Consider the following 459449-nt stretch of genomic DNA (forward strand, 5'->3'; position numbering starts at 1 on the left):
GAAGTAAGCAAGAGAATAAATAACCTCCTCAGCCTGTCTTAATATAGAACAACAGAATATCAATTCTTTTATTATTTTTTTACAAATCATCTTTTTAACAACAGCTATCTTTCCCAGTGCTGCTTGCATCTCAATCATAGATAATGTTCAGCACTGCATCATGTTAAATGCCACATTCTATATCAAAACACTTGAATATAATGCACCATAAAGAGCATCAGCATGCACTTTACTGTGGCTTTCCAAAAAGTAACCTATCGCAATACAGGTAACTAACCAGTTACTTTCTGTGCCCACTAGATAGGTAGCTGCTGCTTAAAGCATCTGAAGCAGAAAAAAGACAGGAATAACAAAAACTGGTTTTCAGTATCAGTAGCTTTTAGTGACAACTATCCAGAGTTCATTCAGGTACATTAATTAAAAAAACTTAGCAAGCCTATAAAAAAGATTTTATGGCACTGCTGGAAATAATAAACCAGTGTCAGACCTAAAAACCCCTGACTTTCAACTCCAAATACCACAGCTGCTTCTAGTCTTTTGTCCCCTCTCATTCCTGCATTCGGAAATGTCCCAGCCTGGCAGCACTCCTTGTTTGTTTAGAGAAGTCCCTTCACACAGCCTCTCCCTGTACTACATCCTTGACAGGTGCAGCATTATTTGTCTCTCTGATATCTCAAGTAATTTTTTATTTTTTTTTAAAGAGGCCATGTATTTTCATGGCATAATGAGATGAGGTTGGAGTAGTCAAAAGGTTGTGGAATTGACTCCAACACTGAAGTGTGCCTGTCCCTGTGAGGCTGGAGACTTTAAGACGTTTGCAGGCAGGGTCCCAGCTTGCTTCTGCAGAAGCCAAAGGGGTAGCACGTTCATGCCACAGCAAGCCCATTCCTCTGAGATTCAATGGTTTTTCACATCACTTGTCCACCACAAAGATCTTCCAAGTGTCCTCACCTCAATGAAGCCCAATCTTTCCCAGCACCTGGGAATGCACCGCAGCAATGGTGTAACACTGACATCCAGTGGATGAAAAAATGCAATTTCACCAGCCAACTTGGTCCCATTTTTCGGACAGAAGTGGCAATGGGGGAGGTATGAAAAAGTAGGAAGAACGATTTTGCACGTGTTTGGACTTTATGAGAGCCAGAAACTATCGTGGGAGCTGCGATCCCCCCAAAACCACAGATGAACCCGGGTGGGAACTTTTGAGTCATCTGTTATCATTTCAAACCAACAAAATCTGATTGCTTTCTACAGTTCAAATTTGTTTTATAGCGTGAAACTACAGGGACAATGGAGTGTGGTATCTTTGGCTCCTCTGAAATGAAAATTTCTGGTTTTCTAGGCTTATGCAAAATAAATCATATTGCTTCACCTTGCTTTCCATGTCCCACTACAAGTGTGCCAAAACCCTGAGCAAAACATATCAAGGAAAACCTGCAAAACAACACCAGTAAGGGGAAAGGAAATGTGAACAGGGAATTACTCTTTTTTTTTTTTTTTTTTTTTATTTATGGCAAAAACAACCAGCATCTTGGACATACCCTTCTCTCCCAGTGCGTGCAACCTGTACTCTTATTATACAAGTGATTTCTGCTTACACCAAGAAAAATACATGTGGCCATAGACAGCTCCTACCCAGTGAATAAACCATGAGGAACAGAGGTGAGATGCATCTCCAATTTGTACTACTGTTTAGTATTGATTTATACAGTGCCTTTTGCATTCCTTAAAACACTACAGTTACAAGTCTGTATATACCCAGTATAAAGTCTTATTTGTATTATGGGGCTCTTTCCTCCACCAATCAATGTAAAAATCAATTACCATTACTGAATGGGGAAGCCATCAAAAGATTCACCGCTGTTTACTGACTTGTGCAGCCCGAGTTCACATGGATCTTGTCTACTGTCATTGCCAGCAGCACATTTTTTGCTGTGCTGGCAGCTGTCCCTCCTGGTGATGACTAACCTATGAAGGGCTCTATGGCTCTTCCAAGACAGACTGTGTTTTCACTGAACACCCATAGACCTGTTCACTAATGAGACAGGCACATCACATCTCTATAGTTCTCTCTTCACCAAAACAGTATTTTCAACAGCCCCACATTCTGTTGATCAGGCTGTAATAGGATTCTCTGGAGAAGATCAAATTAAAACATTGTACACTGGCATGCAGCCCTGGGTGAGATCAGGAAGTGACGGCCATTAAGGTAACAGCAGCCTTCAAAAATACTGGAGAATAAGGAAGAGAATGAGCATAGAAATTTGATAAAAGCAAGGATACCCTCTCACTCCTCCTAGTTTATCCTCCACATGCTTCTTGTTATTCCTTGTATACCCTCAGTGTTTTCTCTCCCCGTCAGTTTCAGTGACTTCCATGCTCCTCTGGCCATGCTCTTCTGCTCTGCTAATGCTAAACCCACCTTTGTCCCACGTGGGTCCTGCTTATTCATCTCACATTTTCTTCCTTCCCTGCCTGAAATCGAGCAGCGCTGCCCCGTGCCTGCTCTCCAGACCCTTCCAGCCCCAGGGCCAGCAGTGCCTCCCCTCACCCCTGGCTCACTGTTGCCACCCAGGAAAGTGTCCCCAGGCCAGCTCCTGCCTCAGTGTCCACCTGCCCAGCCCCACAGCCCTGCTTCTGGATCAGCCCACTCCATAGATACGGAAGATCAGCGTTTATTTTTAACAATTACATTGACAAATTATATTGTAGTCACTGCAAAAGCAATTTTCACAGGTTTTCCGATTGCTATTCACAGCTTCCATCTGAAAATTGTAAGTCATATTCAGCGCAGAGAAGTCTGCAAAGTGAAAGGACTGTAGGTATTTCAGACCGAGCCGCCTGGAGCGCCGCAGCCTGCAAAGCCTCAGGCCCTGTTCCAAAGGAACGCGCAGCCAGCCCACAAAAACATGAAGGGAACAATGCCGCTTCATGAAAGCCGACAGCCAAGCTCCTCTCAGCCCCTAATGAACCCCAGATTCCACCCATAAAACACGCGTGGGCTGAGTAGTGAGGGGAGCGCAGGGACCACTGGCCACCCCCGGGTTGCCCTGATGCCACCAGGGACCAGCCTCCGCAGCTGAGGGCAAGGCCTGATGAAACATGGAGGCTGGCAGGAGAGAAATGGGCCACAAATCCCCCTCCTCACAGCCCACTGCGCTGCGCTCCCGCCCGTGTGCGGAGAGAGACGGGGGCACAGTCGGCGGGGCGCAGGGGCCAGCCGTGCTGCCGCCATGGGCCACCTTGACCGCACCGTCCCCCCTTTCCCTTCACGGCCTCGCCCGGCCCCGTCACGCGCGCAACTGCGCGGGCCACGTGGGGCCCGGCAGAGCACGCACATCGCCCCGCCCCGCCCACCCGCTCGCCCCGCCCATCACCTCCCTTCCCGCCCCACCTCCGCTCTCCAGAAAGACAGACAGTGAAATCAACCAATCAAAGGCACCTCGTTCCCCTCCCCTCCCCCACGCGGCCACCCCAATGCCTACGGTTGCTGTGTCATCCGGCGGCTGACATCGGGGGCGGCTGCCAGTTGGCTGCGGAGGCGCCGGCGTCCCGCCAATGGCCTAGTGAGCAGCACGACCGACATCTTCCCTGCCCAATAGTTGCTTCAGGGCGGGCATGCCCGTGAAGGGAGGGGCGGGGCAAGTGGTAAATGTCGTTGGGGTCGGTAGGGAGTGTGGCGTTGTTGCCGTCCCGCGGCGGGGGCGCTTGGTGCCGCAGAGCGGCGACAACCGCGGCCGGATTCGGTATCACGTGTGCCCGTCACAGTGCCCCGCCCTTGGGGTCGGCAAGTGAAGTAGGCACCCTGACGTAGCCTCCCCTCCCGCTTCGGCTGAGAAGGGCCCCAACGTCGCCGCGAAGAGGCCGCCAAGGAGAGCAGCTCGGTGGGCGGATCTTCGCACCGCTACGGTGTAACGGGCACATCCCTTTTCCAATGGTGTCCGAGGGTGCGACCCTCAACCCAATCCGTACGGGGCAAGTAGGGGCGGGCGAGCTGGTGCCCCATTTAAGGCGCAAATCTCGCAGCCAACTGGCAGAAAGGAAGAAGGGGTGGGAGCTAGTGAGGGTTGCTAAGGGGGCAATTTTAACTGATGACAGTCAGCCAGTGCAGCGAATCAGTGAAGCTGTAGTGACTCGACAGCCCAATTAGACGCGTTGAGAGGCGGGTGTTCTGCTGTGATTGACGTGAGCCGTGGCTAATGGGCGGAGAGATCTCCGAGGCTCTTCCCAATAGGCAGCGTGTAGGGGCGGAAAGGTGAGCGGAGGGAGAAGACGAGCAAGAGGGGTGGCCAATCAGCATAGGGGTCGGCGGGGCGCCGTCCAATGGGCGGCGCGAGGGGCGGTGCGGGGGCGTGTCTCGGTGTGTTTGGGTTCGTGCTCCTCGGGGGAGGGAGACGGCGGCGAGGAAAGTTTTTTTTTTTTTTTTTTTTTTTTTTTCGGTGGGGTTTTTTGGTAGCGGGGGGGGCGTTTTTCGCAGCTTCTTCGCGTTTGTTTCCTGGCTTCGTGTTTCGCGGACGGGTGGAGCCGCCCCCGGCACTGAGAAGAAGGGGGCTCAGCGCACCGCGGCGGCGCCTCAGCGGTGAGTGCAGGACAGGCCCCCCCATCACCCCCCCTTCCCCAGGCGGAGGGCGGGCGGGCGGGCCGCGGGCCTCCCTCAGGGCCCTTCCCGCCTTCAGGACCCTCGCGTCGCCAGTGAGGGGGCCTTTGGCGCCGGCCGCGCTCGCCCCCTCCCCCGTCCCCCAGCTGCGGTGCCTTGGGGGGGGGGAGGGGAGGGGGGGGGGGCCGGGCCGGCGGGAGGGGCCCCGAGCGGCGGCTCAAGGGCGCTGCCCCAACGGCGCCGGGGCTGCCTGCTGCTCCCCCCTCCTCCACCCCGGCAGCGCCTGTCCCGGGGCAGAGTCGGGCTTGCGCCGCCCCCTCCCCACCGCCCGCCTCACGTGCGACCGTCGCGCGCCGCGGCTGCGCCCCGCCGCCCCCGAGGGTCCCCCCGCCGCCCCCTCCGGTTTTCCCGACAGGGCCCCGGCGGGACGCGCGGGCCGCCCTGAGGCCGCTCCGCTGCCCGGCGCCGTGGCGCGCAGCGCCGTGCGCTCGGCTGGCTGCCGAGCCCGGGGAAGAGCCGCCGGCTCGCCCAGGCCGGGCAAAATGTGCAACGGCGGAAAGACCCAGAGGAGCCTTTTTGTGGCTGGGGGGAAGAGTGCTTTTGTGTGGTGTGGGGACAGTCCTGTGGTTACGTTGATACCACTACAAACCGCACTGGATGTGTTGAACATGATGCTAGTTGAAATGTGTGTATGTGGGTGGGAGGGAGTGACCGTGCTCAGAGGTGTGTCCCAGGCGGAAAAAAAAAGTTTCCCCAGCTGTTGTAGCAAAATGAGCGAATGTTTGTTTCTGGAGACACTTCACTGGCTGTGGATAACGCTGCTTGTAGCATGGTATCTTGCAAGCTCAAATCTGCTTCGTGCACGTAGGAGTGTCTGCTACAGGATACAGCAGAGGCTTGTTGAATAAAACTAGGTTTCAGCAAAGTCTTTTCCTAGCTAGACATGCTTACTATTGCAAGCGATATGTCATTTTTCCGTGTTTAACATTTTACTAACCTGAAGAATATCTGTTAAGATACCTCTCAACAAAGTTAACCAGTTTCTTTTTCTGTTCACAATCCATAATTATTTTTTTGTAATCATTATTTGTTAGGTTTCAGTGTCACATTTTCATCCTCTAAACCTAGTAAATTTTCCTGACAAATAGCAAGTAGATCTTTGGGGGTTGTGTAGCTCTGTATTTGAAAGGTCTGTTCTACTTGACAGTATTACTGGGAAATGCCATCCAGATGATCTGGGGTTTAGTTTCTGCTACAAATGCTGTGGAGGTAATACCTTAGATTCGCAGGGTTGTTAACTATGTGCACAAATACAAACAGCTTTGTAGTTAGTTTGGCTAAGCTGAAGTGGCTCAACGATTCCCTCCTCTCCTGTGGTGACTCTGTAATGGTACAAATTCCTTGGAATATGTGTGCTGTTGAGAAGCTTGCTGTCATCGGCTGTGTTACCTGAGGTCCTGAATTTAAAGATAAAGTCAAGTTTTCCTACATGATCCACGGTTAGTGTAGGGACAGCCATGTAGATGTACCTCAGGGAGTGGTTTGTCAGGGTGACTCTTCTACCTGTGTTTAACTAAGCAGGAGGTAAAAGTATTCTTTTAATGCTTTTAATAATTCTTCTAATAAGAAAAATCTGCAGCAAAGAAGTCACCCTTCAAAAAGTTGAGGCTGGGGAAGGGGGAATAGAGCCCAGAGTGGTAGTAAAACACAAAAAAATGTCTGTTAGCTTTTCTGCTGTGAAGTTCTGGGGGCACAAGGTGCAGGCACTTTTTTTTTTTTTTCATAGAAACTAGATGATGTTATCATTACACCTTTTGCTTTCATCTTGGTTAGCTATATTGCATGTAAATGTTTTATGAATATACGATTTTATGTAAAACTACATATGTAGAGCATTAGCTCAGAAGTTTCAGCACAATTGCTAGAATTCAAATGGTTGTACTACTCTTGTGAACTTGGTTTCTGTTTTCTTATAATGTTCTTATCGGGATACTTAGTAAAAGGAATCACTGCAATCCTGTAGCGTGGAAGTACTGGGGGAAAAAATATTTAATGTAATGATAAACCAGTCAGTGTCTCTTGATTATGAATTAGTGTGTTACTGCAATTTCTGTATAGCTGCAAATTTAGCTGGAAATCTGAGCTTTCCTTTAAATAATAAGCTCAAATGTTGGGAAATAAAAATCTTGAAACTGAATAAAAGAAAAACCAACCCAAACAAACTTCATCTACCAGAGATTGTGTGACTGAGTAGTCCAGTGAAACATTTGGGTAGAATGTATGTCATGCCTCTGTTTGGTGGTGAGTGTTTGATCATTAAAATATGATGTTTGAGGATGACTTGAGGAGGAGAGAACTTCAGGAGAGAGTTTTGCATACTTCTGAGGTAGTGTATTTTACCTTAGATCTGTCTCCTGTTGTAGGAAGTAGGAAATTAGAAATAAGTTAGTTTTGCGGAACTAATGTATAATATACATCACATATAGAGATAGCTGCATCTGTAACAGTGGCATGAATAGCTGCGTCCAGAATGGTGGAAAGAATTGGAGGACTGCTATAGAATAAGATATTTGAAAATATGTTCGAATGGGGTTTGTTCTCTTTGAATTCTTGAGTGAGGTTTTTTGTTGGGGTATTTCCTCCAGTAAAGCTGGTGTCTTTCTGCTTGCAGAAGAGACTGGATTTACAATTAAGCAGTAGGAACTGGAGATCATAGAATAAATCTGAGGAGCTTAGTTATTGACTTGAATGAGTTTATTAATAGTTTGCTTAATGGTTCGGTTACTTTATTCTCCATTTTCTGCAGAATGGCTGGATGCAGTCTCTTGTTCGTGTCATTTATTGCCATTATCGTGTTTATTTTCTCAGAATGTCTTTTTATACGTAGATAGTGTTTGGTTTGTGCAATAATAGTAATAGCGATTAACAGTTATTTTCCAGCTTCTTTGTGATGGCTTTCCTCAGTAATTGCTCTGTAGTGCTGCTATTAGATTCACAGGTTCTGTCTATACTGAATATTTACAAATTCTGTGATACTTCTACTTACAGTGTACCTTACAGCTTATAGCTATTCAACTTTTTATTATTCCATTTTATTTTTCGCTCAGCCAGTTTTTCTGTGTATAGTTTCTGGATTAGTAAATGCATCATTATGAAGAACTGGCATTGTTTGTTTTTAAGTTAAGTTTTCTGTCACCTCAGTGCTTATAAAATGTGTTTGCCTGATTTATCTCTGGAATTGCTTTTAAAGATCTATTTGTTGCAATTTCAGAAATTTTACTGGTGGAACATTATATTAGCTTGGGGAGACAATAGCAAGATGTCAGTTTTCAGTTCTAATAGTAAGAATTTAGCACAGAGATTTTGAGCAAACACTTAGTTTGCTCAAATTGTTTGACCAGATGTGGTAGAATAAGACATGGATCCTTGCTGATAGTCTTCCTTAGCTTAACATTTACTGTCTTTCTCCCTTTTCAGATATATTATATATGTGAAGTTTACTTGTTCTTTCAGCAAACAGTGTGTGGAATAGGGACTGAAGAAATTTGTTTTGATTTCCTGTGAATCTAAACTAAACTTTCTGCTACTGTCTGCTAATAAAAATAGGGGCACTTTTTAGTAGTTGGTCCAGCTGTCACTGTCAGACAACTAGTTGCCTGTTGGTATTTCTGCTTGTGAGGTGACTAGGGTAATAGTAATCGAGATAATTCTGATTGCTGTTCCCTGTAACTTTCAGTGGATAGTAAAACTCTTATGCTTCCTTACATTTCTCTGCTTTACTGTTCATACCCTCTTTGTGTTGCACTTTTTTTTTTTCCTTTCTAGAGAAGTAAGCATGCTTTGCTGCAAAGATGTGGTGGTTTTATTTTTTCTCCTTTAGAGCAATAGGCAGTGAGTACATTAAGTAATTTTTCCCTTTGCCTTATAGCAGTAAGATGGAGAGGTTGGTTTTGCACTTATGGTTTGCATCATGTTGTAGGGGAATGTTCTGAGGTTTTTAAGTTCTCATCAGTGTAAGGGTTGTGGTTGGAGTTTGGATGTTCTCCGTGTTTACCATGTAGTGAGCTATGGAGATGACCTTTTCCAGTTTCAGCTAGTCAGTACGGATTGCATTTCTGGGCCTTGCCAGCTTTAGTAGTTCTGAAATCGGATATCTTGCATGTATTTCCTGATTTAATGTCTGTGGATTAGAAAAAACACAATAGTTTCTCTGTGAAAAAATCTGGGAAGAAAACTGATGTTCTGAGACTTCCACTGTTTAAAAACTTTATCTATTTAAAAGGGTAAAATGATCTGAAAGTAGCTCTTACCCAGTTTAGCTTTTAGGCCTGTGGAGAAATGGCAGGTACTATAAGGCAGCAGTCACACTGCATGCTATATAGGACAGCGGTCAGAGTAAGTGTGTAAAGTATAAACTGGTAGTCAATATAGTTTGACCCCGTTGGGCAGAAGATTGAAGGCTGAAAAGCTAATTAGCGGATAAAAGGATAAGAAACAAAGTTGCAAAACAAATAGTTGATAATTTTAGATAGCTTGACAGAAGGTTAGGCAAAAGGTGATATGCTAATACTGTATAAATGAGCAGTGAAGTAGAAGTCATTAATGTTTTTACATGAACTTAATTTTTATGATTTCCTCATAGCTCTTGACAGCATTAAAAAAATACTATAGTGAACAACAGCCTGACAAAGGGTTTTTTAGTAGTGTATTCATTTTTTTCAGTAGTGAAGTTTGTTCTGCATTAGCAGAATTTTATTTGATGCTATTTGATTTGCTAGTGGTCTACAAAGAACATAGTTTTTATAAATACTGTTAACTTTATTTTCAGTTTAGAGACTTTTAGATTCTGGCCTCTATTTTGCTAGTTGAAAATGCTTCTTCCTGTTCCTCTGATCATCCTGTATCCTAGGGTTGCAGGGTTTTTTTCCACTTGAGTCTTTTTTTTTTTTTTTTTTTTTTCTTACAGCAAACATTGGTCATGCCTTGCAGTTCTCCACTGTTTTGTGTGGCAGAAGTAGACTTTTGAGAAAGTTTCACAAGTTAAATTGAAAGTATGATTTTTAAATCAAGAAACTAAATGTTTGAAATGCTGTATGCCGGCATTCTTGTTTTAAGACTGGTCTATTAAGTCTGCACATGATCAGAGTTGAGAAACATCTGGGCTGCTCTAAGGCAGTCATTACTGGCTTTCCTGGCCCTGTGAGCTCTGCAAAAATCTCATGGCTCTCACACACATGGTAGGAATGGGGTTCACCTCTAGGAGATAAAGTAACTCTCCAGGGCCTTGTCAGTCTACTAAACATGCTTTGGCCCTAAGGTGATCCACCAATGTTAACGGGAGTAGGCCCTCTTGTCTTACTGCTTCTTGCAGCCAAGAGATATAAATTACCCAGGTACCTTGTGTCAGCACAGTCTAGTTATAAACTTGGATGTCTTAGGAGCTGTGTGTGGCTGAAGACACACAGGTTGTCCAGCTCTTAGCTTGTATGTATGAAGACCTTTTACTTCTCTCCTGGGATCTATGTTGGATCTTTAGAAAAAGTCTGGTAAGTCTTTCTGGAGACATTTGAAATGCCATGGAGTGCGCTTTATTTTCTCATTACAGCTGACAGTAGAATCTGCTTTTTATACAGCAGTACCATAACTTTGTGATTTAAAAGTTTTTCCAGAAGTTAGATTTTTGTAGAAGGTTTAATTGCCTATACGTACTTTCTTTACTAATACAGTGCAGTGCTACTTCAAATGTCTGAGGATTCTGTTGCTTGCACACTGTGACTTAAGAAACCAAAAATTAATATTAGTGGATGCAACTAGTTTGAGGAGCAATGTCTTTAATATAAAACCTAGAGAAAGTATTAATATGAGGTTTTGACGAAAAAAAATTTGCCCCCATGATAGAGGAAGAGAATGTGTCCCCTTACCCCAGCTTCCTATAGATTCAGAAATATTCTTCACTGCAAAATGGATTATGATCCATCCTTGACTTGAAGTGGCTGAAAATAACTCTCAGAAGGCCATAATACATGTTGCATGAAATAGTTGCTTTACAACATTGTCAGCTACTTTTGTGGGTTTTAATATTCTTCTTTGTGACCCCCTCTAGAATTCTTACATGTTGAGATTTTTCCCAGATGTGATTGTGTGATTATAATGATATTCTTATATTGCTGTAAACATAGCAATTTAACTCTGTGCTGGGCACATGCTTTTTCTGAAATTCTTGTTTAGTTTTTTTTGTTTTATTTAAGTTCAGCTTAAACTGCTTCTAAGTAAGAAGCTAAAAAAAGAGCACTTTGGCACAAATGGGTGTCCACACAGGAAGTTTTACTATTACAGCCATTGTAATTTAAATTCATATCCTTCCGTATTAAATTGGGTTCTGAGAAGAATTTGTTTCAAATTAGCTTTCTAACTTGCTCTGTTTGTCAAACAGCTAAGCTTCTGCCTTGTCAGATTTTATTTGCATTATACCGATTGTCTATTTTTGCAATTGGAGATGCAGATGAGTCTTTATTTGAGAACAGGAATGAAAAAATACTGAGCCACAGTACTTGTATGGAACTGTTCATCAAAATACAGACCAATTTTCATTGGCATTGAAAAAAACAAGTCAATATTTCATATTTTTGAAAACTTTCTCACATTGGGAGTTTTTAAAGATGGATACTGTCTTAATACTAAATTCCTCTAACCCTTACATTGTCTTTTTTTGTGGTGATTTTATACAGGCACAGCTCATGTATTTCCTATTGCCCTTCAAAACAAAGTGAGATATTAAAGCTTAAATAAAGGTGGGGGTTTTTTTATATAACTGTGCTTTTTGCTTGGATAAATGTTCGTGTGCTTCAGGATCTGCTCATTCACTTTCAGTGGCTGGTGTGGTGACAGCATGAAGAGCGTGCACATTTCAGTTGTTTTTCAGTGTTTCTATTCTATTTAATAAAAGGTTAGGAGAACATTACCTGTGTTTCTGATGGCTCTGACTTTGCTGAATGATACTTGAAAGGGGGAAAAACGTGGGATTTTTACTGCACAGATAGGTGTTTTCACTCACTTTTAAAACTATGTAGTTACAGTAAGTTGGTTGTCAATAACTTCCTTTGCTTGGCCTTTTTAATTGTTTGAGTGCACTGAGAAGCAACCAAAACTGGCCGATAATCTTCTCTTTTGTTGGAAGTTAACTCCTCTGGTTCTTCCATATTCAAAAACCATCTTTCTTTTCCCTGTCCTTGGCAATTCATTTATTGCAGAAAATAGATTCAAGTTGAGAAAGGCTTCCTGTTGGTTGGAAAGTAAATTAGTTTGTGGAGAAGTGTCTCAGGGTGTTACAAAAATCGTAACCAGGAAAACTCTCCAAACCAAATGATAGTTTAGAAACCCGACATTGATTTATTGCAGTGCTGGGTGCATGGGGGATCTTTCCTGCTAACATGCACACCAAGTTACTCGAGGGTAAACATTATGTACGGTAGAGTACTTGCATATGCGTAGCACATTACATATTTATTTTCATTTATGCACAGGATTGGTTAGATGTTTCTCGCTTCTAATGCAAATTAGCGCACATCCTCAGACAGCACTGCTGAAGTTTTTTACCCACTATGAGTGCTCCCGAAGCAAGGGTTTGCCCTCTTTTGGGGGGAGGGGGGCGCTATTTGAGTTGCAGATCGTGATCTCCCACTACCACAATTACCTTTGTCATACTTCCAACTAATTTTCTGAGTATTGCAGCACCTTATCAGCTTACCTTCTCTCTTTCTGTATAATTAGTGGTGTTCTTATTGTTATCTGTTCTTTGTTTCCAATGATTTGCTCCCTTGATTAGAAGTCCTTTCATTCATGAGTTTTGAGAATTTGGTATGGTGGGTACTTGAGAGGGTGAGTCATTTAACTTGAGAGGTTGGGTCAGCTTGACCTAAAGTTGTGCGTGTTCCTGTTTTAACTAAATCAGAGTTTGGTAATTCTGAAATTTAGGAAATGTTCACCCTTTGGGACTTGTATATATTCATATATCACATAAGTCTTGCGCTCTCCGAACTACTCTTTAATTGCAGCAATACAGCACTTCACGATACAGTATAATATAACATGGAAGCATACAAATATAGCAATCATGAGTACAATAATTACAATTAACTTTTTAATCCATAGGTGTAAGTCAGGTAACTGGGATGTTAGTCAGTCCAAACTTCCTGAAATCCAAAAGAGGTACCATCTTTCTGGATCTCATGCAACATTTTTGTATGTTTCCAAATCTGTTTTATGTCGGTAGAAATTCTCCGACTTCCGTCCACATACTCACAACAACTAGTATTAACAATAGTGCAAACTCTGCCCTGGGATGCCAACATCGTATCTAATGCCATTCTATTTTGCATAGCTATATGAGCTATTTCTGAAATTTCTTCCTGCAAAGCCTTTGTGACGTTTGTAGTGTCGTTGGCTATCCTCTCATTGCTTTTTCCAATTCAGCAACCCCCAAACAAGGAATAATGCACCTAGCAAAAGTGTGAAATCCAATGGGTTTTCCTATAAGGGGGGGGGAGGTTGACTTGCCTATAGTTCCACAGGTAAGTTATTAACAACAGATTATTATCCAGTTTCTCAGCTGTAGTTATATTGGGGAAAAATCTCTCCCAATGTACAAATGCCTGACCGTCTTGGTCATAAAGCTTTTTGTGCTACACTGCCATATATCCAATACCACCCAGTCCCCAACAGAACGTTCCAGTACTTAGTCATAGTTAATTCTGACGGATTTGTCAGCTGCGTTGACCAATCACAATGTGGGTAGTGCCCCACAAATAACCTGAGCTCTATTTGTGTGTCTTGGTTTTATTTATACACCTTATGTCAGACAGGTGTGGATTCAGTATTTGTCCAAGTTTGGAGGTCAGTCTTGTTCCAGTTAGTGTATTTTTGGTCTTACCTGCAAGCTATTCCAATTAGTCCTGAATGGAATAGCAATACTAACTAGAGGAATTCCTTTATGAGTGTTTTCAGGGAAATGGGTACATACCCAATACTGTGTCTTATTAATAACCTTCATTGATCTTTCCACAATTTTCAAATAAGTATGCTGTGTCCATGAGTTCTCCTATACCACATAACAGGCAAAATTCTATACATTGGTAAAACATGTTTAAACAAGTATCTACAAAGAATTAGTGTTAACAAACTCAGATCTCCCTGTATACAATCCAAATTTATATAGTGTCTTATTTTAGTTAACTTTCATGCTGCCTGGCAGTATTGCAAGAGACCCAACCTAGAACTTCATTACTCTCAAGTTAGTTTCAAGTGTTAAGGTCCTTCTTGCTTGACAGTCCACTCTGGCAAAGTAGATGGCTTAAACCTGCTGTGATGAATCCCTCCATGGATACCTTCAAGCCTGACAGCAGTGTAGGTAATAAGTAATATCTGGAACGGTCCTTTCTACTTCTCTTTCAATGATTCATGTAACCACGTTCTCAGATACACTTATCTCTGAGTCAGGAAGGATGCACCAGCATGTCCAATGGTACAGGTGTATAGGTATATTCAACAGAGAACAATGAGGAAAGAGTCTTCCCCAAAGACAGTATATTCAGTTAGCTGCCAATCACCAGAAGTATTAGTTTGGTCTTCCTTTCCTGTTCAATGTACAGCATACAGTCTTCCATAGAATACTTCAGATGGGCTCACCTTTTCCTAACTTCTGGGGTGATTCTGATTCTCATTAAAGCAATAGGTGAAACATCTATCCATTTTAAATTAGTTTCTTGACATAATTTAGCCAATTCTTTCTTTAAAGACCTATTAATCCTATTTACTTTCCCACTAGACTGGGGTCTCCAAGGTGTATGTAAATCCTATGTTATTCCTGAAAGGGCAGAAACTGTCTATTACTTCTGCTATAAATGTGAGTCTCTGTTTGATGAACTTCCACTTGGAACTTCAAATCTTGGTATAATCTCATTTAATAGTTTGTTACCTAGAGCTTTGTTGGTTTGGCATGAAAAGCTTCAGGCCATCATGAAAAGCTATTTACCAATACCAAAAGATATTTATAATTACTGCATTTTGGTAATTCAGAAAAATCCATCTGCCAGTATTACCCCAGAATATTCCCTTTTCTTTACCTTTCCAGGTGGAGGTCTTAATTCCACTTCAGGATTATTTTACAACATGTTAAATGTTGGTTTACTATTTCATCAGCATAGCTTTGCATGTTTGGACCTATTGCATACCTTGTAACACTTGCAATTATAACATCTGCTTCCATATGAGTTTCTTTATGTGTCTGCTGTAGCAATTTCCACATTATGGAAGCTGTTACAAAACACTGTCCAGTAGATGCTACCCACCACCCATCTGAAGTCCTTATGTGTTTTAGCATCTTAGCTAATTCATTCTCCTTTTCATTGTATTTGGGCGGTTCAGTTCTCACTAGGTTTTGAGGAATCGAGGTTCTCATTATTGTTTTGTTGGCTGCCCTCTTTGCTATTTCATCCACCTTACAATCAGTTCCCTTGTATGACCTCAGTATGTCCAGGTTGGTGAGCCTTAAAATGAATTACAGCCAACTCCTTAGGTTTTTGAACAGCTTCTAGTAATTTCAGTGTTTCTGATCCATGCTTAATAGGTGACCTTTGTCGGGTTAAAAGTTCTTTCTTTTCATACTGCCCCATGTGCATGTATCACTCTGAAGGCATATTTAGAAAGTATATGTATATTTGCTTATTTATCCTGTGACAATGTCAAAGCTCTAGTCAAGGCAGTTAACTCAGCTTTTTATGCTGAAGTATTTGATGACAAGGGTTATGATTCAGTCATACCCTCAAAAGTTACCACTGCATATCCAGATGGTCATTCTCCCTTCAGCATAAAGAGTCCACTCCAGATTTTCCAGTCAAACATCCTTCAAATCTGGCCCACTGGAAAAGACTTGTTCAGTAGTTAATATACAGTTATGCTGTAGGTTTGTATCATCAGGTACCAGCAACAAAGTACCAGGATTCGAAGAGGTTGTTACCTTTAAACTTACATCGTCCAGTTCCAATAATATTGCTTGATGTTGGATCATTCTACTCTGCAATAATGGTGGTGTCCTTGTTGCAGCACTGAGGTCACAGTATGTGGTACAAGTCGAAGTCTCTAATCCAGTTTTTTCTTCCATTTTCATAGGATATTGTTCCGGTCATCCCCCCCACCCCTTGTTTTTCTTATGGGTTTGGAGTTCTGTTTTAATTCTGCCTTTATTGGTGTGGTGTTAGCTTTCCCTGGTACTTCAGTAGCCTATATCAACAGAAATACAGCATCCAGGATTTTTTAGAAGATTTCTGGTTCACTTCATTGTTCCCTTTGCTGTAGATACATTTGCACCTTCCAGATGTTTTTCCCGTGGGATATACAACTGAATGGAAATCTCAAAAAAAAAAATGTTATTTGAGCCTGTAGTTTACTAAGTAAATCTGGACCTAAGAGAGGTGTAGGGTATTGAAGCATATACAAGGACTGATGTATTAAAGATTTACCTTCAATTTGATATACCATTGGTTTCAAAAATTTTTTATTCTTTAATTCTCTCTTTTCAGTAACCCCAACAACTGGTGTATTAAATTTACTGAGAAGCCCCTACAACTAGTTACTATGGAATAAGTTGCTCCTATATCTATTCAAGAAATCTACGGTTTCATTTCCCAGCTTCATTGGCAGCAGGGGATCCTGCTAGGGATGCCTCTAAATTCACCCCCAGTCTCTGTCAGTTGGAATCTTCGTACCAATCGTAAGCAGGTCTGTCTCTGGAAGAGATGCAGACAGGGTATCCAGTTAGCTGATTGTTTCTTTGGACATTCATTTTTCCAGTGTCCTTTTTCTTTGCACTGATCTTTCCTCAAAGGATTTCTATTCCTTGTATTTCCTCCATTCTTTGCCCTCTTCCATGCCCTCATCCTTTCAGGAAACCTCTTCTCCATCTCAGGATGGAGCTGGGGTAAATATGGTTGCTGAAATTTGTTTCTTTCTTGTTTACTTTCTTTTTCATTTTTTGCCCTCTTTCCAATTCCTTTCTGTTGTTATAAATCTTACAAGTAATTTCTGTCAACTGAGATTGACATTCCAGACATACCACCTACTTTTTGCAACTTTCTTATATCTGCAGCACAAACAAAGTAGTAAAAGTAATTGATTCTGTAATTCTCTTCCCTAGCTTTTTCCAACACCGTTCTTTTTCCTTAGGCAAAAATCTCTCCCTATTACAAACAACACTATCCTGAAACCATCAATTGCACATCCCCTTCTTCATTCTTCATTTTCAAACACCTTTTCCCAATACTGCAAGCAGAACAACACAGAGGCAATTTCTTTTTATCCTCCATCATCATTGACTCATTAGAATAAAATATAATAAATTTATATTTCTTGTTTCATGATAACTTCTCAAGGCAAAAAAATAAAATCGACAAATGGGACTTCTTTTTCCTTTGCATCTACAAAACAATATTAATTTCAATACTGTATTATAATTTATACTTCTGTTCTTATGCCATTTATCCTGCTCATCAAAGGTATACAAGGGCCACCAGTGATTATGCTATTCTACTAATTTTTTTCTGAGGGAGGGGGTCACCCCCAAACTTGCTCCAGTATCTTAATACACAGCCCGATGGAGAACTCTTAAGAACGTGGCCCCCCCCCAGTAGAATGTCCAGTTCCCATGTTACAAAGTTTTCAATATCACAAATACCCAATACTTAAACAAAATCTGACAGAAAAATCTGGCAAACAATGTCCAACAAAGTTTCAGATTACTGATACACAAGATGGCAAACAATATCCCATCCAGATTTCAAATTACTAGTACCCAAAATCCAGCAGATAGTGTCCAACAAAGGTGCAAATTACCGATACCCAAAATTTGGACTCCAGGCATCCCTGTAATAGAGTAAAGATTTACACAGTTGTGCATTACATATATCTTGGTGGAACTCTAAGCCACCATACCAATACTTGACAATGTGTATAATAATTTGCATATTCCTGTGGGACTCTAACCCACTCTCCAATATGACTTACCTGTAAGCAACCTGAGTATTTATGACTAATGTTTATTTCCCAGAGAGCTGTTGTGGAAACTCACCTGACCAGGGAATCAGAGAGCCTTCCTGGTAATTCTGAAGTTTAGGCAACAAGGGGAAAAATGGTAGAAGTCCCATTGTATCAAATGTTTTTAGTATTGGCCAGTAAGAAATGGAAAACACTTCTGACAGCATAAGGTGCTGGTGGCCTCAGGGCAATAATACACTGACATAATTGGTCTGTTCTGTCTCCAGCTCTAACCCTGTGCTTACCCAATGCTGGATAATGTTACTTTCACCAGTTCAGGTAACTAGATAAACTGGTACTGCTTTATGTATGAAAACTGTATATTAGCTTAAATTGCCCCCACTTCAGCTGGGTATGTAAACAGACTAAAAGTAACTTTAATTTTACAGAGTTTTAACTCAAAAAAACTCCCTAATAATTTTTATTACTACGGTTTCAGGTTGAATAAAGGATGAACAAAACCTAACATACAAAGGTGAAAAACTTTCAAACCTAGGAGCAAATGTAAAAAGTTAGGTTTTTAGATATGGTGGTTGACTATGAAAATCAGTTGTTATGTATTGCAAGTAGGTAGCCTGAATGTAGGCTTGTATATTTTTGGTGGAAATAGTAAAGATTAGTTACCTATCTTTTAAATGACACTTTTAGACAAAATTGGATTTGAATGTTGAAGAACTGTTTTGTGCCAAACCAAAAGACTGAAAATTTGGGGTTCTGGCCTCACATACACTTACTTTAGCAGGTCCAAAATTCTTCTTGCAAGTGGTTCCACGTTCAGTAGTTCGTACTGAACGTGTTTATCAGAGATTGCAGTGTTGAAGACTAGGATTGTATCGCTAATAACTTTAATTTTGTTTTTAAATTCTTAAAAATAACGATAAAAATGAGCGTATTGTCTCATTTCTTTGAAGAATGTTAAGAAAAACATTGTTGAATATAGAGCAGCTGTTGAGAATTAGCTTCCTATTCCTTTCTTAGGTGCCTAAATAGCTGAAAAGTAAAACTCAGATGGATGTCATGCTATAAATATTGATGAAGCTGAACTTGGCAGCTGGTTATGTTGAAAGTTGGTGTCTGCAATTATAGTTTAGAATTATTTGCTTAACAACTCAGTATTTGTGTTCTTTGACAATAATAGTGTTAAGGTCTTGGACTTTCTGCATATATAATCATGTTAGTAGGAAGTCAGAATGTCTTTGTATAGAACAAAACCTCGGTTATTAATGATTAGAAATGGGATAAATACGGAACATTCATTTGGAAAATTCTGGGGTGTAAACTAGCAGGGTGAAGTAAAAAATAAAAGCAAATTGTAGTTTAAGCATCATTCTCCCATCATCCCGGTCCCCCTCCTGGCTCTGTCTTGGCTCAGCCTAGCTGTAAACATCTCCCCAAAGCAGGGTTACAGATTGTCGTGCTGTGGTCTAGAGCTGCTCTATGTACAGCATTGTGTGTGCATCTGCATGTCAGACCTGCAGTTGGAGTTAGCACCAATACAGCCACAGCCTCGCTGGTGTGTATTTCCTAACAACGTAGCTCTTACTGTAAACGGTAATGAAACAGAAGGATAGTTTAACAGCGGAAACTTTGGTACTCTCCTACAGGAAGTTAATAAGAACTAAAGAGTTTGAAAGGTGCAGTATCTTCCACTCCTGTGTTGCATTTGAACGATTTTTAGTAGTGCTGCCTTTAAATCTTGTAACTGCTGAAGCTGCCATTTAAATGTGTCAGTGGATGTCACCCCTCCCCCTTCTCTGTGCACATGCCTACTTACTATCTTACCAGTTTTAATTTAATTACTACTGCTGGTTTTGATAAACGTGCTGTTACATAGGACTTGGTGACTGTTACTTGTGGCTCAAAAGGAAACCTTCAATCCTGAGTTGTCTTTCGCGGTATGAACAATTGCATGGGATGTTTCTGTTGGTATTATCAGCACTAAAGAAGTTATTTATAGCATTCAGGTTTAAAGTTGAGCTGTTGGGAGTTAGGCTTCTTTCTCATCGTAACATTTTGGTTAAGATGGAGAAAGACACTTAAAGTCCCTGGTCCGGTATAACATCCCCTCTCCCGTTCACCTTTCTTCCAGGAAACTCAGGTCCTCTGTATTCTGAAGACTTTCTGTCATTTTGCAAATGTCCTGAAATAAGGCTTGAAAGCATTGTGCTGATTTTGTTTCTGCAGTGCTGAACTGCTGGGAATGCTAGTATACATCCATGGATTGCTGGCACTTTTGAGTGTGTTGACTGCATCCCCACTTTTGCCACCAGGGCATCATTAAATTGCATGATAGTTATAATACTTATGGTAATGACTGCTTGTTATTAGGATTCCGAGTATTGCTTCCGTTATTATGTTGAAGCTTTATTAACTGTGTGAAGTAGTTCTTTTTTGTGACTGAAAAGCATTAGTTTGCAAGACTTAAGAGAACAGAAGATGAAGAGTTGAAAATAATGAGGGTTTTTTGTAGTGATAGTTTCTTTCCGATTTTGCTAAACAATTTCTTTCATTGTGTTGGCTGGATAAAACTCTGATATAGAGTGGAAAAAATAGCCAGTATTCTCAACTCACCGTTACTTATTCCCAGATGCTCCAGTCTTCACCAAAACTCTTGCTATGCATGCTGTCAAGGTGACATTGTTGGTCAGTTAAGAAAAAGAGTTTTCCCAACAACCTCAGTTTTGATAGTTTCCATAAACACTGTGGTAGAGTGTTGAAGGAGAAAAAGTAGAAATAGTTTTGAGGACATTCATTACATACATATATGTGTATATGCATATAAATGTGTGTATATGTACATGCTTCAGGCACCCTGAAAAGATAATGGGACAAAGCTCAACAGACTTTGGAAAACTTAATCAGTTGGCAGCCTTGGGCTGATTATAGTTGGGATGGAACCTTGATTACAGTTGAGAAGTAATGTGTATTGTATGATAGGCTGCTGAGGGGAAGTAGGGAGAAACACCTCTTATGTTCACTGTAACCTTTAACAGATTCTTATGCAAAATCAGCATGAGCAGGAAACAAGTGCATTTTTATGCTGCTTTGTGCAGTAAAAAGTGGCAACAGGTTGTAAGCAAATCATTTTTAAAAATACACTTTTCAAATTTTTTTTCCTTTAGTGGGAGGAGAATCATTTAGCACTTTGAGTGTTGTTTATGTAGATGTTTTGGAACATCGGGAAGGTGGCAATGTGATGTTCTGTCTTCAGCTCATGTTTCAAGGCTGTCTTCAGATTGAAGAGCTAGAAACAGGTTCTTCTAAATAGAAAGTCTGACTTGGGACCAGTTTTGTGCAGTCCAGGGCTGCCTTTCCTTAGTCAGCTTTTGAAAGTGATGATCTGGTAGCCAGTTGATCAAGAATATTTTTTTTTGCTTTTCAAAAGATTATATAGACACAAGTTAAGAAATATTACTCATTTGCTCAGGAAAAGTCCCATAGATGTTATTTGAGAAGTATCCTTCTGCACTTGTTTCTCATGTCCTCCTTAACATTGAATGAAAAGCGAAGACGTTCTTTAACAAAAAAACCCCCAAACAACAAACTCACTGATGATTGAGTTTTCTTGAGCAGATCATGTTGTGTAATTGTCCATTTAGCAATAACACCCCCCCATCTTTGTGAGTGTTCTGATTTATGAAAGTGATTTACTAATTTATATTTGGGCTGTTGATGTGAAAGGATTTAAGTGCTGTGAATTGGAGCTTGTGTTCTGTACACAGAGGTTAATGACATAACTTCTGTATAGTCCTTCTATTCTAATGTTCCCATGGAAGAGGAGAGCAGACTAGTGTGTGTGGTATCTGTTCCAAGTTACAGTTATTTATCATGTTGTTGAAGGTGGCTGTGTCATATCTACATTAACAGCTGAACCATTTTCCATATAGTAAAAAAACCATCAGCCCCGAGAAGTTAATATTGAGCAGAATGTGATGTTATTCAGCCAACACTGAATTAAACATCATGGACATTTTATTCCGTGTTGTGTTTTGCTGTAGTATACCGTGGTGACTATGTGAAATACTCAGCTGCCATTACTCAGTGCTGCTCTCGAGGCTTTCCACCTTTTCCCCATTCCTCCCAGCTGCTTTCTTTAGAGTCATATTTTTAGTTCATTTTTCCTTGAAGTGCTAATCCTTCCTGGATTTCCTTCCACCTCACTAATGCAAAGAGGTGGTTGTAAACAATGTGAAAGAAAGAGGTCATAAATCCTCTCTTAACTACCAGTAGTGTGTCTCCTTCTACTGAATTGTTTCTAATTGATTACACGTTGCATTTCCCTCTTCAGTCTTGAAAAGTGAAATGGGGAAGGACTACCACAGTGACACCTGGATTGTCCTGGATAATTTTTATAGTAAATCATTACTGTTACGGTGCCAGTGTGCTGTAGATGAAAAAAACTTCAAATATTTCTGTATTGTTTTGAAGTTGTGAATGACTTTAAGCCAGCTTCCCAATATCCTAATTAGGTATGCAGTGGTTTTGTGTAGTTATGTCAGCAGCTAGTTTTTGTGAGGTGATGTTTTTTAGACAGCTTGAGGTCCTTTGAACAGAGTGTGTTCTTGGTTGCTTTATCAGAATCATTCCACAACATAAGTCAGAACTAAATTTAAAATTAAAATTTGCTGCTGTCAAACATTTACTCACTTAGCAAAGGGACAGTTAAACCACAGTGGCAGCAAAGACCCCCTTTTGTCTCCAAATGCACTGTTTCTAGTCAGGAATCATTTGAATGGAAATCATGCTAGAAAGATCTTCGTTAATGCTAGAAGCTCAGTAAAAAAAAAAAGACAGTTTATGGTAGCTAGTTCAACGACAGTAACAGTTTGTGACTAGATAATGCTGTACATTAAGCATGAGCAGTAGTCAACAAGATGATGCAGTAAACTTAGAAATGTCACTTGATGGTTACCTTCACAACAAACCTTTCTTTTATTGTGCTTGAATAATTGTAACTGGAATAGTTTAGATTTTTGTGATACTAATTTGGACATATAGTGGTAAACCAATAGATCTGGACTTCTCTTCATTCCTGGCAGTTGGTTATGTTTTGCAAAACCAAAATTGAAGTATTTAATTCTAGCTGTGGTTAAGCAGGGTGGTGGATTCTGAATGACTTGAAATGGGCTTGAGTGTTAGCCAGTTCAGTGCTGCTGACAAGTTATGCTTTCAAAATAGGGTTAAATACCTGACAGTTGGTAGGTAATGGGATTCATTTTTACGCATTATATTTAATATTCAGGAGTTATTGTAGGATTATCTAATCATTTTCCTTAAACATGCTTGTCTGTGTTATCTTAGTTCTAACACAAGAAACTAGTTTCACCACATGTTTTCTCCTAGTTATGAATAGAGACTGCATTTTTAGAGCTTCCTACTGTTCTGTTGTATCTCATAGTAGGAAATTCTGTGCTACCTGTGTTTACTGTTTCTCCAGATTTGGGTGGGAGGTTGAGGGGGAGAATTTGAGGAAAACATTTTCATGATGGCAGCCCGTTCCTTTCAGTTCTGGGCACCTGGAATATTTTAGTGCTCTTACAGAGGCAGTTTATGTGAGGTGACCAGAAAGGAGGTATTTGCTGTAAGTAAAGAACTTGGTGTGCAAATGTGGGAAGATGTGCAGTACTCTAAAAAGTACTTGAGGAAAAAAGCTAGTCTAGGAGTCCTGGACAGGATTTTGTGCTGCTTCATAGATCCCCTAACCCAGCTAAGCAGATTGCTGCACTTCACTATATTGGTACTAGAAATATATACAGAATATTTTAGGGGTTACACTGTACATGCATACAGTTCTGGTCTGTCAGGGTAGGACTTAATAAATGTAAGCCAGGAGTATGTAGGTATAATGAATTGTTTCTGTTATTGCAAGATAATAGAGACTGAGTCTGATCTTTCAGTGTGCCTGGGTGCCTGAACTAATAAGTAAGTGTTGTAATTAGCTGATTAATACTTGTTAAGGAACTATCATGGTTCTTGGAGGGAAGGGAGAGGTCTCCCCATTTGTTCTGTCAGAAGAATGGTGCATAAATTGTGGGTGGGTTGTTTGTTTTTCCTTTTCCTTCCCCTCTGGCTACCTAATCAAACTGTGTCTGCTTTCCTGGCTAAAATTTTTCCAATGCAGTCCAGGCAAGTGGATTGATGCATCCTAAAGTCCTAGCTGCTTGCAGAAGTAGATACATTGAGGATTTAACTTGGGAGGACTGTATGCATGATGTTTATATTCTGTTCTGACCTTGGTAGATGCTGAGATTCTCCTTGCTGTAACATCTTTGCAGTCCTACTCAGCTACAGGTCAAGTTGTATCTTTAACCCAAACTGTTTTCACTGGATTCTACTCATGCCATTTTGACTTTGCTCATTAAATTGCTTTAGAAACATAGGTCTAAATTTGTCAGAGTAATAGGAGGAGGATGATCAGTCTTTGCTTGTCTTGTATCTAGTCAGATACATACTGATGAGAGGCTTTTTTCAATTAGGGATTGGAATTCATACTCCATGAATAAGATTCTGTGATGAGATAAGACAGATTATTGGCATAATTAGTAGCAGTTCTCTCTTTTCCCGTGGAGATATTAGTGGTCCATAAGCATGTGGTGGTTTGGCTGGAACTTCGGATGCTTTTGCTGGATGCTAATGCTAGGGTATTTCAGTATCCAGCCTGCAACAGCCCCTTTCTAGGAAAAGCTGGTTTTTGGCCAGCTTGTGCAATATTTACAATTCTCCAACTTCAGATCCTATGCTTTGAAAAACTGCAGAGACACTTGATTAGTCTTGCTTTTTTGGCTGATACACTTATTGGATGGAAGTACAAGTCAGAAAAGCATGATAAAATGCGAAGTCAACAGCAGCCTTTGATTCCACCTATAAAGTACTGTGTACTTGACTGCATAGATTAATAATAGTGTATTAAATGGCATGGCTGGATATTTCTAAGATGTTTTAGAGAGGTGGATGATAATTTAACATTTATTTGAGGAATCAATTTTTCTTTTTTTTTCTATTCTTTCAGAAATTAATAGGGAATATTGAAAGCTTAAAGACAACTGAATGGGTTACTCTTAGCTCCGCATATAATTTTCAATAGATTTCAATAGTAGAAGTATTTCCTTAATCTCCTGTTTAATGAAGCTAGGTAAATGCAGCTTGCTTTACTTAGTTTGCTAAGATGAAAGCAGTGTTTATTTTTTTCAGGGGAGGAAGTATTATGAAGTGGTAGATGTTACAGCCTCTTACTCATTTCAGAGTGTGCATCCACTTATTGTAGTAAATAATCAAGAGTTTGAGTTTTATCAGACTTCTGTCTCCAGTGCCTTAGTTTCTAACAATGATTTAGAATGCCTTACCTGGTAATATCATTCTCAATTTAGGTATGAACTCTAAGGTTGCTAATACTTTTAGGACAATATCACAATATTAAGGTGATGATGTACTTAGTATAGATTTTTCACTTGGAAAACTACTTCACAGTGATTGACTGAGCATGTTGCACGTTTGCTTTGACAGTGCTTTGGCTGTATGTACATTTCTGGATGAAAAACAAGCATTTCAGTTTTGTACCTATACATAGTAATTAAACAGCTAAAAACTGTTGTAAAAAGGATAATATGATGGTGCATAGGGAGAAAATTGCAACTTACTCCCAAACAAACAGCATTTTCAGCACGTATAAAATTTGCAACGCCTAGTTTAAATGGTGACATTCATTTTAGGAGGTATTGCTGTTATACCTTTGAGGAAATGTTAGCTGGTTTTTTTTTCCAAGTGGTTCCAGTGGCAAAGTTTACAGAAACTCTAATAGTGCCTAGTAAATCCCTGGGAGGGGAATTTCCTGTTCAGTAGCAGTTTGAGGTTTCTGTTGTGCAGCACTATGCAAGGTACATTCTTAGACTTCAGTGTCAGGCCTGTGTCTATAGTATTTAGTGAGGATTCAGAACAAGCTTGTAAGCCAGCAGACTGAATACGACAGATTACAGGTATAAGATACCTCTTAAATGTTTTGGTGGGTCACAGTATAAGGATTCTTTTTTTTTTTTTTTTCCTTCCTCAAAACTGATTGTTGGTCTAAGTTATGTGGTGGTGGGTGAGTAAGAAGTATGCATAAGTGATAAAGAATATTGTTTTTAAAATTTTCTCTGAGGTAAAGACGCATTTCCTGCAGTGGTGCAAATTCATTCTGTAAAAACCTAAATTTCTAAAACTTGAGCCTAAGGCTCAGCAAATAAATGCTTTTTGCAATATGTAAATTTCTTGCCTTCGAAGAACAAATTTCTAGACTGGGGTGGCCGTTTAAGTGGGAAAACAGTGAGGAGAAAGGTACTTCTTTCCTTAGCTCTAACCCGAACTGTAGCTCTTTTCCTTCATCTCCCCAATACTGCATAAGTTATGGGGAAGGAGGAGGGAGAAGGAGAGGGGGCTGTATTGCTGCTTTTGCAATTACAATCTTTTGTTTACCCTATGTGATTTTATTAAAATGAATATGGCTTTTTCTAAATGTTTTGGGAGTAAGGGTTGCTGAGCTTTGGATACAATTGACTTTTGTCTTTATATGTTTTTTATCTACTAATGCCCTCAGTTGCCTGACCTTTACATTTTTTTAAATTTATTTTTATTTTTTTTTACTCCTTTTAGGGTTTCGTTTTTGCACTGAATGTAGCCAGGACGGATCCTTGTGGGCTTTGGCAGCCCTTGGAAACTGTCAAAGGTAAGAATCAACCAAAGTTCAATATTGTGTTCTTGAAAGTTGGAGGTGAGAAGAACCCTACCCTGTACGAGTCCTTAACCATCTATAGGATATGTTGCTGTTTTCATATACTTTCTAGTGTGCTATTTCCTGTGGGTTTGGGTGTAAAGTTTTTTCTGTAACTGCCTTATGCAATTTGTTTTTGTCAGCTAAACTTTATGTGTATGTTAGTTTCCTTTGAAAATTAAATAATTGATGGTGAGATTTTGAAGTCATTGAAATAGGTAAGTGATTAGTTCCTGCAAGCAATGAAGTTGCATTCAAATTTTGTTTACCTTCTGGATGCTTTTGCTTTCATCTCAGTACCTCTCAACTCACATTTAAAGTGACAAAAAATATTCTGTTCTTTTTCTGCATATTAAATATTGCGTTGGTTTTGTACATTCGTAACAAACTCAATGTAATGTAAAGCTGTAGTAATTATATATAATATGGCTAGACCATCTTCTAAAAATTAACACTTTTTTGTCTATGTACTTAGATAAGGACTAATGACTGCAGTCATGTATCAATACAATTGTGTCAAATAAGCAGTCTCATTTAAGGCATAGTTCAGTAGAGTATTGCCTTGTTCTGACTGCTTTGTTTTGAGTATGCCGTGTATACAAGATCACAATCTTTGCAGAACGCTCATGTGCCTGTTCGGCTTTGTTCATTTGTGAGAGAGCTTGGGACCTACCTTCACTTCTGCTTACTGTCTGTAATGGTGACAGTTCAGACAGCCTTACTGTCCTTCAGGGGTTTTCCAGTGGGCCATATCCAATTTAGAATTTGGAATTCACAGGAACCACAATTGGTTTTACATTAATAAGTGCTTATCTTGCAGCTGCACTGTTCAGAAACTTGAAATATTTTTTTCTTCTATATTAAATGAAGAACGGTTTTCCTCTTTAGTCCATATTTGATTGCTGCTGGCAATTTGAAAAAAGACCCAAAGTATTGCTGTATGAAAGGCTCTTGTGTTAGATAAGGTGTTTAGTTGTAGTGGTGCCTGTTTGAACAGCAAATTTGAAGACATTTGGCTTCCTGCTTTCCCTTGCTAATGAGGACTGTGTGTTCCTGAATGGTGCACCTTTCTACCTCGAGGAAAATGAGGCCTGGAGGAAGTACCTTTTCCACTGGTATTGATTTTTCAGGCATTTTATGTATGGAAATTTGGCTGAGGTTTTATTTGTCAGAGTGTGCTAGAGTGCAGAAGTGAAGAGATAGTATCCATAAGGTCCTCTGCACTGTTCTGCTTACACTGAATTTATGACTGGTAGCTGCATCCATCATCCTGATATCACTGAATGAAATGTGTACATCTTCTCTGCAGAAAGAGACGGAACATAGGATTAAACATCAGACTGGATTGTCCCAAAGCTGTATCGTTTTATGATAGGACAGTATTGTAGTAGGCATAAGAACTGCAGCCAGTTCATATTAGCAAGTGTTTTTACCTTTGAGAATAGATTCTCATCACTGCATGATAAAGAATTAAATAAAAATTGTTCATAACTTTAGACATGCCATATCATATGTGGACATAGCTGTGCATTGCTATTTGTCAGACCTTCCTTGGAGTCCTCACTTGAGCCAAAGTTGATTAATTTTTCTACAAAATACCAGATGAATGAAAAGATTGGGGCATTTCAGCCCCATCTGAAGTAGTTCTGGTGGGTATATGCAAGAACAGAAGAAGATTGTCTTTTGACCTTTTCCAAGAGTGATTTAGTTGATAGATGTTGGATGTGGATGTCTGTAAACTTAATGTATTTTTATCCCTTGAGAACCTGGCATATCACATAAATATTGGAAATAAGTATATTTTGGCATTTGGCCTTTTTCCAGTCCTGTAGGATGCTAGTACAAATTCTGATTGTCCACCCTCTGTGTACAAAATTAATTACCCTGTGTGTGACCTTCAGCCCTCTGCTTTAGAAGCTAGCGAGTTGAAGAGGCGGTGACAACAACGTGGAATAATTACATTATTTCTTCACATACTGGCACTTCGTTGGCTGAGAAGTCACCCTCAGTTGTAAATGACTGCTAAAAAAACTCTGTCACAAAGGTAGTTTCCCATGGATTTGGGGAATCCCCAAATGCCTGCTTTTGGCAATAAATAAACTTGAAACGCAGCACACTTGTGCCAGTAGCCATGGGAATGAAGGATTCTCATAAGCAAGAGGAACATAAAAATGATAGTATTGAATTAGGCTCATAGTTTGTTGCCTGATGTTTTGTCTCCTGAAAGAAGCCAGAAGCAAATGCAGTGGGGAAAAAAATACAATAGAAGGGTAGTGCTTAGCGAAACTTCCTCTTGCAACACGTCTTGCAGTCTGTGGTTTAGGGTCTTCCTACACCATCTGCAAGATTTTTTGGTGGATTTTATTTTCACCTTGTGACTTTTTTCCATTATATTACAGGGCCTTTTAAAATTTTCACCTTCTTGCTGTCCCATGTGAGTTCACTCTGAGCATTGTATGAAATAGATGATACTTGTTTTGAACAGTAAAGCTGATAAAACATGAATTACGGGACAAATGAAGAGCGAATAAACTCTTTTCCTTCTCCATGACATTTGCTTTTTTTAGAGATTTCTCTCTGTTTTTCCTACTCTGATCTGTGAGCTATCGATAGTTCCAGCATATTTAGTCTGTCTTCTGTGGGAGGTTGCTTATCTTTGTTCTTACAGCCTTTCTATTTATTTATTTTCTAGTTCTGCTGACTTTTTTCTTTGAGATGCACTGGTTGATAGTTTTTTGTCTTCTCCCAAGAGTAATATATAAAAATTGGTGTCCAATATTGCCACTTTCCATTCCTCTGGTAGAGAGTGATATCTGAGAAGATAAACATGGCAGTTTTTCAGAGGTTCATATTTTAGTTTTTTCAGCACCCTGAATGAACAGCGGCCTGTCCTTGCAGTGGTCTTGGCCTGATCTGACTGGTCTTGGTTTATTTTATAAGCTTTTATAATGGTTCTGTAGCTCAAGTTCATTCTTGCTTGTTTCTCTGGTTTGAAACCAGTTTGGTGCCACAGCAATCCTTCTGGCCAAAGCTGTTTTAGCCATTAGACATCAGACTGTCTGTCTAACAATATGTGGAGCTTCTCAATTACTTGAATCTGATACTGCAGAATCATGCTGAGAAACTCCCAACTCAGCAGCTCTGGAGTGGGTCTCAGAAACTCAGTGTGGTGAAAGTACCATGGACAGGGACGGCTCCGCCTGTCCTCTCCTCTGCTGCAGAATAGAAGACTGCCTGGCAGGGAGAAATACTTGTTATATGTAGGAGCATCTTGGCATAGATGCATGATACAAATCATCCTTAGCATTTGATACCTACAATTTTTAATTATATGCTGCAGCCAGAATATTTGGTGATGGTTTGGGTGAGAGTTCTGCTTTATTCTCACTCCCTGTTCTACAGATAAGGAAATCACTATGCTGTAAGTCTTCACAGCTCTTATACTTTGCATGAGAATATATGATGCTACTGAACATGACTGCTTGGGGGTTATAAGATTTAATCAATTGTATGTTACGGTTTGTAGCTTCAGGCTCTTTTATGTTTGTAGAACATATTCTTCATTCCTTGTGTCAGCTTTAATAGCCATGAAAGATGTTGTCTACCTATGTACGATATACAGAAGACATTGACAGTGCAGGCAGCCTTGCATTATGAACAGGCTTTAACCTTGAAATTGAGGAGGTGCGTCTAGATGAACAAATTCTGAGCTTTCGCTTTTTGGCCTCATTACTATTTGCACTCCCAAAGTTGTCAGTTTCCATGCTTGGAATTGCTGCTGTGAAGATGACAGTAGAGTTATCAGGTCTGTAGCTGAGGTGCAAAAATTAAATGGAGAGACTTTAAATGGATTTTAAATGCTGGTACAGCTGAAGAGTTACAGCATCTTGAGAGGGACAGCTGTTAAAGGCCAATGGCTCTTGGCTTTAAGTTCTTAACTCAGTGTGAGCCCTTTCTTTCTACATACCTGGAATGTTATAGATCTGCTGAGAGCTTGCATCTTTCATTTTCAGAGTGACAGATTCCTGCTGAATTTATGCTGGTGTGTTTGATCTCCTAAATTGATTAATTTGATCAATTACCTCTGAAAGATGGCTTATCCTCTGGAGTGGAAGACATTCTAATCTTTGTAAACAAAGTCTCCTTAACTCTATTGCACTCTTCCATAAGTTACTTCACAATTCTAAGAATGGAGTTTGGGGTGTAGATTTTGTTCAGTTGGAACTTTACTGACACAGTCAAACAAATTAAAAATTATATTACCAAGCAGTGTTCAATACTGGAAACAATGGGAGCTTTTGACCTAGGTTAGATTAGAAATGTTAACCTAAAGATGGATGACTTCACAGCCTAGACTCTATTTATTTCTAGACTGAAGTCAAGCAACAAATTTTTACAGCAAGAAATCTGTGGGATTATTGGAAGTCTAATAATTTTTCAAACTAATAAGCTTTATATTGTAAGCTGAATCTGTGAAGCTTATATTTGCACAAAAGCTATTTCCTAGTAATTAAGAATTGCTCAGCACTGGTCCTGGTGATTATTCCTTACTGACTGTAGCTTTAATGAGTAAACACAATGAATACATTAAGTACTCTGCAATGACATATTTTAAAATTAAAAAGAAAGTGTATTCCTGGTAGTTGATTTTTTTTCTCTTGAGTAGAGTTATGTCTTATCCTGAATAACAGTTGTCTGTCTTGTTTGTGTAAAAAATATAAATTCAGAGAATATGTGCAGAATGGGAACACTAAAGGTCATAGCCTAGAATTGTTATTTATGTGCACTACAATCTTACATAACACTGTTAAAGGCAGAAAAATAACTTTTTAATATATATATATGTATCTTTTTTATCTTTTAGGCAGTATTTTGCATTTCTGCAGAGCTTTGCACAGATCCTGTTCCCATGCAAACTGATGAGGGAGAAATACTGGAGGAAGGCAGTCCCAAGGTCAGTGAGGTAAATGCCACTGTGTTTTTGAGGAACAAGAGTTTGTTTGTTTGAAATGGGGGATACATGGAGTGAACGTTGCTGCTGGTATGCAGCATGCAAGTAAATAGTATTTAATACCCTGAAGATATTTAAAAAGTAAAGTGTTTAAAAGCCTTTAGAAAGACAGGCTTTTTTGCTGTCTACTAAGGATTGGAACATGGGTCTTTGGGCACTCTCAGGAAGGAAAGAGGAAGTTCTTGTAAAGAAATACTAACCTTGATTGTATTCCATCTGTTAGAACTGGAAGGGCCTATCAAGCTTTCTGTCCTACCCACCCACCCTCTCACCTGCCCTAAAGAATTAGGCATATGGGCCTTTAGGTGCATGTGTCAGTGTGTGGGGGTTACTGACTAATCTATGTTCAAGGTGTTCTGCTTCTTGTTTCCTTATACTTGCCACTATGTGCTTTGTTGTGAGACTGGGTAGTATGTTGCTTTGAAAGGTACCTCTGATTTTCAGCATACCTTGTTGGGACAAGAGGCTATAAAGTGTGCTGTTGAATATAATGTTGGTTGTGTCCTGCTTTTTGCTTACTTCCTGAAGATGCAGATATTGAGTCAGTAATTTGGTTTGCATAATGACATAGTGATTATCATATTCTTCAATAGGTTTATAAATTTATTATATAGTCCTGACTATCTCAATGAGTTAGTGGTAGTTTTGCAGCTCATCTGTTTAAAATATGGTTCCTAAATTTCATGAAAATATGAATCATTGTTAGCTTGCTTGTAGTTTTGTGCAAGAGGCTGGCTGAAAAAGTGAAAAAAGAAAAAAAAAAAAGAGGACTAAAACTAAAATTTGTTGTTTCTTAGCTGGAGCTTTTTTGAGAGATGTTCTAATAGAACAAAACATTTTGTAAGCTGTAGGCATCAAGTTATGAGATGATTAATTATTAGAGAAAGGATTTGGCAATTGTCCGGCATGTACTTTAGGAATTGTGTTAATTTTAAATAGCTTTGAAGGAAGGCTCACTAGATTAGGAGCTGACAAATGAAAACGCGTCAGTGGATGTACCTGCAGCCATCCAGTGTATTGAATGCATCTCTTGACAAGAATGTAGTTACAAGGTTCAGTGGGGGATAGAAGTGTGCATACAAATCATCATGGTACAATTAATTACTGATTTTATTAGCATGGTTACTGGTGCTTAGTTTTCATCAAACAGAGGGAATATGTGTGTGTGTGCATATTTGTGTATATATATGGATATAGAGCTTTCATGTTTTGTCTGTGTGGCAGGAAGTAGATTAAATTAACTGTCCTGTGAAACTTACTGTTTTCCTCCAATGAAAAGTATGCTTTTCTTTGGTATTCTTAATTCTGGGTGTAGTGGCAAAGATTGTATCTCTGTTCCAGGATGAGATGTTCAAAAAACTTAGTGTTTAAATTTCAAAACAAATCTTTTAGACTTCGAGTACCTCAGTGTGTGTGCAGTCTTGTTTTGCAAGAATTGTCATTTAGGACATGTGGGAGATTTGGAATCGTGCATTTGGTTTCAGTGTTACTAATTGAGAGCTATATAGGATCATACTAAGCAAAAAAGATTTATGACTACATTTAGTCCTTCTCTCCATCCTGTGGTGTACAGGACTACTCACAGAAGTGTATTTTTCAGTGTTTCTTCAGTCTGTAAATGATTATCTTCTCTTTCCTGGTCTCAGGAGAGTTTTATAGCTATAACAGTGGAAGGATTTGTCCTCTAAAAAAATTGAGTGAAGTATATTCCACTGTATTGTATATCATTAAATTGTGTCCTTAATTTACAAATGTTTGCATGCTCTAATGAGCCATTTTCATAAAGGTACATTTTTCTAAGAAATATTTTTAAGGCTTCAGTAATATAGTTCATTTTTTTTCCTTTTGTCAGGACTTTTTTTTCTTATCCTCCACCCCTGCCAATTCCTCCAGGCAGATGACATGAGTTTTCTGGAAGAAGTTAGTTTTGTGCTTCAAAGACACTAATATAACTAACCATTCATTCAATATTTTATTTGAATCCTTCATTTCTCCCCTTTTACTCATTCGAAAACACTAATCTGTAAAGAAAAGCTAAATATAATATAATTATTTTTATGCTTATTGTTCAGATCGTTGGATCTTTTCTTCTGTGTTTTTCTAGTTTGTTTCTATTTTAATACCCATATTAAGTACCAGCAATCCTTTTGGACCTCACTCAGTTTACACTGTGTTCTTAAAAGGCCTATAATTTACCTGTTCTTTTGCTTTTACTAGAAATTATTTTTTGAGCCTGCAAATGATATCTAAACAAGCTGTCATCTTCCAGTGTTTTATTTCCTATGAATGTTTAGGAAGGACTTTGAACACTTTTTATGTTAGCATCTCCTTTGAAGCTCTTATCAAACATTGTAAGTTGAGTCTGCAGCTCATTGGTCTTATGAGATTAGTAATGCTGATTAATGCCAGCAACTTCAGTGACAATAAGTTTAATGATATCATATATGAGGTTAAGATTAAGGCCCCATTTGTAGAGTTTGTTCTGAGTAATTCATTTCTAGCCAAAAAGAGATTTTGACATATGATACAAAGAATGAAATTACTGTTTATGGTGATTCGTAGCATCTTTTATTGGCTGCCTCAGAATAATTATGAAATAGAAGTGGGCAAGAATTCTGTCTTGAAGTCCTACAAGACTGAAGAGATAATTTCAACAGCAGTATTAAAGCTATCGTTGCAAAAGGAGGAAAAGATTGTAGAATTAATTTTTATACTTTTTCTATTTGTATCTTAAGATACATAAAATAACATAAAATGTAAGATAAAAACCTCTTTATGTTCAAAAGACAAAGGCCCAGGCCTACACGCTTGAATGCCTTGTTATCAGCTGCACTAGAAGCATTTCTGTCGAGGGGTAAATGGCCTTACTGTGATTATGCTTGGTACTTTTTCAGAATGCAAGATCCTCAGGGCTCTGGTAGGTGCTTCCCCAAAGTTCAGAAGTTCTCTCTTGTTGAGGCCAGAAAAGGGGATACCTACTTTTGGGCCTCTTGCAGAATGTTCCTGTGATCACTTCACCTGAATTTAAATTGAAAAGCACTTGAGCAAGCAGACGTGGAAAATTGTCTTTAGACTGTAGCCGATTCCCTTTTATGCTGTATTAGATTTTGCCAAGAAGGGTCTTTGCCAAAATGTCACCTAACAGTCACTTCTGACACTGTCTTAAGCTGATTTCAGGCTGAAAATTGATCTGTCTTATTTTCTGTAAGTATGCATTGAACTTGAGGGAAAGAATGTAAATACATTAATGTCTAGAGATATCTTTGTTATATTGATATCAAAGTGTTCTGTCTTCATCACCATGAAAAGATATGCCCATAATTTATCTTCGTAAAAAGTAAGGCTTACCACATGAAGTTCTGTATCTCAGAGTGTTAATGACCTCACTCCAGAAAAACAAGAAAGCCAGAGGGGTCCCTGTTGATACATATTGCAGGAAAAGCAGTGGTTAGAATAGTAGCCTCAGTTACCTGAGACTGCAGATCCCATGACCAGTTATCAATATTTGTTTCCAGAGTCTTCCCTTAAAAGAAAGTTTAATTGATAGAAAAGATGTCACTCTGCTTTTTACGTTCTTGCCCAGTAGCATGGGAAGAGGCAGGTTGTTAATGCTGTCAGCCGTCCTAACCCCTAAGAAGCCTTGCTGCTTCTCTTCCGGAATTACAAGAGTATAACCTGAGAAACCAAATTTATTGTAGATAGAGGTATATCTGAATGAAGTATTCTGGAGTGTCAGGGATGGCAACAGAATCATCTTTCATGGAGACACCATGAACGTCGGGATATAAAGATCTGGGTACTGCAAGAATGGATTTTCTTATGGTGCCAGTCTGAAAATCACCTTAAAAGTTATACATGAAGACTCCGTCACACAGTGGAAAAAAAAAGATATATCAGGCCTTATTCCTTGTAAACTGGTTTTGTTCTGTAACTGTTTCAGATTTTCTTGCATCCTAGACTGTATAGTATTCTAAGATACCAAGCCTTGAAGAAAAAAGGAGATTTCTTTCTGTTTTTCAAAAAGAAAAAAAATTGTGCCTCATGTGGAGCTGAGCAGGTCACTTTTAAGACTAAATATTTATGTGCTTTGAGCTACTGAACATTACATGAGGTATTATTAAAAAATTTTTTAAAAGGATTAATAAAAAAATCCCTGCAGTCAGGCATCATGAAGAGTGATAGTCTTGGTTGAGTCCCCTCAACCTGGTGGCACTGATACAAAAGCTGGCCTTCATGCTTGCCTCTGCCACTCTTGAAAGGAATGACAGAAATCCAGTAGCAATTTCTTGGTAATTAAACGCAAGCGAAGTTACTGATGGACTCAGTCCTCACTTTAATTTAGTTTATTTCTCCCACTGTTATTAATACATACCTTTTTACTTAATTTTGTAATTTTAAGGGTTTTTTTAATATTGTGGTAGTTGAGTTGTGCTCTTGTTCTTCTTAATTTTGTGTATTTGGGACGTTTCTACAGTTCTTTCATTTAGTTTTTTGGCAGCATATCCTTTTGTTACTCATTGGATTGCTTTTCAGCAAAGTCTGGGTTTTGCACACGCTCTTTCCCCTTTCTACATCCCTGCTCCTTAGGCTGCTTTCGGAGAAACTTACTGTCTGGTAGTTTTGTTGCCAGGTTCATCTTAATGGGTTCCATTGTTTGATCTTGCAGTTTCTTCCTTGCTGTCAGACTGTCAGAAAATACTCTTTCTGTTAAAATGGCATCAACATGGTAAAGACAGCTGGCACCTGTCAATGGTATGCTTTTGATTCCAATAATTATCTAATATTAGTGCCACAAAGAGGGAAAACAACCTGTACAGAAGTAAGCTTTTTCAAATAAGCATAGAGTTTTAAAAAACATAGTTATTTTTGGCAGATGTAGAAGTCTTATTTGACAGGAATATTGGGTCTATTTATCCATACAATCTGTTGGTGAATATCATATAATGAAGTATCCTGTCGCTTAATAAAATAGTTGGGGGACAGGGTGTCTGGTTTCTGGCTTTCCAGGGTCTACCTTTTTCTTCCCTTCATAAAAAAAAAAAAAAAAAGAAATCTACTTGGAACCCCACATCTTCTACTGTTCTTTGGTTTATGATTTTATTTTTTAATTATATTTTGTGGTAGTTAATTTCCCACTAATGATTATTAGTTTTTTTCCACTAACAGCCTTGGTACTCTGAAAATACCAACAAGGACTGAGCTTCTTGTTTGTGGCTGGTTTCTTTTCAGCTGTTTTTATCCATCTGTTAAGGATTACTGCACAGACAACACTTTATTTCTCAGTTGTTCCTTTGCTGTAAAATACTGCAGGAGGAAGCTAAAATTTTATGCCTGATTTGAAGTATTTTTAGATTTCTTTCAATATTGGCAGGACTTTTGAGCTTACGTTGCAAACTTCTTTCTCAAAATAAATCCAATTAAAATTTTTCATGTCAAATGTAAAATTTCCCCTTCCCCTCCTTGTTCCTTCATATTTCAAAGTAAAAACCTATGAATTTGCAGGGAGGGAGGGGCTTTGACCTAAGTAATTTATAGAGGGGTATTTATGAATCATGGTTTTGATTCAGTGTTGTAGAAGGGAATGAAAGAAAGATAGCTAGTTCTGCTCTTTTAATGCTTTGTATGATAAAAAAATCTAGGTACACGCAATTTTGATGAAAAGTGTGGCTGCGCAGGATTTTTAATAATGCTCAACTCCTAACAAGTTCAGGAAAAGGGAAGAGATTCTGTACTATATGGTGTTAGATAAATGCATTTTTATTCAACTTTTTTGTTAGTGTTTATAGAAGTAATTTTTGAACTGAATAGGTAGTCAAGAAATTAGGCTACTTTCCCATACTCTGGTGGCTTTTTCAAAACCACTGACACAAACACTGAGGCTTGTCATGTTGTTCAGTCCCATTGTCCAGTGCCATTTACTAAGCTGTCTTGAGGTTACCTGTTAATCCTTGTTTTATTTCCTTGCAAGTTGCTGCTCTGTTCTTATTTGTCAATATGAATCTCTCCCTTACCTTATTACCTGCCTGTTCTCATCCTGGTTAATTTCCCGCGCCGCCCCTCCTCTGTGTCTAATTGCGAATTAGTATTTGCCTTCTGTTTAAATCACTCTTCAGAACTCTCTTGGCACTGGCTATGATTTTTTTGTGGTGTTTTTTTTGGGTTTTTTGTTATCCTGAAGCATTCACACAGATGTGATGAAAAGGTTAAAAAGTATATCACACTTGAATGTCTAAGCTCTTGCTTTTGTTTCATATATGTTGAGAATAAAGAAACGTAAGCCTGCCTGAGTAGTGTTTAATCTGTGAAGTTACATGCTCTTATATTTATAAATAGAAGCTTAAAATTCAGAAGGAAGGTGTGAGGAGGGAGTGTTGCCAGTCAGGAGGTATCGTTCCTAAAATCACAAGTGTTCCTCTAACTGTGTTTATGGGTAAGTTATGCTCAGTTTTTGATAGTGAATGTTGCTTGATCCTGACAATAATGCAGAAGTTTGGCTGGTGCTTTCATTGTGTGTGATTTAGAATTAATACAGTAAAAAAAAAAAATCTTAGTTGGGTAGTTAAACTTAACACAGCATCCAAAAGCTTGACGCCTGTATCTCTGGGACTTATAATACTACTTAGGAATACAGAATGAGGTTTCTATTCAGACGGTACTAAATAATTTAAAACATTCAGGCTGAAGGCCTATACAGTAACAAAATGAAAAAAATGCCTTGTCACTGTAATTACAAAAAGCTGTTTTCCAGTCTAGTACTGGCCTGGTATGTGGTGCTTTCAGACGTGATGGTTTCTCTACAGTATGAGTCCCTGCTACTCGTGAAGATTTTGGCTTGTTAGGAAGAGGTGATCTTTCAACCTCGATGTACTTTCCTGTGAATATCTGACAAGTCAGAGTAGGTTTCAGGTTACTCATGTGGCTGTTGCCTCTCCATTGGGTCCAGGAATGGGGGGAGCGGATGTGTGTGTGTGTGTTTTTGGTTTGTTTTTTATTTGTTGGTGTGTGTTGGTTTGTTTTTTTTTTTTTTTATAACATGCCATGTTTTTGGAATGTATTAGTTTATTTGGTTTTGGTGTCTTCTGATGGGTTTCCAACACTTCTCTTCCCTGATATACAGGGTATGTTTCCATCATTTTTCTGGAACATGAGTTGTAGGAGCAGCTAGTTTTTCTAATGCTGACATACAGCTGTAAGTTCCTAGAGTCTTTGTATACACTATTTTGTAAACTCTCTTAGAAATAGAGATGTATTTTGCCTAACAAGACAACTTAAGATTCTCCTGGAAGGTAACAGCTTAAGAACTGGTCTGAGCACAAACACAATTTTTCACAGCAGAAACTGCTGTAATCTTTATTGTGCTCTGCTAGCTTCATTATTCTGGCCTGAAAAATGTTACAACTCCTTAGGAGAGTAATTTCAAAACCAAAATCTTTGCATGTCATGTATTACTTAAAAAAAAAAAAAAAAAAGGAAAATCCATTAACCTCTCAGTAAAGAATGAAATTACTTTAAATATTAAGTTAAAAGAAGTCCTCCCCTTTAATGACATGTTATTAAGGCTTGTAAAAATGTTATGGCATACTCCTCTTGTTTTAAATATAAATTAACATAGTTGGGGAGCAGAAATTTTGGGTTAGGTTTTCTCTTTATCACTGTGGCCAGCAAAAGAACCTCATAACACTTTCCTACAAAACGCTACACAGTTAGACCTTTCATTGGTGAGGAGGGGGGAGGGAATCTGCTTGTGATTTTATAACTTTGAATTTCAGAATTTGAAGGCATTGTAGTAAGGAGCTATAATTACAGTATGTGGTATAACCCCAGCTGGCAACTAAGCACCACACAGCTCACTTCCCCCCCACACCCCTGCAGTGAAATGAGGGGGCAAACTGGAAGGGTAAAAGTGAGAAAATGTGTGGATTGAGATAAAGAGAATGTTTTAATAATCTAAAAGTTAAATTTAATATTAAAAAAAAAAAAAAAAAACAGAAAACAAAAAACCAAACAAAACCAACTGAGAGGAAAATAAAACCTAAGAAAAAAACAAGCCATGTAAAACCAAAACAGTTGCTTACCACCAACCAAGCAATGCCCAGCCAGTCCCAGTGCACTGGCAGCTTCCCACCCCCCCCCTCAGTTTTGTTCCTAAGCATGATGTCATGTGGTATGGAATATCCCTTTGGTCAGTTGGGGTCAGCTGTCCTGGCTGTGACCCCTCCCAGCTTGTTGTCCACCCACAGCCTACTTGCTGGTGGGGCAGTCTGAGGAGCAGAAGAGGCCTTGACACTGTGTGAGCACTGCTCAGCTGTAACTAAAACATCAACGTGTTATCAACATTATTTTCAGCACAGATCCAAGACATAGCCCCATACTAGCTACTGTGTAGAAATTAAGCTCTATTCCAGCTAAAACCAGTACAGTATGTTATCAAGGTCTACTGGCTTTATAAAACAGTAGTTATAGACAAGATAAAATTGTTGAGGACTTTGCAAAAAAGAACATGGAATTAGACAGTGCTACTTAAATTATTGTAAAGAAATGCTGTTGATATCTTAGCAGCTTGGCAATTTTAAAAGAAATTCAGCATCAAGCACAAGATTTTGCTAGTTGGGTGTACTGTTTTCTACAGAGGCAAAATGGACTACTCACCTGAAACCTGCTTAACCATAGTGAAGACTGCTAAAATAAAGATACCAACCTGAAAGATGACTCTCTTGTTTTCTAATCTCAAAACACCCCGAAGTGCTTTTGAAGCACAAAAGAGAAAGTTAATACAATGTTGTGTTTTCTTTCCCTTGGAAAATACTATCATCTGCCAAATTGACTTTGAGATCTCTAAGAGCTGTCATCATACAGTCCTTTGATCCAACCTTTTTATATGTACAGTTCATGTGAAGGAAATGTAATGACATGGAATGTCATTGCAGGGAACAGGTATGTATCTGATTTCTAAAGGAAAAAATGCTTGAGTCTTAAATAAAATTCAGTTTAAACTCACCTTTTCCATTCTTTTAAAGATTCTTTCTTTTTCATGAATGTTTTCTTGTTAGTTTTTTTCTCTCAACCAATAGCATCTCTTCGTCAGTTGATTACAACAGTTTATAATACTTCGCAAAACAGACAAAAAAGCAAATAGCATTTGTTGAAAAAAGTAAAAACAGCAGTTCTGCATTTGAGAGCTGGTATAGTATAGTCCCACTATGATTTTGGAGACAGAGCGAGCCAGGGACACACTGCTTTGTGGCTTTGCTTACACAGTATCTCTTTTCATGCAGGTGTACTATTGGCACACAATTTGAGGGGTTTCTACCTTTTCAGAATATTGCCTTTTGATCTCTTATTCAGTATTGGCTTTACAAAGTTGTTGGAAGTGGTTGTGGTCCACGTCAATGTGGCAGAGTTCTATATAATCAGCCACTTTAAACAAAATCCTGTAGATGTGAAAGTATTGATAAATGTTTTCAATCTTGCTGTCTTCTGGCAGACTGAGGGGATAGGTATTCGAGGAGAAATTTGAGCCATGGACAGTAAAAGCTTACTTTATTCTTCCAAATTGTTTGCAGTTTGATTAGTTTGAGGGAGTCATTGAAAGGTGTAAAACTCATTGGTCTTGCTGACTTCATGCATTTGCATGACCCTACAAGGATAGCTGTTTTCAGTTTATGAACTAGATGGGTGTGAATTTGTTTCAGTTCCTCCAAAGTTTTTCTTCTTTCATTGGATGTGGAAGAAGTGGATATGAGGTTTGTAGAAAAGATCTTTTTTTTTAATTATAATTTATTCTTGACACTAAAAATGGTAGTGATGGTCTTCATCATTACAATAGGTAAGAGAGTGTGTGGACAACTAAGGACACTTGAACCCTGCAAAAAGGTATTGTGCAGTATCAGTTCCCCTGAGGGTAAAAGCAACACTAAAAGCATGTCAACATTTCCTGTCCCTTGTTTAAAGTTTGTTCACTGAGGCATTTGGGTAGTAGACAAGACAATGTATTATAAGAAGGGAGAATGTAATAGTTGTCTACAGATCAAGTAAGCTTTTGTGGATTTAGGTTGCTAAGAAATGTTATAGAAGTACTCTGAAATCATATTGGCGGGTTTCAACAGATACAGGGTTGCCATGTGTGATTCCTAGAGAAATAACTTACTCCTGTGGCGATTTAAGTTTTTTTGGTTTAGGACAAGTTGTAATAATATATGCAAGCAAGAAAAGCCCAGGTTCTGCCCCAGAGATGAGTGGGTGTTTTAATAGTTTGCTGGTCAGTCATATATCTAAACAATTTTAATAAACTTGAGATGTTTGGGAAAATTACACAAGCAAGCAGCACTGTCAGCGGCTCCCTTATGACTAAAATGAGTTTGAATTTACATTCTGATAACTGGAGAAACTGGAAAGTAGCTGTACAGTGTGTGTGTGAATAGCCTGTATTCCTTCTGCTGTTTTTTGATAGTGGTGAGAAGTGGATGCCTAAGACAGGCTTAATGGAGGATTAATATATACACTTACAACAGAATTGTTCTCAGCCTCCAGCTGTTTGTTGCTCAGGATCTTGCTGGGCCACTGGTAGTTTCTATGTGTTTAGAAGCCACACAATGTATTTCTGTGAACACAGAAAAGAAAGTTCTTTTTCTTCCTGTCTGGTCAGATCTCTTGAGGCATAATAATTTCAGAACCTCTTTGTGTGTGCCTTGTTTGTGACACTTTTCAGTCATTCCTAACGAACAGGAGAAAACAGTATTTGTGTCAGTGCAGGTGATTGACTGTATAGTGCAAAAGTGTGGGTTTTAGTAATTCTGATTATCATCTGCTTTCTTGAGCCATTAAAAGTTGTTTTCGCTGTTTGTGTCTGCTATCGTGTTTTGGCAATGCATCATCTAGCTTTCCAAATCTAAGTGGCAGAGCACAGTTAAGATGTTTTTTGTCTTCTCTGTCAGGGTGGTTATCAATGTGTATATCAAAATACCAGCCACTTACAGATGTCAGTTTAAACTGCTGTAACTTGTTCATGTGTGTCTGCACCATAAATAGTAAATTAACTGTAAAATGAGTTAGCTAAATAGAGTCATTGGGCTGCTTACAAGTGGCTGTTCAACATAGTGGAGGGGGGTGAGGGGGGTGAACGGTTAAAAGTACTTTCGGGTCAGATTTTTCCCCTAAATGGAAAGTGTAAAAGATTTCTTATGGAAGTGTGAAAGGTTTTTTCAGAGTTGCAGAAGTCAGCAACAATTCATAGCTTGTGAAATACTAATGATCTTTAGCTGAAGAATAATACAGAAAGATGGTAATTACTCGTGTCTTACTGAATTCAGATTTTTATGGGATCTATACTATGTATGTACAGAACACAGAAATGGATGTAGTGCGTAATCAATTGTGGTGCAGGAAAAGGAGAGCACTTTTGTTTACATTCAGAATGCTTTATGCGGTTTTGTGTCTGAGATGACTATTATTTAAAACTGCCTTGGCAGCTTCAGAGTTGAAGCTTTTAAATGTCATTTCTAGATATCCTGTCATACCATAACTTGACTGACTTAAACATCTTTGGTGGTCGAAGGTATTACTGGCAAAACAGTATCTTGCTGCAAACAGCTAAGTAGTTCAAGTAGCCTTCAGAGCAAGATTCAGATGGATTATTTTTTGTGTATACATATATATATCTACAAGCTTATATGAAGTAGTTTGCAGCTAAGTAATGCATTTTAAAATAACTTCTTAATTAAGTAAACTTTCCTATCTATACAGTATGAAATGTGGCTGGGGTTCTGGCCTTTTTAGCATTTCCAAATTGTGACTGTTGTTTTCATTATATTTGTAAAAATATTTGTTTTAAGCTTAGCAGGGAATTAATCTTAAGCTGCTGAGTATTTCACAGAATATTAGATAACATAAACATTTTTAAAATTACATTGAAAATGGGCCATAGGTTGTTTCTGCAAGTGCAGGTGATTAATTAGTGACAGTTGGAGACAGAAACAAAACTTCTAGTCTTTTAACCACTGCTGCAGGTTTGATGCTTATTTAGGTGAAACATAATTTACCTATTCAGTTACATAACTTCTCTATTCTTAATGATTAATTGAGCTGCCACTGATAATCTGTCCTATTGTTCTCTAAGGATGATGCACGTTTTTTATGATGGTGTATGCTAACATGTTGGCAGTTACAGTTAATGTAACATTTCATTGAGTCAGGAATTAAAGTACCATTTGGCAGCATATAACAAACATGGGTATTAGATTAGAGATTTTAAAAAGTAATTATACATGGTTTAAGTGTGTTAGTATTCAAAATGATTAGCAGGGAGTACTGAATGTGATATGTGACTCAGCACTAGAATTACATTAGTAAATTTTCACTTCTCTTTTTACTAACAGGAAAACCAGTTAGGACTGCATGATGATACTAACATTGAAATGCTCAATCTAGATGCTGATGAGAAACTTCAAGAAAATAGTGAGTCGGGTAGGAGATGGTTCACATCTTGTGCTGATATTTTTTGTACACCAGGGCTCTGCTTTGTCAAAGTTGAGTTGGGGGGGTGGGGGAAAGTAGAAATAGGTTCAAATGAAAATTTAGTAACATCAGTGCTGTACAATTACAACAAAATCCTGAAAGAGACCAAAAATTCAGGTAACTTTTCATGCATATCTTGGTTCTGAGACTTTCCTCTATGTGGTTCAGAAAAAGACTTTGGGCTTTCTCATTTTAGGAGTTGTTTTTTCTATTATTTTCTTTCTTTTAAGTTTAAATCACTGTTTCTAAGGTGGGGTTTTTTATGCTTTCATTTGTGTAGTGAAACTAAGTTTTAATCTAAAAAGTATAGTTTGGTACTAATTTTGCTAACCAATTTATGCTATTCGGTGTATTTTGAGATGCTAGCTTAACACGAATTTACCTAAAGAAAATTATTAAAGTATTTGCAGCTAAATTGCATTCAATTTTATCAAAAGAAGTTAAATTAAAAATTTAATTAATCTGTTGCTAATGAGTAAAATTTTCCCCAATGCAGTTTGTCCAAAGTGCTCATAATAAAGCCCAGCAGAGAAGTGATTCAGCTTTCCTTGCATTTGTGGTAATTACTACATTTCTGTTAGACCTCAAATTGCTTCTGAGATTTTTGCTTCTGAGATTTCTGACAAGTTCTTCTAACTGCTTGGCATTTATAGGGCTTCTGCCACTGTTAGCAGTAGTGACTACTGACTAATTGCTTGGATTTTAAGGATTAGATTGTGCAATTCTACTTAAAGCAAATATTAGTGAGACAAAAGAAATGCCAACAGCCTAGCATTGTTGCTGATGGTGATTGGGAAGGTGCGCTGGTGTTAAAGCAGTAATTGTGACAAACCACCAAATTTATCAGTCTTAAGCTGATAGGTTGTATTAAATTTAGCAGGTAACATAAAGCACTGGAAGTAAATTGCCACAACCTGCAGAAAGCAGCTTTTGACCTTGGTGGGTCCTCACCAGAGTCTGCCTGATAGTTTTCAGTTCATGTGTGCTTGAGATGCTCGTGAATGAAAAAAATCTTACAAGAGTCTTTATCTCCTGTTCACTCAGGTGGCTGGTTGCAGCCTTTTTTTATAAAACAGAAAAGAAAAAAATAAAAATCACAGCTATGAAAAGGAGCTATGGAATGAGTGGGAAAAGGTAATGATAGTCCCTCTCCGATGAAGCTGCATTAGTATGTTTCTGTAACTGGTGAAGACAAAAAGACAAAATATGGTTGTTTAAAATTAATACTTTTCATAGTAAGTTTTCTTACAGGCATCTAACTTTTTTCCTGAGAAAATTATTTGGTTTCTCATATGCTTAGTTCAGTTTTGATGGGCTAGGCTATCTAATGAAGGTGTTGAATCTTGTTGGGAAAATGTGCTTTCTGGCATCAGCATCCAGGAAAGATGAGGCGTTTGCCCTTGAAACTTTCTGACACTTCAAAGTGTGGCTGACTTTATCTAGGAACTCCACATTAGGTTTACTCATTAATCAAATCCATTAGGGTCTTACTGTATATATTTTTAGAAAGAGGGGTATAAAACTGTAGTAACAGTTGTTGCACTTCTGGAAAAAGAAATAGTTTATTATGTCTAGGTTCCTTCTGGTATATTTTGTTTTCTGAAAATTAAGTATTGAGTGTCTAATTGTGAATAGCTTTTTAACTTTAAAACAATTTGTCTTTTACTTTTTAGAACATTCAATGTATAAACTTTTGTCAAAATTTGGGTATTCACAAGTGCCTAGATTTTTAAGGAAAAAAAGCTGTGAAATAATAAAATACAGAGTTCAACAACTTGCGGTTCCTTTTTTTTTTTTTTTTGAAAAAAAGCAAGTTTTCTATTGACTTTCCCCCTGCTGTTTAAGGGTCTATTTCTGGTTCCTGCTTCCAGCTGCCAGAATCTTGAAGCTTTCTCAGTCGTTTGCCAGGAGAAACAGGTGTGGAGTGTGATTCCTTTGATTCCTGCTCTTGGAATCAATGGCTCCCTCTGCAGTCCTTTTAAGAGAAGCAAAAGTGTCTCAGATCCTCTGCCATTCCACCTTTCCTTCTTTCCTTGGAAGGAATACACTAGGTGCAAGAGTTTTGTCTTACCTCCATCTTCCACTCTTTCTACATATTCATGACAGCTGCATTTTCTACAGGTGTAGGGCAAGAGAGGCTAAAGATTTAGAATACGCCTGTTCAGAACACTTGCAGTTAACCAGATCTGCTGTGGTTGCTGTATGCTGTGTATGGCTGAAACTGAGTGAGCACTCTGGGCTCCAGCTTCCTTAAAAATAAGACTAAATGAGTGCCCAACATGATAACAGTGATGACAGAGTGAAGAGACACAGAGACTCTTGTGGGGAAGAAACGTGCATAAGAATTCTGTAAGAACCGTGGGTGAAGGAGCAAAGAAGAATTTTTTTCAGCTAACTGTGGCTTTTATGTGCTGCTCCTCTCCAGTTCATCCTCAGGTAGCCATTTAATCAAAAACTTTAACATGTTCTCGTCTTTCTGCAGTGGGATGTTACTATTGTCATTAGGAAAATAAGACCTAAATATTTTAATTTTTAAGTACTTTTTTGGCTCTCAAAAATAGATAGCTGGGCCTAAGAACTAGTTTTAGGAAAATGTAAACAATGTCCATGGAATTGTACTGGGGCAGTTTGCTCATTAATTAGTTTTATAACAAATCATGTTTGTCAGATATATCTCCTTGAATTAAGATGAACTGCCCAGTAAAGTGACTTTTAAATGTCAGGGAAAACTGGAAATGAATATTACTTTGTAACCTTTTTCTAGAATTTCTAGAACAGTAAATACACTGTGTGGTATTTTCTCACAAAAATTTTAAACCCTGCAAATTTCACAGTGAAAAATACAGATTACTAGTCATGAAATTGTTTAACATATGCAGGTGAGCAAAAGAAAATTAGAGGCAAGGTTCTGCAAAGAGGAATGCAAAAATTGCTGATCTGGATCAGGCCTGTGGAATGATCTTATGTATATAACTTTTCCCCTTTCACTTCGTAAAAACTATCTCATTGCCAGAAATGGAAAAGCTTCTGTTGCTGTTATTTTGTAATCCTCTAATACACAAAAAAAATCTTCATACATGTAGATACATAAAACATAAAATCCACAAGGACTTGTGAAATGTGGTGTTGCAACTGTCGGTTGTATAACAACTAATTTTTTGCATGACAGATAGTATATTTTCCAAATAATTGTATATCCTCTTTTTTTTTTTTTTGTGAGTGGGTTCAATTTTATTTATATTGTGGTAGCAAAGGGGTGATACTTGTTACAACGCTGTGAAACTGTGCTTTTTTTGTGTATGCCTCAGTCGTGTTGTCTTGCATTGAGGGAGATCTGCAGCCCAAATGTTGGATTTTATTCATGTAAAATCTTCCCTCAGCTTCAGACCTTTCTTTATTCTGAGCTTTCACATTTTAAGAGTGTTGTGGAGGGGTTTTGAGCCTTCGCTGCCTGTACTTGTAGACAGTATTCTAAAAGAAGACATACTATATTTCTGCTATAGTAGTTTCAGTATTTCTTCCTGTATTACTGTTTGGCATAGTTTAGCTTTTTCTTGGGGGTTGTTTTTATTTTTGTTTTTTTGATGTAACTTTCTAAGATATTTTTCTTCGACCTTTCCACACTGAAATGCAGATTTTTGCTGGGTTGAGAATTTGGTAGGGTTTTTTTCTCCTACTGAATCTATGTGTTCATGGGAAATTCAGGTTGGAAGGGACCTCATGAGGTCTCTAGTCTGGCTTCCTGCTGAAAGCAGAATCAGCTATGAGGTCAGATGAGGTTATGAGGTATTTTTGTCCAGTCTGGCCTTGAAAACATTGAAGTGTGGACACTACAAAATTTCTCCGAGCTATCTTTTTAAGTGTTTGACTGTCCTCATGGTGAAGACGAGTCATCTCCAGTCTGGACTTCCCTTGTTTCAACAGTATGCTCGTTGCGTCTTGTCCTGTCACAGTGCCCCAAATGAGGTGTGTTAGACCATATCTGGAATAATAAGCAGTAAGTAGATGTGGTAATTGGTTCCCTTGTCTGGAAAGGCTCTTATTAGTAAAGCCTGGGATGCTGTTGACTTTTCCTACCAGGGCAGGCTGGCTTATGATCAGCTTGCTATCTGCCAAGATCTTTTCCATGGAACTGCTCCCCAGTCAGTCTGCAGCCTGTATCATTGCCAGGGGCCTCCCGGGTGCAGGGCTTTGTGTTTGTCCTGTCTGAATTCATACAGTTCCTGTAGGGTCCATTCCTCCAGCCTGTCTAGGTCCATCTGAATGGCAGCCCCACCCTTGAACATGTTGCCTGAACCTTTTCACCCCAGTTAGGTATTATCTTAAAATTCTGACCAGAGTACACCTTACCAGTCTTTCAAGTTATTGGTAAAGTTGTTTAATGGACTTGTCCTAGGGTAGACCCCTGCAGCACCCGACTTGATATCAGCCTCCAGGCAGCATAAAACACAGTAACTGTTATCCTCTGAGCCTGACCAGCAAACTGTTTTCTAACAGTCTAGTTGTTCATCCATTCTAAAAATATTTTTTTTTCTAGTTCACTAATACTCAATTTCTTGGAGTGCTCATGTCCTCTTTTAGTGTCTTGATGCATTTTATTATTAGCTTTTTTATCAGTGAAAATGTACAGTTTCCATGTTCATGAGTACTTTCTCACTCCGTGACTAACTTTTAGTGAACTCGAGAAACTTTGTCATTGCCTTTCTGTAATTTACACAAAGCCCAGCTCTTTTTTTCAGTGCTGACATAATCATACCATATACTCTTCAGTTTTTACAACATATTTTAGTCATTTTAGATACTTCTGCCTACTGTCCGAGTAGAGCAAGTGACTAACCTTTCTTAAAGTAGATGGGGTTTTCTAGTTGCTTTAAAAGAGTTTGTGCCTGGACCTACAATCTTCTTGTTTACAGCTCAGGGGATTTGTTGTTCTTAATTATTTGCCCACTTCTCTTTGAAATGGTAATTTTGCTAGATACGCATGCTAGATGATAATGTGTCTGGAACAGCTATGTCGTATTCTTCATATAAAATTCATATTAAAGCAACAGTTCTATTGGCAGTATTTCAGTGTTTGCCTTGTCCTGGTGGTGGTCTACTAGATATTCCGTTCTCATTCAACTTTCTTGTTTATGATCTAATAAAATAATTTCCCATTCCTTTCTAAGATTCTGTTGCTTTTGAAATCATTGCCATTTTATACTTCAGTTTTTATGATCTCTTCTTTTCTACAGCTTCATTAAATTGATTTTCTATTTTATACGAGAATCTTGTTAGTTTAGCACTATATATGCTATATATAGTGCTTCTTTACTCCCAAAGGCTGTATTTCATCTTTCTTCCCAGTACTGGCCACAAACTGTTTCCTTGCTCACCCAACATATGAATTGTGCTTGTCTCATACCAGCAACAGGCTAAAATGCCTCCTGATTTCAGGTTGTGTAAGAATAACTCTTAAACACTTAACCTCCCTCATGAACCTTGCTGTTTTGCGATACAGCCACAATCTCTGGCTATTTTACCGGTTATCACACTTGTGTTTTAAAATCCTCACAAATTGGTGGACTGAATACCTCTCTCTTCAGCTAGACAGTTTTGAGTCCAGATGCTTAGAGTTTTTGAGATTCAGGTATGGACTGAGGTACAAATAGGTTTCAGTGTGTCTGATATGGTGGGAATACATGGATAAAGGTCTGCGTTATTTACAAAACTAATGCAAAATGTTCTTGCTTTCAAACATTGCTTTTAAATCAAAATGCTGTTTTGACTGTGGGTTGCATGGGTACATGTTTACAAATGTGAAATAAGATGTATTTGATTGATTATCTGTCTTGTAGAGGTTATTACCACCTTATAGTTCATCAGTTGCTTGGTTCATGTGTGGTTTTGCTTAGGGCTGTGTCTTTGCAGGCAAATAACATCGTTTCTGTTATCCTTGTTAGATGTCAGTATGCAGATAATGGGTTTTGTTGGTATTTCTGACCTGTCAACAGGATCAAGGTACAAATGAGTAAACTTGACTCTTTCAGGGGGAGGGTAGGGGCACAAGGGAAAGTGGCTGCTGGATTTTGGTTTGTTTTGGTTTGGGGTTTTTTCACTCCTTCAAAGACTGACTAAACCATGTTATCTTTACTGACTGGATAGTGCTGCTTTCCTCTTTACAGTTTAATGTAGTGGATCATGGATTTATGTGTGATTATGATTAAGTTGCTCTGTTGTATGACTTATTGAGTATTGCAGTGTGGCCTGTTTGCTGGCTTCACATGAAGTAGAGCATTGCTATAGCTGGATGTTTATATAAAATACAAAGTGCATGTGTTGAATTTTTGTATAAAGAGAAGAATATTTTGCTACCTGTGCAAGAAATTCTGGCCGAATTAAGTAATTAAATGAAGAGTGCATAATTAATTAATGATCAAGTATAACGTAATTCTTCTTTCTGGCCAAAGAAATTACTGAAAATGTATGCTAAAACTGTATTTTAAAAGCAAACAATTAAACAGAAAACTTCCTTAGTGCCCTTGGAATCTGTTAACATGTGAGCCAAAGGAAATGCCTACCTTATGTTGTCATTGGAACAGCATCCATTTGAGGTTCCCTTAGGCCTCTTTTTTTACCCCGCTAAGCTATGTGTGTGCAGTGAAAGTGTCTTTTTCATATAAAAGTTACTTTTCACAAAGTACTGTGCTTTCACAGCAGTTTCTGTCTGTGGTTGATAAGTTTCTTTGAAAATTCTGATTTTTTTTCTCCAGAGATGTTGATAGATTGAACTTTTTTGAATTCCTGCTTTATATGTAAGAAGTGGTAGAAGCCATACTTACTCAGAATGACAAGGGAAGTCCGTAACAGAGCAAAACTTAGAATCTAGATACCCTCACTGATAGTCTTCTGCTATAGCCATTAAATAATTCTTTTTTCCCTTGTAAGATTTTCTGAAAAATGTGCTGTAAAATGATACCATAGCAATGGGGCTGGAGATGTACATATGTTGCTAAGAAACTACATGATCTGTTCTGGACCAGCCACTGTGTCTTCAGTTTGTGCATATACAAAAGGGCCACTTTAGGTGATGTGCGTTTTGCTCCACCGATTTCTGACCTGCAATGCTTGCCTTTGCAGATGGAACATGAGGATTTTGTAATGGAGGGGCATGGCAAGACTCCACCTCCTGGTGAAGAAAACAAACAGTGAGTCACGCATTTATTTAAAAAGGGCCTTACCGTAGTAAATGGTGTGAAGCACTCTTGTTTAAATGTGCTGGGAACATTGGTTGTTCATTTGGTGCTCACCCTTTTGGTTCCTTAAATATCCATATATAATAGTGGATAGTGGCTGGGAAGAAAAAAAGGCAGGATGTTGATTTGCCTTAAATTTAAAAGCATACCAAAAATGCATTGCAATTTCAGAAGGTAAATCAGAAGTTGTTGTAAAAGATATAATCATTCTGGAAGCTTGGCACTCAGGTAGTGTGTTTGTACATGAAGTTTTTATACAGCTTTTCACTGAAATAATGTGAAATATCATAGAACCATGGCCTTCCTTTTGGTGTGCGTATGGTAGATTGGTCCTCTTTGAAATGTGATCCTTACTTCTTTGGAGCGCATTTTAATAAAGGAACAGAAATTATAAACAAAATGCTCTTTCAAGGATGAACAATTTAAGATGCTGGTACACAGTGCTTTAGGGAAAGAAGCTTGATCAAAGAAGCAAATGACCAATTTCCATTAGCAAAAGGCTTTTTCATATGATTTCAAACTGAAATCCAGTAATGGTTGGGTTTTTTCCCTGGGTTTTTGTTCATATGGGAAGAACAGAGCCTTGTCCTAGAAGTATTGCAGGTTGTCTTCCATGTTCTTTTCTTAGTTACTGCAATGGTAATTCAATTTTGATATCATAATAAAGTGGGGGGGGGTTCCTGACCTGCCTTTTGGAGCAAGCAAGAAGATGGTCTTTGGGAAATCCACAGCACAGAACTTTCATGTTTTGGGGTGTTTGTTGAGGTGTTGTCCCTGTCCCCCCCTGCCCCTGTCTAATTGGATGTCTCCTGATGAGAAGGAGGAAGTTCTCATTGATCAGCAGTACACTTTTAGCAGAAGGGCTGGAGTTTGACTTGGGGTGAAAGTCTTCCTTGCCATCTAGATAAGGTAGCAACTCTAAGTCTACTGCCTCTGCAACAATGAGAAAATGTTTCTGAGGCAGCCAGGATGAGTTCAGGGAAGTTCTAGTGCTGAACATGCACATTCTTTCCATCATGGAAGTAAGCCAAACTTCTAAGTAATTGCTGCTATTTCTTTCTATTCAGACTGCCCAACTTACTGTGGTACCAAGATACAAAGCTTGTTGAAGTAGAAAATTTCAGAAAATTCCAGAAGAAAAATCAGTGCAGAAATAAAAAGTAGGAGTTAGGTTTCTGCTCCTCTGAATTGTTTTTAGATACCTAGTACTTTAACAAAATACGTTATTGTAGTGAATAATACGAGGGATGTTGTATGGGATTTATCATAGCCTTGTGTTTGCTGTCTTATTTTAGGTGCAAGTGGAAACTAGAGTTGCTTTACAGTTGACCTGATTTCTAATTAGAGCTTTTCAAGTGCTTTACAACATCATCTCTTTCTTCTCCAGAACTGTCATTATTAGAAAGAGAATATGAGGTCAGTGATAGGCAGGATTTTTGTTTTTTTTTAATGAAGAAATTTGAATTCAGGTGACAGCTGGGATTTTGTCATACATGTCCTTCCCTAAGGAGTATCACTCCTAATAATGTTGTTAGTATTTTGATAAAAGTCTAAAGGTGCAATTTTAGTAGTGCAACTGAGAGATGAAGGTACTTGTTTTGTACAACTGTGGCATAATGCCAACAAAATTCTATTGTGGGTGTTGCTCTTAAATGTAAATCAGTCACTTGAATCCTTTTCTACCCACAATCTCAAATTTTCATCTGCCTAACAAAATTGTCTGTTACCTCTTGCTGTAAGTGACGTTGATCTGGCATCTGAGATAAACAAATGATAATCACAAAAAGGATCAGTAATTTGTGTTCTTAAGAGACTTCAAAAAGCTGCTTTGATTTCAGATCTTTTGCTTTAGATTTCAAAAGAAAAGAAAAAAATCTGAAATTGCCCCTTTGTATTATTACTTACTGGCATTAGAGATTAGTTGGGCATCCTGGAGTGGGTCTAGTGAAGGGCCATAGAGAGGGACTGGAGCATCTGACATAGGAGGAGAAGCTGAGAGAGCTGGGACTGTTTGGCCTTGACATGAGCAGACTTGGGGGGAGGATCTTATCCATATGTATAGATACCTGATGAGGGGACTAAGGAAGACTGAGCCAAACTCTTCACAGTGGTGTCTGGTGAAGAAGCAAGAGGCAATGGACATACACTGCAAAACGGGGAACTCCACTCAAATATAAGGAAAAAAATATTTTGGTTTTTTTTGAACTGCGAAATGTGGTCAGACCTCTGGAACAGGTTGCCCAGAAAGGGAACCTTCATCCTTTAAGATACTCAAACCCCAGATGGACCCAACTCGGAGCAGCCTGCTGTAGTTAACCATACTTTGAGCAAAGGGAGGTGGGATTGATGATCTTGGAGATCCCTTCCATCTGCAGTGATTCTGCGTACCTGTGTTTACTGTTGTCCTCCTAGGTGGTTTGAAATAAAATTGGAGCTTGTTAGTGAAAACTAGATCATAAGTTTAACCGTAGAGACAGACATTCACCACAGAAATAGCTGCACTAGCTGAAGATGCTTCCTTCCCTTTCCAGCTGTTACCACATTTCCTAGTTTACTGCCTCTACAGCTGTGCAGATGGGGTTTGTTTTGGTTTTTTTATTGGGAGGTGGCATGGTGCTGCTGCCATTGGCTTTTGTTGTTGTTGTGTGCTTCTGATTTGCTTTCCTGAAAAGTTTGCCATGATAATCTAATTGCCTTTCATAGGCAGCCTGATCTGGGTAACTCTGTACTGAGATTCTTGAGGAAATAAGTATTCAGAAGATACAGTTTCAGCAGCTGACCTGCAAGAAAGCTAACTTGCCCCAGAGTGCTGGAGCAGTCTGCAAGTGTTAACCTCCTAGACAAACCAAGAAATTTCTTAATATTTAACTGCAACCCAAGAGACTCACAGTTTGAGTGGGCAATGAAAGAACAGAAATAAAAAGTTACTTTTGAGAGATTTTCAATGGAAGCAGTAGTTCTTGCCTAGCTCCAGTTTCATGTGAAATTTCCTTTGCCGAAGTACAGCTTCATAATGGATTACAAGGAGCCAGCATCCATGGATGACTTCTGGCACTTTATTTCTGAAATGCAACGGAGTATTTCAACTCAGTTTGACTCCAGGATAAAAACTTGGCATTGCAGTAATACCTTCTAGTATTAAAAACACACACCCACACCCCCAAAAAAAACCAACCACAAAACAAAAAAACAAACCAAAACCAAAACCCTGCTTCAGTCTCGCAAAGCTTTCTTCTGTACTGAACAGTTCTTTTGGGCAGACTTACTGTACTAAAGTTGCAGTATTTTAAAATCCTTTGATTGAACTGTAGAATGATACCTGAGAACTGCTGTCTGCTGGTATCTGTCAGCTTTGTGGGGAGGAGTTCTCCTGTTAGACTGTATACGTGTCTCTAGAAATCTTCAACTGATCATTTACAACATGAATATAAGTGATTTCGATTGAAGCTAAGTATGAAGACAAGTTACCTATTCAAAATCCTTAGTATGAGTAAAATATGGAATGGGTATAATCATCTCAAGTCCTGCAAAAGATGTGCAGTTTATGCAAACTGTCATGGTTGTATAGCAGTGAGGGCTGCCACTTACTCTAAAACCTACACTTCAAAATAAATGAGTCTGCCTGGACTATTGCAGCTGTCTTGGAGCTTGCAGATAGTTGCAGCTCGCAGCTCCTATATTGGCCGTCTTGGACCATGCTTCTTACTCCAGCAGAGGACTAATGGACTCCTTGAGAAATTGTTACTTCCCAGTTTTTAAGTACTCTGACTAGTATGTTTGGTAGGGAATCCCTTTCTCTTCCTCCCAAAGGAAAAGTTTGGAGAAAGGTCAATGTAATTATGTTTAACAAAATGTCCATCTGCAATTAAAGGCATTCTCTCATATTTTCATCTGTTATGAAGGAGTTGACCTGAATTGCCATACTTAAGGAGTAAATATTATTTCCCCCCAGAATATTTAAATTTTTTTATGGCAGTAGCTTCTTGTTGCTTTACCAGTTGTAACAGGTCTTTGACTTTTTCACTGCTAGAGCAAAGATTAACAGGCAACTTTGATCGAGAAACATCTTTCTGAAACAGATTTCTGTTGATGAGCAGAGAGCAGCTTCTCTTATGTGCTACCCCAAAAAAGGTAGAAAAATTCTACTCAAGTCCTTAAATTGAGGTTGTGCTCCTAGTTCTAGCAGTATTAATTAGCAACTCTGCCTGTGCTAATAAATTATTCCCTGCTGTCACCACCAGAAACTTAGGCACCTTGATCTATTAGTGAAAGCAATTGTGTAATGAAAAACTGCTCCTTTTAATAAGAAAAATGTATATGTTTTGCTATTGCTGACTGACACGTGGATAAGTCTGTTTGACAGTGACTATTCAGACAAAAAGTGAGCCAAGTTCATACTCATGTTTACTAGCAAGGTAAGCCAAGCTATTACTGCTCTCTGAAGTAACTCAGCTGGCTATTCCCCACCTGCTGTTTTGTAATGACGGGAGAGAAGAGCCTTCAACTGTCTTGGCAATTTATACATCTGGAAGTGATTCATGTTGTAAGAAAGATGGCAAAGCAAGATCATTTACATAATTTACAAAGTGTCATTGGGTAGACCTACTAAATAGCCTTTTCCCTGGCTTGATAGTTTAATGTGTAGATTCTGAGGCAAGAGTTTTTAACGAGACCCTCCAAAATTGCAGTAACACCAGGAAGAGATTGCAACTAGTGAGGATCACAAAGTTGTTTTAAATTTGATAATGTTCTCTTACATTATTTTTTGACATTTCAGCAGGAATATTCAATGTCTTCCTGGATTTATGTAACACTACAATTAAACGGGTAGCTAAAATGGTCTAAGCTGGAAACAGGAATGATAGACTAATATAATTTAAGCTGGGAAGAACCTCTGGAAGTCATCTCATCCAATCACATGCTCAAAGGAGGGCCAGATTTGAAGGTTAGATCTAATTTGTAAATTGCATCAGGCTTCTCCAGATTGTTCTAGAGGCTTTCTGGGCAATCTGTTGCTGGGTTGATCGCCCTCATGGTGAAGAAAATTTCTTAATATTTAGTAACAATTTCCTTTTCAGTTTATGTCCATTGCCTTTCACCTTCCAGCATGCGTGTCTGAAAGTCTAGTTCAGTCTTCATTAAAACTTCTATGTTTGCTTACACAGCAGAATTATTCTTCCCCCCAATTTAGTTTTTGTCACTTTAAAACTAATCAAAACAAGCTCTATCAGGCTTTCCTTGTACTTCAAAATAAGGAGCAAATTAATAGGCCAGTCTTCCTTTGTTTTCAGCAGTCTGCCAGATTGGGTCCACATGTAAATAGCACTGCCACAGTGGCATAAAACAACCTATCTTACTCTTTCATAGTGTTGCTGAGAACTATAAAAAAAGCTGCAGGTATATCCTGAGGATATCTGCTTTTTTTTTGGTGGAAAATGTCAGATACTGTTATTCTTTTGAAGGGTTTCTTTAACATTAAAAATCCCTTGAAGGACCCTAGCCATAGCTTTTGTCCCTGTAGGATAAAACACGTCTTACCAAATTGAAAGTAAACAGTTAGCTAAATGCAACAGTGGTTTTGTTTGATGTTTTGAGGGCATTCCATATTACAGAAGGTATCAAGATTTGTCTTGAGTATCATTGCACTCTTTTAATTTACTGACAGTACCAACCTAAGCAGAAGCTTTTTTGGGTTTTTTTTGAGAAGATTGATGCTGGGATTTTCAAAGTAGCCTCCAAATCCTAGTTCAGATTATCAACCCAGCTTTGGGGTACCTAAATTTGGGTATTGCCCCAGATTCTGTTGAAATTCATAGCAAGTTATGTCTTTCCTTGAAAACATCAATTATGTTCGGAAGTAAAGGCATAGCTGATTCTTTTCATTGCTGATTGTTCTACATGTGTGTGTAGAATAATTAGCTCATTAGAGGAATGTCCCCAAACAAGTTCTGTCCCACATCCTAACAAGCCACCACAGAGACACATGCTATGTCTGTAGTGGCCATACCAGCCACTTTTATCACAGGGTATTGCAGTTCTGCTAGCATGTCAGAATATGCTTCAGTCTCAGTGATAATTCAGGCTAGCTCCGGTATTGGCATTTGAATAGGAGAGTTCTAACTTTGAATTTTTTTTTTACTTTTATGGTCTTGGAGATTTAAAAGGCTATTTGAGGGCAGGAGACCATTAAACTAAAACTTAAAAAGAAAACTGGTACAACTAAGATTTAAGGAATATTTTCATTACCTTCATGTTGTAGAAGTCTTTTTACTTTCTGCAGTGTGGAGTGTGTGGCAGGACAAGTTTGCATTTGAAGACAACCCTACCTGTGTATATATAAGGGGACCCTGAGGCATAGCAAAAAGAATTGCCCTTTGTTGTGCAATTGAGTGGGTAGAAATGGATGAGACAGCAGTGAATTCTTTATCAGTAGAGGTAACTGTGTTTTAGCTGTAAGACTGTAAGTCAATAATGTTGGACAAGCTGGCTTGCATTCTTTACTGTACAGTACTTCTGAACAGTGTAACAAAAACACGCAGAATTTATATTTAAGCACTTTAAAATGCCATAAGTTACATCAATTGTCTTCCGTATTTTACCAGTTTAAAGTTATACTTAAATATTTTGAATTTTTTTTAACTTAAAGTAGAGGTATTACCCACAGGAGAACTCTAAGCAGAGTATTCTAAGCAAAAAGTAATTTTCAAATTGGGTATTCACTTCTGCAAGATAGTGTTGAAAATATTTTCAATTGTAACTTTATGGGTTTTGAGATTTCCCATGTTACCTCCTCAGTGTTTTGTTGTTTTTTTCCCCCCTTTCAAACCATAAATTAGGAGATAGCAAAGCATGTAGCACTGTATGAGTTATTTTGTCATGAACAGATACAGGCTTTCTGTGTACCTCAGTTAACCTACACCATTAAGTGTACTGTTATTTTGTAAGGATTTTCTCAATATGTGGAAAAACAGAGGCCAAGTGACTGAGAGGCGCTGGGGGAGAAGCTATGGGAGATCACAGAAAAAGTCAATTTTGAAAGTTAAGTTCCCACTATCCTAATGTGTTTAACCTACACTGCTGCTGAGTATTGAGAGAGGAAAAGACTTGTGGACAGTGTGCATTCTAGTAGTTTGGTGCTGCTTTTCCCTAGGATTTTATAATGCTTTCTTCTAGATACCTTGTGGTAATAACAAGCTAGGTTATTTGGGTGTCATGCCCCACCCCCCTCTTCTTCCCCCAAGATCTGTATTTGTCCTGAGTAGGAAGTACACAAAGCCAGCTTCTGAATTTGTAGTCTCATCTGATCAGGAGACTTCTTTATATTTGTTGTCTTTTCAAAATGAGAGAAAAGTATATTTTCCATTCCAGCTTGCTTGATTTATAAATATGATATTGCAAAATACTCAGACTAGATAGTGTCACATACAGTCCTTGATACCATTGGTTTCTCTAATTATTACTGTTAGTAGTAATTCTTACTGCTCATGAAAAGAAGGGGATTCTGATTTACTGCTGTCTTAAAGAACTTACTGTACTTTGAAGGGGAAAGCACTTGCATACTGATCAAATTCCTAAAATCCTAGAGCCCCTTTATTTCAGACACCACCACCTCCTCCACCCCCATCCTCTAGACCCTTTCCAGGAAGCAAACTATCTACCGGACACAATTGACGTGTCAAGTTCATTATCCAAGAAGTCTTTTTTTTAGGTCTGGTTGATTAGTGGCTGTTCCCTCTCCCAAGCTGCCATTTCATCAGGAGCTGCCTTGAGGTAACTGCCTTCTGATGTATCACTTACATAGAAGGCTGGACATGGCTTTCCTTTCAGCATTTTATTGCTATTTAGATGGCAACCATTGGATGATATCTTACATGGGAGAGAGATAACAGACTTAAAGAACAGCAGGCAAGATCATTTAAGGGCTGTTAGTAATTTTGAGCCCTGTCTAAATGAGTGTTTTGTCTATATTCTTAATGTAAAAATACATTTTAATCTAGAGGGATTTCTGTGGTGTCTACGCCAAGTTAGTGCCACACATTTTGATTTGCTAAGGATTCACTTACTGGATTGTTAGCGCAAGTCAGTGGGATCATAAATGTTATGAAGCACAGTCCTAAAACCTTTTTTTTTCTTTTTGCATCCAATTTAGGTTACTTAGTGCTTTTTTCCCTCTGCTTCATTCTCTCCAAAGAATAAATGCATTCTTCAAGTCTTTGGTATTTTTTGTGTATACACCCAGATGAATGGTTGAATCTTCCTTTCAAGGAGGTAAAGAGGGGAAGGGAAAAAATGTCTAATGGATGTATACTATATTAGAGTTTGTGCTCTCTTGTTGTTTCCGGTGTCCAGAAAGTAGAAATGTTGGTGGCTATCCACTGTGGCTTGGAGATATCAGAGGTTAAAGGATAAAAAAGGTAAATGGTCTTAAAAGTCCAAGAACTTGGGTTCTAAGTTGCAGATCCCATCTTAGACCCTTCAGAGAGCGACCATTATTGGTTCAAGAAGGGGAGAGAAGAAAAAAAGCAAGTTCTTCATTCCATGTTGAAGATATAACTTACTTTGTATGGCTAAAAATACTGTGCTCTGTGGTCAGCATGGTACGAATTAAAAACTTGTTTACAGAGATATTTTGGAGTTTTTAAATGGCATTGCCTCTCTGACATGCTGTGATCTGGAGAGCTGGTATGATTTCTTTTACTGCTACCTAGATAGATGAAATTTGCTGGACTCTTTGTTCTTCGTCAAAGCTGATCGTATTTGGGGTTCATACTGGTTTTAGGTTATTGTATGTATTTGAGTACTTGTGACAGTTACAGCTTGTAGAATTTTCTGCACAGATAGCTAGCTGTTCTTTTCCTGACATTTCAAACTGAAGGGCTGTACATGAAGAAGGCAAATTACTTAGGGAAGATGTTCAAGTCACTTGGAAAGATCAGTTTACAGATTTTTGCAGCAATAAATAGTGCTTTTATTAGAAAAATGAGTCGAATTAGGGAAATCTTCTTTTACAGTAATCCACTGAATATGCATTCCTTTTGTATTCTGCTTTTACTTTGGGGTGTGGTTTTGGTTTTGTTTTTTATTTATTTATTTAACTTAGCATATTATCGTTCCTTTAATGAGAACAAAGGAAAATGGGTTGGTGCCAGTTCCAACCAAGATGCCAGAAATTCCTTTGCTCAGAGGTTTCCGGGCTTGTGATTGAACTCCCCAAACTAAAACTAAAGGCAAGTCAGAACAATTTGTAGAGAGGTCTATCTCTCCATGAAGGAATAAGAATTAAAAAATAAAATCTTAAGTGCAGTATAGCTTCCTTTTAGGTGAAAAAAAAAAAAAGGGGGAGGGGGAAATGGACTAGAATAAGACAACTCTTTCAGTTCAAAAATCTTCCTTGTCTTTTTTTTTGTGAGATCTCCCATAATGCTTTGCATGAGCAGACTAAACCTGAGTGAGTATACTGAATTTCAGCAGAAGCATGTCTCAAGGCTCCATATAATAAGAGGTCCCACTGTGGTAAAGTGTTTATAGATATGAAAGGTAAGTTTTTAATTAAATATTATAACATTGGCAGATGAAGATGCTTGCTGCTATTTTTTTAAAATGTTTACAGCTTCAAGGCTTAAACAGAGGGAAAGAAGGATTTAACCAATGAGGTTATTACTCTTTTGAAATGCATAGTAACATCTATTGTTGATAGAACGTCGGTTAATCATCTAACTGGTATAGTAATTCACATGCTGTAAACAATGAGAAAGCAGCCACTTGCTGTATATATAGGTGGAGTGATATCCTATACCATTTCCCTGAACTTCTCTTAATTTGAAAGAAGTATTATCTTTTCACTGGCATAGATAGAATTGCATAAAATGGATAAACTTCTTTTATTTCACTGATATTTTGGCAGTTTATAGATTATAGAAACGGGAGAGGAAGACCTGTTAGGGTAGGATTATAGTCTCCAAAGTCAAGAAGCTTTTGAGATGATAGTAAGGAGTGGGTTAACCAACATCTAGGAATAGTAGTTTAATTCCAAGGATATGGGTGTAAAAACTCATTCAGCATTTAAAGGGGGACTTGATCAAATGGGTTAAGATATTTGGGGTCAGTTCATTTCAATTCCTAGAGTAGTTAAGTCTCGTGCAATTACTTTCCATGTCTGTATCTTTCCAAGGTAAGTTTCAGAGTCTCTTGACCAGTTTTGGTCGAGTAAGGTAGAAGGGTAAGAAATTACAGTGTAGTTGTAATTACCAATATGTTAAACTTTAGTAAAGGCCTGGAGGAGAGACCAAAATTAATTTCATAGAATCATTTAGGTTGGAAGAAACCTTTGAGATCATCACGTCCAACTGTTAACCCAGGACTATCAAGTCCATCACTAAACCATGTCCGTAAGCACCATATCCTCACTAAAAGAAGGGCTTAGGACAAAGCAAAAGATTATCTGTTCTGGTTATGTCTGTTAATAGCTAATAATCATGTGTGTTTTGGGATTAGCTGCAGCATATACTGTTTTTTGCCCAGATACTGAAAGAGGTAAAAAGAAGTTATGGTAAGAGATGTACATAGAGCTCAATATACTGGTAGAGCCTTGGTGTCAAAGGAGACTGGCTGTGCAGGAAGCTGGGTTTAGTGTGGTAGTTTGGTGTTGTGTGATGGAGATTCACAGGAAATGATTTTTCAGTTCCATTGTTCACGGAACAACTTTGTTACAAGGCAGCTAGAAAGCTTCATCTTTATCCAGGTTGGAAAGGGCACTTGAGATTGAAGTGAAGGCATAGTGGTGGTTTATTTATAGGTTGAACAGCTACGGAAAGTATTGTGGCAGACTGAAGAAAAAATAGGTGGAAAAGTGGGTGTTCCCAAAGTTTGATGAATGAAGTTTTCCTTCTGACTCATCGTCTTTCTGTGAGCTCTTCATTAATGTATATGGTCAGAATTCTGGCTTGGCCTTGAAGTCATGTATAGTTCTTAAATTTCATACACTATGAAGTTTGCATGCCTTGTATTCTTTATTTTGTCCCTGGCAAGATATGAATGAGATCTGAGCTTTCATGTGGCTCCAAAGCACTGTTGCCATGTAAGTTTTGAATAATAATGGTAGTATGCTCATTCCTAAAATGTGTTGGTAGGTGTCTTTGTGTAAGGGATGCAAAAGCTATTGTAACCTTTTCAGAAGTAGAGCGAGCTTTTCCTTTGTAAGATGCTTTTCATAATGGTATTTTTGTCTGAAGAGTTTAAATTATACTTTTGGTTACTGTAGTTAAAAACCCCTGTCAGTGCTGTTCTCACAATTCTGCACCATAAATTGTTTCACTACTCACTAAATGTGAAGGGGGGGGAGTCCTTAGGAATCAGTATTTTGTCATTGAAGAATGCTTAAACATTTTAAAGTTTTGCACTCCTGCAGAAGGAGAGGTCATATCTCTTGCACAATGGCTTATGTGCAATTGCTGTGAAGACTTTAAAGAAAATAATATATTGATACAGCCGGACTGAGCTATCATCTTCATGTTTCAGAAGCATTGGTCATTCAGCATCTCTGTTCAGAGAAAATAAAGAAGTGATCTGAACTATTGTTATCCAGGTCTGAGATGCCTGTGTCAAGTTCCTAGTTGTTACCAAGTGTGGGAAGCAAGATGCTTTGAACTCCTGGTGCTAACCTTAATGTTTTTAATTGTTCTCTTGAAATAAATCATATGGCAGTTGGTAGAGCACACAAGGAATAGTTAAGTGTCTTAATACTGTTCCTTAATTTAAGGGTTTCTGTGCTTGTTTTTTATTATTAGAAATTATGCAGCTCTGTAACCTAGCCATCACATATATGTCCCTGTTACACCTTCAACTTCATCTCAGGAAAGAAAAAGGGACCTTTCTGATCCCTGTTAACTTGAAGAGGTGTGCTGGCTAGGATTGTAATTGAGGTCAGTTGGTCCACTGGTTGGGGAGCTGGGGAAGAATCAGTGTCCAATTATCTATCTTGTATCTGTTGATGCATGCCCCTTCTGGGGTTGGGGGGTGTGGGAGATCTAGGGAAATCAAACTGACGAGCTGCAGTGGGATAAGAGGGCATGTAGGCTTCAGTTCACTTTAGCAAAAAAAAAAAAAAAAAATCTGCCTTTTTGCCTCTTAGACTTCAGGAAGCAAATTCTTCACCAGCAGGAGCAAGAACAGTTGGTGAGAAGGCATTCATGCTATGAGAAACTTGTTAATGTTTGAGGTTTCTGCTGAGGAATTGTCAGGAGGAGCTGAACTGGCTTTTTTGCTTTCACAGTATCAGCAATTAAGAACTTTATAAGGGAATAAAATGTCTTAAATGTATTGCCACATATGTATGGGCAATGTAGAAAGCCCAGTGGGTGGAGTCCAGTGTTGTAGGATGGTGAGGGCACGGCCTTCAAAATAAGTAAGATATGGCATCAAACTGTAGGACTTAAAGCCCAAACAAAATACTAGCTCATGAGACAGGGAGTTTTGCAGGACTGGATGAACTCAAATCCTTTTAAAGCTGAGTAAAGATCTACAGATCAGACAGACCAGGTCTCCTTTCCGAGATGAGAACTGGAGGGTAGAGTTGATACCTATGCTTGTCTAGTGGACACTGGAGCATGCCTGTCTACATAATGTTGAAGACTAATTTATGGATTTTTATCAAAAGGTTATCAGAAAAGATGAGCTGTTACAACCACAGTGCAGCTTAATGTGAATTAAAAAACCCACTCCTCTCCTGTCTGAATAGAGATATGAGCACTGAGAATCCGTGATTGTAAGCATCTCTCTTAATGTGCGTGTGTGTGTGTATTTGTCTGCTCATACTGGATACTGTCCTCATAGGAGCACTGTGAAGCTTCATTAAAGTTTTTAAAGTGCTTTATGATCCTCAGATGGAAGGTGCTTAGAAATGAAGTGTTTGTAATCAGATAAGTTAGTAGCTCATAACAAGGATATAACCTATTAACACTAGCTCTTAACAGCACTGTTAGTATCAGAAAGCTTAATGGTTAGGTTTTAAAGTGCAATTGCCCTCTGAAAAGGCATGTGCAGTTTTTGTGTGTGCTGTGTATTTTTTATGCTACATTGTTTTCTGAACTACTGTGCCCGTGCTTCCACAATTCTGGTTGGGGAAATGCTACATTTTAAAAACAAAACAACAAAAAAACCCCACCCTCCCCCAGGGAAGAACAACAATAAACAAACAAAAGCACAAATAAACCCCAAACTAAAACAAAAATGCCTAATGTTTTGTGAGCCATCTTAACCAACAGGCTAATGGGAATTGATAAATAACGAGGTATGTTTCCGTTGTTAGCTTAGTTGAAAAAATTCAATTAAAGCATTTATTTAATTTGTTTTATGTTAAAATTAAGATTTTGGAGTTGCTTTGAAATACAATTTTATAGGAGGCAAAATGGATAGTTTTCATCTTGTCAACTGGAGACCATGATTTTTTATGGAAGACAAACTAGTCAAGGTAAAAGTTAGGCCCATAGTCCATCATTTTTAACAGAACTAAATAACCCAAAACATTTTATCCATGCTACAGTTGTTTAAGAATTGCCCATACCGGTCTCCTTAAATGTTTTTGGTTCACTGGTTATTTGCTTGTCCCCAAAAAAGTTTTCTGATTAAAAAAAGCTTTATCAATAGAACACTTGACAAGGTGAAATTTTAGAGCAGTGATCTGCACTTGATACACAGCAACTCAAGTGCATGCTGGTTGCTTAAAGTCATCACAGTATTATCAACTCCTTGAGGTATTATCAACTCCTTGAGGTAAAAACTTCCAGGACTTCAGAATGGAGGGCTGGCAAGCCCTACTGAAATTAAGAGGATTTATAAGTCTGAATAAAACAATTTGGCTTTTGAGGAAGTAAAATTATCTGTATCTTAGTACATACTGTCATAATCAGTGTGAACATGTATAGAACATGCAGCTGCAATACTTGATGTAATTTTTAGAAGGGGAATAGCTTTTTCATATGTATATATTCGCTTTTATGGAACTTTGTGTAAATCAGATCCCTAGCAGTCGTTTGGATTTTGTGTTAGATATTCAGAGCAATTGTGGTGTTCTTTTTGGGTCTTGCCACAAATAAGAACATATTCCCTGAGATTTCACCACATTTCCTAAATTGCCATGTTTGGATTAGCCCTGCCACGAAGCAGTGCAAGCTGTTAATTCCAGCAGGCCGATTCTCTGCTCTGGTTTAGACAGAGCAACCTGAATAGCTAGCATCTAACTGCTTTTATTTCATCAAGTAACTGTAAATGCAGTATGCATTAGCTATTTCCAGAGTTTCATGAGCCTGCAGAGATAGATGTAGGGGTGGTTACAGGGCAGTTCTGTTGAAGAAATCAACAGTGGGGGGAATCCCTGTCTGAGAGTTTCTGTACCTTACCACAAAGGTAGTAGGAACAAACAATGTCAAAACCTGAGCCATATTAGCAATTCATAGCCTCCTGATGATGTTTAGCCAATGACTTATGTAGTATTATTTAATATACACTAATGATTTTTATTCTCACTCCTAAGATGTGCAGCTTCTGACCCACCCAAATTCATTCCTACGGAGTGCCCTCCCGTGACTTTTCAAGTTAGTTTCATTCTTCAGTGTTTTTTGACTGCCAGTATAGTCTTTTTTACTTTCTACATAGTTGTAGTGCAAAACTGCACAGAGTTTAAAATCTGTGTGTGTAAGGGTTTGATCCTGAGGGTGTTCCGCTGAGCCTCCCAGGCCGCTGTCAGTTGTCTCAGCGAGCACGGTTCCATTCACGGTCAGTTCAGGCGATTGTGACCTGTGTTGGTCTGGCTCAGGAGCAGCTGTCCTCCCAGCAGAATCATACGTGCCTTACCATATCCTGTTTCTGAACTTTATTCTTTACTGTTTCTGCACATTCGAGGTGATGTCTGGAAACATCCTGCAGGGTTATTTTTTTTTTTTATGTTGCAAGATGCTGGGACTCTGTCTTTCAACCGTCTGACCATTTATCTGTGGAAATGGTGGGGAGAGACTATCAGATGTGTGCCTGATGATTGAGTTGCAGCCCGAGACTGAACACAGTCAAGGAGAGACAGAGTTTGCTCTGCTGTCCTGCAGGCAGGTGTTCGTGCATCTGAACCTGGACCTCAGGTTCATGTGTGCATGTCGTGTAGACAGTCTGGTTACAGCCTGGATTAATTGTGGACTGAAGATGAACTTCTTGTCCTTGAATCAGGACGGAGTGCTTCTTAAAATGTGGTTTCCCCTCGAGGGAAGTGCTGGGGTCATCAGTCTCCCGGTGCACCACAGAAGAGTGTGTGTGGCTAGTGGGACTTACACATTTCATCATTCACCGTTTATCAGTTCTGCAACCTTAATGTGGAATTAGCATAATTGGCTACTTTTTTTTAATCTAATTTTAAAGAGAGAAGCTCCAGCAGAGTTTCTCATGTACTCGCGGCTCACCAGTTTCACCCTTTCTTGTATGGCCTTGGCATGGTGAACGGAGAAGAATCAAACGGGTGGAGTGCGCGTCAGGACGGCGCTGCTTGCGGGGAGAAGTTGTCCCCCGGTGCCGGCAGGGTGCTGTCCCTTTAAGGCAGGAAGTAGGCCGGCCCCGTCTCGTGATTGACAGCCTGCCTGGAGTCACATGACCTGCCTCTATTTGAAGGTCACAAAAAGCTTCTTCCTTTAGAGAGAGCAAGAGGGAGAGAGAGGGAGGGAGGGAGAGAGAGAGTGAGGGAGTTCAAGCCAAAATGGCCGACAGAGTCTCTGCTGGTTTCTGAACATTTGAAATAAGAATAATAATAATAAAAAAACCAAACAAAAACAAAACAAACACAAAATCATTTTTGGATCTTTTTTCATTTCCATTTCTACCTTGTATGCCTCAACTCGCTGGATTTAAGCACTGCTGCACTTTATGAGGTTAGTGGTACATTTATATTTTTTTATTATTGTTTTTACCTATCAGTAAATTTTAAGAGCCTGAGCTGACGGTTTTCATCCGTGGTTTTGCAGAGGCGTTTTCTCTAGCACAAATACTTGCTTCAGATGTTGTCTGGTTTTACGTGTAAAGCACTTTTAGTGGATTTTTAGGGCTTTTTAGAAGGGAGGGCTCCGTAGAAGTGTATGTGGATTTTGAAGAGATATGTAATTTAAAACACTTAGGCAAATTGCAGAAGATCGTTTATGTTTTCCAAGCTGCTGAAGTACAAGATAGTACTGAAATTCTTGTTTTATTTAAATAGAGGCTTAAACAGTGATTTCTGCCCCACAGCATCCGAAGGTCTTAAATCTGCTGCAAAAATTTGCATATATAAAAATGGGTTTGCATTCTTTCTGCTGCTGGGTCCGACGAGGGACGGATGGGGAAGTGTTCTCACCGAGCCATCCTTCCTGGGGAGAAAGGAAAAATCCCTAAAACCGCCACCCAAACGTACGGCGCCCGGTGCGGGTCGGGGCTGGGAGGGCTCCCGCGCTGCCGGAGCGCTGCCGAGCGGAGCGCGCGCCGCCGCCGCCGGGCTCCTGCGCGGGCTCGGGCTGCCGCTCCCCTCCCCCTCCCCGTAGCGGGCAGACCCGCCGTTTCGGCCGGCGTTGGGACCTAATGCTCCTGCCCCAGAAACATGGCATCGGGAGCTAACGCCAGCTAGGCGTGCGAGGTGGTGCCGGCTTGAAAATTGGACCTACCGTGTCCAGTGGTCTCGAAGCGAGGCGACCCTTCTTTGCTTAGCGGGTCTAGCGGGTGATGATATGCGGGGCAGATATTTAGGAATGCACGCTTGCAAGCTTGCAAACGTAAGGTGCTGGGTACTGCAGATGTTCTCTACACCTTTGCTGTGCATTCTTTAGAAAACAAGTGTTGATCTGCACGCTAGTAAATGTAGGTAAAAAGCTGTGTTTTCTCGCTTTTTTTCCAGTCTTCTATGTTACTAAAAAATTAAATTCAAGTTATTTTTGCATCTCCCTCCAGAACCAAGCAGAAAATTAAAGGGGAATAGCTGAAGCTTGCTTTCTGAGAACAGGCCCCTCCTCCTGCATTGTAAGAGTGTGATGTAATGCGCCTTTCAGTGAGGTTAAGTGAAGAAAATTCTCCATGGTGGTATACATTATTCTTCACCCCTTTCTGATAGGCCTTGTACTACGATATTTTTCTTTTTGTAGCTGGGTATTTAAGCAGCAGATTATTATGTGAATAATCATGTGAATGTACTTTCCCATTGCAATGTATGTGTGCATTGGTTATGGTTAGCAGGTCAACTTTGTAAACCGACAGGATGGGTTATATTTTATATTTCTTTGTGGCTTTACAGCTATACAGTTAAACACAAATGGAGGAGACAGATTTGGATACCTTTACTGAAAATACATCTGACTGTCCTCATGATAATCTTGTAGTAGTATATATCAGGGCTTTTCCCAACTCCCTCACTGGCTTCCTGCTCCACTGGCTCGCAAATATTTGAAGTAATTCTGCAGTATATTGTTTCTCGTGGAAATTAAAGGTGTGATTTTTATTTTAAGTTAGAGCAAGCTAGTAAAAACTCCACACAAATTTGATACAGTGTATCATGCTGATAATTTTGGTCTTAAAAAGTTTAATAGTAATGTATAACCCAGGTCATACATGAAATAGTATGTTCTCCCTGTTTAGGGTTAATGACCTTACCAGATTCCATCCTGGTGTTATTGGCATGTATATGTGTGAGAAATACTGTAAAAATGTTCTGTGTCTTTGACCTGATGCAGCCTGATGGCTTTTTGATACTCAAAACCTTCTTGGGCTTAGTGGAGATTCTGATGTAGCCAGAATATGTTCAATATACCTGTTGATTGACAATCTTAATTAGACATTAGAACTGTTTTCAAATGTAATATGAAGTAGTAGTTTTCTCAGATTTGGCATTTACTGGACCTAAACCTCAATTTGTAGTTTACATGGTAATTGCTGTACCATAGGGTTGTTGAACTGAGGAAGTAATGAAAACCTAAATTTTGTTAGAGTTGGCATTATTGCAGGTTGTACCCTTCCCAGAATCTGCACTTGAGAAAAATAGTCACCTTTCCTGTGTATTTTTTGCCTTCATGCATTACAGTCGCTTACTTCCAAATGATGTAAATGTTAGTATAGCTTGATTGTTGGGAAGATTGAATACAGGATATTTTATAATAACTGCAACTGCTCATAGCTGTAGAAGCTGTTCTGGACAGACAAAAAGCAGCTGTTGAGCAGAATAGAAATTATTCCAGTATGGAGTCTGTCAAAGATTTAAGTAGTTTTGTGAGACACTACACTGTGGATAGGAAGGACCAATTATCAAATCTGGTGTGTTGAGGACTCTGCAGCTTGTGAAATCGTAGGATTTTAGAAGTGCGGGTCTGGGCAGTTGTCAGTGCTGTTTGCATTCAGTATGTTCCTGCAGTATGAAGGGAACAAAATACTTCAGAATGTTTTGAGACCTGACTAGAGCTGCAGTTCCTATCTGAAGCTTGCAGAAGTGTTAGGGCGGTGGAGCCTTTTTTGCTTCATTCAGTTTAGAGTGATGACACTGGGTTCGGAAGCTTTATTTGATTTTTCTGTTTGCATTTGTATGTCGATTGTTATTGGTATCTACAGGAATCGGTCTCTTTCCAAAGCAGACTGTTTTAGTAAGTTGAAAACTACAGTGAAGTCTGTAGTCAGCAGAGCCCCTGGAGTTTTTTGCACTACATCTAAGAGATTCTTGAGAAATAATTGACAAGAAAAGCCTTATTACTATTGAGCTTTGATATACAGGAGTCTGTAGTTTTAATGGGAGAAAAATTCAGGGAAAACAAGTGTCTGAAAAATCAGTATGCTTACTTTCAATGGCTTTTTATAAGCCTCTTTCTCTCCTGCTGGGGAGGGAAAAAAAAAAAAAGAAACTTCATAAGATCATGCAGTCTTTGCTGGCTGGATGCAGCTAAACCTAACCTTTTGAAACTGTTGTCCCTTACTTAGTAGTAGATGGCTGAGTAGAGGAGAAAGCATCCAAATCTATAAATGAAAAAAGATCTATAGAATTTGTGTATTAATGGAAGGGAATTTTTATCTGTACATTTCCTAGTAACCCTGCAAAAAATTGTGGCTTGCACCTCGAAGCAGAATTCTGTAATTCTGGTCATTATGGATCTAATTTCCTTTTGGTGATCAGGATGGAAGGTGAAAAGCTTAGTTTACAGTTTATTTTGAACAATATTTGTTGGAATCTGCACATTTTATAATCTTTTCAGCTGGCAGTTTTATAACTGAAAAGTTTGAGGGTTTTTTTGCTTTAATTCATTAAGAAGAAACCTACCTCCTTTCTAAAAGCTGTTTCAGCTTGTTAAGTATAGGTTTGCTATTTAAACAGCTCAAAACTTGAGGAAGGAAAATAAGATATGTACAATGGTTAGCTCTAAAAAGCTATACTTTGTGCCCTGTCAAGAGGATCAGGTGTGGGTATCTGGGTTTTAGTTTTGTGACCTTCCTGAAAGTCTTGTAAGGGGTGGTATGTAGTGTCAGGGCAAAAACAGAGATGTTTTTACTCAGAAGAATCCTGCAGAGGAAGGTGTTTAGATTTTAAGTGGCTAAACTTAAAAATATTTAGCTATAATTATTACTGCAGAATTAATTCAATAAACAGATATAAAACTCTGTTTAGGTGAATGCAAAGATTTACTGCTTCTCAAAGCATGACAAGTTCAGTATTTATTTCAAGAAACAGCAGTTTTAGTTTTTAATGTAACACTGGTATTTAGTCGGTGTGATTATATATGCCAGTTTCAAGTATTGGTGAAACAAGTTATCTAAAGCTGGGTGTCAAGATAATACTTTCTGGCCATTTCATTGTTGAGGGCAAATGTTGACGCATCATAGAGATGAAAAATACATGTACTGAAAATACTTCTGTTTTGTTGTAGTGATGGTACCATGATTGTTGGAAGAGGTTACAAGAGAAACGGTGCCTTTCTGTATTTCTGGTGAATTCCAGCTCCAGACCTGAACATTTAGCACTTTTCACTGCTTAAATAATTTTTCTCCTTTGTACATAGGCTTCCAACCAAAGAAGACAACAAGGGGTTTTTTTTCTTTTTTGTAGATACAGAGCGTATATTTTTGGGAGCAGCATGAATGTATGCTGGTATTTTTTATACATATTGCTATAACACAGTTTTGAAAGGAGCTTTTAAGCCTTTTTATGGATGTTGTAATTTTAAAGGTTATTTTCCTGTCATATACAGTATGCTGGCATTATAGTTTAGGGCTGAAATGCTCTTGTGCTACTAGAATTACACATTTATAATAATTTTTGTAAAGTCTTAACTTAGAACTGGTTGATGTGATATTTGGGTATTATACTATGGGCAAATTGAAAGACAAACCTTGATCCTCTTCCAAAATACTGTAGTTCCAGGACTAATTTTTGTTAGCTTTTTTTAGTCATGTGGAAAACATAAGGTACAAACCCTGGAGTTTTTTCAGGTACCTAAGAGAAGATATATTAATAAAACAGGAGATTATCTTAAAAGGCAGAACAAATCAAACCAAGGGTTAAACAGCATGAAAAAATACATGCTGATACACCTGGAGAGAAACTACTGAGGGGAGTCTTGTTAAAAACCACAGGCAGTAAGCATAAGAGCTGAGTACTATTCCTCTCAGTACCACAATTTGTGTCTGAAGTTAAAGGGATGCTTGTGTATGTTAGGAAGGGAAAATTATCTACAAGTACTATGATACTGGTAGTTGGAAAAATTTATGTTGAATTTGGACTTTCAGAAGTGAAATGTAGCCTTGGAATTTATTACAATAAAACCAAAACAAAGCTTAAAGATACAGCTGTGTTTCATTTCATGCCAGCAGGGGAGTGCTGCTCTTTTTAGGATGGTACTTGTGAGGCCTTGACTCAGAGTATTTTGAACAGTAGGGAAGGACAACAAATGTTGAGGTAGTTCAAATAAGAGCAGCAAAATATAATAGAGGGAGGTGATCTGGCAAAGAAAAAACACTTCAGCTTTTTTGTATTCAAAATATTTCAATTTTGTATTCAATAGTATTTCAGCTATTTTGTAGATACATACGTTCTCTGCAAATGAATAAGCATTGTTTGATTTGTGTCAGAAGAGCATTATTTTGATACTGAGCTCCATTGTAGCTGAGTGTGCTTTGAACAGGATGGTTACTTCAGCAACTAAAAAGCAAAAAGGCATGAGTATTTTTCAATGAGGGTGGCCATTCTCTTTAATTCCTTAAGAATATACCAAACCCCACCATGCATGCTTAAATTATGAAATAAGGTGAGGGTGCTCATCTTTCCCAGTGTTTTCAGTAGATGCAGAGTTTGGGCTTCCTGAAGTACAGATCTGGGTCTAACAGCTGAACCCAAGAACTGATTTGAACTTGAAGAGAATGTCTTAATTTCTGAATCAAGAGAACGAGTATTTTTTAGAAAAATGAAACAGTGGAACAATTACTCCTAATATTCTCAGCTTTTGGTTTGTTGCGGTTTTTTTCTGCTTCCTTAAGCATGGCATTTGTTAAACAGCACAATCATAAGCTGTCCATCTAATTTCATAGTGGCTCTTGAGTACAGCCTGTGTGCACATGAAAAACTTCAGCTGCAGTGAGACTGCAGGAATTTATTTTTTTAAGCATGTACGCACCATAGCTGTTGTAGATTTTGAGCTTTTGGGGCTAGTTGACCTATATCAAAACAGGAAAGGTTACATACATATTCTGTAAATGCCACTTAACCATTAATTAGAGTTGAGCTCAATTGTCCCGTTTTACATGTGCTCTGTGGCAAATATACACAAATGTGTTGTCATCATGGTTCGGTCTTCATTTGTGAACTTGGTTATGCCTGAACCATTCAGTTCTCCAGGACACCATGTTCTTGTTATTTAAACCTTCCTTAAAATAAGTGCTCCACGTTTCTTCCACTTTTTTTCCCTGGTTTAAATTTTACTGCGTGTAGTAGAAGACATTGCAACTTTAATATTAGAGTCCTAATGTAGCAGCATGCATGTTTTTGTTGCAGGTTCTGTATTAGCATTTATATTTTTAATTGTATATAATTTCAGTTGAGCAATCATGCTAGATTCAGGGTCTGATTTAAAACACATGGTTTTAATTCAGTGTTGATATTCTAGACTTGTCTGCAAAACAGCTTTCTTTGGCAAGAGCATGACTACTACTGAGAACTTCATCAACTGAAGTGAGACTGATACACTCTGATACGTCACTTTGCCAGCTAAATATACAGCATGTCTATGCTCGGCCTTTTCTGAACAATTTATAGGGAGGATAATTCTTTCACAACATACAAGTGGATTTTGGTATTTCAATGCTTGGAAATTCTAATCTGGCAATACTTGCTGAATTTTTTCCAGGCTATTTTGCCTCTTACTGGAGAGAGTTTGAAGGCAATAAAAATGAAAATGGATGTCTTCTGTATGCAGGGCAGGAGAGGGTGGAAGGAACTGAAACTTAGCTAACATCCTTTCCTATTTTATTCATTTGTGCATCAAAAACTGGTGGTCCTGCAAAACAGAAAACAGCAATTAGATCGTGATCTCCATGTAAATTTTTCAAAATGTATTCTTCTATAGTCTAGTTAAGACTATATAAATAAATCTATTATATTCTGTTAGGCTTTACTTGGGTACTGTTAGTGTTATTACCCCACTATTTTATTCAAGGGAGCTTCTATGTTAAATACTAAAAAATAAATAAAAATAATTATTTAAAACTGATTTTAAATGTAGTACATGGAAATAGAGGATATCCTGTTTAGGTTTTACGTTTGTCATTCTGTACCTGGCTCTGTTTTTCTTTGTGGGTGTCATTACAAGTTCACGTGCACTGGTTGGAATCTAAATGTTGGCTAGGTTCAAATTGCCTGTAAAAAAATCTTGGTTAAACTGAAGTAAAACCCCAAAAGCTTTTTTTTTAACCTAGTGTAAAAGAAGGCTCCAGCTGATGCTACAGAAGTCAGTTATAGCAATGTTAATGGGAATTTTAAATTAAATAGTTTTGCATTAGTCAAATAAATTTTCTGTTCCTTTGCAGGTAATGTTCAGGTTATCTGTTTGACACATCTCAACCAGACCAAACAATGCTGAGAGAGAAAGTGGACAAGGCATTAGGGTTATTTTTGTTTTATTTTGTCTTTACCTGTGTCCTGTAATTCAATTCCGAGCAGATCTAGATTACCCGGGTAGGAATGCTTGCTAACCAATATGATGGCCTTGCTGTAGTATTCACAACTGCTTCGTCTGACAGAAACATGCTGATGGTAGTGTGATGTAGGAAACTAGAAACGTAATCTCATCTGGGTAAAGATGTAATCTTCCTAATAAGTTGTTTAGATGTACTACTTCATGATGGTATTTCTCTAGCTTTCTAGGGTTTAATCAGCAAATAGATTTTGAAAAACGCTGAATTACAGTGGAAAGTTTTAGTAAATTACTTGGGATGGGAGAAAATCTTAAGTCTTGCATGCAGGCAGTTTTTCAGTATGTTGAACCAGTTTAGTCGTCCTTGTGGAAAAGCTATCTGAATTTGCATTTAACCACTTCACCTTTGCATGGTAGCTATTCTGGAATGCCTGTTGCAGATTAAGTCCCTGAGTGATTTGCTTTTATCACAAAATAACACATTATTCTGAATTAATTTACTCTGCTGTATAGTTAATTGGGAGAGACGGTTTTGCTTTGTTTACTACTTTCTACAAATAATTCCTATGTCCTGCTACAGAAGAACTGTTGGAAGTGTGTTCTTAGCAGATTTTAGGTGAAACAAGATGAAAAAGGCAGAAGGTGGAGGCTAAACTTTGAGAATTTAGGATTTATTACACTGACAGCTCAATGTACCATAAAGCTATGGTTAGGCCAAGAATAACTAAACAGGTTGATTTTTGGAAAGTGGGCCTGTCTTGATAAAGTTTTGGGGACGGGTTTTCTTCCCTGGGTTGATTTAAAGGCAGCATATACTGTTGTAAAGGTGAACTGTATTTGCATGATTGGATCACTGGAGTTCAGGAAAAGTTGAGGTTAGCTAGTGTCAGCCTCCATTACATCCTTCTTCAGTCTAGATATTGTGAAGTGAAACTCTTCTACAATAGACTTGGAAGTATATGGTCAGCTTACGTTAACACAACTTCCCTTGATCTTTTTCTGAAGAAAATTTAAATGAGGTTTCAGTTAGTGTTAGGTAACTTGGTTAAGCTTAAGTCCTCTTTCCCCTTCACATTTCTAGGCCATTTTTATATTGTTAAAAGTAATATTCTAAAATATTAGTTGTAATGTTGTAGCTTGAGCATTGGATGCCCTGTGCATTTAATGTTAAGCTGTTAAAAACTTAATTGCTGGCTCAGTGGGGTAACAAAACCAAGGTTGTAGGTTTTTCTGCCTTGTAAGTTTAATTATAGCAGATAACTTGATGATTTCACTTTTTCATCCTGTTTTTTAACAAACTTTGAAATAATTATCTATTCCAACTTAACTGCATCTTTTGATCTTTGTGTATCATATATATATGCATGTATGTAGTATGCGCATGTTGGCAGTTAATGCAGTTAAAAATCATCATGTATCAGCTGACGTGGAGACTTCTTAGCGCGCCTTAAGCATTACAGCAGTAGTAAAAATTGCTCTCAAAGTCAGTTCAAGTTTTTTATTTGGGAAGAGCCTGCACAAAGAAAGCAAGTGTAAGGTAAGTGTACAGATTGAAGAGGAGCCACAGAGAAATTCAGAGGCTCTCTGAAGGCCACACAGAAAGTAAATGGCAGAGCCAGACTTGAACTCAGAAGTTCCTGGCTTCTGGCCTGGGGCTGAAGCCAGTCATAGACAGCTGTATTGAATTTACAGCTGTATTGAATTGTGAACAAAATGATGCTTTTCTTTTTCCTTTATGGCTTTACGGGAACAAAGCCGATTTAACTAAAATTATAATGTGGGTAAAAAGATGGAATTGAGTATTTCACCTTTCTCAGTTTCAAATGCTGAAAGTTCTCTTCTGTGTTAAAACTTCCATTCAGCAGTTGTGGATTTCCACTTACCAAGGAGTATGGTTAATGTAGCTGGGTCATAAATTCTAGCCAATTCTAGTGCAGTCAGAGTCTTGAGGTCAGACTGAGGGCTTTTGTTGAGGGTAGAGGAATTTGGGGCTTAAGAACTGCTCTGCCTACTACCTGAAGAAAGTGATATTATTTAAAAAAAAAAAATCCCTGAAAAGTACATAATTTTCTTTGATGTTTTAAAATAAAGTGAAAGCCTAGTTCAGAGGCAATCTTCCTGAAGTAACCGTTCATTAAACAGAAATTCACTTTTTATGTTTAACACTTGTCAAGTTTTTTATGAGGCTTTAAACATTGTTATCCTTCAGTGCAGTATGAAAGAAGAGAGGGAACCTGCTGTAGGTTTGCTGACTGGTACTTTCTTCCTGAAGTAAAAACTTAACTTTGAGTAGCTTTTGTTGAGTGTGTGGACAATTTTGGTTATTTGAGGAATTCCATTTGGGAAGAGGTTTTGATCTAAAATATTGTCATAGAGTGAGCATCACCATTATGAGTTAATTTTCTGTATTGTCAAAAATCTGGCAGGGATTAATAAATCCATTTTCACAGTAAAAGGGACTTCCTTTACCAGGGAAAATGTCATTAGTTCCAAGCTGTAGCAGCAAAGAAGAGTTTGGGTTTTTTTCCACAGGTACATTTGCTTTATCTGTGTACCATTTCTTGCTAACTGAGGCCCTATGCAAGTGTGTAGTAAGGTTATTTTCCTAAATTACTAACATGGAATGTAGCTAGAGAAAACAAACTAAAAACCCAAAACAAATAAACAAAAAACACCTCAGTGTTTTGCCAGGGAGTAATTTTCATTTTGTCTGTTAAAAAAAGTTAAATAGCTCCAAAAAGAAATACCGGTATTGAAAACTTAACAATAAAATTTTTCACCTCAGAGGGGTTGAAGCACTTAAGCCCTCCTTTCTCTTTTCTCCCTGACTCTGCAACAGTGCCCCAGTGTCTCCTGGTGTGTGCAGTGTGACTGTATTTCACTATTTGGAACAAATCATTACTGAGTGGTGTGCACTTTGAGGCTGCATCTAAAAATTTCATTGGTAGTTAACAAAAATCAGAATAATTAATTTGAGCATTACAGTGATCTACTTTTATATTTGCTCTTATTTTTTTATGCACCCTGCTGACTGAGACAGATGAAAAATGCTTTCTGACTTTCCATTTCAGTTTCAGCTGTTTGAGTGTTTACAAGTCCCTATTCCCTTTGGTTGTGGCTTCAGAAGAGACTTAAACTGGATGTTTGTCAACTTTGTTGCACAGGCCTGGACCTCTTTATAGAGATTGACATTGTTGTGGCAGTTCTTGCTTTATTCACCTATTACAGCTGGTAATATGTTGTAATTAAATTGCGAAGAACTAATTGTATAGTTCTTAGCAGCAGGTCTTCCAGAAATACTGTAACCATATAGTGATGAGTGGCTGAGTTCAGAGTTGCTACCCAGTCACCACCCGAAACAGCACTATGGACTAGATTCTTGTGACAACGAGTGGGAGACAGGCTGAACTTGTTTAATTCTGAGCTGTGTTGCCCCTGATTTAAGTTGGTAGAGGCAGCTGCAGTGGCAGAATAAAGTTCATCTTTCCTCTCTTTAAAACAACATGTTAGTTAAGAGCAAGCTTATCAAAGGCCAGTTTACCTAAGGATTTGTTTCCAGTAGTGTCCAATGTATTTGTTTTTTTTCCCCCGATACTCTTTGTAACGTGCATAATGAAAGAGTTGGTGACTCTTAGTACGCTTTCCCATTTAAGTCAGCCACATGTAAATTGCACTTACTACCATAAGTCCAGCTGGCACTTCCAGCATAGCAGATGATTTTGATTAAAGCTGAAGGTCTGGTCCTTCACCTGAAATTTGGAATTTTAAATGCTTATGTGAGTGATTGAATTCTGCATCATTTTTACTATAAGGTCATGCTAATCTTTTTGCTAGGTAGCATTGATCATTTTTTCAATGCATTGGCTTCATAGTAAAATAGATACTTTGCGCTGACGGTATGCATGGAAGCATCAATAAGCTGACAAATTAGATTTGAGGTTGTAGTGTTTAAAGGGCTTTTCTTTCAGCAGGAAATAGTCTCCCACATCAGCTTACACATTTTAACCTTCAACTTTATATAGCAGCAAAGAGTTGACCTGTCTTTATGCAGAGCTACCTTTCTTAAAGAGGATAGAGGAAGAGGTTTAACTGAATAGATCACAAATGCCGATATTTGTGGAACAGTGAATATGTCACATTCTTGTCATGTATTATACACTGGTTTTGCATAGTGTCTAAAAAAATGAAACTGCTATGTTCCACACATTTACAAAATTGATCTGTGGTAGATAAGAAGAGGTAGCTGTTAATTAAAGGCAGGAGGATCTGTTTTCAGATCTACTGTCAGCAGAGGTAAAAATTATTTTTTGTCACTGGAAATGGGAAGAACTTATGTGACTCTATATGCTGCATGCTTTAAATTGTTTTGATGTAGCTATTCCTCTGTTAGGACTGAAGTTGAAAAAAAGTACATGTTGTTAGCTACCCAGAAGTAAAAAAGTCTGTTTCTCATTGAAATTTACAATCTCTGTAAGTTTTCTGCATTTCTTTGTGTCTTATGACATCATTGTTGAACAGGAGAAGTAAATGGTTTTCATTAAAAATAAGCTGTTACTCTTCCATAATGCAGGAAGGCAAAAATTTCCTAAAAGCAGCAAACATTATTTGGGTTGAGAATTTAACAAGACAAACTAACTTAATCTTGGAACTGTAGAAATGTGTTAAATGGTAAATTTCAGTTATATCACAATGATTTCCACCTCAGTTTTTCCCTTGCCACTTAAATTTTTTATTCTCTGTTTACCATTGTGGTGGTGCTTTTTGTAACCTCTTAGGTGGCAGTGCAGCAGTTTCGCTATTTTGGTTTCTTCTCTGGATTACCTAGTTTTATTTATTTGTTTTACTCTTCCATAGCAGAAAAAAAAGTGGTGCATGTCTGGAAGATTAACCGTAGCCATTTTATATGTGGTTTGCAACTTCCTGTCATCTTAGAATTTTTGTATGTTGAAGCAACTTTCTGATGTGAATTTACATGTGAAAGAATGAAAGCTTTTTGGAATAAAGATATCATAGAGCTGACTTAGTTTATGAGAGAAATTTTTGCTTTGATAGTAATGTATATTAATTTAAAAATATATCCTTATTGCTTCTTGGGTATGAGTGGACACTAGATTTTTCAAGTGAAACATATATCCAGTCCTCAGATTGATTATTTACTACTTTAAAAAAACTCTATGTTATCTTAAGCTACCGTATTAAAAAGCAAGAGATACTTAAATGGGATTGGAGTTAGAAATTGATCTGGTGCTGTATTTGTGAATGACATAAGCAGCAAGTGAAATTAATCACTTAATCTGTAAACTGTCATTCCTGGAAAGAGACAAGGAATGATAACCCTCAATCAGGATTTCAAAACTCTTGTCTTCTTCACTCAGTACAAATAGAAAAATTTCTCAGATGAGTGGCTGCCGAGATTGGGCAGACAAAATTCCACAAAAGTACCAGCATAGTTAAAAGAAATTCTTTCCCTGGTGGGAGACTATCCTTAGTTTAGACAAATGCCTGAGGATAGAGTGAACACTTTTCACATAAACTTTCTAATGTCTTTGTTTAAGAAATAAGGAAATGATTGTTTACTTAGCAATTAGTAAGAGTTTCATGTCTAGACTAGGTGGTTTAATCTATGCTTTATTTCCAGAAGGCATGAAATAAAGTTAACTTTTTAAAAATGCAGCTAGGGAATGGTGCACAGCATCAGGACTGTAAAAATGGATGAATCAAAAATAGCTTATCAGATTATTGAATGTGAGAGGTGGCAGTCGTCTCTGTGTATTAATGGACAGTTTCTTAGAGCTTCTTTTGTTTTCTGCCTCATAACTACTGTGGCTAGTTAATTTTAAATAGATTGTTAAACAGGTATGATTGTATGGCCTGCAGTATGCTGTTTTCCATGCTTTTCCATTCCTTCTGGAATGAAGAAGAGAGATTTTTACTTTTTTTTTTTAAGTTACTGCTATATGGGTGTCTCAGGTCACCTGCACAGATTACAGGTAAGATTCACTACTGTGTTTAGCAAAGGCTTATGTTTTCCCACTTAAATGAGGAAGACATGCAATTTAGGGTGACAGTACTGTATTGTAACACAGTGGCTGCTACTTGTGATGGTTTTGTTCCATGGTTCTAGTAAATTCCTGCTTAAGTTCTTACTGTATCTCTAGTGTTAACCGTGGTGTTAACCTGATTATACCCAGAGTGGTCTCTCTTTAAAAATGTGCTTATCATTTGGCAGTTGCAGTTTTCTGTGACCCTACAAAGCTCTTGACTGAACTTCTAATATCCTTCCTGATAATGCTTCCTATGGAGAACTGACAGCTGTCTCTTTTATCTTTCCAAGCATAGCTTGCCAAAACCAAAGTTAAAAATATTAAAAACTCGACAGCACCACCACCACTACCCCCAATAAAAACCCCAACAAAATCCCCACCCCACAAACAAAAAGAAGTAATAAGATGTTTACTTAGAAATTCTGGGGTTTCTCCATCATTCCAGTTAATGGAAGCAAGTAATTAAAAACATGAGGAGAAATGATGCAGCAGACTTTCAAATAGTGAGGCACATTTACACTTTTGTACAAACATTACGTGCCAATTCATTGTGCTTGGAGACATTAATAAAAGGGCAAAGTTTTTTCTTTGCTATATGTGGAAACTAATTTTTACTAGCTTTCTGAAGTACATTGTACATGTTTTCCTAGGAGATTCCTAAAACGGAAGGAATTTTCCTTGACACGTATGCAGTCATACCATAAATCATAGACCTGTGATATAATGTACTTAAAAATTTAATGCTGGCCTTTGGAATTTTTAAGAATTTGCCCTTCAGAAAGAAAGAAGGGTGCACAGCTAATATCAAATCAAGCGTTCTGCAAGTAATTGTTCCTCAAAAACACAGCAGCAGTTTCAAGTCTTTGAAACTTAGGAAAGTATATAGCAATGCAACTTCTACTCACTATTATGTCTTGGTTGTTCGTGTTCCCCCCACTGTTTTTGACAGTATCTTGGGCAAATAGAAAACCACTGGATTCCAGAGAATGTTGGTATGGTACTGTTAATTCAGGACAGTGATCATCATCCTGTATGAATGAAGGATTCACAGTTGCAGACAGGAAAAAAATAATGTTGTAGGTAATTAAGAGTGCAAGTGGTGTTTATAGACACTGCATGCCTCAATGAGGGTATTTGGCCATTTTGAGGCCTTTGTCATTCCAAGAAAACTATTACCTGATCAAAATTATATCCTCAAAACTGAATTGACTGTATGAGGAGACAAGTTTGGAGAGGCTTTGAATTTTTTGGCTGCTTAAGTAGCTGCATGAGGAAGGATTATTAGTTTCTTGTAGTTCAAAACAAGTCACGTCTTGCTCTTGTATTATGTTGTTGTTTTCGTTTTTCCTGTTTCCTACACGCAGTTTCTTTAAAATTCTCTGGTTTTCATTCTATGTGCCAATGAATAATTTCAGCTTACATCTTAATTAGTCACAAGTTGTGACATGGAATATTGAGTTGAGATGTTTTGAATAATAATTCATTGATCTCACTTTTGAATGAAATATGACTAATGAAAAGGATGGAGAGCTGGCTGCAGTAAGAAGGGTGAGAAGCATGCATCTGGCAAACACGCACCTCTGTACCAGGCTCTGCAAAGGCTCAGTGTGTTCAACAGATTTGAAGGTTCCCTAAGAGTCAAACGCAGTTGTTTTTCAGTGCCCCTGAGGTCTTCCTGTTTTAAAATTAGATACCTAGCCTAGCATATCTCTCTCCTGTGAGCAAACTGCACTAGGATAGAGTTCAGTTTCTTTATTGATTGAGAGCACATCAAATTCCATAGTAAAACCCACACCTTTCTTTTATTCACTTATATTTTATGCCTGTGAGTCTCATGTTTCGGCCTTCAGAATGTAACGAAGCAGCAAGGAGAGGACTTAATGCACTTCTGATTTACTTATTTCTTAAGCAAGGTCTGCAGGCTGTCATCATCGTTGAAGCCTGGATGAGACCTGATTCCTGCCAGTCTGCCTTAACAGCAGGTGCAAGGCACAGAGCAGTAGGGCATGGTCTGTTAATAAAATCAGTCACTTGTAATGCCATGTATACATCTTACAAATACCACTCCCTCACATGAATGGTGGTGTGCATCTGATTCTAAAAGCTGTTTTAAGGAGACAGCTTATCTAATTTATCAAGATAATTTTTATCAACATTTAAATCTTCACACAGAAGTAGGTAGGGAGGAGGTTTATGTTAGTTTATATATTGTAAAGAGTATGTCTTAAAATGCATGCCAAAGTTGATGTGTGACAGGACAGTCTGTTTTATACCCTTAAAGTGATAAATGTATTGAGGCTTTTTTGTTCTGAAACACCTGGCTTAAAATTTTGCATTGCTGTTCCACTGGATTTTAGGTTATCATCATCATCATGTAATTACCCTGTAAGCAACACCTATTGAATAGTAGCCTTATAAAATAGGGTGGTTTAGTGATACAGTATTTGCTGTATCTCTGTATTACTGGTATGGCAGGTCCTAACTTCACTGTTGTCTGCAGTGGAATTTTGATGACCTTCAGTACAACCATGATCTGTAACAGTATAGTTCTGGTTCCTTTCTTAGGATACATATGGTCCTCAGTGGCTCACAGAGTGTCTCTTAAAAATGTGAGAATACGCTGCAACACAATTACACATTTTGCATGGGATATCCATGTCTACATAATACTAGATAAAAGCTAGGAATGAGCAGCTTTGTGTATATAGTAAAACTCTATTGAGAACTAAGTGCACTGAAAAATGTTTTTGACTTATCATTAGAACCAAAGCATGAACTTGGAAATACTGTGGTGTAGCAGAAGGATCACGTATCTGTGCTTTTCTAGTTTTGGAGAGTTACTTGCCTGATGGTTGTGTCTGTATTAGATCAGTTTGTCTGGAGACCATACACTACTGCTGCTGTTGATGTAAAGGTTCTATGGCTGCAGACTTAACAGGTTGCTCCCTCTTTGGTTCCAAGTACGTTTGGAAACATCTCGGCACTATTTGATCTTGAACTTGGTCTTACTTCTAAGTGGCAATGAATTGATTAGGATCTTCAAGATCATTGTGTTGAAGGCTGGGTGACTAGTTAACCCAGAACTCAGCAACTTTGGGGCTGTTGATTTCCAAAGAATTAACTGGGAGTGGGGGGTGGAACACCATTTATTGAAGCCTACCTGTTAAATCTCATCTGTCCTCTGTTGAAGACGTAATGCTTGAATGATAACATAAACTATGTTAACTAGCTGTTGTCCCATGTAAGAGGGAAGAACAATTGCTTCATGTGATGAAAGCTGTGTATCAGATACTGAATTGTGCTCTGGTTTTGTGCTGTAAGAAAACCTGAGATAAAATTATAATAGCGATACATACCTTCATCACCCAGAGTAAGTTGCTACAGCCAGATTATGACCTTTGAAAGGGTAAAACAAACACAAAAAACCTGATTAGATCCAGGCCTTCATTCCATAGAAGAAAAACATACAATGTAATTTTTAAAAAAATAAAAAAACACCAAAAAAACCCACAAAACAAAAACCTGTTTTTTATTTGGTGAACTCTTTGTCAGCCTTCACTGAATCTGTTATTTTGGTGGGAAATAAAACTTGTGCTTGAGCTGGTTAAAAAAAAAAAAACTAACAAAACCCCCAAAAAGCTGCTAGGCTTGAAATATGAATTACACAATTTTTCATTTAATTTCTTTATCAACATTGTAACAACAATGTCCTCTTTTCTAACACAGGGTTCACTGTAAAGTGAATCTGTAAATGTTTTTAGTGCAACTTGATTTTGTCTTATGTAGAAAACAGTAGTCTTTCTCCAAAGCAAAAGTAATTTTTGCTGTTGTATTAACGTCAGATTCTCAAACTGAACTTAAAAGGGAAATTTTGCAGGAGTTCAGTGCTTGTCACCTTTGGGGTCTTTTTGTTAGGTTAACAGGCATTAATTTAAAAAAAAATATATATTTGAACTTCTGTCATTAAAGTCTGCAAATATGGCAGCACATAGAAGCAAATCAACTTTGGTATGTTTTAGCATGGTTGGCTTTCACACTAGAACTGAGTGTTACAGTGTCTTATAGTTGTGGTCATTGGAAAGAGTAAATAACTGTAAAGGAGTAATGTTTGTAGCAGTCAAGTGTGAACATGTTATATTAAGTTGTAAAATCACTGAAGTTGATGACTACAGTAGAGTTTGCTGAAAACAATCATTTTGGACTCACAAAGGTTACTTTTTTGAGAATGGATATTGAATTCTTCAAAGAAATTGGTATTTTGATTCCTTAATTACTGGAGTACGTGACTGTTAACAAGCAACTTGCTTTCATTTGTGGGATCTGAATTCGTATTTGAATTGTGTCCCAGCTTGATATTACTTGTTAATTTTGTAAAAGTACCAAAGAATATCACACTCATATCTGTCTTCTCTGAAGAAAGTTACTAGACGACAAAACCAGAATTTTAATAAAAATCTCATGAGAACTGTTTTCTGTCTTTGGAGGAAGCCAAACTTAATGTCTTCATGAAAATGCTGCCTGAAATTTAGTGCAATCTTTGCAGGACTGAGCGTGACCTAAACTTTATATTAATGTATTAGCGATCAAGGGCTGTTCACATCACATTTGGAGTATTAATTCTGTCCTTGTTTCTAATGGAGTGCTCCTTAATGGCAAGAGCCATTTATTCTCCATACTGCTGACTTGTCCTATGACTGAACATAGGTTATTTATTGCATGGGTTTACTCATGTGCAGAATTAAGTTGTACATACTTCTTAGTGTTGTTGCAATGCTTAATTAATATTTATAAAGGCCTTTGACATGCTGTGATGAAAGGAGCTGTGCAAATGTTCAGTACTGGTATTATTTTATTAGTGAAAATACAGGAGGAGTCAGAAGGATACCACTTTTTAATTCAGAGTGAGCAATGGAGTCATTCTGTAACCTTCTGTAACCTTGAGCAGGTCATGTAGTCTCTTGTTTTGTAACATACCCTGGGAAAGCTCTGTGTTGCTCAGCATGTGTTATTAAATGTTATGCTGCCCTCCCCCAAGACAATTCTAAGGAGGAGGGGCTGGGGGGAAGGGAGAAAAGGAAAAAAAAGTATACAACCCTACTGAGCTGCTAAACATGCTAAATACATGCTGGTATTTCTTAAGGAAATACTATCATTAGAAGTAGGGGAGGGTGAGAAGGTAATGGATGTAACAGTTGCATTTTAGAGTCAGCATGAGAACTTGAACATGTGTTATCTAGACACAGACCAGAACAAATTTTGCCTGTTGCAGATCTCTTTCTCGTTCAAATTCAGTATATACTGTGCTTAACTGCAACTTCACTGTGAAGTGAGTCTGTGTAATCTTTATTGCATTCTAAGAACTCAATCACTAATCCATGGTATTTAGCTGGTATACAAGTCTTACTTAGACTGAGTACTATCTGTATTTGAGCTTTGTGATTGCCAAGATTGATAATCAGCTCTTAGAGCATCTAGTATTTGGCTATTGCATAACAATATCTATATCAATCTCTTGTGTGGTTTTTCCCTCATCTGACAGAGGAAGGTTATGATTATATACTGTCATTAAAATTACAAGATACTGATGAACTTTTGAAAAGTATGTATCTTAAGACTTAGTATGTATATAAGACTTAGCCAGCTAACCATCTGTCTAATTACATAAGGTGCAATAGCGTTTAATGAAGGCAACTTGCCATGCTTCATGCATGCAAATACAGGGTTTCAGTTTTTTGTTTCATACAAGATGCTACATCTGCATTTTACCCATTGCGCAAAATGCATAAATATGGTTTAAAACAAGGGGCTTCAAAACTTACTTAAAGTACTTTAGGAAGGAACCAACTTGCCCAGTGAAGTGTGAGGTGTAGCTGAATTGCAAGTGCTGGTTTGTGCATGTGTGTTACGGTGAATTCAAACTGAAAGCACCTGGGGTTTTGTCCTGCTTTATTACAGTCTTGTTGTGTAGCTTGTTCCTGGGGGCTTTTTATTTGCTGTTAGTCCTGCTTCAGCTCTCAGCTCAGCTGGCATAAGGATGAAGAGGCATAGTATTTGTCTCTGCCGAGGATAAACAATGGTTTGTACTCTTCAAGAACAGCAACTGGTGGTGGTGGTGCAGGATTCTTCATATAATCCTACTTATAAGCCTTAATTTATGGAGCATGTTTAGTTAAATGGAATATCAAGAATTTACTGCCCAACTCCAGCTGAGTATGCTGAACAGTACACAGATAGGTTTTTTTGAAGAGACAGTAATTTGGCAAGATTTATAAAGCATTTCACAGACCTTGCTAAATATGTTAGTTACTTCTGCCTATTAGACTTCCTGATGTGGATCGTGACAGTCCTGAAACTTTGTAGCTGCTTATTTGCAGGAAGGAGCTGAATGAATTTTCTTACCTGTTGAAAATAAATATTGCCTCAGGCAATAACTGGATTAGAAAATGCAAACCTTAAATACCTTTGCCAAAAAAATGTGAGCAAGCTGTAAGAGTGGGTTTTTTTAAAATGCATTAGAAGTTCAAGAAACCTTAATTTACTGGTTCTTCCAGCTTGGCCTACAACAGATGAATAATAACTTTGTGTGGAAAACAGTGTTCTTAACTTCCCACTGATAAAATTAAATACATTCTTGCTTTAGTATTTTGATTTAGTGTAATTAAAATAATGACTTGCAGTTTGATAAATGTTATTTTCATTACTACAGTGCCCTGAAGCACTGTATATGGAAAATTTTACAGTATTATACAGATCTGGAGGTATGTAATGTGCTTGTCAGGCTATTAATTAACTTGTATAAAGTGTTTTGGGATTTACAGCAAGTGAATTTAGAGTGTTTCTTTGGAAATGGAATAAAAGTAAACATCAGATCACTTAGAAAATGAAGTATATATTTTGATGCTGTGAGGGTATCCTTACAATATCCCTAGGCAGATAGAATTCCAAGCACCTCATCATTCAGTAGAAACTGCTTAAAAGAAGCTTCTTTCTGTCTGGGTTTGGTTTGTTGTTTTGTTTTTTGGTAATTTAACTGTCACTAGATAGAAACTGCTTCACTTAAATATATATTTCAGGTTTTTTCTTGATCCCTCCTGAAGTGCCACACCATGACAGTTGAGAAAACCCCCAGTATTTTAAAGTGTGTTCAACTACAGCAATAACACTGTAGTGTGATGTTACCTAATGTTTTCGTTATTTCCACCTTTCCCTAAAATTCTGTCCTGTATGTCCAGATAGTTTGGATCTTTTACGAGGCTGGCTTTTAGGTCTCATTTTTTAATGAATGAGAAAAAATGTCAATTATAATCCAAGAAATATTGAAACGTATTTTAAATGTAACTACAAAGGTTCTGTATGAACCAGTTTCTTACTGTCTATGTGGCCTGTGCTGGTGCCACAGATGTTCTAGGAAATGTTCTAGGAGAATGTTTCATTTAATTTAACTAAAAGTATATTATACTTTTTCAGTAATCTTTCTGAAATGTCACATTCTGACATTAAAACAAATGTCGTAATTGTTGTATGTACTGTGGCACAGTTACCATAGCAAATAGATTAGTTTCTTGGGACTTTTTTTAGTATTTAAAAAAAAAAAAAATATCTATTCTTGGCATTTAAGAGAGAAGCTTGTAATCTAGTAAGGTACAGAGCCGCTTTTGTTAAAATTAGGTTTACACCATAGTCAGGAGTTAACATTTGCTTTTTAACTGCAGTCAGAAGATTAACAGTAAACAGGTGTTTTTTCTAGCGCTTTTCATACATACCTGCAAGAATGCATTACTAAGGTGGCACCAATGCTCAGCAGCTTCACTTGTGTCACAATTTGTATACCAGTTCAAAGCCCCGGTGCAGCATTGGTAAAGCTGCCGGTAGAGCTTTGAGGTTGACTTGCGGAGTCAATATGGGCTGCAAAATGCCATGCTGTACCGATACAGACACCTGAAGAGGAGGGTAGCTCATTTAGGGATTTCTGCTGCAGTTCTTCTGCAGAAGACATATCTGTAATTAGTTCCCTGCTCACTGAACCACTAAGCACAGAAATGCTTATTCATTCTGCTCTTAAGGTAACACATTTTTTTTAAAAAAGGATTCCAGAGCTGGATTGCCAGAGTCACTGATACAGAGCTGGGTATGGTCAGCGATGCACAGTCCCTGGCAGCTGGACAGTATGGTGCCCCGTGGGAGTCAACGATGGGGCTGATAATGTTTGACATCTGTATTAATGACCTGGTTAATGGATGGAATGTACCATCAGCACATTTGCAGGTGATCCTAAACTGAGCTCAGTGGTTGATACCTCTGGATGGTAAGACTGCCGTTCAGGAACCACTCAGTAGGCTGGAGAAAATGATCTGACAGAAACCTCTTTAAAGTCAACAAAGGTAAATGGAAAATACTACACCTAGGGCAAAATAACCCAGTGCTATAGCATAGGTCAGGCATTCTCTGGCTAGAAAGTAGCTCTGCAGAGAAAACACCTGAAGGTCCTAACAAAGAAAAAGTCGAATGTGAGTCAGCAGTGTGTCCTTGATGGTAAGAAACCAACTGTGTGCTGGGTCGTATTAGCAAGGCTATAGCCAGTGGGTCAAGAGAAGTGATTCTTTTCTATTCAACACTTAGAAGCGCACCTTTGACATACTGTGTCCAGTTTTGGCTTTCATACAGGAAGGACACTGGCATACTAAATGGTCACTAAGACGATTAGTGTTCTGGAGCACATCTTGCACAAGGAGAGGCTTAGAGAACTGGATTTGTTCAGCCTTAGAGATAGAAGGCTAAGGGGGAAATAGTACTGCTGTCTTCAGCGGCCTATGAGAGGGTATAGAGAGCCAGACTTTTCCTGGAGGTGGTGCACAGTGATAAAATAAGAGACAGTGAACACAAGTTGCAGAAAAGAAATTCTAATTAGGTACCGGGGGAGGTAAATGTAATGGATATAGTAAAAATAAAAAGAGGTGGAGGGGGCGGGTAAGCATTTAAGCTCTCCACAGTGGTGGTAGTGTCCCTGTCTCCCTATCCTTGGAGATACAACCTTCTTGGTGATGGTTCTGCTTTGACTGTGAGGTTAGACCAAACTACAGGTGACTTCCAGAGGTCCCTTCAATCAGAATTATTTGTGAATTGGATGGTGAGACCAGCAAGGGTATCATGTATCTAGCACAGAAAGCATCACTTAGTTCCAAAAGATGAATTGGTTTAAAAAGTAATTTTAAAAAGACAAACTAGAAAGGACTGTTTAGGGGAAAATGTTCTGTGTAACTTTTCTTCTGTTAGTTTTCAAATGACAGATTTTTTTTCACCTGACATGCAAACCATTTGAGATTATAAAACCAGTAGAGTTTACATCTTTTAATCCTTTACTACAAAGCAAGACTGGCAAATACTTCTGTATTCTGCACTTGCAGACTAATAAGCAATCCCTTATCCGACACCTGGCATTTTTCTCAGGCAGCCTGCATTCATTTCAGATCCTTGTTGTATGGCGAAGTAGGACTTGCAAGTATTTCTGTATGCACACTGAAGCAGGTGAAGTGTTCTTACTCGGTGGTGAAAAGAAGTCTCACATGCAAAGGAGAATTTAGCAGTAGCTCTCTCAGAGCGATCACCTGTCCAAGGCTTTGATATTCCCCCGCCCACACACCCATAGTTACAGAAATGAAAGGACTTCGCTTAATGGAAGATACAGAGAAATGTTTTTACAGGTAGTCTGTCCTCTTACCTGCTGAAATTTCGGCTTTAGCAACAATTAGGTTTGAAAGAGCACAGATTACCCGGGTAGATAATTTGTAGTGGAATAGAGATCTCAACTGTACATCTTGAGGATTACCAGCTCTTCCCTTGACAAAAAAAATTACTTGTTTCTCTCTAACCCTGCAGCAGAGACAGATTTTAATTTTTTTTTGAGATTTTATTATGGTAGCCGTTATCCATTTACTGATGAATATTGTTTGTTACTTGTTCATTTCTGTGTATTTTCTGTGGCTTGCAGAACCACGAAGGTATTTTTCTTGGCAAGCAGTTGCAGATAATGGAGCTTTCCAGATGTGTGAATAGGTTATTTAGAGGAAAATAAGATGACTTGGTAGTCACATAAAACCTTGAAGTCCTGAGTAGAACTGTGTCTTGCTGAATGAATGTTCTGATATGATAAATTACTTATTTATTATATTAATTACAGGCAGATTTCTAACTTAGTGTTTTGCCATTCTTGGCCTGGTTTTGCTGCATTTCACAATTGTCCAAACACACTTTATCTCTGTCTTTGATATGCATCAGTGCACATGCTATGAATTAAGAATTACTGATCTGAGCTCTGAAGCATTTGAAGACTGAAGTAGGGGAGAAGGCTTGCTCAGTTCTAGAACTTTGGCTATAGCTACCCATTTCCTTAAAGTTTTTCCTTTTCATTAGCTGTGGCTTACATTTGGAAACTTCAGATTGTACCTGGAAGTAATTCTTTCAATGTAGACAAGTGATACAGCTGTAAAGAGTAATTATAGTATGGAATACTAAATTTGAGTTCTGTTTTTAGACTATCCATGTTTTTTTTTACTAACAGGAAACTCATAAAACTGAAATTGATTCCCTGCCCCCAAACCATTTGCTGAAGTGTTGAGAACAAACCTCCTTATGTATATTAGTTGTATGGTAGGTCTTACACTGCCCAGTTCTTTGAAGTAAACAGCCCTTCATGGTCAGAGTTGTTTTCTTTCTGTTACGTAAATCATTGTGTATGTGCGTTTATATATGTACACAGTCCAAAAAGAATTAATCTTGTTCTATTAGCAAGTCTAAAAGCAGTCTCTAAAGAGTCTTTCTTTAGAAAAGTGTACTTTTAGCGAACTCAGTATGCCAGTGTTTTAAAGTTGGTTATTTTCTGCAGCAGCTTCAAATTACTGATGTTTTGCTGTGATAAAGCATATCAGTTGTTGCAGATACGCTATTTAAAGTAAGCAAACTTCTTGCTGTGACGCTGTTTTGGTTTTCAGCCAAAGAGAAGAAAACAGCTTACTCCAACTCCTTGATAAGCAATAATCTTTTGCATTTTGAAAACACTACAGAGCATTTCTAAAAACATACTTTATAAAGTAGTCTTATTTAATACAGGTAAAATGTATATTTTATGTATAAAATCCATAGCTTGCTAGGGATGGTGATGGTGATACACTTATTGTCTGTCTTGTGTTATACTATGTACTTGTGTTACAAATATCAAAGTTTTCATACTCTATTGAAAGGCTGAGTTCTGATACCTTGATTTCACTTGAATTCAAAAACTGTGGGACAATCATACTTTTACGAACTGGTTGATTTTAAACTGTAGTTTATTCCCTTGGATGTTGCAGTAGTTCAGTGATGCTGTAAACTTAAGTCTTATTTCATGCAAACAAGTAACTTTTCTTCTTGAAATCTTTATACTTTGAATCTTCAAGAGTGCTACTCTGAAGGATCGGGTTTTTTCCTTATAAGCATCAGAATTCATTTGGCCTACAATAACATCATCATCCATTTTTGTCAGTTCAACCTAAAGACCAACTTTCTAAAGGCTATCTCCTATCTAACCAGCTTTTGTATGGTTTATGTCTATCTAGTTTATGCATGCAAGCATTGCTTAACAAGAAAGGTTGTTTTGTTGTGCATCTTCACATGTTTAAATAAAATTAATTAATCCCCTTTTGAATCTTTCGATCAGCAAGATCATAACTCTTTATGTGACTTAGTCTAGTGGAAGTAATTTTACCTTCAGGAATTTAGGGTCTGTCAACCCCTGGGATTTATCCCATGCTGCGTTACATCTTGCTTCTGTTTTGATGTTCTGTTTGAATATGCTGAAGCACACTTTTGGGTTTGGACATGCCACACTCATGCTGTTGAAACAATGGAGCATGTCTGTTAAGTGAGATACATTGAATGAAAGTAGAAGTAAAACTAAGTATTTCTGCACTCCAGTAACAGTGCATTTAATTTTGGTTCATTTTTAGTCTCTGACATCCAGCTTCCTGATAAGATTTAAAAGCTTTCATCCACCTTGATCATTTGAAGCAGTCGGCTGCCAGTGTTAGCTGTAGCAAGAAAGGCTTATAGCTCAAGGTGCAAGAACTCATTTGGGAGCTTGTAGTATGCTTTTTCTTCATTGCTCATGACCCTTAGTTCTAATCAGCTTGTGATTTTTAATGTTTTTTTAATATAAATACTCTAATGCTAGAGGATTGTACCAATAAAGCCCCTTTAGGAGAATTGTCACAGAGCAGAGTATAGGGTAAAGGACTAAATACAGTTCAGAGGAAACAGTCTCCTTAATATATTAGAACAATGTAGGAGTCTGTTTCAAAAGGAAATACACTGACTTTTACTCGTAGATCTTCCTGTAATACAATTTAGAGAATTTTAACTGGGTGCTCTGTGGAGAGGTGTTGTGATACAGTAAGGTGCAGTTTCATTCAGTTGCAACCAATTTTAACATGCTCCTTTGAAAGAAGATTCCTTGCTGCTTATGTGTGCTACTTCTGGTGTTCATCTGGTAATACTCTAAGCTAATTCCATTTACAAAATAGGGGGAATTATCTAGATGAGTTTGAGAATTGAATTTGGATGCTATACAGTCAGCTGAGTTCCAGAGAAGACTCAAGAAAGGGAAGGTCAGAGACAGAGCTTGATAAAGAAAAATAAAGTGGAAGAAAATGAAATCTACTTCTCCAGTGGCAGCAGCAAGCTGTTTGTGAAATAGCACTGTTGAAGATGGCTTATTTTTGTCTTAAAAGATTTTTGTCCCTGTATAGATTGAGAGGAGCTTTTGCCTTGCAAGTGTACTTGGCCTTTAGCTTGTTATAAAGGTGTTTTGCAACACATCTGAGATACCAGTGTGCAATGCCAAATTCTGCTGGTATCCAGGCTGTGTAATTTATCAAAAATACTGAGGAAACTTAAAGAAATGCTGAGAAGCTAGATATTTGTAGCTAAGAGTTCACTGGAAATTACTTTTGCTCCAAATCTTGACCAAAGTTCAATACCTTACTGTAGATTATATTTCTGGTTTCATCCCTCAAGTTTTTGAGTCTTTTCATCTATTTCTAAACTATTAGAAATATATTTGTGGTCAGATATTTTGGATCACTAGAGGCCTGTCTGTAAGAAAGAGTTAGTAGCTCAAGTGTTGTCTCTTAAGTGAGAGACTGGTCTATGGATTCAAATCATTATTTCGCATAGCCTTTAGGGAAAACGTAAAGGTTGTTAATGTGACTGTGTAGCTATATAGCTAAAAGCTTGTTCTGTTAAAGTGCTGCTGATACTACAAGTGTAATTTCAGAATCCCTCATTCTGGAAGAATATACAGAAGTTGGCTCACAATTTGGAAGCAGATTTGTAAATCATCCTGTGTTCATTACAGTGCAGAGAACAGGATGCCCTTACAGAAGTTTACTGCTGTTCCTGCGTGGTGTTACAGTGTAGCTAGACCAAGCTAATTGTACTGAAAGAAAGTAAAACATGGGGTCAAGAGGAGGGAAGGTGACTGACAGTACTGGTATCTAACCTGCATCTTTACTATAAGGAACTTCCAGATGCGGTTGCATTATTGTCCTGTAGCCCTGTGGAAGGAGCTGGGAGTTTGTAGGAATTTTCATTTCTTACATTTTACTTTTTTAATTTTAGTTTGAGTGTGACTTCATAGGGTTGTGGGGTTTTTTGTGTAGACTAATAAACATTGTGTGGTGCTTTATCTCTGCCTATCAAAGTGTGTCGCCAGAAGATAGCATGCATTGTATAGTATGTCATCTTGTCTCACAGTTCAGTTTGATAGCAATAACTTTGAAGACAATTCCTGTCCTCTACCTGTGCCTCAAGCGCATACATTGCAAGGAAAAGTCTTCTTAAAAAAGTGTTCTGGAAAAATTAATATTATATTAGAATTTTTCAGGAAACTAACATTTTCCAAAACTGGTAAATTGTTTTGGGGGAGGGCACAACACTTCTTGAATAACTTCCCCCCACCCCTGGAAAAGGCTATCTGTTTTAATAACATAGGCTTCACAAGTATTTTATGTTACTTTTCTAGTTAACTAGCTGAAGAACCTTCTTTTTCTCTGAAATCATTGCTTTTGTCTTAGCCAGAAGAGGTTTTTATAAAAACTTAGATAAGGTATTGAGTGCACTGCATCATAGCTACTGCGTTTGTTTGGGTTTGGTTTTTTATAAGTAATGCACAACCTATAACTTACCTTAATTTGTAAGCTGTTAATGTGCCTTACTTTAAATACTTGGAATTAAAGTCTGTAATACACTTTTTAAATACTTTCCAATAATCTTGATTCTAAGATTTTGTGGGAAATAAAGTGCAATTAGGTCGTATTTTTAAAATCAATACATGGTTTCTTGAAGCAACCTAGAGTAAAAAGCTGGCTGCTGATGGGTGTTTAGCAAACTTCCTCTTCAGGGTTGTGGTGTGTCTGTGTTCCCATTACTGCGTACCGGTAACAAAAACCGGAACCACACCCCATTGTATTACTCTAAATTCACTCGTTTGGAGTTGATGGATTTTTCTCCCCATGTTGAACTTGTCAGTATAAGGAGCTGGTTGCTGAATGTACATGATGGACCCCCCAGTTTTCTTGACCAGGCCAGGAAGGATTATCTTTTAGCTAGCGAGAGAAGGTTAATAAGCGGCACTGTCTTCTGAATGAGTTGAGATATTTAAAAGCTTTGTTTATGTTAAATTTATCAGAACACTTAACACACAAGTTAAGTGTGTGTTCAGCTAGCTTCTTACATAGAACTGAAAAAGAGAAACCATTGATGATAAAACTTCAAATATTAGTGAAATGCATCAAAGAGTGGAAGTGGGAAGATGGCAGCTGTGATATCCACAAGGGCAATAAGCTGTTTCTACTCCTTACTCAGTGAACTTTCAACACAGTGGTACTATGTTAGCATGTCTATAGCATCAATTCTTGCTCTGTCACTTGAAGAGTGTTAACTTCATACTTCCTACATGTTTGTGAGGTTTCAGTTGCACTTTGTCACAGACTTTGTGGTCTTGTGCATGTGGTGCAGCCCAAGTGTTCAGATAGATGCCTTCCACCTCAGTAAAACTTAGGTGTGTACTTCCATGAATTGAAGCCTAAATTACTAAGTATTGATTATTGCTATAGTGCAGTTGTTGATGTGCCCAGTAGAATATTAAATGCACATCTCTACTAAAAGACCAGAAGGAGGGGAGGTAGTCATCTAAAACAAAGGGCTTCTCAGCAGCCTTAGTACCACAGATTTGCCCGTATATGTCTGAAAACAAGGCAGCAGCGGTAGCAATCTCCCTGCCCTGAACTTACCACAAAGACAGATGGCCACAGCTAGGTGTCTTACAAGCTATGGATCTTCTATCCTTGGCTGCTTTTATTATTAGTGCTACATGTCATCGTAAGACTTCAGCTTTGTGAATATGACCTTTCTCTCATGTTTTTTCCATTCCCTGCTCCTACTGCTCACAAAACTAAGGAAGGTGCTTTTAAGAAGGCTGCCTGTGTGCCAGGCAGTTACTGGAAGTCATTTTTGTATTTTGATCCTACCCTTTTTCAGCAACTCTTTTAAGATGGCGCTTAAACTTTGCTGCAATAAAGTTTTTTTGAAAATAGTATACTTGTAACTGGTATTACAGCCCAAAAAGCACACATAGTTTGACAGTAGCAAAAGTAGTAAGCCTAATTTGAGGTTATAGTAACTTCGAAAGATGAGGGTGTCACTGGAGAGGTTTTTCATATTGCCTACAATCTGTGGCTTAAAGGAAATGGAAAATTTTGTCTCAGTGCCATGACAGTCAGTGCAAAGTATACTAACCTCCCCAGTGCTTCACATCTTGTACTGTCAGCAAAACTGAAAAACCTGCAGGGCTTTTTCGTGACAGAGTTTAGGGTTGGGAAGTGTGCTTTGACGTTTTGTAGAGAACAGAAGAGAACAAGAACTGACCTGGCTTTAAGCAATACCAGACAGAGTGCATAAAACACTGTTCCATATCATGTGGAATGCTTGCCTTAAACTTTCTTAAATGCAGACTGAATTTGCTGTTACGTATGAATTGTATTTGGTAATAACCTCAGGATGTTGTTACTAAGGACTCATCTTGCCTTTATCCATTTTCTCTGTCCATGAAGGAGAGCCTAACTTTAGGAAACCAGGAAGACATTTAATTACTGTCCATAGAACATTTTCTCCTTAGAGTTCTTTGAAGTCCTCAATCAGGAAGCTATTAACCCATAACATCTCAAAATATTTTTGTAGGAATTGATTAGTTAATGTAAGTGTCTTTGTACGCTGGCTCAGCAGTATCTAGAGAAAATGCAAACAAAAGTGTTACCTATACTATATAAATGCAATGGAAGGGAAGGTCTGAGAGATAAAACAGCAAAGCCAACTCAACTCTGAGCTTTTTAAACAGTGGTCAAGAAAGAACTTTGGCTTGTGCATAAATACAATAAATAGTTTGGTACTATTATAAACTCCAGTTTTGTTTATAAAACTACTCTGATTTTTATAAAATCTTGTTCTGAAAGATCACAGGTTATACTTGCTAGTTGTTTGCACTTCTAAAGTACACATATATTTGGTCTCTGATCCTGCCCCTCATATGTCAGGTCATCTTTTTACGTTAGTTGTCTTTGTCTTAACCTTGCCCTATAAAAATAAATTATTCCAAGTGAGCTGAAAACTTGGTCTTAAATTTACTTTTAAGGAGGTGGAGAGAACTGGTTAACAAAAATGTGATTCACCATAGAAACAGCTCAGCCAATAGCATATATGCAGTAGATTAACCATTCTCTGGTACTTTCATATTTGATATGAAACATAGCAACAAGATGATAGCTTGACAACAATAGCAGCTGCACATATCTTTCTTCCTTTTTTGAAAGAATTTTCTTGTGGAAAAAATAGATTCCCTGGAAAGTAATTTATATTACAAGTTTCATCACAAAAATTCTGTGGGTGGGTACAATAGGCTAGAAATTAAATCCGTGATTTGTATAATAAATGATGGTTTTGATTTGATATGACACTTCTAGTCTCTTACAAGTGACATAGCTACAGGCAATAGAATAATCTCTTTCCCTTGTGAAGACAAATGTTGTATCAGACCAAACCATCTTATATTAAATTACAACTTCCCGTTTTTTTACCATATGAAAGATTCATGAGACTGTTCATTAAGTAATAGCACAACCCAATTAAAAGGGTACTTCAGCCAAAATGTCTTGAAGATTTATTTTCTAATATCGGGGATGTAGTTAATTTATATAGGGTACTGCCATAAGAGGCCTCATCGGAATAAAGGACTTTTCCTTATACAGCAAGTGACGTGATTGTGGGCACACTGATTATCTCAGTTACACTGAAACCCTCAAAAGCAAATGAAATATGGTGATAAGAATCTGGTATCTTGACTTCATTTCTTGGTGGGAAGAGTGATACAGTACATGTGGCTGTTCTTACACAGCTATGTTCTCATACTGTTGTTTTCATGTTTTGGCAGAGAGAAGGAGCAAGAAAGGGAAGAACAGTTAATGGAAGACAAGAAAAGGAAGAAAGAGGATAAGAAAAAGAAGGAATCTGCTCAGAAGGTAGGTTTTGATACCTGAATTCTTTGTCCAGCTGGAGCATAAATAGTATTGGGGGTGGCAAGATGCTAAATTGTTTGTATTTTAGCTTAAAAACGCTATTGTTTAGTGATGCTTCATTAAAGACTATTTTTTGCATAATTCTCCTGGAACTTAAGCGTTTAACTTGGACATTTTTTCTGCTTGGTGTGTCACGTGAACTAAAATAATTTTTTTGATAGAAAGAATTAAACTTAAGTTACTGAATATGAGCTCTCTTGATCTGTGAAACTCTTGCTGTTTTGAGGTGTTTGAAGACAGAAATGCTGCCAGGCTTTTTCAGTTCTTGCAGGAAAATTGATTAAATATATTTTAAAATAAGAAGATACTTGTTTGGGGGTTTTTGGTAAGTTCTTAAGGAAGTTTATGTGAGATATTTACTGCTGAGGGTTCCTTTTATTTTTTTGTTAAGTAACACTTAGGTTTTGCATTTTCTGTAGCTAATAGCACTTTTGTTGAAGTGTATCAGTTTGAGTTTGAGCCATGGAGACTTGATAAGTCACTGAAAATAGTTTTTGCTCAGAAAATGGGTTTGAACACTTGGTGTATTGAAGCTCTCTGTTTTGCTGAAAATCTATTAGATATTCTAGGAGTTAACTTGACATATGAACTTGAGTCTCTTGCAGCGTTATCTATATTTTTTAGTGGTAAAATTCTTTCTGTCTAGTTCTGGGCTTGCCAGTACAAGACAGATGTAACCATCCTGGATTGGGTCCAACAAAAGGTCCCTATAGATGATTAAGAGACTGGAGCATCTGACAAATGAGGAGAGGCAGAGAAAGCTAGGACTCTTCAGTCTGGAGAAGAGAAGGCTTGGGGGATCTTATCAATCTATGTGTATAAATACTTCGTGGGAGGGGGGTCAAGAATATGGAGGCAGGCTCTTCTCAGTGGCACCCAGTGACAAGGCACAAGGTATTGTGTATGAATTGAAATACAGGAAATTCCAGTTAATCATAAAAAGACTTTTTTAATGCATGTGTGTGACTGGGAAGCAACCACTGGAACAGGTGTCCTTGAGGGATCGTGGTGCCTTCATCTTTGGAGATGCTGAAAAACTAATTGGATGTGGCCCTGTGCAATCTGTTTGTGATGACTTTGCTTTGAGCTGGGGAGACTCCTGGGGGTGGGTGGGGAGCAGGGTTGGGAACTGTGGACTAGATTTCCAGAGGCTGTCTCTTCCAACCTCACTGATTATGTGAAATTGAGAGCAAAGGCGGTAATTCCTTTCAGTAGTCTCTGTTTTTCAGTTGCTTCAATACAACAGATACTATGAAAGATCAGATGTTACTCTGTAAGTTTCTGCTGAGAACAGCCAGCACTGATTTCAGTTAAATTTTGGCTTATCCATGGTCTTTTTAAATCTTGCTTTTTCACCAATTTGAGTCTTAACAGTTTAATTGAGGAGCAGATAAACCAGTGTTATTTCTGTTGTCTTTATCCAGACATTTGGCTCATACATTCCCAATAATACCGTAACACTCAGTAGCTACAGAATAAGGTTTCTTCAGTGTCTTTTTCCCTCAGTATTGCTGTTGTTTAATGTTGGAGTATATGGAGGAACCAGGAGGAGCAGACCCTGGTAAATAAGGCTAGTGGCTTGAGAATTATATGCTGATATTCAATGATACAAGAGAAACTTGAGAAGGTTGTACCGATTGTCTTGATAACAGTGTTTACTGAGGAATTGGTACTTTGAATACAAAGGACATTTGCCAGCTTTCCTGTGTGGTCCCTCACCTACTAAGTTATTCAGTATGATGGAATGGTATGATATTTTGCCAAAATCTTGGGAAGGGTAAACACTAAATAAGTTAATCTAGAGACCAAACTTAACAGTAATACTTTGTGATACCTATGAATAGCAAAGTAGGCAACCGAATGGGCAGAACATGAGAGAGAGAGAGAGAGAGAGAGAATGAGTTGGGGGTGTGTGTGTGTTTTCTTGGTGACTGTGGTGGTGTTCACCAAATAAGCAGTAATGATTTGGGGTTACCTTTCTCAAATAGTGTTTATATAGCATGAAACAATTGTTTCTGTCTGGATCTTCTGGAACTTAAAAAATAAATTTAAAAACATCACTTCAACAGAGGTTATGCAAGCAAATTCACAGACTAAATTCCTGTGGCTGGTGTCCCAGGGACTGTCTGGTAGCTTGTCAGAAGGCTCAGTTTGATTGCACCTCACCATTCATTATAGCTCCTCCTGCCCTGCTGATGCTTATAGGTTGTCCACAGAGAGATGACAGCTGTAGATCAGAGACACTGTCACATTTTCTCAGCTTTTGTATTCTAGATGACAAAAATCAGAAAAACAAATAATGAGTATTTCTCCCCACCTCTTCCTTTTCCTTTAGTACTGGAGCATGAGAGTCACTCAAGTGCTTAACAGAATTCACTGTGTTAAGGAAGATGTATTTTTCTTAAGTGAAGTGAAAATTCATGTCTTGGTACAGATGCAGTTTTGGTTCAGGTGCATTTTTATTGTCTTGGAGACTTTTTAGTATGTAATTCTGTGAGGTTATGATGCTTTAGGATTTGTATTATAGTTAATGTTCTGCTTTGCATATTGCAGTGTTTATCTTTGCAAAGTAAATGATGCCATAGCAATTCAGTGCAGTTTGTCTTTTTGTTCTTTACCATACAAAGGAGTTCTGGCTTGGTTTAAACAATAAACTGCTTTTTACTTGTGCTTCCATTATTGTACACTGCCACAGTGTGCTTTCCAGAATTATGGACTAGTTCAGCAATTTCTTTAAAGAATAGGTGTCATAGACCCTGACACATGATGATCTTTAGGGTTTTTCCATTATTGTGTAGTGAAACTCATGATCGACAGGTTCAAAACATACTACAATACACATGATTCCAGAGAGTATACCAGTGGTATGTTTTTCTCTACGGTAGCTTGAAATCTACTGTGCAGAAAGAATGTAGAAGTACAGCAAAGCCACATATGGAGTATGCTGGCCAGCACAATGGCTCACTTCAGTAATCAACTTCTTATTGCATTCAAGAGATTCTGAAATCTGGTGCTTTATAGGTATTGCTGGTACTTTTTGTAATTGTGGCAATGAATCCAGTAAGGTTTAGAATTTCTTCTCCTGGAAGAGATGTCATAGGACAGGTGAAATGGGAAGATGGCAGAGAGACCGCTGTTCTCACCTCTGGTTACTGCTGTGGGAATTCCATTGATAGCCCCAACAGTATGTGCTAAGGATACTCTCACAAAATGAAGTTTTTGTTATACTTTAACTGTAAACTTCACCTCCAAAATCTGAAAGAACTGTAGTGCTATCGCATATGTTCATTTGTGCTTTGGAAGTCCGTGTTTCAAATGAGGATGGGGTGAATACTCAAAATCATGAGTGAAATAACTACTGCTTCTGCCAAGAAACCTTGCATCAGGCAGAGGTATTAGAGGAGCTGTAGTATTTTTGAAAACATCATATATATGACTAGGAATACTGTTTAGACTTGTAGTTCATCAGCTGATTATTTTCATGCAATGACAAATACTGTTCTTGTGCTAGTAAATTAAGGTTATGATTTAGCTCGGCCTGTTCAGTGTGTGTTTTGAGGTTCTTAAAACTTTATTTACATTCTTGCTCTTAATTTGCAGGTCACAGATCAAAAAACCAAAGGTAAGAATCTTTCATCCTAGAGGGTATTTTTCGTTGACTTCAGCCAAGACTTGGAGCATGATCAGAACTGTTGGAAAAGGAAGGGGAATTATGAGTCAAAATGAAATACTTGAAGATGTGTATTCAGAAGAAATAAAAGTTGAGGTGGTTAAAATGGAGAACCTAAAAACTACCCATGTTGTCAACATCAAAATACTTGAACAGGGAATGAGGATTGTGGCTAAAATAGGTTAGCTGAAATAATTTTGGTTTTGAGTTTTGCAGAGGTTTTAAACAAGTAACCAAAAGCTGAAACCGCCTATATAAACAAAATGGAAGACGGGGGAAAGTACTGCTTTTGGTGAGGTACCAAAATGAGTAAAAATTACTTGTTTTCAGAAACTTAGAGAAGTTCAGGCATGTGAAAGTCCAACAGATAAGGCAGTACTGATGAGCCAGCATTTTGAAAGTTAAGCTTATTTAGCTGATCTAAAAATATACTTAATCTTGATTTGTGCACCAGTTTTCTAAAAACTGTGCGGGGAAATTGCCATTATTGACAAAAGAGAACTAAGAGTAACTTGATTTTACAGCTAACGATACCTTCTTTTTTTTGGGTTTTGGGCAATGAAGCCTATATAAGGAAATCAGAAAACCCTTACCAAAATAAAATGTGGTACCATTGTCTCACCAAAGAGAGACTCGCTTCTTTTATCTCCCATTTGTAAGGGGAAAAGTTTTACTGGTTCTGCTCACTTTGCTGGGGAGGGATTTATGGACATTCCTTTCTTATATCAATCTTCAACAAACGCTGGAGTAGATGTATTAAATTCTCCTTGCCTTTGAAGTTTGATGTCGTAGCAATTACGCCTTCTAGGTGCCTGGCTAGGAATTTCTTTTGCTTTGTTTTAAAAAAAAGTACAGGGAGAGTGTGAGTAAGGGGTCACAAGTCTAGAGTCTCTTAAGCAAATTCTGCGATGGTGTTAGTTCTTCAAGCATATTTTTGTGGTTTTCCTTTTTTTCAATGTATAATACCCCTCAGAAGCAGCTTGTCCTTGCTTGTAGGGGCACCTACAACAATGAACTACCTTGGTGGTGACCAGCTGGGAAACTTAAGGCAGGCCCAATACAAACGTTGTATGTAGGACTGCCTTCTGGGTGAGAGTCAACTAGTACTGCCCTATTTCAGAGCAATACAGAAAGCTCAGATCTGTTAACTCTGAGTCCAGGTGAATGTGGTGTTTTCCCCTGGTTTTGTTTGTTTTGGCAGTAGCCATGTAGCCTAGTAAACAGATGAAAACGTGGGGTCTGATTTCAGATCTCCCATAAGGATGATGCATAACAATCCAAAAAACACTTGGAAGACCAGGGAACAAGAGTTGCATGAAAACCAGTTATATTTGACTGCTCTTACTTTGAAACGACTCATTGCCTGGGGTGGTATACTTTGCCAACTTTAAATTTGCAAGAAATTTGGGGCTTAGAGCAAAATACTTGCTGAGGGTAGAATTTCATCCTGGTGTACGGAGTTGCACACAGAAGCGAGAGGTTTGCCGCTACTGCTTATTCCTGCTTCTTTATTTCAATTGTTCTTCGATAAGGTTGAAGTTGCACAGTATCACAGAGAATGAAATTATGAAAGGAAAGAGTCACAGTAAGTTGTTAACCTAGTTAACACAGGTTTAAGTGGAAGAATTTCTGATTTTCATTCTACCTGTTTTTCAGTGCCCGAAGTGACGAAACCAAGTTTAAGCCAACCAGTGGCTGCCAGCCCAATTGGCAACTCTCTGTCGCCACCAGTCAATGGTGGCAACAATGCCAAAAGGGTGGCAGTGCCGAACGGACAACCGCCAAGCGCCGCCCGCTACATGCCTCGGGAGGTGCCGCCGCGATTCCGTTGCCAGCAGGACCACAAAGTGTTACTGAAACGTGGGCAGCCTCCTCCGCCATCCTGTATGCTCCTTGGGGGTGGAGCAGGGCCTCCTACCCCAACAGCACCAGGAGCAAACCCAAACAACGCACAACCAGTGACAGGAGCACTGCTGCAGAGCGACAGTGGGACTGCAACAGGCAAGTAGTAATAGTAATAATAATAATAAATAAATGTGTGTGTGCATGGCAGAAGAGGGATCGCTAGAATTGTGCATAAGCGTATCATAACAAAACTCTTCAGATTGCTTTTTGAGAGCTTACTTAAACTATTTTAGCATATAGACTTTTCTTTTGCTGTTAGCAGTGGGTGCAATTTTTACTGCTAGATGGAACAAGAAAGAGGGTTAATTTTTTTAAAAAATATGTTTTGGGTGGTTTGAATCAGATTCTGTAATGCTTTTTAGTCTGCAACAAGGTGAACAGAGTGCATGGATAAACAGCATTTTATGATTGTCATTGAGTAGTTCTTAATAGCTTTTTAGGTTTCTTGGATTATGTGAATTCCTATCCTGTCATTTTTTGTGTAATCTGGTAAAACAGACATGTAGGTATCAGGTCTGCAAATGGCAGGTGTTGGTCACTTCTCATCTGGATGAAATAGATGGTCCTTTTGCTCCTGACTTTTTTTAGTAGTAATCTTGTTTTTCTCCTTAGATAAGAGTTTTTATAAAAAATGGAGGCTGTCCTGTTTTTAATTTTCTGGAAGATAATTTGATTTTTAAGATTAACTGTTCTATGAGCATGGGGAAATTATTACTGCTCCTGAATTGTTTAGACCCTTGAGGAATTGAAGTAACTGTAATATTTCCTTGTTAAGTTACAATAGTAGACCAAACAAAATTCCACTCAAGACACCTGCCTTTTAAAGAAAAACTTAGGTGATCTGAGAAGTCAAGGGCAACTTCAGTTCTAGTAATAAGGGTGTTTCAAGCATTTATTACTTCTTCTTTAAAGTCAAAAGAAGAAAATAAGGATACCATTATGTCTGAGTTTGCCTTTGAAAACCATGCCCAATTAATGGATGAGGTTTTTTTACCACAGTCTCGGAAAGCATAAACTTTTTAGGATTCTCTGTGGTTCAGAAAAGAAACCAGAGGTGACTTGGAACTCGAGAAGCAAGTAAGCAAGATGGGATGGCTGTCTTTTAATAAAGAGGATTCTAGGAAAACGGACAATTCCATTTGTTTTCTGGTTTCAGTACTTGATTTCCTTTGTAGCAAATCCCAGTTCGACAGATTATTTATCTTGTTGTCTTTGATGTTCCCAATTTAATAAGGAGGGGGGTGAATTTCAAACTACAGTAGCAAAGTTCTAGCTAATCAGTTTAAAAATGGATCTCTTGGAGAAGGCTGATTTTAATAAAACACCCGAAAGATGGGGGGGGTGGGGAAATCCACCCCAAAGTCTTGCGGCTACATACAAAATCCTAGTATTATGTCAACATTGGTATGCCTTCATTGTGATTGTAGTAGACTGGCAGAGGAACCTTCAGGGTAGTGAAGCGTTCTAAAAGTTTTCAAATTTTCTCATTAATAGCACTTTTTTTTTCTCTTGGATGTGTACTATATGAGGACTACTTTGAAGTACTTTAAAGGCTTTTAAGTTCCGTGTAATTAATTTGACACCCAGCATTTGTTTTTCTGGGACTGAAATTCTATGAATTCTCATTTTCGCATTTAGTTTGATGGTGCATCGACAACTAAGATGTTTTATGGTTGTATTTTATTGATAGTGGCAACTTTTTGTGCTAATGGTTAGTTGCTTTATCTTGATGTGAGTCAGAAGTGTTGCCAAGAAAGATATGGGTCCTTCAAATCTCTCTCACCCCATCCAAATTTCTGCACCATGACACAGTTAATGGGGCTGGGGAGCTGACTTGGATTAAAATTAACCCAGGTGGTTTTTTAAAGATAATTTCAGTCTGGTGATTTACCAGCTCAGCTCAGTGAATATCGGTGGGAACATATGTGCTGGCAAGTGAGAGTAGATGTGCCAGAGGAGTGGGAATGAGCAGGTAGACAAAACAAAGGCCAGGGCTGTTGCTTAGGGTGCTTCGTCAAAGTGCTTATGGAAGTAGGGTGTTGCTATCTGTCTTGCACATCATTAATCCCATCTGAGATCCTGGCTGTTGACAAATTGAATTTCAGATTGGGCCCAATGCTGTCAGGCACTTACACACTGATACTGTGATTAATTCGTCACGCATGAAAACAAAAGCAGGTTCCCAGAGGGGAAAATAATGCAGCTTATCTACTACCTTGGATCGTTAGATTTGCCAGATAGCTGTAGGTGATGTTGCTGAGGCCTTAATACAAAAAGCCATTACATAATCCTTCTTTTTCTACCAGAATTTAAATGTTTCTGTAAGACGGCAACACTACTTCTCTGGAAGATGACACCAAATTTCACTATTTTCTTGTGATAGTCCAGGGGGCCGGGGTGGAGGGTGTTGTATATAATTCTTCCAATACCAATGATATTCAGGATGTGTGACACCAATTTTGGAAAGCAAAGCTTAAATTCTATTGGTGAAAGTCTTTCAAGTTATATATAATACCTTCTCACCGGCTCTCACAGCAAAACTGCATCTTCATTTCAGGGCTCCATTTTCAATACTTCCATCCTTAAAAGTAGTCATTTGCTAATAACTTTTTATCATTTTAGTCAGATGAGAAACTTGTTTATTGTCAATGTGTTTGTTATTAAGGAAGAGTCTGTTAAAGAATCAAGAGCCCTTACCCATTATCTTGAAACCGTAAATTGTGAAAATTTTGTTGCCACTGTCAAATATAGCAAGAGGAGGCTGGTTTGGCAAAACAGCCCATCAATTTGTGCCCTACTACGTTATGTTAGCAGGTGTCCTAGTCGTAGTACTTTTAAAATGTCTTCACAGAAATGAAATGTGAAATGCTCTTTTAAAATCACCTGTGTGAAGATCTTGCTAGGTGCATAGCTGCCTATGCACCGTTCATTTGCTGAATTACTGCTCAGTTCAAAAGACAGCAACCCTGCAATCTTTCGAACTTGTCTTTGACTGTCCTCCTTAAGCTATTCCTGTGATCAGTCTAATCAGAAAGTTTTTAAACTGGGGAGAAAAAAAAGGGTTACTTGGTATACTGAAAAGATAGCCAGATACAAGTATCAGTGGAGAGTCACACTTCCTTGCTGTTGTTACGTTTGTACTTGAGGTTGAGGCAACAGAAGGAACAGAATATGCATGAGAACTGCCTGGTCTTCTGGATCTTGGTGGCTAGGGGTTAATGGATGGAGACAAACCTTTGTTCATCAGTATTCAAAGCTTACAAGAGCATTCTAACCTTGCTGTGAAGTCTTGATCTTTAGTGGTGGCCCTCAGTGAAGTGGGATTCAGTGGGATGGTTAATCTAATTAACTAAAAGCCTGAGACTGGAACTGAAAGCTGATCTGTTCATCTTCTATTAAAAGTATTAGCAGCCAGAAACTCTGGTCATAATTTTTGAATTTATAATTTAGGAGGGGAAAAAAGTACCCATGCTTTTTAGGGTCATTCTGCCTTATTTTTGTGGAAGCTGTCATATGAGCCACATTGGCAGTAACAATATATAGTCAGGTATGAATACTGGTGCAAATGTTACTATGATCTTTATGTTCTGCAAAATAAGTTAAACTGGTTGGGTGAGGTAATTCAATAAGATTAGTATATTAGGGTTCAGTACATGGTTTTATAGAAGGGAACTTGCATGTTCCTACATAGAAATGGTAATTTGTGCAGCTTTGGACTCTTTCAATGTACAGTAACTTAGGGAAATAACTTTGTTCATCACTGGGAACTTGTGATGAGGGCTATTTAGGGTCCCTTTGGTATTAAAAATATGTAGAAAAGTGAGTGGAACCCTATACAGAGAACAACACTGAAGTACTACTGGAAGATGTAGAGGATCGGAGTGATTAAGTGAATTGCAAGGGAATCTTGGGTGATGTTTTAAACTAATGATGATAACATGCCTGCATATATGCAGACATGATGCTGCCAGCACTGGCTGACATAGGCTTCATCCAATGTGGCACTGTGTAAATTTGTTTGCTTTAAAACTATAGACAGATACCATGTCCATGTGAAGTCATACTCCATGGGACATAATAATAGTTCACCACAGATGGAAGAAAGGGGCCCCATCCGTTGTCATTCATGCTGTTCATTTCCTTGTAGTGATTCCAAAGCTCATTGAACTTGCAGGCTACCCTGTACAATGTGCTAAGCCAGCAAAAAACTAACCCACCAAAAAGTAGGCAGTTTTGTGTTGAGTCAGTGAAAACAGTTGACTTAAAGGGCTTAACTGCAATCAGAACTGTCACAAATGAGAGGTGAAACTTTGGGAACTTGAAGTAGGTAGAGCTGGTAAGAGAAAGAAGGAGAAGAGAGGTTGCTTACTAACCTTCATTCAGTAACAGAGATCAGCTTAGCTATGTGGAAACCACAGTGTGTGGTTTTGTAGGGTAAAATGGCAGTGACACAAATGTGGGGTAATAACATAATGAGTGCAGCTTGCATGTTACTGCCTAGAAATGGTAATCTGTGTAGCTTTGGTGGACTCTTTCGATGTACAGTAACTTACAGAAATAACTTTGTTTCGCGAAGGGTTGAAAGAAATTACTAGTAGCAGAATCAACTTGAAAAACACATTTAAAGCTGAAGAATCAACTCTTCAGCTTTATATATTTGTCAGATGCTTTTTGTCTTCCATCTTTTTATCTTTTGATCTGTAATAAATTGTAGTTGCTTTGAGTCGGTTGAGTAGCAGACCAGCAGCTGACTGTGTACACACACGCTTATGAATGTGTGCACATACACGTTCTTGTTCTATATATAGTATGATTTTAAATGTATATTTGAAAAATCTACAACCAGTATCAGTAATATTCATTAACTGGGTTGTAATTACTGTGTTGAACTTACAGCTGGGTTGTTAGCAGAACTAGTAAATCAACAGTGAATTCAGATGCCCACAAAATGCTTGGGGGGAGTTTGTTGAAAGAAATTTTTTATCTGTATTTTCAGTGGTGTTTTCCAGCCTGATGTTCTTCGAAAGCAGCTTTGTTATACATTTGAGGGAAGGGTTCTTATTAATGGAAACAGTATCAGTGGTGTCAAAAATGTGATGTTCAGTGCTTGTAAATAATATTGCTTATTAATGGTCTTTTTGGGTGTGGGTGTTTGGTTTTGTTTTTGTTTTTTTGTTTTGTTTTTGTTTTCTTAGATTCAGCAATTGGAGGTGCTGCTGCTTCAAATTATGCAAATTCCACTTGGGGTCCTGGAGCCTCCTCCAACAGCGGCACCAACGCCAACCCAACTCACATCTGGGACAAGGTGATTGTAGACGGGTCTGACATGGAAGAGTGGCCTTGTATTGCCAGCAAAGATGCTGAGTCTTCTTCCGAAAACACCACCGATAACAACAGTGCCTCGAATCCTGGCTTGGAGAAGAATGCTCTGCCAGGAAGCACCACTAGTAACAAAGGAAAAGGAAGCCAGTGCCAGTCTGGAAGCGCTGGAAACGAATGTAATCTTGGGGCCTGGAAATCTGATCCCAAGGCTAAATCTGTTCAATCTTCCAACCCTGCTGCCGAGAGTAACAATGGACTAGGTAATTGGAGGAACTTGAGTGGACAAGATAGAATTGGTCCCGGTTCTGGCTTCAGCAACTTTAACCCAAATAGCAACCCATCTGCTTGGCCAGCACTGGTTCAAGAGGGCAATTCTAGGAAAGGGACTTTGGAATCTGATAGTGGTAGCTCCAATGCACAGATTAGCACAGTAGGTCAGACCTCTAGGGAACAGCAGTCAAAGATGGAAAATGCGGGTGTTAACTTTGTCTCTGGCAGAGAACAGGCTCAAATTCATAACACTGATGGACCAAAAAATGGAAACACTAACTCCTTGAACTTAAGTTCACCAAACCCTATGGAGAATAAGGGAATGCCCTTTGAAATGGGCTTGGGGAACCCTTCCAGGAGCACTGACACCCCTTCACAAAGCACTGGAGAAAGAAAGACTGGGAGTGTTGGATCTTGGGGTACAGCTAGGGGGTCTTCTGGAACTGACACAGTCTCCGGACAGAGCAATTCTGGAAACCATGGGAACAATGGAAAAGATAGAGAGGACTCCTGGAAAGGAGCTTCTGTTCAGAAACCTAATGGGTCAAGAAGTGATTCTTGGGATAACAATAACCGGTCTACGGGTGGTGGGTCTTGGAACTTTGGCCCTCAGCATGCAAATGAAAGCAAATGGGGTGAAGGGAACAAATTAACATCTGGGGTCTCTCAGGGAGAATGGAAACAGCTGTCTGGGACTGATGAACTGAAGATTGGAGAATGGAGTGGTCCAAACCAACCAAATTCTAGCACTGGAGCATGGGACAATCAAAAAGGCCACCCTCTTCCTGAAAACCAAGGCAATTCCCAGGCTCCCTGTTGGGGAAGATCTTCCAGCTCTGCGGGAAGTGAGGTTGGAGGTCAAAGCACTGGAAGCAACCACAAAGCAGGAAGTAGTGACAGTCACAATTCTGGACGCCGATCATACAGGCCTACGCATCCTGACTGTCAGGCAGTCTTGCAGACTTTGCTAAGCAGGACTGATTTGGACCCCCGAGTGCTTTCAAACACTGGCTGGGGCCAAACTCAAATCAAGCAAGATACCGTGTGGGATATTGAAGAGATGCCACGGCCCGAGGGGAAGTCTGATAAAGGAACTGAGGGGTGGGAGAGCTCTGCCACACAGACAAAGAACTCAGGGGGCTGGGGCGATGTACCCAGCCAAAGCAATCAAATCAAGTCTGGATGGGGTGAGCTCTCAACCCCAACAGAGTGGAAGGATCCCAAAAATACTGGAGGATGGAATGACTATAAGAATCCTAATTCTTCTAACTGGGGAGGAGGAAGACCAGAGGAAAAATCATCATCATCTTGGAATGATAACTCTAGTAAGGATCAGGGGTGGGGTGGACGGCAGCCTAATCAAGGATGGTCTTCTGGAAAAAACGGTTGGGGAGAGGAAGCTGACCAAACAAAAAACAACAACTGGGAAAGTGCAGGAAACAAGCCAGTGTCTGGTTGGGGTGAAGGTGGGCAAAATGAGATTGGAACTTGGGGTAATGGTGCAAATACAAGCGCTGCTTCAAAGGGAGGATGGGATGATTGTAAAAGAACTTCAACATGGAATGAGACGGGTCGACAGCCCAACTCCTGGAACAAGCAGCAGCAGCAGCAGCACCAACAGCAACAGCAGGAGACTTCTGGTTCCTGGGTTCCCCCACCCCAAACTCCAAGTAATGGGCGACCTCCAAACCCAAACTGGAACAGTGGACCACAGCCAGCTGCCCCCAAAGAGGAGGAGCCTAGTGGCTGGGAAGAACCTTCTCCACAGTCAATCAGTCGAAAAATGGATATTGATGATGGCACTTCAGCGTGGGGAGATCCTAGCAGTTATAACTACAAGAATGTGAACCTGTGGGACAAGAACTCACAAGGAGGACAGGCCCCACGGGAGCAGAGCCTGCCTACTCCAATGACTAGCAAATCACAAGCATCAGGTAGTAGTCTTGTTCCTTTCTTTAGCAAGCTCCTCTACATGAATGTAACCTTAACGCATGAAAGAGGCTTGTGTAGCCTCCAATTCCTAATAGTTTTATTCCATAAAGAAAACAAATTTCTTATTTGAATACTTGGTTCTGTATTTAAAGTGTTTATAAAATTTGAATCAGTCAGTCCTCTGCTTGTTGTGCCTCAGTAACGTGTCATCTGAATACTGGCAAGCCAGTAAAAGAAAATGTTTGTTGGTTGACAAATCTGCATATTCAATCTAAGCTCTGAAGAACAGTTTGAATTACTGAATCATAGAAAGATTTAGGTTGGAAAAAACCCTTTAAGATTATAGAGTCCAACCTAGCACTGCCAAGTCCACCACTAAACCACATCCCGAAGCACCACATCTACACATGTTTTAAATACCTCCAGGGATGGTGACTCAAGTACTTCCCTGGGCAGCCTGTTCCAATTCTTGAAAACCATTTTGGTGAAGAAATTTTTCCTAATACCCAGTCTAACCCCCACCCTGGCACTAGCACAGTTTGAGACTGTTTCCTCTTGTCCTGTCGCTTTTTACTTGGGAGAAGACTGACACCCACCTCACTACAACCTCTTCGAGTAGCTGTAGAGAGCAATAAGGTCTCTCCTGAGCCTCGTTTTCTCCAGGCTAAATCTTAATATTTAATTATTAGAGAAACTGAGAGAAATTCGTACAAAAACTTTTTGCTCTGAAACACTCGGTTAACACTTGAAATGGAGCGAATCTGTGATTTAGGTTTTTAGCTCAGTTTGGCTCTACTGTATTGTAAAGAATACTTAGCAAAATATTTTTTTTATTTGAAATAAGGACAAGAAAAAGTTCCATTGCCTGAATATATATTAAGACACCATCTTTAAGTAGTCTCTTCTGTGACTCAAACATGCTTTAAAGAATACTGTTTTGTTTTAATATGTACTTAAATATGTCCTTATTCTTCCGTATATGAAAAACGTGAGTTAATCTTGTGCTTTTAGTCACAAAAGTTTACCAGGCAGGAGGACAGCATTAGATGTGGGGTTTAACCTGGGAGAAGAATATTACTCATCATAGCATTCTCTTCCTTTTCATCCCTGGAGATCAGTGCCCAATCTAAGTTTGATGTGAACAGTTGTGAATTCTGTTGTACCCATGCGACTGAGAATCTAAAGTCCACAACAGAAAGAAAGAAGCAGTAGATTAATGATGTGGTGCTGCACTGCAGTAAATAGTTCATTATCTAAATGGTCTGTAACGAAAACTCTTTCTCTTTTGTGCAGTCTGGAGCAAAAGCACTCCACCTGCTCCAGATAATGGTACGTCCGCCTGGGGTGAGCCAAATGAAACCAGTCCCGGGTGGGGTGAAGTAGATGATACGGGAGCATCGACAACAGGCTGGGGGAATGCACCTTCCAACGCCCCGAATGCCATGAAATCCAGTGAGTATAGGCCAGATACAGTTTCTTTGCAATGGCCCTGGAGATTTGTAGCATTTTGCCTTTCGATATAGGTCACCTGTGGAGGAATTGTTGTCTGAGGCCTAGAAGCAATGTTGAATATCATTTAAGATTTTGATGGCTGACGGATTAAGTGCTTAAAAATTACTGGACCTTTGTCTTTTGAGGTAATCAAAAATTTCTTAGGTAAGCAATTCAATGGGCAGCTCTGATTTGTGGAAGTGTTGAAACATTAGAGTATCTGAGTGAGGAAGTGTCTCTTCCTCAAAATCTCTTCTCTGGCTGCCCACTTGTTACTTAGCATATGAATTTGTTACACGATAAATGAGTTTTCCTGATCATATCAGAAAAAGGAATGCACAGTACAGACAGATTTCACTGTGGAGGCCATCACTTGGTAATCTATGGTTTGGTAACGCTACTTGCCTTTGAATGGATTATTTTTTATTTATTTTTATTATTTTTTTTTATTTATTGTATGAGTGTAGAAAATAGTAACTCTTAAGAAATTCATTTGTGATTGAACCTGAACAGGTGGCTATGTTCTGGATGTTACCTGCCTACAGATGAGTTCTTTGTGAAGGAGATGTTGAAATCTTTTAAAAATTTACTTTGAAGTTAAAGTTTTGCTGTATTAGTAGTTTTATTTTGTTGGAAGTTATTCCTGCAGATGTAAGGAAAATATAACAAACAAAAGCAATCACCTGCTGTTACAACATAGCAATGTTACAGCCAAAGCCAATAATGTTTGGATATGGAGTTTGCAGTGGAAATTAGGGATAATATGTGACTATTACTGAACTTGACTGATGATGCCCACTGTAAAACTGTTTCCAGTTACAAGTTGCTTTTGCAACATGTAGTGGTTCAGAGTGAAATGTTCTGTACAGATTGGATGCTGTTGGGTCATTATCCCTTCCTCTCACCCCAATTAAATAGTTCTGCCATTTATGAAATAAAACTTGGAAAAAAGCATTGCTTCCTTAGTGTTAATATTATAGCACCCTTTCAGGGATGGCTATAGTGTTTTCTGCGCGTGCCACACAAAGTTGGCACTCTTCTTTCCTCTGTAAAAAAGCCACCTTGATATATGACCAATATAAGAGCCTCTGTAATGCCAGTGATCCATTGCAAATTCTATGGATTTGTTAATAGTTAAGATAGTCTTTAAAGACTCTGCGTGGTCACCTGCTTCTCCTAACTGGTTTGCATGTGTGATGTAACCAAAGAGCTGCAGCATATGTGTACTCCTTTGTATGCAAGCCATCCCCAGCTCAATAGGAGCAAAATATAGGGGAGTTTCTCCATGACAACTGTTGCCGTTCGGGGTGTAGTAGGTCACCGGTGTTAAGAGCTGAGATCTTAATTTGCCAGTGTTCTGTGACTGCTCTCAACTCCTTTCTGATTGGCACCCAGAAGGAATGAAGAGGAAAGCTACGTTATACAGTGGAGTAAGGGGAGATATTTAATGTCTTGGATAAATTGAAAGAATAAAAAGCCTGCAAAGGCATAATTTATGGTTGAAGGTAAGGACAGGAAGCAGACTAGCAAAGGAAAGTTGCAAAAGAAAATAAATTTAGAGTCAAAGGAGGGAAGCATAGATCATTACCCACCTATCTAAAAAAAAATATATATGGACTTACATAGTTTTACTCTCTGGCAGAAGTAGGAATAAATTCAGTTTTCTGTAACATCATTTTGTTTTTATCCTGAAAGTTTCCTTTGCTTATTATAGCTGCCTGTGCTTCCTCACACAACAAATGCAGAAAATGAAGCAGGAATCCTACAGACACGTAATCGTGTAATCTTTACACCACTGTCTAGGTTCAAGTTCAGGAATCTCAGACCTGAGAGCTGTCAATGCAGAAAAATAATCTATGGTCATGTAGTTAAAAACAACAGGATCATAGTACTATATTTAAACACCATGTACGGAAATAAATTAAAGCTGCAGGGACTACCCCATATATGACATTTCCAGATTAAGTTCTTGACTCTGCAGTTGTCATCTGTAAACGTAGCCTTTTTCTGTGTAAGTAGCATTATTAAAGGGTCAAGAAGTAGATTTTTACGCTTGGACCAGTATGTTTCCTCAGCAGCCCTCAATTTTGGTATGTGAATATACTTGAAAGTCATGTTCCTGTGAAGTATCTGAGTTGTTATTTACGATGGATTTTCAGGTAGCTCTTAAACTGCTATGAAATGCTGCTGTGCTTATTTTTGGCAGGATCAAGGTAGAGTTCCCCTTGATGGACTAATTACAGTTCCTGACTTCTATATTCAGATTTTCTGCTATGTGTGTTAATATCCTTATCCCTGATTTCCACAGTCAAACCCCAGACAACTGAAGAATTGGTTACAAAAAAGTTGATGATGAAAAATTTTTAAAAGGAGATAAATGCTCAGGGAATAAGTATGCAGAATGGAGAGTTGCAGCAGGAAGGAGAACAGTTGGACAGTGGACAGGATGAGGATTTGGGCTCTTGGCTTGTCAGTAGAGGTTAGGAATTCTATGTGGCCTGAGAGTGCTAGAGAGTATCAGCAAGGAAAGAAGCCAAGAGGGAAAAATCCTTAGCCTGAACTGATATGATGAAATAGTTGCAGTCTGTACTTAAATAGCACTGCTAATAAGTTTTTTTTTAGTTAAGAACAGAGATTGAAGTAGAGGGTTGTGGTTTTTTCACATTAAACTACTTCTGGCGTTACATGTACCAGAGCACAACATCAGGTCCTGTCCTTCAGATTCTACTTCATTGTTGTTCCTTAAAGATTTGTTTCTGTAAATTTGTGAAAGTTTAGTGCAAGGGAAGTGTTAAGGTTTTGAAGGAAGAGAGGAAATAACCGATAAGCCACCTGAACCAGCGTCTTCAGCAGACTTGGTTTTAAATGCCTTTGAAGTCTTCCATTTATGCTAGAAGATAATGGGTTGGCTTTTAAAGAAATCCAAATGCAGCTGTATTTGTGTAACAGAAAAGGTCCCTATGGTTATTAGATCTTTTAAGGATTTGACATTGCTTTAAAATAGTTGCGACACATGACATGCTAACATGGCACCGAATCTCTTGGGCTTTGGAATTGCACCAGCTGCCATGGTATTGTAGACTGCTTTTGAGCTTTTTTTTCCACACCCCCCCAAAGGTTCTAAATCTATGCAAGATGGCTGGGGAGAGAGTGATGGGCCAGTGACAGGAACGCGTCATTCCAGCTGGGAAGAGGAGGAGGAGGGAGGAGTCTGGAACACAGCAGGCTCTCAGGGAAGCAGTTCCTCCCACAACTCAACAAGCTGGGGGCAAGGAGGAAAGAAAACACAAATGAAGGTAAAAATGCTTGAATTATTCACAGTTACTGTGTTGTCTGAAAGCGGTGTGACTGATACATTAGAGCATTATAATAATTCTTCTTCTGAAAAGGTATTACAGAATTCAGCTAGAAAGGTGCCTGTTACAACACTGTAAAAAATGTGAGGTTTCTGAATTTGTTTTAATGTATTATACTTGTTGTGACTAATAAATCTGCCAGTAAGTGTCAAATTCTTTTGGTATGTAAGCTGCAGAGCCATTACTAAATGAAACTGAGCAGTAAGTATCCCAAGGCTACTAGTGCTCTTGTTGACACATCTTTCTGTGTTAAGCTGCTGTTGTTCTTCCGTAGCCTGCTGAAGTTTGGATTCCACAGTCCCTTTGGCACATGCACTTTTTATTTCTACTGACTGTTGGATTGAGGTCTGACTCAGTGTTTGTTGTTATTGACCTTCGGCCTCAAACAGGAGCAGGAGTTAAATTGCTTTCTCAGGCTTGTTTGAGTTAAAGATCTCTAGTACAGTAACACTTGGTACTGTACTAATATTAGAAGGACTATGTTTTGTCTACTTTTAATCCAGTAAGTAGGGCAAACACAAAAGACGAGTGGCAGCTTCCTAGGATGTGGAAATACTGTTGTGATACGGTTTTGCAAGGAATAACTTTCTTCTTACTTAAAGCTCGTTTTATTTTAACCATCAAAGCAGCTGTCAAGAAAACTTCCCTTTCTGTTGAACTGTGTTCAGTTTTGGTTTTGGTCCCCTGTAAATTACAGTAAGGCCAAATGGAGAGCCAGGTCAGCACAGTGCCCATGTAAGGGAAACCATACTAAAGGGAGACAAGGAAGAAATCTACCTCTGTATTTGGTGAATTAAGGAATGTATTAAACTGTAACAGAGGGGGAAAAAACCAAATAACATTCACAAAGCTTTCCAGATGCCAAAAAGAAGCTGAAGCTGTGATAAACAGCAAGTGTCCATCCAGTTTGGCATACCTAATAATGAACAGTTTTATGAGAGAGAATATTTGGTAAATGCTTTCAACCACGCAAAACCTTAATTTGTTCAGAAGATTAATCTATCTGATATCCAGGACTTTCATTTGACACTGGTGCATCTCAAGGATAAAACAGAAGTTAAGAGGTCACTTAAAAATATTCTTGTCTTTTTTTTCCCCTTCAGTGCGCATTAAAAGGAGGAAATAGTGATTCGTGGATGAACCCTTTATCCAAACAGTTTTCAAATATGGGCTTGCTAGTAAGTAATTTCTTTAAAAAATATAAAATCTAACTTTGTAAGAAAGCAGTAAGCTTTAAATAAGTCAAAAGATCAGCTGTTTCACAATGTATAACTAATCACCTGCATTTACTATGCTGGCATATTGGTAACAATACCTTTAATAGCTGGGTATTTAGCACTTTCTTGCTCGTTAGACTGGCCTCTCCAGAAAAAAACCAGAATCTACATTGACTTTATGACAGTTATTGTTCTGAGATTGCAATTTCCTTTCAGGTAATAGGTTTTGGGGGTTTTGTTGGTTTTTTTCCTGATTTTTATAATGTGCTGTTTAGAGCACTCAAGGTAGAGGCCTCAGCCCCTGGCTGTAGTGTCAGACACCCATGATTAGTCCAAGGCTATTAATTCTGAATCTCAGCTGCCTATCAGAAAAGGAGATTTACAGTCCTGTGTCTGTCTTGGCTATTTATATTTTTAATACTGTGCAGCAGGGTTTTTTTAGAACAAAAAGAACTCACTATTAATTGGTACTTAAAGATTGATTGGTAAAATGAATATATAAATGGCACATCCTGGAGAGAAAAGACAGATCTGCAGGTAAGTACCTTAAAAATAGTTACATATAAAATTTTTTTAAGAACTGACAACCTCATTTGTACAATATTTTGCTGAATATTGTGCCAACTGTCACCCTGTGAAGCAGCAATAGTATGTAATGCAGGCTAGTGAAAGATAATAATGCAGAGATTCTCTGAGGCTGCACAGTCACTGACATGACTAGGGTTAGTTTGTAATGTCTGTTGGCTCTCAAGCTCGGATTCAGTCTTCTAGTCCATAGGTGCTTCTGAAAGCTATGGGAACACCCCGTCCCAGACTGCCAACTAAAGAATAACTTGGCAGCATGTTTTGAGATTTGATGACTTAACAGGTCATGAGGATGAGCTATCATTTTGGCCTCTATTTTCAGTGTTTCATCTCTTGACCACTGGAACATGAGGACAGAGGTTTATTTCACAGAGCAGCTGTCTATCCATCTCTGTCTGTCACATCTTCATGTGTCTGGTTTCATAGGGGTAAACGCCACACACAGCATTAGGGGGTCAAGGTGAGGTGTATCTAGGGTGAGATCTGGAATCCTTTTGTTTTTATTTTAGTTGAAAATAAAACTTCCATTGGCACAAGCCTGTCTGTCCTTCATTCCACCTTTAGCCATCAAGGACTGCTTTCAGAAATATTCCTTAGCATTTCATGTAAGTCAGAACTGAATTATTTATTATTTTTTTTCCAGAGTCAAACTGAGGACATTCCGGGCAGTAAGATGGACTTGTCTGTAGGTGCGTATAATTTAAACACATTTGAAATAGAAGATCATGTGTAGTATTTTTATGTGGATGACATGCTGTGCTTTGGAAAGGTTTGATCCTTACTTTGAGCATTCCTCATAACAGAAGGATAGGGTTATAGCATCAGATACCTGAACTGTAGGCTTTGAATAGTTATGCAACTGATGCTGGTATGCAAGATTGGGAAGTATGCTTGTACAGAAGGGTGATAACACTTGGCGAAGGAACATCCTATAAGACTGTCTTGATCCATGTAGTTTGCCTTCATTGCTACTGTTTCAAGAAAATGAAGGTACCTTTTTCATTTGGTGGAAGAGGACTGTTTTAGCTCTTGGCAGTAGGACATCCCAATTACCACAGCTCCCTGGAGGTGATGTGAGGGAAAAGAATTATCTTCTATCGTTTATTTTTTCAGTTGCTTACCTCAGGCTATTACAAGTTACTGCTCAGTAGAACTAGATTTTTCACTCTTGATAGCCTCACCACAAATAGTACACAGCTTAAGTGGGATGGGTTATGTGGAAAACACTGTCCTAAATAAGAGTTGGAATTGACCACTTGGATTAAGCTCATTTAATCACTTTTGAATTTGTCATTACTTTCTTCTTTGGGAAACTAAGTAGGTGAACTCTTACAGAAATTCTGTTTGATCTTGAAATCAAATGTAGTTTTGCATTCTGTTACTCTCCAAATTGTCTCTGAATATTCACTATCATGGTACTGCAATATAAATACCACTGGTTTCTGAAATCTTCTGCATTTGAGATGGTTTCCCTACAAGATTCCTAAGGTAGATATTAAAAAAGGGTTGATCCAAATCTGCAGTTCAGACTGTTTACTTTATTTGTTATCAAACCTTTGAAGGCTTAGTAAGGCTAAAAACTTGTACGGGATAGTCTTTGTTACTTACAAAGGGGAAGACGGTTTTGTTCCTATTCTAGGGGGATGACTTCTTTTCAGTTTTTGATTCTTCAAAATCTACAGAAGCCGTAAGGTCATCTCATATCCCAAGCTACGAAGACAGATCTTCTTGTCCACTTAAAGGACATTGCTGCTGTACCCAACAATAATTTTGGAGAGAGGTGTTCATCCTGTTTCTGTAACTGTCAGGAATGTCACAGGGGCCTCAGATTCCTCCCAGTTACAATGTCAAAAAACAGAGGTCTGTAATTTTTTACTCCAAAGGATGATATGTCATTGTAGTAGTAGTAGTCTCAGCTCTCATCTAGAAAAGAGAATTTCCTGTGTAGATGAGGTATGGTGTTTGGGCTCCAGAGAAGTGTCTATGTAGTGGCTCTCTGAAAGGGGTGCCTGTGTCACTGCAAATTAAGTTTGTTATGAAGGTGTGGACACCACTGATTCTGAATCTCATCCACAGTATGACTGTTGTGCAGTAACTGCTTTACCTTTTTCATGTTTAAAAGCATTCTGGTACCAAGCTGCTTATTTTCAGCTACTTCTGCATAATAGCAAAAGTTTCTGCCTCAGCTGAGATGGATGCACACAGACACAAAACGCTGTGCTGAAAGGACAGAAAGGACTTGGTAAGAAGGGTTGCTGGAGGAATTGATTATTATTCTGGTGGTCCTAAACTTCCTGTGGGAGGCTGTCAGTTGGGTTAATTATTCATGATCTGTGGTGGTGTCTCTGAAGAACCACCTGCCAGAGTAGTTCTGTGTTGGGTCTATGACTGACTGTGTGCCAAGCATTAAGTAATCTTATTTTCCAGCATTATGTATAACTACAGTTTGGTACATTGGATCCTGTTGTGGCAACTTTTGGTTTGTTTCATTGTCTGATTTTTATTTATTCATCAAAACATCAAATACTGACAGTAAGGAAGGACATAGTAGCAGGAGCTGTTTGTTCAGCTCGGATAAATACCATCTTCAGTTTTTACAAATGTCAGCAGAGTCTGATGTGCTCCCCCAGCCCCAGAAAGCAATCAAGTAGTAGATAGCTGCTTTCTTCTGTCTGCTGTCCTAGTGATACAATAGCCATATGATTGAAACTGAACCTATACGTGGGAGCTTCTGGTAGCAGTGGAAAACTAGATAGCACAAGTTCAAATGCTGCAAATGCAAGCAGTGTAAATATTCATTATCGATTTGAATAATAGATTTTAGGGACTACAGGAGGCTGTTCTTGTGAAACTGGCCATTGTGATATATGCAGTTTCTGTGCCACTCAGATTCTGCCATACCTTTTCTGTGCCTTTCGAGTGTTGTCCATCAAATTATTCTAGTATTATGCCTTGCAAGAAGTTTACTTTGATGTTGACCCTTTTTGCACCAGAGCTGACACCAGCTTTAGTACCTCATCTGCCACTGTTTTAGCATCGTGTGATGCTGTAGTCGGGATTTTCCCAACCAAAAAGCTGCTTTTATTTGGAATATCCATTCATCTTTGTTGGCACCAAAGGCAGAGTGATAGTCAAGACTTACTTGCATCTAATAGCGACTCGAGTTTTGGTAGCCCAATGCAATATGAATAGCTGCAGTGTGTCTCAGCTTAGAATCCATTGCATTCTTAAAATGTGTATCATACTTCATACAGGATTAAGTATTTAATTTTTCCCAAAATTGCTTTCTTCCTCTGAATAGTTAAGGGTCCCAATAAGAGATGTTAAAATGTGCATTTATATAGTATAACACAGTTTTGGGGAAGGTAACAGCATTGTTGTATCTCTCCACTTTGGTATAGAATTCAGACTGATTGTATCAGGGTTCTCTAAAGATCTTCTAGATGGAGATAAGTTGTCTTCTTGGATGTTCAGTTCTCATCTGCCTTCAGATGCTGCTGTTAAAAAAGAACAGATCGAAGTATACACAAAGAGGATGGCAGCCTGGATTATGCTGATTATAGCACTCTTAATTATCTTCAAATTAAGCTTTAGGATCCTTTAGAACTTTGTGTTGTCAAGGACCTTAAAGCCATCAGACCTGAGGAAAGATGGCTGACACCCAGAATATCTGGTGAAATGGTGCAGAAAGGTTGCATATGTAGTCTTGATGGGTTGCACTTAAGTTTAGCATGCGCATTAATTGTGGCATCCTTGATCCTAGATCGAGGCATTCGTTAGAGTTTGTGTTCCATTTCAAAGACTAAGAACGTAACAGAGCTTCCTGAGGTTTTTCTGTTAGTTCTCTGCTTAGCAGCTTTGCTCTTGTTGCTTACGGCAGTTGCTTGTGGAAATTTGTAAGCTGTCTTGCTCAACCTGTATCTACTGCTAAATTTCCAAAGTTGGACTTAGTTATGTGATAGGCTTGTTCTTCAACTGGTTTTCAGTCAAGGTAACAACATACCAGGTTTTCCTAATTAGATAACTACCAGAATGGTATTTTCCCAGTTCGTGGATAAACGTGCATTGATCTCAGAGTTAAGTCTATGATTGGAGACCACACATATCAAAGAAAAGTTTGGCTTTGGTATGCACAGAGCACCTCGGCTCTGATTGTCATGCACTGTAAAATAGGTCCAGTTGTCAGTAAGTAATTCTTACAATGTTGATGTCAATCTCCTTGTTTGAAAAATGTGTTACTTTTGTTGCAAGGTGCTGACCAAGACAGAAAAGAGATGGATCAATAGCATGCCTGAGGCAGATTTACTTCCTCTTTTTTTTTTTTTTCTATCAAATACTTTCGGTAGGTGGCTTGTTTTACTTTGAAAACAGGATACAACTTTGTTTTCCATTGCAGTCTCTCCTAAAATATAAGTCCCGAGGCATGAAGTTTGCTACAGTAAGTAGGTTGTCAGACTTAATATTGTCTTTTTCTTCCATTTGACCACCACCTTTGTTGTCTTTTTTTAATGTATTAGTTGCATTCTCAAATAACCTGTAAAGGCTGGGAAATTAATTTCCAATTTCTATTGATTCAAGTGCAATTCATGCTGCTGTCTTGTAAATATGTTACAAAGCCACAACCTGGTTGAGCATTCAGGTGGAACACCTCACTATCTAAGCGCATGTCGTTGCTCAGTAGGCTTGGATGATGTAAATTTATGGTAAAGGTGTAAAACCAGTATCTTTAAATGTTTTTGGTTTCGTGGTCAAGCAGAAAACATGTTGCAAAAGGATTTTTTTCCCCGTTTGGGTTACCCCACTGGATGTATGTATTTTCACCACGTTGAGTCTCCTGTTTGCAAATGTTTAAGGTAACTTTGCTCAACAGCAGTTTCTGTCTCCTCTCTCCCAGTACAGGATCACATTATACAAAATTTTGTATGAAATTCAGGGTTTTTTTCTTTTAAGCTGCATGGTGGTGGAGATCTACTTAATAGAGGGTTTTACCTCACTAGGGTGTGTGTATGTCATCTTCCAAGCTCTTACTTCATTTTGCATTTTTCATGGTGTTTCTCACAGCTGTTAATAGTGGGAAAAATCCATGGACTGATTGGGGTGTCTTCTTTCATGAAGATGGTTGGACTTTTAACCTGATCTGCATTTCTGCATGTAGAGGATGTGGGGCTTTCTATTTATTCATGCACAAGTTGTTCTGGCCTACTGCAGAGGGTAAAATTCGAAGTTTTCAGATTTTAATAGTTGTCTTTGTTACTATGTGAGGTAAAGCTAGTAGTCTTCAGCCACCTGTATTAGGTATAGCTTTTGTTGTCAAGTGCAAAAGACACTCACTTGACAGGTTTCAAGATTGCATTAGAATTTATTTATCCCATTCATAGAAAATTCTATCATCTGTCTTAGCAAGGCCTTGTTTATATTGAAATTAAAGCAGCTGCCTCAGCACTAAGTGGCATGCATATCTATGCTTGAAGCCTTTAAAGGTGCTATTTAATGCTGTACATGTTATTTAACAGGCTGTTTTACAAGGCATCATTCAGTAATGTTTGAGGAGTTGATTGGTCCGTCAGGATAACTGAAGAGACAAAAGGGTGTTTCTTCAGCTTAGTCATCTAATGTTGGCATTGACCCAATTTCATTTCAGATATGATGCAACTCTGTCTTGCTTTCAGTTTCTTTTCAAGCAGCTAACGGACAGGGCTTCCTGTCTGGAATTGAAGCCTTTTGGTAGAGTGTATTGCTGGCATTGTGTGTAGTGGTTAGATGTAGGTATTGACAGGATTGAGATGTACGTGACGTTTTATGTGACTGCTTTTGCAGAGCCAGTTCTAGCTTTTTAGGATATGTTAGAAAGGGATGAGCTCATTCAGGTCAGTGTGACTGCAGTTACAAGCCAAGATATGTATGTTATTTGTCAAGTGTTTTTGTGATAAACAATGTTGAAGGCAACTGAGAAGTTGAAGCTGGATCAACTTCGAAAGCTGTGCCAGCAAGAAAAACCCATGTAATTAGTGGTTGATTTCATAAGTTCTTGGCAATAACATACCTTTGAATATTAATAGTTTGTGATTGGACATTAAGAAGCAATGCTGGCTTTGAGAATCTTTTTTGAGGAACAGATAAGTATTTTTAAGGTATCTGGGTGATTAGCTGTGCCCCATTTGCTAAAGACGTAAGTGTTTTGTCAGTGGTAGGTTAGGATATCTATCACCAACTTCCTTTGGAAGAGTCATAGATTTTAACTGTGGTGACAGGTTTTTTAAACTGTTCTTGGAAAGGCTCTCTGTGTTACTAAACAAAATTACTTAAAACTAAAAATACTAGTAGAGCTCATTTCTATCACATTGTCCATGTTTTAAAATGATGATGTTTTCCAAGTGCTTCAACATAACAACATGTATCTGATAATTTACAGGTGCCAAATATGACCAAAAAAATTGTTCTTTGGCAGCAGTTCATTGTGTAAGGTAGAAAACTTCTTCAGTCAGCACTTGGCTGATGATAAGCTTGTAGAGAAAGATGATGTCTTGTTCACGGTGTATGCTACATTTTGATCTTCTGTTATTAACGTATCTTCCTCGCATTCCACCAGATTACTCACTAAACAAAGGTAGGAGACTGTAGGGGATGTTGGAAAAGCATCTCTGTTACTGGTTGTATAATCATTGCATACAGGCTGAGGGGGAGATTGGTTGCCTGTCTGGAAGTTGGGCTGTACCACGTGGTCTGTGGTGGTGAAAAATTCACGTGGCTGTAGGAGACTTGTGATCAAATCGTGTGTGTGGTTTTGCAGTTTGAGAATTCTTTTGTCAATGCCAGACCTGGTGAAGGCTAAGCAGAATATATGGAGACCTGAAATAGTGGTGTCTATATAGATACTGAATACCAGTAAGTAACAGTATGAGTTTTGGAAGACATTGGGCATTTTGTACGAATGAATATCAGTAGTTGAACAGCGCTGCTGCAGAAGTGCATATGTTTATATCTGTACATAAATTCTGAGAAATCTTTCACATTAAACTCTCTAAACGAAATTGGCTTTCCCAGTCTTCAAAATGAACCTGCCTACTTTCATTTTTCGGCACTTCTAATAGCAAATGTAGCTATGCTATATTAGAAGACAGATCTAATTTAAACCCTTATCTTAAAGATACTTTCTTTGGCTGTAAACCTGCTGTCAGGAAACATGGTAGAGATTATTTGCACTAATGTAGTCATCTTTCCTCTATTTTACAGGTGGTCTCCCAGATAAGAAGTTTGATGTAGATAAACGAGCCATGAATCTCGGGGATTTTAATGACATGATGAGAAAGGATCGGTCTGGGTTCCGTCCACCTAATTCCAAAGACATGGGAACCACAGATAGTGGGCCTTATTTTGAGAAGGTGAGAGAAATATCCTTAGATAAATTAATATCAACCTCTATGTTCGAGGTCCCAGTTTTTACCCTACTCCTTTGGAAGTACTAAAAATTTGGTAACCTTGGACAAACTCAATAATAAAAGGTGTGTGGGAGTAGAATGAATGTGTATAAAAAAAGAGGTGGCAGATGCACATAGACAAACTAAATTACCTGGGGAGAATGAGGCTTTTGGTTTTAGAGCAGACTGCTTTTAATATGGACAGTAAGAAATTCTTTTGTTTTTCTTGGAAGAGTAAACTACTGGTAACAATTAAATTCATTATAGGTTTCATCACAGTGATTCTTTTGGCTACTGACTACAATCATCTACTGTTTAAAAAAAAATTGGTTTAGTTTTAAGTAAACATAAGTAATCACAGTCTTCCAAATTTTTTCTGCTTTTACGTCTGTTGTTTATTGGAAACACCCTTTCTAAATTCTTCAACCCCTTATGCTGTATGTCCATGTGCTGTAAGCTTCTGTATGACATCTGTTCTCTGTGACATCTGTTGTATGTTATGGTAGTGTTTCTTTCATATTCTTGCCTATTTTAAGTAGAAGTTTTCACTGTCACTATCAATCATTAATCACTTCACATTATGAATTGGAGAGTGTCCAATAGGTTCAGAATGCTTTAAGGTTTTTATTTTTAATACAGTTTAAGTTTATCACATGTAAAATGAAAAAGAAACTTGTTTTTCAAATTCTGAAGGTGTGTTACTGTCAAATAATTATTTCTAACTTCTCCATTTTGGTATAACAGGCCAAAACCCAGTTTTGTTAACTCCCTCTGGTGGCGTAATTAATCATTACCACTAGCAGAGCTAATGCATTCCTAACAAATTATGTTCATAGGTTTGTGCTAACATTAGGAATTCATTCAAGATTTGTTTGTTTCTGTAGTTTGGTAATGGCCACTGTCACAAACAAATCTCACGAGAGTTCAAAATGTATTTTTAAAAAGAAACCTTTAGGAATTGATTGATTTATCTCCTCGGACCAAAATCTTTAATTGTCAAGTGATCATTTGAGTCAGAAATTTTGTCCTTGTAATTGCTATTACAAATTAACTTTGCTTCTTCCTAGTCACTCACCGTCCCTCTTTCTCTCCTCTTACGTTCTGTTGCTTCACTAACCAACTCCTGCTGTTGGCTAACTGCTGCTTCAGCTGACTTTGCCTTTCTCCAATCAAGATGGGTGCCTTGGGGATGAGGCTCCCTGCTCTCCCTTCTCCCCTTCTCCCAGCTACAAGCTGTCTCCCTCTGGTTCCACACTATCCAACGTCGGCCTTGGGGCAATCGGCTCAGGGCTCAGTCCCCAAAACTTCGCTGCTAGACAAGTAAGCAGGCCACCTTATAAGATGCATTGTTATAAAGCTGCAACCTGGGCTTAATCCTGGTTAGTTGGTTGCTTGCATTTGTTTTTCTACTAAATAAATTAATATTGTTAATGGAAATTTCAGCTATTATCAGGCCACTGAGAATCAATCCACTTTGGCTTCTAAGATCAAAATGTATTCTGTCTGGTTTTCTTGGCCTCTTCCTTCCTGAATCACAGTGCAGCAGCAGACAGATGTGCTTTTCAGAAGTCATGAAATTAGTGGCAGCCTTTATATTGTAATCGGTGTTTTAAAACTCAGAGGCTGCTGATTTGCCCCACCACCCGTCAACAGTGAATTTTTCCAGACTCCACCTGATGACCTTCTATGTAGAAATGTGCCTTTAAAAAATTGCAATCGTTTTGCATTGTGCTTGTTCCCTTCTCCCTTCCCCACAGCTCAAAGAAAGGAGCTTCAGAAGCTCTTGAAGGAGCAGTATTTTTGTTCTGTATATGGGGGAATAGTGGGGAAGAAATGAAGTGGTTAACTGCAGTTTGGAAGAATTTCTGACCCCATTAGGTTTTGTGTTAATGCTTGATGAAAATGTTGCAGGAATACTAGGAAACAAAAGACCAGATCCTAAGTATTGCAGCTGGACTGGCTGATGTAGTCACATGCAGTGTTTCTTTGTGTTGTCTTTCTGTTTATATGTGGCACAACTGGTGTTGAACATCAGATTAAGTCCAAAATTTGAAGGCATGTTCTTGGGTTTGGTGTGCAGAACTCTGTTCAGCTTTAGGGAGGGTTGAAAGCGTAGGTGCAGCTTCAAGCCTGTCACATTTTAATGTGTAGTTGACCCCAGACAGTTCTTTACAGAATATATACTCTTGTCTTTGGGGGTTTTTGTTTATCCTCCTACATGCTTAGTATGATACCTTGAGTTGCTTCTGAAAGAGAAGATACATGAAGGAAGTAAAATGTGATGCAGGTGGATTAGGCAATCCATAATGCTGCCAGTATAGCAGAAGGATGAGAGACTTCTGATTCAGCAAAAGGGTAGTGGAAGATGCACGCTTATGGTGGAAGCGAGGCGAAGTTTATGAAATCCTAGTATATAAGAGAAGGGAAGGTTTTTGAGAAGGCCTGCACAATCTCAGTTTGGAAGAATCATGAATTTATGTTGGGTACAGCAGTGCTGGCATGGAGAGGAATAACAGAGAATGATGGCTGAGGGATGGAAAATGTATTGATTTAGAACCCCAGGTATCTGAGGATCATAAACATCCTGATACACAGCAGGAGGTGGGAAGTTCTAAGGGTCTTGAAAAGGAAAGGACAGAAGCATGGCACATAAGGACCTTCTAAGAGTACAAGCTTCAGCTTTTAGAAGAAACAGCATGCAAATGTTAGTGTAGGTCACTGTCCACAACATTTCCTGTGGCTTTTCTTGAAAGATTTTACAAATAAAGACAGTCTGCTCAGAGACTGTAATAGTGAAACAAATCACAAATTTTCTTTGGTCTTTTTCATGCAGTAGGGTTTATTACAGAATTTGCTTATAAAACAGTAAATACTTCTCATTAAAAAAACCTCAAACAGCAAGTATTCTTGTGTTAGAAAATAAATAACTGGGAGGAAAAAAAACCCAAAACCTTTTTTCTCACTTGAAAGTTTTCTTCCTCTTCAGTTTAGTTAAAAAGGGAAAAGAAACACAACCCAATCCAGAATGCTTACGTTTTCATATCAGAAGGAAATTTTTAAATAAAATTTTAGAATTCTAACTTCAGTTAGTGAAAGGCCTGCAGAGGAAGTAATAGGCTTATGAGTGATATCTCAACAACCTACTCAGAAAAAGTACCTGACTTAGCTAAAATGATGACCCAAAACTCTTGATACAGTCTTGCCATACTTCTAAGCCAGTAGAATGTTTTTTTTGAGTGTGGTGTTTGTACTCCCGAGTTTCCATTTCCCAACACATAAAGAGCAAAATATAAAACATCAGCTTTGTCATGTACTTTGAAATGTGGGTAAACATGACTCTTCAATGTAGAGGAGAAAGAGCCTGCGTCTTGAAAATGTAGTACGGCAGTTTTAACCCAGGTAGAATACTACTGATATAGGGCAAATATTTTAGTAATTCTAAGGGTACTCTGTTTAAGTCAGCACTTGCCTCATTGTTATTGATATGCAGTTAATAGCATAGAAATCCATTATCCTGAAAGATTCATCTTCTCACTACTGCTTTAATTTTATAGGGTGGCAATCATGGTTTGTTTGGAAACAGCACAGCACAATCGAGGGGCATGCACACACCAGTGCAGCCACTAAATCCTTCCCCCAATATCCGGGCGCAAGTGCCTCCCCAATTTCTTTCTCCCCAGGTAAGGAATTTATAGTAACTGGTTACTTGTAAAAGCAGAGCTACAGCCTTCAGAGCACGTTGTTGAGGCTACTTATACATCTATCTTAGTCTGGAATTGATGTTAAGAAATTGAAAACTTAGATAAGGTAAATTATAATTTGCAGTTGAAAGTGCTTAAAGCTCAGTACAGAAGGATTAGCCTTCTTTCTTATTCCAAGACAGCTGATGGTAAATGTTCACTATCAGTATTTTTAAACCTAAAAGTGGATTCAGGAATCCTGTGTCTTACATAGGCGTGTGCAAAGTATTCTGAAAACAATAGAAAAAAATGAAATCTGGAAGTTTTTCTGAAGTATGGCAGGTTGCTTCATGTTTTTTCAAGTGGTCTAGTCCTGTACTTCTTGGCCCCCTGAAAGAGAGGATGAAGGGCTACACGTTGCATTTACATTGCAGAGCTCTTAAGACCTCAGGGTCTCCAAATGCACAAGTTTACATTTCGCTTTGGACTTGGTGAAGACTTGTGGAGATTCTCTTGAATTCTACAAGTAGTACTTGTGCACTACTCTCAAGTAATGCAGGGAGAAATGGGAGGATTCTTCTCCACCTACTCCTGTCTTTTACTGTAGCTTATTCAGCATACAAAGAGATTAACTCTTTCTGTGAAGTACTGTTTCTTTGCTCCAGTGACTGCCTGAATGCCTTTCTTTTCCTTTGTCAAGCAGTACATTTTTGTAGCGTGATAGTGCAGTACTGTGATTACTGGTTAGCTGCATATATATCAGCATTTTAATTTAGTGCCATCTCTAGCAACCAGTTGGTTGGGGGAGGAACCTTTGTGTGTGTGTGTCTGCATCTGCACATGTAATACTGTATACTGTCAATCAAATGAGGTATTCACTCTGCTTAAGTCATAGATTGTGCATGTTTAAATGTGATGTGTTAATAAATCTGTAATGTCTTTCCCACAACACCATTAAAAATTGGTGTCATACCTATTCTTTTATAGAAACACTACTACTTCATCATCTTTTCTCATAGCAGTGCATTTCTTGAGGATATGTAACTGGTTTCCATGCAGGTTTCGGCCTCCATGCTCAAACAGTTTCCCAACAGTGGTTTGAATCCTGGTCTTTTCAATATGGGTCCCCAGCTTTCTCCACAACAGATTGCCATGCTGAGCCAGCTTCCACAGATTCCCCAGTTTCAATTAGTAAGTAGCTAGTAATCTTGTGGGGTAGGCTGTTTACAAATCGTCTGCTGAAAGAGTTTTCTTTTGATGCTTGTTCTAATTCTGTTCTGTTCTACTGATCCTGTATTATTTTTGTCTAAATATTCCCTGTTTGTTATACAGGAAAATACAGCCCTGTTAGAGGGCAGCAGTTAAACTAAGCAGGACTTTGTAATTATTGTGAATGTTGCAGTGGTTTAGTAATGATTCTAAGCAATGTCTTTGTGCAGAAGCAGTTGTTTGTTGATTTTTAATGACGTTTTCTTTAGATGTTAGTCATAGTGACAGTAATAAAGCGGGTACTAATAACAGTGTTGCATGATGTTACATTAGAAACAAATGAAGGTTATGGTATTCTTCTGATGTTTTCATTGTCACATTTTATTTTAAGTGTGTGGAATGAGAAACAGTTTACCTAAGTTCTGAGCAAGTATTTGTTAGTGAGTAGCTCTTGGCAATTCTGTTTTACTTGAGGAGCTCTGTATTTTCACTTTTCCCACCCCCACTTATTTTGTAGGCATGTCAGCTCCTCCTCCAGCAGCAGCAGCAGCAGCAGCTGTTACAGAGCCAGAGGAAGTTATCTCAAGCTGTGCGACAGCAGCAGGAGCAACAGGTGTGGCACTGTTTCTGTCAGTCATATAAAGTATAAAGTGTGCTGGGAAAATGCAACCTGCAGCGAAAATGGTGCTGGTTTTAATAATGTCATCTGCCCTCTTCAGATTGCACTTTTCAGAGAGCAAGGACCTTTGGTCCTCTTTCAAGTCCACTGTTCGTTCATGTTTACTGGAATTCTGTATTACAGTATAGGATATGTAATCCCAGTTTTTTTCTTGCAGATTGCTCGTATGGTGAGTGCCCTTCAGCAGCAGCAGCAGCAGAGGCAGCCTGGCATGAAGCATTCACCATCCCACCCTGTTGGGCCTAAGCCACATTTAGACAGCATGGTACCCAATCCTTTGAATGTGGGTCTCTCAGATTTACAGACCAAAGGGCAAATACCTGGATACGGTTCAGGTAAGTGCTTTGTGGAAAGAAGTTTGGTGCATTGTCTGTAGTTACATATTAATATGGTAATTACATTTACCATATTAGCCAGTTACGTCTGGGTCCAGAAATGAGTAATTTATTTATAAGCATTAGAGCAAAGGTTAGGACAAGTGTCAACTCTTGATCAATTATTTTTCATTAACATGGGAAGAAGAGAAACCTAATAGCAAAGTGTATCTTGGTGGCACACTGACCTAGCAAGCTTATCTGGAAGTTGCTTCTTGAACATGTAATTTGCTTCTGTTGATATTTTTTCTTTTGTCTTTTTTTTTTTTTTTTTTTTACCTTTCTTACGAACACACTGACTCACTGTTCAAAGATACTTAAACCAAAAAGCGCAAATGACAGTGTAGATTTGTTTGTTTGTTTCACAGGCTTTGGCTCAGGTGGCATGGATTATGGCATGGTGGGAGGGAAAGAGGCTGGAACAGAATCCCGCTTTAAGCAGTGGACTATGATGGAAGGGCTGCCCTCTGTGGCTTCACAAGATGCCAATATGCACAAAAATGGTGAGAAGGGGACTGGCTATTTCGGGAATGCCCTTGCAGTATCATCTTGCCAGAAGTGAAATAGCTCAGATAAAACTATGCTTGAACTTAGTGAATGTCTAACCTCACCAGTATGCATCTTAAATATTTTTTGTTTTGGTATACCATACTCATAAAGATCCCAACCTTTCCTGGGTGTAAATGTATGTTTTTAATGCTTCAGGTGCAATAGTGCCCCCTGGAAAGGCTCGCGGAGGATCGCCCTACAACCAGTTTGACATAATTCAGGGCGACCCACTAGGTGGCCATGCCGGCCCTGCTGGTGATAGTTGGTTACCTGCCAAATCTCCACCAACGAACAAGATTGGAAGCAAATCCAGCAACGCCAGCTGGCCTCCAGGTATTACATAAGGGTAGGGGTTAGTCCTAGCTTTAGATTAGATATGCTGGGACCTTTCCTCATCATACTACTTAAATAACCGCTCTAAGGAAAATATTTGCTTGACCTCTCTCAGTTTTTAAATTTCTTCCACATTAAATCAGAACATAAGTGTTGAATTTCCAGTAACAAAATTGCTGGGCAAAGTATGAACTGACTGCTGAATTTCCTGAATGGAATTTGGTTTTTCTTAGATGAATTCTTAGGTTCTGTAGTTTGGTGACTTTACACTCAGAAATTTTCATGAGAACACTTGTTCACAGAGTACACAATACCAGCTTCCTCCTCTTGTATTGATTACTTATTTGAGTTTGTGTTAGGCTGACACAGTGTATAAATTCTGATTGATAGTGTAGAATCAGAAAGCAGCTGATGTGAAAGCTTGTTTTTTGTGATGGTAGGAACAGGATTTTGTTATGTTTTATATTTTATGTAGCATGAACTTTTCTCCTGGCAGTTGTTCACAAATACGAGGATCCATTGTGTACCACAAGGTTTCTTTTGCCAGCAGTATTGGTGCATTATGTATACGATGTGTCTGCTATGCTATTGTGGCTCACCTTTGCTCATGTCATGTAAAGGATAGAAGAGTGTTGCCATGTTTCAGTACTGCTCAGCAATCTTGTAGCTTGATTAGAAGTCTCTTGCTTTTTGGATTATGGGCAGTAGCACATCCTTTAAGTCTTCTAGATTGTTCACTGGCAGAATTTTATCTTTTCTCTAGAAAACTCAAGTATCTAGGAAACGCACATAATTTTCTGTATAAACTGTTCATTAAACAGTGGTGTCCTTGAAGTTGCATGGATTAATCACCAGTGCTGTTCAGCAAATAGCGGATGCTGTGATATTTCACACACACACACATATACCCTGCTTGGAAGACTCCCACATTCCAGGAAAACATTACTACTGCAAATCCTCTGCTGTGTATCCCCTCAAGCACATAAAAGTAAAGGTGCAGGTACATCTCTTGGGTAAACAAGTAGCACAAACCTTGCATCAGAAAGTCTAGGAATCTCGGTGACAGGTACAACTTCAAAAACCTTTTCAGAAACCTACAAAAAGTAAAGTTTTTTATGTGGGAACCCCTCAATGTCTTAACTCCGGCAAGAAGATATTTTCTGATGAGCTAAGAGAGTTAAAGAATTAGTTATCTCAAGAACATCTGCACACTGACAACATTTCACACCACTGACTGCTCTCTGTAGAGGTGTATTTGTCTGGTTGTTAATTACTGAGCTTCTTGGGTTGGAGTTACGTTCATAATGCCAGAACCCCCAAAATGTAATTTTTTTTCTCAGGACCTCTCATAGACTCATTGTTGCTGAACTTGTTTCTTTAGTCACCATTCCCATGTATAATACTGAGAAGCACAGTGCTGCTTGGAATGTTAGGAGAGAGATGTGAGTATCTGCTCTGGCGTGTTTCTGGGTTTTGCAGCCCACCACTGGCTCTGGCAAGATTCTTGTTACCAGAAGGCTGTTAAAAAGTGAGAAGCTGAACAGCTTACTCTTTGCACCTCGTTGATACCTTAGAACTTCCTTAGTGATACCTGCAGTCCCACTGTCAGTGATAAGTAAGATTTTGGTTGTTGCTGACTGCCTCACCACCGTGAGAGGATAACTGGAGTTCACAAATCCTGAACATAATCTCTCTACTGAGATCATCAGTACCCTCCATGATTTCTTGTGTAAATGAGTAGCCCATGACTCTGACTACAGATGTCATGTAACAGTTGATGGGTTTTAACATGTGGCTTTTATGCAACTGTTGCTGTATTGCTAGCCTTCTCTTAGGAGGCTAAGAGACATATACTGGGACAAGTATTCCTGTCCCATAACCATCAGCCACTTAAGCTGTTTCATAACCTCTCTAACTTAGTGGCTTCCTTAAGAAGGAAATCTTGGCTGAAATCATGATCCACCTTATCAACATCCCTGATGAAGAATAAAGACCCGAAATTATTTTACACCGTATTCTTTTTTCTCTGCAAGCTTGTAGATGTGACTACCACTGTCAATTCCTGGCATGGAGATACAATTTTTCTTCCTAGTATTGCACAATAAGCTGTTAAATGAAAATGAGTTTACAAGAGAAAGCCTCTTGAAATAGGTGCATTTTTCCTTTGAATGAATACAGTGGTCACTCAGCATTCGCCCTGACTACACCTTTCACATTTTCCTCCTAAATGCCATCTGCTGCAGAAATTCTGCCGTTCAAGAGAGCAGTATTGTTCAGCACAAAGATAAATGAAGTGGTGCCCAATCAAACTGATATCACAACTGGAGGCGAGAGCAAGTTTTGCTGCATTGGTGAGAACTATCTCTTTTGGTTATGTCACACAGACTTGTGTACCTAGGTAATACTAGACTGTAATTTTCTTGTTCAGGAGCAGTTCAGTCACACACTCCAGGCAAACTGACCAGGATGTGTCAGGGTTTTCCTAAAAATCCTATGTTTTGAACTTTTTGGGAGGACCTTTCAAATATCAATGGAGAAATGCACTTCATGTTTTCTTTACTGTTTAGAAATAAAGTGCATGCCTGTAGGGAGAGTTGGAGATTGTGCATGAGAATAACTGTCAGTACCAAAGGATAGTTTGGGAATTTGTCAGTATGCTGAAGTTCAAGAAAATTCTTCTCCAGGCCAGGACTGTATTGATGAGTGAGTATGTTTATATACAGTACGCCTAATCTTTGGAGCATTGTTTAAATAATGCTGGACTTTTTTTGATGAGCGCTTACTGTGCACTTAATTTTGAGTCTTACCAATTCACAGAAATCTTTACAAAGGCAAGACTTGTACTTGACTTTTTTTTTTTTTTTTTTTTTGGCAAACAAGTTTTAATTTCGAGTTCCAAACCTGTGTTCATGGATTCTTCATCTCAGAACGGAGAAGATCTTTTGACTAGACCCAAGAACTGCATTGCTTGTTCTTTAAGCGTAAGATGGTCCTGTTTGTCAGAGGATTGCAGTAGTTTGGCAGTAGCTGAGCAGATTCCATCCTTGACACAATGCTGGTTGCTCGTACTTTAGAAATACTGATACCTAGTATCCTAGATTATTTTATTGAGTTACTAAAGATTGGGAGATGTGACTGAGGCTTACAAAAATCACAAAGGCGGTGGACAAGATAAGCACAGAATTGTAATTCTATGAATCCTGTAGCACAGGAACGATAGTGCAAATGCTGGCCTTAAGAGGATATAAACTTCAAATAGGTGAGAGTTTGTTTATTTTCCATCAGGATTGGTGAACTGGAATGTTGTTGCTTTTAGAGCTTCTGGAGACAGATGGTATTAGCCATTTGAAACAGTGATTGGATAAACTGATGGAAAAACAGTTTCACAAACAGGTGCTAGCAGATAGGGGGCATTTCTGACATCCTAGATAGAAAGAACATGGATGCTGGGAGAGTATGAGGGCAGTAGCTACAGATAGTGGCCAGGTTTGTGTTTTGTCCCAAAATGGTGTAATGAGGGCTAGATGAACACAGTTCTGACCCACTGGGGCATTCTTAGGTCTTGTTTGAGATTCTCCTGCCAGTGCGTTATTACAAACTAATACTGCCCTTGCTGTGCCAGTTGTTTGAACCAGCAGTATCATATTTTCTTCTGTACTTGTCTGTGAAAGTCATACTCTTGGCTATGCATCTTCATTGTAAGTGACTGAAATGAGCACTTACATGCCAGATTCATCCTGCATGGTTTCATTCCAGAGAGCGTATCCTGGATCTTACTTTTAATCGTGCCTTTTTAATTACATTCAAATATTCTGTCATTACTTATTTCAGAACTTCAGGTTGGGAAAAAAGTATCACTCCATATCCTCAACTTGTATCTGCAAGGGATGAGTCTGCCACCTCGGCATTCTTTTCTCCTTTACGCAAACTGTCACATAGTATCTGAAGCTTCTTTATTTGTTTTTGTGTTTGGCAGTTTTGCTTTCTCATCACTGCTTCCAAAATTGTGACTGTAGTGTTTTATTCATTGAACATCTGCTCAGAGAAGGAGCCAAGTTACTGATCTTTCTTACAGTAACTGGAGTTTTTGTATGTTCATACTTTCTATAACTCATCCTCTTGTCTTAAAAACCTGGCATGCCTGGAGCTGTAGTTGAATGGAAGCTGAAGCATGATAAGTGTATTCTGTTTCGTTGTGAAGCATGAAGAATGTCAATAAATATATATATATATTGCTTTTACTACTAGATATCTCACCTTAGAATTACCTCAGTATTGTAAGTGTGTGTGTACCTACAGTGTAAAGTGTCAGATGTTGTGTTTACAAACTCTTAAGGTAGGTAGCCTTTCCTTGAGAAAGGCTTCTGCACACACACAGTATGTGTGCAGGGTCTAATCTTATAATATACAATCTTACAGATCTTTAAAAATATATATTATATTAAGGAATGGTAAAACTATTGAGTGTCAGCTGAATGTAGTAAGGCAGGAACAGTCAAAGGAATACCCTATGCACTTGTGCTTTTTTGGGATGTAGATTTGTATTAAGGTGCTAGAGCTAGTGTCATGGGAGGAAATGTGAAGTAATTTTAATTTTAAAAGTTTATATTCCCCCCCCAAGCCCTGGGGAACAGCGTAGAAGACAGTTATTTACCCTCCTAAAATATCTTCCAACGATTCCTTCAGTAATTGGCATTTCCCTGTTTGCATCTAATGCTTTCTTCCCTCCTGTCCCAGAGTTCCAACCAGGAGTGCCATGGAAAGGTATACAAAACATTGACCCTGAATCTGACCCCTATGTGACCCCTGGAAGTGTGCTGGGGGGGACAGCCACATCTCCCATTGTAGATACTGACCACCAACTTCTGCGGGACAACACCACAGGTAAAACAGTAAACAAAACGGGTATGTGTTTATTTAAGTAGTTCTGTTATTTGAGAATATTCTGATGTTCCTGTTGTATCAGGGTAACAGTCTATTGCATTTGACTAAGAAGGAACCTGTGTGCCTTTGCACCGTGGCTGTGTATCACGTGGAAGTTTGGCATGGGTGTATGATCATGGCTCTCTCTTGAGGTTTAACAGTGTTACAGAAATGCTGTGAAATCGGCCTGCTCTTTCTCTCTCCTTGTCTGTTTGATAGGGTCTAATTCTTCCCTCAACACCTCGCTGCCTTCACCTGGTGCCTGGCCCTACAGTGCCTCTGACAATTCCTTCACCAACGTTCATAGCACTTCAGGTACGCGGCTCCAAAACAAAATTTTAACTGGGAAAAACATTTTGACTTCCTCAGAAATTACTGGAAGACTAAATATTAAAAGTAGAGTAAGAGTGAGGAACTAGGGACTCAGTGGAAAATGCAAGTGGCTGATCAGATAGTTTTCCTCCTGGTGATAGAACACACTTTAGAACTAGAGTAAGATGCTCTGCCCTTCCTTCCACCCCGGTACAGAATTCTGTTACCTGTTGCAGTTTAACCCCAGGTGGTAACTTGGCACCACGCAGCCGCTCACTGCTTCCCCCTGGTGGAATGTGGTGGGATGGGCGGGAGACTCGGAAGAATAAAAGCGAGAAAACTCGTGGGTTGAGATAAAAGTCAATTTAATAAGCAAAAGCTGCACATGCAAGCAAGGCAAAACAAGGAATTAATTCACTACTTCCCGTCGGCAGGCGGGAAAGCAGGGCTCCATCAGGTGTAACAGTTCCTTGAGAAGACAAACAGGGTTACTCCCAACATCCACCCACCACCTCCTTCCCCCAGCTTTATAGGAGTATGACATCATATGGTATGGAATATCCCTTTGGTCAGCTGGGGTCAGCTGTCTCAGCTGTGTCCTCTCCCAGCTTTTTGTGCATGCCCCTCCTACTTGTTTGCAGAATGGTGTGAGAAGCAGAAAAGGCTGTGATGCTGTGTAAGCACTGCTCAGCAATAACAAAAACATCCATGTATTACCAGCACTGTTTTCAGTGCAAATCCAAAACATAGCCTCATAGTAGCTGCTGTGAAGAAAATTAACTCTATCCCAGCCAAAACCAGTACGTTATGTAAGCTAAAGGGTAGCAGTGAGCAGCAGATTCAAAAGGGGGAAAAAAAAAAAACAAACCACACATCCACAAAGGTGTTGGGGAACCATAATTTTTTTAAACATGCCTGCTTTTGTATGTCTGAGTTAAGGTGAGTGGGTTTATTCATTTTAACTTTAGAAATTGGAGTGCTGTGAAGGGAACATTTTTGCCTCACCTTTTATAGCACTCAGTTCCCTGAAACCTGGAGAGAGAGAGGGCTTAAGTCCTCTGGCCTTTAATGGTTGGCCTGTAAATAGTAAATTAGATATCTGCCTCAGATCCTTGGTAAGTAGTTCTTCAAAGTTTTCTTGTGAAAAATGGTTTCTGCACACACTTCTGAGTAGGGTTCTGGAAATACTTGCTCCAGACAAACCATTTGGATTTTGAACTTCTTACAAGTGCCAGAGTTTTCTCTCGGAGACATCATTGTCTTGACAACTACTTAAAACTGAAGAATTGTGTGTAAATAGCAGAAGTGGTGAATATAGCTGAGAACTACATCTGGTCCAAACTGGGGTTTGCATTTTAGTAAATAAAAGCTGTGTTTATATGTTATCTCAACATCTTAACAAAATGTGTTGAAAATCCTATTTAGTCCTCAAGAAGAACTTGAAGCAGTGTTACTGCTGCCAGTTTGTGCGGTGACTTAGGTTCGAAGCAGTACGTGTGTATGCATCATTCCAGTGACGTAAGATTTCTCTTTCATAGCCTGGGGAAGGGGGTGGCATATATCAGCTTTTTACCTTTGCTAAATTTTTGTCTAGCACATAAAAAGACCCAAGAGATTTAAAAATAATGGAAGTCATTGTTGAATTACGGAAACTATACCACTGCCTGGCACACATACCATCTTCTGATCATGCTGTTAAACAGTGTTTTACAGCCAGAAAGTAGGTCACCTGAATGAGGGATTTAAAATTCACACATCTGTAAAACAGGCTACTCAGGTTTTTAAGTACTTTCATATACTTTCATAGGTTAGTTTTGAAACCTACTTGCTGTTGAGACTTACTCTCATGGAAATACAGTGATCCGACTGTAAAATGAAGCATGCTTTCACTTTATGGTCTTGATTCCCAAATGTATTGTTTTGTGACCCCCTGGCATGTTGTAAACCTGAAGTTTTACCCTTTGTTTCAAGTAAGTAATTTACTACCTTTTGTTAGTGAATAGAGCTTAATACATAAATTTGCACACACGCATACGTGTTCTGATTAAGATAATTCATGACACAAGTGCCTTTTCCCCCAGATTACCCTGTCTATGTTTGCTAGTTCTCATTACAGAACAAGAAGACAGAAATTACTTGAGCAGTTTTGACATTTGGTTTGGGTTTTGGCTGGGTGATAAATGTCCCTTGGTGTCAGAAGGTGTAGGAGAATTTGAGGTCTGCCTTCTTAGGGAAAACTGGTTTAGGAAAAGCCCCCAGGTATTCGTGACCATGGTGATGTTTTTGGGAGTGTGTTCGTTTTTCTCGTTTATTGTGCTTATTTAATAAAGGGTTCTTGAAAAGTGTTAGAGATAGCCGCTGTTGGCTTTCTCCTAATAGGCGTTTGGTAATGCTTTCTAGTAAAAAAATGAATATGCGTTATCAAAACCATTTAAAAGTACAGCTGTTGTGCAGCTAAATGGCTTTCTTTATGTCTTACTGTTGGATCAACTCTGTATGAAATTTGTGATTCATGAGAAAGCTTTGAGTCTTATAGGGGGACATCTTTAGGAGGTAGCATGAGCTTGGTAGACCAAGAGTGTTAAACACTAATTTCAGTTCTCTGCAAGTTTTTGTCCTGAAAAAGGTTCAGTTTCATTAAAGGTCGGTAGTGCCCAAATTTGTAAGACATTCTCAGGTTCTCAAATTAAATGTATTAACGAATGAACATACTGTGACCAGTTATTATCATAAGTGATGTAGAGAGATTTTTTTTTTTGTCAGCATATATAAAATAAGCAAAGATTGACTTAAGTGAGTATGGCTTTTTGTTGGTATGGTAAATTAACTGTTGTATGGTTCCTTGCTTTGTGCTTGTCTCGGATGTAAGTGCAGTCAAAGGGTTTACAGTGATAGTACAGTTAAAGGTTACTCGAATCTCACAAGTTTCTCTAATATGTACAATTTATTTATTCTTCTAGCAAAATTCAGTGATTACAAATCAACATGGTCCCCAGATCCCATAGGACACAATCCCACTCATCTCTCCAACAAGATGTGGAAAAACCATATTTCCTCAAGGAACACTACAGGGCTGCCCCGCCCGCCTCCTGGCCTGACCAACCCCAAACCATCATCTCCATGGAACAGCGCAGCACCCCGATCGGTCAGGGGCTGGGGGGCACAGGACTCAAGGCTTGCCTCTGGTGAGAAGAATCAACTGATAGCACCATTGATCAGACCTGAGGAGTGTGCATTTTACAGCACTAATGGTTTGGAGGAAAGAAAGTTGCAGTTGTCTGGTAAAAGGAAAAAAAAAAAAGTTCCTTCTTGAAATGGAAGTTTGCTGTCGGTCATTGAGGTGGGGGTGGGGGGTGGAATCTCAGGTCCTGCTGCAGGGAATGAGTGAAGGGGGCTGAGAGCTGCCGAGGGAATACCTGCCGGGGGCCTTTCAAAGCTAGATGCTTTCTGTGGGTGGGAAGCTCCTTGAAGATAAACTGTTGTAAAAAGTGAATCTTGAAGTGAAATGTGAGGAAAGATGTGGTTTTGTTTTCAGGACTGAAGATTAGGTTTTCCTGTGTTAGCAGGGCTGTTAATGCTGAATTTGTCTGAATTGAAAGACCTGACTGTAACAAAAAATGGTTTTCTTCATATCAAATCTGTATTGATTGCTCTGTCTTACAATTTGCAGCATCTACTTGGAGCGATGGTGGCTCAGTTCGTCCTAGCTACTGGTTGGTTCTTCACAATCTCACTCCACAGGTATTTTCTGTTGTTTCTGGGAACTTGTTTGCTTTACCAAGATACAGATATGTGGATCCTTCAGTTGTTTCTCTTTGTGTAAAATCTAACAAAATCAGATTTGTCAGCATATGTAAGATGTCTTTCTACTAAATTGGGCTGCAGTCTGGTTTCTCTATTGTAATCTCTTCAGATAACTTCAAGATGTTCAGTTTTTGCTACATGACCATCATAACCTTTCATTAACTACAGTTTCAAAAAAAATTACTGGAGCAGGAAGATTTTTCTTAAAGTGACGATAAGTTGCATGACCATAATGTGGAATGGTTTATAGCTGTTGAAAAGACTGTTCTTTCGGATATTGTCAATAAGAAAGCTGGTGTAACTGCCAGTTTTCACTTTGGTGTTTCCATAGTGAAACCACAGAATGTTTCCAGCACTCCTGCCAAAACCAGTCTAGCTAGGTTGTTTCTGCAAGTATTCTCAAGAGCTTGCTTCCATTCAAAATGAATTCTGTGGACATCCTGGTTTCAGCAATCCCAGTTAGTCTGTATTCAGGGTTTAGGAGAAGCCTATATGACTATCAGCAGCATCCTGAGGTCTAGACAGAATCCTGTTCAGCAGGATAATTTATCATGCTTCTACTACAATCTGGGAAAATATCAGTGTCAGAGGAAAAACTTAGGTCTCCTTCAGATCGCCTAAATTGGCAAACTATGCTCTTTTCATAGAAAAGACTGTTTTCCTTGATGTGAAGGAAACAGGAGTGGTATGATGAGGAGGCACAGTTCTAAGTCTCCCTCATGCAAGGTAGTTTAGTACTGCTTTAGGAATCATTTAATGGAAGAAGAATATATTTTGGAGGGATTAAGTTAATAGAAAAGAGAAAGAAGCAGATTATAGTTGTCTCTTCCATAACAAATATGCTATTCATTGTGGTTTAGTACACTAGAGAAAAGGAAGCGTAAAGGTTAAGGTGCATTCAGGGACACTATTTTCATTTCAGGCTTCTCTATTTTAACTTCAACCATATTTGTACACACATGCAACTTCCCTTTCCCTCATTTGAGGTCGTATTATATAATGGAGGAGGGGAAGGGAGAAGGAAGACAGTAGCACTTCCTTAAGTATCTGCACATATGGATCCCATTCATGTGTGCATGTTCCCGTGGCATACTGGGAACAGAATCTGTCTGTACAGAACACCTTGGAGAACAGCGGTTACTGGAGGTAAGTAATAAGCTGTTACTGCTGCAGAAGGAATGTAGGCAACAACTGCTGTGAAAACATTGTTCAGGAGGAATGAATGCTGCTGAGTTTGGCAGAAAGATCACTGACTATTTCTGTGACTTACTGTTTCATAAACCACAAAGACAACAAAGCACCAAAACAAATTTTTTTAAAACCCTCATTGTAGAGGTGATATTTCCAGTTTTGCTAAGAACTTCTAAATACTGGTTGGTCTGAATTCTACCGATATCAAAGTGCTGGAGACTTAAGACATTCTGGTTCCTTTGGTATGAATCCTGATGGCTAAAGACGTTGAGAACTGCGAGTTCCATGTAATTACTGGAAAACCTGCCAACATAAGGATGGGTACCATGTAAGAAACTCAAGAAGATGCGGAAAACTGAACTCGAGCTACATGTGAGCGGGAAAGATAAGTTAGATTTGATAAAGCAAAGTCATTGTAGTTGTGAGAAGTCAAGGGATACGAATTCTGTTTGAAAATTAAATTCTGTCACTTTTGCTTACTTCCTACTGCTTTCACCTGTTTTCCTGTCTGAGAGCAGATTATCTTTTAATTACCGAGTCAAAGTTAGGATTGGAGTACATTTGGATAAATAGTTACAAACACCTGTTTCATCCTGGCTGTTCTTCCTCAGATTGATGGGTCAACCTTGAGGACGATCTGCATGCAGCATGGCCCACTGCTGACATTCCATCTGAACCTGACCCAGGGCACCGCCCTTATCCGATATAACACCAAACAGGAGGCGGCCAAGGCCCAGACTGCACTGCACATGTAAGCAGTCCCTGCATCCGTTCTTTATTACTGCTTTAGTCATGAACACAAAACGTCTGTCCCGTGCTATGCTTTGGAAGCTCGTTTCAGGTGTCGTGGTTAGAATTCAATCTTCCGTTCGTCAGCAGAGGAAGGAAAGAAACAAAGATGCCTTCTGTTTGTGTTACTTTTAATTGCTGGCACAAACTGCCACATACAGAACAAAAAAGGTGCAAATGGGATGGAATCGTGGCCGGTATGCACCCTACTGTAAAATATTGGGTATTTTTTAAAAGCTTGTAAATTGTTACAGGTGAAAATTGTTCTTATGTGTGTAACACAGATGGGTGGACATTTGCTCTAGTTTTAAGATGCACCTGAAATAGCTTGCTTGAAAATCTGCAGATCTTGTGTTTCCTTTCCTTAAGCTTTTTTGAACTGACTGTGGCTGTGGTGTATTTTGAAACTGTGAGAGGTTTTGAGACAAAAATCTTGGGGGGAGAGATGTAAGCCCTTAAACTGAATGAAAACTTTTGAACTATGCTAATCGTATCCAGAATATCACAGGCTTTTAACCTGTTCTTCCTCTGTTTTGTTTGAAAGGTGGCATATGTGCATTTACCATTTAGCTACATGTTACTTCTCTTTTTACTGCTCTTGATGTTAATGTTCAGGACCTTAGTTTAAATTTATAAGGTTTTGTTGCAGACATAACAACTGAATGTTGGGGAGAGAGGGTTGGTTAGTTTGGGGTGGGGGTCCTCCCCTTATAAAATGGAAGTTTTTGTGCTTTTGAGTTTCACTGTTCAGAACAGCTGAAGTTTTCTGTGCTCCTTCCATTGCACAAGCTACTGCTTACTTTGGTTTGGGCAACTAATAGTGTTTTTCCATGCCTTCTGAATCCTTTGCCCTTACTTTCTGGATGTAATGATTGTTGTTTTTTTTCTTCCATGTGTCTCATCTTCTAGGTGTGTGTTGGGAAACACTACCATCCTGGCTGAGTTTGCTACAGATGAAGAGGTTAGTCGCTTTCTGGCACAAGCCCAGCCGCCTACACCTGCAGCAACTCCAAGTGCACCCACAGCAGGCTGGCAATCCCTGGAGACAGGACAGAACCAGACAGATCCAGTTGGACCTGCTTTGAATCTCTTTGGTGGGTCAACAGGGCTTGGGCAGTGGAGCAGTGGTGGCGGCAGCAGCAGCAGTGGGGGTGATCTCACTGGCGCTTCGTTGTGGGGGCCCCCAAACTATTCTTCAAGCTTGTGGGGGGTCCCAAGTGTAGAGGATCCACACAGAATGGGCAGCCCTGCTCCCTTACTACCTGGAGACCTTCTGGGAGGAGGGTCGGATTCAATCTGAACTTAAAACTTTCAACTCTGACCTCGTGACCTTTTTTGGAACAGCAGCAGCACTAACTTGACCTTTTCGTTTTTTTCAACTTGCAATAAATACATTTATAAAAGGAAAAAAGAAAACGGAGAGAGAAAAAAAGGTGGGTCATTGATAGACTGTCTGAGCACATAGTTGCCTCCCTTATATAACTTCAGTTTTTTTGTTTGGAATATGAATCCAAAAAGAGAACATATCACTCTTGAAATACTTGAATCATGAACGCCAACTTAGAAAGACAATGTGAAGCAAGTACACATACCATTTAAATTTAAACACAAAAAATTAAAAAAATTAGTTTCTAGTTTTTCACTTTTTCATGTTATACGGAAGTTGTTGCTAAGAAACATATATACTGAAAAAATAGCTTTTTAACTTTGTTTGCACTGGGTGTGTTTCCGTCCTTAGGTCTACCATGTTGGGTTGGGGTAGGGGAGGGGTTCAAAAGAAAAAGGGGGGGTGGGGGGGGAAGACTTGACGGAGCCTCACTTTAAAAACGAAAAAAAAAAAAAAAAATCAAAAAATTAAAAAACCCACAAAAAAAAAACAAAACTGAAAAAAACAAAAACAAAACAAAACAAAAAAACCAACACTTTGTGATTGGCTGGTTGATAAGTACCAGTGTGTTCTGGCACATGTAACTGCCCACGTGTGCTTGTTTCTGTGTGAGTGCGTGTGCACATGTTCGTGTGTGTGCATTTTTTTCTCTATATATATAATCTTGAAACGCTGCATTGCTGATGGTCTACGGGCTGGCTGGCCATCTGCATGTCTTGATTCTGGAAACAAGACAGGCATGGTGGAGTCCCTGTGGCTGAAGCAGAATCCAGTTGGGCTGGATTAAAATTTGTCAGTAGGTTTTTTTAAAATTGATTTTAGCAGGGTGCTATCTCAAGTCTGCAGATCATATTGACTGGGGTAGTCGCTTCCTAGCCCTTGTTCTAACGTTGTGGTAGAGCAGAACACTGCCATATCCAAAGGATTTGGTGAGAGGGGAGCCAGTGTTGTCTTTTGAGTAGCAGTGTATTTATTTGTCTGCATGTGGGGGTTTTGTACTGAGTGAACCCTAGAATGTTTGTTATATAATGCAAGCCATTTTTTTTTTTTCTTCCAATGAGGGGAAAAGAGGAGAAAAGAAGACATTGCCATTTTTTGTGCAGCTAATACAAATGTTCTTATTCAGTCTTTCGCAGGCCTCAGTACCTTTAAAAAAGAGTGGTTCTTTTCTCCCCCAAACCTAATTAGGCACCCGTGCTCATTCTTGAAGAATCCATCAAAAGCTTGAAAGTCCAGCCCAACTAAATTAGCCTTTTAACTGATTTACTGCTTGTATTAAAACTGACAAAAACTAAATCATGTCAGCAAATAGCTGGCCGGCCTGCCTCATCTCCTGAAAGCACATGCAGCTAACTCCTTTCTGCGTCCTTCATGGTGAGCGTTACCTGTGCCAGGCCTTGGTGTATTACAGCGCCAGACCATCACTGACAGAAACGTTTACTTACGAATGTTCTTAAACCAGTGTGTACTTCAAACGTTTCCTTTTGTTTCTCTGTGTTGTGTTTTTTCCTGTGTACGTGATTTTGCTTAGGGAGGTATATTAACTAGCAAATACTTTTTTTTTTTTTTTTTTAAAGTATTGCACCTTTTTGGGTTTTGTTTTTACTTTTTCTGTACTGTTGCTTTTTAATTTCTGTATTTAAGGAAAGGTTTGGGGTTTTTTTAGCATCAGTGTAGTAGTACTCTGGGCAGGATAGGGGTGACCTATAATCCACAGTGATAGCCAGTGTATGCGTGCATGTGTGCGCTGGGAACAAAACTTTCAAGACCTGTTGTTGTGAAAAGAGTTGTAGCAGACTTGAAGGAACATCCCTTGACACAAAGCGGGAAGTCTTTCAGCGAGGTGGGGCCGGGAGAAGAGGGAAGAGAGATGCCGGTACTTTTTCCATAAGTGCTAGGACTTCCATGTGGCATTGTCTAGCTGTTACACTGTCTAACAAAGTGCCGACATTCTGTACCAGCACGTACCTGTCCATTCCAGCCCTCAGTGGTAGTAGTGCTCGGGCTTTATTACCGGGGAGGGGGGTGGGGGGGGATAGGGGAGCCTCTTCAGCATTTTCATTGAAGGATACAACAATGTCTAATACATTAAATTCTGTAAGCATGGGTTGGGTGGGGAGAAGCAAAAGCAGATTCAAGTAAGGGGGTGTGGGGGGGGTGGTGCCTGTTGGGGGGTGTGTGTGTGTGTATGCCTGTGTGCTGGGGGTGGGAGGGAACGGCTGGGGACTTAGGTGGCTTTTTTACTTCGCCCTTTCTATGTAAACCCAATGTCACAAGGAAGACTGAGGGAAATGCTGCATATACACATGCCTGTAGATTTGTATGCAAAGTGTTACATGACGAAAAGTATGAGTAGGTTTGTATTTGTTCAGTAAATTGGAGTGTGCAGCATACTCTGGCCCCTTCTGAATATACTTTTCTATCATGTCTCCTCCTTCATCCATCCCACCATGCACAAAGAAACAAAGTGCTCTCTTCCAGCTCCTGCCAGCTAGTGCCCCTCATGTGCACACATCCGTAAAGCTTTGTTTCTGCTAGTCTCTGCTCAAAGACCAGCTGCACTCAGACACGCAGAGCAGGTTCTTAAGTCCTGTGCCAGCAGTACTTCCTAGTTGAAGCAACTTTGGCCTGGAGTAAGCCAGAATCCATTCTGTCACATGATTTGCTATACATGCTGGTTCATTGCTGTGTTCCACCCTCACTTCTCTCTCCCAACCTGCCCTAAGGTCCCTTTTCCTGCACTTTGGGCTAGTTGAGTTCATTGCGATACTACGGTGAAAGCCGGGTGCTAGAGCCCCTCTTGTTTACAAGACATAATGAGGGATTTGAAATATTTAAAAAGAAAAGCTAATTTGTTCTTCCATTGTAAGCTTAAAGGGAAAAAAATTAAAACATACAAAAAAAGACCAAAAAGTGCATATATATATTTTAGATGAAGACTAACTCTGGGAGCATTTAACAGTGTTTTTGTTTTTATTTTAACATTTTATTTTCCTGCTTTAAATTTGCAAGCATTCTCAGGAATTCTAGGGTAGGAAGCCAGTTTTTTGAAGATGGTTTATTTAACCTTATCTTATCCTAGATAGATGGCTGTTTCTTGTTGATAAACTTTTACAAGTTCCTGAATCTTCAAAATGTTTGAAAGTTTTTACTTTAAAATAAAAATGCTTAAAAAAAAAAAAAAAAAAAAAGAAAAAGACAAAAAGAAAAAATCTCCAAATGTTACTGTCAAGCAGGGGATCAAGAATTTTAAAGACTGTATAAATTAAAATACATTCAAAAACTTCTCAATATCAGCAACAGAAATTCATTGTAATCTTAAACAAGTTGTGGGAGAAGAAGGATTATCATTTATAGTGCTTTCTTTCTCATGCAGACGTGTGCAGTTGCATGGAGAAGAGAAGTGTGTGAATTGTGAATGGAAATATCACTTTGTTCCCTCTTGATTGAAACTAAATGAAAATATTCTTCCAAGCACCTTTTTAAAAGCAAAGTGAAACTATATACCTAATTAAAATGCAATATAGTTTAACTGAAAGAGTTCTCAGTTAGGAGGACTAGCAGGAAATACATGATGGTGCTGCTTTAAACCACTTCAGTAGTGCTAAAGAAAACCAGTGCTGACAGAATACCCAGTAATGAAGTAGTCTTACTATCCTGCCTTTTTTAGTACAGAAGAAAGAGAGAATATGGAAAAACTCCAGTAAAACATATATTAGAAATCAACTTCCCTGTTTTCAGCTATTTGGTCAGTTTTATTCCTCACTTGGAGATTTGCTGCTTGCTTTTCTTCACCCACCCCACCTCCCAGTCTTTCTGTTTTGTTTTGTATGAGGAAAATAACCTGTTAAACTCTTCTGTTCACCCTGTTGCTGCTGCTGGCTGTCAAGGCTTACAGTCTTGAACTTCAGAGTTCGGTGGGATGGCCAACTTCTGTCTCCCAGCTGTAAAGGGTCAGGGGCTTGCTCCGCCTGAAATGGCTAGGCTCAAACCACAAAAACCACGCTAGTGCCTTTTCACATGTACCCACATGCCCTACAGCAGGGGGAGGGAGGGAAGACATGGCAAAGTGAGGCAGTATAGCCACTTCGTTGAAATAGATGTACCCGTTCCTAAGGAAAAAGCGTGCTGCGTAAGCATGTCGTGCAAAGAGTTACATAACAGTAGTTGAGAACTTTTTTATTTATTTAAAAAACAGTAAATCAGATGCCAAGTTCTGTCGTTTTCATATCAGTTGCCCAATGTTTTCATGTTGCACTGCATGTACATCTTGAGTGTATACGTGTGTGGTGTTGAAAATAATGCATCAGTAATAATGCGCTTTAAAAAAAAATAATAAATCCTGTCATGGGCCAGTAGGAGGATTTATTTAGGGACTTAAGGATTTTTTTATTTTATGGAGAGAATTTCTGGGTGCTTTCCCAGAGGCTGTGTTTTATCAAATCAGTAATATCCCAAAAGAGAGGAAACTGTAGGATTTCGTCAAAAAGAACCCAGAAACTTGACAGTCACTTGGAAGTGGGTTGTGACTGACTGCTGAAGGGTTGGCAGTCTGGAGCTTTGTTGGTCTGCTGGGACCAAACCTATTGTACAGCAGTGTGTTCCTCCTTCCTCCAAGTGTGCAGGCCTGCAAATGTTAGTAACTGTCTCCTTGGTGATAGTTTTCCTAAATAGTTAAAGCTAAATTGATCTTACTATTTTCCGACTACAGTTGGCAGTTCTGTTCCTCTCCAGATTATATGTAGCTAACCATGATGTTGCTAGTATGACTTAGTCATGGCACTGCTAACCATTGTTAAGTGATTTCTGAGCTTTGTGCCAACCAGAGTCAGCTTCCAGGGACAACCATCACTTAATGTTGTAAATATTCTGCTACCATTTGAGCTCTTAACAGTGATAAGTCAGCAGGAGTTGATGTTAGGGTGCTTCCAGGCTTTTTTATAAAACTGTTCCAGGGAGGGAACCGGTGGCAGTATCTTGTTTAAACATATCAACAGAGAAGGTAAGGAAAAGAGACTAGGAGAGGCACAGCTTGGAATAGACTATGGGCATCTGTTTCCAGATAAAAGTCAAATATAACATCTTTCACTGGAAAACACTTTTTAATTTCTCAATTGATAAACAGAACTCAATTAATTTTGTTCTTGGTTTGGGTTCTCCAGGTTATACAGTTTAAGCATAGACATACTTTACAGGTGGATTCAGCATTCCTGTTTTTTTCCAGGTTTTGAATCTTTCAGTGCTTAACTAGTAAAAAACCAAAATGAAACATTTCTAAGGAAATACCCATTTGTTACCAGCCACTTTGCTTACACTGCCCTGCAATGTGTATCAAGCTGAGAGTTTTTAATGGGTTTGACAATTCTTTGCCTCATTTGAGTATTTTATTTTAGCAGGGACAACAAAGACAAAAAAGTCTAGCGAGCAAAAGAAAAAAAGGTGGGGTACAGCTCAGAAATCTCTGTTGAGACCTTCGAAATTTACTTTGGAAAGCATTAGTGCCATGTACTTTGGAAGACTTGCCATCTTTTACCAGTGTTTTTATGCTTTCACCTGGACGCTTGCCCAGCAGTCTTGAGAGTGAGCGTTTTGTTGGTTTGGGGTTTTTCCCGATCAGAGGGTGTCAGGTTTTTCTTGCAAGTTCTTTATTTTGCCTCATGTTAAGTGGCTTGGGTAATGAGCAAGAATATTAAGCCAAGTGTGGTTTTCTTCAGCAATGTAAGCAGGATGTTTTCAACAAACTAGCTGGGGTGCCCACCTCAAAGATTAAATAAACAGTTGAACCTTTATATTAAGTTCCCCCCACCCCAATTTCTAAACATTTATTCCTGAAAACTTTATTCTTTTTTTTAAAAATGCTGCCACATCTTCCACAATGTCTCTTAGTAGTGCGTCCAAACAGGACTGGACTGACTGTAGGGGGTTGGTTGGTTGGTTGTTTTGCTTCATTCTTTATTATGCTTGCCTCTTAGGCTTCTGATTTCGTTTGTGTATATTGTTTCCCTGTTGACTTCAAGAGGAGTACTGTTTGTATATCTGAGATACCCAAATTTGGCCGAGTCTGGTCAGGATCTGGAGTGATCCTCATGTGAATTAGTCCCGCTGACCTTAAATGAGTGCGTACTGGTTGGGTAAGGGCTCTTTGTGTCAGTAAACCTTAGCTGGATCAGGGCCAATGTGGCACATGAGGACCTGTTGTATTTCCAGTGCAGCAAACATATGTGTTGCATATGTCATATTCACTGTAAATCATGTGACCTTACTATCCAGGTTTCTCAAGTGGATTGAAATGCTGGTTTTGTGGTGGATGGTTAGCATCTCAGGGTATGAGTTCTCATTGAGTAAAAAGTAGGGGGTTTTCTCTCTAAAGAGGTAAGGTTCCTCTAGCAGAAGCAGCTTTATTAACTGTAAATATGCATGCATGTAGTTGTGGACAGGAAAGTAATACCAATAAAACTAATCTGAAATGAAATGTAAAAACAAACAAAATCCTCACAAACAAAAAACCAAACCCAACCCCCCACACACACACACAAATGCTGTTAAGTGCAACTTGGGTCCTGAATCTGAAACAGTATACGCAGAATCTGTTGGTTTGTCTAAATTGATTTTGCACAAAATATCATTTCAGTTCTTATTTGTTACTATTTTGTAATATTAGGAAATTATACTGTAAGATCATATCAGCCATGCCTGCTGTGATCAAAATACAGGTTTCTAAAACCCAAACTCTCTTTCTTTTCCTCCACATCCAGTACTAGGCTTCCACCTGTGGCAGAAGGATGTTAACAGTAATGGGGAGAAATATGTACAATTTCCCAGTGTAGACAGAGCAGGTTTTCCCTGTTGACCTGAATTTACATCCAAACCTATAACACAAAGCAAAAATTACACTGTAGCAGAGTCGTTAGTTGTGCTAAATGACAGGAGATTTAACTGGACATTTTTAGCATCCTTACTAGTTCGTGTTGCTCAGAATGTTTTGCGTAAGTGTCCCATCACTGTAAATACAAGTGTTGCTGAATTGTACCAAAGTTCCCCTGCATTAGATAATAGGAAGCAGGTCCATTTTGTAGTGACTCGCCAAGCAGAACTTTGCCTACAATAGAATTTAAGGGTCTGTCTACATTGCTGTTAAAACTGAGTCAGGGTCCTGTTTAAAATACAGCTTTCTATTTTGTGGTGTTATGTGAGACTTTAAACTTTGTGATGTAGTAACTATAGCTTCTAATCCTTACATGAAAAGTGATTTAAGATTTCATCTGCGCTACAAAAAGCGCCACAGCTCCTGATGGTTTGGAGCCTATTTTTAAAACTATTGTCAGGCCAAGATGCAGCTTCATCTGTGGCACGCAGCAGACGACATCTGTTTGCATACACAGTTTGCATGCGTGTTGCTTTTCATTGAGCTATGCAGGAAAGTTTTTTTCTCTGAAAGTCTCCCAGACTCCTATGCTATACAAGCAAGCTTCTAGCAAATGAAGTGCCCTCTGCAAAGAGCCATTTTTGCCCTGTATGTGTGACAGCTGGGACTGGTGACATTCAGCAGTGTTAGGGTTCCTGTTAACTTTGTAGTGAGAAAGGGAGTTTTTTGACTTGACTCTGACAGCCTTTCTGTAAATGAACACAGAGCACTCCAGGGGAAAAGGAAAAAAAAAAAAAAAGAATGCATTGCGCTAGCCAGCATTAAGTATTTTTGCAGCAAACATTCTTGACTGTGGTGGGCAGAGGGGAAGAGAAGAAACTGGAGAAGTTTGCATGGATGCGCAATACAAGGAGGCAGTGCTTAGCAAGAAATGTTTCCTTCAGCACTAAATGCCTCCTCTTGGGTATTAGTGTGTGTTGTTGCATTCACAGAACTAACTTCCTCATTTATTTTTTTTTTTTACCTGTTTGGGTTTTTTTAAATTAAGACAAAGTAGAAGCTTCTCCTGTTTCAGACGAAACACAACCATAAGCGAATATTTTGTTCATCGTTTACTGTTGAGCAGTAAGAGCAGGTTGCACAGCTTGTTAGAATAGCTATTTTAGTGACATGGTTATGATATTATGTGCTTTCTTTCCCCTCCCTCTCCCTGCCAGATATGGCTTACCCTTTCTATATAAGGCGCTGTGTGGGTTTTTTTGTTTTGTTTTGGGAATGTGTGGAAAAGAAGCAAAATGAAGTGAAAATGCAAGCCAAGGTAGAACAGCCTTACTTTAGGGGGTAGCCTTACAACAGAGCTTTATAGTGAGTGTGCTGTATTCCAAAACATGTAAGCCAAAAACAAAAAAGCATTCATTTATGCAAAAAAAATTTTAAAAGAGGTGTTGGAAGACTTCTTTAATATGTACCTTCTAAAGGTAGAGTAAGGTCTCACCAAGTGATAGGTTATTGTGATACTTCTTGCTGGGTCAGTAGGGATGGGTTGGGGTATAAGCGCTTAACATTTTTCTCGGATGTTTTTACAAGCAGTAAGTTAAATGTGGTATTTATGAATGTGCCTTTGTGAGTACAGTGACTGTCTAATTGAGGAGACCACTTGGGCTGGAGGGGAGACAATGGTCAATTCATTCTTTCAAGAGGTCAGACATGGAGATTGCAGCCCACTGGTCCCTTTTGACAAGCAGCATCTTTGGGCTGGTCTCTACACTGCACAATACGTATTCATATGTGGTAGAGATCGGGGAAGGGGGGGTGGGGGGGGCGAAGGGACGTCATGTGATGCACAGAAGCTGTTGATAGTTTTAGGCTAGTCTGCTGTTGCAGGTTGAGTTTGTATACGTATTATGTGGCTTCTCTTTATGTTTTTGTGCATGAGTGTGAGTGTGTGTGGCTTTATTTTTTGTAAGCACTGGAGAATTGAAACACAGTGATGTTTGAGACAAATTTATACATGTAGAGAAGATGACGTTTTGTAGCTTCTGTTAAATAGTGGGTGCAGGCACACTTTTACCCTCTCTGTCCGTGTCCCAATAAGAGAAACAGGAAAATTTATTTTTTTTCAACCCTTCAACTTCCAGCACACTTAACGTTGCCATTTAAATGAACAGGGTATTACACAAGAAGAAAAAAAGTTTTTGAAATGGTGAGGTAGAAGTGTTTAAAAGGAAAAAAATCTGAAGTAATTTTTTGTTTCTTCAAAGCTGTTTGTAGCTAAACATGGGAATCTGCAGTGTCTCCTTCCATTTGTTTTTTTTTTTCTAATAATTCACCTCTTCGTCCCACCCAAAACATGAGGTGTACAAGATCAAGAGCTGTCACTGTAGCCCTTCAAATTCCCACCCTGAAAAGAAACTCCAGTGGGATCCCTCAGCTCTATTCAGGAAGACAAAGAGAGGAGAGACTCTGCAGTTTTCTTTGCTTCGCTCTCATTCCTCTCTAATGGCCTTGAAATGTATTATTATGCAAATGTGAATTTTGATACTGAACTTAAGAAGAGGTTGTTTGTTCTTTTTTCAAAAAAAAAAAAGGTCCCATATGTGGTCAGCATTGCTTCTTTATTTTGTAAGTGAATTGTAAACTATGCATTCTGCAACGGGGGTGTAGGGGACAAAGATAGCTTTGCTAAACTGTTGAGGAGTTTCTGTGTCCATGGTATATCCATTATAGTTTGGTGAAGTGAGGAGGTGATGACTTTGAAATAAAAAGGAGTTGATAAGAACCGCTCTTTTTCAGAAGTTGGCCAATAAGTAACTGGGCAGAGATTTAGAAAACTAATGTTGACTGCAAAACAAAAGCTGTTCTAAACCTTGTGCAGGATTGTGAATTCTATCTGTGCAGTGTTAACCCAGGGCCAATAGGGTGAATGGGACACCAGCTCTACCTGGAAAACTATCTACCACCTCCTGTGTTCTGGCCCTTGTCAAGCTCAGGAAACGCAGTGCTGTAGGCACTGTCGTCTTTGAATTTACTACTCGTTTTCCATTATAACAGTCCTTGCGCTCTTCCAAGAGAATTGGAACACAGCTGGTCCTTGATGTCTACACTTTCTTCTCCCTAAAAATTTCTTTGTTGCTGTTTCTGGCACAGCTCATGCAGTGACAGCACAGCTGGGGGCAAGATGGTGGAGGTGGTACCTAGTGCTGATCAAAGCATGACAAGAGGACTGCTTTTTTTCAATGTCAGCAGCTACCAGCGCTTAGTTGTCTGGTATTACTGCCCATGACTTAGCATTAATGTTGGCTGTGCGTGAAATGTTAGGGAATGTAGACAAGGCCCTCTATTTAAAAGAAATAATCTTTTTTTACTATGAGGTGGTATCGTAGTAGTCATAAAGAAGGTTTCACTTCCTTACATCTCCAAAATGCAGTCATTGTGAATACCGTGTGTTCCTTGAAGCTTGCTGAGCTTCCAGCAGCAGTCTCCTCAGCAAAATGTAGATCTCGCTGCTCTGTCATGTTAATAGGGACCCTTTGACTTGACTTTTTCCTTTGTCCATGGTGTACCATGGTACCTGCATTATCCTTGGCATTATCTTAAATGTACTATCATAAACTGAGAGATTATCCTGCCTGTATTCAGTGTTTTCACGCAGCAGTTTTGTTTTTGTTGACATTCACAGTACTGTAATAAGTAATAGACTTGATGATCACTCTCGCATCTGTGCCTGCCTTGCAGATGTGATCTTATCAGGGTTCCACTCTGTCAGATTGCCTTTAAAAAAAAGAAAAAAAAAATATCTGAAGTTTAAACTCCTCACAAAAATACCTCGAGGTACATTTTCCCCTTCTGATGTAACCTTTTAAATCTTAACTTTTTTTCTAAACTTAATGGGCTTTTTATTTCCATCTGTTAATCTCCTTTTTAGAAAAGATGTTTGAACTAGTGGTTTTGAGCACAGGACCAGAAAGAAGTCAGGAACTCCTGAATTTTAACATTGGCCCTTACTCTTCCCTTGCCTTGGGCAAGTCATGTAACTTTTTTGCCTTTGTTTTTTCATCTGTAAAGCAGGGGTGATAATACCTACCTCACAGGGGTTCTGTGAGGATCATCTAGTAAATATTTGTAAAGTGCTTTAAAGATGCATGATAGAAGTACTAGGAGGTTTTTACAGCAAAATCTTACAGCAAGATAGCTCATTATTTTTACATTGTTTTTTTGTGTGCAAGCAACTTTTTGTTTTTTAATGATTAAAGCCATCAGACACTCAGATCCTAAGTAACAGAAGTTGATGGAGTTTCAGTTACTCATCCTCCTCTTCTGTCTTTATGCCAGTTTCCCTTTGCTCTTCCTTATACAGTTATGCCAGTGTTGCTACAGGTCAAGTCTCTTAATTGTACTCGTAGATAAGCTTCAGACTTGATTTAAGTACTTTGAGCTTGCTGCTTCTTTCACCAGGTCACCAAACAGGAATCAGCTTGTATATTTTTCCCTGCCCTCTAATAGCGTTTTTGGTAATGTCATCATTCAAGTGGACACATCTTTTCCTGCCATCAGAAAGGGGAGGTGGTGTGTAGTTCCAGAGAGGGGACTGTAATATGAAGAACCTTGCCACTTAATGCTGCTGCTCCAGGGATGAAGGGCAGAGTAGCTTTCTGTTTCCTTCCCTGATTTAACTTCAGTGTGTTACCAGTGACACTTTAAATGCAGTGTTTCTTCTTGTCCACAATATACAGAAGCCATTACCTGCCAATAAAACGTAGGAACAGAGGGAATGATAGTAATGCTGCTTGCGTATATGCCTTACAGCTCTCCCAGAATGTCTCTGGGAGGGTGGTGAGGGATGAGGTCTTCATTGGGTAAATCCCACAGCTGTCAGGGAACCTCTGCTACTTTCTCCCCTCTCCAATCACATGGTCGCTGTTTCTTCTTTCTTGGATGTGCGTCTCAGGGATGTGCATACGATCCCATGCCTTTTGGAATTTGGCCTTTGAAATATCAAGAATATGGCTTCTATACCTGGAACCTTCCTATCTGACACTCCCTGGTCCTCTCTGTCCTACGTTGCTCCCCATGGCCTTAAGAACATCTGTCCACTGCTGCCATATGCCACCCTCTCCATCTTTGCCAGTACTCAAGGTGAAGCACATATAGCGATTCTGCAGAGAAAGAAGGTGAAACGATGCATGTGCACCTGTGGGATTTACACACATATTATCTTGGATTTCTGCCACATCCTGGCTAAAGCATGCAGAATATCTGATGCACAATGCTTTTTCTTTCTCATCTAGAAAGCAGAACAAACAGCAGTGTGACTGCTGATGGTAACTCTGTAATGTTTACTTTGAATTAAATGCTAAGTATTTTCCCTAAAGAACCAAAAACCCCACATTCTAACAGAAGTAACCAAATGTAATCTTTTGGAGGGCGAGGGGAAGGGAGGGGAGGAGAAAAAGCAGTGGCGGGGAGCATTCTGATCTATTTTAATCTCCACCGCTTGGATGGAGATACGAAATGCTGCTTTGAGTTCCACAAACATAAGGGATTATGTTTACAAAGGTAAATGCCTTCTACTTGTTCAGGAAACTGGCTAATGGTGGGCATCAGATGTTTGACAAGTTTCTCTTCATTGCAGACAAGTAATGGGAGAAGGGCGTGCCTGGAAGAGGAATGGAGAAATAGATTAATTTCATCTAATCGTCTTGGTAAAATAATGCCACCACCTTCTCTCCTCACAAAGTGGAGGGAGGAGGTTGCAGAACAGAAAATCAGCGATGTCCAAAATGGCTGGATTAGAAAAGGCAGCTTTTCTACTTTGCACATAAATAGGTAACAGGAAGGTACAGGTAAAGTCCTCTTGCCTGAAACACTGTCCCCCAGAAGCAGACATTGTAATAATAAAAATAGTGGCTATGTGTATATTGATGCTATTTGCAAGTTACCTATAAGTGTTCGTTTTTTCTTATACTTGAAATGGCTTCCTTTACTAAACTCTCACCGTAGCTGGGGTTTCTCCCCTCATTCTCTCGTGTGCAGTAAAGAAAATGATAGGACAAATGGGGAGAACGTAGAGGAGACGACACAATGTCTTGCATATCCAGGTTTCATCTTAATTTCTATCCCACATGCTTGCAGAGGTTTGAACTTCCGAAGGGTTTTCCATGGACACAGAAACTCGGCACTTTAGAAGGTGCTCTTGCATGGCTGGCTGCCCCCCTTCTCCTCCTTTTCTATATTTTTATTTTACTTTTAGTATAGTGGTACTTAAAATCACTGGTTCACTTAAAGAAAAAACCAACAATAAAATGTTTAAACTCTACTAATGTACAAATAAGCTGAAATGTTGCATTTTATGTGTATTTTTGCCATAGCAGGTACTGTATTTCTCATGCTGGATTTAGAAGAAAAAAAAAAGGAAAAAAAAAAGAAAAAAAAAGAAAAACAAACAAACAAAAGGGTGATGTTTTATTGGAGTGTGACAAGTTAAGAGTAATAAGGAATTAAGTCGTCGTCATTTCATTGAAACAGAGATGGTGTAATACTTATATAAGTTTTCTGAAGGTTTTTTTGGGCTTTTAAACAGCTTTTTTGTTTTTATTTTATTTTTATTTTTTGAAAGATATGATTGTATTATGTGCAACTCAGTTGCTTACATTATAACTACAAAATATTTTTGGGTTCCTGGAAAAAAAAAAAAGAAAAAGACTAATAAATGTGTTTGGCTGCTAAGCATTTAACACTCGTCGTTTCTGCCCGTTCATTGAGCCGCGCGCGTGCGCCGCCGCCATCTTCGTGCCTGTCACCCGGCGCGCGGCCTCCTCCCGCCAGGGGGCGCCGTATTCCGCGCCAGGGGGCGGGGCGTCGCACACCCTTATAGCGCGCTGCCGGCGGGCGGCTCGCGCCGGGCGGCCCCGATCGCTCCGTCGCCTTTCGCCGCCGCTGCCATGGCGACCCCCGGCGCTGAGGAGGACGCGATGGCGCGCTACCGCTCTCCGCTGGTGTCGCGATACGCCAGCGCCGAGATGGGCTTCAACTTCAGCGAGAGGAAGAAGTTCGGCACCTGGCGCCGCCTCTGGCTCTACCTCGCCCAGGCTGAGAAGGTAACGGCGGACGGGGCCGCTGAGGGGGGAGGCCGCCTCCGAGCGCTGGGGTTGTCCCGGTCCCCCTGGCGGCTGCCGCCCCTGGGCTCGTTTGGGTGCGCGGCGCAGGGACCAGTGGGGGTGCCCGCCGGCGCTGCTCCGGGGAGACAGGGCCGGGGCTGCCCGGGTGGGGGGAGGGAACGGGCCGGAACAACCCCCGGGTGCCCCGGCGCGTGCTGCGGGGAGAGGGGGGGCGAGGGGGGGCGGTGTGTGCAGGCGCGGCTGTACGCACCCGTCTGCGGACCTGCAGGCCCCCCGCAAATGACCTCCTCCGGTCTCACACCCGCCCCTTGCACTTTTGCCTTGTTTGTGAAGTTTTGTAAAAGCTTCGCTGAGCGGTTCCGGGGGGGCGCGGGGCTGTGCTGCTGTGAGCAAACGCTAGTGCCCTGCGCAGGGGGCGTGACCGAGGGGCTGTGCGCTCTGGTTCAATCCCATCGCTGCCAGCCGCTGCCAGCAGGACCACCCCGTACTTCTGCAGCCAGCTGGGTTTAGACAGCCCTTATTTCTGAGATAAGTTTGCTAAAGCCGGCAGAAGAGTTACCCAAAAAATGTTCATGAGGTTTCTAACAGGCCAAGTGCCAAGGGAAAAAAACCTTGGTAACGTAAGAGGTTGGTATCGATTCAGCTATTAGGAAGCAGCAACTGAGAGTATGCCCGTATAATTGCAAACTGTTGCATCAAGTAGAATCTATGGAGTTAATATTTTGAAAGTGTAGTTTAAGCTAAACCTTCTTACTTTGACTTTGGTCCCATTTAGGAGTATGCACACAGACCATTACTTCTTAGCTGAGACGCAGCCAGTTTTTAAGATGCACTAACTTGATTCCTCGTGACTGAGAGGACAATTCTCATCAGGTTTTTGACAGCAAAAAGCCCTGTAATATGTTCCTGGAAAACAAAGAAAAAAACCACACAAAACCTCTCTGTCTTCTGACAGGATATCTTTAGCTTTCAGACTCAGCAGTTGCCATTTGTTTTGTGCAGAGTCCTTCCATTTCCATTTTTGATGTGCTGGGGTTGTTAGGAAGTGATCCGAGCACTAGGTCTGGCTGTTGCTGTTAGCATAAGGGTAGAGAAGCACCATGCTGGAGAATGAACGAGCAGTGCACGGCGTCATTAACGTGTTCCTTCTCCGTTCAAGGATTATACCACTGCAGCGGCCTCATCTATAGTATGCTGCACCAAGTGTGATGTTTTAGAAGCTGAAGATGTAATTACAGTGCTGTGTTATATAGGAACCACCTTCTGAAATACAACATGCTAGGTGTTGTCACAGTTTGAGATGCTGGACTGAGCAGACTGCAAATCTCATCTAGTATAGGAAGTGTCAATACCACAAATGCATGTTTAAGGAGCATTGCATGTTCAAAGCATAATTTCAACACTTGACATATCAATTCCAGCAGATAATGACTCTTTCTTCTGTTCAAGATACTTTACATGACTTGCCCCATAGGAGAGAGCAAGCTGCTGAAAGAACCAGCCTGAGACTTCGAGGTTTCCGCTCCCAAGCCCTGAACTTGGGGTTCCCCTGTTTCTTGACTCTTGCTTTCCCTCTCATTGCCACTGTAGAGTTTTGTTCTCAGAAAGCAGAGAGAAATCTTACAATTTCTTGAGCACCCTTTTCATAGTGGAAAGGGGGAGACTACTATTTTTATCTGTCTCCTAATTCCAGAAGAGTTTGTCTTCTGATGTCAGCTCTGGACTGAAAGCGTCAGCTACTTTAGCACCTGTTAGCTCTGTCAGTGACCTGTTAGTTATATTAGCAGTTTCCTTAGGTTCCTTATAGAAGATACATAGTATTTCTTTTTGGGTACATTTCAGAAAGTAGTAAATGAACCATGGACAATATTTATTCCAGTATTTATCCTCACTTTCAAGACACTTGTATGTTGCTTCTCTGTCCTTATTGAAGATGCATAATATTTCTGTTTGGATACATGGAAAAAAAAAAGTAATGAATAAACTGTAGGCAATACCTTCTCTTGTTCTGTAGTAAATCAGTATATTAAGAAGCAGGGAAGTAGTAAAAGAGGGGACGTGCATTTTAGTGATAAAGCTTCAGGTAAAGTACAGAGCCAGGCAAACGGTTTGAATATTCAACCTACTTATAGTATAAATTTTCAAGTAGGCCACTTGGAATATGTCAAATAAGAACTGGAAAATTATTTCACTGGAAACTGGATTGTGCAGAAAATCTTTACAGTTAGTGTTTTGTTCCTTACAGCAAGCAATACCAGGAGGTTGAAAGAGGAGCCTCAGCAAAGTGTGTGATTACTGGAAGAGCTCCTTAAACTAATCTTTTCCCAACTGACAGCAGTTAGTTTGGGTTAGGAGCTTAAGCATGTGAGTTTATGCCCATTCCAAAACTCTACTTGTTTTGTTTGGGTTTTTTTTGCATAAATTCATTTCTATTGTGGTATTTCTATTGAAACCTCATTCTTTTTTTATTAAATCTTGAGCTCTTGACCTGAACAATATGTTATTTTAAAGTCAATTACAAATTTCATGGAGCTCTTCCTTCTAGAAGTAGCTTTGACGTCCTGCAGCATCATACTGACATGTTTTGCACATGTGAAATCTGCATGTTTGCTATTTTATAAGAGCCTATAGTAGCCATTGATCTTTTCCCCCTCCTCCAATTTCAGTTTTGTTATTTTTCTGTCATATGTTCTTTATTAGATGAGCAGGCCAGTGTTCTCATTCTGTTTGCAGTGGATCTTTCATGTCATCTGCCTGCTCTGCTCTGCCCTTTAGGAATAGGGAGGAACAGTCATAGTTGTTATAGTGGTGTGTCAAACTATTGGAACAGCCTCAGAGCACAATCCAGACAGCACATGGCTGACCTGTGGTGTTTTGGAGAAAACCCAGTGTTCTCCCTCAGGTAGTTTTCCTACTTAGTTTTCTTATGTAGACAGGTTTGAAGGACATTCGATTGCTTTGCTCCTGAGGTACTGTCAATATCAGCAAAAACTCACAGGGAAGAGGCATCATGTGATGTTTGTGGATCATGAGAAACAATATTTGTCTTGGCACTACTCTACCTTGCATGTATTCCTATGACAAGTCATCCCTTTTCCTGGGATTATTTCTTTCCTCTTTGTATGGCTGTCAATGACCGCATACTGGGGTCAGCTTTTCTCAGCAGATCATGGATGTATGAACAAGGCAAGAGGTTTTTAATCTTGGTGCAAGAGTGTATTGCCTGCTTGCGTTGCTTGTGTGCTTTCAGGTAGTTACAATCTGCATCAGTACACCACAAAGACAGCAGTCTGGGGCCAGGTGTTTCTCTTCATTTATCTGGACACTCACGGTTGTATATACACTTGCAGAATCATATTTTAAGTTGTGTGGGTGCTAATTATCTGATGAGGACCTTGAAGACACATCTGCTGCATTTGCTGTCTTCTCTAGTTCCAGATTCCCCATCTGTAAAACTTATTTTCATTCAGGTTGATTATGAATAGAACCAGCTTTTGAAATAATTTGTATCCTTGGAGCTTCCTGACTGGTGACTTCTAATGGGGAAGGCAGTAATGGCTGGAAAAAGTAATAATGCCAAGTTCATTGTGAGACTTTTAAACTCTCAGTATCAGGAAAATACATTTTTCTCAGCTTAGTTAGCTTGCCAGTATAGAGCTGTGCAAGAGTTATACTAGTGTATAATTCTGCAGTTTGGTATCTTATTCTGTTTTTAAGCCAGCTTGCTGAAAAGGTTTAGCAAATGTTTTCAGATGTGAACAAGGAGCATTTATCTCCTGCTTCCAGATCAAGTACCTGATTTCCCAAGCTTCCAGATTTAGGCTGCGATGAAGTACTTTCAGAAAGGTACAAATGCATTTACCTCTCCATATGTTCTAAGTCTGCTTTTACAGTTGTGTAGGTCTAGTTGTGGTCCAAACAGCTCTTCCTGACACAAGCTCTCTGGTCACATGATAGCTGGATTGTTCTTTACCCTAAGAGTGTATTTCATTAAAAGAAATTAAAACTATACTATTTTTGTATCACTTTTCCCTACATGTCTGATTTTTGTAAGTTTGTAGTTGGCACAGGGATCTTGCATGATTGAGGAGCGTATGAAGCCCAAGAGGAACATCTAAGCATGAATGCTGTCCTATCCTATTGGAAAAGACTGGAGAACCCTAGAATGAAAGCATTTGCTGTTACAGCTCTTGATTATGCGAAATGGCCATGTTTCTATGAAGTGTCATATGGGAGTACATTATCTAACCAGTTTTTGTCTCAGTTTGGCTTGTCTCTTAAAGACAAAAAGGAACAAGAAAGTTCTTCTCCCCTTGCAGTCACTTGGGCTTCCTATCACAGATGAGCAGATACAGGAGATGGAAGCAAATCTGGACAACATTGACTTCAAGATGGCAGCAGAGGAAGAGAAGAAGCTGCGTCACGACGTGATGGCCCATGTTCACACCTTTGCCCACTGCTGTCCAAAAGCTGCAGCCATCATTCACCTTGGAGCAACTTCCTGTTACGTAGGGGATAATACGGTAGTATAATATTTTCAGTTTCCTGCCTGCAGAGCTGACCGAAACAAAGCTACAGTTGCTTACTTCATAGATGTTTATAAACTTTTCTTTATAAAATAATATTAAGTAGATTTTTCAGGCATCTTTGTTAGTTTTACTGTTGAAGTTAATTTCCCCTTTATCGTAGCTACCTTAGGAAGGCAAGTTCCTCTTGCCTTCTTTCTTTTGATATGAAGCACAATCTGTCTGGAAACTAACTGTTCCCAAAGTTCTGCTTGCATGTTAAATATTCAAGGAGATAAGAGACTGTGTGTTGCAAATGCATGCAGAAATACGTGGACTGTCAGTTATGCCAATGGGAGAAGAGTTCATTGACTTAGAAAACAAGGCCACCTTTGATATACGCAGCCCACGAGCTTTCAGCTGCTGCTTGGAACCCCTGTATCAGTTCAGGGTAAACAAAGCTTTTCATTGATCAAATGAATCGATAAGTGTGTTAAGTGAAAAAGGAAGTACCACCGTTCTACAGAACTGTAAAATGTTTGTGAAAAGCTGTCTAAAACCGAGTGCAAACTGAAGCCTGATTTCTCAGTATATATTGCTGTTGCCCTGTGTCCAAATCACTGCAACTTCACAACTGCTTTTGTTGTATGAGAAGCATCTGTGTGATTATTTTTTACCCTACTCCTTTGCAAGCCTGTTTGGCTTTTAGGTAATACCACCCTCCTTGTGACACTTGCACCTCGCTGTACCTCAGTCTCAAAAGAAGGAGTAAAGGCGACTGCTGCCAGTCCACTTCCTTTCCTGCTGTCTTTAGTCTATAGTCTTTAGCCTGCATTTTTCACTTGGGATGAATAATTTAGTCTGTCATTCCATGGGTGTGCTAAGTATCCCAAAATAATCATTCATACCCAGTCAGTGGAAATGGGTTTTCTACTGCCCAGTATGACTTTCTGTGGATAGTATAGAAGGAACAATGATGGGTCCAGCATTTTCATTATAAGCAAGTTCACTGCATGTGCTGGTACAAGAAGGAAAGCAGAGCTTTCATTTTAAGAAGAGACTTTTGAGCGGACAAAGCACATTTTAGTTATCTGTGTCCTCTGAGAGAAGCCATTATGTCTGGTCCTAAAAATGAAGCTCAAACTTCCTTTCTTTTTCTTTGCTTCTTTCAGGATCTGATTGTCCTCCGTGATGGGTTTAACTTGTTGCTACCCAAGGTGAGAAGGTGGTGGTGCACAGTGTCTCAGAAGTGGGCAGCACTGATGTCCTGTGAAGAACCCATGTTTAACTTGGATTTTCCTAAGCCTTGCTGGGAAGCTAGGAAGGAGCTGTGTCTGTTTGGGTTATTCTCAAGAAAGCAGTTATCTTCCTTTCCTTTCTCCAGTCTTTCCCCAAAGCTTCTATGCTCACCATGGGAATTAATAAGCAACTTGTTGTTTTTCTGCACCACAGGTACTAGTTTCAGAAAACAACTGTATTGCTTTCAGGATCAGCTTAGGCATCCCCTTAACTATATTATTAAGAGTGTGTCAGTATTCAAGAAACTACATAATACAATTTTCCAAGGTCAAATATAGTGAGACTGTAGTGCAGTTTTGTCTATCTGGCCTGAATGTCTTGGCACCCAGTTTGCCCTGGAATGTGCATGTGTCAGTTATACCCAAAGCAGCTTTATCTCTGACCAGTTCTGGGAATAAAGAAAATATCCATGGATAAACCAGCTGCAGGATTGGGGCGGGCATGAAGACTAAACTAGTCTGAGCTGAAGTCCAACCACTTGTATCATCTCTTGCTTGAGTTCGTAGCAAGAAGAGATGATGTGCATGCCCTGAAAAAATGAAATGCGCCATATTCTACAACTAAAGGAGGGTATTCAAGGACTGCACAGTTGTTTCACTCCCCTTTTTCTCACCATGTTGTGCTTAAGCATGCTGACTTCTGCTGTGAGGTTTTTTTTCTCTCATTCCACACCTTTTCTATCCTTCCTGCACCCACCAGCTCGCAAGGGTGATCAGCCGGCTGGCCGACTTTGCTGAGAAGTATGCTGACCTGCCTACTTTGGGCTTCACTCACTACCAGTAAGTAGCCATCAGCCTTTGCTTTCGTTTTGTCAACTGTGCTTTGGTTAAATTGACCTGCTACTGCTTTCTTTCATCCTTTTTCCCATCTCAGACCAGTGGCAGCTGGTGCTGCTGAACGTCATTAAGATATTGTTGGTGGTTCAAAAAAGGAGTATGTGCCTAACTCCAGGCTTGTCTCAGGAAATTGAACTGTTGCTTTGACTAGCTGTCAGCAGTTGTTTTGACACAGCTTCATAAAGAATGACTTCCTGGCGAACATACATGTGTGTATTCTGGGCTGTTTCAGAAAGCATGACTGGGAATTGCAGTAAGCCTATCTTCCTGTCACATTTTCTTTTTTTGTTTTTCTGTCACTTAAGTTAGTTTCAGCTGCAGCTTAGAAAGGTTTGTTACTGGCTACTTGCTACTACAGCTACTCTGTCACTGTAGCTGCAGCTTTCTTCTAAAGTTATGGTTCAAGATCCATCTGCTTTCATACATCCCTTTGTGGGTCCCTGGGAAGAACCAGGAGGATGGCACTTTAAAATTTCTCCCAAAGGAGAGTGAGAGCACATCAGGTCAGGTCTCTTGATTAATTGTCTTGCTGTATATGCTGTGTCAGTTCAATCAGCTGTAGTCCTAGGTACCTCTTCATCTACAGCTTTTTGGAGGAGGATTCTCTGAGCTCAGTTTTATCTTGGCTTTTGGAAAGAGTACAAAGGAGTATTCAAGAGGGGTATGTAAGGCAGAATTGTAAAAGCTAAGGTGAAGAAGGCATCGAAACCTTGGCCTCTTCTGCATCCTTTGTCAGCAGGGCCTCTGCCCCATGGATGAACAGGCCGGTGTTTCCCTAGCCTTCCCTCTTCCTGCTTACATACTGGCAGAGGTCTGTCTTGTTGCCTTTCACATCCCAAACCCCATTCATCCAGATGGGCTTTGGCAGCCTAGCCCCATCCCTGCAGTGCCGGACAGCTTCTTTGTATTCCTCCTGGATCGCCTGTTCCTGCTTCCACATCTTCTATACTTCCTTTCCATGTCTGAGCTTAATCAGGAGCACCTTGTTCATGTGCATGTGCTTTTTTGAAATAGTATAGAGGTTCAGGGGGGTAATTTGGAATATTTCAACTTCTATGTTCTGCATAATACCCCCATTTTCTTCTCAAAGCCTTTTCAGGGAGACAGTGTGATTGAAGCTTGCAAATACTTATTTCAAGGTGGAGGTCTTATAAAAAATGTTGGCTAACAGTACCGTTAATTATTGCACATTTGCCCAGAGGCTGATGAATGTGTTTTTATAAAGGAACAGTCCCTCAGGAGGAATCATTTAAAATCTCAACGTGTACACGGATGTTTGTGCACTGACGAGTTCACACGAGTGCTGTAGGTTAGCTAGGATGCCCCCTGTGCCCTGGGTGAGCAGAACTGGGGTGAAGGACAGGTGCGCCCCCGTTGCTGGCCAGCCCCCGGCTTCTCGCCCCTGCGGGCGCGGTGTGGGGCGCGGGTCGGCAGGGGGCGCCCTCCGCCGGCGCGGGCGGGGCGCTGCGGCTGCGGTACGGCGCTGGCCGGGGCTTTGCTGCTCGCAGAGTTCTGGGAAAACACCCTGAAACTCCCTTTAGATGCTCTGCCTAGTGGGCCTCCGGTCGCTTTTCTTTAAGAAACTCTCAAAAGCTGTGTAGGGAAACACCTTCAGATACCCATTGTCACTTATTTCTTAATCTCCTATCACACAGAGAAACTACAATTACTGCTTTCTCTTGATGTCATTACACCTAATTCCTGAAAAGAACTATCGTATCTTCAGTACCGTTTGCTGGTGATATATGTGCGCTGTCACATCTTACTGTGTAAGCCAGATCTTTTTAATTTCTGCTCAGAGGAGACAGAGAGACCAGCCTGCAAGGAGGTCTTAACACCAGACTCGGCAGCAGAGTGTGGTCCTTGTGGAGTTACTGTGCAAACTGTCAGTGAGTCACATTCTGTTCTTGGTTGTTTTCAGACCAGCACAGCTCACCACTGTGGGGAAACGCTGCTGCTTGTGGATTCAGGACTTGTGCATGGACCTGCAGAACCTGGAGCGGGCTCGGGATGACCTGCGCTTTCGGGGTGTAAAAGGCACCACTGGCACTCAAGCCAGCTTCTTGCAGCTTTTTGAGGGAGACCATAGTAAAGTAAGTCGGACAGCCCAGGGCATAGTCTTGGCAATTCTCCCCTCTGGAATGCTTTTCCCTTTGGGGGAGCGTGGAGATTCTGGCATCAAATTTACAAGAGCACTGGGATCCCTCTGGGATCCACTGACAAGACTTTGTGTGAAAGTGAGCAGAATCTAGGAAGACAGTGCTTCCCAGCAAGCAGAACATTTGTTGATAGTAAACTGAGAAAAGCAAAGGATCCCTGTTGCTGTTGCTGACCTTTCCGAGTTGTTGCATTCTGAGCTTTGTTTGTTTTGGGTTTTTCTTCACCCTGAGGTTGAAGAGCTGGACAGATTGGTGACTGCAAAGGCAGGATTTAAGCGGTATGTAACAAGTACACTTAGTCCCCTATATTTGGTGTTAGCAAAATGTGACTCCTGCTGTGCATGTTGGCCCAGATTACCCTAGCTGCCAAACTGACATCTGTGCTGCTGTTGACTTATCTTCCATTCCCATCTTCCATTCCCAGTTGCAACTTCCAGGAAACTTCACCTCCTAAACAGGCCACTTCTACTTGTCTCCCTACCAAAGCACAGCTTCCCATTTTTCCTCTGTTTTTCTCTCCCATCTCCATGCCGCCCCAAGAAGTTGACAGTCTGAATCCAAAGTAGTTCTCACCCGGGCAGAATGACAGCTCTCCACTTCAAGAGCCATGTCACCCCTTGCTCAAAGTCTTGTAGTACTGTTGTATCTGTTGGCAGCGCTCAACTTCTGTGCTTATTTGTAGGGCTTATATGGTCACAGGGCAGACCTATAGTCGCAAGGTGGATATTGAAGTCCTGTCTGTGCTGGCCAGTCTGGGGGCATCTATACACAAGGTGAGCACCCTATTTGTGTACATCAGGAAGAGGGAGAAATGTTTTAGATCTTGAAGAGAAGGTGCCCCTGGTGCAGAATGCTGTTCTCAAGAAATACTGATTGGTGTTCCTTGTTTAGCTGTACTCTTTGTGATCATGTAAATTCACTGCTGAGTACAGGCCTAGTAATCAGACCTCAAAGATCTTAAGACCAGTGGCAAGTAAAGCAAGTTTACTGGGCAGATTCTAAGATGGGTTAACAAATCCCGCACCAGATATTAGTCTAATCTATGCTAAATTGATCCAATTAAAGTAAATGTCTCTCCTGTGGTGTATGAATTTTTAAATTTCACCATTTGCTCCTAGTTAATTGCTTCTCTGATAACGGTGTTATTCTCTCTGTCCTTGTGGATTCTTTTCATTGATTTATCTCTGTTCCCTCCCTCTACTTTCTCTTGCACTGAAGTGATCTGTGGTATTTTCTTCTGTTTTAGTTTTTTAGGCTGGCTGGTTCAGTGAGCACACATTATCTGTGTTTGCAAATCACTGTGTAATTTTGCTTTGCATTTTCAGTGTTCCCTCCTGGTCTGTCTTTCTTTCCCTGCAAACATTTGCCCTTCTTGGAGTCCTGTTCTGTTCTAATACAGTGGACATGGCTTTTTTCCTTATGTTTTCTTGATTTGGAGTTTTAGGCCAGGAAGTATAATTGCAGCGTCAATTTTTTTGTCAAGTTTTTCACTGTCCCCCCAGTTTACTTCTTGGACACAGATGCAAACACTTCTCCAGGAACACTAACAGGACTATATATTGGTGTGTGTTAGTTTGGTTCTGTTTGTTAATTTCTTGGGCTTTTTTCTAGATCTGTACTGACATTCGTCTTCTGGCCAACCTGAAGGAGATAGAGGAGCCTTTTGAGAAGGACCAGATTGGTAAGGGATGGGAGATGTTTCTTGGACCAGTGTATGAATCTTTTCATTTATGTTGGTACAGCCTTTTAAGCAAACTTGGAAATGTCACTGACAGAAGTTGCTTGAAATTAACTGGGGCTTCACATTGTTTGTATTTTGGGTCCTTTTCAAAGAAAAAGAAGTGGAAAAAAAAAAAGAAAGGAAAGAAGAAAAGCACTTTACCTAAGGGTTTCTAGATGTTAAGTAATTTGAAACAGATTTGTATTCATGCACTTCCTGGGTTTGAGGGTAGAGCAGAAGCAGTCCTGTATGACCCATTCCCCACAGAGGAAGACTTGAGTCTGAGGAGTATTTAGGGTTTTCCATTACTCATGAAGCTGACTGGAGCTGTAGGTTTTCAGCTTGACAGGATTTTAGTCTTTATAAACAGATAAATTTGGAACAATGAAACTAGGCTGGACCCTTGCCAGAAGAACACCAAGGATGTGATTCTGACATTGGTAGAAGAGAAGAAGGAAACATAGAGTTTTGGCTCTTGACTGGAAGAAAGTTTAGGCCTTCTGTATAGTTGCATATGATTTTGGCAAATTAAGCCTTAGTCATATCTGTTACTTGAACAGTTCTGCATTCTGTGGTTGGTTTCGATATCCATTCAGCAGAGCAACAGGCAGCAGTATAAATATCGGACTTTGAGGGAAGTGTTATTGACCAGATGGGGTCTTGAATGCTGTTAAAGTTGCCATGGGTAGCCTAGAAAGATGGTGCTAAATACTGCATTAAAAATGAAGTCCATTTGTTCTTTTGATGTGGTAGTACTTCTGTTTTGCAGAATCGCAAAATGTCTTCTCACGTTTTTTCTCCCCACATTTGGATGTTTCTAATCTGAAGGCGAAATGTGGTGGTGTCATTCTTTTTGTCCTTAGAAAATCATTGTGGTTTTGAGGCTTTACTCAAAAACATGATTCCTGACAAGTTTTTCTTATCTGGGGAGGACCTTCATCTCTTCTTCCTGAATGCACTGCTTCTGTTGCCCTGTTTCCATCACTCTTTCTCTGTGGCAATGTATTTGGAAGAAAAGGGACATGTGGACTATCAAAAGTCGCTCTTGCTTTAGCAGCTTGATAAAAGCTTTATCTGCTCAGCAAGGCTGCATGGTTGTGTGAGAAACACACCTGGAATGAGGAAAACAGGATCTCTGGCAGTTAAGCAGGGAGAAAAACAGGAGCTGAGCTGGGAACTGATGACCGAAAGAATGTCAACATTTTTAACTGCTTGTAATGCTTTTAACCAATTAGTGTCTGTATAGCAGCGTGTGAACAGTGTATGTAACCAATAGAATTAAGGTGTGATGTGTGTATGAATATTAATATTGTATATAAGTTTGCAGAAACTTAAGTGGCTTCAACTAGGATCGTATTGATATGTTGTTGAGTCTGTGATTTTGCTCCTGCATTTCTCCTTTCACAGGTTCAAGTGCTATGCCTTACAAGAGGAATCCAATGCGTTCAGAACGCTGCTGCAGCCTGGCTCGACACCTGATGACTCTGGTGCTGGATCCCCTTCAAACAGCCTCTGTGCAGTGGTTTGAGCGAACGTTGGATGACAGTGCCAACAGGTTTGTTTAGATCGTGCAATGCAGCAATTTCAGAAGGTCTTGTGCCAGAAGGTCCTTTGATGTATTCAGAAAATACTATTTTTAAACTAAAACCACAAGTTACCACCTTGATGAAAAGCAGTTGCAATAGAATCTAGAGACTACAGACTGGTTTCCTCTATAAGGTCAGATGAAAACTGTTAGGGTTTCTTAGTGTCAAGATGTTCTGCAAAGGAAACCAGCAGAGAGGGAGGGATGCAGAAGCCATGGTAATAAATTGCTCTCATAGTCTTCCTGTTTCAACAGCATAGCATAACATTACTCACATTTCTCAAATTTTCCTCCCTGTCTGTTTTGAATGTGGGTTTTGACCCTGCTCTTCTTCACTCAAAGAATAATTTAACATTTTATCTGTAACCCCTTAACTCTCCAAATAATCTAAGGAAACTTATTTTCATCTCTTTGTAAAGTGTTGTTCTTTACAAGCAGTTCAGATCCTAAAGAGTACAAACATTATTTTTTTAAGTAATATTTCATGAAAACCTGTGCAGGTCTTTCAGATACTGGTCAGCAAACATTGCTTTTTCTGTTTCTTCAGTACGACTATTTTGAGATGAGCAAAATTTATTAATTATTATTATTAAATAAATTACAGCAAGTAAATTCAATGCTTCCATCTTCCAATTAGTACTAAATTGGCATAAAGCTCATATTTACCTTTGAAATGTTTTAGTTTCAAAGTAGTCTTCTGTTGCAGAATTTGATCTCCTAGAATCTTAGAAATCTTTAGATTTCTAAGGTATGGGGGCTTATGGAACAATGAACAGCAGCAGTTTTGGCTATAGACTAGTGTTAAGATTGTTGATGAGAATGTTACCTCATGTCTCCAGAAACATAATGTCTGCATAAAATTTCATGAAAGCGTAGAATATCTTTTCCGAAAAGGATTTTACTCCACAGCTGCTAGTCTTAAGAAAAGAGCTGCATAGGCAGCAGGAAACAATGTAAATTTTAAGAAATTGGATACAAGTTGACGTGGTACATTTATTTCCCAATAGCTACCAAGTGCTGAGAGATACACTGGAATGTTTCAAATTTTGTTTTCATCTCATCTAATAGAAAGGATCACTTGTTGACTTCATAATCCAGTTAAAAAATTCTGTGCCTTGGGTTTTTCTTGTTAAAGCTAGTGTTTTGAACGGAGAGCAAGCCAGAGAGAATGCAATCAACCTACAAAGCAGCAAAGTCCTTTTGAAGACAGTATGATAGAATTGCGGGCCTTAAATGTAGCATGCTTCAAGTACTAGCATATTTTAAAAGATCACAGTTTAGCCTGGGCCAGGCATTGCTGTCACAGATGAATGATGCTGTAACTGCTGCACTGTGATGCAGAGTCTTTTGCCTGATAGAGGTCAGTCCCTGCTGCTCCTCTCCTTTCCCTCCTTTCTGTTTGTCATTTCTTTTTGTCAGGAGCCTACTTAGTGACCAGGAGCTGGTTTCTTGGAGGAAGCCCCCACCAAATGGGTGGATAACTTTGGAAGTTCCCTGCTGGGCACAGCCAGGCACAGCACGAGTGTGTAGCATGTCTTACAGCTGAAGGGTCAGATCAGCAGACAGGGCAACACAGAACACACAGGCCAAGATACTCGTGTGTTCGCTAGTTCTGTAAATCACTGCCTTCTTTCCTAGCTGTGTAATCATTGCATTATCTTGGAGCTTTCTGTGTATGCCTTCACCCTTTCTCTTCCTCTCTCCACTGGCAAAAAACACCCAAAAACCCAACCAAAACCAAGAAACCTTCCCTTGTCCCCAGCTTGAGAGCTACTGCTATAAGATCTTCTTTAGCTTTTCTGATTGTGATGTTTGAACAATAAGGAGAACAGTTCCAGCTTTAGGGCCACAGTAATGCTATTTACAGAATTGTTTACAGAAGCTAATGAGCTGGACCTAACATAGACTGGAACACGGCCTTTATTGCTAACTGGGCCCTGGGTATGTTTGTTTCACAGGCGCGTGTGTCTGGCTGAGGCTTTCCTCACAGCTGACATCATTCTGAGTACACTGCAGAATATCTCCGAGGGACTTGTGGTATATCCAAAGGTAAAGCAGGAGATAATGTATGCAGTGCTGCATCCTTGATAATGCTGCAATTATGCCAAAGTATATAAAAATCTTCCCACTCAAAATATTACATTTTTATCTGTTCAAATGGTTTCTGAATTTTGTTCTCTATTCTTGCTACATTCTCACTGTTTGCAGGACAGACGTGAAAGGGTACTTGTTGAAGCCAAAAGATAGTAAACTCAAACCTTCTCACAAAGGATATTTTTCCCTGAATTACAAAATGGATCTGTAGCATCAAAAGATACTGTCAAGACAGATCTCATACAGTCCTGTAACTTACTATAGGTTTAAAAAAATAAATTAATTATACATCTTTTCCACCGTAACGTCCCTTACAAAGATGTAGCTTCTATGTATTATTGGCTTCCATACCTGGATTTTCAGAGCTAAGTTCAAAAAGAGAGATTATCTTTGCATCATTGTCCAGTCCTGGAGATTCAAAGAGAGAGGAAAACCTCACTGGGAATCCCAGTTGTCTACAGAATTTCTATAATGCTGTTTCTTTTTTCAGTTTGTTTGTTTTGTTTTGTTTAAGGTGATTGAGAGGAGGATCCGGCAGGAGCTGCCATTCATGGCCACAGAGAATATAATCATGGCAATGGTGAAAGCAGGGGGCAATCGTCAGGTACAAATGCAGTCCAAAATACCTTTGTTCACTGCCTGGTATTTGACTCCTGAGAAACAAAAGTATCTGGGCTCTTGTCCCGACTATCTCACCTTTCTTTGTTCTCCACCTGCTCCCACAGAGTTATTAATATTACACTGATGCTGCAAAGCCAGACTCTGCTCTCTGAGGAGACAGCAGTTGTGGGGATCTGTATTTCCTGTTAGGAACACTGCGTTTGAGCTAATCTGGCTGGCTGTGCTGGAGAAGAGGGAGACCTATTTTTATATTAGATACTAGTAGGCGTTTTCCTTTTGTAAATGTTTGAAGAAACTTGGAACACAGGCCAGGCTTCTTGAAATGGAACACGTTGGCAGTTGGCTACCTTATAAATTAAAAGAATGAATCAGTGCTGTTAAGGAAAAAGCAAGCAAGACCATTCTGAACCATTCATTCAAGTGTCACTCTTCCCTGATTCGGTATAGTGCTTTTTATTATTAACTTTGTTCATGTCCTTCGTTCAGTTTTCTGTGTTCAAGCAAATTGAAATTAAATGTTTTCCTTACTATATAAATCCAGATACAATTAGCTTATATTTCCTTATTGTTTAGTTTCACAATTCAGTTAAAAACTGATAATCAAATTTACATCTTAATAAGTAGCTTACTTTCACTTACCTTTAGACAGTAATTTTTCCTTCTATGATTATTGCCACATCAGGGACAAAAGTTAAACTGGCAAGATAGTAATAGCAGAAGGGTTTGCTAGAAACTTTGAGTAGGATATGTGGTTCTAGCTCTCTGAACACTTGTGGCAACTGACCCGTGATATTAGTCAGGAAACATCCTTCCCACCCACCCCCTGCTGTGTCTCCGATGTTTGTCACTGGGTCAGTCAGTAAGATTCCTAACTAAACTTATTAAGGGGCACATCATATGAATAAGTGTCGTTATCTTTTCAGCTGATTCTCTTTCTAAAGTATCCTGTACTTAAAGTCCTCTCTGTTTTGATGAAATTGAAGAGTGAATGTCACTTGTGTTTGTGATTAGCCTGCCTTCCTTCTGGTGCTGTTTCGTTACGAATCTATAGCATTTAGTACATTTATAAAAGCTGTTCATATTTACATTCATGTGTTCTGTTTTCATGTGCTGAGATCTGTGGAACACTACATTTTCTGTGCTTTCCCATCTCACAGCACAGAAGCTCACTTCCTTTCGCTACTACTAAACAGCTCCCTCCCCTAAACGTCCAGAAGACAGGTCTGTTCACCTGATGCAGGTGTGCTGGACAAGATGGTATTTGGATGGAGGAAACAGGAGATCATTTTCCTCCTAACTGAAGATAGACCAAGGATAATACGTTTGATGAGAAGATTCTCAGGTGGCTCTAAATGCAACCACATGACTGTTTTAGGGCCAGCATGGCAGCATCTGATTTTGCAGGTGGTCCCCGACTACAGTTGGGTTCCCTTGTTTTTACAGATTTACAGGTTCCACAGGAAGTCAAGGCATTAGGAAGTCTTTCAGAAAAATTGTTGTAAGGGTTTTGCTAGTCTTAGTGCCATGTGAAGGTTCTTTGGGAGAGAATGTCTAATGGCCCTCGGGTTTATGAGGTAATTATTTTCCTTCAATCTGTCCTTATGTAAGCCATAGTTTACATAGTCTCAGTGCTTGTTAAGTTGGTCAGGTTCTTTTCCCCTTTCCAAATCTGTAGACGTTTTACATTGTTTTACAACTGGAAAAAAATCCTATAGTGACTCCTAAGAGTATTTGGGAAATTTGAATTAGTGTAAAGGATTCCAGTGTTGTAAGTTAGTGGTATAAGGGAACAGAGAACATACGTGACATTCAGACTGTTTTCGTCTCAAAGGGCAGCTGTGGAAGGATGAAGAAAATCTTGTTTTAATATAGTGGTATATGAGACACTGCAGTCCAAGCTGTGTCTCATTTGCATGCTGTCCAGTGCAGTACACTTCGATGTTTCTCCCTCCCGCACAAGTTAGTGGGATGAACATGTGCTGTCAGTAGCAATGGGATGACTTTTTTCCTTTCCTCTTCCCCCTGCTCCTACAGGATTGCCACGAGAAGATTCGTGTTCTCTCGCAGCAAGCAGCTGCCGTTGTGAAACAGGAAGGAGGTGATAACGACTTCATCACCCGTGTCCGTGCTGATCCTTACTTCAGCCCTATCCATAAACAACTTGAAAGCCTGTTGGATCCCTCCTCCTTCACTGGACGTGCTCCTCAACAGGTAAAGTAATGGAAAGAGGCTACAGGTGCTGTGAGTTGTAATGCAACGTGTTGTATTATCATGCGTCCGTTTGTGTGCCAGAGAATGTACATATTATGTACACATTTCTCTTTCATTTTACTTGGCTTTCTTGTCTTTTTTTCCTGTTGGCTTCACACTTTTGACTCTGGATGTATCAGGCTGTTAGGTGTCTCTGGGAAACAAGAGACCCTAGTGAGACAAGCAGATCGGAATGGGGAGAAGGCAAGCCCTTTCTTTTGCGAATTTTCTCTTTCTTTTTAACAGGTGGCAAAGTTCCTGAAGGAGGAGGTTCGACCAGCGCTGATTCCGTACCAGGGCAAGATGGGTGGGAAGATTGAGCTGGCACTTTAGGTATATTGTGAAAAGGTGTGTGGGTACAGAAAGATAATAAAAGCCTTATTGAACTAGGTCTGTTTACTATGTCATGTTATTTTGGTACATTTGGTACATTTAACCCCCAGCCCTTACAGCCACTTCGATTCCAGATGGGCTTTTTCTTCTTTGCCTGCTATTTAATCGAGCCTCCATCTATTGTGTGCTGAGTTACTGAGAAACACGTGATTGTGACAAGGTAACTTTATCACAGTACCTTTCATTGGCCCCCCCATATAGAGCACTGCCAGCTACTGCCCAACATTGATGTATGACTTGAAGAGCAGGAATAAGAGGAACTGAGCCTACTGCCATTTTCATCTTAATCGTCTGCTCTTAAACTTTCTCAACAAGTGTCTCAAAAAACCATAAAAGGTTGTCCTGGCTTTCAGAGTATTGTGATTTGGGGAGCAAACGGGCCAAAAATTTAGGAATAAGCAAAGGGAAAAGCCATGGAACTTCTTGGCCTATCAAACTGGTGGTCCTTCAGGACTCCCTTCCTGGCTTAATACTGTACCTGCAGCTCTATAGCTTCTGAAAGTCGTATTTACAGGTGTGGGTTAGGAACCAGCCACTGAGAGTTACTTTTCCAGGTCCTTGGTTGTAGGTGCTTGATACTGAATGGCAGGTGGACTCTGGCATGCGAAAGTCATTCTCTACTGCAAGTAAGTTTTCTCTGATAAGGAAAGAGAAAAGAGGTTGTAATTCACTGGATGCCAGAGAAAATAAAGAACATTGGTCTTATTTCTGACCCTGAATGTCTTGTTTTATAATGCCTGTGCTTTACTGGACATTCAGTACTGGACCAAACTTTTTGCCCTTTGACCTGAACTGGAATGATTCCATTACCTCTTCTTCCAGTGCTGTTACATCATAGCCCATTTCTTTTGCTTCAGTACAATATAAAGCTCCCTCTTTACCTGTTGTTATTTATTCAGACTCTCAGAAATTACAAAATGAGAATTATTTGACTCTTTTCGAAGTGTGATTGCTGGAGAGAATTAAGAAAAGCAGAACTAATTGAAAGAAGCTACCTGCTGTCCTTGAGGCCATCATTGCTTAAAGAGGGTTTCAAAATATAGTATGTTTTAATGAGGCTTGTCTATTAAGTATATAATTATAAGTGGGAAGCTTCAGGCCATGATGTCCCCTCATCTAGATTGCTCTGGCTGTACCTTGCCTCTAGACTATGGCATTCAAAATGTCTCGAACATTTGGGAGTCTTAGCAGTGCTTAAAACGTTTATTTTTTGCCTGCTTGTGCTATTAATGTTTAATCAGCCATCTGTTTAAAAAGGATAATTCAAATTGAACACTGGTAATTTTCAAACTATTCTCAAATGGACAACCAAGAAAGAAAACATGCGAAAGTCCTCTTTCCTCCTCCTTTGCGGGATTAAAAACCACCAACAGACCCTGTGCAGAGAAGAGCAGCGAATGTACCTTTTGTCATCTGGAAATAGATCTTTGTGCTGGGCAGAGGCTGCCAGCTGGAAGGCACCGGGCTTGTTTTCCTGCAACATTTAAGAAGAGTAACAGTGACACAGGGAAAAACGTCACCCTCCCAGCGAACTGCGGCACGGTGCAAAAATCCTGCCGGAGACCCGCACGCCCCCTCGAAAGCGCTCGGTTCCGGACCTGGCTTCGTTTTTTTCAGCAGAGCTGGCAACGGGTGGGCGGAGGTGCCGCCGGGCCGCCAGGGGGCGCTGCGGGGGCGGCTGCGGGCGGACGGGCCAGCGTGCCCGGCCAGCGGCTGTCCCGGGTGTCGCGGTGCGTGTCCCCGCGGCAGCGGGGCTGTGCCCTGCCTCGGGGGAGATTCGTCTCGGCCTGAACGCCAGGAAAGCACCGAGCGGCTCCGAGGAGCGGGCCGGTGCCCGGCGCTGACCGTGGCAGACGGGCCGCGGCCGCCCCCTCCGAGGCCGGTGCAGAGGCTGCCCCCGCGGCACCCGGCCCTGCCCCGCGCACCTGGGCTGCGTTCGGGAGCCCCACGCGTGCCACCGCGGCCGAGAGCCCCGCTCCCGCGGGCGGCCCCCCGCTGGGCACCGGCCGGCCTACGGCCCCCACAGCGCCCCGCGCCGCCGCCCGGATGCCGCGCATGCGCGCCGCGCGCACTCGGGAGCTGCGCGTGGGGCCGCCGGGTCGGGGTCGGGCGCGCGCCCTGCGGGGACAGCGCGGCCAGCGGGTGAGTGAGGGAGCGCGCGCCGGCGGGGGAGGGGGGGAGCGCCGGCGGGGCGGCCGCGGCCCGGGCGAGGGGTCCTGCCGGCGGGAGGGGGTCCTGCCGGCGGGAGGGAGTCCTGCCGGCGGGAGGGAGTGCTCGCTGGGCCGCCCCCCGCCCCGCTCCGCCCCCCGCGCCGGCCGGGGCCCCCAGCGACGGCCGCGGCCCTGTGAGGCGCCCCCGGCGCTGCCCCTCGGGTGGGGGGCGCTGAAGGCGCGGGGGGCGGCCCCGCCGCCGGGGCTGTGTGTGGGGCGGGGGGTGCGCGGCCGCGGCTCCGCTCCCCGGCCCCCTCCCGGGCAGGGCGGGCCCCCGGCCCCGGGGCAGGCTTCGGGCTCCGGCGGGTGACTCACGGCGGGCGCCGCCGCTTGGCCGGGCTCGGCCTGCCCCCGCGGCCCCGGGCTTCGCTCGCTGTCCCCGCCGCCCCTGCCCCCGCTGACCTGCCCCCTCCTCGCCGGGGCCGGGGCCGTCGGGTGGGCTTGTCCGCCCAGCTCTGCCATCCCCGCCTGCCCTCCCGCCGGCGGCTGCTCGGAGGTGCCCCAGGAGGGGGACGGTCTGTGTTCTGGGGTACGGGAACGGTCGCGACAGGCGGATGGAAACATGGCAGCGTCCCCTCGGTAGCGGGCATAGACAGGCACGTTGCAGGCCCTGCGGCTGTCAGCTGCAGCAAGGAAGCCAGAAGACAAATGTACCTGGTGATGTAAATTCGAGGGGGTGAAGAAGCGCCGTGACACGGATTTAATCCCTGTGCAGGCGGTGGCTGCGGCTCCGGGACAGCGGGCGGCTCTTCACAGCGCTGCTGAGGGCAGGTCAGGGAAGATTTCTCTGTGTCCGTTTTGCTTCCTTCCTAATTTTTTGAGGGATGTATGAATTCAGTCAGGTACTTTCCTTCTAAGCAAATAGATTTCAGTGTTGGTGTGCGGGTTTTTTATGTGATGTCAGAGCTTCCTACTTCATGATGTCTCAGCCTTACTCTGCATGACTGGCTGTGGTATTTGGTGGGGGGGACAGGGGGGGATAAAGTGGTGAAAGTGTCTTGAGGAAATGGAGGATCCTTTATTGGGGCCTTTAGACAGAGAAGCAGTGTCGCCGGAGTTAAGAACAGTAGTGAGAGGCTGGATCTTAAAACCACTCGAGAAGGAACTACCAGCCTAGCAGGAGTGGGGCACTGCTGTGCTTCTGCCAAGATGTTGATCAGAGTACAGTCGCTTGCTGGATAACCTGAATTCTAGAGTAGTTTTTCAGTTGCTGCAGAGGCTGGAGTGGTGTCCTGGAAAGAAACAGTCACTGGAACAAAGATCTGTTTCATTATGTATTTCTGGATCCCCGCGAGGGGTGTGTGGCTTTCCCTTTGCAGAAACAAAGGTTGGATTTCTACCCTGGAGAAATCACAAAATAAAAGGAAAGGAAGGGCGTGGGAAGAGGCATGACCTGTAATTAAAGAGATCAGGGTGAGGACTGGTTGTGTCATGTTAATGTAAGGTTATGTTAATTCTGTATTTAACAGATTAAAATGACACATTCCACCTAATGTGTTTTGGTAATCTCAGGGAGATGTCATTCATGCTAAGGGTATCCATGAGGGGCAGCAGATTTCTGGAGAAAGTACGCTGGTCAGGGGATGATAGAATTAACATCAGCTAATGAGGTGAGGGAGGTGCTGCACACCTGCTCAGGACTGAAATGATTCTCCAGTTTTGGGGCCTCTGCTAATGTCATTGAGGTTTTTCTTCTTTGCTGTGCTTTTAACCTGTTGCTTGCTTTCTTGCAGGAGGGTATCTTTTGCAAATATCAGTGTTCTAAAGGACCTTGACAATCTTAAAAGATAGGCAATAATCAAAATATTTAGCTTTTAAAAGTCAAGGTCTCTTACCTGAGTTGGCATGGTAACAAGTAGAGATTATTGATGAAGGCATCTGTATGAAATGAGCTGCCGGTCTCAATCTCATTCTTAGTGAATTGGTCTCTGTGCTGCAAAATTGTTTACTGTGTTTTGTATTTGGAGTGCTTTAAGAAAGGAATCGGGTGAGTTTGCTTCTCCCAAATGATACTGTATTTGAGGTTGTAACTGGTTTGCAAATGATTGGAATGATGTCTGTTTTCATGGCTGTTAATTGCAAACTTCCCACCAAAGCACGAGAAGGAAAGAAAACTTTAAAAAAATAAGCCCTAAGGAATATTACAACTATCTTCATTGATGAAGGTAAGGCACCTTCTGTCTTGGTGTATATGGTTCTATAGCTCTTCTAGCTAAATCCTGATCGGTGATCTGTATCACACTGGTTATCCTAGACCCTGTCCCAGCTCAGACGGATAGGATATAGGGATTTTGCAATTGTCAAGTGGGATGAGGTAGACAAATAGCTTCATTCTGTGTCATGAGTGCAGTGTTCCACATGTCCATCAGGAGATGGAGAGGTGTTGACATTTCACAAAGACTTGTTTAAACTTCTTTCTATGCCACCTCTCATCACACAGTCATGATTTTAGATACATAAAATTTACACAGGGTAAATGTCTGGGAGCACTGGAGAAGGTCTCACTTGTCAGCTGTGTTACTGTTGACACCAGGCAGGGAAGAGGAGGACGTTGTCCTGTCACATTTGTTTTGTCTCTGAGGAAGTTTCAGCCTTTTTTAAACTGGAGTGCAACAAGTTATAGTGGTAAAAGAACAATTCTGTTTCTGGCTTAAGAAAAAAATAAAGCTATGAGAAATGAAAACACAGTTGTTTTATGAGATCGGAGAAGATAGCATGTTGGTATTAATATGGCTACGTGACCTGTTGTCACTGCCCATTCAGTACATAATTTTTGGCTGGAAAGTACTGATGATTCAGAGGTGAGAGAATATGTCCATAACCCAACAGGCCTTTTGTTCTGGCGGCAAAAATCTTCCTGAGCCCCAGAAACAGGAAATGTTGGTGGGAGGTTGTCTTGTTTTGTTATAGATGTACGCTTTGCTTTTTTTCTCAGAGTTATCTGTGCCTGTAAATTTTTGCAGGAGCAAAATCAAGTAGTCTTAATACGACATGCTAGAAAAGAGCTTTGCAAACAGTCCTGAGTGGTGATCTGGGTGTTACTAGCCTCTTCAGATAATTGAGTTCTGGGAAGACAGAGCCCTGAAGGGAAAAAAAAAAAATCTTGAGTGCTGTGATACATCCTTTCCTTAAAAAGCTGTTTTCTGGAGCCAAGTGAAATGAGGAGACCTGCTTAGAGTCCTGATAGGTGAATCTGACCTTTTTTTTTTTTTTTTTAAACTAATACTAGAGCAAATAGTAATACAGCAGAGCTACAGGAGTGACCTGAATCTAGCCTTTCTTGTGCCTCACCAAGAGAATAGCAAACCCTGACAGCTAAACCTCTGCAAATCCGTCAGAGGCAGTATCAAGAATCTTCAGGCAGTTGTTTCTTTGTCACTGGGAACGGCAGGATGAGACCAACTTTTACCTGGGGTTGAGCCTACAGGACTGGCTCTGGAGGTGATGAAGAGAGCTTTGGACGTTACTGCTTGTCACTACTTGGGGTGGGAGTGTCATATAAAAGACTTTGTAATATCTGTCTTGAAATAACTGTCAATGTCTTTCAGCCTTTCTTTGATTCGTGTAACCGTGCATCTCTAACAGAATTATTTTCTTTCAAACTTCTGCATAGCAAATTAAACTGGACAGTTGCCATTACCTTCCACAGACATCTTATAAATAGTTTGCAGACTTGCAGAAGTTCACAGAACAGAAGGTAAAAACCACTTCTGGACAGTTTGGGGGAAAATGAGGTTCTGCAGAGTTCTGCAGAAGTGCCCTGGTGCTTATTTGGGTGTAAGTGCCCATTTATTGTGCAGAAATTGACTCTCGTGGAAGAGATTTTTGAGGCCCTCTTAGGTGCTAATAAGAAATCTTTGAATTATATTTGTGTGGCAGTGTTTAATGTGGAATCACCTTTACCCTAAGCCTTGAAGACTAGGGCGACTGCAGATCTGCCTTTTGGCACTCATGCATTTTCTTCCCTCTGTGTTGGAAGCAAGGAGAATTCTGCTGTGCCGTGAGAGTGGACGCCTGGCTAGTTTGTATCCTGGCCTTTTTTCCCAACCTTATTCAATGCAGATAAAACAAACAACTGTTGTTCCAGTGCTCGGTCTATTGTAATGTTCCTGTGTGAGATGGGAGGAGCACACTATATTTCCATTGCATATCCTCTCACCACTCAAATAATGGGAGCACCGGGAAAGGGAGAATTCCTCCTCTGACCCCAAGGGTCTTCGCAAACAAAAGGTTCTCCCCAGCAATGCAGTTCATGCTTAGCGGGCACCAGGTGTCTGCTGTGTAGGGATAGGCACCCTCTGCTTTCCAGGGCTAAAAGGTGTAGTGGTTTATGTTAGCAGCACAGCAGAGCCATAAGTAAGTTTGGTTCTGGTTTGTTGTGTTTTTTGGTTTGTTTTTTTTTTTTTCATGAGCCATATGGGAGAAGCCTTTTTTATCTCTGGATTTTAGAAGAGCTTCAGCCTTTTCAAACTGTGCCCTGCATAAAGGATCAGCACTCCAGCACTCTGCTTTGGAGCCAGATAAATAAAAGACAGTTTTGCTCCGAAAAGAAAATATATGTTAGTATGTAGGATATCTGCATTTTGTATCAGCAGGTGTTGTGTAGATGGTTGTGGGGTTTTTTTAAGGGTAAGCTTGACACGTTGAACTACAATCAGGAAGTCCATCTGTGGTCTGTCTGTCCAATGCGTAAGCAGTGGGAAGCAGGATTCTGCTTTTTCACATCCTTATTTTCAAAATGGAGATGAAATGGCTACAAACGTGCAAGTTGCTTGTTGCATTCCTTTTGTATAAACCGAAAAATGGTTCAGCGCCTTCAGCTCCAGTAGGGCGCTCTCTGTCAGTACACCAGGCAGACTTGCTGGACACTGATCAGTGCAGAGAGCAGGTCTGTTGCATAAAAGTACCTTTTAGTTACATTTCTGCACGGAATTACATTTCCAGCGTGACCAGGAGTCTACAAGGTGCTTTATGGCAGGAAGCACAGAGTTCCAGTTTAGTTTTTGTTGTCTCTGTTAGGTGTCCCTCTAACAGTGCCCCGAGGCAGTTGGGAGGAGGCGCTCTGCCCCACCACACTCGTGCAGTCAGTATGTGATCCCAGTCGGTGACTGGACAGCGCTGGAGTCCTGAGCGATGCCTCTGCGGTGATGTAACACTGTCAGCAGCTTGCTGTCCTTCCTGCCTGCCCACCCGGCTCTGCAAGGCTGTTGCAACCTTCACTTTTGCTGCTTTCCAGGTCTCGTGTCCCCCTTTCTAGGCCTGCCATACACTTTATTTCATCTCTGATTGACTTTATCTGCTATGAGAAAGTGGGCTGAGGGCAGTTAAAGTCACCCAACTTTTCATTCCAAGCCCTGCAGTAGAAATCAAGCATGGAGGCTAGCTCAGTACCTCCCTCCTGCATCTGTAGTGTGTGGCTCGACACCCGAGGCGGTGTGAGGCTGGCTGTGGTTTGTAAGCCTTAAGCAGATGGTTCCTGGAATGACCCAGATTCACCAGCACCATATCGACTCCTTAATCAGAAGTTTGTGTGTGTCGGTGTCTGTGCAGGATTCTGCATCACTTTAAAAGCCAGGGTGTGAGGGGCAGAAATTACCTGCATCTTGTCTGCCCCTTGGTCAGGTGTGTGGCTGTGCTTTTTTCACTTACCACTTGTTTGTGAAGCTGGAGTTTTCTTCTGACTGTATATGTGCAAAGCAAATATTGACTTGTGGGACTAATGGCATTTGCAGCACCAGGATATGCCTTTGCCTGACCTGAGGGAGAAACTCGCAGTGTGGGGAGAGTGGAAGGGAAAGGGAGGGCTTCCTTGTGAGCTGAGAGCTCCCCTTGTGCATTTCATTGAGCAAGTCTGGATTTTAATTAGGGAAACAAGCTTTCCAGGTGTGAGAGGACAGAAATCAACTGCCTGATGCAGCACAGGGTCTTCTTTTTGTCTGATTTCTGAGAGAGGGAGAAGATCTACATGGGATTTTAAAAGCTGAGCTGGAAGAGCCTTCTAGAACTACACCTAAGCGTGTGGCCTCCTGACGGGTACTGTGGCTTTGCAATTGCTTTTCTCTCTTCCAAAACATTTTTAAAAATAAATAAATAAAGGAAGAGAGTAGAGAGCAGTGGAAACTAGCTGACAGTCCAGAGGAGGCAGTGGGGTTTACTGCCTGCAGTGTTGCTTCGTGTTCAAATTAAGCTTAATGGAAAGCAGAGTCTTTCCCTATGTTGGCTTACTGTCAGAGGAAGCTTTGTATATGCTGTTCATATGACAGTGGATGAAAATAGAAAGAATTGTTCTGTTTGTTCTGGTCCTTCTGACAATGTTTGGTGATGGCTGCTGCACAGTTACTAGTTGCAATATTTTCAGCATACAAAAACATTGCTTTGTAAAAATGTTCGTCTTCTGCACAGTCTGTCTGATAGAGGTACGTTGCTTTTTGACAGCTTTTTGGTGGACACTTTTTGTTGTTGCTAAAACCTGGGAAGGAGTTTCTGTCCCAAAAATAAAAGATCCTGCTGAAAGGCTTCCGATAGCATCATTTCATGCCTGGCACATCCAGGCAGTACCACAGCAGGCTTAAGTGGAGATCACGTGGCAAAAGAGGCCAAGCAAGTAAAACATAGGCAGCAGGAGATTGTTATCTGGTGTTTGCAAGAAGCCAGGTAATTGAAACCTCTCATCACAGCTGTGTGGAAGAGCAGTATGTCCAGAGGAGGCTTGACAGTGCCAAGTGGAAGTAAATTTGCAGGTCTCCTTTGCAAACGTCGATTTAAAAAAGACACCTACACTGGGAAAGAAATCAATTTGACATAATCCTGCACAGTGTGTATTTACTACTCCAACAAAGGTGTTGCAGCTGGAGCGCTTCAGATAGCTGTACCTGATGCTGACTGCATTCTTCCCTTGCAGCCTTCTTTTTCAGGCACACCCCTGTCATTGTAGCCGTCTTCTAGCAGGCTGGAATCAATGGTGGTGTGATTTGTTTTAGCCTGAACTCAAAAAGTAAAGCTGTAAATAACAGGTACCAGTTACATTTTAACAAAAACCGTTTCCAAAGTGTGAATACTACCTTGCTGTGTGACCAAAATTGCTTGATGCCTATAGGAAACTTAAATTGCCTTTAAACATAGAAGATGCTTCTTAATGGATGGATGAAAGCTGGTTTTTAGAAGTCTGAGAGTTTGGGAATTGCCATTAATACCTGTTGGATCTAATGTGATTTTTCCTTTGTATCCCTTACTGTTGCTGGTTTTCAGAAGTGTATACTGGGTAAATAACACAGCTAAGTCCGCAGCAGCCATTTCATGCATGCGATTTCATAGGCTTCATGGGAGCCCCTTTCGTTACTTGCTGTCTCCTGGCTAGGAGAGTCTGAGAGTTGCTTTAGGTTTATATCCCTGAGTCAAAGGAGAGGACTTACTATATCAATCCCATATGCCAGATATCCTCCTCCTGGTTTGCTCTGGGTGGTGCCTGGCTGTGTCGGAGAACCTTCCTCCAAGTTCCTGTGATGCTTTACTGGAGGCAGAGTAGGAGGGGACAGAAAGCAGGATGACGAAGACCTACATGGCTGGTGCAGCAGCCTCAGCACCTTCTGGTGGAGCACCTGGCTCTGTGGGCAGTCCCCAGCGCTCCACCTCCTTGTGCTGCAGCTGGAGCCTTCTTGTGGTGTGGTTCACTCCCCACCCTGCCCTTCCGCGCACCGTGTGCCCGCAGCAAGGTGAGCCTCTTTGGGCCCATCCTAGATGAGTGCTTGCAGGAACGTTTCTATAGGAACCAGGGGCAGGAAAAACCTGCCCACCAAGTTCAGTGCTCATTAGTCTGGGACATGAGGGCAGGCTGCAGGCAGGGAAGTGATCTCCAGCAAGGCGGAGGCCAGCATGTGATGATGTGGACAAGGAAAGGTGTTCCCCTCTACTACACCTGTTCTAGGAGGTGGAAGGACTTGTAGCCTCGGCACTCTCCTGCCCTGCTGCCTGAGCACCGTGGTTAATTCCCATCTTGCGTCTTACGGGGTGTTTTCTCACCTACGTGCCCAACGCTGGCCTGGCTCCTCCATAGCAGGTTGGTTCAGTAGTGATTGTGCATGCGGTGACGGTTAATAATGACTGAGGGCGATCCCTACTTGCAAGCTTGTGGTACTGAGGATGGATTCAGAGCAGAGGCAACGAGAAGAAGCATGGCAGACATACCACATGGCTGAAACAGTGATTGCATTCCTAATAAAAGTCGTTGGAAATGGGGTTAACTGGGCTGGGAGAAGGCGGGGGAGGAGGAGCTATTGCAGGCTCAGGAACAGAGCAGCTGTGGTTGCGGGGCAGTGATAAGCCTGGGGAAAAAAAGCATCAAAATGCATTCAGTGATGTAGAAAGGGGAATAAGTATTGTCAGGAGATTTACCTGCTTGGTGTGCGTGCTGTGTGCATTCCCATGTAAAGTGAGTGTGCAGGTGCTCATTTTGTAATTCTTGTTACATCTTCAGTTACTAAGGGAAGAGTTGGTATTCAGAGAACAAGTGCGCCTAGTGATGGGAAGAGTAGAAAACATTTACAGAACTCGTGGGTAAGCAGCTGGCCATTTTGTGGAGAACTTTACTTCTGAGAAACAAAAGCTGGACATTTGTTTTTCTTTTTGCCCTGAGAGTTGGTGTCAGAATATCAGAGTGCCTGTTCATCCATGCCAGCCTTTTACTTGCAGAGAACCCATAAAGCCTATGAAATCGCATGCATGAAATGGCTACAGCAGACTTAAAACTTCTGGAAACAAGCAACTGTAAGGGATAAAATCTGGGAGGAAGAAGCCTTATCATTTGTGTTCTCAGACACAGATGCTTTTTATGCTTTTGCAGTGTTTTACAGCTGCTTATCTTGGAGTGCTGTAGCAAGCCACTGCCAGGCTCCGAGTGCTCACTGGAAAGCTCACTGAAATGCAAAGGCAATGTAACCTTGTACTCCTGAGCACTACAAACAGCTTGGACAGGGCCTGCTGGGTGAATCCTGGGGTTCCTCCTTTTAGTGCTGTGCAGTCATAAGTAGCTGTACTGGAAAGGGGAAGCTGGAAAACCCATCCCAGACATGCAAATGTTAGTTTCTCCCAGGTTCTTTCCCAAGTGCGAGTGACTGATATATCCCAGCACTGGCTTTGTCTGCGTGGTGGAGGTGGCTCTTGATGTCTCCCACATATGGAGTTGTAAGGTTGATCTTAAAGTTCAAAAATCTCTCCCTGTGATTACCGAACTATTCCATTGTTGTCCTGGAAAACCCCTATAAAAATCTGCTGTGAACTGGTATCAGGAAAGTAAGGAGGGGAGCTATGTGGGCTGTTCCATCATCTGAGCTTGATCGCCTGGTTTAGTTTAGAGGAGCCTGGCTCATTGCAGAGGTACTCGATAGCGTGTTGTCCGCATCCTAGCACAATTCATTACAGAAAATCCTTGTCAGAAGCTTTCCCAGCTCCTTTCAGGGAGCTGTATTCCACAGCCTAATACGCTTTACTCCTATGGTTTGTGATGCTACTTCTAAAATCTATTTCAGGCTTTCTGCATCTGATGATACCCCCATTAAACTCTTTTTACTGTGCCAGTCCCTTCTCCATGGGCAGTGTATTCAGAGAATGATGATGTATGTTGTGGGGGTTTTTAGTATTCATGATTAAATACAGGTCTTACAATATATGATGGAAAAGGTGATGAAAGTTGACTTGGTTTTTGACATCCTTTCAATCAGCACTGCAGTTAATGTCAGTAGGAATTTGGTAAATGACAGTGTGCTTTTTCTAGCTGATGGGTAGGTATGAAACCATCAGGAAATTCCAGTCTCTGGAATTTAATTTTCCTGTGGGGGAACGTAAATACTAAGGGATTTAATTTTCCTCTGGCAAACTTGAGGGGTCTGTCTGTCCCCCACCATGTTCTTAGATAGTAATTGAGTTCTCTCATCACATTTTTTTTTTTTTTCATTTATGACAGGATAGTGACCTCACACCTCTGAGAACAGCGTTTCTGGACCTGCTGACAGCCTCTGCTACTTGCCCTTCTTTAGCACAATGTCAGGTGAGCAGACAAAAATGGACACAGTATTTTCTGGTTTTGGTTGCTTTTTCTTTGTTCAGCTGCAAGTTAGTAAAAGAAAGTTACTGGTTCCAAGAGCTATTCTTTATGTTAACATAGGGTCTGTTCAAACTGAGGTAAAGAAAATCTCCCTGCTCTTTGTGATCCAGCTTCCTTTTCACTGAGGGTGAGCTCAGTTCCTTTTTTTACCTTGTGCTGAAGCCTGAAGAAGCTGCTTCAGCCATTGAACTCAGAGGAAGAAGGAGGCTGAAATGTAGTCTTCCGTCCCAGTTTTTTGTAAAATTTGCTTGGTTCTGTTCTCCCAAGATTTGCTCAAAAGTAATTGGCTTACTTTATGATCATGAGAGATTTTTGCTAGAAAATGGTAGCTCTAGGACAGGCAGGATCCTGAAGAATTACTGGAGTTCAGCTGTGGACCACTGAGATAAAAACTTTACTAAAACTAGGTCTCCTCCTTCTTTCAGTGCCCAACTCTCCCACTCCCTATTTCTCTCTAAACATTCCATCCTGGCCTGGCTGGTTATTTCAGGGCATATAACCCTGAGGGAGACTATATGTCAAAGCCAAATAAGCCTTTCTCTTGGTGATGTGCACAGTGGAAGACCTGGGGCATGCTTACCTGCTGAAATTGCAAAACTTGATGTCTGCTTTTATTCTAAGGGAAGCTGTTCAGTGGGACACTGCCTGAAACTGGAAAGGCTCTTATCCTGAACACAAAAGACAAAGATGATAGGCATAGTTTCTTTGCTGCAGCTCTCTATACATGGCTTGGCAATATCCCAGCCCTTCTGGAGCACAGGGAGCAGTTGAGCATCTTGCTGAGGGCTCTGATTTCCCATTTTAGTACCTGGTTGACTAAGGTTCAAGGAACTCTGGAGTGCTTCTGGTGCTGGGGTCGGTGCCTCTGTAAGAGGCATTTATTCCTCCATAATATTTTTTTTTTTCGCCGGTAATGATTCCTCTGGCTTGGCACTGATTGCACAGCTTTTCCAAGCAGAAGAAAGAGCATACGATGCCACGGACCTATTCTCTTCCCTAAAAAGTCCCTTTCTTAGAACTCCGTTTGGCCTTTTTGCTGCTTTTGTAAGGGACAAAACCATCTGAAATTGCTTGCTTGGTGAAGTGGGAGCTCTCTCAATATCTACAGTAGCAGTAGTGACAAACTTCTAGGTTAGTCCTTCCCTTGCTGGAACAGTCTGTATTGAGTGTGTGTCTTCCAAGGGAGTCTTTCCATGTTTTCACTGCTATATGTTGATCTCTTTCTGTTTAGGCCATCACACTCCCTCTGCTGGGGGTCCCTTCTCAGCACTCACTCCCAGTATTTGGCCTCAGGAGATCCTGGCAAAATACACACAGGTACAGTGTCGGGCAGGGAGGGGGTGTTCCCTTTCCTTCTGTGCAGAGCCAGAGACCCTGGTGATTTCTGGTGGTCTCTGAAAGCCACAGGGAAAAGGAGGGAGAAGGTGCACTTGCCCTCCCGTGTTTGGTTATGAATGCTTGTTTGCTACTTCAACTTCGTGTGTTTTGCGGCTGCATCCTGGGTCTTGCAAGAGGATCTTGCAGAGCACAAAGAAACTTGTGTGAATTATTGCCCTGTTGTTTTGCAAGTATTGCTGCACTGTAAAAATGTTGACATCCTTGGGGAGTCTCTGTCATCATCAGGCTACTGTGGATGGCTTGTGCATGGCAGGAAATGCTAGCCTCAAGACTTGTCACCAGGTGGGCAGAGCAGGAAGGAAGGAAGCAGCCATGGAATTTCATAATTTACCCACAGTGTTTGCTGAAGGTAGTTAAGCCCAGTGAAGCAGATAAAGTTTATTGTGGAGCTATGGTAGAAGCACGCTTCTTGGGTGCTGCCTGGGTGCAATGCTTGTGAGAGACCCCCACAGGAGAGACAGGTGGGCTTGCAGGACAGGGGAGGTAGCTGTAGGTTTTCACTCCTTAAAAAGCCCGTTGTAACCTCCAGTGTGTACCCTGCAACCACAAGCATAGATGAGGAAAGTTGAGGTTTGGGTCATGGACCTTAATTTCCTTTCGCCTGTAATTTGGGCTTGCTTCACAGGTGAAAATCCCAGTTTTGTCTGCTTCTTTCAGAGAAAATCTGAAAGCAACAGACAGGAGATGGAGCAATGCAGGGAGCTGAATTTGCAGTGTGTGTGCAGAGGTAACAGAAGACTGCTGTGTATCAGAGATGCGGACAGTAGAGACCACTTTAGCTGGTGTGTGGGCCAGTTCTTCAGTCCATGAGGAGGGCTGTGTGTCCCTCCAGGTGGGAAATTCTGTCTTGGTATGATGTTGTGCTCAAGCCCTGCTGGAAAAAGGATGTGAAGGCAGAGTTTCACAACTCCCATGAAATCAAAACGGGAATGGCATGCAACACCTCAGCTGGGAATTGTGGTGGGAGTCATTGAAAGCAAAAGGGCAAGGAGTCTAGTTGTGTAGAAGGCACAGTGTGGATAGAGGTGGCATGGGGCAATATCCACATCTCTGTTCATTTTTTAGTGCTAAATTGGTGAAAGTGTGTGTTTTCCTTCCTCACATCTCCCAGAAAGAAGATTGCATCGAGCAGCCAGAGTTCCACTATGATGAATTTGGTTTCCGAGTTGATAAGGAAGGTAAAGCCAGACCTGTCCTTCCCCCTTCCATTTTGTCCTGTGCCCAGCCCTTCCAATGCTTTCGAGTACAGCAGGTGATTTTTGCAATCATTCTGTGCTAGATCTCATCTACCCACCTGTTGTCATCTTTCTGTATCCTACCATTGTAATCCAGTGTATTAGACGTGCTGGCCTTATGGGAGTCTGGAGCATAGATTAGTAGCAGGGTCATTTCCATCCCCTTATGCTTGTGCCATGGGTAAGAGAGAAAAGTTAAGAGCAAGTTATTATTTCCCTTAGCAGCTGTATGCTGGGGAAGGGCAACCTTCCCAGTTCGCAGCGGGGTCTGTTGTGTTCAGTAAGCACTGATAGCTGGCACAGTGACATGTGCTGTCTGTTGAAAAAGTCACGGCCGAGGTGAGCGGCAGCAGTATGTGTTCTACCCATCCCTGCAGCTTGGCAAAGCGTAGGATGAACTGAAGGGGCAGAGCCCCTATCCTAGTTTTTCTGCAAGATACAGAGGCAGGCGACCAAACAGAAGGAGATGTGGAGAGCTATTGCAGCTGGGCATTGAACTACAACTGTCTGCCTTTGCAAAGAGGAAGAGAAAGGCGTGCAGGATGTAGGTATTGCTTTATGAGAGGATGTTTCCAGGGCTCAGGCCATACAGTGCAAGGGCAGAAGTTGTTTGCGTGTGTACCCTGAGGCACCTTGAGTCATAGAGGATCCTTTTTGAAGCAATTACCCGGAGATGAGAACAGGACACAGCAATTTTCTTAAGCCAGAACATTTGATAGACTTGTGCATTATAAAATCAGCAGAAAGATTTAGACTGCATTGTTGGGATGTGTTACGTGATGAAGGACAGAGTGCCTTACGTCAAACCTGTACTTGTGCTAAAGCGTCTGTTTTAGAAGCCAGCCTCAGGATAAGATGCTCTCTCATTGAGAATTTGGAAGTGTCCTTTTTAAAGCTTTTTTGGTGGTGAAATATCCCCAAAGTTAACATTTCGCACCTCATTACTTGCATGAGAATATAGCTTCTGCTTGCCACCTCGGAAGCTCACTATGCTTTTGTCAGCCTGATTTACAGATCCTTACAAAACCCAGCAGGATGACTGCTGCCAGGGTCTTGTTTAATTCCAGCCACACTCTGCTCTAAATCCTGAGTAGGTAGAGACTAGAAGCCTGCTGACAGCTTCTTAGTTCTCAAGGCTCCAGTGCCTTTTGCTTACGACCATAAAATTTGGTGCATGGAGAAGACAATTAGAAACCAAGCTTTGCTTTTCCGTGCTCTGGCTGGAGGATGTGAATGTTCTTAATGTGCTTTCTTCAGATGGCCATCTTACTCCGCACCCTGCCCTATGTTCGTTCCCTCTCATTTGTCTCCATTTCTTTCCCTTCCCTTTGCTGAGGCAGACAGTGCTGAGCCAAACTCCAGCAGACATCGTCCTCCACTGACAGAGGAGCCACAGCAGAGGCTCAAGTGGCAGGCTCATCTGGAATTCACCCACAACCATGACGTGGGTGACCTCACCTGGGACAAAATTGAGGTCACCCTACCACATTCAGACAAGCTGCGCTCCCTGGTGCTAGCCGGCATCCCACATAGCATGAGGCCACAGGTGAGAGTGTTGCCTGTTCTGGGCAGGCTCACCTGCCTGGAGTAAGAGACAGTGGAGCAAAACTGCTTGCTCTTGGTTGAGAGCGTGTCAGATTATGGCTTTCTGTGTCTGTCTTAGTGACTCTTCCTGTCTCTGTTCACCCTGTTCCCCCAGCTGTGGATGCGCCTGTCAGGAGCCTTGCAGAAGAAGAGGAATTCAGAGATGTCATATCGGGATATTGTGAAAAACAGCTCTAACGATGAAACTATTGCAGCCAAACAGGTAGGAGATACTGCCTGGTGCTGACTGGGCACAAAGGAGTGCGGAGAAGGGCAAGATTTTCTGTGTGAGAAGGAAAGAGTGTCTGGTTGAGAGGACATATGTGGTTAAATCCTGCTGAAGCTTAAGCCTGTCGGGCATATTTCTCTTTTGTTTGGTTGGAATAGCAGCTGTGTGCCTCCCCTCCTTCTTAGAACAGCATGAAGGGGGTCTGGGCCATGCTACCTGCAGGCTAGAAAACAGTGCTGCAGTTGCATTTCAGCAAACATCCTGATAGTCACTGAGAGAAGTGAAGGGTGAAAGGCTGACAGGTGCACCTCTGTTGAGGTAGTGGCAGCTGCTTCCAGGGACTGTCTTTGTGCCCCCAAGCACAAAGTCTCTGAACACCAAGAAGACTGTTAGAGAGTGTTTGCCCTCTTCCTTTGACCTCTCATTTTGTGGGAGGAGGCAAAGGCAAAAGAAACTGAGCTCTGCACGTGCACACCTCTCACCAAGAAGCTAGGTACAAAAGGGTTGGAAGGAGGAACAACACTGCCCGAGGGAGATCTGTGGGCTGTTCACCTCCAAGTCCCCTGTCACAGATGTGGCCAGGTTGTTGGTTTCTCTCTGGAATAGGTTTGTTGGGAAGCCTTGCTCAAAATCCAAGCAGATGAAATTCCCAACTAGTATGCTTACTATTCTCAGCAGTGAAACTAGTGACTGAGTTTAGACAAGTATTTCTTGGGAGTCATCAATTCACTGTCTGCACGGGCATTTTCCCACATCAGTGAAAGCTGTTAAGCTGATCCCAGGTATCTGGACAGGGCCGCCTTCCTTGGTGCTTAAGGACTTACGGATGGATGTGGGAAAGCAGAGTTCTCTGAAGCAAGGGGCCATGGGGAAGTGCAGACAGCAGAAGGCCGTTGTTCAGATGCTGCAAGCTGACTCTGTCCTTGTTTATGGCTGTCTGGCAGATTGAAAAGGACTTGCTACGCACAATGCCCAGCAATGCCTGCTTCTCCAACGTGAACAGTATCGGGGTGCCACGGCTACGGAGGATACTACGGGGACTTGCCTGGCTCTACCCAGAGATTGGATATTGCCAGGGCACTGGCATGGTAACCTTCTTTCAGAGTGTCTTTGTGGTAGGGATCATTTTTTCTGGGGTCGCTGCTGGGGCAAATGATTTGAGACAGTGCTGCCAGATGTTATGGGTTCCAGATGAGCTGAAGGGAAATCCCTTCCATGTAGAATATCTTTCCTAGGGAAGGGAGAGCAGGATAGTACCATGCCTCCAAAGATTTGGAAGAATTCAGTCTGTCTGTTGGGGAGGGGCAGGCATTACACTGCGGAGAAATCCCTTCAGTGAAGCTGCAGGAGAACTGCTGCAGAGGCAGGAAGATGTTGGTCACCTAGATATTGGTCCATATGTCCACAAGAAGAAGTGGGGCGAGAGTTCTGGTCCTTTCAGGACTTGCAGTTCTTCTTTCTTAAAAATCCTAGGTGGCTGCCTCTCTGCTGCTCTTCTTAGAGGAGGAAGATGCCTTCTGGATGATGTGCGCTATCATCGAGGAACTGGTTCCTGCCTCCTACTTCAGCACCACTCTGATGGGTGTGCAGACAGACCAGCGTGTCCTGCGACAGCTTATTGTGCAGTACTTGCCTCGCCTGGACAAGCTGCTGCAGGAGCATGACATTGGTAAAAAATGTGTCCTAGAAACCATAACTTTTCTTGCCAGGGTGACGTGCAGACAAATTATTGTTCTTGTTTCATAAAGGGAGAGCAGCAGGGCCCTAGAGGCAATGCATGGTCATCTTTAAGCTGGGAGGACAGCACTTAGGAGTCCAACTTCACTGGCTGGCTAACTTCTGTTGTGTTTCTTTTCCATGTCTTTATTCACAGAGCTCTCCTTGATCACTTTGCACTGGTTCCTCACCTCTTTTGCTAGTGTTGTCCACATCAAGCTGCTGCTGCGTATTTGGGACCTTTTCTTCTACCAGGGCTCTCTGGTACTGTTCCAGCTCACTTTGGGCATGCTCAGCATGAAGGTAGTTCCCACCTCCTCTTCTTCCTTTGTAGTACTTTGGTGTTCACTTCTGAATTTTAGGGACAAGAAGGTTTTGTATCCACTTTCTGTATGTGGTTTGGGAGTGTGTTAGGGAAGACAGCTTCCTGCTGCCTTCAGAACTGGAGGCTGTGAAAAACTTCCAAGGCACTTCACAGAAATCGGGGAATGCTATTGCTTTTTCCCCTGTGTACCTCATTTGTTCCCTCATAGTTAAACTCTTTAATTAAATCAGCTGCCCCCCTCTGCTCAGTCTAGATCCCAAATTGAGGTGTCCGTCTTACCTAAACCAAGATGCCTCTTGGTTTTGCAGAGTCTGAGCAGAGATATAAAGCCAATGTCTGTGATCATCTAGGAAGCTTTTGATGGCACTGTTGAACACTCAGAGATTTGCGTTGTCCTGACTACATTTGATTTGGATGGCTTATATTTAACCGTTTGATCTTTCCCTTTTTATGTGAAAAATAATTTTGTGCTTCAGCTTACTGCATGAAGGGCAAGGGTGAGCCTGCTGGGAGTAACAGGAAGGTAGAGCACAGTCTGACGTGGCTGGCACTCTATAGCGTGTGAGACTGAGCAGCTTCCATTCTTTTATCCCCAGCAAGATTCCTGCTGTGCCAGTTCTAGTGGTGGGTGCAGAATAGCTTTGGTTTTGTCTTTCCTTGGTGATTTGATTTCATTTCAACAATGAATGCTGTAATTCAAAAGTACTCCAGCGAGAATTCTGGGGGGCGGTCTCAGTGCGGCAGAGCAGTAAAAGATGCTGTTCCCCACCCAAAGTTAGCTTGGACTTTTTCTGCCGAAGTTTTTTATGGAATTGTGTAGTTGTGCCTGCCCAGGCTGTACACTGAATGTAAAATTGCATCTAGCAGCCCCCAAAGCATAGCTGTCATGCTCACTGTTCTGTGTGGCAAAATGACTGTTGTTGCAGGAGGATGAGCTAATCCAGTCTGAGAACTCTGCCTCAATCTTCAACACGCTTTCAGACATCCCAAGTCAGATTGAAGATGCAGATGTGTTGCTGCGGGAGGCCATGCGTGTGGCTGGCTCGCTGACAGATGTGGCGGTGGAGACCCAGCGTCGCAAACACTTGGCCTACCTCATTGCTGACCAAGGGCAGCTGCTCAACTCCAGCACCACTGTCAACAATTTATCCAAAGTGAGTGCACAGGGTTCCATTCGCCTCTGCTGCTCCATTGTTACCGTTCCCTTATGTATCCCCTCCCAGCTGCTGTTTGTGAGGAGGAGACCTTCCTCCCTGGGAGGATTTTGGCTCCATGATAACTGTCGTCCAGTGGAGAAAAAGTATTGGGAAGTTGGAGGAAGGTCTGTACAAATGAAATGCTGCCAGATCTGTCCTGGCTGATAAATGCCCAGGTGAAAGGGATGTTGACATTGATTGTAATTACCATTAATGAGAGTTATGATGAAATCTGATGCATTTCATTAAGGAAACTAAAAGAAACAACATATGTTTTTGGCAGAATTAGGTTGGAGCACACAGCAGAATAGGAACTGGGCTTAATCCATTACTAAGAAACTGGTACACTAAAATACTCTGGAAGGTAAAGTCAGAAAACAGCAGCAGCCTTTGAGAAGCTGAATAAAAAATGCACCTTTGTTAGATCTTGGAGTGCAGTCTGCTGTTGCAGCTGTAGTAGCTCCTGTTTGCCAGGCCTGTGTGGAAGATGTATTCTTGATGCTCGTCTGTGTGCTAATCACAAGACACTCCTGCTATTCTAAAATGTTAATAGGCATCCACTTAGAAATTTATATATAATTGCATGTGGAACTGCTTTTGGCAACAAGCAGAATTAGAACTAAAATTATTCACTCGAATCATGCTTGAGTCTTGAATTTCAATTATGCTTTCGTAATAACTGAGCTATAAATAACCTGTTGCACATGGAGCAGATCAAGCAGTAGAGCTGATTCATTGCGTTAGAACTAGTACAGCCCCTGTCTAAAACTGACAGTTCACTCGCCCCTTCCAGTGGTAGCTGTCAGGATCCCTTGCCCAGAGTTGACCAGTGTGGAGGGTTGCTTTATTTCATTTCTGAAATCTGTCCTAATGTGTGCACTTCATTCCCTCTCTTTCCTCTCCCTCAGATTGTGCGACGCAGGACTCAGCGCAGGAAATCTGGCATCACCTCTCTGCTTTTCGGTAAGGACAATCCTGTGCCTTTCAGGTGGTGGTGATGGATATAGCAGCCTAGGAAGGAGGGAAGTGAGCAAAGCAGGGAAGCACTGCGACAGAGGAAGAAGGGAGAACAGAGCCAGAACTGAAGGATGGCAGGGGAAAAGTGCAGTTTTCTTCTTGCTTGCTGGAGTAGTCTGAGCTCAGAAAGTAAATTTAGGTTAGGCGGCTAGTCCCTGAATGGTGACCAACGGTGAGCTGCAGCTCAGCCCAGCTGTAATGTCCTTCTTGCACTGAATGACAGGTCAAATGCATTTTCTGGCAGACTGTCTGCAGTCCACAGGCTGGATGTTGTACTCTCCTGATCTTACTCTGCTCAGTTCAGGAGCATCTCTGATGATCTGAAACAGGGCAGGATGATCCAGGTGTCACCCATGAAAATTTATAAATGCAAACATCACTGATGTTCCCTTTACTTACTCTGAGTTCAATGCTGTGAACACTTTTGAGCCTTAATTTTCCTCACTTACAAGCTAACCCAGAGTATGTTCGGAAAGCACACGGCCAGAATAAGCTTTGCGTGGGTTTAACAGTAACTTGCTACTTTGACTCCATGATAGCCCTTTCTGTTGTAAGCCTCACTGTCATCACCTTCCTTGCAACTGGTTAGCTTTCTTGAAGTTGCCACATCTCACCACAGAAATTGTTTTTCCGGAGGAAGACAACATACTGAATTTACAGGGTTCAAATAGTGTTTCTGTTGTGGTTGAAGCGGCCTGAATAAATCTAAAGCGGGGTTTTACTGGTCTTTTCAGAGGAGAGCTTTCCTGATGTTCACCTGGAAGCTGATACGTTCACAGGCTTGCTACAAGCACATATAGCATTACCTATAAAAGTTATGGTAGAAGATCAGTGAAACTGTAAAGTCAAGCATGCAGAAGCGAAGAAGTGGCAGGAAGGTTACTTGTGCATTCTAGACTCAGACCTCATGTATGTAATACTACCATAAAATCAATACAGACTGGACCAGCAGGGAACTTAGCTGCAAAATGCATCTTTCTTGTGTCTCAAATAGTCTCTTTGGCCAAGTTGATTAGTTTTACGAAGGTGTATAGTGAGTTATGCTCACACAAAATGATAAATTTTAAGTTCAAGCTTCAGAATGTATTAATAAGTAGAACTGAGATGACTGATAGTGTTTTCTCATTTTAGTGAGTGTACAGTGACTGTCATGTTTTTTACCTAATATTTTTCTTAGTATTTAAAATGTTGATTAAAATAGAGAAGTTGTCATCTTGCAGCAGATGACCAGAATGGAAAACTTCAGCCCAAGTGAGGGGAAGGAAAGCTTGGATATGATAAATCCATGTTAAACTGGGAACTGTCAATCGACCTCATGTGTGAAGTCTGTTGCCTGTAGTAGTTGCTGAGTACAGCTGGTACATAGCCCTCATCTGGGTGGGAATAAGAATTTACCCAGAACTTAATTCTTCCTTAGAGTGAGTGCAGATTTAGTGGTGGCTTGGACAGGAGTCATAGAATTGCAAGGGCACTGTTTGGAAGAGACCTCTAGATGTCTGTAGCCCAGCCTCTCCTGCTCAAAGGCAGACTCTTGCTCGTGCTAGATCAGGTCAGCCAGGGCTGCTTCTAGCTGAAATTCAAGGAGTTGGACCAGATTTCTAATGAAGAAATTGAAAGAAGAAACAGTGAAAGACAGTTTGGCAGAGAACAAGATGTGCATGTTGCCCTTTTCCAGCTGGCTGGGCATTGCAACAAGGAAGTGCAGGAGAGCTAGTTCTCCTCTGCATAGCTGCGCAGCTAGTCGGTCTTTGCAGGCTCAGAACAGAGCCTCCTCACCTGTGGTCGATCCTGCACTGGTTTCCTGTTTTGGAAGCTTACGTGCAGGTGTGTTGGGTGCAGCGAGGTGAATCTGGTGGAAACCCCAGTTACTTGCCTCTGTATGGTTGTATTCTAAGGTAGGAGGGTGTGGAACTTACTTCCCGTATCTCCTGCTTGTGTTTTGGTGGGACTGATCTGAGTACAGATGGAGGAGCACAGTATTCTGTCCAGAAGGGACTGAATGGTGACAGAAAAGAGTCAGTGATCTATGTAAATGAGGGCAGCCCACTGAGCGTGGCTGTGGTTGAGTAGTTTGTTCTTCAGTCACATTCTGTTTTAGCAACATGAATTTTCTGGGAATCCCCACCATCTGCGTGATCACCGATCTACTTACAATCTTTGTATCTCTGAATCTGTAGTGAGACCCCTTATATGCTCTGTTTCCTACCTCTGGCCACTGAGGAGGAGGTTTTGTTAATTTTCATTGCTTGGACTGGGAGTAAGTATGCCCTTCAATTTTTCTAGTCCAGAAGCAAAGTTCAGTTTTCTCTTAAGCTCCCTGTGCCTAATTGTCTAATAATTTAATTTAGCAAATAGAAAACAACTCTAAAAATAATTTAAAATCGAATTTTGTGCTTCTATTTATGTTCTTAAGGTTTTGGTCTTTTTAATTAGGATCACTTATGATTAAAATATATTGTTAATCACTTTTCAGTAAGCAGAAGTTTCATGTGTACCTGGCTGTTGCAGCAGCTGTATAGCTCAGGCCATGCTTTATTCATACTGGTTTCTGTAATGCTGTTAGAAGATAAGCGAAGTACTAGTGTGCTAGCCAGTGGTTTATTTGGGTCTTGTATAAAAGCTGTGTTTGTATAAAAATTGGAGTTCAGTGACAAATACATTGTTTTTAATGTTGATTTTGTTAATCGAGCTACCATTACAGAGAGAGCAAAAACAGATGTATGAAAGTATACTTTGAATTTAAAACAAACTGAATTTTTTTAGAAAAAGAACCAAATGGTTCAATGTTCTCTAACATCATGTACCCAATTTTTAAGGGATTCAAATACATTTAACTGTCTAAAGAATCTATCCCGTTAGGTATCTCTCTGCATAAGTTAATAGAGACAGGCTGTCAGAACTTCTGTGGAATTAGTGACAGTTGAAAGATGCTTTGCTAACTTTTACTTTGTATCTATGACCATTCCTATACACCCAAAACCTTTGAAATCTGGCTCTTAGGGAGGTCGAGGTCTTGCCTAGGTGATGGCTTTTCTCTTGTGGCTGTGACTTCTAGACTGACAGAGGAAGGTAGGCTGTCTTGGTTTTTCAGATCTTTTTCAAGACTCGATATAGAATACACTCAGCCTGTGAGCTATGCAAAAATCAGAAGTAGTTCAACCAAAAAACTGTTTCAGTTTCAAGAGAATTTCAATTAAAGAGAATTTTTGAAAGTTCCCTGGTTGCGTGTCCTACCATTCAGCTGACTATATACTGATAGACACTTCTCTAAAGTAGTACACGGCACCTTGGTATACTGAGTTGCCCAGACATAGCAAAGATGACAACTTCCAGTTTCATATGTGGTTCGAAACTGCCCTTAAAATATGAGGCAGTCAAATTGGTATTAGCTACTTATATTATTGAATAGATCGGCAGTAAGTACTTGCCATAGTGTGGGCACTTCTAATGCCAGGCTTTTTTATTCCTGCAGAATCAATGATTTCTAATGTTAACAAAAAATAAATACCTTATACTTGTTTTCCTTCTCTTGCCTTCCCTCTGGCTGTGTGTGCTCCCCAGGGGATGACGATCTGGAGGCACTGAAAGCCAAGAACATCAAGCAGACAGAGCTGGTGGCTGACCTGCGTGAGGCCATTCTCCAGGTGGCACGACACTTCCAGTGTGTGGATCCCAAGAACTGCAGCATTGTGAGTGGGAACAGCTGGATCTGCGCTGCTGTGTGCTCCAGGCATGAGGGCTGAGTATCTACCACAGGACAGGGCTGTTCAAATGCTCCTGGAATGTGGGCTTAAAGAACATGCGAGGTGTAACAACTGGAGGGTTGCTCGACCCATCCCTGGTGGAGGAGGGCTGTGCTGGGAGGTTGTCTGCAGGCTAGGAGCAGGAAAAGGTTTGGGAGCAAGGGCATGCAAGATTTGTCTGATCAGCTTGGAGTCATCTATTGCTTTTCATTCCTCTTTGCTCTTCATCCACATGCATGCTAGGATCTGACTCCAGACTACAGCATGGAGAGCCACCAGCGAGACCATGAGAACTATGTGGCCTGTTCCCGTAACCGACGACGGCGAGCCAAGGCACTACTGGACTTTGAGCGCCATGATGATGATGAGCTGGGCTTCCGCAAGAATGACATCATTACGGTGCGTCAGGCTGTGAGACAGGGACCAGGGCAAGACCATGCAGACCCAACTTGTATGGGATGCTGCACTGCCTCTTCTGCGGGGAAAGAAGGAAGGAGATAAGCTCAGAGCCCAGTTAGGAGTCCAAGGGAAGCAGCTGGTGTTTCCGGGCACTACCTGGGGGTGAGGCAGTGTGTTCCTGTGAGTGTTGTCTTGTGGGTCATTCTCAATGCAGCTACAGAGTCCCTTTCCTGGTTGCCATACAGCCGAGCAAAAGATTGATTTGGTCCAGCCTTGGTCCTGTTTTAACACCAAGCTGTGATAAGACTGTAAAAGCATCCATTTGCGTTTGAGCTGTGGGTGTCCCATCGGAAATTGAGGAGAACGGGTAGTACAGTGTTTGCAGTAGCCTTTTTCCCTTGGAGGCTCTGGGCCATGTGAGAAAGAGAACATTGGAAAAATGGCAAAAAAAAATTGGTTGAGAAGAAAGCAGCTCCTCGTTGTGCCCACATAGCTGCGCAGCTGTAGCCCTCCTGCCACTGCATTCTCTTCAACCAGTGTTTTCCACTCCCTGTTTTTCAGATCATTTCCCAGAAGGACGAGCACTGTTGGGTGGGAGAGCTGAATGGACTGAGAGGTGAGAGCGGGATGGGTTGCACTGGGGAGAGTGGGGCCAGATGCAGAGCATCCGTTCATCCACAGTGGCTGCTTTGGCACATTTGCAGCAAAGGCTCTGCTGGTTACTCAGAGCATCTGCCAAGAACAATGGAAATGTTAAAGCAGGGTATGAGAGCAATCATGCAGCTATCTGGTTACTTCTTGCAAACAGCAAGTTTAGGCTCCATCCTCCTGGCACAGGGTGGTTGGGTGCATGTCATCTCTGCTGCTTGTGGGCAGTGTCCTGTAATTGGCTTCCTCTTGCAGTTGCCTTAATTCTTGTGATTTTGAGGCTGCTTGCTTCCTCCGTTGGGGTTGGACCCTATGAACTCTGATCTATTCTCGGCTTCCACTGGGCTCTGGTCTTGTCTGTGTAGGGGCTTCTCAGTGTCTATATCAGGCTCACCTCCTTGTCCACTCTTTGTAGGTTGGTTTCCTGCAAAATTTGTGGAGATCTTGGATGAGCGGAGTAAGGAGGTAATAAGAGAAACCAAACCACCACACACCACCACCACCACAACAACAAAGAGTTATGTCATAGCTGAAAAAACTTATTTGAAGAGAGCCATATATTTCCCTCCTTTGGTCTGTTTGCTGTCTCTGGCTGTGGAGTGCTTAGTGATTGATCGGGCAGCTTATCTTCCTAAGTGTGTTTGCTCAACTTCCTCACGCTGGCCAAGTGGAGAAGAGGGCCCGGAGGGCTGCAGGGGGTAGGCTGGGTGTGATACCTGGGCTTGCAAGGACCCTAAAGATGGACTTCAGGAAAGCTGAGAAAGCAGCAGGCAGGTATGCAGGAGGATCCTGTGGGCAGTGTTCCTGCCGGCTCCCCGTTGCCTGTACTTTCTTCCTCCTTTGAGGCTGTGCCTGTGGATCCTGCTCATGCTTTGCCACAGTGGAATTCTCCCCATACAGCTGTGCCCAAGGGGGCATTCTGTCTCAGTTCCTTTTGCAACTGTCCCTGGTGAGATGCCACCTATATAGAGAAGATACCTCAATATGGCCCCAAGGCTGGGGCAGCAGGAGGCAGACATCATTAGCTGTTGGCCTAGTCAATTTGCAGGGGACATGGAGAAGATTCTGTTCCCTCTCTCCTCCTCGGCATTTGGAGAGTGAAGAAGGACTCAAAGGCTGACCTGAGACCCCCAGGGGAAGCCCCTAGAGAGATGTCACTATTGAGATCTCACTTGCTTCCTCACCCCCTTCTTGGGGCTGGTTCCTTAGATGCAGATCACCTCTCTGTGTACAAACGCTACAAACACATCCTGTACTGCTGAGCAGTTCTCCTCCCAGCTGTGGAATTAGAGAGGATCCCACTTATCCTAATTTTGGAATATACTTCATGCTAACAGCATGTCAGGGTGATACCTTGAAGTGGTGTACCCCCGACCTGGGAATTCCTCTCTATATCCATTTGTCTTGACTTTTAGCAGCTTACAGAGCCTCAGAGACCCTGCAAGTGCAAGTCCCTCTCCTTACATTAGCTCAGTCAGCTTCACACCAAACCACAAACAACAGTTCCTGCATGCTGAACGCTGCTAGGATGGTGCGGGGGTCACCTGTGTGGTCTCCTGGGCACCACCTAGGCCCAAAGGTCCTGGTGTCCCACCAAATTCCCGGGGAGTAACACAGAACGTGGTGCCTTATGCATGAGCTAGCAAGAGCGTAAGGCGTTAAGGGAAGGGGAGCTGGTGGGCACCTGGGAGTGGAACAGGTCTGTGCAGAGAAGCTCTAGGGGGTTGGACTGCCTCCATGCTCTCCCCCCTCACCAGTATGCTGAGAGCTGGCTCTTCATGTTCCTCAGTACTCCATCGCTGGAGATGACTCAGTCACAGAAGGGGTGACAGACCTGGTACGAGGGACGCTCTGTCCAGCCTTGAAGTCCATATTTGAACATGGATTGAAGAAGCCATCTCTGCTGGGGGGGCCCTGCCATCCCTGGCTGTTCATTGAAGAGGTGAGGTGTCTCCGTTCCTGTTGTGGAGCTGTGTTGCTGGGGTGAGGGGGCTGTGGGGCGGAGCGTACTGACTGTCCACCTGCTCGCCTAGGCTGCAAGCCGGGAGGTGGAACGGGACTTCGACTCTGTGTATTCTCGCCTTGTGCTCTGCAAGACCTACAGGTAAGGCCACATTAGTCACACCAGGCAGCTGGGTCTGTGCCCTGTTCCTGTGTGCTCGTCAAACTGCTGCTGCTCTCCACCTTGGGAAGGGTCGTGGTCTGCCCCATCCTCTTGTGCGTGTGGTGGCAGCCGGCCGCTGTGCCTGTGTTGACTCGGGGCTGGCAGTGGAGCCACTTTGTCACTTGGAGCGCAGTACACTTGTCCCCTTCCCTGGGCTCCCGTGCTTTGCTTCTGAGTCTGTATCTTGCTCTCTCGTGGCTGCAGGATCACCTGTGGGCTCAGCAGTAGCCAGAGGGCTGGTGGGGTATGGAGAGGGAAAGGTCTACATGTGCCCAGGGTGGCTGCGGAGCTAGCTGGGTCTCTGCTGTCATCTCTGCAGGCTTGATGAAGATGGCAAAGTTCTCACTCCAGAGGAGCTGCTTTACCGGGTGAGTGCTGTCCCCAGCCCCGCCAGAGTCCAGCCCCTAATGTGGGGAAGTTTCCCACGGGGGCTGCTGGAGGGTGGTGCCCATCTCTCTAGGGAGATGCTAGGGAGTCTCCCAGACCTTCCCTGATGGGAGGGAGCAGAGGCAGCAGATGCCTGGGGAAAGGCAGAAAGTGAAGCCATCAGGAAGCCTCAGCCCCTCTGATGCTGGCAGGTGGTGCTGTGTTGCTGAAAAGGCTGCCCTGCCCAGCCCGAGGCTGAGCTGAGAAGGCAGTAACCACATCTTCCATCCCTGCAGGCGGTTCAGGGTGTGAACATGACACACGATGCTGCCCATGCACAGATGGATGTGAAGCTTCGTTCCCTCATCTGTGTTGGACTCAAGTGAGTCATCCAGTCCTGATACCCTTGACATCGTGGGTGCAAGCAGCTTGGGAGGGGGGAGAGCGGCCTCGCGGGCAGCAGTTGTTTCAATCTACCTTAGTCCACAGGGTCTGTTTTCTTCTCTCACTGCAGCCACTGAGTGGGACTTGCTGCTTTGTAGTTCACTGTGCTGGCCTGGCTCCTGGCTAGAAGAAGTAGCAAGTGTACTGGGTTATTCTGTTCCCACTGGGGACAGGACTGAGGGCTGGGGTCAAGGCTTGGGCTGAAAATAGACTGTCCCAAAGGAATGGGGCTTCTTTCCTTGGCTTCAGCTGCTTAACGTGGCTCTACCCTATTGCTGCAGCGAGCAGGTGCTGCATTTGTGGCTGGAGGTGCTGTGCTCAAGCCTGCAGACCGTGGAGAAGTGGTTCCATCCTTGGTCATTCCTGCGCAGTCCTGGCTGGGTGCAGATCAAATGTGAGCTGAGGTAAGTGTCCCCATGGGCTTCGCTAGGGTCTGGACTGGATTTCCTCCTCCTCTGCAGGAGGTGGCCCTCGCTATGGCTGGCTTTGGGCCCTCTCCAGCGAGTAGCAGTGTGGGCTGTCCAGACATCCCCGCTGCAGAGATTTCCTTCTGTGTGCTGAGGCAGCAGTGACTGTCTAGACAGTTTAATGCGATGCACTGTGCCTGCCTGATCCGAGAGCAGAGCTTGACTCCTGGGGAGCTGTCATGACAAGGAGGCAGCCTCAGCCCGCCAGCAACCTCTTGCTGAGCCCTGCACCTACTGTGATGCAGAGACTGCCTTTTCCACCCCCTGCTCTCCAGGTCCTCTGCCAGCTACTACAAGTTGAAGCAGAGAACAGGGAATGTGCTAGGGAGACAGTCTGACTGTCACAGGCCAGGAAGGAATTGGTCACTGGCTGACTCCTGGTGAAGTGAGGGAGCGATGTCAGGGGCTTTGGTACCTGAGCTCACACACAGCACATCCACACTTGAATTCTCCTGGCCCTCCTGCGCTCTGCAAAGCCACGTCCAGTCCCAGGGAGCCGCAGAGCAAGCCCCACCACTCCAGCCCTGCTGCTGCTGCCACCGTCTTGCAGGATCTGGCTTTTGTCCGCACACCCGTTTGCCTTTGGCTGCAGAGAGAGCATCTGCAGCCAGGAGCAGGGCTGTGTATGCACACCTCGAGGTGTCCTGTTCTGCTGCTGCTGAATGGGAGGGAGTCCCCTCCACCTCTGCTGTGGTGTCCCACGGCTGCTTTCTTGCAGCATGAGGGCACTGGTAGTTCAGCGGAGCTGAAGGACCACGTGGGACTGGTTCATGGCCGGGCCCAAGTCTGGAGCACAAGCAGAGGCTTATGCCGTATTTCTCCCAGCCAGCTTCCTGTGGGGGGCAACAGCTCCCTCGCTGCGGCAGGACTTGGAGGACGCCGCATGCAGGACCTTGCCCTGGGCCTGAAGGACTGATGAATTTCTTGCCAGGAAGTCTGAGCTCTGCATCCCTGTCCTAGGGACAGGGTTGAGGCTGTGCCTGCAGCCCCTGCTTGGAGCTGGGTCCAGCAAGGGAGCCCCACGTGCCTTCCCCATGGGGCACTTGTGCGTGGGGGTCAGGACACTTCTCTCGCTCCAGGGAGGGAGGGGAGGTGCAGAAACTCCGAGGTGCTACTGGCAGGGATCTGCTTTCTAGAGAGGAACCTGCGATTCCCCATGGTCAGCTGCGTGCAGTCCTCTCGCTCCAGGGAGAGAGAGAGGGGAGGTGCAGAAACTCCGAGGTGCTACTGGCAGGGATCTGCTTTCTAGAGAGGAACCTGCAATTCCCCGTGGTCAGCTGCGTGCAGTCCTCAGCCTCGTGTGTCCTGGGTCTAGCAGAGCCTGGGGATGCCCGTGCCTCCCTGTGCTGCTGACCAGGCTCCGTAGGGGTTGCACTGGAGTTCTGTCTTCAAGCATCTCTTTCCAGCCTGGGCCTGGCAGGATGTGAAGCCCAAAGGGGAGAGGGAAACAGGATAAATGGCTGGTGCTGCCCTTTTCACACCATTAAACAAGGAATTTCATCCTTGTAAGCTTCGTGGCATGCCAGGGCAAGCCGAGGCTGAGGAGCCAGTGCAATCGTGTGCCTGGGGGCAGCAGCTGTGGGCACAGGCTGTGAGTGGGATCTGGGTGTGTGGGGGGTGTGTGTAAGTTACCGTCACTCTCTTCTGTTGCAGAGTCCTCTGCAAATTTGCTTTCAGCCTCTCTCAGGACTGGGAGCTGCCAATAAAAAGGGAGGTGAGTTGGTGGCATCTCTCATTCTCTCCCTCAGGCAGGGGCTTTGCTTACCACCTCCCTCGCCCGGCTTTATGCTCCAGCCCATCCTCTGCCTCCTCTTGAGCCAGCACCAGAGGCTGGGGCTGCTTTCCCAGCCAGGGCAGGGTGCACAGGAGCTGTGTGGCCCTGCTGACAGAGGGTGCTGCCAGCCTCGGCCCCTCACTTCCCTGGTGCTCTCCAAACCGCAGGGCCTCCCCCTGTGTCAGCTGCGCGGAGGTGGGAAGCGCAGAGGCTGCTCTGTCTGGGTGCTGGAGACCTCGGTGCGCTGGGGCTCTGTGCACAGACACGGCCTCCCCTTTCCTGGGTGCGGTGCACTGACCCGGGCCCCTGTGTTGTCCTGCAGGAGAAAGAGAAGAAGCCACTGAAGGAAGGTGTGCAGGACATGCTCGTGAAGCACCATCTCTTCAGCTGGGACATAGATGGGTGACCCCCACCCCACCCCATCCTGGGGAACCTTCTCAATGGCGCACACTCCTCACCCCTGCCCCCATCATGTCTCACCTCCTGCCTTCCCCCACCCCACCCACTTGTATCTGTGACAAAATCCCCCTTGGGGGACTTCCAGGCCACCTGGGACAGATGGCAGCAGCGCCGAGAGGCGGAGCTGCAGACCGGAGGGAAGTGATGGTCAAGGGTGATGCTGCAAAGGGACAAGTGTGTTCTGGCCACAAAAAACAAGTGCCCCCTCCCAGCCTTCCCCATCTCTGTCACTACCATCTTCTGCTTGCCTCAGCCCTGCCTCCCCCGCGGTGCCTGGGGGAGCAGCCTGGCCCAGAGCCCCTCGTGTGCAGCCCCATGGGCCAGCAGCTGCATGGCTGTGTGAGCGTGTCTGCTGCTGTAGCTGTGGGGAAGAGACGGCCCTTGTGGGGTGGCTTTGACTCGTGAGAGGTGGTGCTGGTGGCCGGTGGCACTGCGGTTGCACGTGGAATTGGGCTGGTGAGAGACTCGTGGCTGTACAGGAGCAGGAGTAGCACATGCCCCTGTGCCAGCCAAGGGCTCGCCTCTGCAGGGAGGGGGATGGCAAATCCTGAAGCACTTGGATAAGTGTGTCAGAGCTGGAACCAAGGCTGAGAAGGGGGAAACCGGCATCAGCCTTATCCCGCCTCCCTGTCACTGTGTGTGGGGTTTTGACTGCACCGGCCTGTTCCTGCTGTAACAGCCTTGGGGGATGGGCCTTGTCTCCTCTGGGAGCAGACAAAAACCACCTGTCCCCAAAACAAGAGTGTTTCATGCTGTCATTTTAGTCTCTAGATGATTTCTACTGTTAACCAAAAAGCTGTAAATTAACTCCAGGAATGTGTATATTTTGGCACCGTTGTAGCTCAGGATGAGGTTCAGGTTGGAGCTGGCTCAGGGAGACAAACTCGTCCTCCTCGCCCTGCGGTGGCAGCGGGGACGCAGGTCGGGAGTGAATTGCTGCTTTGTGGTGGTGGCTCTGGATATGGAGTCTGTGACTTTCTACTGAAAGCACTTGTCTGTGAGCACAATACTCATGGAATGACACTAGATTCTTACTTTCCTTTATTTGGTGGGTTTGTAAATAAACTGCATCTTGAGAGAGTGCTGGGCTTTGGCTGTTTTTTGACAGGACCAGGACTAGATTTAATTCCTCATTTCTGCTAGAATCTAGCAGAATCTAGCATAGAATCACAGAATAGTTTGGCTTGAAGGGACCTTAAAGATCAGCTGTAGTCCAGCCGCCCTGCGGTGGGCTTACACGAGCCCAGGTTGCTCAGAGCCCCACCGCGCCTGGCCTTGAGCACTGCCAGGGACGGGCCCGTCGCAGCTTCTCTGGCCCAAGTGTGTCTGCAGTGGCTGCTGCCAGCGTCGGGCCGAGGTCTCCGCTCACCCTGTGCTGGCATGGCCACTTGTGTCGCTCCAGGCCACGAGGCCAGGCAGCGGCCAGGGCAGCAGCAGTTGTCCACCAGTGGTGGCAGCCACCAGTCCTGCCCGGAGTGCAGCCACGGCAGAGCCCCGGAAAGGGAGGGAATACACAAAACTGGGGGGTGAAGTGACGCTGCAGGAGGAGGACCCTTAGGAAAGGGAGAGGGGCTGGCAGAGCGGGCTGGGTGGTGGTGGACAGCAGTGTTGTCTCTACAACAAGAAGCTTCTCCAGAAAAAGCAGGTAGAGTCTCATCTGTCAAGTGGGACTGTAACTGAACACTGGCCTCAGAACTGTGTTCAGAAGCCCAAGCTCATGGGAGGGTGAAAGTTGCAGCGTATTTACTGATGTGGGAGCGTTTCTTCCTCAAAGTAATTCCAGTTTGGCATTGGGCTAAGGAAGGCTGCAGGGCCGCTGAGGCCCAGACCAGCTACTGGGCTGGGGGAGGCTGGAGAAGCTGCCCATGCTTCTCCTACTGTAAGACCGACTTCTCTTTGCAGAGTAGGTAATTTCCACACATGGACGGAATCTCCTTGCAGATAAGAAGGGATAAGGCACCACCACTCAAGCTTCTTTTTTTTTCAGGTTTGAGAAAAACCCAGAGGGATCACAACCCCTCCCACCAGCATAGCAGAGAAGGTTTTGAACACGCGACTGTTTGGAATTTTTTTAATAAAATGGATTTTTTTTTCAAATATTTGTAACTGAAAAAATAATTCAATTTAAAGATCCATTCTCTCCCCTGTTAACTTGTCACTTTTATCCTTTTCCAGTTGAAAACTCACTCTGGATCTGATGCCCCAACACCATCCATCTCTGATGGTGCTGATCACCCCTCGCCGTTTGCTGCATAGTGGAAGGGAGAGTGCGTGCTAGTCAAATACACATTACAAACAAGTAGTGGTTACAGCAGAAAGATTCAGGATTACATTCAAGGTAGAGGCAGAACATCAGACTTTGTTTTTCCCAATGGGTGCAAAAATGTATGTCCAGGGGAATACCTCTTCTGACAAAGAACTATTGAACTATTATTCAAACAAATAATAGCAAGAAAGCAGAGAACTGGGCTAGCCTGCTCCGGACACTGCTTGGGGAAAAGACTTTCTACTGTTTCCTGGGATGAGGCACCGTCTTCCCCTCTGCCCTTGGGCACAGGGTTGTCACTCGCTTTCCTGGCAGGAGCCCCTTGTGCAGAGGGGCTCTGGCAGGTTAGCTGGGTTCCTCAGGAGGTGAGGCTTGGGGGTTTGTGTCATCTGGGCTCTTTGAGGGCTCTGAAGCTCATCGGCCAATTTCAAGCATGTTGGGCAAAGTTAGGCTAATTAAATTCCTACAGCGTTTCACAGATGGTGGATGGGTAAAGGTGAAAGGGAGCAGCTGTGAGCTCAGCATTTCACCAGCAACCCCATGGAAGGGCTAAATCAGTAACTGCTGTTGGCATCTCTCTGACAACAAAGTTTGGGGTGCCTGGACCAGCATGAGGAACCACAGCTGGGTCAGGCCAAGACTGCAGGTGAGGCGCTCTTGCCTTCCCTTAGGAGCTCACTGCACTTTGGTAATTTCATTCTTTATTTACTGGTTGCAGCTTTGTAATTACTTGTACAAAAGAAATCACACAGCTGGTTTTTGTGGGGGCCTACTGCTCATTGTGGGCTCAACGAAGCTGATTTTGCTTGAATTTGACAAACAGGCAGCCTCACTTTTTTCCCCTTAGCATCTGAAAGATCCTCCCACCCGCCACACCATTTCCTCCAAAGAAACCACCTGCCTCCTGTGCCCACCTGGTCCCACGGCTGGGCAGCTGCCCTGGGAGAGCCGGTGTGAGCAGTGTAAGGAGGCCGCTAATGCACTCGCTGCTCCCAGCATCAGGGCTGCACCAGGAGAGAAGTAAGGGAGGGCGAAGGGGGTGCCCACCAGTCCCAGTTACCCTTATTTTTAGGACATGACAGTGTAGCTTGGGTGACAGAAAGCAGGCAGGGGTGGGGGGGAAGGGGGGGTAGCCTTTCCGACACGGAGGGAGGCAGATAAAAGGCTCTGACTTGCTTACAAGTGGGGTGGGGGAAGAGAGGAGAGAAGGGAGGAGAAAGGAAGGAAGCTGCCAGCAGGCTCCCCTGCAAATGATTAAGGAACTTGCTTCCCATGCAGTTAACAAGCAAATAGGGCTCAGGAAAGCAGAAGTTTTTCCCAGCTGCAAAACAGGCACGACCCCACCTGGCTGCCAGTTCAGTGGCTGACACCACATCGTGCGGGTCTGGCATTCACCTGCCCGGCCACGGAGCAGAGGTACCGGCGCCCACGCGGCAAGGCCTCCTGAGAAGAGAGCCAGGTACCAAAGGGGCAGGGGAGCAGCATGTGCCTGCCCACACCTACCCCTCCCCAGCGGGCAGCACTGCAGAGGAAAGTGGGAACAGCATCCTCAAGGAGGTATTAAAAAGGATGGCAGTTTATCCTTCCACTGCCTGAGCAGGGACAGCACCTTAGTCTGTAAGATTTCACAAGCCACTGCCTCCAGCCCTGCCCCTGCGAGCTGCCTCCCCCACCTCCCCCTGCCCCAGCAGCCTGGACCCAGCTGCGGGCCAAAGCAGGGACAGCCGTGGGGCACGGCTGCCGTGTGGGGCACGGCCGGGCTGTCTCTCGCCTGGTAGATGGTGGCAAGTTACTACTAACAAACACGGGGATTTCGAGGTGACAGGAGTAACAGCACAGCAGAGCCACAGGCCTGGGTTTCCGATGCAAAACCCTGCCCCAGGAATAGCACCGCCGTGGCTCTGGGGCCTTGGGGTACTTGCCCGCCCCCCCCCCCCCGGCCAGCAGCCACCCCCAGGTGCCAGCCCGGGGCCCCGCGTGGCAGCAGCCGGCTGGATGCGGGGTGGCAGCTCACAGGAGGCCGCCCTTCCCTTTTAGCCCGTGGGCCTGGAGGGAAGGACGAGCAGAGGTCAGCTGCCCATTACCTGCTTTTAGGCTCCCGCTTGTCCCCAGAAAGGGGCCCTCGCAGTCACACTACTGACCAGGGCCTGTGCTGCGCCACACAACGCCCCTTCTGCGGTGCCACATCCCCTGCCCTGCCTCCGGGCTCTGACATCCCCCAGCTGCTTCTTTCCACTGGGGCACCTGCTGCAGGGAGGCAACGGCACAGCTGAAGGCAGGAGACAGATTGCACATGGCCCCTAATGATATGTTGCTCAACGCTAGCCGTGCCCCGCAGCTCCCCAGGACACAGGGGTGCTTTCTTGTCCCCAACCCCCCCCCCCCCAGGCTGACTGCCCTGCTCACCCGGGGACCCAGGTGTGCCTGAAGGCTGGCCTCCAGGCACAGCCACAGGTCTGGGGCAGCGAAGGACAGACTTGACAAGTAAGGACCTGGATTTTAGCACCTTAAAAATCTGTTTTGCAGCCCAAAGCAAGTGAAGCAAGCAGGCAGGCCTCTGCAAGCTCGGCAATATTTGGGAAACCAGCTCAGTCATTACCAGGTTGGTGGGAAACCCTGGTTCCCTTTGGCTACATTTGGAAAAGGTGCCTGTTCTGCCCAGCTCCTCGCAGCCCTGCGGCAGACCAGACCCTCCCCGACAGACGGCAGGTGGTGCAGCGGGCAGCCCTTCCAGCTCCCAGCCAGCACTCCTGCCTTCGTGTCCTGCTCCAGAGGTAGAATCCCCTTCTGCAACCATCAAACTGACCGTGCTGCGCAGCACAACCCCCTTTTCTTGCCACTCCAAGCAAGGTGTGGGGCACTGCTGCTGGAAGCAGCCCCGGCCCAGTCACGCTGTGTCCCGCTGCAAGGCACGAGGGAACTCAGGCCCAGCAGCACCGTGCCCCATGCGCTGCCATCACCGCTCCTGCCCGCAGGAAGAGGGGCTGCCGGTCCCGTTCTCACCCGAGCAGGGTTAGGCTGCACTGAGGGGGCCAGAGGCCACCAGCCCCACAGCTCCTACAGCCTCTTCTTCCCCCCAGCAGCTGCTCTCCCTGCCCTGCCCTGGCCCGCTGCCCAGGCAGCAGTGACTCAGGCAGTGGGTCTGCCTTCGCCACCACTGCTGGCTTCGTGCAGGAAGGACAGTTGGGGGAGGAGTACAAATACTAGGAGCTCATTTCTTTTCTTTTCTTTTTTTTTTTTTTTTTTTTTTTTTTTGGTTGACTGGCCTCTTCCCCCTGCATGCCTGCGCCCTCCCGCTCCCATTCCCTTCAGTCTCTGCTCACAGAGTTACAAGCAAGAATCCCAGTGCAGCTGCAGATCGTGTCCATCAAGGAAGTCTGTGGAAAAGAGGCTGGGAGCCGCAGTGCTAAGGGGAGCCAGGCTCATGACGGGCCCCCCGGGCAGCTCCAGCCAGTCCATGCTGTCCAAGTTAGCCTCAGCCAGATCCAGGGCTATCCCCCCGGATGGCTCGTGAGCAAAGTGCAATTCCGAGGTGTCCATAGGTGAAGGCGGGTGGTCCAGGATGGCCGAGCTGCTCAGCATCTCACTGTGGAGGTCATCAATCAGGGACAGGGGCTCTGGCCCATCGTGGCCTGCCGTCAGCAGCGGGAGGCCAGTGCTGCTCTCCAGGAAGTCCTCCAGCCGTCCCACAGGCACCGGCTGCCCCAAGGACACTGGCACCGCCAGCTCTGAGGAATGGTGGCTGCTGGGCGGTGGGGAGCAGGCTGGGGCCACGGGTGGTTCTTTTCCAGCTGGGGATGACTGATCCTTGAAGTCAGCAGAAATCTCTGTACAGGGAACAAATAGCCAGGTCAGGGTGAGGAAAAGTTTGGTGAAACACCAAAGGATTCCTGCCACCCGCTAGGGCAACAGGGACCTCCCAGACTGAGCCACCACTGACCACCACCTGGGAGAAGGAAACTCATCCTGTACCCACGCTTGGCTTGCTACGGGGAGTTTTCAGCCCACCTCGGGGAATCCAAGCTCCGTGCAGTATCGCAGAAGAAATGTGCCCAGATCTGATGCAGCAGGACCACCACACTAATGCCTGACTGACAACTCCCTCAGTGCCTTGACGAGTACTGCCAGTGCTCGAGGCACTGACAGGGACACAGATCAAAGACCTGGGCCACGCCAGACTCTCTCCCCCCAGTGCTTTATGAGCCCCAGGCTCAAACCCAAAGACTGGGAAATGCGGGGTTTGACTCCTTACCTCCACTTTCGATGAGAATGTCGAACAGGTCATCCATCTGCTGGCTGGAACAGCCGTTCTCCTGGGGAAAGCAAGCGCAGGATTAGCTTCCTATTTACCAGGGAAGCTTCCACCCGCAGCAACACCCTTGGCTGCTGGCTCTCCTCCGTCATCCCAGGGATGGGGCTGTTATCTAGTAAGGACGAGCACACAGAGGCACGGCACCAGAATCCTCCATAACCCCAGGCTGTTACTGGGTGGGAAGGTACGGTGAGCGACCGCTGTACTAACACTCAGCCGGCAGCAAGTGACTTGGGATCTCTACCTGTGATTTAGGGTCTGCCCCAAACCCTCCAGAAGGAATTCAGTTAGGAAGGTGCAGTTGTGGCTCCATTCTCTATTACTGGCCCAGATCAGGAATTTAAGCAGATTTACAATGGCAACTTTTTGCCTGCTCTCCAAGGAAATCAGGGAGACCTGCTCTCACCTGGGCCTTTGGCTGTTGCTTCACGGCCTCTTCATAGCCTGGTGGCTCTTTCATTGGGGCTGAGGGAACAGGAAGAGGAGGTGGAGGAGTTCCAAAAAGCGATGTGTGCTGTTGCTGCTCCAGGTCCATCTGAGATGGGGAAGGGGCAGCAGGAGAGCCGGGCTGTGATGAGGGCTGTTTAGAATGAAAGCAGAAGGGGTGATCAGGGGGAAGTCACATCAGCTCCTGTCTCACAGCTGCTCTGAGAGACCATCACCGCCCTTTCATGGCGAGTGCTGCACAGAGGTCTCCACTGCTCTGCTCCCAGCAGCCTGGCCTCTTCCGTGTACTCTGTGCACTATGCCCTGACTGCAAGAGGGGAAAACAGATCTCCCCTCTAACTCACAGAAGGAAATCTGCTGATTTTTCTAACGCTAAAACCATGCCACAAACCACCACCTGGCTGCTCCTGGATGGGGAGAGCCTCATATGTCCCAGTGGAGGATTCCTCCAGCACTTCCGAGAGGGCACTTTCCTTGTTATGTTCAGCCTACTGCAGTATATGCAGAATGTATCTTTTACCCACCTCCTTCTGCAGTACCTGTCCTGGGGACATAATCAAGCTTCACTAGCAGCAAGTTTTGCAGCCTGATGGTGGGCAGAGAGCACCAGAGCTCTCAGCAGCACCAGGGATCTCCAAAGGAAACCCCAAGTGCTGCAGGAAGTGGTGCTCATGACTCAGCTTTACCAGATGAGTCAGCACACAACTGCCCATAAGAAAATTAAAACATGGATCAGGTCTTTGCCTCTACAGCAGTTACACATGATCCACACTGAATCTTGCTCCCCTGGACACTGATCCCTGGGCAGTAACTGAATGCCAGTTTCAACGTTTGTACATGTTGATGCTCTAACCCATCATGTTTTCCCTAGAAAGCTGTTCATCTGTTCTGTGACCTGCAGGTCACACTGAGCAACCACAAGCCCTGGCCAGCAAAACTGCTCTGGGGTCTACTCTCTTCCTGAGAGGGACTGGAAACTGGTGCTGTGGCACACGCCACTGGGATGGGCGGGGGGGTACCTTTTCTGACACACTGGGTGAGCTGGCTTTGCCAGAAGCACCAATTTTCAGGGACCACTTGTGGAAACCATTGGGGAAGAAGGGCTGCAGGTTTGAAGGTGCTGAGAAAGATAATATGGTGGGGGGCAACTGCCCCATGACCACCTGCAGACCTGGCTTCTGACCCTACAAGGAGGCAAAAGGATTAGGAAAGTCACTACAGATGCCTCCACAGCACACGAGCTAAGGGAGTCAGAGGGAGAAGGTGCCTTCATTTACCTTCTGCATTTCCTCAAAGGTCTCAAGGCAAACCAAGGCACTGACCCTTTTCGCAAAGTGGATATCCCACTCTGACTACACTAGAAGTTACTCCTATCTACACGTCCTTTCCAGGATCTGACTCAGAATTGACCCTCCAAGCTCTAAAACCACTTCATAATCTTTTTGTATCTTACCTTAATGTTATCTACATGTTATCTAATCCACGTGTCAGTAAGCTAACTGGGCTAGAAAGGGAGGAGATGCACAGCAGAGCCTCTTTACAGCCATCACCCGGAGAAGGGGTAAAGCCAGAGGTGCTCTCTTTCCTGAATGAGCACTGCACCTCACAAAGAGATGATTCACAGGTATGCTCAAGGCACGGGAATGGAAATCACAGCATGTTCATCAGCACCAGAGAGCAGAAGGTCACACCCTTTTGCCCCTCTCAGAGGTCCTACGCCACCTTTGTAGCAGACATAGTGCCCACATCACTCCCTCTCCATGCAGTAGCCACCTTTCCAGTTCAGCAGCGCTCCTCCAAGAATCAGGGGCACCACTGTAAACCAAGGCTGTCCACTCTGACCTCTCATCATTTTTAATTGATGGACAATGCTTGTTTAAAACACCAGCTGGTATTGTGCCCAGATGTGGAACCAAAGGGCGGAAGGCTACTAAACTGTCAGGGTTTAGCCCAGAACTCTTTGCTGTAAAACCTAAACGTCACTTCCAAGCACGTCCAGGGGGCAAGATCTTATGGAAACTTAGTGCTCCTGAAACCTCATGTCCGATGGGCTCTCCATTGCAGCTAGTTCAGCAGGAGGCAGGAGAATGGAGAGGCACCCCTTCTGCTGCCACAGTCAAGCTGAAAACGAAACACTCCACGCAGCTGCAAGCTCTGGTAGAAGCTGCTGAGATCTCACTTGCTGTGATGATGGTCTCTGGCCAGTGTGTGTCCCCTTCCCACTGCTGCTACAAACCCCAGCAGCAGGCAAAAGAAAGACAAGGAATAAAAGCGAATAGACAGTGAGCTACCTTTCTGACAGATTGGTTTAGTCCTCTGGGCTGCTGCACGGGCTGCTTCTGCTGCTGTGTGGGCTGCTGCTTCTGCTGCTGCGTGGGCTGCTGAGGGGTGCTTGCAGGTAGCTGACACGGTGGTTGGCTGGAAGTTTTAGTGGGTGATGATTGTACTCTCTGGAAAGTAAAGAGTATCCGTGATAAGTTATTCCCCAGACACAACATGGAGCAAGGCTTGTATTTCTTAAAGGTTTTATAAAGTTTGTTTTCCCCCACTCTTTAGGAAATTCAGTCGATTGCTCTGTTTCTCTAAGCAGAGAAATCAGATTGGGGTGGGATCCAGAGTCCTAAAAGAGGAGGCAGTAACAGTCTAAATCCCTGGGCTATCCATGACACCCCTTGAGAGCTGGCAGACCTGACACAGGACCTGTGCCTTTCTGGAGCAGCGGCTGGAGTTCAGGTGAGACACATACCCTGGGCTATCAAGGGTGACACTGGTTGCTGATATTTAGACAACTGCCTAGCATCTCACTTGCTACACAGCAAATGCAGTCTGCTCAGTGCCTGTGTCTAATGGTACACACCGCCACTTGCTCTGCAGGACGTGCAAGAAATGCAGCAGCAGAGAATGAAAATCTTCCTTGACGCCATGGAAGATGCTGGGGTTTGACTTATGCCATAAAACCTGGGCATATTTATCCCTTCCTGGAAGAAACACTCAGAACACTTCTGTTAAGTGCTGAGCTCATGCCAACAGGGGAATAGTAGATCATCTCTGACGAAAGGCTCCATTCCATTAACGCTAAAATACTGACATGCATTAAAACAAAGAGCAGCCAAAAATCAAACTGTCTGCTCCCAGGGTCTGATTTCAGCTCTCGGTAGATAAGGTGACCTATCCACCACTCTGACTATGATCTCTCCAGTAAAGGACAAGAGGTGAAAAACAAGTCTGCTTTTTTCACTACCACAGGTATAGTCATTCTTTCAAAAATTAGTGAAATGTGGCAGCAAACCCTTGTCCTCCAAGCCTGAGATCCTGCCTGACAAAAGGCAGAACCATGTGTTTGGAAGAACGCTGAACAGCTTGTGATGCACACAGTCAGTCGTGCATTGCTGTACACAGTCCATCATTTTCAAATTCCGGTCTTTTTGCTGAAGATCTGCTTACACTGCTCTGTTTTACAAAGCCATGATCCACCAGCCACCACAGCAAGCAACTCAGCCGTTTTAGCATTTACTGCATTGAATTTCCACTGCATTAAGCCTTTCTGTGGTAACCTGAGCCATGGGAGCAGGAAGAGGGAGAGAGGAACCCAAGTGCCTACAGCAGGAACGTGCTCTAACCCTTGCCTACCTGCAAGGCTGGGCAGCTACTCCCGGCCTTCCCATGGGGCGAGAGGCCCTGCCTCTCAGCGCTCTGCTTGGTCACAGTGAGGACGATGTGGGTCCCTGTGGAGTCAGTGATGAGGGTGGGGGGAGGGGTGCCCTTGATGAGGTCGTTCAGGGCTCTCCCTTGCTGGCCAAGGAAAAGCCGCGGGCTGTGGGACCGGCACGGCAGCTCTGCTTCCCCGGCTGGCGCCTCCTGCTTCACCATCACAGCTTTCTTTGGCACTGGGCTTGGATTCGAAGTGTCCATTTGGCTAGCGGTTGGTGCAGGGCTGAATTGGTCTGTTTGGCCACTGGATTGCTTTGCAGATTGGCAACTCAGGAAACTGTTTTCACTCTTGACCTGGGTGCCAAATGCTACCGGGTTGGAGGCAAGGGCTGTTCCTTCTCCCGCAGCCGCTGGGGCCGGTAGTGACTGCTGAGAGCGCTTCTCCTGCTCTAGCTGTAGTCTAAGCATCTCAACCAGCTGCTGCTTCTGCTTCAGCATGCGGGTGAGTTCCTCGATCTGCTTGTCCTTTTCCTGCAGCATCTGGTCTTTGTCCCTAACTTCTGCATCTCTGCTGTTACCAGTGCTACACCGCTCTGACCTGGGTGCTGCATTTACACTGCAGGAAGCAGACTTGGAACTTTCTTCCTTCACCAGGAACTGCACTGGAGATGCCTGCAAGGTGAGCTGGGTTAGGGGTGAAGTCACCATCTCTCCAAAGGTGTCTCCGGTGGCTGAGTTCTCATCTCCTGTGCTCATTTGTGAGCGCTCAGAAGGAGTTGGAGAAACAGGAGGAGTCGAGCCTGTGCTGCCAAACTTCATCACACCGCCACTGGTGACTGCGGCCACAACTACCTCTGCTGGTGCAATGCCGGTGGTGACCAGGGCTGGCCCTGTGCTCAGCCTGGCAGCTGGGAAGGCCACCACCACTTCGGCAGCTTTTGGGAGGATGGCTGCTGTGCTGGGCTTGGGAGTGGGGGTTGTTTGGCCAGCTGTACCGTTCTGCTCTTGGTAAGCTCTGAGACGCTCGATTAGGTCTGTCTTTGTGCCTGAGACAGGCAAGGCCCTCAACTTCAGCTCTTGCTTCAGCTCTGCTACCTGATATGGGGAGGGGGGAAAAGAGGGTAACATTAAGAGAACATACACTCTAAGCAGAACAACTATTAACAGCTACCAGAGCCATGGGGCAAAGGACTAAACTGATTCTCCTCCAGGCCAACAAACCGACACCTCAGGTACAGACTGCAGGGCAGTACTACCAGCTGCTATCACTAACTTCTGTTGGTCTGCCTTAGTCCTGCTCTGGGACAGCAACGTTGTTGAGTACTGCCCTCTGACAATGGCAACAAAGGAGCTGTGCATCTTCACAGGACATTTACCTTCATCTCATCTAGGTTGGCAGGGAGAGAGCCAGGCTTGCCCACCGCAGCATTGCTGTTTTGTCGCATCAGCCCACTGGAACCAGAGGATACTGAAGATGCGCTGCTGACTGTGGCGGAGAGATTGCGTACAGCAGGGGCACTGGCACCACTCTGCTGCTCTCCTGGAGGCCTGCAGGGAAAATAAAAAACACAGGCATCAAAACCAAGGCAGAAAGGTACTGGTGGCCCTCAGTGCCAACAATACTTTCAGAAACATCTGGGTCACTAGTGTCACCCTAGACATCGACACACACCAGTGCCTTTGACTATACCCATGCCCCTTACTCTGCCAGCCTATTTTGTCTGATTCATCTGACACCAGCCCTTTTTGAGGCTCACTGTAACCTAACAAGATTGAGCGTGTTACACCCAATCGCCACACCTCACACAGAGAACACACTGTCTCCGATAACAGTACTGGGAAAGCAAGGGCTTCCTAAGAGGGAGTCGCCATTTAGGACCCATACTTTGGTGGGGCTGGCAGGATGGTCTGATAGTTGTAGTGCTGCTGCTGCTGGTTGAGGATCTGAAGCTGGAGAAAGAGCTGCTGCTGCTGCAGTATTTTGGCATAGGATGAATCCATGGGAGGAGCTCCCTTGTCCTGTTTTTGGTCCGGGGGAATATACTGATGATACTTAAGCTTCTTGACTTTCGGCTTCGACTCCTTGGCTTTTTTACTGCGCTGGGACTTCTCACTAGCAGACTTGGGCTGGCTTTGCTATTTAGAAGAAAAGGAGGAAGCAAATAAGAATGGGAACACTGAAATAACATAACACCCCATGTAAACCAGAACACACACTGGGATCTTCATTTCAAAATTCTCCAGACTTGCTGTCAGGGTCTTTCCATGCTTCTCTAACTCAGGCAACAGTATCGTCACAGCACCTGCAGCAGCTTACACTGCACCATAATGCAGGTCACCTTTCCCAGCACACCAGATCACTTGCTCATCCAGTGCAGACTGACTGACTCTTAATTATGGATAATGCTGATTGTTTCAAAACATTTTGCATTCAGGACCCGTTTTACAGAAGGTGACTACGTCATGGGACAGAACACGTATTAAATATGTTACAGCTAGTGTCAGAGGAAAACACTAGTGAGAAGCTTTCCTTCCTTTGCATTTGTTAACACAACACTTCCAACTCCAAACCTTCAGAATAACCATCTTATCTTCTTGCAGACTACAACAATGAAGAAATCAGCCAACATAGTACCTTAATGAGTGTTGGTGGGGGCTTGGCAGCAGTAAGAGCTACTCCATTGGTAAGACTAGGGGGCAGAAGAGGTGGAGGTGGCAGAGGCGGGGGTGGCTGTTCAGGTAGGAAAAGTGTTTCACTGGAGTCTGCACTAATCTGCAATTGGGATGTACCCTGCAGAGACAGAAAAAGGCATAATGAATACACACATTCAAGAAAGAAAACAGTTTAAGAGAATCCTGGAAGTGTCCACTTACAGGAAAGCAGCACAGGTTACAAGTCATTAATCGGATTCCTTTAACCCACTACTTCAGTCGTCCCTGAGAAGCAGCACAACTTCTTAGGACAGAAAAGGAATCAGTATTCCACACCTGTATCTCCCAGCTTTGCCTGCCAGAATCAGTCACACAAGGACTGTATCACCAAGTAATGATCACCCCCCTTCCCCGCAGGGCACCACCACAGGGGCTTCTGAATAACCACCGGACTTCACCAAATACCACACAAAGCCAGGACCTCTTGTGAAATCTCACAGACTACACCTTTTAAAGATCCCTTGGTCTCATTTTTTAGGATCCTCTGCCACAAATCAGCAGTAGCTGTGAAGCTCCAGGGCACTGCAGGAGGCCACCGCGTTCTCACCTGAGCTAGTGATGTGCCAGTGGTGCTAGGGAGAGGATCACAAATCCGGGAGTCCATCGGCGATGGGACAGACCCCTGGGACTCATGGCTGGCTGGCTGTTCTGGGGAGAGGGCGTCACTGCTGTCCTCATCAAAGGAGGAATTGTCTGCAACCTTTGGGTAGTTCACCTGTCCAACTAAAAACACAAACATCAACTGCAGTCTTTAACACAGAATAAGAAATTATTTCACTTGACACTAAATGTTTCACAAAGATAATGAAGGCACGGAGAGAGTCGTGTTTGAGTTGTGCTTAAAGCACCAACTGAAAACGAGAGAACAGAGCCTATATCAATCAGTTTTAAGTGTTTACATAAGTCTGTGCTGTCAGTAGAATAAAATGATGCAGACTGGAGTGAACCATTTTCCTTGCTTCTTAGGCAGACAAGATCAGGAACTGTTAGAAAAGCTACTTAACTCTGCCCAAACCCAGCTCTGCGGCATGACTTATTTGATTATCTGGCACCAAAGAAGAAGGAGGTTAGACAGTGTAAGGTTGAGCTATGGTTTCTTTGGTGTCCATCCTTTGTGGTGGAAGGTAGAATCCTTCTTCAGGATAAGAATCCCAAACTGTTCTCCAGTCCCACAAGCAACAAGGGCTATGGATTAAGAGGCAGCCCTGACTGCTATTAGCATTGCTGTCTATCTACATGTCCAGTAGATAAATTCACGTAAGCGTGCATTTGTAATGTACTAATTTTTTTAGATTACATTATCTCAAATTAATCCTGGTAGGCAGGAAAACACTATCATTCGCACCTAACATAAAAGCAACAGAAATCCAGAGATGTACTTGGCTCAGTCAGAAGGAAGTCACATCTCTAACACTCCAGTTCACAAGTTTACTCTTTCTCTTCCTCAACCAATTATTGGGAAATCATGAAGCCAGGCTCTCCCAGAACACCGTCCTTTTCCTTTTTCATGAGAAGTATTCTGTCTCGCTCACAGTTGTGTCCCATTTGTCTTTAAAGTAGCTGTGCATGTTTGAGGGGATGAATAACCACAGACAGACACAGACTGCTCAGTCTGGGGGGACAGGGAAACAGTACTGCTGAGGCAGTGGGAAGGCTATTCCTCAGCATTCCTTTCAGCCCTTGGAATGGCACTGGCATGATTTACATCTGTTCTGGTTTATTTTTAAAGGGGCTGAATCCTCTGAAGGATTCAGGGATCCTTAAGTTCACAGACAGTTTTTGTTTCATCACACCTGTTTATATTCTGTCTCTCTACCCTGCTCTGAGTAAGACAGTGGGTTCTCCCTGACCAAGGTTGCTGACATGTTACACTGAGAGAGGGATTTTCAAGGAGAGAATCTAGGGAATGCAATCTTCCACATTCTTTCAATCTTTAGGGTATGCAATTGCTTTCACGTTACTCTGGAATGGCCGTGCTCCCTACAATTTTATGTCTCTGTAGCATTATCTGTGCCAGAGGGAGTTCTACTTCTCAGAATCCTTGGGGCTGAAAGCCTGTGATTCTGAGAGAGGAAAACAAGATCCACCATGGGATTGCACACACAGGCAGGTGAATTGATAGGAAATCACAGCCACCTGTGGGAAATGCCCCCAGCACAGATCCTCCTCTGGCCTTACCGATAATGGCTTCCTTCAGGCTCGATTCCACAGGCAAGATGTTCTTCTCCACCAGCTCCATGGGACCTGGCCTCTGCGCTATCTTCTCATTGAGGTCATCTGCCAGTCTGGCTCTCTTTAGCTTCAGCTGCTTAGCCTGCAAGGAGGGTTCAGCTGAGGTCTCTGTTTGGGGGAAAGTAAATAAAATGGCATCAATCCAGCAATGGTCAACCTATGAACTTCAGTATTATTTTACTTTTATTCAGAAAGGTAAATGTAGATAACAGTAGATAACTGTACAGAAAAATACTTGCAGATAACAGTAAATATGCACTATAAAGATATTATAGATATTATGTATATTTAAGTTATAAAGATAATTACAGTAGCCCTTGTGACTCTAGAATAAGGCAAATTCACTATTCTCAAACTGATGTCACCCAATTCTTGTTCCATCTTTTCCCTTTCAATTGTGCCCAGAGATGTGGTGCTCAGTGGCAGCACAGTAATCCCTCTCTGAAACTGAGGTGCTTACTATCTAGATCAAATCTGTCTCACTCCCTCTTGGATATTTTTCAGTGTCTTCCCTTACTAGAAGGGCAATCCACATCCATTCTATTTCACTGTTGCTCAGCTACACAAAACTGCACAATTTGAGTTCACATCACAGATTTTTCTGAGAATCTCCACGCAAGCAGAGTTGAACGCCTCCCATGAAATCATGCAACAGGCGTGATCTTCTGCCCACTCCCAACTGAAAGAAAGACTTGGGAGCCAGAGGCAAAACAGAAAGCTGTTAAATAAGTAATCATGATAACATTTATTGTTGACCTCTTCCTGTATACCATTTGCCGTACCTTCCAGAATGTGCATTCTAACCAGCTCTGATCTCTCTGGCCGGGACCGGATTTTCCGTTTCAGATAGTCCTCTGTCTACAGCAAAAATAGACAAGCAAGAATCAATTTCAGTTGGTCAGACACAGAAGTGAGGTAATTTTGGGCAGCACAAACAAGAGAAACAACCATCTTTAGCTGTCACTGAGACCTAAATAAACACAGAACAGAGAAGGGGCGTATCTCCCGCCCCAGAGAATGAGCTTATTCTAAAAATGACCTCCTACTGTAATCACCTCAGCCTAACTGTGCACTGCTGCCCCACAGAACAGAAACTGGAAAGGACTTCCTCAAGAGCCGAAGCCCTCTTTTCTCCTTTTCTGCAACAGCACTAACTTGTGTCAGGGTGAAATTCAAGACATTTCTTTTCACATTGAAGATAAATGCACTGGTTCCACTGGTCACAGCAAACACTTTGATATAATGCTGGCATTCAGGACTGACTTGTGGTTTGGGCATACTCTTTTATTTGTTGAAAGATAAACTATTTGTTAAGCTAATGACCCCATGCAGTCCCCTTGGCAGACAGAATCTAAATGCTGTGACAAGACTCATTTCATTTCCAGAGCTTCTTTTAGCTCTATCTTTGAAGAATGCACTATAGAGCAATGTACAGAGATGACCCTGCCTGGGCTGAGCATGTTACCCTTTACACAGCCCAGGAATGTGAATCTGGGAGCAGTGGGTAATGCCCTGGTAAGGACTGGCCATCAGGATGGGCCTTCAGAGAAGACAAACATTAAAGTCAACCAGAAAACTGCAGCATACTTAGTTGCCCACACCAAAATATTAACTTAATAAGAACGTTTCAGGAAAACAGAGGAGGAAGAAGCAAAAGCCTTTGGGACACTGGTCTTAATGCAAAGTCCCCTGTTCCAATCCTTCTACAGTTTAAAGTGCTAACACTCCCTAACAGGTTTTAATCACAGCTGTTATTTTTCTACTTATGTTGCTTTCACTTTTAAAACAAAACTTAGCCCAACAGTCATAACAGGGTTTATTCCCCTGTAGGCTAATCAGAAAAAGAAACTATCCCCAGAGGCCTTTTAAGGAACAGAAATCATCAAGAAACCCCCTATTAGCAAAGGTGCTGCATGAAGTGCGATGCCTGGCTTCCTCTTTCTATAGAGCCAGAAGTCTGTGTGATTGATTTCAGTCTTACAAGATTTTGGGGGGGGATCCTCTCTATTAAATTTTCAGTTTCTAATGTCCTAGATGAGCAAGTACATGTGCAGGTAACAGAGAAACCATATGCTTTTCTCAAAGGCAGAACACAGTAACAGCAATTAAGGGCAAAACAGGCACCATAAAAATAAAAACATGAAGTATATAGACAGTGGGGAAGAAAAATATCAATGACTTCCAGAAAGAAGACACCAGGGGAAATTCAGGCACCATATTCAATGTTTTTTAGGCACAACTAATTAATGGAGGGTTAACCACCACCACGTACAAGCTAGAGAACACCCCATCCAATACATCTCTGACTACATAGCACTGCATTACATCCAGAATATGAATGATTCCCTTCTGCGTCTCATTAACAGCTACAGTATGTCCAAAACATAAGATACTACTCCTGACTTCCCCAAAACATTAAAGACAATATTGCATCTTACCCTGGCCCGCTCCAAACTCCTTCTTTGTTCATGAAATGCAGCTGGACTTTTCAGAGCTGTTGAGAGGAACACATTTAGAGAATGAATTAGAATGATGGAAGTTCTCTCACCGCATATCCGTTCAGGCCCAGGCCAACTAAGTTCACAAATACACCGCAGCAAAAACTGTCTCCTGCTTCTTTCAACACACTGGACCATATCTCCAGCTGGTATAAAGCAATGTGAATTGACATACTCCATTTGACAGCACAGGAGCTACAGGAACTGACCTGATTTTTTGTGGGCTGCTGAAGACCCTAATACAGGTACAATTCTAGTTGAACTAGCCACTGTTCACACAGTTGGTTCCAAGAACATGAGTAAAAAAAGCCCCCAACAAATGCCTTTTACAAGCTTCAACGTAAGGTAAGATCCAGGACCCTTAAGTGAAGGAATGGCACTGAAAATATGGAGAGACATGAAATGACTGGGAGGATGAGGGACACTCCTAATGAACTGTAAATCCTCTTTACTACCTTTTAATGTCAAAGGAAGCTGCAAGTTCTTCCCTTAAGCTGCACCTGTGTTTTGTGTACATGCAAGGGCTGAGTGCAAATTCTGCAGGGCCACAGGACATACATATTGCTCCACATAAGAGAAACTATCATGAGAACAGAAACACTTGGACAGGAAAGTACGTCTGTCTGTTGACAGAAAACCAAGACTTGAGGAATTAACAGCAGCTCTCCATGTAACAGACCTCCTCGCCCCCTCAGGCCCAGTATAAAACCAGAGCCAAAATGGATCATGTTCTAAGAAACTGATCCTCTGCTGTCCAGGACCCTACTAACCCTGGAGGAATCTCTCACTCTGCCTGGCTCCTCTAGAGCACACAAAGCTCACATCTCTCAGTAAAACTGGAGAAAGAGGGTGACAACGGTAAGTGTCACTAGCTCCTCACGGTTTTCCTGAATCAACAAATAGCTTGTTTTGTAAAACAATCATATTGTGGCTTGTTTTCAGACCTAGGTGAAGGGAACATAATTTCTTTCATATTTCTGCAACACTTATATTTAAAATTGCCTGGTGAAATGTCTAAATTGCCATCAAGCTAAACAGCAAAGTTTTAATTTCAGTTTAAAAAATAAGTTGCAAGTCTTTTGAAGACAGAAATCTAAACTTGTACCATTAGTAATTCCAATGTATTACCTCTAGGTCTACTCATATTATTTTTCACTTAAAACCAACGATTAACTATTTCTCAAATGTAACTTCATAATGAAATCTCAAAAGACAATTAAAAGTCCTTGCGTAAATGCAAATTGGTAAGAAACTACTTCTAATGCATGTGTAGACTTATAAACTCTTTCCTACAGAATAAAATGGAGTAGCCAAAGTTTTAAGATAGACACACGTTCTGTGAAATACAGAGTCCCTTTAGGTTCACATCAGTGGGGTAAAAAGTAGAGTTTAGTCCATATGCCAGGATTTCCGAACACACCAGGACATCACAGATGGGATTCAGACTACAGAAGTGAATGAAGAATAATGTGAGGAATAAATTAACAATAATTCAAAACTAACCTTAGCAAGTGAGTATACAAATCCCCACAATGATGGGACAAACAGTTCCTGTTCAGGTTAAAGATATTTTTTACAATCTGGTTATGGAGAGAAACCACCAGAGAAAGTTATGCAAGCTGTGAAATGGGAGTGCATTGATTGCACTTTGGGATAAACCAAAGTAAGGGCAGAAATACACTATTGCAATAACTGCAAAAATAATACAAAAAGCTTCACTGGCTAGCTGAGACATCACCTCCTGGGCAGCCTGACCATCACATTTCAATGAAGAGCAAGCAATACAAAACAAAGACTCTTTTCAGGCACATGAACTGCTTGTGAGTATGCACGTATTTGAACTTAAACACACATTTCTTTCACTGTATGCATATCACAGAAAAATGAAATAAAAGTTCAGGTACACTTGGGCAAAGATACCATGCAATAAAAATTGGTAAAAAAATCTACCCTGGAAACAAGCAAAGCAGGCCTCATCTTGAGTCTTCAAAGGCTCTCTACCACCAGAATGTGCAGGCACGGCAGTAATTCTTTACTCTCCCCTTCCTGCCTACCTCTGCAGTCAGTCAGAGGCAGTACATGAACTTTAAGTGACATTTCCCTGACCATAGCAAATGGTCAGGAAAGTCAACTGCAGTTCAGCTGATGTCACAGGCAGTCCAGGAAAATCCTTGCATACAGAAGAACAAAGCAAGAAGAAAAGAATCCCCCAGGAAAAAAAAAAAAAAAAAAAAACAGAAAAAAAAATAAAGAAAAAAGAAAAACCCTCCCCCAAAACACATACACATGAAATAGTAAGGAATGCAAAACTGCTACAGGAAGAATCTTGTAAAGAACAATTTCAGTCTCTCATGAATAGTCCTCTGGAAACAAACACTGGGTTGTAGCTCTTTGGGCTGGCAACATGACAGAGGACTTCAAATTCGACCTCTGAAAATGTCAAGAGGGCACAAATCCTTCACTGCTTCCCTCAGCAATCTAGGATGGGGCTGACATGTCAGAAGAGGGTATCTATTGTAAAATCATACTCCATCTGAAGTTAACTAAGCCTTGCACAATTTTTTGGCTTTGAAATGGCTACACAGCCCAGGGCTGTGGAGCAACTCTGTTAACTTTACTATAGCAAACGAGGGGAAAAAAAAATTCCTACAAGGAACTCTGAAGCAGAAAAGCTCTGGGTAAGCTCACAATGCAGATATGCCCCTTTTCCAGCTTCTACCACTGCGCACTGATCCCTGCAAAACTATTCCTGCCCACATAACCTTCTGGCTTGCTCACCTGACTGTTGCTTTATCCATTCCACTCACAATTACCCATATTGACAAAGCTCTACTGTTCTCAGCCATATCAGCTATTCTGGCTCATCCTAATGCTGTACACAAATGAGCTACAGCTTAGCTGGTGGAGCAGAAGCAGTGGTAACCAGGTAGGCATGGGACAGCACTTTGACACAGGATTCATGTCCACACGTACATTATGCAGCAGATACAACCACAGAAAATCGGGATGAAGAAACTGCAATCACCTAACGCCTTCTGACTGCTCAGGCTGGATAAAATACACTAAACCATTCCTTACAGTAATTTGTCTAACCTGTTCTGGAAGAACTCTCATAAAAAAACCCGCAATATTATTGCAGAGAAATTATCCAGTGCATAGAGGCCCTTTAGTATTTAAACACCTTTCTGAACAGCTAACTTGCATTTCCCTTCCTACAATTTATACTCATGATTCCCTGCCTTACCTGCGATCATTAAAAAGAACAATTTATTCTATTCCTCTTTGCATTTGAAAACTTTGGTTTTCCTACAGTCTTCTGTTATATAAAATGACCAAAGTTAGTCATTTCAGCCTTCCCTTATAGATAACATTTTCCAGACCTTTGCTTGTTTACTCTCTTTTGGACTCCTTCCATTTGATCTGCATTTTCTTGAAGTATAGTGTGCAAAACTGGGTCCATATTACAGCCTAGGCTTTATCAGCTTTTACGCAGCTAAATGATTTTTAAATAACACTTTTCAGTTGTATGTCCCAGCCCGTTTGCTTTTTTTGTGTACAGAAAATAAATAACATGTTCACTTGTGCTTGGCTCACAAACCATGAAAGGTCGTCAATCCTCTTCTACAGAGCTGCTATCTAGGCAAGCATTCTCCATCCTCAATTCTTGCCACTGACTAGACATACCAAGATACAGAAACTCTGCATTTTCATTTGGTTTTGTCCCGTACTTCTCAGTTTCCCCAAATACTGAATCCCAATCCTGTCTTCCTCCTAGTCTAACCCGCAAGCTTAATAAAAATGCACGCTGTTCCCCTGCTTACATCGAATTGCTGAATACTGAATAGTACCACAGACACTGACCCTCCCCTGCTCCACCTCATCCAAAAGCCCTGCTCAACATATACTCCCAGTCTGACATCAAGGCTTTATTCCAATCCTGTTCTCTCACCAGCTGCATACGCAGCTTCAAGTTGTCCCAGCTGGCTTACAAAAACATCAGGTGAACCTGTGTCAAGCACCTTACTAAACCCAAGTGCAAAAAGGCATTTAAGACCCTGACTTCCTGGGGAGGCAGTTCAACGAGTATTTAGTCTGGTGGTCGGTGCAGCTGAAGTAATGACATGTTCTTCCCCCTCCTCCATGTCTCACATTTCTGCCTTGCCATTGATGCTCCAGTTGCGCTGGTACTGCACAGGGAGCTGTACTAAGGAACTGTCATGATAAGTAACTCCAGCACTTCCCCATGGCACTTGCCTTTCCCCAAAACCAGGTACTAGGTAACTCGGTGCGAATCCTTGATTTAGCTAACTGCATGGCCAGCTTCACTAGCTTTGCTAGCAAAACTTTAGGCGAGTCCCTGATGAGAACAGAGCACTGCCAGAGAAAAAACAAACAAACAAACAAAAAAACCAAACCCAAACCCCAAAAAACTTGTCAAACTGCAACAGTAATATTAGCCATTGAGAATTTTTGTTTCCCACTGTATGCAGAAAAAAAGTCCTTTGTATTTATCTTTTACTGAAATATTTGAGAACGCAGAAGTACTGCAATGCCCACTTTTAGCTAGGTATACCTTTTGCCCACCTTTCTGATTTTGTTTCTGTGTGATATATGTGGGTATTTTTGTCAATGAACTGCAGTTACACTTTCTACCCTTGTTCCTGTACCTAGGCCTGGGACAAAGCATGTTAGCCCTCACTTACGCTGACAAAACTGTTTGTGGACACAGATCACAGTTGTTTTGAAAGAGTTATTTTAACCTGGATTGGTATGCTGGTTTACAGCATGGCTCCACAAATAATAGTATCAGCAAAACTGAGCACAAACTGCCCTGCCAGACAAAGTCGGAAACAAGAGGCTGGGTTCAAGGCCAGCGCTGCAGCAGGAGCCCCCACGCTGCAGAACCATGGCCCCTGTGTCCTCAGACTGCCCCATCCACCTTAGAAAAAAAAGCCTGATGTTACAAATGGCCCAAGAACTACTAAATGGCTTCACTAACAGGGTTTGGGACTGCACAGCCCGGCAGATGCCCTTCACTGAGGTGTACATACTTCTGTTCCACTTGAACTACCATCTGACAATTTGCAACATCCACTGTCAGCAGGATGAGCTTTACCCTTCACCTTTAGATGACTGAGAGCAGGACATGATTCTTCTACCACAGATGGGCTGGCTAGAAGGATCTCATGAAATTTCTACCACATACATCCTAGTTTTTTAGTCTCTGCAACTTGTGGAGTATTTTGATGCTTCATCACCAGAATTCCTCAAGCATTAGTATCTTTGTGGTCACACCTTTAGCTACCATGAGAAATCTCCCTGGAGATCAATAATGCAAATGTTTAGTGCCCCTACCCTGCTTCCAAAATGTTTGCAGGTATACATTGCAACTACTGTCCTTCCATCTGATCGCCCAAAACTAAGCAGCAGCACACAGGACCATCTACAATGATGCACACCTTTCCATACAAAGCACAGAGATGGAAGTTGCTAATCTTTGCTTCAAAGCAATGTATTAATTCCTATGAAACAGAGTCCAAAACCACAATGCATGAGTTCAGTGCTCCCTCAGTCCAAGCCACATTTTGAAGATGGCAATGCGTGAATGATAGCAGATATTGTTGCAAAGCATCAAACTGGTGCTGCTATAAACAGACTGGAATCACATGCAAAACTCCAATGTAACAGCAGAAACAAAAAGCTAGGCAAAATGGTTCAAACATTTACCCTGCAGTGCACAAAAGCAAATTTTTGCATTACAAAGCTTTCAAACATATCCTATATGGAGATCTTCAAGTTCCTGTTATCTACTATGAGAAGTAAGTGGAATCAGAACCAAATTCAGTCACTTTAAGAACGAAACATTGCTGGGGAAGGGGACTGACCCAAGTGCTGAGAAAAAGAGGTCAAAATACCTGTACACCCTGTATTTGCTTATGCAGCTGACAGAAGACACTAAGGTTTGCAAGAAACAAAGCAAAGGGAAGAAAGGCAGGGAAAAGGGTCTTCACAGGTCCCCATAGCTCGTGTCTAGGGGGAAGGAGAGGGTGCAAAACCTTCTGCAGTTGGTGAGATCACTATTGGAGACTAACAGACATAGAGGCTGACATAGCAGCAATGGCACATAAGCTTTTCTTAGCCAGAATATCTAGCTCATCACAGACAATAAGGTGATATTAGAACTGCAAATCAGTTGGTTGCACAACATGCAATGTTTGTAGAAAGGCTACAGCTAAATTCAAAATACTGAGTCAAGTATTCTACTCTTCAGTTAGATCCGTTCCTGAGGGAAAGGTAGAATCTTCCTTTGCTATGACAGAGAAGATCGTGTCATGTCCAAACCCAGCCTCTGACCTGCTGACTGAATTCAGAACAGCATGCGGCTTTCTGCTGCAGCTATTCATGTTTGCTTTCAACTAAATTCTAGTTTCTCTCTCCTGTTTACTATGCTTTCGTCAAAAGATGAGATAAAGTGCTGTAAATAGGCTCGATGACTTCCTCTGTCAGTTCAGGGTGGGGCTCTCACCCCACAGCATTTTGTGTGCAGCATTTGGTAAGAGACTCAAAACTTGAATCACAGAGCAAGGCAGCTGGCACTTTCTTCCTCCCTTCATCACCACCCCACTTCCAAGAAGCATTTCTCATGGCATGGAAGACAAAAAGTGTTTAAAAACTGGGCAACACGCACAGAAGCAGCTGTCATCTTGCTAGTGGGCCAGTGCCAAAGAGCAGTATGCTGTAGAAATATGAAAAGAGGACGGGGAATACACAGGTGAGAGAAAAGAAATCTCCATAAGCACCCTTTTCTCCTTAAGCAGCTTCTGGGAGTTTCACAGCTGATACGCAGATCTGACCATACTTGAGAATTGTTGCTGATTCCGTACTCCTGGCATTGGTAATAGCCCTTGAACTAAGGCTAAGATCTGAGTATCAAGTTAAGGATAAGAAAAGAAGCCACAACTGGTAAACTGTGATTCTTCAAACCCCAAAATATATAAACTCAGAAAATTCAGAATTATGATTGACATAAAAAAAACCAATCCAAATATTTTTATGAAGGTGAGAAATACATCTCTGGCACCCAAAAAAATGGAGCTTTGCCCTTCAGCGACACCCTTCAATAACAATGTCATTGTGATTAAACAATTATGAGTGTTTCCAGTCTCAAACAGGAGACAGGCTGGAGAAAGTTCCCCATGTTACTGTCGCCAGCACTGCCAAAGCACGGCATTACAGTTACAGTGCTACAGCTTTACCAAAACTTCCCTTTTACCAAGCTATTCCAATCAGTAGAGATACGGCACAGAAGATGGCAGATGAAAACATGCCATGTTGGCTAGATTGTTTGGTGAGGCTCAGGCTGTTGTGGAAGCCAGAGCTGAAGAAGCCCTGCCTCCCTGACACCCTGCCTCATAAAGCCACCCTTTCTCCTGCATCAACACTCAAGAGCCTGCACAGTGTACTGGCTCACAGAGCTGCTGTTCCTCCAAAAAGCCACTTTCCAGCGCCCTGAACTGGGCTTGCCCTCGTTGCATGAGCATCTGTACAGGTGGGACTGTGGTACCCTGCCTCAGCACAGCCCAGCTCACCAGGGAGCCACGCACCAGCTGAGCTGCTTCCAACACCTGAACCAAGCACCTCTCCAGAGCCCACAGCCATACATCAGCAAAACTGTCCGTAATTTTATTATAGTGGTATCTCCCTTAGGATGCAGCTGAAGTTTAAGATTTTCGTTAAGTTTTAACTCTGTGAAAGCCTGAAGTGTAGGTTTGTCATAGCAAACATGCAAAATTATTGACAGAAAGGCCTAAGGTTTTTTTCAAGGCTCAACCTCTAAATGTGTTAATTTCTCAGAAAGTTCATCCTCTTCAGCATGGAAATTGTCACCCATGGTAACAGTTATCAGATCTATGGGTAACTATGACTACAGCTTTGTGTCAAAGAATATTTACAGCAAATACAGATAAAGTATAACTCACTCCATCATCACCATTAACTCTTGGCATTCAAAAGACATTACCTAAATCCTGAGATGAAAAATAAAAAAGATAAATCTTCACTACAGTTAGGATTATATCACCTCCAAACTGAAGAGGAAAAGGGAGACAAGGGACTTCTACCAGGAACGCTTTGGTCCATGCATTCCTAGACCAGACTTCATCCCTGCTTCTTGAATGTATAATTGCCTTTTACAAACTCTTCTGACAACTTGACGAAGTGCCCAGGCTGGGACAGGTGTGGGGCCACGAGAAGAAAAAGGACAGACCATTCCCAGCCAACAAGTAAGAATGAACCCAAAACAGCTGTAGGAACATAAAGGGAAAAAAGCTGCATACCAGATTTTACTTCCCTGAATTACTGTTTCTCTTGCAACTGACAGAGTTAAATCTTTTATCATCGCAGGGATCAAGGACTAAACACAGCCTATCAAAGTCTTTTCTTTCTACGAATTCAGAAAGGGCAAACAACACGTTTTTATTACTAGCACAATGAACTTCCCAACTCCAACCATGTCTCATTAATCACAGATGATATAAACACAGGGAAAACAACCACAGACAGCCATCTGAAAATATAAACAAACCAGGTGCAGTTATTGGGCCCCTGACAATGAAACTCTCAGTTTAAATGTATGGACTACTTCTTCACACAAAGCCTCAAGGCTTTGAAACTGTGCTTTAAGAAAAGAGATCAAAGTCAAAGAACCAGCAAATAATTTGTGGGAGGTAAGTTACAGGTAGAGGATCAAATTAAAATAAAACAAAACCAGTTACAGATTTCTGTGCTACATGCCACACAGAAATACAGCTGCAAGTGTCCTCTACAGCTTTTGTTTGTTTTACAGTATCTGCTTAGTGTTGCAGCCTTACTCTCAGAGCATGACATTTAAGTATATCAAAAGTCTCGCTGCAGCCTCTGTATTTGAGGTCCCATTCTGGACACAATGAGCCAGGAAATAGCAACATTTCAGAGATTTAATGAAGTACTAAAAAAAAGTTATTATTTTTACCTCTAAAAGACTTTACAGATTTGGACATTTTATTAAACAAGTCTGGGAATAACAATTTTTACAGTACATATGTTTGCTTTTAACTCCTTATCCTAAATGAAAGAACAGTTTCAGCTTGTTTTGTGGAAAAAAAGTTATGAAAGTGAAGCAGCCAGCAACGGGAAGAATAGTAGACACTAGATGGCAGGGAAGTAAAAATCTGTATTTTTGTTTCGTTACTATAAATATATTCCAAAAACTACAGGGAATGTCACTACAAAGACCTGGCATGTAAAGCAGCGAGAGAATGACGGGGAACACATTATGCAACAGATGGATAAAGCAGGAAGACCTCTTTCAGGGTGTTAAAGTAATCAGTTTACCTGCAGTTCAAATATAACACACAGTGCTCTTGAAACATCAACTGTCCAACACTTCTGAATCGGCAAAATTCCACATAGGCATAGCAGTTTATTTTCTATCCTAGCCTTTACACAGAAGATAAAATATTGTTGAGACATTCAGAATTGCACCTGAAGTCATCAGCATGACTGCAAAACAGTTCCTGCCATGAAAAATAGGCACATGTAGATAACTGTGTATGTTCCAACAGCCTACTGCCTCCCCTTCCTTTGACATACATGAAAAGATGTTCCTATTTAACAATTAACAGATAAACAATTTATAAAGCTAGGTTTTTTGTTTTCTTTTCTTTATGACAACATTTAATATGTTCTGCTATAGCTACTGTTTGTAATAGGAACCAGGAGTTGATATATCCTCAAAGGACAGGTCTCCTTCAACTACTGCCCCATATACTATATTGACAGGTTTCAGGTTTAAAACTGGCAGCTTAGTGAGAAAATATGAACATGAATAAAATATTAAATATAGAGCTATGCAATACAGTTGGAAATGCATAATTTTCATCAACCAAATTACTTTTTTAAAATTCAGAAGTGGTTAGACTATCAAATAAAGGCTAAAGCAGCAATATAATTTTTAACTACCCCACAACACACACAAGTGTGGAATGTGTGGCCAGATTTTGGGGCCAAGATGTTTAAAGTCTAGAGACAAGGTTTAACTTTAGAAACTCACAGGTGGCAAGTATTTCACTTCCTGAAATCAATACATCAAAGATCCTTGTTTTCTTGTGATGGTAGCTGTGCTGGATGCAGAAGACCAGTTACAAGCTTTGCCTAGATGATGATCAACATTGATATGCCAAAGCAAGACCTGTGTTCTGTATCCTTAAATCACTAAGTGTCCCCAGTAAATGGCAATTCCTTTAGAATTAGTTCTAAGCAATGTCTCACAGCCCCCAAAAAAGCAAATACTGTATTTTTGTTATATAACAAATATATTAAATTTTCTCTGTTAACCTTATGGCAAAAAAAAAAATATGCAGCTAGTGATATGAGAGGCCTAATGAGATTATAATCATTAGACTGCCTGCTGTATTACAATCAAACCTAATTGTGTAACATGTTGCAATGGAACTATAGCATGCTCCCCTCACGTAGTCCAGAGATAAAATACACTCTCCTCAGGAAAGACAGAAACCCAGCAGCACAAGATTCACAAATTTTGTATTCCAAAATATGCTCAAGCAACTAACATGCTGCATGTCTAAGCAGAAACTGCATCAGTTGTTAGTAATGCAGACCTACAGCATGGAAACACCCCAGCACCTGTAAAAAGTCACATTAGAAAAACACCACAAACTCCATCCTTTTTGGATTCTATATACATTCATGTGTTCTGCATATACTGCACCCTGGAATGCAAATATATCATCTGAGTAGTTGGATGTGGGCACAAAACCTGGCAAACATCAGATACACTGGAGTGAAAAAGAAGCTCCTAGAAATTCTCTGCCTGTATGGCAGCCACCTTCCTTCTAGCCTTCAGTCCAGATGATGCCCTTTTCAAAGGCTGCCTGAGTCATCTTTCAGATATTCACAAAGCAATTCTACACAGCAACACAAGGCACATTCCCAGAAATTATGATCTACTTCTGTTTCACCTGCTTAGGTGGATCTAATGGTCACAACAGCTTCCCTGCAGGACTGTGCCATGTGACAACCTTGCATGCTTGCCTGTATTTTTTGTTTGCAGCAAAAAGCCGAAGATCACAATCCTGATGGATAAAATAGGCATGCGAAGCTTTAAACCTTGCAAAAGACAAAAAGCACAACATACTTTGCAAAGCAGAGTATTGTCACATTTGCCAAATGTCTTTCCCCTACAAATTTTTGCTGTTTTAGTTGGAAGATACTTTCCACACGTCTTTCTACTTTTTCTACCCTGATGTACATTAGCTACTGTTTTAAACATTCTTTTCAAGGGTAGAAAACTGGGTGTTCAATACTCTCCCCCAAAACCTTAGAAGAGCTGCAACCTTTAAATACGACACTGTAAAAACTGACAACATCTGACTGTTTTACAGCACAAAAGAGTTCAAAGAGTTGAGCTCAGACAGCAGATTTTGTTTAGTTTGTGTTTTATGAGGATGGGAAGATGAAAATCACCTCTGCATAGGTAAAAAAAAAATGCAAATAGCAAAAAAGCTTGTCTATTTGCACCATCAGAAAATAGGCTGAAACCTGAATGAATATGAAAACTCATCTCTCCTTGTTGCTAGATACAGTCCTTCTAGTTCAAATCACCGGTATGTCAGAGGCAGATAAAGATGTGCTTCCCACCTCTTTTGTATGGGCAATTGAGAATTTTAATCTTCAACTAACGAATCCTGCTACTAGTAAAAGGTTACACAAAGTAATAACAAAAAAGCAAGAAGAATTAATGAACCATAAACCCCAATTATTCTGAATCCTCTGTCACTGCTTATAAATGCTTTATTTCTTACTACACTAATCTTTTGGTGAAGCATAGCCCTACTCTAGGCGGCTGGTGAGTTGGAAAGGTTATTCGAGCGAGATAAAGTGTACATGGTAACAAAATGTTGAAACATTTGCCTTTCCTCTCTAACATATAAACAAAATTCCACATGGGAACAAAGCAAGCAGTTACCAGCTCTGTTCTGAACAAGCAAAGCAGGAATGGTGTGACTCTCACTCTCACATTAATGTGACACAAAGGCAACTTCTCCCACTCCTCAGGTTTACAGCGTCCAAAAATCTTGTGTTGGTGGAAGCCTGAAATAAAATGTCTTTTAGGGCACCAAGATGAATCTAACCACCACCAAGACTTACATTGCAGTCAGGAGATCCAAAGGTACCAAAGTGAGTTTACACACTAGATAGCTTTTAATGTAAATCAGCAACTTTTACTTCTTGCACGCCTGGTTCATGGATTTTTGCATGTCTGTTTGGCCACAAGATCCAGGACCTGATCTGTATTAAAGGCTAATCTAAATGAACATGCAGGATAGCACAGTAACACCAAATGTGCACAGAATAACAGTCGATGCTGAGGAACCGACATCCGCACTCCATACGTGAAGGTGAAATGGGAGGTGTGGTGCCAGACCAAGTTGTAGTCTGGCCCCACAGACTGAATGCAAATTAGGTGTATGCAGAATACTTTCCAGTTTACTTTCAACCCAGTTTAATCCAACTCTCAAACTTGATTTCATGGTGCAAAGTGAAGTACAGAAGGCTGGTGCCATCAGGAGCTTCACTTCAAAAGCACCTTCCTGGCACAAGCTCTAATGTTAATGTAGATACGCTGCGACTACCACAATTCTTTCGACAGTGTTTAGGCTGTCCACATGGAAAATAAAGGCTAGAAAGCCAACCAGCATTTCACAAGGAAAGAGCACTCTAGCTCATTTAATTCAACACCAAACCATCCCCTGGATTCCCACTTTCTATTTTTGTTAAATCATGATAAAGGGCTGTGTGGGGCCTTGTTCCTGACTAATGAACTCAAGAGGGAGACATGGGGCCCAGTATAGCCACGTTTAGTAGCAGATGACAGCGAAACAAGATTAAGTACCTAAATGTTTTCACAGACAGGGGGTACAGGGCAGAGAGATGAAAGAATACAGGATACTTGCATGTTCCCAGTAGTAAGAAAAAAATGTCTAGTCTGAAATGCTGAAAGTAAAAGCGAAGCTGTCACGGCTCTGAGACACCTTCAGGAGCAACATGGCCCCTCGTCATCCTCTGTACTTCTCAGGTTAGAAATGGGACATTTCCTTTGAGTATCATAATTTATCTCACATCTGATCTTCTCATTAAAAACAGCCCAGGCAAATAATGTTTTAAACATTTCCCTGTGTGTGGTTATTTCCAGTTGGCAGGTATGGGTAAATGATACCATGACTTGGAGTGAACTAATTTCAAATCATGTTTAGAATAGATTTATTAAAGTGGGTTTTCTTCACTGCAGAAAGAACCTTTCCATGTGTCACCAGTATTTTCACAATGATATTTCACCGAGTGTTCTTCTTTGGTCCGTCATAAAACTCACATGTAGGAGACATAAATGAAGCGATGAAGGGCACGAGTCTGCAAAGACTAGTTATTTAGGCTGTATTTTAAGCAAATTTGAGACTGACTAATTACTCTGGGTGCCTTACTTGAATTACTTGCAAGGGCCTAATTTTCAAAAGGCTCATAAAACAGACCCCTCTCAGGAATCACAAGTTTGGCCAGCCACAATTTGAAGAAAGCCAGTACTGAACGTAAGTTAATACAGTATTTGCATACATATCCACCTAAAGCAGGAGACCACAAAGAAGTCAGGAACATTTTCTTCTGGGAAGCATTATTAAAAGGGCACAGTCACTGGGACACTAGTCTTTCATTCAAAAGAAACTAAGTGTGTTCTGTAGAAGCACGTATACGAGTTCCCCAGGTAAAAATAACACAGGCATGATGTACTATATGCAGATAGGACGATCTTTCCTTTTTGATTTGGTAATAGAATTTTAAGTAGGGGTCCCAAAAACATCTTGAGCATGTCACTGCCTTCTAGCGAGCCACTTCAGCTGACAGGTTCTCTTAATTGAGAGAGCTGATAGCCTAACCTTATGCCTTTAGCAAAGTCTAAGTCAAATCACTGTGTCATACTACAGTGTGCACCCCAGAAATAGGAGGAATGAGAAACTCCTCATTACTAAACTGTCTTGAAGTAAGGCTTGTGAAATGGAGGAAGGGGAAAGTTTTTTAAAGAAGAAAACATACCTGGCCCATTGCCTTTTACTAAAGCTGTTAAGTGAAACTGAGAGGACCTCAGAACTAAAACATTTTCTCTTTGGTCTTGCTTCCAGTTGTTACCTATAAGTCATCTAGTTTGGAGGCACCAAAGCATGACAAAGCTATTTGTCAGATATCTTCTTGCATGTTGGGGGGAAGGAGGGGAACAAAGCAAAAAACCACCTTCTTAAACACTAACCTGACAGTGAATTTATTAAAGCTTGGCATTAGGGTATATCCTATGTGTCTACCCAGAAAAGTAAAAGTTCTCTGGCTCTGAAAATTTTGCCTTCCCCTGCAGGAAGCGGGGGGAATACCCCTTCTTGGTTAACATCTTGTATGCAACTGCCTGTTTTCAGTTGATTTAAGGAATATATATATACAAAGTTCCAACTGCCTCAGAGGTCTGGGGAGCAGACAAACAAGAACAGAAACTGCAGAGGCAGGAAGCCTGTTAGAAGAGAGATTACCAGCATGCATCAAGTATATAATGCACTTCTAACATAGTATGTTCTCCAGAAGACTCTTGTGCACTGTGATCAAATCCAAAAATTATTTTGGAGTACCGTTATGCTTGAAGCCATTACTCTCTTCCATAATATCAGAGGTGGCCCTGTACCTAGCGTACCAACCCTTTAAAAGGACCAAGCTGGGTGGGGCTCTAAGATACGATGTTTTTCATGCAGAAACGGAGAATCTGATCTTTCAAATCGTATGTGAAACCATTCTCTACTGAAAAACATGCAGAAAAACATCAAGACAAAGAGTTTAAGCAATACTTACGCGGCATGATCCCTTGGCTCACCAGCTCCTCCCGTGTGCGTCGCTGCTGGAGCTTCAACTGCAGCACTGCACGACAGCAGAGAGAGGGAACAGAAGGAAACCCATCAGCACAAGGAACAACTGAAGAGACATTTTCAAATGCATCCCGTTTTCTTCTTCAGACGCCAAACCACTAGCAAGCAGCAGAACGAAAAGACCCCCTTCCCACACCACTCCCCTGCCCCACTGCAATTGCAGAAGTGGCCTTCAGCAGTCAGGTTTCCGTATTCTGCTGCGGGCAACAGGGAGAGGAAGTTGCACAGGGTCTTGGCAGGGTGATAAAAATCCGCAAAGGCAGGCCTGTTTCTCAATTCTTTCTAGAGCACCAACTTCTTTCCAAACCATTAATATTAAAAAACAAACAAAGAGAAACACCGGCTGACAGTCCTCCAATAAACACAGAGTGACACCCCAGCTGCTAATGATGCCTGAAAACTCTAATTACCATGTGCAGATTAAATTGATATGACAAAATTATTGGTCATTACTCTAAATTACAAGGCTGATTTCCTTCCTCAACTTAGAAATTCACCTTCAGAAACATCTCACAGAAGTGAAGTATCATGGATATATCTAGAAGTGTCCTTGTTCCACAGCAAAAGGAATCCTTTATCACTAGATTTTTTCCTATTTATTTTAGCATAACAGAACATATGCATCTCCTGTGTGAAATGCAATTATCTGGGTTTTTTCCTAACGTAAATCTCTGAAATAGTCATAATTTCAACAATTAGATTATAACAGCAGTTTCCCTTTAAACGGTACAATCAAAGCAACATTCTAGGGATTGTTCTTACAATCAAAGACAGTTTCCATAGGAAAGGGACCTTTCAAAATGGAAGAAAAAAATCACACGCATGTGTGCACACACACATATATCAATTTAGGACAAACTCAGTGAGCATCAATAGATACTGAATCCCATGTGCAATCAAACCCAAGCTCCTAAATACACTCAACATAAAATATTATAAAATGAATGGCATGGCATCTTCCCTGTTTTCATGCCAATTTCTTCTGTCAAGCTTATGTCTCTTGTGTAGTCCACATAAGAGAACTCCACACAAATGTAGTGGAACCACCAGAGAGCAAAACTGCTCTACAGACTAACTAGTGCAGTCCCATTACAACCCTTATGCTTCCTTTCTCAAGTACTTTGTTTGTTCAATGAATTAATTTCATATGTTACATCCAAATTTATACTGTATACTCCTTAAAGTAGGGATAAACAAATTTAAGAAGATGCCGCTTCATCTACTTAGACACATCATCACGTTTTACCTGTTTCTTTCAACCTCCTATTTGCAGTTTGCATTTGACTAAGATACAACTTCCAGTAAGGGTTCTGCTCTTCATAAGAAGTTAACAAGAGATCTATCTTTTCCTTGGTTCGTTGCACAGCGGCTGATCACCCTCACTTAAATGCACGCTTAAATTTTTGCTTGGATTTGTCTAGCTTCCACTTCCATTGGCTCTTGATGTACCTTTCTTTGAAAGGCTTATGACAGTGAGAATATATTTCCTACCTGTGGAGGTGCTTCTGTGTGCCCAGTGTGCAACTAAGTTACCTCTCTTCTGTTTCTTAAGCCAAACTAGGATTCCTCAATATATGCAACCTGGGCAGGAAAGTACTGCTAGTACGCGGAAGGGAGAGAGAGAGAGGGAGGGTGTACAGAGCACCATACTAATTCTGTGTGGGATCAGCCAAGAGCCAGAGCAAGGAGGAGGGAACACAGAGGGCAAGGAAGGCCCTTTGTCTGGCCATCGAACTGCAGACAGAAGTGGCAGTCCCAGACTCTTCCTCCCACCCAGCATGCGTCTGCGCTCCTACTTTTGTGCTAGTGTGAGGGCTAATACAGTGTCATGGCTGGCCTGTTCACAGAGCTCCTCACTTGCTGTATTTGTTTTGAGGTCATCAAAACCACATCTACATGAGCACTTGATCTAACAGCTTGCTGCAACAGAGTCAAATCTCTCACTCCCAGCATCATCTTTCATGTTCCCCTTACTGGTGGCTGGACTCACTGACACGAGAAAGACCACTGCCCCATCAAAACAGGGAATTGTTTTCTGTCTCATTAGTGAGCTGAAGAGGACGACTGTATAGCCAGGTATTTGCTAACACTAATGTAAGGTGGGAGTGAGACTTCATCCTTCCAGCAGCAGTATGCCACTAAGTGATTTCAGCTCTTTTAGGTAACGGCACATTAAATCTCTCACTGCATGGCATTATTTCCACTAGTGAGCCATTTCAGGGACTGATTTCCATACCCTAAATTAGCCCATCTCCCCAGCTTTAAGTGCAGATAATCTCATTATTACTCATGTCTTCCCATTTACACATCTAGCAATGCATGTTAGCCCTTTTTGCCACTTGGCTCCTTATTTGCTAGGACCATCTAGTTGCCCTCCCATTTATCTTTTACCTCCCAGAGTCAGGGATTTTCAGTGAAAAACTCCCACCCACAAGCGTGGCTGGCATTTTTTGCTCCTTGGGGCATAACTCTGCCCCCACCTGTATTTATACATATTTTGCCCAACTGTCTCAGTTTGCCTAAATGATAATGATCTAAACCTTTTTTTTTTCATGTCATTATTTATGCCTCCACTAATCCTTGCTCCATCCACCTTGTTACCATCTTGCATTTGTCTCCACACCACACTGGGCTGATCGCAACTAGAAACGCTTTTCTGCTTTCTTTGATTGCAGTCGGTTCTTAATCTACTTAAGCAATACTTCATTAAATTCAAAGATACTTTTAAAGCCAAAATATACCAGACTACTAAGTTAAAGACATTAAAAAAGTCTATCACACCCAGACAAAACACCTAGAAACCAAATTTCACATATCTAAACAACAAAATCACATTTGAGCAGACCTGTTTTCACAAATTGAAAAGCTAAGTAGTGTGACTATATTGCTATTCCTATACCATCTAAAGTCTTTATCAATTTTTCCATAGATTTTTTTCCTGGAACTGATACCAGATTAGCCACTCTTTACTCACTCACCCTTTTTCAGTAGTGATGAGAAATGCTACTGGTCTTTCGCTCTTCTGAAGTCTCCCCGCTCTTCACAGATTTATTAGAAATCAGTCTCACCCAGTTACAGACTTCATCAAATGACTTAGAATTCCCTTCCTGACTTCAGCTTCCCTTATGAATTTTCTAAATATATCTTATTTCTATATCAGCTACCATCTACTACCCTTTTTCTCTACCCATTATACGCACCTTTTATTTTTAAACACTATGTCCCTTCACAGGAAGAAACTAGCAACTGTCAAGAGGACTAAACTGGAGAATAAGGAAAAGGTCATTTTCAGCATACTTTTAATAAGCACTAAATTATTTATGTACACTTATGTATGTATATGTATATACATACATATTAAGCACAAGTTATAATCAGCACATGATGCACTTTTCTCCCAGTATAGCTTATTTTTGTGGCAGAGTGGAGGGCAAAAAGGATTACTTCAGTTCACTCCTTGAATTCATTTTGGCTTAAACAAGTACTCGGAGTTCCCAATGCCATTTCATATATTTAGGAGATCACCTGTTTACGTGTGCAAGTGTGTGAATCCTATATATAGATTAACAGATGTCCCAAGTGCCAAACCATGGCTGCTGTACGTGGAGCTCAGCCAAAGGTCTAGAATGACCAGAGAAATTCAAAGTTACTTAAAGACAGCCTGGAGTGTAAGTCTTTCAATCATAAACCAACAATCTTCTGTTTCCTTTATCCCTGTACTTAATTTTTAGATTAATTTTCAAATTAAGAATAAATCAGGTCACATAAAGGACAGTATACATCTGATGGATGGAAAATAAGTTCCATACTGGTACCCTTCTACTCACCACTTTCATTCAACTCGTGACATGATCTATGCAACATTTTGTCTGATTTTCCCACTCGAATTTGGGCATTATTTATTTATTTCACAAGTATGAAAAATTTTGAGATAAAGTTTGAACGAGGTTTTTATATCTCTAATGAATTTTTCCAAGAATTAGTAAAACACTCCAGAGAAATCTGGAGCTGTTAAAGACAACTGCTGCCTGCAGTTTTAAAAGGAGGGGTGGAGAAGGATTGATGGGGGCGCGTGTACTAAGAAACAAGTAACATCCTGACACAGCTACTACCAACAGTTACACTGTTAGTGAAATACAGTAAGTCGTGACTTTTTTTTTGTTCATCTTACCATAAAACTGCCTTAATAGGGAACCCACAGGCATACTCTTAAGACTAGAGCTTATATCTGCCTACTCATTGCTGGTAGCAGCTCAGAGCAGTATATGCTTAATATACACAGGCTGCACCCATATGGACACTTTCAGCGTACTCACAACTCTAGTCGTAGTACAGGAGTGCATTAGTAGTAAGCAGTAGCAAGAATACATACTTACGATGAGCTAAGTTGGATTTTGCAGCTCATCATCTAAATCTGCAACGACATGCCTGCCCTTACACAAACATATCTGAAAACCCTTCTATTTCTAAACCACACTTTGCGTTTAATAGTGTGACTAGAACTACTACAGAAACTAGACTGCAGCCTCTGCATCTCAAAAGAAAAAAAATAAATCTCATCTTAGAGACTATGTCACGTATCAGGACAGGTTTATGACAAATTAAAAAAATATTCTGCATTTCCTGTTTTTTGAAAACTAGCGAAGGGAAGCACACAGCTCTGAACTGCCGCTTGTGGTGAGGCCCTGTGCCTGTTACATTGAATACAGACTTACTGCCAAAGGCAGTGTTTGCATTTCCAGAAAATCTTTTCTTCTAAGCCATCCCAAGTGATACTCAAGGTCACCCAACCAAGGTAATGATTAAGCACAGACATACGGTGGATTACAACAGAGACAGCACAAGCCGTGGTGCAGAACAGGAAGGGAAGAAGGCTGCTAAAGCCAAACTATACCCTATCAAGGAGCTGAGGGAGTCAGAACTCCCTGCTATTCAGGCCGAGATACCCATGCAAAAAGGGAGAGTGCAAGACATAAACTGCATATTAGCTAAGACAGGCTATATGTTTACAGATGTGATTTATCAATTTTGTGAATTCAGTGAAAGCAGTCTGCCTCATAGAAAAATTCATCCTTGCAAGCCAATCAATAACCCCTGTGATTAGAAAGAGCAACTACCGAAGAACAAGTGAAATTAGCCTAATTTTATTATCTAAGCTGAGGAAAGTGCTTAAGTGCTTACTTTTACTTAGCGTAAGTAAAAGCACTGAAAAGCAAACTGCACTTTCATGCTTATAAGGGTTCACAGTCATTTATTTGTATGCTGGTCAGCACCTCTGCACACCCCATTTGAAAGCCCTGTGCTACAGCACCCACTTAACTTACAAGAAAGCATTAATACAGCACGAGCTGGGATGGAAACCTGGCAGTCAGCTCATCAATGCCTCCACCTTTCAGTACCAATGAAGATTTTTTTAGGAGAATTTTCACTGGCCTAGCACCGAGTAGGGCTGACTGGGTTTACTTTGTAAGGGTCTGAGACCACAGCCTAAAGAAATTACACTATGCCACCATTTGCAGCTCACACGTATTTTTCAAATTTTCGGTGCAATGCGGAGAACACTGTTAGATTAAACCAAAAGCCTATATGCAACCAACTTAATTATAATACGCAACCATAAAAGATTACTTTGAAAAAATGGGCTGTTTGCTGAACAAAATCACCACAGCTGTTTGCGCAGAACTGGGGCCTCTAACTTGGAATATCACAGCCATGTAACTGCTGCTTTGAAGGGTGAAGCCATCTTTCCACTTGGTGAAGCCACCTTTCCACTCACCATTTGGCCAACAGCAGCCCTTCTAATTACACAGAGATATTTTTTTTCCTAGTTTCTGATTAAATAGTCACATGTGACCAGTAGCCAATGCCAAATTCAGCTTTGGAATATGCGGTACATCAGCCGTTTTCAGTGGAGGTTATAGCCGACATTTATCTGAATTCACTCCATCGGAGGTGGGGTGAGAAAACATTTCCTTCACACTGAAAATGGTCTCTGAGCATTTCTCAGCTCTGCCTACTTACAAAACAAATGCTGACTCACATTAACCCCTTCATGCTTCAATGGGAAACCAGATTAGATTATGGTTCACACACCAGCAAGAGCAGCATCTGCCAAGCTCCAGTTGCAACACCTTTCTGTACAGAAGCAGCAAAGGGCAGTTAATATTACCAAATTTTTTTGTAATGTCCACAAGAAGCCCTAAGAAAAATTAAGCTATGATAGCTTGTGATCAATAAAGTGAGTATGCAATGGTCAAATTAATTCTGAAAATAACTCAAGTTGCTGAGGTGGAAAACTTTTTTTTTTTCCCCCAGAGCTGCATTTTTCTGGCACTGTTGACAACACCCCCCACATCACACAGAATGTGCTGGAATGGGGGTTACCAACAAAGAAAAGCCAACTTTTCGGGCCTTTTTTAAAGGCAATTTTCTGAGCCTAACAGCATTTTAATCCACTAACTGCTGATGGGAAATACATGCTGGCTTTGCATTTAAGCAGACTGTGCAGTTAACAGAGAAGCATTTAAGTGAAGCAGACTGTAAATGACACTCAAACTGCAGGGATTATATGACAGTTTGCTACCCTGGGAAGGGGATGCCAAAAATTCATATCCCTCTGCAGGGTGAAGGAGAAGCAGCAAACAACACCATTGATCCTCACAATTTGGAAGCATCCACTGTTGCTGGGAACAACAGCCATAAGGTTCTATTCATCTCAATGCTTGTCAAAGAATAGCTTGGAGCAAGCCTGGGCAAAGGCACAGTTAAGCAGAAGTTTATTTCTTTACTATTTGAGACTATCTCACATTCCACTACCTCTTTTCTCTACTGCAGCAACAATGGCTGCTATTAAAATGCAGGCAGTTTCCTCAGCTCCTCCTTAGCAACCATACTAGTGAGAAAATGGAGTTTGGGAGGGTAAAGAATAGAAAGAAAATTCATTCTGGTCTCAAACTGTTACAAGAACCTTTCACACTAGAGGCAAAAGCTATTTATTTATATTCATGATGTGGTCTTCTCTTTGTGAGAAGTAGGATTGGGATCACTCTCCCTACACCCAAAGAGGAGGTCTGCGAACCAGACCCTGCACAGGAAACAAAACCAGGATCAGGAGTGGTTCCCTATTGCAGGTCACATTAATGATGAAAGCGGACTTCTTAGTATCGCTACAGATATCAGCATGTTCTGCCAGAATACACTTAGATGGACAGATGTCTCGTATCAGTTTGGAGAACACAGATTAACTCCTTACCCAACAGCGTTTGTCCAACAGAGACGATTGTAGGCACAAAGCCAAACAGGAGGTTTAACCAAGAAAGCCATGCAGCTGCATCAAAGGCAGATCTAGTATAGAGGGATCTGAAACTTTTTTTACGACCACCTTTTTTTTCTTATCCTCTTGATAAGCTTTTGGGAGCATTAAAAATTTGTACAGGTGAGAACAGGAGCACAATTCTGCCTGATGTAGACTTAAGACCACGGTCAAAAGATTCTTAAAAAGCAGAAGAGATCCTTCGCATCCAAAGCAACAACTTTCAAAATATTTTGCAGTAGATGTGCTAGTAATAACCCGAGGACGTAACATGAGTGTGACATAACACTAGGTGTCGGGTTTTTTCCCGTCGGGCACTTCAAAAAGCCTTCAGGCTCTCAAATGCCCACAAACTTTTAAAAGCAGCTGAAAAGCACAGAAAAAGGAGCAACTGGTCATTTAAGAACACAGAAGAGAAGGAAGAGAGACAATTAACTGACTCTCACCCTCAGGACTAGAAGGGCTTGCTTCTTGATAAAATCAAACTCTTCAAAGCTTCTACAGCTCAAAATGTTCTTGGGTCACACAAAATCACTGACAGGACATGCAGCTTACACATGCCTGCTGATACATTAGATGCATTGTCTATATGACCATGTTCCAGAAGAATAGAAACAAAAAAATACAGGCACAGGGCAATAGTCACTTTTTGCTGCAAGGATGCTGTTAGAAGAGAAATATGAAATAGGAATAATTTAAAAAAATGTTTTCAAAGGATGATGAAATACTTGCATGTATTATCTTTTAATGAGTCAGTGTTACGAGACATTAAATAGCTGCCTTAGTGGAGACAAACAAATACGGATTCTTTGATATAGTTAATTTAGCAGAATCAAAGATTCAAACCTACAGAAGAAACTAGTCCCCAAAGAATATGAAATCAGAAGCAAATACACAATGAAAAGCAAAAGAATCTATTTCCATCCCCACATTGCACCACAAGATAGCTGGCTCACACTGTGAGCACAGAACAACAAGCTACCTCAGCAGGTCATTTTTGAGGCTTCATAGCAAATTTGATACAATGTGGAAATCAAAGTAATGTTAATTTAAAACTGCATTTAGAAGATATAGCCACTGTTTACAGCAATTTTAATTTTGTTAGGACAGCATTACAAGACAAACAAAAGCAGTAGCATGGTCCAAGTATCATAACATAATGTGATCTAACCTCCACACAGGACAGAATAGTTACTGCCGTCAGTGGTTCCCAAAGGCGCAGTCAGCGTTGGTGTTCTGGGGTGGTAAAATTGCAGATACGAAAGGAAGAACCAGTTCATAGCCTTAGAAGTTTACAATCTCAGTTCTCAATATTGCACACAATTGAACATGTTTATTTCATGGGTGCTACATGACTAAATATATGCAAACTTGATTATTACTACAAAAGTTATGCTGAATTTTGCAGGGTTCTTTTAGCGTTTATTTAAAACAAAGACTAGCAGTTGGCATGCATTTTACAGCATTTGCCTTTACATTCTTCCTTCATGATTGAACTCCTGCCATTTTCATTAAACATGTAAAATTTAGGGGGGTTTAATGATATTTTAATCATTGTTACTTTCTAATGCAATGCCAGCTTTGACTTCTTTAATACTAACATTTTAAAATCAGATAAATGTATTACCATCAGTACATAAGTCTTTCTATTGAACACATAGAAGCTCACTCTTACCATAAAATCTTGGTACACCTAATAGTCCATTTCAGCACTTGGTGAAACTGTTAAAATAGGACTTTAAGAAATCAACCTGAAACATATGCAACTGATACATTTAGTAAGATATGCAACATGTAAAAATGTACAACAAGCTTATCAAGAAAAGCTTTCTTTTTCTTTGCTTTCTGTGCAGGGTAATGATTCTTATATAATCATTTTATCCCAGTAATACTGGTTAGGTGAAAACTAAGCATGTGAATAACTAGGCACATATCTGTATGTATGGAATCTGGCTACCATGCATGATTCAACAAGATGACCTGTAACAAAATACCTAGGTGAAAAGGTCTACCTGAAATTGAGACACCAGTATCATAAGACAGTAAATATCTGTAATCGGTGCTTGTTGATGCCATCTATATATCCATTGTTTCTATTTATAGCTGGAAGAGAAACCTTAAGGGGGGGGAAATCAGAGAGAATTTCCCAGTGCTCCGTCTAAACCTGAGTCACAGTCTACAGTGATTTTTGTTTCCATGAAACAATGAACAAGGAGGAACTAACACTGCCCTTAACCACCTTGCAAAGAAAAGAAGGCCCTAGAAAGAAATTCTCCCAGATAATTTAATGTGATGTGGCAGATGGGGACAAATGAAGGAAATAGAAGGAATGGGTAGATAGATCCTGACAATCAGATCTACAGCAGTCTACTAATGTTACAGTACAAAAGGAAAAAAAGTTTGAACCCTTTTCTTTTTTTTTTTTTTCTTGTAAAGATAGAGGCATCTCTGCCTACAAGAAGAAATTGCTCCAACCTTTTTGTTTCCCTTACAGATGAGACATGAGAGTTGTTTATATTTTTTCAGAAAAATTCTAGAAGAAAAAACATGTTTGAAGATATATCAGAATCTGAACAATTCTTCCCTTTATTTAAAAGTCTGGGTTCAAGGGATAATGCATTTTTGTGTGTTTTGAAGAAGAAGAAAATCCAGTCTTGAGACAGCGACAAGACACATCCATAAACCATGATGGATTAGACAAGTTTATAATACTAAAATTGATTAAGAAATCCTTTCATGCCTCTTTCAGCAATAACAGACATGGTCCAATACTTTCCTTCACTGCTCACCTCCCACTGTGCAATTTCTGCTACAGCATAGCTCTCCAGTGAACTATCAGCCTCTCAGATCAAGACCAAAAACTTTCTCAAACATTTCTACCAAGACTGTGATGCTGGCCCAATGATTCAACCTTCCTTCTGCCACAGGGCACCCTCTACAGATAGGAGTTACAAGCTCCCTTCGCAGAAATCATCTAATGCTCAAGACACCACAGAAGTTCTGTGGCAACAGCTGGGACGCTTTGACATATGAGCTGTGGTTTTGGGTTTTCTACTTAAACGTGGAATAATTCTGTATTTTCAAGACCATTTCAGACTCTCAATCACCTAAAAATGTTTGATTTACTGAAACAAAATGCAAATGAAAGCAAATGTGTTTTTCCACAAGCGATAGAAAAAAGGACTTAGAATTATGCAAATTTAAATACAAATCCAGCAGTTCTTTAGAAAAAGTAATTAACCAATATAGGAAACTCTGAAAGCTAGCCCTTACAATTTTAAATTAGCTAGCTTGAGCATCTCCCAGCTTCAATTGGTTGATTATGATGACAGTTACTTCACGGACATGGAACGAAAGTGGTTTTGCCCAACAAGCATATTACATGCAAAATAAAGAGTCAGAGCATTCCCTATCTGAGTAGCTTGCCTGTCACCAGCTTTTGTCCAAGCCCCAGCATCTTCTCTTAGCAGGAATTTCAGGTGGATGCTACAAGGAATTATCGTATTTCTTTAATTCATGGTAGTGAGAAACATCTTTGCTGATTTCTCAAAGACTGCAAAGAACACGTGTCATGATCATGGTTCACATACAGATTCTGGCCTTTGTACTGCAACAGTCTGACACCTTCTTTAATTCTGTTTCTACCTGTAAAACAGTTACAAGATTCAGCTATGGCCATCATATCCTTCTACATTAGAAAACAGTTCCTTCACAGCAGCCCAGTATAGAAGCTGATCCCCAGGTTTTGCAGTACACATAAAAAGTACATCGAATTCCCTAAAACTCTTTAAACTGTAATCATACAACATCTATCTACTACTTTTTACTTCCTTTCTCTTTGGATATTTACTTTCTTTTAAAAGTCTGGACTACAGATCTCCGGGACTGACTTTCTTGTTTTTTTCCACAAGGGAAGCATTGAAAACAAATCTGGCTATGAGGCTTAATGTGGTTCTTAAGTGCTATCATAGCTATAAATATCTAAATAATATAATTCTGTGTAACAGGTCATTCAGCAAACTAAAAAAACCCAGCAGATCAGAATGGCCTGCATGACCACTGACTTCAAACTGGTGGACAAATTCTGCAGATGTTTAAACCGTTACTGCTGGCTCAGTCCTCTACTGAAGGGCACAGAGGAGATGGCCGGCAGCAATAGGTACTCCCATACGCGTTACACGCAGCGGAAGATTCTCCCCGGCTGCTAAAAGAGGTGGGCTTTCACTAATATACTGAACAAAAGCAAGTGAAGGGCAGACACATTTCCTTTCTGTTGCTCCCTCCAGCAAAGGGGCAGGGGAGATAGCTACGTGGTGACAGTGTTTGCAGCCACTGTAGTTAGATTTATGGTCACATGTCAGTCCCGAAGATACAATCCTCCTTCTAAACTGCCTGCAGTCAATGTGACAGCTATTATTAGCAGCAGTAAAACAGCCTCTCAGTGAGGTACAAAGGTACTACTAGTTTAGCATCTACTACATTCACTTCTGAGAAGGGAGAATTTGACATCAGAGCATGGAAAAGGTGTGAGCTGCAAGCAGGCTTAGAAGGACTTTCACATATAATACAGAAAGAGGCATGAAAGCTTAGGAAAGTGAAAGTGAAGAAAAAGAGCATGAAAAGAGCATCAGAAAGAGCATTCACTAAAACAAGAAAGAAAATCCACAACTGTTTGCAGGGACAGGTTACATGCTGCCCGTAATACTGACCAAATTACACAAAGGGAGCTTATACATCCTGGCTTCCAGCACTGCTGCGTTGCAGAGACAAGTACCCGCAGAACATAGCTACTGCCACATTCAGTTCCTACAAAACCCACAGCTACAGCCTCCATGCATTTAATACTACAGAAACGTAGAAACATGAAGCTGGGGAAACTTCACACAGAGAAAGTCGAAAGTGGATATCTTTCTTCTGTCATCCAGAGCATCGCTCAGATCTGCCCCCAACAATCCAGCTGAGCAGCAAAATGTCCATGCCCTGACAAGTGTTTCAGTGAGGATGGTTACCAAAAAGATGTTAAATGTGTCAGCTCGTAGGGTGCAGCAGAGATATCACAGGAAATACCCTCAGAATGATGACAGGCCCATGAGCTGCCTTTGGGGATGGAGACCACAGAACAAGGTTTTCATAAACATGACTGCAACAGATGATCCCTGTCACTATCATGGAGGAAAATGCATTATGGGCACTTCTGTTGAAAACTTTCAAATACCTATTTTTTTACCAAAATATTTTCTTTATAAGACTATTAAAATGAGATTCTTCAGCAAGCCTGGATTTCACCAATTTCTATTGACAGTAACATTTTCACTGTCAATTTTGGAAGGAATCCATGTCCCAAAGCAATATATCCTCTTCCTTATTATTGACCTTTCACATTTCTTAGATTCATCAGGCTAAGGCTAACTTTAGATGGCAGAACTGCAGAATGGAAAGTTCAAATCTTTGTTTTCTTGGAAGAAGGCTAACTATATTATATGCACAATAAACTTTGACAGTAGGTCACCTGCACAGTTCTTCTACCCATCTCACTCAACACCAGGGAAAAGCCTGAATACACTGATGAGCAAAAAACCATTTTGTAGTTCTTATTAATAATCACCATATTGCCATATACTTCAGCTACTGCACGTCTGCTCTTAGTTTGGAAGGATATCAGGTTAGTGAATTTTGCATACGGGCAGGGAAAAACATTGTATCTACTTCCACTAGCCCAAGTAAAAGAAAAAGAACCACTAGTTCTGCTCCGTGTTAAAGCCGTTCAAGCAGATCATGCGTCAAGTTAGAGGCCTCCTGTAAGAAAATGGAACACAATTTGCCCCATAGGCACACTGCATGTTTTCATTTGATAAACTTAAGCTATGTCAGGAGCCATATCCCATTTTCTACCATCGGCTGCAGAGGTTCTTGCCAAGAAATGTGCTGCTTTAACATTTTGGATCAAAATTTATTGATGCAGCAGGTGACACGATCAGTAATTCAATGCTGAGAAAAGACTGAATAGATGTGAGTGGGGGCACGAAAGGAAAGATCTAAGCAGGCACTTATTTTTGGTATAGATATTCATTAAGTAGTTGATCAATGACTTGCAGGTGTGACAGAATGCTGAAAAATCTGAGGTGACTAGTGACAGGTCTTATAGATGATAAAAGTACCGAGATAAGATTTACTCAGGCAGCCTGATGTGGATCCAAAACCACAAGCAGAAACAGCAACTGTCACTGACCCTTATCTTCTTTGGGCAGGAAAGTCACAGTGACATCTGTCTGGCAAGGACTGTGAACAAGCATGTTAACTGCAGAAGTTGTTTCTGGATGCAAAACAGGCAATCTGGGCTTAAGTATCATAGTTCTATTTTCAAAAAAGCATCTGCTTTGCAACAGCTCCTAGGAGCATCAGTCAGTTGCTGTTTACAAGTATAAATACAGATATTTTCTTAAAAAAATAAACAACAGATAATTGTCAAATAACAATTCCAAAGCCACACAAGTTTTTTCAAGCTTTATTAACATGCTTCCCAGTTGCTGGGATTATCGAAACCCCAGCATCACTGCCATTGAACACGAAGCTCAGTTCAACTGTGAAGAAAATTCAGTTGACAGGGCAGGAAAGTACTTACTGCAAATTTTACTTGGTATCATTACTAGTTCAAAGCATTTTCTGCATAAATGCTACTGACAGCTGTACTCATCGCACCACACCCAGTTTCTATTCTTTTTGTTTTCTGCATGTGTTGAGTCCTTCTGTCTCCTTGCTCTTACAGGTCCAAATCTACAACTCTTCCCTTTTAATATTACTTTGTGCTAAAGCAAGTATTATAGTAGCCGTTTTCTGACAAATGAAGTAGATCGCAGTGTGGTAAACAAGCTAGCCTCTGTCCCTTTCCTCCTCCTCCTCCTCCTCCCCTTCCCAGCATGAAAATAGCTAAGGCTAAAGCAACAGCTGGGGATCATTACACTGACAGGAATAGTTCAGTAAACTCCAAGAGGGGAGAACATGTCATATCCAAAAAAGCAAAAACACATTAGGGCAGCAAGACTGAAAAAATATGTGAATTCAACTCCAGGGATAATGCTACAACTCTCCTTCCACTGGTAAGGTCTCACATAAAAACCCTGGTCATTCAGTGTTAACCCCTTCCCTAAGCTTCCCATGCGTGTCATAGAGTTAACAAATACCCTGAAACACCTTTAGTCTTCAGAGTGACATAACCACAGAATGCTCAGGGTTAGAAGGGACCTCTGGAGATTGTATCTCCAGATGTCCAGCCCCCCTGCTAAAGCAAATTCTCCTACAGCAGGTTGCACAGAATCATGCCCAGGCAGGTTTTGTGTATCTCCAGAGAAGGAGACTTCACAACCCCTCTGGGCTGCCTGTTCCAGTGCTCTGTCACCCTCAAAATAAAGACGTTTTCTTCATATTCAGATGGAACTTTCTGTGTTTCAGTTTGTGCCCAATGCCCCTTCTCCTGTCACTGGACACTACTGAAAAGAACCTGGTCCCATCCTCTTGACACTCACCCTTAAGGTATTTGGAGACATTTGTAAGATCCCCTCTCAGTCTTCTCCAGGCTAAGCAGGCCCAGCTCTCCCAGCCTGTCCTCATCAGGGAGATGCTGCAGTCCCCTCATCATCTTTGTCGCCCTCCACTGGACCCCCTCCAGTAGTTCCCCGTCTCTCTTGAACTGGGGAGCCCGGAGCTGGACACGGCACTCCAGATGCGGCCTCACCAGGGCAGAGCAGAGGGGGAAGATCACCTCCCTCGACCTGCTGGCCACACTCCTCATGCACCCCGGGATCCCACTGGTCTTCTTGGCCACACGGGCACACTGCTGGCTCATGGGCAACTTGCTGTCCACCAAGACTCCCAGGTCTTTCTCCATGGAGCTGCCTTCCAGCAGGTCAACCCCCAGCCTGTGCTGGTGCGTGGGGTTATTCCTCTCAAGGTGCAGGACCTTACAGTTGCCTTTGTTGAACTTCATGAGGTTTCTCTCCACTCAACTCTCCAGCCTGTCCATGTCTCGCTGCAAGGTAGTGCAGCCTTCTGGTGTATTGACCAGTTCTCCCAGTTTTGTATCATTGGCAAATTTGCTAAGAGTACACTATGTCCCTTCACCGAGGTCATTGATTTGTAAGTTGAACAAGACTGGACCCAGTACTGACCCCTGGCAGCCAAATGAGGCATGCTGGGAATTAAGCAAAAATAACTTTGAATTGCTATCTTACTGCCAACTTTGAGCCACCTCACATTAATATATCATTATCTTACCTTCACTGCACCGCCTACCTTTTAAGCATAGTCACAGCCGCTGTGCCAACATTTGCAAAGGCTGGTTGCAGCACAAGGTTACAGGGAGTCTAACTGCATACATCTGGTGTGCCTCTGGATTTGCCACAAGAAATGCCAGCAGATTAGCTCCTCATAGGTTCAACATATCTTCTATGTTTTTCTGTGTCAGAGCACTATTTGCCTAAATAATTCTGAATTGTGGGATGTATCTGGCCATAATTCAGAGAAGCGCCTGTTATACTTTATGACTGGTTTCTGATGTTCCTTACCCAGGCATTTGCATGAGGCATTGCTTTGACATCTCCTCAGCATCTTCAGGTCCACTCTGAACTAGGAAGACACAAGATCAACCTTTACAGAAAAAAGTCACCCTGCATTCCTGTGAGCTGCCTCAGATGCAGGGGCTGCCCTCTCACTGGGGACCTCCTCGGTATGGAGAGCTTCCAAGCCCACAAGTGCAGGTTCTCCTGCCCTCTGCCAGCTGAGGCACAGCCACCCGCCAGCTTTGCCTTCAGGTGCCCAGAGGTGTTATATGACAATAAGGTCTACATTACTCATGAAGAAAGCCATATGTTAACAAGCATTTGCACGACTCCTGATCTCTTCAAAGTACTGAACAGATATTAATAGTTTAATCAAAGGCTAAGCTAACTCAAATTACCTCACATTTGCTGCAGACCAAGTATGTGCACACAGTTACCGCAGATCAGATGGCATGCAGAAACTTGTTCATGTGTCTGGGCCCTGAGACACAAATCTTGGAAAAAGACAGGTGAGTTTCACTGTCAGCCCCCAAGTCACATTGAACATTTTTGAAGGGAGGACTTGCCAAAAAAAGTTTTAGTTTAAGAGCAATGAATGAAAGACATTGCACAGAGGTGGAAAAGTTGGAATTTACTTTTGGAAGTGCTTAATTCTAAGCTAGACTCACATGAAAGTTAACTGGGTTTTGAGTAGCTTTCTGCCATTCCCTCTTCATATCTTGCATGAGGGGCTACCATACTGTTGTGTTAACTGGTCTAGGAACTGCAAACTGGGCTCTGGTATTTGAAAACTAAATCATTCCAAGGCATTCTTGAACAGAAAACATGTTTATGGATTCCTGAATTCTAGGAATTTTACACATAACAGCCCCAACACATACTTTGAAAAATATACAAGCATATATTGACTCCCTCATGTCAAATCCATTTCTGTGTGGAAAGGACCGCCAGTTCCCAAACTTCAATGTTAAGTCCCAATTCAAAAAAATAAATAAATCAAATCTAGGAGACCATCTGTTTTCCAGAGACAAGGAAAGAAGATTAAGTCTATTCCAGACAGCTGGTTCTCATGAGATTCATTAAAAGCACAGGTATGAGTATTGTCAGCATAACGCAGACATGCCTGGCTTTATTGAAAAGAGAAAGCAGAGTGGCACCCATCCACTGGTGTGTGGTAAAGAACGAGAAATGTATGAATTTTCTGTCCTAGGCAATAACAAAATTAAACTGTCCCATTTTTGGAGGGACCAAAACTAAGGTGCAATAGTTGTTACAGTTTCAGCTCAGTGCTAATTCTGGACTTCCAAAGCTTCCATAATGGTTTACATGTGAGTGCATCTGCTTCTTCCCTGCCTGTAAGATTTGGCTCTGCAAATTACAGTACATGCTACAGCATAAATACAACAGGCATCCCAAGACCGCAAGAGACTTGAATGGAGCAGCAGCAAAGCTAAAAGGTTATTCTTTTCTCTTCTGATATGAAAGAAGCTGGCAGCATCTATTTCTCTTCCTTACCCTGCGTTTGGCAGCTGGTAGAAAGCAGCTTTCCTCATCACATATGATATTAGAGTATCATGAATTAGACACGGGGTAGGCTGATGATACTGCTAGACTTTGCAGAGTCAACAGCTTTTTCAATAATCAGAATTATACAAGAATTCAATTACCTTACTTCTTCTTCTACCTGAGACAGCAACAAACATTTTTATATTGATTAAATTGCATTTCCCTCATTCTACATGTTACCCACTGTACAGCTTGTGATACTTAGTGAGTGGATGGAAGATGTACCCTAGCACATCCAAATGCAGACTGCTCACCTTCTGTGAATATCAGTGCTTTGCAAATACAAGACAGCTGCCAGTTCTACCTTTTTTGATTTTGGGTTGTCTTTTCCCTCTAAAGACTGACATGGTGTAGTTCTTTGCCTCCAGAGCAGACAAAGTAATCTGGGAATGCTGCCTATACTAACGGATTTATTACTCCCACACTTGAATTTGAGGACTGTGACTTCAGTTTTCTTTTCCTTTTCCCTATTTGTTCGACATAGAGTATCCCAATAAAAACAAGCAACAAAAATAGTAGTATTTTAAAAATCTAACAAAAAGCTAATTCTTGATATATGTTAAGGAGTCTTGGTAGGGAGAATGACAATAGGGTGCAGAAACTTCGCAGGTTTTTTGGCAGCCTAGAGCTGCACGAGAGAAAAATCCTCTATTTGCAAAAACTAAAATCATCTTCCACACATTGGCTTTCTATTGTATCTGGCTTTTTATCCTCAGCTCCTACCACCCTTTACTTTTCTGTCCAAAATGTCACTGAAAATCATTTTCCACTCCTCTCAGATCACGTTACTCACTCCTGAAATCAGTCATCACCTTATTTCTGAGGCCACTGTGCTCAAGAACTTTGTTCACTCCTGCAAGTTCCTATTAAAATTTCACCTGTAGCTAGACAAATCCAGTATTTCTGATAAAAAGTAAAGCTTGTTATGTTTGCCATTGGCATTTTATATTCTGCCATTCTTCCCTGCAATCTTTTCCCAGTTCCTGTTTGTTGCTATTTATTATGCTGCACACTATGAATGGATCACTATCTTTTTTCATCTTCTCAATCTTTTTCAATCCCTCCAGATCTTCTTTCCTCATAGATATCACTCCATGAAATCTGACCTCTACCTATCTACATAATCTTTCAGAATTGTCAAACCCCTACCTATTAAGAAAAAAAAAATATCACATATACTAGCAGGAGAATACCTGCAAATCATGTGAATTATCTAAAACAGAACCACATTTAGATACACACACCTCTCTCCTTTCACAACTCTCCAAACAACATACTGAAGCTTAAAACATGATACTATCTGCTTCAAGGCAGAGTTGCCACTCCAGAACAAGCCTTTACACTTTTAATAAAACAACCTTAAAACATTGCTCACAAGAGCCCTATAGATACAGAGGAGAGCAAGAAATTTAAACTCTGAAATTAAAACTTCCAAATGCAAGTAAAATTGTCCCATGGTCCACGCACTGCAAGTTACTACACAGTGAGCTCCAGCCCTGTTCTGTGAAATGCTTATGAGCGCCCTCAGGGACAACAGGTCACAGGAGTCAGTGGGAAACCCAAAATCTGGACTACTGCCCAGAAAAGAAAAAGCAGGCAGATTCAATATGCAAGGGGGGAAAAAAAAAAAAAAAAAAGAAAAAACAAGAAAAAACAGAAAAGCCAACCCACAAACCAATTATACAGTGCCTACAACAAAGAAAGCAGAGCCTGCTAACCTTCTCGTAAGCTGTGATATGAATCCTGATACGTGCTTGAACAGCTCTTCCCTTGCTTTGACACAGTCTCTGCAAGCGGCACAATCCCAACATACGCAGGCTGGAGTGTCTTGGCTTTATCCAACATATTAGAGGAAATCCCTGGACCTGAAGGCCGATTCTATAACACAGGAGGCGTCCCAGGCTGGTGGAAAGGGTGCTTAATCCTCACGAGAGACCCAGACGCAATCCCTTGCTACCAGGTTTCGGTCACTGCACCAAGCAGTAGAATGGAAAAAAAATAAATTAGTTTACTGCTAGATTCCAAGGCTGTGCTTGCATAGGAACAGAGAGCTACTCGAGGCACAGACAAATCCTGACAGCCAACATCTAAAGACTAGAATCAGCAAGGCTTTTGGCAAAAACTTTTCTTCCTACAATCTCAAAGCTCAGACAGAAGCTTCTCTGTTTCAGCAAGTAGCTATAAGCATTCGGGATCCCAGCGTGGCAGAGTGGCACTTATCAACAGATGCGTGGACTTCTTCGTGGGGCCACTTGCAGTAACAGCCAACCTCATTCACCCAAAATAGTGAACAGTTGGTTTCTCTACTCACAGTACGGACACCTGCCAGACAGGCAATATCATGTGATTGAGCACTGCCCTCTCCCACTGCACCTCCTGACTGTAAGCATTCCACACGCACAGCTAGGAAAGCACCACCACTCCGGCTGCAGAAGCCACGCTGTCTCTTCGCACTTCCTGTTTAAACTATTAAATATATAATTTTAGTTGCAGAGAAAGCTAAACTGATGATCTGGGAAACAGTGTTCTTATATGCATTTGCTCTGAGAACACGTACAGGTGACAGAAGGCTACTTTGTACAAGCACGCATTCTCACCTCTTCTTCCCTTAAATCTTTCTCCCAACCCAGGAGAGACACCTACCTGAAAATAATCAGCAGCCCACAAACAATAACCCTCTACTGCAAGCACTAAAACTTCAGAATCTCTGCTTGTATGGAGGTACTCACCTCATTTGGAGCTTATTTAATGTGCATCATGAACAGATGCCATGTGGTTGGCAAACTTTGGTTATACATACTGCCTAGCGTGGTACTGAATTGGAAGTGGCCAGGGAAAAGCACACTCCATCCGAGCGACAGCCAGGAGGTACTCTCACCAATACAGCTGGTGGCTATGTTGATTTTTAATCTCCCTAAGCGTGCATCGTAAAAGGTGCAATGAAGTCTGAGGGGGAAAAAAGACAACAAAAAAAGAAGAGTTGTCCAATGAATATGTATACCTAAAAAATGTATTCTAGTATCTTTCCAGGAAAAAAAATAATAAAGATGGACAGTAATCTATGTCATCCTACAAGTCTGAAGAACAGAGATTACAAAAATAAAAAGGTGAATACTCTAAACACTATGGGAACAGTCTCCATTTCATATTCTGCCCCCTGCATCCTGTCCCCAGTCAAGACAACTTCTCATCTCCAAATAGTTTGAGAGGCATCCAAGCCATTTTATAAAGCAAGGCCAGAATAACAACCACAAGTGAAAAAAGTCTCTAATAATGAAGCTAATATCTAAGAAAATTGGTGTTCAACCAAATTTAAAAAGCATGACTAACTCTACCATAAGCTGCAAAACTAACATATTTTTAAGTTACAAACTAAAAACTAATACACAGATTTTTACATTTTTACTAAATAATGATGCTAGGTGGCATCACTGACATTTCTGAGTACCTTCAACAGTACTCTTCTTACTTTGAAATATTTAACCTTCACTCAGGAAAGAATCCAAACTCACGTTCCTGTGGGTAACAAAATATCTTTGGTGATATTATAAAGCTCCATAATTGCATTAATCCTAAATTACTACTGTATACTCAATACAAACTCCCATCTTAAATTTAGGATTTGTAAAAGTCAGGTACAGGTTCAGTTTCATAATGAACTTTGGCCAATAAGGTCAAATTACTGCATAAATAGATGAGCCTGCTTTTGCAGCCATAACGCTGCAAAGAGCTGCCTCGGGAAGCTGACCTGGCAGACCACAAGAGTGCTAAAGCCAGATTGACGGAGAAGAGAAAGAAACACCCTGTTCAGATCTCCCCTTTCCGCTGCAACACAGAACTGCCTATTGAATCAGGCCTGATACTCTGTGCAGATAGGTCCCGTAATTACTGTAATAACAAAAGAACAACCATCCTGTGCCAGACTGACTCCTACTTTTTTCTGGCAAGTAATACACCATTTGGATGGTGGAGATGACAAGATTCAGCTACAGAGGTCAAAGACTGCTGTTACTTTGTCAGCCAGGGTCTGAGCTAGCAGCTCACCACAGTGCATGAAGCCTGGGAAGTGTGAGCCAGTTGCCTTATCCAGCTGACTCACCAACACCCAGGTATTGCCAAAACAGTCCTAAGACGTTGCCCGAGTTCTGATGAAGAAAACTTTAAGAACTGGAAGGCCAGAGGCATCAAGTAGCTCATAATACACGAAATATATTGCTAGTATTGGCAATCTGATGATATAACCAATCCTCTGCTGTTTTAATTGACAACTCCAACTTGATGAAGACTTGATCCTCTCAATGTATTATTACAGAGGTGCAGATATGTATGCAGACATACCTTCCTTTCTTTCTTCCTGTGTAGAAAACAGCTTGGAAAGAAAAACACCTGATTGGCTCAAGGGTACGTAGATAAATCTTTTCTTTGCTGAGCAGGATAGTCTAAAATTTTGTCCTACAGGTTATGTAGCGTTCTGAAAGAAGGATCAATTAACCAAAACAGAATAAGATGGGACAGAACACTCCAAGAAGGACTTGAGTAGTGTCCTCCATGCTGTAAGAAGACAAACTCTGAGGGGTCCAAGTTGGACAATATCTTCAACGCAAGAGCAAGCGCTTGTGGGGTACCTCCTTGCAAAACACAGACTCTGATAGATGAGCAAAGACCAAGAGCAACCTGTCTTGTATGAAATACTGACACTACTGCCAGATTTTGATGAGCATCAAAAACTTAAATAAAAGTTGAATTTGTTTCATTGTATCCTGATGTACTGATAAGAGATCTGAAAGTCTGATCAACGCTCACATGGACAGAAATATCAATGCACTGTAAGTACAAGTAAGGCCTGATGAGTAACTTTGACAGTTTCTTTGGAAATCAGTAGGACAGATGAGAAGATCTGTTTCACGGCAGAGGTAGGATTTTCAACAACAGTTTCAGTTGCTTAACCACTCCAGAAAAGTAGGATCAACCCACACCAATGCATGTCCAGCATTCAGTGTCCTGCACAACTTTTACCCTGGAACTGGCAGCAGTGCTGCTGGTAGCACTAAGATCACCCTTACCAACAGGACCTAAGTATTTGCCACAGATTTGTGGTTTGGAAAACATCAGGCCAATTTTTGATAATCCGTCTATGAGGCATCTATTGAGCCTTACATGATTTGACTTTCAAGTGTGAAATGAGATACAGACTGTGGGGAATGTATTCTTCCTCAAGATGCTGCATTATAATTTACACCCTCATACAAAAATAAAAAGAATCATCAGGCGCGCATATGGCTTGCACAGATACTGCTGCTAGTTCTAAGGCCTGGTGGGCACAGAATGCACTACTTGTATTTAAATGTCAGTTATCATTACTTACTATTTTGAATTAATTTGAATGAATTCATTAACTTTCTCTTCTTTTATTTTTCTATCCTCAAAAGTCAAGACAGAACATAAGCAGTAACTTTTTCAAATTCCCGTTCTGTGCTAGAAGAGAAATGTGGAAAAGTGAACCACCTCCAGGTTAAGTTCTAACCCTGCTGTAGATATTTGACCTTTAAATTCCAGGAGCACACAAAAATTTGCCTGTGCAAGGTTAGCATCAGAACTGCAAGGTGCTATAGCTTAAAGCTTACTACCACCAGAAAGATCACTCCCGGTTCACCATCTCCTGCCCTTCCCTTAGCCATGCACTGTCTTAGCTTCCTTAATACCAGTTCTAACAATCTATCTGGTATCTTAACGAGCCAATTCAACCTACTAAACACCACCACCAACAGGTGGGATGAGCATCACAGCTGATGGCTGGTGAACACAACTGGGAAGGGAGAGAGGGGCTACACCAGTCCTGACATAGGCTTGACCTAGGATCAGCTCAGCTGTAAGACAAAACTGCATCATTAGTTTTATCCCCCAAAATTAATGTATTCTTTAAATTCAAATTAATAAGAAGATGGAAAATGGGCTTACAACCCCCTCATACCAACTTAAAATGTGCATTCTTTTCCTCCTTTCATCTCCAGTCCTCCCTGCAGCTCAGTGCAGGTTCTCTGTCTTCCCTCCCCCAGTAGTAATGTTCTCAGACAACACCATGCCTGCAAGGATCTGCATGCACAGAATTTAGCAATGAAATAGAAACAACGTACTGCTAAAAACTGGAAACACCTGCAATATGTGCTCATTCAGGCAACATGAGAAAGATCTCAGTCAAGGTCTAAGCCAGCTGAACCCTCAGGAAGAAGTATGAGCCCACTAGATTTAAAGATCTGTCTCTGATATTTCTAGCAAGCAAACAAATGCTGGAAAAATGAGAGAATGCTGCACCTACAGCACTGTAAAGCTTTGATGTCTTATGACTCTATTTATTTTATACTTCAAAACAAATACAGACTTCATACTGATGCTTGTGTCACTTTTCTTCTCAGCTAAGGATCACATTTATGTAATCTGAGTTTGCTTTGGATATTCCCAGGATCCTGCCTCCCACCAACAGTGACCTTCAGGAAGAGGTAGAAACACCAAGCTGGGAGCACTGCACGTTCTTGCTTCTCCAGTTCTCAGGAAGAGCCTGAAGTTTACATACTCATCTTTTCAACTAGCTGGTGACAGAAAACTCCTAGACATGACAGGTAGCCAAAGGTAAGCCACCATGCAGATGTGAAAAATGGCAACAGCAGCAGGCATGCCTGGGAACCTGGACCTTTCTGTAGCTTTTGAACAGCTCTTCAGTCCCTCAACCCACTCTGGGATATACCACCACCCCCACTTTTGGCAAGTTGGCTGTCATTGAGCTGTAAATACTGTGAGTTGAAAGCGTAAAAATAGCTGCAGCACAGGCTGGAAAACCTATCAGATGATGTCAAGGCGTGTTTTGAGCCCTCCCCTCCCCCCCCCCCCCCCACTTCCTTTCCTATGTCACTTTCTCATTACCTCACTGTCTCTAATTCTGAAAGTGCTTCTCTCTGCATCTTTCAGCTGCCAAAGTGAACTTCACACAGCAGCTACAGCCAAATCAACCCCCAGCACCTATATAAACTCTGCCACCCACCCCATTCCTTGGGATTCAGCCAAGATGTCGGTTTGTCTTTCCCTTAAAACACACATATGAAATCCACAATCCCTATCTGTAAACCACAGGATGGAGAAGAATCGGTCCAGCCCAAGGAGTGCAATGCTGATCTCCATTTGATTAACTCGATAGGTAAGCAGTTTCCAACCATCAAGTCAACATTGTAAGTGAGCTGTGGAGAGAGCAGCAGCGATGCTCCATCCCACTCCCCCTAACACCCAGTTACTCAGCCCTGCCTCTCTCCCAGGCTCTGTACACCTCAGGAGGAAGGAGAGGCAGGAGGAGGAAGCTGAAACCTTTGCTCTTCCCACCTCCCCCCTCCCCAAACCAAGAACTCACTTGGTCAATAGTGCTAACCAAAGGTCATCTGCAAAGAGACTATGGCAGTATTGCTACAAGGGCAGAAAAGAGGGGAAGGAGAGAGAGGGGAAGGGAAACAGAGATGTTGGTTCCCCTATGGTCCATGCCTCTCCTCCTCCCTCCCTCCAGGATCTGTTGTACTGAGGAATCTGGGGGTGATAAAGAGAAGGAAATGGTCCAGAACTCTATCCTACTCTAGATCATACCAAACCAAAAGCATTATGCAGCACATGCTCCTAATATTACTCCATAGGAGTGTTACACCCGCTCAGAACTTGTCATCTACACAGCCAAAGAAAACAGTGCCATTTTTAAAGACAAGTTGGTTACATTCACTTTTGGTTTTTTTTTGTTGTTGTTGTTTTGTTTGGGGGTGGGGGTGTTGAGCTGGATTTTCTTTTGAAAACCACTGGCAACAGTTTTGTCAATGCTGCCCTCTAGAAAGCTGCACATACATTCTTTGACTGCAAAATTGTGTTACCTACATAGAGATTCCTATCCAAGAGAAGAAATGCAACTACCAGGTACATTTCTCTGGCTAATGTAGCGGAAGGACTCTGTCCACAAAAGAAAACTTGACAGTAGAGGGCAGGAGGAAAGCAGAGAGATGAAGAGAAGGACATTTTATGGCTAGTTCCCAAACAACCGCAGTCCACTGTGCATATGAGACCAACAAAAACAAGCAAGTAAATTAAAAACACATACCCAAACACATTTTCTTTGTTATTTTTACCATTTTGGTTGATGAATTCTGGTTAGATGCAAACACTGCCACATACCTCTTTATAATTCAAAGTACCATCCCCTGCTGAGCCCCCAGAACTGGTTGGATGAATGCTCTCACTCTGAGTGCAAAGTTAGAAAGATTAGCTCAAATTACCTTTGCTAAGCCAAAGAGCTTCACAGCGAGAGCTCACACATCAAGTGCAGCATCTCAAATGTGGGGTGGGTACCTCCAGTGGAGGGACTTAACTGAGAGTTGCTCCAGCTGGAATTGCAACAGAATTCCCATATATTCCTTTAGTTCAACTATTACCCATCTTGATCTAAAATAATCACTTAAGACCGAAAGAAGTAAGAGTAACAGTTCCCTGCTCTTACCTAAGAGCAATAGTTTACCCATTAAAAGAGTCAAAGCTTCAAGGCAGACACAGTCACACAAGATTCAACAAAGTTAAAATTGTTCCTGTCTGCCTTCCCACCTACAGTTAGGTCTGCTAATTCATCCACATGCATCCCAAATAACTTTAACCCCTCCAGGGGTAAGCAGATGTGCTCACACACATGCAGATGTATATTTCCCCACTACCAACACTGGACACAGGCAGGAACATCCAGAGATCGCAGGAAGACTGACATGTAAGTATATATTGTGCCCAGTGAAGAACACTGAGCACAAGAGACCTGACTTTTTCAAAACATTTCCTCTTGCAGATATTCCAGACTTTAATTTAAACCACTATGAACAGGTGAAAACAGCAAAATCCAAAACATTTGGTTTTGCTCTTGAAAGCAGGAAAAAAGAGGAAGTTCTGGCTGTCAGGCCAAAGGGAGTAAGCAGGACAGAGCAGAAAAGGAGGCAATTTGTTTTAAAACAGCAATTTTGTTCTAGGAAGAAATAAGTAGGAAAGGACAGGAGAAAGATACCCTTCCTCTCATGTTAAGGCATGTGTAAGAGTTTGAGAAGTTATGTCACTAATTCCTGTGTGATTGTTGAGCAGATGATATCCTGCCCTTCTCCCTCCCACATCCTTTTGGCTTCTGGCAATAAAAGGTTTCTTCTCTATTAAACCCTCTTGCTGCACAAAGTGTCTGCCTGCAAACACTTGGAAAGCACAGTCTATTTTTAAACTACCTAAGCAAGAGAGGGAACAGCCAGGCTGCACTCGATGTTCATGCACTGCTTGTGAAAGGATTAGCAAACCTTTATTTTATTCTCAGTTTATACTAGTGGCCACTAGGTAAACCCTCACTACAGAATTGTGACTTCTGCCCAGAAAGCTAGCACTCTTTCTCCAAACTCATCAGTTACATAGGCAATAACAACACTGTCAAGGCTTAATATGACAATTAACCTGATACAGAACTGCCATCCCAAAATCTAGATTTTTATTAAAATGTCTATTTACCCTTTACGGTTGCAGATGACTGCTTCCCAACTTGAAACAACTATGCACTAATGGAGGTATAATTCTAAAAAGACCATGCCATTCATTTAATACGTTAGTAGTCAATGTTAATCATTTTAGATGTGGGGTTTTTTTGACTACTAACTTTTTTTCTGAAAATGGTTCAAGTGCTTTGTCACAGCCAAGTACTAGTGGAGGTTTGTATGAGATAAAGTAGGAGATGAAGTTTTGTGATACTTCTAAGCCAGTTCTGTTGTTAGCTGCCACTGAAAGTGGTGGTCTCCTTTTCCATTGCCATGGATGCTCATCTCATGGTAGAAAACAGCTATTGTCAGGATTATTTGAGACAGGAAATAATTTTGCCCTTAGAACATAAAATTAACTTCTTGCATTCCCAAAGAACAATAAATCACTTCCAATGTCAAATGTTCAAACTCCTCCTTTAGTGCCAAGACTCAGCTATTCCCTGGATAGATGCCAATCCCAAGCTTTCATGGCGGCTTCAACAACTGAATTTATGTTTCCAATACAAAAATGTACAGCACATTCAAGTTTTAATCTTTAGTTACAACATAAAATAAGCCTGAGATAACGTCAAGGCACGCAAACCATTTAATCTCATGGAATGGATGGCACTGATCCTGGAAAGGGCCACCAGGGTCTAATACGGACGCATCCCCCCTCCACACGTGCAAATACTCCAGACCTTAGGTGCAACATAAAGCATGATTCTCAAGAGGGAGACAGTGCGAGACTGGATTTGGGATAGTTTTCACCTGCGTGACACCAAATTATTCAGCTTTTGATTAGCAGGAAAAATATCCTTGCTATGCTGTGGAAGGAGTCCTTTAATGCCTTCATACAATTCACTTGCCTCATGGGATTCACTTGCCTATCACTTCAAGAAGATGCAGTTTTGACAGTACTACCATTCCCTCTCCATAGACTATATTTTTAAGTAAATCATATTCTGCATTGACCAAAGCAAAGGTTTGTTTACCCTTGAAGTTGTTCAAGGCTATAACAGAAGACAGACTCTTGGATGAAACATACGACTTCTCCCAGTTCATACATCATTTGTACCTCTCCCCAATGATTTCGTCATAATAGTCACAGGTACCAGACCAAAACATAGTACTTTCTCCAAACAATGTGAATTGCCCTAAAATATTCATGCAGTTCATGATAAATCCCATTTTCCAAGTATTTGAAAAGAACCATGTCTGAATGGGAAAAAAAACTCACAAAAACCCCATGAGGCTCAAGCAAGAAGCAGTAATTTTGCACAGACAGAGCCATAAAGACAAGAGCTCCCTTCAGTGAAAACCAGAGTGAGCTACCTTGCTTTTACCACTTGCTACCTCAGTGTAAGTTCACCTGTCCAGGGAACTGCCCCAGAATGTAACATGGGAGATCCTAAACTTAGCCTGCACATACCCATGTTCCAAACCTCTGCTCCAAAGACCTTTCCACATATGTGAAACTGCAATTTTTTAAGCACCCATGACACTACCATCACTGGCAAAAGTTAAAGGCAGAAAAGATTTTACAAAGATAGGGAAAGCACAATAAAATACTGCACATCATTTAATCTGACCTATGTGGTTACTCAAAAGAAGGGCAGTGGCGGAGGGGGCTGAGCAGGAAGTAAAGACACAGGCCTCCTTTGCAAGGTGCATAATTACTTTTAAAACAGATTTTATCTCAGATCCAAGAGGTCTGGAAATTTTAGCCATGAAAGCAGAGAAAAGGCAAGTACCTGGGAGGGTGTGTCCTCTTCAGCTGCCCCAGCAAAACCTGCCAAATCTTAGGAGTTCCAATCCCCAGCTAGCATAAATGCATTGAAAGGCATGTAGTCTAAGTGCCTATAACTGTAAGAATAACTGTGCTTAGAACATTACATTCTGATTCAGGCCTCAGCTTTCTGTTCTGCTGCCCTTCTCCTAAATCTGTGAGCTCACCTGAAGCAATATGCAGAGAAGTCTCTTCGGTCACTATCTTTCACCAGCTGCCTGGCACCCATTTAAGATGATGTTCTGTCACTTTGGTATGAGTTACCAGAAGTCATCAGTCAGAACCTCACATTTATGGATTCTAAAAAATTCAATTCTATTAAAAACCCTTTGGTTTGACAAACTGGGTTAAAACAAGTAGACAGTTTTACATGCAACACAGTCTGTGTCTCAGAACTGGAATTAGAAATTCTAGCATCCTTCTTTAGCTACCGAATCTATTTTACAAATCCAGATACAAGTGAGGGACCATTAAAGTGGGACTGCATAAAAGCAAACAGGTTGATAATCTAATTGAATATGCAACTGAAAAAGATACGGGTTTTATATGCTTGCCAGTTCTTATGAACTGACAGGACTTGGACTTGGCTGCTTGCTCCCACTACATCTAACAGCTGGCTTAACAGAAGTCACATACAAATGCTTCAGAACAAAAACAATTTTAACAGTATAGACACTGCCATATACTTACTTTTGGCAACTATACTATAGTAAGTCCAGAATTCACTATACACTCACAATTCTCTCCTATCAGAAAATATTTTTTCCTGAGCAAGACAGCTATTGGGCAAAACTGTCCTTAAGTCTGAGCTACAATGTAGAGAGACAGATGTGGTCGAAGAGAGGAGAGCAATGGATACTGTCTGCCCTGACTTAACGAGGCTTTTGACACTGTCACCTGTAAGGTCCTCATAGAGAAGTTGACTGCAGTATGAGGAGACAGTGAGGCAGGCTGAAAGCTGGCTGAATGGCCGGGCCCAAAGGGCGCAGCAGAACATACTGGGCACCAAGTTGAACATGAGCCAGCAATATGCCCTTGGGACAAGGAAGGCTAAGGAAGGCATCCTCAGCTGCATTAGGAGGAATGATCCCAACAAATCAAGGGAGGTGATCCTTCCCCTCTACTCAGCACTGGTGAGGCCATACCAGGAGTGCTCTGTCAATTTCCAGGCTCCCCAGTACAAGAGACTTACAGACATACTAGAGAGAGTCCAGCAAAGGGACTGCATGCAGGACGAAGAGGGGACTGGAGCATCTCTCCTGTGAGGAAAGGCTGAAAGAGCTGGAACTGTTCAGCTTGGAGAAAAGGTGGCTCAGGGGGATCTTATCAATGTATATAAATACCTGAAGGGAGGGTACAAAGAAGACAGAGCCAGGCCCTCCTCAGTGCTGCCCAGGGACAGGACCAGAGGCAGTGGGCACAAACTGAAACACAGGAGGTCTCCCCTGAACATCAGGAACCACTTGGTTTTTACTATGAGGGTAACTGAGCACCAACACAGGTTGCCCAGGAAGGTTGTAGAGTCTCTGTCCTTGGAGATATTCAAAAGTCATCTGGACACAGTCCTAGGCAACTGGCTCTAGGTGGTCCTGATTGAGCAGGGGGGTTGGAGAAGATGACTTCCAGAGATCCATTCCAACGTCAACCATTCTGTGATATATGCGCAACCACCCTTTTTCCAGCAGCTTGCTTGTCTGCTGAGACACATAGCAACCTCAGAGTAAAAACAAACAAAAAAATTCTAACATGACAAACCTCATACTGGGAAAATGCACATATTTTTAATATTCTCAAAAAAAAAATCATCCACTTCTAATTTCATACATTTCTTAATTATCTGAGTCTACCACATGCTATATATTCTTCCTTGCTGCCTATCTTTTTTCTCTCCTAGACTTACTGCCCAGCTACTGCCATGGTTTACTGGTTCCATGATCCAGTGTTCAGCAGTTTTCTCATCCTACTGATGACTTCAGAGTTGAAATTGTCTCTCTTGTACCTTATTTAGTTTCACTATTCAGTACAGACCGTTTGAGTGATGCTACCCAAGCCAGCTGAAATAATCTAGCACCTTGCTCTCACCATTCCTTCTTTTTGATGGCTGTAGGTTTCATAAGAAAGTTCAGTAGTCAATTCAGCTCACTGCTCTAGCAGAAAAACTTTGTTTTCAAAAGTGAACGAGACTGCTCACAACAAAGTCCAATCATCCATTTTATATCTAAGTTAGTTGGGGCTACGCAGCAGGTGCACTGAGCTGCTAATGATGAAAAAACAGAGTGAAGAAAAGTACAGCCTCTTCCCCTGCCTTCCACTGGCCACGACAAATCACTGGGTCAGTTCAGACTGTTTCCTGTTATTTCACCCTTGAGTCAAGCTTCTTCATTTTAGTTTCAATTTCTTTCCCATAAAGAGATTGAACCCTGAGAGAGAGAGCTGCCACATTTCTGTTCAGAATATCCTGAAGATAAGCACACAAGCATGTGCTATGCAGATTGCCAGAGCACATACAATAAATCCAACACTCTGTGGGCATGTCAGGATTGCTCTTTGTACTACAGGCACACCATACACTGAAATTGCAAAAGCACAATGTCAGATTTATTATGATAATGCTGAAGAAATGTCTAGGACTTCTGAATGTCTTCTGCCCTCTCAGTTAATGGAGGGTTGTTCCAGCAAGGCAGCCAGACATCTGGAAGTTCTGCACGAGTCTTAGAAGAACCCACATGGCCCAGATGGGGGGCGGGGGATGGAGTGGACAGTCTGGGAACATCAGATATTTAGTAGTCATACCAAAGTTTACAGGGAGAGGCTATATCTGTTATTAGATCAAACCCCAGGAAATAAGAGCTCCCACCACAATTTAGGACCCTGCTCTCCACGACCAACTCATGCTTCAAGGTAAAGTCTGAAAATTCCTGTCCCACAATGCTTTTTCAGGACGTGCTTCTGCTATCAGCATCTTGAAACCATCACTTTATATGAATAAAATTACACACAGCCAGCCTCCTTACACAAATTAGAGAGAACTACTTAAGCATTTGACAATGCCAGAATTACGATCTTAGGACAGCCTTTCCCCACACAGTCCTCCCACAATTTTCCATCTTCTGCCCCCAACTCTTCTCCCCTAAACCAGTTACTCGCTATTTTTCACTAAACTAATTTTTCCTACTGCTCACTCTCCAAATTATTAGCTACTCAAAACTCTAAATCAAGCTCTGCAATCTCGTGTCCCAATTAAATCAAAGGAAAGAGTAGCTCGCATAAATAACATTTTCAAGATCCAGTTTTAGCTTCTAGGTTTTGCAGCAAAGTTTCCAGTCCCGCTTCAGGGCCAGAAGGTTAAACATTTCTCAATGACGCAGGCTCCTTTAGTGAGAGAGTGATGAGGAAGCAGTCCAAAAAACCTCATTCTTCCCAGACACTAAATCAACAACCACAGCAAACAGTGAGTGCCCCTCTCCAAGGAAAACTGGGAGGAGTGGAGCAGCCTCTTAGTGTAAGCACTCACTTAGTCTGCTACCATAATGAAAAAGCCCAGTACAAGGAGGAGAAAACAAAGCAAAACAAAGCATAACAAAAGAAGAAAGAAAAAAAAGAAGGAAAAAAACCCCAAAAAGACCAACCAAACCAGAAATGAGATTGTGTAGTACATTTAGTTAAATGGAAATCCAAATAATAATAATAATAATAAAATAAAAAACAAACAAACAAACTTACTTCTGTAGAATACTGCATTTCTGTTTAAAATTGCTGTTCTTTTCTGGTCCATTTAGGTTGCTGGTTACTTTCTAGCTTAAACAAAAGATGCTGTGATCTTTAAACAGGCTGAAAATTTCCTGCCTGAGACACCGCTTTTCACACACTACATGTTCTAGACACTTACATGTTAGTCTCTGGATTTTCAAGATAAGATAGCAATAGAGGTTTCTCCACAAGAAGCCTACTAATCTAAACCTTGTTCTTGCTTAGTTTGAGGTAACATGGGGTCAACAGGGGCATACTGCAAAGTGTTTTCTGTTTATTTCAGCTTTTAGTGAAAGAATGTTGAAGGCTCTAAGCTTGGGAGTGTTTTGCAATAAGTCAAGCTCAAGGCACTTTCTTAAGAGCTTAACTAAAACTTTTGGGAGTTGTAATTTTTCACTGGTAGTACCTGAGTGTCAAATAGTAACTTTAATAAATCAAAACTACTCAGTTTTTAAAAGACGTATATTTAATTGAGTTGACATCAGTGAACACAAAATCCAGATCTCAAATATTGAAAGACATAGACAAGGAAAACCAGCTTCAAGCAGAGTATCTCCAACGGGGGGGGGGGGTGGGGTGGGTGGGAAAGGAAAGATATCAAGGTCACTCATCATTACAGGCCGATCAAGCCAGCTTGTGCTTCACTGGAAGCTGCAACATCTTTACCTGGGATACACGCATTTCTGAGAAAAAACGATCAGGGCAAAGAAAATGGAAAAGACTACAAAGAACCATAAATACATTTCTCAACCTATTTCACACATTGGGTAATTAAATAGGTTCCTAACCTGTTGAGATTACAGTGCTGTGCATAATGCTAGAAAGTACCATTAATGTTACTTCAAGGATCTGATTTAAAATAAGCATCACAATAGAAAGATACAAAAAAGTATTCAGCAAGTCATATTAGCAGACATTACTTCAGCACTTGCCTACTTAAGAATACTGAAAGTGGATGCAGCTTCTTCTGGCGAAAATATTGCACCTACATTAAGGTTTGCGTCAGTTTAACTATCAAATGTATCTAGACTAACTGACACACATGCTCATTTAATACTGAAAACTATAAGATTTTTAACCAGAGAGAGAAATTCTAGGACAGTTTTCCAGTGAGTTGCTTGGTGAGTGAGAAATCTAACACTTTAAAATGGTACTTGATAAAACTATGAAGGGGATTATATGACCTAATTACTTGCAACAGCAGGGGAGTGTGTTTTGTGACCCTGAAGGGTAATTCCAGTTCTGTTTATGACTCCATACCTACTTAAAGTACTGCCAAGATACAAGACATCCTTAAACCACACTAAGGTTCATCACTAAAGGGAGCTCTGCCAATGTAATTAAACTACTCTCCTATATTGATTCTATTAGTAAAATTATCTTGACAAAGAAATTGAGGGGAGAAGGGGACAATATTTCTTCCATTAAGATAAAAGATTCTAGTTTCACCTCCATAAAGCAGGGCTCATGTTTCCTGAGTCAAAAATGAAAAAAAAAAAAAAAAAAGTTCAGGTCACCTCAAGATAACCAGCTGAGGTTTCTCCATTTAGAAAGACAATTGGAAACAGGTGTCAGTCTCTTCTTGGAAGAAGCCGAGGTCAGAACAGTAGAGGGTGCTGTACGTCTGAACTGAGGTGCACCAGCTCAGCAACAAGGAGCATCCAGACACTACACGAAGCTGTAGGTTACCTCAGGTTTTGGGGTTTGGGTTTTCTTGTGGCTAATTTGTTTGGGGTTGGGCTGGGTTGTTTTGGGTTCTTTTGTGCTGCAGGAGTCATTGGAGACTGATAAAAGCAGATGACAAGCACTTAAATATTAAAATGTATCTATGTCATTTTCCATAGCATCAAACAACATCAGAGACATTCCCAAAACCTCAACAGTTACCCTAACCCCCACCACTGATTTATACAGCTCCGGGCATAAATTAGGGACTGATTCATATTGAAGGTTAAATATATATTTTTAAAAATCATATTTTAATGCCTATAATCAAAATATAGACTGGAAATTAATCCCATTACTACAAAAAACATAATCCTGAATCTAAACCCTAATGTAAATTTCTGCTATCGCACAGGAAGGGAAACTTGAGCACTTTGTTAAACATTAGTCACCTCTTAAATCTGGGAAACACGGGATAGCAAGGAGTAACCAGGTAACTGGAAGACAGAACGGATGTGTGTCTGCACTGTGTCCCTCAAGGCAAAGCATGTGTGGTGTAATCATCATACCAGTTTAGAGAGACTCTGAATACCAACGTTCAGATATTAATCCAGAACCTAAATTGGTGGCAGGCCACAGAAGTGCCAATGATCAGTCTGAGCTTATTTAAATAATCATTAATTTTTATACAATCTTGCCTAAAGACTCCAAAATAAAAAGATGATGTAAATAATTCTTTTTTACTTCATTTTGCTCATGCATTTGAACTGTGTTCCTAAAGAAAGGTTGATTCATATTCATCATGTAAATGAGCAGGTAACTTACAGTTTATGATGACAGCAATTAAATAGGGCCCATTATACATAATGCATTAATTTCACAGCAAGGAAGACTGCTTTGATTAAAGTTACAGCATCTAAAACTCTAAGAAGAGTTCACATGCATTTTAAATTTTCATTTAGTTTTTAGTGGCAATTGGTGAATGATACAAAAAAATTGCAATACGATGATGACAATCTTTGTATGTGGACTGGAAACTGGTTAAAATGCATACACATGCCCCCCTCCCTTAAAGTTATTTCTCAATAGTTACATTTTAAAATAAAATGGAGCCATAAGAAAGGTTAGGCAACAAAGCAGTTGGTGAATAATTGTTTTATGTCTACCGTATCTTTGCTGTTATAGAACAAATGCTGTGTGTGTGTGCCCTTGAAAGTTCATCTTAGTTCACTGAATGGATAAGACAAAAAGCTGCCTGGGTGAGTTTTTTTCTGCTCCCTGTTTCTCGACCTGTAGTGTAACACTCACTGCCATAAAATGAACGAACAGAGTATTTTCAAAGCAGACAGAAAAAAAATATCTATTTTTAAAAGGTAACTTAACACTTCAACAAATGCTTACTTCAGATTTTAATACATTTCCAGCAGTTCTTTTAAATGTAAAGTTCTCAGCAGAAATGAGTACTGCTCAGCTAAATAATTCCAATGAGTGGTTCTTATTGTAGGCTGTCCTTCTTGACAGAAAAGAAAGAAAAAAAATGAAAAGCATCCTTTTGTTTCAGTATAATCCTTTAACTCTACTTTGGTTAACACAACACCACAATGATTTCATTACTCAATAGTTAATCACAGGGATAAAAGGCAGCAAAAGGTTATGTTCAAATCTGTCATGAATGGAATAACTCAGTAATGTGCAGTTTACAGCGGTTCACTCCTCACTCCATGTCTTATAACAGCCAACTCAGAACTTCACAGTTAGTAGCTCTGGCATAAAAATTTCCATATTTAAAGCTGACTTCAGGAACATCCCATTTGCTGCTTCGGAAAGAATTCCCACTGCATGATGACGATGAAGCTCACATAACTTTGTTCACTCTTTGAATCACATGCAGGATTCTGGTTAAACGCCAGTGAAAAGTCATTTTACCACTACCCAGAATATACACATCTTGGGGAACTGTACCAGCAACCAGGGAACTCTTTACACTCCCCAGGAACTTGCTACCTACATGCAAAAGGTTACATTTCCAAATACCACAGATTGCAAACTGAAATCAAAATTTCTATTTTTAAAGTGGTGATGATGCAAGCTATAAAGCTTAGGAATGTTTTGCCCTCACTTCCACCCTCCATCCAAAATGAAAATCCTGACTGCGTTGATTCAAGAACTCACTGCAATCTCAAAATTCCAAGGGGGTTGGGGTAGGAAAAGGAAGAACAACAAAAAATATCAGTATTTTTACTTCTACTATTCAAACGAAATGCTGAAAATCAGAGAAAAAACCCTCACTACTAGAAAAACCTCTTACTAGGAAATAAAAGCAAAAGTAAGGGAAAAAAAAAACCTTACTAACAGGTGCTTGAAAGACATGATGAAGTTAGAAGGCATTTTAGTACGTGAATGAGAGGTTATTCTTATGACCACCAAAAGCCAGAGCTGAATTTAAATTTTATTTAAAACAGGAAAAAGAAAACTAACAAGAACAACTAACAAAAAAATGCAACTCTGACATTTGCCACTCCTGAAAGAGCTGAAGAGGGGGACACCTCCCTTCTACCAATACACAGACATGCTGTCCCCTTTCTTCCTTTTAGAAGTAGTTTAGCAGCTGACATCCCCAAAGCACTTCAACTTAAATCCTTTAAAGAGGGAAGAGAAAGAGCCTGGGAGCTGTGTTTTGAAAGAAAGAATGAATGGGATCAGCATCCGTTTGTCCTAAATGGAGTTTAATACATCCCTAATCTGCTAAAGTAGCTCAAAAAATGCAACTTTTCCCCTGCAAATGAGTGAAGTTTTACATTTGAGTAAAGATTACACTAATTTTCAGCTGAAACAATTGTTCCCTTTTCAGAACCAGCTGGATACAAAGCAAATTAGACCACAGAAGTTTTATCCACTACAGAGAACTGAATTATTTCTATTCTCATTTACAGTGTTGACTTCAAAGCAACACTTCTGTTCTCCAAATATGCATGGAAAAAACTCTCCTGTTCATCTAAACTGCACTTCTAATAGTTTAGAACAACCTGCTTTTGGTTTGCATACCTGGCTTGGTCACTAATAGATTTTAAGATACTTTTTTTTTTTCAGCAGGCCAATGGGATGACATATCAAAACCCAAAGATGCTATGCAATAGATTACTCTGTGCTGAACAGATCTTATTTTTTTCAGTATACTCACAGAAACAAATTAAGATTACACAGAGACAATTATTAACATGCAACATATACCAATGCAGTGCAAACCACAGTGTAGTGCACAGAAACAAAGCAACACTACCAAGAACAGTAAACGAAGCAGGTTTTAAGAAGAGCAAAATTTAGGGGAAATAGAATTCATTAACAGAAGTGGCCAACTGGCCAAGTGCTAACAGCCATTAATTGTGCCAATGCACTCAAAGCAACCTTAAGTGGCCATAACTCTCCATCCATGCAAAACATCTGCAAAAAATCATCTGAAATTTAGGGTTTATCTACCTGGCTGATTGCACCTCTGTATGTGTAATACACACACGTTGCTGCCCAGCCACCTGCTAGAAGTCATAAAATGAAACTGATGAACAATAACAAATAAAAAAGTGAAATTATCTTTGAAAGTTTGCATTTGCCATTTCTGCAAATTTTGTGCTTATAGAGGCCAGCAGCACACCAAGACTTCTGAGATTTCCTTAAGTTGCGCGAGTCCCTCATATAGCTGTTCAAAAACAATTTTAAGTGTTACTAGATTGTAGATTGTGTCAAAAAAAGTATTCTTCCAGCACTCTTCCCTCTTCATTAAAAAAAAATAATATTCATGACTCATTCTTTCAGTGGACCAAACAGCCTGTTACAGAACAAAGCCAGGTCGTATCAACAAACTATTCACTCCATATCTTGACTGACTAGTGACCAACAGCAAAAGAATTTGAAAGATCTCCATATGGGATAATTAGGTAATGACATGAATAATAACACAATGGCTTCAGGGGAACAAAAAAAGGGTCTACATAGGGAGATTAGGTTTAAGTAGATAATGAGAAGGAAACAGCAAGCTTTCAGATTCAGTAAATAAATATAAAGAAAACATGAGTCAGATGCAGAGATAGACAAGGCAGCAAAAAGGACCAATCGTCTTTGAAAAAAAACACTGATAAGGGAGCTCCCACTGCTAGGAGCTTGGTATAGACCTGCACATCAGCTTCATTTTCAACAGAGTGAAAACATGCAAACTGGCACAGGTCTGTTTGCAAAACTGTATTCTTGAAAACGAATGTAGAATTTTGCCTCCCTGTGTATGGCCACTTTTTGAATGACTGGGTCAGTAATACTACAGTTCTTCAAACAAATTCAGTAGTCCAATGAGATATCAAATACAGCAGTTAAGCTTCTGCTCTTATTTTCAGTTTTTTCTGAGACTATTGTCTTTTTGGAATGTCTTTTCAGCCCGATTTTCACTTTCAGTTTTTCTCCCTCAGCTGTCATCACTTGTATTACTTTTTACTCTTCCTTTTTTTGGTTTGACAGGTGTGTTTTATTTTTTCTGGTTAATAACAATGTGCGCCTCACTAATCATATTGTTCCTGCTTCACTTATGTTTTGTTCTGAAGAAATAGTCCCTCCCTGCTTAAGTTGTTCTGCTCCCAGAAGAGTAAAGTAGTATTCTCCCCCTCAGTTTTCCCTAAAATATCAAGAATGTTTTCTCATCTTTAGTCTCAAAGGTGTTGCTTTTGATGTGCCCCCTAACAAGGAATACAAACATTATTTCCTAAGTGAACTATGGCTTCAGATACACTTACTCCTTGAGTGGACTCCCATTAATACCCCAGCATTAAATAAGCACAACATTTAGGAACATTTGGTCTATGGAGTGCAAGCTGTGTACAGTCTATCAGCATAATTTATTTAGCCAGCTTAGGCCACGGTTCTCCTACTTCTCTTCACTGGCTGTTCAAAAACTTGATGAGTTGACTGGGACGACTGTTTCCAACTTCCGTCTTTCCAGTAGGGATTCTGGAGATGAAATCAGGGCCAAGAAGCTTTGATAAGTTAAGTCTTTCCTCATTAGATGATTCTAGCTTCCAACAGAAAGGAGATTCAATTTCAGTTTCTGAAAAGTCTCAAGTAGTTTGCCCAACATACATTCAGGCAATTAATTACCTCACTAAGCCAAACAACAGTAGCAACTAACAGCAGCTGAAATCACTAAATTTTTTTACATATATATTATTTTTTTTTTTAGAAAAAAATTAACAATTTGGTCTCAGCATCAAGTAGCCATTTTCCTTACCTAGGAGCCTCTAATACACTTCCGTTATTCAAGACTAATCTTTAAAACTTACTATGCACATGGTTCCATCCTGCTGTCATACTTAATTTCCCCACCAATCTTGTGAATCCATTTACATAAACATTTGCCTGATTCTTGCTTAATATTTTTCCATCAGTGGTCGATCCAGGAGAAAAGAGAGCTGCCACTGATGGAAGACATGCAATAAATCTGTATCCCTCATTAGTTAAACTAAGCTTGCCAGGAAATTGCCTCAACATTGCAGAACGCCACTACATAATCTAGGACTAGAGTTAGCTGACTTAAGCAAAAGCTACATACAAGTACTCTTTGGTGGGATAAACTCTCACCCTAACAATTAAATGCAAGCCTTAGGAGTTTTCATAATTTGGAAGAAGTGAGAAACACAGCCACAAACAAAGTTTTGAAAAAAAGTAATACTAATTATGAAGGCTGTTTCCCTGACTTTAACAAGTCTTACTTTTATGTGAGTTTCCCCAGAATATCACACACAAATTCAGTTACAAGAACCCTGAAATATAAATTCCATGGCTCATCCTTGCCTGCAAGGAAGAAAAACCTATTTTTTTAATAGAAAACCTATTAGAAACAAAGCACACCGAGGTAAAACATCTTTTTCAGGCTTTTATGTAATAACTATTATACCAAGAAAAAAAAAATTCTTTACAATAAAAACAGATTACATACTGTCTTGCCATACACATCCTGTTCAATACCAAACACCTTGCTAATGTTTAAATCCTACCTCCGAAATTCACCGGCTACCAGAGTATAACTAGAGGAATGGTTTACTGTGTCCAAACACCCTTCTGAACTGAGTCAAAACCTATGTATTCCACGTAAGAAGTAGCCCTGCCATAACACTTCTCCTGCCTTTCCTATCTACAACAGGAGATGGAAAAAACCATACTTACTTTGGTTCTCTAAACAACGAAGAATACAACCATATGTCAGAACAATAAAATAAGGTCATACAGGATCTTTATAGATATAAAGAATCTTCACTGATATTTTACAAGACATAAGACTCTATGTTAGGGAAATCAATGCCGCAAATTCAGGAAAAACACAGCAATTTCTGAAAGAAAAAAACCCAAACCTATATTAAACTATATTGTTTTACTTGTCTCTTTCTAAATCACTACTTACGGAAAATAAAAAGCATTTAACTTTCAGAAACAAGTCTGTCTTGACACTTTTGGCATTATATATGTGCTTCTTTTCAGGCAATGCTGTATAAGAGATTAAGAGCACACAAATTAAAACCCAGACTCCTAGGCTACTACTGTTTTGCAACCACATCTTACCAAGATTACAGTCAGTCTCTGTTCCCATCCATACAACAGAGGACATTCATATCTATACATATTTAAGTTTCATGACCACAGAAGCCTCAGATAAAAATGCCCTACAAAGTACACCATACTGCCATTAACAGATAATTCTCACTCTAGCACATCTAATGTGTCAGAAATGCAACTCTGTGCATATCTAACAGGTAAACACAGTATCACAAAAAGACTATAGTATTTAGGAGAACATCACATAAACACAGTACCACTTCCATTCTCAAGGAAACAGTCTTTCAAGATATAAAACAAGCATTGGGAAGTTTCAAAGCATAAGTGTTTTTCCCAAAATATACAATTTAAATCTCTCCAAAGCAGCAAGAATATGTTTCATCAAAAAATAATTAACAGTAAACCCACATAAATTAGCCAAGAGTTCTAAAGACATTTCTTCTGTTTCGCAAGTCCTAGATTTGACTGGGATTTTCTTTATGTGGCACTTAAATTTAACACTGGGGAGCAAACCAACAAATGAAGACCAGAAAGGTAATTTTATCTCTGATGAAGCTCTAAAGTGATCAGTATTTAACATCCAAAAAAGCATCCATCTGCAACCTGCACATGAAGTTACCACAGGTCTCTAATTTGTCTTTACTCAAAGTCACATAGCCTTCTAGCACTCCCTATACAGTTCAACAACCATGATTCACTAGCAAAATTCACCCATGGGATACGTTTGGGGTAATACCTGATTGGAGTGTTGTCATCTGCGTTCCTGGTTCCAGCAGTGTCATGTTGATCCTTTTCTCACAGTTACAATCCCTTAAAGACCTCTCTTTTACATACAATTTAAAAAAAAAAACCAAAAAAAAAAACCCCAAAAAAACCCCACAAATAAAAAACACAACCTCCAGGAGGACCTCTCAACTTCAATTTCATTCAAAACTTACAAGAAATTCTCATCCTTATATGATGAAAAGGGTGCCTACCGAGAAAACTCAGTCCTTCAACATGCAGTTCTCTGCTTATTCACTACAGGCAAGTTGGAACAGCCCAGAATCAAATTACTGCTAGGAGAAAAATGAATACTCAAAGAGTAACGCAAGATGTGTAGTTTGCAGAAGTAAGGTACGCCCCTTGATGCTCTGTAAGTAAAAGGGAGGGGGTAGGAAGGGGTCAGAGACACTAGAACTGGCACGTTTTCCCCCTTCTAAAAGAGAAGAATGACATCTTGGGTAGACTTTCAATCCCCTAAGGGGCTCTGCTGATTAGGCAATTTCATTCCAAGGACAAGAAGACCCAGTGTTAACAAACATGCAGATATTCTCAGCTTTGAAACAACACGGCCAAAAACATATACAGCCTGCTGGCAGGTCTGTCACTTTTCTTCAGTCTTCACCAGTTCTTTTTCTAGTAATTGCATTACTCCCCCATTCCTATCAACTTCCCTTGCAGACCATTAAACCTGAGCTACTGGAACTTCTTCCAAATAATGGTAGCATCTGTTTCTTAAAAACAAACAAAATGCCTTTTCTCCTTCAAAGTTTTCCTATGGTGTATCACACCCTGCATCCAACCTGTCTAGAGGTTAAAAAAAAAAAAATTAAGCTGTTTCCCACATCCAGGTGATTAGCTTCAACTTATTTGGGATAGTGGGCAAAATCTAGAGTCAAATATTTCTTGAGTCAAAGGTAAAAATAGAATTAAGTCTTTCCTCACTAGATGATTCTAGCTCCCAGCAGAAAGGAAATTCAATTTTAGTCTCTAAAGAGTCTCAAGTAATTTGCCCAACAGATAATTTAATTATCTTAACAAACTAATTCCAACACTTCTGTCCCTAGAGCAGCCTTCCCTTATTCCACATCTTTCCCCAAGGCTCATCGTCATTTCTCATTAGGTCATCTAAATAAGTAACTGCGTATGTTTGCACCAAGCCCAAAAATACACTGAGCTCTGCAACAAAGATACAGACCAATTTTTTAGATTTAAAATCCCTTCGTAGCAAGTCAGAATCCCTCTCCTGCCACAACAGTATTCATGAAGATGAGTTATTGGCTGTGCAAAACTGCTTTAGCGCTGTTTTCTGACCCCTCCAATCTCAAATAACCTCAGGGCTTCTCTGGCACTCAGATGCAAGAACTCCCCAACAGCTGCTCGACAGCTGAGAGAAAAGCATGGCAGGTTTTAGCAACATATCTTCCCTCCCCCAGACAAACACATCTGGGGCTTCAAAGGAGACAGCAAAACATCATTTGGCAGCTTTAAACAATACAGGAAAATCCCTTACAGTGATGATACTGTAGTATTTATCTGATTTCCATACTCCTTACATCATAGTGTGTTGTAAAAGGGCGAGAAGCAGCTCATTTGGGCTTCTCTCATACTCAGACACTACTTAGGCAGCCCTAGATTTGCAGCCAGACTAGGCAAAAGCTGCAGGCCCAAATGGTCACTCTTGCTGTGCAATCCTTTTGGAAAGAAACTGCAGCGGTGTACTGTATCCCAAGAATTTAGAGACAGTAGTGACAGAAATAAGTCCCTTTAACACGTACCCTGAATATCCATATTCATCGTAAATAAAGGGAAAACAACAATTTTCAGCAGGAAGTATGCTTATTTTTGTGTTGATACTTGGAAATAAGGGGAAGCAGTATGAGCGAAGTGGAAAGGAAATCTTTCCTACAGTGTCCAGGAACATCACTTAACTCCCTGAAGCATGTACACACACGCTGCCAGGGACCATGAACAGACAGATGAAACTGAAAGCATTAACCAGGATGCTGCTTATTTGGCCAGCAAGGAAGACGAAGATTGCACTACTGAATGTCTTCAGATAGAGATTCCTTCATTATACTTTATGGTAATGCATTGATTGTGGCAGAGGGAGAGTTACAGACTGCAGAAGTGGCTGACAGTATCCCAATATAAATGAATTACAGAAAACTTCTAATTTTGTTGATGAAAGCCACGCATTGCAGAAGGCGGCTATCACCAAAAGCTAGGATTCAGTTTGCTAAGTACTAGCAGCAATTGACTATTGTGAAACGGTGCAATCTTTCTGCATTAAGCAGCCACGAACTGTTTAAGTAGACCACTTGAGAATCCTGCTGAATGGCATTCTCCCTTTAAAGAGCCAGACTTCCTTTCCCCATTACTACCCTCAATACTTAACACCAAAACCAGCAACTGAAGTCCTTACACAGATAGAACAGCTGCCCAGATCCGAGCCTGATTTGTTTAGCAAGCAGATTAAATTCACAAAAAAAGAACAGTTTTTAAATAGCAATCAAATTTTGTGTCTAATGTTCATCCATCAGCCTCGAACCTTGAAACCTCAAAGGCAAACTGAAATAAGAGAGAAACTGGAGAGGAAAAACAGAAGGGAGAGAAATATTACAAACCAGTGAGTGGAAAAGGGCATTAACCTTGTTAACATGATCAGGAACAAACAAGAACTGTGCTGAGAGTTGACTTGTTAAAGCTACTACATTAAAGCTGCCTTTGGCATTACTCCTTGCAGCTCAACCACTCCTCCATCACTATTTAAAAGTTTATTTTAAGAATTTCAAAAGATTACCACTTCTCAGCTGTTTAGCAGCTCCCATCAGTAACAGGCCAGTCATTTCTATCATGCCCTGAATCTCATAGCTCTATCACAAACTTTCAGACAGCATGCTAAATTTATAGTCTCCCGGGACATGAAGTCTCTTAACACAAATCTATCCAAGATAGACTGGTTGTTGTTATTCTGACAGCCATTGCCCTTACTCACACACAAGAGAAAACAGCAAGTCTCATTGGAATGTCTGTGAGGGACAAATCAGAGAAAGCTTCGTATTTCCTGTCTTGGTCCTTTTGTTACAATACAGACTTAATCTTCACATGTAAATTCTGGATGAGGCAGTAACCACCACTTGGTAATTAAATGTAACTGAGTCAACACTATTCCAGAACTCTGACATACACTAGAACAAAAAAGAAACCCCAAAAACTGAGCAAATAATTCCAGAATAATCCTCTCTCTTTAAAACTCTTTCTCAGAAATAAAATACCATCCTTGTTGATAAGCAATCACACTGAACTTCCTACATGAGTTCACAAGTCACAATATTCACTTTTTAAAAGGACACTTTATGACACAATTTTAAGAAAACATTATCAGTGTTTTTAAAGTCACAGTAGCAAGACAACAGCTATAAAATCTGCAAAGCCACCATAATAAGTTATATTTGAAATAAATCCTGAATCTGACTGCTTTCAATGTAATGACAATCCAGGATGGAAAAGGCAAAGAAGGGGAGGGAGACAGTATCATATATCCTAATAAAAGAATGATAGGAAAGATCACCTACACAATTCTTTAAAATAAAACAAGGTGTCCTAATAAACATTTAAAATATTACTCTTGTCTTTTAACAACAAATGGTCCTAGGCACATAGGCACTAACTAAATTAGCTCCTTAGAACCATTAAAAAAGTTCAGCTCTGCAATTTGTGAGTATAATCACCAACAGCTTATGTGGCAACAATTAATCCCATGCTTTGTACAGCATTCAGTCTTTACAGTAACAGGAGTATCTTCTGATATCTAAGGCACATGCCTGTTATATGACTTAAAGTCATACTGAAATTCCACACATTCCAGCTAGTCTCTTTCCCCCCAACACATATGGTACTTTGTAGAAGGCAAGAATCCCAGATTAAGGAAGCCCCAAAAATTAACAAACTAGTACAAGTTTTGTCCAAAGGTGTAAATATGCATAAAATAAACAAAAAAATTATTTTGAAAGAATGTTACCTCATCTTAAATAAGCCTACAGTGAGAAGAAACCAGGACTGTCCTGGGCTTCTGACACAATGTTTTTCATGACCACTAGACAAAGGTAACTATGAATTCATCTGGCAAAAGGGGATCAAGAGAGAGGGTCCATAAGCTGGTGGAGCTTATTATGATAATTTCAAATTAAAATTAAATATGAAGACAATTTTGATCAGAAATGATCAAACTGTATAAAATTCACATATTCATCACCTGTTTTTTCTCTTTTTTTGTAACCACATTCATCAGGGATTTGCTCTAACCCTGCCCTAAGGGTTGGGAAAAGTTATCTTGGCATCTTGGTACAGTTGACTAAGGAAAATCAAGATACACTTAAGAGCTTCAGATGACTCTACAATGACTTTTTTTTGGCTTGTGTGGCAATGAGTCAGTCACAGGTAGTATCTCATAGTTAAAGTTGAGGCCTTGATGAACATGGGTAAAAAAGGAGAAGGAATGTGAATTTTGGGTAGAAAATTAACTGTGAAGAAAAAAGACAAATAACTACATCTTAAATGTTCCATTAGGCTTGATTTCTGAATAGAACCTAATAATTGTGTCAAAATATTTTACTAACACCTTGCCACATAAGGCTTCCTGCCACCGAAGAAATTGTTTCCTATCTGTTATGTTCCAATATTTCACAAATATCCTTAATAGCTTTTATTGCATTTTAATTTAGTGTAACTTCACTATTCAATCAAGATGTTTAAGGTCTTTACACCCATCTATCTGGGTGTACACACACCTTCAAGGATAACATACAGCTGTGATCGGGAGAAGAATATGAAGAGGAGTCTGGGTCTGAAACAAAACAAAACCAACAGGAAAACCCCCAGAGACTCTCTCTTGCTGCTCGTCAGTTCTCTAACAGCAGAAAGAAAAATAAATAAATAAATAAAAGGAACCCACTGTCCTAGGACATATGGCAGCATGTGCATAAGGACTGCACTCCCAGTTCTCCCACGGGATACATAATTCCATGATGCTTCACATGCCAAAGAAATTTCTATTTTAACTCAGCTAGGAGTTCATGTTCCAAAACCACAGCCTGGAGTAACAAATTCAGTACAAATCCGTTTAATGTTTTTCTACAGACATCTAAAGACAAAACAGTCTTCTGTAAGAAAAAGTTACATAAAGTGTTAACCTGTGAGAAGTGCTCAGCATAAGTAGTTCAGCTGTGAGTCAGCAATGCCTGTCTAGAACTGCAAACAGGAGACCCTTTGACACAGATAGGCAGCTTCCAGCAAGTCTCTTATTTACCATCTCCTCCCCTCCCACTGCCACTCAGCTTGAATCTTCCTCATACCTTGAATTTGGCAAGTTGTCACAGAAACAGTTTCACTGCACAAGATGTGATTCTACAACCACTTTGGATTGCTCAAACGTTTAAACAGATTGCCAACCCGACTGACAGATCACCTCTAAAGGGTTTTTAACGTGTTTGAAGCCAAAAGGCACAACAAATAAAGATACATTATTTTAAAAAGGAACTTTAACAAGCTCAACAGCTTTCAGCCACTGTGCAACCTCTACTCCAAGATAACTGCAAAGCTCCCATTTGAGGGAACAAAATTATTAATTCAAAATGCATCAGCTATGTTTCTCAAGAGCTCACTAAGCCAAGTCTCCTTTTATGCTGTGATAGTTTGCAGATAACCATATTTAAACAACACTCTTCAGACCCACAATACTTTAAGGAATGTACACACAAACAACACACAACAACATACTGCAGCCTAGGAGAAAAGAGCATTGTATACCTCTGAAGATAAGGAATATTCAGGTAGTCTAGATCAGGGACTTTGGACTTTATGCCTTGTTTGAAAAGCTGCACCTCCAGCAGTAGAATTCCCACTATTGTGCTGAGCCCTGATAAAGAATCAGTTCTGAAGAGACCCACCTAATGAGTCACTTCCAGGAATATCCTAATTTTCTTTGGCAAAAGGTATGGGCAGAGGTGTTCCTTTTCAAATGCTTTTTAAACCCAACTCTATTTCACCTGTTTAAACAGAACAATCAAACAGATTTGCAGCCCACAATGATACAGCTTCAAAGTTCTGTCCATAAAAATAACATTATTCTGACAGAGGAAAACTATTTCTGTAAAATATTCCCAATACATCAATTTTTAAACCTATCCAAACAACTGGATGGTATAAGGACTCCTTCATTTCCGTAACAAAATATCCTTTCCTCTGACCATAACAATGCTGTTATGTCCTGCTTGTATCCATTCAAAGTGCTGATACAAGTTTCATTTTCCTAAAAATGTACTCTTACCTGTTCTCGACACTAGTATCTCTTTCCCAAGAATAAACTTGGGCTTCTTCCCAATTCAGGACCCTTACTCACTTCTTACTCACTAAGAGAAGAATCCTGCCTCCAGTAAATTCAGTGTCACCTTCAGGTGGCCAGCTGTCACGTTTTGGAAACAAAGTCTCATGCTTTTCCCATGCTGCCTTCAAGCTCTCTACTATTTTCAAAACTGCTTCAGTTAATTTGTTGTTCAGTTGAAATCTCTCCTTGCCTTCATAACTATAAAATGTCCAAGTCTACCACTACTGCAGAGACGTTGAGAACACAGCCTACCATGATGACTAATATTCCAATTTCTTCCCTTTTACTTACCACCACCATCTTTATCTCCACCTGTTGCCCTTTATCTTATACTTAAAGGACTACAAACATTAAGGATTAGGAGCTTGTTGTTCTGTTTTCACAGCTTCTAGCTTCTTCACTTTTAAGGCCTGTAAACATGACTGTAATCACATAATGATGGTATGATGTATACGAATGAGGAAACTCTTTTTATCCTCTTAAAAAAACTCAATATTTAGGTTTGAAGTTAACCAATTCTTCAAACTAGCAAAACACTGATACACTGTTCAGAGAAGGGCATGCCCAGTTTCTAGAAGTAAAGAACCAGTCATGTCAAGTGAGGTAATCCTCCAATCCAAATTACTGTCCTACAGTTCACATATTCTAAATCACTTTACCATAAGGACTACATTCTGACTACAAAGCCACCCAAAGCTCCCCAGAATTTCCAATATGCTGTGCCACACAACTCTATGTAATGCACATAATGCAACGTACAATGCCCCAACACTCTAAGGCACCCAGGACTCAACCATGCTCATATCCATAGTACCTTGCAGGTAAAGCTGACAGCAAGCATTCAGACTCTAGCAAGACCTTCGTGTTGCCAAAAGCCACCAACATATACCCCAGAAGGTGGAGTGAAGGGAGATCACCCAGAGGAATTCACAAATAGAAGCCACCAGTTATCAAATTATTTCAGCTGTCTGTCACGCGATGGGGCTGAACATGTAAAGGCTTGTATGGCAGCCTGGTGGTCTGGAGCTTCAGACAGTTCACAGTCTTCCAACATCAAAAATTCTGATCACCATGTGACCCTGTATTTTGCCACTCCACTGACACCCACCAAACGATTAGAGGGATTCATACCATAGTTGTCCATAACCTACTCAAAACTTGAGAAACACAGGCAGGTCATTCTCAATCTAGAATTAGAATGCCTACTGGGATATTTCATTTTTAACTCGAGGTCTTGTTCCTCCTTTAACAGGTCTGACAGAACCTTTCAGACATTTGCAGTGAAAAGGTTACTCACTCTTGGTAAGTGCAGACCAAGGTGGCAAAGAAAACTCTACAGATGGCTATAGTCTGAAGATGAGCTAACTCTTTCTTTGACTGACTGTCTCAACTTTGCACAACTTTTAGACGCCACAAAGCACATGGAAGCCGTTTCTGGTATTCACCTAAAACAATAATCAAGTGTTTATCACTGGAGCTCTCTGGAACTTCCACAGCCAGTAACATCAATCCTTCCCATTGAACAATGTAAGTCGTTTTTGTCAACTCTAGATTATTAGTTCTTCATACAAATAAAACATTGTAAGGCGCAATAAGAAGCAGCCCTGTCATCAGAACATGTACCACGACAACACCACAGTACAGCCTTGGTGAGGACATACTACACGAGCCATGCGTGCACTGTACCACTTACCATTTTTCCTTTCACTGAGCGGAGGAAGGTTGGGGTTTCGGCCATGATGGACGTTGAGGGTCAGCTCGGGCTGCAGGGAGAGCTCCTGCAGCTCATTGGCAACAGCTTCGCTCTGAGGGCTGGGGGCCGCCGAAAGTGACACCAGCACCGGCTCATCATCATTTTCGCCAGCCCCTCCTCCGTCCAGCCCATTTCCAGCAATGACGGAAGGGGGCAGGCACACCACACCGGAGAAATCCACTTTGGCTTTCGTGATGGCAACCTGCAAGACAAATCAGAAAAAAAAGTTTCCATAAATCTCACATGAGAGTCTTAACCCGTATGTCCAGTTCATCACGGCATCTCCGTATTCTAGAGGAATGTGGTCTTTAGCACAGCGCTTCTGTTATCGCCATTTCAAATCCAACCCAGTAGTGAAACTTGCTAAACTCAGCAGTTTATAAACTTGCATAAACCTCCAACAGCATCACCACAGAAACTACTGATGGAACTACAGATTATTATAATTTTCTTTAGAAGTGTGAGAAAAATTCTCAGCTTTTGGCACTTCAGAAACCCAGCCTTGAGAAGACACAGACTGAGTTATTCCAGTGAAAGCCAGCCTATCTAGAACCTTGCTGAACTCTTGATTACTATCTTTTCATACCAACAATACTGTGTTTTAACACCAAAACTGTCAATTTGAAATCTAGTCAGGTAAAGTAATACTTCATAATAAGCCTGGAAGGACAGCTGAGTACAACAAATGAGAATTTTCAAATAAAATCAATTGCATTTAAAAAAAATAATTATCTTGCTCCATTCTCTCTTCCCTATTCACTATCGGTGAAAATGAATGCAAGAAAAATATTCCACATAAAGTAAACAAAAAAGCTTTCCTGTCTAAAACCTCAGCTAAAGCAACCAAAATATGCAATATATAAATGGCTTTAATGAAATAAGCTATTTTAAAATGTTTCATGGTATTTCCATAACTCTGTAAACAAGTATTTAAAAGTCACCACTATGTTAAAATTAAAATTATTTTACGTTCAGTAATTTAAATAGAAAAAAGCCAGCTGGAAGTCTCCAGTGAAATGGTTACTGTGTCAACATTTAAACAATAACTAACATTATACAAGGGCAATCATGTTTGGTTTTGATTAATGAAGATGGAAGTCTTTTGCTTCTTAGCATGCTTCTGTTTCAACCAAACTAAACTGTGAACACCACTACACAACTCTGCTGCACTGTAGCAATTTATCAAGCAAAAACTTATTTCTAGAGTCTAACTTTCAGCTTCAAAAAGATGCAGGTAAAGCAAGCTGCAAAGCAGCAAAGTAAAAAACATCAGGATAATCCTTCAGAAATCAATCAGAAGGCATAAATTTGGAGCAATGTTTTTAACAATGTAGGTATTTTATTAAGTATTCCCCACTTAACACTCATAATTAACCTGGATGAGTGTGACAACATGAACATATTAATAGTGATAAAGTATCTCAAACAGTCATTTTCCCCACTTCCATTTCAGTTTCGTACTTCAGTTGATTAGTAAGGTTTTCTCTGTAGTACCCAGAACTAACTTATAAGTGGTAGCATATTTGTTCCGTGTACATTCAAGGCAACAGTAAGAATTTACTGGTAATGAATACACACTATTCCATCCACAATTTCAGACATTAATTCCCAGGACCCTATGTCATGATCTGAAGAGAAGCAAGGAAAAGAAGGGTGGAGGAAAAAAAAAGAAAAAACCAAAAACCAGCAACTGAAGCTGATGCTTGTTACAACAAAACAAATGAGACTGAACCAAACCTTCCTGGCATATGAAGTACTTGCTTTTACCTCGGTTAGAATTTGGCTAGAAAGTGCCTACCCCCTCACTGATATATTTCCTGTCCAAAGCAAACATCGCTCAGATCCATTTGAAAGCAAATTGTAATGGTAATCTGCAAAAAGAAAAAACTGGGATTGTGGCCGCCTTCTCTTTACAATGGATACAGAAAGTCTGGAAACGCACACCCTTGAACCATAGACTTAGAGTAACTTAAGAGTTTGGTAAACTCTAACAATCCTTGCAAAGACTGGAAAGAGTTAAACCACGGCCTCAGGCTCTGTCCCTGTGGGATAGAAGACCTGTGGAAAGAGGCTAAAAGGAAGGGTAACTGCTCAGTTAGGAGGCTGGCTGCTAAGGACTGTTGTCACCATCTCAGAGGAGCCAAAGCCAAATCGCTTCATTGAAACATAGGTACTGGAGACATTACACTTTGCCTAGTTACCACAGGTGAGGTCAGATCAGGCAGGAGGAGGAGCACAGTCAGGCCTGAATCCACAAACAGGTGACAAATATCTGACACCCATCCCACAAAGATTTGGAATGGCAGGAGACTCAACCTTCCCTCCTCAGTCTACCCTAGAAAAGAAGAAGAGTTCTTTCCTCTTCCCAAAAGGATTGGGGTGTGGGGGGAGCTTGACATGTCTTAAATATGGAAGATCTGCTTCAACTAGGTAAACAGTTCTTTTAAACAGGAATTTGTAACCTGCATAAACTAGGAAAATCACATTTCAAACACCGTTTTAACAACTGTCGTAAAACAAAATCTATTTCCCTAATCTAGGTACATTCACATTAACCAGTCCACTGAAACTACATCCTTTCATGTAAAAGCACAGTACCAAGCCACAGTAAAAGCAGTCTAGCCTAGCCAGCCTCAGCACCGAGCAGGGCAAGAGATCCGTGCTCACACCACGGTTTGCCATGTAACCCTGAGCAACACCATACCAAGTGGTGTTAATTGGTACCGGGATTATAAACCAGTTTCTCCAGTAAATTGTCCGATGGAACTTCAACAACATGTCTGGATTATCTAGAGTTGTACCTGGACCTGCAGGTTTCCTAACCCATGCAGAAGACGACACAGATGGAAGATATCTTCATCTTAATCCTAGCTGGCATGTCATTCAACGTTTGTCCCACATCAAAGGTAACACAGCTTAAGTAAATCTTGCCTTGACATTCATTCTTGCCCTGCCACTACGTCCTGCATTGTGCCAGAAGTGCTGCTTGTAGAGCCATGCTGCAAACTGTATATCAGAAAGCTGATTCAGCTGAAATGCAATTTTTCCCAGGTTATTTTTCAGCTGGATTGATTCCTCCACACAAGCCACAGTTGAACCAGCATAGTACAGACTAACACTGCCACAAAATGCAGTCTGATTCTGTGCATCCCAAACAGCCTGGACAACAATTCTATTGACTTCAAGCGGGGTTGCAGCTCAAATGAAACTAAACTGGGATGAACCGTTAAATGCATTAGGAAATGCTGCCATCTTCTTCCATATCCCCTCCAATTTCAGGCCCACACAAGCATCTGCAGTGACACATGATAAACCAATGAAAAAACTGACCCAGGTGTAAAAGCTAGTCTGTTGGTTCACACACTGACTAAATCAGGACCCTGGTGCAGTTTGCTATGCAGCCACACCAAAGTTTGTGCCAGCACAGCACAGGGAAGAGAGCCTGCTTACTCTTAGTAATGCACTAGTAGTACATCCAAACATCCAGCCTCTACCTAAGGGAAGGAGAACTTTTTTCAGAGCAATGCCAAATCTTAGTATGCAACTTATCTCCACTTCAAAATTAAACTCATCCAAATTGTCACTTTTATTGTAGTCTTGTGGATAGATGCTTTTTTTTTTTTTTAACATTTTCAATTAAAAGTCTGATGAGGGCATAGAGGGATTTGGAAGACGCCTTGGGGATTTATAATCATCCCTGCTGCATTATTTGCAAGTCCCATGAAAGGCATGGAAACCTTTTCTGAAATCAACAGTAAGGCTGGTTTTAGACTTCCCAGACAGTTATACCACTCTACAACTGTAATTGTAGAATGATCAATCAGTTAGTTACGCACATTAATATTTAGAACCCAATTAAAAATTTAAAATGTTTGTTTTCCTGTCATTTCTGAACTGACTAGAAACTTTCCCACAAAGAAATGTGCCATACCATAGTCTTTAAGTGAGTCATCCAGAAGCTGATGGACAGCATTAAGAGCAAGTATTTCTTATCCTCAATAATGGTTTCAGGGCGAGTGCCCTCAAGGATTTGTATCTATTACTTAACCAGACAAAAGCTTTCTATTACGATGTTTTACTAGTTTTGGGTCAGCTGCTTCCAGGACAAGAGCGGCTGTGATCCCACAGGTGTTTTACAGCAGCAACACCAGCTTAAGCAAACCTCAGGTCCTCCACTGTCCAGCTGCTCATTTCTGTCCCTACACTGCCCCTTCTTCAACTAGGGTATCAATTTAGCTGAAAAGCAGACATTTTACCTGCATATTCAGTAAAATCAGTTCCCCAATCTAGTCCACTGCCAACTACACACAAAACTGTGTCACCATAACGCAGGGGCAACAGTGAGCTCTCAGGAGCCAGCAGTGCTCAAATTATATTGCTGTAAAGCACAAAACTACTGCCACAGCAATCAAAGCACAGACAACACCAGGGAGAAGATGGAGCTGCTCAAAAGAAATATTAGACACTACTCAAATAATTTTTACCCCTTTCTGTCTTCTGGAGGCATCTAAGAGACTCCAATTTCAGACAGACAAACAAGCAGAGTCAACTTTGCACAAGATATAAGATTAAGAACCATAGCCAATAAGAAGTTTTGGGAAAATACATCTGTATCAAACCTGCAAACCACAAAGACAAAATTGCTCTGCTGCTTCTACATGTACCTTTTTAGGGGCACCCTCCTGCCATCCTAACGCCGTATCACAGTAAACACGCAATAAACCAAATTAGCTTACTCCTTGGTGAAAAAAGTATTCTACTTTGCATCTACCATATGACAAAATTATTTATAGCAACTTCTCATAAAGCTGCTCATTCAGAATCACTGAAGGATATAGCTCAAAGCCTGAGAGGTGAAAGAGAAAAAAAAAAAAAAAAATCAATACACGCAGTACTGAAACCTGTCTGACCCACAGTAAACCAGTTCACAGAGCTAAGTGAAAAGAAAACTGGGAGGGCGAGAAGGGATTAGGATTGGTTTCCTGCCATTTTAGCTCCATTAATCACCCCATGGTAAGGCCAGACAAGCACCAGTGCTGGCATAAGGAAGCAACAAAGGCATGCACCCAATACTGCCCCTTTGGCAAGAGCTAGCTCAGATCAACTTAGCTGCATCACAAGACCACATCCTCCCATTAAGACACCAAACTGGCATTACCAACAAAAGGAACAGCCCAGCCTGGTCATTCCTTCCTTCCTGCGGGCCAGCAGACGCTGAACCAGATCAAGAAACTGATCTGTGTTAAATTTGACCTGGCCACACACACACACACAAACTACTAGTTTAATCTGCATCAATTCCTGATCTGGCTTGCCACCCAGCCACACAAAAACTTGGGCTAGTATGAGGGAGAATGAGGCACAAGGAAATAAAAAAAAAGACATCAATATGGGTACTTTTGGTAGCAGTGTCACCTTAAGGTGTTATTATGCAGTTTAATCTACCTAACATTCATGTTGGACATGGACACATACACCAGGTCTTCATGCATTTAGACTTCTCTTGACTTTGGTAATATTCACATACTCATGGCATAATCAAGATCTTGGTGAGTATTTAAATGAACCAAAGAACAGTACCACCTTCCCTAACATGGAATTTGATGTGAAAATCCTAAAAAACCTGAGTTTAAAAGTAAAGAATTTAAAAATCAGAGAGGCACAGGGAAAGAAAAAAAAAAAAAAACAACAGAACACAGTTCCCAAATCAAGGAAAGACACCTCTGTAAACAGCTTTCTCTTGTTTGCATTTTGGGTCTGAGTCGCCAGGGTAATAGTAATTTCCTACCAATTTAAGAATTGCTAAGCAACCTCCAGCACCTAACAGCAACAGCATGTGTGTGCAGCCAGGCTATTTTGAGAAGACAGGGTTTTTTTATTTTAAACTTAAGAGCAGTCTTCTGTTAAATGATTATGCCAGCTGAATCATCTAGCCAAGAGAAGAGGCAATCTTGGGGCAAAGTGGCTTTAAGTGGATGAATCTTTGAAATAAGTGAGAAGAGAGGAAGAGAATGCCATGGCATGCCCAAAGGCAACTATACCCCAGGTCATCACAAATCCAAAGAATAACCCAGAAGAAGTGAAGTTTGAAGCAGATGGAAGCCAAAGCATCACGTTAGCTTGAGAAGCTATAACAAGCAGAGAGATATTCGAAGAAAAGTCACCAACAGGAAGACTTCCAAGGTTGTGTTAAAAAAAATACATTATTTAGTTTTCTGTCAGTCAGCTTAACACAGGCACGCAACTGTTGCCAGAATTACTTCTCCAGTTAATTGAGAGTTAAACTGATAACACTGTCCATAAAGTATACACAATACAGTAAGCAACAAGGCAAGCATCACAAAGATTGTACCCTGACAATGTAATAACTTGTTCTTGAGAAACCACCCTAAGTTAGGAAACCAAACTATGCAGACCACTACAAGGAGACCTTCTTAGATTATGGAATTTTGTTTTAAAACACATATTCCACATGCGTTTGTCTTCTGCAAAATAGCCAGTTATCAACATCCTTCACTTTCACAGTAATTGGGAGGGGAAAAAAAAAAAAAAGACAAAAGCAGTCAAAAAGTAACCAAATTCATTCTGGATTAGAACCAGTGATTTGAAGGTGTAAACTGTCCATCTCACCTCGATTACAAGCCACTACCCTATAAAGCCCCTATTAAAAATGTAAAGATTGCAAGACATGTGAACAAGGATGTTGGTAAAACATGGATAAGCACAACTTTCTATCTGAGCTAAAGAATCTGAATGTATACTGTGCCAGTAGCATTACAGTAAGAGAGGACATCTTTGAACCATCACCAGAAGCCTCTCCACTACCACCTCCAGCAAATCTATCACTAAAGAGTCAAAAAACATGCCCAGACCAGCAAGAAAATGGCAAGAAATGTTATCAGACATAAGGCATGAACAGCTTTTATAGAGATGTTAGGACATGAGTGGGAAAAAAATGCGAAGGACACATCTAGTGCAAAGCAATCAACTGGATTAATTTCTGCTGTAGACAAACACAGTCTCACCCATGATTTTACAACCACTCATCAAGAACCGCATTTCTCAAGCCCTAAGTATTTCCTTCATAAGACAACACTAGCATTTGTTTCACTCAGTCCGGCAGTGATAGAAAGTCTTTAAGAGGTCTTGAAAAATCATCATCAAACATCCATTTCTTAAAACCACAAATACCACGCTAAGCAATGTAGTCTGGCATTCCAGATGTTTTTTAAGACATACTTTTCATGATTCAATATGTATTTGGAGGATCTTTGTGGCTTTCAAGCTCACAGAACTCTGGGTATACAGAAGAACTTATAACACCAAAGCTAATTTGGGGAATCACAATGATATTTATAATAAACAATCCTTGCTCAAAAAGGATGAGCTCCCTACCAATTTCTGAAGTTCTTATTTAAGCTGAAAGCATGAATGAGGAAGACAACCTTCTAATTTCAGAGGACATTGAGCCTTAAACTGATGAAGCAGTTAATAGACACTGAAGTTCAAAGTACAAAAAAGAGCAAAAAAGATGCAATGTTCACGTCTCGTGTCAATGGGTACCTTGTATATTTTTGGCCCTGTTCATGATATAGCCCAACATCATAATTAAAAGAGGAATGGGATCCAGCCTTCTGCTACTGAGCTGTTGGTTCCTGCTGCTTCCCTTTTGTCTGATCTAATGACTGTGCACCCATGGGGTGACTCAGGTTAGATGAACCAGCAGAGGATTAACTCTGCAAAAGATTAGAAACCATTTTCTACAGGATCAGTCAGCTAGCTGGACATGCCCTCTGGCTGCACAATCACTAGCTCTGATGCAAAGGAAGGAGCAGGCATACACAGCTGTGGAGAGGCCTGACTAGCCTTTGCAAGAACAGCTCACTGAAAGATCAACTTAACTGTAATATCAAAGTGCACACTTAAACATCTAGCAGTGGTGCCAACTTAAGCAGTCTGCTACACATTCCCACTCTCATACCTTCCTCACCATGAAACTTGCATAAATCTCAGAGACAACATGTACAGAACCAGATGAAAAAAATCTAGAAGAAAACCACGTCTTTCCAGGAGGATCTGTTCCTCAGAGTGGCTCACCGTGGCCACAAAAACAGCTATACCAGCAAAACAGAGGGAGCTGTGAAAGGGAGCAAGCTGTTTAAGTCTGCACTGGTGCCAAAGAAATGCATTATGAACTACAGTGTGTTTAGCACAGGACTGCCTGTTTTCCACCACCTTCTGACTGACTTCCTTGCAATTGCTGTCTGATGCATTTTTTAAAATATGCTTCATGTCAGAGGCAAAGCATTCCTCCCCACCCCATAGGGGCAAGCAGATGAAGCAATTGATTCAGCCAGCAGCAAAGGCATGTGGCAACAGATGCCAACAACCAATGGAAGCAGGGAGGCTGCAGCAAACTAGAAAAGGGAATGCTGACAATCTGCAGCCAGATGTGAGCTATGACTTGGAAATTCATGGCAGGAAAACTGAGGGGTTGAGAAAGCATGAAGGAACTAATGTTGAATGTAGATTCAGGGTAGATTGGGGCAAGAAAGTCACTGGACAAGAGGAGAGTGTAAATAAGACCTCTCAAGAAAATACACTTTCAAACACAGAAGATTTGAACTCTGGCACAAGAACCGGATAACCTAGGGCATAACAAAGTCATGACTTGGCCAAGAAAGGAAAGAGCTCAGGGATCCAATCTAGACTGAAATAAAAGAAAATAAATTTTAAAAATGAAAAAAAGGAACTAAACCAAAACTGTAGTTAGATTTCAGTCAGTTCAGTTCCCAGCACAAGCATCCATGTCAGCACAAAGCAACAGGCAAAAGTGCAGAACTTAAGAATCTTAAGGAGTTTATGGCAAGGTTTTTCAGCAACTTACTTTTGTAAGTCTGTAGTTTTACATTCTATCTAATTCAGTCTGATTGTGGGCTGTGACTGAAAGTATAGGTCCATACCGTATTGCCTCACCTTAGTTTGAAATTCTCACCTTCTCTCCTTCAAGTCTAGTGTCTCTGCAGCCACAGAGCAAGTTAATTCAGTTGCTGTTCTGATGGAAAGCCGCACCTTGAAACATGCTTGTTTTCCCATTGTACTAGCAACCTGAACCCTGCATTAGAAGTCATCCAAAAAAACCCCAAACCCAAAAAACAGAGGGGCAGCACCCACTGAAAAGTGACAGCTTTCAGTCACCTCTAGGTACAGTGTGAAACTAAAGCCTGAAACAGAGTCTTGCAGTAAGTTTTCTGACCCCAGCTACATTCTTTAGTCATGACAGTATGAAACTGTCTACAGAAATTAAACCAATCTGAATTGACTCTTCCCCATCAACGGCACTGGGTGTGGAATCTGAATTTCTTTGAATTTATTGGCATCTCCTAATGCAACTACCCAGCATGACATTTATTTAAGTGGAAAGTCCAGCAATTGAGACTAAGTTACCAGATCTTCTGGTCCCTTTTTCCCCTACAAGAGCTCACCTTCCACCCTTGGATTTCCCCACTACTGAAAAACAGATGAGAGTTTTCTTTACTGACTCACAGAGAAGCATATATCAATATTAATGTCTCATCTAAGCTAATCAGTTTATTGAAAAGAAGTAGTAAGTACTCAAGAAGTGCTCCCTAACTTGTAAATCTAATGAACGTAGGTAAAGAACATGGTGGAAAGGTGGGGGAATCAGTACTGCTGCTGTACTTTGCCAATTCAGAGGATACCAAACTCGGCCTTCACTGCTTCTTTGAAACAACCATACCAAGAGCCAGCACATGAAGGATACCTAAACCAAGGCTTTCGTACTGGTGCTAGAAGAGATTAAAACATTTCCTGTTCTTTACTACCAGATTCAGCCTGGGACCACAGATAACGTCTGAATGTATCATCCTCTCTTCTGAGTGCTACTGTATCATGGAAAACCCAGTTAGTTTTGCAGTTTTACCGTGTAGATACAATTGTCTGCCTTTATATACTTGAATAAATCAGTCTAGCAAGCCAAGTATCAGTAACACTGAAAAAAGTTTGCAACACAGTACCAGCTAACTTGTGACAAGTCTGACTAATTGCTAGGCAGCAGTGAGAAGGGGACAAGTGTGCCGTTTATACCCTTACACTCTGAAGTCCTTGCTGGACAGCTGTCACAACTGATACTAGTATAAATTTAAAATCTTCCATCTCTAACACACTACTATCCCTCATGCTTAGTGACCACCAGGAATTTTAGTTCAGCATATAAGAACAAAAGGTGCAAACTAAAGGCAGCAAGATCTCAATACATACCTTACTCACAGTTCCCACGGACAAACCCAGCTCATTTCCATGCCAGCAGCTCTCTCCTCAGTCACTGAAAGGGAAAATAGGACAAATACTTAGAGATCTTAAACAAAAAACCAAACCAAACAAAAACCATCACAGCCCATTTTCTCCTTTAAGGGTAAGGAGCTCCTTTATCTAGGATTCTTTTTTTCATATGATCTTTAATTCATTCGGCATACACAGCAGAAGCTGGACTGAAATAACAAAGACTGCCATACTTGTATACGCATACCCATGCTACTTGCAGAGCAGAACTTTTATTTCAGGACTACTAGTTTGTCAGTTCTGAAGAATGTATTGCTTGAGATTTACTAAGCCAGAACATCCACCAAGTGATACACTCAAGCTTCCTGACCTTGTACTGATATCATTCTTAAACATTGGAGAGCAAAAGTTGGAGACTGTTATGACTAGTTTATTACACCATGTCATCTATCCAAACAAAACCAGGGAAAAGTTAAAAAAGTACATTTCAGAGATTTGTCAAAACTGCAGTAGGAATCCCATTTTGGAGGCTGGGAAGAAGGAACCATCCTGTGCACCTTAAAAACTCATAAACGTACTGAAGTAACACCACTTTTCTCTGGCAATACAGTTTTAACAGGCGTGCACAGCAGTACTTGACTAAAAAATAATTACTTCAGAGACTCTGGAATACTATTGTCTCAAACGGCAATAAAAAGGGCTCAAAAGGTGATTTGTAGTTGCCATACTTTTGCTACTTCCTTAGCCGCCTTTAAAAAAAAAAATACAAATCATCATATGAAGGCTTTAACACAGAGTTTCCATTCTGTTTCCTCCGAGCTTTTCAGAATTTAGGGCTTCCTAGATACCAGAAGCACAGAACCACAGTTGAGATGCCATGATATTCTGTCAATAAAAGAACATTAAAAAAACAAGGCACCTCCCCAAATACAAACTTCAGATCAGATGGACTTAGGACACAAGCATTAACATAGCAGGATTAAAAAAAAAAAAAAAAAAAAAAAAAAAAAAAGGAAAAGCTAGAATGAGTTGCCTACTACTTTAACATCAGAAGGAATAAGACCAACTAGACTGATTAGTCACTTCTTCAGAAAGAATGACCGTAGCTAGACACTTGGATAACCAGCATATTGCAAAATTTGAGAGTCCCCTGATCCCCAACAAGTAAAAGGAAATCTACTTAGTCAACTCTCCTCCAATTAAAAATTTGCAGGAGAAGAGATTTACAGTACTGATACAAATTAAAAAAAAAAAAAGTAAGGACACTACAACTTTAAAAACTTCCTTTACTATCCCTTTCAGAGAATGTTTCATTTTTTCTTTGAATAAAATGTGTCAGCACACATTAATCATGGCTCTACCACAGAATCAAGAAGTTGTTCTGCCACCTCTTACAGTATTTGTCATCAAGTCAGTATTTAGAATTACTTACAACCATTTAAACAATTAATGTGAGAACCCATAACAAGTAATTATTTTTTCTTCAATAAAGCAACCAAACTGATACAACTGTAATTAAAATATGATAACGATGCAAGGCCACAAAACCAAGTATATACTTACAATGTACTTGCCACAAAATTGCAGATCCTAGATTTCCTAAAAGGCAAGGCAAAAAGGCCTCAAGAGGTCAAGGAAAGTCTTCCACAAAGATAGTAAACAATTAACCACTATTAAGAGTTTGATATTTCAATCTGATTAATGAAGTCCCTAACCTGATAAAATAATTTTCTGGGGCATTCTTCTGACAGCATCAAGCATACAACATCAAAATTTAGGTATGGAATGTTTGCCTGTGATGGTGGTGTTTTTGTAAACCATAAATTATAAGTAAGTGATATTTATCCATATATTAAATTTTTACTCCTGTGCAAGTTTTTGGCATTGTTTGGTTTTGAGTGGGATTTTTTTTATTTCAGTGTTTGTTGGGTTTATTGTTTCTTTGTGACACAGGCACCCCTGAAACCACTTTTCACACATGAAAGTGTGGAGATGTTAAGAAATGCATTTCATTTGAAGATTTCTGCTGGCCAGTCCCTAATTTCCAGAATCTTGCTTTGCTAGATATTCTCTTCCAATTTCAGATTGCAACAGCATGGATAAAGTTAGACAGTCACCATATTGCTGCACTTAATTTCCAGCACTTAAGATCCATGTTCTCCTGAATCTCATTTGAGTCAAGACAGATCCAACACTGAGCCTTTGCTTGGTATGCCTGTCCTACCACCTGGTACAGGGCATCTGCTAATCTTTTACAGAAGTGGGACCCCATAACCAGTCAAAAAAAATTTTGTATCTTCTTCAGCATGTTTTTCTCTGGAAAACATCAAAATGCTGAATATTCTAGGTCTGAAGAATATACCAGGCTATCCCTAACCAGCTGGCAGGGTGAGGCAGAAGAGGGAAGAACCACTCTGTACACCCTATTCTACAACCCTTCCAAGGCACTCATTACCAGCAACTGGCCAACACAAGACTGGATAGACATCTCACTTGGCACAAGATAGAACTTGAAGTCTTACCTCTCAAGGTATGGATGAAGATTAAAAATAAGTATATAAACACACACATACACTCAGTGATCTCTGGCATCTTTGCAAAAACTTAGCACTATCTTTCAGAAAAGAACATGCATGTGTGTGTATGATACATGCAAACACACACTCGGAAAACAGGACAAATTATTTCAATAGCTTCCTTGCCTTGGTTTGTTTACCTCTTCTGAGTTTCTTCCATTAGCTTTCTCAGATGTCCAGAGATCCTTGTTCTCCGATATATAACTCATCCTCCAGGACAGCATATATTTATCTTTCTTTCTCTACTAAGAACTAAAGTTTTATTCCAGATACTCTGGCCAATAAAAGGCCAACTTTAAAACTCTCAGTGCTATTTGTCAAGGAAGTTCCTGTTCAATCTTACATGGTTAAAGTATCACATCCTGCGATTTACTGCTTAGTCATCTGAATCCCAAACAGGAGATAAACTGACCTGCAATGGGCATGGGCTTTTTTTCTAATATGTGTGCCATTAAGCCAAGAGACACTGAAGGTATAATATTCCTATCATTAGCCTTATTCAGTCACTCCATGGAATTTCAATTCAGCTTGAAGATGGAACAACAGAAAACGCAGACACACCCAGCCTTCAAAATAACAAGTCAGACTTCACAAAAATTTAGCAGAACAGCCTTACAACTGTAATGAAAGACAAGCTCTTTACCGCTCCTTCTATATTGCAGCAAGTGAGCAAAGATTAATCTGATAACTGAAACATTTTCTGGCAAAATTCCACAGTTAAGCTGCTTTTGTTGTTCTTTGCTTATAGCACAATCAAAACATTTCTCCAGCACTCCTTTCTCCTCTCAGTCAGTGCAGGCAAAACTCTACTGTCCTAGATTTTCTGAAGAAAAAATAGTGTCATCTCTAAGAAATGCAGAAGTCTCATCTTGCTGATAAACTCCTCCATCCAATGGAAATGTTTATATGTCAGTGTTTACATGTTCAAGCCAAATGGCTGCTATTCCAGTGATTACAATGGCTTATTGCCTTCACTGGTAACTTGGAGTTTGAGCACGTCTGAACAACGTACAATCTCAATGACATGACTTGCTAGTCTGGTCTGAATGTGGCAATGCAGAATTCACATCCCACCTTTCTAGCAGCCACACTACCTCTCAGATGGAGGCTTTGAAAAGATTCATATTCCAAGTGATCTGTTCCTGTAAAGCATGCTTGACAGAGTGTACAAGAGCAAATTTAGAGACACAGTTATATTAGGCCTAACATTACCTTGGCCCTACCAATCACTCAGAGAAACCTCTCACCCAGATTTGGGTCCATCCCACACAATGGAATAAAAATTAAATTACAATGCAGACTGTAATCACATTCTGTTGGGAAACTTCTTATATTGCTATAAAAATCAGAAGAGAGGGCAAAACCAGCAATGATTAATTTTTTAAAAAAATCATTCAGGTAGTCTTTCAATGCTTTTCAGAAAGTTACCTTCTGAAGGAGCAAAAGTTTCCCTGTAATTGACAGAAAGTGAATCCTTTCTTACCTTTGCTCAGAGCTGTACCTTTACACATAACACGTACAAACAGTTGCAGAAAGAACCAGCTCATCATAGCACGGCATAGCTATGTGTAAAGGATGATGTCATTTGAGTAAGCCTAAATAGGGTGTTGACCGTATGGATCAATCATGCAGTGAAGACATATCTGCAGCGTCTCTACTAAACCACAGAAAGGACAGAACTCGAGGAACCACAGTATATATACACCTCCTCCCTAGTGTTGCTAGAACTAATTGTAACTGTCATATATTACAGGAATCAGTAATTTTAGTCTGAAACAATCTGTAATGTAGGTTCCTGTCCCAAAACAAAATAATTTCACACAACTAGATGCATCACTTCAGTCTCCTGTTCCCCTAACATGAAGATACTCTGAAGATGATGTGTAGTCAGCACATTCATTTGCCTCAAAATAGAGAATTTTCTGCATTGCTTTATGCCAGAGGCTCCTGCATTGTTCTACATACATTGCTTTACATACACACTTCAACATGCACCCACAGCAAACAGAGATGAGAGCAGCAGCAAGGAAAAATTTTTATTGCAGTGCTACAGAGGCAGCCCCCAATGATCAGCTGTTAACAAATAACATGCTGGCGCATGCAACAGCAGCTACCACGCTTCTTCTGCTGTTCTCCACAAAAACCCTGCTTTTCTGGATCAACAGGGCCAAAACAAGTTGAGATAGGGAGCACAAGTTAATTAAGAAGGATAAGTAGAAGTAGTTGACATGCTGGTTTGTGGTAGGAGAGCAAAAGCAGATGGATGGCATGAGGTTAAGGTGCAAAAGAAAATCCCCAATTAAAAGCTAAGCCTTTAGCTTTCAAGATTTAAAAAGACTTGTGACTGTGTGTTAAATTTCACCTTCTTACAGAGATGTTAATATGGCTGTGTGCCTACATCCAAAATATTTCTTCACACAAGAATAACGATGTTGCACGCACACAAGAAAATGGGGGAGGGAAGGGGAGAGGAATGCTGCACAAACTAAATTCATTACTTCAACTTCTCAAATATAAGCCAATCTGATTTAAACAATGACAGTACCTTACTCGGTGACAAATTCTAAAATTTTTCTGCCTGAAAAATAAGTGTCTCATATCAGAAACAGAAAAGGATCAAAGAAAGCGAGGTACTGTTACTGGCATTGTTTCTTAACGTCTGAACACATAGTATCAGACTGATGGCAGATTCCTGTACAAGCTGCATGCACCATTTGCCCTCCACAAGGACAACCTGCATTTAAAAATCTCAAGGCATTGACTGACCATTATGGCATACCTAACCATGGTAATGTAAACTGCCCTCACCCCAACGCCATTCATTTCCCTTGAAGAAGCCACTTAACAGTGTTTGCGCTCCATAAAGTATTCAAAGGAGGGAAGGTAAAATATACACATTAACCACACACATTATTTCCCTGAAGGACTAAACAGAGTATTTGACAAAGGAATGACTTTCTGAATTCACACAAACTCATCCATTTCATCTATTTGACACACACACATAAAAGAAGAACCACAGGAACAGTTTTAAACTACGGCTCCAAAACCGTTCCCTTTAGCTGTAGCCCTTACTAATCCACTTCTGTGCTCCTTCCCCTCCACTATACATTCCTTTCACCTTCCTCCCTCTTTTATTTTGGGAGCAGAGGAGGAGAGGAACAGAATATGCACAGATTAAAAATCAGGTCTCTAACCTGGCTCAGCATGGAGCCACACAGACATACCATCACTACTGAGGTGACAGCACACAGGGGGCCGGGGGTGGGGGAGGCAGATGGGAATAGGAGCCCCACCACTACAAGAAACGTCTGTGTAACCACATCCTCTGTTTTCAGTCTCAGTTCAGCAATGTGTCCAGCAGGAAATAATTAGAATTGGCTTTCCCAGAGTAGGTGTTTGATGGTTTCAGACCGCTGAACAGTTGCTTTTTCTACTTCCTCTTCAATAGTTTCTCAGGAAAAGACATTGACCCTCAGGACACAGTTGATAATAAAATAATAAAAATCTTTAAAGGAAGAGTATTGTGTAACTATAATAAGATTCAGTAATTGTTACCTCTTTTACACAGAGGAAGTCAACTGTACTCTTCAAAAGGGATATTAATCATAATACTGAGTTATCAGTAAGTAAACAGACATTGAGACAGTCCAATCCAAAATAATCTGTAACACAGGAAGGACAGCCGAGTATAGAGAATAAAGACAGAAGACTCTTAGAATTGCTATAAATTATTCTTTTGAGGTAAAAATCATATATGGAGACATCTCACATGTTCCAAGTGAGTGTAACAATCCTGTGATAATGTTTTGACACATCCTAAGAATTTATCTGCTTTGTGCTCTAACATCCAAACCCAAACCCTTTTTGCTCTGATCCTTCTCTATATCTAATACAGCTGCCCCCTCCCCCCACCAAGTATCACACAGTAATCTAATCATGGCTCAACAGTGAAGGAAATCCAGTAGGGCTTTTTATTATTATTATTATTAAATAAGGGGTATTTTCATTGCCTGAACGTACATTTCATCTGGAGGTCCAAGGATGAAAGGGTCTGAGAAAAATATTGCTGCTTTACCATGCCAACAGAAGCCAGAGTTATAAAAAACAGACACAAGCAACCACTCCTCCCCAAACCCAAAAGCTTCCTATTATTTCATATTCAAGGGGAGGAAAACTGAAAGACTGCTTTTGGAAAACCCACATACTGTCTTAGCCCTGACAAAATGTCTTCTGTATTCCCTCTTTTCGCATTTTATTTTGCAATCTGCTTGTTGTCTGAAGATTTGGGGGTCTTCTCCCATATGACGCTACGAATGGATGGCCTTAATGAAATAGAAATTAAAGCTGCTTCCACAACTGTTGGAACGAGCATACACAGCACAGCACTACTTACATTTTGTACAGAACAATACAATAGGAAGCTGTAACTAGCAATATTTCACTCTCTTCCCAAAATCAAATTTGGTATCTGAACTGTAAGTGAAGACAGGCTGAAAGTGGCTCAGTAAGTTAATATCTGGTAATTAAAGAAGGGAAAATTTGCCTACTTGTCATAAGTTTATGGCATTTGCTTTCAGCCCTGAGTCTCTTTCTCCTTTCAGCAGACAGCATGAATCTAAAGAACAGAAAAGGAGTTCACAGTCAGCTTCAAATCACACACTTATTTTAAAATCTATTATTAGATTCTATTTAATCACAACTATTAGATCACTCATTTGATCACTGCAGCAAATGGGAACAAATGGGTGTCCCTCTTATTTCATATTCAGAAATGATTGAAGTATTTTTGGAAATACTTATGAAGATCTAAAAGCATTACACTTTAGCAGTTCTACAGTACAGATTTTAACAGCATCTTTTCAAAAGCCTACCAATGGGTTTTGTGCAAGCAGCAAGAGATCAGTGCTGAAAGTTTGTTTACGTATTTTACTGAAAGTAAAGCCAACACACAATTAGAAAACACACTTCCAGTAAGTCAGTAATAATAATAACTAGCCTTGATGTCAAATGCAAATTTAAAATACAGACAGAATTCCATACTGAATTTTCTCAATGCCCATGCTGGAAGTGTTGAGATAGAGAAATTCAGCTGAGAATAGCTACATTTCATGTTTTCCAAATATTCAGAGCTGTGTCTTCAAATCCTACCAAGAAATAAAAAGCACCTATTGGTTTCCACAATCCAAAAAAGAAGCTACAGACCTAAACAGAAACATTTTTAATGCCTTCAAAATGTACTTTCTATTGATGGTAGACCAAGGATGCAGTTTCACGGCAGAGGCCCTGACACTGTCTGGACAAACATGATACAAGAAAGGAAGTGCTATAAGCAGCAGCAAACCTGAAACCCCTTACTCAGCTCACTCAAGGTTCATCATGTGAAAAAGAACCACTCAGAACCATATTAACAACAAAGTTTGCATGATGCAGTATAAGGGTACACAGATGCAGATAATAAAAGTCTCAGAAGGCTATTTCCACTTAGGCACATGGCAAGGGGTCAGAGTTTTCATCCTCAATCGGGACATATGTGAAATTACAGTCGTCTTTGACACAAGATTTTACAGTCACAGAGAGGGAGATCTAGTCCCCACTGGTCAGGCGCCTAGGACACAGGGATGTGATACACATCTAGCCATAGCGCGGACCAGCACCTGCTCGGTGGGGAGCGTTAACCGCGCTGGGTTAATACAACCCGGGGTGTGCACGAAGCGGTGGGGGCGGCGGGAGGCGGCTGCTGCACAAACCCTCGTACACTCCTGTCAGCACTACCAGGCCTGTACAGTCGGGAAGGGAGCACCGGAAAAAAACCAGCCCGCCGCCGACCGGCCAGATGCGAGGCGCCCGGGACAAGCGAGGGGACACCGTGCGCCCAGCCCCTAGGGGCAGAGGCGGGGAGAGGCCGGAGCGGGGCAGACGCGGGCCAGGGGCCGAGGGGACAGGCGCGGGGGCGCCCGAGGGGGACAGGCCGGCCCGCGGCCGGAGGGAGCGGCCGTGCCCCAGCGGGGGGCGGCCCCTCGGGGCGGGCGGGGGCCCCGCGGAGCGGAGCTGTCCAGCCGCGCCGGGCACACGCCTCCCCCCGCCACCGCCGGCAGGGGGGACGGGGAAGAGGGGACGGCATCGGGGGCGCGCGCCGCCCCTCCCCCCGCACCGAGGGCCGCCGCTGAGGAGAGGTCCGGGCGGGTCCCTGCGGGCGGGTCCCTGCGGGCGGGCCAGCGCCCACCCCCGCCTTTCTTTGCCCCCGGTGGCAGAGGCCGCCTCGCAGCGCCCGGCCGAGCCGCAGCTCCGCACTCACCCGGTCACGGCTCCATCCCGCTCCGACCCCGCCCGCCTCCGGCGGAGCCGCCGCCGCCCGCCGAGAACGCGCTTCCCCCGCGCCTGCAACCCGGCCTCGCCACCGCCGACCGGCGCCTCGCAACCGCGGAAGCGCCCGCCCCGCGCCGCCTGCTTCGGCGACACGCGCCGGCCTCCGCTAATCAGAGCGCAGCGGCGCGGGTGAGCGCCACCGGGGCTCGCCAATGAGCCGCGAGCACCTGGGGAAGCTAACGGGCCCGAGGCAGGGCGAGGGGGCGGGGCGGGGCGGGCGCCGCATGTCTGACGGGGCGGGCGGCCAATCGAAAGGCAGGGGTGATGTCATCGGGGGGCGGGGACAGGGCGTCCCTTGAGAAGGTGGGGCGGGGAGGGGCGGCTCCTCGCCCTTAAAGGGACAGCGACGCCCTGATGGCCTTCGTATGTGTTGCAGGACGGGTCTGTCGCGGGGCGGGCTGGCGTGTAACTTTTATTGTGCTTATATTTTTATTATATTGTAAGGGAATGTTTTCTAAAATCTGCTGTGAGAACGGCGCGGTGAAGGCCTGGCTGGCTCTGGCAAGGGGACAGGGCCCCCTAGGCCCTGCGGTGGCACCGTAGGGCTAGGCGAGGGCAGCCCCGGGGCAGGCCTGGCTGCCCCTTTCTCCCTGCACCCCCAGCCCCAGGCCGTGCCTTCCCAATGCCACCCACCACCAGTCCTTGGGGTGGGCCCGGGTCGGTGCCCTGCCGCGGAGGGGAGGCAGGTCCGCAAGGGAAGAGGCTCGGTGCCGTGTTGTGTCGCTGCCCGACCTGTGACTGAATTGGAGGTTTCAGCTGCCCCTCCGCTGGCTGAACCCTCCGAATGGGTGATGTGCTTCTCCTGGAGAAGTGCGTTGTTTCTTGATTTAATACGAAGTCAGGAAAAGAAACCGCAAATGGGTGAAATGCCCATGATGAAAACTGTGGTTAGCTGGGGTGGGAGTGTTGAGAAAATAGAGGAACGATGCCATACCTAAAAGGCAGGATAGAGGATCATAATTAGATTATTATAGTGTTGTTAGAAATAGTCAGCGCAGTTTTACCTGCAATGCTGTTCTCATCCCAGAAATAGTGCACTTTTACCTGCAATGCTATTCTCATCCCTGCTTATTGTATCTCAAAAGGACATTGCAGACATGACTCGTGACAGAGTCTGTAACAACGCTCGGTGAAGGATTGTCTCACACTGGGAAGCTGAACAAATGGGGAACACCTTTCAAAATAAAGAAAAGGGGGCACAAGGAAAGTATGCAATAATAAATGGTACAAAGAAGGCATGACTGGCCCTTCTTTATTCTTTCATGTAATCAAAGAACTAGAAGACATGATACAACTGCAAAGCAATGTATGTGAAGTAGTTAGGAAAAAATGTTTGTGCCATGTACAATTAAACTATGAAATTCAGGGTAAGAAGCTTGATGATACCAGAATGTTAAGAAGAACCAAATACTTAGACAGTTACTGCCAGTCAGCTGCTATCTTGCCCTAGTTTCCAATCCTGACATTTACAGCTCTTTGCTTTTCACTCCCAGGGATCCAGTTCAGCTTTGGCTATGCACATAAATCTTGATGTAACATAATTCTTCTCCATGCTTTTTGACAGTTAGCCCTCCAGAGGTAGTTTGGTGAAAGAGTAAAGTCAAGAACATGAAACGTTCCCATGGATAATGGTAATTCTGAGAATTTTAGGTTTAATGACAAAATTGGGAATATTTACCTTCCTTTTCTCCCATGTTTTCTAAGAATAGCTCCTTAGGGATCTGGGAGAAATGCTCCAAGTGGATGAGAAAGCATGGATGTCTTTCTGGTTTATGTTGCTGATTTTAGCAACAATGCCGCGTGGCTTGTTCTGGAAATCATTTGCTTAAGAAACTTGTTAATAGAGCTGTTTAACAGAGCGGGGGGACAGATGATGTGTCCAAAAGTATACTACAACTGATGGTAAGGCTTGCAGCTATGCCCATATTTCCACTTCACAAGCCAGGGTCCTATTACCAGGCTGTATTTTCCTTCAAACAGATGAACATGTAAGAGACAGAAACTTTTCCCTTCATTTCTATATGTAGGTTTCATTGGTTTCCTAAAGTCTCTACAGATTTACAAACTTACATATTACTGATTGATTTTAGTATCTGCTACTGTGTTTTTCTGAAGTTCCAAAGGTATTTACAGGCCTTGATAAATATACGGTAGGGAAAACCAGAAAGAACAAACTCTGCTTGCAGAAACCTTCTGTCTTCACCAGTAATAATGAAAAGTGAAGAGCAAGTATTACATGCAAGCTATATTTTTTTGTTTTAGTTTTGAGGGCCTGTTATTTTCAGTAGCTTTCAGTTTCCTTAAGACTTACAATGAGTGAACTAAATTCACGTTTTATTAACAGATACATAACAGAAGTCTGCAGTATTGGTAAAGGCGGCAGATCAAGTATGTTAAATGATGTCCATTTGATTTAATGTTAGGTTAAGGATTACACTGAACAAAGGTGACACCAGTGCAGTGTAACAGAGTAGAGCAGAATTCAGTCTAGTTAGAGTGAGACTAATTCTAAGTGCAGTTCTGAACTCAATTGCATAATTACAAAATGAAGCTACTTTTGGGTGCCTACCACGAACAACTTAGCTTGGAGTCTTAATAATCATTGACTTAGTATTACATTCAGTTTTGCATTCAGATTTCCTTTTTAAAGAAAAGCAGCAAGAATGGGGGGAAAACACCAAAAGAGAACAAAGTTAAAAGGTGTCCCTAAAAGTGTTTCTAAAAATAAAGAAATTAAAATGGCTCAATACTAAGCTTAACCTTAAAGACTGGATGGCCTTCAGCCATCTAAAGATGACTCTGCTTAAAACTGTAAGTTATTAAAGAAACCTTAATGACCCAACAACTCAGAACATGCCTAATAATGTTTGTTGTTTGGCATTAGGTCTGATGGACAAACTTTCTCCTGATGGAGAAAGAACCTGGTTGGTACAGGTAACTATTCGAGTTCAATTTTTTTTGAAAGTAATGAATTCTACTGTCTTGGCTTCTGACTAGTTATACACGTCTTAGCAGCTCAGCAAGATTTCCAGTGGTTTGCACGGGCCACAGCAGCAGATGCTCATGTGCATGTGTGCGCACGAGTGAGAGTGTGCAGGGGCTTTCCAGGGCCCTGGGGAAACTCCTCCCAGAGGCACTTGGCCAGCCAGGGTTGATTGCTAGCCCTGGGCTCAGGAGGGACTGTAGGCTGGCTGCCCTGGCCAGGCTGCTGCAAGACACCGACCTAGACTAGCCAACTAAGGGAAGCCAACTCTGTGGCTCCTCTCCCACAGCAGCTCTGGCAAGCAGTTGCGCATAGGTGGTTTCTGCTGGGCCATAACTGCCTGCATCGAGGCTGGATGAGCTCTTCCACCAGACCAAGCACTGTCGGTCACTTACCAGCTCAGCTTCTGTGTATGGCCTCAAGCCAGAGCCTACACTTCCCTCTCAGGCTGCAGGGCAAAGGTTGATGAGGAGGGTGTGCCTGTTGGAGATGGGCAGGGAAAGGAATAGGAGGGTGCAGAAGCGGGTACTGAGTTCAAGCATGGGTATTTGAATACACAGGAGTAGCAGTGGACTGTAGATGCTGAAGACTGGTCTCCTAATGGAGAGCAGAGAGGTGTGAAGACACCCTTCTTCTGTACACGGTCCAGCTCTGAGCAGGCAGCTGCTGCAACCACCTGAGGCAGTACCACAGTCCTGCTATGTTAGGAGCCCCTGTGAGAGCTTAAAGGCAGTGGCTGAGTTTGGGGTTGTGTTGTAAAACTAGGAGGAGATGGTATGTTCTCAGCCTTGTTTAATCAAGTCCTGACAAGAGTAAGAGATGGCTGGAAGTGCCTGACATGACTCTCTGCCTTCACAGAGGCCAATCTCTTGCACTTTTTTAATTGAATCATGTTCTTTACATCGTTTCATTCTTATTTTCCATGTCCTGTACATCAGTGGTTGGTTGCTGTCCTCTAATCTTCATGGTACAAATGCCTCTTGAGAAAGGAGCTGGGAGAGGACATAAACATCTTACAGAGGTAGTTCAGTGGCTATGTTCAAAGCATTAGAGACAACTGTTTTACCTGTCTTACTAAGGATTTTCCATTTTGAAATGTATCAACAGTTTCAGGTTGGTAAACAGCAACATATTTCTATTACTGTAAGCTTTGCTGGACAAGCAATCTGTCCTTTTCAAGGAAAGAGCATCTTGTGGGCTCAGCTGCTCAAGGAAAGAGTAACATACGGGAAAAGTAAAGCAAAAGCAACTGAAATCTTTTCAGAAGTATGTCATTTTGGCAACCACCAAGCACAAGAATTTCCAATAAATTGTTTGGGGAAGTAGTAAGTGCATGTAAAAAGTGCACGGACTAGTATCAGAGTTCAGGCTTAATAATTACAGTGTCTTCTGTCAATAAATTATTAACTTATATTCTTCAATAAATTATTAACTTAAGGCTGTGGCTTCCAGGTTTTGATCCACATGGGTAGAAAAGTGTTCAACACAGTAAACAAGACAGTTTACAAACTCAACGGTTCAAAAGTGCAGTGTTAAAGATATGTTGTGGTTTATGTTGTGAGAAAAGTTGAAGTTTCGCTATGATCTTTTGGTCTGAAAGGACTGCAACAGACACCAACTCGTTTCTAGCGTTATTGTACTATTTTACTGCTTCCCATAGATGGAGCCAAATTCACATCATCCAGCTGCAATGAACGCAGCTTCCCCAAAATCAAAGAGCTATACAGCAGCAGGGTTTGCCATGTGTCCCACAGCCCCATTTCCTGCCCATTCCCCTAGGCTGACTCCCTAATACTGTTTCACTGTCTCCCAAGTCTGTTCCCACAGTGCAGCAGCAGCAACAGTCATGACACGCAAAAGTGCTAATCCGACACCGACTTTCCCATACAGCTTGAGGGGAAATGTTTTTCAGATGTTACAAATCCTACCTTTCTAACCACACGTTATATCACAGCTTTCACTTTTGGTCTATTCTTCCACATATCGAATAGGATAAGGCATTAGAAAGGTCTTAGGAATGTTTTGGAGGCTTCTGCCTTCCACTCCTGCACTGGTCTTGAGCAAAACTCTGATCTACCAGGTCTTGTGACTCTGGCCTTCCACTGCAAAATGTTTGGGATCTACGGGTCCAATGGAATGACCTGTAATAGAAAGTAGGAACTTTGGAGAACATGGAGGAGGACTCTACGGTCTCTGCCACCTGTGAAGTGATAGCTAAATTACAGCAATTTGATCAAAAACTGCGTAAGGAAGGTAGTCACAACTATCAGCCAAACAAAGATAAGAGCGTGACAGGGTAAGGAGTGAGCTTTTCCAGCCTTTGGGGCCAAGAAATCATAGTTACCCTCCTGACAGCAACTCAAAGTTCTTTGCTCACTTCAAGAGCCAAGGACGATGCCTTCACATCTGTTTTCAGAACAGTGCAAAGCCACTCATGTCCCAGTATGGGGCAAGAGTAAGTATTTCCACACTGCTTTTACCTACCTGGCAACGGGTTTCATTACATTGGACTTGAAAGTGTTGTGGAAACATCTGAGGCAACATACTGTATGGACAGAGTGCCCTTTTACTAGCCTTTTTTTTTTTTTAAGCAAGGCCACAAAGCAGATAGATAGTTTTCCAAAAGACCATTACATTTAAAGGGCTGGTCTTGTAATCTTGCTATTCGGTGTTCAGGCTGGATCAAGAAAGATAAATTGAAGCATGGAGACTACGTGCCAGTAATATCCCAGTGATACAAATGTGCAACTAACTGGAGAAGATGTCTGCCTCCAGTTTTATATCCCAGTGGTTCTATGCTTGCAGTTGCATTTGCAGGAGTTGCTATACTTTATCCCTTTCACAAAGGCATGTGGAGTGCAGCAAGAGCTTGTGACAATCAAACAGTTGAAGAAGCTGGGAAGGGTTTTCTGGTGCCAGATCAGTCTTTTGGATGGAGCCTGCTCTTCCAGTGGCTTGCTGTGAAGAAGGAAGAAGTGCTGGATCCTGCTCTGGTTTAGCACATCCTCATCAGGACTGTATTATTTCCCAGCTGCCGTTCTGACTCCAAAGTCTGCTCTTAAAGGAGTTGTGTTCTTCATCTTTCTTTCATCGCTAGAGAAGGTGCAGCTGGAGGATTTGGAAAGAGGAGATCTGATCCCCACACAACCCCAGGGGTCCCCAGAGAGGTGAGTAATCAGCATGGGGAGAGGAAATGTGTGACACATCTTTAATTTGTTTAGATGTTTCCTGTGAAGCAAGCGAGTACAAGAGGATCTTTGGATTTCTCTTTGCAAAGCCTGGGTCTGATTTCAGCTGCGATGTCATCCCAAAAGAGCTGACTCATCCAGCAGGGATGCAGCTCCAAGGAACACATGCAGAGGCTGGGAAAGTTCAGAGCTATTTTCAGAGCTCAGGGGAGTTGCACTGTGGGGTCCCACTTTCTGGAAGAGGTACTAGACAGAGAGTGTGCTGTCCAAGAGGCTCAGCAAAAATTGGCCATTGCCATGACCCCGCAGGCTTCAAAGCAAACAGACCACAAAGGCAGAAATTAACGGGGGAAAATAATCGCCATCCACTGGGAAAGTGTTTCTTTTGGTGTTTTGATCTTGCCAATCACCTTCCCATAGCTTAGCTGCATTAAATAGTCCTGGAGAAGGAATTTGGCAGTGCCCAGACGAAGATGGTCCACAGGAAAATTGCATGGCACAGTGGCAGAGCACGCTGATATTCAGCAGCCTGACTGCAGGCTCTGCTTCTGCCTCAGTTTACCTGATCTGTTTACCTCAATCCAGCTACCATGCCTGGTATTTCCAAAACTCTCCCTAGTCTGAGTAGGACTTTTTAACATAACTTTCAGCCTTCCAGCCTTAATAACAAGATTTACAGTTGTGATAATAAACATTTTAAAATGTGATTGAAAATATATATTAAAAGCAGGGGAGGGGAAAGCTCTGGAAGGAATTTAGAGTATTCTGATTTATGTCTGAGAAAAGAGGGATTCAATGAAAGGAAAAAAAGAACGAGCACTTAATGCTGTCTGGGGAACACAGCAGCAGCCTCTCTCAGACAGGCCTGATGTCCTTACAAAATAACCAACCTGGGAATGAGCAGCCCAGGGAAAAAAAAAAAAAAAAAGAGGCACGAACAAAGGAAGTAGGAATGAAAATCAAGCGGAGCTGCTTTCAACTTTCCCCAGCCCCTGCTGCAGCACAACACTGAAACTGAGCGCATGAATTTTCTCCCAAAGAAAGACAGCCTTGTGTGGCAGAGCTGCCGGGCAGACACCAAGGGCTATTCCAGCTGCTGGCAACATAGCAAGAGCGATGGGCTCCTGGCCAGGGCTCCTCTGATGGAGCCCACGTAAATCAGAGGAGTGCCCGTGGGCAGTTTGTGAGCGCTGGGGACTGCTCAGCATCTTGGATGCTGACATACCACAACTCCTGCTCACAGGAGCTGTTTGTCAGAGTTAGATGTCTGGTTAAAGGTCCCGATGATAAAGCACCCTCTGCAGAGCTGATTTCTCCAGAAATGTGCACAATGCCAGTATGTAATGTCAGGAGGCAGCTTTGCCTGAAATATCCAGGGGATCTTGTTTCAAAAGACTGGATACTGGAGAAAGGAGGTAGGTTGGGATATGAAGGGCAGCTATGATTAAAGGGAGGGAGAGACTGCTATGCTGAAGCCCCCTGTGATTATTTCATTTACAGAGAGACACTCAGAAAAGGGAGCATAGCAGAAAAGCAGAAAATACCGAAGACTATAAAGGTGCTCTGTTGGGTGCTGGTTGCTTCTGTACTGAATGAGGACTCAGTGAACCTGAAGGTGAAGCATTTTTAAATGGGTAACTGGAGATATGTTTATTACAGAATAATGCTACCCTCTGCAGGAAATGTATTTACTATAGAACGATGTTATTTGTGAGAGTTTCACAGACCGTCACTGAGAACAAGAGTCAGCTTAAGTCTTGAATAGGATTAGAGGCAGGAAAAAAGAGGATAATAAGAGGCTGTTACTTTTATTCTCTCTTTCATGTTTGAGGAATAAGATCCCACTAGCTTCAGGGCATAGAGCAACCTCAGAAAGCCAAGACTAGAAATAACTTCTTGTGTGGGCAAATGAGCCTATTCTTCTCTTGAACTTTTCTGGGAGTAATCTTCTGCTGGTTTCTGTCATAGATAGGATAATAGCCTGCAGGGGTATTTTTCTGTTGGCATGTTTGTTACTGCTGGGGTTTGTTAGTAAAGGTATGAGCTGGAATTTCAAAGACTGCTTCTAGGTCACTTTCACTGGCAGAAAAACACAGTGTGGCAGATGCAGATAGAGGTATACTGACTGACATGCTTTTTCCACCACTTGATTCTATCCCAAAGAAAAAATGAAATAAAAGCTGCATTTTGTGATTATGTTTATTTTTTTCACATCAACTCAGTCTTCAGAGCTTCTCTTGGGTTGATATTGTCCAACCTTGTATCTTGGGCGTCATCTATCTCCTGGACATTGTCTGCATCTCTGTTGCAGTTTCTGCTGTAGTGAAGAAATCCAGCCTTCTCTGCTGCCATTATGTTCTGGACATCTTCAATCTTTCCATAGCAGTTCATCTTTGGGTTCTGTCAGCATATGGGCAGTGGGGTCTGGCACATTGGGAGACCCCATGTTCACTCCCGCTGCTATGGATGTCAGCAGTTCCCCAGGACCCCTGTTCTCACTGCTGTGTCCATAGACTGATGTTTAGCCACTGTTCACCAGTCTTTTCCCTAAGATGTTGGAAGTCACCTCTTGCTGACTTGAACCTTTGCCCTCTGTGGGCATGTCCTCATCAGAATTACCCTGGCATCTTACGGATACTTAGGGTGTCACTTGCTGCCATAGATACATGCACCCTCTGATCCTCATCTGCCCTTGCACCTGAAATATGTGCATCATCCTGGGCTGTGCACCGAGCTGGCTCATCCCCCTGTGCACTTGGTGGGTGATGAGAGCTGTCACTGGATCTCTGTCAGGTCAGTGGCTCAACACTGGCTGGGACTGACTGCACTTTTGCCAGGAGGCAGATAGCAAGCCAAAGAATAAAAGTATTCGATCTAAAGGGGATATCAAGTATTACGTACAGGTGCCTGGAGTCCAGAAAGACTTCAAAAGGCTGTTTAATTTTCCCTGGTGAATCCATGCTTTAAAATGTTTAAACAAATCAGTTGTATAATGTGGTCAAATGACAACTATATATATGGAAGAGAACGGTGATAATGATTCACAAAACTTTGGAGGATTTAAAATGTCAAGGAAGGAGGAGTGGTTACAGTGGTACTAGTGTGATAGCCAGGAGGACTCAAGTGAATTTGAGAAAAGGAAAATCTTGGCCCAGTACAAGGAACAAAAATATAAACTAAATAAAGCAACCTAAAATAAGTAACTGTACAAAGCCTAAGAAACCAAACAAAGCCTTTCCTACATGTAGTTATTTTGAAAGAGGAAAAGTACCAGATACTACACTGAGTTCTCTGTGAGTTTCACTCTTGTTACGGGTTTTTATGTGGGAGCCACTCAAAAAATTATGGTGGTGGTGGCTGCCTAAAATGGAAAGAGCCAACAATAATCTCTGCTGGATTTGAATAATCCCTGAAAGGGAGAGGCTGAAACCCGTCAGAAGCAGTAAATTAAAACTGAACGGAAACCTGGCACATATAGTAAATGACACATATATTAAATGGCACAGTCTTTTGTTGGGCATTGCGCATAGAGGACAGACACATCATGATTTTCCATGTCTAAAATAAAAAGCCTATTAAAAGTAATTCTTCCAGTTATGGAGACAAATTTGACTAGAGTGATTTGTCTTCTTATTACAGAATGGATCCTCTTTTTCTCTCTCTCTCTCTTTTTTTTTTTTTTTTTTGTTTCCTCCTTTCCCTGGTGAGCTTTAAGTGTAGAGGAAAAAAAGGTGTCTGATCTGGGCAAGAGTCTGGCACATATGGGGGGTCTGAAACTGAGAAAAATGTTGCTGCTTTTCACATTGACACTGCTCTCTCTTCACTGGAGTGTCTCCAGAGTTTAGAGGATGTGATAAAGTATGTTCAGTCCAAGTGGAGAAAATCTTAAAACTTCACACAAGAACAGAAATAGTCTTTAAATTTATGCACTGTATTAGCAAACCATAGCAGCAGCTAAACCAAATGTTTGAAGATGTGGAAATTTAACATCAGATTAAAGGTCAAAAACAGATCAAAGCTGAGTTTCCCAGGTGAACTTCTATTTTTCAGTGAAAGTTTTTTAAAATGAAGGCTAAAAATAGCTGTATATTGATGGCTGTGCTTTGGTGGGTGAGTGTGTAAAACAAGGCTGGATCAGCAGGACAGATGCTGGGAAGGAGAGCATCCTCTTCAGCTTTACGAAGCACTGACTCCTGTGCAAGCGGGAAGGCAATGAGCTGCTGCGCCATGTTCACAGTACACTAATGCTGGTATTTTCGGTACATACCAAACCCCAGATCAAATAACTCCACTGTTAGATCATGCTAAAGTGCTCTGCTGCTTATTTCTCTCTGTCACATACAAGTTACCGGGCTGCAGAGGCATCTGCGAAAGTGGTATATAGAAGTTTTAAACTGTATAAACTTTGGGTCTTAAACCAAACAAACGTGCAATCAATGAGCACTCCTTGCTCGGTGTTTATGCTGTGGTGAAGAAGGCCTGGGGTTCCTGCTGGAAAGCAGGATGACAATTTTAAAAGGGCACGGCACAGCACCAGGCAGCAAGTCCCTGCACCGGCCCACTGTGCCTGGCCCCATCAGGGCCAGACCATGCAGAGCCATCGGTCTGCTCCTTCCCGCTGCCCCGGTTTCTGTGCCCAAGGGATGCGGCTCAGCACTCTCCTCACTGCGGGGCTTTGGGGCTGGGGCCGCTAGTGGCTGCTGGCAGGGAGGAGGTGATGGGAACGCGCTGCCGTCGCAGCACTCTCCTTTGCCCTCTGTGGTTTTCAGCTTTTGGGCCTTTTGTTCCAAGAGCAGTGCTCTCAGGATGTTTTCATTCACACCTCTTTGCAGATGTTACTGTATGCCAAGTCACTTGCCTTTTTTTTTATCTGGGGAATATCCTCAGCGTGTTTTACGACACAGACATTTGAGTCCCAGGATCTACCAGCACGCATAAGTATCTGCAATCTTTCTTTGGACACAGGCCACAGGCTTGCTGCTTGCCACCCCATCCAAGACAGCAGAAACGGCTGCTCAAAGCAGTGCCTGGGCCTTGTTTGCAGGAGGGGGTCCCTGGCTGGCCCCAGCTCCCAGCCCCCAGCCCCATCCCAGCCCTCTCGGCAGGCAAGACGTGCTGTGCCAGCAGCGCTCTGCTCCGTCTCTGCTCAGCACAGCACCCCGGGGTGACAGCCCTGCTGATGCACCGAAGGCTCTGCACTGCTTCAGCCCATGCGGGGCGGGGGGATGAACTGCAGTGCCCCATCAGCTGGCAAAGCACAAGGGAGAGATCAATCGGTTTAAGTCCTCTCTCCTGCTTTGCCACTGAGCCCTGCACCGTCCACTCCCACCCAGGCCCCATCCTTCCCTCTTTTCAGATCCTGTTTATCATCCTCTGCTCCCAAAATTTCTACCACTAATTATTTTCCCACACCTCTTGATTTGTGTTTCAAACCCTCTATTCCTTCTACTAACACACCCCCAGCACCTACACCTGAATGCAAATACCAGGAGCCCTGAACGTGCCACAGACAGTCTCTCTCAACATCATCATCATTAGTAGTAGCAGAAATAGTATTAGTAGTAGTAATATAACACCATATAATAATTATATTAGTATATAAATCAGGTAAAATAATGCCAATAATGTAACTACCCTACAGCTGGAAGGAACAACTCCCAGGAAAGCCCCGCTCCATCCAAGGATGGCACATGCTTTGGGAATGTAGCCCTCGCGTGCTGAGGGAGATGTAGGAACCAAGGCAGTGGTGCTGTGTGTTTTCATTGAAAGACTTATAATCTCCACAGGGGTGGAGCAGAGGGTAGTAGACAGACTACCTTACATCTGAAGTCCCTGCTTCAGGGTGTATCTGTGTTAGAAAATCTTAATGAAAGAAGATGCGGTTTCCTATTGACAGTAACAAAACTTATTTCCCTTAGCCGGGTCTGGAGAAATGGCTGAGTTGTTTTAGCTGAAACTTTCCTGAGACAACACAGGCCACAGACAGACAGACAGACAGCATAGAAGCTTTCTGCCCATACCACTTGTTAATGCTATCAGCAACTTTAAACAAGACTTGATAAGAAGAAGGGTCAGGTAAACACAGCTATTTGTTTTCCTCCCTGTGCCTCTCATGATGATCTAGCCTGGTTCGTCTTGCTGGGTCAGCAGTTTATAGCTAGGTGAGACACTGGGGGAGCCACAGGTACCTTCAGAGAGCTGTAATATTTAGCTATCCTTTTTGTTTTGTGGCAGAGGCAGCAATGGAAGAGGACAAATGATATCTGGCAAGATGATTTGTGGTGTGGAGGGAGAACACCTTTGTCCTCTCTGAGCACCCACCTGTTTTATTGCTGCTAGTGGTGAGTCTGTAACACTGATAAATCAGTGATGGGTTTTGTGCTTGCCACTGAAAATGTGACCATGGAAGTAGCTGGACAAAGTCTAGGTTAGAATCAGCAGGAACAAGCATGGATGTGTTCTTTTCTTGCAGTTTGGACATCCGTATCCTGAGAAAATCAAGCACTGTCCAAACCAGGCAGTGTTCTTGTATTTGCCAGTCAGAGAGATATTTAATTAGTGATATCAAGAGGGAAAACACACATGTTAGCAAGGACAGGCTGTCTTGATCCATGTTTATTTGTGTTTTGGATTTCCTGTGAGCAGGGTCCGTGACCCAGTGGTGTAAGCTCCAGCACCTCGCTCTGCAGAGAGGCACCCCCAGCAGCAGAGCCACCTGATGGGGTGCTGGGGAAGGGCTTGGCAGCAGGGGTCCTCAGGGAAGAAAGATCCAGCTCTGTGCCTTTATTTTCTATAGCCTGTGCAGTAGATCACTTGACAGAAGTCTGAGGCCACCATCTCCTGATTCAGGGTCCTCACTGGCAATGCTGATGCTCATGAAGCCATTGCTTCCCCGCTATATCTCCCAACCATTCCTTCCTTCAGCTGCATCTCAGGACACTGCCACCTCTGCAGTCACAGCACGATGGGTTATAGAGCCAAACGTTGAACCCCATCAGGGAATTGATCCAGGCTAAAACCCCAATACAGCAGGAGGAGAAGGGGGCTAGATCTCTTCAAATGGCTACAAAGAGCTACAAAAAGCTCTTCAGGAAAATGCAGCCCTTGGGGTTCAGATTGCCAGCCATGACCTGTTCTGCCGGGACGTGCGAGCACAGGGCTCCCCTGGCCCTGCCTGCCTTTCCCCAGCAGAGCAGGTAGGCACGAGGCACAGTACAGTCTGTGGCCATACTGGGGCTTCCAGACAACCTGCGGCAGCTCGGGGCTGGAAACCCCAGACAAATGCCCACAGGCCATCTGGATGACTGTTTGAGGTGGGAAAAGCAAATGTGCCGAAGGAAACCCATCTGCGTGGTTGTCCTGCTTTGTTCTGCTGACCGAGTCTGTTCCTGTGTTCAAAGATAATCTTCACATGGAAAAAAAGAAGGGGGGTGCCTTTCTGCCCCCAATTTTTTCACTGCTCAATGGTAAATAAAAGCGTTTGGGAAAGTGCCCTTCCTCACCTTCAAATTTTTCCACTGTATCAGAAATTCAGGTCGTAGCAAGCCTGCGAAAGCTTCTGGTGATAAAAAAGGAGCAGTTGTGGGAGCCACCAACCGCAGCAACATTCAGGGGAATTCCAAGGGAGGGGAAATGGGTTTGTCAAGACCACCTGGAGCTCTGTGGGTTACTGAGGGGACTAATGAGCAACAGGCAGAAAAAAGTGGTGAAAGTTTCCAAGAGTAATAGTCATTGCACAGGGTTTCACTGGTAAATTCACTCTGCAAATACAAGAACTCCCCGAAGTGGATGGCACCCACAACGTTACACCCTTAATAAAACCTCTCTCTCAAATCACAGCAACAGACCCCAATCCTACTTGCAGTTCACCTTCCTCTTACATGGTTTTTGGGCTTCCCACTGTGGCCATAGCTGATGGCTACCCCTGCCTCAGAGCCTCCTGCAGCACAAGCTCTGCTTACTCACTTGTGAAATAGGTCGTATGTGGTTGAGCTTTTGAAGTTCACTACTCACTTCATCCACAGCCCTGAAAGATCTGACCACATGTGGACATGGGCTGAACCCCAGGCAGATATTGCTGGCAAACAGCTGGTGATAGAGCTCAGTTAAAAAACAGGGGGCATAGTATAATCATGAGTGTGAGCTTTCATGGTGAAAAGGAACAGTAAATTGAGCCTTAAGCACAATGTCTCTCTTACACTTAATTTAACGCTCATTCTGACAGCTCCTGGTGATGCAGAACTTTCATCTGCTGGCTACAGCCTCTCCCACAGCCATGACTCAGCTGGCCCTTGTCTACATGCCTTGTTTGAGTGGGAACCTCTCCAAGAGGCCCTAATAATGTTGTCCCCATGGCCCCAGCTGTTTCTGACTGCAAAACTGATGCAGCACAACTGCATCAAGCAAAGCCCAGGAAGAGCTGATCCCCGTCACTGGTTGTTTGGGAAGGGGAGAAGCACTGCTTCAAGTCTAAGCTCACTTGTGGCCAGGAAAACTCCTCCAGGCTGTTGTCTCTGCCCTTCCCATCCCGTGTTCCCTGTCCTTGTACTTGAGGACCTGCACATTTTATTACGTTAGTACCACTTGAAGAATTGCATTTGCTAGTCTGTTTCTGTTGGATGGGGGCAGGGGAAAACAAAACCGTGAAGGCTTGATGGTGCTGCCATCCATCAGTCTGCAGGTAAGAAGTTTGTTTGATAATGGAAAATATTAGTATTTTCTTTGTAAACTGACTTTCCATCTGGTGTTACAGTCCCCTAGCCTCTCCCTCTTGACGGGAGAGTTCTGCCACTGAGAGAAGCCACCCTGCTGACCACCCTTGTGCCACCCATGGCAATATTGCTGTCTGATCCCATGGAGAAACAGTCTGAGTAGGTAGAATTTAGAAAAATACAACATAAAACTAAGCAGACCTTTAAAATAACAAACAGAAAAGTTGTTGGTTTGTTGGGTTTTTTTTTTTGTCAGATCTGCTCCCTGCACTGGCTCATTAAAGACTTCAGTGAGAATTGTACCAGGGCGAGGGTGGCCCCGCTTGCTCCCATCCTTGCATCGCCCCTGCCCTGGCCCTGCCTAGCTGCTGGCCGGGTAACACAAAGCGTTCAAGCAGGGGACACTAGATGTGAAATAAACCAGGTGAAATTGGGGAGGCAGGATGTTGTGAGCTCTTTAACCACATGAATGCTTGGAGCAGCTCAAAATGGGGAATGAACAACCAGGGAAAGGGGGGTGATGCTGAGCTCAGCTCCCCAGGACGTGCCAAAGAAGTTTCCTGGGCTGTTTGGGACATTGCTTGTGTGCTGCAGGATAAACAGTGCTGCCTGCAGTCCCCTGAGAGCTTGTTTGCCCTTCTTCCTGAAACACTGTGAGTTAGTATTATAAAAAACACAGCTTCTCTCCAGCCCCTTGCCTCTGTGGGCTGAAGCTGTTCATTGCAGCCTGAAGTTTTTCCAGGGGGAGAAACAAATGTGATTGCAATGGCTTGGATGCTGTGCCCTGCCTCCTCTAGCCATCAGTGTCCTCTCATACAGATGAAAGACTGCCAGCAAGGAGAGCTCCCGCGGATGGTGTGGCTTCTTCATGGCATTGCCCGCACCAGCACTTGGTGTGCACTGCAACATACACAGCCAGGATGTGTAAAAGCTGGCGGGGCTAAGGCCCCTCGGAAAGGAGCAGACTTCAGTTTGGTTGCCTGTAAAGTCAGCAAACACCCCCGCTGGCTGAGGCTCCGGCCGCAGCAGCCGGCACCTTCCCCGGAGCCAGCAAGAGGCTGGAGGGTCCCTGAGGTGCCAGCCCTGCACCACAGAGTGGACCAGGCAAAGCTCATGGTCTGCTGGGGAGATAAGGAGCCTTTACTGGAAAAACTGAGATGCACAGAGGCTCAGAGGGAGAATGAGAAGCTGGAGGGCTGGTGGGAAGTGATGTTCATAGGGCTGTCTGGCTGCCAGCCATGGCTGCAGCTACACAAAATGTTCCAGGCATAAGAGGTCAAAAAAAACTGCCAAAAGACGGGGAGCCTAAGAGTAGATGGCCACTGACCATGCAAAGTCCTGTCTGAAGCACATAGAAAGGTGAATTCAGGAGTGGAGGGAACTGAGGTGATGCTCTGCAGCTGCCCTGTGCCACTCACTCCCCACCTTTGTCCCAAGCAGGCGCCTGGAAACAGTTTTGGTCCCGACTCAGCTGCTTTGCTCCTAACAGGAAACTAAGAAATGTGTTTATTTCTTCCTCAAGATGAAAATAAATGAAAAAACAGCGCAAAAGCCTTCACTTGGGATTACAGGAATGAAAGATAGGCAACGGGAAACACTATTTCCAGTGCTGGGAAATGCAGTTGTTACGTCAACCAGCTGCCATCGGTGGTCCTGAATGGTGTGATAAATGGGATCAGGCTTGGTGAGAAGCCGGCTGGCCTACACCAGCCAAATACTTATGGGAAGAGACAAGAGCTTGAGGAAAAGCTCATCTGCACCCAAACGTGGGTGGCTTTGGAGAACATCAGTTACCAGCTTCCCCAGCATGCTGTGGGGCAGATGCACCAGGGCCAGGAGGTGGCCAGGCACCACCGGCACCTCAAACACACCCACACAGTTTGCCCATGGGGGCAGCAAGAGGTTTCAAGGGAATAGTCTTCGTGGTGACCTCCTCTTTTCCCACACTGCAAAGTCAGCTTCCCGCGCAGCTCAGCCTGAGATACAATCAGGCAGCAAAAAAAGGAAGCAAACGAGCTGAAATAGGTGAGTGTCCCAAAAGCCCTGAATGTGTGCTTGTACCCACCGGGAGTTTCCCTTCACCTAACACAGATGAAGAAAAGCCACCAAGAAATCACGTGGGCCCCTTCAACAGCATCTGTACAAGCTGCATGCCTGCTGAGCCACTACCTCATTGACCTCTGCCAGTGACCAAGGGCTGGAAACCCCAGTGGGCAGCTTTGCTCAAAAATAAGCATTGTAAACACGTTGGCTGTGACATCTTTGTAGCCCAGAGAATATACAGGTGGGGACTCCCCTGCCACAGTGCCAGCAGCTCTGCAGGATAACATGCTGATTTCTGCATCCTACAGAAGCTGGGGTGCTGATTCCCCTCTGAAGAAGCCAAAATTGCAATTTCTGTTGCAAAAGTAACCTTAAATAGTAACACCCTTGCAGCAGCCTTGCACACTGTCCTAGGGGAGACCTTACATGCTTGTTTTGAAAGAGCAGTGTTTTCAGACAGGTCAAAAACCACCTTTCCCTTCAGTTTTAAATAGATTCCCTTAATAAAATAATGAGTTTGTCCCTATTTGGGGGGCTAGATGGATCATCTGATTGCTCACGCATTGGACATGAAGGAGTCTTCAGTGCATTGAAAGCGAATACACCAAGCAGAGTGGCTCGAGAGCAGAAACAGCAACTTAGCCCCTTTCTAACAGCTGGTGACAGTACCCAATGCCATGGTCATGGTGCGCTTTTAAAATACAGAGGACAATTACTGTGTCCTTCTGCCCGTATAAAATACAGAGGACTATAGTTGTGCCCTTCTGCCCACATCTACGTTTGTGAGCCTTGCTACCCAGCCCTTCCCGGGGCGGGGGGGGGAGGTAAAGCCCACAGCAATTATTTACTTGGCTTCACTAGTGTGTATTTTTATCCTCTGCTGTACAGCCTGCATTTTGTTTTCATATTGCTGTAAAAATCAATGCAAATTAATTATGTTTAAAAGGGACAGGAATATTGCTCTCAGTTGTACAGTCTTGGCCCTCCCCACAAACTCTGATTTCCACAGATTAAGTTGTAATGTAATTACATGTAATGTAATGTAATTAGCAGCCAAAGGACATTTTAAGCAAGAGTATTTATGCAAAGAACAGGGTAATTCTGTGCAAAATAAGCTTCATGATTTAAACTAAAGAGGTGATTTAAACTAAAGTATTCAACTTCATTGGTGATGTCACAGCTGAAATTACCAATAAATAAAATAAAAAAGCCTGACAAACTTGTTCTGCTCTTGTCAGAGCTGCCCTGAGGAGCTTTTGCCATCCTGTGGCCACCGCCCAGGGAGAGAAACTGCTTTTGGCCAGCAGCTCCCCTTCAGCTGCTGCTGCCAGAGGATCTGGGTCCTGGCCAAGGGGCCGGCAGGGATGCCGATGAGCAGCAGCTCAGCTCCCGGAGTGCCTAGGCCACCTCAGCCCTGCATTTGAGCAGGCAGGATTTTGTCCCCATGCCTCCAGGTTTTGCACCGGTTGCCTCTGTGATGGTTGCACCAGCAGCTCTCAACCTGTTTGGATCAGCGCCCCTTTTCTACAGTCTCAGGAATGGAGGTGCAAAACCTCATCCCACTCACATGGGTGTCCCCACATATCCCCTGTCCCCTCCCAGTGTCTAGGGAATGACAAACAGGGCAATGTGCACAGCTCCCTCATAAGCTGTGGACAGGAGGGAGAAGGGAGGGAGCTTGTGGGGGACAGCTTCAGCACCCACCGTGGTGCCCCCAGGATGCACTGGGTACAGGATTGTCAGGAGAGAAAAATCAGGGTTTTTGAAAAACTCCCAACCATCCATGGAGAAATCTAGGTGGCAGTACTCCCTTCCCCTAGGGTCCCCCAAAGCGGGAATGGATCCCAACACAGGGGCAGGCACAACCAGCACTGCCAAGGCAGGGGGCAAGGACAGGAGTCCCTTCAGCCACAGCAAAACCCCTGCACCTAAGCCATGGCTCAGTCCCGACCTCCACATCGCCACCAGCACGGGGCTGGGACTGTGGCCAGAACCTGTGCGTGGCTCCTCGTTCCCAACCCCCTGGCACATCTCCTGCTGACTGCATTGGCCTTTGCTGAAGCACCCACAGGTCCCAGCAGCCACTGTGGGTCCAGGAGATGACAGAGGCTGTGAGCTGTTGCCAAAAAGATGGGTTTCCTGTTGCTGGTGAGAAGTGCTGGGCAAGCTGATCAAAGAAGAGGAAAAAGGGGAAAACCAGCAGGAGAGAAGACCAGCGTGCTTCCCTGCCAGCACCGGCAGGTCCTGCTAAAACCACAGCCTGAGCCCCTGTCAAGAAGAGCTGAATTGGCACAAAATTAACTGACGGAAAGAAAATGAGAGAGGGAGTGGGAAAACAGGGGGGGATGAACAGAAAAAGCTGGAGAACAGCAATCCCTGTCACCGGTCCCCACAGCACTTCCTCCAAAGGGCTTTGTAGGCTCTCGCTCACCCCCCCTCACGTGTGTACTCACAACGAGAAGTGGCATGCTGTACAAAAACATGACTTAGTTCCTTTCTTTCCTGTCACTAACTCTTGGCACAGTGACTCCCTCGCTGGCAGCTTTTGTGCACACAGGGCGTCTGACACCTGCTGAAACAGAGCCAGCATCTTCTCTGAGCCTGTCCCTCTCGCTGGTTGCAGGGCTGCTGGCACGCTGGAGGGATGAAGCCACCCATTGCTTGAAGGACAAGCATTTTGGCACAAAGCAGAATTAGTGGGAGGGTGGGCTGGGATGAGGCAGGAGGAAGCAAAGCCGTATGGGCGTGAAATGCCAGGGACACCAAATGATGGCTAAGAAGGGTGAAGAAGGGCTTTTGTTATTAAGAACAGCTAAAAGAGAGCGGGGCGCCGGTCCCTTAACTTCAGAGCCTGGAAGAAGGAGCCCATCTGTTTACACCCGTAACCCATCTGCGCTTGCCAAGGCCACTGGCGGACATGCACATCCACAGTGTCAGATTCCCGACTTCAAAATAACTGGTGCCCCTCAGGTCGGCTGTCACCTCCGGAAGGGCCAGCAAACTCGCTCAGGGCACCGAGGGAGCAGCCAGCCAGCAAGAAACACCACAGGCGAGGGGCTGGAGGCTGTTGAGCACAGAGGAGTGGGGAATTGGTGGCAACTGAGCAGGCACAAGGTGGGTGGAAAGTCAGATAGGAGCAAGGGCAGGAAGGGAAGGATGCTCACGCAGGGTCCTTCCTCATCATAGCTTCCTAACGGCTCCTGGGATCCACCTACACCTGCTCCTCCACAAACATCACCGGAGTTGTGTAGGCATGGCCCAGGGGTTGCACCGTGGTCTGGCACTGGGTCCTGGCTGCCCAGCACCATGCAGTCAAGATGTCGTGGAAGGCAGCAGTGAGGATCCTCAGGCAGACGGTGCCCCCACACCCGCACAGCAGGGGCTGTGTTTCAGACAGGTTTGCCTTGGCACAAGCACACAGGGATGTTACATTCCCAGACATCCCCAGACACGGGAGGTCAGACAAGCTGGCTTTGACCTGTGAAGTGCTATGTGGCTTCAGGCCCATTCTCTTTTGGTTTTGCTATGTCACATTGCTGCAGTTCTCAAGCACAGCAGAGCCAGCAATGCTGGGGATTCCTCCAAGCACGAAGGGACAGCTGCCTTGATAGACTTCATGAGAAACGGCCTTAGGCGGAAACCTCAGAGCCCCTGTTGGTCCCAAATGACTCCAATGTACCGCTTTTTGGGGACAATTGCAAAGCTGCTCTAGGAGGCAGGGATGCTAATGGACCAGGTGCGGGGGAAGGAAAAGTGCAGAGGACTTCTGCTAAAGGGTTTATTGTTTTGCCAGTTGCATTTTACCAGCAGATACTTAGGTGGGCATCTGGGCACATGACAGGCACAATAATTACTCACCACCCGCTGACCAATGCCCAGCCAGTCCCCAGGCAACTTACTCCAGTTTATATAGTCAGCACGACATTCTGTGGTATGGAATACTACTTTGGCTGTGGTATTGGGTCAGCTGTCCTGGCTGTGTCCCCTCCTCATTTCTTGTGGCCCTCCAGCCTTCTCGCTGGCAGGCCCCGAAAAACTGAAAAGTCCTTGACTTCATGTAAATATTACTTAGCAGCAACTAAACCCACCAGTCTGTTATCAACATTATCCTCATACTAAACCCAAAACACAGCACTGCACCAGCTACTGAGAAGAAAATTAACTCTATCCCAGCCAAAACCAAGACACCCTTGAGCTGTGCATGGTGCAAAGGGAGCGAGTGACAATGATGCTGGGGTGAGAGGCAGGAGCTGGCAGCTGACAGCAGTAACGTGCAGGCTGAGGAACGAGCAGGGGACAGGAATGGCAGCAGGTTTGCACATGAAGTAGCTGCCTGCTCAGCTTCAAGGCGACCAGCAGCACAGCGCACCTCTTCCACCCAGCCTGTTTCTGCCAGGAGGTTCCCACCTGCAGCACAGCTGGGAAAAAATGCAAAGCTGCAGGTACTGCCCAGCACCATCCCTACCTGTGTGGGAGGGGGTGTCACTGCCGATTTTTTGTGGTGGCATTAGAGGCCAGTCTCCAGAAAGGCTGCTTCAGTTGCCTTTCACTTATTTTATTTCTCCTGCATGTTTGAATGTTTCCAGGGAGAAGATTTGGGGTTTTTTCTTTTTCATTTTGGGGCTGTTTGGTCTTCCTTTTTTACGCTTGGGTAAAGAAATTATGGGCTGTGAAAAGAAAGGGCCTAAAAAAAGGCAGATGTATCACCTCCTTCAGGTAGCAGGAAACTCCCTGGCTCACCCTGCCATGGGGCCACCAGCCCCTCATGGACACGGCTGCCTGCAAAAGCTGACAGGAATGAAAGAATAACATGGCTTTAGCCAAACAACACACGTGGGCTCACCTGTTCCTGCAATTATGTGGTCAGAAAATTAATTTTGATAAACTGCTCTTTAATACCTTCCCATACAGGCAAAACCTGGCAGGATTTCTTTCTGCTGTCACTGAGGAATCTCAAAGGGGATACCGAGAGGCCCTGAATGCACTTTATGAAACCACCATAAGGTGCAGGGACCTTCACATAAGGGAGAACTAGATTCCTTGCCCTTGCTGGCTGAAAACATCACGGACTGCTCTGTCCAGATGAGCTTCAGTTCATGGGGGTGTAACAACAGCTTCTCCCACTCCACCTGTGCCACCTCCATCCACCCCACACTGCCAGGCTGGCATCTGCCTCAGGCTTCAATCTGCTTTAACCACCAATCTACCCAGGAATTAAACGTATGAACATTTGAAGGAGTGGTCTAGGTTGTGAAGGGAGGTGGAAGTTGTATGTGACTTTCCAGGGAGATGGTAAGAGTACCTACCCAGCATGGATTTTGTATCAGTGATCTATACATGCTATTTAATACAAGATGGGTGGGTGCTGCCTGACTTCAATCCAGAGACCTGCCAGAGAATTGAGCCAGAACAAGAGGTACTTGCTTTGAAAAAAATCAACCCCGATCCCAGGACTTTTCTTAATCAGCATTACAAATTGGAGCCATCCAGTATTTTTCAGTGAACAGCCCAAATTTCGCAAGGCAAGCTCTCACTCCAGACATAAGTCCCAAGTTCTTTTGTGTGTTCCAGAAGCCGCCACAGATCTATTCTCCTTTTGTTTTCTGAGGCACATAAGAAATTTTAGAAGTTGACCCATTGAACCTCATGGCTGAGCGTGTTCAGACCTTTTGGCTGTAGCCACCTGTGGAGTCAGGCTTGCCCAACCGCGGTGGAAGGAGGCAGGATGGCCATCCCCCATTCACGGCAGGGAGCTACTGAACCCCCATCCACAAGCAAACGGTTCCACCCTACAACACACTCCCCAGGTCACCTGCCCTGGCTTAGTAGCAAGCCTGGGAGGAGGGAAAATGGGTTCAGTAAATCACACCTGAAACATCAGTAGCCAGTGCAGGGAAAGGGGAAGATGAAAACTGTTCATCAGCTGCTTGTGTGAGCACGCAGAAGCCAGCCTGAACTTCTTCACTAGCTGCACACAGAGGAGTCTTTTGTTTCCTATCCTGGGCCATATGCTCTCACCTTGGGCAAAGCAGCAGGGGACACTGCTCAGGGCACTCCCAGCCAGAGTCACCCCCTGACCCACCCTGCTTGGCTTATGAAAGACCCCATCTGCGACGCTGTGACTCCCTTGAGTACAGTGTAGTCCAGATAAGGACAACCACAAGAAAAACACGTAAGTATTTTTAGCTCACATCCTATTTTTTTTTTCTGGGTCCACTATGAAAAAGGAGAAGGGGAAAGATTACTCATTCTCTGTAAAGTTACTAATTCTCTCCTGAGGAGAATTAGTTCAGCCAGTTGACTCCCCCTCACCCCAACCTCATATTCTAAGACTGAAAAGCAGAGAGAAAAATTATGCCCTTATTTTGCACAAATAACTCCAGCCATTGAGAAGGAAAATTTTTCCATTATGTGTATTTTCTCTCCTTTTCTGCCTAGTACCACTCCTAGTGAAGTGACACATGGGAAGCTAAAACAGGAACTTCGCATTTGCTTTCCATTGGAAAGCGTTTAAAGCTTAAGGTTTCCACCTATTACCATGGCAAAAAAAAAAAAAAAAAGGGGATTGTACAGTGACAGTAGTTTCTTCCTTTTCTGTTCGCATCTTTTTAAATAATCAACATTAGAGAGCAGAACTATAAAGTAAAGAGTTTGATAAAGACTGTCCTCATTCCTGCCAGATCTTTTCTCAATAAAAGAGCTAGCAAGAAGATCTCCGACGTCTTCTGCTTAACCAGCATGCCAAACTTACCTTTCCAGGGACTCTTCTACTGAAAACAAACATAACTGAGTTCAAACTGTACTTGCATTTTTTGCTTATATTCCATAGTAGTGATCACTGCAACAACACACAGAAATACAAACTCACCATAAGATGCAACATCACACAAGGGACAATCAGTAGGAGACCAGGAGGAAGGCAGCTTTCACAGTCCTTGCAGATTTTGGCTTCTCTTACCAGACTCCTTGCAAGACAGGGCAGGAATAAATCATTACTAGTTGTAATGGTGCTGGTACAGCATAGACTCCTGTCCAGATGTAGCCAATTGCATCAAACAACTCAGCCTGGCTTAACAAAGCAGCCATCACAGGGGTAATTCCTGGGCTTATAACATCTCTGGCCAGAGTTGTTGAGGTTCAGGAGGTCTCCTAAAGGTCCCACATCAGCTGAGAGGGCTGAGCACACTCCCCCAGCCACAAGTTGCATCATCACCCAGAGAAGACCGACATTGAACTGCCATCCCAGGTTATTCAGAACCTCTCCCGGTGATGATGCTGGGCTTTTCTAAGCACCTCCACCTGTGGTTAGAAAAAACAGGAGACATGCTGGGTTCACATCTCCCACTACATGCTCAGTGGACAAGGGGACTTCTGCAGCTGTGTCTAGATTGGAGCAATTCCTGCTTCATCTTATCAGGAAGTACCACCAGGGCAGAGGGGGCAATGAAAGTACACCTGCTTTGTAGGCTGTCAGTAATGGACTTTATTTGCTGTAACCTGCCCTGAACTTGATTTGGCCATGTCTCTGCAAGCTGATGGCATTGTGTCAGCAGTGATTGCTCCAAAAGCCTTCACTGAACTGGCTTACTCTTCAAGCTTAAAAGCAGGTCACATTCACATGGCATTTGCATTGACCCCAAAGCACTGAAGAAGGAAATTATTTTTATAAAGGCCTCTCCTCTCAGGAAGTGTGGTCAGATGTTATCCCCATTTCACTGATAGTGAGACAGACAAAAGGACCATATTTTGCTGTAAAATCAAGTGCATGTTCCCTTTTCTATACAGCTTGAGACACCTGGGAAAGGTTTATGACAGGATCTGAACCAAACTAAGGCAGCTGGAGGGTTGCAGAGCTCATGCTGTTGGGCTTGGTAGCCCTCAAACCTTCTTGAGGAGCCATTCAGGGTCTCTTCACATAAACCAAACCACACCGTATGCCCTGTGCTCCACTATGTACCATAGGGTAGAGCCAGCTGGATGCTGGGCAAGTGTGCACCACTAACCACATGGCCCAGCTTGCAGGCGCTCGTCGTCTAATGAGACCCATCATCCTCACACCACAGGTCCCAGCTTTACTCCTGGTTATATAGTGGCCAAGGGGCCCAGGGACCCCTCAGCAAAGAGGGCTGCAGGAAACAGCAGAGCGCAGTTCTTCCAGCCTGTGCCTGAGAGATGCCTGGGAAGGAGAGCAGGCCAGGAGGAAGCCCCGGGCAGGAGAAGTTGCTATTGTGGGCCGCAGCCAGCCCTTTGGACACTTCCAGTGCCTCTGCTCTTGAGGGCAGCTGGCTGGGCAGGGCCTGGGGAGGCTCTGCCATGGCATTGCTGCTGCCAAGCCCCTGCCAAGGGCAATCGGATGGTTTTGTGTGGCATTGGAACACCTAGCTTCATGCCCAGGCATCGTATCACACATCAGATTAGCCACCCACGCAGCTAGGAAGGGACAGTCAAGATTCATTAATGCAATTTTAACATTAATTACATTTGTAGAGCAGTGCTGCGAGAAGCCTTTTGACAAGCATGTGCTTCCGTGGCTGATGTGCCCCAGCAGGGTGAGGCTACCTCGTTTTTCCCTGTCCTCTGCCTACCAGAACTGCACGTCTCTCCAACAGAAAATGACAGAGCATTAAGATCTGTCAGGACAGGATAAATGAGTTTAAGGTCATTGTGCTCTCCAGTTAACAGATGACTTTGACTTTTCTTCCCCCCTTCTTCCAGTGTATACAATACTAGGTAACTGCCCTGTGGCAACTCACCTAAATCCCTCTAGCTTCTGGAAAGCAACTGGAGAGGTAAATGCCTGGGACAGTTCTTGCTGCAAAGAGTCAAGTTTCTTAACACAATGCTTTGAAGTCTTTATTTGTTGCCTTGGATGAAGGAAGTCCATGACTAAAACCACCCTAAAAACTGCACAGGCCTTTACAACTGACAAAAGCATATTTCCACAGTGATCAGGCCACGCTCTTTCACTCACCTCTGGTTTTCCAATGCAACTAGAAAGCTAACTCCTCGGGGCAGGGGGCGGGAAGAGCCTGTGTAGGCAGGATGAAAGCTGTGGTGAAGTGGTAGCTGGGCGGAGGAAGGACAGCTCAGGCTCAGTTCAACAGGAGGGATTCAGCTGTACAAACCAGGAAGCAGAGGCTGAAATCGTAACTGTTGGTGGCACTGGGAGATTATTTGGTGATATCATTAAGCCAAGTTCTAGTAAGAAACCTGCCTAAAATACAACCATATGTATCAACAACATCTATTCTTGCCAGTCCAAGTAATTCACTCTGCCTTGCAAAAGCATGCCAAATCTGTGAAATAAAGATCACACTGAAATGGCCTAGCAAGTTTTGGTGCTGGTGGTGGCAGCAATATAAAAATACTATCCCACCACATCCCTGGGGTGTCCTGAATTCAGACATAATCTTTTGCCTCAATCACTTTACAAATACTTCCTTCTTGCAACTTAATTTTCCATTCCATGTAACTCCATGGATTTCACTTTCACCTCTGAAATGTCTGACACTGAAACAAACCACTTGGTTATTTTCTTTCCTCCCACCAAACTGCCCCTTCACTTGATTCAACATATATTTACCTGACTAGAGCGTTTTTTCCCCAGCAGCATTCAACACAACAGGGAGCACTTTCAAGTCATTAACATTCTGACACAGCATCGAACAAAAATTTTGCCCGTATTAAAACAAAGGCCTCAAGTTCATCCAGGGTTTTAATCCACTATAATGCTATCATGACACCAAAGAAAAAAATTAACCCCATCAATTATGTATGAGCAGTATACAATGCAGACAGCATAGTCTGAAAGCATCTCCCCCAGCAAGAGGATGCAGCTTTTCTACACACAACAGCATTGACCCTATCCTCATTTCCAGTCCCAGTGTGCCTTTCCTCCAGGCTAAGGTTCAAAATATTCAGATTGTAATTTGATTTCTGTTGGATCATGTATAAGTCCCTCTGCTTCAGCTCCTACCCTGCCCGGTCCCTGGCCACAAGGGTGAGCAGGGCTCGGCTGTCACCTGCCAGTGCCCAACCTCTTTCCTCTGCCAGGCACACACCGAAATACACTAAAAATACAGAAAAAACACAATACACCAAACACAAATAATGTAGGCACTGCCCTCTGGCTCCTCAGACTGAGCCTCCTCTCTCTCAGCAAGAACAAGAGAGACTCCTCCAGGAGAAGGGGCATGTGATCAGGCTGCTCAGCTTCACAAATTAACATCCTTTGTGGCATGCTACAGGAGCAGGTAACATCTTGCAGATGGGACCTATGAGGTCTGCAGTCAGCTTTCTCTTTTAAAAGGTCAAACACCTTTGCCAACAGGCCACTCCATCACAAAAAGAGTTCCCTGAATGTCTCCCTTTCAGCTTTAGATAAAGCTTGTATTTATTTGCTCCAGAGAAAAGCAATGAGGACATAAGAATTATTACTCCTTTCTCCATTTCTTTGTCCTCTTCCCTGCTTATGAGGAAAGGAGAAAATATTCCCACTTCATCCTCCAATGCTAAATACAATATTTCAGTTTTTATGGAACATTTTGCTTTATTCTTGATAAATACTTTAAGAGTTTTGAAAGCAGTATGCGAAGTCTCCAGCTTGTATCCTTCAAAATAGTATAGAAAGAGTATAAGTGCAACAGGGAGATAAAAGGCTGTTGTCTTTTGTGAAAAAGTTATAAAAACCTCATACATTGCCTGCTGTAGTCTGGGGACTCCAAAAACTACAAAAGTGTGCTGTCAAAGTATTTTTTGATTCACAGCCACAAAGCAAAGCTAGGAATAATAATTCAGGAGAAAGGAAGACATTTATTTTGTACGCAACAGGTGACTCTAAGCCTTAGGACCACATGGATATGTGCACAAGAAAAGTTGATGAGAAAAATCCATTAAATTAGTTTTCTCACATCAGCACTCATGAAAGGCAGCGCTTCACAGAAAGATTCACATCAGCAAGTCACCACAGATCCTCAAGGACATTAGAAGAACAACAAAATTCCCAAGAACAACAGGAAAGGGGAGATTTTTTCTTCAAAACAGCAGCTCTGGGCCTACACGTGCCATCACTCAGCTGAGATAACAGGACACTTCATGGGGCTCTATCGCATATTTAATCCACCCAGACAGGTGGAATCTTTTGTCCATCACAGATAAAGATCAGAAAGGCCAAGCCAAAAATTGTAAAGCAGCAATTCTGAGTAAGGAAGTCACAGTGAAGCCTGCCAAAGCCTGGTTGGCATTTGTCTCTAATTCTAAGTAAATCCGGGGGCAGGGAATGCGGGGAACCCTGCGTCCTCCATACGTGGATGTAAGCGCACAGAGTTGATCAGCCATGACTAAGACCAATGTGCCTTGTGACGTGCTGGAGAACAAGCACCAAGACAGCGCCGCAATTCTCCCAGTGTGAGCGGAGCACTGGGTCAAGTCAGAAAAATGTGTTTTCCTACAGGTAAACTGGGGCCGATCCCACTGCGCTGGGGCTGGCAGGGTTTGATCCCAGGCCCTTTCAGCACAGATGCCCCCAAGCCCAGTGCACGTGTACCCAGCTGGTGTTTGGCCATAGAGATAAAGCTACAAATACAACATCGTGAAGAGGATTTCCCTGTTGTTAAGATCTGCTCCTCTGAGGAGCTGTTCCCAGTGTGACCAGTAAAAATGTAACTTTTAAGTTGTTTCTGACTCAGTTACAACCTAGCATATTGGCCTTAGGCAGCCAAAATCCAAGCAAAAATACCAGCAGCCTTGACACACCTACTATTTTCTTCAGCTGCTTTAAAAAAATCACAGCGAGCAGCACTGCAAATGAAAAGCACTGGGTCATGGGGTATTTTGCAAGAAAAAATCCCTACTCAGACAGTTCTAGCTCCGAAAGAATATACATCTGAACCTTCAGCCTGTGATTGTAAAAATGCAGACTCCCACCACTGACAGGGCCGAGGGGATGACGAGAACTGTGTGGTTCATTACTGCGGCGATAGCACCCCCGTGAGCCAGGCTCTGCTGTGCAAGTGCTACGGCAGGATCTGCTCAGGTGCCAGAGATGTGCATCTGGGAACCTCTCACAGATAGTTTTTGCCCTGCTCTTGCTATCGCTTGTACGTCTCCCTCGCTGTTAGCCACGGAGGCAGACCCTTGTCTCGCTGAGCTTTCTGGTCTGGACCACCACCAAACCACAGCACCTCCCTCTCCCCCCGCCGCAGTAGCTGCACCGGTACCTCCCTGACTGCACGACACAGAAATAAATCTATCTCTGCACAGGCTTTTGCCCCTTACCTTAAAAAGTGTCTGTGCTGCCCTCCCAGCTGTTTTGACAGATAAACCACATGGCTACAACAGCAGAGAAAACTGTCGTTAGCTAAATAGAAAGGTAGACAGATCTCTATTTAGTTATTTTCCAGAAAGTTCTAGAGTCCATTTCTTTCAAACACGAACTGAAAGAAGAACAGAGATCTGTACTAGGCAGCTTATTGATTGCATGGCATAGCAGCAGTTCAAAGTGAGTTCTTCTCCTGTTGTTTACGGAATCCTAAAGCAAACCTATTTTATCTAGTACTATCAAAACCTGTGAGCTATAAATATTATTAAGTAAATTATATCCTGATGTTACACACTTGTGAAGTTTTACACTAGGTCTAAGGTACAGCTCCGTGCGGACCACGCAGTCATGCACAGCTTTATTTGCAAGAGATGGACCTGACCCCTCTCCAATACTATGAAAACACTCTTTGATGAGGACTCTGCAATCTATGCTGTCGGAGCATGCCCTAAAAGCAAGAGAGGTTTCTGCCTCAAAAAAAAACCTGCAAGAGGCAGAGAGGTCTGTTATGCAAAAAGCATCTTCTACCCCACCATGTGAAGCTGCCTTTGTAGACACAGAATTCAGCTTTTTAGATTGGGTGATTAAACAATTGTAAGAGAACAACTGATTTAGATAACCTGCCTGACCTGATCTAACAACCTGCTTTAAATCATATTGGGTAAAAAAAAAAAAAAAAAAAAAAAGACCCACACAAAAAAACCCACACCAAAACCAAATGAAAAAAAGATCTAAGCCCCAACTGGGATAAGCAGTGCTGGCCTCCTAAAGAGCTTCCACCCTCCCATGGCTCTGTGCTCTCCTGCCCCATGCTCATCAATTGAGAAATGTTTTCACATGTGATGGAAAAATAATTCCACTGATGGCAATGACTGTGTTTTTCTACAGACACCTGTGCAGGAATACTCCTATCCTGAAAGTTCACCTTCCCCACCCCCCCCCCCGAATGGACTGTGTTTGCCTGCCTTTACTACAGAAGGCCAGCAAGGAGCAGGGTCAGCAACCCCCTTTTCCTTCCTCGGCAGATGAGCAGCAAGATGCGTAATGGAAGGATTAATCTGCATGAGCAGCTTTGCAGTGCAGTACACTCTATTCCTCTTGGACATACTGGAGGTAAATCTCATTTTTCCTCCCACACAAAGCACGTGTCAGCTTTCAAGTTTTAATAATTTTCTTTGGTGCAGCCAGCAAAGGCAAACCATACAATGGAGCAGCTCTTCCAGCAAAGTACAACCAGCTCTGGCAACAGATAGTGCTATTCAGCAGCATTCAAGCAATTCAACAATGTTATTGAAGACAAACAGCACATATTATACCCTATCAGCTCTCAACTTCTAACCAGCACACGTTATACCCTATCAGCTCTCAACTTCTAACCAGCACATGTTATACCCTATCAGCTCTCAACTTCTAACCTGAGGCTTTGTGAATAACAATAAAACACACTAAAATGTGTTAAATACTGCCCTACTATACAGCCAAGCAATCTGCAAACATGGGCAAACAATCTGTAATCATGAGAGGCAAGGTCTAGAATGCAAACAGGAGCAGAATTCATCCTAAACATCACAGAAACCCAAGAAGCCACTTGTTTTGCAATCTCTGAGGTGCCATAGGAGTTTCCTACCTTCAATCCAAGCGTGGGGTGGGGAAGAGAAAGAACAGGACAAGATTAAATTTAAATCTCCTAGATTGAGCTGAGGACAGAATTATCTATGACGAAACTTGGCTAAGACAGATGATCCTCTCTACTGCTGTCTTTCACAATCATCTCTCGTTTCTTTCTTCCCTCAAAAATAGTATTAAAAAAAACCCCAAACAAACAACAAAAGAGGCAAGAGGTCTGTTCTGCACTTCAGGATGAAAGTATTTTCTGTTAGGTTCTCCAGAAGTGAGTTGACAAAATTTTTTGGCTAGAACATAGAGTTACATACTGACCACGCAGCAGAAATGCAGCACACTGGCAACTACAACCCTGGGGTTGAGCCTTTCACTGCAAGCGCTTGGGTGCAGAGCTTCTTGTGCCACACCACCTCATACTCGCCTCCATGTCTATCTCCAGCTTCAAATGCCAAAATCACGTCCATCAGGAGTCAATTTTACCTAAAAGAATACTTGTATGTTTTGTGCTGTTTGTCATGGAAATGTATCATTAGTTCTCCTACAACTTTTTTTTACCCCCAGTGAAATGACCCAACTACAGAGCCAGATTAGCTGAATCATCTTCACAACACCTCCTGAAGTTATACATTTGCTTGTGAGGAGAACATCAGGAAATAATAATTTAAATAAATATATTTTAAGAGAGTAAAATTATTTTGTTTTTTTAAAGTAAATTTATTACTAAGTAAAATTATTTGGTATTTTGGTTTTATTTCTGAACAGTATTTATCTAACATGAGTGACTTACAACTTTAGTACCTAGATCAGAAGTACTGTCTTTCATAGTTTGCTTTGATAAATTATGATTCTTTAATCCCAAAAGATACATATAATGCCTTTGAAGCCTAGAATAATTTTTAGGAATTAACAGAAATGTCATCATCTGTTCAAACTATACCTGAGAAAACTTAGGCGGAGAGGTACCACCTATAACATGAGCATTTGCCAGCTGATTGAACAAATTCCTTAACCGTCTCTCATTTGGCTCAGCCATGTGAGGTTAAGTAGCCTTTCAGTCAATTCAGTCTAATGTCTAAATCTGCAGAATGCAGAAGCAAAAAAAGTTTTAAATACTACAGGTCTATCACTGAAAGGAGACTAGAGGTGCTCCCAGCTCCAACAGCTTTTTTTTCCCCCCCATGCCTTTATGAAAATGTTTCATTATAACTGGTCAGCAGAGCCAAGTAGTGAGTTTAGCGCAAAATGCCTATTCCAGATTTAATGGTAACATAGACAGAGCCAAGGCCAGCACTCTTCTCTACGTAGTTGTTTTGTATTCAGCTTTTGTTACAAAAATGAAGTATTACTTTATCCCTTTGAAACCACACTGCTGGTAGCAAGTATTTTTTGGTCAGGTATCAAGCAAGAATTTACTTTCTTCTTACACATACAGCAACCAGAAAAATCTTTCTCTATTTGCAGGAATTGCTCCTTCATGCCACAAACTAGAAAAATCTGAGACATGCTGAACTAAAGCTTCTAGCACCCATGCAAATTTCTGCGAAAGTGGCACGAGAGCCACTTTGCATCCATGTAAAGCCATCAGCCTCTGCCTCCCCACAATGATCTGCCAGCAGGAATTTCAAAGTGAAGCAGCTTATCAAGACCCATACTACCGATTCTGAATTTCTTACTAAAAACACCAAAAAGACAGCAGACAATCTTACCACAGGGTAACTCATTGCAGTCAGAAGAATATTTTCACTGAAATTCTCAGAATTGTGGTTGTTTCTTTTCCATTAGTGAGGTCTTTCATTAAATTTCATGTCATCCAATATAATTACGGCTTACTACGCTTTTTCATTCTTACTTGTCCTATGTAAATCCCATTTGGACTAAAAACCATCCAACACCGAGTTAAGGGCATTCTTCTTGTATACAGATACTCCCAATACTCTTAAAAGAAGCAGTGTAAAGGTTTTTATTCTTGTTCAAGAGACAATTCTGCATTGTCTGCAGAATTGCATTCCAATTTCATACTTATAATTGACTCAACTGAGATCCAAAAAAGGGTGCCATTTAGCAGTTCAGTAGCATGCTTCCTGCAGCACTTAATTCTTTTCTTGGTCATTCCTGGTGTTAAACTGCCATAGAATTTCTCAGCACTTCAAATATAAAACTGTTCATCAGAACAATCCTACTGCAAACTTAATGGTGCACACAGCAGGATTTATTTCGATTTTACGGCCTGGGACTATTGACCAAAATGATGCAAAAAGAACATATATACTTACATTAACTGGGACAACAGTTAGGACCTTTATGGTCAGGAAAGCATCTGGGAAAATCAGTGGAAAAATAATTAAAGCACATTTTTGAGAGGGCACACAAGTCTGAAGCATAAGGTAGCACTCCCTGTCTGCATGAGAACATGGCGTGAATTCACATATCCTCACAAGGAACAGGGTCGCAGATCTTCAGCGATTTCTGTGTAGCAGGTCCATTTTCTTGAAGCAGTTTGAGGTACTTGGCTTGAAAAAGCGAGAGGTTATGTTTCTCTGTGGTGGTTTGACCCTGGCTGAACACCAGGTGCCCACCTAAACCCCGCTATTCACTCCCCTCCTCAACCGGACAAAGGAGAGAAAACGCAACGAAAGGCTTGTGGGTCAGGGTAAGGACAGGGAGATCACTCAGAAATAACGGTCACGGGCAAAACACTCGACTTGAGGAAATTAGTTTAACTTACCACCATAAAAAGAGCTTCCCTCCACCCCTCCCCTCTTCCCGGGCTTAACTTAATTCCTGATTTCTCTCCCTCCTTGCAGCGCAGAGGAAGAGGGAATGGGGGTTACAGCCAGCTCATCACACCTTATCTCTACAGCTCCTTCCTCCTCACACCCTTCCCCTGCTCCAGCATTGGGTCCCTCCCACAGGAGACAGTTCTCCATGAACTCCAACATGAGTCCTTCCTACAGGCTGCAGTTCTTCACAAACTGCTCCAGCATGGGTCCTTCCCGCTTCAGCACGCATTCCCCGTGGCAGATCCACACGTCCTGCCAGGAAACCTGCTCTAGCAGGGGCTTCCCACATGTCACAGCCTCCTTCAGGCATCCACCTGCTCTGGCGTGGGGCCCTCCATGGGCTGCAGGTGGCTATCTGCTCCACCATGGACCTCCACGGGCTGCAGGGGCACAGCCTGCTCACCGTGGTCTGTACCACAGGCTGCAGGGGAATCTCTGCTCTGGCATCTGGAGCACCTCCTGCCCTCCTTCCGCACTGACCCTGGCATCTGCAGAGTTGCTGCCCTCACAGTCTCACGCCTCTCCCACTGGCACAGATTTTTTTTTTCTCTCCCCCCCGCCCCCCCTTAATATGCTATCACAGAGACACTACCTCCTTCACTGGTAAGTTCGGCCTTTGGCCAGTGGCAGGTCCATCTTGGAGCCAGATGGCATCGGCTCCACTGGACACAGGGGAAGCTTCTGGCATCTTCTTACAGATGCCACCCCTGTAGCTCCCCCCTCAACCAAAACCTTGCCACGCAAACCCACTGCATCTGGCCAGTATCTGCATTCAAAAGTAAGTGGGTTCAAAAAGGCAGCATGCCTACACTCACCAGTAACGTACATTCTAGCAGTTCAGAAATCTCACCGCCAGATATTTGGGGCAATATCCTATCATTCTGCGCCACAAACACACTTGAAGTTAAAAGAAAACTATGTAAAAAATCTTATTATTTATGAATTATTTTAATGAACCAAATATGAAGTGACATAAACACAGGTCAAGGGAAATAACACCCCAAGCCCCACCAGCTGCTGACAGAAGGTATAGACAGAAGAATAGTTGAGGAGGATTTGAGGGAAAACAACAAAGCATAGTGAGAGATACTCATTCTTGCAAAGAAAGTCAACCAAGTCATATAATAGTTGAAATTTCATGTCAAGTTTTGTTTCTTAACACAGAGTCCACAGAAAGGTAGGGAATGGGCTATCCCTGAATTCATGGCAACAGGTCCTACAGAGTGTATGCCAAGTTTCTCCAAATATTGGAGATGGAGGTGGCTAAAAAGAAAGAGGAACACAGAAAGTGAGGACCCTTTGTTACCCAGCCTGGTCTCAGAAACAGAACGTGTTTTCTAGACCCCATAATCTTTGGCATAGGTTCCTTTTTCAATGTCTGTGTGAATGCTTTAATCCCATGACTGTGAAGGTTGCAGCAGTCAGTTTCTCATACACTAGAAACATAAGAGCAGCAGTAAGGACTGTTTGCAGGAGCTTTGCTTCAAGACCTTTGTAGAGTCCCATTAATCCAAAACGCCTAAGAAGGAAAAAAAACCCAAAAACAAAACCAAGAAAACAAGTGTAAATAGCCTGCTTTAAGTAAATTGGCACACTACAAATAAGATTATCACAAGTTAGTAACAACTCTAAGAATCTTAAATTCATTCTTATCTCTTGAGTGCCAGCTATGTTTAATATTTTAAAGAGGAAATTCTGCAGAAAATTAACTCTTTTGTGCAAGAAACTTGCTTCAAGAGGTGAATGAACCTGTATCCATAGATATCCCTGATAACATTTACCGTACAGATATTTAGGAGAATTTGGCTTTGTGTACTTATTCTGCAGTGTATTACAAAAAACACAGGTTGACTCAAATGGCAAGTTTAAGTCAGTCAAAAAAACAGAGTCAGATCCAGCAACGTTTTTAACATATTAGTAACGCTGAAGTCTTCTATATCAAGTTGGGAAGAAAAAAAAATTGAAAGCTCACCTCACTCTCTGCTGAAGAAGGTAAAGAACATTTCTAAGACTGCCTAGTGTTCGGTTCTCTGGGTTCAACCTGTGGCGTCCAAACTGAAAAAAATGAAGAGCATTTTGTTATACTATTGCCCCATGGTGTGAGACAGAAAACCCAACATACACATAAAATCTGGAAAGCCCATCTTAAACCTCTTTTAACATCTTCCAGGTTATGCTAGCCATGAGTGAAGAACCGAGGCCAACGCTCACGCTACAGAACCTTACAGAGCAAGCATTAAAAAGGTAAATGCTACAATAATTTGTTTTGATTTTAAGATGGATTATAAGGAAGTGTTACACAGCCATATCTACTCTCTTTTGGTTGCTCTGGAGGAAACAGTTTTCAAGATCTCAAAAGCATAATTTGCAGAGTCTTAGTAGGGACATGACATTCAAAGCAAGTTCTTTCTGGCTTGCTCAGCTTTCATTTAACAGAGATGCAAAGCCTCATACATCTGCAAACCATTATTACATTGAGATTGCATAGTTGAACCCAAAATTTATCTGCCCAGCAATGATCTTGGAGCAAAATATTTATATGGGAACTGTTGTGGAAGAACCCAGAATTTTTGATCCACCTACCTGGGCCTACTCCTCTTCTACTCACTGCATTTGCTTATTTCCAACCTGTTTTTCAGTAGGCATGATAGCTGCCGCTGTAATTTTATGTCTCAGACTTTTTAACAATTTCAGCAACTCCTTTTCTACTGTTCATTGACACTCTTACCTGATACAGGTTGACAGTACTGTCAGCAAGCTGTAACTATGAATTACTGATATACCAGGGCTGCCACACTTGTATTTATAACAACACAGCTAAATAGCTTTTGAAGCCTGTGTTACACTTTTGTGCCATGAAAGGTGAACTTCAGCCACTGCCTATAGATGAGTTTCTCCCAGAACTTAGTCAGACAACTGCTACTTCTTAGGTGTAAGAAATCACCACTGACAGCAGGCAGAGCATGCAAGCAGATTTAGGCAGTTCAGAAATTCTAAGAAAAAGCCAGGATGACACGGTCCCTTTGCAATATGTCTCAAGAACTCAGATGGAAACAGCAGCAACAGAATGCCATTGGAAATCTTCCTTTATTAAGCAAGTACATGCTCACAATCCACAATCTTCTCATCAGCAACTAACTAATTTTATACTGATAAATTCATGTTAAGGATTACTGTCAAAGACTCAGGCACACCTCCAAAAAACCTGCTAACTAGGTTCCAAGTTACAATGCCAGTCTCTGCCCAGATTACTCACAGACTTCCAAACTACACTACGATTAGATGCTCCCTTCTCCTCTCTTCTCCACCATCAGACTATTTTTGTACCGTAAATAAGGTACAAAAATCAAGGGGGAAAAAAAATTCACTTCTCCCTAGGACACCAATACTTCACTGATTACTGCAGATTTCCCAAAGAGACTAGCATTCTCTATACTAGAGAGAAGAGGCTTGAGTTTTAAAAGAGAACTTTTTCACCCAGGGTCACTAAGAACATTCACAGTATTGCTATTTCTCCAGAGGCAAATTCAATTCATCCACTCTTGTCGGACACACAGGCTAAAAACCAGTTTCCCTACATAATGAGTAATACCAGTGCCATGTACTTTTAATGACTGAAAGGGAGACAGACATGCCAAATGCCAAGGCTGGAAGCTGCTTACCACTATCAATTACACAGGATAATTGTTTGGTCCCTTCCAACCCAATCTATTCTATGATTATATGGAAGCAAGACAAGCACTTTGCAAAAAAGTTGAAAGCAAAAAGTGTAGAGACTTCATTACTAAGAACTCTAATAACGTTCAAACAATAGTTCTAGTTGCTAAAGGTTTACGTTTGAAGAGAAGAGTCCTGTACTTCTGCTTCGAAGACAGAACTTAATTACGATGTGTAAGTTTATATGAATTATTGAGCTTGTATAAGCTTGTGCGTAAATTTGCTAAAATTGTTTCAAAACCCCCTACAAAGTATACTTCATGCAGAATGTTATTTCTGAAAATACTAAACCTTTATTAATATTTTTTTAACATCACTTAGTGTAAGTGATAAAAACTTCATCAAATGTAACAACGCTAGCTTTAGTTAGAAAACCCATTATGAAGTAGTACGAGTTTGAATGGACAGGACAGGTATCACAGACGCGTGTTTCTGCTGTTCTAACCCAAAGCGTTCAGGTTTTCTGGCTATTACTTCTTTCAGAGAGCAAAGGAAAAGAAGTCACCCCTACTGACCGCAGAACCAGAGACAGGGTCCTCATATTTCCCATCATCACAGGGAGAGGATGGACTGGCACTAACAAGTAGCACATATACATTTTATTTCACAGTGGGCCACAGTGAGAAGAAACCCACCACCACCAGGACACTGATGGTTAGCTGTGCTCTAGTAGGAAGGCAACTAACTCATCACTGCTCAGGCAAGCCAGCAGGGACCTAGCTTCAGTGACTTCAGCTGAGTTAAGCAGCAAGCAGCAGCTGGTTAGTACATCAAGCTGGCAGCACAACTTACCAGAGCTGCCCTTCCCCCCCCCCCCCCCCCCCCCCCCCCCCCCAAAGAATGGCGCTGTCACCAAAAGACAGAAGAATTTTGTTCAGAAAGCCAAAAGGAGACGGACAAAACATGAAGTGATAGCCACAAGACAGTAACCATTTCTATAGCAACCACAGAAAGGAAAGGGTGTTGAAGCTGTTACATTGATGTAGCCCCATGAAAATTGCACTCCTGTGCAATGCTAAGGCTAAAATAGAGCACTCCAACTCTCCTTCCGGTTCTCCTTTAGACCAGCGGAAAGTGCATCACAAATTAAAAACAGACTGATGTTGCAATTTATCCGACAAAGCTAAATTTGCTTGAACATTCTTCTGTTATCTGTCACTTCAGAAATAGAAGCCTGTCTTACTAGTTTAACCCCCATGATGCATCCAGGCTGTTGAGACAGGTTAAGACATTGAATGAAGACACTAGCTCAGCTGATCATCAAAAGTTATGAAAACCTCAGAAAAGATGACTGCTGACGAATCCACAGTGTTGCTGACAGAGCTACAATGCAGATGTCATTTTGTGCACCATTAGGGTGGTGAAGTAGAAAGCTGTGCAGACACAAAAGTTTCATCTAGTGTCTTTTCAGGGTAGCAGTAACCACACAGTAAATAGATTCAAGTCCTGCTGGGTTTGAAACAGAGCATCCAAACTATCTTTTTACAGGCTATCAAGAATCAAAATACATTTAGTTCACTCTAAGTAATGAAAAACTAAAATAATTACAAAGCCTTCAAGAAAATCACTTTTTCCAGATGAACAATTGACAAGGAAAGTCCTCTATTAGACAAGCCTGAAAAGTGATTCCCTTAGCATGGAAGGTTCACATTCAGTAATTCAACTAATTCTCCAAATCTACAGAAGTTTTAGAACATATATAATGGCTTTATCATAAACGCAAGTTAGAGCTTCTCCTTACTTCGGAAAATAGCATTATATTTCTGTGGAAACATTTATTAATATTTAACTGTTATAAAAACCATCGAGAAACAACTTACAAAACCAGATTAAAAAGCACAGAAATTAAAGTACAATATGCTTGCTTATGTAGGGCCAGGTCCCTTACTCCCCTGCCCCCCCCCCCCCTTTGTCTTGCTTCAGTATTACAACAACATTGGTACATACTGAAGGTAGCAACATTATCCAGCAAACATACAAACTGCAACTGAGAATAAATGCAAGTGTTTCCATTACCACTACAATTAGTGTACAAGGCTGGGCAAGTGATTAAAAATATTATTTATGAGGGAGCTCTGTTTGCCCTGATGAATCACTTTCTGGCTACTGAGAAGCGCAGGCCATCATCCGAATAAAATAATAACGCTTTGGATTACCCTGGAAACAAATTGGGTTTAGAGGATTTAATTTTAACTTTCCATTTGACACATTTTCTATTTATATTTAAAGAAGTAAAGCTACATTTCTGTAATGCCTAAAAGCAGCATAGTGCATCAGCTTCTGCAAGATGCTGTACTGATGCATTATGTTGTCAATCCTACCAGCTACTCAAAACAAATGTGCACCAGTAATACCGAGTTCTATCAGAATCTGTCAGTACAGGATCAAAGACAGGCATCCTTATCACTGACTGCATCATCCAAAAGGAGCTCCCAAAAATGATGGGTTCATTAACACAAAGAAAAACAAGCCACAGGAACAAGGCCTGCATTATACAGAACAAGTCAAAGGCAGCTACCCTGAAATAAAATTATTACTTACCCGCAGAATTGACTGTACTGTCTGCAGAGGATAAGTGAGGGTGGTGGCAACTGCTTTGGCTATTGCACCAATGACAAAAGCATCCAAAGATGTGAGCTGTTCAATAAGATAAAGGAACATATTACATCCACATAGTACCAAACCAGACAGTTACCTGTAGGTGTCTGGGGATTCTGTACTGGTACCTGCTACCAGGTTATCTAAGTATCTTTGGCATAAAGATTTCACAAAGTCTACGGATCTTCCCATTTTAAAGAGTTATAATTTAACCAGCTTACTTTCCCACAACTAAAGTTTATTTGCAACCTCTACCTGCTCACAAGCTTTTGCATTTCTCACTACAAGTAGGTTACTAAAACATAGCAGAAATAAAGCCATACACCTAGACCAATGTAAAGCACAAAAAGTAGACAAAAGATAGGGAAGTAGCATTTAAATGTACCGATCAATAAGCGTTTCAGCTTTTGCAACATATAAACTGTCAAGTCACAGCACATATGAAAAGGTGACGGTGAAAGGCTCCTTGAACACCCCTCTGTGAACACTGAGACATAATCACTACGCTATCAGGCAGACTTCTAGTCTTGATGACATAGGCTAAAAATCTTGTCCCCTGCTAATGAAGAACACCTGCTGGGAGCCCATGCTCACCTTCAAAGCCCACAATGTTCCACAGTGCACCAAATACATTGTTACAGCTTAAGCTGATTACAGTGCATCTCAGTCTAACAGTGTGAGCTAATCACCGAAAACGAGAAGGTGCTCATATCAAAACATGCTCCAAATTTGCAAAATATGTTGATTGCAATCAGAAATATGCAGACAACATGCAGATCTTAAAAAAGTCAATCTGATCTATTTAAGACAGTCAATCTGATCTATTTAAGACAGTCAGGAAAAGATCAAATAGGAAGAAAAATGTTATCCAAGATAAGAATGACCATTGCTAGGGGAAAAACGTATTTTCCCTTCTCCACTGATCATGGACAAAAACGTGCCCTAATTTAAGGTAGAACTAAATAATTTAAAAGAAACAAGAAGTAACTATAGCAATTAGCCAACAGGCAAGTAACAACGCAGAGGGAAGTTCAGCTTGTCACTCAAAAAATCGTATTGTCCGTAATGTAACTGGATAGGTCCATCAGACACAAATAAAGAGTGCTACAGCTGCAGCATTGCCTAAAGATGGTAGGAAAACCCCAAGCCTCATCTATGATTCAAAATCTCATGTAAAAATAATCTCACTATGTCTTGAGGAAAAACAAGATGCCTCTGTAACATATGAATATGATCTAAAATCTCAATACAGCTAAATGCATTCTAAAGTCACAAAAAACATCTACTGTGACATTATCCTAAAATGTAACAAAAATACTTTTCCATCTGCTAGAACATAAAAGGAACATACGTTCAGGTGAGATGCATATCTGATATAGAGAAAAAGGACAAAGAAAAAGGACTATAAAGCTGAGACAGAAAAGCGATTCTGCCTCTAGATAATCAGAAGGTATGGTTGCAATGCTGTGTTCAATTCTAGTGTCCATCTTTGGCAAAAGGATACTTAAAAACAGAGGGCTTCAGGAAAAAAATGTTATTGAAATGACAGGGGCTAGAACAATTCTGTCATACTTCAAAGGCTCAATATACTTCATTTACTGGGAAAAGGGTTAAGAGGTGACTTCAAAACAGTCTGTATGTACATATTTACAAAACAGATATGTTAGAGTTTTAAATCTCTACTTTAAATCCAGACTGTGGACAAGAGGTGCAGTTTTATTTTTACAAGAGGAGGAATTCATCACAGGAATATCCTTCCTAAGGATGTGAAAGATTCGCATCTCACTTCACGATGACGGATCGCTTTTAGAAGATATACTAACTCAAAAAATACCCTCAAAAATACAAGAACCAAACCCATGTGTACATTTCTGAATTTGCTCCAAGTAATGCATGTCAGAGCCGTCTTATAACAGAGCATATCCATCACCTGGCCTCAAAACACACTCACTTGCAGCTGCTTTTTCAAAAGCTTCCGTTTAAAGCCTTCATAAAACATGAACTGTATGGCAGGATTGAAGACCAGCAACAAGGAGGGGAAAGTACCATTCCATAACGCTAAGACTCCTTCATCTCGTATTATCTGATGAAAGGCATCTGAGAAGAAAGGGGGGGGACACAACACATAAAATAATGAGTACAACATTCTGACTGTAAAAGGTAAGAAAAGTTACACCTGAAGCCTAATATAGTCAAACTGTATAAAAATCCACTGCAGTCATTTATATGACTTTTTATCTTCCATTCTAATCTGGAAGTTGATGCAAAAATAGTGACAAAGGAGGTTCTTGCTCACATCACCATTAATGCAAACAGAGCTTATCATCTGCAGACTCCTGCTCTTTTTAGTACAAGCTCAGCATTAAGATTAAGGTCTTTTAAACCTTCAAAACAACAATACTTATTTACTTCTTTTCAAAAGGAAGACAGCCTGAACATGTAGGCAATTAAAAGATTAAGGTGAGTGAAGTTTAATTTGCAGACTGTCTGTCTAAATGCAGACTCCCAGCTACCACCTCACTGGGCTCACTATCACTCCAGTATTTGTATGGTAAGATACCTGCCTTGGCAAAAGGTATTGCAGTTACAGGTGCGCATATTATAAATTCTTAATTACCACCAGAAATGGCCATGTCCAGTTTCCTATAAAACTCAGTGACTGCAAAGTGATGGGGAAGCACAGAGATTCCAGGGTGAAACAGGTTACATGAATAAAAGTCTTCAAACTTCACAGTCCTTGAAATGTTTCATTTAACAAACTTCTCTTTGGTTGAAGACAACAATAGGTACTTACCTATTATACCTTTATAATTGGTTGGTACAATGTCTTCATTTCTAAACTTTGCTCCCTGCAGCTTCAGGCGTGTGTTCACTACCCAAAGAGGAGTGGTCAAGAGTACATTCACTACACCTAATAGAAAACCCAGCACACAGAAAATCAGCAAAAGCCAGAAGATTATGTCAAACTTTTTTTTTTATCCCCTTTTACCCCAATTCACACACTAAAGAAACTACTGGTAGGAAGAGGGGAAAAAATTAACACAGTATATGGGAAAAGTAAACAGGTAATTTGTAATGAGCTGCTTCACATATTCCCCCCACAGCACCACCATGAATTTGTCGTCAGCAGACTGCATGCAGTGGCAAGACATTTCTGCTACGCCTCTCCGAAACTAAAAAAAAAAAAACAACCCACAAACCAAACCAGAAAAAGCACCCCAAACAACAAAACACACTAAATATGAACATGTTGAAGGAATCTTAAGTGAACTTGTTACTTTGCTGCATACTACACCACACTGGAGCACAAGATACTCTACTTTTTCATGCCCTACTTCACTCCGTGATGACTTGCTGCCTGCCTACTTTCAGAAAGAAACACAGAGTAATACGGTTAGAAGGATTATTTTATAGGGAGAGATCAAAACAGATAAACGCATACAGCTTGATTACCAGAACAGAGCTCCTACACTGCCAAAAGAATGAGAATATCGAGCTTTTAGATTCACTAAGTACACTTACAGTGGAAAACACAGGATTCTGCAAGTATTTTAAGTAAGGCTTAGAAGTGGCAAGAGATTACGCACAATAACAAACCCCAACATAAAGCTTGGAAATTGAGTATCACAAATTAAGATGGAGGAAAAGAAACCGATAAGCATACATAAGGCTGCAACAAAGAGGTATTGCAAAATACAGTTCTTAATTAACAGGGATAATTAAGTGACATTATCTTTGCAATCACTTGGTATACGTCTCTCCTGTTCAGTAACGACCAAGGCAGTCACATTGAATTAACTATGTTAAAACAAGCTTCTGACCTTTCTTATTAATATTTCTGCATCACAAAAATTAGCAACTGATTCTGCTTCAGTTGCTTTGGAAGAAGTCTGAGTGACAGACTGAATCATTCCATTATATTGAGATGGACACACTGTATCACCAGGAAGAACAGTAAATCTGAAAAAGGTGAAACCTACTACCTACACTGTGCCTTTTTGTTTTCTTTTAATACAGTATCCTTCATAAGGACTACAGTCAGCTCTTCAAAGAAGTTACGAGCAAAATCAAGCACTAGAGAAGGCAAGCCACATTAACCTCTCTTAGCCAAAGTCAACATGATTGCATTAAGAAGTAACAGGCTACAGCACAGTTTCCTTGTAATTTTTCACCCAGACTCAGTTAAGGGAAGTCATAAAACTTTACTTTGCAGACTGGAAAGATGCTGCTTTTTTTTAACGTATTTTTCCAACCTGTATTTGCTACCAGTAGTAGGAATGAGAGATAGGTAGGGAGTATCAGTAAACACCTTAAGTAGAATTTTTCAGTTTACACCAGGTATTATTCCATTATAAGGATATAAACTAATGGCATTGAAGAAGAGCTAGTCATTTAACTGACGAGCTGTTACCCTAATTGCTGTAGCCAGTGCTCCAGAATATAATATTTTACCCACAGTGATAAAGCCACTTTAAGAATTTCCTTCCTTACATTCCCCGAACTACTCAGCCATTCATTGTGCCTACACTGAAAGTCCAAAGAAGTAAATAAATAAAATAGCAAATAGTAAATAAATTTAAAAAGGCCTCCCCTACCCACCACCATCCCCTGCCCTCCCCCAAAAAATTCACAGGCCTTTTTTGCAGGTTTTTTAAAAATCAGCTTGTTTCGGCGTGGTTACATAAGCACTTATTCTCACAAGGCATTACTTGCAAACAGAGGCACACCATGATAATGTTTCAAATTGGATTTGTTAGAAAAGCCAGTAATGTCATCATCCCTTCAAAGAAGCCACCGTAGTAGCATCCATGTTAAAGGCCCCACTGGACCTCCCTATGTCTAGGGATTTGCTGTCACTTTCAGGTAACAACTCAAAAACAAGTCTGAGAACTGACACCCAAATGCTTACATTAAGAACTCTTAATTATCGTAATTGAAAATATTTCAGAACTGGTGTATACCTTTTCCTCTGAAAAACACTACCACCTCTCCCTGCCACTTGTCTTCAACATCAAAACGACGATGCTTAGATACCAGAGTAAACAACACATCAGACACAAGTAAAATACTGGATTGAAACAGCACTGTGCTTTGTGCTAGAATTCACAACAGGAACAGTTTATGCACCTACTTATGAGGTGGGGAGGACACAGAAGAGCAATCAGAGCTGCACAGTGAAGCAGGTCTGCACACAGCAGGATGAATAAGTACTCAGTGTGATCTCCAGTGGACTTCATAAAGAAAAACAATACATAGAATATACTAAAAATACATTTTTGAGGAAACTGGGATTTTTAAGTATTACCTGCAACAACCCCAAGAACCAAGTCTTTTCCAGTGGTTGAATGCTGACCTTTGACCCAAAGAGCTTTAAGACTATTAAACGTATAAAAATAAACAAAATTGGAGCAGCAAAGACTGGAGATAACAGGGAACCATCCTCGATACGGTGCCAACCTAATGGAGAAGAAAAAGTCACGGTGAGGATCAGCAAAGTATGTGATCTGGTTGATTTTACATGTTGGTGGAGGGTCCCAGAGATACAATACTGTATACTACATGCAATACTAACTAGATATGTCTTGATCATTAATGGTAACAAGCCATACAAAACTCCTGACTGTACCATTAAAAATAATGAATGCTTAAATTTCTAAATTATAGTAACTACTATATATATAAACTACTATAGAACTACTGGAGAGGGTCCAGCAGAGGGCTACAAAGGTTACGAGGGGACTGAGCATCTCTGATGAGGACAGGCTGAGAGGGCTGGGCCTGGTCAGCATGGAGAAGACTGAGAGGGGATCTTAGCAATGTACAGAAATCTCTTAAGGGTGAGCATCAAGAGGATGGGACCAGACTCTTCAGTGGTGCCCAGTGACAGGACAAGGGACAATGGGCACAAACGGAAAAACAAGAAGTTTCACGTAAGTATGAGGAAAAACTTCTTCGCTTCAAGGGTGACAGAGCACTGGAACAGGCTGCCCAGAGGGGTTGTGGAGTCTCCTTCTCAGCAAACATTCAAAAGCCACCTGGACACAATCCTGTGCAACCTGCTCTAGGTGAACTTGTTTTAGCAGGAGGTCGGACTGGATAATCTCCAGAGGTCCCTTAGAACCCTAAACATTCTGTTATTCTGTCATCAAGAATAATTCCATTGAAAAGGAGCTGCAGAGGTACAATATATTTACAGTGAGAAGCTTGGGGCTCACTCGCTCCAGAAGTGAGTACTACCACTGTATTTGCTCTCTTCCAACAGCCAGCAGTGAACTACAAACATCCAGGCGATGAATACATGTTTGTGGTATCAACATGAAGATACAGACTGGTACAACCAATTCAAACCATATACTAAAACATACCAAGGCATGGGGAAAATTCTCATCTTTGTTGAGAAATGGAATTGTCAGTCCAATACAAAAGACAACACCCCAGTACAGAGATGCTCACATCTCCAAGGAAAGAAAGCGATGCTTAACACAGCTGGGAAAAAATTACAGACAACTACTTCCTCAATACAAAATTAAAAAAAAAAAGACAACCTAGAGTAATGAAGACAAAAAAGTGTCTGAATTCTCACATAAAATTTAAAAATGGAAGACTAGATACTGAAGTTAATATACTCCACAATGGAAAGTTTTCCAAAGGATGCAGCCTGGGGCATGAGATATGCAGGTGAGAAGAATTTCTAATAAATGCTTAGTAAAGTTTAGAGCAAGTCAGTCAGGTAAGTGAGAAAAAGAAATTACCTCTTTAAATTTAATTAGATTAAACACAGATGAAAAAGTGAATACTCCCTTATGATTCACAGCTATCTTATTTTTCAGGTGTTGTGAATAACTGTCATTGTTTATGTATCATCTAAATCTATCTTGATTTAAGAATAATTTTGTAACAGCTGACTAACAAAGCTCCCTTCTCTGACAGGCCTGATAAGCCTGTAAAACAAGGACACCTCAACAGCTGCTCTAAATCCCCGATAATGATACATACCTCCACTGAAGCTGCACAGGACAGGCAGAGAACTGGTATCATGTTAACAGCCCAAAAAATCTCAACGACCAGCAGCAATCATGGAGGCATTTTAGCATGCATTAACATATTGGGAATACGCAGAATATAAGGATTCCCAAGATGACCGTAAAAGATGCAAGGCTGGTAAACAGAGCATCTGACCGTTCTTATGATGTAAATGCTAGTTTTTCATTTCTGATGCATCAGGTGCTTCCCCCTTCCATGTAGCTGGCAATATACCACATTATTAAGACCGTTTCTGAAGTTAATTATACAGTTACAATTACAATTTAACTGACTATACAGTTAGTCATTAGTAGAATTAAAACAGTTTTTGCATCACCTATCTCTTCTGTGCTGGAAAAGAAAGGCAGAAAGAAAGTGTACCATATCCTCTAACTGAGAGTTAGTTTTGTTTGATTCATTTATTAAGAACAACTTCTAATGATCTTCAAATGAAGTATCTTGCAGTACAAAACATGAAACCAAGACAAAAAAATATGAGTTTATTTTAATGACTCAAGCTGTCAGGGCTAACATCCATAATTCACATACAAATACTTCTGCACACAAATAAAACCTAAGTTTGTGTTCCAAACTGCAACTTTGAGAAGAATTCAGTAAGGATGAAAGCGCAGGGAAGAAAGCAAAACTTTCTACAAAAGTCCATTAGCTAAACCTATTTGCTGTAACTAGATGAGAAAAGCAGTCGCACAAAAGTGTAATATGAGACAAGACTCTGCAGACTAATATGAACAAGATGTTTATGATCTCACATCCCATTTCAGACTTGCTGTTGTTTGGGGGATTTTTGTTATTCCAGAAACATCTCTAAAACTAGTATCATTGCTTAGCTAGGCCTTCCCAACACCTCTGGAAGATACAATGTTCCCCTCTTGCCAGGATTACTGATTTTTCTGTTGCACAGGAAAAGTTGGAGGACTGCTTTTGCAGTCTCTCCACTTCCGTTAACTTAATTTTTTCTTTTTCATTTTTTCCTTTCCTTTTTTTTTATTTTTTATTTAAAGTTGACTTGCTACCCTCATGTGACAAAAGTAATGCAGGAATGTGAACAAAAGAGATCACCAACTGACTGAGAAACACTCATGCATACAACTGCGAACTGCTCAAGTTCAAAGGTGGCAAAAACTTTATTGGTCAAGCTAAACTTTTGTCAGCTTTAATATCCTGGAAGCTCTGGTCTACTTGAGTTCCAGGGATTCACTTAGGAAAATACTTGTAACAAGGACACACGTAGAAGCGTTTTTCCCAGGCAGCTCAGCCTGTGTGGCAAGTACTAAAGCACAGCATCGCTTTTAGATAGGTCTTGAATCTCACCAGCATAAAGACTCATTTGTTTACTTCCACATGCCTTGGAGGAGAAAAAATTGCCAACAGGGAAACATGTCTCAATTCTCCTGTTGAAATTGGCTTTGCTGCCCAAGAGTTTCATCTTGTTAGGAGAAATGGACACACCCAAGAATCCAGGCAGACAAAGCTGGTTTATCAGGTAGGTACATGAAGGTACATTTGTGTACAAACCTGCATTTGTGAGGAGGCACAGTTACATCACTGAACAGAATTGTGTAAGGTGCTCAAGAAAGTTAATCCAAATTAGCTAAAGACGAACATGTAAGATTATGCAAATCATATCACACTTAGATGGAGACATTTTAATTAGAATAAAAACCTGTCCACAGAGATACCGGCTAACTATTCCACTTTAAAAGCAAATTCAAGTTAGTCTTAGAGCTTGTCTACATGAAGACAAACAGAAAAAAATGTGTCTACTCACAGGCCTTCTTCTTTGATTATTTCCAATAGGACTGCCGGCGTTGTCTTAGACTTCCGCTTCTCATCAACTGGAAAACAAAAGAATCAAACTTCTAGATTATTCCAAGTTTTAGCACTCATTTTCAAGTCCTTATCTTTCCCATCTGAACATACCCCCTGCACATTTCTTCTTCCTCATAAAGCACAGACATTTCCCACTTCTGCAGCAACTGCTGAAAGCATCTCCTTATTTTCATATGCTAGGTAAGGCCAATTCCTTTTTTTTGTTCTTACTCAGACTAGCAAGTTTTGATGTGCACCAGAGTATCTGTAGTTACCAACTCCTAACCTAATAGTTGTGACAGGAACCAAAGCTAGGTTCCCCTTAGGTGAGGGACTAGAATTGGGCCTGCCTAACTGTTCTCAAAATCATTCCTTGGACCCCAGACTAACACCACCAATCTCCTACAGCTGATCTGCAAACAGCTGAGCCTTAGCAAAACACTGTCTCCTCCTACACTGAAAAATGCTTAACAGCAATAGGGTGCTCATTTCTCAACCGTATATTTCTTGGCTGATGATCTCCCTCTAGTTCTAAACAGCAGTTTAGTCACAGCACTAAAATGCTTGGTGATTCTGGTGACTTTTGATTAGAAGATAGAGCTTTAGAAAAACAAAATTCATACCCAGATGCATTTTTTCAAAACACTGGATGCTCCTATTGCCAGTTCTAACCCTGACTTTTCCCTTTAAACCATTCTCAGGAATAATTCTAGACCAGTTTTTCACGATGCTGCCCCTGCATTTTGAAGTGTTCTCAACAGCCAAAAGCAACACCACCACATAAATGTCATCCTGTGTAATCTCACATCTTTATTTTTCTTTTTGGTCTTAGATAACCACTTAAAAGCCATGTCTGGCCACAGAACACAGTCTCTTCAGGCAATTAAAAGGTTGCCCAATACTTTGCAAAGGCCTTCAGCTGGAAAAATGGTGTTAAGTGATTAAATGCTGTGAGTGTTACACAGGTAAGATTCTCTTTCATGCAAGATAGGCCCCCCTACAACCACCCTTACAAGCACCCAAGCCAAGATGAACAGAAACAACATCATAAAAAGAAACTAGAGTTTGACACTTACCCTGAAGTCTAAGCCTAGCTGTATCCAAAGGAAAAAACACAGTCATTGCAGTCACACTGCCCTGCAAAACAAAATAAACTGGCTATATAATGTATCAGCTGCTTGTACAGATGCCGGCCAGACTCTTTGTAGCCCTTCACTTCTCACCCAGAAACCAGTCTACCGAGTAAGTTTAAAAAGGGGATAGACTCCATACGTAGCAATACCTATTTCAAGTGGGTTTTGGTCTCATGCTTACAAACAAGATTCTTTTTTTCTTTTGTATTAATCAAGCTCAAATTAAACCCATTAGAAGCTTTTTGCCCAAAGAGAAAGTTTTTGAGGTCTGAGAGCTGATAAACTGTGCAGCAGGAGACAAACACACTGCACTTGCCCTAACTCCCATTAGCCTCAATACCCAATTTCTAATTTAAAAACCACAACAAAATAAGACAACTGTAACACAATGGTTGCTTGTGTCATAATAACCTTGTTCTGACTTCAGAAAAAAACCAGAAACTCTTCTTCATTAAAAAAAACCTGGCAGCACACATCTTCCAGGACTTAATCTAGCATTACACTAAATACCAATTTAGACAACAAAGACCTGCCTACCAGACACCCTCTGTGGTATGAATTACATACAATGAATTAAATCATGACCTAGATGTCACCAGATTCACTTGTAAATCCAACGCCCTCTTCACTTCCTGTGCAATGCAACCATTAAAGCCTCTAAACAGAAAAGCCAGCAGCCACTCTCCTTTACAGCAGGGTTAAATAATGTATTTGCAAATGCCCTTATCTTCCCTACAAGAAGCTGTTCCCCCGCCCCCTCCACCATCATTCAGCTTCTCCATTCTTTAGTACTCTAGCACTGATACTGCACAGCTTTTCGAAAAGATACCCAACTCAGAACGACCCTGGCTTGGTGTAAACCTGTTAACACTCTACAACAGTATTAAATACAGTAGTATTAGATGCATTAAGTGGCTGCTAAAGCTGTGGCACTCTTCGTTAGGAGCCATGCAAACTGTTCAAACAGTGGCAAGGTCTGGGATACAGCAAGCCACACAAGCACTGTGTTTAAAGCATACTGCGTGGTGTGACTTTTCTGGAGCTATGTTACACCTTGCATTTAAGCAAGCTTTGCCTCTGGAAACACTCCATCTCCTGAGCAGGCTACTCGGACCTATGTCTACTACCAGCAACAGAGGATTATTTTTCAGGTGGTGTTTTCTCACTAAGACTTGGTTGAAGTCTTAACAAGACTTCAGTTTCTCCAGTTTTTGTAACACCAGGTAGCAAATGAAAGGAAACACTTGGCCAGAACTACCTGGTCATTGCAAGCCATTTAATTTGGCCTCTAGCCAGAAGGGTTGGTTCTGCTCTCCTGTGTACTTGCCCTGTGTCTGCTCATTCTCAGTACTTACTGTGTACGCAGCTGGAGAGAAAGTACGATTAATGAACCCATCTAACTAAAAATTCGCAAAGAATACATTTGTTAGAATGCTAGTGCCAGCACAAAAAAAAAGTGCCAGAAAGAGCCAAAATATACCTCCTAATATCAGCTGCATTATGGCAACTCTGAAGCCAACCTCAGAACAGTTAGACACACCTACACAAAAAACAGCCATGAGACTGCAGTCATTACAACTTCCAGCCTTCCCTTGCCCCATTTATCCTGCTTCCACCCTCCCAAAGCGAGATTTATCCTGAAACCTACTCTCAGTGTAACCCACCATACAGCAGCACACACATTTGCATGCAAAATCAGAATATGGAAATGGAGAAATTGTTGGGGTAGTGGCACACAGGACAAATGGGTGGGCACAAAGTACAGAAGGGAGTATTTCAGTTGGACCTACAATGATCACCTAGTCTAACTGCCTGACAGCTCCAGGGCTGACCAAAAGTTAAAGAGTATTTTTAAGGGCATTGTCCAAATGGCTCTTAAACACCAACAGGGGATGGGGCATCAACCACCTCTCCAGGCAGCCTGTTCCAATGTTTGAATACTCTCAGTTAAGAAATACTTCTTAATATGAAGTCTGAACCGCCCCTGACACAGCTTTGAATCATTCCCACACAACGAACCTTACAGGCTCGAACTGGCTTAAAACATGTGAAGCTATAGCTCAACAGAATGTCATAAGATAACTCAGCTGATCTAACAGATTGCCACCAATAAAAGATAATTTGTACCCTTCTCCCCTCTTTTTGCTAAATTGAAGAAAATAAACTCAGAAAAGCAGAGTTACTTTTCTCCTGCGTTTATGAACGGAGCAACTCAACTATGTGGCAATGTGACTGACAGAAGCATCATATGGAGGAGACAGGATTTCAAGGATGGAAGGGAAAGGAGAGGGATGAGCAGGACCAGCCCTTTCCCCAGCAAAAGAAAAAGCTTAAGATAGGCTCAGATTCCTTACTGAATTGCACGCGAGACCAGCAGAGCAAGTAACTCATGCTACCGATTGGAGGAACATATGCTGACATGTATAAACCTGTACGGTTGAAAGGGTGAGGCTTCACTGTCTGCCTTCCCACCACCTTCCCGTCAGTGCTGGACCTCAGCAGTTTGCCGAGTCAAGTCACACTATCACTGAATAATCACTAGCACAGGTACAAACTGGTTTATGCAATCCCAGCTCTTGGTCAACTGTATTTGCATCCCTGCCTCCTCCGTTCTGGTGGCATAACTTTTTGGGCACCTACACAATGATGCAGACAAAGAAACTAGTGTGGCTGAAAAAAAAAAGTTTTTCCACTGGGCTACTTCAGTCAGATCAGTTCCCTGATCAACCGCAGCACCACATAAACAACTGTGCAGTAGCCAACAGGCGGCAGTAAGTGGCCAGAACAAAGGGCCCAAGGTGACTGCTGCCAAGAAGAGGCATGCAGGACCACAGCTAAGAATAATAATTTAAAATATTAAAAGAATAAAAAAAAAAATTTCGTCAGCCAACACTCGGAGTCAAGCAAAGCAGCTTGACTACTGCCATAACACTCCTATAAAATTCTCATTCTTGCTGCTTCTGTAACAGGAGGGTTCCTTTATGGCTACATACAGAGTTCGAGAAAATGTATGTAATTCAACTAAAGTTCACAGGAAATCAAGCATCAATTTCTTTGCTGCTCACTAAACTACTCATTTGCCTCAGGTCTGATGAGGTAGCCTAGAAGATATATGAACTCTGAACATATTAGAACAGAAATAAAAATTACCATGTTGTGATCTGACATGTTCTTCTGACTCATTACCTCAGCACAGTTCTGTGGGTTGCTTTCTTTGTTAAAATTCTTGCATCACATCCACACATCAGCACACTTCATAATAATTTAAACAAATGGTGAGACAGTATCAGAACAGTCAGTACCCACGTCAAAAGTTCCAAAATGTATACATTACAGCAGCAAACAGAAATCTTTACATCAATGAGAACACCTTTACTATAATGAAAAAAAATAGAAGTCAAGGTTTCCAACACAAGGCAGTAAAATAAAAAGAAAAAAGCCACCTTGTTTTATGCAAAAATTCTTGCTCCACAGCTTTAAATTTTAGATGAATATTAGCGACAAGTGGAAGTCATGCCGGTACAGAAGTCCAATAGCTCCAAAATGTTCTGTCTTCCTTCATAGCAGCATCACTGCTGAGATCTATAAGCATCTTCAAATACAATAGGGAATTTCTATTAACTTAATTACCACCACCAAGAGACCTGAGATGCCTTTTCATTACATGTTTTAAAGGTTTATGGCTGAATTTATGAGCTCGGTTCATACCACAAACCTTGTTTGGGAGCACAGCCCAATTATAGTGAGAGTATATGAGAGTAAGAAGCTAACAGTGAGGGCTAGAAACTTCTGTACAAGCAAGTAAAATGAGAATAAGCAGTGTCTCAATAATGAGATCATTTGAGAGAGTTCAATTTCTCGAAAGTGGAAACAAAATCCCCATTGCCTTGATGCTAAAATAAGCAGATTTAAAACACTTTGAAGAGCAGACAATAATCCCATGTTTATTTATCATAAAGACAAAACACCCTTTAGTGTCTTTTTTTTCCTTTTAGAATCAGCCTTTATTGTTCAGTAACATACAGTGACTGTCACCCTAGAGAAGACATTGTGAGTTCTTTTAAGGACTCAAATTAGAACGGGAAGTTTTGCCAGAACAGTAGATCAGCAATTACTAAAAGGCACATTTAGGAATTCTTGCCAGTCTGGAACAGCCCAGGACTAGAGCCACATCAGCTTGCTTGAAATCCACCAGTACACCTGGTCCAGCGTGCTCCATGGTGCTACAACTCTTCATCTGCTAGAAGCACAAGGCTGATGTGCTATTTACAGAGCTAGCACTCATTCACTGAAGGGCCAGGCATCCTAGGAAAACTACAGAAGCTAAACACCGCTTTTTAATTTACAAGCATAACATGAAAAATCTAATTCGATAACCTAGACAAGCCTCCTCTAGCTGCACGGTGCTTGCTTTATGTTTTGATTAACACCGATTCGTTGCCTCACCCTTCACCTCAAGTGTTTATGAGACAAACGCGTAACGTGGATGCTTAGTACAGCTGTTACACTGCTGAAGCGTTGCCCCTCTGCCTTCACTTGTGGCAGGCTTAACATTTCGTAGTTCCTCGGACGCCCAACTTCACAGGCCCGCATCCAGGGGCGCACACCTGCGGCTCCCAGGGGGCTCCCGCCGCTCCGGGCAGAGCCAGCCTCCAGGCTCATCAAACCCCACATCCAAGCCGGTGGGATGCGGACCGGGGCTGCGCAAGCCTGCCCGCGGGGGCGGGGGGCGGGGTGGCGGGGCTACCGCTCGGTGCCAGGGAGCCCCGGCCCCCAACGCCCCCCTCGGGCCGCCAAGGGCCTGGCCGCCCCCCGCAGGGCCCCGCCGCCCCATCACCGCCGCCCCCTCAGGCGCGGCCCCCCCGTCTGACAGCTGAAGCGGCCCGCGCCCCCCGCCCCCCTCCGCGCCCCCCGCCCGCCAGACGCCCCGCCCGCGGCAGCGCCCGCGGCGGCCCCGAGGAAGCGCCCCCTCCCCCAACGGCGCCGCGGCGCCTGGCTCACCACAGCCCCGGACACGGCGTGCACCAGGCTCTCGTAGGAGGCGACGGAAGACATGGCCGCGGCTCTCGCGGGCTCCGCCGCCAGCCGGACCGGTGGCACCGCGGCACCGGCCGGACCCGGGCTGCCCACCGCCGGCCCCACTCGCGCCATGGCGCCCGCCCCGCCGCCGTCACGTGGCGCCTCGCCCCGCCCCCCCGCCGCCACCGGCCCCTCCCGCCGGCGGGCCCGGCGCGTGCGCGCTGCCGCGCCTCCACCGGCCTCGCTGTGGGGCGGCGGGGCCGGAGCCCGCGGGGCCGTTTAGCGGCCGTGAGGGCCGGGCCGGGGCCAGCGCGGCACGGCAGCCTGGGCACCGCGGAGCGGTTGGGCTGGGGGAGCAGCGCTGCGGTGCGCTTCCTGTGTCTGGTTCCGTCAGCAGCTCTTTGCCTCCACAGCTGGTGGACCGTACCTCATGGAATCTTAGGACAGTTTCCGTGGCGTTATGAAAAACACAAATGAGGAATTCTGAGGAATACTAGGAATACTGAGGAAATGCATTTTCTTCCTCTGAAACTACAGTAATACCTTTCTTCTCCTCCACCAGCTTCCCTTCTCCAAGCATTTAACATAAGTATTTAATTACGAAGAGGAGGCAATATTTAACAACATTCTATTTCTACTTTTTCCAGCTTCAGCCACTTTCCTTCCTTCTACCTAAAGTCCAGGATCTTGAAAATAACACTTTTTCAAGCTGATCATTTCTTACCTCTTACTCTGCGTGGACCAGCTGAGGCTGTTGCCTTTCTCCGCCCGGGTTTGCTCCTTCCCAGCCTGTAGGCCGTGGCTCCCTGGCCTTCCAGGGCTGACAGGGCTGACAGCCAGAGCAGGCCGTGAACAACAGCCTCTCCAGGCTCGTTGCTGCCTTCACCAGCCAGGGTGGAAGGGGAAGCGCTTGTACAAAGCCAGGACTAGACCCGGGTTGCTGGTCAAAGGACAGGGTAGCCACAGCTCACAGCAGCTAGTTAGGGCACACAGTGGCAAGACTATTAAATACGTGGTGGGAAAAGATCAAGAATCCTATAGCCCTCTTCTTAACTTTTTATGTAGAAGAGGTTCTGCAAAGTAAGAAGGAGCTGAGGAAGTGAAGTTGGACGTGCTGTAATTTGTAAAATCACCTGGGTTGACAGCTGTGCCTGTTCCTGTCCCGTTTCCTCCACCACCACCACCCTTCTCATGTCATATACTAGTTTCCAGGTAGCTTCAAGGTTTTGCTAGTGTTAACAATCCTTCCCCTCTTGTGACCTTCACCTATACTTCAGAAAAAACTATAAAGATAAGAATGAATGTTCTCCTTAGCTTTGTATCAATGTTACTCCTGGGCCCTTTTGTTTCTATTGTTACTCCATCATCTTTCGTTCCCTCCAAACAGAAAAAATACATTCCTAACTTGTTTGTAGTTCTTAGTTTGACCACCACTCTCCAGCTGCCTCTTGCCTGAGCCACAAGAGCTCCTTGTGCTTACACCTGCGATAGGAACCACCATGCCACCCATTATCTAAAGGAGGACAGGCCAGTTAGCACATTACACACTTCCCAAGAGTTTCACTACCACACAGCCAGATAAGCCAGTTCCTTTTGGGAAGACATTTCTTAATCAGGTAGCCTAATAACAGACCACTTGTCTTTACGCTTCTGTGAGGAAAATCCCATGATCTGTGAGGGAGGGGGGCTGTAAAGAACACGGACTGCTCTGCCTAAAGCAAGTGTTCCAGTTTGAGAAAAACATTATTTCAGTGCAGTGCTCCAACATCCCTGCGCTCCAATGTTAGACTCTGACACCAGCAACCTAAGAGGCCACAACTCTCAATTTTTTTATGCAAGGCTGATACCACTGGTAGTCCCAGTATTTTATTTTTTAAGATTCCCTGCAATGGATGCACCCACTCTGACCGAGTGAGCAGTACTTTGGTTCAGGCATCACTGACAAAGACACCCGACTGCAATCAGCTGTGCAGTGCAAATCCTGAGAATTGTGCTAGACGGCACCTTCTCAGGAGCTAAGGAGTTTAGGCCATGTCTTACCAGGAGCTGACAGTTCCAGCCTGAGCTGCAACTACGCAAAACTGAAACTGCTACAGCCGCACAACTGCACACACACTAAAAGGGGGGTTGACTGACTACAAGTCCATCATTTTATACTATAAATATCTGTAGCCTCCATGCGCTCATTGAGCGCTACAGTACGGCAGCAAGCTGCTCTGCAGCGGTCTCCCCCTTGAGCAGGGATGCCTCTCAAAGTTGCTCTTTGAGGTTGAGAGACCCCCCCCTACCTGGCATCTGATATCTGTAATGAGGTAAGCAACATTTTACATTAGGCCTAAAAGTATCTTGTATGCTAGCAGCATTTTTCTATATATCCAACGATAGCTTAATTATTAGAAATGTAGTAAGTGTGTGTTTCACTGCCTTCTAAATTATTTACATCATAATTTAAATCCTTGTCAAATCACTGTTTGACTACCATTCAATTACTGATTAATAACCATTGAATTACCATTTCATTTTCATTCAGTCATCAATTAATTATCATTTGATCATTGTTTAATCATTAATAAAACCCTTTTAGTTTTTAGTTTAAGCCCACAATGATGACTTCTCTTAATAATTCACCTGTGACACCCCCCTACATGCAAAAGACTGAAACCTTTTTTTAGAATTAAGGTGTACACAGTTCACTGGCAATCTCCTGTCACTACAGCAGCTTAGGTTTTACAAAACCAGGGAATAATTACACAAAGAGACTTTGCACAATCAGGTACGTATGCTTTTGGAAGAAACGCCTCAAGCAGCACGCAAACTCACATTACTGCTGTTCTTTGTGATTCTGTCCTTCTTGTGCAGAGGGAAGCTTTCACCAAGAGTCAGTTTGTACTGCAGATTGGATTTCCATCATAAATGTGCACCCACTATTCTATACTATTACTATTCTATTTAGCAACATTTTAAATACAACACTATGCCCTGTATATCCTGCAAAACAGAATATTAAGAGGTAACACAACAACCGCAATATTTCAAAACCAATTTACTTTGTTGTTGGAACATACAGATCTAGTGAAGCTGTCCAAGAAAAACCATGGAAATACTACAGATTAAATTAAGACATGCCAGTGTGTTCTGTAAGGAAAAAAATGGAACATATCTATAAAAATTTTCATGAAGACATGGCCTTAGGCCTTCACAGAAATGCTGCAAATTCAAAGGGTTTCCAGGCAAACACATAATCCCGGCAAGAGGAGGTTACTGAAGGGCAGAAGGCCCATGGCACCTCCTTTTCCTCAAATTTGTCAATTCTACTAGAAAGCCTAGAAGTGAGCCAAGTTAAAGCAACTACAAATACAAACACATTCTCTGTACACTAACTGCATCTTAGTAATTTCTTGTTTCCATAATTTTGATTCTGTAGATTCGTGTACAAGGAGGTTACAGATCTCGAGAAACTTTAACCTTGACAGATTTTCTTTGGCTGGCCCACAGCTTTGTTTCTGATTCATGACAAAGAATGAGGACACTGGTAGTGACTCCAGAGGTCAAACCTGCTGCCTCTGCACTGTTTTACCTTAGCAAATAAAGGATGAACTCTGGATTTAAACCAATTTTACCGTACTACTATCCTTATTCTAACATTAATTTACAAAAACAATTTAGAAATGCACATCTCCTATTTTTTTGCTTGGAAGTTCAATTCATTAGAGTGTGAAAACATGTTAAGGCAAATTCAATTGCTACATTCAAAAGGACTTTCTGAACCTGTCGCAAAACTATCTTTCAGAAAAGGTTGATAAACTGGATCATACTCCCAGTACATCATAGATTAAAGCAACTAGAGATTAACAAATGAGGCTGCATGTACTGACAGTTTGAATTCATTAAATAGCACAATGTTTGATAACACAAACTTGGCAAGATCGGGCTTAAATACAAGACCATGGAAACACCAGCCTGTTCCAGAAGAAAGCTTTGTAATCACAAACATGTTAGAAAGCCCGTTTTTTGAGTACATGTATGTGTGCACTTCGCCTGAACAGATTTGGACTTGAGCCTTTGGAATGCCACAGAGTTTTCCCTACACACTTCATCTAGGCTTAGGGATGTCAGGGAAGTTGAATCAATTTTCAGTTTAAATTACTTGCATTTGCCATTATTCAATTCAATCTCCTATTATGCTACTTGTTCAACAGCCTTACTAGTTCAGACCAAATGTTCCTTAGCCACCTTTAGTTTTACATAGACTAAGTAATTGTCAAACACGAATTTTGTGTCAAACACAAAAAGAAAAAAAATTGTTTTTCTTTTCCCAGGCACCACTTGATAGATGTCTAACATCTGTTCTAATTGCACATTTTTGTGGTCTTCTGTTTTTTTGCAAAAAGGCTACTAATTCATGCCAGTTTTGCTTTTTATTTCTTCTGGTTTGAATAATTTTCACACAAGAGACTAAAGAAAAAGTATCATGGGTTACAAAATGGCTTCAGAAAATCCATTTTTCGCAAGTACTTTTCCTTACTGTAGGATAACACACAAAAAAGCTAGAGCAAATCTTCTTTTGAACAGTTGTGTTCCATTTTTCCTTATAAACTATTAGCAATAAGCCATTTTTTAGATCAATTTTTAACAATCTGAAATAGGAAAGCACAGATGGCACATGGTGCTTTTTTTTTTCAGATGAGAACTAGACACTAGTGGCTGAACTTCGGCATGAATTTTCTCTAATGAGAGGCAATGCACTTGGCAGCAGCTCAGCCACTTCCTTCTCAATGTAATGCCTCAGTATTTTTCCATCCAATTCTGATGACTTCCTAATAATCTGTACCTTCAGCTTATTTTAAAAGGTAATGTTATTAAACACCGCACTGGTTGTTCTGTGACTACTGTGATTCTTTCTGAAATGCAAAATGCAAACTCATTTCTAGAAACTCTCACCCTCTAGAGTGAGAACATTAGATTTAAGGAATTAAAGGTTTAAGATTTTAAAGAGACTAATGGATTTCCCTTTGCTATTAACTGATTTCGACCTCACCTCCTCATTCATTATTTACCTTACAGTTGATTAATAAGTACCTTGTCTTTCTGAATACCTTTGCTCTATACAAATTACACTTGCCACCTGACTGCTTCAGCTGCTGTACTTCAGAAATTCCAACATAAACTGTTACCCCCAATTCTGTAAACCTTCACATTTAATTTATTTACACGTAGTAGCAACTTGTGTTCCTTGTAGCCATTGCAATATTTGTATGCTAAAGAAATCCTGGTTTAGTAAATGTGTGCAACAACAAAGGTGGCAAAGTTTGTTACTCACTTAACAAAAGAGTCCTAACACATTCTGCAAATACATTTATTTATTGTTAAGATCTCAAGCTTGTCTGAGACCATTCATCTAGAATATACATTTCAAAAGCCCGTTTGTACATCAAAGACAGGTACAGTAATGACACTTCATTAGCAAGATTACAAGTTAACTTCTTGATTTTGTTAGCCATCAAGGTTCAGATTTCCAGGGAAGCCCTCAATATTTACATTCAGCAGGACCTCCAGCCAGTGGGGGTGAGGGAAGGTTTGTCTCCCATGAAGTTCCTGCTTGTGAGGACGACACCAGACCATGACTTACCTAAGCTCTGATTCACAAGGTGGTAAACGACTTGTAGCCCAGTCACCTGAATTTTTTTGGTGCTCCGTAACACAGATCCAGAAGCCACCACCTGACCTGCTTCATTTCTTTGTCACATTGTTGCGTGTCACACACACAAGATGAAATTGTTCCTGCTTCCTCTGTATTTGTACTTGCTTATACCGCACTACTGACCTCCTATGACCTGTCCTGTAGTACTCAGCATAGTGGTCTCTGCATCCAATTGGAAGCTGCCATTTTTGACTCTTATTTCAGCTCTTTGGTAACCCAAAATTACTTTCCTACAATGCTGCCCTCACTCCATCATATATGAAATAAGGTTGAGGCTCACCTCTGCAAAGCGCTGAGTAAGGTACAGACACCTTTCTCTAGGCATCAGAATACTGCCACTGTTTTTCTAGCGAATTACCCTCTGGCTCAAGGATGGAAATCCACTTCTGTACCAGTGCCAGCCACTGCTAGGACTGCCCTGCAGCCAGTGAAAGAACCCTCCAGCCTCTACCGCCATTGCAACAACCTGCTTGCCCTACAACCCTGAAAACACTGCAGTGCCCCTCAGGCTAGATGCCCTGTGGGATTTCAGAGGGGCTCTGAACACTTCCCATCAGGAGTGCTACGATCCACAGGAAGGTACATGCCAAAGCTGACCTTGGCTCCAGCTCACTCTGGCGAGGTCCACAACCTCCCATCCCTTTGGGTGAAGGGTTGTGCTCAGGCAGCAGTTGCTACAAGCTCCTACAACCATTTTGTTTGTGCTCACATCTCACAGAGGAGGGATGTACAGGTATATGCAAGCGTGGCTTGTACCAGCTTTATACAAAGGCCCTGAAGTTAACAGAAAAGAAAACCGAAGTGGCATTTAAAGACAGGTATTTTAAACTACAGGTACTACTGCTAGCCACTTGCAACAAGCTGCTCCTATGACATGGTTTTAAAATACTTAATGTTAACGTATTCAGGCTCTGACCTATCACTGCTCTGCCTAGTCTCATCCCACCCGTCTTCACCCAACTTTGAGACAGCCTGGCTCCTGCCCATTGTCATCCAACAAAGACAAACCAAGCCGCTTTAACAAATAACCTTTATTCACAGCCAAACACTGAAGCGTGAGAAATTTTCAAAAAAATTCTGGTAAAGGCACCAAGCCTTGCATTCCATGTATTACTATGCAGTAGGGCTCACTGTGAAGTAGTACAGACTGGAACAGGCATCTGACCTGACATTTATTTTCCCTTAGGAGAGCAGTTTGAACCACAGAGGACAGACAAGAAACTCAGACTCACACACAGAGTAGCAAGGCTATGACACTCTTACTACCAGTCAGCTGCAAGTGTATCATTGTACTCTCTGCCAGACTACCGTCACCTCGTCAGTGGCACTGGACCGGCCGAACAGCACAGTACGTGACTTGCTCCAAATGGCAGAAATGCACAGCTGAAACGGGTCAGCACCTCTGACACCACAGCTGCACTAGCTGAACCATTCACACACGCTGGCAGCTTTTAAGAGTCAAAATTATCAGCAGAGTTGATTATTGCCACTGTACTAAGAACCACCCCTACTCTGCACTGCAATGGAAACAAATAACCTGAAGGACCACCCAGTAAATACTGGAGCAAGCACTGAAAATATTAACTTCCTCATATAGCCACTTATGTTCCACATTTGGATGATTAAAAAAATCATCTTTGCTCATCTCCATGTAGTTAACTTTCTGCATTTGCACTTCTGTTCAAACCAGTTTAGCTTTTTCAATGTCCACATGTCAACTCAGGGAACTGAGATGAGGTCCAGGTATCTCGGTTAACTTAGCAGAAAGCAAAAAAAAACCCCAACCACACACCAAGGGAGTCATGGGATGTGCATTCCCAGAGAACAAGAATTCAGCTAGATTGCTAACATTAACATGTTTTTCTTGAGTCAATCAGCTCTGAATAAGGCCCACTGACATGTAAGCAAGCAGGCAGGACACAGATATGACCATTTCTACTAGCTAGGGGTCATCTTTTGTCTAGTCATGGGTCGACAGACACAAAGAGCCAAGATGGAGTAACAGGAAACTGTAGGGAATAAATCTGTATCCTAGATACTCTAATTCATGCAAAGCACATACACAACAGCTTGAATGAAGAAGTAGAGTTTCAGCCTATACTGAGGGGTGGCCTACTCCAAGTATCTCCTCTTCGGAACAGGAGATCAAGAGCATGACCAAAAGCCAAGCATGCAGCAACACTCAAGTTGTAACTCCAGTTCATTTTGTCATGAAGACAAGCCCTTAAGCATTTAGTTGCAATTTAAACCACAAGTTTATATATACAGTTTAATTAAAGCACTTCCACATTCCATTTAAGCAAAATAGGTTTTATCAGAAAGTTACACAAACCCAAAAAGCTTTATTTTTCAAAACCATACTTTATTTTTAAAGGCTGAGAGAAGTATTCAGAACTATATTTCTCAAGCAAAAAGATTCACATTTCATTCTGCAGGGTCATTAGTATGAGAAAAAGCATTTGGGGATTTATTTTTTGCAACTGCTGTTCAGTTCCTACACCAATGCAGATTTATTTTAAAATGGTAACATCAGTTATGGCTTAAGATACAGAATTACAAAAGAGTAACACAAATGTTGACACTCAGATGGTGAACAGGTAACTATGGTAATTTTTCCACAGAAAGATAAGGTTTTAGCTGAGACAAACAGAAGCAACAACTGTCTTTAGTGGTAGACAAATCAACTGAACATCATAAGCACAGACACTGCTGTAAGAATACCCATGCTGTTAATCCACAAGTGTTAGAATAACGGTTCTGCTCCAGTTACTTCACCTTTTCCTCCATATCACCAACCTCAAAAACATGGAGGTATGAAACCGACAACTGCTTTTTTTTTTTTTTTTTTAAAGAAAACGATACAGGAAAAGATGGAAGACAAAGTATGTGGTGAAGAAAGAGTCATCACCGCTAAAGAGACAGCAGGACTTTGGCCAAGAAATTTTAATCAGTTAAGCACATAAGGACTCAAAACAGACTATGAACCCAGAGCTGCAATTTTGTTGGGTATTCTCCCCTTCACTGATTTGTAACTCTGCATTTACGTGTTCTGGATGGCTTGCATTCAGTGGAACAGAGGTAGTGATGGGAACAAGATTCCTTCCCTAAAGTTTCCAAAAAGATGAAACCTGGTAAGCACGGCCCTAAGGAAGGGCGTGTGCAACCAGCAGAGGACCTGCCAACCGGGAAAGGACAAGAGCACAAGCAGACAGTAAGCTGCTCTCCCATACCCAGACTGATAAATAAAATGTTACATAAAGGTGCTGGACAAGAACTGAGCGAGTAACAAAGCCACTGTGGCCTCTGCAATATGTACTTCATGCCAGGTTGTGCAAAGGATAGGACTGTACCTTTGTACAGTTGTGGTGATCAAAATAACACATTATTTGCAGTACTGCCAGAAGTTCCAGTGTGTAACTAGCTAGCACGGTTATACTGGTAATTTTAATAGCTATACAAAATCAGTCACCCATTTAAAAAAAGAAAAAAAGGAGTTGTATTTGCAGACAATTCTTTTATCTAGTTAATTCTTCAGACTTGTCCCACCGTTGCTATTTGTGACTAGGCCCACTTTTCTGTCCTAAGGGAACTAAGACAGACTTCAACTGTTAAATTTCCTTCCTCTTTGCTCACTGAGAATAATAATAATAATTATATTAAAAAAATATCCAAAACAACACAACAGCAGGTTTTTAACTTACACTCCTGAAATACTACAATTTCTTAGAGGAGCGTTCAAAGGAAACTGTAATACAATAAAAGGTTGCAACTATTGGACAAGGAGGGATGGTTGAAACTAGGCCATCTGACTGTAATTTGAATGCTATAAATCAATCATTGAATAAAGCCAATGCTTGGGGCTAGAGAGCAGTTCTCTTAGCAACACCCCGTTTCTCTCAAGATCAGAGGTACAATGGTTTGTTTTATTGCAACACTGGTTAGCCAAATCCAATCCTTCCCATTCAGGTATGGTTTTTAAAGAACCAGGGATTTTACGGTTTACTGCCAAATTTGGCAGACAATTTACTGATGAGATTCATGACCTTGGGATTGTTCTGGTACTTGGACATATTTGCTGGGTTCTGGGCAACATCTTGGAATGCAACCATAACTTCCGGATCCTGCGGGACAAAAAGCAAAAAATTAGGGCATTTATAAAACAAGTCTGCAAAAGTGAGTGGTTATGCGGTTCCAACACATACATCTAGTCTTGCTCAGCTTTTAACATGACAAGTACATTAGTTTTGGGCAAAAGGTCTCTAAAGAGAACCCAATGATGTAATGCATGTTGTTAACACTGCATCAGAAACACCAGAGTCATTACTGAACTTGTTACAGCAATAGCTCAATTCGTGAGAAGGGGGTAGGATAAGAGTTATTTTTCCCAGAACAGGAGCCATCACAGAGCCCCACCTACTGGATTATTTCTATTCAGGCATTCTCAAATGCATTTTGAAGGAGACAGGAGCTCTATGTGTGTAGCACCCATGACAGGGTAATGCTCCTCTGAGCAACAGCTGCTACTCATCCCTTTCACCCCTCTTCCTTCCAGCTGCAGACACTTCTACCTGCCGGGCTGTGAGCAAATTTACGTGGCAATGTTTGGCTTTTAAAAATGCATCTAATTCTCAGTCATTCCCCACCTCCTCTGAGAAATCACACTTGGAAGAAAACCTTGTTATCTCTTCATCACACTACTGTGTTGCAGTTAATGTATATGTGAATGTATATATCAAAGGCAGTGGTCAAAAAAGTAACATCATCATCTTCTCTATTTAGTATCAGAAGCATTAATACTTTTTTGTGTATTTCTAGTATACTTTTAGCCTGCATTGAACTAAAACTGATTTTACTCATTTCACATGTGTCTGTGTTGAACATTGCCCTTTAATTAGTCTGTATAGCCCAATTTTACATCTCAGCTTGGAAAAAGGTTTTCATTAAAAACTTCTGCAAAGATTCAGGTTTTAATTCAGCTAAAATGCAAGCCGTTTATGATATCCAATACAAATAGTCTGCATCAGCTGTAGCTTCATCTGCTGTTCTTTCTAGCACATTGAAGTAGTTTCACAGGACAGTCTGCCCCAGACTTGCAGCCCATTGCTACCACAGATGTATTCTTTGGAAACCATCAAAAGCCAACTGGTGTCCTCAGACCTGTCTGTATCTAATATAGCATCAGACACAGACAAAAGCTGCTTAACAAGTCTGATTCAAAATTGCATCTGGTAGGTGTGGACTCCACTGAAATGACCCACACGGTTCAATCACGTTTTATACACGCTGGGAACCAAGAATAAAGTCTAATATTTTGTTAGAAGGATTTACAAGGGTTGTGTCTCCCTCATAAAAGGGAACCTGCAAAGTCTATTAAGAATAAGATGCTGAAGTTCAGAAAACAGACATTACGTATATTTTCTCCACTTTACAGGATTCCTATGCAAAGAAAAAAAGGAAGAATTTCACAATCTGAAACTTCTTGTATTTCTGATTTCAAAATAAGGCATATGACTATAAAGATTATGTCATGTTGTTAAATCATGTTTTCACCTGTATACAAATCTGGCAAAGCTGATGAAGCCTAGTTACTGGTTTGTGTCAAAGCAAACCTAAATAAATGTTAAATATCTAATTTTATGCTACATGTTTTACGGTTCTATAAATTAACAGCAAGTAAATTATTCTGTACTTGTGCAGCTCCCTGGAAGCCCACAACCTTAAACTGTGTTTATAAAAGCATTTAACAGATGCAAGATTTCACACTGATGAGCAATATTATCAGAATAAAGTTTAAGACTGAGGATATCAACATTTCCACAGGGAAATATTTAGTACACAAGGTGGAATAGGAACCACCGCGTAAGCAAAAGGAAGTAATTATGTAAGTATAGTGAAACATTTCATTTTCTAATGCTCTAGTCTCTAGTTGCAGAAGGATGAAAAAATACTTAAAGTTATTATTCTTTTTTCCAACTTATAAATTTTGTTGGAAATCTGGGTCTAACATATGACTACATATCAAATAAGGAATACGTAGGTTCATCGTAGACATCACTCCTTTTGAAAAAAAAAAACCTTACAATTAACACATGACAGCTCTCCAAAACAAATGTCATGTTGTATCCTGAGAAAGCAGTTACACATGCAAGAGAGGAAGTACTACAGAACCCTCCAGACAGACAAAACAGTAAAATAAGAGAAACACAACACACAAAAATTTCAGCCAATTCTTCTGGAAACTAAAAGGCTTAGGGGCAAATAAGCTAAAATAACATGTGTTAGAAACCACTGCAAAAGGCTACTGTTAAGAAGCCATAAAAAAGGAATACAACAGAGGTTTTGACAATTTGAGTCTTTTGTGCATAGAAGACTAGTATCAACCATAATTAAAAAAAAAAAAAAAAGGAAATATCCTGAAAACAGTAAATTTTCAGGTAAGGGAACCATAAATCTTCATTAAGAAAGTTTTTTATGCTGGTTTACAGAGATCCTTATCCTTACTCCAATGATGAGCAATAACTTCTATAAACATGTCCATAGGCAGCCGTATCTGATTCTTTGGTTGCTTCTACAGATGACAAGCTGAATTTGACAGCGTAACGAGTTTAATCTAGCTTGTGTTCAGGCACACACAGTTGTAAGGTTTACTGAGATGTTAACAGACTAAGGCTTATTTCAACATTAGCTCCTGCAGAGTAGTCTCAAAGATGATGAGACAAGTTACCAAGTCTATAGAGATTGAAAAGGTCTTTACTCTCAGAATATTCCAGTTTCAGCCATAACTCCTCACTATGAAAAGCCTCTACATACTATCAGTTTAAATAATTATCTGAAATTTAGCAATTTGGGAGATACTTGCGTGATTCAGTTATCTACAGACTTTTTCATGACACCTCAGATAACCTGCATAATAGCTGCCAGCTACCATTATCCATCAATATATTCCACAGCTGCACTGAGCAGAGGCCAAGTAGTAGAAAGTACTGTCTTCTAAGACTAGAGCTTATACTGCCAATTCAGAGAGGACCAGAGTGTAGTCAGCTGGACATTTTGGGAAAAGGCAGCAGCGCAGACATACGTGAAACGCTGAGTAAATCATATCCAGATGTAAAGTTTGTACAAAGAGGTCAGCAAGAGACTCAAGGCTTTGCTGGCAGGTCCTACATGTTAAAGCCTGCCTGCATTATCAGAAAGCACCATCATCACACATTCTTGCAACAGAGTCCTACAATATGTTGGCACATATATAATCAGCACACAGTGGAGTCTTCTTAAAGGCATGTGGCAAGTGCTTAATATTTAACTGCACCTCAAAGCTGTTCTCAGCAACTCTAATTTGAAACTCCTGTATTACAGCATAAATTAGCCATGTAATAGAATACAACTACAAGTCATGAGGTTTTTTTGGATGGTTTGCATGCAGGTCAATGTTGCTGACCATGACAAACTAAGTAACGGTCTGTTTCCAAACACCTGCAACCACTAAGGGAAGCCATGAACTTTAGCATGGAAAGTGATGTCTTTTTTGTGATTTCAGGGCATACCAAATAACAGTCCGTTGTGATACTTTTAATTTGATAGGGATCATAGCTGTTCAATGAGCTGAGAACAAGATGCAACTAGTTTAACCACAGCAATTCAGAAAAACTATCAAGACACTTTCATATTTGATCATGTTAGCACACAAATATAACCATATAGCTCAGGTTTTTCTAGCCCACCTGCACCTAAAACTAATGTCAGATATGTTTTATTTAATCTGCTGGAATACTTCTCTCGTGTAAAAGTAGTTATGATATTGAGCAATTAATCAAGCCCAGTGGGGAAGTAAGCTTTCTGAATGTGAATTTAGAAAGTGTCGGATGCAGAAATATTTTGATGCTACTCTGCCTGTGGCAAAAACCAAACACTTAATCCCCTAAGAGAATGGCAATTCACATTTCAGTATTATTGTAATATATTGTATTTCAAGAAACGCCATGATGTGTGTGCATTCAAAAAAGGAGCAACTGCATTATACCACGTGGACAATAACCATTCAGAGATGAAGAACTGTACATACCACATAGTTTTGCCTTTCATAGGTGAGTATGGGGCAGGGGTAGGGGCGTATTTAAGCTACCATCAGTTTGAAAAACAGCTAGCATTGATTTCAGCCAGCCAGTTGCCACACACACACAATGAGATCATTTCACAACAGAAATAAGCAAGCATCCCACTGCTATCCAGAAGGTTCTTCCTTCCCTTAGCTCACAGGCACTGTTCTGCCCTTGTTCAGAACATTTAGGTTTGGTTTTAACAAATACTCACCTGCATGGCTGCAAGGACTTCTGGATCACTGAGAATCTCATTTATACCAGGCATACCTGCCATTCCTGGCATACCTCCAGGCATAGCCCCAGGAAACCCACCTGAAAACCCAAGACAAGAAGAACCCATGATGAAAAATATTTAATTCATCTATACAGGAGGCTCACTGAGAGACCAAGATGTACTTCCTTTGCCACACCTCTAATATCATATCTTTCATAACGCTGCAGCTGGCCCACTGAATGGAAAGCAAGGCCTTCACCTTTTCTTTCTGTGAACACCTGCACCTTATCTCATCCATTTTTTTAACACAATTGACTAGGAGGCTTATAATGAGTGTTAGGCTCTAGCACCTTGTATGCAAATGCAGTTATTTTTCTGATCAACTTAAATCAGGTAGGTCTCAAGCCCAGAAACACAAAGAGTTTGAATGCCTGGGGTGAGCAATTCAGGGCAAACACAGACCAGTAGTAGTACGTCCCACACACATTCTGTATTTGCCAGGAACTTTAGGTTTGAAAAAATTGTACCACCAGGAAAAGCACCATAAAAAAAAATCCCTGAAGTGAAGCCTGAGCTTTTGTTTTTCAATCCTTAATTAGCAGCTACCCCAGCTGCGCTGAACGGGGTAGATACGGTCTCTGTTTGGCTCCCCTGACAAACTGATCTAGCTGGAGAGCTCATGCAGCCTACCTCAACTACATCTCAATCTTCAAGAGCATTAGTACTTACTAACTCTTGTTTCTCCCCAATTTAATGTACTCAAAAATAACATCAAAAGCCTGATTTTCACAGAACTGTTCAAGGACAGCTTCTTTATAAGGTAAACTGCACTAGCTCCTTTGAGAAACTATTCTGTTTAACAATAGCTTGCAACCAGATACCCCTAATATTCTATCCAAATTCTCAACTTGAAAATGATTGTTCTTAAGTAGAACGGGTCCAAGGCACCCTGGGTAATTTAGAAAATGTTTTAATACTAAGTTTTTAAGCACATATTATTAAGCAAATACTGCATCTTTGTTTTCTCAGACCTAAATCTTTTCATTCTGCTATCCATCATTATTAATTCTGTCTTCCCTCTAGTTGCTACCTAGGATCAATCCTCTTTAAGGAGAATCCATTCCTCTTTCCACTAGCGCTCAAGGAGTTATTTGTAAGCAAGTTCTAAACTTCATAAATATATTCCCTTCTGTCTTGAGACCAAATGCTACAAGAACAGTGGTTATAATGCTCCACATGGAAACAATAGTAACCCCTACGTCAAGTATTGGTGCTTAAAAATAAAATACCTGGGAAGCCACCTGGGAAACCACCAAACTGAGCTCCTCCTGCCTGTCGTCTTGCTTCTTCCTCCTGCAGATGAAAGCACATCATTCCACACAAAGCAATGGAACTGCAGCCTGTTTTCTACTGCTCAACTGGTTTTAGGAGAAAAAACCCCAAACAGCCAGCTGACACTGTTTCAGGTAGGTAGGTTTATCACAATAAACAAAGCCCTTCAGTATATACAAAATCACTGGCAAGAAATAGCTGTATCTACAAAAACATGCTACAGAGGACACAAGTTACGCAGAGTGTATTTTTACTGAATATGAACAGTATGATTTGTTTTAGCTCCTCAATTTACATTTTTAGAAATAACGCCCACCCCCAATATCTTTAAATATATCAGTAAAGCAAGAAGAAAAAGCAAGCAAACTGTGTCAGGAAATGACGAAGAGAAGCAAAGTATCATCCCGAATTTAAAACCTCCCACTTCAGGAGACATAAGTACTTTAAGTGAAAACTATTCTGTAACAGTCATACAATAAATGACTTATTAAATACAGGATTAGTAGATATTTCAGAGCCTGTTTTTGTCTTAAACAATAAAAGTAGATGCAGCACAATGCCCTCTTCCCCAGATTTCATTATTGGTCAAGTAACGAAGACAGAAACTGACTTTCTAAAATTTAATTTTAAGACTTAAAATGAAAGTAATTCTTCTCTGCCATTCATTTTAATGAAAATGGCACTCTCCACATTAAGAAATATTAAACCCTAAGTATTTACCCTTTGTGCTCTCTCATGCTCCTCCCGTGCCTTCTTCACTCTTTCCATTCTTTCCTTGATTTCCTTTTCTTCACGCTTCCGCTCATATTTTCGGCGATGTTCTGCAATCTTCTGGGCCTGTTCCAATAGAAAACCAAGATTTCATATACATTCCTAACATTCACACAACGTATTTCAATAAAAAAATACATGTAAGCGTAACAATCTGCTTTTACCAGTTCTTAAAAGTAAGATCTGACATCACATCCTAAAAGCCCCTTTGTTTTAGGAGCCATTTGCTACTTCCTCTCTATGGCAATCAGTTATTCATGTCTACTCAGCCCTAACTGGATTCATCAGCACACACACTCTAGTATACTCCTTTTGCTGTAGAGCTCTGGGACTTGCACCATAGTGAGAACTTAAACACTTTGTTATTCCACATCCCTTTGTGCTTTTATGCTGAAATATTAATTTCTGCGCAGCTAAACCTGGCAACTGCCTGGAAAATGGAATTTTCACTGGCACAGCAACAGGAAATACATTTCCCCCTGCACACACACTTATTTTGGCTAGTGTTATTGCTGTACCAGGTGCCTTTGCAACACATACAGCTAGATGTAAACAGACCGAAGAATTCGTGAACCAAACCAAGAAAGGGCTGTTGGAGAGGAAGTTTGCTTCCTATTATTAGCTTTTTCTCGTCTATTGCATCTACAGCCCCTGCAGAAGAGAGTAATTACCAACAAACTCCCCAAGGCTCCTCACTGTGGGCTCATTGTAACAACAGAGCACTAACTGTAGCACTGCTTCCCTGAAACCAGAATGTCCTTCTATACCACTGCAAAAAATGGTTCATAGTTCCACAAATTGTGTATGATGATTACCCTGTAACAAAAAAATATAGCAAAATCAAGGTTCAAGAACAGGGATGCTAACCATTACTACAGTGGATGTTCTCCTACTCTTTCACAATACTCCATGAACGAAGAAATAATTTTAAGTACTGAAGTTTCGATAAAACTTATTTTAGCTAGGAGACAATTCCATACCACATCGTTCTTGAAGTACATCTGCCAGAGAAAGCACACTGCAGCAGAGAACTGACTGATGTTGAACGCAGTATGCGTTATCAGAACCTGATGTCATGGCCATTCAATAGTTCATCAAAAGAAAGGTGTTTTTGGTTTTGCTTTTTTTTTTTTTTTTTAAATGAAACATTAAGTTTCCAAAGTTTTGATTTTCATTGTTTCTAAGTATTTCTTAAAATTAACTAAGCATTTTTACAATTTGACACAGTCTTTCAGCTGAAAGTGCTACAAACTGAAGAGCGTGAGGAAATCTGGAAGTGAGTAAATTAGAACGATTCATCTTCACTTAAAGATAAAAACTCACCCATATATTTTTCCTAGAGCTACATACACAAATTCTAACACAGTTGGCAACTACCCTTCAGTGTATCACAGATACTCGGCTGTTTCTGTGCATCAGCAGGTTAACTGGGAAATACAAGGCTCCCTCAGCCAATCACTAAGTATACCTCTTGTAAAATAGGTTCAGACCTGAGACTTAATTCCATTTACCACAGGTCAATAGTCTTCAACACAGAAGACTAGTAAACTGTAAGACTGTGTCCATTGTTGTTTTGCTGGAGACAGCATCTTCTACAGAGACATGGTAGGAAAACTGAAAGCTGAACTTATTAAACAAAGGAATGTATATGCACATGGGAAGTTGAGCTTGGCTGGCTGCCAGATGCTCACAAAGCCACTCTCTCACTCCCCCTCCTCAACAGGACAGGGCAAGAAAATAAGATAGAGAAGTTCCTGGCTTGAGATAAAGGCAGAGAGATCGCTCATCCACTACCATCATAGGCAAAAGACTCAACTTGGGGAAGATTAATTTATTTATTGCCAATTAAAAACAGAGTAGGATGAAGACACACTAAGACAAAACTAAAGCCACCTTCCTGCTACTCCTCTTCTTCCCAAAGCTCAACTTCACTCCTTCGTTCCCCACCCTTCCACCTCCTCCCCCGCCCCTGAATGACACGGGGGGCTGTGGTCAGCTCATACCACCGCACCTCTGCCACTCCTTCCTCCTCACACTTTTTTCCTGCTCCAGCACGGGGTCCCCACACAGGACAGTGTCTTTCACAAACTGCTCAAGTGTGGGTCCTTCCCACAGGCTGCAGTTCTTTAAGAACTAATCCAGCATGGGTCCTCCCAGCAGGGTATGGTCCTTAAACAAGACTGTTCCAGCATGGGTCCCCCACGGGCTGCAGCTGCTACCAGGAACCTGTTCCAGCATAGACTCTCCATGGCCTGCAGCTTCCTTCAGGGCACATCCACTTGCTCTGACATGGGGTCCTCCATGGTCTGCAGGGTGGATATCTGCTCCACTGCAGACCCCCATGGGCTCAAGAGGAACAACCTCCTTAACCATGGTCTCTTCCATGGGCTGCAGAGGAATCTCTGCTCCCATGCCTGGCACACCCCCTTCCCCTTTTCAGTGATCTTGGTGCCTGCAGGTTTACCCCTCTTTTTTTTTTTTTGGTCGTCTTTACTTGCCTTTCTCTCACAGCTGTTGTGCTGCCTTTGTTAATTCTTTCCTTAAGTATCTTATCACAGAAGCACCACCAGCATCGCCAACTGGCTCAGCTTTGGCCAGCAGCGGGTCTGTTTTGGAGCCAGCTGGAACCAGCTCCATCTGCCACAGGGGCAGCCACACGTCTCTTCTTACAAGAGGCCAGCTCTGCAGTCTCTACCTCCCCCCAGCCTTGCCATGTAAACCAAATACAATGCAACAGCTGCAATCTGTGGTCTGTCAACCACTTTAATGGAACACACAAACAGATAAAAAAGAAAGCCTGCTATCAACAGTCTTATATTTGTTACACAGAAATCCTTCCTTAGATGAATGCTGGGGTCAACCACTTGAGAAAAGCTGAAAACCTGTCTCACTGAGATCACTCTGCCCTCATGGGGTAGACTAATGAAAGTACAAATCACAGCAAAGAATGCTTCCTTTGTAAAATGTGGTTAGGATAAAATTTTAATTGAAAAACATCTTGAAAAATCCATTATCAGTGTTCTCTTGCTCTTCTGAATGTTTTTAGTCTAGATTCTGAAATGCCTGGCAAACTTCAACTGCTTCAGATTCTTCTGTTAAGATTTTTAGAAGGAACATACTATTTCATAGTTTGGTTACATGCCCAGCCCCAGAGACTCAGTTTCTCTACACAGAGCCATAAACAGCTGTGACTGAAGACAGAAGTATTTATAAACTCAGTCTGAAGTGTCAGATGACACACAAACATTCCCACAAGACAATGTATATCGGGAGAATTTGAAGGCAGCAGTGTCACTCAAAGAAACAGAGGAAGGACCTCCATTATGCCTCCCCACTTACTCTTGGTTGCACCTCCTTCAGCATGGCGCTAGCCTCTTCATCATAATCCAGTTTACAAGCTAATGCAAGATCATGAGCGGCCTCCTCCCAGTGACCTAGAAGTCTGGAATTCCGAAAACATGAACATTCAGAAGAAAAAAGCAACCAGAATGCCTACAAAAAGCAAACTCAAACCTCTCTAACATATTTACAACCATGCAGCATTCAGTATTTTTACCTGCAGCTATATGGACTTACAGAAGTTTAATAATCATGGTGTTTTCTGTAACCTGCATACTATAATGCCATTAGAGGATACTGGCTTCGTTTATATCCTTACAATAACTTTTGATTGCAGTAACAATGCCCGCCCCCCTCCCCCCCATCAGACAGTATCATTGTTTGCTATAAACAAGAAGGGTGTAACAGGGAGAAGGTACCCCACCTAAACACATGAAGCACATCAATAAGGCACATGTTTGGTGCAAAACTACACATTCAGTGTTCTGTACAAGTCTATACCACCACTACCTCAATCGTAAGTGGACCCTTGTTACTCAGCACTCAAATGTCCTAGCTAACTGGATGCAGCATGTCTTAGTTGAAGAGGTCATACAAGTTACTGTGCGCACTTCACTATTAATTTTATACAAACTCTCGATAATAAAAGTTGAATCAAATGGTAGGATTCTTAAATGGTCAAAGCACTTCTGCTTACAGACAGAGGTAATAAAACAAAATATGCTCCAGTATTCTCACTCTTAAGACTCCATGACATTTATTTGAACTGCAGACATTAACAAACTACTCTCTGAACGCTGTTTAAAAAGCCCTTTCTTTTTTTTTTTCTAAGTTCTATTTGCAAAACCTACCACTTTTATACAGACCATAAGGAAGGTCACACTTTTTTTGTCAGATTTATTGTAATTTAAAAGAATGTTTAACTATAGCTGGGGGGGATGCACACTGGCTTAATGCCTTTTTAAATAACTGCACTGTTTGCTTAATCAAATATCAAAGGTATTTGATACCTTCAAGGTATCAAAGGGAAATTTGTTCCCTTAATTTACTATGCAAGAGAGCCCTAGTATCTAATGGAATAAGGGCAGCAAAGAAATGTTTAAGAATTATAGGTTAGTAAATAAAAACTGAACTAAAGGAAAGCAAAAGACCTCTGCACAAATAAACCACACAGTCCTAGAACTCATGATCTTGCGCAGATGATTAGAAAATGCTATTCAGAACAGCAGTAAGCCATTAGAAGTTAGTTTTTTTTAAAAAAAAAAAAAGAGGGAAAAAAATGTTCCAGAAGAACTACTCATAAATTGCTATAAGTCACCATCACCCTTTCTTTCCTGTAAGCCATAGTTTCTTGGCTCACGGCTACTGTTCCAGGTACAAGATAGGCAGTTCAGAGACACAGACAAGGAGAGAATGCATAAAAAAACCTGTTTCCCCCCCAGATAAGTAAAGAGATTATCAAGTACAGGTGCAGTTCATTACCTATGTGCTTTCCCCCTCCATTTGTAGGTCTGTGCCGAGTCAGGATTAATCTTGATGGCTCTGTCACAATCTCTAATGGCAGCATTTGGCTTCTGTAGTTTCACAAAAACACTGTGGGAACAAGAACATTTATTGTACATATTGAAATACCAAGTTACTAACTTAAGCTGGAAATAATTTTGGATGACTAACAGGCAAGCTAGTGAGATAATGCATTTGAAGAGCAGAGTTCAAAAAGATCTTGCATTGATAATGAAGTCACTGAAATGTAGTTGTCCCCCTCCTCCGTGCTTTTGCAGGTGAATCATTAGAAAGAAGCAAAACCATTCATTGTTCAGACTCAAGCCTTGCCAGCAAGAATAACTTTAGTATCCTTTAGGAAAGGATATATAAATGCAAAGACAGCTCAATTCCACTGTGTTTGGAGTCTACAACCAATGGCAACTAGCAATTTGAACAAAACAAAAGTAATATTATGCATGCCGTATTACATAGTCTTTAAAACAGTAAGACAAAAAAAGCATGAGTTATGATACAGGCTACAAGGATCAACAGCTAGAAACATCAGGAACTACAAAAGGAGATAGGAGATGAGCCACCAAAATTAAGAGGCAAAACAACACACAAACACAGCAAGTAGCCCCAATTCTTTGTCAGTTTAGTGAAGTAACTGCTACACTACCCGAGCATAGCAGATTAACTAGTAGTGCAGTACTTCAGGAGGTTCAGGCATCTCAAACTAAAAGTCTCCGAAGGAAACACTAAAAAACATTCATGCATTGGCAAAAGTATTTGATATTCAAGAAATTCCAAGTCAGAATTTCTGCCCTTTTACATCCTAAAACAATTGAAACAATTTACAACTTGAAAATAATTCATCAGTGATTAGAATGCCTGTAAATTCATCATTAAGGCTTGTTATAAGGTGAGCAGGAAGTTACACATTCTCTTCTAGAAAAAGGTGAGCAGTGTCAGGAAACTGTCTCAAACCTACATCTCACCAATGAGACACTCCAATGCCGCTGGTTGCACAAAAACCCCAGCCTCCAAACCCACCAGAATCAAAACCCAAGCCCACCAGAGAGGTGGATTACTCAGCATTTAATCAGCACTGCTGTTATGCTGCAAGTTTTACAATATCCTAATACACTGTTTGCTTATTTCTACAATAGACGAAATTGAGGCAACTTTTGAACTTCTAACACTTTTTATTTATTATTGCTAATCCCAGTTCTGAGAAGATATGGCACTGTAAGACATTAAAAAACCCCAAACTACTACTGAGCTGGCAACAGGGTATGAAGGTACACAAGTGGTGTTACATGCAAAAACCTTGATATGAAAAGGAAAAAGCAGCAAGGCATGTACCAGTTAAGAGGTACTAGAACAGAACAGTTAAAGGACACTAATTAATCCCATTGAAAGTCATCATATGTTGAACATTTCTTTGAATTATACCTTGCTATGGAAAAGATCCACTAAACTATCAAATCATCCATGGTTATTGGGGGGTTTGTGTAAAAGGAGAAAAAAACCCACACTTGTGGGAACTGCTTCTGTAACCGTACTTACCCAGCCTTCCTCAAGAATTAGGAAGATAAGTTTGTGTGTTATGAAGTCAGGGCTACCACACACTGAATCTGACTGTATTCCCAATGCATTATCTGCAGTCTGGTAGATGTAATTAGCAGTAAGGTGTGTACTGAATGAGTTGAGAATTAGGTGTGTCCTGTTCAAACGCAGGACTGTTTAATGGAAACAAGTCTACTTCACAGTGACGGATTTAATTTAGCAGGTACAACAGGGAGAGAATTCACATGATCCACAATTAACTTTGCATCTAAAGAGGACATGATTTCAATCATCTTAATCTCAGAATAAACCAGACTTTACAGGTGTGTGTATCCAGCATTACTCTAAACCAACACACCAAACGCCGTATCACCACAATGCATTTTGGAACATCATTCTGTTACTCTACTAACAGGATTCTTTATATGGTTGCTTCAGCAAACCTGGTTAATCACATAAATGAGAAAAATGCATGAAGCGTACTTTTCTCTTTTCCTGATGCTGTTTAAGTTTACACAGATCCTCAAGTTGCCATTACATTTAGGTTCCTTAAGCAAAATAACAGAACAGGCAGAAACATAAATCACTATTTTATAGTGACTAACCTTGCCCTCTTGGCGTACAAGATGGCCAAACAAGGATTCAGCTTGATAGCATCTGTGAACAAGTCAACAGCTTTCTGAAGTTCACCTGAAGATGAGTACCAGTAAGGTTTCAATTATTATGCAATGAAAATACACCCGAATTGCCAAAACTGCCTTACAAGGTGTTACCTCCCTAGGCACTTTTTAAGTGGACCATGGTCAACAAAGGAAAATCAATTTCTCCTTCTTGCTATGTTACTGAAGTACAAACTCCAATACTAATGCTTGAGAGAAAAGACTTTTCCCAGTGAAGTTTGTACATTTAACTTTGTATGCCATCAAACAGCAAGTCACCTCTTTATTACACAGCTTTTCACTGCATTAAGACAAACCACTAGAGACACCAACAGCAATATGCAGGGAAGTACTATAACTATCACTTTGTAATTAAGATGCTACAGTACCTCATTCACCTCATCCCCGCCCAAAATTATAGCTACATTGGGAAGACAGTACTTAGAGAAGCTTTCACGTTCTAGATAGTTTTGGGTAACCAACAGGAAGCACATTTTCTCTTCCTTGAAAGCATTCAAAATGGTCCAAGATAATTTCTTCTTTTTTCTTTTAAAAGGAGAATCAACCTTATGTCCTTGAATAATGTACTAAAATCCAATTCATCACCTTCACTTAGAGCATTTATTGCTTCAGTCTTCTTCTCGTTAGCTTGATCCATCATCTCTTCAGTTACCTGAGAAAAAAAAAAAAAAAAATGAAAACCACACAAAAATCCAGAAGCTGTAGAGTCCAGGCCAGAACTACCATGCCATGATAGGATCAAACGAGGGAGCTCCAGTTTTCTAATTCCAGAACCTTGTTTTTAATTCACATTGACATCATAGTTCAAAAAACAAAACAAAACTTCACGTTCAGCTTTGGAGACATTGGCCACCATTATTTTTAGCCAGAAAACACTCTAAAGATAAGCTAAATAATGGCAGCTTTCCATGTATCTAATCTTCATGGGTATTTTGATAAACTATTTTGGTGTTTTCTGAACTTTTTGATGGAATCTAACCTTGAGTAAGGACAGACTGGTTTTAAGCCATTAAGTCTTCCATTTAGGAGAAAAAGAACCAAAGCAACAGCTGGCTACCTAGCTATACAGTATTCATCCCTCCTCAGCTGCTGTCCTTGACTAAACTTTAAACCTCCCCCTATGTTTCCTGCTGCCATAGACGCTGAAAATACCGTGCTTACCTCCACATTTTCATCTCCCATTTCTTGAGGGTCATCATTGTCTGGTTCAATCACTCCCTCATTGTCAATTTCTGGGGGAAAAACAAAAAGCAAGATTAAGCTCCATCCACAAACAGAATTTCCGGAATCATGTTCAAATTGGTGAAGTGTGATAAAGTAATGTATTTTCCCCACCTAAGTCACTCTCTTCACTTTCTGGTTCAGGTGATTTAACTGGCTCCTCTGGCTGTTCTTCTGCTTTGCCCTGAAAGAGAAATGTATTTGAAAGCATACATTATTTCTGACTGACATTCTGTTCCCACTCTAATAAATAACAATGCACCAGAAAATCCAAAATTCACCTTCAAAGCATCAGGTCACTCTAATGGCTAAACTGTTTTATTTTTAAGACACAAAACTCCTTCCTTCCTCCTCTCAGATTAAGTCTGTCATACATACAAATAATTCAGAGCCCAAATTTTGACCCATGTACTACCATTATTGGTACAGCCTTGCCTTCAAAATCAAATAATCCAGATAAACCATAAATATTAATACTGAACATGAGGCAGCAGTGTGCCCAGGTGGCCAAGACTACCAACAGCATCCTGGCTCGCATCCAAAGCAGTGTGGCCAGCAGGACAAGGGAAGTGATTGTCCCGCTATACTTGGCACTGGTGAGGCCACACCTTGAATCCCGTGTTCAGTTTTGGGCCCCTCACTTCAAGAGGGACGTAGAGGTGCTGAAGCATGTTTAGAGAAAGGCAACAAAGCTGGTGAAGGGTCTGGAGAACAAGTAGTGGCTGAGGGAACGAACTGGAGTTTAGTCTGGAGAAGAGGAGACTCAAGAGGGATCTTACTGCTCTCTACAACTACCTGAAAGGAGGCTGTAAGCAGGTGGGGATAAATTTCTTCTCCCAGACAACTAGCACCAGGACAACAGGAAACAGCCTCAAGTTATGCCAGGGGAGGTTTAGATTGCGTATTAGGAAAAACTTCTTCACTGAAAGGGTGGTCAAGCATTAGAACAGGCTGACCAGGGAGATAGTGGAATCACCATCCCTCTAAGTATTAAAAAAAAAAAAAAAAAAAAAAAAAAAAAAAAAAAAAAAAAAAAAAGCATAGATGCAGTACCTAGGGACATGATTTGGTGGTGGACTCGGCAGTCCTGGGTTAACAGCTAGACTTGATGATCTCAAAGGTCTTTTCCAACCTAAATGATTCTAAGATTCTATGATAACAACCAATTAAGAACCAGTTTTGCAATGAATACTAACCAACCTTTCCAATCTTCCTGCCTTCCCTCACACAGCCCCTGGATCAAAAATTCTCTCAATCTAATACTGTTAGGCTAAGATCTTTAGCAGGGAACAATAAGCTGGTGACAATGATTAAAATACTGTTTCTATTTGCCAAGGTCATAAATCTTTGCCACTTGTGGTACTTAGAATGTTTTTTCAAATGTTTTCCTATCAACTTCTAAGTGCATTGCTAATTTCCTCTGGATCCCACAACTTAGCAGCACATCCTGCTTTATCACAGACATAAGGAGCTTGTTTTCATAGTCAGTGTCTCAGACTATACTCACTACATACACACAATCCCTCCATACAATTCTAATTAACAAACTAACAGCATCCACTGTCTTGTTAAATGCCAAAAAAAAAAAAAAAAAAAAAGATTCTACTTTTTCCCAAAAGAATTTCAAGCTTGGGAAAATCCTGTTATAAATATCTATAAGCCAAATTTATTACCTCCCTTAAAACAAATCAACAAAAAAAACCCACAATTCTTCCACAATACTTCCTTAAATAGTTGATAGTTCGACTGTTCACTTCGTTACCCATTGTGCTCACTAATATTTCTTCTCATACAAATATTATAATTTTACCCACTAATAACTACAGAAGAGGTATATAAACAGACAACAAGAACATTAAAAAAATAATCAAGACTTGGTTTGGCATTTGCATTGCACAGAACATCAGGCATTCAGGATTAGGGAAATGGAGCATAATAACACTTGCAATAAACTAGGAAGCCATCTGTAACAAGACATGTACAATGTGCAGGCTTCAGACTGAACCACCATACTCACTCACCCTACTGTATTCACACAGCCTATTGGAGTGAAAATTGACAGCAGTTTTCCTTCTTCTCAGTAATTTTTGCAGAGTCCAAATGTTATTTTTCAATGATAAATTCTTCATATCTTACCTTACTTGTCTCCTCTGTGGAGGCAGTGGCTGGAGCAGGTGGTATTGTGCCTCCCATACTTTTTAGCAAAAGAGAGAGAAAAAAAAAAACCAAAACACCAGAACATTAAGATTATCAAAATACTGACATATATTACATCGATTCAAATCCTGCTGATAATCTCAGGTTTTTGTTGTGACACAAAACATGATGATCCAATTCACTGTAAAATCAGCAAATAAAAAGCACACATCCACCACATTTTTCTCAGTGTAATATAACGCACATTGTGTCTGTTGGCTTCCTTCACCTACAACTCCAGTGCCCTGTACTCATGCACATGACATATCACCCATCCACCCACCCTTTCTCACAAGGAGAAGCTACCTCCCTGGCTCAAATGGGTTTTCTCCTTACCATGTAACTTAAAACATAAGTCAAAACAAAATATTATAAATATTACTAAAACTAGAATTATTTTTGGAACAGAAGTAAAACAAGTTAAGAGAACCATAGTGGCCTAAAATGCTTATGCAATTAAAAAACTGATGCACTGAAAAAAAATTCATTTCTTTTATATATTGCAATATTCACGCTTTTCCTTAGTTACATATAAGGAGCTTTCTCTGTATAGACAGCATTCTTTCAATATAGAATAAACTTCTATATTATATCGACTTTGGTTAGCAGCCAGAAATAAGCATAGGCTGAATTCTCCAGCTGTTTCATGTAACATCTAATCATCCCTAAAGGCAGGCTGCCACAAGGACGACCGTTCCCATACATCCTCTGCCCCGCATTCCCATGTACTGATAGTTTTCAATTGTTCTGGCCATACACACCTCACAGGGAAAAACCCATTTTTATCAAGTCAGCAGCCTTGACTAACTCCTTGGGGCCCCACACAACTGGTCAGGTGTGATGCAGGGGAGAGGAAAAAGAAGTGGGCAAACAGGAGTGGGCAGAACTCTCTGCAGATATTACTTTCAGAAATTAGTGCAACATAAAACTATACCCTAAGGCCGAGATCCTACAGCTTAAGTCAAGCTGCTGCAGTTCCATTCTCCCCTCTTTCCTTCCTCCCGTCGCCAGCACCATCTCAGAGTCAGGCTCTAAACTGGCTAAAAACAAAGCTGGATGCGGCAAGACAGGACAAGGGTGAATTGGGGGAGAAAGAGTAGAAGAGGGAAGAGCAAGTGGCAGGATTGACAGGTCCTGGAACAAAGCCCTGCAGCAAAAGGCAAGGAAACAGCACTATGCTACCTCTAGCTTACAGGGATAAACTGCCACAAAAACATACCACAAGTTACAAAAACCTGCATCTTCTGAAGCCATTTCAAAAATCTACATGTGTCCTTGGAATGTTGACATTACTACTTAATCTAAGCTGTACTGCAAGGACTAAAGAACTGCAGTCTGATAAATTGTTACAGAGCTAGACAAAACACGCAGTACATGTAGTAACTGATCCTCCTAAATTTTTACCCTCCTAGGCTGACAACAGGGCACATAATTCTCTACCAGTCTGTAAACATCAGATAATTTTCTCTAGGACTATAGGGACTGTCTAGGAAAGCCTTGGAACTTTTCTTCTGCACAAAGGCAACTACAAATTCTGAAGCATTTTAGCAGTGCTAATAGCTCATATCCAGGGTAACACAATGATCACAAGTTAAGATCCTTTAATGCTTGTTGAAAACGTTGGGTTTTTTCTTTCTTTAACAGTAAGATTCTTTCAAAGCCTGACTTACTGAAAAGAGACCAACAACCCTCTAACTCAAAAAAGGTCAGCAACATTCCCAGCTTCCAATCATGTACTTAAAAACAGCTCAAGCAAGGAGAAAAAAGAAAAAAAAATATCATAGGAATCAAATACCTTGAATTATCTCAAGGCTGAAACAACTAAAATCTCCTCTGCCCTCCTCACATCCTCCCCAAAACTATCCAAACTTAGAACAGTCTATGAGATATGTTTAACTAATATATATGCACATTTTATAATATGCTATTTCATGAACTGCCAAGGCTAAACAGTTTCAACCCTAGCTCTTGAAAGTATTTTTGCTATCCAGCTATCCTCTGTTAAAACTGGAGTTACAATCCCAGAACAATTAAAAAGCAAGTTACTCTAAAATCCCTTAAACCAGTATTTGATTACAACAACTAAAAGCACAGCAAGGATATATGCAAAGTTTCAAATATATTTAACCTGAATGGCATACAGATACATGAGATACTCTTGTAGGAAAAGGCAGGCACTGAGCAGTATAAACAGTGCACATGCACACACAAAAAGACTTTCAAATAAAGCTTTGTGCTACAACAGAGCCGTGCAACTCCAGGAACAACTCTTGGGAGCTGTCAGGACTCTATTGCAACAATGACTCCATACTTCCATTCATCAGAGTGATGAGAAGTGCTGCTTTTATTACTTGTTGGTATAACTGCAATTGTTATTCTGCATCCACTTTCATACTGACAGCAAAATTATCTTTAGAAACCGGATTACCATGAATTCAAAAGGGTCAAAATCTATCTGAACAAAACAATAACAGAAGGCAAAAAGCCCTATTCATCAATTAGGGATTCTCTGCTTAACTTTTAAGGACTGCTATTGTTTCTTTGTTCATCTGAAAAACGTTCCCTTTAATTACTTATTTTGTAACAATTCAAGTCAAAATATTTATATTTTTCTGCAATTATGAAAAAACAGGCATGACTAAATGGAATGCCAAAACACTTTCCAAACATAATCACACTAGTGTATGCTTTCTATACAGACACTATCTATATAAAAACTAAACACAACAGCTACATAAAATAAAGGTTAGAACATAACAAGTGCACGAAAATAGCTAAGACAAGGTTTCTGATGCAATATTAACAGCAAGTCAGAAATAAAGCATCCCATTCTGGCTTTATGAACAGTCAGCATCATTTGAGTTAGAATCATTAGCATTAAGAAAAATAAAATCATCAGAAATTTAACTGAAAAGTTTAATGACAGATTTCAGTATCATTAGCCATTATTCTGTATTCACTCGCAACATTACCTTGGTGGCTAAACCTGTGTCTTTCACATTAATACAAGTAAGGCTGACAGAGATATAGGACTCAGTGAGTTTATTTCCACCTGAATCCAGGCCATGCTAAGTTTCAAGTAGTTTCCGAAGAATGAGAAGGCCCTATAAATGCACTTAATAGTCCTACTGCAAACAGCACTATTATGGAAGGGCAGAGGGGAACCCACCAGACTTCCAGACAGCTTGACATGAAAAATCATTTGGCTACCACCCCAAAAATCCAAGTGTATAACCTACCCAAATATCTGCCTCAAATATGTGAGGAAAACCAGAAAACTTGAGTACTATAGAAGGTTCTACTTTGAAGTATTTTTTAACTTCTGAGATAAAGATATCCAGTGAAGGTTTTACATGGAAAAAAACATTCAGCAGTTCAAAACCTACTCTATAATACAAGCATCCTCCTATTAACCAAATACAAACTCTAAAACTTATAATCTGGAAATCAGAGCCCTCCCCATTAACATGGAAAAAGTTAGCAATCAGATTATCACCTTCCATTCCCTAATGCTTTCTTTGGCCAAAAGAAGTCAGTGTTCTTCCTCTCCCTCCCAATACTCTGTTCACACCTCCAGAATTACGCAACACAAGAATGGCAGTTACCTAGGGTGAGGCACGTAAGACTTTCACACAAGCACAAGCGAAAGGAACTAAAGACTTGCAGTAGAATAAAATAGACATGCATCTCCTTCCTAGGCAGGAGTTATGTGCAGCTACTACTTGTCCTGCACAACAAAGCAAAGTTAAATAGCTGTGGTTTACAACCATGCTAATATTCAGATGCATAAAAAAGTCTAAACATCACTGCAAAAAAAGCCAAACTAACAGTTCATTATAGCCATTTCCATTATATGACATACTGTGAAATGCCTTACTTTTATGTGTCTATATATATGGACACAAAGCCCCACTAGTTTTTCAACCGATTATGAGTACTATACAGCCAAAAGTACAGTTTAAATACTTTTAGATTAAAAAGTTTAAAGCAAATTTTCTAAAACAAATCCCAGTTTGTCACTAGATAAAAATCTTTTAACTTCCCCTCTCATAAAAGTTGTATCTACAAGGACTTTCTTCATTTCTCACCGCTCTTTAGAGTAGCGAGGGTTGTAGCTATGGAAGCTGAGCAGGGGTACCCTAACTGAATACAGGGGTTCTGTGGGCTCGCTGCCAGCAAAGGACCTCAGCCCTTCCAACCGGGTGCTTCTGGGCGCTCAGGATAGAGCCCAAGGGTGTTTTCATATTGAGTAGCATCTGCTACGACAGGCCGCAAGTGCACAGAAAGCTACGTGCAGCGTGAATAGCAGATGCTTGAGGTGCCCCGCAGGGGAGCGACATTTCAACTACTCGATACGTGAAACTTCCAAGAGGCAAAACACACTGTGGCCAGGAACCGTCCCGCCTGTTCAACTGTCACGTACTGCATGCTTTTGGGTACCAGGATATAACTCACCTCCCCACAAACTCGGCTCCTTTTATGACAGGCTAGCCAACTCTGCTGCATAATGCGAGAATTAGCTTGGTAAATATTATTGTGGGGCTTTCCAGCCTGGAAAGCTGAGCCTCTGAGACGGCCAAGGGGCAAGCTTTTGCAACGGGAACAGCCAGAGTTTAAAAACAAACCAACCAAACAAACAACACTCCCCCCGGCCCCAAGTCTTTTTTAACGCCGGAGCCGCAACCCCGGGGCGGCCTCCGGCGGGAAAGGAAGGAGGGAGGGGAGGAGGGAGGGGAGGCGGCAGCGCGGAACCGCCCCCAGGCTGGGACCCGCCGGGCAGCACCGGGCGGGACGCGCAGCGGGCGCCCCCGGCCCCCTTCCCGGCCACGCGGCGGGGCCGTGCACCGGCACGTGCCTGCCACCCCCCTCCCCCGCCGGCAAGGCCCGCCCCCTCCCCCCTACCGCGTCCCGCGCCAGACAACCCCTCCCCCCCACCTCCCCTCACGGCCACCTCAGCGGCGGCGCGGCCCGTGACCCACCTCTCCACCCACTCGCGGAGGAAGGCCAGCTCCTCGGTGTGCAGCAGGCCCGGGTTCTGCTTGCAGAGCCTGACGAAGGCCCGCAGCTCGCTCAGCTTGCGCGAGTCCATAGCGCAACGGCGGGGAAGCGGCGGCGCTCAACCTCGCTCGCTCCCCTGCCCTACCGCCGCGCGGCGCCGACGAAGCTTCCAGCCCGTCCCGCCCCCCCGAGGCCCCACCCCCGCCCGCCGGGCCCCGCCCGCCCCAGGGACTGACCCCGCCCTGCCGCCGCGCCGCGGCGGGAACGTTCTAGAAGCGGAGGTGGCCGCCGAGTCACGCCTGGTGCGGCATCGCTCCCTGTTTCGCATCGCCGCCCACCCCTCCTCGCCCTTCGCTGCCGGGATCCCGCCGTGGCCCTGGCTCCCCCCCACGTCTCCCGGCCGGGCGGCACAGGCGGGCGCGGCGGGCGCCTCAGGCGACGATCATTGGCGGCGGCGGCCGCGCTCGCTGATGGTGTCAGAGCGCGGCGCCGCGGCGGGGAAGGCCCGGCCATGCGCGGGCTGGGCCGGCGCAGGGGCGCCTGGGCCTGGCGGGGGCGCGGGCAGGCGGCCGGTCGGGCGCCGCGGTAGCCGCGTCCCTCGGACATGTCGCGCCTCTCGGCCCGCAGGCTTGGTGCGGCGCTGAGGGGCTGGCGCGGCTTCTCAGGTCAGAGTCCTTCTCCCCCCACGTGCCTTACTCCGCTCTGCCGGTGCAGCCGCACTCGGTGCAGCAGGGCCCTGCGCGGCCTCCGCCCTCGGGGCTCCGGTAACGCTGCCGGGGCCACGCTCAGCGCTACCGCCGCTTAGGGCCTTCCTTCTGTCCCGGCCCAGCTGGGTTTGCCGGGCCTGGGCAACCGTTCCGCGGGGCGTGCGGGAGGCGGCGCTCCCGGCAGCGAAGCTGTAGCCCCAGCCGCGTTGTATCCGTGGGAAGAACGGCTTATTACTTGACAAATAAAGCACCGATGTGGAAAGCTTCTCGCTGTCTTTAAAATACTGCTTTATTTCATAGTTGCTGTGTTCTGTCTCGTTGCGAGCTATCCTGCTTGTCTGCTGTGTTCGTGGAGAGGAACTGAGAACACTTTTTAGACAGCCCAAAAAGCCGAAATCCCATTGCGCTGCCTCAGCCTCCTAGACTGTTACTCCAGTCAGTCATTACACAGCGAATGCTTCATGTTATGACTCTCACCTGTCATGCATAAGTAATCTTCAATTAGCAGCTAGCCATACTGGCTCCCACAGAAAATCCGTGGTCTGCATGTTTTGCTATAAGTCTCTTGAGTCTCGGCCTTGCTGAAAGGCCCACAGCTGTTCTGCTACTGCTGTGCTTGCTTATGCTAGTGAAGAGTTGATTATTATTTGTTCTAAGAATCCAGTGCTGTGCTACAGCAGCATGAGTTGATTTTTGTAGTAGTCGCATGTTAAGTGACATAAAAGAGAACCAGTTTCCAAAACATCAGCTGGTAGATGTTAGGAAACTGATTACTGTCTCCTTCCATGTGTCTGATGATTTGCATCTAGGCACAAGCAATTTTTAGCTGCAAAAGGCTGTGACTGCAAATTCCAAAGTAGTAAAGTTTGTGACATTTAGTTTTTGTCTTACCGTGCACACCCCCAGCTCCCAAATGCACACTTGTAACTCTCTTTAAAATTTGTCTGCTTTGGCTGTTTGTGGATTTGGAAGTGGGATGCATAACTATGCTTCTGATGAACTGCCTTCAATTTTGCTAACGCTACGGTCAAGTAAGTCAAATACATAAACAGAGAGTCTTGAGTGTCTTTCATCAGGAAAAAAATTGCATTGCTGCGTAAATGTGTGTTAGTTGATGGCTTCTTTTTAGCATTATTAATAAAAAAAACAAAAAAACAAAACCCAAACTGGAAGGGCCTTGAAAACTATAATTGTTCTGGATAAGTGGTATTTTTTTAAGACATAGTCAAGAAATGATAGGCAGATGTGCTTCATGCTCTGAGGTGTTTGTGGGAAGCAAGGGAGGGAGAGTGCCAAGTGCATCACACCCACGAGAATAAACAGATGTGCAAACCAACATAGCTTTCTGGGTTTTCTTCTGGGTTGTCAGGTTTAGTGTGTGTTAATTTCTTTCGATTTGATTTATGAATATTTGATCATTAGTTGAGTTGTGTGCACGTTGTTTCACAAAATATTGTGGTAGACAACAAATTGAGAAGTTAAGGAGGGATATTTATGTGTTATAAGGTTAGTGAATGCAGTATACTAAGAGTCAAGTGTATGGAGGATGATTTTGCAGTTTTCTAACAAGAAAGGTCTTTTACCTTGACATGGTGCATTTCTTTTGCTCTAGTTTGCAAGTCATGTGCTCTCCGAAGATTTTCAATCCAGCCTGCCCAGCAGAAGAGGATTCCAAACCGGTATTTGGGCCAGCCCAGCCCCTTCACACACCCACACCTTCTCAAACAAGGTTAGATTCAGGTGCTGTATAAGGCAATCATTGGTATTTTCTTGTCTGTATTTTTCTGAGGTGTCTAGGACAGAGTATTAATTTGCTGCATCACAGGTGTCCATGGTTTCAGCTGTTTGTGATTCTCATCATTAGGCAGTAATTATATTTAGTAGCTAATTTCCTTGTCTGAGATGATACTGAGTCCACAAATAGGCTTCACATGTTAGCTTTTTACCTTTTTTCTTGTGGCATGCTTGGTGTTGCTTACTTTGGTACTGCAGACCTTTCACGGGAGTGGCATTTCACGAGCTTGTTGCCCTGCAAATATATATGATTTATATTAAGGGGGAGACCTTTGTGCAAGCTGAACTGCCAGAATGCTTCATATCCAATGTCTTGTGAGTCACAAAATAAAGGTCTCATTCAGAAAAGGAGATGGGGGGAGAGACATTGATAGATAGACACCACTTATCAAAAGAAAATATCCCCTTCAGAAGAGTATTCAAAGCTGGAAAAGAAGAAAAAGAGACTTGTGGCTATGAAGTTAGATGGTGGCGGTGAAAGAGAAGCTGAGGTGCAGATTTTTGAGATTAATGAAAATGAGCATGTAGGTATGAGATGACCATGATTAAAAAAATTTGGAAGTGAAAATATATTCAAGAATATATCCAGCAAAGCATTCTAGATATGTGTTGTCCTTCCATAGGTGGGTAAACGGGGAGAACAGATGACTATATAACCATATACCTCTATATTTAATTGTAGAATAATGCCAGTCAGAAGGAACCTCACAAAGTTAGCAGGTCCACCCTCTGCTCAAAGCTGGGCTAACTTGAATATTAGCTCAGGGTACTGATTAACAGCTCACAGTAAGTGAGGCTGACCATTTTAAAGGTATTCAGCGGAAGAGAATTCTAGCTGCCCACAGTAATTTTCCATTTAATAAAGGAGTGGTGTTTTCCTTAAAATAATATGACATTGGTTTGTTACAATTACTGTTTTAAAAATGAAAGGCCTTTAAGGCAAAGAGAATTTCCAGGCCTCGCAGTCAGAAGACAAATGGGATTTCCGTGTTTCACCTCATTGCAGCTTCTAAACTTCACTGGACTGTGGTTGTTAGAAAACTGACTGGAATGTGGTGGAGCATGTGAAATTTTCAGTATAACATTGCAGAAATGTGAGATCAGATTGCATTAAAACAGTTTCTGTATTCTCTGTAATTTCTAGATCTGCATGGTAAAACAAATATAGTAGTTTTATTGGTTTGTTTGCTGGGAGTTTTTTTAGACTTTCAAAACCAAATAGGTGTTGGGGATGTATTTTTTTAAAAGGTGTAAATATGTGATTTTCTTGAACTCTTTTGTCAAGGAAAAACATTCTGGAGAGAATTTGCCCCTCCAACCCCACTCACGCAAGAATCTACTTAAACTACAAGTCAGATTTCAACTTTTGTTCTAGAATTGTCACTGTATAATACATCAAAGAGGAAGAAAAGATAATCAAAGTAGAAAGTTAACAGTATGAAAATGCATTCTATATTAAAATAGGATATTAGCCAAAGTACTGATTAAGGCTCCTATATTAATTTAGATCATAGTTAAGGAGTCTTACATACTTAAAAATACATACTTCAGCTGTTGTTCTTTGTTCTTTCAACTTCTGTCTGGTTTTGGTGAGTGTCTTCATCGCTGTACTTTGTAGCTTTTGTGACTAGAGCAGTTTAAAATACACTGCCATCTAAGAGATTGGTTGTTTAGTTAGAGTCATTAGGATTGTAATATTTAACTTCAGAAAAATCCAAATTGCTAATTATCGAGGAAAGCTACATCAGCTCTGGAGAAGGTTCCTTCTCTTAATCGGAGTGATGCCAGCCTGCAGTTTGCGTTTGGTTTCTGCCTGGAATCTTGCTTGTGACTGGTTTGACACTGCCACCTCTGTGTTTCTGCCTGATCTCCTAGTATCTGTAACACTCAGTCTGCCCCTTATGGTTTAGAACTAGTTACTTTATGAGTTGACTTAGTGTGTATTTGAATAGATGTTCTCGCTTTATCTGAGGAAATTAATGCTCAACCTCAGGAGGTAATCTTCTGTTCAATGTCCAGATGCTATAAACCCCATCAGTTTTCAGCAGTCAAAGTTCAGTTTGCCTTGCCCCTTCCCCTTTTTTCATGTCTCTGCAAACGTCCATCTTTTTGGATGTTTGTCTAAATCTGCCAGGTTTTTTGATTTCTCCCTTTGCACGTATTTGCAGAAATACGTAACAGAAAATCTGGTTGGTTAACATAAATTTCTGTCTTTGCATGATAGAGAAGCAGACTGAGGATGTGCTGTAGGGATGGAAGCTGAAGAGGTGAATGAGAGTGCAGTAGAAAGGCTCGTGAGGGATTACAACAAAGCCATGCATGTGAAAGGCATCAGGGAGTAGGCAAAAATCAGGCATGTGAGTAGTAAAATGTCATGAGTGCTTTGAATTTGTCGATCTCGTTTGTTTTGTATTTGTAGGAGAGGTAACCCCAGGATTGTCACAGATGGAATATGCTCTTCGCCGACACAAACTGATGGCATTGATCCAGAAGGAAGCTCATGGCTGGGATGGATTGGACCACACCGTGATTCTGCTGTCCAACCCCACGTACTACATGACCAATGACATCCCCTATGTTTTCCACCAGGACACTAACTTCCTGTATCTCTGTGGGTTCCAGGAGCCTGACAGCATCTTGGTGCTGCAGAGCATTCCTGGCAAAGCACTGCCGTCCCACAAATCCATACTTTTTGTGCCCCGGAGAGATCCATGCCGAGAGCTGTGGGACGGGCCCAGATCAGGCACAGATGGAGCAATTGCTCTCACAGGAGTAGATGAAGCTTACACCATCGAGGAGTTCAGGCACTTAGTGGCCAAGCTGAAAGGTAACAAAAAATGGAAGGGGAATGAGATGAGGTGTGGTTTGCAGGGTCTGAATGGTATGGGTTTGGAAGGTGGTCTGTGACACCAGTTCAAAACTTACCATGAAGTTGGGGAGGTCCAGGAGGTATGGCAGTATGACAAAGGCAGTTGTGAGTTCTCATTAGCTTCTCGAGAGTCACCAGTGGATATGTAGTTTTGCAAAGAATAGTTTTTTCTCCCCTCTGAATTTCTTGTGTATCCATGTGAATGCCTGTGTGCATATCTGTGAAACATAAGGAACAGCATAAGCAAGAAAGCATCGCAAACTATGTTGTTTTAGTCATAGCTTTTTGGTGACAGAGCCAGAACCACGTGAGGTATAGGAAACTTGAAGGTATTTTACTCATAATAGACTTTGAAAATGATCCACACAGGGAGGTTTTTAGCCCACTCACCTTTTTTAGTTAGATGTTGACTTATTCTTGCAATGTGAATGTTGCTATCCTTTAGACATGTTCTTCTGCGTCTAACATTACCATGTAGCCTCAATACTTATAATCCACAGTGAATTCAGATGCATTATAAAATGAAGTTGAAGGCTTATGACAATATAAAAAGGGCAAAGGCTTGGGGGATTACACAAATAGAGTGAATTCTGGGGTCTTAAATACCAAAATACCATCTCAGATTCTAGTTATTTTGTTTCAAAAAAAGGATATATTGAAAATAGAAAAGTCACAGAAAGGACAACAAGGATGATGAAAAATATGGAGTGGAGTCTGTATGAAATATATGCTGGACAAACCTGCTCAGATTAAAAAAGAGAAAACAGAAGGTAAGGTATGAGAGATGTGTATGCTTATGGAAAGCACAGAGAGGATGAGTAGAAATGAATAGTTGCTATTTTTCATGATTTACGAAGGGAACAATGAAATGATCACATGGCAGGTTTTGATACCTTTTAAGTTTTAAGTTGTAGATCATTCATGGAAGGCTTGGAATGTCAAAGTTATAAGTTTTAAGACTGTCAAAGGTAGTTTTTAGTTCTGTGGGGGAGAGGTCCATGAAAAGCAGTTCATCACTGTAATGAAAATGCATCCTTGAAATGAAGAAACCAGAATGGGGAGGAAGTGCCAAGGGAAATACTCTTTCATAAATATGGTTTCTTAGAGACTTCTTGTAAGCTTCTGCTAATGGCTACTGTCACCGAAGGAGAGCCTAGGTGGACTTTAGCTGTGATTCAGCATGGCTTTTCTACTCATTGCCATTTAAAATGCTGTGGGGAGAATGCTGGTGCTAACTGTGATGTTCTAAATACATTTCTACATAGGTAAATACATTTGTCCTCAGTAAGTTCATATTCTTTGAATGGCTGAAATAAGCAGTTGTTCCCCAAAGATATTCTGAAGTGTAGTTTGATAAAGAACCTGATTCCATGCGATAGGTAAAAGGTAAATTGTCTTCAGGCGGGAGCATCAGGGGGACAGGCTAAATGAGAGAATAACTCAGAACATGCACCACTGCAGTGCAACAGCTGCTTTGCTTACGCAAGTGCAACTTTGATACCAAACTCTGGATGGATCTGTGCAAGATGCATGTGTTCAGCGATTATCATAAAACCCAGTGTTTGCATAGAAGTGGGGTTTGTCAAATCTACATGCTATGAGTTGGTAATCTTCCAGATTCTGAATAGATTTCTAGTATCCTGTTACACTGAAAGTGTCTGTATGGTCTGTAAATGATTGAGAGGAAATTAGTTTCTCAAATGTAGCAGCAGGTCTGGTTTAGGAGGCGTGAGTTTGTCCAGTATATGGAGGACATTTCTACATTTATTTTCATCTGTATCAGCTTTTGTTTTGTGTTCTAGGGGAGTCAAACATTGTTTGGTACGACTTGACAAAACCAGTGCATACAAAGCTGCACTCTGACTACATGCAGCCCCTGGCTGAGATAAAATCTCAGAACAAAAACCACATCCAGGGCATCCGACATCTAGTGCAAAACCTTCGGCTGATCAAATCTCCTGCAGAGATTGAAAGGATGAAGATAGCTGGACGGGTGACAGCAGAGGTATGGGGTCATGTCTTCTCCAGATGAACCAATGCATTCCTTTAAAGAAGAGAGGGGAGAGGGCTGTTGATGGGGTGACGGGTTGGAAGGACAGGTTTGGTTTAATCTGTTACTGAACTTCTGTGCCTCGACTATCAGCTGGGCTCAGCTCCCTCCAGGTGACAAGGAGAAACAGGAAGACTGCTTGGACTACCAGCTTCTTGCAGTTAGTGTAACTCCAGTGAAAACAAACCAGCAGCTGTTAGACTTTGTTTAAAACCAGTATCTATTCAGGAACAGGAATAACCTCTTCCCAGCTTCCCCTCTCCTTCCCCATGCCATTTTCTTTCCCATTTATCCTTTTGATTTTGAAGAAATGGGACTTTTGTGAACATGTTTCCTTTGTATGTCTCCATGTTTCCCCTTCTCCCTCAAATATATTTTGAATTTATTGGGCAGTTTTAAACAAACCTGACAGATACCTCAAATGGAGTTCTGTCTTTATGAATATTATTAAAATAGATAGCCAAATAGGAAAGAGAGGCACAGCTTGTCTTTCTCTTGGAGAGGAGGAAGGAAAAGCTGCATAAGACACTCCTATTATATGTGAGGGAATCCACAGGTGAGACAACTCATAAAATGCCAACCCCTGGCATCAGCTTCAATCATCTAATCCTTGTTCAAAAACTAGAGCCAAGCAGCCCCTAAATACAGTTTCAAGGGGAACAGAGCTTAATTGGTTTGGGTCCTGGTAGCACTCTGCATTTTCAGCTGCCTCTGGTTCCTGTGTTCTGGGCCAGCTGATTTTAGGCCTTCCTCAAAAGACAGCAGGTAAAAAAAACCCCAACTTCCTTCAAGTTCAGGCTCCTTTGCTAACTGAAAGGCCTTTCTTTTTCGTAGGCTTTCACAGAGACAATGTTTGCCAGCAAATCCCCGGTGGATGAAGCTTTTCTTTATGCAAAGGTGAGTACTTTGTGGCCGGAGGTGATATAGAAGGGCTGGGTGTTGGTTATCCTTCCAGGAAACTAGAAATGACAGATCTCTTCGTAATGTGCCTCCCACTGTAGCACATTTCTCCTTCACCCAGTTCTTGTGATTCCTAGGACATGTGGAAAAGTCGGTGTGATGAATTCTTCAGCTGTGCTTCCGGTACCCTTTTTGAAGGAACATAGCGGTTGTCTTTTTCTACTGTATTTGAACACAAAACTTACTAAACAATCAGAGATAACAGTTATTACCTTATTCTATAATACAGGTCTACTGTACAGAGCTTAAGTAGTTATCACACTTAGTTGTAAAGCCTGCTTCTTTTGACTCTAGCCTCTGACTACATCACATTACCACAGCTGTCTTGAAGCTTTCAGTTACAGTAGACGCCTGTCAGTTACAAAATAAGGACTAATTGGCCTGCTCCTTTGGTAAGGAAGTTTGTAAAGAAGTGCAGTGAGATGCTTGCTTGAGAAACATCAGCAGGATTTGACCCTCTATTACGATGTAGGTGGGCCTGTGCTGACATGGCACTGAGCAGCAGTGACTGTCGTAAAGAAAATTATTTTAATTAAAGTGTATTTTACAGATCAATTTTTCACTCCAGATCAGGATTGTAAAACCTGGTTTACTATCTGTAGGTATCCTGGAGTGTTCTGTCCCATGGGGTTTTGGTAGTTACAGAAAAGACATGTTATTCATATATTAAGGATATAGAGGGTCTTTATAGATGTCAGTTTATTAACTTCCATGCTTTCATCAGCTTCATCACTCAAGAAAGGTAAAGGAACTTGAAGCTTACAATGCTTTTCTCTTTTTTTCTTCCCCTTGGACATTAAGGTAGTGCATGCTTTCAAACATTTTAGTTTAACAGAGTAATGAAAATAGATGCTGTTGTAAATATCCTGGTACTTGCAATTTTAAAAGGCAACAACAAAACATGACTGTTGTCATGCTGATGTTTAGGATCTTTGAAATTTGTAAAATTGTATGGCAACTAAGAGCATCCTCACTTTGATTTGTGGCAGCGTAATGAATGTCTGAAACAATATTGAACAGCTTGCACCAGAAAGTGCTTCCATGAGACCAGATGCAGACTTTAAACACTCTCATGAAAAGGGGATAGTTCTGTATTTTTTTTCTCCAGTGTTCTTGGAAAACCTCCGAGGCTGCTTTCATTTAGTAAACTCACTTTCCAGTTTTTTGTGTTGTACAAATTAAGAAAACAGTTGTAGGACACGAATTATAATAGTCCCGGGGCAGTTAATGATCTGAATCAGACTAACGGTGTCCTCTCTGAATTGGTATTCCAGTTTGAATTCGAGTGCCGGGCTCGTGGTGCTGACATCTTGGCGTACCCCCCTGTTGTTGCTGGTGGCAACAGATCAAACACTTTGCACTATGTGAAGAACAATCAGCTCATCAAGGTAAACCATATGCTGTCCAGTAACTTAGAATGCAGTGCTGTGACACACTGTCCCCATATGTATCCCCTGGGTGCTCTTTGTTTTGACTGAACAGATGAAAACAGGTACCTGTTTTCAAGTGAGCAGGGGAAAGGAATCCTACCCTGGTTAGTTTTACTGTCAGTGACAGATTAACTTTGTTCCATCTAGTCTCTTTCTCTCCTCTTTGCACTTGCTGCAGTGTTTTCTGAACAATGAAAGGACTTGCAAACAAGCTTGCAAATTACTTCATTTAGCAAGCATGTCTGGTCCCACACTGTGTGCAGCAGTGCGCAGTTCTGGGTGGGCTGCTAAGCACACAAAAGAGAGGGACGACTGCAGGAGGCAGAGTGAAGGCACTGTAGGGGGTCTTCTGCTGTCACTTGCATTGATTGGCCTTGCATTGCAGCATAAGGTGCAATAGTGTGTTCCTGCTCTGGCAAAGATGAAAAGCATTTTGGACTCCATGTAGGCCAGCAAAGCAGGGAAAGAATCAACGTTAAATGTTGAGAGGTAGATTGGACAGCTGTAGGTAAATTAACGTGTCTTGTCTTACTTTGAAGATTCACATTATTGAATTGAGCCCTCTCCAGCTTTCCTGACACATGCTTTTAGATTCAGTTAACTGTTTTCAAAAGCAATATTCCCCCACTGCTCCACTCATGATTCGCTTTCAGAGGAGCATATTTTTCCTCTGTCTTAATGCAGGATGAAACTTTCCCCCACTAGCGTTGTCTTTTCTTGAAGCTGGCATGCTAGCAGACCTTGAAATGATCTGCAGAAACAGACATACAAAAGATATGACAGGCTGCTTTTGGCAGCCTTTGTTGTACTGTCATCCAAGGTCAGGCATGCTCATGTAACTCTGGTTGTTTCTGTTAAAGTTGTTCACTGAAATGGCTGTCACTTGTTGGTTGGGTTTTTTTTTTCAAAACTGTTAAGTAGGAGATTAAACTTGTAAACTTGACTCTTCCTTTGTGTGCTGCTTCTTACAGATCTTGTTGCCAAATAGGCTGACAAGGTGTCTAATGTGAAAGGTAGTGGAAGGCTGCTTATGGCCTTATGTGGACTTCATTCAGTCCACCACTTAGTGGACTCAGCTTTAAAGAAAGAGGACAGGATGCACAATGTAAGGCACTTACCGGACAATCAAACCACAGGCTGAATTCCCTTAGCCAATAAATTGTTACTTGGCTTGTTTAATTGCTTGGAAGAGGGCAGGTGCTATAATTTCATATTTTACTTGAAGAATTGAACCAGCTGTTCTGAAAAAGTTTAAAAGTACAGTTTAAATGGATAGTTAATGGCCTGTCATTCAGTGGGATAGTGATATCTGCTCGCTGCTAGTTTATCTACCGTATAAGGGTTTGTGGCACTTAACTGTGCACAATGATAGTAGCTAGCACTGGAAGTAGTGCTAGCAGTGAAATTCTGCTTCTTATTTTTTCCCTTAATGTGCTACAATTATTCTTTGTCATTCCACATCATGGCTTCTGATGCAAGTCACAGTTCTGTGGAGTGAATCTCTATAAAAGGCTTTGGATTGCATGTAGTATAAATCCATTGAGAATTTAATCCAAACTTTTTACAGACCTCACTGCTCTATTTGTTGTTAACCCCTTTAAGAAGGCAAAGCAAGGCAGTGGTTTTGTTCCCAGTCCTTTGTCTTTTTTGCATGGCTTTTTGGTAGATGTGCAGTCAGTGATTTAATTGACATGGAACAGTTTTGCTGAACTGAATTGGAGGTTCACATCTCCAAAAGTTTTTTTTCATCACCAGATGGATTCAGAGCAGTCAAGAATATATCTTGGAGCAGTCAAGAAAGTCCCAGAAGAGAACAGGGAAGATGGTTCAATACTGCATTTACAGTAGTGATGCACTGTCAGAGAAGTGATTCTGCTGGGTGCTTCTGCCTTGTGACAAGGCTAAATCTTTAGCTATTGGTGATCTTGTGGGTAGCTCAGAAATATATGTTTTTGTTGCAAATCCCTTCTGTCTCAGTCACAAGCAGCAAAATTCTAGTGAAAGGAGTCACTGGTGTAATTTGCTGGAGTAAGTGATGCAGGTGTGAATGGGACTGATGTCTCAGAGCACAGAATAGTTCAAGAAAAATGTCTGGTTTTCCTCCAAAGTGTTTGAAAATCAATGTGTTAAGAATTCAGGCTGTAGATAAGCATAACAGTCAAGAGATTATCTTGCAGAGAAACAATCCAACTGGAATAGCCTATTTATAAACAGTAGCACCTGGGGTGCTGCTTGTTCTGCAAAAGGAATTCACATCTTTGCAGCTGTTTTGCAAAAATAAATACATAATCTCCTTTCCTGCTCTCAGACAGAAAAATCAATTCGGTTAATAGCCAGACTGACCCACAGGGCATTTTTTCCTGTTATTTTTCAGGATGGTGAACTGGTCTTGCTAGATGGTGGATGTGAGTTTTCCTGCTATGTAAGTGACATCACGCGTACCTGGCCTGTCAATGGAAGGTACAGTATAATAAGGCTGTTTTGAAGAACTTTGAGAAGCTCATAAATAATTGATGGATTGAGTGTTTAATCTCTGTGTGAGTAGTTTTAACGTGCCCCATTCTGTGATTCTTCAGAGTAATCAAATTATATAAACTAATCTTTCAGCATGAGAAGCTGTATTCCCCACTGCCTCATTAATTACTGCATGAATATATGCGATTACTGCTATTTCCAGCTATTACAGTGTGCTTAAAGTGCAGAGAGGGCTTTTGTGTGCTCAGATGTGGCTGACTCTGGTTGTGTGAAAGAAAACAGGAGTTTAGTTGACCTGTACATGGTTGTCAGTCATGAATTTATTGGTGTGATGTCCCTGTGATTGTGTGTTTGATTCCTGTATGTTTTGCTCAAGTGCATTCTTTTTCCTGTAGTAGCTTTGCCTTGGGGTTAGGTTGTCAGCTGAGACCCTGCCTCTACACATTGTACTGAAGGGCATGTTGTGGTGATGCTTTGTCTGGCATTTCATATGAGGAGACAGTTGCTTTCCTTTCTGACTTTCCCTGCTCCAACATTGAACTGAATCTGTCCCCAGAATAGGTTCTGGTTAGAGGTTTAATTGTGAGAAAATGTCCTTTGTTCCTTTTCTCAATGGTTTCCAGGTTCACCAAACCCCAAGCGGAACTATACCAGGCTGTCCTGGATATCCAGAAGTCTTGCCTGAGCCTCTGCTCCCCGGGTGTGAGTCTAGAAAATATCTACAGCCTCATGCTGAGCCTTATTGGACAAAAACTGAAAGAGCTGGGTGTTCTGAAGAGCAGCATCACTGAGAGCCACTTCTTCAAGGTACTTGAAGTTCTTTTTACTCCAGCTTCCCCCTACTAGGTCTGACTGTTTGCTCCTTGGGTTATGTTAGTGGCTTTAGTTTGGCTCAGGAATGTGCTTTTGAGATTTATCTTCTAATTGTCACCACACACTGTGCTTTAATTCATGATGTGGGCTGGTCTCAGCCCGGGACTGGATTTCTTTCAGACAAGGCTAAACTTGAAGATGTGTTCCAACCGTTCGCGCACAATTTGGTCTGAAGTAACCCCCCAATCTTACATGCACATAGTGTGAATCTTTGTTCCTTGGCACTTGCTGTTTCACTCTGCAGATATCCATTCCCATTGGCCCGCACTACTTGTTAGTGTAGATGCAGCTTTAGAGTACAGACAGTGTGAAGGGACCTATTAGAGACATTGGCACTAACACAAAATTCTGGGTCCAGGGCTGGCTGCAGGCAGTTAGTTGTCATTTTGCAATCTGTTTAACATAGCATAAATCTGCAGTGCCACCAAAAGGTGCAGCCCATTCTTCTCAGTCATTCCACCTGCTGCACCTTTTAGTGTTGGTATTGGGATTTACAGAGCTACGTGGTGAAGAAGACTGGGAAACTGGTCTGCCTTAGAGCCAAACCTGCAGGTAAAATAAGATAGGTTTTCAGTTAGAGAAGTTTATCTGGTCCCACTCACTGCAAACATGCATGATTTGCAAAAACTGTAAAACACCTCTACTCATAAGACCCCACCTGAAGTACTGTGTTAAGCTCTGGAGTCCCCAGCATAAAAAGGACATGGACCTGTTGGCATGAGTCCAGAGGAAGGCTACAAGTATGATCAGAGGGCTGGAGCACTTCTCCTATGAAGACAGGCTGAGAGAGTTGGAGTTTTTCAGCCTGGAGAAGAGAAGGTTCTGGGGAGACCTTATACCTGCCTTCCAGTGCCTAAAGGGGGGCTTTTAAGAAAGACAGGAACAGACTTTTTAGTAGGGCCTGTAGCGACAGGATGAGGGGTAATGGTTTTAAACTAAAAGAGGGTAGATTTAGATGAGATGTTAGGAAGAAATTCTTTACTGTGAGGGTGGTGAGGCACTGGAACAGGTTGCCCAGAGAAGCTGTGGATGCTCCATCCCTGGAAGTGTTCAAGGCCAGGTTGGATGGGGCTTTTAGGAACCTGGACTAGTGGAAGGTGTCCCTGCCCATGGCGGGGAGTTGAAACTGAGATTATCTTTAAGGTCTCTTCCAACCCAAACCATTCTGTGATTCTGTGATTGCTGATGCCCATGCAAGAAAGATGGCAGAACCAGGTGACGGAACTACTACCCCTTTGGTAGCAGGACAGATTTCTGCCACAGGTAACTGTCCCACGGTGTCAGTGCAGTAACAGCACAAGTCCTTGCCAGTGAGCAGAGGCGCCCGCAGGTTTCTCTCGGCAGGCAGCAGCACAGCCAGATGGGAGCAGCGCCTGCAGCTCAGCCCCCGGAGAAGCCCCGTAGGACAGAGGAGGAATTAGCTTTTTGATTCCTACTGTCAAGGAGCTTCTCTCTGGAGGGAGGGACATTAGGATCATGCGGGGGGAGGGAAGCGGTGTCTGTGGCCTGTAGAGGTGGATTAAAATCCTGCCATAGCTACTGAGCGAAACGCACACATTTGCCCGGTTGTGCCGATTTGCCACATGATGTAGCAGCTGTATCAGCTGCTTGTCAGGGTCTGCTGATGGGAGCAACCCAGGGCTTGGATGTTTGAGGGATGAAAGGGTTGGGGCAGCAAAGCTCAGTGAGCCAAAAACTGAAGTCTTGCCTGACATGCTGAGGCAGTGATGGGCTTGGCCTGTTTTTTTCAGTGAGGGGGAAAGGCCGTCTGCAATATGCTCATAATAGGCACCTCATACTGGTGAGTTTTAAGATCCATCCAGTTCTGGTGAATGGAAGGCAGCCGCTGGTGACCAAGTCATGGCAGTAAGATTGCTAGTTAAGCACATAACTGTTCTGTCTCTTCTTCCCATCTTTTGTATTGGAACAACAGGTTAGGCTGTGCTGAACTGCCTCCATGACACTTGTTTTGTCTTCTGCTAGGCTGTTCGAAAGTACTGCCCGCATCATGTGGGCCATTACTTGGGCATGGATGTTCATGATACCCCGGATATATCCCGATCGCTTCTGCTGCAGCCAGGCATGGTGATAACCATTGAACCAGGTAAAAAGATACGCAGTCAGTGGTGCACAAAAACATGCAACACCGAGGATAACAGTGTAGCATTCGGGTCCTTTCTGGTGAAATTGAAAATTATTATAGTATTGGAAAATCTTAAGTTATTCCCCTTCCAAAGTCATTACAGTATTAGAAAACCCTATTTCCCTCCCAAACACGGCCAAGGTAACAAATTGTGGAAGCAAATTCTGAGATGTCTGTGCAGCAGGAAGTGGAGTAGTGTAGACCTGGGACTGTTAGTGTTTGACCCACGGCAGCGCATGTCAGTGGCAGTGCAGAGAGAAGCAGGGTCAATTCACTTGTGCTATGTTCTTTGGTACTGTGACTAAGCTACTACCAGTCACTGGTAGTGTAAGTCTCAAGCATTGCAATCTGCAATTACAGGCATTCACAACTTAGTTTTGTAAATTAGATGTTCCATGATGAATCTTTCTGCTTGTCGCTGGATTTGGAGCCGTCAGCTGGAAACTGATATTTAATGCTTGGCTCTTCTCTCTATTCAGAACATTGTGAAAATCATCATTGTGAACATAGCCTTGAGAGCAAGAAGTGCAGAAAGGCCAGCTGTAATTGTGGAAGTTTTTATTAACATGATAGTGTCTGTAGGCACTAAGGGCTGCTTTTCTTTCTTTGCCCACCATCTGCCATGAGTGAGGGGAAAGAGAGTAGCTTTTCTTACTAAAAGTTTTCAGGATCAAACTCAAGTTATGTTGCTAAAAATCCAACCCAGCTTTCGTGATGGTGCAGTAAGGGAACGGTGGTGTTCTAGAGAGTGTTGTGTGTTTTAATTCCCTTTCTTCTTTCAGGCATTTATATCCCTGAGGATGACATGAGTGCCCCGGAGAGGTTTCGTGGCATTGGTGTGCGCATTGAGGATGATGTTGTGATAACAGAGGATGTGCCTCTCATCTTGTCTGCTGACTGTCCCAAGGAGATCTACCACATTGAGCAGATCTGTGGCCGCAGTTCATGATGCCCCTTCTCTGCCTTTTTCATCCTCCTTGGGAGCCACAGCCCTTCAGGGATGCAGATCCCTGTAGTGGGCTGTAGTTGTCAAGTGACGGAGGGTATGGACAGTTGACGGTTATTTTCCAAGACTGGGGCTGGGAAGTGGAATGCAAAAGGCTCGGGTACCGAGATGTGAAAAAAGAAAGCAATCTTTTCTGTGTGCATTTTCCTTCTGATTTGAGTAGTGCTGATGTTGAGCTGTTGTAGGACATGAGGGTGGATTCTTCCTTCTGCTGTGTGGATCCATCTGTTCTGGTGCCCTTGGAGGGATGAATTTTCTCAGTGCCACCAGCAGGTCTTCTGCTTGGTCCCTCTCCAGATGCACAGGTGCAACTGCTGAGACCAGGGCCCCGATTTTTCCGCTTTAGCAGTAGTTTCACAACAGTCAGACTTTAAAAATGAAGCTTTGATAAATGCTGTTTTGGGGGGATAAAGTGTGTCAGACAGCTTTGATTTTTATAGAGTGCTGGAAGAAGGGATTTTGGTAGCCAGGAAGATGGGTTTAGTTAGGAGCTTTTTCTGAAGCCTGTGGAGAATGCTTTCAGTATTTTAAAGATAAGGGTGTGTTTGGGCCTTGCTCAGATATATGCAAAATAGGCCAGCAGTAGGGAAAAACATCTCATCTAGTCTTTCAGCTTATTGGAGTGTTTGCTAATTTCAGAAAGGACAAATGGTGCTCAGGAGGCTGGACATACCCATTCTCGCTGTCTTTCACATTCCCTTATTTTTGTCCCAAATGTCTCTGTCGATCTCCTGTTCTGAGCTGACCTCTATGTAGGAAGCAGGGCTGTGTTGGCTGTGCTGGGCTCCCCTGGTGAGGTGCTGGTTCTCACCTAGATGTGAGGTGTCCAGTTCTGGGACAGTCACAGCACCTTTCTGATTTATGCTGTGTGTATTTTTGAAGAGTCTGCTCTATAGCAGATCTCAAGTCTTTGTACGACTTTTATAAAGAATTTAAATTAATTCTCCTTTTCAAAACTCTCTGGGCATGATCACAGCTGCCTTTTGGGTTTTGCCAAGTGCAGTCAGTAACTAATGCTCTGTGATAATATTTTTGAGGCAGCTGCAAATGTAATGAGGGTCTAGAATGGGTGAGGAGTAAAGAGAACATCTTCCCTCAACATCAGCCTACCGCCCAGGCCATTGTATGCAGTAGTAAATACACCTACTAGAGGCAAACATGGCATCTGTGTATTTACTGAAAATATTTTGACAGTCAGCTATTTAATGTGTCTGAAAAATGTCTCTTCTCAGTGCATCTCCTGTTATTTATGCTTGCTGTTACATCTCATCATCTTACTTCCTTTCTAACCCTAGTTTTCAGTAGTTTTTGTCTGTTATTCTCGGTTTCCCTTCCCTTTCCATATTGTCTATTTTTGACCTACTATAATGTCACTGTTTCCTAATCCATTTCGCTTTCTAATCAACATCACTGCCTCTTCCCTGGTTTGTCCTGTTTCCCCACAGTGAATGTAGTCAGAAGCGTGGGGGGAAGGTTGTCAGGGTTCCTTGAGTTTTAACCTCTGGCTGTGTTGCTGTGTAACCTCTAGTAAAATCTACTTTTTTCTCTCTCTCTTTTTTTTTTTTTTTCTTTCTGTGTTTCATTTCACTTAGTGAAGGCCAAATGGACAGTGTCTTGCATCTCTCACTGCTTTTTATGGGAGCTGGGTGCCTGCACTGGGGTTTGAATTTGGCACTTCTAAGGCAGCCAAGGCATGCCATGGTTTTATTTGTTAAACATGATGAAAAGCAAATGCTGTTATAGAGTTAAGGTATTGAGTTTCACCTAGTTGGGAGAATTTGCTAATCTTTGATGGAAGCGTTTGTTAGATGCTCATACATTACAGTGCAAATTGTTAGAAGGAAGGTTTGTTGAGTGTGGACACAGAATTGATGAATACTTTTGATGTTCTGATCTGTAACACATTTGTTATTCTGATTACACCTGTTAGAGCCATATCAACTGGGACAAATCTTGGATTTTGGAACTACATAAGCAGCTTAGAATAACATTAACCTGAGAGCTACATGTGCGCACTGATCCGCACATCTGCCTGTGTACCTAACAGAGTTAATAATTGTACTTAGTGTAAATAACCCTTTGAAACACATATAAAAATTATTTTTAAAATAAAACAATTTGTTGAAAGTCATTTATTGGGCCATCGAGTTGCATGGCTCTTCAATAGATATAAACACCTCCAGAAAGAGCATTATTTTTCAGGGAGATTTGTAAATTATCTGTAACCTATCCTGGACTTGAAAGAACATTCTCAAATGTAGGCACACACTAATTCCTTTTCCTCTCAGGAAAATCCTGCAACTTGCGAACACGAATAGGTCTTAGGAATGTTGCAGATGAATGTTTCTGTCAGTAAAGAAGTGTTTGTGACTCTTGCTGAGTGGGGGCTAATGGATCTGCTAGGGCTGCTGTGCCACACCATGCTAAGTGTGTCTGATTCAGGCTGTGCGTTGCTCCACATTCTGTAATTCTTCCACAGCGTTCAGTCATTTCTTCAGTATAAACTGCTGCTAATGTTTTGAATCTGTTGTTCCATGTAAAGAAGAGTGTGTTTTGCAGAATGTATTAAATTTGAGTCTTATCAACCTGACTTTTTGAAGGCTTTTTCTCACTTCTTGCAGAGGTGGATAATCAGAGTATCATCTGGGACCTACACACATGCTGCAGCATCCCTTGAATACAACCAAATCCATGAACATTTTATGTGACTTTCATCAAGAAAACTAAAGAACCCCTTCTCCAGCTGCCCATACCCGTGGCGTACCTCCCCAGTTGCCCATCCCATACTGTCAGATTTACCGTCTATCTCTGCCACAGAAGAGATTCCGCGCTTCAACCACTTGGGTGCAGGAGCCACTCTCGGTGGCAGCACGAGTTGCCAGCTTCTTGGTGAGGGTGTTGGTGGGATCACTGGAAGCAAAAGAGAAATTGAGGTATATGCAAATTCACTTCGGGAGAGATTTTATTGCAACTATGGCACAGGTCTTAAAGGCATCAGAGTACAAGAGAGAATGCGAGCCAGCCATCCCTGTTGAGAAGGTGCTTTGCTTTCAGAGGAAGCCCATGAGGCTTTTCTTGGCTTTCCCATTTCACCCTCTACCAGTGGCCTGCTTTGCCTTGCAGAGAACTTGGTGGTGGTAAAGTCCTGTTGTTAAAGTACAGCCTGAGCAGAGGTGCTAATTTGCAGATATGCTTCTGTTGTCAAAGTAGAAAGAAATTCGGCGTTTAACGCAATTTGGCATTCTGTCTCTGTTATCTGTGAAAAATACAATATGTCTTTCCTAAAATTGCATTCATTATTTTACAAAGGAACATGATGGTGTAGGAAGGAGCAAACTGAGGGAGCATGTAAGAGCATGGAGATGGAGGTTTTTGGGAATGTACAATGCAGTAGAGAAGATTTGGAGCTGTGAGGATGTATGCAGGTAGATGTGAGAACAAGTGGGTATAAGATGTCTATTCAGTATGTGGTCAGAGTGGTGCAATAACTCCAGGAAACTGGTTATGCTAACCAGGAGGCCCTGATTGATTTCTTCTGCTCAGGAAGGGAGGAACAAAGGAGTCGGATTGTATTGATGAACTTGATCTTAACAGTTAGTTTAATTATTTCTTTTAAAAATCAATAGAATTATCATATGAGAAAGTTTTCTGCAGTTTCTTGTTATTGATCACGTGTCATATTTTAAATAATGCGAAGGGGAAAAAGTACATTTCTAGGCAAAATCTTCATTATGATGGAGGGAGCAAGGCTGAGGTTACATGCTCTTATGCTACCCAAATTATTGCTATAGAAATTTAGTAATTACTCCCAGGAGAATTACCATAAAGCTGAAAGAGTTAGGGTTAAACTTAGGAAAAATCCATATGAGATAAATGACAAAAATGCTTTCTTTATGATGAGATTCTTAATACTTTGTGTAATTAGGTAACAAAACTCTGCACTGCAATAAATTGACGGTTTGTTTTTTTTTAAAAACTGAGTTGTCCAGAAGCCTATATACACATCTTTTCATTATCACGCAGATCTAAGCTGCATTTAAGTACATCATTTTCTGAGATCATTACAGTATCTCTGTTAAATGTGCTCCCTACATGCATGCTCAGCCCCTACTTGATTAAAAATCACTGTTTGCACACTGTCACAACGCTGGTTTGAGGAGCGGGTCTGACTTACAAAATTGATTCTATTTCAGATGTATAACAATAAGTTACATTTTAAAGCAGAATTCATCATCAAAGTGGACAGTGAGGCACGGTGGGCTCAATGACGCTCAGTTTTTCCAGTCGGCTCCTTTCTGCTCCTCCGTTTGCCTTGCTGGCTTCACTGGCTGCCAGCTCTGAGCTGCCTTCGCAGCAGGAAGCGGAGCAACGAGCCCCCGTCTTCCTGGGACAAGTTATGCCTCGGCCTGCCCCGTTGTTTCTCTAAAGCAGCACCCAACATCTGGCTAACCAAACCCAGACTCTTCAGAAGGTGGGCAGAAAGGAACTAGGAAGAATTTCCAGGTTCTCCTTGTTTGTGCGTTACCTTCTCTTTCTGACTCATACTGCATGTGCCTTTTTAAGTACTGGGACAGTTATCCATTAACAATGGCACAGAAAAAAAAATTAATTCCTGTCTGGGTAAGCCTGATGACCAGATTTTGAGCAAAGAAAAATTTAGGAAGAAAGTAGACCTGGGAGTGAGAATGGCTACTGTAGGGTTCAATATGTTCCTTCCCCTTGGATGCTAGGGAAACTGCAGGAATTGTGTGCAGTCCTGGCTTTGGAGCTTCTGGCAAATGTCGGTCTCAGACATGCTGTGGTGGGCCAGAACTGGCAGTGGTTGAAGCTCTGTGTTGATTTTCTCCCCTCAAGACCATAAAGAGCCTGTAGCTTTTTAAAGAAATCTCTTTTTTTCATTACTTGGGCAGGAATATCATGGCAGCAGAGGTTGGGAGCATTCAGCCAGTGGTTCAGTTGTCAGCTAGGAGAAGTTGGCAGTCCAGCAAAAACTGGGTGAGATGCAGATCTTTCCCGGGAAATAGGCTCACTGCATTTTTTTGTCAATAAATCAGACCAGTAAACAATATTGTGTGGGAGGGAGAGAGGCTCAGCTTCTTTTTATTCCCAGGCAGAATGAGGCTTCTGCCTCTGTGTGCACTTCTGGGACATTAATGTAAAATAGGATTGGCCACCGATCCGAGCTGAGGTTAAGCAGTCTGGCTCTTGTACAGGGAAACAGCAGGTATCAGGTAATCTCTTACATGTGAATCTTTTACTCAGGAAGGTAGTGCTTTAAGTTTAGGGATAATATACTTTGCTTTTCCAGTCTAATGTGCGCACAGAGTGCAACACACATCAGTTTTGCCTATGGGAGCTACAATCAATACCTCTGTAATTAACAGTTTAACATCTCAGGGTGTATGCGTAGTGAACATTGTAGTAATTCAGAGAAAGGGTAGCTGTCAATGGTACAGGAGGAGATGGGGTTTAAGCTTTCTCTGTGCAGGTCTCATTCCAGGCTACAAAACCTGGTGTTTCTGATAGTGCCTATGAACACCCTTTCGTACTCCTCTTGGTGGGCTGACCATTTCTATTGAGTGACCTCTGTGAAGTTCATCATTTGTGTTGGCATTTCTGTGCCATTGTCCTCATGTGCCATCAGGATCCCACTTTGATTCACATTTTAAAATGTTGCTTCTTGGCTAGACAAGGTTTGATACGGCATCAGGGATTAGGAGCGTTCCCATCACGGGATGGAAACCGCTGTGGAGCCGGGTCTGGCTGCCTGCTCGCACGCTGTGCATGTGTTCCTTCAGCCCAGCGGAGCTCATTCTCAGAGGGACAGAGAGACACGGCCCTACTGACTGCTCAGGAATTTGCATCCCCCTGCAGCTGCCCCTGTCACCGAGGCATTAAATCTCTGACTGTCCTTCTAACTGTTCCCCCTCCAGACTTGTGGAGGTACCAGTCTGCAGCCGTAAGAGCCGTAACCCCTGGTGTGCTTGTTGCACTGACCTGTTACTTGTCAGATTCCATAAGGTACCACTGAGGTTACTGTGATGCATTGCAGATATCTGGTATGTATATTGCTTTCTAATTTATGCTTTACCCTGTTCTCATTTCCAGGAGATGAGCTTTTTAACAGCTATGTGGGTGTTACTGTGGTGACTGTAACCAGGCAAAAACATACAGTTCATACTGAGATAGTTCTACATTTGTGGGCTTGGATATGATTAAGAGATTTTTAAAGGCATGCTGTATTTTTTGCACTTCCCTGCATAACAGAGAGGTTTCTTATGAACTTTCAGTTCCACGCTATAAAACGGAAAGGTGATTAATCTTCAAAAGCATGTGTGTATTAGTGTATTATGTACAAGCACACACCTATTGTGCAAACAAATGTTGTGACTTCTCGCTAGTTAGAGATTTAGAAGAGATTTTTCTCCAAGCATAATTAAGATTTGGCTCTTCATTGCTTTATGCTTTATTTGGATTTCTTGTTAAACTTGATTTTACCTTAGAATTTCCAGGGTTTATAATTCTTGGAATTATTCCATGTGAATAATTGCCTTATCTCTGTACTATATTTTACTGTAAATCACTGCCATGTAGCCTTAACAATGCCTCCCTCTTCAGTTTTTTTTTTCCAGTTTTATAATGTAATTTCCCTGCAGTATGAGGCTTTTGAGGAATCAGCATTCTGTGATTCTCACCGGAGTGCCTTTCTGAAAAAGGTGAGAATGCTGTCTGAAAGATGTGATTATTACTCTTGAAATTCAAAACTGTAAACTGTAAGTTTTGAACCAAAGTGTATCATTCTAACTTAGGTTCTTAGAGAAATAAAATGCAACTAATATACTGATAACTGCAAATTAATCTCAGCAATTAGGTATGAGAGCTATTTTCCTCCAGTGTGCAACTGTCTCTGAAGTTTTAGTGAATGTTAATAATAAATTAGAAGACTGATAAGCTGTTTCTCTAAGCTCATTTAAAACAAGAAATGTACCAAATACTACATTTCTTAAGGACTCAATTTTTTAAAGAGTTGCAAGCTAACAGAGGACTGAGTTGAAAATTGTCTAGAAAGTTGCCCATCTGTGGTTAATCGAGTCACTGAATGAAAGGGTAGGAGGCACCCTTTGATCAAGTAGTTTAAGTGCCTTCCTATTACAGCCATTGGATTTTACCCCCTCAATTTAGTGTTGAGCCTGCTAGCTCGTGTGTGACAGCAACAGATCCCTCAGTAAAGGCATCAGCCTTGATCTGAAGGCTGGGGGAGGGAGAAGGATGGGTTGGAGAATTGTTTCTTTCAGTCATTTGCTCCAGCTGTTAAACTACCCCATCATTAAAAATCTATGCACCTTTTTTTGCCTGCCCCCTATCCCCCCAACAGGCATTATAGGGAGGATAAGGAGCAACTTTGTGTGTTTAATGAAGAGCTTGGATACCTCCTTTGGGTTCACTTTAGCCTTGACCATGGAACTGTGACTGTACTTCTATAAAAACGCCTACGACTCTGAACTTCATGTCCTCCCTTAGTTGCCTTTCTCAGAGTCCCTAGAGCTGCACAACAGGGTTGTTCACAGTTTAGCAAGGAAAGCAAATGCAGAAGGATAAGGAACCGGAGAGGAAAGAAAGAAAATAAGCAATGAAGAGACATAAGTGTTGCATGACTCTGGTAGAAAAGATTTTGGGCATGTACACACACAGAAGAAAATCAAGTCTTCCAGTAAATAGTGCCATCCGCTTTTTATTTTTTGTTCCCTAGTACTTAACATTTGTGCATTTGAAAAATTAAACGTAAAGTTGCAAAAGGGTTTGCAAAATGACTCCTGGATCTGGAACCATACTGCACTGAGGCCTGCCCCTCTTTTTGCCATCATGTTTGTTTGTGTAAAATATTCATGTAAATTGTTCAGGACAGGAGCATAGTTCAGACATTATCTAAGTCTTCCATTTGTTCCCGGAATCACCTGCCTTTGCAGATCTCCGACTGCTTATGCCAATGCAAAGTGAAAGTAAAATTCCAAATCCTGAAGAGTAAGTGCAAAGGAGAGAACCGAGTAATCCTGTGACGCGATGTTTCCTGTGAGGTTACCTTCTGGACTCGGGATCTGGTGTTTCAGAAAAGACCCATCCTTGAAACTCTGTGTTCTGTTACGTTTGATCACTTTGACCTCCTCAACAGCAGATGTCTTCCCTTGAAATCCTCAGTGTCTGTTGTTCTTGCTTCACATTTGAAATCTAACAGGCATGATACAAATTTCAGGTAACTCCAACTTTTTTCCATCCTACTTGGTAAACTTGTATTGACCCAAATATAATGTATATTAGAGGTAACATACTGTGTCAGATGTTTTCATCCTGTCACCTGATGTTTTCGGAACAAGAAATTTCCATTTGAAAGCTTGCTGCAGATTGCATGATGGAAGGTAGGCATGTCGATGAGGGTAGGTAAAAGGAGGGGTGACCTTTTACAGGGTCCATAACCTGGATTTGCTCTGAAAAAAGTTTGGAGAAGGTCTGGAGGAGACTGACCCAGGCAGCCTGTCCCAGCCCCAAGCACTGACCAGGAGGATATCTCCATGAGAGCTTTATTCCATGACTGAAGGAGAAGGGGTGTGAGCCTGTGTACACCCACTGCTGCTTTTCTGCATGCTTCTTTTTCAATTCAAACAGGGGGAAGCAGATACACACCTACGTTTCTCTCTTCAGTAATTAATCCAAGAGAAGTGACTACTACCTCATGCAGCAGTTGCAGACTGAGCACATGGCAATACAGACTGCCCATCACTTACGTGGAATTCATTATTTCTTCTATCAAGTCAGTCACAGCATTATTTTCCTCTCAGTGTGCTTCACTCCATTTTGAATTTTGCTTTTCAGGCTCTTCCATTCAGTGTCTCGTAACCTGCTTATGCACAAATTATTTCATCTGGAGGTGGCTGGACTGATTATAATAATTTGTTTCAGGAAGTTTTTAGAGGTCACCGGTGTCAAGGAACAACAGTTTGCATTATCTCCTTTATTACATGTATTATTTTTTCGAAAGAGCATTATTTGTGTCACATGGCAACTCGAAGCATTCTTGAAATTTGTGCTTGTTGCAGATTTCATATCCTCTTCCCCCAACTTTGAAATTGTTACATAAATTCAAAGATTAAAACCATTATTTTTAGTATAAATATCTGGGCAAGGTGGAAGATGATTCTTTATTTCTAGCTTTTTTATTCAAGAAACACTTATATAAAAATAATAAAATTTTAGGGAGAATTAGAAAGATTAATAATATGAATTTTAATTAATTTTGTAACTGTTAAATATTTAGAAGTTTTGAAGTATCCTTTTCACTGCTCCCAGGTGTAAAATCTAAGCAAATAGTTGAAGTTAGACTGGTCTTGAACTGGCATCTTCCAGTCTCTGAGTGGAAGTATGGTTTCTGTACAGTCTGCTATTGCTTATCATACCCTCAGCTGATCTTCATAAAAAGGCCAGCTGAAGTATTGCTGAGCCTGTGGAAACAGGAGCAAGTGCTTCCAGTGTCAATCCCAGCAATGTTTTAGTTGTTAGGACAAGGCTTTTGCTCCTATGAATTCCAGTCTTGATGGAAGTGCCTGATGTTCTCTGTCATACTCTAATGAGCATTTGAAATGTTAAGCATTAACGATGCATTCAAGTGATGGAAAAAATTCCTCCCAACTGATCTGGCCACACCTTTACTCAAAGGACCATTCCCCATGCGACTGCTGCCGTATTAGTCGGACATAGCGAGACTACAAGCGATCGACAAGCTTTTGCATATGGGGCCAGACAGAAACTTCCATTCTCTGGAAAAGTAAGTTCCATTTTGCATATCTGTATGTATTTGCTAGCACTAAAGGCAGAAGCCACAATTCCCCTTTCAATTGGAATACTCAATGTTATAGTAAAAAGACTTTTTCTTCACTTATTCTGCAGTTTTAGAGTCAAAATAAATTAGCGCAACGATTTCAGCCCAATGTATGCAGCGTTCACGGAGAAATGCTTCATCCACTTATTATTTGGACAGTTTGTATCTTCCTGGGAAAAAAGACTTGAAAGATTTTACCCTTGACTGCTTTCTAGCAGTTTTCTGTGCGTCACAGCAAATAAATAAAAAATGTTTTCTTCCTTTTCATGCTCTTTCCCTGACTGTTCAGAGAATGAGATGTCCTCACTCCAAAGGCAAAGCCAGCGCACACATACACATATTGCCTTGTGCACCTTGCACCTAGTCTTTTCCATGTAATTTGAATAAACTATGAATATTCAAAACACTGTTACAAGCATCTGTGCAAAAATAGTATAAATACTGTTGTTCATGGCCAGTCTAAAGGATTCTTCAGATGACCACGAGCAGTCCGCTGCATAGCCATAATGTTTAGAGGATGGAAAAGCAATTGTACTATTTGTGTTCAGGTTCCCTGAGCTTAAACTCAGAGGCAGCTTATACCAGGTGGGACTGAGGAGGCTCTTTCATCTCAATGAAACATATGCTTGAAAATTATATGTATACTTTGGTGACATATGCTTGTGAATCAGGAACAGAGAACAAATTTTAACGTTGCAAATTTGTATACATCTGTTATCCCTGGTCCTGGAAATAGTTTGTGGCGGGGTTTTTTTTTGGGTTGTTTTTTTTTTTTTTTTTAATAAAGTTTTGGATTTGCAGAGAGATGGTTTCTACAGAGTTCCCTGGTGTTAGTTACATTAGCATTTTATAGGCTGCTCATGTAAACTCTTGAGCTTTCATGGCTCTCAGTATTAGCTTTTTAATATAACACAGTTCATATTGGCTTTTATTGCTGTTTAATTTAGGTTGGGTTTTTTATGTGGCTTCTTGGCCACAAGGAACATGGCCTACACTTGTTTGAAACTTTTCTTGTCTGTGTAAACCTGCTATTGATGTCCTTTTTTCTTGCACACCATAACATTGTCTAAGAGCTAAACTTGCCTGTATCTGCCATGCAGATCAATTACTCTACACAGCAAACCCAGATCTCATATTACAGGTGGGAACCCAGAACTTTTAGATAATAACTGGAAGTCTCTCCTACCTGGTACCATATTTTGGTTGTTCCACAAGTACAGAAATCCAGAGCTGACTTGTCTAAATAAATTGTTCTTAGCAAATGGTGTTCCTTACTTGAAGGACACATGCAAATAATTCCCAGCCAAATGTTAGTTATTGGCTTCTAAGTTCATGTGCTTTTTGAAGTGATCCCAATATCACTCTTCTCTTTTGGGCATCTGAAATTATTTACAGCAACATGTGGTTTCTCACACTTCTATAAGAAAAAGGCAATTTCCAAATAGAAGAAAAATGGAATTTAAATAAAAGTGTGTTTTATTAAGGATTCAGCTTTCCTTAATAGAGAGAATTTTCTACCTAAAAAGGTCTTTCTTAATAATTACTTTAGACAAATTTATATGGACAATTCAGATGATTTTAAAAAACTCTGTGTAAGATACTGAGAGGAGCAAAGCTTACATTTTCAAAAGTCTTATGAAGAAAGGACGTTCTTTCTTGTGCATTAATGTGTTTCATCAGAATTCCTGGGAAGCTGTCCAGCTATACATAGTAAATATTTCACATACCAATAAAGTGATTCCTCAGCAATTCAACCACTCAGCACAAATTAGACTTAATTTACGGTGAATATCTGCACCTGTTAACAGTGAAATGGGCTCCTGACATAAGTGGTCCTTTCATGCTGTTATTTATCTGAATTTTTAAGAAGGTCCTATCTTTCCAGATTATAATCTTTTAAAGTTCAAAATTTCAAAAACATTCCCAGGCTTGAATTTTGAACTTTCATATTGAAGAGGGAACATATATGATTTTGAGCTAATATATCGATACGCAGGACTAAGATCAACACCATCAAGGGAAGGCATAAAATGTGCCTATTACTGGATTAGGCATTTGTTTTGTATATCTAATGATAAAATCAATATGTGGCTCCATCAGAGGAAAGATCCATCAGCCTCTGTCATGCTAACATTCAATCAAGAGATTGAATTTGCAAGCTTCAAGGGGGAGAAATGTTTCTCCATATTTTGACAATCCACATTACACTAATTCAGACAGCTTTTACACAGACTTGCCCCAGTTTACTCAAGTGTTGCTTTCAATATTATTTCATTAAATCAATGCAAAAAGTTGTGTTGACCTTTTAAATATATATTTAAATCTGATCAGTGGAGCTTAAATTGATTAGAAACTGATTTTAAGCCGACTCTTAAGGCAAGTGAGTGTGTCCACATGGGGTTCCTCAGCTGTTCAACAAATTGATGTGAAATCCAATTTAAATTAAGCCGCTGCAAACAAACCACTGTTGCGTTGTACGTGAGTCCCAAATGTGCCCTCCAAGTTCTTTGAGAACTTTTTTTTTTTTTAACAGAGAACCAGAGGGAGATGCAGTTAATGGAGTGAAATCTGCTCACCCCTGTCAGGAAAGGAGGAGTGACTATAAACCGTGGTAAACAGCTTCCAAACAAACCCCAAGGTTCAGCTTAAAGCTGCATTTGTAAACCTGTGGGCTGGCAAATGATGGGCGTTTTTTATTCTTCTCTCTTGGCAGCTGTAACTGCAGTGAATGAGATGGGTGGCATCAGGAATACCCCAACTCACCAGACTCTGGCAGGAGAAGGCCTCCTCCATATCCCACAGGCTAAAAAAGATCCAGAGTGAGTTTAAAGGAAATCCCTTCCATTTCGTGTTTGCTCAGGACTGGGTCACCTAAGGTTCCCAACATGTAGCTTGCCCTCACAGCAGCTCTGGTGCTTTGACAGAGTAGATTATTCCTCTCTCCTGAAACCTCACCAAGGACCTTTGCAGGACTCCAGGGGAGCCCCTTTATCTCCACCACTCGTAACTCTACAGGGGAATTGCAGAGATTTGCTCTCGCAGCGAAGAAATGGGAGATGCAAAATGAGCTGCACTCCATATTGACTTGTAATGCAAATAAGATGTAATGAAATGGGTGTTTGTAGAAGGGAAAGATTACTGGCAATTTCTACACGCCAAGAAACATGCAACCTGCGTTTTAACGATTGAGTTTAAAAATACAGTGAAATACAAACATACATAGAATCATACAAAAAAATACACTGTGAGAGAAAGCAGGGGTGAAAGGAGTAAACAGAAGGAAATAGTGAGGTAAATTGAGAGGAAACTGGTTTAGCATAAGCAACTACCTTAATTATTAATCAGATAACACGGGAATGCAAGTTGCACTCATGAGCTTCTGGGGGCTATTGGTCCCTCAGCATCCCCCAGAAGCTCACTCACTCTTACCTAGATAAATTGCCATCCGCTCCATTTTCCCCTGTCCTAGAACTGAAGAAAGTGAACAATTTCCCTTATACTCCAAAATGTTTTAATTAGTTGACAGTTTTGCTGTATGAGAGAAGAGTTTCAAGGGCTGTTCCTCAGCTTCAGGCCCCTTTCTAACCAAAGGCTGCTGTTCGATGGGCATTTGCAGAAGCTGTCTTTGCCAGTCCAATATATCTAAATGCAAAGGTAGGTACTTGGTCACCCTTGTATGAACGAAGGAAGTAAGAGAATGGGGCTTTGGTTTTTCTCCTCCAGGGAATGAAAACAGTTTGGTAACTGCTGATGGTTTGGATGTGTGTGATATTGCCAGATGTCTGGCCTCTCTCTTTTTCCAGCTTTCCTGGTTCCTCAAAATAGATTATAATAGTCCCATTCAGACCTGTGCCACTGGTTGTCTTGAATGATTACAGACTTGCAAAAGAAGGTTACAGGATGTGAGTGAACTTGAACATAAGGATCTTCCATGATAGACTCATGAGTATTTCTATAGATTGAGGCAAAGGAATTAACCCCTTGGTATTTGTAGTAAACTTTCAACCAATATAGAACTTTCTATATGTCTTGCTAAAACAGCCTCCCTGAAGCTATTGCATCTTGGGGGTTTTTGGGGTTTTTTTAAGTCTTGTTGATACTGCAAGAAGGTGGGGGAGTATTCCTAGTGCAGGATATGGCTGTTTCCTCTTTTTCCTAGCACAGATAGGAACCAGTGAATTCTTAAACTGCATTGAGAAATACAATTTATTAATGTGGTGAGCAGAGAGAAAAAGAAAAAAAACAACACAGTGACTGGAGGAGGGAGGAGGAACTACATTATTTTGCAGTGGTAAATTACCAAAAGCAAAAATTACCAAAGCACTAGGCCCTGCACCTTACACTTGTTTCTCTGCTCACTTCTATTTTCTGCATTTCTGGAAGCTGTCGGGATTGGGGAGCTCATGGTTTCTGATCAACAAAAGCTTGCTGCTCCAAATGGCCCTTCTTTCCATTTGGGTTCTAGAGATCCAGTTGTGCTGAGCTTTGAAATTAAAGGAAAGGAAGTTTGACACAGCAAGATGAGTTCAAGTTATATGAACCTGCAAAGAAGTATGACAGTTTAATAATTTATTTTATTGTTCACTGTAGAACTGGCAAGCAGACCATTTCTTGTGTGATCTGCTGACCTAGATGCCATAATGAACTTTTCAATGGAGTCCACAGTAATGCTAAACAATTTTTTGTTCCTGCTTATGCTGGTATGGGAGGCAGGGAACTGCTGGCTCCCTTACTCTTGGCTTCTTTTGTAATATCCATATACTTTTTGCACCAGTAATTGCCCTGTCTGTGGGCCACCTGATTTGTATTTCTCATTGCTTTGTTTCTTTCCAAGAAGTGGTACAAAATTAGTTATTTTTTCCCCTGAGATCACATCTGAACTCCACCTTCCCTCCCACCACCACCAGCACCACCACCATTCTCCCCACTCCCCTCCCCCCCCCCTCAAAAAAAAAAAGCACTTGGATTTGGATTTTTACAGTTTTCAGTTGCCAGATGGTGCCTTTGCTATGACTGCCAGGGCCTTCAACAAAATGCTTTTACTGATAGCAGCATCTCTCCTATTATGATAAAAAAGGATGGCAAAGGCTAATGAATTGTGTCCTGCTGAGCAGGGCATGTAGTTAGGAACCTGATTCAGTTAGAAGAGATCTTTGGAGGAATTTTTTGATACTATTTTTTTTTGCAAAAGGACAAAGAATTATTGGGGAAAGACAAATGCAAAGCTGTAGCTTGATGATTCTCACCTCCTTTCAAACAGCATCAAAACCTTTGACTCAGTGGAGGTAGCTTCCAGACCTCCCTGTGCTGATAATGTTTTTTTCTGATTTTAATTCTTATTCCTTCTCTGTGACTCTCTCATCAGGGAGAAGTTGTAGATAAGAATATCTGTAAACAGTATTTTAGTGTCTCCCACGCAGCAGTCTGGAACTGCCTGTCCTCGTGACTGAAGGTTTCTTCAGTCTGCGAAGGTTCATGGATTTCCCAAATCAGTAGGAGTTCATTGATCTATACGCAGGCAAGCTTGTGTTACTACTTCGGTTACTCCTGTGTTTTTTCCTGGCCACTGTTAATTAGCCTAGCAGATCTTCCAGCGTTGCTTACATGCAGTAGTAGATTGATATAACTACTTGTATTGAGCTATCATAACATTCTGGTTTTTTGCATTTAAGAAAGGATAAAAGGCACTTTGAAAACTCTTGTCTAAGCAAGCAAGGAGATCCAGATTGTGACCTGGTACTCAGATGGTATCTCTCGTGTGGTTAGTGGTGCTGTCTCCTGCACCTGGACTATCCCATAGCCTCTTGTCACCTCATGCAGGGACGTTTGGGTTAAAAATGATCACTCCCCTGCTACCGCTTTCCTGTTATCCTCTGAAAGACTTGCCCTCTCTCTGAATTACAGTCTCAGCCTCTGACATCATTTCAAGATCCCAGCTCAGGTTAAGGCAGGACTCTCTCTCTCAAGCCCTCGCTTTTTCCCGTGTGCCCATGTGTTGCCTCATTTGCTGTAGGCATTCTTAACCTCCCACCTCCTCTTCAGCCTCGTGAATCGAAGAAGCGGCCGGGCTGCAGCTGACCTAAAGGTATGGGGGGACTCTGAGGCTCACGTCTTGTCTCTCCAGGCCACGGGCAGCAAGGAGCGTCCTGGCTCCCCTGGGGACCTCTGCACAGGCTGCGAGCCTGGCTGCGGAACATGTCCTCCCCTCTGAGCAGAAGCTGGGATGCTGGTTTCTCTCGAGAGGTGGCAGCACAGCCAGATGCGATCAGCATCTGCAGCTTGGCGCCCAGAACTGCAAAAGGCTGGCAGGGAGGAGGTGGGGTTGATGGATTCCTTCCTTCTGAGGCGGAGCTCCTTAGTTGGGGGTGAGGATGGGGATCATGGGGCTGTTGTTGATGCATAGGAGGGATAGCTTCAAACCCTTTCTTGAAGCAGAGTGGAATCAGACCAACACCCTCACTGTAACACACTGGGGTCTGTCTGTCCTGATCACTTTTCTTGGTGTCAGATGCAGCTGACTCTCAGGTGTGGTGTGGGGCCGAGATGCCCACAGTGAGGACAGTGTCATTTCTTGAGCCTAGAGCCATACCCCCAGCTGCTCTTTTTCATGTGTGGGGAAAGGCTTTCTGCAGGAGATTGGGCACAGTCAGTAAGTACCATGTTTTTTTGCAAGCACCTACTTACCTGCAGGCTGCCACTATGGTTGTATGTTACTTTATCTGCAAGTTATCAACCAGCTTTAGGTAAAATGCCATGAGAAAGGAAGAGCAACAATTAGTCACTATCCCACTAAATACTACAACCTGCTCTTCTCTCAGAATCTCTTTTGTTCTTTTTAGCTAGATTATTGGGGGCTTGAGGCTCCATTTCTCTCCTGAGATTTTAATAATGGACTGCAAAGCGAGGGGTACTATATGAGGTATAACACGACCATCATCTGGAAAACATGCACAGAGGCAGGGGGTTTGGGTTTCTGTAGAAACGAAGCACAATCTGGCCAGAAATCTATGGGATATATTGCTTAATCTGTCCCTGTGGCTCTGTTCTTTGAATTCAGCTTTCCTATGCCAAGCATACTGAACCAGCTGGGGATGCTACAGAGCCTTGGTAGGAGGTTGTTTGCTTACGTTGTGAACTTTGAGAAGTTTTGTGGCAACATGGAAAGACAGTAAGTAGATTCAGTTTTGCCCCAACAGTAATTTGTGAACACTGTCTGTGGGTTTGGGTATCCAAAAGCAAAGGGTGCTACAAATCCCAACTTAGTCAATTCAAATGGTTTTAGTAGCATCAGCAACTGGAGGGCAGCCAGCCAGCCAGCCCTACAGTTCTTTAAAAAGTAATAAAACACACTTGATTTTTACTCCTTGGTTTGCAACCATTGAACAGGAACTAGTCTCATATACCAGGTAATTCCTGCTCGACGCTGCTTAGGGCACCACTGGAACCACACCTTAAACAGGCAGCACTGAGAGGGTGAAGCATAGAAAGGCAACAGAAAAACTTGAGGTTTGTAAACACTTAGAAAGGGGCCACCTCCCTTTTTTCCCTGGCAGTCTTGGAAGGCCCATCCCTACTCCCAGTATAGTAAAGTTGTTGCTCTGAAGAGTGTTTGAAGGTATTGCAACTCTCTGCTTACTGTCAGACCCGTTTCATTCCTGAGTGACCCAAGTACCCCAGAGAGATCCTGTGTCATGGGTGTGAGTGCTGAGCATGCGTCATGGTAACAGAGGAGGCACCGCTCATCTTCTCTGCAGGGCTGGGAAGCGGAATGCAAAAGGCTGAGGTAGCGAGAAGACTGGAAATCAAAGCAACCTTTCCTGCATGCATTTTCCTTCTGACTGTTAGTTCTGGGGGATCCTACCACTGCTGTGTGGATCCCTCTCTTCTGGTGCCTTGGAGGGACAAGTTTTGTCCGTACCACCACTACCAGGCCCTCTGCCCGGTCCCTGTGTAGGTGCAGTTGTGGATGGGTGAGTGCCGTTGCGCAGAGCCAGGGCTGCAAGCAGCTGCCCCTCCACTAGCAGTTCCACAGCAGCGCAATCAGGCCCCCGTGTTCAAAGGCTGCACGTTTGTGTGTGTGAATCATTTGGGGGATAAATGCCACACAGGAAAATGTTGGTGGCTCCAGAACACACACACCCTTCCAACAGAATGAATGTAAAAGAAAAGGCCGATGACCAAAATGAAAGACACTGGTTTTGGAAGGCAATTGCACTAGAGTCACCAGGCTGCTGGTACCTTGCCTTTTGGAAGTTTTTGACAACTGGAGGAGGGAGTTTGTCTCATTTTAATTGGGACTAACCATATTCAGAGTGCAGCTGTCGTGTGTTGCCTAGTCTGTATCCCTGCCTTTTCAGCTTGGCAGTCTCCTCTTTTTGCCCTGCTTGTCCCGGTGATTTGAAAAATGATCCACCCTTGAAAGCATCCCTGGTAACTTGGATCACAGCGTTGTGTTTCTTTTGAGGCTGCTGCTTTCCAAATCTGCAGCCGCTACTATAGACACCTGTCTATAACATATAGCCTTAAGAGGGGGAAAACTGGTCGGAGGGGCTGCACTTTTCCTAGGAGGAAAGAAATTAGGGATGGCACTAAAACAAGCAGAAAACAGATTATTTATGTACAGTAAAGAGGGTAGCTCAGACCTTCTTATGAAGTGCAGGACCATTAGAGAATACCATCAGTAATTTTACTTTGTAAAGCACACCGGAGATCTCTTAATGCACTTCCCATTGTTAGTATTATGTATCTGCATACACAAATCAGTAAACATTAATTAAATAAGCACGCAGATATATGTTCTATTCTGCACTGTTTGTTATCTTTTTTTCTGAAACCACCACCCCTTTAAATGCACCTTAACTCAAGATCTGCATTGCTATATTCTTTTTCCTGCCAGATACAGAAAGATAAATCCAGACCATACGATTGCTGGCTGTATGGCGTTTACCCGTTGGCAACCATCTCCCTGTGGTGACATCAGCTGAGGTGGGAAGACTATAATTTTACATTGCAGTAATCATTTAAAGTGAAAATGAATGTTAACATTTCTCTGGTATGCATATGCCCTAGTCTACATGTTTGTTCAATATCCTGGATTCCTACTGAGTGACGACCTACTGGGGTCATTACCATACAGATTTAGGGTTAAAATGAATGTTTCTATTAAAAAGAAAATCTTGCAAATTCTGCTTTGAGAAGAGCTACTTTCTTGAACATGAAAAAACAGTTTTCTCAGGCACCCACCTCCCATTTTCAAAATACTCTTTACAATGACCCTCACACTACAGTCCTGAATAAGGAGCAACAGGACAAAAACCTGAATCTGTTCAGCTTCATTTTATTGTTAGCAATAAGAGACGCACCATAACTGAGCAGCATCTGGGGAAAGGGGCAGTTAAGTAATATGGAAGCTTTCCATGTAGATAACTAGGTGTTAAAAGGTGTCTGAATGAGGGCATTTTTCTTCTTCAAACCTACCTTTGCTCTTGTGTGTGTAAATTTCAGGCTCAGCATGACCCCGCAAACATTTAGGTATGTGCCTAACTCGAGGCACAAGTGTTGCGTGTCTTCCAAATATGAATCCCATTGAAAATTATTCCAACACATCCAATGGCAGCAGCATCTTGTTCTTACTGCAGTCCCCTGCTATAAGTAAGTTTATTCGGGGACTGACAGACATTCCATCCCAGCAAGCACTGGACCTCAGGTAAAAGCTGTACACATACAGCAAGACTGCTATGATGGAGCCAGACCAGAAAAGTGCTGTTTGGCCCAAATGGTTATAATGGGTACAGTACAGATATTGCTTGCCTGTATATACGCAAGAGAACGCCCTTTCTATGCCTCTACTACCTCCTCCTTTCCACATCTGTGCAGCAGTGTGCAAACCAATTTTAAAGGGTTGACTGTGCAGAGTCAGCATGTCTACAAGGACCTGCAAACCCGGGTGCCATTTCAAGACCTGCTGGGGAGTATCTTCCCTTCAGTATCCGTTATCTTGGGGAACACGACTACTGACCTCAGGAAAGTACTTTGAGCTTTACTGACAGAGAGGAAGTTCCGAGTACGAGGTTCCATGCCTGCTCTCTTCACCTGTGCAACAGAAAAGGCAGGGCTTGGGCAGCTCTAGCAGCACAAATAAATCCTATGTTAATTGTAACTATTGTTAGCCTAATTTGTGTGCTAAAAGAGTAGTCTGGACAACGCAAATTCTGTCTCTAGCAATTCGATGCTCCGTTTAAAAACAAAACACAACTGGGCTGTTAGTGAACGTAGGGCTACGATAGTAACAGCGAACAGGCCTACCTCATCTGCACTGGCTGGATACCAATTACGGTGGACAAAACGAAGCTAAAAGTTTATTAAGGGCTGCAGCCCTTCGTATGGGGACAGAAACAGATCTCAAGCGGTTTCAGTTGAGCGTTACAGGAGAATCGGCGAAGCAGCTCGCCCGGTCGGGCTGCACCGCACAGCGCTCCCCGCCCGGCCGCCGCCCCAGCCCGCCGGAGGCAGCCGCGCCCGCCCTGCGGCGGAGCCCCACGGGGGAGCCCAAGGCCGCCGCCACCGCCGGGCGGAGCCGCTGCCCACACCCGCGGCCTGTTACCGCCCCGCGCCCCCTCCTCCCCGCCCGCCCGCGCCGCGCCCCGCTCCGCAGCGACCGGGCACCGCTCGCCTCGCAGCGGCCTCACGCCTCACCCGGCCCTGACGGAGGCGGGGGGCGGCGCCGGTGCTGCCTGAGGCGAGGCCGGGCGGCGGCGGCCCCGCGAGCCCTCGCAGGGGGGCACAGCTAGGCCCGGCCCGCGGCACCTGCCCCGCGGCGAGGCGGTGGCGGAGGCGCGGGGCCGGCGCCCATCTCGGTGCCCCCCCGCTTCGCCCCACGGGCGGCGCAACCCCCCCCGCGCGTCCCCTCTCTCGGGCTGCGCGGGCCCGCGGCCGGGATGAGGTAACGGCGCGCGGCGTGGCCCGGCCCCGCCCGGCGCCTTGAAGCGCCTGCCTCACGTGACCGCGCTCCCGGCCCCGCCCGCCCGGCGCCGCGCGCTCTGCCCTCCCCGCACCTGTTGGCGGCGGGGCGGGGCGAGCGGGGGGCGGTATCCAGAGGTGGCCCCGCCCCCCTGCGCCTGCCCGCCACGCGTGCGCGCGGAGCAGGACGGGCGATTCACGCACCCAAAATGGCGGCCGCGATGGATGTGGATACCCCTAGCGGCACCAACAGCGGCGCCGGCAAGAAGCGCTTCGAAGTGAAGAAAGTGAGGCCTGCCGGCGCGCTCCTCCGGCTGGTCCCGGAGGAAGGGGGAGGCCGGGGCCGGCCTGGTGGTGGTGGGCGGGACGTGGGAAAGGGTGGCTTCCCCCACGGAGCCGGGCGCCGTGTTCCGCACCAGCGCGGCGGCAGGGGCGGGGTGGTGCCTGCGGGGAGTTTTGGCGTGCGTTCCGGCCAATGGCGGAGGCGGGTCGCTGCACGTGGAGCGAAGGCTGGCCAATCGGCGGTGCGGCTAACGTGGGCTGTGCGGCGGGAGGAGGGAGGTCTGGGGGGCTGCCGCTGTCAGGGGCCTTCGCAGCTCGCTTCCCCCGGGCGCCGCCGCCGGCGGGGCCGGGCCGGGCCGGGCTGGGCTGGGCTGGGCTAGGCTGGGCTGGGCTAGGCTAGGCTGGGCTGGGAGCCCGGCCAGGCTGCGTTTGCGGGGGCCCGCGGGCGGCTCGGGCCGGGGAGCAGGGCCGGAGTGCTGCCTCCTCCTCAGGCCCGGCCGTTCTGGCCCAGCAGCCGAGCTGCCCCGTGTGCTGCGTGAGACGCCGTGTGCCAGTTCGCGTGTCTGACTTAGTTTTCTTCTTGAAATCAAGCCATAACAACGTGTTTGCACTCAGCGAATGCTCTGCTGTCAGCCTGGCTTTGTCTGCTTCCTCAGAACAGCCATAATACTGTTCTTCTGTCCAGTGCCACCAGTTCGGCCGTCAGCTGGACGGTGGTAGTAATTTTGTTACAGCAGGGTGCAGAGGCAGTAGGGAGGCTGTGTCGGTTTATACTACTGTAGAATTTGAGGAAAAATGACCCCTAGACCGAATATCAGTAAACATTTCAGGTGATTCCTGCTTGTAGGTATAGTTTGTTTTAAATGCAGCTGTCATCAGTGGTGATGGAAATCCCTAGCTCTGTACAGGGCTGCAGGTCTGTGCAGAAGGGGGTGCTGGGGCGACGATTGACTGTTCTTTGGAAACGGGGACAGATATAATAGCACATGAGAGGAGCAGGATGCGGCGGCACCTTTTATGTGTCAGTGGCATTCCTCCTCAGCAAGGTGCCAAGGCATATTTGTTGAATGTATGGCTCTGTTACAGGTCTGTTGGTTATAAGAGTAGATTATGATGGGGCAGTAGATTAAGTACCTGAGAGTGTGGGAGATGTAAGGATGCTGGAAACTTTTATCCTAGCTGCCTTGAAGTGTGGATGAAGTCCTTGAGAGATGAGTACTTCAGCCAGAAAGCTGGCAACGCCTGAATTTGGAAGATGGGGAGAAAAAATGAGATCCCTACCAACCCATTTCCTAAAGATCTAGTAGTATTGTGATGACTTTTTGTATCAGTATTAATAAAAAATTGAAGTGCTTATCAAAATTGGTACTGTTTATCAGTACTTGGCAGTCTGCATTCCTCCTTCAGAATCCCAAGCTGAAGGGAAGCAATGGAAACATTGAGACTTAAATGGCACACAGTAGAGAAGATTTACTGTAGTATAGTCAGTACAATCATATACTGGAAAAAATGGAAGGAAGCAAAATGTCTAGACTACTTAAGTCGTAAATGAAGATTATCCTTCTGCCAATATGTTTTTGGATTGCTTTGAATATTGAAGGGAAGCCTATCAATTTCATACATTTACAAAAGACCTGATTATGGGTTTTGTGGGGAGCAATAAAAAGGTGCTATGCTTTTCTGCATACCTTGTCTTAAAGTCATCATTTGTAACCAGTTTTCTAAAATTGCCATGGAAAATTGTAGCCGACCCTTCCCCTGAGTAGCATGGGACAGATATTATTATTTATTTATTTATAATAAACAAAGTATTTGAAAGGTTAATTTGGTTGTACCTTAAAATTTTTATATTGCTGGTACTTCATTGCTTAGTGCCCTTTTTGCAGAGAAGATTGTTCAGGAGTCAGCAAAGTCATCTACCGCATTAGAGATGATTTTAGTTCTTGACCCCAGCTGCTCTGGGGGGGTGATTACTAGAAGAACTGCTGCAAATAATGGAAATTCTACTTAACAAAATGGCATCTGGATTGACCTTTCTCCAAGGCACTGTCCTTTTCATCAGAACTGAGAATGTGGCATGACCTGCATCCTTGCCTCTGGATCTTGAATAGACATGCAGGTGTTTGCATTTGCTTCACAAAAAGGGGGACTGCGGGAGTTACCTTATTTCTGAAGTTGGAAGGAGACTTTGGGTCTGGGAGGTATGTAAGAGGAATGTACCACTGCTTTCTAGTAACATGTACTCATGATAAAGAATGACTCTGGATTTCTAAGACTAATTATTTTTAATATCTCAGCTTTTCAATTTCGAAAATGCAGGGGATCTTGAGCAATAACAAGGATTTCTGTGTGCTGTAAAATGAGTCAAAACTATGTTTTTCTTTTTCTCCCCCTCTCTCTAGTGGAATGCAGTAGCTCTGTGGGCGTGGGACATTGTGGTTGATAACTGTGCCATTTGCAGAAACCATATTATGGATCTATGTAAGTAAATGATGGGGAAGACAGTTGACAGTTTTGACTTGTACATGATGCACAGCTGAAATTTCCCCTGTTGAGAGTATAATTCAGGAAATGCAGTTTTCAGTTAGGAATGAAGTAGTCACAGTGCAAATGCTAAGCTCTATTTTATGTAATGCTGAAGTCTGATAATGTGTTTTTGTGATCTCTGTCACGATACTGTTTTCCCCTCACTCTTTTCTTGTAAAGAGTAGAATCACTCGGTACCACATCTGCAGACAAGATGATGTTGCTGAGCGTATTTTGGATGCAATAAAGAGGAAAAGTAATAAAGGGCTAGGAGGAACGGAAATTATTCAGGGTTGACAAGTATCGCTCACAAAGAGAGGTAATAGAGTTGGGGATGTTGCTGTGGATATCAACTTTTTGATGATAGTCATTAAGATGAAATCTTGTAACACTTTCTGTGGCTGGCCAGGAAAAGGTTGGACCAATGACTTCATTTCATTCCTCATTGTACAAAAACTACCTTGCATGAATAATTGAGTTCGTGTTATAGTATGGGAAATTTTGTAGCCACCTAGAGAATTAATTGTTTGTTTACAAAGGGGAGTAATCAAATGCCTAAATGAAAAACAATGTATTGCTTGTATTGGTGTAATCTTTTGCCGTATAATCTTGATGGTTCAGTTAACAACTGTGCTTGCTATGTAGGAAAATAAAGTGATAATGGAATTAAGTATACAAATTTCTATCATGAAATCGGTGTGCATGCATGAAGTCATGGGTTTCGGTCCCTTAAAGGACTGGTAATGAGTACAAATCCATTTTTTTCTTCCTCAAAACAAGATACTGTTGGCACCGTAACTATCCATCTTGTTCAGTCATGAGGGACAGAAGACCTTTTAGTATACCCCAGGTAGAAAGTTGCCTTATTTGCTTGTGTTACTAAAATGTGAGGGTTGTGGAACCCCCAAAACAAGAGCAGGTTATGCAGTCACCCTTGGAACTACTGGTAATGGAAACTTACTGTCAATAAGCCTATATGAAAATAAAACACTTCAGAAAAATGAGACCTCAAGTTTATAGTAACTAGTGAGAGATGAACCTGATTTTACATCATATTTAAATACTAATTACAAAACTACTTTCAGAAGGCTGGTTTTGGTGGTTTTTTGTGGTTTTTTTTAGTAAAGAGAAGACACACTGTAACACACAGGGCTGAAAATGGTTTAAGCAAGTTCACTTCTCTGCTTTGGGATAGATATGTTTGTATTTTGAGCCATCCATGCCTCAGTTTATTCTTGGTTATTAGAAAGGGAATAACACTAAAGAGGAGCAAGTGAGAATATGGGTTATGAAATATGCTGAGGTCCTTTGATGTAAAGATTTCCTTTTAAAGTACCTCTAGCCTGTACCGTCTTGAAAAGTGGTTTCAAAAGGGGGTGGACACTGGACTACTACTTAGTCTCTCTGATTTATGATATATTAAAGAAGAAAGCACATCACTGACAGGCAAATGGAATTGTAAAGGTTTGTTAGAACATAAGTTTCATTTATCAAATTCACAAATGTATAGAATAACTATATAAAATCCTGTAATTAAAGATAATTGTTCATGGGATATATTGTAAGAGAGTGGATGCTGTTGTGTTGCATTCTATGAATCTGCTTCAGAATTACTAGTGCCTCCCATGAGAGACCAGATACAGTCTCATATATTTGCTGTTTTTTATAAATAGCAATAGGACGTATGAGGATGAAGGAGGAGTGTGGATGAGCTGGAAGGAGAGTAGACAGATGTTATTTTCCAGTAGTGAATTTTGTGTGTCAGTTCTTAAAAAAAAAAAAAAAAAAATCCCACCAAAATGTGGGTGAGGTGGAGAGTATAGGTAGATTAGGAAAAACTGAAGGAAAAGAGTGTAGGTAACTTTTTTTCTTTTTTGAGTTGCTCAAGCATAACACATTATTAGGTTGGGTATGAGCAATGTTATGAAAAGCCTGGACTGCAAATGACAGACCAAAATTGACAGTATACAGAGTAGAAGGGGCTGCCTAAATTGGTGTTCTGAGGTCAGTGTTGGCTCTGGATTTACTTGCTTCCTTCTTACAGATCATTAATGTTGTTAAACAACGCTTTAATTAGATTCTCAAACATAAGATGTGAAGTGATGGGAAACTGAGGAAAAATTAATAGAATGTGCAGGGAAGAGCAACACAAGATTCAATTTGATGAAATGCAGGATTCAAATGTGTCTCTCCTAGTGATGAAGAAAAACCTTGAAAGGAAAAACATTAAAGGAGTGATAAGTAACATGCTAATGGAAGATTGTTAACATAAAGTCAGGCATCAGGGTTAAGATGTCAGTTCTCCTAATGCATGTACATTATGACTTGTTAGTAATGTGGTCAGAGGATTCTCCCTGCCCTATTCAGTGTACAGAAGGAATGAGTAGATTTTTAGTGTTTTGGTTTCATTCTTCGCTGAGAAGACCCAGGTCCTATTTAGATATTTCTTTAAAGGCGTGCTCTCTTGTGCTGTCATTGCAACATAGTAGGTTGGGGAGTGTTAACCAAACACTACGTTTAGTATAGTGGATTACCTTCTGGTCTAAAATGTGGAATGTAATATTGTAATAAGGTAACTGGTACAGTTTTGAACTGTGTAAAATGCGCCATCAAAATACTGTCCGCTTTCTTTAATAGTAAGATGCAAAGTACCATGTTTGATGTTCCAGCTTCACAAAAGTAGATATATTGCACAGAATCCAAAGAAGAATCTCAGGATGCTTAACAGGTTGAATGTTATTGGATTTATGAGGAAAAAAAAAAAAAGAACAGAACTAAGTATATATAGCTTGCTAAGTCATAAGTAGGAGTGGAAGGTGGTAGCTGTGTACATATATTTTGGGAGTGTGATACTAACAGGAAATAATGTCATGCTGGGGGGGTTATAAGTAGAAGGAATCATATGATGAGATGGTGGGGGTGAACTTAGGGTAAATATTTATTAAAATATGCAGATAATTCCTAAGAAACTGGAGAGAATTGCAAGGGGAAAATTCTGAAGTTCCTCTGAACTTTGAAAAACTAAATTGAAGAGCTCTTTCTGCATTTTGGGGGAATAGACTAGACTAGACAAGACTAAATTTTTTCAGTTGGAAGGAACCTACAACAATCATTTAGTCCAACTGCCTGACCATTTCAGGGCTGACCAAAAATTAAAGCATGTTGTTAAGGGCATTGTCCTTTTAAACACTGACAGGCTTGGGGCATCAAACACCTCTCTAGGAAGCCTGCTGCAATGTTGGACCACTCTCTCGGTAAATAAATCCTTCCTAATGTACAGTCTAAACCTCCCCTGGTGCAGCTTTGAACCATTCCCACGTATCCTATCACTGGATACCAGGGAGAAGAGCTCAGCACCTCCCTCTCCACTTCCCCTCTCAGCAATCTGTAGAGAGCAATGAGGTTGCCCCTCACACTCCTTTTCTCCAAACTAGACAAGCCCAAAGTCTTTAGCTGTTCCTCATAGGACAAGTAAGGAATATCCTCCAAGTTTATTATCTTGGTTATTTGTTTTTTCCGTCACTGTTTTCTGAGTGAATACATGATGTGTTGTGTTAGCCAAGATATGCATATTTATTTGTCTTCCCAGTAAGTCGATCCCTTCATGACATAGTTTTAGAAGGCAGCGTGTCAAGAGAAAGGGGAACACATACAGTGGTTACCCTTGCTCAAGCAGAAGATGCTTTGAGGAGTTCTTATGATCAAATTTACCAGCGCAGTGGGCTGTTATGGTAGCTGTGAACAAAAGACAAGTACTTTATTTCTGTTATGTGTCATTATGGCCAGTTATTTCTTAGGTTGCTTTTTCTGTTGGGTAAATACACAGATTTCTGCAATAGAACATGTATAGGAAGAGAGATGGTTCTTAACAGATGCCAAGATTCAGAAGCTGCCATTATATAATATGCGTTTCTGTAACTCCCTGAGTTGAAATGCTTCCATTGCATCTTTCACAATTATTTACAGGTATTTCAGGTTTGAGCTGTATCTTTCTGCCCTCACCTCCAGATACTCTGTCAAAAGCAAGGCAACGGAAGAGTTGGTCGGTATTCCTCCAGTACCTGTTACTGTCTGACTCTTACCACTTCTTTTGGGTCAGCAGACAGCAAATAGCTTCTCTTTCTTTCAAGAGCCAGAATCATCAGCTGTAATTCTCTGGCACAGTTGGTTCTTTTTTTTATGTCTTTGTTGATACATTGTCCTTTTCTGAAATGAGGCAAGTAGGAGACCAAAAAGTGCTTCAGCTTTTGGGAGGCTCTTTTTTGGCAGCCAAAGGCAGCAGTGCCAGCAGTAGTCTCCAACCTGTTTGATGAGGGAGTTAAATCTCGGTGTCTTGTTGGAAGTGCCTTACATCACCACCAGACAACTCCTCCTCAGCTATTTCTGCAAAAGTTCATCTGTCCTTATAAGCTCTTGGGACTGTCGTGTTTTAGACTGTATTTGCTTGTCAGCGCATGTTTTAGTAACACTGCAATGAGTTTCAATGCTGCTTTTCTTGCTTACCTAAACCACCTTTCTTCCCTCTCATTTCCCATCAAAATACAGAGTCCTTTAAAGCCTGGGAAAAAAAAATACAAAAAATTGTATTGTGTTCCAAAGTATGCAGCTCACAGGTTAGGGCCATTTAGAGAAGTTAAAAAAACCCACAAAATGACCTCAAAGTGGGCTAGGTGGACTTCGGATCGAATATGCCTGATAACCTGTTTCCAGCAGGGAAAGAGAAGAAACAAGGTAAGTATCTTGCGTACTGGAATATTTTCCTTGCTTTCAGCAGAGACTTCCTGAGTTAAAGTTTGCTCTACAGTTGACTTTTATTCCTTCAAATGAATTTCCTCTCCTTTTCCTACTACTCATCTTCTCACCATTTTCTGTTACTGTACAGACTCACACCAAAAATTTTAAACTTAATATAACACGCCCCATGAAACTCAGCAAGACCATGAGTCTCTACTGCACTAACAGTAAAATTGTTGCTGCAATCTTTGGTGCCAAATTTTAAAACAAATGTCCAAAGTAATTGAAGCTCTTCAAGGTTCTTGAGCATCTTGCCCTTTCTTAATCAGATTTAGTTTTATTGCTGTATGTATTGAGGGCTTAAGGAATGAAGACATCAGATGTTTCAGATGCACAGGATTTTGTTCTCTTCTATAGGTAGGCCAGGCCTTTGGAATTCCTGCTGTGGTATATCTTGATGTAAAACATATAGCAAATACAGTTTCATTCAGATCTTGCAGAACAGTTGTTACTGAGTTTCTTTAGACCTCAGTATTGTTTTGAGTAGTTCCTTGTGAACAAGGTTAACTGGTCTCCCTCATATCTCAGGAAAAATGTGCCCTTCTCTTGTTTTGTTCATTTCCACACCTGAAAGAGAGTGAAAAATGAAGAAAGGGATGAATGGCCCAGAGCAAATAAAAATCACATTTTTCAACCAAACCTGTGGGGTTTAAAAATTTTTGAATCTTTAATTGATGAATCAAATTCCTTTTCCTCTGAGCATATTTGGGCACAAAAACAGTGAACAGAGAATGGGAGGCTCATTCAGACATTTTCTTTGACAGGAAACAAAAAATCTGCAAAACAAGAAAGCAACAAGCCCATGTATTGAGTTCTAAGCTGATCATCTATTAGTGTGTCTTTTTAAATCATTTGGGCTTGACTTTTAAAGAAAGCATCCTTTAGCAGGAAGTAAACTGTTGGTTTCCAAGGTTTGTGCTGCTGCAGACTGTGGAGGAGTTGGAAATACCTTTTTTTTTTTCTCCTGAAGTTTTTACTAGAGCTGGAGCAGAAGTGAATTGTTCAAGCTCTAGAATGGATAACCAAGTTGCTGGATATATTTTCTCAGTGCTGTACTTCCTTCTTACCTCACTCTCTGTCATCTTCATCCATGCCGCCTGACACAAAACCCGAAATCATAACCCAAACCTGTAAATAGTCTTTATCCTTTTTGGGATCATCCTAGGTACTCAGCTCCAAGGTATAAAACCTTTAAAATGTACATTTTTAAACTGTATTTCCTATTGTGTATTTTTGGGGTGTACTTACCTGTCACAAGACTACAGAAAAAACACAGGTAAACTCCAGCATATACATGAGCACATTAATAAGTATAACTGATGGTACATAATGTCTGACAAGACAGTGAATTTATATTTAGAGAAACCTGGGCAAGAAGTTTAAGTAACTGTACCTTCAACTGATCATCAAAAGACATCTCTTAAAACACAAGAGAAAAAATTAAAAATATTTATCCTTAAAATTTGGAAAGCAGACACATGTTACCAACTACTGGTACGTAGCTCTGTGCTCTTGCCCTCTGAAACTTTGGAATACTGAAAAAGTAGAGGAAGGGGGAAAGCAGGATGAAGTATGTTTTGATCTGATACTTTTGGGAAAACAGTACACATTAAACCACAGCTTTTGGCACTTTCTGATGTAACAAATGCAACAGAACAAAGAGCTCTTCCCCCCCACCCCCACTTGCTATTATGAAGAAATCTACCAGTTGATGTTGCGTGTACATTTTCTACTCGTGCATATATGTGTTCAAACTTTGTTTTCACAGGCATAGAATGTCAAGCAAACCAAGCGTCAGCTACCTCTGAAGAATGCACAGTTGCATGGGGCGTCTGCAATGTAAGGAAAACTTTTATTGTAGAGCTTGTGTGGTGATGCTATGCCCTTTTTTCATGACTCAGGAGAAAACGAGTTCTATAAAATGTTTCAGGTAATCCAACAAAAAAGGCACCCTTTAAACTATATTTTAGTAGAGCTTAGCAAGGAGAAAGAGAAGAAGGGAGGGAAAAAGAGTGAAAGTTGGAGAGGTGTAACACAGAAGACACAGGAGAGAAGAGAGGAAGATAGGCCTTTACACACCCCACCCCTTTTTTTTTTTAAGAATAATAGATCTTTCATTCTGAGCATGATTTTCGTGATTGAGGTTTTGCCTAGGAGCTACGGCTTTTTTTTCCTGGTAAGAGGATTACTTGGATGTCAGTATGCTTGATTTGTCTTTGTGCAGGCTGATTCAAGGAGTCAATATGTGGTAACTAGTTGATTTGCCTCCCATTTTGGAGGAAGATCAAATCTGTTCTAGTGTATAATCTCCAGCTCCTCAATTTGTTGCCATATGCATTCCTTCATATGTGGTCCCACTAGCATGTGAACTCAAATGTGCATACTTCTTAGCTAGCCTGGGCCTAAGCTGGAAGATAAAATTTTCCATAATGGAATAACTACCTGTTCTGCAGTCCTATCTTCATTATGCTGTGGGATCAAGTTACAGTGTGATAATGCTGGGACAAGATTATAAATGTTGTGGTTCTGTTTGTAGAGGACAAGGGCAACTTTTTAAACCATGTCAGAATATGCTAGTTTTTGTGTGGAAGAGTTGCCACCAAGTAGAACCTTGTTTTTAAGTAGCTGTATGGGGTATGGAAAAGGGTGTCCTTATTAAACACAGAGATTTTTTTTCTTTCTGATTTTGCAAGTTCCTTTTTATTCAGGCTTCAGTTTGTCCAGAAGACTGGCAGAAAGCTTCAGCATGTATACATACGTATCATTCCTGCTATTCACTGTGAAATCCTCTTTCTTGTCTTTCTGATTATGCTTCATCTGCTCTGCCAGTTTTAGCAGCTGCTAAACTCTGCGTTCTCTCCTCCATCAGAAGTCAGTCGGTTGCCACTGCATGCACTGTGGAACAGGCTCCCTGCTGCCCTGCCATTTCACTAATATTACCTTCCTCTCTGAAAATGGGGATCAGTTCATTGGTGTTTACCAGTGAGCTGGCTGATTAGACCTCCCCACCTTTGTCTGCAAACACTTACTACGCTCTTCTTACTGTGATGCTTTCAATAGTAATTTTCACATTGAGATACATCCATGTGTTCTGAAATTATGTGATCTGAACTTTCTCTTCCAGCATGCTTTCCACTTCCACTGCATCTCTCGCTGGCTCAAAACTCGCCAAGTATGTCCGCTGGACAACAGGGAATGGGAGTTCCAAAAGTACGTATCCTGCACAGATTTCAAGATGAAAAATGCAATTTTCCTTCTGTTAATAGAAATTATCAATGGCAGCTATGTGGGTAATCTCTCATTTCTGGATCTGAGGGCATAGTTGCTGTTGGGAAAGTTTTTTTCCTCCACCTTGCTGTATAAGGATCTTTTCTTAGCCACCTGATGCTGAATGAGCTCTGAAGAAAGCCCAAACAGCTGTGGAGTAAGGGGAAGTTGTTAAAAAGTAGTGATTTCTATTGACATTCTCTCTAAAGAGTGGAGAGCAGAAAACATGTGGAATTCACTGAAAGTGAAGCCTCAGGTGAATACTGTACTGCCACGTGAGGAATTTTGATTCAGAAAATGACCCAAATATAGCTGCTTGTGTTCCAAAGCATTTCTGCTGAGGTGCCAGGCATCTTATTGGCTCTCTTTGTATCTTGGTGATTTGGTTTATAACTAATAGGCTCAGAGATTAATAGAGCTGATTTCCTAGCATGTGGAAATCAAATGTCCGTGTAGCCATTGCTACCGCTCTGGCCCTTTTATTCATAATTTCTGTGTTCTTTGTTTTGTTTTGTGTTTTTCAAAGGACTGTTGTTAAAATAATAATAGGAGCTCCATGGATAAGTTGTGGAGGGGTGGTTGTATTTTGAGAGGTAATTGTACATAGGAAGTTTACCTGTCACTTGCTTCATTCTATACCATTTATCCATTAATCTTTTCTTAACTGGATTTTCCCTCTCCCCACCTCCTTTAAAAAAAAATAATTCTAACCAGAGTCCAGATTAAAACAAAGCAAAACAGATATTATAACTCTTCAGGATTGTCTTTGGAACCTGGTTCACAATCGGTTGCACAAATAATTAAGATGTTTTAATGAAAACTGAGCCCACATTGCCTGGCTAGTGACATAACATTGCATGGGCAGTATGATGAGAAATGGAAACATGAATTAATATCTTCTTGTAGGGGCTCAGTAATACGTCTGGGACTATGACGAGCTTTGCTCTTGTTTTCATGCAGAATGTATTTGAATTGGGATTCGGGGCAAAAGGTGATGATGCTGAGGGTCTCTTGCACATGATATTGTGGATGGCTTAGGCTCTTTTCTGACTAGTATCTGGATGGGCATTTGGGTGAAGTGAAATGTGGAGAACTTCCTAAGGTTTCCATACCATAGCATTTCACCTTTGTCTGGTTTACATGTTAATTACATCATGGTACAATGAGAATAAATCTGCCTAAATCAGCACGAGTGTAAAAGATAATTTTAAAAAAAGTATTAACATACTATATATTTGCAGGTATGGACACTAGAGAGATGGTCACCACGCTTGTTATGTCATCAGCCTCAGTTATTCTTGACATTATGTGTTTGTTTTAGCAACTTGAAAAATCAGTAATGTATACAATTCCTCTTTAACCTTCATTTCTCCCTGTTGTATACCATTGAATAAAAGCTTGCTGGAACTTCCTGTTAAAGTTTTTTTGCCTTCTGTTCAGGAGCACCAGTCAGTGAATGGGGGAGGAGAATTACCCACAGACTGGGGACTTAAGCTGGGCAGCTCTTAAGCTGAACAGCTGAAGCTGGGTAGCTCTTCCTGTCACTGTGCCCAATTTTTGACTGTGAGTTTGGTCTCACGCAACTGAGAACCACGCCTCTGGCTCACTGAGGTCAGTGTTAAGTTCCATTGTGTAGTACAGTAGGTAGGTGTAGGGCTTGGCCTGGCTGAGCGTAATTTATGCAAATAGCATTTCATGTGGACATGCTTCCTTGCAGCTGAATTGAAATGATGATCTGTACAATTAGGGGTTGTGTCATTATTAGAAACTACTCTCTCTCACTTCTGCTCTTTAGTTTGACTAGACCAGATCTCCTTCAGAGGAAAATTTCACTAACTGTTCCCAGTTCCATCTTTTCAACTCAAGGGATGTTAATTGAATGTTAGTTTTTATCAGTGCTCACAAAGCACTTTCATGTGTCAGGTGAAAGTAAACTCAGAAAATTCACATGCTCAATTGGATAGAAAGCTAAAAGGAGGCGGTGTACGAACAAACTAGTTCTTGGTTGGTTTTCTACTGGTATTTTCTCAGTTCAGGCTGAGCTGTAGTTCTTGCTGGCCAAAACTTCTACTCTGAAAACTACATAATGTTTTGTTTAGTGTCTCCTGTGCCAAACAGCCTGGTATCTGCCTCACTGCATCAAATGTTGGCCCCTGTGTTGACAGCCTCTGCAGACGCTGGGAGCTCAGACAAGGTCTAGAAATTGTTTCTGCTACAAGAGGCTGTGTCCCTTCATGTCAGCAGTGATAGATACAGCAAATTTCTTTCATTGGCTGTTCGTGATGCCACCTTTGGATCAACACTTTTTTGCTAGATACTGAGGATGGGAAATTTGATAGCTGATGTTAAACATTAGTGTACTATAGCGATAAGGAATAAAGGTGGTCATTGACAGAACCAAAACTTGCAGGTTTTTTAGTAATTGCTGGGGCTTTCTCTAATCTGCAGCAAGCAAATGTCAGGATTATTTTATCAGCTGGTGTCAGTGCTCTGAAATGATATGTTTCAAAGTTTTCCACCCTGAAGAAAAGAGGAACAACTAGAATCAGGAGAGTTTATAGCTAGACAGTGTATTTCCCAGGTTTAGTTGGTAGAAGACTCACCCTGAAGTTGCAAGGTAGTTCGGATGATGGAGGCAGGAATGGAACAGAAGAGGAGGGGGAAGATGATCTCAACAGTGGTTAAAGTGTTCATCCAGGCAGCAGGATATCCACGTTAAATGCCATTCCCTGAAATTTGAACTCCCATTTAATGTCCTGTCCAGCTGAATAAAATGTCAGATGTCCGTGTTCATGATTGTCCGTTTTGTTTGCAGTCTTTGATTTTTTCAGGACCTGGAACCCAGATGCTCGCTGATCAGGGAATTTATTTCTCTGAGAACTTTGCTTTGGGTCCAGCTACATCATTCTGGTTTGTCTCCCTTTAGTCTGTGCGTATTGCCCTGAGCATATTTTTTTGGCTGGGGACAGGCATGTCAGTGCAGGCATTTCCCTGTCCGTGGCTTTATCTGCATTTGCTTGAGGCTGTGCCTGCAAGAAGACTGGTGTTTTGGTTTGGTTTTTTTATTGCTTTTTTTTTTAATGGATCCCTCTAAATGGCAGGCTACAGGCACTCTCCCCCCCACTCCCTTTGAACCTCTGTTCTGCTGGTGCATAAAGCCCCAACTGTTAAATTTGATTTCAGGTTGCTATTGTAGCGTCTGTCCCAAACCTGGTTTTCCCAAATGGAAAAATACAGACTGTGAAGCAGCAATTGCTTACAGACCCAGGAAAGAAAATCCTTTTTTAGCTGCTGCCCGTTGAAACAGCCCTGCTGCCGCTTCCCCTGCCGCAAAGGGCCTGCGCTGTGTGACAGCCCACGGCAGCTCCAGCATGGGGCCCTGCTTTCCATAGCGCATTAAGGGTTGGGGGGGGGGGGGTCGAGGGGGGAGAAAAGCCTCAGAAAGCAACCTAAAAGGAGCTCCGTGGCACAGGCAGCGTCAAATGAAGGTAAGAAGGATCTATTTTATCCAAAGGCACACAGTGCCCTATTTCCCCAGGCGTGGTTGCTCATTCAAGCTGGCATCACTCTGTCCTGCCTTGTACGCTTCGGCCTCCATCTCCACTGCATGTGGTGGTGGTGGGAGGGGGAAAGCCCATTCGTCCCCACCGCCTTTCTCTTTTTTCCTGAAGCAACACTCATTTTTGACTACAGCTTCCCCTTCTTGCAGGAGAGCTTTCTGGTGTTGCAGGAGGAGTTGGACACATTTCTAAGCATCCCGAGGGGAAGGTAGGTGTGCAGGGCAGAAATGGCCGTGTCTGCCATTTTCCCGTCCTGTAAATGGTGGATGCATCTGAACTGTGGACTCAGAAGTAAAATCAGGAGAAAATGACAGTTAAAACTGCAGAGAGTAGCGTATCCTGCAGCTGCCTGGCTTAGAGAAAAACAAATCACTGGTAGACCTGCTGTGAAGCAGAAGGCAATTTTGATATTCTGATGCTTTCCACGAGTTTGTCAGCCGAGGCAAGCTGCATTGCTGAGCAGGCCCTGGTGGCCAGCGCTCTGGGCAGGCCAAAATGGCCAGACAGTGGCTTCGTTCCCTTTCTCTCAGAGAGGAGACGGGAAGCTCCAGGTGCTGTGTGGCATCGGCTGTGCCTTACGCGCCAAATCCCTGGCTGCTGTTGCATTAAAATGCCAGAACCAGGACATCTCGGGGCTGAGATGGTGTGCTGGGCTGTGCGGTAGGTAGTAGGAGGGGGCGGACAGGAGTTTCCCTGTCAAAATCATTCTGCGGCCGTATTAAATGGCAGGCTGGCAGGAGTCTGCTGGTTGAAAGGTGTCTCTTGTCCGAGAGAAATGGCTGAAACCTGGGCCAGTTTGCCAGGCTTGCAGCAGCACTCCATGGAGTGAACTTCATGATCATGTCCTCCTGCCTCGGTTGGGTAGGGAGGGAGTATCTGTGGAGATGCAGATATTTGGGTTGGAACAAGGAATCTTTGCAACTGCTTTGGGTGGCCCCATACACATACCCCTCCTAGAGGCGCCCCAGGAGCTGCTCCCACCGCTGCGTGGTCAGGTGCAATGGTGACACCCCACTCACACGTGGGAAGGGCACCCTTGGGAGAGGAGGCAGGAGCCAGCTGCCAAAGCTGTGTGTGCAGGCCAGCAAAGGTGCCAGCATCCATCAGCCCTCCCCTACTAGCTCCTAATGAAGAAGCAGCTAACGGCATCCCGAAGCTGTCTGGGGCCACAGAATGCCCAGCAAAGCTGATGTGAAGGTGAGCCAAGCAGCACCGGTGGTGTGTGAGCTGGAGCAATGCACGTACAAGCAGAGACCTGAGCTTCCAGGAGGGGAGCACCCACATGGAGAGATCTGCACTTTCTGGAAAACTCCCTCCTCCAAAGGCATCAGGGCAGAGGATGGCAGCAAGCCCGCTTTCCTGACTGACACCACTGTGGATTTTATTCTCTGGGCTAAAAAAGAGCAGCCAAGGAGAATGAGTGGGAAGGTAATTCAAAGAAGAGATGAGCACAGGCAGAAACCAAGTCTAAACCGCTGCCTATGGTCACCCAGGACACTGCTCCCATCAGCAGGCAGGTGAGGAGATATCCCGGAGGGTGGGGATTACCCTTGGAGAGCACAAGCGCTTCCCCTGGCAGCGTGGGAATGCTCCCACATTGTTCTCGGGCAGCAGGAACACGGTGCCGCCACGGGCCAGCAGAAGGGCACTTGCAAGGTGCAGAGCTGGTGCCTGTGAGTGGCACTTGGCCAGCCTGCTGCCGGTCCTTTCCCTGCCCTGCCATGAACTCCCCAGCTTCCGGCTGCTTTGCCACCCAAGGAAGGGGTGAGCCCCATGGTGGTGAGCAGTGAGGCTTTGGGGGGGCTCAGTGGGCACTGGCACCCCAGGCTGCTCACCCCAGCTTGGGTGAAAGCCACCGTTACCTGAAGCCCCCCTCCCCAGCCACGGCTGAAGAAGAGGAGGAAGAGGTGACGCTACTGTAGGTATTTTCCTACCGCAGGTTTCCCAGGAGGCTGGAAGGGAGGAGGAGGTTGGGTGTGGAGAAGCACCCCTTGTCTCCCTGCTTTGCTCACCTTGTTCTCCTCTTCCCCACAAAACTGTGGAAAGGGCGAGCTCTTCTCGCCTGCTTTTGCTTTTCCCCACAAGCTCGTTCTGTGAATATTGCTGCCGGCTTTTAATCTGCTGTGAGGAAACACCATTCCTCCCTCCACATGCTTCATTATCTTCCCCAATGCAGCAGGTTTCGCAGCAAGCCCGTTATTGCTCACCACTGGGTGTCTCAGGTGCGCGGATGGCTTCCGTGCACCCCTCGCCCCACCACCACCCCTTCCCCATTCCCTGCTGCTCACTGGGTCTGTTCTCTGCTCTCCTCTTTCATTTCCCCCTCTCTGATCTGGTTCCCATGGAGATCCTGAGGCATCAATGCTGCCATTCCTCCCTCCGCAGCATGAGGGTGGGGGTAGGTGGAATGATTTTTGGCTCACCTGGGCTGAAGTTACATCCAATCCCAGAAGTCAAGCTACAAGTTGCTGGAAGGTGTGGTTTATCTCTCTGTTGCTTGATTCCTTCACCACAACAGGACACTGGCCTGTTGTCTCACTTTTTTCAGCCGCTTTCCAGCCTTCCCCCTTGGACAGGAGGGGATGCTGCCCAAAGCTCAGCCCACAGGCGGTGCAGCTCGCCAGGCCTTCACATTGTGCCATTGCCAGTGATGGTCCCAGCTGCAAAAGGGAAAAAAGAAAAAGCGTTCGTGTTTGCAATTTAGAAGTATGTTGAAAATTAGCGCTGGCTGATTCTGGAAAGGCCAGACCAGGCATGGGGGTACACCACTGCCGGCACCTTGCTGAAATTACCCGCTCCATTGCAGCAGCCTGGAGTTTGCTTGTTTGCTGCATTTTCTTTCCATCTGACTGTGAACATGGCTCAGTCACCTGATTTCTCAGTCCTGGCGTGAAAGGTGAGTTCTGGTCTCACTGCTCCAGCACGAGCTATGAGAAGGGCACAGAAGTTGCCCTTGGGAAGGTACCAGCATGGTAGGTATCAAAACTCACTACTGCATAGCAGTATGACCCTGGCACATCAGGATTTTCTGTCCATGGGGCACCAGGTAGGTATTTTCAGTCAATCTGCTTTCACAGGCAGATGATTCCAGATAGCAGTGTGCTGGTGGTGCCTTTGAGAACATGCCCTCTTCTTCTGGTTGCGTTGTTCTTACTCAGTCACTCTTATTTCCTCTTAATCTTTCCATGCTGGATCTCAAGTGGATACTTATATGCTGGGAAAGGGGATTAAAGAAGGTTTTCTTCTCTGGAGGTGCAGCCTGCGTAGTACCTTTTTCATCCCCCTTCCTCTTCCATGTCCTAGAAGACATCAGCTACAATGCAAATCAAAAGGTGCATTTGTCTCTGCTCGCTGTTGGAGCAGTCTCTTCATCCCAGTTGTATCAGATACATTGAAATGATTCATTTTGACATTTTAGACATGAAATGTTACAATTTTTTACTGAAAAACATGGGCTTGAATGTTTTGTGTACTTCCTCTCCCACCCCAAATGTCAGTATTGTGTATTTTTTGAAGGGCGTGTGTTTGCCAACATTCACCCCAGAGCTGCAGTCTTTTCTGTAAAACCTGGGTTTTGTTTTGTATGGTTTCAGTATGTAAGTCATTATTCTTGTCACAAAACCCTTTCACTCACATTCGGTTTTGGGGATCAGAGCTCACTCCAGGCGCCAAGGCACCCTGCTGCTCCATGCGGAGTGAGTGGCCATCCATCGCCCTGCTCAGCTAAGCAGAGTCCGAACATTTTAAATGCTCATAAATCACTATTCTCTGACCCGTTCAGAGATGAAAGTCTACAAAGAAAGACAACAGCTTTATGAGGATTGTCCCTGAGCCAAAAACCTTCCGACAAGACAAACCACTCCCTAAAGGGATTGGTGTGAGGAAAACCAGACTCGTGCTCCCAGGCAGATATTTTGGGTGCCTCTCGGTGCCACTGTGTGCCTTTCCTGCAGGGTAGTGAGATGGCAAAGACGTGTTGCTCCCAGGTAGGAAACAGAATGAGATACCCCATCTTTTTTCAGGCATTTTAGGACAGGTTTCATTTTATCCATGTGGGATCTTCTTGAGATGGTTGAGGTAAACGTGGATCCCAACGGGTCTACTGGACACCACTTCCAGGAGCGTGAAATTCCTGTGCTGGATTTGCTTCAGGAGGTGTTTACCTATTTCCCAGACCTTGTGCCACCCTGCCAGTGTCACCCGCGAGCATCCGCCTCTTTTCAGGCAGTCACCAGCTGTTGATAAACCCAAACAATGGTCTCCTTTTTTGGTTCAGATGCTACTTGCCTTTAAAACCTGAAATAGCACCCAGAGGTTCTCCTTCTGCTGATGGAGGAATGGAGCCCCTCCTTATTCCATTCCCATATTACATACCACATCTTTCCCAAAAGTTGCTTTTACTGTTTCTGCAACCACTGTGCTCATGCGACATTTCTGTTCTGGGTTGTAGCCACCTCTGCCACCTCACCAACATGGCTTGTCCTGCTTACAGCTGGAGATCTCCAAGGGGAGGATGGCATCCATGAGAGAGGGACACAGCAAGCCCTCAAAACCACAAGCAGCTGCAGTATTTGTACTGAAAATCAAAGTCAGAGCCCCAGCTGTTGCTCATTTTGTGGCTGTTTCCTCGGCCTGATGCTGTAGGTTGCAGTGGCAGAACGGAGCTATGGGTGATGACTGTCACCTCTTTTTACCTGGGTCTGTGGCCACAGTTGATGAACAATCTACGGAAGCACCAAAAGCAGCTCCTGAAAGATGAAGCAGCCTCATTTTCTTTTTCTCTTTCTCTTTTCCCACTTGTCTCTGCTGGGGTCAGTGCACCATTTTTAGCTTATTCCCTTGGGCTTTTTGTCAAGCTCTTTGAGTTGTCTATAAACGTAGTATCTTCATTAGCATTTAATCAGCATGATGAAGTGTCAACTCAGAGCAGCAGCCCATGAAGATGCTGTGCTTCAGACAGGAGGCACCTGTGGTCGGTTGTATCTGCTGGGGTGGCACACGTTCATCGGAGCTTTGCACAGGGATCGGATGTTCCTGTGGTGAAGATGATGACCTCAACCCAACTCCTTTCTGCTGCCCATAAATCCCATTAGAGCATATCAAAGCCCTGAACTGTCAGCACTACCTACATGTAAATACTGTAATTATCCTAAGTAAAATTAACAGTTTATCAGACTTCCTGTGTTGAATCTTTTTATTACAGGGTGGTGGGGGTTTTTTTCATCACAGATTTGATTTGCCATGACTTTATGTGACTCTGGATTATAAATCTCTGGCTTTCAAACGCTACCTGACATCATGAGCTGTTGCAGCAGCTAATTGGCAGCTGCTCAGAGGCTTGTTTTGTTGAGGAGAAGGCATTTTTCCTGGCTGCCCTGAAATTTGCTGGTCCCTATCAAAAAAATTTTGCCCGTGCAGTGAGCAATGTCGGATCTGTACCAAGATCCTGTGGGACCAGGTATGGATGTAACCCTACACAGTTAAAGAAATAAGCCCATGTCAAGGAGCCCATAAGGTGGTGGGTGTGGGGAGAGGAAAGGGCTCGAGCCTTCCTCATCTCCAGCAAAGCAGAAGGCGCAGTGTCACACGGCGGACGCAAACATGACCCCTTCAGCCCATCCCCAACAGCAGCTGCTATCATGGACACCTTGGAGCCAGGCGAGGCTGCTGATAGTGGCTGCCAAGGTAGCAGCTTCAGAGAGGAGCCTGCACAAAGCTGTGCTAGCATCAAAAGTTATTTATAACATAGTCAAAGCTTTCTAATGATCCTATCAGGCTGCAGAGTTCAACTCACGAAATAATCCTTTTTTTTTTAACTTTTTCTCTAGCAGAGCAGATGCCGATGAGTAAAATTACTCCAGCAATAGGGAAGTGCACAGCAGAGCCTAGCACTGCATTTCCACTGCCCACCTCCCTGCAGCAAAAGCCAGCGGACAGTCTGCGCAGGCATTTCACCGGAAGTGAAATGGTGGCAAGTGGCAGATGACAAAAAAACCCAGGAGCTATACTTCGACATGCAAAAACCCGAGCCTTCTCTTGCACATGTCTTTGCGCAGCATTAGGAGACAAGCAATGTTAGCGCTTTTGTCCCAGTGGAGCCTGGCACGATGGGTTTGTCTCAGGTCTTTTTCCTGCCTTTGACTCTCAGCCTGTTTGGTGCCTTTCCATCAGCTCCACGCCTCCTGAAGGTGACTCAGAAAATGAAACGTGACAAAACAGAACTCATTTTAATAGCTTGTCTTGGCCAAGGCCAACTAGGAATATAGCTGTGTTATTATTATGAGCTGGAACGCAAAGCTATTTACTTCATTAGCAGGAACAACAACAAAATAGCAGCCCATGGTGTTGGCAAGGGTAGAGGCAGAACTAAAATATTGCATACAAAATAGAAAAAGACCTGGAATAAACTCCTTATTATGGATCTAAAATAATTTTTCTTGGACAAAATAGGCTCAGAAAGCTCCAATGGCTTGTGAGAGGCTCCTTGAAAAGCAGGGGTTTGTCCAACGTCTGACTGTGCAAACCTCTGACATCCCGAGGAGGTGCCTCCAGAGGAGAGGTGGGGGCTGAACACTGGCACTTCACTGATGAGTGAATGCTTAAAGGCTGGAGAAAGGAGGAGAGCTAACCCCATTAAGCAAAGAGGTTTTGCATTTCAGACTGACTACAGTTCTGGAACCAGGACTGGCATTGAATTTGTGTTTCCTTTCCCAGCCATTGAAAAAGCAAAGCTGAAAAGCTGCAGATGGAGCAAAGTATGAGTAGGCTGAATTCCTTATCATGGAACTAACATAACCGGGTTGGTTTTTGGTTTGTTTTGGTTTTGGTTGTTTGTTGGTTGTGTTTTTTTTTTTTTATTAAAAAGCTCTCCATACAATTTTGAGTAGTCTTTTCACTGTTTATGGATAACTTCTTTCAAGGAGGAGATTTCATTCCCCAGCTGGACCTGGAGCAGCTCCCCCCAGCAACGTGGACACGGAGAGGCTGCCTTCTCTTGAGAGAACAGTTCATCAGAAGTACAAAATGAGGATAAAAAGTAGAAAGATCTGCAGTAAAATCTGCTTATCTTTGAAAGATGAACGGAGTGTTTATCTGATTGTAACAACATAATGTCCTTCAGTTTTGTTCCAAATTTTCAGTGTCTCTTGGACTACCTTTTGCATCTTAAGTAGATCAAACTGTCTCTAAATCCCCCATGAACACACCTGAAAGCAACAATGTGCTGCACCTTGAGCTACTGAAATGTCTTCTTCCTTCTCAGTCTACTGGAGAAGTCTTCTAAAACAGCCCTTCAAACAGCCTTCCAAGTGAGGAACCTGTCCCTTCATCAGATTTCAACTTTTCCTCCATGTGCTGGACACTCAGTCCACCTGCCCTGCTCTGCACCTCCCTGCTTCCCCGGCTGTGCTCTGTTCACTTCCCACACGCTTGTTGGAGGAACCCCTCTGCCCACCTGCCCGGGCAAGCTGGGAGGTGGCTATGGGAGGCGAGCACCAAAGATATCCAACAGCATCATGGACTGGTGCAGACAGCATCCCAACGGGCACCATGGTGTGCCAGGCTGCGCCACCAACTTTCCGACAGCGTGCCCAGGAAAATTGCTCACTCACAGGGTGGCAGGTCCTCCTACTCCCATTCAAAACTACTGTGAACAAGGAATATGGCTGCATGTGCTTCCTCCAATCTGCGCATGTTCATGCCAACTTTAGGAGGAGATATAAAAGCTGCTCTGGCTTCCTTCTTTCCTTGAATTATTTCCATCACCATTTTTTCTCCACATCGCTGCTTTGGGCTCAGCTGCAGCATAGACCATACAGAGGCGTGAAGAAGACAAGGTAATGTACAGCTCCTGGAAAGGATGAGCTTTGAGATATTTAGTCCATGGGCATGTTTGCATGCACAACAGCATTCAAAGGGAGAACAGGAAGAGAAAGGCAGACAAGTCCTGTCTCTGCCTTTTTGAAAATGTTGTGTGCAGCACGGGGAGCGGAACACCTCAGCAACACCCGCGCTCTCTCGGTCTGACTCCGCAGCCTTTCCAGGATGTCGGGCTCCCCCTCCGCCTCAGCTTGCTCTTTGGTGGGCCCAGGAAAGCAATGCCAACATCAGTACCAGGGTTTAGAAACCATTACTCAGAGCCTACAGCGCTCTGGATTGGAAAAGTGCAGTGCCAGGGCTTTTATTATTTAGGTGCTAAACACGTGCGGTAATTATTCAGTGCTCGTGTGTTTGGGTTGCTTTCTGAGTTTGGTTTAAAAAAAACCCCAAACCATCACAAACCAGTCTCCAGTAAAGACATATCAAAAAGTTGAGCTAAGGTAGGGAAGTTTCTGTAGTGAGTCATGGCAAGATCAGAAGTAATTTCTTGGTGGCTTCCCGTCCTTGGTTTTCTGTCCTGGGCAGATGTTTCCCATCCTGCTGGGTGGCCGCCAGGCAGCTTCCCACCCGCTGCTGGTGCCAGAATCCAGCACCCCTGTCGATGGCCCTGGTCCTTACCTGCCTTCTGCGAGGCTCAGTGCATGGGTCCCTCTGCATGCCTCTGTGTGCGCATCTTTTTTCCTCCCCAGAAATTTACTCTTTGGGGTATTTTTCATGGATTATCCAGAATATAAGAGAAGTTTATGCTGGGGCTAAGATGTAAGTTCTTCCTTTAACAAGTCATACTGTTTGGATACAAGGAGAACCAAAAATCCGTTGGCTTCCCCTCCTTCTGCTCACACACTGTTAGAAACACAGACTAAATTAATTGCAGGAACATCAGGCACGAGAGGGATAGAGGAAAAAAACCACGATCCAAAGCCTTGTAGTACAACTATAACAGCGTTTCTCTGGGGGTTTCACTCACGATGACTCTGAATCAAGGTTTTAGTCACGCAGAATTTAATGCCGATTTTTATTCTGCTCATTCCATGCTGGGGATGTGCACTTGACCTCCGCAAGAAAACACTCTAAAGCGTTGGTGCATCAGTGCTCTTTGAGTCTTGGGTAGGAGCAGGGCCCCAAAATGATTTCTCTCACTGGTTTGCTGAAAAACAATGAGCTTTTTCTTCCTTTCTTCTCTCTGGTGCTGGTTTAACAGATAGGCACTATCCTTCTGTGCCAAGATCCCAGCAACTGGAGTGAAGTGATGAAACTGCAATCTCAGCTCGTGGAGCTGAGATTATTTCTTTTAATAAATTGAACTTCGTCTTTCATCATACTGAGAGGAAATTTGAAAAGACATCACCTAGAAGATGTCAGCTGCAGTCTGTGGAGGTGCTGGGACTGGAGCTCAAACAAGATGTGCTGCACCGCGCACCTCCACCAGGATTTAATGGCAAGGCTTATTTCTACAAGGGCTCCCTGGTTTATGGCTGGAGGAGAGCGTGGAGGCCCAGCCTTTTGCCAGCCCGTAAATCCGACTGCTGGGGTGGGAGTTTTGGCAGAGGTCTGTCTTACTGCCAGAGGTGTGGGAGCCTCACAGCCCAATGTGGGGTTCAACAACGTACCGAGGATGGTGGACTCCCCACCACTGAATTGCCAGCGAGGGTGTTCAGGATCACCTTTGGAGATGAGCTGGAGGCTACAGCAGATTGCCGAGTGCAGCTGGCTGCTGGCACGGGGGAGTGAGCCCCGCAAACGCGCTGTACCTCATGTTGCAGCCTCTTTGGTGGGGCTCCTTACAGCATAGGAAGTCCTGTACAGGAGGACCTGGCAACCTTCAAGAGCGCCTGCTTCGTGCCACCCATCAGGAGCGCTATGATTACTGCAACCTCTACCTGTTCATTTCTGGGGCTGAATTTTTCAGGGTCGGTGGCTGAGGTGGTGGGGCAGGGAGCAAAATGTTCTGATAAAGCTCTTCAGGTGTTTGTGGGCAAAACTTCTGGCTTTGAAAATGAATGCACCAACATTTTAGGCAACCAAACACCTTAAAACACACTGTGCTGAATGTTCTTGGTAGATATTCTCTGTAGGATTATCTTCCTCTCAGAGCCTGGACGTTTCAGTCCTCTGGGTCCCGTGGAGGTTTGCTGGGGAAAGCCAGCCTCAGGGCAGTCATTTTCTCAGCGCTGAGTGAGGAGCCTTGTCAGATAAAACTACAGCAAGCAGTTCCTAAAGTCCTGATTACTTGTTTTGCCATCAGTATGTGCACCTTCTTGCACAGAAAGATTTCCCAGCCGTCACTTGGGCACTTGCAGCCCCCATACCATGCTGGTAGATCATTCAGGCTTTGCTGTAATAAAGGAACTCACTTTGGATTCTGCAGCTTTAAACTCTTCACTTCCTCTTACCATCTTCTTTTTTTTTCTTTTCTTTTTTTTTTTTTCCTTGAGCAAGTGAAAGTAATTTGCCTGCTCTTGCAAGATCTGTTTTGCCTAGCCCTGCCCCAGGACCAACACACTGCTGTTGGGACCAGAAGGTGACTAAGGCTTTTGCTATAGCACAGCATTTTGCAAAGTTGCATGTCATATAGCGGGAAATGCTAAATACGATAAAACTGTTTCAGGGCTCGACATTTCAGCAGCCAACACCAATTACTCCTGGTCCAGAATGAATCACCGTGGAGCTGCTGCAACCTCAGGCAGCTGCAGCAGAGCGGGGAGCGGGCTGCTCTGTCTCCGCTGGAGCCCTCCCACCACCTTTGCCGTGGCCTTTCCTACTTTCTGGTGATGTTTTGTCCAGCAGCAGCATGGGTACCACAGAGCTGCAAGCACTTTGCTCTCCCCGTGGCGCCGGTGCAGTGCCTGGAGCCTGTCTGATGTGGTGGGACATCATCATGGACTCTGTAGATGGCACCAGAAAAATAGAAGAGAATCTCTACCTGGGAGGTCGTACAAGGGGGGGGGTCTCTAGACTAGCTCGGGGTTGCCCTGAGCTCATGCAATTTTGTGACGGCAGTATCTACCACTGCTGGATACTGCCATTCTTTAAAGAGGCAGTCCCTAAAAGCAATAAACTCCCAGCTGGAGTAAAAAGGTCTGTGGGGTCAGCCTTGCTGCGTTTAAAATGTCCATGGGGTGTTTTGGAGGAGCTGAGCCTAGATATTTGCTCAGGGACCAGACTGCAGCATCCCAACTCATCCCTGCTTTGTCCTGATCACATAAATGACCCCAAAACAACTAATGTCTCCAGGGAGTAAAGGGCAAAACACACTCATCATAGAGGTCTCCCTCTGGCAGCATTCTGCAAATGATTTCCTTGGCACATGCACTGCTAAACAGTGTGGATGGAAGGTGTGTCCTCCTCTGCTCTGCACAGCACCCTCTGGACCCCCAGGACTGTTTCGTTACCCATGGTGCCATAGAAGCTGGGATTACTAACAGCTGCAGAGTCTGCCCCATCCAGAGCTGTCTGCTCCTGGACATCCTGCTCACACCACTCTGGGACCTACCTGTAGCTCCAGAAAACAAATATCTGAGGGGCTGCTGCAGGGTGAGCCCCATCAGCCCAATTAAATGGTGGTTTGAGGTTGAGCTGGTAATAGGTTGAAACTGGGTCCTTCAGCAAAGATGGGTGATGGGACCATAGTTGGTTTTATAGTTGGAGACAGGCTGGTTACAAGAAGAAAAAAAACCAAAACACTTCAGTGATGCGATAATTCATTGTTTTGTCCTGAATCAATTGCTGCATTTTCAACCCTCTAAGGTGATAACGCAGTGAGACAGGGATTTTTCAGACAGACTCCCTTTTTTATAGAGAGAATAAGAGCAATGCTGAGCCAATGTACTGAGCTCTGCCACGAGATCATGGGGGAGGGCGGGTAATTCCAGTATGGGACCCTGGTCTGCAACAAATTCAGCATTTTTTGTATTTACAGTCCTTCAGATATCCCAGATCTCTGGGACCTCACAAAACACCACGTTCACTTACAACTTTTCTTACAGGTGTATATATATGGAAATGATGATCAG

The 459449-nt window shown here is 42.0% G+C and overlaps 8 protein-coding genes and 4 long non-coding RNA genes across 64 annotated transcripts; 5 read left to right on the forward strand and 7 right to left on the reverse strand.

Moving 5' to 3' along the window:
• The first annotated feature begins 4219 nt into the window (after positions 1-4219).
• On the forward strand, positions 4220-150291 carry TNRC6B (trinucleotide repeat containing adaptor 6B). Of its 16 annotated transcripts, none has more exons than XM_080392999.1 (26): positions 4516-4579; positions 26312-26384; positions 31294-31392; positions 51073-51140; positions 97904-97991; positions 101649-101670; positions 103375-103719; positions 108819-111149; positions 112441-112599; positions 115756-115934; positions 117098-117172; positions 118440-118485; positions 125030-125178; positions 128769-128894; positions 129954-130085; positions 130621-130716; positions 130940-131117; positions 131525-131659; positions 131862-132038; positions 134282-134389; positions 136776-136922; positions 137181-137276; positions 140234-140554; positions 140944-141014; positions 142880-143019; positions 143967-150291. In XM_080392999.1, the coding sequence occupies exons 3-26, from the start codon at positions 31339-31341 to the stop codon at positions 144355-144357; spliced, it is 5634 nt and encodes a 1877-aa protein (XP_080249125.1). In that variant the 5' UTR covers positions 4516-4579; positions 26312-26384; positions 31294-31338; the 3' UTR covers positions 144358-150291. The 16 variants fall into 16 exon arrangements, with proteins under 16 accessions (XP_080249112.1, XP_080249120.1, XP_080249125.1 ...); XM_080393000.1 differs by having other exon boundaries at positions 31294-31383; XM_080392986.1 differs by lacking the exon at positions 51073-51140 and having other exon boundaries at positions 4220-4579.
• LOC308066104 lies at positions 15796-43805 on the reverse strand. Its single transcript, XR_013929029.1, has 2 exons — positions 41947-43805; positions 15796-20383 (listed from the first exon to the last, which is right to left on the reverse strand). It is a non-coding gene; the product is annotated as an uncharacterized lncRNA (long non-coding RNA).
• A 7804-nt stretch (positions 150292-158095) lies between the features above and the next one.
• ADSL (adenylosuccinate lyase) lies at positions 158096-175885 on the forward strand. The gene is made up of 13 exons (XM_080393013.1): positions 158096-158406; positions 162747-162950; positions 164105-164149; positions 164931-165010; positions 166989-167160; positions 167458-167504; positions 167909-167999; positions 168838-168907; positions 170354-170501; positions 172490-172580; positions 173140-173229; positions 175281-175457; positions 175743-175885. The coding sequence occupies exons 1-13, from the start codon at positions 158251-158253 to the stop codon at positions 175827-175829; spliced, it is 1458 nt and encodes a 485-aa protein (XP_080249139.1). The 5' UTR covers positions 158096-158250; the 3' UTR covers positions 175830-175885.
• On the reverse strand, positions 171505-173133 carry LOC308066105. Its single transcript, XR_013929030.1, has 2 exons — positions 172977-173133; positions 171505-171710 (listed from the first exon to the last, which is right to left on the reverse strand). It is a non-coding gene; the product is annotated as an uncharacterized lncRNA (long non-coding RNA).
• On the reverse strand, positions 175464-178892 carry LOC308066103. The gene is made up of 4 exons (XR_013929028.1): positions 178754-178892; positions 177293-177363; positions 176368-176526; positions 175464-175650 (listed from the first exon to the last, which is right to left on the reverse strand). It is a non-coding gene; the product is annotated as an uncharacterized lncRNA (long non-coding RNA).
• SGSM3 (small G protein signaling modulator 3) lies at positions 177399-208442 on the forward strand. Of its 10 annotated transcripts, none has more exons than XM_080393007.1 (23): positions 177402-178031; positions 185001-185112; positions 188058-188141; positions 189430-189515; positions 190708-190774; positions 192172-192377; positions 192531-192638; positions 193589-193732; positions 194118-194313; positions 194518-194663; positions 195612-195839; positions 196790-196844; positions 200460-200587; positions 200885-201040; positions 201602-201656; positions 202104-202153; positions 203478-203630; positions 203722-203792; positions 204172-204220; positions 204515-204600; positions 204944-205066; positions 206783-206843; positions 207226-208442. In XM_080393007.1, the coding sequence occupies exons 3-23, from the start codon at positions 188135-188137 to the stop codon at positions 207307-207309; spliced, it is 2259 nt and encodes a 752-aa protein (XP_080249133.1). In that variant the 5' UTR covers positions 177402-178031; positions 185001-185112; positions 188058-188134; the 3' UTR covers positions 207310-208442. The 10 variants fall into 10 exon arrangements, 8 of the variants coding, with proteins under 8 accessions (XP_080249136.1, XP_080249133.1, XP_080249129.1 ...); XM_080393005.1 differs by lacking the exon at positions 177402-178031 and adding an exon at positions 178731-178870; XM_080393006.1 differs by lacking the exon at positions 177402-178031 and adding an exon at positions 179015-180264.
• Positions 208443-209419: 977 nt separating this feature from the next.
• On the reverse strand, positions 209420-290182 carry MRTFA (myocardin related transcription factor A). 3 transcript variants are annotated; one of them, XM_080393024.1, is made up of 14 exons: positions 290114-290182; positions 240421-240486; positions 225421-225476; positions 223765-223840; positions 222929-223090; positions 221298-221473; positions 220674-220829; positions 219924-220174; positions 219415-219586; positions 218018-219133; positions 216679-216837; positions 214347-214520; positions 213881-213941; positions 209420-213455 (listed from the first exon to the last, which is right to left on the reverse strand). In XM_080393024.1, the coding sequence occupies exons 2-14, from the start codon at positions 240425-240427 to the stop codon at positions 212956-212958; spliced, it is 3066 nt and encodes a 1021-aa protein (XP_080249150.1). In that variant the 5' UTR covers positions 240428-240486; positions 290114-290182; the 3' UTR covers positions 209420-212955. The 3 variants fall into 3 exon arrangements, with proteins under 3 accessions (XP_080249150.1, XP_080249149.1, XP_080249151.1); XM_080393023.1 differs by lacking the exon at positions 290114-290182 and adding an exon at positions 259646-261999; XM_080393025.1 differs by lacking the exons at positions 218018-219133; positions 290114-290182 and adding an exon at positions 259646-264618.
• A 54-nt stretch (positions 290183-290236) lies between these two features.
• Positions 290237-339981, reverse strand: LOC308066136. 6 transcript variants are annotated; one of them, XR_013929061.1, is made up of 6 exons: positions 338622-339981; positions 335317-335460; positions 333214-333310; positions 309350-310354; positions 300455-300518; positions 290237-290375 (listed from the first exon to the last, which is right to left on the reverse strand). It is a non-coding gene; the product is annotated as an uncharacterized lncRNA (long non-coding RNA). The 6 variants fall into 6 exon arrangements; XR_013929058.1 differs by lacking the exon at positions 335317-335460; XR_013929059.1 differs by lacking the exon at positions 335317-335460 and having other exon boundaries at positions 309350-313395.
• A 4015-nt stretch (positions 339982-343996) lies between these two features.
• On the reverse strand, positions 343997-364557 carry SLC25A17 (solute carrier family 25 member 17). Its single transcript, XM_080393074.1, has 9 exons — positions 364370-364557; positions 359312-359372; positions 358195-358261; positions 354688-354839; positions 352177-352293; positions 351334-351479; positions 349326-349421; positions 345040-345122; positions 343997-344586 (listed from the first exon to the last, which is right to left on the reverse strand). Exons 1-9 carry the CDS (start codon positions 364517-364519, stop codon positions 344439-344441), a joined length of 1020 nt encoding a protein of 339 aa, XP_080249200.1. The 5' UTR covers positions 364520-364557; the 3' UTR covers positions 343997-344438.
• Positions 364558-372429: 7872 nt separating this feature from the next.
• ST13 (ST13 Hsp70 interacting protein) lies at positions 372430-396175 on the reverse strand. Its single transcript, XM_080393054.1, has 12 exons — positions 395974-396175; positions 390935-390992; positions 388913-388982; positions 388739-388809; positions 388163-388229; positions 387503-387587; positions 385326-385436; positions 383844-383946; positions 380454-380570; positions 379691-379754; positions 378399-378499; positions 372430-374209 (listed from the first exon to the last, which is right to left on the reverse strand). Exons 1-12 carry the CDS (start codon positions 396081-396083, stop codon positions 374081-374083), a joined length of 1086 nt encoding a protein of 361 aa, XP_080249180.1. The 5' UTR covers positions 396084-396175; the 3' UTR covers positions 372430-374080.
• Positions 396176-396258: 83 nt separating this feature from the next.
• Positions 396259-433121, forward strand: XPNPEP3 (X-prolyl aminopeptidase 3). 22 transcript variants are annotated; one of them, XR_013929038.1, is made up of 13 exons: positions 396259-396657; positions 398312-398428; positions 400913-401320; positions 403165-403367; positions 404247-404309; positions 405647-405760; positions 408177-408262; positions 408901-409084; positions 411134-411254; positions 412076-412336; positions 414921-424781; positions 424884-424989; positions 425690-433121. XR_013929038.1 is itself a non-coding variant. In XM_080393049.1 (10 exons), exons 1-10 carry the CDS (start codon positions 396597-396599, stop codon positions 412240-412242), a joined length of 1524 nt encoding a protein of 507 aa, XP_080249175.1. In that variant the 5' UTR covers positions 396259-396596; the 3' UTR covers positions 412243-414889. The 22 variants fall into 22 exon arrangements, 1 of the variants encoding a protein (XP_080249175.1); XR_013929039.1 differs by having other exon boundaries at positions 431067-433121; XR_013929041.1 differs by having other exon boundaries at positions 414921-424778; positions 431067-433121.
• A 136-nt stretch (positions 433122-433257) lies between these two features.
• Positions 433258-445405, forward strand: RBX1 (ring-box 1). The gene is made up of 5 exons (XM_080393083.1): positions 433258-433416; positions 435814-435892; positions 442500-442570; positions 443856-443941; positions 445240-445405. Exons 1-5 carry the CDS (start codon positions 433339-433341, stop codon positions 445250-445252), a joined length of 327 nt encoding a protein of 108 aa, XP_080249209.1. The 5' UTR covers positions 433258-433338; the 3' UTR covers positions 445253-445405.
• Positions 445406-459449: the final 14044 nt, after the last annotated feature.

This window comes from Falco punctatus (genome assembly GCF_963210335.1).
Source record: "Falco punctatus genome assembly, chromosome: 6".
Lineage (NCBI taxonomy): Eukaryota > Metazoa > Chordata > Aves > Falconiformes > Falconidae > Falco > Falco punctatus.

Coding starts and splice junctions, on each gene's coding strand:
- TNRC6B (XM_080392986.1), top strand. CDS start 4,324: ATGGGCGGCGCGAGGGGCGGTGCGGGGGCGTGTCTCGGTGTGTTTGGG. Junction 117,173..118,439: donor TTTCAAATATGGGCTTGCTA/GTAAGTAATTTC, acceptor TTTTTTTTCCAG/AGTCAAACTGAGGACATTCC. Junction 137,277..140,233: donor CAACGTTCATAGCACTTCAG/GTACGCGGCTCC, acceptor TTATTCTTCTAG/CAAAATTCAGTGATTACAAA.
- ADSL (XM_080393013.1), top strand. CDS start 158,251: ATGGCGACCCCCGGCGCTGAGGAGGACGCGATGGCGCGCTACCGCTCT. Junction 158,407..162,746: donor ACCTCGCCCAGGCTGAGAAG/GTAACGGCGGAC, acceptor CTCCCCTTGCAG/TCACTTGGGCTTCCTATCAC. Junction 175,458..175,742: donor CTGGACGTGCTCCTCAACAG/GTAAAGTAATGG, acceptor TCTTTTTAACAG/GTGGCAAAGTTCCTGAAGGA.
- SGSM3 (XM_080393007.1), top strand. Junction 190,775..192,171: donor TTTCCGAGTTGATAAGGAAG/GTAAAGCCAGAC, acceptor TTGCTGAGGCAG/ACAGTGCTGAGCCAAACTCC. Junction 194,664..195,611: donor TGGGCATGCTCAGCATGAAG/GTAGTTCCCACC, acceptor CTGTTGTTGCAG/GAGGATGAGCTAATCCAGTC.
- MRTFA (XM_080393023.1), bottom strand. CDS start 259,772: ATGTTGGATAAAGCCAAGACACTCCAGCCTGCGTATGTTGGGATTGTG. Junction 223,091..223,764: donor TAGAATGCACATTCTGGAAG/GTACGGCAAATG, acceptor TCCCCCAAACAG/AGACCTCAGCTGAACCCTCC. Junction 213,456..213,880: donor CATTCTCATCGAAAGTGGAG/GTAAGGAGTCAA, acceptor TTCCCTGTACAG/AGATTTCTGCTGACTTCAAG.
- SLC25A17 (XM_080393074.1), bottom strand. CDS start 364,519: ATGGCGCGAGTGGGGCCGGCGGTGGGCAGCCCGGGTCCGGCCGGTGCC. Junction 354,840..358,194: donor ATAATCAAAGAAGAAGGCCT/GTGAGTAGACAC, acceptor CTTCTCCATTAG/GTTGGCACCGTATCGAGGAT. Junction 352,294..354,687: donor GGTTCTTGGGGTTGTTGCAG/GTAATACTTAAA, acceptor GTTTTCTATTAG/GTGTAGTGAATGTACTCTTG.
- ST13 (XM_080393054.1), bottom strand. CDS start 396,083: ATGGACTCGCGCAAGCTGAGCGAGCTGCGGGCCTTCGTCAGGCTCTGC. Junction 390,993..395,973: donor CTCCGCGAGTGGGTGGAGAG/GTGGGTCACGGG, acceptor TTTGCTAAAAAG/TATGGGAGGCACAATACCAC. Junction 385,437..387,502: donor TTGTACGCCAAGAGGGCAAG/GTTAGTCACTAT, acceptor TTGTTCCCACAG/TGTTTTTGTGAAACTACAGA.
- XPNPEP3 (XM_080393049.1), top strand. CDS start 396,597: ATGTCGCGCCTCTCGGCCCGCAGGCTTGGTGCGGCGCTGAGGGGCTGG. Junction 403,368..404,246: donor CTGGACGGGTGACAGCAGAG/GTATGGGGTCAT, acceptor TCTTTTTCGTAG/GCTTTCACAGAGACAATGTT. Junction 411,255..412,075: donor GGTGATAACCATTGAACCAG/GTAAAAAGATAC, acceptor TTCTTCTTTCAG/GCATTTATATCCCTGAGGAT.
- RBX1 (XM_080393083.1), top strand. CDS start 433,339: ATGGCGGCCGCGATGGATGTGGATACCCCTAGCGGCACCAACAGCGGC. Junction 435,893..442,499: donor AAACCATATTATGGATCTAT/GTAAGTAAATGA, acceptor TTGTTTTCACAG/GCATAGAATGTCAAGCAAAC. Junction 442,571..443,855: donor TTGCATGGGGCGTCTGCAAT/GTAAGGAAAACT, acceptor TTTCTCTTCCAG/CATGCTTTCCACTTCCACTG.